Source organism: Rissa tridactyla, chromosome 7 (assembly GCF_028500815.1).
Source record: "Rissa tridactyla isolate bRisTri1 chromosome 7, bRisTri1.patW.cur.20221130, whole genome shotgun sequence".
In the NCBI taxonomy this organism is placed as follows: domain Eukaryota; kingdom Metazoa; phylum Chordata; class Aves; order Charadriiformes; family Laridae; genus Rissa; species Rissa tridactyla.
The window spans coordinates 44278954-44711519 of NC_071472.1; the positions used below are offsets into that span (position 1 = coordinate 44278954).

The following is a 432566-nucleotide window of genomic DNA, read 5'->3' on the forward strand; positions in this document are numbered from 1 at the left end:
CCTGCTGGTGACACTCCGTCCCACCGCAGCACTGGAGCTGGGTGGGTGACCAGTGGCCGCCCAGGCCCGCTGTCACTTGAGGCCGTAGAGAAGAGCGAAACCCAGGAAGAAGATGAGCCCGACTGAGAGGTTGGAGAGGAGATGAAAACGTCCCTGGGCCTTGGCCTCCTCCCGGCGGAGGCGCAGCTGCTCCCGCCGCGCCCGCAACAACTGCTCCCGCTCCAGCTGCTCCCCGTAGTGCGCCCGGTAGAAGGCGTCGAAGTCGAAGGGCGGCGGGACGGGCCCACGGCGGGCGGCGGCGGGGGCCCGGGGCGGCGGCGGGGCTGGGGCAGGCGGGCGGCCCGAGGGCTTGGGTGCGGCGCGCACGTCCTCGGGGCTGAGGAGGCCGCGATCGTACTTGCGGCGCAGGGCGGCGCTGCCCAGCACCCGGTAGGCCTCGCTGACGGCGGCGAAGCGGGCGGCGGCGGCGGCGCTGCCGGCGTTGCGGTCAGGATGGTAGCGGAACGACTGCTCGTAGTACGCCGTCTTGATCTGCGCCGCCGTCGCTGTAGCCGGGACCCCCAGCACCTCGTAAAGGTCGCGGCGGGGCCGCGGGGCTCCGCCGCCACCCGTCTGCCCGCCGCGGGACGGCGGCAGGGCACGACCGAGACGCGTGGCCCGCGGGTCGGCGGGCAGGAGGCGCCGCAGGCGGCCAAGCGCTGCCGGCTCCATCAGGCCGCGCCGCCTCAGCGCCCGCCCGCCGCCATCTTGGACGCGACGGGGCCCTCAGCGCGGCGCGGGGCAGTGACGTCAGGCGGAGGCATGGCGGGCAGCGGGCGCCGGCCCGAGCACCGCGGGCCGCCCGAGCTGGTGAGCAGCCGGCCGGCGGGAGGGGGCGGAAGGCCGGGCCGGGGGTCCTGGGCCTTACCGCCTCCCGCTTTCTCTCGTTGCAGTTCTACAATGAGTTCGAGGCGCGGAAATACACGCAGAAGTATGGCTGAGCGATCGGTCTGGGGATGCCGAGCCGCGCGAGCGGGGAGGGCTTCTGCTGTGAGAAGCCGGGGGAGGGGGGCGTATGGGGAGGAGGTGGTGGGGGGTTGGTGGGGGGGGGGGCTGTGTGTGGGATGGGGGGGTATGTATCGGGGGGGTGGGGGGGGCTGTGGGATGTGTGTGTGGGGGGGTGTGGGGATCGGGAGGGGTATGGGGGGGGTAGGGGGGCTGTGGGGGGGGAGGGTGTGTGTGTGTGGAGGGGGGGGGTGGGGGTGGAGTTCTGCCGTGAGGCCTGAGGGGGACGACACGGCCGTGTGGCAGCAGGCCGCTGGGGTGGGGGGTTGGTGAAATCTTCCCGTGAGACAGTGGCGGGGGTGTTGCGCCGCGGGGTTGCCCATTCCCTGGCTGTGCCCTGCAGCTCCCGGGTGGTGGAGATCCAGTCGCAGATGTCGGAGCGGGCTGTGGAGCTGCTGGGACTGCCCGAGGACCGGCCGTGCCTCCTCCTGGACGTGGGGTGAGTGGGGGCTCTGCCCTCCGTGGTGGCACATAGGGCATCTGGGGCTTCAGCGGGCTGCGGTGCTGGGGCCAGACGGGCACACAGAGGCGAGGGGCATCCATGCCCCATGTCTGTCTCTCTGTTGCGGGCATAAAAAGAGGGACAGGCTTTCTGTAGCGTTGCAGCTGGCTGGGGTTACCCTCAGACCCATGATTTCAGTGCTTTCCCCACTTCCTCCGTTCAGCTGTGGCTCTGGGCTGAGCGGGGATTACATCTCCGATGAGGGTCACTACTGGATTGGCATGGACATCAGCCCTGCCATGCTGGGTGAGCAGGCCCTCCTCCCCTGCCACCCTCACCTCACCTCAGAGGTGGTCTCCAGAGGTGTGAGCTGGTTGGCTGAGCTGTGCTCTGTTCTGTGCAGATGTGGCCGTAGAGAGGGAGGTGGAAGGAGACCTTCTCCTTGCAGATGTGGGTCATGGCATTCCCTTCAGGCCTGGCATGTTTGATGGCTGTATCAGGTGAGTTTGTGTATATAAGCGAGCTCTCTTGATACTTGACATAACTGCATTGTCTGTACAGTACACATGGTCCACGTATGGTGCATAACAGATGAGCGTGACTGTCCTTAACAGTCACTCTCTTTGCTCCATGCAACTTGACTCCACCTCTCTGGGACAAGCTGCTGAGATTCTGGATGGTAGAAGCAGCTTCCGACAGCTGTTTCCCAAGCGATGCTTGTCTTCTTTTGTGCTGGTGAGCTGGGAAGTTTGTTGAAGTAAATAAAATAAAATTGGTGATATCATCAGGAGGGTTAAGACCTGCTCCAAGGAGGAAAACAGAAAGTATATCTGTACCATTGCTCAGCTGCAAGGTCAGTCCATGCATCAAAGGTCTGATGGTTAGTTTTGGGATGAAAGGGTAGGTGAAGGGGACAGAAACCCTTTTCTGCTTAGAGGATACCTCAGAAAGGTGCTGGGAAAGAGCAGGGTGTGTCTGTTGCTAATCCAAGTGCTCTGTTTGGGATTGCTCATTGGCAAAACCTGCATGGCCATGCCAGGGTCACAGCTAAGTGCTTGAATTATTTGAACACCTGGCCTAAAGGGCATGCTTGGGTGATTCTTTAGTGCTTGAATAACTACTGCACCTTGTTGGGTTTTGACCTAATGAGTCTCCAGAGGGGTTCGTGTAACTCGCAAAGCAGAAGGTAAAGATACACAGAGAAAATGAAATTGTTTCCCTGAAGCCTAGCACATGCTTATTGCTGGAAGTAAGTTCAAAGGGAGGTGACAGGCTCTGTGAAACAGTTGATGGCTCAGTGTCTCGGGGGTCTTGTTTTCTTTCTCAGTATTTCTGCAGTGCAGTGGCTCTGTAATGCTGATAAGAAATCACACAGCCCTCCAAAACGCCTTTATCGATTCTTCTCAACTCTTTATACTGCCTTGGTAAGTGTCATGCTCTCCCAGTCCGGCCTCTGTCTACTTTTACATCCTTGCGGGCACATTATAGCAAGATATTTTAGGGCAAGTATTTTAAGTAAATGCTGCTCTGAAATGGAGAACTGGTAGGAGCACCCATTTCCTATCTCCTTGCCGGCCTGCATAGTGTCTCATGCTTCTCTGATCCCTGCAGTTACCCCCATGCCTTGCTGTGCTGTGGAGGAGCTGGCTCTGCAGTCAGAGCAGCTCTCCCAGGAGAGTTCTCCAGGAGGCTTTGGGGAGGTGGGCACTAGTGTCTGGGCTAGGAATTGGGTTGCCTGCACTGAGGCAGGTTTGTGACCAACTTTATTTCCTGTAGGCCCGAGGATCCCGAGCCGTCCTGCAGCTGTATCCTGAGAACTCAGAACAGGTATAGGACATAAGTCAGTGGGGAAGAGAACTCATGTGCTGTTTGGTGCTCTGAATGCATTGTGTTTCTCCGCATCGGGCCTGTGTCCTTCCCGTCATCTTCAAGCTCTTCAAGAGCCCAAAAAAAGCCTACAAGGAGAATGCCCTCTGCAATTTCTTTTGCTACACAGATTGTCATTGTCATGGGCTGAGTCTTTAAATCAGAGAGATTGGCAGGACACAATCTGAACTTGCTGTCCTGGATTTTCCCCTGCATGACTGGGTTTGAAGACTGGCCTGTAGTCATCAGCACTGCACTGTAACTCCCCAGGGCTGGAAAATTCAGCCCAGTATCCCTCTCCTAGAGCATCTGCTGTGCCAATTAACCCAGGCAAGACCGAGGAGCAGGGAGAACCAAGTAAAGGCAGCAGACTGGTGTCCGGATGGTACTGCAGAACTGGGAGCTTGGGGCAGACTTTTACAGGAGCAGGAATGACCCATCTTTGGCATGTGCAGTTAGCTGTGGTCAAGCCCAAAAGTCTCTTGGGCATTGCTGGTGGATGACTGCTAAAAATAACTTTTGCATGTGCTTCTTTTTTCAGCTGGAGCTCATCACAGCCCAAGCTATGAGAGCTGGCTTTACCGGGGGAATGGTGGTAGATTACCCCAACAGCGCCAAAGCCAAGAAGTGAGTCCTGTGCCTCTGTGTGTGTGTTTGGGGTGAGGCCTGGGTTTAGCAGTGATTTTTTTTTTTTTTTTTTTCCCCTGAGCTATTCTGTCTCCTGTGATACGGTCCTGGACAGAGATTTCAGCTTAGATCTGACTCTGTTATAAACAATCTCAGTCTTGCTTGGGGACTGGGAATCACATGCTGAATCCAAGCTTCATGCTCCTTATTTTTGTTCTTTCAGGTTCTTCCTTTGTCTCTTTGTTGGGGCATCTGGCACGTTACCGAAGGTGAGGAGCTCTGCAAGGCAGCAGAGTTTCCTTCCTGGCTGCTGGGTGATGTGGAAGACCTGTGGGTGAGAGTGGGAGCCAAGCAGCTCTGCGCGTGCAGATGTGACTTTGCTGTCAGTCTCACCAACCCCTGCTCTCCCCAGGATCTGGTTTCTTTGCCATAACCTGGAAAACCACTTTTTCCCTGCTCCAGAGCAGAGCTAAACTTCCCAATTTTGCTTTTCAGGGCCTTGGTACTGAGTGTGCTGATGGAGAAGAGATACACCAGGCCAAGTTTACCAATGAGAGGTATTGTGTAGGGGGTGAAGCTGCAAGTTCTCCTCAAGCAAGTAGTGTGGGGGGTATAAGGGCTGGGTTTTGCTGACTGAGGACCACAGCGCTGCCATGTGAGAAGTGACTGAAGGGAATGGACTGGGAGGACCTTCGGCAGCACCCATGGGCACTTGATTTATCTTATCAAAGGGCCCCAGACACAAGGAATGGAATGGGTTAGTTTGGTTTGGAGGGCTTTCCTGTCATCATGGGGCTCTTGTTGATGCTTACCCTAGAGCTGCAGCTGAGCGTTCAGTTTGAGGTGCGCTTTCTGTCTGGCACTTGGCTCTCCAGCTCTGCGCTGTAGTGTAGGCCAGTGGTGATGGGAGGGGGAATGTTTACAGTGCTGGTGATACCAAGCATGGCTTTTTTTAGGCAGGGAGACAGGCTGCTGTGCCTGAAGCCTGCAGTTCCCTTTCTTCTGCTGTCAGATTCTTTGCTTAGCTCTGCTTTAGCTGTGACCTGCTGGCCAGGTCTCCTCCCATGGTAGTGGTGCAGGGAGGAGCCCCTCTTGCAGTCGTTGGGAGAGACAGAGAACAAAAAACAGAGGGAAGTCGTCGTGGCTGTCAGGAGATTGTGGCTGCCATGTTTTCCTGCCTCTTACACTGCTCTTCTCTGCTTACTTAGTCCAGGGGTTACCTGGTCTTAGAGGGCAATAGCAGAACTGGCAACTTGTTGGGAACCCAGAGGCTTTGTCTGCTTTGTTTGGAGTAGCGCAGACAAAGGGAAAGTGGTTTTGCTTTAAGCCCCTATTCCCCCGAGATCCCAGAGCCCAGCGTGCTGCTGGTGTGGCAGATACGGCACAGGGGAGTGCAGGCCTGCAGACCACGGAGGGTGGGTGTCCCTTGGCTCAGAGCTGGGGCTGGAAGCAGCCTCCCCCAGTGTGTTTGCAGTTGGCCTGTTTGGCCACCTGCCTCAGTGCTGGCTGAGCCTCTTTCACCAGGGGTGATGGGAGGGGTACTCAGTAGTTCTACGAGGCAGAAGGCATGCCCAATTCTGGGTGGCAGTCTTCCAGGGCGGAAAACTACCACTGCGCCTCAGTTCCTCTGCAGATGCTCTCGGCTTTCTCTGTAGGACACGGTTCAGAAACGCCAAGGGCAAGTCTGTGAAGAAAAGCCGGGACTGGATCCTTGAGAAGAAGGAGCGTAGACGACGACAGGGCAAGTAAGTTCAGCCAGGTCCTGCCTCAGCTGAGCCTGACTGTGCTGGTCAGGCCTGCTGTCACCCATTCAAACTCCTGCCACAAACACGCTTCCCTTCCCCTCCCAGAATGACCCTGTGGATTATGCTTAGTTGCCCTCTGCTTTTCTCCACAGGGAAGTGCGAGCAGACACAAAATACACGGGTCGAAAGCGCCGCCCTCGCTTCTGAATTGCTCTGGACACTGCTGGCATGGAAGATGGCGTGTTGGTCCTTCCAGCGAGCCTCCTGTGGTTGGCACAGATGGGCACACCAGGCTTGGGACTTGCTGGGACAGGTCGTTGTGGCTCTGGAAGGTGTAAACTGGCGTAGGTGCTGCCCAACAGCCAACTGCAAAGCTTTCAGCCTGGTTTTCCTGGAGGAGGCAGAGTGGCAGAGAGTGCTCTGGCCACTTGGTGCCTGCAATGCCATTGCTTATCTTCCTGAGAGTGCAGTGAGCCATCTGGAGCTCCAGGTGAGCCAGAACATTATATCCCGCCTCCTCACTAAACAGTTAACGAGTCGGAAGTGTTGCTGGTCTGTGTCTGCTCTCAGTGCAGGGGAGTAGAGGTGGGAATACAGCTCCTCATTCCGTGCCAGCTTCCATTCTGCCTGCATACAGGGAGTCGGGCACGATAAAGGTGTGTGTCCCATGAGGGCAAATCTTCCTCCTGGCAGAAGTGGCGATTCCTGTGGAATCCTGTGGGCCCTTCGCATGAGGCCCACCCTGTATGCTTTAGTGTTCCCAGGGTGCTGGGGTTTTTCCGCACCCCAGCCCTTGCTCCCCATCACCTCCTCCCTTCCCCTGTAACAGAGAGGTGCCGGCCAGAGCTTTACAGTTACAAATGTTTATTCTACATAAAAATTCCACAAAATGGGAAGCTGTTTTGCACCCAAAGCTTTGGGAGAAGGGAGCCTAGCAGGGAGGGAAAGGGTGAAGGAGAAAAGAGGCAACATACAGTGTCATCCAGCCCAGTGAGACAGAGCAAGCCAGGGTCAAGATCCACATAGAAAACAAGGACACTTAGCTCACAGTACAGCAACAGTACAACTCCACGGGGGGCTCGGAAAGCCTTCAAGTACATTTATTACAAAATAAACAATCCCCAGTTCGAGTGCAAGCTGTGCGTGCCCCACACTGCTCGTGGAATACTGCATCGACACGCTCCTGGCGCTGGGAGGGCAGGTGGCACTTGGAACAGAGGTGGTATAACCCAAAGGACAAGCGGCTGGGGGCTGGAAAGAAAAAGTGAACCATCTTCCCAAAGCACAACCACGCTGTTGGTGATTTGGTCTGTACATGCAACGACAGGTAGGTAAAAAGGAACTGAACAGGGCTTCCCGTAGCACATGGGTAATTATTGCACCAAAACACCCTCCCCTCACAGCGAGGACAGCGTGAGCCTGCCTGCGGGGCAGCAATGGCAGCCTGCTCCTCTGCCTCCCTGGGGTCAGAGCCTGGCAGCACCACTGCCTGCAGGGTCCCAGTGAAGTACTAGTGGCAGAATCACCCGCTGTGGCCCCGTACAGATCCTATTGCTGGGGGGCTGCTGACAGTGGTGGTACCAACAAGGAAGGACTGAGTGCCAGAATACCCCCCAGTGCTGTTTTTGGCCTCGTGCTTTGACAGGGGTGGGCCACAGCCCTGATGTCATGTGAGCTTGTGCCACAAAAGCTGCTGCTCAGAAGGAAAAAAAAGTCACCTTGTGCTAGCAGTGGGCATTGCTGCAGGGTGAGAGCCTGAGGAGCTTTTTTGCCTGCCTGCCCAGGAGCAGCCTTGCCAGCAGCATTATTGCTTCCTGGAGGAGGGGGCACAGTGCTCTTGCTGGCTGAGCAGAGCAGAGCACAGACACTGGTGGCGGGGAGCTGCGCGGGGGCAGGTGCAGCAGGTGCTCCATCTCCCTTTCCTGTAGCCGGACATCCCCCACAGAGCAAGGATCCTGCCTGTGCCTGCCTCCTGCCCTGGATGGGGGAGCTCCAGAGCTGGCCTGCCCCTGTTCGCAGGGGTCTCGGTGCCCCAAGCCCTTTTGCGCATGCAGGCTGCAGTGCTGTAGCTCACATCAAGTTGTTGAAGGACTGTGAAAGAAGGGGGCTCCGGTCTTCGATGTTCCCATGGCTGCCACCACTGGGGGCTCGGGCTGGGCAGGGCAGGGGACTGGGCTGGACACACTTACCGATGGCGTCTGAACGCAACCAGGGCCTGTATTGTGGGACCTCAAGTAAGAGTGGCAGGGAAAGAGCTGTGTCGGGGCTGCTGCTGGGCAGGGCCACACCTGGGGAAGGCAGTGCCGTGTCTTGGCTACAGTCAGCTGCCTTTCACCCTGCACCCATGGGTGCACCACGCATGGGGCTAGGGCCTGTGCTACAGCGCTCAGCCAGGGTGGAGGAGCAGCGCTGCCCTCCCCCTGGTGGGAGCAGGGAGGTGACATGCTGCCATCAAGTGGCTTTTTTCTGCTGCCAGCATCTAGGCTCAGGTCCAGCCCCTGTCCCAGTGTGTGGCTGTGAGCTTGGCCCCAGGCGCCTGCCCTGCTCTGGGCTCCTTGTGGCGCTTTGGTGTATGCGTGGGCCAGCTGGAGCCCTGAACTCTCTGGAGGGATGTGAGGGCAGAGCCCTGCCCCCAGCCCAAGGGAAACGGACAGTGGCAGCACAGAGCCCCTCCAAGCTGCCAGCAGGCTCAAGCCACCTCACAGTGGCTGTGTCCGTGTAGTGGTACAGCGGAGGGTGCAGGGGCACCCATGTGCTCCCACAGCACCCCACCGCGTGCACGTGCCTCACTGGACAGCCTAGGGGATGAGCAGGCAGAAGAAGGGCACTGTGCCAGGAGGAGATGGCAGGGGCAGGCGGATGCCAAGAGGTGGCAAAGAGATGGAAGGGGCAGTCAGGTGCTGCCCTGCTCAGGAGCTGGGAGGACAGAGGAGGAGGAAGGCTGCTGCTCCTAGCCTGCGGCGGGGGGGTGGATGCAACAAGGGCTGCTCCTGGGACCATGACAGGAAAAAGCCCAACTGCCTCCAATCCCCAGCCACGGGTACCTATGTGGAGAAGTGAGGCTGGAAGCAGCCCTGCTCCCAGGCAAGCGCTGCCGGCGGCTGCGGGCATCAGAGCCAGTCCCAAACCCCCACGGCCAGAGCCCAGGCCTGGGGGCAGCAGGAGCCAGGGCCACCTTGTGCCAGGGCTGAGAAGAGAACAACGAGGCTTCAGTGCAGGTCTGGCGGCCAGTGAAGCACGCTGGCCTTAAAACTGTGCCCTCCTGCCCTGCTGGGCCAGCACCAGGGTGCAGCACAGGTCTCCACGTGGCCTGTCCTGGTCCCTAAGCAACTGTAATGGCCCCCAGCAGCAGCTCCTCATCCCACCCTGCTCCATCAGGCACCCACTGCCAGCAGTGGCACATCCAGCCCCTGGCACCCACACGGGGGTGAGGGCTTGCCTAGGGAGGGGCAGCCCTGCCATCAGGAGATGGCACGGCCATGGGATGGGCAGAGACGGGGGGAGGCAGGGCCTGGCAGAGTGCACCCCTGGGGAAGGGCCCCGTGAGAGAAGCAGCCCAAGGAAAGGTATTTGCAAGCACAGATGTGGCTGACAGATGTGAGAGCTCTTGCTGGAGGTGACGAGGAAGCTGGGGGAGGCTGACTGGGCACTGTGCTCCCAAGGACCCCTCACACCCTTCATCAGTCCCTCATCCTCGGCTGTCACTAACAGACTGCCTAGCACAGGAGGAGCAGCAGCGCCCAAGGGCACCTCTGTCCCCACCTGGTCCCAGCCAGCCACCCCGGCTGAAGCAGTGATGAGAGCTCGGGTTCCCCCCCAGGGTCCCCCTTGTGCCCATCACTGTCCCCTGCGCCCTGCCTGTGCCCTGGGGCCAGCACTCCCTCCACACAGACGCACCGCACACACAGCGTCACAAACAACCATGCATTAGAAACTGAAATGCTGCTGGGAGGCTCTGGAGCTGCGTGGTTCGCTCCGGCACAGCTGCAGCCCCACGGCATGCGCGGCTCCGTCCATCGCACACAAACAGTCTCGTGGGGTGAGTCTAGCCGAAAATGCCGCCGAAGGTGGAGGCAATGACGATACCCAGGATCACGCAGCAGATTATGATCATGATCTTCTTCTGCTCAGGTGTCCCAGCACCAGCAGGGAGAGAAGGGAGAGGGGACTGTGAGTGTTGGGGCAGGCCGGCCCTGAGAACTGGGGGCTGTGATCTGTCCAGTCCCTGTTTGCCCATGGTGGGCTCTGAGCAGCACTGTGGGAACCAGAGGGGCTCCGGCAGCCCTGCCGCAGGGATGGGCATCCCAGCTCCCCTTTCAGCCCTGGGCTGGCAGAGCTGAGCTGGTAGCCCCCAGGTCCCCAAGCCACCAAGCTGACGCAGGACCAGGTGTGGGGGACTGGGACAGGCAGCTGGCACTGTGCTCGGGGTCAGAGCTGGACCGTGCCTTTTCTCGTCTTTTTTTTTATTTTTGGCAAGGGACATGGCTCTCACATGGGATCCACCCTGTCCCTTCCCCCTCACCCCCCAAGTAGCACCCCTGCCCCATAGCTCGTCGGTGGGGCTCACGCAGCCTATGCCAGCGAGCTCTGTCTCAGCTGGTGTCACCAGTGGGACCCACGCTGCACCCAATGGTGTGGGGTAAAGCAGTGCCCAGGCACCCGTGAGGCTGCGCCATGCTGCCTGCTCCTCTGCGCAGGCAGTGGGGCAGGCAGGGGTGCCAGACAGGGGCCTGCCAGGCAGGGAGGTAGGTGTCAGCAGTGTAGGCAGGGAAAGATGGGCCCCAGCCAGTGCCGTGACTCACCCGTCTGGCTTTGCTCTGGTACTTCACCGCTTTTTTGGTGTCAGACACAGCCCGCTCCACATAGTCCACCGAGTGCTCCACGTTGTACTCAATGCGGTCGATCATCTCGCCCTGCAGAGTGGGGACAGAGCCCACGCGCCCACGTGCGCGCAGACGTGAACTCCTTCCTGCTCTGCTGCTCCCCAGCACCGTGTGGCTCTCACCCTGCCCGGCAGCCCTGCACAGGAGAGAGAGGGACCATCAGTTGCCTGCAGGCTGTGGGTGGCCCGAGGTGCCCTAGGGTGGGGGCTCTGGGCCACGGGCTCTGTCCCGGAGGGCTGGGACCTCTGTGCGCATCCCAGCAGGAAGGCAAGCAAGGGTGAGGTCATGGGGCTTTCCCAGCCCGGTCCTGGCCTGGTGGCCACCCTGTCTGGTATCTCAGGTGACACCAAAGCTACAACAGGATCTACACTGACACCATGCTGCATGCTGCTGAGACCGGAGGCATGGCAGGGGAGCAAGGACCACACCAGCAGTGCCACGTGGGATGCTCACAAAACCACACGCATGCAGGGACAACCACCCTGATCTGCACAAGCGCCCGCCGGGAGCAGAGGGCCCTGGAGAGAAGCTGGCGAGGCCGGACCACAGGGCCCTGCAGGTACTCCTGCCCTGCTCTGCCCCCAGGGCTGCAGGCGTGGGATGGGGATGTGGACTTCTGCAGACGTGGGGACATGGGCTGGGGTGAGCTCCCCCAGCCTGCCCACCACCTTTGGCTGCACAGGGAAGCAGACAGGTCCTGCAGCAGCTGGAGACAATGTCATTCATGCAACCAAAAGGGTGGGTGTCTTGAAGCCCAGTGCCCTCCTGCATGGCATGGAGGGAATCGGGGCTGCAGAGCCCGGGGGCCGCGGCCAGCAGCTAGTGCTGGAGAGCATGCCTTTCAAGTCCAGGGGTTCTCTGGTGTTACCCCCGCCCAAGCCAAGCACTGACCCCCCACCAGGCGCCATGCTGCTCCCTGCCTTGCCTAAAGCTGCTGCTTCTCCTTCCCACTTGTGCTATCCCTGGGGCAGAGCGGGCAGCTCTGCTCCTGGCACCAGCAGCTCAGAGTCTCCCACCCCACAGAGCAACACTCCAGCCCTTAAAGCAGGGCAGAGAATGGCAAATCGCCCACATCTGTCCCCCAAAGCAGGCAGGACAGGGCACCAATGCCACAGCCACCCTTGCCTGCCTGCCTGCCACAGGCAGGCCCTAGCACCATGCAAGAGCCACAGACATGCAGGGTGCAGCCATGCAGAGCGGAGCATGCAGCACCAGCAGGGGCTCGGTGGGGCTTTACCTGCCACTGATGTCTCCTCAGGCCGTGGCAGCATGGTGGGCAAGAAGGGGGGTGAGCAGAGATGTGGGAGCACGTGCCCGGCTGAAGGGCCAGGTACCGCGGGCTGGCGGCACAGCCAGGGGTGGCCTGACAGGACCACCGAGGCTGACAGCACCCCAAACTCACCCATCAGGGCCTGATGCTCTGGGGGAGGCGGAGACATCTCCGCCTGGGTGGCAGCCACCCGCCGCCCTCCAGAGCCCATCACCAAACCTCCCCCCCAGGCACGCAGCAGTCCCTGTCTCTGGGGCGCAGGGCAGGTGGCTTTGGCCCCGGGAAGCCCAGCTCAGCCCCAGTGGGAGCTGTGTCAGTCCCAGATGCGGTGTTTCCCCAGGCAGGGGACCCCCTCTAGCCCCATGGCACTCCAACCTCCCGCCCCAGGTGAGCTGGCCGCTGGACCACTGTGTCTCCCTACCTGGCTCTCCACCAGCATGGCCATGTCCATGAACATGTCGTGCAGCTCTCGGATGCTGTTCTCCAGCTTGATGATCTCGCTGTGCCGTGTCTCAATCTCATTCAGTGCCTGCTTGGTGATGTTTGAATCCATAATGATCTGCAAGAAGACAGGGCCACTGAGCACCATGCTCAGCCCTTCAGATGCTGGGATTAGGGGCACCAAGAGAGGGAAGAGCAGGAGCCCTGGTGCCCCTCCAGCCACCCCGTCTGCAGCAAACCCCCACCCCACCCTCCAGCCAGGATGCAGCCCCTGCTCTGGCACCATCCTCAGGCCCAACCCAAGCACCCAGGTGCCACCTCCTGCTCATCACTCCTGTACTGGGGCCACTGTGGCAGCACATCCACCAGCCCCCTGTGATGAGGGGGCTGACTCAGCTTTAGCCTGTGCCGATGCTTACCCCAGAGGAGAAGATGGCCGGGTTGCCACTCTCTAGCATGTCCTCCAGCTCCTCGCTGGTGGTGGTCCTGCCGGCTGCAAGTGACACAACATGGGTCAGCCATGAGGCCCCTGGTCCCAGCCATGGGTCCTGCAGCCCTACCGCAGGGATCTGCTGGCTCCGCAGCATCTCTCAGGAGTGGAGCAGAGCGAAGCTTCCAGTCCCAAGAGTACACCAGGCAGTTTGAGGGGCTGCCATCCTGCAGCCCAGCTCTGTGCCGGCCCTGCGACCCCTCTTTTTTTAAAGGGGGTCAAGCTGCCAGCTTGGCCCAGCTCACCCAGGAAAGCCCAGCTGTCCCTCCTGGTCAAGCTGCCCATTCCTGCGGGGCAGGGAGTGGTGCCAAAGGACCGGCAGCCATCAGCAACCAGTTGGCGAGCTGTGGTGGAGGAGGGATGGAGAGCAGGGATGCTCTTGGCAAACCCCATCCCGGGCCAATTCAAGGCCACAAGCACACTGGTCTCAGCAGGGCTTGCCGGCCTGGCAGGCGCTGCTGCTGTCACTGGGCTGCCTGAGTTTCAGCCCTGCAGGTGTGTAACAGAAACCAGGCTCCGTCCTTCCCCCTGTGACACAGCCCCCCTCCTTGGCCCCAGGGTGGTACCTTCAGCTCCTTTGGGAGCAATTCACCCGTTGTGCCCGGTTGCCTTCCCTCCCCATGGACATACTCTACACTGCTACCGAGCAGAGAGCTATCAATGGCTCTATGGGTTACACTGATTGTCCACCATTAATTGCAGCATGTTTTTCAGGCCAACAGCCAGGAAGGACCCGTGAAATCGCAGTGCTGAACAGAGACGGCGGCGCTGGGCAGACTTTTGCCAGGGAGGGGGACTGGGAGCAGGTCACACCTACAGAGAGGGCAGGAGATATCCCACCGGCGCGATCAGGAGCGAACCAGGGCAGCCACGCAGGAGCAGCTAACGAAGCAACTTTACCAAGCCCGACGAACACAAAAACAGCAGAAGGGCAGGCAGGGAAGGGCTGGGCGCCGGTACGGTGCTCCCCTGTGACACGCTGGCCACAGGCTCTGTCAGTTGTATCGAAAGGGACAATAACATCCTCCAGTATCCCCCTCTGAATGGGGGAATGGAGGAGACGTGGCAGAGCGCAGAGACAGCCCACAGGACAATGCTCCCTGCTTCCAGCAGTGCCGGACCAGGGCTTGGACCGGGGCGGTGCCCAAAACCCTGAACCCCGTCCAGACCTTCACCACAAACGTGTCAGTGCCCCAGGGAGCACTGTGGGGGCCCCTGCCCGCCCAGCCATGTCTGGCAACCACCCCACAGGCACGGTGCTTGCTGCCACCCCCACCTGGGGAGCTCCTCCAACAGGGACACCTCCACACTTCATTACAAGTCTCTTTCTTTGCAAGGTCCTGCACCTGAGTTGGGGCAATCCCCAGTACCAACAGAGACTGGGGAAGGGGCACAATGGATGGATGGATGGATGGATGGATGGATGGATGGATGGATGGATGGATGAAGAGCACCCTGCAGAGAAGGACTAGGAGACACTGGCGGGTGACAAATGGGACACGAGCTGGCAATGTGCGTTTGCAGTCCAGAAAGCCAAGCGTCTCCTGGGCTGCATCCCCAGCAGCGTGGCCAGCAGGGACAGGGAGGGGATGCTCCCCCTCTGCTCCGCTCTCCTCACACCCCCCGCAAGCCTCCACCTCTGGGCTCCCCACCACAACGCAGACATGGACCTGGCCGACACTAAACAGGAGGCCACCAACATGCTCCCACGGCTGGAACACCTCTGCTCTGGAGAAAGCCTGAGAGAGTTCAGCTTCTGCAGCCTGGAGAAGACACGGCTCCAGGGAGACCTTCCTGCGGCCACTCAGGACTTAAAGGGGCTTCTAGGAAAGAGGGAGAGAGACTTTTGACCAGGGCCTGCAGTGACAGGACAAGGGGCAGCGGTTTTGAACTGAACGGGGCTGGGGGGGTTAGGTCAGACATAAGGAAGAAACGTTGTACCAGGAGGGTGGTGGGACCCTGGCCCAGGTTGCCCAGAGAAGCTGTGGCTGCCCCATCCCTGGAGGGGTTCAAGGCCAGGTTGGATGGGGCTTGCAGCAACCTGGGCTGGTGGGAGGTGTCCCTGCAGGGGGGTTGGAACTAGGCGATCTTCAAGGTCCCTTCCAACCCAAACCACTCTGTGAGTCTATGATTCTCTTGCCCTGAGATGCAGAAACAAGACCACCGAGAGCTCGTGTGCTCTGCTCTTTGCTGTGGCCCCATACGCTTGGGCGCTCTGAGTGTCCATGATGGAAAAGTGCATTTCTGGCTTCGTCTCAGAAAAACAATGCCATATCAGCAGATATTGGTGGTGATGGCAGCAGGACACATGTGGGAGCCTGCAGGCTCTGGGCAGCGTTACCAGCACCGTGTGGAGGTTGTTTGCTGCCTCCTGGGGCCAGGAGGCTGCACGAAGGGAGAGGGAATAAACCCAAGCACACACCCCCGATGAGCAGGAGACTCCAGCACAAAGGCTTGGTTATCTGCTAATGCTCATCAGCTCTGATTTCCCACCCGACCAACAGGGTTTACATCCATGGCTGGGCCGGGAATGTGCAGCCTCCTCATCACAAGCAGGGAACAAAAGCTTTCCGGATGCTCTCTGGGCTAATGCGATAACCACAGCACCAAGACCGGGGAAGGGTGGCAGGGTGCAGGAATGTGCCTGGGGTCCCTTGCAAACACCGCCTGGGACCTGGAGCTCTGGGAGGCCAGAGGGCACACTCCAAGATGTGTAGCGGGCAGCTGGGATCGTTCCCCTGGTCTGCCTTGTGCCTGTGCCTCCTCTGCCGGCAGTGAGAGTCTTGCACGGCTCCTTGTTGCCTGCACCAGATTTGTTTCTCCTCCTGGGAACAGAGGGAAGCGAGGAGCGGGCTGAAGGGAAAGGAGCTGCTCTCCCAATGGCCTCCAAGGAGCAGGACTTGCTAGAGGCTGTGACAGTGCCCCGAGCACAGGGGACAGAGCCTCCAGGGTTGTGAAGGGACCTGGCACCCGAGAGGTGAGGTCTGAAACCTGTGTCATGCCCGCCGAGTCAGGCAGGGCTGGATCCAGCAGCTCCCCCAGCACCCGCCGCAGCCAGCACAGACGGGACATGGCAGGAGAAGGCGTGAGCTGAGAAGCCGTTCACGCGGCTTCTAAAAGCAACACAGCACGGTGACGGACAGGCGGCATGGGAGAGGAAGGCATTTGCCAGGGTGTCCAAAAAACAGTTACAGTTGGAAGAAGAAGGAGAAAATAAAAAGGAACAAGAGGAAAGCAGTGGCCAGGAGGGAAAATGGAAAGTCATTAAAACAAAATTTTTCTTTTATCGGTTTTCTTGAAATTAAATACTTTCTCTGCAAGTTAACTGCCCGCAGCCAGGAAGGAATTCCTCTATTATTTATGTGACTAATATTTCATAGCCTAAAAAGCTAATGGGGTTTTTATTTTAATAACTGACAGGAGTGGCTCCATGACCCTGTGAGCACAGCCCAGCTGGCTCTCGCAGCAGGGATCCGGGGCACAGACCCCACAGGAGCCAGCACTGTTCCCAGCACATCCAGGGCTGTCTGGCAGCAGCTTGGGACATCTTCCCGGATGCACAATGGGATGAGCTCAGTCCTGCTGTGTACAGATGCTGAGCTTTCACAGCAATGGAATGGCTCCTGGGCCACCGGTTCAGGTCATGGCAAGCTCTGGTGTTGTGTGGGAACTGGAGCACCCAGACCTCCCTGGGGCCACACGCTCATCAGGGGACCGCAGAGAATGGTGGCCCAGATGGGCGAGGGAGAGCACCAGGGCAGCGCCACCACGTCTCCTGGCCTCGGGCTCTCCCAGCAGCGGTTTCTACTAGTCTTGGGGGACAAGCAAGTTGCCTTCGACAGACACGAGGAGCCTCAAATGAGCCAGCTCCTCCCCATGGTGCTGGGGGACGGAGCGAGGAACTCTGTCGAGTGACTCAGCGGGGAGCCCAACCCACAGCTCATTGCTTCTCCTCTGCAAACAGAGTACATCTCCAAATCCGGACCAAAATAACGACCAAATAACGAAATCCGGACCAAAATAACAACCAAATAACAAACAGAGCAGACCTTAAGAACATCTTTTAAAAGTACAATAAAGCTTATGAAGAGGAAGAAAAGGGACTTGCCCAAAGCAGCAGAGAGATGATCCATGTGCGAGATGTTGGCACCCAAGAACCAGAGAGGGAGAGGAGTCACGACTTGCTCTTCCATGCTTGGTCTGCAGCTCCAAAGAGAAGCAGCTGGAGCCAGAGGACAGGGACCCCTGCCCCACAGCAGGGAGGCTGGACTGGATCAACTTTGAAGTTCCATTCCAACCCAAACCACTCCGTGAGTCCATGGTCCTACAACATGACTACAACAAAGATCCAAAGTCCCAGGAGACAGGGCTGGAGACAAGGTATCTTGGACCCGAGACTGCCCCAGGAACAAGGCCAGAGTCAGGCTGAAGACAGGGACCTCTGCAGCACGGCTCAGATATGGGCTGGGTGGCCCAGGCCTGATCTCACACAGCTCCTGGACTCATCTCTATCCCTCGTCAGAGGTACAAATCCTGTGTGAGGCTGGTAGACAACTAAGACCTGTAAGTGCCGCCAGAGCCCTGAGAAGCCGCTTGCAGCAAGAGAACAACCTGACCCTCGTCCGTACCCGTGTAAGCTCACGGCTGCAGGTGAGGGCTGAGCTCCACCGTCTGCACGCTCATGGGTCTGAGGAGCTCCGTAATGCCAACGACCCTTGGGCTGACCACCCTCCCCACCTTCCCCAGCTCCGGGAAGGGTCCAGACACCACCACGTGTTTTAGGGTGACAGAGCATCACTCTCGCAAAGAGTGACCCATGACACCCCCTTCCTGCCTGTTGGCTCCTTGCTCTCAGCTGAAACCTCCCTGGTTCGAGGAATGGAGAACAACGGCTCGAACAGCACAGATTTACAAACCCTCCTGTTGACCGTGCTCAACTCCGAGAAGTCACTGGCACAGTGAGAAGAAGCATGCCAGGCACAGTCCATCAAGGGCCACTTGCTCTGGCCAATTCAAGCCAAATTTGAAGACAGCCTCCAGGGCAAGCAGTGGGATCAGCTCCAGGAGATGCCACGTCTCTCGCAGGCAGAGATGGGATGGGATGTGGGATACACGTTCTAATCCCAGCTCTCATCACCCCCTCGCTGCCCTGTTCCCCTGTTGCAGAGCCTGGGGCCGGTAGAAGCTGCAGCGAGAGCAAAGACTTCACACAGATTCGCAACCGGCCAGCTAACGTGGGCTTGGCCAAAGGCCATAGCTGGTCAGGAAGAGCTTGCTTTAATGCTGAGCCAAAGCACAAGGCCCAGAGGCTACATCTCGCCCACGCCATCCAGCACAACGCTTGCCGAAGCTGTATAACCAACCTGCAGGACCCCCGAGGACTTCCCAGGGAGTCCACTGCCTTCTGGCTAGGTTTCCCGGTTTGGAAAGGCTGTCGTTAGCTCCTTAACAGCAATAAAATCAGGTGAAAGTGTGCTAGATACTTGGTTGATCTGCTGCCCGCGTAACCACAGAGCTACTGCACAGCCACAAACGGGAATGAAAGGACTGAGTCAGTGCAAGATGCCCACAAAGGCAGAGGAGCCTGGGGAAAAACCCTGGCCTGAAACTTGGCAAAACATTAGAAAATCATGAGAACTCGACCCCTGCCTCCCCAGAAAGCTCCAGAGTACATCTGCCTCTTACTTGGCATCTCTAGAAATTAAAGTTTCCTGGGGAGCAGCAGCTCTGGCAATGAGCAAAGCACCACAGAGCATCGCTGGGAGCTGCAGCACAGAGGGAGAAGCAAACTCGGCCCTGAGCTGGCGAGGAAAGAATGACGAGAGACGATGCACAGGTCATGGTGCAGCAGGGCCATCAGAAGCCCTGAGAGAAGCGGAGACATGAAGCCACCGAAGAGACTTTCCACCTCCGGGCCACTGCACGATCCTGCGATGCCCAGCTGGAGGGAGTGATGGTCCCCATCGACCAGCTCCCAGGGGACGGGGCACAAGCAGCTCCATCAGGGCATGCAAAACCCTGGGGAAGCGCCCAGGGAAGCCTCCAGTGCCTCGGTTCACACCCATCACCCAGCTGACGCCGAACGCCAGTTGGCCCAATTCTGGATGCCAGACACTCCACAAATAGGGAAGACTTCAGGCACCTTGGGGCTGCAAAAGTCAAACGTGCCACGGCTGAATCAACTGTAACAGCCCAGCTGGGCTCTTTCGGCTCACAGTACCCCTCCTCCTGGCAGCAGGGCTGCAAAAGCACCCACAGAGCAACAACTAGGGCTCAGGCTGGAAACACTGAGGATGAGGCACCTTCCAAAGGCTGGGATTCTCTGTCTGGATCTGGCTTTCAAGCTCTCATTAGATACAAATCCATACAACTCATGGAGAGATGCCCCATCCCCCTGTACATGGAGAGGCGATGGGGAGGAGTGACCCAACCCACTTGGCCATCTCCCAGCTCGGACAGGTTAGCACTGCCAGCGGTGGTGTTGGCATGAGCAGACCGCAGCTGTAAAAGCCTGCATAGCACGTCACAAACTGCCACCCACCTCCCTGTCCCTCAGGACCCCTTCTGCTCAGCCTGAGCCCGGTCGGGGGGAGGGCCACAGGGGCCAACTTCCAAACGCTGTGCAGGCATTTTCACTTTTTTAGCTCAGATAAATCCTATGGTCATTCCTGAGATGAAAGTATCACAGGTATCCTAAATAAGCACGTCTGGACCATCCAAGGCTGCCCGGAGGAGCCGCCGGGCCCGGAGCAGCCCCCAGACTCTACTGGCTCAAGGGCAGCTCGGGATGCATCCACAGCTTGCCTTTCTGTGCATCAATTAACCTGGTCTTGCACGGTAGGGCAGGGGCTGATTAATTCTCGCAGTGCCTTTGGAGACAGCAGATGCTTTATTTTTGGCTCCTCGGTCTCGCACGTAACAAAACTGTTCATAAAAACAAGCAGCGGCTGTGCAGCACCTCCATGGCTTCGAAGCTGCACACCCATCACAGAAAGCTCCTCCAAGCCTCAAATCCAATTTCTCTGGGAGCAAAACCTAATTAGATTTAAGATGTCATTTCTCACAATGGACAAAACAGAGGGGAAAGAAGTGAAGGAGCAACACCTCCCACTGCAGGCAGCGCAAGGCTCGTGCCTGGGGAGCACGGCTCCCAGCAGCAGAGGCGGGGAGAGGCACAGCCTAGGCAGAGGACAGCCACCAAGCACCTGTCCTGCCGTCACCAACCCCAGGATGTGGCACATCCTGCGATCTTTCCACAGCATCTGTGGTCTCGGTGTGTTTGGGAACAAGGCGAGTGACTAAGAGGGGCGGGGGGATGAGGGTGAAGATTAAGGCTGGGGCAGAAGCAGTGGGAGAGGAAAGGATACCCATTTCACCACATCGGACAGGCTCCCAGGCTCAGCATGCGCTGGCCGGGCAGGGGTGTCAGCGAGGGTCACCGAGGTACAGCCCTTGGCACACACCGACATGGCAGCGCCTACACAAGGAGAAGGGGCAGATCCTGCGGGGGCTGTGGGGAGCCCCAGGGGCTATGGCCTGGGGCAGTGACTCTACATCACCATTTCTTCTGCAGCCGTCCTACTTCCAGAGCAAAAGGCAGATGCAGTTAGGATGGAGAAGCTTGCCAGGCGCTTGGGAGCCTCCCCAGAGCAGCTGAGAAGTCCCTGCTCTCATACCTTCAAAACCAGAGTGATTCACTGTGAGAGCTCCTGGCACTTTCTATCTTTGGATTCATCAGCTGAAAACGAGAGTGAGGATTTCACAGGGCTCTGTGCAGTTGCCACATCCCAGCTGAGCTCCGTTCAAAAAAGCCTGTTCAAGATCCCCCCGGAGCAGCAGGGACGGGAGGTGCCAGCTGAGACACCCCAGAACGAGTGGAGCCCTCTGCCCAGGAAGCACTCCTGAGAAAACCTCAACAAGCTTGTTGCTTTTGACAAGACTTTTTGCCAGAAGAGATTTTTTGACATCCTGACAGAGGAACCCAGCTTTTGCAAAGGACTGTGTGGAGGACTGTGTACCTTCCCAGCACAGACCCCATCCTGCACCTGCTCCACACCTCCACCCCGAAGGGAAAGCACGTCCCTCAACGTCACCAACTAGGACACCCCCTCTGCACCCAGCTGCTGCACCGCGGTGAGTGCGGAGTAGCCTTTCCCTCGTGCCCATCAGCGCTTTGTCAGGCACTGACAGCCTGGCAGAATGGACAGAGCGAAGGCAAGTATAATTTAATATATCTCCATAATTTAAGCAGAGCAGCAGAGCCCTTCCAAAATCCGGGAGCAGAAAAAGAAGGAGGACGGTTTCTTTCAGGTCTGCAGACCTGGCCAAGTCCTTTCAAATCTTCTCTCTTAGAAGGGAGGCATAGGGATACCTTAAATTCCTATTTCCCTTACAAGACACGCCTGTGGCTGGGTTATCACCTACAGAATGACTTTAGCTGATGAACGAGTCAGTCAGCTGGAGCAGTGACACACTCACCATCCTGCCTTACATTAAACGTCAAGCTCTTGTTGAGCCTCAGGTCGGTGAACCTTTCCATGCAGCCAGTGTGAAACATTTCTATTATTATTATGCATCATAAAGACTAATCTTAACAGAAGAAAGGCTTGCACAGCCAGGTCTCCTTCTAGCCTTCCACAGAAACCACCATACTCCACTAGCACACAGACTCCCAGGCACCTGCGGCTCATGAAGGACATTCCCACAGGTGACCTTCATGGACACCATGCTGACTCAAAGATTCCCAACCTTATTATTCATGTTGAGTTGTGAAACAGAAGAAAAACACCCATTTGTTTGTCAGGAAAAAAAAAAAACCACCTGGACTAGGCTTCAGATTCTTTCATTTTGAGCACAAAAAACTATGACATCTCTCTGAGGTGACATTATTTGCAAAAAGAGATGATGAGATGAGATGAGATGAGATGAGATGAGATGAGATGAGATGAGATGAGATGAGATGATTTGCAAAAAAAAAAGTCTTTTAATCTCTCCATGCCCTGACTTCTCCCTTGCTTGTTTATTCCCCTAATTATAGTGGTGGCATGGTCCTTCTTTGCTGGGAGATGACTACATTTCTCTAAAACTAACCAGGTATCACCAATTGCCCAGAAGAACAACCAGGAGTGCAGGTTTTGTGGATGGGCTCTGAATGACACCTGGAGATCTTAGCGCCACCGTGGTGACAGCCTCAGAGGTGTCACCTGGGGCCCACCTTCGGCCAGAAGACACCACTACTGCTACTAAGAGCCATCACGGTCCTGGGTCCCGGGAGCTACCTGGGGCAGGCACCAAGGCTCGTGCTCCTCCTGCAGCAAGGGAAACGGCTGGGAGCTGTGAGTGCCCCCATCTCGAGAGCTCCCTTCCCTGGTTCCACATCTGGTTCAGTCCACCCACAACAAAAAGCACCCCGGGGGAAGGCACGGCAACACACGGGAGTCAGGCATTCCTGCTGGCTGCTTTGATTTCAAAATTAGCTGCAAATAAGGAAGAAATTTCTCTCCTTGTGCTCCCTGCGCTCTCTACGCAGCATTTAAGAAAATCTGAGGGGAATTTTTTGCGCTTCGCTAGATGCGTTTTGACACCGGGATGCAAGATACTACCACGTGTCTACCCACCAGCGGAAGCCGTGTCCCAGTTGCTCCTGCAGCCTCCACGCACCCCCAGGTTTTCACGCGGCAGCTCTGCACAGCTGTGGGAGCAGCTCTGACCCCGCCAGAGCCGCTGCGGGACGCGGCCCCCATGGTGCGCGCAGCCCGGCCGTGTCCCCCCCTCTGAGTTTACTCACTGATCTCCAGCTGCCTCTGAATCCTGCCCTTGCAGCGCTCCCGGTAGTCAGTCTGCGTGGCGTTGTACTCGGACATCACCTCCACGAACTTGCGTGACAGCGTCGAGTGCTGCGGATGGGAGAGGAAGAGGGAGCAGGTGGTGAGGGAGAGATCTGCCACCCCTGAGCCGGAGGAAGGCTCACCCCTGAGCACCCCGCACGCCTCTAGCAGTGCAAAAAGCATTTCCAGCCCAAAAGCTGCTCCAAGGAGTGCAACAAAGCACAAGGGTAGCAGGTGGCAGCAAGCGACAATGGCCCCGGGGGGGAGTGAACCAGACACACCCCTCACCCAAGCCCAACCCAAGCACAGCCTTCAGCCCCCAGAGGACCCCCCGGGGTGGTGCCAGACCCGTGGGTCACGGCTGCAGCGCCCTCCTTGCACCACACTACAGCTTGTGCCCAAGCAGCCCAGAGCTGAGGCCACAACTGTGCCGGGGGTCGAGCCCTGCCCGCCTCTGCCACACTGCCAGGATGTGCCGCACCTGGCACAGGCACAGGATGGACCAAACCTGCCCCAAACCGAGCGGCTGCCTGCAGAGCTGCCAGCCCAGGGCGGATGGTGTGGCAGAGCTATCACCCCCTGCACACAGAGCACCCTCACCTTACTAGGCTGCTTTCCATTTTCCAGGAAACATACCGGAAAACCTTGGAATTACACGTGACCAGGGGTCCAGCTGAACACGCTGACCCTCCCCCCTCCCAGTGCTGGCTGCTGCCCCCGGGGGGAAGCTCACTGCCGCATGAGCACCCACCCTGGGGCCTGGCTCGCTGTCTGCCCACAGCCCTGAAGATGTCCCAGGAGGGCCAGGACAGAGCATCACATGCATCCTACACCCAAACACTCGTGTCTCCTGAATGAGCGCTTTCCCCCATATGCCAGAAATCCGAGTTTCATACAACGACAGACTCACAGAATGGTAGGGGTTGGAAGGGAGCTTCAAAGATCACCCAGTCCAAACCCCCCCAACTTTGGTGGGGGTGGGGGGGTAGGGTAGTGGGCAGGGACATCTCCCACTACACCTCTTCGGGGTTGTGGAAGGCTTTGTTTGGAGGTAGTTTTGATTGCAATTAAAAAAGGGATGCATCTGCCTCATCTTGTTCTTGGGAACAACTGGGCTGTTTCTGTAACGGCGCAGAAAAACCTACCCTGCAGCTAGGAGCTTCACTCCAACCGACGGCCTTTGCACATCATGGAGAACCACCACCAGCAGGACATGGGATCCAGCTATGCCCACCGAGCGGGGCCGGAGCAGCAGGTCCAACAGTGCTGGCTGCCCTCACGCTACTCGGAGCTCCTCTTCCTCCACGGCTGTCGACACCAACCAATCCCTGCAGTGTGCTCCCATCCCCTTCACTGAACCAGGAGGGAAGGTCTGGCAAGGGTGGTGTCGCAGGTTACCCTTGGTGGGAGTGAGACTGTCACCCTGTCACACGCAGTGCTCCGGGGGGTGTGAGGAGAGCAGAGCAGAGGGGGAGCATCCCCTCCCTGGCCCTGTTGGCCACGCTGCTGGGGATGCAGCCCAGGAGACACTTGGCTTTCTGGGCTGCAAGCTCACTTTGCTGGCTCGTGTCCCATTTGTCACCCACCAGTATCCCCCCATCCTCCTCCGCAGGGTTGAGAGTCTCCCTTTCCAGGCAAATCTGGCACACGAGTCTCAAGCGAAGCCAAATCCAACACTGTGTCAAGCAAGAAGTGCATGTGTGCTTCTTCAGCCACGCAGCAGGTGCAACAGCGTGTGACTAACGGGGCGCATCGCACACACCCGTCCCGGGCACTCAGCATCACTCGCACATGCAACAGGCACCTGGACCAGTCGATGGTACTGCTGTGGGGGGAGAAGGGTGTTACCCAGCCTCACCCCTTGAACTGCTCATGCAGCCCAACCCCAGGAGTGGGGACCAGCAGGAGATATGGAGAAATGGTGGAAAGAGAAAGGAGAAGAGGCAATGATAAAGGGATAGGAAAAGAGCATACTCAGAAAGGATCAGAAAGATGATATGGAGAGAATGACACGATGAAGAAACTCCTGATAAGTGTTCCCCCTGGGACTTTCAGGGCCACCAGCACAGCCGGAGCTCACCCTTAGAGCGTGACGGCTCACAGAGAGCCGACCCAAAGGGCTGCACCCAGCCCTGCTGAGCTGGAGCAGCTCCCAAAGCGTCTACACATGGGGGGACCGGTGCAACGCAGCATCCCTGCAGGGTCAGCCTGGTGCACGCTGGTGCTCACACACTCCTCTGGGTGTTGGTACATCTGGAGCAGCCCCAGCCAACATACTCCTACCTCCAGGAGACAGCACTGGAGACGTCCTGAAGATATACTTGCATTTGCTTTGCAGCTATTCTAAGCAAGCAGCAGCTTGGTATTTATTGGGGAGACTCAGGCTCAGCTCATCTTATTCCCACTCTGATGGCAAACCTCACACGAAAACCTCCCTCCAGCTTGAGCTTCAGCAGGCAGCCTCTGCTCGAGAGGTGCCCAGCCCAAAGCAAAGTCCCAACAGCTCCTGAGCACCGTGCCTTGAAATCCGGCAAAGGTGCGGTGTGCCATCCAAGCCACTCTTCCTCTGCCTTTTCAAAATCGTTTCCCTAAAATCCAGTTCGTTCTCACTCGATGAAAAGTACCAACATATGTTGATCTGCAGCCAAATATAACCTGGGTGTTGAATGACCCCCCTTTCTGCCAATCGGTGTACCACACCATGCCTCTTTTACTTAAGGAGTTATTTAACTCAGTGTTTATTTTGTCAGATTGTTATTTTATGTTCCCACGAGCATCCCACATGTCTACAAAATGTATTTGATTTTTGAAGGAACACAGAGTTTCATGCAAAATGGGCTAGAAAAAACATTCGAAGTAGCTTTCAGTCATTAAATAAAACTACCTGAATATTCAAAGTAAATAAAAAGCACACAAAAATGCACCTTGCATACAAAAGAAACTCATTAAAAAGAAAATATTAACTCAAATTAGGAAATGAGGTTATGTCACCTGGGGCTAGAGACTCTTCATTCCCCAAACTTGGGGAAAGCAGCCCAATTTGCATGAACCACCAAGCTGGATTTCCAAAGAGCTCACACAGCTCTGGGTATCCACAGCGGGCTTTGAAACCCCCCCAAAGCATACACTGAAACCTGGGGCCTTGGCCTTCAATGCTTTAATTAAAAGACAATTCTGAAGTGCTCATCCCCTAGGGGACCCTGGCGGCGGGGGGGAAGGCCAGCCTTCCTCTTGTGCCCGTTGGGGTCACAGGGGGAGCTGAGATCCCACACCTGGGTTCACACCAGCTGGGTTCGTTTCGGTGTTTGAACTAGTCCAAGCGAGGTGAATACTTCCACCGCAGTGGCTAGAAAAACCAAGCCCAAAAGCAACTAGAGCAAAAGCTATTCTGAATATCACAGGTTCCAAGAGTACTGACGTTTGGAGGAATGTAAATAGTAGTTTTTGCTCTGTAATCAACTCAAAATTTGTTACTTATAGAAAACACAGAAAATGCTGTTGAGACATCTGGGAACCTGCATCACTTGGCAACATTTCTGAGCTGGGGATGCCCTTGGGAGCTGCCACCACAAAGCCCCTGTATCTCTGCTGCCGGAGACCCGGCCGAGGCAGGCTGCTGTACTGTAACTGCTGCTGCCAAACGGGGACAAACAGAGTGGTTTTAGCGTAATGAATTTTGAACACGAAAACAACTTTTCCTCAGCGCAGAAGCAGTGCAGGAGCCAAGCTGCCCCTGGGACCAGTTTGCTGTGGGCTCTTGGAATCACAGAATCAATCACAGAATCCCAGGTTGGAAGGGACCTCAAGGATCACCTGGTCCAACCTTTCTTGGCAAAAGCACAGTCCAGACAAGCTGGCCCAGCACCCCGTCCAGCCGAACCTTAGAAGTGTCCAATGCTGGGGAATCCACCACTTCCCTGAGGAGATTATTCCAATGGCTGATTGTTCTCATTGTGGAAAAATTTTCCTCTAATGTCCATTCGGAATCTCCCCAGGGGTAACTTGTACCCATCACCCCTCGTCTTTTCCACGTGAATCCTTGTAAAAAGGAGTCCATCCTTCATCTCCTCCATCTTCTTTGGACTTGTGCTCCCACGGAAGAGGCCAGCACCATTGGCTGCCCCAGGACTGCGGCCAGAGGACCAGCCCAGCTCAATATGCTCACATGAGCCTCCCTACCTTGTTGGCTTCCACACAGCCTGTCCAGCTGGCCCAGGGTAAGACAAAGCCATTCCTATGAAAGCTCCAGGTCTGATGAGGCTCTTTTGGCTGGAGATGACAACAGCCAAGCCAGAGTAAAAGTCCATAATATTAATGCTCGGTTGTTCGTGATTTACAACACGTTAACAAAGAGGGGAATCAGTTCCTTACTCCTCCTTTTACTCAGTGATTTTCTCACAGAAAAGTCCATACAAACCAGTGAAGCCCTTGTTGCAGAAATACCTACGCAAGGACCACGCTTAAAGTATCAGGCATACCTAAATCAGCTCTCCAGTTCAACTCGCCCCAAATCCCACAGGCAAATGGAGGAAGGGAGGTGGGGGAACAGAGACACATGGCCCAAGCACCCCGGAAGGAGCTGGGAGAGCCAGAGCTCAACTGGAGTGGTGTGAGGGGTGTGCGGGGCAGGAGGATGGACTGCTCTAAGTACAAAAGAGCTTAAGGAAGGCTAAGGAAGCTGTGGTCACACTGCTCAGTGGGGCAGGAGCTCTAGTGACCAAGGACATGGCAAAGGTTTCCATTTCTTCTTTTGTCTTGGTGATCACAGGTAAGGTCTGTCCTTGGCTTCCTGGTGCCCTCTGAGCACGGGCCGGTGGCATGAGACACTACCCATAGAGAGGGAAGTAGACTTTGAGCATGCTTAAGTCAACTGCAAATACACAGGTCCATGGGACCAGGCGGGATGCATCTGAGCATGCTGCTGGACCTGGCCAATGCCACTGCAAAGCACCTCTCTGCTGTCTTCCAAAGACAGAGGTGATGATGGGTGGTCCCAGAGGACTGGCAAAAAAGGGCAAACACCACACATCTTCTGGGAGGAGGATCTGGGGAACCCCTCAGCAACCCCCCCACCCCAGTCACTGAGAACGTCACTGAGTAAATCCTCCCAGAAGAACAAGAAGGTAATTGGAAACAGCCAGCGTGGATTTACTGGGGGCAAATTGCACTGTGCCATCCTGATGGCCTTCTCTGATGAGACGACTAGCTGTGCAGATAAGAGGGGAGCAGGGAATGGTGCACACCCTGAGTTTAGGACCTTTGACGCACACTCCCGCAGTATTCTTACAGACGTTTTGATAGGACACAAGTTGGATAAGGTTGGTGGAAAATTGTCTGGACTAACAGGTTGTGATCAGCGATACAAAGTCCAACCAGTGGCCAGTTCCTAATGGTAAGCTCTCAGTGAGTGATGTTGGGTCTGAAATTACCATTAAATATCTTCACCAGTAACCTGGGATGGCGGAGTGGAGTGCACTTTGAGCAGGTTTGCAGAAGAAACCAAACTGGGAAGAATGACAGAAGACAGGGCTGGTATTCAGGGGGACCACAACAGTCTGGAGAAAGGGGCTGACAGGAACCCCATGAAGCTCAAAGGCAAATGCAGCGTCCTGTGTTGGGGACAGGATGCACATTGCAGGACGGGCTGGTGGCCAGCTGGCCAGAAAGCACCTAGAGCTCCCAAGTCCTCATGGACACCAGGCTGCCCAGGAGTCAGCAGGGAAGGTAAAACTCATTGTGGCCTGGGTGAGCAGAAGGACAGCCAGCAGGGCAAGGACAGGGACCATTCACTTCCATCTAGCACTTGTGAGACCACGACTAAAGCATTGTGTTCTGCCTGGGGTTCCCCAAAACACATTGTGTAGGAGTGAAGCCAGTTGAGGCCATCAAGGTGGTCTGGGATGGAGCACAGGACAAATGAGGACAGGCAGGTTTTGACCAGCTGAAGGTGACAAAGCTCAGGGAGATCTTATTGCTGCCTACAACAACCCAGTGGAAGAACGGAGTGAAGCTGAAGCCACACTCTTCTTGGTGGTGCACAGGGGCAGGACAGAGGCAACAGAACAAGACACAGGGAATTCCAGTTAAATATTAAGGGGGAAAAAATCATCATAAGGGTGATCAAACACCGGACCAGGGCCCAGACGACACATGGAGTGATGTCCATGGCATCTCCATCCTTCTAGATACTGGTAACGCAGCTGAACAAGGCCATCAGCAACCTGATGCAGTTGGCACTGCTCTGTGGCAGGGGCTGTGATCTCCTGAGCTTCCTTCTCACCAATGCGTCGTGATCCCATGAAAAAGAACAAACCTGGATGCCAGATTTCTAGTTGGGCCATTGCTTGTCCCTGGATGACCGGGAGTCCAAGGGGGACACCCATGTTACAAATACAGCCAACGCCAGCTGCTGTAGCTCCATTGCAATGCTGTGTCCCCGCTCAGGTTCTGTCCCATGACACCAAAAATTCAAAATCGCACCAGCAGTGCACTGGGTACTGAAGCAAAACCAACACAAGCAAGGGCCAGGGACTTTTTCACCCTAACGGCATGTTCCAGCCAGAAAAGTGCATTAACTCAAGTTCACCCCACACTTCCTCAGGTGACAGCTACAACAGTCACATTGGTACAGCTCACCCATCAGGCACACACAGCCTGTCAGCGCTGCTTGCCAGCCCTGCCAGAGCTGTCAGCTCCTCTTACCCACAGTGCCTGGTGACAAGAGAAGCCATCGACGCAACCCTGGAACAACACCCCCCTGTGCCCAGCTCACCTCCCGTCCCGCGCGTGCCAGCGTGCCTGCTGGGCACATGCACCGCTTGGCACGGGGTCCCATCACGGGGTCCACATCCCTGGGAAGATGGGAGCCTAGAGTCGGGGACCAGCCAGGTCATAAGCCAATGCCCCAAAGCGAAGCAGTGTGCTACATCATCTGCCTCAGCCTCCCAACGCAGGGTGTCCAAGCTGCAGCCTGGAGGAGCTCCTTTCCCCCATTACCTGCAGAGCCTAGAGAAATGCTAGGAAATGACCAAATTACAACAAAATCTGCCACTTCCTTGACTGAGTGGTCCCTGGCTGAGCAAGCTGGGGCTGCGCTGCCTGGAGAAGAGACGGCTCCAGGGAGACCTTCCTGCGGCCGCTCAGGACTTCAAGGGGCTTCTAGGAAAGAGGGAGAGAGACTTTTGACCAGGGCCTGCAGCCACAGGACAAGGGGCAGTGGTTTTGAACTGAACAGGGCTGGGGTTAGGTCGGACATAAGGAAGAAACGTTGTACCATGGGGGTGGTGGGACCCTGGCCCAGGTTGCCCAGAGAAGCTGTGGCTGCCCCATCCCTGGAGGGGTTCAAGGCCAGATTGGACGGGGCTTGGAGCAACCTGGTCTAGTGGAAGATCAGGCAGCTTGGACTGGATGATCTTGGAAAGTCCTTTCCAATCCAAACCATTCACGACTCTGTGGTGGAGCAGAGCCCCGAATCCCACTCTCCCACATGCCAGCATGATGTCCTAACCACAGTGCTTCAACATGGAGCAAATCTAAACCCTGCTCAAATTCACATCCCTGGGCCACGCAGCACCCATTTTTGGCCACCTCTAGTTTCCTCGGACGCTGCAGAAGTAATGCCTTTGCCTGGAAAACATGGGTGCACCACAGCTGACGCCAGGGACAGCCACCTCCGACTGCCCCCTCCCTGCCCTCCCCCTCCCTGCCACTGCCACCCGGCACCTGCGTTTGAGATGGCAAACAGTTCCTGAAGGGCACAGCTCAGAGCGCAGCAGAGCGCAAGGCCCGGTGGGGGTCTCACAGCACTGCTGTCAGCACACAGCAGCACTCCGCAATGATAAAGGCAGAGGGTTTTTTTCTGGGAAGAGATCTGCCGTCTGCCCCCCGACACAGCCCAGCCACAGCAGAGCTCTGCCCGTGCCAGAATCCCCCCAGGAGGGACAGGAGAGCTGGCGTGCACAGGGACTCCCTGCTCTCCTGCTTTGCTGTGTGCTCTTCCACCTTTGCTTTGGCTTTGCCATGCCCCAGCAATTCTCCTTCCCACTTGCTCTAGAGACAACCCTCAAGCCTTTCTCTTGCTTGCGCAGGGCCAGGAGGATGCCGGGCTCCGAGCTGGAAGCTGCCTCTGCTGGAAGCTGATCAGTTAACGTCACCGCTGTATTGATTCAGCACTGACTGCGGTATGGCAGAGCTGACTACGTGAGTGGCTTCCCAGGCTGAAAAGGAGATAAACCATAAACACCAAAACTCCTCTATCTTCACTGTGGAGCGCTTAGAGAAAGTAGGATTTTTACTGAGCTGCATTTGTGCGTAACCCCCCCTGTGAGAGCAGCGGATCCACGCTTGGATCCCCACCCCGCGTGCTGAAGAGCAACGCTGGCAGCTCCCACTGCCTTTATCAGTTTAACGGTTTGCTAAAACACAATCCTCACTGCAGAACAAGTCCTCGCTTCACTGCTCTCAGACACCTTGTTTTCATCCACGTCTTCCAGTACGACCGGTGAGGAGCTCACAATGCAGAGGCAGATTTCACCGCTGGAGCAGTGACTGCACCTTGCCAGGTGCTCTCTCACCAAAGGATCACCAGAAGGTTGGCCAACCTGCAGTAAAAACTACACAGCAACCCGGCATGGTGGGGCAGAAGACAAAGCTTCAGCCCAGAGAAGGATGATTTTAAGAAGCTGTGACAACGAGATAGAGGATCTGAAGCCATCAAATATCACGGTCTTTTCATGATCACTTCCCCACAAGAATTAAGCCGCATTTTCATTCCATTACTGAGTTATATGGCCAAGTTTTACCATCTCTAAATGAAGCACTTGTTTGCTTTGTACACTTTTTCTGTAGATGAACAATCTTCTCTGTCTAGTGCCGTTTCATCAAGCTAAACCAGTTCAGCCTTTAGAGCTCAGGCCACAGCTGACAATGGATGGACTTAATAAAGAAGTGCCATGGTCACACGACTTAAGGTGCCAGCCCAGTACAAACTCACTCTTTTGGATCCACTTTCCACTAAAACCTGGAGTCAACAACGTGTTTGTGGGTGCAGCATCAGGTGCCACCTACCCTTCTGCGTGTGGTGCAAGCAGAGTGTGGCAGCTCCGGCCAGCACAGAGTCTTGCACACGTACTGGGGCCAAGGTGCCACCATGCCTATGCCTGATCCAGATAAATTTACACCACTGGCTGATCCAACAGAGGCCACCAGAGCCACAGCCTTGGTCTCTCCTGCCTCCGTCCCCACACGCTGTGCAATCCTGGGATGTCCAAGACAATTACATAGCTCTGACTTCAGAAAATCAGTAAAAGTATGTCCTATTTTCACAAAGTACACGTTATTGAGGAATTCAAGCCCTGGTTTCAAAAGCAGCTGTAGACCACGGGGAACCTTGTCTTATAACACCTGAGGCCAAATGCTTCTGAGTTAACCTGAGACCTGTGAAGATTCCGCAGGCTGTGTGAGCAGTGGATGGAGCTCGGTCATCTCCCCGGTCCCCTGTTCCCTCAACGTCCTTTCCCTTGGTGCTTCCCAGGCGCTCTGCACTGCCCTCCCAGTTCGTGCCTGCCCACTGCTTCCCCAAGGAAATTTTCTTTTGGCGCTTTCTGCCGCACCGATGGCCTTGCCATGGCCCCACTGACTGCGCTGTCTCTGTTGGTGTGCTCTGAGTCTTCCCACTAGCAGCCACCACAGACATCAGAGAGGTGTTTGTGACCTGTCCTCGCTTTCCAGCTGCCTCAGGCCAGGATCCGAGCGGCGCCCAGCAGGGACATCCGCAGCAATCAGACCTTCCCACTGCAATCAGCTGCTCCCGAGAGAGAAAAGCCTCTCCACAAGACGCCCCAGAACTTCTTTCATCAAATATTTCTAAGCTATTTCTTGACTTTCGAGGGGTGGGAGGGAAGTTACTCAGAATTGCGGGATAATTCAGGCTGGAAGGGACTTCAGGAGATCATGCAGCCCAACCTCTGGCTCAAAGCGGGGTCAGTGACTTCCAGTTTCTAGCACATACTGTTGGACTCACGGACAAGCCTCCCGTCCCTCAGTGCCCATCTCTTGAGGGCCAGCACTCTCCACCTGCCTTGGCTGCAGACAGAAGCGCAAGCAGCACGACTGTTCACCACAACAGAGCGTAACGCAGCCTCAGGACCACCCAGGCAGAGGAGAGGGACCTCCACCCCCCGCTAAAGAACCCATCAAAAGAAGGTGCTAGTTACTGGTGGTTTCATGGGAATGTGAGGAAGTTGTGTCAGCATCTCAAAAGTCTAACATTTCCTGCACTGTGAAGCCACACCAGTGCCTGGTGGAGGGGCAACTACAGCCCCAGCAGAGAAGAACACCTCCAGCAGGCTGCAGGCCCGCACAGTACTCTCTGAAAAACCACCCGTCGTCTTAGATTAAATGATATTTTAGGTGAGTCACCCAGCTGCATCAGGAAGCCCTGGTCTCACTTATGAGCTGCTCAAGCATGCTTCCAGGCACTGCAGAAACACACGGTGACTTCGGATTTCTGAACACATTGCAGGCAAGTGTCCTCCCTCAAAGCTGGCACTTCAGAGGGTATTTTTGCCCCAGTTAAAATCACCTTTAGTGAGATGCTTAACACAGATGTGCAGAAACCCCCCAACCTGTTCATCCGTGCAGACGCCCAGACTTTACCCCAGGACGCAGCTGATGCTCGCTGCCCTCCCCTCCACACCTCCTGCTGCACGGACTTCTGTCATGGGTCTTTCAGGCTGGCTTTTTGCTGATCCACACGCTGCATTACTTTGCCCAATATTTGCACACAGGAACTTGATTGCTCTAAAGCCAAGCACAGCCCTCCTCTCCCACCGCCTCCTGGGATCCCTCAACTGCCTCCAGCCGCTTCCCATCCTCCCCTTCCCGGTGCCAAAGGGCAGAGACTCACCTGAGTCTTCCGTATCCGCAGGTCAGCAGATGACCTGTTCAGTCCTTCCTCTTGTTCAATACTCTGCTCAATACCTGGTCGGGGTAGAAGGACACAGATTATTTTGTGCTGTTTAAAGTAGAAAAAAGGGATACCTGGTAAAAGGATTGTAAAAGACTGAAGGCTGTGAATTGAGGAGCGTCTGGCACTGAGCAGTCCCCAGCTACGGACTCTAGCCCATGGACCAGCTGCAAAGCCCCGTTTCATTACCGCAAAGAACTCGGTGCCTGGCCATTGGCCGAGACTTGGTGCTGTTGAGGGCAGCACCCATCACCCCCAGGCTGGTAAGCAGGGCTTCCAATACAAAACTGATGTAATGCTCGGGTCTGAGCTCTGCACTTTCTGGCACTCAAACAAAATGCGGCGCTGTCTTCCCCCTGCTAGGCAGCAGGAGGAAACCCAGAGCTAAAATGTCTCTGCAAAATACCGAAGCTCAAGACTTCTCCAGGGACCCTAAAAATAGCAGGTCTGCCAGCTGCCCAGCCTTGCACAGGAAGGACCCACCAGGCTGGCGAAAGCCGAACAGTCCTCTGCAGCAAAGCAGAAATTTGCCCTTTTAATTATGCTCAGTAGTGCAACTGAGTGAGATGAATCCCCACTTGCCTAAAGGCCATAAATCGCGGCAGGGAGGAGCGTTGCCCCGCTCAGCATCCCACTGTGGTTCGGGCATGGGGAGGGCAGGGGGTTGCAGGGCACGAGGTCTGGCACAGACCAAGGCAGTGCAAATCTGCTCCTCGAGGCCAGCTGGGGACATACTAATTCAAAATCTTCAGGGACTTAAAAAGCCTGGAGGAAAGCTCCCATCAGCAGGCTGGCCCAGCGCGCAGAGATACATGTTTGCATGTAGACCACCAGGCATGAGCCGGTGGCATCCCTTGAGTTTGGCTGATGACTCCATTCCCAACGCAGATGTTCCACAGCTCTCTGAGCCCGGCTCTCCCCAGCATCTTCCATGCTGGAGCAGGTCCCATGAGTCCAGCATGGGGCAAGTTCCTCCTGCAGCAGGGGCTCCCCATTCCCTGGAGCCGCCCAGTGGCTCCCAATTACCACCCAGCACAGCAGGGCAGAGTGCAGGACACCACCGCCACAGTAGGCACCTGTGTTTCTGCTGCGTGCTGGTTAGCGTGGGTGGCCCTGCAGTACTGCCCTGCAGAGAGCAGCAGCTCTGTAAGGAAGACTGTGGGCCTGGAGAACCCTTCACGATGCTGGCAGAGGGTGTCCAACAGCACAGCATGCTCCGAGGAAGTAAGCGCTGGGGAACATCGACACAAATCCTGCGCTCCTTCCTATTCTCTCCTGGAACAAGTGTCTGTACCCAGAACCGATCTGAAAGGTCCCGTCCCACACAGCCAGGCGGCCACAGCGCTTCTCCTGCACACCCCCCCTGCCTGTGAACGCCCTGGCTGCTGCTCGCCCAGCGTATTTCATCAGCAATGAGTCTTCCTCCACACTTGTCATAAATCGTTCCCTGTTCCCAAAGAACAGTATTGGCAAACATTGTGCATTTATGACAATTAATAAAATCACATTTTCCCAAGAAGCTGGTAATTAGAATTAGCCACTGCATGAGCAATGTCTGTCCTAAAGAAGTCAATTCACTGTCAGCAGATGGTGTTTTTGATCAGTCCTGACTGTTTTTATCACTGATCACGCAGGCCATGAGGCAATATGGGACAAAGCACACGGACTAATAATCTCGTTGCTCTGGGTAAATACAATACCAGCGAGTCTTTTCTGGAGGAAGAAAACAGGAATCGGAGCCTGTCCTGCAAACCTTCAGGTTTTGCCTGAAACCTTCAGGCTCTCAAAGCCTGAAGCCCCTTAAAAAACACAGAACAAAGCACCAATGGAAAAGAACTTTTGTTTTGCACAGGCCAAACCCTGTCCCCACCTGGACACCAGGGATCCCGGTATGGCCGGGGCCTTTAGTCTGTCGGAAGGGTCCATGGCCTATGAAACAGGTAAACTGGCTCCTAACTCTCCTTCGGGTCTAGCTGAGATCACGTATCAGGAGGACAAAGGGCACCAAGGGGACAACAGAGGTACAAGTCTTCTGGCATACACATGGGACATGGTCATGCCAGTAGTGACAAACCTGACAAACGGCTCCAGCCATATCCAAGTCCTCCACGCCTGTGGAGCTCCCATGAAGCCCTGCAATTAGGGAGAATGCTGCTGCCATGGGGGAAGCACCAGCTCCTCTCCCACCCTTCAGGCACGGCCAAGTCTCCTGCAACAAGCTCAAACAAATCCCAGGCTGAGGGCCAAGACCACTGCAGGCCAATCTGAGCTGTGCGGGGATGACCTGCCTCCTGCCTCAAGGTGCTGCTGTCCTCACTGACCCCCTGCATTCCTGGGGTCCAGTCTTGGGCTTTTGGGCTTGTCTGAGTACTCCAGCACAACCCTGACCATCGGCAGGCTGATGGGCGTGTTGTCGTCACTCCCTGCTTGTCAAAGACATCGACTGACTCTTCTGATGGTGGAAACCAACAGCGACGTTGGCCATGCTCAGTCCCTGCACTCCCAAGGTGGAGGCACACCAAGACAATGGGGTGTGCTGATGAGATAGGATACCCTTCCCAAGCCCAACGGCCCCTTTCTTCCCCACCACCTGCCCCACACAGCCCATGCCCAGGGGCAGCAGTGCCTCCTGCCAGCATAACCGGGATGGGCAGGGGGGCACCGCTGCCTTGGGCAGAGCCACAGCAATGGAAGTCTGTGCTGGGGATGGAAAAACAAGGGACGACAGGACCAGCCTGGTGGGAGCTGGATGCGGGCAGCGAGAAGCGTGACCCCTGGGGCAGCGAGCCCCGTGCTAGCACACTGCCGGAGGGCCAGAAGCACGACCTGGCCCAGCTGAAGCCCCACAGGGAAGAGGGACCACGGCTCTCCAGAGGGGACCCCTTGGTGCTGCACCTGCCTAGGCTGCCTGTGCCAACCTGGCTCACCGGGGAAGAGCCAGCTCTTCTTGGAAGCTTGCAAGGCCCACAGCAACACCTCTTCAACCACTCAGCCCTGGCAACCCAACCTTTGGCCATGCCGTGGCTTTCCTCAGAGGCAGGGCTCATCTGGAGAGCCCAATGCCTGCCAATGCTGGTGGCACGGGACATGCTCGCAGCCCATCAGGTTCTCGTGGCCCTGTTTCCTCACCTCCATTGGGAATGGGGCACAAGGGGGCAAATTCACAAAGGGCAAATAAAAGCAGCTAGAGGATGCTAGGAGGAGGGAAGGCGATGCCTATCCCCAGGCGATCCCTGCAAAGGAATTGCAGACCCCCAGCTCTGTGACCCCTCCCAGCACCAGCTCAGGATGCCAGAGGACACACAGACAGGGCCAGGCTGTGCGTCTGTAACCTGCCCTTTTCCACCTCGAGCAAACCACCCCAAAACTGTCTTGACCCGAGTCAAACACCAGCTAGCGCTGGCACAGGGCTGGCATGACAGGCAGGGCCCCACAGCATCTCTGGTCATGGCGGACGAGTGGGAAGCACTGAGCGGTGGGGGCACGGAGCTAGACGGGGGGCAGCAGTTCTCCCTGCCTGCTGCATCCCTGGGACGGGAGCCGCGGTACCCGCTGCCCTGGGCTGCAGGGCAGGAGCGCAGCTGGCAGAGCCCCGCAGCAGCACGGCAGGAAAATACTCACTCTTTAGCTTGGAGCGCACTTTGTTCGCTGTCTTCTTTATGTCAGACATCAGCTCTTCCAGCTCCTCCTTCGTTTCTGGTGAGAAAGAAAAGAGCAAACACAGATGTGTTGGCATCACTGCTAAAATCTGCTGCCCCTGCCCCATAGCATGTGGAGACCAGAGTTGCAAGCACTCCCACCTCCAGACTGGGAGCACTTCCACCCCACACACCCTGATGGACTCTCCCCACAGTCCTGAGCCTGGCAATGATGCTGTTGCTAGTTGGGAAGCAGGGAGCTGGGGAGCCGTTCTGCAGGACCTCCTGCCCCCACAGCCCTAACCTGCCTCATACCCAGCTCTCCGCAGAAAGTGGAAGGGATGGGACACACAGGGCTGGTTCATGTAGAGGAGAGAAAACCGCTGCCGGACACCAAAAATCTTTGCTCACCGAGGCCTGATCTCTCCAGACTCCTGCCATGCTGGTGAGCCCTCCCTAGGGTGTTACGAAAGGTCACATCTGCCACTGGTACCCCCTGACTAACAGCCGGCTTGTGTGTGTGTGTGTGTTCACTTCCTAGCCTGAATTTGCTGCTTTTGACAGAAATGTAAGGGCTGAAGTGCCCAGAAATCCCCCCAGTCCCAGAGCCCGCGTCTCAGGAATGACTGGGAGCAGCCCAGCAGTGGCGGGAGGGTGTAAAGAAATTCTCATACTTCAACGGGCAGGGTCGCAGGAGTTGCAAATAAAAACAAATACAAACAAGTCCCTTCCTCCCTATCCCCACGGGTATCCCAGGCGCACCTGCATGACCTGCACACATCTCCCACTGGGAGAAGAGCCCTGTCGAGCACGGAGCCCATCACCGAGTCTCAGCATCTCCCTAGGGCCGCCCATCTAAGCCTGCGAGGGCTTATACAAGAGTGTGCCGGGCTGCCAGGACTATGGACTCAGCTACAGAAAGGAGGAAACTACAGCGTAGAAGTAAATCAGCTGGGGAAGTTCCGAGACCTGCCTGACCGATGGGATCTGGCTCAGGGCTATCTGCCCTCTCTCCCACGCACAAATGACACAAGTTGGCTCTGAGCTCACCACCACCAACAGCACAACCATCGCCACATCTCCAAGCGCTCGTGGCTTGTAGGACTTTTCTTGACATTGCAGCAGCATCTCCAAGCCACAAGACATGCTCAGCAAACCCGGACTGGAGTGAAGCTCCTTGATGAGCTGTGCAAAGGACTGAGGGTGGGTGACAAATGGGGACATCAACCCAGCGTCTCCTGGGCTGCATCCCCAGCAGCGTGGCCAGCAGGGACAGGGAGGGGATGCTCCCCCTCTGCTCCGCTCTCCTCACACCCCCCGCAAGCCTCCACCTCTGGGCTCCCCACCACAACGCAGACATGGACCTGGCAGAGACGCCCCACAGGAGGCCACCAACATGCTCCCACGGCTGGAACACCTCTGCTCTGGGGAAAGCCTGAGAGAGTTGGGCTTGTGCAGCCTGGAGAAGACACAGCTCCAGGGAGACCTTCCTGCGGCCGCTCAGGACTTAAAGGGGCTTCTAGGAAAGAGGGAGAGAGACTTTTGACCAGGGCCTGCAGCCACAGGACAAGGGGCAGTGGTTTTGAACTGAACGGGGCTGGGGTTAGGTCAGACATAAGGAAGAAACGTTGTACCATGAGGGTGGTGGGACCCTGGCCCAGGTTGCCCAGAGAAGCTGTGGCTGCCCCATCCCTGGAGGGGTTCAAGGCCAGGTTGGACGGGCCTTGGAGCAACGTTGGCTGGTGGGAGGTGTTCCTGCCCGGGGCAGAGGGGTTGGACGGGATGATCTCTGAAGCTCCTTTCCAACCCAAACCCCTCTGTGAGTGTGTGATCTCAGACAGGTTCCTCTCCCAGAAACCAGTGTCCTTGAAGGAGCCAAGATGTGCACACATGCCCCTCACTACCCTGTGCTTCAGAAGTTGCCGGACCCCCCTGAGCTCAGCAGCAGGGCTGGAGCAGGTGGCACAGCACCCATGGTGGCACAGCACCCGTGCCCGGCACGCAGGTGCCCAACTGTGCTCTGCCTGCGCAGCCTTTCATGCTGTGCACCTGCAAAAAGGATGGGTGGTACGAAACACCCTGGGCTCACCCACGGGCTTGCGGCAGCCCAGCTCGCTTGCCAGGGACACAGCCATGCCCTGACCATGGGGCTGGCCAACCCCAAAACTCAGCAGTGAGACCAGCACGTTGCGAAATCTCAAGATCCAGATACTAAAGAAGGCACAAACCACCTGCCATTCAAATATGATTTCTTGGAAATGCTGCCACCCTAATGCTCCCTCTTGATTTTGATGAGATCAAGACTTACTTAATTAAATAAAACTTTGTTTAATAGACTCTAGGCACATTAACTGAGTCATTTCAATGGCTGTGGTAGCTCTGATGCTGTACGCTCCCAGCTGGCAGTCACAGGCATAATTAGAAAATCATGATGATGGGAATGTGCTGGGGGAAGGTCACATCCTATCGACAGTTGTACACATTTCTGACTCAGAGCTAAGAGCTTCGGCACTATTGGGAAAAGGAGAAAACAAACACATCTGCAAATACCTTCGCCCCAGGCTTCCGGTATTTCTGAGCAAGCCAACACAGTGGTCTCACCTGGGAAGTGGTACAATTACGGATTTGCTAGAGGATAAGCACAAATGCAGGGAAAGGAAGAGGATATTTTCAGTTTGACTTCTCATTTGACTAATTATTTTTTACCTGTTCTTGAAAGAACTTGTATCGGACAAGAAAACAAACCAGCCTGGGCCGAGTAACCCCTTGCACCCAGACAGGCTGGGCCAGCTGATGGGGAAACGGAGGAAGACCCAGGAGTACTGGGGGACAAGAGGCTGCCACAAACACGGGGACAGGCCGAGAGCTGGGCTTGTTCACCTGGTAAGGGGACAGCAAAGGGGGTTCCTAGTGCTGCCTACGACTACCCAGCAGGAAGGTGGAGAGAAGCTGGAGCAAGACTTCTTGCTGGTCCTTAGAGGAGACCTTCAGCTTCTTGCTGAAGCTTGGAGAGGACAGGACAAACAGTCATGGACCAAGCTGGGAGAAGCAAAATTCAAATTAGATATTAGGAAAACGAGTTGTCATCATGAAGGCAATCAAACACCGGACCCAGAGAGCCTATAGGATGTCCATCCTTAAGGATACTCAGCATACGGCTGGGTGAAGGCCTCATCAACCTGATCTAATGGACCTGCTGGAGGGTACTGGACCAGGGACCTCCAAGGTCCCTTCCCACCTGTATCCACCTTCCATCCTATGAAACAATTTCATGTAACTCACCGCTATGTACTTTCCCTTCTCCCTGCCAATTCCAGCTGAGGGATGCGCTGCAGTGGTGCTGTCGTTGAGGATGCACAGGGCAAGCGGTGAGCGTGGGCAAGCATCCCCCTGCGCTGGCTGCTCAGGAAGGGGACACGACCATGTGGACGGATGGAGGGGGACACAGAATGGGGAGCTAGGACGCCTTCCCTGGACATATTTACAGCTGAGCAGCAGGGAGAAAACACTCCTTCTAGCTGGCTTTGAGTCACAGGACATGTGAGGATTACTTGGCGACCTGGCAGGCACAGGCTTCCCAGACAATTATTTTCACATCCATGGCGTCTGTTTAAGTGACTCACTCAAATCTATTTAACCGTCCAAGGCGAGTAACATTCAGCAACAGGAACCTGAAGTACCACAACATCACCGCCGCCACGGCTGGAGTCACCCCGGCCAGCAGAGCAGCAGTTAAGGGGCAAGATGTGATATTTAAGAGGGTGGGCCAGGCTCCCCACATCCCACAGCCGACCCAGGACATCTGCTCCGCTCCTGCTGGCCCCGAGCACATCAGGGTGGCAGGGATGGCCCCCATGGCCACCAGCACTGTGGGGCCGTGTCCCCAGTCCCTTCTGGGAAGGGAAGAGGAGGCTTTGGTCCAAGGTCAAGCCGATGCCCAGAGCCGCCATGCGGGATGCTCCTCAGGGCAGGGAGGACTCCTGCCTGCAGCCCGACACTCAGCGTTGCTGTTCGCCACCATCAATAAAGGAGGGAAAAAGCCTCCAAACTGACCAGCAGCGAGCAGGGCAGCAGCAGGCACCAGACCTTCCCCCTTCACAGTCAACTGCAGGCGCCTGACATGCGCCCGCCACAGCACGCCTCAGCGTCACTGTGATGGTGACACTGCACACGCACGACACGGTTCTCAGCCATCGAAGCATCCTCGCTCACTTCTTATTCAGGTCGATAAACCTTCCCCTCTTTGCAACCCGCCGTTCTTTACTGACAACAATCAACCAACATAATCAAGAAAAGTAAAGCTTCAAACTAATTCATGGCCAAGATCCCTGATAAAGCTGGGAAGAAGGATCTTTTTGGCAAAGATTTAGCTTTTTCAATAAAAAAATTAAAGAAGATCCTGATCACAGTTCCTCCAAGGAAATTTTAAAAAATAAACCTTTCTTGCCTTAAAATTTTCCTTCTGTCTCTTGCAGGTTAACATTGATGTGCCTCTTTATCTTGGCACTTACATTTATGAAATGTAGGGTATTTTTTAAAAGTGAATGCAACGAGGAAGCACAGACCTGGCAGCCCCACGAGCTGTCTGGTCTCTGGGAGCACACCGCTAAGGGATCCTTCCTAGGGATCTACGGAATTCGTTAAAACATTTTCCATAGTGTTTCATGGAGTTAAAAGTAATAAAAATGAAACCTGTTTTAAAAACCACCAGATTTGCTAGAAAGCCTGTTCCAGCCCCAGGCTGGTAACTACTAACTGGTCAGCCTCACCTCCATGCCCAGTAAGATCATGGAGCAGAACCTCCTGGAAGACATGTCGAAACATATGGATGACAGGAAGGTGATGAGAGACAGCCAACATGGCTTCACCAAGACCACGACCAAGCTCATGGTCTTCTACGATGGAGGGATTGCATCAGTGGACAAAGGAAGAGCTACAGATGTCACCTATCTAGACTTCTGTAAGGCCTTCGACTCGGTCCCACACAACTTTCTTCTTATTTGGAGAGATACGGGTTTGGTGGGTGGACTACAGAGGGATAAGGAATTGGGTGGATGGACACGTCCAAATTGTTGCATTCAGTAGCTCAATGTCCAAGCGGAAACCTGTAAGGAGTGGTGTCCCTCAAGGGTCTGTACTGGGACCAATACTATTTCGTATCTCCATCAACGACACAGACAGTGGGATTGAGGGCACCCTCAGCAATTTTGCAGGTGACACCGAGCTGAGTGGGGCAGTCGATGCACTGCAGGGAAGGGGTGGCATCCAGAGGGACCTGGACAGGCTGGAGGAGTGGGTCCATGTGAACCTCATGAAGTTCAACCAGGACAAGTGCAAGGTCCTGCACCTGGATCAGGGCAATCCCCAGTACCAGCACAGACTGGCGGAGGGAGGGAGAGCAGCCTTGCAGAGAAGGACTTTCCAGCAGAAGTTCCACCCACCAGAATAGATTTGGGACATCAATGACCTCTATGCAGGCCTTCAGCTCCCAAAAGCTGATGTTCCTTCTTGGAAACAGAGCTCAGAGTCTGACGATGTAATTTATTTATTCAAGATAAGTAAAACAAGAAGGAAAAAATGAGATGCTCGGTTTGCAAGAAGCCGGCTCAACCCCTTCCTCATTTTCTAGAATTTTTTCCAACTCCGATCAATACAACCAATTGCAGCAGGTATGGCAGAACAGGGGAGCATGCAAGAGGGGTGGGCAGGAGAGAGCTGTGCAACCACTGCCCCAAGCAGAGCTGGGATTGTCCTTTCCACGCAGAAGCAGCACAAGGAGCTCCAGCTGCTTGCCAAGCTGCAGAAATAGGACACGGCAATGCCGTCCATCTGCCTTCGCCAGGAGCGAGGGCACAGGAGACATTCATTACCATCGTGAGGGGCCAGCAGCCCTGGGATTTTTAACTTCCAGCGTGCTAGGAGGGACGGATCCTGCTCAACATGCAGCAAGAAGCAACACTGCCAGGGTCCAATGTCACTACAAAATGTCAGAAGGCTCCTACAGAGGAGCAGAGCAGAGACGATGCATGGAAGGGTCTGATAAGCCCTTACGGATCCCCTGGGACTAAAGGTACTCCGCAAAACGCCTCGTCTGTACCATCTGGCCGTGTCTGAGGTGATCTGCAACAGGTCAAAATTGTAGCTTTTGACTTTTTAAGTCACTAATAAAGGAAGCAAGTGAGGTGTTTCACTGATGTTTCTATTACATATTATTAGCTAATTAAAAGCTGGTCCTGGGTAATGTTGGTGGGACTGCGCTTACACAATACCCTTTTATAGTAGCGATGGTGGATCCTGTTTCACCCATCCTGGAAACCCAGCGTGCTCCTGGTCCAGCCAGGCAAAGGTGCTGGACCTTTGCACCAACAACTGGGCTCGCAATGATGGAGCGGCCACAGGCCGCCTCGCACCCCGGAGCTCGGCATGCAGAGCCCTTCCACAGCCTGTCGCTAAGCTGACCGATGGCTGAGCTCCCCCCTAGGGTGTTCTCATCCCATCACCGTCCTCTGCCTGCTCCTGCCGCTCTGGGCTGGCCTCAGAGCTGGAAAACCCCGCCGGGAGGCTAATCTCAGGATGAAGGGAGAGCAGCGCTATGCATTAACCGCTTCTCCTGCAGCCAGGCTTGTTGATTACTTCTAAACCAGCAGCACAGATGATGGGATCAAAGTTTGCTCGCAACAAAGCATTTTGGTTTGGTGATGAACCTATGCGAAAGGCAGAGACAGTGCAGCGCAGTGCCTTGTTCCAGTTTCTCTTTTTTTTTGGAGAAAGCGTTGGGATTTCATTTTGTTTTCCAATTACTCACACTAAAAGAGCAATTTGCAGCTGGTGATGAATAAGAGCTAGGGATGAAGGGGGGCCATGCAAGTGCTGTAACTCCGCCTGGTCACTCTCGTGAGCTCAAATCCAACTCGTGCAACAGCACATCTTCCCAGACGCACACCCGTCCTGCCTGCAGCGGGCTCGTGGGGCTGCCGGCCACCACAGCCACGGAAGGAACGGTTTGCATTCAGCAGCAAATCCCGTGGGACCCGCAGCTTGCCTCTGGCACCCCCAGCCCGTCACATCCCATGCTGGTACTCCAGCTTACAGCTCTGGCAGAGCCGCTGTTGGGAAAGCGGGAGGTCACTGAGCTGACAGGAGAAATAAAGTATCAATACCTCAAAAAAAAGGGATGTTAGGACACCTTTTAATTAACTTTTCGGCAATAATTAAGTACCCTGCATGCCAATGCAAGCTGGAGAGCGTAGTTCTGTTTGTACAGCAACAAGGTCCCACTAAAACACGTCTCAAAGGCAGCTACAGCCCCGATGAAAGCACAGCAGCTTTGCACAGGACACACCTGGTGGGCCCTGGGGATTCCCCCTGTCCCACGAGGGACCTGCCCTCACGAGGGGCACCCAGTTGAGACAGCAACATTCACGTGAACCAACACCTTTGGCTGGCTGCTCCCACCAGCTGCAAACGTCGGAGATCTCTGGCTGTTTTACAGCATCACCCGTGAGGTTTTGGGGCACCCACCTGTCTGGGAGCAACCAGCTGGCTGACGAGCAAACCGCTCCTTCCCTTTCCACAGCCTCCTCCCATGTTCTTCGCAGTGCCCCATCCTCCCCCGGGGCTCTCCTCCATCCACCCCCCCCAACACCCAGTTTGCTCCAGGGTGACACTAAACACCATTGTGAGCTGCGCCCTGTCCCCGCGCCATCCCGCTGCCATCCCTCTCAGGGCCACAGGCAAAGGTCGGAGCTGCGGGACAGCGCGGGGGGCAGGGGGACAGCAGCACCGGGGCTCACAGGGAGCAGAGCTAGCCTGGCACTCCCGCGGGCACGCAGCAGGCAGAGGTACCAACTAAAGCTGCTCAGATCTATTTTTACATTAATTGTCTTACCCTTCTTTAATTCTCTCGATTGAATTCCACTTCAAATACTCCATTATTTTGCCCAGAAGCAAGGTCGGGTTGATCAGTCAATAATTACCCAGCTCATTCCCTCTCTCTTTCTTCAAAAAATTGACTCTGTGTTACCTCCCAAGCTCCTGATGCCCATCAGGTATGTGGAGACTTATTGGAAATCAACACTAATGGCAGAGGCACCATCTTACTCAGCTCTTGGAAAACCTCCCGATCGATAAGCTCAGGTAGACTGGATCCAGCAGTGTCTATTTTTGGTACTGAGTGTTTAGAAACAACCGGAATTACCATTGGAACGTAAGAATTTAATCATCATAAGATGTATCACGTGCTTTCTCAAACACTCAAAAAAAAGCATTTCCCAAATGCTTCTGTCTTTTCTGCGTTATTCGCCCTTTTTCCATTATTAATGCACCGAAACGGCTGAGAGGTTTCTGCTCTTCTTTAAGCACGTCACAAAAAATTCAGACCGTCCTTCAGGCTGGTGCTTGCTGGGTTTTCCAGCTCCCCGAAACACCCAGCTCCAGTTTGTGTGCCACTGGGAGCGGGTGGGAAAACGCTCTCCTCCTCCCCACCACATATGGGAAAACGGAGATGAACGTAAACCAATGTCAATTAAAACTCCAAAAGCAGGAGTTACAGAAAATGTGGTAAGCAATGCGAAAGGATGCAGTGAGAATATAGTGCTTTAAATTTATTCTGTGCGCACATGACATAAAGGAGCAAGTCACGATTGTCTGCATGTCACGATTGTCTGCACCGAAGCTTCTCACTTTTCCTCTTGTACTTGGTTCCCCTTTATGAGCTGAGACAAAAGAGGACTGAGGCTCTTCGGCACGGGTGTGGCACACCTGCATGACATGAAGATTTGCTTCTCATTTCTACTGACCTCCAAGCTGTGGCGCTGACACCCGCCCCGGTGCGGAGACGTGAACACAAGCACCGCTGGTGCCCAGGGGGGTGGGTCCTGCCCCCCCGGGCTGTGACGAAGATATTTCACACTCCAGCAATGCAAATCTTTCTTCTAGGTCTGAGCACCACAAATTAGGCTGAATTTGGGATCACAAATGAGCAATTGCAATTCCCTGGTCTTGTAACAGAGGTGTCTGGGACAATGAAATAATTCCTCTTTGTCCTGTGCTTTAATCATAGGATCGTGGACTCACAGAGGGGTTTGGGTTGGAAGGGACCTTCAAGACCATCCAGTTCCCACCTCCTGCCCCGGGCAGGGACACCTCCCACCAGCCAACGTTGCTCCAAGCCCCGTCCAACCTGGCCTTGAACCCCTCCAGGGATGGGGCAGCCACAGCTTCTCTGGGCAACCTGGGCCAGGGTCCCACCACCCTCATGGTATGACGTTTCTTCCTTATGTCCGACCTAACCCCAGCCCCGTTCAGTTCAGAACCACTGCCCCTTGTCCTGTGGCTGCAGGCCCTGGTCAAAAGTCTCTCTCCCTCTTTCCTAGAAGCCCCTTTAAGTCCTGAGTGGCCGCAGGAAGGTCTCCCTGGAGCCGTGTCTTCTCCAGGCTGCACAAGCCCAACTCTCTCAGGCTTTCTCCAGAGCAGAGGTGTTCCAGCCGTGGGAGCATGTTGGTGGCCTCCTGTGGAGCGTCTCTGCCAGGTCCATGTCTGCCTTGTGGTGGGGAGCCCAGAGGTGGAGGCTTGCAGGGGGTGTGAGGAGAGCGGAGCAGAGGGGGAGCATCCCCTCCCTGTCCCTGCTGGCCACGCTGCTGGGGATGCAGCCCAGGAGACGTTTGGCTGTCTGGGCTGCAAGTGCACATTGGCAGCTGATGTCCCATTTGTCACCCACCAGTATCTCCTAGTCCTTCTCTGCAGGGTGCTCTTCAACCATCCATCCATCCATCCATCCATCCATCCATCCATCCATCCATCCATCCATCCCCCAGCCTGTGCTGGTACTGGGGAATGCCCTGATCCAGGTGCAGGACCTTGCACTTGTCCTGGCTGAACTTCATGAGGTTCACATGCCTTGGTAACTTTATTCCTAGCACTCTGGCTGCACACTAAAGCACTTTCGCCCACCCTTCCTTTTTTATCCTCACCTCCTTCAGGAAATGGGCTTTGAACCTCACTCAGGCGAGCTGCCTCCTGCGATGAGCGCTGACCTGGACGTGCTCTCCACTACCTCAGCACCCCATCCCACACTGCCTTCTCCCCAGGCCAGGAACAGCACTCATTTACCTGACCCTTTTCTAGAAGGCTGAATGCGATGCCAGGTGAATCAGACTGAGTTAAAAAAAATAAAAATTAAAAAAAAAAATAGTTCTGGACCTCTCCAAACCCTAGAGCCTGGAGTAGGAGGCAGAGCTCTGGAGGGCCACTGGCCATCCCAGGCCACCTCAGATGGCACTCTGCACAACAGCACGACCATACATGCCGCAAACCTACATCAGGACTTACACTGGACATCTCCCCTGGCCTGTCTGGTGGAGCAGTCCCCTTGGGCAGGGGCAGGAACAGCTTTGCAGAGGGCTTCCATGGAGAAGGTCCCACAGGTCCATCAATGCAGCGCACTTCTGCATGACCCACCATGGGCCCAGCAGTTATTTGACCCAGGACACACCATGGCTCTTCCCAAAAGCAGATGCAGCCTGAATGCCGTATTTAAATTGTTGAGGGTGAGAGAGTGAGTCCAAACTGCGCCAACGAGGGGCCCTGGCCACTGAGCAGACCAAGGGGCAGTGGAGACGTAGGGTCTGACTGAGGGACTGGGTCCACAGGAGGACGCAAGTGCTTCACCCCATGCACAAGGTGATGCAGATCACCTACAGTGACCCCATTTGGACACAGAGAAACAAGGCTTCGTGCAGAAAGGCAGGCAGCCAGGGAATTGTGGAAAGGTTATTTTTAGAGTTGCACATTTCCATGAGAAAGACCAAGTATCACCTCTAGCTACACAAAGAAATCTTTTTGAGCACTGGTGGAAAAAAATGACCCAAAGAAGTCCTACGACCTGGAGCTTCAGCTGCAAGAGTGTCTTCAAGACAGTTATTCGGTACCCAAAGCAGCATGTGCAAAATAAAGCCCCAGAAAGCACCCACTGAAGACTTCAGGTACCTCTGCTGCCCAATCCAGCGTTTCTTTCTTCAAAAATATGGCCTGATTTATATTTTCAAAAACAGGCCAAAGCGCAGGGTGGGACTGTTCACTCAACTCCTGCTTGGGTTTTGGCTAACACGCTGGGACCATTAGGTCCAAGCGAGGACAACACGTAGGCGAGAGACGGTGGCCACGGAAAGGCCTAAAAGACATTCTGCAGCCCACTGCCGCTTGCAGCCAGCTGTCTCCTGCAGCCATCACCCTCATCTGGCGGTTTCTTCAGAATCCACTAACTCAGGGAAATGGTATAGATCAAAATTCCAAGCTGGAAGGTATAGCCAAGCTTAGCCAAATAAGTTTTTTAAGTGGATCCAACAGCAGCCGGACTGCTGAGGTTTTCGTGCTTCCCGGTATGACACAGGGGACATCCGCACCACGGTGGAGGAGGGAGGATGAGCTCTCTCGCCCTCTGCTAGGTAACTGTTTGCTCAGAGATGCATGACTTAAAAGTTGCAAGTTATGAGTCTGAAGTTACGAATTAGAGAACTTTTGAGTTAGAAACCTCACGAACTAAGTGACAGACTAGTGAATTCACACGTTAGACTAGTCTGTGCCCTTGTTTGTCTTTGTTTGCTTTCTTTCCTAATGAGGTCATAAAATAAAGTTTAATTTACAGAGTACATTGTCCTGTAAATTTGGGAGATCCAAGTGGACCATGAAAAATTGTGTTGCTCATGACCCGTTCCCAGGCAGGCCGGCTGGTTGCTCTGTTGTTGTGAATCCCAATCTCCCCCACCCCGACTCTCCCCATTCTCCCCACTCCGGGCCCAGCAATCTGACAGCTCCCCACCAGAAGGTTTGCTAGAGCAGCACCCTGCCCAGGTCAACCAGTCACTGCAACCTGCAGGTCCGTCAGAGCAGACGGCTTCGGGCACAGGGAGGCGGGAAGGTCCCTAAAAGCCAGCCGCTGCACAGCAGCCCACTACGTCTCTGTAAATAGCAGCCCACAAGCAATCACCATAATGCATTTAATCAAAAAAGAAGATGGGCTTTGGTCATCATGAGGCTTTAGCAGCAGCCCCGATCACAGAGTGTCACTAAAGAGGCAGCAGTAAAGGGATGGGAAATGTTAAAAAGGGGAAAAAATCCACCTCACAGGGCTGAGCACTTGATCAAGTATCTTTTCACAGGATCATGGACTCACAGAGGGGTTTGGGTTGGAAGGGACCTTAAAGACCATCTCGTTCCACCCCCTGCCCCGGGCAGGGACACCTCCCACCAGCCCAGGTTGCTCCAAGCCCTGTCCAACCTGGCCTTGAACACCTCCAGGGATGGGGCAGCCACAGCTTCTCTGGGCAACCTGGGCCAGGGTCCCACCACCCCCATGGTACAATATTCCTTCCCTATGTCCAACTTAAACCCTGCAAGGCCACTGGCGAGCACATCAGCAGCCCCTGACGGGTCCTGCCACCATCACCCAGCTCTCCCCAGCGTCTCCCCATCAATCAGCCCCTGCAACCCTCCAGGCGCTGCTGCTTGTCAGTTCTTCCCGGCCTCCTCCCGCCCTCGCTGGCCGAGCCCCAGCAGCTGGCAGCCACAGGCAGCACCAGCAGCAGCATGCCGTGGCAGGCAGTGCCGACGTGCTCCCCGGCACGCTCGCTCCAGCATCCCACTCCTCCCTAGCACGGCGTCAGCCACCGGCGTCACCGACATGTCACCAGCCACCTTTTCCACGCCTCTTGTTAATTCATCGGAGGGGAAATCTCCTCCCCGATGGAGGAGGAACAGGGAATCCCAAAAGCAAGGGGACCACCGTGACCAGCAAATCTTGCTTGCTCCCTGCTTCACCGCTCCAAACTCCCCGCACTGTCCTTGCTCAGTGCCCCTCAGAGAAGGGCAGGTTAGCCTTAAACGCTCAAAATAAAAATGGAGATACTGGAAATACCGGTAGGAAGGGAAGAAAGCCCCCTTGTCTTTAACAAGGGAGATGAAAAAACACACTTTGAGTGAAGAGAAAATAACAGAGACCCTACAAAATCACTGGAAAACAGTGCAAGGGTGCATTTGGGCAGAACAGAAAGGAAGGGGGGAAATAGGTCAGATGCAGGTCTGGGATTGCACAGACCAACGGCCAAGCACTCGTTCCCCCTCCTCAGCTCTTGCATAGGAGATATTGCTGTGTACTGTCTCACGGCGGCCCCCACGCTTCCTCCTCAGCACCTGCTCATCCCTTCCCTCCTGGCCCCACACCTCAGCAGCCTCCTCCCAAAGCCCTCCCCACCCCTCACCATTCGGACTCGTCTTGCTCCCCCCATCCACCTCCCTTAATTACGGCTTCCCCAGCTTTCCCCTCTCTTCGTGCTGGAATTCACCCTCCCCTGCCAGTTCACTCTCCAGATTCCTTTCTTCACCGGGATTTGCAGTCCCCTTTCGCAGCACTGCTCACTCTTAACTAATTACCAAGCCCAGACAGCAGGCTCTGCCCCGCCAGCCTTCACGCTTTGCCCCAGGCATCCGCAGTTGGCAGCTGGCTGGTCAACCACCGCTATCTGCCTCATCAATCTGCACACTTAAAAAATCTCAAAATTTAACTACTGCACCAGAGACGCTGTCTGCAGGCACTTGCAGCCCCTGCTGCCGGGCAGTGGGGCAACCCCATGCTTCTGGCAGAAGAAGGTCCTCATGCAAGAGCATTGCGCCAGGCTCATCCTCCCCAGGAGCTCAGCAACCCACCATGGCCATGGGAGCCCTTCTCCTCCCCAGCCTGCCTGAAAAGGACATCCCTCTCCCTGCAGGGGAGAACAGGCTGCCCAGAGAGGTGGTGGAGTCTCCGTCTCTGGAGACATTCCAAACCCGCCTGGACGCGTTCCTGTGCCACCTGCTCTGGGTGACCCTGCTCTGGCAGGGGGTTGGACGGGATGATCTCCAGAGGTCCCTTCCAACCCTACGATTCTATGATTCTATGATTTCTACCTTTTAGACAGTAGGTTTTGTATTCCCTGGGGGGAGGATCCTTCGGGAAATCTCATACTGGGGGCGTCTTCTAAAGGTCTGCGGGCAGCCGAGGTCACAAGACGTGGCTGCGTCCCCCACTCTGTACGCTCACCTCCTCACCAAACCCTAACAAGACAGAGGCTTTTCCCCATCAACTGCCTTTTCCCAAGTCATCCTGCCCCACATTTCTGGTCCCTTGATCCAAACCCAAAGCACTCACTTGCAGGCATGGGGCTGCCCCGTGCACAAAACGCACAGCCCTCACCCACCCTCCGCATCGAGACACACATGCAGTTCTGCAGTGGCTCTCGAAGGGCCAGCAATGTTTTCCTCCAAGAGTGCAAAGCCCAATTCTAACTCTCAGTAAACAACAACTTTAATACACACAGGGGACGCTCAGGAATGACAGCGGAGACCTCCAGCTGTTGCGGATGTGAAAACTGCAGCACAGCTGCTGAGCACTTGGCAGCAGCGTGGATCTGAGACAGCTCAGAAGCAAAATCATGTCCAGGACAGGTGAAGGTTTTAATCAAAGCAAAATGTGCAAGGAAGGAAAAGCAGCAAGGAGAGCGTATCTTTGGTTTTCCTGCCGTTTGCAGCAGCTGGGGGCTAGGCAGGGATGTACCGGTAATCCCACCCACACCGCCAGGCTGGATACAGGGACCAGATGATTAAAGATTCAGAGGCGGACTGGGGAAAAATGATGAACGAGTCCCAAACCGGGGTCAATCGTGGGGCGAGTTCAATTCAGTATTTTCATTAAGAGGTTGCAGGCTGGAGGAAAATCCACTCGCTGGCTTGCAGAGGGGGCATGGAAGGGCTCTGATTGCTTCACCTATCTGATTTAAAGACACACTTGATTAATGACAAAACCAGGCTAAAAATCAATTACACAGATACTGAAAAAGGACAAATCTCAGCCGGTTCCCAAGGAGAGCGATAATCTAATGGCCTAAACTCCAGGACCTTGTATCAACTCGTATGCTGGAAGCAGGTTACATGAAAGCCAGCAAGGAAGGCAGCAGCCGATGGTGGGACGATACACGCGTGGATCAAAGGCATTTTTTTCTCGTAAACAGTGAATCTGAGCAGGAATCAGGTAGACAACTGCCTCCCCGAGCTCACCGCAGCACCGTGCTGAGGATGGGCAGTGCAGGCAGAAGGGGGCTGCGATCCCATCTCTGAACACAGCACTGACCCCGTGTCCCAACAGCGCTTCCACGCTTCCCAGACGAGGATGTGCCACACAGGTTAGAAAGCAGGATTTCACGCACAGAAGGTCTGGAGATGCCGCCTGATCACTGCATGCAAGTACTGGCACACGCAAAAGCTGCCGACGCACACAGCAGTCTGAATGCTACCTAATCTCAGCAAAAGATCTAGTTAATCCAATTTCCTGGAAGTAGTCGGTGTCCAGTGATCCTTGGCTTGCCTGCTTCTTGCAAGCTGTGGATAGTTAATCCCCTGTTCAGTCCTCTCCTTCTGGGGTAAAGGGATGGTCAGGATTTCCCATACCAGCCTCGGCCAGGACTGCCAGCCTGGTGCTGGCACAGGGACCGCACTCAAATGCCGTGTTGCAGAAGATACGACACCTGTGTGCAATGGTAAGGGAGGGATACGCTTAACAGAACAAGAGGAAATGGCCTCAAGTTGTGCCAGGGGAGGTTTAGATTGGATATTAGGAAAGATTTCTACACCAAAGGTGTTATCAAACATGGGAACAGGCTGCCCAGGGAAGCGGTGTAATCGTCATCCCTGAAGGTATCTAAAAGATGGGCAGACATGGTGCTGAGGGACATGGGTTAGTGGTGGTTTTTGTCAGTGTTGGGTTGATGGTTGGACTCTATGATCTGAAAGGTCCCTTCCAACCTAGACAATTCTATGATTCTACCTCAGTAACTAATAATTGTCTCCAAAATTCTTCTGAAGACGAGACACTAACCATCACTGGACATGGTCCACTAGATAATGAAGATCTGTGTCACAGAATCACAGAATCATAGAATCATTCAGGTTGGAAAAGACCCTTGGGATCATCAAGTCCAACCATCAACCCCACTCTACAAAGTTCTCCCCTACACCATATCCCCCAACACCACATCTAAATGACTCTTAAAACACATTCAGGGATGGTGACTCCACCACCTCCCTGGGCAGCCTATTCCAGGGTCTGACCACTCCTTCTGTCAAGAAGTTTTTCCTAATGTCCAGCCTAAACCTCCTCTGTTGCAGCTTGAAGCCATTCCCTCTTGTTCTGTCGATAACTACCTGTGAGACCAGCACCAACATCTCTACAATGTCCTTTCAAGTAGTTGTAGAGAGTGATGAGGTCTCCCCTCAGCCTCCTCTTCCTCAAACTAAACAGTCCCAGCTCCTTCAGTCGCTCCTCATAAGATTTATTCTCCAGGCCCTTCACCAGCTTCGTTGCCCTCCTCTGCACTAGCTCCAGCACCTCGATATCTCTCTCGCATTGAGGTGCCCAAAACTGGACACAATACTCCAGGTGTGGCCTCACCAGTGCTGAGAACAGGGGGACAGTCACCTCCCTACTTCTGCTGGTCACACTGTTTCTAATACAAGCCAGGATGCCATTGGCTTTCTTGGCCACCTGGGCACACTGCTGGCTCATGTTCAGCCGCTTGGCAATTAGAAGTCCCAGGTCCTTTTCTGCCGGGCAGCTCTCCAGCCACACTTCCCCAAGCCTGTAGCGATGCACAGGGTTGTCGTGGCCCAAGTGCAGGACCTGGCACTCAGCCTTGTTGAAGCTCACACGTTGACCCATCGATCCAATCTATCCAAGTCTCTCTCTGATCCAAATCTCACATGCTCTGGACCAAACTAAGCACCAAATCCGCACTTGGAATGTCAGGAACCTCCACTAATCAGGGCCTCATCTCTTTCATGGAGGACACATCACCCGACCAACTCCTTTGGCATGGGAGGATTTCAGTCTTTCACGCTTTTGACCTACCACTGTCTCCAGAGGTGGAGCAGAGTCCCTGCCAACCTCAACCACCCTGGGGTTCTGTAAGGAAAGGGGTTTCTACTGTGATGGTGACTGATCACAGGTCACACAGAGATGCTACGGAATCTTCATCCTTAGAGATATTAAAATACTATCTGCACATGGTTTTGGGCAACCTGCTTTAGGTGACTCAGCTTGAGCACAAGTGTTGGACCAGGTCACCTCCAGAGGTCCCTTCCTACCTCAACCTATCCGTGATTCTGTGAAAATAAGGAGCTGCGGTGCCCTGCGATGACCAGACAAGAGAAGCCGTTGTGCTGTGTTTCGTGAAACTTGTGAAAAGCAGCCATGCCACAGGAGTGTTACATGGCTGCAGAGCATCACCAGCTCCCGTGCAGCACCACCGAGGCTGGACCCTGGGCTGGGGGACAAGGCGGGGCGAGGGGGACAGCCTGCACCTTGCTGGACACAGGCAGGGAAACTTCCTCATCTGGAGACCAGCTGAAGCAGACGGGAGGGGGACCCAACAAAGCCAAGAGATGGCATTCACAGTAGAAATTGTTCAAGAACAAGAGAAAATGCCTTACAGAAGGAGAATCCAGAGCCCAAGAGACGATTGTCTGTGTTACAATCTGCTATCTCACAGAACCACACAATCACAGAATCATAGGGTTGGAAGGGACCTCTGGAGATCACCCAGTCCAACCCCCTGCCAGAGCAGGGTCACCCAGAGCAGGTGGCACAGGAACGTGTCCAGGCGGGTTTGGAATGTCTCCAGAGACGGAGACTCCACCACCTCTCTGGGCAGCCTGTGCCAGGGCTCTGCCACCCTCACAGCAAAGAAGTTCCTCCTCATGGTTAGGTGGAACTTCCTATGCTCAAGTTTGTGCCCATTACCTCTTGTCCTGTCCCCGGGCACCACTGAAAAGAGCCTGGCCCCATCCTCCTGACACCCACCCTTTCAGTATTTGTAAGCGTTGATAAGGTCCCCCCTCAGCCGTCTTTTTTCCAGACTGAAGAGACCCAAATCCCTCAGCCTTTCTCCATAAGAGACGTGTTCCAGTCCCCTCAGCATCTTGGTAGCCCTTTGCTGTCCCCTCTCCAGCAGTTCCCTGTCCTTCTTGAACTGGGGAGCCCAGAACTGGACACAGTGCTCCAGGTGCAGCCTCCCCAGGGCAGAGCAGAGGGGGAGGATGACCTCCCTCGACCTGCTGGCCACACTCTTCTATCACCTTACAAGGAGGAAATGCTGAAAACTGAAGAGCTGCTTAGTCTTCACCGTGTCCTTATATCAAGACCTTGATCTTCTGGACCACCTCCTTTGTCAAACTTAACTTACTGAGTTCAGGGGAGGGAGGACCAGGACAAAGACCACAGCTCAAGGCACATGGGTGCCCAGGCAGCACCGCAGTCCTGCCTGACTCTGCCCCATTTGGTCAGAGAGCCCAGCCAAACCCCCCCAGGGCCAGCTAAACCACCTGACTGCCTTTTTCTCTGCATGTCATATCTGGCCGTGTCCTGCAACACAAGCTGATCTTCATCTCCTTCCCCGGCCAGCCTGCACACCACTGGAATAAGGAATAACCAGCAATATGCAGCAGCATCACGCTCGACAAGGATGCAGTGGTACCGATCCCGCAGCGCTCTGTGGCCAGCCGGCTCCGAAGAAGTGACTCTCCATCATGTTTTTTGGCAAAAAAATCCAGCAGTTTCTCACCAAAAACACCATCCAGAGCAGTCAAGGTCGGCACTGCCTTTCAGTACCAATTACACAGGCAAACACTGGAATCGAGAGCAGTTCCCCTTCCGGCACACCCAGTATCTCATCTGGGCTAAGCCCGCTTCCTCTTATCATTAATTATTACACATTAGAAGCCTGCAAAGTTTTAATAGCTAATTCCAAAGCTCTTCCAAGTTGTTTCAGCATCTCCCTCCTGACAATGCGTGGTAGGACCTTCTGCCCCCACACCGCGGAAGAGGACGTGTGGCAAATGAAGCCCCCAGCCCCCTGGACAGGCTGTCCTGTACCCCGACAGCATGGAGAGACGGGGGCCCGGAGCCTTCCCCACTGCCAGGGCTTTCCACGAACAGACACAAGTGCAAGGCTGGGCGGCGCAGGAGGGGAGGACACGGCCCACAGCAGTGGCCCTCCCTCTGCCAGCAAGGGCGGGCAGCTTCGCAGCAGCTTTTACGTAGTGCTTTCCCTGTGCTTGCTCCAAGCCACCCTCTAACGCCTTTTTAACAAGCCCCCAGCCTGTGCCACATCCCCACATGACTGTGGAGGGCACGGGCCCCGGCTGCGCACCAGGCGGTGGTTTGTCATCACTGTAACCACACTTTGCCTGCTCGCTCTCGAATTTTCAGTAGCTTCTGCAGGAGCCATTTTTGTCTGCCCCGCCGCGCGTATCTTGCCGAGGGCAGGGCTCCTCCGCAGGCAGCAAGAGGAAGGGGAAGGTGAGGGGGGGATGCAGGAGCCAAAGCCCCTGGACGGATGCTTGTAGCAGCAGTGGACGGCGCAGGTGACCATTGCTGCCAGCAGGCTTGTCCCGTGGCCAACCTGCACTACATCCCAGCTGCACAGGCTGCTCGACATGAGGGCAGACTGGCTTCCAGGCTGCCCCAGGCTAGGGGCTTGGTAACCCCCCCAGCGCTGTCCTGAAGGAGGACGTGGAGCCACCCCAGGCATCGAAACCAACACCCCTGCCCAGCCCCACTCCTACTGCTGCCGTCAGCAGCAGCACCTTGCCCATCCCAGCATGGGTGGGCAGAGGGTGGGCCTGTGCTGGAGCAGGAGCAGCTCAGCAGAAAGCCAAGGAGCCTGCAGAGCCTGTCCCTTTGGAGGATCAGGGTAGAGAGCACGTCTCACTACCAGGAACAGAGCATGGGGGCAACAGCTCAGGGTTGGCAGCCAGCAACGGGCCGGCGCACTCCGCCTCTTCTGGGCATGTTTTTGCCTGTATGCAAAATGGGATGGATTTTGCATTTGCATTCATTCAGTAAAGTCAATTATGACCCCCAGGCACACATAATGAAGGAGAGGTTTCCAAGCCTCAGGTCCCACCAAGCCAGAATTGCTGCCTAAAACTCCAGGTCACCCTTTAAACAGACTTGGACAGTTCAGAAGTTAGTGCCTTCATGTAACTTAATCTGGTCTCTTACTGAATTCAAAGTCTGGAAATAGGAAGAGGTTACTGCCTGAATACCAACCCAAGTGCCAATGGTCCTCTTGCTAGAAACGGAGCAAGGCGGGCCTGTGCCTCAGCACCAGCGCTCCCCACCGCCAGGGGTGCCGAAGCAGCCGTCCGCAAGAATACACCACCAGGGGGTCACAAAAGCCCATTTCCATCACGACAATCTGGATTTTTCACATAACAAATTACTTTAATCACAAAAATATGGACTTCTTTCCATTCCTTCTGTAGCTCACAACCTGCGAGCTGATGGGATGGCACTCCCAGACACCCCATCCATACCAGTCACCACCTTCCCACCAGCAGTGTGTTCAGACAAAGGCAGCGGCTAATCCCGATGGGAAGTTAACTACTAGTTTCTTCACTTTAGGCTGCTGAAAAAAGCAGCTCAGAGCTTCTCTAGTGAGAAAGCAGAAGTTCCCCGGGGTTCGGATGCTGTAAGCAACGCTCTGCTCAGAGCTGGTACAGAGGTGGGTCCACTGTGGAAATGGAGCTATGATGGCACACGTTGACGACTCCTTTTAGACAGTATTTTTTCAAGCAAAACTGAACAACAGGACAAACAAAAGTTAACATGATTGAGGGTTTACATATCGCTTCATTTTAGTTGCAATTAAGTGCAAAAATTACGCACCCTTCCGCAGCTAAATCTTGAGAGCAGCTCCAGTTGACATGGCTCCACCACTGCAGAAGTGGAACTGTTAAGCAGGATCTTCTTAAAACTCAGAGGAAAATAAGGTGGGTGATGTTCTGCTTACGTTCTTTAAATTGCTTTCCCACCAGGCTGCTCTCTGTAGCACCATAAGCTATTAAAAGCCCTTGCAGTACTCTCAAGGCACAGAATTATCTTCCAGATTGGGAGCTCCAGGTTCCTTTTGGTCATGGTGAGATATATAATCCGTACATGGTGCCATTACCCACTCTAAGCACCATCTCTGCAAGAGCCCAGATGGATGCCAAGAATAAGGCGCTTCTTATAGCTGTAGCATTTTTAAGAGACGTTAACATAAAAGCGTCCTAATTTCTGACTTGGGTTGAACATGCATGAGTCACTCAGTCGCACTCTTCTAAAAGCCTACATCTGTACAGAAAAATCCCAACATCTCTCTCTCACATACCCAACCTGCTTAGCAAAAAGGGCACTATAAAGGCACGGACCGGCTGGTTTTTCCTTCATGATTCAAAACCTTCAAATTCTCAGTGGAAAAGATGTTACTACACAGATCATTTCCAAACACTTCGCAATGAGCACTCCTCAGCTTAGGATGCCGCACACATAGCATCATGTCCTACCATCACCACAGGCTGCTGCTTTTACAGGCGGCCCTGGGCTCAGGAGGACCTTGGCCCCAAAAAACTGGGAATCGACAGGAGGCTTGAATCATCTTTCATCAAAAAACAGTAGGTGGGGTGAAAAGAAATGACACAGAGACTCCAGTGCTCCTTCCAAGCTGAGGTACAACACGGAAGATGTTCTCCACCACACAATGACAGGAACGCTGCCTGCATTTGGAGAACGGATTTAGCATCTGGGTCTCTCTGCTGTTCTACAGAAAGAGGCTGCCTTTCAAGTCTCACCTCTTCTCAAAACCTTCTCCCTGTGCTAAAAAAGAACAAGAAAGGTAAGGACGGGTGGAGGTCGCAGCAGATACAGTTTCTCAATGGCAGCTTTGGCCGAGTAAGAGAACTTTGTCACTTCAGCCTCATTTCTTCAATGGAAAAGCTTCAAAGAGAAGACCTGGCCACCTGGGAACAGCAGCACCCTGCAGCTGGAAGAGCAAGGTAGCAGCATCACAGGCTGTTCCAATAAGCCAACAGCAAAGGGAGCATAGAACAAACCTTCCAGCAAGTCTGCCCTTGCTCTGCTTTTGACCCTGAAACTTTTTAGGAGAAACTTGTGGTTTTCTATCCACAGTAACCACAGAAACAAACTGCACTGTCTTCCCATCTTTGCTCTAGACAAACGCTAATGCACGCACTGGGCTGCCCCAACTGCTCCCAGGGCTCCAGAGACTCCTCAAGGGTCAGCTCCTTCTTTAACACAAGTGCTCTTCATCTGAGGCTGAGGACCTCTTTCTGCTGAGCCTTTTTATGATTACATCTTTTAAGGTGACACTTAATTTAAGAGATTAAAGACCAATAATTCTTTGAAGTGGAAAGGAAGACCTGAAGATAAAACCAGTGAACTTGAAACCCTTTAACACAACCTGTCCGGTTGTAATAGTCTGACCGTTTATTACAATTTTTGAAATATTAATGCAACTCTCAACCTTTTCTTGTTGTGGGAAAAAGCCAAGCAATATTCAAAGCATCAACCACAGGCGTGGAACAAGCAACGGCTTCATGTCGCGGCACTAGAGAAACGCCATAACTGACACAGGCTCAAGTCTGGCCATAGGCACATCAGGGTTTGATTATTTTCCACTGAAACCTCCACCAGGAGCTGCTCCCTCGGTGGCTGCGGTTAGAGGGACAGAGGAAGAAGTTTTAACACTTGTACCCACCACTTTTGACCAGATCCAAGAGGGAAAGGCTTCCAGCAGGCTCAGACTGGGGCCAAGGAGGTGACAGCTATGAGAATGCCAACAGAGATGTCTTTGGGTTGTAGCAAACGGCACACAAACCCTTGCATGCACACACAACACCTACTTTGGAGATACTTTCCATCAAAACAGACTAAAACAACATCAAGGGTGTTCAAATGAACATCTTGGATCTGATCCGTCCCAGAAGGGGTCAGGAAATGGGTAGGGTGCTCCAAGGGTGGGTCCTCCGTGTGGGGACGGTGGCACGTTTTGCCAAGCACACCAACGACCCCCTGAAACTCTGCCACGTGGATCCACCATGGGACAACCTTCTAGCTCCCTGACTCACCAGCGTGCTGGGCAGTGGGGAGTAGAGACAGTCCAACAGCCAGGTCCGGGCAGCAACTGCTACAGGAAACAGTCAGGTCAATACATCTCCTGACGGCCTCCAGCTCTGACTGGGGGGCACATGGAGAAAACGGAAAGGCTCTAAGCACAACTGGGCACTTACAAAGTCTTCCACACACAGGCTACATTTGCACCTGCCCGAAATAAGGAACAATCGTGTTTTACCACAGGCACAGAATGCCGGTGCTGTTCCCTAAGGCAGAGGGTGAATCCCGGCCTTATCAGCAGATAAGGTATGGAAATCCCTCGCTATAGAGAAAAAGTGGAATAATGCTAGTGAACGAATAACCGGAATTCTCCCTCATCCTGTGCCCCCTCCTTGCAGCTTTCACCTTGTCTGGGATAAGAGGTTTCACTTTGTCCTGGATAAAAGGTTTCTCCTCTTGCTGATGACCAAGTTGTACAACCACCAGCACCGCAGACATCTTGCTCCCATTTCCACAGACTGCCTCCAGGCACTGCCACCAGCACAGGGACACCAGGGGGGTCTTTATCTCCCCTGTTCCTCAGTGCCACACTTGGAAATGGACCAGGAGCTGAACGCCCCTTCCCATGCAGAGTTATTTTAGATTTACAGGTCAAAATGCTACTACATAAGCACCACTAACAGCCATGACAATCTCTGGCAGTTATCTGAGCAACGAATGATGGATCACTCTCCTTATTAAAAGTGCACAGAGAAGCGGTTCACAAAGGGCTGGAGGCTAGTAATAAATAATATCTGCACAAGATGATCCTCAGCTGCACGCACATCAGTATTTACAGATGGATTCTACACCAGCTGATTAATTATTTAACTCAAAGCTAATTAATCATCCATTAACTCTTTGTGAGCTCTTCTACCAGGAGGGTACGCTCACAAAGTGACTCAATAAATGCTTCTAACATCTACAGCTTCATACGATTAAGAAGAAAAGTCCTTGATGGGAGAGCCCCAGGCCAGAAATCAGAGGAGGCCACATCCCAGCTGCATTTTATCTTCTTTTCCTGACAATTATTTGGCCTTGCCTGATCCTCCATTACCCATCACACAGTGCTCACAACAGAGTGCTTCTCCAGACAGCACTTCTTTTTACTTGCAACCAAAGCAGCTCTTTTATTGAATTTTTGCTAATAATCCGATAACTCGATTAGGAAAACACAGCTCTGCTCCACCTCTGTGAGGCCTGGAAACTCATTAACAGTGCTAGGAGATTGCAAGAAACCTAAACCTATCAAGCAGGCTCTGCCAGCATTAAAAGCAAGCTCAAGATTTATGCCGCCTGTCCTCAGAAAACTTTACACTCTAGCTGACCCACAGAAACTGAGGTGAGATCGGCGCGCAGGTCTCCAGGGCCACGGGAGGAGAAATGCCCCCGTGAGGAAAGCATCAGGGCCATGTACATGCCGTGCTCTCTTCCACGAGCCTTCAAACCTAGTGATGCCCGGCTGGAGCCTCTGCAGTCATCCTGCCTGAAACAGGCATAATTTTTCCCATTTCCCCAACCAAATGCAAACCAAAGGCCTCCCAAACCCCAAAGGTTTAGGGTTTTTCTGTTGCGATGCCACAGCTCATCACCAGTTTGCTTCCCACGTGAAATATCTGTATCAGCCTCTGCCAGCAACGCACAGGTTCCCCACTGCTACTTGACACCATTGATACCAGTGGTTTCTTGCATCAGAGTTTTCTTTTTGGCTTAATTTGAGGCTGTAACTGAGCAGATTTCCTGAATGGTAGAAATGCTGTAAGAATAAAAGTCCCCCACTACACGGGGATTCTCCGTCTTCCAGCCTCTTTGATGCTCACCTTCCGACACCTCTTCTGCAAGTGAGTCCAGACACCCTCGCACCCCACTCCCACACCCAGGGTGTTTCCCACACACCATTCACCTCAATCCACTCATTAAACTGGGACCTCAGACTGGGATCATCTTTAAGGGGACTTGGTGTCCTACCTGTGGCTGACACGTCCCTGATTTGAAGCCTTTGCCTGCCCGCACTGTGGTGTGACACAGGTGCCATGTGGGGCTCAGTCCCAGTCCTTCCCAGTAACATCACCTGCCTGTCCGGACCCAAACCACTCATTTCAGGGTCCCCTGCGCAGTGGGAGTCAGCAGCTAGTCATTTGCTCATCTACAGCTCTGCAGGCTCAGTGCTAAGGGAACTCATGGCCCAATCTCCCACCACAAGAAACAGAGCCAAGAGAGATGGGGATGTCACCTGGCCATCACCATCACAGCAGTCCCATCATAGGCCCAGCAGTTCTGCAGCTGCTTGAGAAGAAGCCTCCAAGCAAGCCCCCAGCCAAGCCCTATGCACCGTGACACCCAGGACACACATGACACCCATCTCAGATGGGTGCAGCCCTGCCACGAATCGCCTCAACAGTGGCCATCCCAAACATGGCTCTCCTGGAGCACTTCCACCCAGCACCCCTCTCCTAGGGCACAACTGGCATTGGCAATGAGATCCCACAATGTACCCGAAGTCCGTCCTCATCAAATAACAAGCACCACGAGCCCTCTCAGGAAGCGGGGCATCATGGGGAGCCCTGTGAGAACCGTGATTTCTACACCCAGGAGCACACAGGGGATGATTTCAAGACCAAACTAAAGCCCTCACTGGTCACACACGTCTGGTTGCCGCTCACTGGACCCCCACAATTGGAAGTGTTCAAGGTCAGGCTGGAGGGGGCTTTGAGCAAACCACCCCCATGGCAGGGTTTGGACTGGATGATCTTTGAAGATCTTTTCCAACCCAAACCATGCTGTGAGTCCGTGATACTGTGGGGAAAGCCAAGCCGCTACAGCCTGCCCTGGGTGGCAGTTGTGCAAGCCAAGGGAGGATCTGCACCCACGTGCACCATGGAGGTGACCATTCCGCTTCACCGCACCCCAGGCAGAGCCCAGCAGAGGGAAAAAGCACACGGTTACTGGCATGAGGGGCAGAGGACGCTTCTCCCAAAGCAGCCAGCCCGCTCCCATCTCTCCCTCGAGTCCTACAGCCACGAGCTGCAGGGAGGACCCAGCTCGTCCCCCCCCGCACCCTGCTGCACTGCGCCCACCCCCTGCTCCACAGGCACCAGCTCCCTCCTCCCCGGGGGTGGCTCAGCTGAGCTGTACCCGGCGCAGCTCAGGGACAACTGCTCTCAGCTTGCATTCCATGTCAAAGCCGGCTGCTTCCGTATCAGGTATCATAGAATCATAGAATCACAGAATCATAGGGTGGGAAGGGACCTCTGGAGATCACCCAGTCCAACCCCCTGCCAGGGCAGGGTCACCCAGAGCAGGTGGCACAGGAACGCATCCAGGCGGGTTTGGAATGTCTCCAGAGACGGAGACTCCACCATCTCTCTGGGCAGCCTGTGCCAGGGCTCTGCCACCCTCACGGGCAAGAAGTTCCTCCTCATGTTTAGGTGGAACTTCCTATGCTCAAGTTTGTGCCCATTACCTCTATGGTAATCAAAAGGGCTCACATGCACAAAACAGCTGCTTTTTCAGACACGTGGCTGAGTCTGGCTCTGTCTTCTTCACACCCTCTCGCCAGACGTTCGTACTGATCACCACCGCGAGTCCCGCAGCTCGGCCAGTTTGCAGTCCCTCTCACTGCCCCCTTACCTAAGCCATACTTTGTCAACGGGGATACAACAGGAGACAGTGTCAAAAGTCTTGCTAAGCCAAGACAAACAACACCCGCTGCTCCCCCTGCACCCACAGAGCCAGCCGTCTCAGAAACTGTCAGGTTGGTCAGGCATGATTTTCCCTTCGTAAACCTGTGCTCCAGGTCACCATCTTGTTCTTCATGTGCCTGGAAATAGTTTCCAGGTCCCAGGTGCCGCAAGGAGGCTGACCGGCCTGGAGCTCCCCTGATCCTCCTCCAGCCCCTTCCTGAAGACAGTAGGGACGTTTGCTTTCCTCCAGTCCTCAGGCACCTCCCTCATCACCATCAGCTTTCAATGATAATTAGCAGTGGCCTCACAATGACAGTAGCCAGCTCCCGCAGCACTGAGGGCGCATCCCATGAGGGACCCCAGATCTGTGCACATCATTCAGGAAAGTTGTTCCCAAACCTGTTCCTCTTCTACCGAGGGGTCAGTCTTTGCTAAACCAGACTTTCCAAGTGATCTCTGGGGCCCTTCCTGACCTCCTCTGGTCTTGCTTAAGGCCCTCCAACGGGACTGAGTTCCTGCAGTGACAACCTCGCCAAGTGAGCAACTATTTCTTATCAAAACCTTTTCAAACATGAACTAATGGCTTTAGCGTACCCAATGCCTCTCCCGCTGCTCTCTCCATCACCAGAGCCAGAGAGAATCGGCACTGCCCGGCTGCTGCGAAGACATTTCTTTGCTGCTCACCCCTGCCCTGGTGCAGGCACCTACCCGGCATAAACGACTTGTTTTCAGAAATATTTCCACTTGGCAAACAATAAACGGAAGTCCCCTGAGTCAGTGACCACCAGCAGATACCCGCCCCCAGCTCCATCACAGCACCCTCCCTCAGGGGACAACGACGTATATTTTGAGGACCACTTGATTAATGTAAGATTTTTGCCCCAAAAAACTAAAAAAGCGGGTAGGGAGAAAAGCAATTTTCCAAAATACAGCTCACAGACCACCCAAGGTCCAGACAGCGTCCACCCTGCCGAGCAGCTCTTCTCCAAGGCAGCCAGCACTATCCTAAGACCCATCCATCTGGAACACCAGCACTTCCCATGTTATCACAGGATGCAGCAGCCCATAGTCCAAGATATCACAAACTCAAACACAGCCTTTGCCTGAAAACCACTTTTAAGGGAAGAAGCCAGCAGATGCAGCAGAAGGGCAGCAGCGAACTCCTGGAGAGCAACCTCAGCTCACAGCTCCAGACTCTCCATAAAGCTTTAGTGTTAACCCTTGATGCACCACATCAAGGGCTGCTCCCAGAGGTGGAGGAAGCTCCCCACAGGGAGGAGCAGGGAAAGCCTGGCTTTCAAAAAGTCACCAAGAGAAACTAACTTGAAAAAGAAACCAGTTTCAGGACAGGGTTGCTCATCCCTGTGTCCACCAGAAGCAACGTGGGACACTGAGCTCTGGTGCCCATTGGCGGAGAAGAGCCAAGAGGGAAGGATCTACCAGCTAAGACCTGGATCAAAGCCCGCAGCAGCAAGGAAAATATAGATAAAACTGAATGAAAGCCCGTAAAAAAAGAAAACCCTCCCAGGCTGAGAGACTGGACAGAGGAAAGGGCCATGCAAGGTTTCTCTTATCTCTGGCTTGCCAGGGATGACCAGACTGCCACCAACCATCACTGTCACTAACCCAGTGCAGGCGTTGCTATTGGGGTGACAGATTAACAACTAATTTCTTTGTCCCTATCAGACAGCATCTGGAAACATCACGTATTCAGGCTGCTGAGTCTGGAATATCAACCCAACCCCCATTTCTAATCTCTCAGTCACAAGCAAGGATTTATGGTAACACCTTCCCAGCCCATGTGTCCTCATGTTACCGTCTCCAGCGCAGACTAGTCCAAACACAGCAAGCCATTGCCAACAGGGAAGGAACTGGAGCGTGCTAATGACATAAGTCCCTGAAAAGAGAGTCCAGGAATCTACCGACTGCATTAATTGCATTTACGAGCCAGCCACGTTGTGCACAAAGTCTCAGGTGTGAGAAAAATTATTCAAGCAGCACCACGTCCCATGAAACCATCCCCAGTCACAGGCCAGGACATCACTGTCAATGACAGCCCCAGTGGGCTGGGTGCCCCGAAGGAGGGAGGGGGTGTCCAGGGTGGAGACACAGCTGGTGAACGCGCTCACATCTCCATCCCGCCCCTCCATCCAACCTGCCAAGCACCTGCGACGCACACCAGTGAGCACCCACTTAGTATAGGCAGGGGACGCAAGCCCTGATAATTAAGCGGCAAATTGCAGGGGAAGGAGACAAGCTACAGGTCAATGGGATTTTTTTTTTCTCCTTCTGAATAACCTCTAGCTCACAAGCAGCAACTGTTCCAGGTCATGGCAGCACCTTTCCCTCTTATTCCACTTCCCAGTTGCTCACTTCGTCAGCCCTGCCCTAATGTCGGTGATCTATACCTGCCTGATGAATTAACTTGAAAATACTTCAGGGCCTCTTTCCTGCAGCTCTGATCTAGCTGAAAAAACAAAATCCGGGGTTGGCACCCCCAAAATCAGTTGCCCAAGGCGGGGGGGGTGGGGGGGGTGCCACAGCCAGGAAAATCATCAACACTGGGCATGCACCCAGCCGCTGGGCACACATGCAGCTCTCCAGCCAGCACCCAGCAAGTCAGCTCCAAGCAAGCTGGGTCTGGAGAAACGCCACGGGGGGCTGGTGATTTGGGGGAGGATTTGGGGTGGGGGTATTGACGGAAGATCTGATGCGTGCACAGCCCCTTGCAGACCCCAGAGCATGCAGGGACACAGGACCCGCAACCCAGCCGTGCAGCCTGCAAGCACCTTATCTGCAGAGGGCGACTTTTGTTTAAATCTTCAGCTGGAACACTGGGAGGCACTCTGCTGTCCCAGCAGCGGGCAGCGGGAATGGCTCCTCTCCTTGCTGCTTTGCTGCAGGTGTTTCACCTCACTGCTTGCCGCAAGCCGGCTGCGTGCACCCTGCCAGACAGAGGGCAGGACGCAAGGCACCCGTGCCGTCCCTCTCCCCGCGGCATGGCAGGCGAGCCGTCGCTTGGCCACAGTGCTCTGGAAAAACACATGAGCCCCGACGGCTGCGGCACACCTCCTCACAGCTAGCACTGCTAGCAAACACAGGCTTGGCCATAATCTTGCAGGTTCAAACCAGTGCAGAAATGAGAGAGACGCCGGCGTAGGCAAGTTGGTTTCCAGCGCAATTGCTGAATCACAGCTGAAGTGAGCTGGCACTGGAGCAGAGCTCTCACCAGAGGGAAAACCAGAGGTACTTGGAGAAACTGGAATTGGAAAGATATGGGCTTGATGGATGAATAAGGAATGGGGTAGATGGCCACATCCAGAGAGTTGCAGTCAATGGCTCAATGTCCAAGCGGAAACCTGTAAGGAGTGGTGTCCCTCAAGGGTCTATACTGGGACCAATACTATTTCGTATCTCCATCAACGACACAGACAGTGGGATTGAGGGCAACCGATTGCAGGTGACACCGAGCTGAGTGGGGCAGCTGATGCACTGCAGGGAAGGGGTGGCATCCAGAGGGACCTGGACAGGCTGGAGGAGTGGGTCCATGTGAACCTCATGAAGTTCAACCAGGACAAGTGCAAGCTCCTGCACCTGGATCAGGGCAATCCCCAGTACCAGCACAGACTGGGGGTGGGTGGATGGATGATGGATGGATGGATGGATGGATGGATGGATGGAGGATGGATGGATGGAGGGATAAATGGATGGATGGATGGATGGATGGAGAGCACCCTGCAGAGAAGGACTGGGGGATACTGGTGGGTGACAAATGGGACATCAGCTGCCAATGTGCACTTGCAGCCCACTTTCGCCAAGCGTCTCCTGGGCTGCATCCCCAGCAGCGTGGCCAGCAGGGACAGGGAGGGGATGATCCCCCTCTGCTCCGCTCTCCTCACACCCCCCGCAAGCCTCCACCTCTGGGCTCCCCACCACAACACAAAGACGCCCCACAGGAGGCCACCAACATGCTCCCACAGCTGGAACACCTCTGCTCTGGAGAAAGCCTGAGAGAGTTCAGCTTCTGCAGCCTGGAGAAGACATGGCTCCAGGGAGACCTTCCTGCGGCCACTCAGGACTTCAAGGGGCTTCTAGGAAAGAGGGAGAGAGACTTTTGACCAGGGCCTGCAGCCACAGGACAAGGGGCAGTGGTTCTGAACTGAACGGGGCTGGGGTTAGGTTGGACATAAGGAAGAAACGTTGTACCATGAGGGTGGTGGGACCCTGGCCCAGGTTGCCCAGAGAAGCTGTGGCTGCCCCATCCCTGGAGGGGTTCAAGGACAGGTTGGACGGGGCTTGGAGCAACGTTGGCTGGTGGGAGGTGTCCCTGCCCAGGGCAGGGGGTGGCACTGGATGATCTTTGAAGGTTCCTTCTAACCCAAACCCCTCTGTGAGTCCACGATCCTATGATTAAAGCACAGGACAAAACGGAATCATTTCATTGTCCCAGACACCTCTGTTACAAGACCAATTACTAAACCAGAAAACTGCAATTGCTCATTTGTGATCCCAAATTCTGCCTAGTTTGTGTTATTCAGACACAGAAGAAAGATTTTATGAACTTTCACAGCCAGCAGTATGGGGGCTGTGGGGACGGGAACGTGGAACACACAGAGGCACCAGCACAACGAACTCGTTACATGGGAAGGGAGTTAATGGCACACCGGTGTGAACGGTGTGAGGTTTGATGACCAAGGACCACAGCTTGGCCTGGTTTAATGAGCAAGCCACTAATTCATTTTTAAGCCTAAGAAGGTTGAGCTTTTACAAAGGTTCATTGGGTTTACAAGAGAAGTCGTTGGCTGTGGAGGGGCCACAGGGGTGGCCTTTGTGAGAAGACACCAGGAGCTGCGCCCTTGCTGGGCACAGCCAGTGCCAGCCGGCTCCAAGACAAACCCACCACTGGCCAAAGCTGAGCCCATCAGTGACCGTGATGGTGCCTCTGTGAGAACGTATTTAAGAAAGGATCAAAAACACTGGGCAAACAGCAGCTGTGAGAGGGGAGTGAGAAAACGTGAGAGAAACAGGTCTGCAAACACCAAGGCCAGTGAGGAAGGAGCGGGGGGAGACTCCCCTGCAGCCCCTGGAGAAGACCATGGTGATGCAGATTGTCCCCCTGCAGCCATGGAGGACCCCACGCCAGGGCAGGGGGATGTGCCCTGAAGGAAAGTGTTACCTGACTGAGAGCCCACGCTGGAGCAGGCTATCTCCCATCTGCAGACTGAAGCCCTGACACCCAAAGCCCACCCCAGCACCCTGCTCTCCCTAAACTTGCAAAGCAACCACCTTCTCTACTATTCCCCCCGAATTCTCTGAGCAAACAGCCTCAGCCTCCCCAGGAGATAAGACGGAGAGAATCCACCTCCACGGCGGGGGAAGAAGGCAGGGGACGCACTGGTCCTGGCTTTGGAACATGCATGAAGCCAATCCCTCCATGCCAGGCCCATATGGCTTCCTCCTACTACTGCATCTCCTGCGCCAACACCTAAAGCTGGGCAGAAGGGAGGGGGACACAAGCCACCCAGTGTGGGCAACCTGGGGAGACAGCAAAGGAGCCTGAGAAGGGGAAGCAAAAATAAACCTTAAGTCCTAATCAAGCTTTTGCGCAGCTCCCTGCCACAAACAATGCCCAGCTTGGGAAATCAGAGGTCACTGTCACACACGGGAATGTCCCACAGATGCCCAGGCTGCGTGCCTGGCGCAGGGATGGTAGGGCTGGTGGTGGTCACCGTGTGTCTGTCCCTGCACGCCCCGTGGGAGGGCTGATGAATGCCTCCGCGGGTATCCGCACAAGCAGGAGCAGGGCTGGAGAGCAGCAGCTCCCAAAGGCACGAGGAAGGGCCTGGATCCACCTGCGGGTGCTCCTGCCAGCACCTCCGATGCCCTCAATAAACATCAGGCCACCTCTGCCAGTGGAGATGATGAGCCCACGGCTGGGCAGGCGGCCAGCTCTGTGCAGGCAGCAGGGCTCTGCTCTCACGGGCTGGAGCTGGCAGCTGCCGGAGCAGCGACTGCTCCGTATCGGCGGCTCCCAAGCACTTGCCAGGAGGCAGACCCCTGCCAACCAGCTCTCGGCAGGGCTCCCAATTAATGACAAATGGGCAGCAGGACCCCCTGCGGTGATTAATCATCTTCCTGGGTTGCAGGGAAATGGTTCTTTCCAACTACTCCTGTGCAGCTGCGGATGCACCCACACGCCAAGGCAGGACACGGAGCCCGGCAGTGCCGACGAGAGGGCAGGCAGCCGTGCCAAGGAGAGGGCAGGCAGGCAAGCAGGCAGGCAGGCAGCACCCTCTGGGATCAAAATGGCGGGTGCAGTGGGAGTGCGGCGGCACAGACCCGAGAGGGAGAGGGCTGGCACGACGTGTCAGGAGAGTAGGCAAGGAGCTACATGCTGAAGGTGGGCAGAATCGCGAGGCAATGAAATACAGGGGGTTTTTTTGCAGGGGGGGAGCTTAGGGGGAAACAGGAGATATTCTCTGCGTGAGTATTTTCTCCTAAAACAAGAGCTGAAAAGATTTGGAAGAACATTCCAACGCTTGATTACCGCAGCAGTTCAATCAAATATGCTGTGTTAAGTACCTTTTAAAAAAGGAACAGGATTATATTCCACACCTTCCCCTAAGAATATTTTTTTTGGCATTACCACATCATAATATTAGGCCAAGCTTCTGTGCGCTGTTTTCAAGCACCGAGTACAACATTTTCAATATTCTCCTTCCTCTCCTCTTTTTCGAGCATGGTGGTTTCTGCCCCTCGGTACAGCTCCGTGTGCCGCACAGCCCCACTGCCATACAACAGGCCAGCACAATGGGACTGGACTATTCCACGATCCTATTCCAGGTGCCTTTACTTCTTTATTCAGAAGTAAGAAGGTCATAGTGATCTCATGAACACTTCCAGAAGCACTGGACCTGTTGCCTGAACTCTGAACAGTCTCGTTCTTGGAAGAGTGAAGGAAGCTCAGCAGTAAGCATCCACCACACCAGGGAAGGGCGCTGGGCAGCTCGGCAAGTCCTGCCCGCACTGGGCAGACGTGCCCAGTGTTTGTCACAGGCTGAGGCAGAGCAGCTCAATTCACTGGTTCCTGCTTTCCTTGTGCAAAGTGTTTGACCCAGTCCCTCACAACATCCTTGTCTCTAAATTGGAGAGACATGGATTTGACTGATGGATAAGGAACTTGCTGGATGGCCATGTGCAAAGAGTTGTGGTCAACAGCTCGATGTCCAAGTGGAGATCAGTGACAAGTGGTGCTCCTCAGGGGTCGGTACGGGGACTGGTGCTGTTTAACATCTTTGTTAGAGATATGGACAGTGGGATCGAGGGCACCCTCAGCAGGTTTGCCAATAACACAAAGCTGTGTGGTGCAGTCGATGTGCTGGAGGGACCCAGAGGGACCTGGACAGGCTGGAGAGGTGGGACCATGTGAACCTCATGAAGTTCAACAAGGCCAAGTGCAAGGTCCTGCCCCTGGGTTGGGGCAATCCCAAGCACAAATCCAGGCTGGGCAGAGAACAGATGGAGAGCAGCCCTGAGGACAAGGACTTGGGGGTGTTGGTGGACGAGAAGCTCAACATGAACCAGCAACATGCCAGCCACATCTTGGGCTGCATCCCCAGCAGCATGGGCAGCAGGGCGAAGGGGGGGATTCTGCCCCTCTGCTCCACTCTGTGAGACCCCCCTGCAGTGCTGCCTCCAGCTCTGGAGCACCAACAGCAGAAGGACACGGAGCTGTTGGAGCGGGGCCAGAGGAGGCCCCGGAGATGATCCAAGGGCTGGAGCCCCTCTGCTGTGAGGACAGGCTGAGAGAGCTGGGGGGGTTCAGCCTGGAGAAGAGAAGGCTCCGGGGAGACCTTCCAGCCCCTTCCAGTCCCCAAAGGGGCTCCAGGAAAGCTGGGGAGGGACTCTGGAGCAGGGAGGGGAGCCAGGGGACGAGGGGGAAGGGTTTTACACTGACAGAGGGGAGATTTAGATGAGATGTGAGGAAGAAATTCTTGTCTGTGAGGGTGGTGAGCCCCTGGCCCAGGTTGCCCAGAGAAGCTGTGGCTGCCCCATCCCTGGAGAGGTTCAAGGCCAGGTTGGACGGGGCATGGAGCAACCTGGGCTGGTGGGAGATGTCCCTGCCCAGGGCAGGGGGTGGCACTGGATGACCTTTAAGGTCCCTTCCAACTCAAACCATTCTGTGATTATTCTCTGATTTCCCAGCTTGAACCACTCAGACACCGGTCGCTGTTTCCTGAACTGGTTTTAGGAGAACTTCTGTTCTCCACCGATAATTATAAGGGATGGGACAGGCATCCCTTCCCAGCAGTGAGCCACACACCCTGATACCAATCCCACTCCCTGGCTGGGCTTGTGTAGCTGGGTGCTCCCTGGCACCAAGAGAGACTGTCAGAACTTTGCTCCCTGCGGGAGTGTCCCAGAGCCGGTCCCATCACCATCCAACCTGCTGTCCCAGTAGGCTGCTTAGTCTCCCACTGGGTACCTCGGCTGTCAGCCCATCGGTCGCTCTCCCAGTTTCTCCTCAACATCTTTATGAGTCGATGCACGTTGTTCTCCAACCATGGACAGTCAAACTGGCTGGAGCACTTGCATCCGTTTGCTCCAGGGTACAACACAGCAGACCCGGGGACTCCCCATTTCCAACCTGGACACGACAGGACCCAGCGGGTAAGAGGAGCCGCTTCTAGCAAACACCAGCCCTGTCTAGCATAATGTCCGCTCTTTGGCATGTGACCGCTTACCTAACCAACCCAGCCAAACAGCGCCCATGCCAGAGACCTGTCTCACCTCCTCCTCCAGACTCAGCCCACATGCACTTCTCGCTGCGCTCCTGGTTCTCCACACTGTAAAAGCTCTCAGGGTCCTTCAGCACTCGGGATTTCCTGCTTCCTCCCACCACTTGCCTAAAATCTCCACTTCAATCGATTCCTTCTCCTCCCCCTCCTTCCACCCGAAATACAACCACGCACACCACCCCACCCCACGTGGGTAAAGGTCACCCAAAGACACATGCGCAAGCGCTATTTTCCCAGCTGCCCAAAACCTGATGGGTTTTTATCAGCAATTCCTCCTCAAGCTGTTTCCAGCCGTTTCCAATTCACCATCCCTGACTTTTTCATCTCTCAATAAATCAGCTGCAGCTTTGTAAAGCCAATTCTTGGAAACCCCCCTGCCTCCACAGCAGGAAGCCCTTTCCGCAGCGGTGCCCGCGGTGTGATCCCAAGGCGCTGGTGATGTTGGCGACCTAGAAGATCACAGAATCTCTGGCCACCCTCCTCTTCCTCCTGCTCTGCCAGCCGGATCCAGGCTACTCCCCTGCTCTCGTCATGCCTAGAGAGCACAAAGCTTTCCCCATGCTGCAGCGTACAGCAGCACCGAAGTAATCCCGGGAAAGCAGAGTAACAGGATTTACGGCTTGCTCATCTCAGCCCTCCTAAACTCATCTCTGCAAATAACGGATTATCCACTGGTGTCAACCCCGAGACAATGGAGGTTTAGCAAGAGAAAGCTGAGATCTAGCTGCAAAGGATACACTGCTGGGTTTGGACGAGGTCTGCTGGGGAGCATCCTACCCCACCCCGGGGTCCCTGCCCTCGCCTCCCTGCACAGGCAGCACCCCCAGCGCCCTGCAGTGTGCCAGCCCCGAGGCGAGGGCGCGCTGCTGTGCACTGAGCGGCGCCGCGGGGCGACACGTCCCCTCATACAGGCGGGACGTGACTCTGAAGAGTGTCAGCGCTGCAAAAGCCACGAGCAGGCAGGAGTGCAGGGCAGGGCTCACTGTGCAGACGCCAGGCTGCATCCCCCTGATCTTGACGTTTCCTTTTCCCAGCGCTTCCGGAGGCAGTCCCATGTTTCTGCTCTTTCACCCTTTGGCCTTCAAGTCCCCCTTGCCTGCTTCCCCCACCAATGCCAAGCCTGAGAACCAAAAGCATTAGAAATCACAGTCATTTTCATGCCACGTGGAGCACAGCAGGGATGGGGAGGGGATCCTGGCTGCTGTAAGCAGATGAGAGAAACTCAGCCACAGGCTGGAGTCAGAAGCATGCAACACCCAGGAGCAGTGCCACTGCAACGCGTGTCCCCATGCCACCCAGCATCCCACCTGCTCGGGCCAGTGCTGCAGCCCTGGCTTCCAGGGCCCTGCCGGCACCAACAGCAACGAATCCAACCGGGAGAGGTGAGGATAGCCCGAGGAGAGCCCTGTGCCTCAGGCAGCAACCAGCCTGCTGAACCCATCGCTTGCTGGAAGAGCCCCAGCCTGGCCAACCCACTGGGCAAGAAGGGCTAAACTCTTCCAGCCAGCACTGCAAGGGACACAGGTGCCGTATTCCCTCTCATTGGCCTCACCTTGAGTACTGTGTCCAGTTCCGGGCCCCTCTGTACAAGAGGGACATTGAAGTGCTGGAGCATGTCCAGAGGAGAGCTACCGGGCTGGTGAGGGGTCTGGAGACCAGGTCATATGAGGAGAGGCTGAGGGAGCTGGGCCTGTTTAGCTTGGGGAAGAGGAGGCTGAGGGGAGACCTCATTGCCCTCTACAACTACCTGAAAGGAGGTTGGAGAGAGGTGGGGGTTGGCCTCTTCTCCCAGGTGAATAATGACAGGACCAGAGGAAATGGTCTGAAGCTGCGGCAGGGGAGGTTTAGATTAGATATTAGGAAGAATGACTTTACTGAAAGAGTGGTCAGGCACTGGAACAGCCTGCCCAGGGAGGTGGTTGAGTCACCATCCCCAGAGGGATTCAAGAAACATCTAGATTTGGCACTTCAGGGCATGCTCTAGTGGCAGAGATCGTAGGTTGTTTGGTTGGACTCAATGATCTCAAAGGTCCTTTCCAACCACAAAGATTCTATGATTCTATGAAACCCAGGAGGGTGCAACGGGCAGCAGGGCTCAGGGCAGTGATGGCCCCATCTCCTCTCACCCCCGGGGCTGCTTGCCTCCTGTCAGTCACTCAGTCCCAAACCCCTTGGGACACAGCAAGAACTGGGGCTGTGGTACTGTTCCAAGGCTACGCTGCTCACAAGCTCGAGACGTGGGCCCATGTGAACCTCATGAGGTTCAATCAGGGTCCTGCACTTGGGTCAGGGCAATCAACACAGGTTGGGAACTGAGAGCAGCCCTGCCAAGAAGGGCTTGAGCATACTGGTGGGTGAAAAGCTGGCCATGACCCGGCAATGTGCACTCACAGCTCAGAAACCCCCCACAGCCTGGGCTGCATCCCCAGCAGCGTGGGCAGCAGGGCGAAGGGGGGGATTCTGCCCCTCTGCTCCGCTCTGTGAGACCCCCTGCAGTGCTGCCTCCAGCTCTGGAGCACCAACAGCAGAAGGACACAGAGCTGTTGGAGCAGGGCCAGAGGAGGCCCTGGAGATGCTGGGAGGGCTGGAGCCCCTCTGCTGTGAGGACAGGCTGAGAGAGCTGGGGGGTTCAGCCTGGAGAAGAGAAGGCTCCGGGGAGACCCTACTGCAGCCACTCAATACTTAAAGGGGGCTTATAGGAAAGATGGGGACAAACTTTTTCGCGGGGCCTGTCGCGGTAGGACAGGAGGTAATGGTTTCAAACTAAAAGAGGGGAGATTTAGGCTAGATATTAGAAAGAAATGTTTTGCAATGAAGGCGGTGAGACACTGGCCCAGGTTGCCCAGAGATGTGGTCGATGCCCCATCCCTGGAAACATTCCAGGCCAGGTTGTACAGGGATTTGAGTAACCTGATCTAGTTGAAGATGTCCCTGCTCATGGCGGGGGGGTGGACTAGATGGCCTTTAAAGGTCCCTTCCAACCCAAACCATTCTATGATTCTATGAAGACACACAAAGCCAAGAAGCCACAGGAGCCCTCCTGAGCTACGACAGCTGCAGCAAGGACAGGCTTCTGCTCCACAAGTCACCTCCTCGTTGCCCATCATGCAATGGGCTCTGAGGTGCCATGGGGTGCACAGCCCAAAGGAGATCAAGTTTTTCAGCAAAAGCTGCACCTTGTGGCAGCGACAATACGTCTTCCAGGAGTGCCGTTAACTATTTGGTCTAAATTAAGCCCAAAATAATTACACAGCAGCTGGTTTTTATTCTTTTTTTACGTTGCCATGAATCAGACTACAGTTAATTGGTATTTACTCTGCATTCACTCAGTGTCGCACATCACCCAGCGCTGTTCAGGATGGCAGAGCAGACAATCGGTGCCGGCGATCCTAAAGCGTGCAGGGGGGAGTGCACAGCTGCTGCATGCTCCAAGGGAATCTCACCCGGACCAACACGTGGCACATCAAAGGGACACAAAAGAAAAAGCCACGCGGGCATGTGGGAGAGAGGACAGAGATATCCCAGGCATCCTTGCTGTGGTGTTGGGATGATGCACAGCAAGTCCGTGAGTCCTATTCCTGTGGGCAGCACCCAAGGGCTGGCAGCGGGTCCCACTATGCCAGGCACAACGCAGCAGCAGGAGCCTCACGCAGGTCCATTAGGAGTGGTGGCAGTGACCAGGGAAGGCGAGGACCAGTGTGAGCACCCCTGCACCCACACCATGAGGATCCCTGCACCCGCACTAGCCCCTGCCCCGCCTGCGCCCCACGACACCCACTGAGTTGGTGCCAGGAGCTGGTTTGGCACTCAAGGGAGGCGTTTTGCCAGCTTGTTCCCCAGCTTCTGGAGACACTGGGGAGGGCTGGGCTGTCTACTCCCTGGGCAGCCATATCCACAACCCAATGTACAGCTGCGCCTCTCGTTCACGGGCAGAGGTGCCACCACGACCCACCGACCCCCGCTCTGTCCATCTCCTTCAAACACTCATCGCCTGCATGTGCCCGGGCCCAGTGCCCACCAGTTCGCCATGGGAAGCCCTGGCCCATCCCACACAGGCAGACCCCCAACTTCCATGGGAGTAGCAACACAACAAGGTAAGAGAAGAGCAACCCAGTACAAAAAAGCTCAAGAAATGCTGATCAGCAGACAGCGCCCTCCAAAAACCCTAATGACCTCATGCCCCGGGGTACCCTAGCCCTTCAGAACCGGAGCTGGGGCAGGTGACAGGGATAAGGCAGGCAGGGACTGCATGAAACCCTTGCAAAATGACTGAGCTGCTGCATGGGCCTGCCAGGATTAAGCCAGAAGGGCAAACAGCTATTTAAGCTACATATGTTTGCTCTTGGGATGATGTTGGTATGTAAATCGATCATAAATAGACTCCGGCTGGAAATGAGAAGATGGTTCCTGACCACTGGAGATTAAGCCCTAAAGCAGCCCTTCAACAAGAATTACCGGGAGGAGAAGCAAAACTCGCTCAAGATGGAGCTGGAGAAATGTACAAAAGGGTGATGAAAAGCGTCTCTCTGTGACACAGACAGGACGCAGCCACCCAAGGCAGCCCCTGAGCACAGCATGGCATTGCTGTAACAACCACAGGCATCAGCAGCGCAGCTCCGCTTGGCATGCACAAGCCAAGGTGTCGATCCACTCTGCAGGAGCTCCTGCGCCTCCCCGGTGGGCAGAGGAACCCCCATCCCTGCACCAAGCACTCCTTCAGCTTCTCCGTCTCACGCCAGGCTTGCTACGGTGGGGGAGCTGGCAGAGCCATGGGGCCATCCCCGGCCACAGCTGCACCAAGCATCGGGTGCAAAGACAGGCGGAGAACACCTTCCCTTAGGGACCTGCCTGGAGGATGAAGAGGAGCAGGACACAGGAATGCAGGATGCTGAGAGCCAGGCCAGCAGACGGCACCTCCTTCCCACCGTCCCCATGAGCGCCCACGCCTGATGCCACTGCCAGCACAAAGCAGCACACCTTTGCCACAACACGGCTTCTCATTTCAGCATCAACTCATCTGCCTCGAAGATGCGGCAGGAGAAAGGCGAGCAGCAGACGGACCGCTCCCAGTGCTGGAGGCAGGACGGACCATGACAGGGGAGGAAGACGGGGCTCCCCCTGCCCACAAAAGCAGGGCCCAGTGAAGCACACGCTCCCTGGGACCTGCAGCGAGCAGGCACCACACCACACCCTGCCAACCCCAGTGGGGCTGAAGAACCACGTCTGTTGGTGGGGACCTCACCATCTACCAGCTCCATTGGTGTCTTCCCCACCCCCAGACCTGCTCTGGGAGGTGTGGTGAGCAACCAGACCCTGTCCCACCTCCCTGGGCCGCTCGTGATTTTATGTCCATCAAATCCACTCCACGCCTTGCCATATAACTAGGCCAAGTGCAAGGTCCTGCGCTTGGGTCAAGGCAACCCCCAGTACCAGGAGGGACGGAGGGACAGAGAGAGGGACAGACGGATGGAGGAAGAGAGGGAGGGAGGGAAGGAGGCACCCCCACCGGGTGCCAAAATAAGCCCAGGCAGCAGCAGCAATGTGGATCTGAGAACAGTCTGTGCAGCCAGAAGAGTGATCAGAAGAGGGATGAGTCCTTCTGTGCAGCATGGATCCAGCCCAGCACCTCCGCCCCGCACCGGGCAGGTGGGTAAATGCAGGTCTCCCATAGACACCTGGACCTCTCCTTCTTCTGCAACAGCAGAGCACATGCAGGAGAGCACCAAGGGCTTACATCCACCTAAGCACACAGCCATTTAAGACACAGGTTACAGTAGGACTGTACCTGTGGAATCTCTCTCTTTCACCAAGAGACCCTGAAAAAGCAGCAAACAATTCAGCCAGCAGACACTGTACATCCATGCACCCAGCTCCACTCAGTGCTCCAACGGCACCTCCAACCACTGTTCATCCATTTTCCAAACTGCCAGCCCAGCTCTGCCCTGATCTTCCAAAGCCCCACTCCAAGATCCTCCAGCTCTAGGAGGGACTTGCCGGTGGTGTTCAAGGAGTTTGTATCTCCTGACAGAGGAGCTGCACCTCACCAAACTGAGCTGTGCCACGCACAGCGCATTTCCCTCCAGACAAGAACGAGAAGTCTGTGTCTTTCTTCTGATGTCCTGAAGGACGACTCCCCATCACCTTTGTAGCGGAGGTTTCACAAGATGCTGAAGTGCTCAGAGATCACGAAGAAATAACTGAGGGGCTGTTCCAGAAGGGACAAGCAGCACCCCAAATGCCCCGCAGGTTTGGGCCCTCCAAAAAGCAACCTCTTGCCTTGATTGTCACCACAGGTGTCATTCGCTTGTTAAATTGTCATTCACATGTTAAAAAGCAAAACCAGTGAGAACACACCAAGACCAGCCTCTCACCGATGACATTTTAGTGCCCCTTGGCTGCATCCCCCTCTCATGCCTCATAGAAACATTGCTTCTTAATTTCCAAATTAAGCTCAATAAATTCACTTCCATGGATTACAAGCCTTTGCATTAATTACCAGGTTCTCCGTGGGGCTCGGGAGCACAGGGAGGCAGTGGGGGGGCTGCCGGGCACCATGACAGCACCCACTGTCCCCCACTGCACTGCCTTCACCCCCGCGGGGCCCTGCACCGCCTCCACCCCACCAAAGCACAGGACTGAGCTCCAGCCAAGGCTAATCCCATCATTGGTTGAACTTCTGCCACATTTTGTGCATCTCACCAGGGGTTGAAGGAGCAGACAGACATGGAGCGATTCAGCTCTGGGTCTGAGTGAGTCGCTGGGAAATGGAAAAGCTACAAGTGGTACATCATCAGTTACCACAGAATGGTTTGGGGTGGAATGGACCTTTAAAGATCACAGAATCATAGAATGTGTTGGGTTGGAAGGGACCTCTGAAGGCCATCTAGTTCAACCCCCCTGCAGTCAGCAGGGACATCTTCAACTAGATCAGGTTGCTCAGAGCCTCATCCAGCCCGGCCTTGAATCTCTCCAGGGATGGGGCCTCCACCGCCTCTCTGGGCAACCTGGGCCAGTGTCTCACCACCCTCAGCGTAAAGAACTTCTTCCTAATGGCTAATCTCAACCTGCCCTGCTCTAGTTTAAACCATTGCCCCTCGTGCTATGGCTCCATGCCCTTGCAAACAGCCCCTCCACAGCTTTCCTGTAGGCCCCCTTCAGGGACTGGAAGGGGCTAGAAGGTCTCCCCAGAGCCTTCTCTTCTCCAGGCTGAACCCCCCTCAGCTCTCTCAGCCTGTCCTCACAGCAGAGGGGCTCCAGTCCTCGGATCATCTTCGTGGCCTCCTCTGGCCCCGCTCCAACGGGTCCATGTCCTTGTGCTGAGGGCTCCAGGGCTGAACACAGTACTCCAGGTGGGGTCTCACCAGAGCAGAGTAGAGGGGCAGAATCACCTCTCTGGATCTGCTGGCCACGCTTCTTTTGATGCAGCCCAGGATGCGATTGGCCTTCTGGGCTGCAAGCACGCATTGTTGACTCATGTCCAGCTTTTCATCCACCTGTGCCCCCAAGTCCTTTTCCGCAGGGCTGCTCTCTATCACCTCATCCCCCAGCCTGGATGGATAACGAGGGTTGTCCCCACCCAAGTGTAGGACCTTGCACTTGGCCTTGTTGAACTTCATAAGGTTTGCTCGGGTCCACCTCTCTAGCTCGTCCAGGTCTCTCTGGATGACATCCCGTCCCTCTGGCACATTGACCGCACTACTCAGCTTGGTGTCATCAGCAAACTTGCTGAGGGTGCACTTGATTCCACTGTCTATGTCATCGATGAAGATATTGAACAGCACCGGTCCCAGTATGGATCCCTGAGAGACACCTCTTGTCACCCCTCTCCACCTGGACATTGAGCCATTGACCACTACCCTCTCAATGCAATCATTCAGCCAGTTCCTTATCCACCGAACAGTCCACCCACCAAATCTCTATCTCTCCAGCTTAGAGAGAAGGATGTTGTGGGGCACCATGTCAAAGGCCTTGCAGAAGTCCAGACAGATGATATCCGTTGCTCTTCCTTTGTCCACTGATGCAGTCACTCCATTGTAGAAAGCCACCAGGTTGGTCAGGCAGGACTCACCCCTGGTGAAGCCATGCTGGCTGTCTCGAATCACCTCCATGTCCTCCATGTGCCTTAGCATAGATTCTAGGAGGATCTGTTCCATGATCTTCCCAGGCACAGAGGTGAGGCTGACAGGGCGGCAGTTCCCAGGGTCCTCCTTTCTACCCTTTTTAAAAATGGGTGCGATGTTTCCCTTTTTCCAGTCACCGGGGTCTTCACCTGACTGCCATGACTTTTCAGATATCAGGGAACGTGGCTGGGCAACTACATCAGCCAGTTCCCTCAGGACTCTGGGGTGCATCTCATCAGGTCCCATAGACATGTGTATGTTCAGGTTCCTCAGGTGGTCACGAACCTTGTCTTCACTTACAGTGGGAGGGACTTTGTCCTGCAGGTCCCCATCTTGCGGTCCTTCAACCCGGGAGGCGTGAGGAGAGAGGATGGCAGTGAAGACCAAGGCAAAAAAGTTGTTGAGAACCTCAGCCTTCTCCTCGTCTGTCGTTACCAGTTTGCCATTCTTGCTCATCAGGGAGGGCACGCTTTCTTTAACCTCCCTTTTCTGGTTGACGTACCTGTAGAAGCCCTTCTTGTTATTCTCAGCATCCCTTGCCAAGTTCAGCTCTAGCCGTGCCTTGGCCTTCCTAACCTCATCCCTACATACCCGGGCAGCATGCCCATACTCTTCCCAGGACACCTGATTCTGCTTGAACTGCCTGTGCAGTTCCTTCTTGCCTTTTAGTTTGACCAGCAGGTCCCAGCTCAGCCATGTCGGTCTCTTCCCTTTCTTGCTTGATTTCTTACACCTGGGGATCGAGAGCTCTTGTGCTCTATGGAAAGCGTCCTTGAAGATCTGCCAGCTCTGTTCTGCCCCCTTGTCCCTGAGGACCGTTTCCCAGGGGCTCCTATCCTGAGTTATCCCAAGAGCTTACCCGCGGTCCCATGAGATGGCACATGTCCTGCTCTTACAAGGCCACATTGAGTTTAATGCCTCTCTAGATCATCTAAGCAGACCCCTGCAGCTATGTCCAAGGCTGTCTCCCGTCCTGAGGACCATTTCCAACACCCCACCCCCAGGTACTAAGGGACAGAAGGGAGCAGCGCTCAGGTACAGTGGACGTCCTACTCCAGTGATGCTGGCACATGGGTGCTGCTCTAGGAACATGGCTCAGCTGACACCACCCCACCAGCAGCCCCAGCACACAGCAACCTGGGGGAGCTGGAGGCTGGTCAGAGACACCATGCAGCATCCACTCAGCTGGGAGGAGCCAGCTGTGGTGAAGCAGCTCTTGCTGATTTGTGGTGATGCATGCAAGGTGTGAGCCCACGTGAACCTCATGAAGTTCAACCAGGCCAAGTGCAAGGTCCTGCACCTGGATCAGGGCAATCCCCAGTACCAGCACAGACTGGGGGATGGGGGATGGATGGAGGGATAAATGGATGGAGGGATGGATGGATGGATGCAGGGATGGAGAGCACCCTTCAGAGAAGGACTAGGAGATACTGGTGGGTGACAAATGGGACATCAGCCGCCAATGTGCACTTGCGGCCCAGAAAGCCAAGCGTCTCCTGGGCTGCATCCCCAGCAGCGTGGCCAGCAGGGACAGGGAGGGGATGCTCCCCCTCTGCTCCGCTCTCCTCACACCCCCCGCAAGCCTCCACCTCTGGGCTCCCCACCACAACGCAGACATGGACCTGGCAGAGACGCCCCACAGGAGGCCACCAACATGCTCCCACGGCTGGAACACCTCTGCTCTGGAGAAAGCCTGAGAGAGTTGGGCTTCTGCAGCCTGGAGAAGACACGGCTCCAGGGAGACCTTCCTGCGGCCACTCAGGACTTCAAGGGGCTTCTAGGAAAGAGGGAGAGAGACTTTTGACCAGGGCCTGCAGCCACAGGACAAGGGGCAGTGGTTCTGAACTGAACGGGGCTGGGGTTAGGTTGGACATAAGGAAGAAACGTCATACCATGAGGGTGGTGGGACCCTGGCCCAGGTTGCCCAGAGAAGCTGTGGCTGCCCCATCCCTGGAGGGGTTCAAGGCCAGGTTGGACAGGGCTTGGAGCAACCTGGGCTGGTCGGAGCTGTCCCTGCCCGGGGCAGGGGGTGGCACTGGGTGATCTTGAAGGTCCCTTCCAACCCAAACCCCTCTGTGATTCTGTGAGTCTATCGACCACTGAGTACCTGATCAGCCCCACGACACCTCCTGGACACACCACAATATTACAAAACACTAATTTCTCAACAGGGTGCAGCCTCTTCTTTCACTGCCCAAACAGTTTTTGGCATTATAAACCGAATTTTCTACACCACCAAATGAAGGTAACATTGTAAAACAAAACCAGAAGCACTCCCAATGTCCTGGATGCTTCTGGAAGTCACGTCAATGTCACGCTATCGTGGTTGCTGCACATCTCAGACTTTTAAATAGATTATTTTGCTTTTAGGCCATGAGCGCCCTTTGCAGCCTGAGCTGTGGCTCAGCTCCGAGCGGACACCGTGTCCATGCAGGCTGTATGAGCCCAGCAGCCAGAAGCAAAGCAATGACAGCTCTTCCCTGAAAACACCCAAACAGAGACACTGCAAAATCTTACAGCGCGAGCGCAGACCAAAAGAGCCTGGAGGATGATTGAGCAACAGTCTGAGACACGTGAATTCCCTTGAGAAAATCCCTTGCTTCCAGACTCAGACAAGTGAACTTGAGCTGAGGAGCAGCTGCCAGGAGAGGGGAGTGTGAGACAATTTAGGAAGGAACAGGTTCTTTCAAGCAATTAGCAATACCTATTGATTTGATGTAGGGCTGGACCTCTAGAAGCAATTCACAGCTGGACACGAGCAGACGTGGAATTGCACTCGGCCAATGAAGAGAAGTAGACGGGAGGAGGGTGGATGGCAAGACAGAGACTTAGTCTCAGCTTTCCAACTTCCTAATCACACCTTTGAGCCAGGGCCATTGCAGCCTGGAGGGCACAAGTGGTGTTCAGCTCCTCGGCAGCCACCCACTGGCCCATCAAAGCAACACCTTTCCCAAGGACAAGGGCTACCAGCAGCCCAGAGCCACCCTGCATGGTCACCCCTGCAACCACCGGCCCTGCGACCACCAGCACCACAGGGAATGTGGGCAAAGGAGAGCCCACGTGGGCTTATGGCAAGACCAAAGGACAGCAGACCTTGAAATGATGTCCCTCAGCAGGTGAGCCAGTCCAGGTAAGCAGCTTCGCTCAGCTGTGCTCGCCCTTGCTCTCCCTCGCACAGCTCAGCATCTCGGTCCCACCTGCTCCCCAATGAGGGGTTTGCAGACACCAAAGCTGGAAAGCCTCTGCCCTAAGGAAGCCCAGCTGGCCCCACCAGCCCCAGGTGCTCTGCCAGTGCCAGCTCCTCCAGCTCCCCAGGGAGAGGCACTGCTTGCACCTGAGGACAGGGGATCCCATCGCCCACGGCTCTAACTCAGCCAGATCCTGCAGACTCCCAAATGTTGCCACCTCTTGGGTGCTGCTATACTTAACTTCTGTGCCTGGCCACAAACCTCTTCTCAGGAACACAAGACTGGGGAAGAAAACAGCAATACATCAGTAAGGTCCAGAAAGGACAGACTCTTTGGCCAGCCAGCAACAAAATGTCCTTCAGGACAGAGGGCGCACCACAACAAGTGCACATCGCGGGCTCAAAAGAAGAGCTGCACCAAGGAGGCAGTAGGGGCCGAGCAGGCACTGCTCAGCCTGTTCTGCAAGTGCTGCCTCATCCGTGTATACAAGACAACAGCCAACCAACATAAAACCAGCCATTTGCTCTTTTCAGCCTCCACGTTGCCCCATCCTTCAGGAATTCCACTCCAGCAGCCTCGCTGGACCCTCACCACCTCTCAAGGTCAGAAAGCCATCAGCCATCCCTCCCTCTCCTTCCCACAGAAGTCCCAGCCCTCCCTCACGCCAGCCATCAGCCACCCTGGTGGCTTGTGGCTTTCCAGCCACAGCCACCTGAAGACAAGAGGACTTCTGTTGGACTCCGACCACCCCGCAAGCGGCCCAGCCCAGCGCAGCCAGGTGCCCACAGGGATGCGAGCAGATGACGGCTCACTCACTCTCATCGGGGTTGGGCGAAGCAAGGATGGCACTGTGCTTCCTCTTCACTTCCTCCACATTCTCCGAAATTTTATCGATGAACCCTCGAATTTCTTCCACCTGTGGGGATGGACAACAAGACAGGTCTCCTGTGAGAGGCCCGGACTTTTGGAAAGGGAGGGATTATTAAACCCTATCCCAAAGCAACCACGACACATCTGAACCACAGCAAACGTCCTCCTGGACAAATATTTCCCATCTGGATCCTGAAACCATAGGACCACCATGAAATCAGACCTTCCACATCACAGCTGACAGCTTTGCAGTCACAGCAATGTAATACAGACTCTGCATCCTGCATCCTTTGTGATACACTGGGAAACATTTGAGCTTTATTGAAATTAGCATTAGACCTACGGATTCCCAGATTCTGCACATCCAGCAAGGTTGCACGTCCAATTGCTGCCGTTGCTGAAGCCAGGCTTGGTCCTGGCTCAGTCCGCCATGGCTCTTTGCTCCAGCAGCTGAGAAGCCCAGTTTGACCCTCACCCATAGACCAGGGAAGCCAAATTTGCCAGCAAATGGGTGCTGGCATCTTCCTCGCACTCCTGTGCTACAAGGAGACACGCTGGCGTCACCGAGAGGGGGAACCTCGGCTCGCGTCCTCTGCCTGCTGGGCTGCCCACCCTCTAGCTCTGTCTTCTCTTTCGACTCACACCACCGCTCTGCTCATCTTCCTCCATCTGCATGTCAGATTTTTTTCATTCCCCACTCCATTGCCTGCACGGATACATTTTAACACCCCCTACACACATGCCATGCTCAGGGTGTGCTAAAAATCCGCATGCAGATCTTACAGCCACCCACATGCCAGAAGACAACCTCTTGTTCGGTAACGAGAGGCACAAAATTAAATCAGTCCCATGCAGAAACTGCTACTCTGCAGAGGTGCTTTCAGGAGAGGTTTGAGAGCCAGTCCGCTTTAGTATCAGGCTGCAAGGCTCACCTGCTCCATTTCTGGAGGAGGAGGTGGCACAGCAAAACACCCACAGGGCCAGGTAAGCCCACGACAGCCTCAGGTCTGCGTAGAAGCCTTTTTCCTGCTAATGAGCACTCTGAGCACAACCCTCGAGGACCCCAAGCATCAGCTGAGCAGCGTTAGCTGGGGCAGCACCTCCATGCCCACCTCCACCGCTGCTCCCTGCCTGCAGTGGGAGCCCGTGCCACAGCGCCGCAGCCCGCTCCGGTGCCAAGAGACAGCTCTGAACTGGCTTTAAAGCTGCACTGGGGAAACAAAACTCCCACCTGCTCAAAGAACTCATCCATGAAGCGGTCCCGGTCCACACTGACGGTGACTTCATCATCATCGTCGCTGTCCTTCGCCTGCAAGGACACAGAGAGAGGCATCAACAAGTGCTTCCTGCAAAGTTTGTGGCTCCATTTCAGGAGCTCCTCAAGGGCATCTTCCCCTTCTCCTTTGCTCACTTGCTCCCAGGAGCTGGGGCAAACGCCAGCCAGAGCGTGGGATGCCCCCGGCGCTGCCGCACCAGAGCACTACGGACACCAAGAGAGCAGCGGACGGCCAGTTCCAGCAAAAAAGGCATAACGCAAAACGCCACCGCAGCCAGCTGCCACACTGCGTGGCCTCCCCTGGCGAGCACAGAACAAGACTAACGATACCTACGCATTTACAGAGAGATGGAGGGGGCAACTTAATGAGCCACACGGAGCTGTGCTTGTGCACAAAGGCCGAGCAAACAGCCAGGAGGGGAAAGCACGAGGGATGCTGCGGAGTGCAGGAAAGATGGGAGAAAACAGAAAACACAATGGAACTAGTAAAGCCACAGCAGGCAAATGAGGGGTTGTCCTTGTCTGCAGTATCGTGTGTGTCATTGTCACCAGAGATGAAAACACCTCCCGCCCCAGTGAGGCAGAGGACGCGAGCTCGCAGGGGAATGAAAACTTACAGTCCTCTGTATAAGGAGACATTTAAAAGCTTATTATCTAAAGCAGGTACATGATGGAGGGAAATGGAAAATTAATGGGGTGGAAACGTTTCTTCTTACTCCGTCTTCACTAGAGACAAGGAGCCGGTAAGATGGAGAAGATTTACGAGAGAGGACTGTCTCTGCGCATCTTGTAATTGCCCCACACGTTGCAGATGGTTACACGTCCCCCCGCAGGCCTTTCACACTTTGCAGACCTAGCCAATGCAGTCTCCAGAGAGATACCTCTTACCTTGAAATAAGTCAGATGAAACACCTATCCTTCCCCCTAAAATTGGCTTTTCAACCTAGGGTGACTGATTTGGGTGAAGTCACCCAGAGGAGACCTCAGCTTTCAGCCCTGCCACCGCCTGTGGCACCCTTCGCTTTGGCAAGCGCTTCACAAATGGCTTATCCAAAGATCTCAAGATAGGAGAGCTATCATGATTCAAGAGAAAACAAAGAAGAAACATTCCCTGAAGCCAGGAATTCAGAATTTGTCCATGTGGGCCACGGCCAGGCCCCCACACCAGGACCCAGCTGGCAGGAGCCACCCGCACAGTGAGACCGGGGCACGGCGGGAGCCGCCAGCCTGGGAACAGGTCAATGCATTTAGATTTTGATGGAGCTGGGCGAGATCAACCTGTGGATAAGCACCCAGAGCTTTCTCCTGCTTTGACTTGGATCTCTTCCCTGTGTTGCTGAAAATACACCATTGTGCTGGGAGCATGGATGGGGAGAGGGGTCAGTGGTCCCCTGCCTGCACAGGCATAGAATCATGGAATAGTTTGGGTTGGAAGGGACCTTTAAAGGTCTCTAGTCCAACCCCGCTGCCATGAGCAGTGACATCTTCAACTCGATCAGGTTACTCAGAGCCCCGTCCAACCCGGCCTTGAATGTGTCCAGGCATTGACCACCTCTCTGGGCAACCTGGGCCAGGGGCTCACCAACCCCACAGTCAAGAATTTCTTCCTTATATCTCGACGAATCTTCCCTCTTTTAGTTTAAAACCATTACCCTTTGTCTTATCGCTACAGGCCCTGCGAAAAATTTTTGTCACCATATTTTCTGGAGCCCCTTTAGGGACTGGAACGGGCTGGAAGGTCTCCCCGGAGCCTTCTCTTCTCCAGGCTGAACCCCCCAGCTCTCTCAGCCTGTCCTCACAGCAGAGGGGCTCCAGCAATCCCAGCATCTCCGGGGCCTCCTCTGGCCCCTCTCCAACAGCTCCGTGTCCTTCTGCTGTCGGTGCCCCAGAGCTGGAGGCAGCACTGCGGGGGGGTCTCACAGAGCGGAGCAGAGGGGCAGAATCCCCCCGTCACCCTGCTGCCCACGCTGCTGGGGATGCAGCCCAGGCTGCGGGGGGTTTCTGGGCTGCCAGCGCACATGGCTGTACCTGTCTGGACTTGTGGAGAGCTCTGCACGCTCCCTGCAGATCGCCCTGTCCTTTGTGACAGGCAGGACTCAGCTTCTTTCCTGAAGCTTTTTGTTTCCAAAGTTCGTCAGTTTGCTCTCACACTGGGGAGTGGAGGCAGGTCCCTGCCAGCGGTCACAGCCCAGCACCAAGAGCTGGAGCATGAATCAGGCTCAGTGCAGAGCTGGATGCACAGCCCCAGCCAGCAGCACCCGCACAGCCCTGCAGCCAGGGCAGGATTTGGCCATGGGCTCCATTACACCCCTCCTGCACCCCAACACCACCAGGCAGCCAGGCTGGAGGGACCTGTGCCCTCTCCACCTACCGTCCCCTACCATTGCAGCTCCAGCCTCACTCAAAACCTGCCTTAGCAAAGCAACATCTGTCACCCTCGAGTCCCAGCTCCGCTGCCAACGTCTCATTCATTCGGCCTGTGAACGAGCCCTGCTTCACCAGCACAGCCGCCGCCAGCTGCAAGCAAAGGTCCGTCTGGGGTCCACAAACGGACACAGAGCAATGCCTACGCCCTCTCCACCACCGCCAGAGCACCGCTGGCACACGTGAGCAGGAGCTCTCGCCACCGAGGAGGCCAAAAAGCATTATCTCCTAAAGCTAGGACGGACGTCTGCATGGATGAATGTTTCCTTAGTGGATGTAGCTACCAGCATTTCAGTCATAACTCCTGGACCGAGGGACGTTTGGCCAGCGCATGCAAATGGGCACAGTTTCTGCCCGCCTTGTGCCAGCGTTACCCCAAATGGCACGAGCAGTCAGAAACTCCCACTTACAGTACCCCTGCCGAGGATCTCAGAAACACGTAATGCCAACAGATCCTGGGGACACACATCGCAAGTGACGGAAGATGCAGCTGCCAACGCAAACGCTGCCCCAGACATACACACCCCCAGGTCATGGCATCCTCCTTCCCACCACCCTGACCAGCCTCTCCGGGCCAGTGACAGGGACGTCCCCGACAGCCCCCGCCACCAGCAGTCTCCACACATGGGCTTTCAGCTGTGGGGTGCCATCATTAGCTCAGTGCAGCTGTTAGGCTGCTGGATGGTGGGCTGCATTTCAGGGAGAATTCTCAGAGGAAATGGGGCTGTTATTCCAGCTGACCTCCTGCACCCACTGTACCACTCCTTCTCCGTGCTCCTTCCAGCTCTGCCAACTCCAGCTCTGTGCCACAAAGTCTGGCCTTGGGCACCAGCCCATCTCCTGACCCATCCCCAGCACCTGCCACAGCGTGGCTTGTCTCCATGTCTCATGGGACGCAGCCCAGGACGTGGTCCTGTCCAGAGGTTTCTGCCACAGTGCAGGGGGCAGATGGTAGCTCTGCCATGGCACGTGTGTCCAGCCTGCCACCCCCGTGCCACCTCGGCACACAGCCAACAGGACGGCCATCCACGGGAAGGGGTCAAAGGAGAGGGGGCTGAGAGCACCCTGCAGAGAAGGACTAGGAGATACTGGTGGGTGACAAATGGGACATCAGCCGCCAATGTGCACTTGCAGCCCAGAAAGCCAAGCGTCTCCTGGGCTGCATCCCCAGCAGCATGGCCAGCAGGGACAGGGAGGGGATGCTCCCCCTCTGCTCCGCTCTCCTCACACCCCCCGCAAGCCTCCACCTCTGGGCTCCCCACCACAACGCAGACATGGACCTGGCAGAGACGCCCCACAGGAGGCCACCAACATGCTCCCACGGCTGGAACACCTCTGCTCTGGAGAAAGCCTGAGAGAGTTGGGCTTCTGCAGCCTGGAGAAGACACGGCTCCAGGGAGACCTTCCTGCGGCCACTCAGGACTTAAGGAGGCTTCTAGGAAAGAGGGAGAGAGACTTTTGACCAGGGCCTGCAGCCACAGGACAAGGGGCAGTGGTTTTGAACTGAACGGGGCTGGGGTTAGGTCGGACATAAGGAAGAAACGTCATACCATGAGGGTGGTGGGACCCTGGCCCAGGTTGCCCAGAGAAGCTGTGGCTGCCCCATCCCTGGAGGGGTTCAAGGCCAGGTTGGACGGGGCTTGGAGCAACATTGGCTGGTGGGAGGTGTCCCTGCCCAGGGCAGGGGGTGGCACTGGATGATCTTTGAAGGTCCCTTCCAACGCAAAGCACTCTGTGATCATATGAAAGCCCCCTCCCAGGTAAGCAGGATGGGAAACACCAGCGAGCCTCTGCAGCCGTGCACAGGAAAATGCACCTCCATCACCCATCCAGCTTTTATTGCCTTCATTCTGGCAGGATCTTAATTTGCAGGAATTTTTAGCCTATGTGGAAAGCATTCCCCATCATTCATTTTAAACTCTGGCTTTTGCTGTGACCATGCAGACCAGAGATTACTGGCAGCCAAGGAAAGGCAGCAGGTCAGCATGCTGCCCATCTCCTTGTCACTTCTTGTCCTTCCCTTCCACCTCCGAAACGGTCCTGGCTCATTGCATGCACGATGCCACGTCGCTGCTTTGTCCCATCCTGCTGCCCACTGGTCCCACCCATTTGTTAGACCCAGAAATCCCGGAGGAAGCCACCCACTGTTCAGGGAGAGGGTTTCTGCCAAAGCCATATGCAAGTCTTGTTGGAGGCACTTCTATTTTCAAGGCAGCTCACCCCCCAGGCACCGCAGAGCGCTAATGCACAGGCAGGGCGATGGTTATTTAGGGCAGGCACTGAACATAGCGCTGCCCTGCTGCGTGCGGGGAGAGCGGCACAAAAACCCGGCCGGGAGCCCTGCGAAAAGGAAATTACATGGATGGATCCTGCTGGTCGGGAGGGCACGTCTTGCTCTGGGCTGTATAAGGGCACCATCTGTCTAACGCACGTCACTGGAAATACCCTCTGTGCCACGCCACCTCCGACACACAGCGTCAGGCTGATCGCCCGACAACCCCGCACGAGGGAGGCAGCAGCGGCGTTAGCCACAGGGCTAATGAGGACTCAGTGGGGAGGAGATGCCACTGGGCAGGCACAGCTCCCTGGGATGCAAGGTGCTGAAGGATCACCTGCTCCCGGCACTTCTCTCCATCCCGGGGCTCGGTCCAGGAACGCTGCTGGCCCGCGCAGGCACCCTCAGCCCAGGCTTGCAGCATCTTCCCATGCACCACTGCCAAAGTAAAAACCAAACCAAAACACTTCTCCTAAGGAAATCTAAAGTGTCCACCCAGCCGACAGCGTTTTGGCTTCACGCATCCCAGCTGTGAGCATCCCAGGTTTTCAAAGCCACATGGAAAGCTCCAGTCTAGGTCAAAGCTCCCTGCTGGTGCTACTCAACACCAGCAGCAAATAATTCACAGCCTTCAAAGGCCCAGGCTTGCTTGCCAGTGACAGGCAAGGGTCGGGTACTCCCAAACGCCACGCAAGCATGTGGGCACACAATCCTCCCAGTGCTCCTCAGCTGCTGAACCAGCCAGCCATCCATCTCCACATCCGCTGGGCACCCCTGACATGTCCCAACCTCAGGGGCAGAGGACAGAGAGCCACAGCAAAGTGCTGCAAGTCTAAGTGCCGGAGGTGAGACTAGCTCTAAAAACAGCTTACAGTAGGCGACGAGCCCAAGTTAATTAACACAACCAGCTCCGCAGCCTTGGCAGGTCACTGGCATTGCCCGCTTTATGCATACAGATGCCGCATGAAGTGCTGACGGCTGACGGCATCCCTGGCACGAGGAGTGGGTGCTCTGCCCCCGGCACATCCAGAGCAGGAGGGGTTTGATCAACCTCCCTCGACACCTGCTTTGGCTTTGGGCACTTTCAGGCAGCACCGGGGGTGCTTTCACCCCCTGCACAGGGTAGGTGAAGATAACCCCTCTTCCGTAGGGTTTTTTATTTCTCCAGCCTGCTGGAGGCCAAGCAGCGGGCAGCGCGGCAAGCAGCGGGGACGGCTCTGGGAGCTGCTGCTTCCGGCGCTGATGAGTGTGGGGAGCGGGATGGAGAGGGCAGGTCAGCCCAAGCTCCTCCAGCATCTTTTGGGGCCTTGTTTTAAACCTGCCCCTCCTCAAGGGCCAAAATCACAAAAGGAGGGAGAGCTGAGCTGCGATAACCTCCCCAGCAAAGTGGAGCAGCGGATGGTGAGACAGTCCAGAGCCCTGGGGCATCCCAGCTCTATGGGTTTGCCAACACGCACACTGCTAATAAATTCATTGTCCAGCAGGTTACAACCCTCCTGTTCAAACCAGCCCCGTTCCCTCCATAGGTGCTTTCTGGAAGATGGCAGAGGAGCACAAACTAACCAAAAAGACTCAAAACCTGCTCTCCCCCGAAAAGCAAGAGGCAGCAGGCAGAGCGAGCTGCAGCAGGGCGTAACGAGGTCTCTGTTATCTCAGCAGTGGCTACGCACAGGCTTCAGCTCCTGCTCTCCTCTGTTAGCGTTGCAGATGAATTTGACCATGTCCGGGTTCATGTGTGGAGCCACACCAGGACAAAGGAGCAACGGGCTTGGCTGCCTCTGGGCACCTCTGCAGCCCAGGGGACGGCGCCGACCCCCCCAGCTCATCCCCCCGCCAAGCCCTGCCAGCGGCGCTCACCCCTCTCCTAGGGGACACCCGCGCTGCAGAAGCAGGCAGCAGGCAGCGAGCCCTAGCCCTGCCTCCAGCCACCACGCCATGCCCACCGGAGATAAGGCAAGCTTCCCAAAAGCACAGCGAAATGGAAAAGCCGCAACAGCTGCTGCCCCCCTTTCAGAGACTATTAAGTTAAGCAAAAAAAGGCCTCGTCCCTAAGAGATGAAGGATGCTGCTCACTGGCTTCGCTTCCAGGCTGAATCTGTTGGGGTTTTTTTTATTTACTGGACACCTCCACACTGATCTGCCCAGCCTAAGAAATTTCAGCCATCTGGGCTTGACTTTCTTTGCAGAACAACGTCCCTTTCTGCACCAAAACCTGCAGGGCACCAATGCCCTGCAACATGCACGCACAGCACAGAGCTGCTCAGCAGGGGATGCTCTCCGAGCAGCAGTGGGTCGTGACCGAGACTGTGTCCACGCACAGAGCGGCACGCAAGGGTCCAACAGTAGCAGCCTTGTTGCCCGGGTTCCAGTCCACGAGCCGGGGCCCGTGCAGCTGGCACCCAAGAGCTCCTGCGGCAGCTCACTCCCCACAGCTCCGGTGCACGCCTGCACATGTCGCTGAGAAGAAGGACGAGGTCAGAATAACTCAGCAGTGAGCAGCACTGAGATCTCTTCTCAGCCATCTTAAAAAGCCTACAGGACACGCATTAAGATGTACGGATGCCCAGATCCCTGGAAAAATCCCAGCCCAACTCCGCGATGCTCAGCAGCAGAAGAAGAGCAGCTCGCTGTGGCTCTGCTGCCGAAGCTTCACCTGAACAAGGTCCAAAGCACCCACAGGCCTCCCACCCACCAAACTACCACCACCCTCAGCCCGGGAGGCTGCATTGAGCCTTTGCACCTTAGGGTTTGCTTTAGCATTTTGCGGCAGCCAAACCAACTCTTTCCTCAGGAGCCCAGAGGCAGAAGTCCTCCTCCAGAGGGTTTTCAGGGAGGTGGTGTCAAGGCTGAGGACGAAGACAGACAGAGGGTCTGCTCCTGGGAGAGAGCCCTGGAGAGCTGAACCACCTAAGACGACGACTTAAATTACCTACAGCCTCAGCCTGAGCAGATTTTACAGACTATATACACAGAACAGCTATGCACCATAAAAAACCGAGCATTTTATAGCACACAGGCCTCAACTCAGCTATGCCCGATTCCAGTATTCAGCAAAACCAGCCCATACTTCCCACTAGCAACTTTTTGATGATGAAATGTTGAAGGCACAAATGACTTCAGCATTCAGCAACATCTGCATGACTCAGTGCGCGTTTCCAATTTCCGACACGAGCAATACAAGGGAGAACAAAATTTCCAAGAGTTTTGTCCTTCAGTGTTGGCTTTCATTGCTGCAGAATTACATTACCGGCCTTTGTCACGAAGCCCAACACTTTTATTAGAGCCGTGGTCACCTCTTAAGCTCCGTTTTAGAAGCAGGCATGTAAAATTTCACTGAGCTATTAAGAACAAACGTTGGAGGTGACAGAGGTGTCACCAGTCCTGCAGAGGGCAAGAAGTTGAGCTCACCAACCTCCTCCTGTAGCTTTAGAACACGGACAGTACTATGGTCTACTGGAAAGGCATCAATATTTTACAGTCAGTAATTTACAAATTTGCAATGATGGTAAAGAATTATTTGCATAACAGCAGACAGACTAAATTCATCTGAAATTAATTCCTTCACATCCTTTTGATGGTGGCACCATCCTTGGTACGGCTTCTGCGCAGACCAGAGCTTCACATGGGCAGAACAAGCACCTGCAGTCACAGCACTTGTCTCTCCTCTCCACCTCGTCGCACATTGGCCAGGGTCAGAACTCGGAGAAGTTTCTGCCAGGATCACCACCACGTGTTGGTATCTACACAAATTGGCTCTACAATCGACACCAACCCCTGGCGATGCCCACCAGCGACTGCGAGGTCTGTACTGGGAAGCTGCTGGCAACAAGAGAAGGAAAGCCTCAGGCAGAGGAGGTGACGCAGCGGCACCACAGCTCCCATGGCCCGTGTCACCAGTGGAGGATCAACACATGAAAATCAAGGCAGTCCACAAAACATTTATCCTTCAAATCAGACTGCACCGGCTACAAACGGACACTCATGGAACATGTTGGTTTGGAAGGGAGCGTCGAAGATCGTGCAGTCCAATCCCCCCTGCCATGGGCAGGGACATCTTCCACTAGACCAAACTGCACAAATGGTCATGAATGCTCAAACGTGGGAATGACATTTCTTTGGTGCTCGTGCCTAGACCATATAAAGGAGCCTTAGCACGACCCAGGTGAGACACTGACCCTCCCAGAAAGCAAACATCTTCTGGAAAACCAAAACAAACAGTCGTTTCGTACACCACAAAGCCGAAGACAGGACTTGATGGAAGATCTGAAAGCAATGGCAGGTAAAAAGGAAGACTTAATACTAAAATATCCACAGCAGACGTTACAGCAGAAGTACTGCACGATGGGAAGTCTCAACAAGGCTGCGAAACAGGCCAAGGAGGCTGTGCGTAACAGCGAGGTCTCAAACGCAGGCCTGACATCTCAATAGCCTGACATCTCCGTGCTGCTGCAGTGGAAGGATTTCCCGTTCTCCTCCAGATGCCCCCAAGGACGGGATTCGACCAGCAGTCAGCAGATGTCCCGGGCTCCGCTCACTACTTCTAAGGCTTCTGCAAAAGTTAACGGAGGAGGAGACCCTCCTGCCAGAGGAGGGTGGCTGCACGGGGGTATCTCCTGCATCTCCACTAGAAATACTCAAGAGTATCACACTGAAGAAGGTTGAAAGTTACTTCAGGACATCTCTCACGTGTGACCTGAGCACTTAGGATCTGCTTGCATTCAAGGCAGGTGAAAAGCAAATGAAACATCTATTTACAAAACTCAAACTAGTCAGCATGGGTACGCAGCTCAAGAAAAGGTGAGCAACAAAAGTAGAATGGATTCACGGTGGGTTTCTTATCACAGCCCACATTCAAGGATGCTTGGTCAAGCCAGTCACCTAGAGCGGCTTGCACAGGGTCAGCATCAGTCCTGCAGATCTGAGGCAAAGAAACTGTCTTCCTGACATGACCTGCCAGCTTTCAAATACAGTAGTGTGGGGCAGGTAATGGAGAAGTGCAGTAGAGAAGGGTCATGCCTATGGCCTTCTACAGGAACGGAAGCAGGGTGCCTCTGGATCTACACCATCACCTCCCAAATATCACCAGCATCACATAAAAAGACATATGGGCTGCATCCCCAGCAGCGTGGCCAGCAGGGACAGGGAGGGGATGCTCCCCCTCTGCTCCGCTCTCCTCACACCCCCCGCAAGCCTCCACCTCTGGGCTCCCCACCACAACGCAGACATGGACCTGGCAGAGACGCCCCACAGGAGGCCACCAACATGCTCCCACAGCTGGAACACCTCTGCTCTGGAGAAAGCCTGAGAGAGTTCAGCTTCTGCAGCCTGGAGAAGACACGGCTCCAGGGAGACCTTCCTGCGGCCGCTCAGGACTTCAAGGGGCTTCTAGGAAAGAGGGAGAGAGACTTTTGACCAGGGCCTGCAGCCACAGGACAAGGAGCAGTGGTTTTGAACTGAACGGGGCTGGGGTTAGGTCAGACATAAGGAAGAAACGTCATACCATGAGGGTGGTGGGACCCTGGCCCAGGTTGCCCAGAGAAGCTGTGGCTGCCCCATCCCTGGAGGGGTTCAAGGCCAGGTTGGACAGGGCTTGGAGCAACCTGGGCTGGTGGGAGGTGTCCCTGCCCAGGGCAGGGGGTGACACTGGATTGGCTTTGAAGGTTCCTTCCAACCCAAACCTGTGAGCCCATGACACACCACACGCCCATCCTCTGCTCACAGCCATTAGTCTGCTTCCACATTCGTGGGGCAAGGCAGCACACACATTTCAGAGCCCAGCCCTGCCGCTGCCCATCGACGGCAGAGACACAGACAGCCCCCACTCTCCACCCCTGCCTTCCAGCTCAGCAAAATTTTCTACTCCTTGTGCTTCCAGAGTTGCCTCGTTTTATATTTCTTCTAAGTAAAGACAGTCCCGTTGGCTTTATGCCTGGCCTGGTCCTGACACAGCATCGTGCTGTTGCTGTTTCCCACGCCGTCCTTCCCTGCTCGCCTTCCCCTCCTTATGCGTCTCCTCTAAGGATAATCCTGCAGATGCCGCAGTCCAAGGACATTTGGCCGTCCCCTGCCATGGGTTTGCTCAGGTCACCCTCCATCTGCCCGGAGCCAGGATGTTACTGCACGCTCCATCTTCCTGGGTCTTCCACTTGGGCTCACTCTTCTCCTTTTTGCTAATACACATAATTTTCTGGAAGTAGCAATTTATCACAGTACTTAGCTTAATGAGCCTTACTGTACATGTTCTGCCTGTAGTGATAACTTTGCATATTTCCTGAGAAATCTTGTTAACAGGGAGATACACAGCAAAACAAACATTTGTATAGCTTCCGAGCAGCTCGCACAAAGACAAAGACACTTGCAATTAGAATGACGGGAACTAGTCTAAATCCCTTTGGCTCGAGCCCTTTTAGACATCCAGCGTGCAGCCAACATACGTGGCTTGTGAACGCAATGTCTCATTACTCTTCAGCGCCCACAGCGTGGCACGAGGTTTCGGGAGGCAAAGAGTATTTTTGCATTCAGGCTGACTTCGGTGGGACCACCAAGCCCCCACCGCACCGCACCTTGAGCTCCCCAGCAGACAGTGAGGGACCCCGGGGCTCAGCATCCCCCCCTGAGGCCGGTACCCGTGGGGGTTGAGTCTGCCTGGCCTCCAAACCTCCAGCCACCACTGCGCAGACCCCCGCTGCAGACACCAGTCTCCTCCTGGGGTGGGGACACAGAACACCACCCAGAGCCGACCTAGAAGCTGAGATTTGCATGCTGCTGTGTTTGAAAGCACATCAAAGGGCCTCTTCCTTCCTGACGTTAAGTTTTCTTTGGCTTGCCCTACTCGGGCATGTGCCAGCTGCTGCTACCGGCATCCCCACAGCACAAAGATGGACGGGACCCCACAACTGATAGCCAGCATTGTGGGCTCACTCTCCATCACCTCCATTATCTTCTGCCGTGCCTGTCAGTCCCCAGGGAGCAAGAACTCACCCGTGTTTTACCCCCTCCCACTCTCCAGGACCACAAAGGAGCAGGCGAAGCACCTTCCCTGGAGAGGCACCCTGACGGTGGGGAGACGGCCAGGCCAGGCGTGCTCCAAGGGCAGCCGTGGTGCACAGCCTTCCCCAGCAGCTTTACTTCTTCCAGACCCCAAAAAAATCAGCTTTTCAGCATCGCTATCCACCCCGCTGACTACAGCCAGAGCAGGCGGCTGTGTGGGCTGCAGACACGCAACACGGAGGCACCGGCTGCCACCTGCCACGTGACAGCCCCGGCTTCCCGATGGGTGAGAGAATAAGTGAAGCTGAATTATTTACGTGACCCTTTTGGTTGAATAGAAGAGCTCGAAAGCACGCCAGGCAACCAAGAGGGTTAAAAAAAGGAAAGGAAGAAGACAGCATTTAAATAAGCAAATATATCTATCTCTGGGGTCAGCAAGGACTTTGGCATTGGGGGGTGGCTCCGGTAAAGCCCTGCTGTCCAGAGGGAGACTGACGAGACCCGACTTCCGCTGCAAACAGCAACTTTGGTCGACTTCACATTTGTGCCCCTGAGAGAGAAATTATCAGCGGGATTATTAACGAGAGGGGATGGAGCAAGCTCTGGCTGCAAGTACTGTTGGGCCGTGCCGCAGATTTCAGCTGCTGCAGGAGGGAAGAGGGGGGGGATCCAAGGAGCTGGACCTGGAGCCGACTCCACCTTTCTCTCTCCTTTTATTTTTAACACACACCTCCCACAACTCCCACAGACAGGAGGCAGCACTCAAAACAGGGACACAGCAGGCAGGCAGGAGCTGGGGGTTTCAGCCGGCTGGGGAGGACAACGGTGTGGCACGAATGGCTGCCAGAGAGGAGCAATGGGCGCAGGAGGAAAGCGCCTCGCAAAACCATTTTGACCATTTATGGAAGCTGGAGATGCGCAAAAGCAGGTCTGGTTTTGCACCTGCGCCTCTCCCGCTGGCGCGGGGAACAGCTCCTCACTCAAAAACAAGGTATGATGAGAAACAAAAGCTCCCCATGAAATAAAGAGCAACTCTTCAAACCCCAGAGTGTTTATTCTTAATTAACACTCATTAGAGCAAGGCAAGCCTTTAGACCAGAAATGTGACCACCACTCCGTACACTTGCTTTGTTGCAAACAACTGTTGAGGCTTTGGTCTTACAAATTCTGCGGACACCGAGTATCAGACAGAGGACCAGTCCCACCACACCAGGTCTGTGCTGGGGGACCTCCAGGGCCATGCTGTCCCTGTTTCTCCTATCACCGCTCTGGAGAAGGTCCTTCTCACGCTGGGGGAGCTTCTGCCAGCACTGGAACCTGCCAGGCCTGGACACCGTCCCACAAGAACAGTGGCCTTGCCAAACCTCTCCCCGCAGCACCTGAACCCAACAATTTTGGGCAGCATCCACCCTAGCATCTCAAGGAACACTTCCATCATGTAACTGCAAGATAAAACATCAAGCAAGCACTGGCTGGTAGGTAACAGGGAGAGGATCTGTCAACCAATAAATGATCTTTCCCAGACCAATTAGAGCCCAGCAACTGCTACAGTCACCAAAAATCAATAACTATTGGAAATTCTGCTAATTGGCTGTATGAAATGTTGACAGCAGAGGCCCTTCCTCCCGAAATCACCCAGCCACGTGTTTCTTAATGGCCGGTAATGCCAAGCGTGTGGAGTTCCTCCAGCAGCAGCAACCCTGATCCAAACCATCCAGAACCACCCAGCTACGGACCCCCTGCACCCCTCCAGCTTCCATGTCCCCTCAAAACCCCCTCTCCTGGCCTGGGCAGGCATCTCACAGCAGCCTGCAGTGCCTGGGCATCGTCTCACTGCTTCAGCAACAGGGAGCAGGTGCAGGGAACTGAGTCTTGCTGGAAACAGGGCACTCTGGGACCAGGAACGGCCAAATGCCACTTTCCCGATCAACATATCCATCAACAACACAGACAGTGGGATTGAGGGCAACCGATTGCAGGTGACACCGAGCTGAGTGGGGCAGTCGATGCACTGCAGGGAAGGGGAGGCATCCAGAGAGACCTGGACAGGCTGGAGGAGTGGGTCCACGTGAACCTCATGAAGTTCAACCAGGCCAAGTGCAGGGTCTTGCACCCAGATCAGGGCAATCCCCAGTACCAGCACAGACTGGCTGAGGGAGGGAGCGATGGATGGAGAGCACCCTGCAGAGAAGGACTAGGAGATACTGGTGGGTGACAAATGGGACATCAGCCGCCAATGTGCACTTGCGGCCCAGAAAGCCAAGCGTCTCCTGGGCTGCATCCCCAGCAGCATGGCCAGCAGGGACAGGGAGGGGATGCTCCCCCTCTGCTCCGCTCTCCTCACACCCCCCGCAAGCCTCCACCTCTGGGCTCCCCACCACAACGCAGACATGGACCTGGCAGAGACGCCCCACAGGAGGCCACCAACATGCTCCCACAGCTGGAACACCTCTGCTCTGGAGAAAGCCTGAGAGAGTTCAGCTTCTGCAGCCTGGAGAAGACACGGCTCCAGGGAGACCTTCCTGCGGCCGCTCAGGACTTCAAGGGGCTTCTAGGAAAGAGGGAGAGAGACTTTTGACCAGGGCCTGCAGCCACAGGACAAGGAGCAGTGGTTTTGAACTGAACGGGGCTGGGGTTAGGTCAGACATAAGGAAGAAACGTCATACCATGAGGGTGGTGGGACCCTGGCCCAGGTTGCCCAGAGAAGCTGTGGCTGCCCCAGCCCTGGAGGGGTTCAAGGCCAGGCTGAATGGGGCTTGGAGCAACCTGGGCTGATGGGAGGTGTCCCTGACCTCTGAAGATCCCTTCCAACCCAAACCACTGTGATCCTACGACACTTGCACATCTCCCTCACCTCCTCTTGCTCTCTCAAAACATCACTCATAATTATTTTACCATTTATACCTGTCTCACAGCCTGGAAATCCCAACATCTCACCCAAACTGTGCTGTCACCTCCCAGGCAGCGTGGAACCCTCACAGTCCTGCACGCACGCACCATCTCATCCCAGCCCCACAGCACCCTGGCCGTGATGCCCTGCTGAGCCAGGTCAGCAGAGCTCTCACGCGTTGAGCAGACCTTCAGGCTCTTCCTCCATCCACAGCTGGTGACGGCTCTTTATAATGCAGCACCCTCGGCACCAGCTAGCCTCAAGCTTTGGAGGACACAACAGAAGCCGAGCCTAAATAAAGACATTTTAGGTACCTGGAGCACAAGGAGAAGCAGCTTAGAGACTGTCCCAAAAGCAAAATAAATTCTTTTTCAGATGATTTTCATCCCTTCCCTGCTCTGTCACTAACACTGCAGAGGGACAACTGCAGCAGGAGGAGCTACTCTTGTGGGTTTTGGGGAAGGTGATCAGCTCCAGACCCACTCCAGATGGGCAGGAAACACCACCCGTGGCCAGAGCTGTGGCACCTACCCACGAGCAGCTGACAGCAAAGCTCTGCTGGTCTCCTTACAGGCATCCTTCACGGCCAGTCCTTGGCTGCTCCTCCTCCACAACAAGAGGACATTTTTCAGCCATAAGCTAAATTTCCTGTCCCTGGTTCAGAGTAGGCCTGGGGGCACCACCACCACCAGGGCACTAGATAAGCTCCAGCGAGTCTGAATACAACTCGGAGCACCAAGGTTCAGAGAAGACATGGGATTAGCATTCTGCATCGCAAGTACCATTTTAAAAATCCCATTAAGACATGAAGCTCTTGTTCTACACAGCAGCAAAAGCCTTCCATCCCCTCCTCAGCACCAATAATGCCAGCTCTTCTTTTTTAATTCTTCTTTTTTATCATCCCTGTCAGAATTTAGACACCATATTAAAAGAGGAAGAAAACAGCCCAGGCTATTAATGAAGCTGGCTACTAACAGCGCAGAAAATACAAACCCAAATACTCCTTATACTCCGTCCACTGCAGCATCTTGCTCCTTGCAGGTGACTGCCACCACCAAGGCTGTAAATCCACGTTTCCCATGCGCACTGCCCCCGCTCCCTGCCGCCCTGCCAGCCTCTGCCCCACTGTGGGCACCCGCTCAGCTTTGGGGCATCCAGATGCTCTGAACTGGGCTTCCATCCCCAGGAGCCCCCCGGATGCGGCAGGGAGCCCCGGGGAGGATGCTGCACCCTTCAGCATTAGGCTGATGAATAAGGATCATCAGCAGGAGCGAGGCAAAAACACATTTTATTTTTCTTCAGGAAAAGGAATGGAGAGATTTTAAAATACTCTACGGCATCACTTCTCAGCCAGCAGCAGCTGCCAAGAGGACATTCATGGGGCTGGTTTTACTATTATTATTAAAAAGCCTATTTTCCAATTCTATTTCACAGCCTGCGCTGTTGGTGGAGAAAGAGCCCCCCTGTTTGGGTGCTTTCCAGGCGCTCCGGCTGAGTGGGGGGCGGGGGGGGGTGCAGTTGTTCTTTATATAGCCCCTTCCTCCTCCGGCATCCACAGCCACTCCCTCGGCATCGACTGCCAGCCCCTCAGCCCCTTGCTGGCATCACCCCAGCTCCATCCTGGCATTTTCCAGACCAAGCCAAAATCCCGGCTGAAGTGATCCCGGTAGGGTCTCCGCGGGGACAGCCAGCCTGGGCACCCACAGTCATCACCACCACCCCTCACTCCACATCCGGGTCACCCCCCCCGGGATGGGCCACAGATGCCATGACCAGACCCCCTCTCGCCTCCCAGGTGGCTCGGCAGACCCGATCGTGAAATAATTAAAAAAAAAAAAAAAAAAAAAACAACCAAGAAAAAGCAGCAAAGCAAGCACTGGTGTGGTGGCACGAGACGGGAGGCTGGATGCTGGAGTAATGCCCTGGGATTCCAGGCTCTTGCCCCCCCGGGCATCCCCACTGCCCCCCACATGCTGCACGCCCGCCCCGGTGCGACTGGGGGGTCCCAGTGCCTGCAGTCCCCGGCAGGCAGCCAAGGGGCAGCAAGGGGCTCCACCGTGGCGCCCACAGAAGCTGCTGCCCGTGCTCCGCCAGCCGAACCCCGGGACCAGCGGGGGTCTCCGACTGCCCCACCGGCAGGACGCAGCGCGGGGTCCACCCCGCCCAGGCACCCCCACGGGACCACCTGCAGACCGTGCCTGCTGCCCCGCTCGCCCCCGCGGGCTCGGCAGGGCCGCAGGTCACGGCAGCGTTGGCAGCGGCGGTGCCGGGGGGGGGGGGGGGCAGCGGGGGATGTCGGGCAGCGGCTGGCGACCCCCGGGCGGGCAGCCCTGGAAGGGCTGCGCGGCTCCGGGCTCTTCCCAGGCCAGATGACATCAGCAGAGCCAGGAGGATGAAAAAGCAAAATGGGCGCAGAAGCGGGTGGCCGGAGCGGGAGACGGCACCGGGGGTCACCGGCACGGCACGGGCAGGGCCCTGCCGCCCACGGGGCACCCCCGTCCGCGGCATCCCCGCCGGACGCTGCCCTCCCTACTCCAGATATAAAATAAACATTTTGTTTGTTCGTTTGCTTCAGACGGGGATGGTTTTCAGACGGCTCGGCCCCCCCAGGGCGGCCGGTCACCCGGTGCCGGGGGAGATGGGGTCCCCCGGGGCAGCGCCCGCCGCTCGCACCGCCCGCCCGGGAGCCGCAGCCGCCCGGCGCCGGGGGGAACCGGAGCGGCCCACGGAAGATGGGGGGGGACGACCGGGGGGGGGAGGGGGAGAGGACGCATTCCGGGGGTCCCCGCTCCCGCCCCTACACCCCCGCGAGGGACGGTGGGGCTCGGCCCCGGCCCTCATCCTCCCGCCCAGCCGCCGCCGCCGCCGCTCGGGGCACGGCGGCCCCCGGCCCGGGGCGGAGGGAGATGAGCCGACGGCGAGCGGTCCCCGAGCAGGGGCAGAGGCGCTGCCCTCCCCCCCCCGCGGCCGGTGCCCCCCCCACTCACGGCGCGCAGCTCCCCGGTCCGGTCCTTCATCCTGCCCGGCCGCCGCTGGGTCCGGCCGCCGCGCGGGGGAGGGGCGGGCGCGGCACATGCGCGCGGCCGGGCGGAGCGGGAGCGGCGCGGGGGGGGGGCCCGGGGGGGAGCACACCGAGGGGGCACACCGGGGGGGGGGCACACCGGGAGGTGACTGGGGGGCCACTGAGGGGGGGCACACCGAGGGAGCACACCTGGGGGGGCACACCGGGAGGGGACTGGGGGGCCACTGAGGGGGGGCACACCTGGGGGGGCACACCGCGGGGGGCACACCGGGAGGGGACTGGGGGGGGGCACACCGCGGGGGGGGCACATCGGGAGGGGGGGAGAGCGGGGGGCGCACACCGGGGGGTCGGGGAGACCGAAGAGGGGGCAGAGCTGAGGACGATACAGCTGCAGCACGTCAAAGTGAGGGGAGTCACCGGGGGGACGGGTGCATGCGCTGTGGGGGGGGCCACGCTTAGGGGGTGCACACGAGGAGGTCACACCTGGAAATAACATCAGGGGGAGGTCGCAGCTGGAGTCCCACTCGGGGGTCTCACCTGGGGGGGGGTCACACCTGCGGGACAGCACATGAGGGTGCTCTCCGGGGAGGGCAGACTGCAGGGCAGCCCCCACAGCAGGGTCACCCTGCGGGTCCCTGGGACAGTAGCTGGGGCTCCGGCAGACACCACAGTTTGGGGGCACCAGCAGCTCACACTGACACCCCCACACACACCCAGGGGCAGGCAGGGTCGGGGGGACCACCCTGGGGGACCCCAACCCCGGGCTCGCAGGGGGCAGTGAGGTGCCAACAGGGCTAAAACAGGCGGTGCCAGTTTGCTGGTTTTGGGGGACCTGGTGGTGTCGGGGAGACACCCCTATGCCCCCCCTTTCCTGGGGACACCGCCCACAGCCTGTGCCTGCAGGTTCCTGCACGTTCTGGTGCTGCCCTGGGACCACCAGGTCCAGCCTCAGGGCCACTGGAGCTGTAGCCAGTGGCCCTGGATGTGTCCAGCATCCCTGGGGTGCCCAGTGCTGGGATGGTCTCGGTGCGGAAGCTCGGGTGTCCTCCTCCTGTGCCAGGGAGAAGGTCCAGAGCCACCAGTGCAGGGGGTGGCTCTGCAGCGGGACAGCTTTCGGTGTCCTAAACCAGCCAGGTGAGAGTCAAGCAGCAATGTCCCAGCAAAACCCTGCTCCTGTTCACTGCGAAATGTCCAGCCATCATAATTGAGTGTCGTGACAAAGACCACTTCTCCCGGCTCCTCCAGCTTCACGCACTGAGCAGATAATCCCCGAAACCAGACATACATCTCAATGAGAAATGGCCTGAGCAAACCCTGCTCGGGTTAAAGTCATGGAATCACAGGACATCTCAAGTTGGAAGGGACGCGTAGGGATCACAGAGTCTTATCTCCCTGCTCCTCGCAGGACTACCTAACACTAAACCATACGACCAAGAGTGTCCTCCAGACGCTCCCTGAACTCTGGCAGGCTTGGTGCCATGACCACTCCCCAGGGGAGCCTGGTCCAGGGACTGACCCCTCTCTTGGTGAAGAACATTTTCCTAATGTCTAACCTGGTGCGGCTTCATTGCATCCCCTTGTGTCCTTGTCACCAGTCACCAGCGCGAGGAGATCAGCACCTGCCCCCAGTGCCTCCCTCGAGGAAGGTGCAGGCTGCCACGAGGGCACCCCTCAGGCCTTCTCTTCTCCAGGCTGAACAAGCCAAGCGACCTCAGCCGCTCCTCCTAAGTCTTGCCCTGCAGACCCTTCACCATCTTGGTCGCCCTCCTCTGGACACGCTCCAATAGTTTGATGTCCTATTGAGGCGCCCCAAAACGCGCTCAGAGCTCAAGGTGGGGCCGGACCACTGAGGTGCAGGGCGGGACGGACACGTCCCTCGGCCGGCTCGCGATGCCGTGCTGGCTACACCCCTGGCCCTATGGCTGCACACTGCTAACTCCTCTTCAACTTGCCACCAACCCCGACCCCCAGAGCTCTCTCTGGGGGGCTGCCCTCCAGCCCCTCATCCCCCCATTTGTGCGGGTACCCAGGATAACCCCATCCTGGGCAGAGAATCCGGCCCTTGCTCTCATGACGTTTCGTGCGGTTGGTGACTGCCCAGCTCTCCAGATGCCTGGATGAAACCTCGACGCGCCCCTGACTCATTCGTAGGGAATTAAGATGGCGAGATGCTGTTTGCTGAGCAAACTGCTGCGGGAAAGGAGCGGACGGAGCTGCGACCAGCGGGGCGCCGCGGACCCGGCCGGAGGGGACGCCCGGAGGGTCCTGGGGAGCCGGGGGAGCCGCCTGGGGAGCCGGCCAGGACCGGGCCGGCCGGGGCCCCCGCGGTGCCGCCCCTCACAGAAGGCGGCGGCGGGTTCCAGCAGCCCCTCCCCGCCGCCCTCGGCCCCCCCACAGGGACGCGGCGCCCCCCGCCCCGCTCCCCCCAGGGCCCCGCCGGGTGCCGGGGCCGCGCTCGGCAATGGCTGCTGCCGGGGCCGCGGCTGCCCCGCGCCGGGCCGCGCTCTGAGGCGCGGCGCCCCCTGGCGGCCGCGGGGGAGACCTGCGGGGGTCGGACCCCCCTCCCCTCCCCGGACCGGCACCCAGGCAGAAACATAACCCCTCTCCCCTCCCTCCCTGTGCTCCCGCCCCGGCTCCTGCGGCTGCGGCTCCCTGTGAGCAGACGCGCTGCCGAGCAGGAGGGACGGGAGACCCCTCGGGCAGAGCGGGAGCTTGGGCATCCTCCTCGGCAGCGAGGGCGACAGACCAACCGGGCTGTGTTCCAAGGGGTGCCCTGAGCCCCTGGTTCCGGCCATGTCGCGCCTGCCGCTACCCTGGGGTGTACGCAGGAGGCCTTTGCCCAGACGGGCAGGTGCGGATTCGTGGTCTGTTCGGCAGTTCAGCAGGATCATGACACCAGTGGCAGGGTCAGGAGAGAGCCAGGCTGTGCTGGGCAGGACTTGGTGCCAGAGGAACAGTGATTACTGCATTAGGAAGTTAGCATTTATGACCAGAAAGGGACTGTGGCTGGTCTCCATCGTGCTAGTGTTGCTCGGCATCAGGTCAGCGATCTCAGCCTGCCCACAGGAGCTCCCGGTGCCGGGCATCGCTCCATCCCCCATGCCTTGGGTGTGGGTGAAGGGCTGACCAGCCCCGGAGGGGAAGGCAGGTGTCAGGGAACCGGGTGGATCCAGCAGCTGGTGGAGATGAGGTCCATCCACCCCAGGCCGACCAGCAGCAAGGCTGAGCATCCACAGAGAGACACAGACAGACACACGGACACACACACGGACACGCACACACACAGAGACACAGACACACACAGACAGACGCGCACACACCCCCACCCCCACCCATACACACCTCCACACCCACACACACAGACATGCACACAGACACACACAAACATGGACACACACACACACGGACACACACAGACACACGCACACAGACACACACCCACACGCACAGACACACTGGCCACGTGGTTCAGCACTGACAGACGCGCAGAGACCACCGACAGCCTGGTCCTGTTCCCCTCCCTGGGGAACAAACACAGAGGTGGGTCTGTACAGCCGCAGTGCGTCTGTACCTGTACAGCGTGGATCCTCCCGCAGCAGGGCTCCAACACGCACCCTCTGAGCCGTGACCTGGCTCCCGCTGCTGCCTTCGCCCCCATGCGCGCACACGCGATGCAGAGCCCTCACCCAGGGCACACTTAGAGAGCAGGTTTGTTAAGAAAATAAGTCAGCCTGCGCTGACCTTGGGGCGCGGGGCCTGGCTAGAGGAGCGTACTGACCAGCAAACTCTTCACACGCAACCCGTCCTTCCTGTCCCATTATCCCTCTGTTTTCCTGCACTTGTTCACGCCTTCTCCCACCTTTGCTTCCTCTCTTAAACATCTCATAACAAGTCCTGCGCGAACCCCGAATGCTCTTCCCCTGCATCCCGACACGTCTCCCGTGCCCCAGGCAGACACAACCCCCCCTCACTTCATCAGGTACCTTCACACCAGGGCCCTGGGGCTGAGGCTCTGCCCGGAGGGGCCCAACAGGTTGCCCCTTCCTCCAAGTTCCTAATCTGGGTTTCCACCTGCCCTCGTGCCTCTGTGCTCCCCCAGGCTCACGCAGAGGGGACTCACAGGGGTTGGTGGCTCCTGGGAGGACCCTGGCTGTGTGCAATTTGGGCTCCCCCTCCCACCAGTGTCTCCCCGTGCTCCTTTGCAGGTGGGCAAAGAAGCTTTATTGCACATCCCACCAGTGGGGAGCATTCCTGTCAGGAGGAACAGGGCTTAGTTTACTCAAGTGACAAGGGCACTGTGCGATTCCAAAAGAGACGTCACCCTGCCTGCCATCGCCCCCATGAGCCCTCCCCATGGTCCGGGCTGGGAGCCCACTTTCTCCCTGCTCTGTTTTCTTCTCCTCTGTCTCCTCCTCCTCCTGGGAAGGCTGGGCAGGCACGTCAAGGAGGTGTCTCTCCTGCCACCAACTCCCGCTGAAGAGCAGTGCTAATTCCACCCCCAAGCCCACGCTCGCACACACACAAGCCCCCCTCCCATCCAGGAGGAGCCACAGCAGTGGATGCCGACTGGCTGAAACCACGTCTGGTGCCAGCACCTCAGTGCTCAAGCCTCCAGCACCTTCTCCAGCCGCCCTCGGGATCCCCGTGGATGGGTCTCTGCATGGCACACATCACTATGCCCCTGTCACAGGCTGCAGGTGGTTTCTCACACCCCCTGGGAGCCCAGTGCCTCCAGGAGCAACCTCCACTCCTCCCGAGGCAGCTCCGCTCACCTGCCCCACGCAGACATGGGCACAGATCACTCTGAGACAGCACCAGGGTCCTTCAGCATGCTGCTGCCTGATGGCTTCTGTGGAGAGCTGGGACCATCTGGGTGAAGGGTTCCTGCAGGGGAAGGGACCAGCTTTCCTCCCAGAGGGCTTGAAGCTCCAGCTCCCATCACATACATGTATTAGCTTGAAAACCAGCTCCTTGCACACTAAGTGGAACAGGCACCTGGGGCTGACTTGGGGCCACTGTCATACAATCACAGAATGCGTTGGGTTGGAAGGGACCTCTAAAGGCCATCTAGTTCAACCCCCCTGCAGTCAGCAGGGACATCTTCAACTAGATCAGGTTGCTCAGAGCCTCATCAAGCCCTTGAATGTCTCCAGGGATGGGGCCTCCACCACCTCTCTGGGCAACCTGGGCCAGTGTCTCACCACCCTCAGTGTAAAGAACTTCTTCCTCATGTCTCATCTAAACCTGCCCTGCTCCAGTTTATAACCATTGCCCCTCGTCCTATTGCTCCATGCCCTTGCAAACAGCCCCTCCACAGCTTTCCTGTAGCCCCTTTAGGGACTGGAAGGTCACTATAAGGTCTCCCCGGAGCCTTCTCTTCTCCAGGCTAAACCCCCCCCAGCTCTCTCAGCCTGTCCTCACACCAGAGGGGCTCCAGCCCTCAGATCATCTTCGTGGCCTCCTCTGGCCCCGCTCCAACAGCTCCATGTCCTTCTTGTGCTGAGGGCTCCAGAGCTGGACACAGCACTCCAGGTGGGGTTTCACCAGAGAGGAGCAGAGGGGGAGAATGACCTCTCTGGATCTGCTGGCCACGCTTCTTTTGATGCAGCCCAGGCTGCGATTGGCCTTCTGGGCTGCAACCTCACGTTATCACATTCCCTGCTCTTCTAAGCTCCACAGAGTACCCTGGAAACCAGCATTTCCACTTTGCACACTCCCCTGCCTGCTACATGGCAGCCTTTCCCATTTCCAGTCCCAACAGCTGCTCACCTCCAGTGAGGATTGCAGGTCCCCTCTCCCTTCCAGCCAGTCCCTGTCTACGCGCCCTCCCCCCAGCGCTGGGTGCCACCACGCATCTTCTACAGGGCACCAGAGAGGGCTGCGGGAGTGCGGGAAGAGCTGAGACGACAGCCAGAGCAGCCTCTGAGACATGGCTGTGGGGAGACCAGCTCCCCAAGAGCCCCGGAGGTGCAGGGACGAAGTGGAGGAGCATCACACAGCTCTTTGTTCATGCTGCCAGCAACAGGGACTGCAAAAAAAAAAAAGGAGTCAAAGACACGCTCCACGTTAACTGTGCCTGTGTCTGCAGCGCTTGATGTATTTATGAGCTTCCAGGTGAGTCAGGCAGCTGAAGATGCAGCACAGAAGCCCGAGGAGTCACATGCGCTCCACTTACACATGAAAAATTACAAAGGTGTTTTGAGCAGAGGTTGCAGGAGGGCGGCTGGTGAAGTCTGCGGCTGATCTGAGATTGATCCTGCTGTTTCTGAGGACTTGCCTCCATCGGCAGAGACTGGACTGCGACTGCCAACGGAGGGAAGAGCTCAGCCATGCACAAGGAGGTGCAGAATTAATACTCACCAGAAATGCAGAGAAAAGCAAGCCTTCAGCCTTGAGCGAGGCTGACAGTGCGGACATGACCGAAATCCAGAGCTCAGCCACGCTCCACGTGACACAGGAACAGGGGCTGCAAGACTTGCAGCTTGGCTGCGGCTCAGAAACCGCCCAAAGCTGTTGATTCATTTTGCAGCCAGTGCTGCCACTTCAGGGACACTCTTCCCTTTGGAGGCACAGGACAGAGATCCTGGGGCAGCTGCCAGAAGTAATATGTCGAGGAATAGACTGGAAAGCTGTTCACGGAGGGCAAAGATGGGAGCCGCTAAGCGCTGAGGGAGCCAGGGAGCTTTACTTGGTGCCAAAAACACAGGTTGAGCCTTGTGGTGGGGGAGAGCCAGGATCTCCAAGGCAAGGCAGGGATGAGCTAATTAAGACGGACCACCCCACCCCACGTCCCTGCATGGGGAGCCTCCCCCAGTGCCCCGTGCATGCCCGTGCCACCGGGGAGGTGCTGGGACGGGAAGGAGCAGTGCAAGGACAGGCAAGTAAATCCAGCTGACAAGTTGCGGGGTCCCCATCCCCGGGCTAGGGGAGCATAAACGATGCCAATGGCGATTACTCCAAACGCCCGTCTCCATGCCAACAGTCAGTAAAAAGTCGCTTTTGAATAGCTAATATCGTCTACAACCTCATGTGCCCAACCAACCGGAGGACGCTCTGCCATCACTTTTCTGAGGACTCTTTCCCATGGGGCAAGAGGGCAGCTGAGCCCTGTAGGAATGGGTGATGTTGGCAAACAAGGGAGATGACGTCAGGAGGGAAGGGAAACCGCTATGACTTGCAGAGGTTGACGTTAGGACACACAGAAAGGCATCTGACTGCAGTGGAAAAATGGGAAGAGCTGTGCCCTGTGCATGAGGGGTCTCTCCCCAGGCCACAGTTTTGGCCAGCCCAGGTCGTAGGGCATGCTGCAAGTTTGCCGATGACACAAAGCTGGGGGAGGTGGCTGACACACCAGAAGGCCGTGATGCCATCCAGAGAGACCTGGACAGGCTGGAGAGTTGGGTGGAGAGGAACCTCATGAAATTCAACAAGGGCAGGTGTAGGGTGCTGCACCTGGGGAGGAATAACCCCCTGCACCAGGACAGGTTGGGGGTGACCTGCTGGAGAGCAGCTCTGTGAAAAGAGACCTGGGAGTCCTGGTGGACAACAGGATGACCATGAGCCAGCGATGTGCCCTTGTGGCCAAAAAAGCCAATGGCATCCTGGGGGGCATCAAGAAGAGTGTGGCCAGCAGGTGGAGGGAGGTCATCCTCCCCCTCTGCTCTGTCCTGGGGAGGCCGCACCTGGAGCGCAGGGTCCAGTTCTGGGCTCCCCAGTTCAACAGGGGCAGGGAACTGCTGGAGAGGGGACAGCAAAGGGCTACCGAGATGCTGAGGGGACTGGAACACCTCTCTTATGAAGAAAGGCTGAGGGATTTGGGTCTCTTCAGTCTGGAAAAAAGATGGCTGAGGGGGGATCTTATCAACAGTTATAAATACTGAAAGGGTGGGTGTCAAGAGGATGGGGTCAGGCTCTTTTCAGTGGTGCCCGGGGACAGGACAAGAGGTAACGGGCACGAACTTGAGCATAGGAAGTTCCACCTAACCATGAGGAGGAACTTCTTTGCTGTGAGGGTGGCAGAGCCCTGGCACAGGCTGCCCAGAGAGGTGGTGGAGTCTCCGTCTCTGGAGACATTCCAAACCCGCCTGGACGCGTTCCTGTGCCACCTGCTCTGGGTGACCCTGCTCTGGCAGGGGGTTGGACGGGATGATCTCCAGAGGTCCCTTCCAACCCTACAATTCTGTGATTCTATGATCCATACCTCCCAGCTGTTCTGCGCATCTCCAGGGGTCTCGGCGAGGCCAGGAGCCCCAGGAAGGCGGGGATGGCACAGGCTGGTGTCACGGTATCACAGCTCAGCTCTGCTCTCACGGGGTGCAGAGCAGCTCGTGTGCCAATAGTGAGGGGCAAGGGGCAGTGCTGGGTGCAAGGAGAAAGCAAGATTAAACTACAGAAAGGAGCAGACACACAGATCTACATCCATACAGAGGTCTGTGTGTGACATGCACACAAAGAAGAAAAAGTCAAAATGGGACAGGAGGGGGGAAAGGATGAAGAAGGAGAGGTGGCCAAGGGGAAGAGCAAAGGAATCCAGCCCTTGCAAGCACCACTGCAGTGAAAAACGTTGGACATGGCAAGCAAAGTGTTGAGAAGCAAGGTGGGCTCGGTGTTCCCACCAGCAGCAGGAAAAATGGCCATTCACTTGGGTCTACATCTCGTCTGATCTCTCAGGCTCCCAATGCCATCTCCAGACCCGTAAGAGAGCATCGCAGCACGCACGAGGGGACTAGCAGCAAAGAAGAAGATATCGCGGGCACTGGCAGCTTGGGACAGGAACCCCCCACAGAAACAATAACCACCCGGCAGGAGTCACGCGCTCCCTCCTCCTCACGCCTCCAACAGCAGCCTGACAACAGGCTTTGCTCAGCTCATGCACAAGCTGCTACTGTCAGTTGCTCTGTACAAGAAAACTCACTACAGCAAAAAAACCCAAATAAAACCAAACACCTGGAAGGATGATGTGCAGTCTCTGGCTTCATGTAAAGCATAGGTTGAACAAACATCTCCCAGGCTTTGATTACGTCAAGGTGACGTCGCCCGAAGGAAAGCAGTGGACTAGATCTTGATATCCAGCTTGACCTTTCTGGCTTTCTAAGGCCAGACTAAGGCTCAGGAAATCCACCTTTTCCACCCACCTGAAGGGCCGATCCTCTCATTCTCAGATGTGGAAAGCTTGAAATGACCAGGAATCGCACAGCTCCAAGAGAAGTTTCTCTTTGACACATTGCAGAAATCCTCCCAACTGTTTTGGAAGTCAGGTGTTTTGGTTTTTTGGTTTTTTTTAAGAACTTGTGAATAAATTATAGAGAAGTCTGATTCTATCAGTCTTTTCTGATTTTTTGTGTTACTCTAGAAAAGGATCTTGACAGACAAGAAAAGGAAGTACCTCCAGTCTACCTCGTGCTGGGGTTCACCTTAGCAAACTGCTGGAACCAAAGCAGCGAGAGAAATTCAATCAAACCAAAGCGATCATTTCCGTGCAGGAAATGCACGTGCATACATACTATTTTTTAACTGATCCAATGCAGTGTGATTTTGCTCGGGTCAGCTGCCCTCTGCTTTGCACTGAAATATTGACATTGGCTTTCGAGAACACGGGCCGCACTTTGAGAAGGCAATAAGCATCAGAAAAAGGCAGCTGGGGGTAAAAGGCGAAGCAGCCCCCTCCTTCACTTCACCGCCAGGAGAGGGCCTGCAGGGAGCTCTCCTCTGACGCTCCATCCAGGTGGCTAAAAGTAAAATACACTGAGCCAACAAGCAGCCCACGGTAGTCCTTTAACGATGACCACTCACACCCCGCAGCACAGATAGAACACACCGCTCCCTCCCCACACACCCTGCCGTGGCAAGACACAGGGCTCTGCAGGACATACGCCTGCGGCAGCTCCTTCTCCCCCAGCGCTGGCAGCTCCGCTTCCCACGCTGCCCTGCGTCCTTCCCAAACACACCGGGGCAGCAGCATGGGAGACGATGGGCAGCGTGGCCCACCCCCACCCCCACCCCCACCCAGGGCAGAACGTCCCTGCGGCCGCATCAGAAGAGGCTGTGTCCCTGGTTCATCACAAGCGCTGGGACGGGACCAAGCCAAAGAGGCGTCTGAGGCTTGCTGGCAAGGCTCTAGTTTGAAGTTATCACAGCCCAAATCTTCCTCAGCTGGGAGAAAACCCCACTCCTGGGGTCTGACTTCTTTGGTGGGAAGCTGTTCCCCCCAGTCACGTCAATGACTCATTTCTAGGTTTTCTTTTTCTGTTACATTTACACTGGAATTTCTAATGGCTGCTGATTTGCATCATGCAAGCCCTGCCAACTGCCCACAGCCCTTTCGTCCACCAAGCAAACATTCCTGCAATTACTCTTTGTTTGCGTAGCTTATTTAATGAGACACCCGGAAGGCGCCTGGGGACCTTCAGCTGGCTCCTGCCCCCATGCTGACCACGTCGCTGGATTCAGCCCGAGACAGACGCTGTTCAGCTGTAAGTTCCACTGGCACTCAAAAAACCATCACAGCTCCAGTCTGCCCTGAAGGAAGAACAAAGCTCAAGAGGAACCAGCGGACGTTGCCGCAGCTAATGTAGCCAGAGCTGGGGCCCTGCTGGCCACGCACCAGGGACAGCACAAACCTCTGAGTCTTGCTGCTAGACCCGCTTTGGTCCCCCCACAAGACTCCCCAGCACTGCCTGCGCCTGCTGCGGGCTCCTCCTGCCCTCCAGCCTCTCCCCATCTTCGGTTCGCGGCATCCCCCCTGCCTGCCAGGCTTGCCGGTCCCACCAACTGGTGCCCCCCCATCCCAAGCTCTTGCGCACCCACAGCCATCCTCTCCTCTCCCTTCTGTTGAGTTTCACTGCAAAGGCATCCCTCCGGTGCAAACTGCAGGGACATTTCTGTAGAGGGGACAATCCTCACAGCTCCGAGAGGATAACCGGCCTCCCCTTCTGCCTTGTCCCCACGGGCCATCTCCTCGTTCATCCCCGCGTACCTGGTGGAGGCCCGACCCCCGCGCCAGCTGGCGGGGCTCCTTGGCAAGCTCCGAGCACAAGCCCTGCACCAAATGCCAGTTTGGATTAAAAGATCAGTGACATTTTCCTACGCGTACACGTATATGGAAATTTGCTAGTTTCATTTATAAAAGGGCATATTCAAAGGACATTTGCTGAAGGCTTTCACCAAAACATCTTTTACGAGCACCATTTTGCTCTGTCAGGCAAGGAGGCTGCAAGTATGAAGGTGAAAAACTGCTAACAACGTCTTACTTTGGAAGAATTGCTTCTTCGGTTATAACTATTTTTTATTTTTAAATTTTGCTCTCTGAAGTTTCTGTAAGATTTTACACTATTCAGAGTTTTAACTAGCAAAACTGAGTATAATTGTGTAAACCTTACGCATCTCTGTGTAACCTTAACACTCAAGACACCAAATCCTGCCATATAAATGTGCTGAGCAACAAGCGCAAGTCAGGAACCTGGTCTTCTAATCAGAAGAGTCCACTCTCTAACAAGATCTGCCTTTGGCATCATCTCAATCAGAAAGGGGGTCTGTTACTTTACGGATGAAAAGAATATTCTCCTAACCTTGCAACTCAATCCTGAAAAGGGTTTCAGAGACACGCAATTCAGCTATTAGCAATAAGCACAACAGAAACACCCAGAAAGAAATTAAGTATTGCTTAGCTAGCATGCAATAAACATACACGGCCACGATGTGATTTATGATTTCTTTTAAAAAAAAGAGACAGCGAGTGCTACGTACTCACTGAACGCTGTTTATCCTGGATCGATCTCTGTGAAACGTGACTAGATCATTAAAGACCACGATAACGCACACACCTCAATTCTGCTACTCCAGAGCTGGGCGTGTGCCTTCACAGCCATCCCATCAAACGCCCGACTCACGCACAAGACGCATCACCCAGCTCTAGGCCAAGGACACTGTGCTCTGCATAGCAGGCCACGCGATCCAACGCATGCTGGCAGCCTCCTCCAGCGAAAAGGAGGGCTCGCAGGCACGGAAGGTGAGCAAAAATCCTTTTATAACTGCAATTGCCAGACACGTTCAGGCTGCCAGGCAGATCTAGGAATTGCGACAAAGGTCAAGGAGGTACAAACATGGGAGTTTTGTTTTCCCAGGGAAGGCTGGGACATGATCAAAATGGCAAGAAGGGTGCGAGGAAGACAACAGAGCACCAGGGAAGAGGGGGATGTTCTAACAATCATACCCGTGGCTGCAACCACGAGCTCCATGTTCCCTGCGAAGGAGGAACGTGCAGAGCAAGAAGAGGAAGGCCAGTTCCTATTTCATATCCTGCCTGTGAATTTACATATTCAGACCTGTGCGATCTCAGCCTGAGATTTTTCTTCCTATCCCTTGTTTTGGGAGCAGAGAACTCATGGAAATGTAACTGGTGCACAAATCAATACAGCACTGTCAGCCTGCAGGTAGCCCCACTCCTGTGAACTTGAGACGAATAAAAACAGGGGGAAAAAAAGTCTGAGAAAAGAAGAAACTGGATAAAAACTGGGTACACACACACCTCCCCGGGAAGCAATGCAATGTACTGCAATCAGAGACAGAACAATGAACCATAGCTCCGATGAACAGCTTGAACAGTTCAAAGTTCAGATACTGTGCAAATGTTATAATCTGCTCTGTTGTTGTCTGCAAACTGTCCAACCCCAGCCAAAGTTCTGCTGTGAGCTAAGTGGAATGCATGTTTGCAGTTGTATTTGTGAAGAAAGAATCCTCCTGCTCATCACTGCAGAGCCAGAAATGTTACAGGGACATACAGTGAAATACAGAACGTTACCCTTTTCTCCAGTTCTCAACCTGTCAAATGCCATTCCTTTGCTTTGATTTCACATATGACACGAGGCAGAGCGCTCTCTCTCTCAGAATGAGTCAATCTTAAGGCACAGGTGGACAGATTCATTTTACTATTGACTGCCCTATAGCTACAAATGCTGACGACAATTACCAGCACTTCTCAAGAAGTTATCTACTCATTTCATTAAATCTCAAATGGCATTCATGCCTTGACCTTCAACATCAACCTCTTCTTTAAGAAGAAAACTAAATGTACCAAGTCATGTAGCCTTGAAATTTTTCTAATCATTTACTATTCAATTGCTGCAAAAGTGTTAAAGGGTTCACAGGCCCCGCATCAGTATTTTAGTCTGCTTAGCAGAAATGTGAACAATTGGCCCTATTGTTAGGGCCTGGGAACAGAATGCGTTGCAAAATGGGGTTCCTTCCACCGGTACTTGTGGAAATGCAAATATCTCAGGTCTGGATGTGTTACAGACTCCTTCCCCCATCCCAGGGAAACAACAAAGGGTGGGCTTCAAAAGCTTCCAGGCACCAGCACCGTGACTCCCGCTGAACAACGGCAGCTTGTGTCAGAGAGGAGATGCCGAGTGCTGCCGGGCAGCAGAGGTGGTCGATCATGGCTCCTGCAGCTGGTGCGCAGTGGAGGCAGAGGTGCTGATGAGGTCTTGAGGAAGGCTCTCGCGTGCTTCCTGCATCCGGCGCCGTGCCCTCTGGAAAGCCTCTACAACACAGTGGGTGACAGCAAGCCAGAATGCATCAGTCAGCCTCAGGGAAGGGGAGGGACGACTTTGCCCCGTGAACATCATCTCTCCTGGAGCCGGAGTCTCACTTCCTATTACTAAGTTTCACCAACAGAACACCTGGTCCTTGCTGCTCTCTTCACCTGTTTCTAGCACTGTCTTTGCTCTGTACATAATGGAATCAGAGACAGAGCCCGTGCATCAGTGCCACAAGCTACGCTCAGTGCCAGCAAGACCGAGCCGCCCAGTCTAGGCTTTGCCTTCGCAGAGTGGTTATCCCTCCTGCCTGCTGAGAGCTGGTGCCTCCTGAAGTTTCCAGCCCAGATCAGAACATTCAACCTCTGCTACGGAGTCAAGAGAGCTCATGGGGGACAGAATCATGCCCACAGTAATGGATTCTCCTGAAATACCCTGCCCACTCTGTAAATTGGGGGCAAAAGTGAGCCAAAGGTTCGCCAGGGAGAATGACACTGAAAGCCCTACCCAAAACATCGTAGACAGAGCTCTGCTGGCTGAAGCCTCCAAGCCGGTCCAGTACGCTCTGCATGCGCTGCCTCAGGGCACTGGTTTCCAGAAAGGCTCTGCACAGAAGCACAGTAGGATGTCAGGGCTGCCAAACCATACAAGATGGAGCTCATACTCACTTTGCTGCGCTTACTTAGACTGCTGCAAGCAGTAAAGCCTGAACGTGACGCTCCCTGTTGTCTCCGTGCGAAAACCAAAGCGGCTCAGACGCTCTCCCTGCAAAGACGGGACAAGATGGAGTAACCACAGCCCGCAACCTGCTGCAGCAGGCTGACCCTGGTGAAAACCAGCATGCCACACCAGGAGCATGGCTGCCTGGGGGCACGGTCTCTCCCTTCCCCGCTGCACACAGACATGGAGGTCAGAAAGAAGGGCAGACGGTTCCAGGCTGGGCTGGGGGTGTAGAATTTGGATCATGAGGTGAAGTCTCCATGCTCAAAGAGCAATTAAGACTGGCTTTGCTATCTCTTGTGCAACCCAGGGGAGTGAAGGCTTGTCTGGCTATCACAGGGTACATAAATAACGGGGGAGTCTTGGGGAGCCAGGACAGCCCTGCTTTTCATCAGCAGAGACAGTAAAATCAAGATAACAGAGACTTTGTGCAGTTCTTTGTTTCCTCGAGAGGCTGCCATGCCCGGTGATGGACCTTTGCCTCATTACCTGTGAAATGCATATTCAAGTTGACACCCCTGTATATGCTAATGAAGATTTTAGAGATCATGCTAAACATATATGACTATAGCACTCGTCTCTCCACCCAAATCATACTACACGTCACCTAGGGGAGGGAAACCTCGTAATTTTGGGGATAAAAGGATGGAGAAAAGGACTGTTAAATTGGGAGAGAAGGAACTTGATACCCGATGGACCAGTCGACGGGCTGTGTTCTCTTCCCCCGCCCCAGGCAGGGACGCCTTTCTGGGTAAGCACTGCGCCTTTCACCCTCTGGGGAACGCTACCCCGGCTTGTTGTACTATCGTTATTTTTGCTAGCAATATCAACTTTAATTAATTAGCGCTATTGTAGTTAGTGAATTTATCAATGGCAATCTCGAATCTGCGACTGTCGCTCTCAATAAAATAATCAACTTTGATTATTTGTGAATCTGATTCAGTGAAAGTCCTTTGGTGGGACTCTGATAGTAAATCAGTGAAAGTCCTGGGACTCTTGACAGACAAATATCGAAACTACAGTCCTTTTAATGCGACAGAGGGCAGGACCTAAACGCTAGCGAGCTCATAGTGCAGTGCTGGAGGAAGATTTCAACAACTGCATGAGGGCTTATTCCCACACAAAGCTGCTACTAACATCAACGGGCTCATTACACCCGCAAGCACCTCTGCAGCTTTCTTAAGAACATGAAATTTCTACTTGTCTCACATCCACTGGCTACTTGCTTCGGGAAACTGTTCCAGGCGCAATACAGCCCAGACTCCTTACAAAAACCCAGGAAGAAGTCTATAGCTGGTAACAAATGCTGACCCGAAAGACACTTTCCCGACAGGGCCGGCACAGGCAGGGGTAAGTCAAGGCTTTGGTCCACGTTCACCCACTTCTCTTAAGTTCCACACACCTCAGAAGGTAGAGCGCTCTTGCCTCAGCGTTTGCCCGTTCATCTATTCATGATCACAAGTCTCACAGAGGAGACATTTCTTGAGTCAGAGGGACAGGACCACCAACTCATCCTTGTTCAAATCTGGTCCAGGCTGTCCACAGACATCTGAAGCCGAGAGCATAATCTACCATCTCCCAGCAAGAGCAACGCCCTGCAGCTGAGCCCACCTTGAAGGTTGATGGTATCCTGACATAGGTGATGTCCTCCAGCTCCGGAGATCCACCAATGAAAAACCTCCTCAGCTCAGCAACTGTCCCCAGCTCCACAGGGCGCCAGGTAGGGATGGTGAGCACGTGGAGACCTGACCCAGGACAACAGGACAGCTCAGCAGTTACGATGAACACATTCAGAGTCCCAGAGAACAGCTGGATACCTGCCAACCCAAACCACCAGTAGACTGGAAATCGAAACACTGCACAGAATCTCTAGAACACTTTCTCCCATGCGGTTGCAGTGTTGAAAGCATCCCCTGCCCACAAGGAGCATCTCCTTACTACGTGTGAGTGTTAGAATAGTTGTGACCCCCAAATTCCATGTGGGACAGAGAGGGCTACTGCTATTGTAAAGATGGATACGCAGAATCACCCCAGAGCTTCATCACAGATTTTGTGACGTAGCCACTGAAGGAGCAAAGACAGCAACACACGATGCGTCTCAACAACAAGGCAGAATGGCGCAGCATGCACCAAATCCCTCTTTGCTGCCCCACAGACAGCTAACTGTCCCCTTCAGTATGCAAAGCCTCCCCAGGACCAGCTGACTCCATTTCCAAGAGAACCACTCAACTCATTGTCCCAGACAATTAACATTGTGCCCCAAGTACGTTTTACCTGGAGATGCCGGCAGCACCAAAGATCCATACCCTTCAACGCGGTACCTCTGCCAGAAATCCAGGGACAGGACCTCGAAGTAAAGAACGGGCCACTGAGGGAGACTGTCTGCAAGGAAGGGGAACAGATCACACCTTTGTGAGGGAGACTATCACAGAGATAAAAACAAATGCTAAATGCCCAACTCCACTAGTAGGAAGTCCTTTCTGTATTTCTTCTACAATGAGTAACCTAGATGTACGGGTGATTATTTTCCCTGTAAAAGCTGAACCCTCAGATTTGAGGATGAAAACACAATTATTGATGTTAAAAATTTGGGAATATTCTTTGTTTTGAGAGCAAGTCCAAGCTGGTTCCTCAATTACCTTTGAGCAGACAAGACAATCTTTTGCGAATGATACAATGCCAAACAGAGCAACCTTTTTATCTCTGACCTTTCCCACCGTTACTGGGGGATTATTAACTTGAATCCTCCTACAGGTCTCCAAGCTTTTCTTTTTTCCATGGTGAAACAAACGCATCGTGTTTACTCTAGGCTGAAAATCCATTAGCATTGGTTGAATACTCAAATCCAATATGTTGGATTCAAGCGGTCAGGCATGCTGCAAAGCTGTCCCCAGCAATTGCAATCCAAAGAGCAAGAGGGTGGGTGAGGAAGCAGCGGTAGTGTAGTGAAGCAGCAGGAACAGGCAGCAGAGAAGCCCAGATTAAAATAGCGCTGGAAGTTTCAAAGTGACATAAACTATACACAGAGTATACAGGTCACTGAGTGTGTCTACAGATGTAAGGCTCAGCACAGAGTTTTAGCTGTGTACAGAAAAGCTGCCTGAGTCTCAGGGCTCCATGCAGTACACCGGGCACGGCGACACAGAGCAGCACGCCAGGGATTCCAAGACAGACAAGCTATCATCCAAGTAGTTTTGCAACTGGATAAAGCAGAATACAGCCTGGAAGCAGGGCAACATCAATGAATCCATACAAATGCTAATGCATTGCTGGGCAGGGAAGACACAGTGTGTGTCCAGAGGTTGTGTGTTGACAGGGTAAACATTTACTGGATAAGCAACATTTTCCTTTAGTTAAATTTGTCCTTTCATCTTGGGCCAACAACGTGCCAGATGGCACGATGCCTACACTGCGATCGAAAGATTTCAGAGTTTCCTATTTCAGAGCAATAAGGAAACACACCTTCTGATTCATCTCCTTGGGTGAAAAACATGTCCAAAGTGAAGGGGTAGCAGAAGTATGCCATGTTCTCCTAGAACAGGAACAGGAGAGAGATCAGATTTCTGGACAAGAGAATTCCTCACTAGCATTGCATAGGGCACAGAGACCAGGCAGAAAAGAACTAATGGTGGAAAAGAGGTAATGGTGCCCAAACAAGATCAATCCCATCACACTAACAAACACCTGACACCTGCATACACTCCCAAGTGCCATGTTGATTGAACAGGCTGTTAAAAATAATGAAAAAAGGGAGAGATTAACATATCTCAAATGACAATTCAGCCAGTTGTGTAACTACTGCACCACCATAATCTTCACAGGAGCCAAGCAAAATACCACAAGCAATGGCATTACTGAAATTTTGTATGATAATTATTTTTTTAATATGTGAACTAGCTCACATAAAAGACATTAAGAAGTTGATAACATTAAAAATTTTTAAGGGAGGAGCTGAAGACAGCAATGGAGCCAACTTCCCAGACAGGACGAGGGGTTCATTTTGAGAAATCAATTTAGAGACTGTGTGCATTCCGGCCCCACGCAAGCCAGAACAATGCTTCATTAACTCTGAGCATTTGAGAACACAAAAATGAAAGCTCCAAAGGCAATCAATCAGCCAGATGGGATTAAAAAGTGAAGTTCCAGAAACTGCTTTGAAGCAGCTCTATTTGGACACAATGGCACACTGAAAAACGGCAGGTATAACTAGAATGAGGAGAATCCCAAATGTGCTTGGCCCTTGAAAGGAGCTCTCAAGTGAGGACCTTTCCTGAATATATCTGTAGCTTGTTACATGTGTTCCACTTCAGAGAACGCCTGTTGAAACTGCTCTGCAGGTCTGAAAGCGTCCTTACCCAGCCCACTGTCTTGGTTGCACAGGTCTGTGTCACTCCTGATAGCTGCTGGAACGCAGGGCTTGACCACTCTGGGAGGAGAACACGAGCACAGCTGTGAATGCTTTGGGTGAGAGGGAGGACTCTCAAACCACAGCAGCTCAAAGGAGAATGTCAGTCCCAGACAACTGGGATAACAGATAGCAGATAACATCACACACGCTGAATTTCCCTAGGTGCATCCCACCCTGTCTTGGTCTTGTTCCAGGCAATGGATGCTCCCCAGAACACCCTGAACTGTTGATGAAAAGCACCAACTCCATCTTAAGAGAAAAGTAGAACCTTATCTAAATATACTGAGTTGCAAAAGTGGTACCTCTCTGGACATACATCAGGGTATAACCAGAGAAAGGAGCCAGAGCCATAGCTTCAGGGGAATTAAACATAGAACCATAGAATCATTCAGGTTGGAAAAGACCCTTGGGATCATCAAGTCCAACCATCAACCCCACTCTACAAAGTTCTCCCCTACACCATATCCCCCAACACCACATCTAAACGACTCATAAACACATTCAGGGATGGTGACTCCACCACCTCCCTGGGCAGCCTATTCCAGGGTCTGACCACTCCTTCTGTCAAGAAGTTTTTCCTAATGTCCAGCCTAAACCTCCTCTGTTGCAGCTTGAAGCCATTCCCTCTTGTTCTATCCCCAATTACCTGTGAGAAGAGACCAGCACCAACCTCTCTACAATGTCCTTTCAAGTAGTTGTAGAGAGTGATGAGGTCTCCCCTCAGCCTCCTCTTCCTCAAACTAAACAGTCCCAGCTCCTTCAGTCGCTCCTCATAAGATTTATTCTCCAGGCCCTTCACCAGCTTCGTTGCCCTCCTCTGCACTCGCTCCAGCACCTCGATATCTCTCTCGCATTGAGGTGCACAAAACTGGACACAATACTCCAGGTGTGGCCTCACCAGTGCTGAGTACAGGGGGACAATCACCTCCCTCCTTCTGCTGGTCACACTGTTTCTAATACAAGCCAGGATGCCATTGGCTTTCTTGGCCACCTGGGCACACTGCTGGCTCATGTTCAGCCGCTTGGCAATTAGAAGCCCGGGGTCCTTTTCTGACGGGCAGCTCTCCAGCCACACTTCCCCAAGCAGGATGCGCATGTTAGAGCTGGGAACCTCAAAATTTAATATGTTAGTGTCAGCACAGAACACAAGAACGTGATGGTGAGCACTGAAATCAGACAAGGTCACTGCTGAGATGGAGAGGACAGGAAGGCTATTCTCCTTAGTATAAGGAATGAACTTTTGGTAGATTGCTGGACACCATCACCCCTGGTCAAGAAGCCAACGGACCTCTATGTTCCAGCCTGATTTGGAAGAGGTGAGAGGGGAAGATCCTACTGTCTCCCAGACATAAGTTTAGTTCACACAATTGAGTTCTGAAATTTTAGCTCTGAAGACCTCTCACTACATCCCAGCCCCGACATTAACTGTTACTGACGTTCAGCAGAGCTGATCTGGTGGACCAGCCAAAGCATACTTCATTCCTTAAACTGCTGTGATACGGCTGGAAACGTGAATACTTACGGTTCGGCAGTTCCAAGAAGAAATGAACATAGAGGTTGTCGTACTCATAGCCTTGTGCTGAAACTGAGAAGAGAGAATGAACTTCAGCTGCATGCTTCTACACAAACTCCTCCAGTACTCACTGTAGATTTTTGGGAGAGCCAGCACCAATAACCTCAGGAAAAACCAGTTACTGCTGGAAGTTGGGAAACGCGAGGGTCTTCAAAGTAACAGAATATGACCCTCAGAGAAGATTCCTTCTCTAGACTAGTCCTGTCTCCATATCACTAACCAGATTAGGGAGGTCACACATTTAATTGCTTTCTTTGCTATAATCTCTATTAACTTCCCAACCTGCTCTCCATTTTTCAGATATACATGTCTTCCTAAAAGAGCTGCAGTATTTCTAACCTCCAATCTGTAAATGCCACTCAAGGGGTAAGCGTGCAAAAACAGGGCAGGAGAAGGAGGAAGTAAAGGCTTCTAGGGAGAGAATCACCTGCCCTGGACTGGCCAGTGATCCAAGAATCCTTGGATCCCTCATAGCCTCAGCCATCCCAGCAGACGCAGAATTGCCCCCTATAGTTACTGTTTATAATAAGGACTCACCTATTTCTCCATTCACAAAGAGCCGTAGCGTACCAGGAAGAATCTGTAAGAATGAGCCGATAGACAAGATAAAGATCTCAATGACCACTGGTGGAACCTCACATAATTCCCTCCCAACAGGGTCTCACAGAGGTACTTCACAGATGTTTGCACATAAATGATTCACTCTGCTGGCCACGTAGGAGTCATGACTTCTCATGTCACTTTCCAGAAGTGAACAGTCCCTCAGGAGAGAGACCAAATTCCTCTACTGCAGGAGTTTACTATTCTGTAAATCAGTCTCTTACAGACTTCAAGATCGGTATAAAATGCAGGGAGAAGTCACTTGCAGAAATCATAGTCCTGTTTCTCCTGTAGTGTTCGTGCACTTGCCCAAGGTGGGGTGAATGGGAGAAGCACAGGACTAGCTGAGACATCCTACTGGAGTACAAGAAAGTACGACAAGTTTCACGCTTTGGCAAACAAGATCTGAGCAAAAAAGATTGCAGTTTCGGTAATTCAGTGAGAAGGGAAACCGTGCATGAGTTTGGGGGTGGGAGGCGCTGTTTACTTTAACTAAGTGGCACATAGATGTGTCTGACATTCAGGAAATTAACAGCAATCACTATGGCAAAAGATATAAACCCTCTTTTCTTCTTTAAGTATTACAGTCGAATGCCTTCACACAATGCATGCAGTTTCCTAGAGACGGCAGCGTCCAGCATGCTCTGCTGCTGGTCTGACAGATGCAGGATGGATCTCTGCAGGCCCCACACCCACTGCAACCTGTCCCTTTTGAACCAGTTTTCTGTTGTAAGCCACAAGGTAAAAGCTGCCAACACAGCCCAGAATGAAACGGTCATTGGAGACTGCGGTACCAGCGGCAGCCATGCCAACCAGGCGAACAGTCTCCAAAGGCAGCAGGGCTCCAGGTCCCTGCTGAGTGCCACTGGTCCTCACCATTTCAAATTCGGAGCCTACGAGACCATTGAGGTATTCCTTGTGCCGACCGTACAGCTGAAAACAGAGAACAAGCAGATTAGAAAAAGCGTCTTTTTGATTATATGTTTTTACTTATGGAAAAAATTGTAATGGGTATAAGTTAAAGCCAGTTTAAATTGTTGACAGGCTTAGCACACGGGTTTTTTTAACTGTTAGGAGAATACAAGAGTCTAATAAAGATGGATAACTGCTAACGCTGCATGGTACTGCATGGAAGCTTCAGATAAGATCTCAATAAAGGCCAATCTAAAGGAAAGAGCAGCTCTGAAGAGTCAGATCTTAAATGACATGTTAAAAACACAGGCATAAACTATTCCAATGAAATCAACAGATGGGAGATCACTGCAGCGAAATCATGATTTCCTTATTGGCCACAAAAACAATAAGGAAATGTACTAAAACATTAGGTACCTTTATAAAGTGCCACAGCTCAAAAGACAATTCATAAAGACCAAGACAAAAAAGGGGGTTCCAAATATCCTGGGACATTACGGGTAACAAGAAATCATTCAAGAAGTATACAGGCAGCAAGAGGAAGACGAAGGAAAGAACAGACGAGCCACTGCTCAAAAGGGAAGGAAAACCATTGGCAGGTGAAACGCCAATTCACCAATTTGTGCCAACTAGAAAGGCACAAATTTAGGTGGTTTCTTGCATCAGTTCTCACTACATAGATCACCATAGTCAGAGGCCAACACGACTAATACCAGACTGTACCTACAGTTAGGAATGAAGCGGTCAGAGAGTACTCAAATTGCTGGGCATGATGAGACTCACCGCCAGCGACATTCATTTTGTCAACTTTAGGTGTCTACAGCACTAACAATTACATCTACTTGAAAGTCTGAGCTCCCTCTGTCAATCCAGGAGAACTAGTCAATATGATCAGTGGAGGCTGCTCCTTACGTCTCTGAACACACACTGCTCGCGTTCCTCCTCCTCTGGCTGCACTTGGACAGACACGTTCTCAATGGTGTATTTCCACACCTCTCGCTTTTCTCCATCCAGCTCGATCCTGCAGAGCCCCAAAACACATACGCAAAGCTCATTACGCAGAGAATAGGCACAGGCAGCAACAGCATCAACTGTGCCGTGCTGACACAGCAGTCCTCTCTCCACCAGCCCTGTGCAGTAACACAGGGGCACTAACAGCCCTCTCCCCATTCCCAAGTGCCCACCAGTATCCATGACTCAAAAAGGGAGACTCACTTGTGTCCAGCATATCCATAACCTGTATCCCTAGGGACTGGCAGTAACACCAAGCTCAAGTATGCAATAATGCTGTTTTAAAAATCTCTGGAATAAAACTAAAATATATCCCTCAATTTAAGTGCTGATCCACTACCTGAAGGGTGACCAGAAAACAGCCATTTTGTCCCTCTCTCTCAGTCCCACGAGAGGTACCAGCCCTGTCCCACTCACCGGTAAGCTCCTTTGGAGCCAGTAAAGTCAGGCTTCACTGTGATCACCCCATTGCCGTCCACCTTGATCGTGCAAAGAACATGTTCATACTCCCTGTGACCAAGCCTGATGGAAGACAACAAGAAACACAGTCTAAGTAGAGAACATGGACACTCCTTGCACTGGCACAGAAGAGCTGGTAAAGGCACATGGGGGTACAGAAGGGAACAAACCCACACATACATTATTCCTACATATTCCTACATTAGTTTAAGAAGTCTTTGGAGGGATATTGTCAGTTACCTCCCAACTGGGAAAAGAGGCGGAAAGAAACAGAAGCCTGAGTTACTGAGCTCTTGGAATTCTCTTCCCTTAACTAATGAAAGAAACAGGAGATTTGAGTAAGGTGGGAAGATGGGTTTCCTTAAGATCATTTCAGGATTTTACTTACTTCCCATAAGGTCCCAAGTCCCCCATGATGTACATGGTCTGGACAGGAGTGTTAATCACGTGATTGTTCTTTATAAATTCTTCTGTGGGTTCCCAGGTGATGATTTTTGACTTCAGAGCACTTGCTTCCCTGTCAACAACAGAACAGCACAAGTCCCAGCTCACCTCAGCAGCCAGGCACAGGCAGAACCAAACCCCCCCTGGCGAGGAGTCAAACTGCCGGATTACAAATGCGACACAGCTCAAGCCACCAACTTCCACAGAGCAGGCAGCTCTGCAGCTGCGGCACCAGCACCAGGAAACCTGCACTGGCAAGCTCTGAGCCCCAGTTTGCACTCACATTGGCCTACGGTCTTGTCTCCTTCTCCTCACATTGGCCATCCTCTCTGCCAGATAGGACGGCACCTCATGATCCGAGTCAGTTACCTTCTGGCAGTGCTGGAAGTGAGAAACAGACAAGCACCAGCTTAATTGTAACAGAACATCTTTCCCAAACACAGCTCCACTCTTGGAGGAGAGAACAGGTATGTCCACACACACGTGCAAGGACAAACTGCTTAAAGACTGTAGATTTAATTCGTTGTTCTTGTGCCAAAGTACAGCCAAACTCCACCCAGCGAGTTACCTACAGAGCAATGCTACAAAGCCAAGTCCCTCCAAATCTGCCCCTGACCATCATTCTGAAACAGGGAGATCTCCTGCGAGGTCTAGGGCACCAGGTGAACCAGTATGTTCTCCTGCACACAGGATATCTAGCTTGCTTCTGCATAGCCAAGAACTGACAAACACTCTCTCTGCAGTAGGCCTCCTGGTTTTGACAGACACTGCTGTATAGATTACGCGTAACAAAGAGGTGGTACCTCCTCTAGGTTGGTGAATCGGTCATGATCAGTGTAGGTGAAGATGCGATGGTTCTTCCGACCTCCAGCCTTCTCCAGTTTCAGGATCTCCTCATGGTACTGCCGGTCCAAAGGGGTCTGGCAGGCTGACTCATTGCGGTACAGATCCACCTCAAACTGAGAGCACCACAGGTAAAGCGCAAAAGCTGCCCTTCCCCAGCACTGTCTGAGCCACAAATACTTTTCAGCTGAGATTTCCAAAGCCACCAAGAGAGAGACAAGACCCTTCGGGAATCCCAGCAAAAAACCCAAGCTCCTGAGCGGCTCCGACACTGCTCAGGGATGCGGTGGCCGACAGCACCCACCCACGGCCCCCCCGGCGGGGCCTGGGGAGAGCAGCTCACCCCGAAGCAGGAGACCGTGAGGGAAGGCGCGGCGGAGGCGGCCCGTCGGGCGGCACAAGGAGGAGAGGCTCCCCCGAGCCGCCCCCCGGCCCGCCGCTGCACACCCACCTGGCTGAAGAGCTTCTCCTGCCACCCCACCTCGGCCGCCTCCTCCTCCTCCTGCGGGGGCCGCCGGGCACCTGCGGGATTAGGCCCAGTCACCTCCGGCGGCGCTGCCCCCCGCCTCCCCGCCCGGGCCCCACGTACCGGTGGCGGCGCGCTCCGCCAGGCCCAGGAGCTCCCGGCCGGCGGGCGGTGGCGGGGCCTGCGGCAGGAGGGGCCCGGCCGAGGCCAGGCGCTGGATGCGGACCCTGCAGGGGAGGAGAGAGAGGGGAATCGTCAGTGCGGGACGGGGATGGAGCCGGGGCGGGGGACGGCAGCGGCTCACCGGAGGCGCAGGTTGCGCACGGGGTCGCGGGAGCGGTACACGGCACCACCTGCATCCACGCTCCGCAGCGCCTCCGCCATGGCCGCGCCGCCGCCTCACCATGGAGACGGGCGGGCGGCGTGCACACAGCGCTCCCGGCGGCCGGAGGGCGGCCAGCGGCCGGGCCCGCTCTTTCCGGGGCGGTTTGGCCCCGGTCACCGCGGCGGCACCGCGGCGGGTCCTGCAGCGCGGAGTCATGGAATGACAGAACGGTTGGGTTGTGAGGGACCTTAAAGACCACCCAGTGCCACCCCCTGCCCCGGGCAGGGGCACCTCCCACCAGCCCAGGTTGCTCCAAGCCCCGTCCAACCTGGCCTTGAACCCCTCCAGGGATGGGGCAGCCACAGCTTCTCTGGGCAACCTGGGCCAGGGGCTCACCACCCTCACAGCAAAGAATGTCTTCCACACATCTCATCTAAATCTCCTCTCTTTCAATCTAAAATTGTTTCCCCTCGTCCCATGGCTGCCCTCCCTGATCCAGAGTCCCTCCCTCCTCATGAATCCCAGGGCCTGGAGGCAAGGGGGAAGGTCTGGAGAGAGGAAGAGTTTTCCCCAGTAGAGGAAGATCAGGTTAGAGACCACTTGGCCAAACTGGACATCCATAAGTCCATGGGCCCTGACGAGATGCACCCGCGAGTGCTGAGACAGCTGGTAGATGTTACTGCTAGGCCACTCTCCATCATCTTTGAGAGGTCATGGAGAACAGGAGAGGTGCCTGAGGACTGGAGGAAGGCCAATATCACTCCAGTCTTCAAAAAGGGCAGGAAGGAGGACCCAGGGAACTACAGACCGGTTAGTCTCACCTCCGTCCCTGGGAAGGTAATGGAGCAACTCGTTCTGGATGTCATATGCAAGCACGTTCAAGAGCAGGAAGTTATTGGAAGAGGTCAACATGGATTTATCAAGGGTAAATCATGCTTGACCAATATCATAGCCTTCTATGATGTTATAAGTGGTTGGCTAGATGAGGGCAGAGCAGCAGAGGTCATCTACCTTGACTTCAGCAAGGCTTTTGACACTGTCTCTCATAACGTCCTCCTTAGGAAACTGAGGAAGTGTGGACTAGATGGGGGGACAGTGAGGTGGATTGAGAGCTGGCTGTGTGACAGGACTCAGAGGGTTGTGATTAATGGAGCAGGGTCGAGTTAGAGGCCTGTAACCAGTGGTGTCGCCCAGGGGTCAATACTTGGACCAGTATTGTTTAACGTATTCATCAACGACCTGGACGAGGGGACAGAGTGTATCCTCAGCAAGTTCACTGATGATACCAAACTGGGTGGGGTGGCTGACACCCCAGAGGGCCATGCTGCCATCCAGTGTGACCTAGACAGGCTGGAGAGCTGGGCAGAGAAGAACCTAATGAGGTTCAACAAGAACAAGTGGAGGGTCCTGCACCTGGGGAGAAAGAATTTCAGTGGTTCCCAGTAACAGGACGAGGGGTAATGGGCACAAGCTGGAACATAGGAAGTTCTGATCAAATATAAGAAAAAACTTCTTTACGGTGAGGGTGACGGAGCACTGGAACAGGCTGCCCAGGGAGGGTGTGAAGTCCTCTTCTCTGGAGACTTTCAAGACCCGCCTGGATGCAGTCCTGAGTGATGTGCTCTGGGCAATCCTGCTTCAGCACGGGAGATGGACTGGATGATCTCTAGAGGTCCCTTCCAACTCTGAAAAATTCAGTGATTCCATGATTCCATGATTCCTGGAGCCCCTTTAGGGACTGGAAGGGGCTGGAAGGTCTCCCCGGAGCCTTCTCTTCTCCAGGCTGAACCCCCCCAGCTCTCTCAGCCTGTCCTCACAGCAGAGGGGCTCCAGCCCTCCCAGCATCTCCGGGGCCTCCTCTGGCCCCGCTCCAACAGCTCCGTGTCCTTCTGCTGTTGGTGCCCCAGAGCTGGAGGCAGCACTGCAGGGGGGTCTCCCCCGAGCGGAGCAGAGGGACAGAATCCCCCCGTCACCCTGCTGCCCACGCTGCTGGGGATGCAGCCCAGGCTGCGGGGGGGTTCTGAGCTGTGAGTGCACATTGCTGGGTCATGTTGAGCTTCTCGTCCACCAACACCCCCAAGTCCTTCTCCTCAGGGCTGCTCTCCATCCATTCTCTGCCAGGCCTGGATTTGTGCTTGGGATTACCCCAATCCACATGCAGGACCCTGCACTTGGCCTTGTTGAACTTCATGAGGTTCACATGGTCCCACCTCTCCAGCCTGTCCACGTCCCTCTGGATGGCATCCTTTCCCTCCAGCATGTCAACTTGCTGAGCGTGGCCTCGATCCCACTGTCCATGTCACCGACAAAGAAGTTAAACAGCACTGGTGCCAGTACCGACCCCTAAGGAATGCCTCTTGTCACTGGTTTCCACTTGGAGTCCCCTGTATTCTTCCTCCTTGTGCATAATCTCCTCAGCCAGCTTCTTGCCTTCTCTGATACATTCCCTGGAGCCAGCCCCGAGATGGACTCCATCCCACCCAGCACCCTTATTGCCCTGTGGTCCTCGCTGGAGTCACTGCCCACGAGACTGGTGTGCCCAATGGCTCTGCAACCCATCTATGCCAGCTGGGACCCCCTTCCGTACCACTCCTGGCATGCTGCGCTGGGAATTGCCTCCCCGCTACTGCTCCGGGAATGTTTTGGTCGAGACAAGTTTAAATACCGCAGGAGGGCATATTATCATAGAATCATAGAATTGTTAGGGTTGGAAGGGACCTTAAAGATCATCTAGTTCCAACCCCCCTGCCGTGGGCAGGGACACCTCCCACTAGATCAGGTTGCTCAGAGCCCCGTCCAGCCTGGCCTTAAAAACTTCCAGGGATGGGGCTTACACCACCTCTCTGGGTAACCTGTTCCAGTGTCTCACCACCCTCACGGTGAAAGAACTTCTTCCTAACGTCCAGTCTGAATCATCCCATCTCTACTTTTAATCCATTCCCTCTAGTCCTACCATTACCCGACATCCTAAAAAGTCCCTCACCAGCTTTCTTGTAGGCCCCCTTAAGATACTGGTAGGCCACTGTAAGGTCTCCTCAGAGCCTTCTTTTCTCCAGACTGAACAACCCCAACTCTCCCAGTCTGTCCTCATAGGAGAGGTGCTCCAGCCCTCTGATCATCCTCGTGGCCCTCCTCTGGACACGTTCCAGCACGTCCATATCTCTCTTGTAGTAGGGGCTCCAGAATTGGACACAGTACTCCAGGTGGGGTCTCACGAGAGTGGAGTAGAGAGGGAGAATCACCTCCCTCGACCTGCTGGCCATGCTTCTCCTGATGCAGCCCAGGATACGATTGGCTTTCTGGGCCGCTAGTGCACACTGACAGCTCATGTGGAGCCTCTCGTCCACCAGCACCCCCAAGTCCTTTTCTTCAGGGCTGCCCTCAAGCCAGTCACTACCCAGCCTATATCAGTGCTTGGGATTGCCCCGACCCAGATGGAGGACCTTCCACTTGGTCTTGTTGAACTTCATGAGGTTGGCATGGGCCCACCTCTCCAGCCTGTCGAGGTCCCTCTGGTTGGCATCCCTTCCCTCCAGTGTGTCAGCCGCCCCACACAGCTTGGTGTCATCGGCAAACTTGCTGAGGGTGCACTCTATGCCACTGTCCATGTCACTGACGAAGGTCCAAGTACTGACCCGGCTGACCGGTCCAAGTACTGATCCTTGAGGGACTCCACTTGTCACTGGCCTCCACCTGGACATGGACCCATTGACAGCCACTCTTTGGGTGCAGCCGTCAAGCCAGTTCTTTATCCACTGAATTGTCAGTCCATCAAACCCATATTTTATCAGCTTGGAGACCAGGATGTCATGTGGGACAGTGTCAAAGGCTTTGCTTGGGTCCAAGTAAATGCCGTCAGTTGCTCTCCCCTTGTCTATTGATGTTGTGACCTTCTCATAGAAGGCCACCAGGTTTGTCAGGCATGATTTGCCCTTGGTGAAGCTGTGTTGATTGTACCCAATGACCTCTTTGTTATTCTTCTGCCTCAGCGGTGCCTCCAGGAGGATCTGCTCCATAATCTTACCAGGCACGGAGGTGAGACTGACTGGCCTATAATTCCCTGGTTCCTCCTTCTTTCCCTTTTTGAAAATGGGGTGCCCAAAACTGGAGAATGTCTCTGGAGACATTCAAACCCTGCCTGGACGCGTTCCTGTGCAACTTGCTCTGGGTGACCCTGCTCTGGCAGGGGGTTGGACCAGATGATCTCCAGAGGTCCCTTCCAACCCCGACCATTCTGTGATTCTGTGACTGCACAAGAGTCACAGTAAAATATCTTTTTTTTTCCTGGGCAAATATGTCATTGTCATGTCACTATTTATTCAGCTTTTTAAAATCTAGTATCAGATTAAGATAATAACAGGAAGTACATTACTAGACAAACATTGGCAAAGTTCTGGCAACAGTTGGCATCTGAGACAGAAAGAAAAGATGTAATTATGTAGTAGATTCTCAACAGGTTTTTGTACAATCAGAGTTTGAAGACATACTGCTTATGTCAAATATGATGTGACAGTAAGAACTGGGCTGTCAACGTATGCACTATATTGCAACAGCTTGTTGGCTTCCATACTTGAATAGTCCCAGTTAGAATGAGGAAATCTTGGTGACCCACTGCAGTTTCTCAACAGCTCAAGTTCTTTTCCAACCTAAATGATTCGATGATCCTGTGATTCTATGAACTGCAGCTGAGCTCTGATCATAGAGTCATTCAGGTTGGAAAAGACCCTTGGGATCATCGAGTCCAACCATCAACCCCACTCTACAAAGTTCTCCCCTACACCATATCCCCCAACACCACATCTAAACGACTCATAAACACATTCAGGGATGGTGACTCCACCACCTCCCTGGGCAGCCTATTCCAGGGTCTGACCACTCCTTCTGTCAAGAAATTTTTCCTAATGTCCCGTCTAAACCTACCCTGTTGCAGCTTGAAGCCATTCCCTCTTGTTCTATCCCCAATTACCTGTGAGAAGAGACCAGCACCAACCTCTCTACAATGTCCTTTCAAGTAGTTGTAGAGAGTGATGAGGTCTCCCCTCAGCCTCCTCTTCCTCAAACTAAACAGTCCCAGCTCCTTCAGTCGCTCCTCATAAGATTTATTCTCCAGGCCCTTCACCAGCTTCGTTGCCCTCCTCTGCACTCGCTCCAGCACCTCGATATCTCTCTCGCATTGAGGTGCACAAAACTGGACACAATACTCCAGGTGTGGCCTCACCAGTGCTGAGTACAGGGGGACAATCACCTCCCTCCTTCTGCTGGTCACACTGTTTCTAATACAAGCCAGGATGCCATTGGCTTTCTTGGCCACCTGGGCACACTGCTGGCTCATGTTCAGCCGCTTGGCAATTAGAAGCCCGGGGTCCTTTTCTGCCAGGCAGCTCTTCAGCCACACTTCCCCAAGCCTGTAGCGATGCATGGGGTTGTTGTGGCCCAAGCGCAGGGCCCGGCACTTGGCCTTGTTGAAGCTCACACTGTTAGCGTTGGCCCATTGATCCAATCTATCCAAGTCTCTCTGTAGAGCCTCCCTATCCTCATGTAGTCAACACTCCCACTTAACTTGGTGTCACCTGCGAACTTACTGATGATACACTCTATGTCCTTATCAAGGTCATCAATAAGGATGTTAAACAGAAATGGTCCCAACACTGAGCCCTGAGGAACACCAGTTGTGACCAGCCGCCAGCTGGATTTAACTCCATTGACCACCGCTCTTTGGGACTGCCCATCCAGCCAGTGCTCGATCCAGCAGATCGTATGCTCATCCAGGCCATGAGCCGCCAGTTTTTCCATGAGAATTCTATGTGGAACAGTGTCAAATGCTTTTCGAAAGTCTAGGCAGACAATATCCACAGCCTGCTGACCTCTCCACATGGACACAAGTGGAAATGCAGTGAGAACAGGACTGGGGAACTGCTCTGCCTGAAATCCTCTACCAAAAAAAAGGGTAGTTTCTGTTCTTGTCTGGACGGCCCTGGTCCAAGGTCCAGTTCCCAGCACAGCTGCACAAAAGCTTCCATCAGGCCCAGCGCAGGTAGCGTTGAGGCAGCAACAGAGAAAGGCAGGTGGGTAGTTTTGGTGTCAGCACCAGCTGTAATAGACTCTTAAATTAAGGCCATCGTCTTTTGATGGTCTAACGCAATCCAGCAATCACTGAACATGGGATTCTCACCACAGCCAGCGAATGCTGGATCCGGGCCGGAGCTCAGCTCAATAGGACTTTCAGTATTAACACCTTTCTCGAGATGATTATTGTGTGTTTGTGTCAGCCAAAGATATATTTGTCAAACAGATGTAAAATCAGCAGGGCTTGTGCTGTATGTACAGAGGACGGCATGAAAGAAAAAGGGGGAAAAACACTTTATTGCTTACCCCACAAACTTCTTCAAGGGTTGATTTTCACAATTGTAGAGTATCTCTGCTGCAGAACAGTGAAAAATGTTCCGTATTCTCTCGATCTTCAAAGCCATGATTGTTTTCCCTGTTCCAGGAAGACCAAGGACAAACTGCTTCTTGACTTTGTGCAGGTTCTTGGAGAGCAGCTCATACTGTTTGAGAGTGAGAAGGCTGAAAATCTCGCTGCCGAGGAGGCCACTTAAGAAGGACCTAAAGCTCAGCACAGCGATCACAAGCGCAGGCAGGAACGCGGGGATGTCCCTGGAGGTGAGGATGTAATTCTCTGGGTACAAGCTGGGGTAACCACAGCGGTTTTCTTGGTTTTTCTTGCTGGGGAACATCATGTTCTGCAACTTCCATCTGCTTCTTTGCGCCATTCAGGTGCAGCATTTGGGGAGTCACGCACGCTTTTGAGTCATATCCCCCAACATTGACTAGTTTCTGCTTTAATGTGTGAGCGGTTTCTCTCGAGTTTTCAGACTCAGCAGAAGAGGCGCCCTCGACTACAGTATACAATACTGGATACGCATTTTCAGCTACTAAGAGAGCATCACACACAACATCCTGTTTTTTCAGCAATCCAATGTCAATAGCCCAGCTCCTTGAAAACATCGGTACCCCCTTGTTAAGCGGATGGATCCATTTTTTCATTAAATCCTCTAATCCAGGATACTCTGAGAACAGGTCGGCGCAGATGGTTTCTGGCTTCCGTTTGATTTCTTTAGAACCCGCTAGAAAAAAGAAATCAAAAATTAGAAAAACAAAATAACAGCAAATAATTTACTCAACACACCAGCTACTGGAGGAATATAGTATACCAGGAGGTCGTCAAAATAAATTATTTAGCATGAGTAAAAAATTCAGCATTCCCAGGATACCTGGTGGGAAATCTGTAAGGATTTTTTATATGAATAAAAGAGATGTAAACTCCGTACTTCAGGCATGCCTGACTTCTAAATGGAATAAGAAAAAGTCTCTTTGGAGGGATCTGTCTCCTTTTTACCTGCCCTCTCATTATTTAGGCATTATTATTATTTAGACAGATGTGTTGCTGCCGCAGTGAGACCCGTGGTTGAACCAGATGGAGCAGCCCTCTGGCAGCATCTCCTACGCTCCTGACTGGTAAAACACAATGCGTACAGCAAGGGAAAAGGCACCTAGGAGCACGACTGGGCTCTTGATGTATGGATTCACATCCCTATTAAATATAGGGAAATACATGAAGCTCCATCTCATCCCAACGGTTTTAAGCAACAGGTTGAAATTACAGCTCTGCACGTTCGTAACACACAGACAAATCTCAAGCGCAAGCAGACGGTCACACGTACACAGCGTACACACTGACTGCGTCTCTGCTTTCCATTTACAAACCACGTTCTCGTCAAGAAACAGCAATCGCATATCCTGGACCAAACCACTATGAACCTCTCAGTATATCCATCATCTGAGAGTAATTCCTGAAAACAGATGCGAAAAGATAGCAAAATCACAAAAAAAATATTAGAAAAATCAGCAATTAATACATACATCCATAGGTCAGAATTTGGGAAAAAAAAGTAATGCATGGCCTATGCTTAATGAGAAGGTTTGTGACTGATTGGAGCGGTTCTGATACCGTGCAAGGACCTGGAATTCCCTGGAATTCCATTCTGAGCTCAACCTAATGCCCCAGCACGGCGGGAACAGCACAGGATTTACATCGCCTTTGGCTACTTCTCTTCCCTTTCCCTTCAGGGCTTGGTATGTGGGAGTATTTGTTGCTCAGCAACCATTGCTGCTTTTACAGCCGAAGTGTGTCTGAAATAAAGTCTTCACCGGAAAACAGAAGCAAGACAAGGTTCTCCTCTACCCCTGCAGGGTAAGGGCTGAGCTTTGCCTCCCCTCCTGTGTCCTAGCCTGGGGTTCCCCGGCAGCAATGAGCAGGGTGGCAGGATTAACTCACCGGGCGAGACAAGCGTCAAAGCCGATCAGACATCCCGCACCCCAACACTTGGTGCTCAGCCCTGACGACCAGCAACGTGGTGTTGCTAACACCCAACCCCAGGGAGCACACTGAGTTTGCAAGGCCTCAGGTCGGAGACTGGTCTGGTTGCTTTGCTTGAATTTTTGTTGACCTGTTTGGAGCTTCTTTCTCACTTGGTTTGCCTGTAATGGCATTTTTCCTAATAACCAGGTAGCTGAGCATAATAACCAATTTATACAGGCAGCAGCAACAAGCAGGTCTGCTGCACAGGACGCGATCTTTCTGCCTCTAACATGATGATGCAGCGTGCAGAAATACGGGTCTGGCAGGACAGCAGGGGTCTTGAGATTTGGAATAGAGGCTGCAGGGCCGAATTCAGGCGTGGGGCGGTGAGACACAGAGCACAGGAGATTCCAAGGCCAGAAACAGCTCTCAGGTGGTCAGATGAAGAAACGCAGCCCCAGAGCTGGACAAAACCGGGTTTAAGGGTAACGGAGAACAAGTATCTGTGAAACGCGCCGTGTTTACTAAACTCCAGTGGAGAAGTGAACTGGCAGCCCAGAGAAGAAAGAACAAGGGGTAAAAGGGCGTTAGCAAATCTACAGCAAGTGACCCCAAGCGGATCCTGGAGTAGGAAGAAGAAACCATCAGCATCAGCTATGGACTCCTGACCAAAGAACTGGCAATGCTGACCACTCGCCCTTACAACCCCCAGCAGATCGGAGCCACCACCGGCAGGATCGCGAGTGGCGGTGGAAGGCTGAGCCAGGAACAGGGAAATGTGCAGGTAACTATTATTATCACTTTTTTATCGCAGTGGTGTTAATTTATTACCTTTTTCTTTCTTTACCTGTAATAATTAGATCTTGACTAATAATAGTTCCCCCATTAGATTACTTAAATTTCAATTTTGCTATAAATTAATTACTCTCATTTTTGAGCATAACGGGGCAGACAGTGCTCGGACCCCTGGGACACGAGGTACATTCTCAGCAATTTTGTGCATTAGGGATTACACTTAGTGGCAAAAATGGGAGAACGGATCGAAACACCTGAAAAACCAGGGAAACCAACATTCTTGGAGCAGCTGCATCTTTTAAATATCCTAACAGTTGTGTGCCTAAAACCTTGTCTTTATATCCCATTATCTTCCTAGAAGTTCTGTCAAATACAATCTGCAATTTAAAAAAAAAATACCCAGAATAAACAGCTGACCTGGGTAGAGGCATTCTTGGAGTTCAGGTGCACGCTGGAGACCAGCTTCTAAATAAACCGGCCTGATAAGAGGTCATTTGACAATCTGAGCGCATTCCCAAATTTATCAGCCAGATGTGAAAGATCTTGGGGGAAGAAAATAGTATGTTATATCCATCAAAAGTCTTCCATGTGAACTTTTAAAACCCAGCACTAAACAGTAACTAAAATGATTCATTTAAAACCTCCTGCTATGGCTTGAAAAAACCCATAACGATTTATTGTTGTTTAGACAATTATTCTATCACCCGATGACCCCCACACACACCCGGGAAGGGGAACTGGGGACAACAAGGAAACACGAGGGTTGAAATATAAATAGGTTTAGTAGGATAAGACCAAATAACTAACAATAATCATAGAGAACCGGTATTGATCCCGATACTAATATCAGATATACAAGAATTCCATCAGCAGGAGCCGTGCACTCCCCACAGGGACAGCCAATGTGGGACCCTGCGAGCGTGGCGGCTGCGGGAGGAAGGGAAGGGCTCAGGGCTCCGGCACCGGGGTGAGGAGTTCTCCAGACCACTGCCATCAAGGGAGAGCAAAACTCCTCAGCAAAACTTCTAATTTCTATTGAATGTGCCATTCATGGTACGAAATAATCCCGTTGGCAGCTTGGGGCGAGTGCCCGGGTCTCGCTCCTCCTCATGCCCGCACCTGGCAAGGCCTGAAATCACCGAGACCTTGAATCCCACGATCCTTCATAGCTGGCTATAAAGTAAATATTTTCATGAATTCAGACACTAGAGTCTTCTAAAAGTGCAGTTTTCCCAGGCATTAGTCCCGTGTCGCTCAACCCAGGACACTTCCCTTCATGATCCTACTCAAGAAAATGCTGCCTACATAGCTAAGAATGGCAAGATTCCATCAAATCAACAGGGTCTCGATTTGCTGTAGGAAAGAGAGGGCTCACAGCATGGATGGCTGTACAGTTTGAAGGCAAGATCTAGACCCGCCACAGGATGAGACTGTTGAGACCCCTGTGCACAGGCAAGAGGAGCCGGATGGGCCAGTTCGGCACAGCAGCACCCTACAGGAACCACCCACATGTACCACCGCTCTCTTCAGCAGACACACATCTCCAAAAGATCTTGCTGGTTTGTTCCCATCCTACCAACACCACCTCTTCTGCCTTTTCTGTGACTGTGTCCTTGGAAGAGACCAGATGTCCCAGCTCTAAGGGCAAACCAGGGCCACAGGAGGTTTTGCATAAGGCCAGAGCCGCCAGGCATGACCAGGGCTCCAGTGGGACAGGAGGCGTCCTGCAGCTGGTATGTCCTTGCTCATGCAGTCACTGCCGTGGACACACACACGAGGGAAATTTGTGTTACAGGGAACCTGCAGGAAAGGAGGGTTAATTTCATCTTAAGACTGATAAACTCTTATTCAAATGGTGGACGAGAAGCTCAACGTGACCCAGCAATGTGCACTCACAGCCCAGAAACCCCCCGCAGCCTGGGCTGCATCCCCAGCAGCGTGGGCAGCAGGGCGAGGGGGGGATTCTGCCCCTCTGCTCCGCTCTGTGAGACCCCCCTGCAGTGCTGCCTCCAGCTCTGGGGCACCAACAGCAGAAGGACACGGAGCTGTTGGAGCGGGGACAGAGGAGGCCCCGGAGATGCTGGGAGGGCTGGAGCCCCTCTGCTGTGAGGACAGGCTGAGAGAGCTGGGGGGGTTCAGCCTGGAGAAGAGAAGGCTACGGGGAGACTTCAGAGCCCCTTCCAGTCCCCAAAGTGGCTCCAAGAAAGCTGGGGAGGGACTCTGGATCAGGGAGGGGAGCCATGGGACGAGGGGGAAGGGTTTTAAACTGGAAGGGGGGAGATTTAGATGAGATGTGAGGAAGAAATTCTTGTCTGTGAGGGTGGTGAGCCCCTGGCCCAGGTTGCCCAGAGAAGCTGTGGCTGCCCCATCCCTGGAGGGGTTCAAGGCCAGGTTGGACGGGGCTTGGAGCAACCTGGGCTGGTGGGAGGTGTCCCTGCCCAGGGCAGGGGGTGGCACTGGGTGGTCTTCAAGGTCCCTCCCAACTCAAACCATTCTGTGATTCTTTGAAATCTGTGGTCGGAATAAACTCTCTAGGACCCTCCATACAGGTCTTGTGGAGCAGTGGAATGAAAAGCAGGACACAGCTTTTGAAGGGGAAAGATTTCACAATGAAACAGGACAACATGCCTTAAAACGAGCAAACCCTTACAACCCTGCTCCTTCAAAACAGCCTTTAACAACCTATAGAGCCACACCAAGTGTGCAAAGCCATGTTTCAGTAGACATCGGAAACGTGTGAGAGCCTCGGAAAGGGGGAGCAGTTTGCGACGTGAAAGGACTTTTGTGAACTTCAAGCTGACCTTTGCAGAGACAACTGACCAGGTGTTAGTAGCCACCCTAGCGCTGCCGACTTCATTACAGATGTTATGAGTACTTGATAAGGGGAAGGAGGAGAAAAGGCGCAGGTCAGCTTTATACCACCACTACAGTTAAAATGATTATTTCACTTCAGTGCTGGCATGTGACTTGTGCCAAAGTGCTGGATCTACTCAGATCAAACCCGTGCATGGAGAACGATCCTCGCTGGTGCACCAAGCACGGGGGATTTCACTCCATGGGGATCAGCACCAGCAAGGAGGTTTTTGTTTTTCAAAATGGTTTTAGGCACCTAAAGGGGCCAGATTTCCACCAGGCCATCACTCCCTCCCACCTTAACAAACAAAGCCAGCTTCAGAAATTTTCTGCAATTCTCATTAGGAGTAACGAAAGCTCCTGGGCGATTTTGAATTTTGCACTTCATTTAGGGGCATACGGGATCCCTAGGAAGGCTTATTCCAGTTGGGAGTGCTTCAAAAAGTCCTGCAGAACCAGTTCAGAGAGTATTGCTTCACAGAATGGTCTGCTGTTGGGGACCAGTTTTGGTACCGTCACCCCCCGTGCCTGTGACTGTGCTGTGGGCCAAAGCCCCTTTTCCAGATTAGGTGAGAACGCAGAGCTAAAGAAGCTGGTCTTTCCTCCTGAAACTCTACAAACCAAGGCAGAAATTAAGCCGGCACTAAAGTAAACGCAGGTTTTACCTGGGTCTGCCTGTGTCACGAACTCCGTCCATTTCCTGACGCTCAGTCTTTCAGCCACGGCATCTGTCACCACACTGGAATGGGGGTTGTCATGGAAAAGAGCGCAGCAGAACGGCTCAACTCGCGCGGCGTATATGTAGCCCTGCAAGCCTCCTGCTTCCTCGTAAATGCTCAGGATGTAAGTCTGAAACTGCGCGCCAGCCTTAGAGCCGCAGAAATGGTGGACGGGCATCGAGCCCACGGATTCAGCTACTGTTTTTACTAAAGCTTTTCTCTCCGCTTCGCTATGGCTTCCAATGACTTCACGGCTCTCGTCATCCACTCCAAAAAACAAAACAAAACCCACCTGAGTGTTTGCAAAGGCAGAGACATATTTTGGAAGGGTTTTTCTAATGTATTCCAAGATACTCTCTGTAGACAAGTTCTTAATTTCAATATGGGTTGTCTCTGTGAAATCCAGGACCTCCCCAGCCATCAGTTTGTCTCTCTCTGAAAACTTGGCAGTGGCATCTTGGATGTGATGCTCCTCAGTGCTCAGAGGAGTCTCCTTTGCTCCCCCACCAAAATTCAGCAGAGCTTTCTTAGCACTTGGTCCACTCCCATCACGGTGCCGGGCACAGCTTTCCTTCTCACCCAGAAATACAGCTGTGTTGCTCGGAGTCATGGGGACAACTGAAGTGAAAGACCTATGGGACAACCCAGAGCTCAAGCTACAGATCCGCAGCTTTGTGGCTGCGCTTTTCCGCTCTGGATCTCTACAGCCCCCGGTCTTAACAAGAAGCAGCGAGTGCCTCTGCTGCTGCATCCCTGTGAAGGACTGCCTGGTCTCGGCGCAGCGGCTGCCGGCCCTGAGGACCTGCTCTGTGTCCAGCTTCCCAAAGCAGCGATTCTTGTCTTTGCTCTCCATCCTCACCACTGCTCCTCATGACTTCAGCAATGCACATGCTGCTATAGAAAGGTCCTTTTTTTGCCTTTTCTAATTGCCAGAGGTCTTTTTTCTGGATCTCTCTCCTAAAACTATTTTCCCAGTATCTACCACCGCATTGGGATAGTTCGTTTTCAAATTAATCCACAGCCCTTTTATCCTTTTATCCTTTTTTTTTTAATCCTGAAATGATACATGATTAAAAACATTTCATGATTGTACGCATCAGTGCGACAAAGCAAACCACACGCCTTTGGCGTGGGTTAACACACGAGATTGAATACACAGGATGTCCCGGTTTGAGTGACAACAGGACTAATTTCTCTTCTAATGCCTGGGAAAACCACATTTTTAGAAGACTCTAGTGTCGGAATTCGTGAAAATATTTACTTTATAGCCAGCTATGAAGGATCGTGGGATTCAAGGTCTCGGTGATTTCAGGCCTTGCCAGGTGTGGGCATGAGGAGGAGCGAGACCCGGGCACTCGCCCCAAGCTGCCAACGGGATTATTTCGTACCATGAATGGCACATTCAATAGAAATTAGAAGTTTTGCTGAGGAGTTTTGCTCTCCCTTGATGGCAGTGGTCTGGAGAACTCCTCACCCCGGTGCCGGAGCCCTGAGCCCTTCCCTTCCTCCCGCAGCCGCCACGCTCGCAGGGTCCCACATTGGCTGTCCCTGTGGGGAGTGCACGGCTCCTGCTGATGGAATTCTTGTATATCTGATATTAGTATCGGGATCAATACCGGTTCTCTATGATTATTGTTAGTTATTTGGTCTTATCCTACTAAACCTATTTATATTTCAACCCTCGTGTTTCCTTGTTGTCCCCGGTTCCCCTTCCCGGGTGTGTGTGGGGGTCATCGGGTGATAGAATAATTGTCTAAAAGACGATAAATTGTTATGGGTTTCTCAAACCGTAACACGGGAAAATTAAAATCATTATTAGCAACGCACAAGCAAAACAGACTATTGCAAAGACACCCACAGACGTCACGTTAATTATCGTTAATTTATTGGGCTCCTTTGCACACCTGGTTCTAATCGGTCTCTCCCGGCTACACGCGGATCCCGGCGCTCCCGGGGCGGCTCCACCGGGCGCTGCCGCGGGACCCCGCGCAGAGTCGCTGCCGGGGCGGGGCGGTTGCAGACGGCAGCGGAGCTGGGCCCCCCCGGCCTGGGAAGGGGCCCCGCCGCGCGCTGGGACCGACCCCCGCCCGCTGCCAGGGACCGACGGGTCCGCCCTCCCCCCCCCCCCCGCCCCCGCCGCGCGGTGCCTCCCGCTCCCCCCCGCCCCGCCCCACCCCGCAGACACCGGGCGCTGTTATTTCAAATAGTTTAATTTTAAAAATATTCTATTCAGTGCTAAAATAACTTTCCACTTCCACGCGCGCGGCCGCGCCTTCGGCTTCGCCAGGCTCGATCGCAGACTCGGCGGGACATGCAGTGGCGGCGGGGGGACCGGGGGGGGGACGGGCGGGCGGCGGGCGCAGCGGGGAGGCCGGGGAGGGGTGGGGGGGCCGGCACCCTGCCGCCTCCCTGCCCCGTGCGGGGACCGGGGGTACCGAGACCGGGGCAGGGCTCCCCCGTCTCCGGGTGGGGGGGAGAAAGGCGGGGGGGGGGGGGGGGCATCCCAGCAGCCGGCGGCAGAGCGGGGGCAGGCCGGTGCCTGCCCGCCGCAGGGGGAGCGCTCCCGTCTCTCCCAACACTCATGGCTTAAAACTCGCAGGTTATTGCACAGCGTCCCAGCGGATCCCTGCTTGCTCCCCCCGCCACCCCCACCCGGGGCTCACAAGAGACCGGGAAAATCGCTTGGTGCAGGTGGAAGGCGGCTCTCTCCCGGCACCCAGGGGTGGGTGGGCAGGGTGGCCGGAGCAGGCGAACCGCCGCCTCTGCCAGCAACCCCGGGGGGCGTGGAGAGCAGGAGCCCCATGGAGAACTCCAGACCACCCGCCGGAGACCGCCCCGCTAGGGTACAGCTCAGCAGGGAGAGAGGGAGCCAATAAATAGAGGCAGATTTGCGGGTGCCGGTGGCGGTCCCGTGCGCCCGGGGGAGGCCGGGGCCGGCGAGAGGCTCCTGCCCCGGCGCGGGGCAGGGCAGGGCAGGGCAGGCTGGTTGGCGAGCAGTGGGAGCGCCCGTCCCTGGGGAAGGGGCGGGCGGAGGGAGCACCCTGTCCCCCCGGGAGGGCAGGCGGCTCTGCGAGGGCTGGCGAAGGCGCTCTCCCCGGGGACAGGCAGGCTAGCTCTCTGAGGCCGTGTGGCACACAGAGTTCTGATCGGCACAAAATCTCTTCAGAGGCGGTGCACCGGAGTCCTCCTCCTCTTCAGTTACCTGCAAGAGCCAGAGGTCACAGGCAGTGAGAGGAGCTCAGCGTGCCCACCAAGCTACACAGACCTATACAAAGCTGTGTCACACTGTGGGAAAACACTGGGCTTTCATCTGTGAGGAACCCCCAGGGGATCAGGAGTGGGAACACACTTCAGTCCTGGAGTCAGCTAAAACTGTTGTTTTACTGCAGCTCCGTATCCCTTCATCACGCTTTAACACCTGAACTGACCTGGGGGACAGCTCAAGAAGCCAGGAGGTTTGGGGAGCTCCTGGAGGGCACTTTGGGACTGCAGAGCAAGTCCATCCATCGAGGGAATTCTGCTACAAGGGGCAGCAACGAGAGGGAAAGGGCCAAGCTCGGTCTGTGCGTGTTTAGATGTGGTTTCAATCCTTACCTGAGTCTCAAGGGGGACTGGCTCTTCCTTTGTGAGAGTGGGAGGCTCGTCTGCAACTTCCGAGGAAGGCAGGGAGGGCTCTGGGGAGAACAGAAGGGTTACCGAAACTGCTGACCCAGGAGCACGGCGGTACCCAGCTCAGTGCTGAGCCAGGAGAGGAGGCCTCCAGCAGAAGACGCAAGTCCCTGCTGCCCCATCCACTTCCAGCAGTACCTCAGTCACCCACTGGACAAGCAACAGCTCCAGCGGGGCCTTCCTTGGTCCCAGCCATCACCTCCTCCCTTCCCAGCCCAGCACCCACCTTCCAGCGTCTCCTGCCCCAGTGTGGGTGGCTGCGAGTCATCCGTGCGGAAGTCGGATGTGTGGGCAGGACTCATGGACTCGCTCTGCTGGGGACTAGGGCTGGAGTTGGGGCTGCTGTCCACCTTGAGCTGGTAGACATCCGACAGGGAGCTCTGGTTGCTGTTCTCATCTGCAGAAACAGCACCTGGTGAAGAAGAGCACCTTGACCCAGGGGCACAGGTAGCCGAGGGCGGCACTGAGAGCCGGGGTCTTAGGGAGAAGGAAGAGCACAGTCAGAGGCAGCTAGAGAACAGGGGGTTCACTGTCACTGATCAATGTAAGCGCTGCTGGGCACAGGACTCCCTGCCAGGACGCAGCTGTCATCAGAGACACAACTGGCCCACGGGAGAGGGGGTGCTTCTGCCCAGGGACTGAGTCTGAGCAGACAGAGAGCAACCCCAGGCTATTCAGAAAAAATGGGCGGAAGGCACAGGGCCAAAGCGCTGCGCTGCCCAACCTCATGTCTGCAGCTTGCAAGGGCCCCAGGCATTTGAGGGCAGGAGACCTCTCGCCTGCGTTACCAGGGTTTTGTAGCTCTTCTGTTTGGGAGGCAGCGATCTAACAGCAGGAGCAATGCCCAGCACCTGCCTGCGGACGGGGAGGCAACCCTGGCACACATCTTTTCCAGTGGCAGCCCCAAACTGCAGACCTGCAACGCTAACATCCTCAGCGCATCTACTGGAAGTGCCAATGTGTTCCCTGATTTTCCTTGGCCACACTGAGAGGCAAATAGAGAGGCGGGGGACAGGTGTACGTCCTGCTTCAGCAGTGAGTCCATGGGCCGCCCTAAACCTCGCGTGGCTCCACCACAGAGCCTGGCCTGCTCACAGCTGGCTGCAGCGCTCCAGGATCAAGAGCAAGGTCCTTTCATCCTAAGGTCCGTGCAAGTCCCTGCTGGAAGCAGGGGGCTCAGCTACAGGCAGCTGCCGATCTCTCCCCAGCAGGGACTGCAAAGTGGGGACAGGAACCCTCGCTCCTCTGGCTCCCTGTGAGGCTTCCCACAGGAAGATTCCGGAAGCAAACAATTCCGACTCTTGCTGACAGCAAAAATGAACAGCTTCAGCGGGGACAGTGCACAAGTGGATCAGCACAAGCCCACACTGACGACAGACGCTGCTCTTCCTAATGTATGTAGCATACATAAGCCAACAACATCCCAGCTCCTCTAAGGCCTTAGAGTCTTTCCCCAGCTTGAAAGGGGCTCAGCCAGACTTACCTTGGAACTCCAGGAGGAGAGAGGAGTTAGCAGAGGTGTCAGCTGGGAAGCCATTGGGTTCTCGGGCAGTGCTGCTGCTCGATTTGGATTTCTCTTTCTTGAGGAGAGGAAGAAAAACAGAAACACAAGGTTGGAGGAGCCCACGGCTGGCAAGAGGATACACAAACCCCTCCCTTCTCTCTCTCCCAGCAGCCCAGAGGGATGCGATGGTGCAGACCTTTTCCTTTTCCGGAATTTTTCTAACTGAGAGGCAAAACTTCATCTGTGAAGGGTTCAGAGTCAGGAGTAAAAGCAGGAGTTGGCACCTATCTAGGAGCAGCACCAAACAAAAGCAAGTCCTCTGGGGATGAAGGCAAGGAGGACTGACTGCAGGCAGTGCCAGCAGCGAGCTCAGGTACGAGGGAGAAGCCCAGCACAGGCCCAGGGCAACAGCAGACGGAGATCAGGGGGAGAAACCCCAGTGCAGGCTGAGGGGGGAGCGAGCGTGCATCGAGGCACAGCCGTCGGCCGGCCCCGGTGGGGAGCCCGGGGAAGCGGTGGCTCCCCGAGCCCGGCCAGGATCCGCCGGGGGGGAGGCAGCACCCGCGCGGTACCCACCTCCTTGCTGTCGGCCACCGGCACCCACTTGAATATCCGCAGGGAGGTGTCGCCCACCGTCACCCACTTCTTCTCCCTGCGCAGACACAGCCGTTACCGGCGCCCGGGAGGAAGCGGCGCCCGCGCTACCTTGGCAACAAGCCCCGCCCGCCCGCCTACGAAGCTCCGATTGGCCCAAGGGAACGCCAATCCAGAGCACCGCCTTCCCCGCCCCCTCACCCCTCACACCATGTTGTGATTGGTCGTGCCCGCCCGCCGATCACCGGCGCTTCCGGTCCCCCCCACACTCCCGAGCAGACGGCGCCCGCTAATTGGCGGCTGACTCGCTATCCCCGCCCGCTACCTCACGCAGCACGCTGATTGGATACTCGCCACTGAAGCACCTCCACCGGCACCCGTGGGGTGCGGTGATTGGCTGCACGCCTGGCAGGCCCCACCCACCCCCCACGGCCCCGCCTCTCACCATCTGCGGACGCGCTCGATGGCCGCCATCACTTTTTTGATGTCATCCTTGGCGCGGCTGCGGGTCTCGGCGCGCACCGAGCGGCCCGACATGGCGCCCGCAGCCCCGGCAGCCCCGGCTCCGCCAACACCCGCCGCCTCCCTCCGCGCATGCGCGCGCCCCGCCCACGCCCTGCGCGTGCTGCGTCACCGCGCTCGCCACGCCCGGAAGAAGGGAGGGCGGTGGGGCGTAGTGCGCCTGCGCGGCTCGCCCCGCCCTCCTGCGGGCACGCAGGCGACGTGAGGGCGGGGCCACGACGACTGCACCGCCATCTTAGATTGAGGCAAGCCCCGTTCAGCGGCGGACGCTACCTAGCATCCCCGCGTTTAGCATCAAAGACGGAGCCCGGGCAGCTCTCTGCAAAAAGCCCCCCCCACACCCCCCCCTTTTCTAAGCCCAAAGAAGCTCATGGCCCTGTCTGAGCAATCACACCCACGTGATACCAACGCACGAGTGGGTAAGAAGCCACTGGAAGGAAGCAGGCATGGCGCCTGGAGCCCTGGGTTACCCCCCCTGTCCCCAGGCAGGTGTGGCGCCCAGCTCCCCACCCCTGCCCTCAGGACACACGCCAGGAAGGACCCAGGCATGGGTTTTATTACAAGTTGTTCAGTGTTACTACAAAACAACCAATTCCCAAAGGTGGAAGGCGGCCGCAGAGCTGGATGTGCCCCTGCGGGGCAGGACTAGTGCTTCTTGCCGTAGATGGCGGCCAGCGCTTTGCGGGCGCCGGAGATCTGCTGCTCCAGCCGCTCTCGGGTGGCTTTGTTCCCAGTTTTTTTCAGCATGGCCTCCATATCCTCCACCACCGCTCGGTGACCGGCGGTGTTGTGGAAGACATGGATGGCCCTGTCCCCACATGACACGAGGTAGCGGCTGTTGGTGTCAAAGGCCAGGTCTGTGATGGGCCGTCCGTGCACAGCCAGGAAGCGCTCCTCCTCCTCGCCTCGCCTCGTGTTGTACACCACAATGTCTGTGCCACTAGAGATGGCGACGACACGAGCATCGGGGGACAGGGCGATGCGACATGGCTCTGTCACCTTGCACTTCCCCGTCAGGAGCAGGTACGGATCCTGTTGCTTCTTATATTCCACGTCCGTGTCCCAGAACTTCCACGTCCCGTCCTTTGAAACGGTCACCATCCTGTAGCCAGGAGACAGAGCACAGGTGAGCGCAAGGAAATCAGCAGCACCTCTTCCCCCTCACACCTGCCATCTGGGAATCCTCTGCGGACAGAGAGCTCTTTTCGGAAGCGCGAGTGCCCACCTACACCCCTCGCCCTCTTTCCAATGCTCGGATAGCTGTCACCCCCAGGAGGAAATCCATGGGGAATATGCAGGTGTCAGGAGCCGGGCTGCTGGTGCACACCAGGAGTGGGAAGCTCACATGTGCTAGGGGCGAGCCAGAGCCAATGACTTCAGGCAGCAGGTAACACACACTCACCTCCTCGAGTCATTGGAGAAGGAGAAGGAACATATGCCGGCAGTGTGGCCTTTCAACTCAAAAGCCCTGGCCACCTCTCGGAAGTCTCCATTCTTGCCAAAACACACCTCCCACACCTTCACATCGGGGGTAAAGCCACAGGATGCCACAAACCTGGGTGAACGAAAAAACAGAGACACAGGGTGTACGTCACCTACCACGGGGCCAGCCCAGCTCTCCTCTAGCCTCCTGAGCGAGGCAGGGCCAGGGCCAGCCGTGCGCGGAGAGGCGCCTGTGACAGGGCTCCTTGAAGGCAAACCTATCCAGGCTCTGATGCTCACATTTTTGGTCAGCTGAAAAAGTTTTCAGTTTTCACTGAAACCAGGCTGGTAAAGGGAACGCTAACGAAGGCCACCAGGTACCAGAACAACTTAGGAATGAGAAACTCTTAAGCCAAAGTAAAAAAGCTAAATTATTTTGATCCCCAAACTCACTGAGCCTGGAGCATAGCAAGTCTTCCTGCAGCAAGTTAGAGACAGCAGGGAACGAGATTTTCCTGATAAACAGATCTCCCTGTAATAAAGATTTTAATATTATAATTAACCTTTAAAAGGTTACAGACAAGTAAGAAATGCTGTTTGCTTTGCATACACCATTTACGTTGTCCCACCTCCACTATCTGTGGACAGTGCTGTTCTCCTCAGCTCTTCAGGAGACGGTTAACAGGAGCAGCAGTGCTGAGGCACAATGGCAACCCACCGAGTGTCTGAGACTCCGCAGGGGAGAGTCAGTGCTCCTGGAAGGGCTGCTCTCAGGGGCCAGCATCACTTTTTAAAATGTGGAACCCCCAGAAAATTGCATTAAAATAACAGCTAACTGCCAACGGTCTAAACTGATGATGTCCTCTGGGAAGGAGCAAAGTTCCGGCTCACTCCTGCAGCCTCCTGCTCCATGGCAGGAGCAGCCTGGAATACCTCACCCCGCTCACCTCCCGCAAGGCGACACTGCGGCGTAGGCATTGTTCATCTGGTTAGTGTTAATGCTGGCCAGGACTTCACCCTTCAGGCTCCATATCAGGATGGTAGTGTCGCTGGAAGCTGTCATGATAAACTTTCCTGGGGAAAAATGGCAAGGATCAGAAACGCTCCCAGGCCTAACACTGCCACAAACTAATCAAAGGCCTGGGAGGGTCCCTAAGCTGGGCAACCTCCACCTGCACCTGGAGAGCCAAGGACCCTAAGAGCAGCACCAAAATTCAAGGATAGCCAATCTCCTGGGACAGAGCGAAGAGCAACATCAGAAGACTTGGCTCCTGGTTATGCCTTCGTGCACCCTTGGCTTCAGGAGCTACCAGCTGGCGATGGACGCTCGGAGACCACACATGCCCATCGCCCCAGCACCCCTCAGGTTTCATGCGCAGAGCTCAGCACTGAGCTGAAGTAATGCAGCAGACTCCATCTTCCCCAGATGGTTAAAACACAACCCGAGGTATCTGTAGCTTTCAAGTCACGGATTGCAGGCAGGTAGTTGCCTACAAGTCACACTACTATAATGGGTGGTTACTGGTTGTGTCAGCATTTTGGACTCCTGCTTGCAAGGCTTTCGCCTTCCCCATCTCAGCCCAGACAGGGAGTTGCCTGTTTACCTTTCAGCTCCTTGTTGCAGGTTTAAGTTTTCACTTTCACAGCCGAACAAAGGTCTCGGTTAACATTTTCTCTGCTCTCCTATTACAGAGGTGAGCTCACATCCACCCACTTCAACTGCCTGCTGTCGTATACCTGAAGCACTAATCCATCAAGCCCTCACCACTAACACATACCCCCCTCACAGCGCTCTGTTTTAGAAGACCCCAGAAGTCCAAGACAGACCATATGAACTCACTAGAGATTTTTGACTGGTTAAAGAGATACTGGCAGGCCAGAGAACAGCGATCCTCTCAACAGCAACAGCATCCCTGAAAATGCAAATTAAGAGACTGTGCATATCGGGGAGCTGGTTCTGTGCTTACAGGAATATCGTCTGTCTGAAAATGACCTCTTTCAGTTCACTAGTAGTAAGCAAAGGCTAAAAAGTAACATCAAAGAGACTACAGAGAATCAAGTACCGGTGCAAAACGGGCCTTGAGAATGCCAAAAAACTCCCAACGCTCTCAACCCGGATGATCTTGAGAGCCCCAACAAGCGAGCAGCTCCTTTTCATACCTGTCTCTGCAATTCCTATGTTAATGACAGGAGCCTTGTGCTTCTTTAGGAAGTCCCCAGAAGTTGCGGTGAAGGCGAAGCTGTCATCATCTTTCTTAGTCATTTTATAGACACGAATAGTTTCACCATTGGCCAGCCAAACAATGAATGCCCTGCGGAAGGACAGACACTCAAAATGGTTAAGAAACAGGCCACCTCAGCTCAGCCTAGCTACAACAGGTAAGCTAATAGGTCATTCAATGGCACCTGGGGAAAGGGACACACTGGCCGATAAAAAGCTGCGTGCTTTACAAGGGCACCAAGTTCTCTCCCTGTGTTAGCTCAACTGCTATGCTGAATGGAAAAGAACAGAATTTATTACTCCACATCTGGAAAGGAGATTCTTATCTCACTCCAAAAGAGGCGACTTCACAAAGTGCCAAGGCATGCTTTTCCACCAACCTTCCCAGCCAGCAAGAGCTCTCTCCCCAGCCTCCCAGAGAGGCCCAGCACCTCAACTCAGCCGCAGGGCCTGCTGGCAAAGACCTTAATAAGCACCTTCCATGGGTGCAGCAAGCTGGGCACTGGGATATTTGCCTTCGGAACCACATTTAAGTCCCAGAACCACATCTCTTTCATGAGATCATGAATCAGCAGTACTGTTAAGATCCTGTGAGGGACATCACCTCCATGCAGCCCAGAGGACACATCACTGATCCCAACCGAGGCCATGGGCTGTGTGACCGGCAGCTCTGTCCATGGGACGTCCCGGTCCCTGGACTGGGGTGGAGGAGGTGCGGGAGGCCCGGCCCTACCGTGAGTCGGGGCTGAGGCGGACAAACTCGGCATGGTCCAGCCCCATGTTGGCGCGCAGACAGCGGTGCTCCCGCGCCGTGAAGTCCCGGGTGCTCCACAGCCGGACCGTGCGGTCGTCGGCGCATGATGCCAGGTACTTGCCGTTGCTGCTGAAGTCCAGGCAGGAGACCGAGCCGCTGTGGCCCTACGCAGAAAGCGCGGTCATCGCGGGGAGGAGGAGGGGGGCCCGGCGGGGCGGCGAGGCACACACGGTACCTTGAGAGCGGCGACCAGCAGCCGGTGGGCAAAGCTGTGCTGCTGAGGCTTGTCTCTCCGGGCCCGCGCCGGCACCTTCGCCTTCCTGTGTTCCTCCGGCCTGGCAGCGGCGGCGATGCCGTTCGCCTTGGGGCCTGCGGGGAGCGGAGGGGAGGGTCGGGTCGGGTCGGGTCGGGTCGGGTCGGGTCGGGCCGGTCCGGTCCGGTCCGGTCCGGTCCCGCGGTACTTACCGTCTGGCGGGGCGGTGCGACGCAGCACGGCCACCAGCAGCAAGAGAAGGATGAAGAGGAGGGCGAGGGCACCCGGCAGCACCAACCCGCCGAGGGTCGCCACCTCCATCTTCCCGCCGCCACCTCAGCGGGGCGGCACCGACCGCCCCGGGGCGCGTGCGCCGCCCCTCCCGCCTCCCCCCCGCGGGACCCAGCGCGCGTGCGCGCGCGCACGCACGCACCAAGAGGCGGGGGCGGCACGCGCAGCTCCGCGCGTCTCCCCCTGCCAGCGCCGCGCAGGGCGGCCCCTGGCGGCGGGGGGTTGGTACCGCTCCGGGTCTCCCTCACCGCCCCTGCCCTCACATGTCCAGCCCCTCACCCTGCCCCTGCCCACCCTGCCCAGCACCTCACCCTACCCAGCCCCTCACCCTGCCCTCACCCTGCCCATCCTCTTACCCTACCCCTGCCCACCCTGCCCACTCCTGCCCTCACCCTGCCCAGCCCCTCACCCTGCCCCTGCCCACCCTGCACAGCCTCTGCCCACTCCTGCCCTCACCCTGCCCATCTCCTCGCCCTGCCCCTGCCTGCCTCCTCACCCTGGCCATCCCTGCCGTCACCCATCCCTGCCTTCACCCTGCTCCTGCTCACCAGTCTGGCCCCGGAGCAAACCCAGGGCAGAAGAACCACACCAGAGCCTGTGGGCAGAGCAAGTCCTTTATCAGGTCACAGAGCCAGGCCCCGCCACCCAGCAACTCCTAGTGCCCAGGATGGACAGGGCCCCATGCTGCGTCAGCTGCTCTGGGGCTTGGCAGGCCCTGGGGTGCAGACCATGCGCAGGCAGGGACCCCCGAGCCGCTGCCCGAGGGAGAGGAACCCCATGGCCCCAGGCTGCCACTGGCCAGGCACACCATGCTCCAGCAGCCCAGCTGTGCTGGCCCTGTGGCCCCACTGGGGGGGGTCTTCGCTGGCAGTGGTGGGCACGTGTCTGGCAGCACCGAGGGACTTGGCAAGGCTGGGAAAGCTAGGAGGAACTACCACCATGGCCCATTCCCGCCACTGCCCGCGTTGCCTGCTCCGGGATGCAGTCTGGGTCGCTCAGGATGGAGGTGGAAATGCTCAGCTGCCGGAGGGAGCTCAGGACGGCTGTGGGGAAACGTGGGACATGTCAGCTGGCCCCTTGGGGGTTGGAAGCGGCCCGGGTTAACCCAGCCCTCCAGCCCCTGGAACTGCACGACAGCTCCCTGCCACAGCCCCCAGCAGCAAGGGCGAAGGAAAACCCACCCTGCGGGGCTTTGGGGAGGGCTGAGCCCTGCCCAGCCGGGACCTGGGCTCTCAGGTTAGGGCAGCAGCAGCCAGCTCAAGTGGAGTGTGGTGGGTGTGAAAGGAGAGCGGAAAAGCGCTGAGCACGCAGCCCCAGAACATCCCACAGGTTCTTCCCCTCCCGTGCAGCAGAAGCATGGCGCAGCAGCAGCCCCCCTACCCCACGGCATGCCCCCGTCCTTTTCCCCTCTGCTTTTCTGTCAGTCTGTGCCAGTGGGCCAGCCCAGACTCTTCAGGGTGCCACAGACAGGAGCAGGGCCACCTACTTGGCCGAAGCACTGTGAGGGAGCAGTGCTGGTCCAGCCAGGCGAGAGATGTCTGGGTGAGGCTCTCCATGCTGGCCGTGGAGACCATACCGTTGAATGATTCAAAGAGAGGACGGATGATGATACTGAACTGATGGGAGCAGAGGAGTTAAGGACCAGTCTTGCCAAGACCATGGTCTCTCACCTGCCAGGTGTGGGCAGCACCCTCCTACAGGCAGCAGGACAAGCCTGCCTGCCCGGCCATGGAGCAGACCTGCTGGGTGCCTTCCCCAGAGCAGCACCATGCTGGGCACCAGCCTGTGTTGCTGGGGACCTGAGTGTCACCTGGGGCAGGCAGTGGGAGAGCTGCGTAAGCCCCGTCGTGACTGGGGCTGTCAGAAATGGTTGATTAGGCACAAAGTCTTCCAGTGCAGATCAAGGAGCCAGCTGGCACAGTGTCCTCTGAAGTGTGCTCCCCTGGTGCTCCCAGCCTGCAGGGACCACCGCTGGGGACTGGTGATTTTGTGTGTGTAGTAATCGACAGCAGATGCCTCCATCATGAGCATGTCCTGGAGTCCATGTTGGCCTTAGTATCCCCAGTGTCCTGTGGAAGAGCTCTACAGTGCTCCCAAACTCTGCATCAGGAGCCACCTCTGCCTCGCCCAGGCTGCCTGCACTGGATTGGACTGTGGGCAGCAAGGCCTGCCCGTCCATCTGCCCCTTGGGATTTTGTAGACCTCACAGTCTCTGTCTCTTCAGGCTAAATGGTTCCAGTGTGTCTAATCCCTACTTATGGATAAGAAGGTCCAGCCATTTGACCACCCATTCCCTGTCCCTTGGTCCCCTCCATCCTTTCCACTGCATGGAGCCCAGACTTGTGTCCCAGGCATGGGCACACCTGGGTTTCCAGAGTGTACCACATGGCCACCAAGGCCAAGGCATCTTGTCCCTGGCTTTGTGTCTAATCCTTAGTCAATGACTGCTGCCCCTCTGAGCCAGTACCCATGTCTGCAGGACCTCAGCTCCACTGGTGACTTCTGCCTGAGGACTGACCGTTTACTCCTACTTTGTTTGCATCCTTGTAGCGGAAGCTTCCTCCTAACCACAGCATCTTGGCATGTTCCCACCATGTGCCCTTTGGTGGAAAACATCTCCCCGCAGTTCCCAGAGCCTCTCGAGCTGGAGGGACTTCACAGACTGGAGAGGAGCAGGTTAACCAGAGGACCCAGTGGACCCACTGTTTGGTGGAGGGGTCAGAGCAAGCAGCAGGTGCTGGCCCCAAAGGATACGATCCAGAATTTCCAGTTCTGCAGCGTGGAGGAGCGGACATACTCATCAAACATGCTGCGCATCTGGTCGAAGCGCTGGCGTGTGATGGGCACTCCCGTGGCCGGCAGCTGCTCCTGGCACAGGCTGTGGGGCACAAGCAGCGCCGTGGGTCTGTGTTCAGGAGGCTGGAAGCCGCGGGGGCCACCCCATGGGGAGAGGGTCTGTCAGGACCCCAGCTCTCAGCAGGGCTGGGCGGGCAGCGTGCCTCTCCCAGGGCAGCTGTGGGGCATGGCCCCACACTCTGGTCCCACGCAGCACTGCCTCTCAAGCAGTGTCCCCCCCCACAACTCCCAAAACAGGGTTTGAGGGGGGACAGAGTCAAATCCAGGTCCTGGGAGGTGCTCAGGAGACCTGCTGTGCACTGCTGCCTCCCCAGTGCTGCCGTTTGCCCTGCCTGGCCACCCCGCTGCAGGCAGTGGCTCCTTCCCGCCTCCCCCGGCCACATCCCTCTTACTTGATGGAGCCGTTGAGCTCCTCGATCTGCTCCCGCAGCCGCTGTGCCTCATCCTGCAGGGCCGCTCGCTCTTGCTGCAGCTTGCAGATGTACTCGGCTGTCTTCTGCAAGGTGGTGGCCTTGCTGACCTGTGGGGCCACCGGGGTGAAATGGCAAAGGGAGCCCCCAGGGCGGGCATGGTCTGGGGCGAGGCACCTGGCGCTTCACATAGCGGGGCTGGCAGTGCGAGGTGTGGTGTCCCACCCTGGCACGGCTGCACCACACAGGTCTCCACGGGCCTGGTGTGGGCTTGCAGCCTCCTGCCCCACGGGCTAGGGTGCAGGGCAGGAGCCCCCTGCATGGGGGCAGACCAGGGACGCAGCGTCCCTGGGTGATACACCATGTCCCCACGTGCCCAGGGCTGGTCCACCCACTGGTGCTCACCTTGATGCTGGGCTGGGCACTCAGTGTGCTCACCAGGCTGTGCAGCGTGTCAAAGCCCAGCTTGATGTTGAAGCGTCTCTTCTGCTCGGCGGATATGTGCGTGATGCGGCGGCTCTCCATCTGCGGGCAAGCGCTGTCAGGCACCTCCTGGCGGTGGGGAGAGCCCTGGGCCACATGCCCCATCGGGGATGGGCTGTCCCAAAGCTCACAGCAAGGGTAGGGGGGACAGTTTTTGGGGCAGCGGGAAAGAGGGGTGCATATGGAGATGGTGCCCCTGTAGCAAAGGTGGCGCTTGCTCTGGCTGTACCTTGCTGGACTCAGGCCTGCCCCGACGGGACACGGGGTGATGCAGGGAGATGCCAGCGCTCAGCCCCACAGTGGGTCTCGGGGAAGCCTGGCTGGGCTTGGGCCAGTCGCTGCCTGGAAAAGGAAAGGTGATGCTCTGGGGAGAGGGGCAGCAGCAGCAGCTCCTCATGACAGGCTGCCAGCAGGATGCTGCGCTGGGACAAGCAGAGAGGAGCAGCCTGCAGCGATACCCCCGCCGCGGGCAGCCACCCCACTCAGCTGATGGCGATGCTCTGGTCCAGCGTCCGACCACATCTTATCACTGTGTCTTATCCCAAATCCCACTCATTTTACAACTGCTTGAAAATGGGAACATTTAGGATGTGACGTTTTTAATTCCTGGCATTTCTTAAGGTGGAAATCGCCAGGAGAGAGTCCCAAGGGCAGCAAGCAGACTGAAAGTGGGAACGACACCAGAGCCTGGTTTACAGCCACCACTCTGGTCTCTGCGGGTGAAAGCAGGGTGCTTCCTGCTTGAAAACCAAGCTCCGGGTTTTCAAAACCACAGTCTGACATTTTGCTCCTTTGCGTCTTTTTCTGTTTCTGCTTTTGCCCCTGGAGAAGGATGGCAGGTGACGGGGCTGTGCCCTCCCCCGCAGAAAGAATCACCCGTGCTCAGCTGGGTAAATGTAAATAGCTGGGATTGAAGCCGAAATGAAACATTCCCACAAGGTGTGGTCCAAGCTGCCTGCAGGAAACGCGGTGTCCTGTGGAGCTCCTCGGGGTGCCCGAGACTCACCGCAAGCTGACGTGGGGGACAGCCTCTCCACCTTGGGCACCAGCAGTGGACCTGGCTGGGTGCTTGCCAGCGGCACCGGCACCAGCACCGGCACTGCCTGGGAAGAGCTGGAGCCAGGAGCCAGCCCTGGGCTCAGCTGGGCCATTCTGGAGAGGAAGGCAGCGGGAACGTCGGTGACAGTGCTCTGCTGCTGGGAGAAGGCAGAGAGAAGTGGGAGGTCGGTGGCCCAGTGCCCTACACATGCCTGGGGATTGGACCTTCCCCTTTGGTTGGTCGGTGGGTAGGCACTGACAGCTGAATACTGAAGGGGACCGGGGAGGGGAACGTGCAAGCCTGTCCCCATGGGGCATCCCACCATCTGCAGGGGCAGCCTGAGCCCCATCGCCCCTGGGCAGCATTGCCAGGAAAGGGGCCCTGCAAACCAGATATTTCCCACGTCTGCCCTGTTTCTTTATGGGAGAAAACATGCAGGTGACTCCTGGCACCCTGGCCACATCCCCCCCCTCCTTCACCCTGTGCCTGTCCAGCCCCATATTGCAATGGGTGACCCCACAGAGACCCATCTCCCCACCTGCCCCGTCTCTACCCCAGCAAGCAGGAGAGGGACCTTCCTGAGCCGGGGGCTAGGGGCGGGCAATTCCCGACCTGGGGGGTAGGCGAGTGCTTACCGGGGCGACTGGCGATGCGGGCATGAGTCCTGCGCCCATTGGGGCATCGAGGGATGGCTCCTGCTTGGCTGCAAGAGGGCAGGGAGCAGAAGGGTGCTGCTGCGTGAGGGTGTCAGAGCTCGGGTGACCTTTCCTGTGCCGGGGGACAGCCAGTCCCAGCAATGGCGTTGCTGCAGCCCCGTCCCTGCTCCTCTGCAGGGTGCCCGGGTGAAGGGTGACGCAGCCCCTGGGGGGAGGTGCCTTTGCCCTCCTCAGTGGGGCCATCCTTGGGAGCCGTGGTGCAGGCAGGGACTCCCAGCCCCTCCCCAGCCCAGCATGGGGCTGGACACGACAACTTCTGTGGGACCCTGTCCCATCGCAGCCACAGGCAGCAAGTCAGGCAGGGTACTGGTGACACCTCAGCCCATCCATGGAGAGCCGTGGTGACCAGGCTGGGGACAGAGGGACCTTGCAGTGGTGCCTGTGGCCAAGCCCTGGGGCTGCCTGGGGCACCCCCTCTAGGTGCTGCTGGAGCCAGGGGGGCTCCCGCTGGGAACAGCTTCACCCATTGGTTTGGTTCTGCCCAGCATCCCCAGCGTTCCAATCTGAGGGAGAAAGTGGGCGCCCTGCTCTGATCCCCTCCCATAGCACCCCCCTGCCACCGGCTCACTCCTGTGCCCCCCGGTGCTCCCTGTCGCCCTTACCTGTGGTCAGCAGCTGGCTCAGGCAGGGACTGGGCACAGCCAGCCGGGGCTGTGCGGGGGGTCCCAGCAGCCTCTTCGTCTTGGTCCCACTGGGCTTCGCCTTCGGCTGCCCGCCCCCGCCCTGGGGCAGCCCCTTGGGGGGGGCAAACCTGGGGTCGCCCAGCAGGGCGGGGGGCAGGAGCTGGGGGGCGGCCGGGCCGGGGTACCCTTGGGGCACCATGCCAGCAGCATAGCCCAGCCCCAGGGCGTGGGGAGCCAAGTAGGGCGTCGAGAGGGGGGAGGCAGGGTGGGAGAGGAGCGAGGGGCTGGGCGAGCCAGCGTAGGGGAACTTGGAGCAGGGGGCTGAGGCAGGAGAGAATGGGGGGTCCGGACCCAGCAGCGGCACCCTGGGGGACGGGACACGGGGGACGTAGGGGGGTCCCGGCGGCTCCAGGCTGAGGCACTTGCTGGGGAGGCCATACTGCAGCAGGGGCTTGTGTTGGAGCTGGGGACTGAGGCTGCCGGGGGCCATGGAGGGGGACTCAGGGGGCAGAGGGGCTGGGGGGAGCTCGGGGGCCAGGAAGGCACCGTGGAGGCCGAGCTGGGAGGCACTGCTGGGCTGCGGGAGACATGGGAGGGTCAGTGGGGGTGGCTGGGGCACCGGCAGCCGCGCGCCATGGGCCGGGGTCCCGCTCACCTGGAGGAGGGTGCCGGGTGGGAGTGGGGCCTCGGTGCTGGCAGGCAGCCCCCGTGCACCCATCAGGGACCCCCCGCCGTCGAACAGGGGCTCAGCCATGGGCACAAAGCAGGGTGGCTCCTGGTAGCCTGCTTGTGTCTGTGATGGACGGTGGCTGGTGAAAATATCTGCAGTGCCAAGTGGAGACAGAGTGACGGTCATCAGGGGACCTTCCTGGAAAGGGGTGACAAGCCCCGGGCATGCCAGGGGGAGCTGTACCCCATCACTGGCACTGCCGGAGACTTGCCAGTCCCGCCTTCAACTTGTGGGGCTGGGGCAGCTCCCGGCTCTGCCAATGGATCTGGTGCCCGGGTTGTGAAACACTGGAGTGTGGGGGGAAGAGGCAGTCCACGTGCCCGGGACCAGCCTTGCCACACACATGGGGACAGGAAAACCCACCCGGGGTGCCACCCAAGGGTGGGGACCCTGTCCCCATCCCTGACACCCAGCTGGGCACCGCATGCTCCAGCGCCAGGGCTGCTCCCAGGAGGGTGCGTGGCTGTCCCACTCCTCCTGAACCAGCCCTGGACTGGAGCAGGGACTGCAATGCCAGCGACAGCCAGGGCTTGAACCAGTGTCACAGTGTCTCCGAGCCACAAGGGACAGTCCCCTGGGGTTGTAACAAATGCTTGTCTCCCTACCCCGGCGCTGCTGTGCGTGCAGCCTGTGGCTAACCACATCCCATGGCCTTCCCGAAGACGAGCCCCGTGACCTCGCCACGACTCGCTCTCCCTTCCTCTCCCCTTCCCACAACCCTGCTCCTTCTGCAGGCCCAGACACTGCAGTGCAAAGGGCTGGCCTGGCACGGCACTTCAGACAGCCGTCTCCCTGGTAAAACGAGCTCCGCAGGCACATCGCCCCCCTACACGCCTTGTCTCAGCTCGGGCATCGCTACCGGGAGGGTTTCCCATGTAGAGGATGACTGTGGAATAGGGAGGGGGCTGCTGGTTGCTTCCGCACAGGATGGAGCAGGAGCGCTGGCTGGGTTTGCAGGCCGCTGCTCGACAGCCCCTGGCAAAGGCTGTGTGTGCAGGCAGCCACCCTGGAACACAGACACTCGCGTCGCCTCCGGGGAGCACCCAGCTGTGCTTCCAGCCCCTCAACCGGTATGAGCATTGCTGCCTCCAGGTCCCTTGCTGCTGTCGGCAGAGCCTGGCCAAGCCCGGCCGAGCCCAGCCGAGCCCATATGCTGGCTCTGCCTGCCTGGCATGCGCAGCCATGCCACGGGCACCAGCAGGGCTGCAAGGACTCTGCTCCCCCTCTAAGCTCCAGCCCCCAGGGTGCCCTGGCTGGAACCCACAAGGGCCCGAGACCCTTCTGAATATACACCAGAGAGCAAACATGTCAGCAGAGAGGGATGCCATGGGGCTTAGCACGGTGACAATTCCAGCACTGCCATGCGCTGCCAGACAAGGGTAACACTGGTGCAAGATGAGGCAGTGCCACCACTGAGCTGCCCCGCTCAGCCCCCAAACTGCCCCTTCCCCCTGCCAGGGACACAGTGAATGTCTGCCAGCACGGCAGAGCCACCCCGGCCCCACCATGGCCTGGTACTCCATGTGGGCCGTGGTGCTGCCAGGCAGGGTCTCAGCCTCCCCAGGGCGCAGCACCTAGCCCCACGCTGCCCCCAGCCCTCTGCTGTGCCCACGTCGGGCTGTCAGGCCCACTGAAGTTCTGTGGATATTTATAGGCATTTCTGGTGCCCAGCTCTGCAGATTCAATTCCTCTTGTGCCTCTCACTGTGCTGCAGGAATGGATGGTGGATGCTGCCCAGCATGGCAGTGGGCAGCCCCTGGTCACCCTGTCCTTCCTTTCTCCTGCCCCTTCCCCACCGCACAGCTCTTGCCTGCACGCCTCTCCACCATCACATCACCCTGACCTGCTCCCAGGCCACGCAGCATGGCCAGGACATGCTGCTGCTCAAGGGAGAAGAGCCCATGTGGTTGGCACACCATGTCTTTAGCATCCCATTCAAACCTGGGGCTGCTCTGCAAAGGGGTCAGGGTTACAGAGCCCGGTGCAAAACCAAGGACCCTCCAGGGTCACCCCCGGGCTCTTGGAGAGCCCTGCAGTGCTGCAGGGTGATGCCACCCCACAGGAAGGCCAGCCCAGCCCCCAGCTCCCCCATGCCTGGCGCAGGTCCTACCTGGAGCACGGTGCCAGCAGGGCACGGGGCTGGGCTGCTCCCTCGCCTCTGCCATCAGGGCTTCTCCATGCGCCCCACAGCACGCTCCAGCACCCGCCGCGGACACGAGGTGCTTCCTCATTTGGGGATTGGTTTGCATGCGCTGACTGACAGGCGCCGAGCTCTGCCACAGACACCAGACACAGTGACAGCCCTGTGACCCTGTGGGAGCCCTGCACGGGCTGTCTCGGTGCCTACCCTACGTGCTTGCACCACGGTTCTCTGCACGAGGCTGCCGGGGGGACCCCTGCTCCCAAGCCACGAAAAGCCACTGCATGCCCTGCTAGAAAAGTGGCCTTGGGGACATAATCGTATTGGCTGGCACCTGCAGCTCTGGCACCCAGCATTCACCCCCCCATCTCCTTGCCTCACTCCTCCCATGGTCCAGTGGGCACACAGCCCCAGCGCTGCCCATCGCACGGTGCGTGCGCGCCCCTCTGCTCCTACACCTCCGCCCCGCAGACCACCGTCCCACCAGCGTGCACATTGCTCACACACAGCGCTCAGCTCTTGCAGGACTGTAACCTCTCGTCATCGGGGTGAGCTGCTCCATGCAGTGTCACAGGAAATGCCCTGTCCAGGACAAAACTCCCACCCACAAGTCTCCAAGCAACCCCGCAGGGTGCTCCCCTGCCCTGCCGCACACAAAGCTCCTCCAAGGCTCAGCAGCCCACGCCTGGGCAGGCAACCAGGAATGCCATCCCTGATCCTAGCTGGGCTTGGGACCCTCCCCAGCCCCAGCAGTCCCCCCATGCGGAGCTGCTGGGCATGGGCAGACAGGAAGGGATGCTTTCCTGCCGTGTAGTGGTTTGCAGTAAAACCCATCCCATTCCCAGACAGCACCCTGGAGCAAAAGGTAGGCCTTTTGCCCAGGAAAAAAAAAAACAGCTTGGCTGCTCATAGAAATATACTGGTTCAGATGGGCACCACTGTGCCCCTTGCCATCTCCCCCTGAGCACGAGGCTGTGCCACACCAGTGGCACAAATGGCAGCTGGGCCCACAAAGAGAGGTGCTGGGGCTGCTTCTGTGACACCGTCGTGGCAAGGTGCTGCTTGAAGGAGGTCGGTGCAGCTTTCCAGCACCATGCAGGACCTCCTGGGGGAAGGGACACCTGTCAAGTGTCAGTTTGACCCATTTGGAGTTGTCTCACCTCTCAGTGGCTGATGCCCACACGGGGCACTTGGGTACAGGAGGCAAAGGGCCAGCAGTGGGAACGGACCTGCTTCCCAGCACTGCTTACCCTGATGGGGCCTCTGGAGGGAATGAGCTGAGGAGGGTGAGCAAGAGCCTTCCGACCCCATCCATCCCTGGGGCATCCCATATCAGAGTGTCCCAGCCTGCTCTTCACCAGCAGCTGGTCTTGCATCACCCTGCAGCCGTATGGTGCAAGCACCCTCGTTTCCTCCCGCCGAAGGAAGCGGAGACCAGCCGGGGAGCTTGCAGGGTGCTCACAGATGCGCAGAAAGATCTAGAGATGCTGGTGCTGCCCCAGGCCACCAGCTATCTGGGTGGGCTTCAGCCACCAGCCCACACTGGTTCCCATGCTGCAAGATGTGCCCAGGCCACCAGCTCTGGCATGTTCGGGGGGGCAGAGCTGGTCCCCAGCGCAGGGTGCACCAGTGGTGCCTTGCCCTGGTGTACGAGGACACTGCACGGCACGGCTGGGAGCAGAGTACGTCCCAGCTGACTCCACAGTGCTCACAGACACTAATGGCTCAGAGCCTGCATGGTAGCACTGGTGGCAGCTCCGTGGGAGGAGGCCGCCATTGTTTGCTTCACGGTGTGTCCCCCTTGTGCCAGCTGGACACCAGTTTGTCTCTGGGCCAGCCTGTCGGGGATAATGGCCCAGAGGATGTGGCACAGTCCAGCATGGGATCCCAGCTCCGAGCCAGCCCCCTGGGATGCTCAGCCTGGGGCTGGCTGGGGAGCGGGATGAGGAGGGGGACACAGCAGTATGGAACCTGTTCTCTAGAGGTTTCCGCTTTCTTGTGCAGGCAATTGTCCTTTCTCTGTCTGCAGCCAAAACGAGTTGGTTTGGTACTCCTGGAAAGACCCTCTGTTTGTAGAAATCCCCTCCCACAGCTCCTGTCCGGGCCCTTCCTGACCTGCTGTGGCTCTGCCCTGGGTGCAGGCAGGCACGCCAAGCCCCCGCCCCACCACGTGCCACAGCACCCTGGCCTGTGTACGCTGCTTTTTCCATGCTGCTGGATGTCCGGTGCTTTCTGGCTGCCCCAGCAGCTCCTGCTGCTCCCTGGCCAACCCTCTGACCCCCCCATTTTTGGCTGCCGTGGGGTGCAGAGCATGCTGGGCTGTGTGGGATGTGGTACTGTATCTGGGCTGGCTCTTACCTGAGATCTCCATATCATCCAGGCTGGGCTGCAGGGGTGCCAAGTCCGGCTGTATCATATCAGCATTCCCAACATACGCTGGAAGAGGGCAGAGCTGCAACACCGGGACCCAGCCACTACACCCCCAAGGTCCTCCCTCAGGGCTTCCCAAACCACTGCCCTCACACCTGCCTGGCTGCCACCCCTCCGTGTCACCCCAGAGTCACCCCACATGGCTACAGCCTACCCTGCAGCCATGCATGGGCAGGGAGATGGGCACCCACCCTGCAGACACCCAGAGCCATCCTGTCCCCACAAATCTGCCCACCAGCACCTCTGGGACCTCATCCTGCTCCCAAGAACCCCAGGGAAAGTCTGATCCTTGGCGCAGGACCTGCCTGGTGCTGCAGGAGCTCCAGGGACCTGGCCAGGCAGGGACAGCAGAGTGGCCATGGAAGGCAGGACCTGCCTACTGCTTACCCAGGGCTGGCAGCCCTGCCCTGGGTCTGGTGCAAGGTCCTTCACGGAGCTAGCGCTCCCTCGGCAGCTCAGCCCATCCCACCTGGGACAGCCTGGTCTGGTCTGTAGGGAGCCACCGGAGGAGGGGATGCTCCCACCCTGCCCAAACAAAGCGAGAGGCATCCACACCTCCGGTGGCTCCCTGCTCCTCTTGGGCAGGGCAGGAGCATCCCCTCCTCCTGCCCCAGCAGGAGGGATGCCAAGGGGATCTTGTCTGCCCAAATGACACAGGCAGCAGCTCTCAGGGGCTAAGCCACGAGGCAGCGAGGTGCTACGGGGTGTGCTGCCTGCCTGGACCTCCTCCTCCATCTCCAGCGAGAGCAGCGTCTAGGACACCTACCATCCTCAGGGGGCACCTGGTGGGTGCTGGGCGTCTGTGTCATGGTGAAGAGGGTGTCAGAGATGTCTGAGAGGAAGGTGTCCAAGTCAAAGTGCTGCCTACCCCCCGGCTCCTCTTCCTCATCCCCAAGCAGCATGGGCACCACGTTGCAGAAGAGCTGGTTGCACCATTTCTCTGTTGGCCTCCAGACATCCTCATCCTGCATGAGATGGAGCAAAGGAGCCAGGTGGGCACCTCTCATAGGTAGGGTCAATGCCTCGCTCCCCACCTGATCTCCCTGGCAGCTCCCATGCTCCCTGCAGCGTTTTTCACTCCCAAGCTTCACAAATTGCATGTTGGTGCTTCCCAAAGGGTGAATCCGGCATCCTAAGTGCTTGGCATCCCATCCCATTGGGCTCATCATGCCCCTGGCCTCTCATCCACCCTTCTCCCAAGCTGCCCAGCACAGGGGTCCACATCGCACCCCCCTTTTTCCCCCCTCCCCACCTTTCCCCAGCGGACTCACCCGCTTTGGGCTGGAGAGCTCTCCCTCTCGGGTGGACTTTCGGAGCTGAAGGAAAAGACAGCCTGTGTCACTCCCCAGCCAGAGTGGGCACAGCGCAGGGCAGAGCCAGGGGCAGGGCAGAGGGGGGCAGCGCTCAGGAGGGGGGTCCCTGCGGGGGGGGAGTATGGCCACCACGAGTTCACATCTGCCTTTACTCTACAGGGTCTGGGCTGAGCAGCCACTGCAGTGATGGGATTGGCGGTGTGTGGTGGTGAGAGGCTGCCAGCACCCTGCCCGCCCGTGGCACCCTCAGCCTTTATCAGTCCTGAGCGAGCGGCTGGGGAGGAGGCTGGACCACGCTCCACCCCGCATGGCTAGCGGCCAAGGCTGTGGTGCCAGCTTGCGTGAGAGCGGGCACCCGGAGTGACGCGGAGCCACTCGGCCTGCCTGGCAGCACGTGCTGCCAGAGTGAGAGGTGGATGCCAACAGCATGCCAACAAATCCCAGCCCAGCCAGAGCGCTGTGGGTGAGCCGTGGATCTGCTTGACCCACCCCAATGTGTACGCTGTAGGTGTACTGCCAAACCCAGCCCCAGATCGTGCACCGGGCAGGGCAGTCATCCCAGGTCAGGCTGCTGGAGCACACCGCAGCACCACGGGCAGCTGGGGATGGGGTCCCCACTGAACTCCCCATGCAGGCACCATGGGGGCACCCTCCTGCACTGGCAAGAACCTGACACATGCAGCCATGGCTGCACATTGGGCATGCTGATGTCCCGTCCCACCACTGGCACTGCCATGGGACGGGGAGCAACAGGGTCAGAGCCACTCACCCGCTTCTTGTAGTAGATTCTCCACTTGTGGTACTCCCTCATCACCACCTCGATGCGGCGTTTCCAGTAGTTGCCCTCCAGCACGACAGCCTGGGGAGGGGCAGGACTGCTGAGCCCCCCAGCCCCAGCACCCCACAGCCAAGCCTGGTCTCCTTGTACCACATCAGAAATATCTTTCACAGAAAATCTATGAAATACAACGAGCTCTGCCTCCTGTGTGTCCCCAACTCCCACCTGTGCCACCCAGACCTGCTCCTGGCCCAGAGATCTGCGAGGGACCACACACTACCTCTGGTTTTCGGTGCTCATCAGCCTCCGACCCCTCCAGCGGGGTGATGAAGCCGCACACAGGATTCTTCCTCTGCTCCACATCTGCACAGGGAAAACACAGCTGGCTTTACTCATGGCTCCATCCCTGGGCAGGGGAGGGTGCCCGTGCACTCATACATCGCTGCCCCGGTTCCAGCTCCATCCCACCTGGCATCACTCAGCACTTGGCATATTTAGCGGGGTCTAGCCCTGTACTCACACTGGATGTACCAGGCTCTCCAGATAGCGTTGTTGAGACGAATTTTATCCCGGCAAGGCAGCCGCAGTCCCTTGAAATTCTTCCACTTTGGAGACACCAGCTTCCCACTAAAACACCAAGCAAAGGAGAGGCTGAGGGGCGCCATCCCAGAGCCCTCCCAGTTTGGGGTCTTCTGCGGGGGCCATGCCTGGAGAGATGCCGTGGGCCACCAGTCTGGTGGCAAGTCTGGAGCAGACACAGCTGTGTGGCTCCGCTGCAGGCTGCTTGCCAGGCACCTATGGGAGCACCCACGGTAACACCCTGAGCTCCTATTCACCTTGAGAGCAGCGCAGACCTGAACCGCGAGCTTCACAGACCCACAGGAGGCTTCTCGAGCTCCTGGGATTACAGCACAGCACGTGGGGGAATTGATTCATTGAGGCTCGAACCGTGGGTCTGAGGTGGGACCCTGCTGCCCTCCACCAGGACAGCTGCATTCCGGCCTCAGGGGAAGGGAAGTCTCCTGTCCAGATGGGCAGGAGACGTGGACATGTATTGCTGCGGCTTTTGCCTCATTGCAGCATTTGGGCAGCTATTTCTGTCCCTCCTTTTAACACCAGACCAAGCTTGGAAATGCTACCTTCAGTTGGGGGCAGGGGCAGGCAGGGGCAGCCATCTGCGTGGGTCTGGGAAGGCAGGACAGCAAGCTGGAGGACATTGAGGACATTAAGGACATCAAAGGACACTTACCAGTGCCCCAAGACAAACAGGACCGGCTCTGCCCTCAGCCCAGTGCTGCCCTGGACTCTTCTCCACCCCCATCCCTGCAAAGCTGCTCCCTCGCCCCAGCTCCAGCCCAAGATGGGCTCCCTCCTTCCCATTTCCCACGGCTCCTGGAGGCAGACGTGTTTGTTCTGCAGCTCTTGGTGGCAGTGATGTCCCTAATGGGCCTGCAGTGCAGGCAGCCTCATTTCACTAATTGTCTTGTTTCCTTCCAGCCGAGGGACATGAGCCCCTTGTGCGTACCCACCGGAGAGGCCCTGAGGGTCCTGCGAGAGAGGCTGGTGTCCCATTGCCTTACTTTGGGGTCCTTTTCACCTGTTCCTGAGAGCCCAGTGGCTGCCCCAGCTCTCCCGCCCACCAGGGCACGTCCTTGAGGCAACGCTGGCTGCATGGGAGACCCTTTGTGAGCAGGCTGGAGGCTGCATGGCATCCCTCCCCGGGAAGCTCATGTCACTCCCCAGCCAAGAGTGTCCCTAAAAGATCTCGGGGCTGCTTTAGGTCTTTGGTACACGCAGGGAGGAGGAAGGGTAGAGGCTGGGCTGGGTGTAGGGCTGCTGTATCCCCCTGCTGCCCGCATTTCCTCAGGCGCACCCTGGGCCGCATCCCCAGGGAGGTTCTGGGGATGAGAGCAGTCCCCAGCTAACACTTTAAGAAGCCACATGCTTGTTTGTTCAAGCTCGTGAAACCTTCGAACACCCTTGAACAAAGACCCTGGATGATTCTACATTAACCTGACTGGAAATCTGCCTCCTGCGGCACGGCACAGTATGGCACGGTACGGCACAGCATGGCAAGCGGGGCTCCCTCCCTCAGTGGCTGTGCCAGCTCGGCTCAGAGCTCCTCGCAGCCCAGCAGGCAGGTGGCTTGCTGCAGGCGGCGTGCTGGCCTTGCAGTTAGAGGCAGGCAGCTGAAGACGCAGCAGCACAGGCAGCGAGAGCCCTGTGTCCTGCACAGCTCTGCAGAGGGAGAGAGCGTGCCGGGGAGAGGAGACTGCTGCTGTCTCATCTCACTGTGGGGCACAAGGGGACCCATCGGGCTCCAGAGCCTGACACAGGGATGTGTCTGGGAGTGAGCGCTCCCGCCTGCAGGGGTGGACGGGGACAGTCTCCCCACGGAGATGGAGCCCTGACCCATGGCCCCGGGGGCTGGGGAAGGACCGGTGTCCCCGCAGCTCCAGCCTGCAGAGAGTTAAGGACTCGGCTGCGCGCTGGCCACTCCGCTATCACCAGGATTTTGAACTTTCCCCAGCGGCACAAGGCAAACACTGCGGTGGTGCCAAGCAGAGGAGCCAATGGAAGGGACGGGTTTCCCAGGCGCGTGGCCACATCCTGCTGGTCAAGGCTACGCAGCCACGCTCCTCACCGGTGCCACCCGCCCCGACAGCCGGCTTAAAGGAGCAGTGCGAGCCCATGGGCTGCAGGCCCGTGGCCACAGACGGGCATCTCAGCCAGGGCCATGGCCATGGAGCTGCCGTGGGACCTGGAGGCAGGGAGGAGATGCCATCAGCCTTTGCCACTAACTGTCTTTTTTTTACCATTAACGACCCTTTCGGGTTTGGGCCTTATCAGGCTGATCTTTGCTCCCTGGTTTGCCTTGAAAAGGGCCCCACCCTTCCCTGAAATTATCTCCCCAGGGAGATGAATGCAAACCTCGCGCGGAGCCATGAGAAAGGTTTGGTATGCCCCAAACAGGCTGGGGGTCCCACTGCCCCACGCTGCCAGAGGAATGGGCACACATTCCACCGGCTAAGGAGTCTTTGTGGGATGGGGTGAGATGAGACCAGGACTCAGCCTGGGACCAAACCCGGCATGGGTCAGCACCGACTATTTGGTCCAGTAGCACCTTGTTTGTGCTTAATTCACTTAATTTAAGGTGTTGCGGCCCCTGCTTTCATGGAAAAAAATTACAATTTTGCTCTCCATCAACAGCAAGAGGAGGGGGGGAGGAATGATCTGGTGAGATGCAGGGATGCACGAAAACGGGTGGCAGCAGGAGGGGAACAGCCGAGTGGAGAGTCCTCTGGCAGGTCCAAGCCTGCTCTGCCTTCCCAAGCCGTCCCATCCCCATGGGATGTCAGAGCCCACCTTGCTCCCTGCGCTGCCAGACACAGCTTGGGCTGGGGCTTGCTGAAAGAGGGTAGCCTTTCCTGGAAGTCCTAAAAGCTCACCTTTGATTTCTCACAGATTTGGCTACCAAAGCCGTGCTTTTTTTCTTGATTTTTTTTAGGTTTTAAAATCGAGAGTCTGAGAAGGAAAGTTTAAAATCACACCACAATTTTCCTGAAAAGTGCCCCCAAGCAAAAAATGACTGCGTTCAAATCCGACTTCGAATCTTGAAAGCTTTTTTCTTTACCGCCGTGTGCTGATGAAAAGGCTGCCGGGGCGCAGGAGGGAGCGAGCTCTGCCCTGGCAGGCACTGCAGCGAGCACGGGGGCAGCCAGGGTAACTCAGTTGTAACAAAGGTGTTAATAGACTGTACTGGGGATTAGATAGGGAGCAGTTCTGTGTATTTACTTGCAGATAGAAGGGCCTAAGCCCTTACAGCTCTGCCTCTCAGGCAGCCATTTACCTCCACGCAAAGCGAGCATCAAGTGTCCCAGGTGAGAAGGGAAGTCGTTTCAATCCTCTGGCAAATATTTGTCTGGGAAGTTGGGTAGCTGTGACCCAAACTAGGTACATCTCCACAACCCATTTGTTTTGGTGATCCCTGCAGGTACGACTCCGCTGCGCATCAGCGTGGGAACAGGCTTGCACACCAGCCCAGCTCCTCAGCACACTGCTTGGATGGGATCAGCCCCTCTGCCTGGGGGCTTTCTGCCCCTGCATGGGAGTGGTTAAGGCACTGTGAATTGGAGAATCAATCAGAGAGTACGGTAAAGCTATAGCAGCAATTCCACTTTGAGGAAAGCCTCAGAGCCTGCTATCAGCTTGCCGGGAGGATGAATTAGTAGGGAATCGGCATGCAAGGGTGTAATGGAAGCCTGCCTTGGTTTAACTCACAAGAGGGGCAGAGTTAATGCTCCACGTTGCTCACCAGTCTGATGTCCCTGCCTGCTAAATCTCACCTCTCAGCATTTGCAGGGGAGAAGAGGAGGTTAGTTTACGTCACACTCTGGGAACAGCTGCAGAGGGCTTCTTCTGAAGCACAAGATAGATGTGTGCAGGATAAGACCACAAGTGGCTGCAGTTTGCAGTTCCCATCTGCACCCAGTTTTTCTCCCTTCAGGAGGGCAGTTCCCCAGGTCGGCCACCCAACGATTCCTTGCAATGGGTCACGGGAAGGTGTGCAAGCCCGGGAGACCAGCTCTGCGAGGCAGGACCCTGGGGAGTCACGCTGTGGTGGGGGGGAGAAAGACCTTTCTCGGCTGGGGAGGTGGTGCTAAGGGCAAAGTGTGAGCAGCTCCTGAAGGAGCACAGCTCCACATCCTCAGCTTTTTGAGGGAATGTGGGGGGGCCAAGTGTGCTGCAGGGTGGTCCACCCATGGGAGAAGCAGCACTCTAAGGAAGGGATTCAAGAAATGCAGCACATTGCAGGAGAAGGAGTTGAAGAGAATCATTAAGTCTTTGGCAGGAGAGCGGCTGGAATTGTCCTGGGTGGTGGAAAATGGGTACAAAGGGCCTGGGAACTGCTTCATCTCAGCCACCAGCACCAGGAGCAAGACCTCATCAGGGGGAGTTGCCTCCCTTTGAGGGCTCTGGAGAAACAGAATACTGCTAGAAGCAAACCTTCATGTGGGGAGAGTGTTTCTTTCCCAGTGAGGGGGTGATGCACAGTCCAGTCCATGGAGGGATAGTATGTCAGATCCTTGGGGCAATTGCTCAAGCTGAGGCAGGACTGCCATAAACACCCATGAAGTGCCACGGAGGAATTCTGGAGAGGGGAGGAACTACAGCTACCCAAATGACTGTTCAGCTACAGCCATTGAAAAACTGTACCATTTAGAGAAAGTTCAGCGTACTGCCTTTGAAATGGTGTGAGCCCAGACAGCAAGGGATGGGCGGCTGCAACAGTCACAGCCAGCAGGTCAGGAGAAGCGGTAGTTCCCCTCTGCTCAGCACTGCTAAGGCCGAGTCTGGATATCGTGTCCAGATTGGTCCCCCCGATAAATGAGGGAGGTTCACAAACTGGAGGGATCCTGGAGGAGGATGTTATCATGGTTGGGGACTAATGTACATGACAGAAGAGGAGGGTGAGTGATGGGTTTGTTCAGCCTGAAGAAGAAAAGGTGGAGAGAGGATCCACTTACTGCCTTCAACTACCCAAAGGAGGCTACAGAGGAGATGGAGCCAGACACTTCTCAGACATGCACCAAGAATGGACAAGAGGCAACAGACACAAGCTGGAACAAGGGCAACTTTAATTAGAGCCATGGACCCTCTTCCCTGTGAGGGTGGTTCAGTCCAGGGACAGGGTGGACAGGTGGTGGTGCTCACCATCCTCAGTCTCCATCCATCACATGATGGCCCTGAGCAGCCAAACTCCTCTGGCTTTGGAGTTAGCCCTGCCCTGCACAGGGCTTGGACTATGAATTCCAGAGGTGCCTGCCAACCGATACCTTTCTGTGTTTTCTAGTTTGTTAAGGAGCTAGTCCACAACATAACTGTGGATGCACTCCTGAAGACTGGAGGACATTTGTCTGTCCACTCCAACTGAAGCTGTGCTGCACCAACACCTCTTCTGAGGAACGTGGCTGTGAGGGAAGCCATGAAATGGCAGATGATGCAGAGAAGTACCAAATCGGATAAAACTGAAAGTAGAGGCGTGCCAAGTATCTTTAAACTCCATTTCGCGCCTCTGATACCTTCCTCCAACTACTGCTTACAAGTCTGTCAAAAATGTATTAGCAAAGCTACCATGGGTTTCCAAAGGGAGAAAAGAAGTGCCTGAACAGCAGCTAGCCAGCGGAGTGGCCAGCTCTAGAGCTAGAGTCCAATCCCACCTGTGGAGAGGCATATCCAGCAGTGCACTAGCATCAGGTTCCCCTGAACCTGATCTCTGATCAGTGCTTGTCATCCTTTTTTTAGGGTGCTGTCAAGCTGCAGAGCATGACAGCTGAGAGGTAGAGAGTGAGAGCATCTAAGGATGGAAGGAACTCCAAGAGAGAAGAACCAAGCATGAAGTATGGAGAACATCCAATGTCAACGTTCCCCTGGTTGGGTCCCATGGTCTGCAAGCTACCCTGGCTCCATGGCAGACCAAGAACTGCTCCCACGGACATTAGTCTTATACCAAGGCAGCCAGAAGACATCTCTAGACTCCGGGGTGGCCATCACTGGTGGCACTATTGCTTTGTAGCTGAGGTGGATCCTCCTCGCTGAGCGATACTGTCCAACTGCAGTTAGGGTTTGCTGTGGTGCTGCGCTTGGGGCTGGTGTGTGCATTGTCATGCTCAGTGCAGGAGGGAAACAAGGCCCTGAAAGAGTCCAAGGGGTAGAGAGAACTGAAGTGATGGAGCCCTGTCTGCAGTGTAATGGCCAGTTCTGGGTGGCATGCAGCTCCTGTGGGCCACTCCACCTGCCAAAGCACTTGCACCCTGCTCCTTTTCCCTCCTCTGGGGAGCACCAGAGCTCAGGGGCACATGGAGGCTGTGGTGCATCTCAGGAGTCAAGATCTTCAGCACCCTGGGGTGGAGCAGTGTCTGCTCCGCCAGCCCCAAGCTGCAAGGCTCAGAGTAAGGCAACTATGGGTCCGGGAGAGCAAAAGAGAGTCAATGTCCTCTGTGTGTGGCACTTAGAAGTGACTTGCCTGACCAGGAAGTGTGACTCTCAGCTGGGTTACCCCATGCTGAAGCTCACCGTGCTCCTGCAGAATGCCAGCTTCACCAGCACATTGAAGGAGAGCTGTGAGCAAACCATGCAATCTAGGATGTGGCGATGGGCCAAACGTACACAGCTATGTGGCAACCAGTACCCTTGGTGTGCTGTCCCAGTGCCTGGCGTCACCAGGGCTGCTCTGGCAGCAACCACATAGTCCATCGTGTTGAGCACTCAAAGATTTCCAAGCATACCTGAGAAGTCAGCAACTGAATGAGACCCTGCGTGGAACAAGGTAGTGCACAACTCTTCAAGGCTGTTTTGCTAAGGTTTTGTTTTCATGAAGCGTTAGTAGGACATCATCATTCCAGGTTTTCACCTGGACATTTTGGGAAAGCTATGCAAACAGTTTTGCACTGATGGCAGAAGAGCAACTCATCCTAATACTATGCTTGAGAGAACTCAAAGCCTTGGGGCCTCAGCAAAAGAGGCAAGCTGCCTCCAAGAGTGTGGACCAAGGCACCGAGAGACATGACGCAGGCCCTCCTGTTGTCACCTGTGGGATGAGCAGGTCCCTAGCATCCTGGACTTGGGTGATATGTGTGGTTGGGGGAGCAACGCAGTCACCCACCTGATTTTGCAGGAGAGAAGTGGGGAAGCTTTCAGGAGGCCCTGGACAAAGCCCATTGAAGCCATCCAGCCCAGACTGCTGCTGCATGTCCTGGGATAACCTCGGGACATGTGGACAGAGTCAAGGACAGGAAGGCAGGACTTCTGCTGTGGGCTGGATTGCCAAAGACTGAGCGTTGGCTGCCCACAGGGTTATTGCTGCTCTACGGAGTATGCAGGACCTGGACATGAGGGTTCCACAGCTGGGTGCAGTGACTCCAGATCCCATGGGAAGGTGAAGGAGGGTTAAGCTACACGTGAAGAGAGGAGGAACTTCTCATCTGGCTCCACGGCCAACAACCCAGCACCAGCTCATTCTCTCTGAAACCCAGGATGGCGGGTTTTGAGCAGATTGCACATCACAGCCCAACGGACAAGAAGATGAGAATGCTGCAATTAGCAGCAGGTTCACAGAGGGTCAGTAGGGCTCAGATAGCCTCATGCCTTCAAAGAGCTGGGGGGGTCCGTGAGACACGTGCCAGCGAAAGGGGTCTGGGACTCACCTGTACTCCAGGCTCATGCACTCGAAGAGACGGGTGAGGGTCGGGTCGATGCTCCGGGGATCAGATGGTTTGGGCTCGGTGCGGTGGTGGCGCCGGCGGGGCAGTGAGTCGCTGTGCGGGGACGACACCATGAAGTGGCCACTGTGGATGACCTGGGAGGGGTTCTGCACCCCGGCACCGGGTCCTGCGCTGCCCACGGCTGCATCCTCGGAGTCGGAGTCAGAGTCGGAGACGGGGCATGGCCCAACAGGGGGCTCCTGGAAGGGTCCTGGCAGCCCCACCTGAGCTCCTGCCATCACCTAGTGCCTGCTGGGGAGCCCTTATTGGCCTGCCCCAGCGTTGTGGTCCACGTCCTGGCTGTGCTGGAGCCCTACAGGTGCTGCATTGGCCTCGAGTGCATGTATCTGGGCTCCCCAGCACAGGACACCCACACCACACGTCCTCCTCAGCGCCGCTGGCCCCACCCTGGCCCACGCCGTCGCCTCCACGCTCTGAGGTTCAGCTTTCGGTTTGGCTGGGCGGCTCGCCGCCAGCCCTATTTATAGTGGTGGTGGCTGATCCCGCCCATGGTGCACCGTCAGCCAGGCCACCGCACACGGCCACTGGCCACTCGCCACTGGCTACAGGAGCTTCAGCTCCGTGCCACCCCTTCACTTGCCACCGGCTACAGGAGCTTCAGCTCCGTGCCACCGTTCTGCTCTTGCAATGAGCCTGATGGCCATGGCTTTTATTTCCCTGCAAACCCAGGGGGGAAGCGGCCGCGGGTCTCCTGCCCCCCCTTGCCAGCAGCCACGTGTTTGCTGGCAGTCGGCTCTGTTTACCCAGGTTAATCGGCAGGGAGAGGAGCGGGCGGTATTTACCCAGTGCCTCTGCCCTAATGTATCTCCCTGCACTTCCAAGGGAACAAATACAGATTAAGGGATACAAACAGGTAAAATTATAGCAACGGGCACCCAGCTCAGCACAAAGCACGCCGAGTCACTGAGCCGTGTGCCGAGCTGAGAAACAGCCCAGGCAAAAGCCTGCTCTGAGGTGGGACCCAGCAGGAGAGGGGATGCAACGATGAGCTCGGGTGCGGTGGGATTTACACACCTTGTGGTTGTGCAGTCCTTAAGATGGGTTACCTTCACCTCCATGGTGTCCTGAGAGTTGCAGGCAGGCAGGGCTTGATGCTCCAGCCACCGTAACAGGGTTCCACTTTAGGTTTCCGCTGAATCGATAAGCTGAAAGGAGGTTCTTCTATGAGTCCTTTTTGTTAACAGCTCAAGCTGTGTGTGTCCAAAGAGGGAACTCGAACAAAGGAATTCCTGGGCAATGATGCCCTTACAATCTACGCATCCGCCCTTCAGGTGCCTTGCAGGTGCCCTTTGACCAAATGGCAGCTTCTGGTCAGGGGTCTTCCTGTTCCTCCTCGGGTTCTTTCTCTGTCTCCAGGTGGCCGCTAATGGCTCTTATCCCATCGGGTTGCAGCCTCTGCTGAGGCTTGTATCTTCCTTATCCCCTGGTTTGCACCAGTCTTGGGGCCTTCCTTTGTGTAAGTAACCTGGGGTTCAAAATAAATTCAGCTTAGCCAGGTGAAAGTTCGCAACTTGCAGCCTGAGGCTTCAGCAAGTTTAGCTCCTAACGCTGGGGGAGTACTATATAAGTAATATACCAATGCAGCCTGACACTAAGAGATTAATTTTATTTAAACTGAACAACTAATATTCCATATTCTTTTACACAGCCCCTTCCCCTGCTCCGTGACAGCTGACCTTTGATAAATACTGAGAGCTCTTGCCAGGGCTTAGCATATGCCATGCCAGCCAGGCCTGTGTCCCACGCATCTCCTCACCGACCAGAGCTGCAGGGGGACAAAGGGGATATAATTTCAGGCTTAAATCACATTTTTTTCCCCTCTAATTTCTGGCAACTTCCTCCCCAGCTCCACACATGCCTGGAGAGCACCCAGGCGCAGCTTTTAGGCACCTCCGATGAAAACGTGGGGTAAATGGTGGCAGGAAGCTACCATGGTCCAGCTTGCAGGTGGAGCAGAGCACCCTCCATACCACACAGGTGGGTCCTGCTGGTGCTCCGGAGGAGGGAGCAGCCGTCCAGGGTATTTTCATATGCACAAATAGCTCTTTTGGATAGTTTTCACACTGATTGGTGCAAACCTCACTTAGGAATCACTTCTTTGTTTTTCAGACAGATCTACGTTGCTCCATAGCTCCCTTTTCCCTCTCTGTGACTCATTACAACCGCGTCAGCCTGTCCCACGCTGGCTGTCAAGATGCTGAAGAGAGAAGTAATTTTAAAAGTACTGTCTGCAGATGTTTTAAAGCAATAATAGGCATGCGGGTGTCCTGTCCTGGGAAGTTAGGAATTAGGCAAACCACAAGAGAAACAAAGATATCAGACATACACAGGCTTTCTGGGAGCACTCTTCTGTGCAGGGCCACGCTGTGCAAAAGGGACTTTCCAGGTTTTTGCCCGGGATCGTTAGCCATCTGTTCACTGGCTGCAGGCAGATTTCGGTCCTCTGGAGCAACGTGCGTCTGAGGGAAGCAGAGAAATACATCAGTGAGGCTTTTAGGGACATCCTAACTCCCCCATCACCGGTCCAGCAGCTCTTGTGCTGCAGAGGAGGGAAATCTCATGGGCGAAGGGCACCCAGCCTGGGGAAGGAGGTGACAGATCCCGCAGAGGAGCCTTCCCCAGCAGACAGCGGACCAGAGCAGGGGTCCCCCACAGCAACAGGCAGCTGCAGTGCTGAGGGATTTTGTAACTGGCTGTTTGGATCCTAAAATGTGCGATGCCGAGTACAGCCATGCGGATGCAACACAGTCTTGGGGCTGTGGTACTTGTGACCCCAAGTGCAACGCAAGATGGATCTCCCAAAGGTGTCCCAAAATGTCCAGTGTCACATAGGAGGTTAGAGATCGGAGTCCACAGAGCAATTCTCCAAAATGACCCCAACACCATGCACAGAGGCAGGGACAAACAGTCCCTGTGTCTGGGAGGAGAACGGTTTTGGGAGAAGGAGGTCGGATTTATTAGGAGCTGAAGAAACTGAGGGTTGATGGGACCTGCACAGGCACAGAGATCTCCCTTTGACCCAGGCGGAGCCAGGACGCTAGTGTGTGCAGTCACAACAGTGATGGACAGGGACGGGTTGGACTCAAACCTGAAGGGTATTCAACAGCGGCAGAGGAGCACGCAGATCCCAGCTTAGGCCCTCAAGATGGGGATCCTTTGAAGTCCTAAAAATTCAAAATCCTAAAAAAAAAGGACTAGGACTGAAGCTGCTGGCATTGCTACCAGGAATAACGTAGAGAGGAGAAATATATTGTGAGAGCTTTATTATCAGCCAAGCAGCAAAGTTGGTGGCCTGAATATGTCATGTTCAGGGAGATCAGAGAAACTGTATGGGTAGAAACAGCGGGAAACATCCACTGAGAGCTTGTTAAAAGGAGTGGGCAAAAGGGTAAAGAGTGGGGAGGGCATTTACAGACACTATGGTGACGGTCTGCAATAAATATGATCAACTTAACCACAGCCAGATACAGAGAGGGTCAAAAGAGCCAGCAGGAACACCAAACGGGAGAGAAGACTATTGGATGCCACACAGAAGGTGGGAAAAAAACCCACAAACCAACCTTCAAAGAACAATAGAAAACAGTTACGATTTTCAGCAAGTGGAATGTAAAACCACAAAAGGCAGGCCAAAAATAATTTTGCCGAGCAATTTGAGAAAGACAAAACCTAATATTAAAACCTCGTTCACAGGTATCAGAAGTGGAAAGCCTGCCAGAGCATCTGTGGGCTCTGTAGAAGATCACCGGGGATGCTGAGGGCAGGGGGAGGAGCGCTGCACGAGCTCACCACGGGGTTTCCACCGCCGAGCCCTTGTGTGGTGGGTGGCAGGAATTAAAATTGAGAAGTCGGTGCAAAGAAGTCGCAGACCTCATCCATCAGATGAATAGCTCCGGACCTCCAGGACCAGAGACCATCCCCTGGGGAGCCCTTGTCAAACTCCACCAGGACATTTCAGACCTGCTGACAGCGGGCTGCGACCTGTTACTTGCCTACCAAGGGACTGGAGATGGCACAGATAGCATCTGTTCTGGAAAGGCTCAGTCACTCGTCTTAGGATCTCCAGAGTTTGAGGTCTCGTTTCTGCACCTAGCAAAGTGGCAGAAATTGTAATAAACATGGAATTTGTGGGAACTCGTGGATAAATACAGCAGCTTGGGGGAGAGTTAATATAGCTTTTTAGAGGAAAGTTGTGGCTCAGAAATCTATTGCAGTTGTGGAGGGAGAGGTGGTGCATGTGGACAACAGTGATCTGATCAATATAATGTAATCCAAAAGAGCTTTCAAGATCTATGGCAGAGTTCTCAAAGACGCTGATCTATAACAGATCAATGGCTTGCAAAACGGGGAAGCAAAGATAAGACTAACCGTAAATTTCTACAATGCAGAGATCACCTGTTGGATGCTACAGATACCTCTACTGGGGCCGGATTTTTCAGCATATTCGTAAGTGATGGAGAAAAGTGACTGAGAAAATAGCGCAGTGACAACATTTTCTGGTGAAGAAAATCATTCAGAACAGTCATATTTAAAGGTGGCTGGAGAAAGCTGCAGAAGGCTTTCAGGCTGCGGAGTGAGTGGGTGATAAAACGGCAAATTAAATTCAACATTGATAAGGATAAAGTGGAGTACATCCCTAACTGTACACAGTGGTGGACTCTAAATTAGCTATTGCCATTCAGGAGGCAGATCTGAGGGTAATTATAGGCAATTCTCTGAAAACATCAGCTGAAAGTTCAGGAGCAATTAAAAAGTAAACAGACTTCAGAAATTGCAAGGAAAAGAATGAGCTTCCAGCAGAAAACTGCATTTGCCACTGTATAAACCAGAGGGTGCTCACAGATGCGTGCATTTTTGCTCAGGAAAGATGTAGAAGAACTGGAAAAGGTCACAGAGATGAGGAACCTGGCGATCAGAGGTGGGAATGGCATCCCTGCAAGAAAAGGCTGAATGGATCAGCACTGCCTGTGTTGGAAAAGAGACGAATGAGGTGGGAAGCACTAGGGCTGTGAACACTGACGCAGCGGGAATAGAATGGTTGGAGAATGGTTATTCCGCACTTCTCACAACACAAGAGCCAGGGGCACCAGGCAAAGGAATGGCTGGCAAGTCCACCTCAGGATGTTGTGAAACCAGAAGTCTAAACAGACTCAACAAGGAGTTAGATAAACTGATGGAGGACCAGAACTATTAAAAATCATGGTCCATGTGCTTTACGTGTACAAAGAAAAGCTGACTCACGGGAACTGAGGACGCAGGGACAAGCTCACCCTCAGCCTCCTGTTGCATGGACTGAAGTTGGTGAGCACAGGGTAAGACCTTCCAGAGCCTCAGGGTGAGAGGCACCTCCAGCTTGTCATAACCAGCCAGACCATGGAGATCTGTTCCACTCACCCATGCAAGAAGCTGCAGAGGAAGTTTTGCGCTTCCCTTCTTTGGCTTCAGATGCACAAAACATCTGTAAAAACGCAAATTATATCTTTCCGTCATACCCTTGCTCCCCGTAGAAGATACGCAATCTGCCCTCTGTCTCAGGACGTGAACAAATAACAGCACTGTGAAGGCTGTGGTGCTTCAGAGCTTCTCCCACCCTTCGGTGGCTCACTAGAGAGAGCTGAGTGCCTGGGACAAGCAGCAAAGCACTCCTCCATCTCTCACTTTGACTCCTGTAGTGCCTCTTCTCCCTGCGAGCAATCCTTTCCCCCCTTGAAGGCTGAGGACCCCTAAATGATGGCAATTTCCAGTGTCATGATGGTATGGTCACCTGCTATCTTGCTATGAAAACATTCATTTGGGAAGGCTGGATCTCCAAATTGCTGCAGAAGAAACCACACACCCCCCAAATGGCTCAGAACCAGATACAGCATGCCTGTTGTTGCCTGTTCCTTAGGATTTTCTGTAACCAAAAAAATGCCAACAACTATCCCAGAAGCCGTTATCATCCCAGAGCTCAATTAGTAGAGGTTGGAGGAGGTGGAAGCAGGAGGTACTGGTGCAATTTTGCCACCATGAGTGCAGCTTGTTAGCTCGGTGCTGTGTTACAGGGGTCAGATTTAAGGCTTTAATCTTATGACACACTCCAAAGTCAGTGAAGGGTCCAGGTGCCAAGGCAAGCTCTCCTTTGGTATGGCCAAGTGCCACGTACATGAAAAGGTCGCTTCACATGATCTTTGCGCATCGCCAGAAAGGGCTCTGGGGACTGCTTGTGAAATGCGTGGCTGCAGAGTTCAGATAAAGCACAGCATTCCTGCTGGAAACACAGAGCTCGCGATTACGAGCAGTGAAAGTGAAATATGGCCTTAATGTGAACTAGCAGGCAGAGGAGAACAGCTTTGTCAGGGTCACTGGTGGCTTTTGCTCTTAAAATGTGAAGATGTGTGACTCACCATGGGGATCTGGCTTGGCTTCTGTCTCTTCAGCAAGTGAGGCCAGCTGGGGAGGACTGCCATTCGCCGCAGCTGTGACAGTCCCAATTGTGGCAGTGCTGCCATATCATGCCTACAGTGTGTCGCTTCTTTGCTTCCTCTGCCTGTAAGCGGGGCCAGCCTTTGCTTGCCCTGAGTGTGAGTGCCCATGGAGCTGGATTTATCAATCTGGGCAGGATATGACCCGGTTGGTGTGAAATGAAGGAGAGAGACAAGCCACAAAAGGCAAATTTAGAAACTGGAAACACAGCTCTGCTCCCCAGCAGCCAGAAGAGCATCTCCAAAAGAGATGGTGGCATTCCAAATAGTTAAATCCTTTGGAAAAGGTTGGGAAACCCTAGTTCAGAGAGAGCTGATTGTATTCCCTTTGCCTGGAAAGAATTTTTCTGCTGTGTAGCCCTGCAATGAGATTCTCAGTGCTTTCTTCCTCCGCTGGCCTTGCTCACGCTCTCCCGTGGGTATGGCCTGTGCTGGTGGGCTCTCAGCACTCCTTGCAGCGGGAGGACAGAGCAACGAACCTGGAAGAGAAAATTGCAGCCTGCAGCTGGACTCCTTGGGCAATATTTCTGGGCTCTCCTTGCCCGCAACATTTCCTTCACGCTGGAAACTGCCTGGCAAACCCTGGAGCGAGAGCACCCTCTGGGGACCAGGAGAAAAGTAGGCAATGAGGCGCTACGTTTCTTAAATCCCTTCTTTTCACACCGCGTTTGCATTTTAAGTGCGTTGCATGACAGTGATGCGTGCTAGCTTGCTTGCCCAGAAAGAGGACCCTGCCGGAGAGGGCTGGATTTCTGTTTTAACCGCGTCTCTGTTACTACAGGACAAGCTGTCTGAGCCTCTCCAGAGAGAGCAGAAGAGACCTTAGGACACACAGCAGCCCTCAAGTTTGTAGAAAAAGGAAGTCACGCTGTTTAGGGCTAACAAGAGGACATGGTACAAATGAGACTTTCCTGCATCTAGCTAAGGAGGATGGGATGCTCGATGATATCCTTCCTGTCATGGAAGGGGAAGGCACTGTCGGGAACACAGCACGGGTGGATGCTGCTGCCTCTTTGCTGCTTTCTACCATCGCAGGGACGTGTGGTGGGTATGCTCCCGTCGGCTCCTGGAGGGGAGGGCATTAGCAGAGGGTCACTCCAACCACACGTCTCCAAATCTATCTTTAAGGCAAGAGAGTTAGCCAAAAAAAGATTTTTAAATGCAACAAGAAATTCCCAAGTTTGACAGCTGAGGAAATTTTATTTATGTTATTATCTCCTACACTCAGTATAATCTTCGTTCTGAGCTGGCAGCTGCCTCCTCTTGCCTGTCACGCACCTCATGACTCACTGCAAAGGGGGCCTGAACAGGAGGTGGTAGGAGGCAGGGAGAGAAATACCACTGTAAAAGGCGGACATGTAGAGTCAGTAAAGCCGTAGTGTAAAAAAAAAATCCCACACAGGCATCACAAGATAATAAAAGATTTGTTTTCACCAATTTTTGTTTGCTAGCCTACCCTTCCCCAGTTGTAAGGAAGGCAGCTCTCATCTCACTGAGCCAAAGGCTCTCTAAAATTCATGAGACTTTGTAGGCATTTTTAACACATTGATACCACAGTGGCTGGAAGCTGAAACAGGTGGTTTCTGCTGATGTGCTTCTTCCCTCAAAGGGAAACATATTGGTCCTTTCAAGAAAAATGTGAAGCCATGATTTTTGTGGGAAGTGTTGTTTTGCATTCATTGGTCAGTAACGGAATCGGTGTGTCCATAGGCGTGACCCTGGCAGAGATGATAGATCCTGCTTGAAGACTTCTGCGTTTTCTGAGCTGTAATGCCGAGTCCTGACACAACTCAAGGCAAATGTTGGTCTGTTCATTTACCTGCTGATACCTCACGCCAGAGCTCTTCTGAGCCCTTCCCCCGCACCTTCACTTTGCGCAGATTTGAGTCCCTCCTTCACAGACGAGACCTCTCATGCACAGTCTTATAATCCCTAAGTACATAAAATACCTCACATATATCACCTTTCCTGGGATGAGTTAGTTATACGTGAACCGTGCTAAGCCTGCAGCCATTCTTTGTTAAGCCTGCAGCCATTTGTGTGCTTCCGCTCTTGGAAAGCCCGGGCAGCGTTTCGGGTGTGCTGTTAGAAAGTCCAGGTACAGGATCAAGGGATCGTGTAGCTGTTTTTGAGGGCAGGCTGCTTCCCTTGCTCACTTGGGGCTTGGGAGCTTCCAGGTCACATCCTCCTGCCAGGGGAACATTAGGGCAGCGATGGACTGATCCTGCTTCCCCTCTGTCCAGATGGTGACCGTGGAAGTCACCCTGCAGTAAGCAATGGCAGCGCCTGCCTGCGAACCACGACACTGGCTGATACAGCAGCAAAATCCCCCACCTGTGGGAAGCAGCCCTGCGGATGTCAGAGGGACAGACTGCAGGAGACAGGAGGTCTTTCCACATGCAAATTTTACAGCACTTTGAAATCTCTTTTCAGTTTCAAAATAGCAAAGGCAGGGCGGTGCCTTACCTCCATGCTGTCATCTCTTGGAAGTCATCATGGCCCTGGCTCGGGAGATGGACTCCCCACGGCATTTAGGGATGAGAGTTGCATGGACAACAAAACCTAAAACTCAATGTTGCCAAGAAAAGTGAAAACATTTTGACGTTGCCTAAGCTTACACAACACTACCATGTGCAAAGGCAGAAGTCTGCATGCAGTATTTTAAGTTTTATTTCTGCATTGCTTTTGCCCTGCAGTTCCCAGTGTCTGTCCTACAGGAAAGCTGAGCTTCAGTGGTGGTAACCTTCTAACACATCACCTTCTGTGAGCACTTCAAAGATTTGAAATAGACTTTTACAATTGAGACAGGTTTTTTTGCATACAGGTTTATTTGAATATTTAACAACTATTAAGCCTGAGATACAGAAGGTACAGAGTGGGAATTCGACTGTGCACATTAATATCTTGAGCAAAATCTTCAACAAGTGAAAATAAGGTAGTTTGCCAGAAGTTAAAGATGTAAATTAACTTACACAGCCATATAGAGCTGCATTTTATCTGAAGCACACTACAGATCTGGAAACTCCGGATTTTGCAAGAGACTGTTCTGGTTATTAACGTAATCAAAATGATCTGACTCTGAACAAAAGGATAAAGGCACAGTTGAGGAGTAGAGGGAATCTACAGGAGGGAGAAGAAGTGGAAGATACCTTATTTTCTTCGCTAGCTAGGTTATGACCAACCTCAGCAAAGACTCCCTAGGACACTAAGTTTGTCCATGACATGTTTTGCCTTTTTCAATCTCTTTACAGAGCTGGAATTATACTCAGGTTGACCAGGAAGGAAATGAAAATGCAACTAGCAGTAGGGAGATGGTTTGATGAGGATGGCAGAAGCTTTGCAGTTCCCGTTGCACAGGCTGCCCCATGTTATGGCCCCCTTCACGTTCAGCCGTACAGAATAACACGCTGAGTACCACCACCCGCCCCCATAGCTGGAGGCACAGTTCCCACTGGCAGTGTCCTGATCCCGATCTTTTGTGGAGAACTTCATGTTGTCGTGGATGGTGGAAGCACTGTTTGTGGTCATGGAGTCCCCTGCTGAACCCGAGTATGTTCCCAGCCTCAGCCGGTAGCCGCGGGACTCATCTTCCAGGCTGAAGAGGCTGTAGTCTGCAAACTTCATGGTGTTTGTGGCATCCCAGATGACAAACCTGACCTGGTAGACCTTCTGCCTGGAGATCTGATGGATGTACTCGGTGCCCAGCCAGTACTCGGTGCGCACGTTCCCAAAGCCGTACTTGTAGGTGCTCCAGGACTCAGCCCAGGTGATCTCCGTGCTGTGACGGTTCCTCTGGATGACTGTCCAGCCCCCGCCCGCCACATTCATTTCACAGTACACCACGATGGGCTGCAGGCCGATGGGCTGGATGACGTAGACGCCACTGGGGCTGCCAGCAGAGACCTCGCTGCAGTCCTTGGGCCAATCTGGGGCAGGAGATAACATGGAGGACCAACAGGCACAGAAACACCCCTGTCTGCTTGTCTGGCCCTGAGAGAGGGATTTCTAGAAAATGGGCAGATGCGGGATTTTGCCAGGGTAGTAGAAAGTCTACCACTGTGCTTCCTACCGTAAATGTAAAAGCAGAAAGCTCTATAAGGGAAATACAGTGACTAAGAGAATATGCATATGTTTTGAAGGTATAAGCATAGAATTTGCTTCTCCTTCTGGCTCAGTCTCTTGCTTCCTCAGCCTTTCCCAATGTTCAGATGTTTCTCCTCCCTCATAGTGATTCAAGCTTGGCTTGGTGAGGGCTTTTATTACATGGTTATGCAGAAACTTAACTGAGCCATGTGAGCTGTTCCTGTAGACCTGGATCCACTGCATCCCTGGGGTCTGGAAGGAAAAAACCTCATTCCCTTGGCATTGTAACCCATGGCCAGCTGCGAAACCACAGCAAGCATTGCTCGGGATGCACATCCTCTGCTTGCCCTGCGCAGAGCTCCACAGCAGAGAAGAGGACTTGTGGCATGTAAGTAATGGTTGCAAAGTCCTTTGGGATCTTGTCAGGCCTAGTTCTGCATGAAGCTATCACTAGTAACAAGTGTTGTCTGAGTGCCCTTGGAGGAGCACATCGAGTCTTGCCCACAGGAGCTGGGTTATCCCTAGGTTTGCTGCCCACCCACCACTGTTGGACCCCCCCCTTGCCTACACCTCTCCCTGCGGGGTGGTGGGGCACTCACTGCGCTGCGCCGTCCGCTGAGTGCCGCTGCCTCTGTTCTGCTGCATGTTCTCTCCTTCTTCATCTGCATGGGGAAAAACAGAAAGAGTGAGATGAGCCCCCCGTGCCACAGCACAGAGGGAACTCCAGCCTCCACAGGCTGTTATTCCCAGTGCTAAGTTTGTAGGGCACTTCAACAATGCCACTGGGCTCTTTTTTCTTCCTATATGGCATTTTTTGGTTGTAAACGCTTTGAAGGGATAAGGTACTAGGAAGTGTAACACCACAGTCATTGAGTGTCTGCCTGTTTGGTCCACTCGGTGTTATGGCTTTACAGAGTTGCGTGGAGTGGACTGCGTGTCCGAGTAGCAGTGATGAGTACAAGGAGACGCTGCTGGAGAAGAAGCATCCAGAAGAAAACAGACCGTGCGTGGTTTCAGACCAAGATCAAACTGTTGAGTGATGGTGCCATAAATCTGCATTGCTTCTCAGAGGTGGCTGAAGGGATTCCTGTGTTCATTCAATTCATAAAGAGCTTCAGAAACCGTCAGAGAGGAAAAGGAGCTCAAAGCATGTAAGACAGCAATGGTCTCTCTAAAGAGATATCACAACGCTCATCTTTGTAAGACAGCATTCCCTGAAAGCCTCCAGTGGCATGACCTCTGTCGGTGATGTGACGAGTTTATTACATCATTTAGCCACGTGCAAGCTTCAGAGAGCATTTTTGGCTGGCCACTTATACAAAATTTCTCTGAAGTTTCAGGGCTACAGACAGACCACAGATATCAAAGAGAAAAGGTCTTCCTTTGAATATCTGCAGCTCTCTAGAAAAAGCTGCCACATACGGTCTTGTCAATAACAAAGAAGGTTGAACTACCAAATCCTATGATGTTTGGTTAAGATCTGAAAGTGGAGAAAGATTGGATCAGGCTCCTTTTATTTCTGAGTGTGACTGCCCTTCCCCAACATTATTTTCCACATCTCCCTCTCCGTGCAGAGAGGAGAGGGTGCTGAGGTTTGGATGAACAGAGTTTAGGGCTGTAAGAGAGAAAACACATACCGGGACGGAGGTTACCTGAATGGAGATTATTGATGTCATCTAAACTTGCTTGTAATCTTTCCAGGTTTTCAATTCTCACAGCAAGAAGAGAGGCTAGCAGGGCCAGCACGGAGGTAAAGAACAGAAGATTGGAGTGATGACCAGCTGGAAAAAGAAGACACACGATGAATCTGGAAATGCAAACCCTCTGAAAGAGATTTGGCTAACTAAATTCAGCAGAAGTTAAACCAAATGTACCGAGTAGACAAATCCACATTAATTATGCTTTTTCTTTATTGAGCAGCAGAGGTATAAAGAAGTTTCCAAAACCAAGCATCCTGCAAAGGCATACATCCCCAGAGAGAAACAATTTCACTCAAACCTTGATTACAACCTACAGGTTTAAATCTGCAGCTTCCAAAAGCAGGGTCATCCTCTTTGGCTGTGGTGTGGGCTAAGGCAAGGGGCTGTGGGCCCTGGCATGGAGATGTGAAGCCGGCATCAGTGTGTGTGTGTCTTGAGAACAACATCTCCTAGTAATACAGGATGGCACGCTGATTTGTAGGTACTGCTGCTACCTGAAGATAGTCAGGAGCTACTGTAGCAGAGACAAACAAGGCACAGGGACCTGAGGTCTTGGAAAGAAAGGCACTGTTGCGGCCACCATGCTGGTGGTACCCCGAGAGTCAGTGGCTTCACCTGCAGTTGTCCCAGAGCTGCCAGAGCACCGTGCCGAGGCTGGGGGCTCCTTTGGACCATACCAGATCAGGACATTCCCCAGCAGTTTGTTTGTGGCCAGCTCCATAGATTTGTGTCTACGGCCTGCCCACCCAGCTTCAGTACCCTGAAGGACTTATGAGGATGATGGGTGATTAATGCATTAATTAGCTTCCATTCCATTCCATTCCATTCCATTCCATTCCATTCCATTCCATTCCATTCCATTCCTTTTTTTTTTTTTTTCCTGTGTACTTTGGGCTCTGGCACAAATATAAGTTAAATAAATGTTGCCTTTACAACACCATCCAGAGCAGGACGTTTTTGCCTCTGGTCAGAATGGAGGAGAGAGCACGAAGAGGGTCACAGAGACTGGGGCGGGTACGGCAGGAATAGGGTTGTCCCACCGTCCCGAGGCCAGAAATGGTCAGTGGGAAAAGCAGAGATGCAGTGCGGGCGGCAGAAGCCCAGAGGCAGGCAGAGGAGGCAGGGATGCCCGGCTACGCGCAGCAATGCCGTGCCCTCCCATCCCATCCCACACTCACCCATGCCGTGTCTGCGGGGACCTACGGAGCGGGAAGCCGAGCGGGTTTGGCCTGGCAGCAGGGCGGCCAACCCCACCGTTATATAGAGTTCGGCAGGTGAGGCGGGGCTGGCTGACCCAAACCACAACACACATCCTCCGGTTGTCATCAGGGATGGAAATTTATGGTTTATTTACCTCCATCCATAAGCGCCTCTGCTCATGCAGCAGCTGTTGCACTTCTGTGATAAGAGATACCAACTGAACCTCAGCAAACAGCACCTGATGTTCACACAAAACTCCACCAAAGTGACAAATGCTCCTGATAAGGATTTTTCTTAAGGTTGTTATTACTTACAGAATTTGACGCCAAACCCTGTGGGGACATCCTGTGATCTAGACCGCGCCGGGGATTTCCCGTCAGTGTCTGCCTTCCTAGCATGGTGCCTCACCCTAGAGGGAGCCGTGCTCTGACACTGCGCCCTGCTTCTCACACACACCAGGGCAGCAAAGGGGCCTCATCCAGCCCTGACCCCCGCCCCAGCAACGCAACCCCTTGCTTGGTGTCGGCCCTCCAGCAGTGAACCGGTCCCATGGGGCAGCCACGTGTGTGGAGGTGCCGCTGCCCCAGTGCTGCTGTGGGGCAGGTCCCGCAGCCCTCCCCGGGGGTCCAGCGCTGGTGCTGAAGCCAAGGGTCTGCTGGAGGGTTTAGCTCTTACTTCACAGCTCTGGGCAACCTGGGGAGTGGCCCTCATCACAGAGCTGGTTGCAGACTCAATTAACAGGGTGGCTGCGGGTGAAGTGGAATAAATGCTTAATGGACATTGAGTCCAGTCTGAAGCCAGGCGTGCAAATGGCACAGGAATGGGAGGAGAGTGCTGAGAAGGGCAGCCCAGCAATGCTGGCTGATAGCGTGGTGACACTGATGTAGGACTGCAGTGAGGTATTTACTGATGGGTTGGCACCAGCAGGTGCTGAGCCACCAGAGCGTGTCCCTGCGCCAGCCCCAGGATGCTCCGTAGCACTGTTGGGGACCCGCACGGGCTCTACTGCTGCAAGGCTGGTGCTGGCTGCTTGGCCCCACGCTGCCTCCATCCCCAGGTCGCATTGCCAACTCTGCTGTCCTCCAGGAGACCAGCAGGTGGTGGTAAAGGTCCCAGTGCCAGCACACCCTGCCACTGTGCCAGCGCCTCGCTGTGCCCTGCCCGGGCCCCTGCTCTGTACTCCAAGACCAAATGACTCTCCTTTCAGTACAGCGAGGACATTTTTTCACCAAGGGACGTGTCTTCCCCTGCCATACACCAGCCCCTTGTAAAATTACCAGCTCCAGAATTACACATGTATTCACAGAAAAAAAGGATTCCTGCCAACTCCACATTGCAGTAGGATCCGTCATGCTGTTGGACAGCAATGAGTATCTTAGACCCCATCCAAGACAATTCCTCAGCAGTTTCCTTTTAAAGAAGCACCTTTTCTTTTGCAAGAGCTTCCCAACATCCCTTGATAGATAACCTGGGGCTGTAGCATTTGTCTTTGATACATTTCTGCCAGTTAAATTTCGAAAAGATTAAAAGGGTCTTCCCAGGCCTTTGAGGCAGCCCCCCCCGTGCCCTCTGTCTTCCTGCCATGCAGGAGCAGAGCTGGCTCCCCACACCAACCGGGGCACCACCTGTCAGCTCCAAAGCTGGGGTGCCAAGCCATGGCTGACATCCCAGTCTGTCACTGCGTGTGACCCCGGTGAGCACTGGGGTGGCCCTGCCTGCTGCTGCCCTTCCGTGCCTCCTGCACTCGCTCAGCCGTAAAAAGGTCCCTGCAGCAGGGGTCCCATGGCAAGCTCTCCTTGCGCTGCTGGCCCTTGGGGACAGGGCATGGGCAGCCTTGGAGCAGTGAGCCCAGACGAGGCATTGAATCATACAGTCCTAGAATGGTTTGGGTCGGAAGGGACCTTTAAAGGTCTCTAGTCCAACCCCGCTGCAATGAGCACGGACATCTTCAACTAGATCAGGTTACTCAGGGCCCGTCCAACCTGGCCTTGAACACCTCCAGGGACAGGGCATTGACCGCCTCTCTGGGCAACCCGGGCCTGTGTTTCACTGCCCTCAGCACCCAACATTTCTTCCTTATATCTAGTCTGAATCTCCCCTCTTTTAACTTAAAGCCATTACCCCTTGGCCGCAACACGCCCTGCTAAAAAGTCCCTCCCCATCTTTTATAAGCCTCCTTTATGTACTGGAAGGGGCTCTAATGTCTCCCCGGCGCCTTCTCTTCCCCAGGCTGAACAACGCCTCTCAGCCTGTCCTCACAGCAGAGGTGCTCCATCCCTCTGATCATTTTTGTGGCCCTGTCTGCAGAGGTGGCAAGCAGAGCTGAGTTATGGAGCGAGGGAGAAGAGGCAGAGGAGGGGACTGAGCCTCCCGCGCAGATGGGGACAGGCATCTGCCCCCTCGCTCCTTCCCTGCCCTCGGTCCCCTGGCAGGGCCTGCTGCCAATGGAAGCATCACCTTTAGGTTCACCAAGGCCAAGTGCCAGGTCCTGCCCTTGGGTCACCCCAACCCCATGGACGCTCTGGGCCGGGGGCAGAGTGGCTGGAGAGCTGCCCGGGGGAAAAGGACCTGGGGGTGTTGGTCGACAGCAACTGAATACGAGCCAGCAGTGTGCCCAGGGGGGCAAGAAGGCCAACAGCATCCTGGCCCGTATCAGGGACAGTGTGGCCAGCAGGACTGGGGCAGTGATGGTCCCCCTGTACTGGGCACTGGTGAGGCCCCACCTCGAGGGCTGTGTCCAGTTTTGGGCCCCTCACCACAAAAAAGACATTGAGGTGCTGGAGTGTGTCCAGAGAAGGGCAACGGAGCTGGTGAGGGGTCTGGAGCACAGGTCCTGTGAGGAGCAGCTGAGGGAGCTGGGGGTGTTCAGCCTGGAGAAGAGGAGGCTGAGGGGAGACCTTCTCGCTCTCTGCAGCTCCCTGAAAGGAGGGGGTAGCCAGGGGGGGGTCGGTCTCTTCTCCCAAGGAACAGGCGATGGGACAAGAGGAAACAGCCTCAAGTTGTGCCAGGGGACATTTAGACTGGTTATCAGGAAAAATTTGTACACTGAAAGGGTTTTAAGCATTGGAAGAGGCTGCCCAGGGAAGGGGTTGAGGCACTATCCCTGGAGGGATTTAAAAAACCAGTAGACATAGTGCTTAGAGATATGGTTTAGTGATGGTTTTTGTCAAGAGATAGGTTGAAGGTTGGACTTGATGACCTGAAAGGTCCCTTCCAACCTGGACAATTCTATGATTCTATAAGACAGAGTGTACTGCAGCCAGATGAAGACCCACGGCTAGTGACACACAGGAGTACAAGCTGCCCAACAGGACTGCCACAATTGGGTCCAGCAGAGTCAGCCGGCAGGTGACAGGTGAGGAGCTGCTGATGCCTCCCAAGGCACTGTAGGAGAAGAGGGATTAAAAGAAGAGGGGAACAAGGAGGAGACTCCAACTCAGTCCTGAGGGTTTGCTGAAACACCCTGCAGAAGTGCGTGAGACAAGGTAAACCTCCCCAGACAGATGTGGTCCCAACAGTTGTAGCTGCTGCTTGATGATCTGGTCCTGGGTGTATGCGAGATGCTCTCCCAGTCAGCACGCAGCCTGGACCATGCCGGGGCGATGCCCACCCTGCATGCTGTGGGGAAGAGCAGGAGGTCAGCAGAGCTTTCCTGAGCTTGTTTCTTCTCACCAAGACATACGGGCCAAGGAAGGGAGATGTAGGGGAAGGGGTACTGCGTGGACACCCCCCAGCCCATTTTTGCTCAGAGCTGCTGGAAGCGGGGACGGCCCCCAGAAAAGGCTGCTGCCTCCAGCCCTCAGCCTCTACTGATCGAGGACAAAAAAGGCATTGGTGTTCCCAGCCCAGCTCTGGGGCTGACTTCTCAGCAGCTCTCTGCAGGGAAGGAGGCCAAGACAGGCCTCCAGCCATCACTGAAGTGTTGTGACATGCTGCGAGCTGATAACTGTTGACAAACCACTGCCCAGAGGTTTTACCCTCTTTGATCTCTGGATGATACAAGTCTTCCCCGTGCCCTTGGTGTTCACACTCCTTCTCTTCTGTTTGCCTTCCTCCTCTCCTTCAGCTCTTTTATTGCCCTGCAGCAGTTGGTAGATCTCCAGAAACATTTAACTCCTGGGCAGGTCCAGTATATCACAGTTGATAAGTGCCCCACAGCTGTGAGGTTTGGAGTACTTTATTTTTATTTTTTTCAGAAAAAAACACCTTAGGGCCTCTCTGTGTAATCGTGAGCAAAGAGAAGGCACCAGATGGGCACACAATGATTAACTGTGTCCATGCAAACAGGGGAGCCGAGACCCTCATGCAGAGGAGGTGCGTACAGAGAGACCCGGGTATAAAGGGACAGAGGCCAGCATGGAGCTGAGAGCAGTGGGACTGACTGCTCAGGCTCCCAGCATCCGCTCAGCCGCACCACAAGGATGGGTGATTTCTCCTCTTCCTCACAGCTCCTTTTCTGCAGCGCTTGGGGCTCTGGGGGGTGCAAGTAGACAACCAAGCTAAGTGCCAGACGTGGGGGACCGCAGTGGCGGGAGCTGATGAGAATGTCCAGCGTCCGTCCCACTGCTCTTCTTTCCACCCAGCCGTTTCTTTTTAGTTCTCTGTTGCTGCTGCTGGGTTGTTTCCTGCGTCCCTGTGAACTGCATGCTCTGCACCTGGAGCACCAGGTTTTATACACCAAACTCAGCTGCAGGGCTTTGAACTGTGCTCTGAATGCACTTAACACAGATTTACTTCTTTCCCATAAAAATATCCTTTTACCTCTAGACCTGTAGGAAAAAAAACCAAAACAAACCACATTTAGGAGAAACATAAGAAAATGTGACTGCAGGTTTCTGTCTGGTGCCTGGAAGGGGCTGATCAGGAGGGTGACAAGGCCATTTCTCACCTTGCTTCACCCCTGCAGGGGCAGAGCCTGCACCGAAGCTGCGGTTCCCACCTCCCCAGGAGCCCCCTGGTCCTGCCTGTGCCCCGTGGCTCTGCCTCCCTTCGTCCGAGTTCCCGGGGGGCCGGGGGGCTGCCTGGGGATCCTGACGGTGCTGGGCCCTTTCCTCCCCAGGGCACCAGGCTGGGACACGTCAGCTCCACAGGGGCCTTGTCCTCCTGCCTGCTGTGGTGGCGACGCTTCTCCTCTGCGTGAGCCCAGCGCGTGTGGCCGGCTACCAGAGAGGTGAGTAGGTTGGACAGGGCTCTGAGCAACCTGATCTAGTTGAAGATGTCCCTGCTCATTGCAGGGCGGTTGGACGAGATGACCTTTAAAGGTCCCTTACAAGCCAAACTATTCTACGATTCTACAATTCTATGAATATGGGTGCCAGGGGGACAGCCGCTGAGCTGCCAAGTTTGGGTGCAGCCGAGCTACCCATTGCTGCCCATGGCCAGGCTCCAAGGTGCTGGGTGTAAGTGTCCTCATGCCTGCAGCCACAGACACAGCAGGTCTCTGCTTTCAAACCTAACTGCAAAGAAGGGCAATTCTTCCCTCTCATCACCAGCCAATGAGAGGTGTTCCCAGTATGTTCCACTGGGATCCAGCATCAGCAGGATCAGTACAGCTGCCGATAACCTGCCAGCCAATCCTCCAGTACGGGTCCCTCATGTCTTGCTTGATCTGCTGCCGCAGGGCTCCCAGCAGCCCCAGCGGGGTGTACGTCATCCAGCCAGCACGGTTGCCCCCACGGGTGGTGTGGTGTGACATGGACACCGAAGGCAAGGGCTGGACTGTTGTCCAGAGAAACACCTACACCACCGAAATCACATGGAAGGAGTCCTGGACCACCTACAAGTACAGCTTCGGGAACATGCGGGGCGATCACTGGCTGGGCACCGAGTACCTGCACCTGCTGACGCAGCAGGGCACCTACAAGGTCCGCTTCATCATGTGGAATAAAGCCAACATCACCCATTACGCCGAGTACGACATCTTCAGGGTGGAGAGTGAGGCTAGTGGGTACCCACTGAGGCTGGGCCGGTTTTCTGGTGATGGGGATGACTACCTGACCAGCTATTACCCTAAGAAGGGGGGCATACACGACAACATGAAGTTCAGCACAACCGACAGGGACCAGGACCAGTACAGCGGGAACTGCGCCAACAGCTACGGGGGCTGGTGGTACGACAAGTGCCAGAACGTCCTGCTCAATGGCAAGAGGTACATCTTCTGGCCAGGAACCTGCCCAAGCAGCAACTGTGCATCCTCCCTCATCCTGGTCAAACCCACAGATGTGTGCTGACCATGCTGCAGTGCCCAGCCCCCCTGGGAGCCTGCGGGAGTGCCCCATCCCCAGCTCAGTGCCCCCTTCCCATGCCTGCCAACAGCCCTGCGCCAGCCCCAGTGCACGTCCTGCGCTGCCTGCAGCTCCTGCACCACCACCAGCTGAAAGACAGCGGCTCCAGGGCTCAGGAGCAATCGCCCGGAGCCCTGGGCATGCGGGCAGCTTCGCCCAGTGCCACGGTGCTGGCCAGCACTGGGACGCAGGCACTGGTTTGGGGTGGGTGCGCCCATCCTGTCCTGGGGAGGGGGAAACGGTGCAAGTTCCCTTCCCTGTGCAATCCGTCTATTCCTGCTTTGCTCGGGCCCTGCTCCCTCCCCGGGCCCCACATGCCCCACAGCTCTGCTACCCATGGTGGGAGAAATCAGCTGCAATAAACCCCGGAGCCAGACTTTGCTGCCTTGTGTCTACCTGCCGCCATGACACTGCACACACACATACACACGAAGAGTCGAGGTCCCGGGGCGGTGAAGGATGCTGGGGGACACCATGTTCATGGCGCAGGGTGGGTCCCATTTGCTGCATCCCCCATCTGAGATTCACCCTTTCCTTGCTCTGCTCCATGCCATGGCTGGGAGAGCTGGAGCCCCATCTCCATCCTGCAGCAAGGGCTGGAGGGTCAGGGTGCCCCTGAGGGGCGTCAGGTCACCAGGAGGGGGCTTCATGCCATGGGGGATCCATTCCTGGTGTGGTCATCGAATCATAGAATGCTTTGGGTTGGAAGTGACCTTTAAAGGCCACCTAGTCCATCCCCCCTGCAACATGCAGGGACATCTTCAACCAGATCAGGTTGCTCAGAGCCCTGTCCCCAGTCCCCGGGGTCCCTTGTCAGCCCAGTGCTGGGTGCTGGAGGGGTGATGCTTTGAGGTCCCAGGGGTTGGGGAGCCCCAGGGTGAGCAGGGCAGACCCACAGTCCTCCCCCTGCAGCTGGGGCCAGGGGCCGCGGGGCTCGTGGGGGCAGGAGAGCATTGCATCATGGCCAGTGCTTTCCCACACTGGAGCGGGTGATGTCAGGTGGCCAGGACATGGCTGGCCAGGGAGAACCCGGGGCTCGGGATGGCATCTCTCCCGCAGTGAGCTGGACTCTGTTCGCACAACCGCCCACGGCAACGGTGTGAGCACCTGTAGTGGGACTCTGTCGGGACAGGTACTGGGAGCACTGGGCACTACGGGAGCACTGGGGGATGCCCAGTGCATTGATATTTTCCCCTGCAACCCCACAGATTTATTTTTTTTTAAGAAACCTGGCACTGCCCTAGCGTGGCTGCTTGCTTCCTATTGGCCTGTACGAACATGATGGAGATACGGAGAAGGTATTTGTGTGTTGTAGGTGTTGTTTTAGACACAGGATTTTACCAGAGGTTTTACCAACCACTGAACTGAGAGCCAGTGTGGGTGAAAACACTTCTGCAGTTGTAGGTGTCAAGGCCACATCTCCAGCTAGTGGGGTTAATTCAGACTTACGAGGAAATAAGGAATCCTATCCTTCCACCACCCCAGCTAATGAGGGGGTGACAGAAACCTTGAAGAGAAAGGGACTGACTCTTTATACAACTGAGAATAAGAATGTTTTCCCATGACACTCATCCAGGCATTATGTTTCTAAAGCACATTTTATTCTCCAGAGCAGGTACGTTTCGGAAGTACAGGATTTGCAATGTATTAGTCTGATTATAATGCAATTAAAATAAAAACAGCTCAAAGGGGAAGAACCCAGCAAGGGAAGCAGAGGAGCTCCGCAAAAGAGGGGAAAAAAGAATCTCTCGGAAGCCCTGGGTGTCCCCACAGCCACCTGCTCCGTGCCCCCCAGCAAAGGGGTCCAGCAGGACACTGGTGTGGCCACATGCCGGGGCAGACAGGCAGCAATGAAGCCCTAGCAGTAGGGAGATGGTTTGATGAGGATGGCAGAAGCTTTGCAGTTCCCGTTGCACAGGCTGCCCCACGTTATGGCTCCGTTCACATTCAGCCGTACAGAATAACACGCCGAGTACCACCACCCGCCCCCGTAGCTGGAGGCACAGTTCCCGGTATGAATGTCCTGATCCCGATCTTTTGTGGAGAACTTCATATTGTCATGGTTGGCATAGGGAGTCTTCGAGGCTATGGCATCCTCCGCTGTCCCTGAGTAGGCTCCCAGCCTCAGCCGGTAGCCGCGGGACTCATCTTCCACACTGAAGAGGCTGTAGTTTGCAAACTTCATGGTGTTTGTGGCATCCCAGATGACAAACCTGACCTGGTAGACCTTCTGCCTGGAGATCTGATGGATGTACTCGGCGCCCAGCCAGTACTCGGTGCGCACGTTCCCAAAGCCGTACTTGTAGGTGCTCCAGGATTCGGCCCAGGTGATCTCCGTGCTGTGACGGTTCCTCTGGATGACTGTCCAGCCCCCGCCCGCCACATTCATTTCGCAGTACACCACGATGGGGTGCAGGCCGGTGGGCTGGATGACATAGACGCCACTGGGGCTGCCAGTGGGAATCTCGCTGCAGTCCCTGGGCCAACCTGGTGCAGGAGAGAGGGTGATTTAATAAGAACCTGTGCAACAAGACTGGAGCGCTTTCCAGAGTCCTCCTGTGGCTGGTTCTGCAAGACAAGTCCAAGACGTTAATGAGACCTGGATTGCCTGAGGAGCACAGATCATGCAAATGCCATCCTCACCTGAGCACACAACGCCTGCGTCCTCGTTGTGCCCGCAGTTGTGGTTTCCCCAAGGCCGCAATGAGCACTGAGTGAGGAGCTTTTCCTCCCCATTGCAGTTAACGTCGTCCAGCCAGATAGTCCCAGATCCTCTTCCAAAATAAGCATTGCCTGGTGCTGATACTGCATCTCCGCAGCCAAGCTGCCTACACACCACAGAGGCATCTCTCATGTCCCAGCTGTCATCACACACCGTTCCCCACTCATTGCGGTACCAAACCTCCACCCGTCCAGAGCACTGATTGGAGCCATTCACCAGCTGGACCTTACCTGGAACATGGAAAAGAATAGTAGAGAGGAGATTTGGAAATGGTGGGAGACGACACCAAAGACAGCTGGAGCCCAGATCAAGAGGTACTTTCTGGCTCAAGAAGTGGAGTCCATGAAGTAAGATATAGGCCCTTTACACCTGTGATTGTGCTCCTGCCTGGGAAAGGAGCCTTTGTCTTCTGAACTCTCCATTTCCAACTATTTTGGGGGTTTTGTTGCCCCAGAGACTGGGCATCAGTTTGCCATGTGTCCCCTCAGCCAAGTGGACGTCAGCCGTCCTCTCCCACCACTGCAGGAACTGTGTTGCACTGTCCTGGGACTGTGAGTACCCCAGGAGCAAGGCAGAGGGTGAGACAGGGAACAGTGCTGTCTGGTGAAGTACCCTCAGACAAGGGTATTGTACGGGAGAAGACCACTTCTCTAGTTCTTAGCCATGGGACAAGAAAAACAGCTGGGGATGCTGGTGGCAGGAGAACCCTTCTCTTCTTCTGCATCTTTCCCACTGACTGTCCCTACCGTCCTCCTGCGGGGCAGGGGATGTGTGGGGAGGGACGGCCTTGGCATTGGGAGAGGATCAGAGCAAACCCCCTGGACTTCTCCACACCTACACATGAGCAGAAAGGCCCGTGACTGCAAGGTCCCACGCCTGCACCCACCAGATATTTGAGGAAGGGGGTTTGACTCATGTTGGGGCATGTATCTCTCTTGAGGGATGCTGGGGCTCTGCTGACCCTTGGGTTGGAAGGGGTTTGGAAGATGCCCTCCCTGACAGCCCGCTCTGGGGTGGTCCTAGCCGTGTCCTGCTGGCAGAGATGGAGACCTTCCATGTACCCACCGTTCACTAACATGTTCCGAGCAGACTTGGTGTTATTCAAGACCGGTTGATTGAAGGGAGACTCTCTTTGGACGGTCCTGGTGAGATGTGGGGCAGGCAGGGCCAACACACAGGCAAGGAGCAGGAGGGGAGCACACCAGGCAGCTGGAGGAGGAAGGGACAAGATGAGAGTCAAACAGAGCATCCCACTGTCAGGGCAAAACATGCAACAGGGAAGGAGCGGCAGTAAGGTGAAACAGCTGCAAGTCACCCCAAAACTGTGAGGATGGCACGGGGTCACCTTTCTGACATGAACCTTGTAGCTGGACTCCTTCTTGTCCCCAAGATTCGTACCAGAACCCAAGGTGCCCAGGAAATTTGGGGAGCAAAATCAAGCAATCACAAGAAACTTGACCAAAGTGTTTATCTTTAAGTACAAACTTCAACAGAAACCTTGCAGAATATTTTCTGCCCCTCCATCTCACTAAACAGCTAGATGGTATTTTTTCAGACTTTCCACTATATTCTGGAAAATCCAAAGGAAAAAAAAAACATGCTGTAATCAATTAAAAACAATAATGTTATTCAACTTAATTATAATAATAGTTATCCCAAGATTAAAATCTGAGCATTCGTTTAAAGATGGCATCACTGCTGCACCTCTGGGGGTTACAGCAGTGTTGGATTGTAAAACTTCTGGAAAGGGATGATTTTTCCAATGGTTCCTCTATTTTGAACACCCCACAATGTGCTACCTTTGGTAGCAATTGGAAACCTACACTTTTGATATACCACTAAATTCAATCTTACATTTTTAACACATTTACACTGAGATTTATGCCTCTGCTGGGCTAGAATCAAAGTGCAGTGACAATCTGCTAGACATGAACCCATCCTTTCCTCTGAACCGTCCCTGCTCTGCTGGGATAAAGGGGTACTACAAGGAGATGAGTAGCTCCAATGTTTTCCTGTGTTCAACATCTTCTCTGCCCCCACTGACCCGTTTGCATGGGGAAAGGACACTCTGACCTTCCCTCGGTAGGTTTTTGCTCTCCTCCTCCTGAGCACAGCCCTGGGTAGACCCTGTTTGCAGAGACCTCCCCTCGCTTTGCCTGGACCCTGAGCCTCACTGAAGCTCTCCCCACTGCGTTCACAGCGATGCGAGGTGCAGAGATCCCCTGTCCCTCCAGCCGGAGCAGTGCAGTGACTGGGTCTGCAGGACAGCCAGCAGGTCTGCACCCATCGAGTAGGACTCAGCGCTGGTCTGACCGTCCTCTGCTCCCCGCTCTCTGGGACAGGGCAGCACACAGGTTCCCTCTCCCCCTCCACCTGACCCCTCCAGAGCTCTCCTCTGCCCTAATGTTACCCAGAGAGCTGCGCTGAGGGCAGACCCAGGGACCTGCATTTCCAACTTGAGTTGGAAGGGACCTTAAAGGTCATCCAGTGCCACCCCCTGCCCTGGGCAGGGACACCTCCCACCAGCCCAGGTTGCTCCAAGCCCCGTCCAACCTGGCCTTGAACCTCTCCAGGGATGGGGCAGCCACAGCTTCTCTGGGAAACCTGGGCCAGGGGCTCACCACCCTCACAGACAAGAATTTCTTCCTCACATCTCATCTAAATCTCCCCCCTTCCAGTTTAAAACCATTCCCCCTCGTCCCATGGCTCCCCTCCCTGATCCAGAGTCCCTCCCCAGCTTTCCTGGAGCCCCTTTGGGGACTGGAAGGGGCTCTGAAGTCTCCCCGTAGCCTTCTCTTCTCCAGGCTGAACCCCCACAACTCTCTCAGCCTGTCCTCACAGCAGAGGGGCTCCTCTGAGCATCCTCGTAGCCTGCTCTGGCCCTGCTCCAACAGATACATGTCCTTCTTGTGTTGGGGGCTCCATCCCTCTCAAACCTCCTCCCTTGCCCTGGGAGAAGCAGCATGGACCTTGAGTCTGTCCCTGCTTTGTGCCCTGTGTCATCTCCTGCCTCTGTGGAAGTCCTCCGTCCACAGGAGCAAACGTATGGCTCTGCCAGGGGAAAGGCTCTCAACACCCCCCTCCACCAGCGCTGCTTCTGAGGGTCCACAGCCCAGGGAACCCACCCTGCCCTGCTCCCCACGCTCACACTCACCCATGCTGACTCCAACAGGACACTTGGAAGTTCAGAAAGTTACTGCAGATACACTTTGAGTCACAAGATTTATAGCCGCACTGTGCCAGGGGAGGAGTGCAGCTGACACCGCTGCTGCTGGTCCCGTCCCGTTCTTGTGTCGGGGTGTGTTAATGAGCTGCTGGTAATAGGACTGTAACCTCAATGGACATTTGGGTAGACCCTGTTTGCAGAGACCTTGATAAGGTCTGATAAGAGCCCTTATCAGGACCTGAGCAAATACAGCCCAGGAGCAACAAAGGCATCCGGACACTTCCCATGTGTCAAGCAGGACGTTTTCTTGATATGCCACCAACGGGTGTTTGGAGACGTTTGCTAAGCTCCCTCCTGTCAGGGCACGACCCTGGAGATGCAGCCCCGCTCTTTGCACAGCTGAAGAGGGCCCAGTGTCCCTCCTGCTGAATCCCTGCCGACGTGGACAGGAGCTGGATGAAGCAAACCAGCACCGTGGAAGAGCCCAGGGATGTCCCTGCTTTCTTCTGGAGCAAATGCGCTGCATGGCTCAATAGCAGTTGGGGGCACGAAGCAGAACCAAGCAATGGTGGCAACTGTCCAGCTTGTCATGTCCGGGGCTCATGTCAGGAATGGAGCTAAAGAGACCGGACCAGTTGAAACACGAGACTATTTCTGTCTAAGTCTCAGGGAGCATCTGGTGCTGAGAAAATCTCCTGCCTCTTGCAACTGAGAGCACAGAAACTGTGGGGTCCGCAGCATGTCTGCTGCACAAGGCAGCCACGTGCCACCAGCCACCACCGTGCGAGGCCCCTGCTATCCACAGCACAACCTATGGTGACAAATGCCAGTTTTTGCCCAAGCCAGCTTTGAGCTATGGTTGCAAAAAAATACTGCAAAAAGAAAAACATTTTCCAAAGTCTCACATTTGAAAAATGACTGAATAATTTCAGCAGCTGCAAAATGTCACCTACTGAGAGAGCAAGAGTTTCGGGACAGGAGGGGCTTTCCCCAGCAAGGCTGAAAAGAACGTGGAGGTGAAACACGAGTTGTATTTTTGCACAGAGAAGTCCAGGTTACCCCAAGACTCTTCCAGAGTTACTCTTGGGCACTAACTTGCAGCTCAGACATTGGAGCAGAGCAAATGGAGATAAACAGGATTTCCAAAAGAGTTAACAAGCAAATCAAGAAAGTTGGTGATTTTTGTCCCCACATACCATGCCTGCTACAGGATGTTTCAAAAACATTTTCCCTCATAACTCATTTCTGCAGAGATGTGACGCTCGGACCATTCCCCAGGGAGGGATGGGATGTTGTCACATTCCCAGCACTTCTGTTTCATGACAGGTCCATATAAACGCCACAGCTGAGGCCCCCAAGGTGGCCGCAAAGACATGCTAAGCTCAGAGGATTCCTGCCTGAGAAGTCGGGGGTGCCTGACGCGCGAGGCGGGGTATCGCCGAGCAGAGGATGCTCTTTCAGAGCTCCGAACAGACACCGTGGACCCACAGCTGTTGACCACTGCTGGGGTGGACCTGCGCTCACAGACCTCCCCTGCACCTCCTGGCAGCGCAGCCCACCCAGACATGGCTGAGCGGCTCCACGGCAGCGTGGAGCTGCCCCGGAGTCAACACAAAGCAGCCCCCAGCAGCCTCCTCTGCCCCCCCAGGGCGCAGGCACAGGGCAGGGGCGGCCTGAGCAGCGAGCAGGAGACGGGCAGCTCCAGCTCCCAACACTGGGACCCCTTTGTGTCGGTGTGCACCTATCGAACAGCTGCTGCATGCTACTAGCAAGCTGTTCTCCACTGGTTTTATGGACATTTGTTTCTAAGCAGATATTTCTACCTTCCCCTCCTTGACTTCTTTCTTTTCCTTATTGGCCTCTGGAGCATCTGCAAGATGGGAAATATTTGTCTCACAGCTGTGAAGGTGTGAGCGCTGTTTTCTTTTCCCAGAAGAAATCTCAAAGCACATCCTGAGTAAAGAAATCGCGAAATTTTATGCTGCCGTGTACCTGTGCACACAGATAAAATTTTACTGCGATGAATGTGTCACTTTCGGTGCCTATTTCTAGCATTATAAAAAAGGATTAAGTTTGTGTAAAGCAAATATTAATGTGTTGGCAAGATTGATCTCAAATATCATTTGAGTATGGACAAGAAAGAAATTCTTGTAAGAGCTGATAAACTTTATCTCCACGTTCCCCAGGAGAAAGGGGCCTTGGGTTTCCACCTCATTGATGCAGAAACCTCTTCCTCCTTTTTGGTTTCAATGGCTTCAATGCCTGCAGGTGAAGATATCAAAAAGCGCCATTTATGAACACTTCGCTGCTTGCTGAAACCTAATCCAGAAGCCAGGTGCTTTTGCATTTGGTTTTCCACAAGTTTGGTGATCTTTCCTCTGACTGTCATCCTTTCCTTCCACTGCTTGGCCAGTTTGCTCTGCCCCTGCCGCTGCCTGTGCTCACGCAGGAGCTCCAGCTCTCTCGTCCTTTCCTCTGACACTGCTGGGGAATTTGAGGCTCTTCCAGGATTTTGAGCAGTGAAAGGGTAGCCCCTGCCTCTGGGAGATGTTACACCGGCTGATCCACTTCCATTTCCTTTCATCCAGGCCCGTTACAAGGATTTTGCTTTCCCCTTCCCCTGTCAGATGGAGCCAGTGGCCGATGTGTCCCTCTTCCCACCCTTGTTGTTGGGACCCACGCAGGCACTGCTGAACCCCAAAGGGTTCACCTGCGCAGGGACCATCCTCGCACCGGTATAAATGAGACCACCGAGGTGACGGAACACTGGTGTGGGGCAGAGCGAGCAGGAGGACGCTGATGCTCTCCTGCACCCTCCAGCAGCAGCCAGCACCTGGGCTGGCATTTGCTGCCGAGCAGAGCAAGCCGGTAACAACCACCTGCTGTGGGAAACTGCCTCCTGACCCCAAATCTGCCTGCAGAGGGGATGGAGCCGGTGAAAAGGGTCTTCCTGACCCCTGCCAGCGACTGTTGGTGCTCTGAAATGTGGGATTAATTAAAATCCACCGTGTACAAAGCAAAGAAAGATGGTCAGCAAAGGCTGGGATGCTCTCAGCCTTTCTTTTCCCAGCCTGGGCGGACTTTCTGCTTCCATGCAGAAATCCCAGAGTTGCATCTGGCCATTAAACCAGGAGGCCACTGTCTCTTCCCCTACTAAAAATCCAAGGTCACCACTAGCCCTTGCACTGTCCTAATCCCTATCCCATGCGGTTTAAGCCTCGTCATGTGAACAAGGCTCCTGCAGCACGTCCCACCCCTGCTGGTCGTGACCGTGGTGCTCTGCAGGGAGAGAATAGGCACCCAGCAGTGATCAGGAATGCCACAGGGAGCAATGCGGACACCCATCTGGCAGAAAACCCGACCCTGCAGCCCCAGTGGCAGCTGGGGGCAGGAATGGGCCGAGGGACCTTGTGCAAAGTGCTCCTGCTCTGAACGACAAGACAGAAACATCTCACCATTGTCAAGAGGCTGAGCCCCTTCCCAAGGCTCTCTGGAGCCAGGGGACCTGTGAGGCTGGTGGGACCCCCTGAGCACCAGCTACCAGAAATCAGACTTCCCGACACACCAGAGCTGACCCCAGGGTCTCCCACCACAAGTAGAAGCCTCATCTTGTCCCCCTGGTAAGCCAGCACAGCACCTTCCTGTGTTGGGGTAGTTCCTCTCTCCCCTCAGAGCATGTCTTCTGTCCCCCTGTGAGCCCAACAGACAACGTGGGACACGGCAGGCACAATATAACCACGTCACCTGCCTGCAACGTCCCAATTTCCTCCTAAACGCTCTCAAGACACAATGGGACCATTGACTGGCACAGGAGTGAAAAGGAAAACAGATATGCATAAGCACTGGACCAATGTCAGTTGGACAATGACCAACTTGTCATCGAGAAAGAAATTGCTTAAAAAGAAGGGATTTAACGGCTAGCTGTCATGGTGTCGGTTGGGATAGAGTTAGCACTTTTACCAGCAGCTGATACAGTGCTGCGTTTTGGATTTGGGATGAGAAATACTGTTGGTAGTGCACGGGTGGTTTTAGTTGTTGCTGAGCTCTCAAGGCCTTTTCTGCTCCTCAACCCACCCCACCAGTGAGCGGGCTGGGGGGCACCAGGAGTTGGGAGGGGACGCGTCCGGGACAGATGACCCCAACTGACCAGAAGGATGTTCCATGCCATGGGACGTTATACTCAGTGTATAAAGCTGGGGAAGAAGGAGGAAGGGGGGGGACATTTGGAGTGATGGCATTTGTCTTCCCAAGTCACCGTTACACATGATGGAGCCCGGCTTTCCTGGAGACAGCCCAACACCTTCCTGCCCATGGGAAGTGGCAAATGAATTCCTTGTTTTGCTTTGCTTGTGTGTGGGGCTTTTGCTTTACTTATTCAACTGTCTTTATCTCAACCCATGAGTTTTTTTCTTACTTTTCCAGTTCTCTCCGCCATCTAAACTGGGGGAGCGAGCGAGTCGCTGCTTGGTTCTGGCTGCCGGCTGGGGTGAAACCATGAAGCTAGCAAACATGGACCAAAAAATATAATCCTCTGAATGGCTTCATGGCTGCTGGCAAGAGCAGACGTGTTGTGCAGTGATGCCATCTGCTGCTGCCAGATGCCGGAGAGCCGAAACCTGGGAGCCTGCTCTGCAAACGGCTGCAGTGGGTCCAGGGACGCAAGGGATGCTGCTCTTTACTTCCCATCTTTCAAAACCTGAGTTTTCTTGCTGTGGATGAACAGATTAGCACGCCAAGAATGAAATTAAGTGCTTTTACGGTGGTACCTCCACACCGTTCATTTAAACCACTGTGATGATTTAGCGCTTGATCTTCCCTGATGAGGAGGGAGAGTCCCTGGTCCGCCTTGGGGACTCCGTGTCCATGCAATTTCAGCCTGGCTGGGATTGTTAGGAGCCACCTTGCAGGTAGGGCAGGTCATGGCTGATCTCATCATCACTTTGTGCACTGCAAATACTGCAAGTCCTCAGAGAAAACAGGCTCAAGGAGTTTGCAGTGTGTAGACACAGATAACACGGTCAGTCTTTAGCAGAGACAGGTTTGAACAGGGCTTTTGGAAGGTGGCATTGGCACCGGACTGAATGTGACAAGAGCTGTTCAGGAGGAATTTTATTGGAGTTAAAATTAAAAATGTTAGCCAAATTATTTAATTGCATCCCTTTTTCGCCCTTATATCCATGCATAACAGTTGTGCTGAGGTTTGGTACCTCCCCAATGTCCCCAGCACCTGCACATCGGCTGCACTCTCCCCACATGGGGCCGAGCCGTCTCCTGGCCAGGTCCGTGAGCATCGCCCTCAGCACAGCGCGCACAAGGTCACCGCGGGGAGCTGGGTTCACAGGGATGAGACACAAGGACATTTGAATTTGCCAGCATTATTGGTAAAATCCAGCTCACCAGACAAATCCTTTACATTCCAAACCCAAGGACGGAAGAAATAAGATGATACAGATGTCTTCATATCTCCTGGGGCCAGCCTCCAAAGAGGCACTACTGACACCCTTTTACTTTCAAGCCAGTGAATTTTCATATGCACTCACAGCATGTGCAGCCCCACAGCGACGTGGATGACAGGTTTTATCAGTTCAGCAGAACATCATTTGCTTTACAGAGCTACAACCCTCGATTACAGCATCCTCTCCCCTCTGCCTGCAGATAGGAAGTATTTTGAGGTCAAGGCTACTTGTCTCATGAAATACCTTCACAGGTATTAGGCAGCAAAGTGACTTTTCTTTTTACCCTCTCCTAATAATTTGGCTAGGGCTACAGGCTTGGCAGGGCTCAGCCAAGCCCCAGCTGCAGCAGTTACTGCCCCGTCCTGGTTCCCACATCTCAGGAGCCTGCAGGTCCCCACCAAGCTGGCCCTTGCCTCAGGATGTTTTCAGCAGCGCCGTGGACCGGCCCCATGGTCCTGCAGTAAGACAGAGGTGACGGGTGGTCTAGGAGAGGCTCTGGCTCCTGGGGAACCTGAAGCAATTCCTCAGCAGGTGCAGGGACACCATGCCAGGAAGAGGCCCTGCGTCTACGCTGGGGTCACCAAACTTTGCCCCAAAGGGAAAATCGATTAAACAGCAGCTTGCCATTGTCTCCTCTTGGCCAATGCCGAGTGCTACAGTGAGAGCTGTGTGACTTGGCCCTAGGATGGGGGTCTCCTTGCCCCTCTCAATTCCTCGGTCATGGAAACACAGTGCATTCAGAGGAGCTTCCCTGTCCACTCCCCAGCTTATAAAAAGTGCTTCTTTGAGGCCACAGCAAATAGGGATAAGCAAAGAGAGCGGAAAGGACCTCTTCTCAAAGAGACCCTTGGGTGCCAAAGGAAAGGTGCTGTGGTTGGGTGCAAAGGTCACCTCCAGGAGCAGGGGTGGCCACAGCTCCCTACTTCTTTTCCACATGGGTACAAAAGAGGCCCCACAGCTGTGGCTGACCCCAAGGCTGGGTTTCCCCTTGGTGACGCTCAGCTGTGAGCAGATATTTCCTGGCCAGGCATTTGGGAAGGTTGGGGTTGAGCTGTCGAGCGGGGTTTGCATGAAATGGCACTGAATATACTTAAGTATGCATATTTGCACCTGGGATGGCCATCTACTGCCGTTGCCCTCAAAATGATACCCAAGGACTGGCACTTTGGTACCAGGGAGGGTGCTGCCCCCAGCACACGCCTGTTCAGAGGGACAGCTGTTGACAGTCCCTCCTGCTTTAGCACGACTGCCAGCCCAAAAACATGCTCCGGGCTTGCAGGTACCAAGTAAAGCCGAAGCCTTTTGGTCCAGTTCAACAGCTCACTGATGTTGGAAAGAAACTAGAGTCCAGCTGGATTAACTCCAGGTTGGAGCCTGAAAAGGAGGGGTGACACTGGCACACCTGGGGGACGCCTTGCCATTAGCAGCAAAGAGAAAGAGCATCTGTGGTTGTTTCCATGGGATCTGGACCCGTCCCATGTGCTAGGAGCCAGGAGCCAGGCAGCGCTTGCTGCCACACTGGGAGAGGGTTAGCAATGCTGGCGCTGTTTGGGGACCTCCCCTGGCAGCCCTGTGTCAACGGTGGCACGCAGTGGGGTCAGGGTTTTTCCGCAGCCGGACCCCTGTGAGATCATCAGGTGCTGCTCTGCCCACTCCACCGGAATCCCGCCTGCCAGGCAGGGACACAGACGTCACCGCACCACCAGGCAGGCGGCCATCACCGTTGGAGGTGATTGACTGAAAACAGTTGGGGAAAACTGTGACAGAAAGTTTAGCACAGTCTTCTTGGAATATATCAAAGCAGCGTCAGTCATCTAATAGGATAAGTAACTTAAGCTGTGTTGCACAAAGAGGAGCACTAATGGGATATCGCTTTATGCAGGAGATAGTTTGATGTATCTGGGCCACTGCTAACTAAATCCTCCCTGAAGTCCCCTCTTTGTGGCTCTTCTGGCTCCAGGATTAACCAGCTCTTGCCTTTTCATCTGAAAGCCACGAGGCCATCGGCTGCCTGCAGCTCCAACTGCACAGCACCGCGGGGGCCCACGTCACCCTCCGGGGAGCATCAGTGGGGACAGCAGAGTGGCAGCCTCTGTCGGCCACCCACCCAGGGGCTGTGTCCCGCGTTATTTATGGTGGCTCCTGCCTGCACGATGCCCGGGGAGCTGGCACTGAGCCTGGAACTGTGTGGTCCGTCAGGCACTGGGGTGCAGGGCGAGCCATGATTTTGGTTCCTGACAGCTACCTGGGGTGCAGGGGAGAAGCACGTAATGACCCACATGGCCAAAGTCACATTTCGGATCATAACTCAGGCTCGTCCTGACTTTGGAGCACTTGGGGCAGGGTTGACTTCTGCTAGTCCATGAATCCTCTCCAAAACCAAAAGTCTTCCTTGCAGAGAGTCACAAGGCAGGAGAAAGGAGGAGAAAAGAGACTCACAGACAAGGACTGAAGTGCCCTTCTGAAAGAAACCCACAGCAGCCTCAGCTGCCTGTGGGATGTGGCCCCACAAGGACCCAAATGTCCTCCAATTTCACACAGCTGAGGCATGAACCAGAGAAAGACCAATTTTACACCAGCACACGGTTAAGCAAAGTCCTGCACAGAAACAAGGTCTCAGAGCAGCTGTAGGACTTTCCATCAGCAGAGCTGTTTGGGTCCTTGCGCTCCCCCTTACTGCTGTGCACGCATTTCATTCCATCAAACCCCTGGTTCAGCAAGGTGCAACATCCATTTGCAAGACCTGGGACTCACAGCCCAGCAGGGCCTTCTGCAGCAACCCGCAGTTACGATGCAAGCATCAAGGGCTCCATCTGGGAGGTGCTCACAGGTCCAAGCTGGGCTAGCGTCCTCGGTCCAAGCCGCAGTCACCCAGGAAAGCAGTGGCAGTAGAGGATGCACCAGCTTTACTGCTGCAGGGCCATGGTGCTGCCAACCAGCCTGGAAGAGCAGGACGGGGTAACTGGGAGGTCTGAATAGTCATGGGAGCTGACTGAGAAACATCATTCCTCAAGGTGTAGGAACACAAGAGGAAACAGTTTTCAAGCGCAGATCCCAAGAACAGCTGATAGATCAGCAGGGCGCTGTGCCAGGGATCCTGCGCAATTAAAGGTCCATCAAGAGAGGGAGTAAGTGACCCAAAGAAGGGCTTTGCAAACCAGCAGGTCAAACGTCTTTGAGTCAAAGTGTGTGTTTGGAAGCTGCCAGGAATGTCACCAGTGTGGCATCTCCCCAGGTGCCCTCAGGCCAGGCAAGCTGGGGCACAAGCCCCTGCTCTACACAGCCTGGCCACGAGCCAGACCAGTGGCGCGGCCAGCGCGGCGAGACCCACATGTCACCTCTCCCACCACTCGTAGGCTCCTTGCTCCTCTGGGTCACCACCTCCTCAAACTCCCTCTCCAAACACACATGTACCAGACTTGTAAATCTCCTGCTTTTGTTTCTGAAAAGGGAAAATCAGAGAACATCCTCTGAGAGGCAGCTTTATCTCCTCCTTGTATTCAACTCATTTTCTCAGATAAATCCCCTTAGTTCCACCAGGGATTTACAGGAGTTGAAGGCTGTTTCAAATAAGCCCAAACACTTCTCTTTCCTATATGCACATCTTTCAACTTCAAGACAGCCTGACAGCGGTTCTTAAACAGCCTTCAGCCTGAGACAGGCATCAAAGGAAGAACTGGCGGGGCAGCAGAGCAGGCTGCCTTCTTGTCCTAAGTTTGCAAAGGAATCACGAGATAACAAATAAATTCCCCAACTAATGTGAACGTTTCGTGCTGAAAGGGTTTTCTACAGCATCTGAGGAGGTTTTGGGGTACGTGTACATGCTGAGATGGCATCTAGAGGCTTTGATGTTAAGGCACCAGTCTCTTACATTCACAAAGAAGCATCTGAAAATAAGCTCTTAGGGTTCAAAAGTTTGAAGACCAACAAAGTTTTCCACCCTTCAGTAGAAAAGTGGCCAAGAAATAACTGACAACTTCAGTACAGTATTATATAACCATAAACATTTGCAAAGTTTCAAGAATAAAGACTACAAAGCATCTACTAAAGGACAGAATTTCAACAGGGGGATTTTTAGAATTGCTTATGTGATTTTAAAGAGAAAAGGGATGAAGAGGTTTCATTTCCCAGAGGGGTTTATGGCTCTGCAACCATCACATTTTGGAGTGCTGAGCAGAGCATTGTGACAGCATTTTCCACTACAAAGTTCTGTTTCTACCCTGAAAATAATCCTGATAAGTTTTCATCTGGGTGCAATTAAAGACTTCAAACTTTGAGGAACTGAAGCCACACGGACCTCCCATCTTCAGGTTGTCTGTGGTGGTACCTCCTCGACAGCAACACTGTCCCATTGCTGAGGTTCACACCATTAACACGTACCCAGGAACACTTGTCTTCTGGGCACAGACTGTCCTCATAGCTGATGGTGCGCCGCCCCAGTTTCAGTATCTCACAGAACGGAACTCTCCATGAGTGACTGCAAGGACAGCCCTCTCCTTCCCAACGGAGCCAAACACATGGCCTACAACTTGGGTGTCCTTTCGAGCCTCAAACCGCTCTTCAGGAAATCTCTGGTGCCGTCTGGGGACAGTGTGGACACATTGTCCAAATGCAGGACTGCCATCTCCTGGGCAGCTGGGAAACTTGGTGTGCAACAGCCCCAGAAAACCATCCCGGACTAACTCAGAGACGTGGCTGAGAAGGCGCTGCGATGACAGGTACTGCCCATGAAGACAAACCTAACCTTTGGGTACTTCAAAAGCAGCGTCAGTAGAAACTCCAGGGTCTGTGGCCAGCCCGTGTTTAACCTGTGCATCAAGCAGAACATAATTCCCACCACTGGGTGATGCAGTTTGGCTCTAATGCAAAAATTAGCAGGCTGTTGTGCATTGAAAGTCCCTGGAGAACCAATTGGGCCTGAACCGACACCCCCCACCATCCCATGGCACCTTCGTTTCTTGCACGACTTTTGTCAGGCTAAAAAAAGAATGGGGGAAACCAGACCTTCACCAGATGATCCTGCACTGGTGCCAGAGGGTTGCCGTGCCTCAGAGACCTGGAGGGACACGCGCATGGCCCCATGCTGGCCACACGGGAGACAGGCGGCTCACCCCCCATTCCTCCCCACGGCCCCCTGCCCTGCCTCTGGTGACCCACCTCCCCTCCGCCCCCCCCCCCCAACCTGCTCCCCAGGTCTGGACCTGCCTCCCAAACTCCCAGGGCCCTCCTCTTCCCATTAGACTCCAGTTTTCCCTCTCCTCCCCGCCACCTCCTGCAGCCCAGAGAGGCGGGTATGAGCTACAGGGAATTTCAGCCCAAGCAGTTTAAGGTCTGACAAAATTACATGTAATGGAGCTGAGCTTTATGGGAAGCGCCACGCAATGCTTTTTTCACTGTCTGTGAGCGGCCTGTGCTTTGAAAAGAACTCCTCCAGCATCTCACAGAAGTAATGTGAATGCTCAACAGCCGTTCTTAAACTCACCCCTAGATTTACGGCATTAAATCTTCGTTCCGGTAGCAGCAGTAAATAAGAACAAGCATGGCCATAATAAAGCTTTAGATACTCCAGGATTAATTTTATGGTCTATACGTGTGTGTGGAAATTAGGGGAAGAGGCTTACGTGGAGTAGAAAAACTATGGAGCCCCAGAGAATCATTTAGGACAGCTGGGTGCTCCCCCCCATCGCCGGTTGCTCGGTGTGGTAGGATGGCAGTGGGAAGCTGGGGAGCCTGGTGGGTCCTGCCCCTGCCACGCACCCGGCAGGATGATGAGGGGCAGTTTTGGCAGCACCACAGCAGGAGACAAGGAACCGCCTGAGAAATGAGGGTCAAGGAAGGGCATTTGTCAGGACAGAGCCAGGCAGAGGACGCACCACTGGAGCAGGCTCTGATCCCACGGGAAAACTTGGAGGTGATCGGGCTGAGACTAAGCCAAGCACAGCAGGACACCGGTGTGCCTTTTTGTGTGGGAAGGACAAGCCCAAATTTAGCCCAAATGTAGAAGCCAGGTTAAAGATACCAAGTGTAGCAACGCAGCAGAAAGAGAGACTGTCTCCATCAGCGCTGTGCAGGCTGTCAGAGAAGCCAGTTAAACACCTACTCTGTGACTGCATTTCTCCTATTAAGTGACCTTGTGAAGTCATTTCTTGCTGCACAACACGGCACTTGCACAGGAAAATAAACATGAGATGACCTTTGTGCTCCTCAGCAGCCATGGCCACGCGAGGCCTGGCAGTCATCCGCGCACCCCAGCTCTCTCCAGCGCCTTGGAAAAAGCATCCAGGGTGCAGCTGATTTCGGTTGTCAGGAAAATATCTTCTCTCCCTGAGCATACTGCTGGATCTTGACATTGCATCACGTGGGGAGAGAGAGAGGGATGCATTTGCAGCTGCATCCATTGGTAGGCACTCTTATTCTGTTATTAACTTCATCCTCACGTTACGGTATTACCACTATCTCCTGCCCGTCAAACGATCGTCTAAAATGCTGTACAAAATCTGTACACCACCAAACACTATGTTCGGTATGTTAACTGATGTGTTACAGGGGTACTCAAAGCCCAAACCTCTCTGATTCTACCATTACCAACCCTCAAACAAACGCCCTGTGAACTGAAATGCTTGTATTACTCCACCAGCAGAAATGATGTAATCCTTCTTCTAATAAAGCAATCTGGTAAATACATGATAATAATCCGGTAATTACATTTACAACCTGACAAATATTAAGTGCCAGATCCAGATACTCTCGTGTCTGCCGCAGAAATGAGCGCCGCTGTCGTCTCTGTCGCTCAGGAGCAGAGCTGCTTCCAGTTCACGCATCCACTCGTGCCGACCCCTCCTGGGCAAGCTGCTAACACGAGCATCCGTGTGCCCTGCAGACAGCAAGCGGAAAAGGCCAAGGAGCAGAGGGGCAGGGGTTAGGAGAGCGACACGGACAAGAAGTGGGCTTCAGAGTGGACCGTGGCTCCCAGGGCTGGAGACAGGACAGAAACCTGAGCTTTGCCTTGGGTCGGCTCTTATGAGCTGTTGTAACTTATATCGAAGTAAACGCCATTTCTTAATAAGCTTCAACCACATTTTGGGACAGCTTCAGGATTTAAACAATACGTAATTTACACATAAAAGGGATCACTGAGGACCAAAAGTGACTGGGAATGCCATGAAAATATCAAAATCAGCTTAGTCCTGCTCCTGTTTTTCCACAGGACATGAAGATTTGTCAAACACAAAAGCTGCATATTTATATTTAAGAACTGATAAAGTCTTCCATGTTATACATATCTGTAGGAACATAAAGTTGATGTCTCCTGGTATCTTGGGTTACAGCTGGGACACAGCATGAGAAAAGAGATGGGAAAACTCAATGAGGGAGTACCCACAGCAGTTTAAAACAGCAATATATCTGATTAATCACCTTCTGCATTACACCCAGGGAAGTTAGCAGTGAGTTACATACACACTAGGGTCCTTTCATACCACCAAAGTGATGGGAAAAGGCCTTTGTGCTCCTGAGAACCAGGCTATAACTGAGCACCACTGAAGAGATCTCCATCAAACCAAAATGGGTTTTTGTTCATTCAGTCCAAAGGGAGAGTGCAAACTTTAATTAACTCAATAGCTGTCAAGAGCTCAGAGACCTGCAGATTTATGGTGCTGGCTGGAAAACTGCAGAGCATCAGCAGTACAAGCCGGCCCTGCCACGCTGATGACTGTCAGGGAGCAAGAAGAGCTGGGTAAGAAACTTGCCTGACCTCCTGGAGATGTGCTAGTGCCAGGGCAGCTCCACACCACGTCTGCAAAAAAATGCCAAAGCCCAGAAAAAGCAGCAGCCCAAGTGCATAGAATCATAGAATCACAGAATGGCTTGGGTTGGAAGGGACCTTAAAGCCCACCCAGTGCTGCCCAGGGCCCACCAGACCAGGTTGCTCCAAGCCCCGTCCAACCTGGCCTTGAACCCCTCCAGGGCTGGGGCAGCCACAGCTTCTCTGGGCAACCTGGGCCAGGGGCTCACCACCCTCAGAGAAAATGAGGCCATTGGGGCCATCCATGAGGATGCTGGCCATTTCCAGCGGGATCCTTGCAAGGAGCTGCAACATGGAATTTGTGAATAGGAAGGGAAATTCAGTGAGCTCCGGGGGCTCTAGGGCATCTCTCCTGGGAAGTGATGGTACAAACAGGACTAAACTTCCCTTTTTCCACATGGACAGTCAAGCTTTAGCTATGCGGGGTTGTAGCAAAGCACAATTCCTGCCATGCAATGGTCAGTACCACCCAAAGCCCTGCGCCTCTGGCAGCAGAAAACCAGCAACACAGGGATGTCACTTGGGGAGGACACCAGAACAAGCCTGCTTGGGACCCACGGGACTAGAGAACCAGAATGCAAGACAGAAACAACCCTAAATATGCTTCTGCGTATCAAGCACTGCCACATCTCCCTGCTAGCTTGCAGGTGACATAGCTGAGCTGGTGTAAAGTTATCTCTGACCAAGGGAGGAGAACCCACATCACCCAGTAGGTGCCAGTTCCTCCAGACAGACACATGGATTCTTAGCACACCAAAATATAGGGCTTTCCAGGACATACCTTCACCATGGGCTTTGTGACCCTCAGATGACATGTGCACCATGTGGGTGCAGAACATCTAATGCTCAACGGTCTTAACTCACAGTCCTTGTCCCAGATCACAGATTCCCTTCCCCATCCTTCGCGGGGAGCTGGACTGTTGGGACTGCCAGCGGCCCACTTGCTGCCAAAGGACACTATCAGACAGATCTTCCTTCCCTTCGTTCTAATACGAGTAGGGCACATGAAAGAAAAAGCTAAAGTAAAAGTGCTGTGATGGGCAGAGAAGTCCTCCCAGGTTAGAAGATGCAAAAAACAGAAGCAGCAACTGGAGACGACGGTCTGTCTCTATGTGCATCACAATCTGCTCTTGGATTTCACAGGTATTTAGGGACACTTCTGCATGAAATATGAACCTGCCACAGTGCATTGGTTCCCATGTGGCCCTCCTGCGCATGACCAAAAAGTAAAACCTTTTGTCAGGCCAAGAATGGCAAGCTGGTGCCATTTCGCGGTCAGTAGACCACACTGTTCCGAGCCCCCAGGCACAGCTGCTTCCCACCACAGACACCCAGGTCTGCACCGAGGACAAGATGCCTTTTTCTTCACCTTCAGACTTCATGCCCTTGGTTTCCCTATGGGATCTTCTCAACTCTCATTTCCAAACCCATCTTCTTCCTGCACTGAGCCTCTCGTCAGGACAGGCAGGCTGAGCTGCGAGAGGTTTTGAAAGAAGTGAAGTACAGCCACAAAGCCCCTGCTGCCCTGGCAGATGTTGTCACGCAGCCCAGAAGGCGGGCAGAAGCCTGGAAGCTGGTGCAGACCCTGCTTCACGGTGTCCTCTCTCAGCAGCCCCGGGAGAGGAGCAAAGAGAGCAGCAAGCAGGGCTTGCCAGAGGAGGTGGGTGTGACAAAGGTGGATCTAGAGGTGGAGATCTTTTCTCCCAGCCAGCAATAGGGAAAAACAGCCCTCGTGAAAACTGTCTGGCAAGCACTGGAACTGCTAACACATGAGCACCCAGGTGTGGAGAAGGATAGGAAGGGTAGGAAGACCCCAATGCATCTAAGGGGTGCAGTGGGGTATGGGATCTTGAGGAGGTAACTGGATGAAGGGGAGGGAGGATGGGCATGAGAAGGCAGTCCAATACCACTCTATTGCTGGGTCTTTTGTACAGCCTGAAGGCAGAGAGTGTTACTAACATATATTACTGATAAAGAGCACTTTCCCTCCTCAACTCATTGCCTGGCCCCTTCAAACATAAGAACAGCTGAACTAAATCAGATCAAGGGTCTACTTGATTGGTGGGATGAATCCTACAACTGGAGCATAGCTATCGATGGCTACAGGCTGTTCAGAAGGGACAGGTGAGGAAGGAGGGGCAGAGGTGTTGCCCTCTATGTTAAGGAAGGGATGGAGTGTGAAGAGATGTCCCTAAAGAACAGGCAAGAGGAAGTTGAAAGCTTATGGGTAGCAATTAGAGACCGAGGCAACATGGTGAACCTTGTGGTTGGTGTCTACTGCAGGCCGCCTGATCAAGGGGAACCTACTGATGAAGCCTTCTTCCTCCAGCTACAGGAAGCATCATACCTGAAGGCTCTCATCCTGCTGGGGGATTTCAAGCACCCCAACATCTGCTGGAAAAGTAACATGGCGAGCTGTAGACAACCCAGGAGGTTCCTGGAGTGCCTCGACGATAACTTCCTAAGACAGGAAATAGACAGCCCCACCTGAGGGGATGCCATACTGTACCTCATAGTCACCAATGCGAGTGAGTTCATCAGGGATGTCAGGATTGGAGGCAGCCTGGGCTGCAGTGACCATGCACTGGCGGAGTTCACGGTCCTGAGGGATATGTGCCAGACAAGGAGGCTAGTCAGGACCCTGAATTTCAGGAAAGCGAACCTCCGGCTCTTCAAGGAGTTGGTCAATAGGACCCCCTGGGAAATGGTCCTCAGGGACAAGGGGGCAGAACAGAGCTGGCAGATCTTCAAGGACGCTTTCCATAGAGCACAAGAGCTCTCGATCCCCGGGTGTAAGAAATCAAACAAGAAAGGGAAGAGACCGACATGGCTGAGCTGGGACCTGCTGGTCAAACTAAAAGGCAAGAAGGAACTGCACAGGCAGTTCAAGCAGAATCAGGTGTCCTGGGAAGAGTATAGGCATGCTGCCCGGGTATGTAGGGATGAGGTCAGGAAGGCCAAGGCACGGCTGGAGCTGAACTTGGCAAGGAATGCTGAGAATAACAAGAAGGGCTTCTACAGGTAGGTCAACCAGAAAAGGGAGGTTAAAGAAAGCGTGCCCTCCCTGATGAGCAAGAATGGCAAACTGGTAACGACAAACGAGGAGAAGGCTGAGGTTCTCAACAACTTTTTGCCTTGGTCTTCACTGCCATCCTCTCTCCTCACGCCTCCCGGGTTGAAGGACCGCAAGATGGGGACCTGCAGGACAAAGTCCCTCCCACTGTAAGTGAAGACAAGGTTCGTGACCACCTGAGGAACCTGAACATACACATGTCTATGGGACCTGATGAGATGCACCCCAGAGTCCTGAGGGAACTGGCTGATGTAGTTGCCCAGCCACGTTCCCTGATATCTGAAAAGTCATGGCAGTCAGGTGAAGTCCCCGGTGACTGGAAAAAGGGAAACATCGCACCCATTTTTAAAAAGGGTAGAAAGGAGGACCCTGGGAACTGCCACCCTGTCAGCCTCACCTCTGTGCCTGGGAAGATCATGGAACAGATCCTCCTAGAATCTATGCTAAGGCACATGGAGGACATGGAGGTGATTCGAGACAGCCAGCATGGCTTCACCAGGGGTAAGTCCTGCCTGACCAACCTGGTGGCTTTCTACAATGGAGTGACTGCATCAGTGGACAACGGAAGAGCAACGGATATCATCTGTCTGGACTTCTGCAAGGCCTTTGACATGGTGCCCCACAACATCCTTCTCTCTAAGCTGGAGAGATAGAGATTTGGTGGGTGGACTGTTCGCTGGATAAGGAACTGGCTGAATGATTGCATTGAGAGGGTAGTGGTCAATGGCTCAATGTCCAGGTGGAGAGGGGTGACAAGAGGTGTCTCTCAGGGATCCATACTGGGACCGGTGCCGTTCAATATCTTCATCGATGACATAGACAGTGGAATCAAGTGCACCCTCAGCAAGTTTGCTGATGACACCAAGCTGAGTGGTGCGGTCGATGTGCCAGAGGGACGGGATGTCATCCAGAGAGACCTGAATGAGCTAGAGAGGTGGGCCCGAGCAAACCTTATGAAGTTCAACAAGGCCAAGTGCAAGGTCCTACACTTGGGTGGGGACAACCCTCGTTATCCATCCAGGCTGGGGGATGAGGTGATAGAGAGCAGCCCTGCGGAAAAGGACTTGGGGGCACAGGTGGATGAAAAGCTGGACATGAGCCAACAATGTGCCCTAGCAGCCCTGTCCTGGTTTGAGGTAAAACAGAACCAACTTTCTGTTCAGTAATTTTATTTCTTAGCTAGGCCTCTTCTAACTCTCTGAAATTAACAACATGTTGTGCCGAAAATGGTTCATTCTCCGAGTGATAAGACCAATGTTTACAGTTCATGCCAAGGAAGGCTACACAGAGAGGCTCTTGCTTACACTTACTGCTATAACAACCAAGGTCAGCTAATTTTGTTATTTGCCCCATTGGAGGGTTGGAAGCAGAAAAACGTAGAGGGGTCCCACCTTTGGGAAGAGCGGACAGGACAGGTGACCAAAAATTGACCAACAGGGTATTCCATCCCATCTGCCGCATGCTCACTGTAAAAGCTGAGGGATCAAAGGGTCAGCTCTCTCTTCCTTCAATGGCTGATGTCTGAGGAGGACGCTGTCTGTTCATCTGCCTTTGATCCTGATCTGTGGGTTCCTGATTCCATCTGTGGAATCCAGTTCCCACCCATTGCTGAGTCCAGTCTGGGACTTCCCCAGTGCCTGATGGTGACGTCATCCTGGGACCTTAATACAGTTTTGTACATACTGTATCTATTTCATTATTTCCTTTTTATTTTATTATTAATCTTTCATTAAAGTAGTTTAGTTTCTTCTAAACTCATAAATCTCTTTATCTCTCCTCCTCCCCTCTGTGTACGAGAGGCTGGGGGGGGAAGCATCTGTCGCCGGCCATTGTCCAATTTGGCCAAAACCACGAGAAGCCCAGAAGGCCAATCGCATCCTGGGCTGCATCAAAAGAAGCGTGGCCAGCAGATCCAGAGAGGGGATTCTCCCCCTCTGCTCTGCTCTCGTGAGACCCCACCTGGAGCACTGTGTCCAGCTCTGGAGCCCTCAGCACAAGAAGGACACAGACCTGTTGGAGTGGGGCCAGAGGAGGCCAGAAAGATGATCCGAGGGCTGGAGCCCCTCTGGTGTGAGGACAGGCTGAGAGAGCTGGGGGGGGTTCAGCCTGGAGAAGAGAAGGCTCCGGGGAGACCTTAGAGCCCCTTCCAGTCCCTAAAGGGGCTCCAGGAAAGCTGGGGAGGGGCTGTTTGCAAGGGCATGGAGCAATAGGACAAGGGGCAATGGTTATAAACTGGAGCAGGGCAGGTTTAGATGAGACATGAGGAAGAAGTTCTTTACACTGAGGGTGGTGAGACACTGGCCCAGGTTGCCCAGAGAGGTGGTGGAGGCCCCATCCCTGGAGACATTCAAGGCCAGGCTGGATGAGGCTCTGAGCAACCCGATCTAGTTGAAGATGTCCCTGCTGACTGCAGGGGAGTTGGACTAGATGGCCTTTAGAGGTCCCTTCCAACCCAACATATTCTATGATTCTGTGATTCTACTTATCCCACCAGCATCATCTGTGATAGCTGCCATGAGTCTCTAGAGAAGCGCAAGAACAGGGCAACGAGATGCTATAATTTCCATGAGAACCTTTTAGCCTTCTAATACCTTAAGCCGAGGGATTCTCTGGGCTGGATGTCATTCCTGTCCTCCCTTGCCAGCTATTAAAACAGTAATAATAGTTTCTTGGCTATCTCAGGCTTTCCTGTATTCCGGGAAGCACATGCCATCATTTGTAGAAGCTCATAACTAGCAAGAGGTCTCCCACCATCAGGAGGCTAGAGTGGGGGTGCTGGCAAAGATCCTCCTGCTCTTCAGGGCTCCGTTTGACTAACGCTGCAAATTGCTGGCTGTGGCAGCTGAGCAGCAGCCTGCACCGAAGATTTCAGGGCTGAGAAGGCAAGGGGGAAGGTGCAGCAGCGGAGTTTGCTGCTATCCAGGAACCTGGAACCTGTAGGGTGTTAACCAGCTCCCATATCCCTGGGTTGATATGGCAAGATTTCCCCCGAGCACCAGGCTCCTGGCTCTGGTATCCAAAAGGTTTTCTGCCACTACAGCTGATTTTAGAAGCAGCGGTGGAATTGCTGAGGCTGTGGACAGGTAGGAGGCTCCCGATCCTCCTTGCTGTGATAACAGGAGGGAGTCTTTTTCCTAAGAGTCAGAGATATCAAACACCATCCTAGAAGATAGTTTGAGTTTTGTATACTTGGAAAGTGCTTTGGCTAGGCATGTGAAAAGACTTCAACTGGAAAAGGAAAATCCTTGATTGCTAAGAATCATTTTACTATGAAAAATTTTGAAAGAAATGAATGTTTTTGTAGGTTATTCAAATATGGAAAAAGAACCACAGGAAGCTCTGCTCGTGCCTCGGCTTCAAGGATGTGAAGAGGTTGAGGAAGGTCACTTTGTAGAGTGCAGCAAAAATACAGGAGAGCTGTCAGAGTGATTTCATATGGGAATAAAATGCAATCTCAAAGCTTTTGGGAGTGTGTGAAGAGCTAAAACACCTGCTAAGCATACCCTGCAGAGTACACCCAGGAAATGGTGTGTCTTCACTTCAGCTAAGGATGCGGGGAACTGGCACTGCAGGGATCAGGAGAAGCACAACTGTCTTACAGTGACAGTAACCAGGAAGGCTCCTTGACGCAGCAACATAGCCAGGTGCATGCTTGCTCCCAGAAGGTTGCAAAAAACATATCACAGGCTCTTAGAGATGCAATACCATCTACCAACACAAGGGGTTTGGAGCGTCTTTGAGGGGCTATCTGTTCCTTGAGCCCTGCACAGATGCCATACACCACTTTAGGCATATGGTACGGATGTGTACAAGGTGGTGTTGTCCTTGAAAATGAGGGGACGTTTGGCTTGATGGCCTTACGAGCATTGCAATTGCTCTCAGAAAGGAAATGGGCCCAGAATAAACTTTCCTGCTTGAGCTGAGGTGCTGAGCACAGACACACACCCAGATGTGTTTGTGAGTCAGCAGGGCACGGCTCTTCAACACACTGCATTTCCTCTCCTGCTTGAAAGTGTGTGCTGCAGGGCACAGCGTCATTTCTTCAGCACAGAGGAAGGGGCTCAGCCTCCCACAGAAGGTGCTCTGGAAGTCTGCAGTGGGGTTAGTCCAGGCTCCAGGCTGGGCCAGAGCGCAGAAGTCTACAGAGGGAAATGTCGGGAGCAGATACACGTATTTATCAGGTATTTTCTACCAGTGGAAATGTGAAGTGTTGGAGACAAACACGATATGGAAAGGAAACGCCAGTACATACTATCTGCTTCTCACAGTAACTGTAGAGTCCACCCTCTGAGCACTGGCTGAGACAGAAACCAGCTCCCAACCAGAAACCAGGCTCTTCAGGCTGCGAGCAGCAGCCACCAGCACTCTCACTCCCAGAGGACTTGCAGGGTCACTACCAAGCAGACCAGGAAAACCAGAACCAAAGTCAATCCTGGAGCGGCAGCTGTGCAGCAATGCCTTCCTAAATCTGTTCCAACAACCTCCCCAGCCTGCACGCTGCTGGAGTGAGATCACGTTTGGAGCTCCGGTTCAGCATGTTAGATAAGCTGAACAGATACGGAGGCTGGCATTTGAAAAATGGTGTTAACTGCACTCTCCAGCAGCACGGATGCACCGGCAAGTGGATGTGCTCTGCGTGTACCTGATGCATGACTTCCACTGCTGCTATCGACCCCTTTACACCAGAAGAGAGAGCATCTGCTTACAGCTGAGCGATGCATTTACCCTGTCTCTCACATCTGCTCGCTCTTCCTGAGGAAAGAACTTGTCTTTCTAGTAACCTGCTCAGAAACTAAGACTTCAGAAGAGAAAATCATGCAAGAAGGGAACGCCTCTGTTGGTCTGAAAGACGGGGATATTGAATACATGCCTGGTTCGTTTAGGAGATGGATAAATGGAAAAGAATGAGCTCTTGTTATGTTTGGGGATTCACTTATTTCTCTCTCTGCTCAGGTTTTTTAAAGCAATGGGCGGTGTTGGGAAGCGGGTGCTTGGTCTCCAGGGAAATCCCCGCAGGCTGTCAGGCGTCTCTCCAGATCAGCTCAAAGGCTGATACCCCCTCTCACTCTGCACTCCTCAGGCAGGACACTTCAGTCCGCTCCCATTCTGCAGCCCAGGAGCAAGTCATGGAGAAAAAACACAGCACCCATCAGAGGCAAAACCACCACGGTGTGCTGTGGGAGCCAGCGTGGCAGAGGCAGGGTGACAGCTCCAGCAGCAAAAGGAAGCCAGTGGCAGCAGGACCAGGCGCCGATAGCAACAAGAGCTGCGGGGCCCCTGTGCTGCACTCGTCAGGACACTGCGGCAAAAGGAACCGCGCTGATACCCAGCAGGACAGTGTTGAATTATTGTGGCTGAATTACCCAGGGGAACTGCTTGGTGTTCAATGGTGTAGTCCCTGGATTTAAACATGAATAGGTAGGGTCACACAGAGAGGGATTTTCTTATTCTCTGACCATACGTAAATGCTGCAACATCTGGCAGACTTCCAGCTCTGCTGTTTCAGTTTCCTCTTGTGGGGCTGGCTCCTTGCTCCTCTGCACCCAGCCCAGCCTGGCCTCGCAGCTCATGGGCCTGGGGTGAGAGCGGGGCTCCAGCCATGAGGACGGCCGTGCCACATGTGCTGCCTTACGGAAATACCGCAGCCAAAACAACTCCAGCTCAGATTTGGCTTTTTAATGGCCGTGTTGTGTTAACGGCCCTAGCCACACTGTGATCCACAAAGGCACCTGAACTTTCTTCCTCCTGTTATTTCCAGCCGAGGAACTTTCAGCTTCGAAGTTCTTTCAGTACACGAGTTTGTATTCTGCACTGTTTTATTTCTTCTGAATGAAACTCCCCACAATTGCTGTACCTGGGCCCTTCTCTGTACTTGCAGCCCCTTCCAATCTTGTATGCTGCATGATAAATTAACAGAATTATGTTGTTCTCTAAAACCAATTCCTCATGAACCTTTCTCCACCTCAATTCCTGTCCTGGTTTTAGCTGAGATAGAATTAATTTTCTTTCTAGCAGTTGTTGTGTTTTCAGATTTGATATGAAAGGAATGTCAATAATGCATATTGTTTTAGTTGTAGCTAAGTGATGTTTATACTATTCAAGGACTTTTTTCAGCTTCCCATAGAAGCTTAGAAGGAGCATAGACAGACCAATGCAATAGCCAGTGGCATATTCCCTACTATAGACGTCATGCTTGGTATAGAAATGGGGGTTAGCCGGGGTGGGGGAAATCCACAATCACTGCTCAGGTTGGGCAGGGCAACCAATTCACCAGGCAGTACGTGACTTACGTCTTGTATATTCTTTCACCATTATTTTCCTTTTCCATGATTGTTCTATTGTCTTTATCTCAACCCACAGTTTTTTTCCCCTTTTCTTTCCTTTCCTCCCTCTTCTCCCCACCCTCCTGGGAGGGAAGTGGGGGGTGGTGGAAGGATGTGAGCAAGAGGCCGTGTGGTCTTAGTTGCTGGCTGGGGTTAAACCACAACAATCCCCCTCTAAAAATTGTCATCTTCTATTTAGCAAGGCCATGACCTACCTCATCATTCATACACATGGCTCTGAAAGTCAGGGAACTCTTCAAAACAGCCAGATTAACTTTCAATGAAGCAGCATTACGCTTTACCACATTTTTTCATGCCTTTTCCCCTGCCCTTCCCATATGCTTAGGGGAAAGGGGCTTGGCCAGGACACCAAGGCAGCGAGACTGAGACTTCACTGGCCAAGGAGGTGGAGAAGTCCCACATGCAGGGCCTGGTAGAGCTCCAGCTGCTGGTAAACTCCCAGGGAGCAGGTACACCTCCCTGTGTTTTCACAACGGTTGGCAGGGTAGAACTGGGGGGACATCTGCTGTCATTACCCGCTCTCTTCAGTGCTCGATGAAGCCTTTGGGATAAAGCAGCAGCTCCAACACGTATGTTTTACGCACTTACGTGTTTTCGGTGGAGATTCATAATGGAAGTATATAACATTTATACTCTAGGTTGCACAAAGGCTGTACCTAACTTCAGGGTAGCTTGGGGAGTTGAATTTATCCCAGACGGCTCTGACGAGTTTGCCAAGGCTGACGCTTTTCCTCACAAGGCGGCCACAGCAGGGCTACACAAAGCAGACGTTCTCCTCAGTGCGTGAAGCAGCAGCAACCCAGGGTCACTAGAACATACTGCGTTAACGCACAAATCTACTCTGCTAATCACCGAGAAAGGGGTCAGAGGGAGCACCGCTGGGCTTGTGCGGAATCCTCACTGCTTCTGGCAGGCAGTGCTTGAGCTCTCCGATCCCTAGTAAACGCTGACGATATAAAACTGTGACATACATAGTTTCTTATAAAGAAAACAAAACAAAACAAAAAACCCAAACCACAACTCTCAAGGCTTTGTCCTTCCTCCTTTCAGAGGAGCAGCACCCGCGGGATGCCCGGGCCTCCCACCGCACCCCCGCGGCACCTCGGCACGGCCTCCTGCCGCGAACCACCCCCTCTCCACACCGAAGCCTCCCCCGGCCCTCACCGCCGCAGCGGGTAGGCCAACCGGAGCCGCGCCGGGCTGCCGCGGTGCTGGGGCCGCTTGGATGAGCCCTGGCCGCCGCTCAGCATCGGCTGCGCTAACGGACTGGCTCACTGGCACCACCCGAGCCGCAGCTTCCCCTTCTCACCCGCTGCAGGGCAGGGCAGGGCAGGGCAGGGCAGGGCAGGGCAGGGCAGGGCAGGGCAGGGCAGGGCAGGGCAGGGCAGGGCAGGGCAGGGCAGGGCAGGGCAGGGCAGGGCAGGGCAGGGCAGGGCAGGGCAGGGCCTCCTCCCCAGCCTCCCCAGTCCCACAATGCCCTGCGCACCGCTGCCCCTTTAAGAGACGGTGGGCGGCACGAGCCGACGGCGGAGGACAAAGCCCGGCGCGGGGCCTGCGGCCCGCTCCGCGGTACCCGGATGGGCGGGGACGCGCGCCCCGATTGGCCGCCGCGGGGCGGGGGGCGGGCGGATAACGGGGAGACAAAATGGAGTCGCGTTCTCTACCACTTACATAACGCGACCTCTCACCCCGCGCGCGGGGCAAGCCAGCTTGCCGCGCCGGCGGGCGGGGCGAGGCGGCGCGATTGGCGCGCCGCGCAGCCAATCGGAAGCCGGCAGCCGCGGCGGCCCGCCAGTAGGCTGCCGGGGCCGTGGGGGCGGGGGCGGCCCCTGCGGGGCGGGAGGCAGGTCGGGGTGCGCGCGGCGCGGCCGGGCCCGCCGCCCGCCCGGGAGGGGGAGGGGAATCTCCCGCCATTTTTCAATCCTGCTGCCCGGGTCCCGCCGCCGCTGGGGTCGTTGCGCGGATCCGCCGGCTCCGGCCGGGTCCCCGCCTCGTCCCGCTATGGCGCCGCTGCTGGGCCGCAAGCCCTTCCCGCTGGTCAAGCCGCTGCCGCCTGGGGAGCCGGGGGAGCGGTTCGTCATCCCACACACGCAAGAGGCCTTCCGCACCCGCGAGTATCCGCCCGGACTGGGGGACGGGACAAGGCGGCGGGGGTGGGGGGAACGACACGGACTCCGGCGGCGCTGCTCTGCTGTCACCTGCCACGGCGGTCTCCCCCGCGCCGAGCAGGCCCGCTCTGCCGGGCACGGAACCGGCCTCCCGGGGGGCGGCGGGGCAGAACAAAGCTGCCGCGGGGCTGATCGGCTGCTTCGGCGCCGGCCCGTGAGGGGGGAGCCCGGCCCGGCCCTGGCGCCGGGGGGGGCGGCTGTTCCCCGAGAAGTTTGTGGCTCTGTTTAGAAGCGGTTCCCGGCAGACCCGAGGGGCAGCGAAGACGGCAGCTCCGCGGGGCAAGGGGGGGTGGTCTGAGGCCGTGGGAAGGGACTAACGTGTAAAGGCTGCCGGCAAGCGGGAGCCGGCTGTGTGTTCAGCAAATACCGGTAGATAGGGGTTGATTAATGCAGTTAGCGCAGGAGCAACTCTCGAGAGGGGCTGCAATAGCAATTTGTGGCGTGCGTCCCGTGGGTGAGGGGTGGCATTGAAACCAGAGGCTCCTACAGGGAAGAGAATAAAATAATGATAGAGGTAGCTCGCCAGGGGAGAACCCAGGTTTTCAGTCTGACTGTAAGTATGTTGTTCTGGGCTGCTTTTGCATGAAAAGCGTTTTATTTTTTTATGATTCCACGGGAGTCGGCGTGTGACGGTCCTCGAGCGGCAGGAAGCGGAGGTGGGCCATGGCGGGCAACTGTCACAGGCGATGTGCAGCCACTGAGGCAGAGCTACTAGTCGGGTCCCGTGTGGGTCCGGAGGTGCCCGAGTTCTGCGCTGTAACCCGCAGACTGCTCCTGCTGGAGGCTGGTTTGTTGTTTGTGTTACAAGGCTCAAAATCTGAGGAACTGAAGACTGAAGGAAGGACTGGAAGGGAGGCGGAAACGCACCTCGTTTATAGGAACATACCTCAGAGATCTTGGTGGCGTGGAAGACAAAGGAACTCCAGAACTTATGCAGACCCCTGTATTGGAGAGTGTCTTATTACTTCAGTATGCAGAACAACCGGTGAAAGCCCCTAGGAAGGATTAGGTAGCTTTTGAAGAGGAAGTGCCTATCTGAATGCGGATAGACATTGCTAATGCATTCAGCCCTATAAAATGAGGTTGTGTAGAGTGTTAATACTTGCTTTTTAACAGTATTTTAAAGCGTTCAGTCTGTGACTCAAAAACCTGCTGTTCTGCTGTGTGCAAACTGAAAGTAGCTCAGTCATCCATCTGACCGGGCAAAGACCTGTTCTCTCTCTTGCCCTGTGAGGAACAATCAGTGATCAAAAAGACAGAGCTTAAGCCTAATTACTAGGTTTGTAAAAGAAGATGTGGCTTTAAGGTTTGTTTACCTTGTGGGAACAGCACAGGGGAGTTACTGGGCACCTTTTGAGAGCACCAGTCTGTTGGTGTGGCTGTTGTGGGTCTGTGAGTAGATGTAGGAGATGTTTCTGCAGACACATGGATGGTATTAAGGAAGAAAAGTGACGGTTTCTCATCCTCGGAGGGGATGGCATTAGCTGCAGGGTCAGAAGGAAAGAGGAAACCACTGAGGTTCTAGAGAGGTGCTCTTCTCCTGGAGAAAGTACAGCATGGGCTGCCGTGGGAGGCGGACAGCCTAGCATGTTCTAGAAAGTTCATCTTGGCAGATAGGTGTCATGAAGCTAAAAAGAGAAACTAAGTAATGTTGGGTTTCTGTCTTGCTGCTTTGGCCGTGTACAAGCTAGGCAAAAAGTGGAACAGAAAATTGCAAATGAGTCAGTAAGTTGAAGAGAGATTTTAGCTAAGCAAGACTTGGAGGGGTTTTTTTTGGTCACTTTTGGTTATCCTAGATAGTGCAGAGGAATGGCTTTTGTGGATAGGAATGGCTGCAGAGGGGCTGTGTCAAGAAGTACCCTAGTCCTTGACCAGAGCAGCGATCAGTGTTGTTTATGCTGAAGCCTGGCAGAATATGATCTCTTGGACTTTCCTTTTTCCACCTTGAAAAACTATTGTTCAGCTCTTCCCCTAAAGGGTGTGCAGGTTCTTATTCTGCACAGCAACGAATGAAGTATTTGAAAGACATAAGAAGTTCTTAAGACTCCTTTTTTTTGTTTGTTTGTTTTGGGGATTTTTGTTAGGATTTGCAGCTGTAGATTGGGTTGAACAAAAAGTGCGATTGGGGTATTGTATATGAGGAGAGACATCTGCCCCATGGACCTGTGTTAAGAAAGTGTCCAGAAGCAGTGGACAGATGGATAAGCTGGTGATGAGAGCTCAGGTGTTTATTTGGATCTGACATTTCTCTGTATCTTTATGTGGCTTCCTTTGACTGCCAAATACCCCTAGAATCTTTTAAGAGAAACCATGGTGTGTGGGGCCTGTTGTGTCCTGGCTTGTGCCCCAGTGAAGCCTTGGGCTTCTGGTGTCTGACTCAGAGTGAGCCTTGCTAATTGTGTGGGGATGGCAGACGGCTGGGCAGGCCGCGTTAGACTTGTCCTTGAAGGAGCTCTGTAGATCTGCTCTGAGATACGTGAGGTGTCAGGCAAATGCTTCATGTGTGGTACGCGCTTTCAGGTTTATGTTACATGTGCCCCTGGTCTGCGGCACATGTACTGAGCATTTGGAGTCTACCAAACACCAGATTTGTTCCCTGGTGAGCAGGTCATCTCTTCTGTTAGCGGGTAGGACTGCTAAAGTGTGTGTTCTGCTCTACCAGCTGCAGTTTGGAAAACCATGCTGCCAGCTCAAGCGAGGTGCTCGGTTCAGAGAGCTAACCAACCTGGGCTGATGAGACGGTGCTAGTCCAGCCAAAGCTTTCCTTGAGCCATCAGTGTATGGTTTTGGGAAGCTATGTTGCTTTGCTCCCTAGATAAAAGCTTGCTGTCTGTCTTTGGTTAGTGTTTTTGTATGGTAAGTAGCACAGAGAACATGAGGAACCGGGCTGTGTTTGGCATGCAAGTTAAAGGCTGGCGTTCACATCTTCATCTGTGATACCGGCCAGTTAAACTTTGGCTGAAAGATGGCAGCACCAAAGCAGGGTCGTGTCACACCCTAGTTCCAGGAAAACTTTGCCACCCACCCAGGGACTAACGTCTTATAAAGGTACTGACCTTCCTGGTAAGCTTGTCGTCTTAGCTAATACCAGTGGGAACAATTAAAATGCTCAAGCTATTTTGGAGTTGATACTCGTTTCTGTGAGAGCATCAATAACCCAGGAAGAAGTAAACTCTGTCCACTTAACAGTCATCTTGTGCAGTGGTTAGCTTGTTTACTTTTAAACATTTTTCTTTAAAAGAGTCCCTTTTTTTAAATGTAATTGGTTTTTTGCCTTTCAACATTGTGTTCTTCAGTGTGATGCAAACAGATGTGATGTATTAACTGTTACACAGTGGGTAGTCATCTGTTTATTTAACATATGTGTTATTCATGGTTTTTTTGGGAATGCTCACAAGTAGCTGGTGTCCAGGGTTTTTTATTTATTACTGTGTTGGGAATTTGTGGCAATGGCAGTTCCAACTGTGTAGAGAGATGGGTTGGTTATGGCATACCAGTAAGCCCTTGCTTGTAGTCCTGAACAGTCTGAAATTTGTTGGGTTTGTTTCCAGCCTGCATGGAAAGGACAAATAGTGTATGTGTAGTGGAAAGTTTGAGCTATAGTAAACTTTGCAAAAACATTTTGTGTTTGGCTTTGTGCTGGCCCCAGGATTTCAAAGCAGGACCTGACCTGGGAGCTTGTGGCAGAGCACAAAGGCAGGGTGGGCACTGCGGGCACGAGTTTTGAGTGCTGGTGAAGGAATGTGGCCAGGGGTCAGTGTTAGATGAGCTGATCGGCTGTAGGTGGAATTAAATTGCATTGGAGAGGCAGAGTGGAGCTGGACAGGGAAGTTGCTCTACCTGCCCCTTTTAAATTTGGTGTTGATCTGAAAAATATGGATCCTGATATAGTGGGATTGAGCTTGTGCTCATAGGTGTGTACAAGGAGGGGAAAACTCATAGGGAAATTTCTTGTGGATCTTCCTGTTGATATGGGAAATGGTGTGAGGAAAAAACCTATCTTTCAGTTATTTTACAACTGGAGATCAGCATTTATTTGCTCCCCTTGCTGAAAGGGAAGGAATCTCCTCACAGGGCTAAGAAAGTAAGTTGATAAATGCAGAAGGAAGGTAGACCGTAATTTTACTTCCCAGCTGTATCTCAAATATTTATTTAGACTACTGAAGGTTTATTAAGGCAATGTGCTGAACCCTTAAGAATTGTGTCCTTCCTTTAGCACTTGTGTTATGGCAGCTGCAGGTCCTTCATATCTAGGTGGTGTCCAGGGACACGCGAGAAGGGCTGGGGCAGAGTGGAGGTGGACTTGCTGAATGAAGCTGAACACTGCTCCTGCTTGTGCATTTAGGCTCTTGTCTATGGCAGGGATTTGCTTTTAACTCATTTTGTGGGAGAGGAATAGCATTATGATTGCAGTGTAGTCATTATTAATGTTTAATTGCTGTAAATACAAGGAGGACTCCTGGTTTCTTGTTTGATTCCCCCCTCCCTGACACCACTAATCCCCCCCCCCCCCCCCTTTTATCTTAGTATCACTACAAAATATGTTAAAATCACACTTCTGTTCTGGTTGGCGGTGCTCTGCAGATGAGTTCCTCTGTAAGCTGTGGTTACTCCTTGCCACTGCCTCTCAGCAGTGATGGCACTTCCTGCCCCTGCCCTGTAGCACCTCTCCTTTCTGTGGAAACTTAAGTATCTTTGAAACCCCAGGGAGGGGTTAGAACTGGCCAGAGGGCTCAAAACTTATCTGGGGGATGACTTGTCAGATCACTGTTGATCCGCCGAAGAGCCGGAGACTCCACAAGCAGGGAAAGTTGAGGAACTGTGGGATTTCTCCTTGGTTTCGAGATCTGCTCCAGGCAGAGGGAGTACTGTCAGCAGTGGCAGCTCCTCTGGAGGTGGCTCTGTTCCTGGCTTATATTCTTGCAGAGCACCGGTTGCTGTGCTGTGAGATACCTGTCTATCAATGTCCACAGTGCAGCTTCCGTACCTTGTTGCACTTTACCTCAGGGCTTGTGAGGAAATGAGGCTTTGGAGTTGTAATTTGTCTTCCTAATAGGAATCTTGGAAAAAAAACAACCAAACAACAAACCAACAACGAATAATAATGAAAATAGGTTAGTTGCGCTAAAATTTTCTTGAAACACAAAGCATATGCAGGATACGATGAGCTGTTTGCTGTGGCTGGAGACTCAGCCTTCGCAGGAGCATGGAGCAATCTGTTTCCCACAGAGACTCTCATAATTAGCACTTGTGCTGCAGCAGGCTGAGCTGCTGGAGTTGTTAAAAGTGTGCTTTGTACTCTGCGCCTGCTTTTCTGCTGGAGAACATGCTGATGGAGAAGGGAAGATGCTTTTCCTGCCTCTCTGTTATAATTTCTCCACTTAAATTACCATCAGTAAGCATATGGCAATTTAAGCAGGCTGCCACAGGGTAAATTGGTATGAATTTACACCGTGCTAGCTTTTCTGATAATTGTGCCTGTACACGTTCTATCCACAGAAAGCATGAAGTAGCTTATATCTTTTTTCACTGACAGTGAATTGCCGCTTAGGTGCAATGTGTAGAGCATAGACACAGATGCTTACAGCAGAGTAGCTAATGCTGTAATTCATAATGCTGTCTGCACCGCGGTGCCTCACCTGTGCACCCATTAATCTGAACGGCCAGAATAAGGTAATCTTGAGGGTGGTTTTGGTGCGGGAAGCAGGTGATGTGGTTGGTGCGAAAGGTCGTAATGTTGTGCTAATGCAGGAGGCTGCTCTTGTTGGAAACCAAATGAAAGGTGGCCTTTCTAGTCATTCCAGTTTCAGAGCTTTTGGATTTTTTACCCAAAAGACTGGGTGCACTGAGTAGACTGGTAATTTGCATCTAGAGTTTGTAACACCACCCTAGGGCACTAGTAGTAGTAGTAGTTCCCCAGCGGTTATTTAGCAGTAGTCCATGCCACATCTCCCGCGTGTGTCTGTGGTGTTGTTTGTGCTGTTTTCCAATGAATCAGACTGGAAAAGCTGAGGAGTAACTTAGCTATGCCGCAAAACGTTCAGCTGAAGTGACAGTGGTGTGGCACCTTCTGTACACCAGTGTGCATTCCAGAAGTAAGGCTTTAATTGAATTTGATGGTCTTGTGCCACTGTGATGACGCTCTCCACTGTGCAAATCCTGTTTTCCTGAGCTGCCACTTCTCCAGAGAATATGAAGCGCGTTTAGAGAGATACAGCGAGCGAATATGGACGTGCAAGAGCACAGGAAGCAGCCAGCTGACGCACAAAGAAGCTTGGGAGGAGGAGCAGGAAGTTGCCGAGCTGTAAGTACCAGTGAAGAAATTGGTATGTGTCTGTCTATAGGCATTGGGGCAGAAGGGTGGACTTGGGAATGATACGTGATTGCTGGTTTGTGAGGTGAGGAGCTTTTTTGCTGGGTGTAAGGAGTTGTGGGAATTCCGGAGTTGAAAGCAAATGAAATCCAAATTTGATGCCATCACTAATGCAGTTGAGTAATGTACTTATTTAGTGCTGTATCTTGGTATTACTTGAACCAAAATAGTTCAGCATGTGGTACTTGGCATATTTTAAAGCCCCTTGAGTAACAGGAATTTTTCAGAGGAGGGGAAAAAATAAATCTTGAAGGAGCTAAAGTAAAAATACAGTAAAAAGAGGCCGTTGAAGTGTTTCATGTCAGCCACGTCCTCAGCCGTAGTTCTTTTTTCCAGATCTGCACTGGAATCGGTTGTTGTACTAAATAAAATTATTTTGGAGTGAGATTTTGGGGATCTGCTCCACTTGAAACAATAAAGAACAAAGGGAGACCAGCAGGAGTCAGTGCTCTGTTCAGACCACCACTGTTCCTCTGGGCTGCTGTGACCCTGCCCTCCCCTCCAGCGCACGGCACAGGCCTGTGGTCCTGGGCTGGGATCCGGCACGACCCTTGCCGTAGAAATGAATTTTCTGTAAAGGTGTGAGTCCTTGGTTCAACCAACGTATTTTTGATTTGATTACCTTTTTATTACTTTGTGATTACCAAATCGTAGGAATTATGCCAAACAAATGTCATTCTCTGTTCTGTGAACCGATCCCTTGGACTTCTGTGACTTTTTTTTCCCCTGGATTTAAACTGGGGAGCTTGTCAGCAGTGCTGCCTAAGAGGTGGCATTTTCTGCTGCTGATTTCATGAAGAATCCATGTTTCTGATTCATTGGCAAAAGAGTTAATAGCCTTAGCCTAAGGAGAAAAGCCCCATCATTTGAGGTTGAACACATCCTTAAAAGCAACAAATAAGAAACCTATTTGCTAATAGTCCTGATTTCTGTGAGGTTTGAAGTACTACTGCCTTCGTTCTTTCTTCCTTAGTGTTCCTGTGTGAGAGGCGGGTGCAGAGCCAGCTCTGTAAAATTATAATCCTGAGTCAAAAACCACTGGTCTAGTGTTGCTTGCTTTTGGTTAACAATGTTGGATTGGTTGGCCGCTTCTGAAAACATTCAGAAACGTAAATGGAAGTGGAATGGACTAAGTGGAAGATTTCTCAGTAACAAATTTTGCTACAGTCTTTCTAAATTTGGGGGGTGGGGGGGCAGGGAAAAGACTCTCTGAAATGAGATTTTGGTCTTGCTACTTTGAAACGGCATTAAAAGCTTCCCAAGCAATTTGCTGGCTGCTTTAATACCTGACACTAGCCTGAATAAAAAAAGTTCATTTAGGTATTTTGCTAAAGGGATACATTTGTTCATGGCAGTTGTAGAACAGCAAATATAGCTGAGGATTGTCAGCAACGGATTCCTGAGTCTAGGAAGCTGAAAGGGTTTTGGAAAAGTGGAGTATTTTGTTCCTCCTTACAGTAACTTGAAATGGACTTTACTTTTTAGCCAGAAAGCTTTATGCAATATATTTCTTAGTACTCCTATCAGCTAACTGACCTGATCTTTTAGAAAGGAAATCAGTCAAGTAAATTTGTAACAGTCCTTTCTCTTTGGATAAAAAAATTTGAAGATCATGACATGGTGAAACACACAAAATATTTTTCTCTGGAAAGATGATTTGATTGTGTAAGAAGACAGAGGCAGGCTTTACTGTGTTAGCCGTCTGTTTGGGAAGAAGAAAATGCAAAATGTTAATCAGCAGTATGTTATTGTTGGAAGCAAAATCTTAAAGTAACAAGCCCCAGAATGATGACATAGTTTTGGTATATATTTAACATCTAATAGAGAGGTGGTAATAACCGGCAAGGGTTCACCATCAGTGCTGCTCTTCCAGAACGCTTAATGGTGTTACTTCTGGGAAGGACAAGTACAATTTGTATTGTCATGCCAATTAACACTTTGGGGGGAGGGCAGGGAAAAGCCCTTGGATGTTTGCATGCTAATGGGGCATCTGCCTCAAACATTGTCCTGGCTGTTCGAGTTCTCCGAATTGCGAAATGGGAGGCTACTTACTTTGCATTTTGACTTTTATTCCCTGGATAATGAAAACTTCTCGTGTGCTTGCTCAGTTTGAAGGAGGAGTTCCCCATCTGGTATGAGAAACTGGTACTGGAAATAGTCCACCACAACACTGTATCTTTGGAAAAGTTGGTGGATGCAGCTTGGCTGGAGATCATGACAAAATTTGCAGTGGGAGAAGAGTGTGACTTTGAGGTGAGGTTCTGTTTTCCGTTTGAACCCGTGCTTTTGCACAGAGCTAATTTTGGATAACTAAAGGCAGTAGATGGGAAGAATATGTTAGCCACTGACATTATCACATAGATGGTGAGAATTTCTTTTCTGTAGAATCCCAGTGACAGCACCGGCTTTTGAATGCAAACTGGTTCCATGAGCAAAAGCACGTGGATGACCCACACTGATGGCAAGAGAAAAATGACTGTGTGCATGGGGAAATAGAGATACGTTTGTTATACTGCTTAAATATGTGATGGTCTGTGTATATATTTAAATATATATAAAAATACATATTTTAATTAAAAGAACGTATAAATTATAATCTGCTGTAATCCTTTCACCCAGCATGTTCCCAGAAGCCAATGTAGCTTGAAGTCCACTGCTTGCAAATCTCTAACAATGCTCTGATGATGAGAAAATTGCCTCCAAAACTGGGAATGACGGGGGGAACTCAAAATTGTTAAAAATAAGGGAAAGTTCTAAAACGTTCTCTGTTCGCGGTCTGTTTATGCCATATTCTCTCAACTGGGGCTCCTGAGAGAGCATGCTTGCACCTTGCACACACTCTTTCCTTTGTCTGAGAAAGCAGCATTATTAGACACTGGACAAACTTGGGGATCGGCAGTTCTCTCGTTCTTAGCAATTTGTACAGAACTTCCCGGTAGCAGTAGTAGAAAGTTACCCTGTAATTGTTTCATGAGAGGGATCATGAGCTTCTCTCAAGGAGGATGTCAGTTGAGTGTTTTGCCAAATTGGGGTTTGTAGGTTGTCTTAGCTGCTTTTTTTCCTTCCTTGTAGTGTTAAAGCTCACTAGTTCATGTGTCTTGCTCAGGTTTGGTTTTCATCAATATTTCCATGCAGGTTGGTAAGCAGAAAATGTTGCCCGTGAAAGTTGTGAAAATACATCCCCTGGAGAAAGCTGATGAAGAGGCCTCGGAAAAGAAATCTGATGGAGCCTGTGATTCCCCATCCAGTGACAAGGAGAACTCCAGCCAGGCAGCCCAGGAAAACCAGAAGGAAGCTGTCCTGAAGGAGGACGACAACAGAAGGGAAAGTATGAGTAAGTAGTAAGACAGCATGCCTGCAGGTAGCACCTGCAAGTGAATATTTGAATTTACGTGCGTCTTGGGCCTGGGCTGTGAATGTTGTATGTGACGGTTAAACAGTGTTATGGGATGGAAATCCTGACATTGTCATTGTTAGTGTGCAGCTTTGGTGGCATCAGTACTGTTGGCTTTCAACTGTTTTAAAGCCGAAAATGTGCTGTCGTTCTAAGGTGTAATACCAAAAGCTATGCATGAAATGTATAAGCTTCGAAAACAAAACAAGTATATTTAAAAAAAAGGGGGGGGGGGAGGGGACAAACAGCAATGATTCATGCAGAATCATAAAGTTCTGATGTGATGTTCATCCTCAGAACAAAAATTGCTAGTTCTAAAGCCTGTTCTGTAGTCAGAGACAAGCTCTAATTCTCTCTCATGTCGCCAGTTGACATAAAAAACAAGAGTGTTTTTTTTTATTTTATTTTAGTTTATCCCCTTTTCACTTCTCAAATGCTGAGACAAAATTCATGCAGAAAAATGCATACTAATTTTTTTTCTAACAGTTCAAAATAAAACCTGCTTGGAAACATTGTTCCCCTCTTTCATATCTGTTCTGCTGTGCTGCAGAACTAAACAGTGGATGTCCAAGGCTTTTCTTGACTCTTAGAAGATACTGTCGAAAGAGGGGGTAAAAAAATAGTTTTATGTCCTGTGTAACTTCTTAAAAATGGAACGATAAGATTCTTTAAAAGATATTTCAATAAGTATTTTAAAACAAAGGGGAAAAAAAAAAACCAAACCCACAGCATAGATCCAATCCGGATAGCTTAACTTTACAGGCACATAAATGCAATAAACTGTTTACATTTGTAAACAGCCACTCCAGCATCTGGGGAGGGTGTATATAGCCTCCTCTAATGTGGAGAAGAGGAAACTTGGAAAACAGCTTGGCAAACTAATAGCAACATCAGGAGTGGAAAACAAGTTATATATATCAAGCTCTAGTCCTAAGCTTAATAATTGTCAACTGTTTCTGATTGGTACTGGAAAAAGTTACGAGCTGTTTTGATTTCATTACAGTATAACCAGGAAGGAAAAAAGTGTTGCAGAAATGATCTGGCCTTATCCTTTAGAAGAGTAGTTAGGAGAGGGGCTAATGCATGCACTCTTTTTTGTTTGTTTTTGAGTGGTAGTTCTGTCAAACTACCTCATAAAAGGCATGGGAAGTACTTTTTACTTTAGAAATGCTCACTGGCCAAATTTACAGCAGCATTTTTGGGCTTGGGTGTTTAGTGAAGTCTACCATAATATTTTGTTCATTGGTGTGCGGTATTTAACCAGCTGTGGTCAGCTGTGCTCTTGCTGACACTGCCAGTGTGGCGCTCTGTGGTTGGAAGAATGCTGCAGGAATGGGGATTCCTGCGCCTTTTCCAGTCTCTGACTGGACTGATTATCTGGTCTGTGTTTAGTCATCTCTCTAAACTGTGACTGTCCTACCCTTTCTGTAAAAGAGGAACGGAACCTCAGCACTTTCAAATCAAAGAAGCTGGCAGAGTCATAACATAATCAGTAAATGCAGTAAGGGCTCATTCTTTTGACTCTTCTCCTTGCACATACGTGTTTATTAAAAGGATATTTTATTGCTAATGCAATATTCTGTGTTATAATAGAACATAGGTTCAGAGTAAACTCATTCCTGAATCTATATTCCAGAGTCCATTAAAATAACTCCGTAGCATTTGTTATGTTTATACAGCATATTACAGAAGTAGTAAAGACTTGCTTTCATTGAGTGGGCCCGGGCCCTGAACTGCACCTGCAGGAGTCTGTGTGCAGCATCTGGAGATGTCTGGCCACACTGACTTTGACTTTTTCTTTCTAATAATTTGCATACTTGACCACTGGCAATACAGGTTGAGGTCACTGTGCAAGATTGAGCATTTAGAAGCAGTAACAGGTTCTACGTAACAGTGTGTGATGGACGAGCTGTATCTTTCTGTGTGCACACGAGGGGGCAGAGTTAACCTTAGCATTTTTACTAATACTCATGTCAAACCTGGTGATTCTGTTGGAGGAAAAAAGGGGCAGAGAAAGAGAGCTTCAGTCTCTCTGGTTAGGAGCCTACTGTGCTTCAGAAACTAAAAATAGGGCTTTATACCAGTTTTATTGCATCATATGTGCAGTCTGAAGTGGCTTTGTATTTTTAGTTGCTTAAGGAGTGAACTCTGGAAAATCTGCAGAGGTGAGAGGAAAGGCTAGTTTTTCCTGAAAATGGATGGTGAACTACTGAAGGCAGGTTCTGCAGCTTGAGCTGTACTTGGAACTAATACTGCTTTGGAAGATCCAAAATAAGTGGTGAATATTAGGAGACAACAGCATATGGGTGCTTTATAAGGTTCCAGTAGTGTAGTGAATATAAGTTTGTTACAGTAGAATGCAACTAACAAGTGAAACATGCTTTTTGTATAAGAACTTCAGGAAGGAACGTATGGTGATTTCTTCTTCCCCACCCCTGAGCATCCAGGTGCTGTTTGATGGAATTCAGCGAAGTCATCCCCATTTCTAGAATCTAGAAAGCAGAGGTTGCTTACAGGCCTGTTGCAGAGGCAGCAGTGTAACAAGATTCCTTCAAGGTTAGAGCCAGGACTAAGCAACACACTTATTTCGTAAATAAAAATTTGCTATGCCTGGCACATGCATCCAGCAAAGGTAACATTCAGCACTTCAAAGGCATTGAGGCTGATCTCTGAAAGCAGACCTTTTACAGAGCGTGAAGTGTCTTGTATGTGACTGTGCTTGTGCTGTAGAGCAGAAAAGCATAGTTCATAATATTTGAACTTATCAAGATTTTTTTAATAGAAATGTTGAACCGAAGAAGGCAAAAGTTATGTCTCAGCCTGACTTGTGATAAGAGGATTAGTCTCCTTTCACACGTACTATCGCTGTTAGGAAATTCAGTTGGGTTTTGTTTGTTTCTTTGTTTTTAAAGAAAAACTTCTATAGTGAGTGATGTTTGGAGGAGAGGGTTCTCCATTCCATTATGTGAAATGTTGCACTAATGTGGGAAGCAGCTGCCCCTTTGTGTATACGGTACAGTCAGCCCGTAGCATCTGTGATCTGTTCCTAAACCAGAGTGACTGATTTTTGGAAGGCGGGGGTGGGCAGAACTTGGTTTCATACCATGTAAGCTATAATGCTGCTGAAGCTCAAATTCTATAGGACTTACAATGCGACAATTATATATAGTTGTAAATATATATATATAGTCGTGTGTATATATACCTCTCTAAAAGTCTGACTTAAGTCTAGCATCTACTGATATTCTGCGTATACTTAGTAGATAATTATTCTTCTCTATCATGCTTGCTTTAGCATTTTCTTTGAGTCATAGCTACAAACATAACAACATTCGGGGTTCACTTGGATTTTGTCTTAAATCATTAACATTTGCAACCTGAATATAGAAATAATAGACTCAACCCCAGCTGGCAAGATGATGCGATGCCTTTGTGCTCTTTCAGTTCCATCTCTCTCAGGAATAAAAAGACTGGTTGTATAAGCGTGCTTAAGATCTCCAGCTAAACTAGCCCGCATACATAGAGCTCATAACTGTAGAATGCTTAATGGCCACCAAAGTTAAACGATTTTAAAAGTTACTTTAATTTAGAGTCAGTAATTCCTGCAGTAGAATTATTTCAAGTGTGGCCTGGCAGAGACAGCTAGGGCTCTCAGCAGGAGCTCCCTAAGCAGGTTACTGCTTAGGTTATGAAACCTGTCTCCCCTTCGTGAATTTTCTCCCTTTGCATAGGTAGTTGCAGCTTACCGTCCGTAGAGAGGTGGGTTTAAATATTACAAGTGGTCCTTGGTACTCCTTGAAGATAGGTGTTGCCTCTTACTTCAGAGCTGTTTAGGGACTGCATTCCCAGCTTGCATCTTCAGGATATTTCTAAACCCAATTTGAGCCTTTTTCCTGATGTTCTAGTTTAAGCAAACACTGTATAGGTAGCAAGGGGTAGGGTGCCCGGTCCAGCGATGGTCTGGATTCTTTACCGTTTGTTTGGTTTTTTTAACTCTAATACTAAGATACTTAATGTCTCACCTTGCTTTATCAGACGATCGAGCACGTAGGTCTCCTCGGAAGCTTCCCACTTCTTTGAAGAAGGAAGAAAGGAAGTGGGTTCCACCTAAATTCCTGCCACACAAATATGATGTCAAGCTGAAAAATGAAGATAAGGTGAGTTGTCTGCTTGAATCCTTTCTATTATAACATGAACATGCATGTTTAATTAAACAATCACTATTGGTGTGTCTGTACAGCACAATGTAGTACCTTCTGCCAGAGTCATGGTATTGGAAGCGGGATGGCTGTAGTTGTCGGTGAGGCTGGCTAGCCTGGCTGTTTCAATATAGAATTGGGTTTTGTGCGTGGAGACACCTGACAATTCCCTGGTACCACACACGGAGTCACAGTGCTACAGTACCTTTAGAGTGGTTGCTGCTAACCAGCTAATCTCTGGTCAGGCAGTTAATGAAACTTGGTCAGAGGATGACTAGTTAAATCACGAGCGGCCGTTGCTGCTCTTGTTGTAATTGAGCTTCTCTGAGAGTCGGAGGTGGCTGTTCTTCGGGAAGCTCTGTGTAGCTGCAGCACTGCTGCGTGCTTTTTGTCATCTGTTTGCTAATTTGACAAGAGAGGCAGTGCTGACCTCAATTTAATGAGTACCACTCACAGAGTTACTCTTCTGGTCTCCATGAAAAAATAAAAATGAAAAAAAAAAATTAATATGTAAAAGCTTTTAAGGTAGTAGCAAGCACACGCTGGAGGAAGGCCAGAGATAAGGCACTGGGCTTTGGCAGGAAATCTGCAACATAAACTAACGCTTTTTACTTTTTTGGCTAACTGAATCTCCTACTGGTCTTGTGCATCGTGGCTCTGCAAGTTCTGTTTGCTTTGTTTTGAGTCTTTGCAAGAGAGCTTTGAAAGAGCAATGAGTTCGTGGACGTGAAGCAGTACAATGGTCCTTGCTCCTTTTAGCCATATGATAGGTATTTATAATGTGGTTAGAAGTTAAATGTTAACAGTCTGTTTGTTATCTCCAAGATCATCAGCAACGTACCAGCAGATAGCTTAGTCCGTACAGAGCGTCCTCCCAACAAGGAGATCCTGAGGTACTTCATCCGTCACAACGCACTACGGGCCGGCACGTGTGAGAACGCCCCGTGGGTAGTGGAGGATGAGCTAGTGAAGAAATACTCTCTCCCCAGTAAATTTAGTGACTTCTTGCTTGACCCACATAAGGTAAGAATTCCTAAAAGTCCCTCCTTTGCTTTCTCACCCATTCCCTACTTTTAAACAGTCTTGGCAGAAACTTCAGTGTGCCAGTTGGGTTTTTGTGCTCCCAAGCTTACATCAGCTTTAGAGACTTGCAGAGCAGGAAGGCCCACTCCTCTGAAGATTGACCCTTTGTGAGGTGGCACAGCTTGAATATCTACAACAGTGGTCTACTTTGAAAATTTGAGGTGTAACTGCCTTTTCTTGATCTTTCCGATAGTTTGCATTAATGGTCTACAAGTAAAGACATAATTTCCTGGTGTAAGACAAATGGAAAAGCTGTAGTCCTTACCTGGTAATGTCAGTTATTGGGCCCTTTTCATGGTTAGAGTGTAAGAGCTGGATGTGTTTGACTTCGATGCTCGGTTCTTGTATGGCGCTGGATTGAGTGATGGCAGGTACCACCAATTTTGTACCGAATACTCGTAAGTAGCCGGTGTGGTTTTTTCCCCAGCCCTTTGTAATGACCAGCCAAATATACTGCTAACTGTGTAAATGCCAAATCACAAAATCTGCTTTTTTAAAATCCATATTTGGCTGTAGAGCGCACTATTTTGTTCATTTAGTATACTCACTTTTCCATGGGCTCAGTCTTTGTCAAGCATTGCTCTAAAACTAGAGTAGAAGTGTTTGCTGTATCCCTCTTTCCTCATCAGGAGGAGAACACCCTTTTCTAGCAAATTTCTATGGACTCTTGTGGATGCTTGTAAATTTGCCGAAAGGGAAAAAGAAATTCTTCATATTTGAGCTGTGTTTACCTTTGCTGTAGTGTTTGGGGTCACTGCCTTAATAGAAATGAAAGTATTTGCTGGTGGTGTACAAATTCTTTCATTCAGCGCACTGATGGATGGTATAAAAAAAATATACGCAACTGTAACTTCTTTGGTTTGACCTACTGAAGTCCTTAGCTTTATATTTAGGGATGGCACTTTCTGTAGCATGTCTCCAGCTTGGCATAGAGATTGAATTTATGTTGAGTTTTTAAATTTTGGGAAGTGGCTGGAGAACTTATTAATCCAGAATTAGTACTCTGACAAAATAACTTTTTATAAGTGGTAGTTGGATATACAGTATAAATTGTAAATCTTCGATTTGTGAATTTGTAATGGTCACCATTCATATCAATGCCAGATGCTTTTGGCTTAGGTAATTCTCTCCAGCAGAGATTTCAAGACAGAATTTTTGTAGAATGAAGTTATGCAGACACTGGATTTGGTGATCGTGCAACCTTCAGTAAAAATTTCTCTAATGGGCTAATGAGGGCTCTTAAACTAAAGCCTTCAAGAGTGAACATCTGTGAGCCAGAAAACCAGAATATTCCTATGGCATTCTTAACTTGGTCATGTTTGTGTATGTCTGTTGTTAAATAAATGCTTCTTAGATGCTTGCACCTTTTGCTGTACTTCCCACTGTGGAATTTTTTTATTGCTAAGGAATCTCAACCCCTGTTTTCTGGTAACTTTATCCATAACCCATAAGCCTGATCCTTGTATTTTATTTTTCACTTCTTATAATACATTAGTATTCTGGGTGCATCCTGAAACTGGGTTTGAGATGCTGAGATAGTCCTGAAATCACTCTCTCTCTGGCTCTGGGTTAAACTGTTCTGTGCTATAAGTATGCTGTCAGGTAGGTTATTTCAGCAGCTTAAAAAGTCAGATATTCAGTCATGTTACTTCAGAATTGAATCCTGTCTGGCCTTCGTTCCAGATGCTTTCAGGCAGTTCAGAAACCAGTCTCTGAACTCCTGTCACCTGTCGCTTCTGTGCTCCTCCAGTTTTCCTCTGGGTGGTGAGCTGGGGGGAGGGCCAGGACTGAATCCTACATGACTCACTAAGAAATCTCTTGAGCAGGGGGATAGTTTTTGAAATTAATGTCAGCGTTTTCCAGGCAAACCCCCTCCCCACAACCTTGTAAGTAGAAACAAAGTGGGTTTATGTAATACAGTAGGAAACATTTAAAATGCTTTGTAGTGTTTCATTTTATAAAGTTAAATGTGAACTTTCTGTAATGAGCTAATGACCTCATAACCAACATAGTGACTACGATGCAGAATATTGAAAGTTGAATTGCAGAAGCCTGTTACCCTTAAGGTATTGAGTACTCCTTGTTCACTGGAAAAATACATTAAAAATAAACATAGGGAAAAATAATAGGCAGAAAAGGATCCAGATAACCTTTATTTACCTTTAAATATTAATATAAAATCATTCCTTCGTTATTTTTCAGTATATGACTCTCAACCCCTCAACAAAGAGGAAGAGCTCTGGATCACCTGACAGAAAGCCTTCTAAGAAATCCAAAGCTGATGGATCATCCCTGGGCCATCCGCTGAGCCCTACTCTGTGGTGCCACGTGCATTTGGAGAAATCTATTATTGACTCTCCACTGAAGGTGAAAAACTCCAAGAATTCAAAATGTCCTAAAGAGGAGCTGGAAGAGGTGATGAAAATCGTGTCACCTGCTAAACTTGGTTCTAACTTTCACATTCCAAAGAGGAGCCAACTGGGGAAGGGCAGCAACAAATCCTTGGACAAGAAGCAAAGAGGCAAAAGGGTTCTGAACGGACAAAAGTCATCAGGGAAATCAAAGTCTCCTAGGAAAGGCTTGAAGACACCTAAGATGAAAATGAAACAAATTACACTACTGGACATGGCTAAAGGTACTACTAAGGTGTCCAGGGCTCCCAGGAATTCTGGAGGCACTCCTAGGTCTTCCAGCAAACCCCAGAAACATCTGCCTCCTGCTGCACTCCACCTCATTGCTTATTACAAAGAAAACAAAGACCGGGAAGACAAAAAAAGTGCTCTTTCCTGCATCATCTCCAAAACAGCTAGGTTACTCTCACATGAGGATCGTGCCCGTCTCCCTGAGGATTTGCGAGGGTTAGTACAGAAACGCTATGAGCTTCTAGAGCACAGGAAGAAATGGGCCACCATGACAGAGGAGCAGCGAAAGGAGTACATGAAGAAGAAACGGGAGAAGCTGAAAGAGAAATTGAAGGAGAGAGCAAAGGAGCGGAAGGAGAAGGAGATGAAGGAAAAACTGGAAAAACAAAAAAGATACGAGGACCAAGACCTTAAAGGGAAGAGCTTGCCTACTTTTAAACTGGTTGATACTCCAGAAGGACTTCCTAATACGCTCTTTGGGGATGTTGCCATGGTTGTGGAGTTCCTGAGCTGTTACTCAGGGTTATTGATGCCAGATGGTCAATATCCCATTACGGCAGTTTCCCTGATGGAAGCGCTTTGCGCAGAAAAGGGAGGCTTCCTTTATTTGAACCGAGTACTGGTCATTCTCTTGCAGACCCTGCTGCAGGATGAAATTGCTGAAGATTATGCTGAGCTGGGGATGAAGCTTTCTGAAATACCACTTACTTTGCATTCTGCTTCTGAGTTGGTTCGCCTGTGCCTACGCAAGTCAGATGTGCAAGAGGAAAGTGAGGTCTCGGATAATGTAGATGAAAGCAAGGATTCGGCAGCTTTTGAGGATAATGAAGTACAGGATGAGTTTTTGGAGAAACTGGAGACATCGGAGTTCTTTGAGTTGACTCCTGAAGAGAAATTGCGGATACTTGGGGCGCTGTGCCACCGGATTCTAATGACATACTCGGTGCAGGACCACGTGGAGGCCAAGCAGCAGGCATCGGCTGAACTGTGGAAGGAGCGCCTAGCTGTCCTGAAGGAAGAAAATGACAAGAAGAGGGCAGAAAAAAAGAAGCGAAAAGAAATGGTGGCCAAGAATAAGGAGAACGGGAAAGATGAGAATATGATGGGAAGAAATGAAAAGAAAAAAAGCGAGATGATGAAAATGGAGCACCGGGCAGAAATAGAAGCTGATGATATGATCAGTGCTGTGAAGAGCAGGAGGCTTCTTGCCATCCAAGCCAAAAAAGAGAGGGAGCAACAAGAAATACAAATGAGAGGTAAGAAAAATACCAGGAGAGTAGAGTGTTTGGGTGTTGTGGAGTAGAGGGAAGAAGTTAGTGGCAAAATTGGCAGCCTATTTTCAAAAGCATTACCTGATTTTAAGGGATTTACTCCCTGGAGAAGTATAATTCAGCTGCTGTGGTTCCTATGGCAGCTCAAAATCTGGAATGTTAAGAAAAAGCAATAACTGCTTCAGGTTTTTTATCTGCAGGCATCTTTTGTACAATACTCTTCTAATTCTGTCAGGCCTGGACAGGTTGGAGAACATCAAATGTGTTTTGGGGACAGAAAACAAAAAAAATATTTGTCTGCATCCAAACATCTTCTGACTTACGTACAGAGGAGATAATTCCTGCCTAAAAGCTAGTTCCTGCAGCTGCTGCTGGCCTTGCTGTCATGCACATTGTCGGGTTGATGCTAGCAGGCCGTCTCCCAGATAAGGACTTAGGCAATAAATTTGAGTTTCTCACTTTAAAGAATTAGTTATGGAGTTGTAGAAATATAAACTGTCCACTCAAACCTCTATAAATCGTGAGTTGCAATACCAAACTTGGTGTGTTTCTGTGTGAGCAGTGCTTTTTGCTAAGGAGTATGGAATATGAAGAGCAAAATACTCTGGAATTGCACTCGGGGATTTTTTTTTTTGGTTGTAAATGTGGGTACTGGGCAGATGGAAGTGGACAGCATAGCTCATCTAGGTTATTATTTCCCATCTGAAATAGTTGAGGGATGAGTGTCCAGCAGGGAGCCTGGCTTATGTGCCTTAGCTGGAATATGGGAGCATCTGTTCTAGGAGACCCGGATAGGTAAATAACATGGAATACCCTGAGGCTCCTGAGGAAGTAAACTGGGCACAGCCATGCCTCACATTGGAAGTAAGTAGACCTTGCAGATCTTCTGTTAAGAACTATGAGTCTCGGAAGTATCAATAAACTACTGAAGATCCGGAGTGCTGTCCTGCTTCTCCAGAGAAACAAAATACCAAATATCTAACGTGCTGTAGCTGAATGGCCTCTTGGCCCCAGTTCTTGCCGTGTTCCAGTTGTTTCACAGCAAGTTCAAGTTCACAATAAGATTTTACTGCAAAATTAATGCCGTTTGGACGCTTTTCCTTGGGATGCTGCTTGTTGTTCTCACTTGATAGTTTGTACTAGGTTATATATGAAGAAAAGCAATATTCCATTGATGGGGATAAGAATCATTTGGCTTTTGTGCTAAGGAAGTTTAATTCATTCTTTTGAACTCCGCAAGGAAAACTAGGTCTCTCTAACAGGGAAGGAAGGATTAAACTTTTCATTAAGGTTTGAATTCATACTGCTTCCTTTCCACATAACAAACCCCAGCGTTGCAGGCATCCAGGGTTACTCTTACCTGTTAAGCAGTTGCTACCAGGCGTAAAGGTACCCTCAGAGTACCAAAGCTCTTGGTTAACGTTGGTGTTGCTGTAGTTGGGGCTGCAGCATTAGCAGCTCAGAGCTAACAGACTCGGAGGCTGGTGTGGTTTCAGTGTGTGAAAAATAGTTCTGCATAACCGCAGTGAGAACTGCATCAGCGTGCTCCTACCATCACACAGGTGCTCTGGGGGCTTTTTCAGCACGCTGGCTTTCACACCGCTTCAGTTGCGTTTGCTTTTAATAATGTTAGTATCTCTGGGGGAAGTAAAAGAGTAGTTGCTGACAAAACACCTATTTTTTGTGCACACAATGCACCATAGGTGTCTTGTCAGCAGCTACACTTCTAGATATCTATAAATATAGATCTCAGAGTCAGAGGTTTCTTTTTCACCACTCTGGTAACATCTCTAACACTGGGAGCCCTAACCTCTTTCGAGTCAAACCTATCAAGATTGCAGCCAGTGCTATCTAGTTAGTCTCAGCTCAAAAAAGACCCCACTATAAGAAAGCGTAAACTTTTTGTTGTTGTTCTTTCTTGCCTTCAAAAGAAGTTAATACAGAACTTCCTGTTGAGATAACATGATTAATGTCTGTATTTTCTTGATAGCAAAAGTCAAGTCAGTTCCATTTCCATGTTACAGCAGTACTTGCTAATTGTTCTTGCCTTACCACTCCACGAAGCAATAGCTCCCATACAGTCTGTTGGAGGAGAATGAAGAGCTGGAAGCTTGTACGGCTAACAAAGCCTGCTGAACAGGAAAGTACCAACTGAGACTGGCTTACCGTCACAATTAAAAATGAGATGCGGGGAGGAACCCTTTAGTTTAGTGTTTTCTGTTCTTTCTTACCTCTTCCTTGTTCCAGCACTTAATGGTACCTGCTGCAACTGGTCTTTACAGTCTGATAGAAAAAATACCCGTCTCAGGAGCACCCCTGGTATCCCATGTTGTAAGCAGTGAAGAGTTTGCTGGCAGAATGGCTTGTTTGGGTTGGAGTCTTGGCTCTTGAGGGGAGGGTACTGACGAGGAGGGAAGTGCAGCTTGTGCTAGCCTCAGGTGACAGCAGCAAGTCAAGGTGTCAAGGAGAGAAATCCTGGGGGAATCGCATTGCCTCTGTCTCCTTCCAGTGGAAGGTGAGAACAGTAGTTGCTGTAGTCTGGGTCTCCTGATGTGGTTTGTGAGACTCAGGTTTAGGTGACACAAGGCTTTAGCACTGTGAGAGCGGCTGCTCGGACTTCAGTCCTTTGACGCAGGGATTGGTCATAAGGTTTAGGGAGGAGTTTATCTGCAGACATATGGGTTGTGCACCTGCATGTGTCTGCCAGGGAGGGATTAACAGGACAATTTTGCCATGCTGCAGTTACTGTATATCACTGGTATATTATTATGTAAAAGTCGATATATCGAGTTGGTGTAACAAATGCAATAGTATGTTTTTCAGCCTGTCTCCTTCTAATCAGTCAGGACTGATTACATTGGCAGGACTTCAGAGACTTACCAGGTATTAACTAATCAACTGTTATCAAACCTATCGTGATACAGACAGAGTAGGTAGTAGCCTTGCGAAAAATCCTAGCAAGAAGTTATGTTTCTGCCTGGGCCAGCAGCCAGCGTACGACCTCTGTATGCTCTCTTCTACCTGCCTCGCTCCACCTCACCTCTTCCATATGATCTCATTCCACCTGCTTCAGACACTCCTTTGTGATGCAAAGATACGTCTTCATTTCTTCATCCTGTTTATTTTTTTCCCCTCAAGTTTTCTCAGGATGCAGAAAAATGTTGCCCGTAGCCTTTTGTGCAAGTCTTGAAGGGGTGACGTTTTTGTTAGGCTGAGATCAGGCTCTGAAGAGCCAGGGCGACTCAGTTTGACATTTTGTTCCTTTTTGTTCAGGCAGTTCTTGGTGAAAGTACACCTGTTCTTCAGAGATGGGCAAAGGTGTTGAGAGACTCTTGAACCATTGTGAGAAGCATAAATCCTGTTGGTCTTAATGTTTTGTCTCTTGGCAGAAGCTGCCTTGCTTCTTGCTCCTTACCTAGAGATAAGAAATGACATGTTTTGTTCTGTAAAACTTGCCAAGGAGCCTGCAATGCCACGATTTAGGCCACTTCGTATTTTTCTTTCCTCTCTTTTTTTTTTTGTTAATAGCCAGGGATGTTGAGAGCTACTGAAATTCCAATACTTCTGTCATGAGTGGGAAACCTGAGGCTTCCATTTTAATGCTCTTCCACATCATAGCATATATGGGGAAAGTGTGAGGAGCTCGGAGATGTGACTCGGTTGCTGTTGTGAGACAGTTGTGCCTGGAAGAGGCCTCTGTTGTGCCAGATCTGTTTTCCCAGTAGGTAAGGTTGTGGGGAGAGCATTCCCCGTAGCTGCAGTTGTGGAAATGCAGGTGTCCGTTGCCCACGCTGACCTCTGTGGTGTCGGGGCTGGACTGCTCCCAGCACTGGAGCTGGGCAGAGCTGAAGTCTTTGTGCTGTCGTTAAAGGTCTTTGACCCTGTTACATGGGATTGCACAGCAAGGGGTGCCACTTTGAACAATAGTGAGGACTAATTTCTCCAGACAATTTTTATGCAGGCTTTTTTCTTTCCTCAGCCCAGTTCATCCTTATGCCTTGACGTTTTAATAATTCTTGAGTTTGTTCTTGAATGGTGAATGGGAATTAAGATGAAGGGTGGATGGCTGCGCTAAAAGAATATTAACCAAAGTCAGCAATAAATTTATTTTTTTTTAACCCCCTTAGTGTAGTAAAATAAAATAAAATATTGATGTCTGGCTACAATAAAAGACAGCTAATATTTCTCTGTGCTAATTCCAACAGTGAGGATGGAGAAAGAAGCAGAGGAAGAAAGAATCCGGAAGCATAAAGCTGCAGCTGAGAAAACTTTCCAGGACGGAATTGCCAAAGCAAAGCTGGTGATGCGCAGGACCCCAGTTGGCACCGATCGTAACCATAACAGGTAAGAAAGGAAAAGATCCTGAGCTGCCAGATGTCCCCTCTGAGAGGAGCTTTATCAGATAGCAGCCTCCAAGACGTGACAAGAGTGTTGAGAGGACTCCCTCCTTGTGCATTGAGCTGTGGAAGAGAGCAGAAGTGAGTTTTTTGTGCATATAGAGTGTAACGGCATTCACTGGTTTGCATGGCCTTCCTGTGGAGGTCAGGACCACTAGCCAGTGGAAACTTCAAGTGCTTGCATCAGTACTGAAGAACCTAATTACCATCTTATTTTTTCATGTTTATTGCACAGGAATGGTCTTAGAATGGATTCTAATAAAAGCTTTTCATGTTTCTCAACTGTGCTAATGTAAAAGATATGCATGCATTCAGTTTTTATTGAGACAAGCACACAGATGCTTCTCCCCTCTATGCAAATAAAGGCAGATGTCTGTAAATAGCCGGAAGAGGAGACAGATACCCATTAACATGTATGTTTCCTACAGGTATTGGCTGTTTTCGGATGAGGTTCCTGGCTTATTCATTGAGAAAGGCTGGGTACATGACAGTATCGACTACAGGTTCATCCTTCCCCATCAGAAAAGAGACGATTTTAAAAAGGACTACAGCCCAGGAGGTATGATCAGCCTGCTTCTCTGTGGGTATTTCTTTCATTGCTGTCTGCCTGTTAGAATGGCTTTGTGAATGTGAGAGAGAACTGTCTAGTCTGAATGTTTTCATGGGGATACTCTGATTTAAGCCTTCTTTAAACTCTAGAAGCCTCCACAAAGGGAGTCTGATGGTCATGATGATCTTCCTCCTGCTGCGGCAGGTCTCGAGACTGCCTGCAATGTACCACATAAGGACCATGGGATACAATCACCTCTCTTTTAAAAGCAGTGAGGTTGTTGTCAATTGTGATTAATCCCTCTGGTTTACTCCGATCCTGATGAGTTGCAGCGTGCCAGACTCTGTGTACATGCGGTCAGTTGTGTGCTGCAGAGAGTGAGGGTATCCGCTGCAGAGAGTGAGGGTATCCATCACAATGCTAATGTTCCGCTGGCGGCAAGACTCCCTCGTTAACCTGTGAAATAGTAGCAGGATGGTCTTCTAGAAATCTGTGGCTTTGGTGATTGAGGCCGTTTTGGCAAACAGCCCCTTTGGACGTGTCCTCTCAGCCTGCTGTTCACCTTGTACTGAACATGCAGGTGAGGTGCAACGACCAGCTGAAGTTCTAGTGCTTCCTCTGTAATTTTGCAGGGCTGACTTGGAGCCTGGGTGATGGAGCCTTGCAGGCAGAACTTGGGACATGCACAAAAATCAGTCTGTGGGGAGGGAAACTTAACAATTCTATGTAGTTCTTGGTACAGAGGAGCATGCTGTAATCTCACCCCAGCTGCAGTTCCAGTCCTGATCATTTCTTGCTTCTTTTGAAGCATCGTAGGCTGATGCTGAGTCCATCTACAGCAACACTGCATGCGAGGGACTGTACTGAGTTGAACCAGAGAGCCCTCACCTGCTGGTATTTTGTCTTAGACAATGGGCAGAGTAGACATCTGTAGAAGAATGGAACAGGGCAAACCTACATTGAGATACTTCATCGGGCATGTAACTCTCCAGCCATCTGCGTCTTGGTGGCTTGTTGAGCTGGAGGCGGTACCATTCGGTGGCCCTCGATGGGTTGTATTTTCTTACGTGAACCTTTTCAAATACTGACCAGCCATGTTCCTGTACAGCAGCTTGCTCCCACCTGTATTAACTTCTCAACTGCTGCCTGTGTATCTGCACAGCCAGTGTGCAAGATTTCAGCTCTCTTTGAAACTTAAGTGAAGGCTTAAATAAGCAAAGGTTTAAATTCACATCAGACTGTCATCTAAGATGCTCAGAAATACAAATACTTCCTATTTATAATTCATTCATACTGTCCGTATAGCTAAAAAGTGAAACTCGTTTTATGTATTTGAAATAGTAGGACTGCTTTTCTTAATTTCATGTATGTGCTTTATGATGCAGTAATTTCTTTAAAAATCCGTTATCTTTTTTTTTGTATTTCTGTAAATTCGTATAACTGTGAGCTTTAGCAAGCTGGGTTAGTTTTCCCTGACAAATGTATTGCTCACCCGGATGCTGAATGTAAACACTTAACTGGAGATAAGTTATTTTTTGCAAAATAAAAACACTTGCTGAGGAGGAAGACGAATGAGAATACACTTGAGCTTGTGCTTTTCTCTTACAGACAAGCGGAAGAGCGCAGCCATGGATGGCAGAGCGAGCAAGCTTCACCGGTTTGTGCACGCTGTAGACCTTCCCACAGAGACCACTGTGCCCAAGCAGGGACAGAACTTATGGTAACACGTGCTTTTATTGCTGCAAAGTACTCAAAGCAGAGGTCAAGGAAACTAGATGGATTTCTTTTGATAGACCCCACTATATACCTATTACTCTTTCAGTACTTAACAGCTGGATTAGCGTAGTAGCTCTCCAGGCCTCTGTTACTGATATTAGTACTAGAAGTGATAGGGCAACCAGTCCAAGAGCCAGTGGAACCATTGTAATCAACCTAATCAATCAGACTTAAGGCCAGTATAAATTAAGCTGGTAAAATGCTACTCTGATGTATTGCTTTTTAAATATTTTATATTCAGAAGAATTGTTGATTTAAAAGAATTGCTGTGCGTTTTTTTCAGTATTGGTACTTAAAAAAAAAAAAAATAGCAGGAGGGGAGCAGTGACCTAGCTAAGCATGCCTAGGTTTTTTTCATGGTTCATCTCAGAAGACCTGAATTGTGACACCTGGGGTCCTCGAGCACATGAAATGAAAGTCTTCATTGAGAGATTTGGAGACAGGCCTACATCCTGCAGGTTCTTGTACTATGCGAGACATGCAGAGCCATCCCCAAGCTGTTCCTCAGTGTCGTCTTCCTAGGCTTCACAGCAGGCTGTGCTGGTGTCCTTTTGTTATCCTGTACCACCATATCATGGAACTGATTTTTGTTGCTATTGTTAATTGTAGCTTAGCAAAATTATTCTTCCGTATTGACAGCCTGTTATCCCTTCAGCGCTTCCCAATGCCAAGCAGTAGCCACCAATGTGTCTAAGTGATTCAATTCTCTACCTTTGAGCATGTTTGATTGTGACTTGCTCCAGTAATTTGCCCTACCAGTGTCTTTTGTCTTCAAAGAAAATCTGTGTCGACTGTTGCGTTGTTTGGTAAGGAATGATTAGCTGTGTCCTCATGCCAGAAAATTCTGACTACAGCTTTACCTACTAAACTCCCTGTGAAGGACTCTGCGTGGTTTTTTTTTTTTTTTTTTTTTTTGATAACCCTGAGAAGTAACTGTCACAAAGTCCTTGCTCCTGCAGCTCCCCTATTAGCAGTGGCTTTTCCCCAGAGTTTTCCATTGCTGACACACAAAGTGAGGTTACTTGGTCTTTGGCATCACCAGTTGTGAGCTTAGCTCCATAGCATAGTTCTACTGCCTCAAGTCAGAACTACTTTACTAAAGGTGTTCCTGCTCCCCCACCAGGAACCGTTGGAGAGACTGAAAACTGTGGATGTTTTGATTCATCTAAAGCATCAGCATTGAGGGCAGGCTCTTCGTTGCTCTGCCCCTTCTCTTTCATTGCTAGCAGGTCATAGGAGATAGCAGAGCTTCCTCTGTCCAATATTGCCGTGACAAATCTCCACCCCTTTCTCAGTCTGGTCCTTTGCACATCTTGTCACGTGGCCAGAATTGAAGCAATTGGGCTTTCCTGGGACATGTGCTGAACGGGAGGTCACAGAGGACAGTATCATCCACAGGGAAGTCCTCTCTGCTCTTTCTAGCTGCCTCTTGTAATACTTGCTCTTCATTTAGCAGAGATGGCAAGATGTGTTCCAGTAGAAGGGCAAATTATATAAGGAAAACAGTAGCTTAAATTAATAGTGCTTATTGCTATAAGCTGAAGACAATGTAGAGCCAAATTGGGTAAGTCAAGTAACACAAAATCCCTGCAGCTTGTAATTCCAGGCCAAACTTGAAAAGGCGTAGTATTTGATATTACAGTGTTGATTTGCTCAGTCAGGTTGGCAACTCTCAAGGACGTGCTGAGAGAGATCAGAGTGGTTACAAGGGTAGGAGTGCTTTCTGGAGGAGCTAGTCGTACAGCCCAGGAGAAGCAGCTCCTTGAACCAGGCCCTGTACACTCAGAACTGAACTGTGTTCTGTTACTAAGAGCTGCTTCATATGAGGTGGCCATAATACGCGATATTCTTTTTTAAAGGAGAGGGGAACAAAAAGATTTACAAAGCTTTTTGGGAAAAAAAAAAAAGGAAAAGCCTAAATTGTCAGCCAAAAGCCTAAAATGCTTTCAAAGAGATTGTCTTAAAGTCTCCATACTAGATGGTCAAAGCAAGAGCTGCCTCTTACCTTTGGAAAAAGGGTTTGAGGAAACTTGGAAACAAAACAGCAGCAGCAATATCAAAACATTCTCAGTATGGTTCACATCAGGATAAGGAAGCCATTAAAAGAAAGAGGGCCTACTTAAAAACCGTGGTTGAGCCTAAATGAAGGAAATAAAAAGGATGATAAACCGATAAACTGAAGTACAGACTAAGGGCAAAACAATTTTTTTTTTTTTCCTTGGGGAAGAATCTTGCTTCACAAGATTCGTTCTTACAGGGCCTGCCTCAGGATAAGAGGGAAGCACTTCTCATGAGTGAATAATTGGCTAAGAAATACTAAACAAATTACAGAAATACTCTAATTTGTATGTTCAGCAGGGAGATGAAGAGGAATGCTAGAGGAGAATAGGGAAGTCTCCTGAAGAAAGAGGATTTTCTTTTGATACGGAAAAAAGGGCTCAGGAAATTAAACTAGCAAATGGCAGTTTTGAAATAGGAAAGTAGTACTTGAGATCGTGCAGCTGGTGTTTGCAACTCACTGCTGCCACCTGCTGTGGATCTTCACATCTGTGCCTGTTCCAAGCGCCGGTTGGACAAACCGCGGGGAGAGGAGTTCATTGAGGGGTATTAAGCACAAAGATTCTTGTCATGGCACACAAGGAAGACCTCCAACCAGCAGATGCTAAACCCCAGGTCTTTATGGGCAGGTCGAAGAAAGGTCACTGCGTGCCTGCTCTGCCCTTTTGCCGCTCAGAAATAAGATACTGAGCTGGGTGGGGGGGGGTTTTGGCCTGGCTCTTATGCCACAGTGTCTTTGATTTCTGTCCTTTTTGGTACCTGCTAGGAAGGACTGCTAACAGTCGCAGCACTTGCTGACTTTTTACTGAGAGCATTGTGCCTGTGTGTGTTGTTCCGCCAAGCAGGCTGGCGGCGTCAGGATGTCGAGGTAAAGCAATGCAAATGGAAGAGGTGAGCCAGGTGTAGGCCTTCATGCCCCTCAAGCGAGCACAGCAGCAGCTCTTCAAAGAAAACAACCATTTCTAACTTAGCATTCCTCTGTGCTGTCTGCATGACTCTCCTAACTGACAGGACCACCTAAAGCCATTTCTGCACAGAAGCGGTAAGCTTCCTCAGCTAAAGCTCTAGAACTGCAAAGAGCCTCTTGGCTAAGAACCTATCTGACAGCTGTCACCATTTCCAGGTAAGCTTCCACAAAAAGACAAGTGACAACCCGAGAGCCGTTATTTCAGGGGACAGACAGTAACTAGGGGTTCCCTCTTAGGAAATCCATATTCCTGTTACTGTATTTTCCTCTGTGGCCATTGCCATCGATCTCTTCAGTCTCAAGGACTCCCATGAGCATAGATGGTTATGAAAGTCTCCTTGGCTGGTTTTTGCACATGTCCTTGCACACCCTGAGAAGCCCTGAGACCACACTGAAGTCCTTGGATATCTACACCCCCTGTTGTTTGGATACAAGGGCTTTGTTCAGCTATAATTCATACTGTGGCACAGTATGAATGTGGCGCACAGGAAGTTTTGTTTCTTTGTGTTCTGCTTTAACTCCTGCCAGCTGCCTCTTTTTCCTAGTACTACATCTAACACGGGATTGAGAGTAGCCTCACAGTGCACATAGAGCATCTTTAGCTTTAGCCTTTTATACTTTAGAGTGATGAGACTTTGAAATGAACACCAAATTAACTCCACAAATGGCTGTATTTCACAGTCCTGCCCCTCTTCTCCTTGAGGATGGAAGCTGGATGGATGTAGATAAAGGGAGAAATAGGTTCCATACTTCTGCCAAGAGCTACAGAAACAGTATCTCATGGAAGTGGTTTCTGCTTTCAGTACTTTGTCCCCAAAAAGGAGAGGGACCGATGTTCTGTCCTAGAAGTGCAGAGGCTGAGTCATTGCTCTCATTCAGAATCCTGAATGCTTGGTTATTCTGTCTTCTCCAGACAGATGGAACAGTCCTGTTTCTAACGTGCACCACGTTCACTGATGTTAATGCTTATTAAAATATCTCCTCATTAAAGCTTCTGGGCACGTGGTCCCTGCAGAAGTCTTTTGTCCATACTGTAGTGCTTTGTGAGCTTTGTACGTACTGGGCTTTCCTGCAAGAACTACAGGATGATCACAGACTTTGCAGTACATTAGAATGCAGGAGACTTCTTGCTCATCCTGGTCAGAAAGCACTTGAATTTTGGAAACAGTGGCATCTCCGCAGAGTAACTCCCGTTGTTCTTCATCTATTAGGAATACACCATGATATGGCGGGTCCCCTCATCAGACAATTTGAGTTAACCATGAGTGGGTGCTGACAGACTCCATTCTCACGCCTATATTCTACAGATGGAGTTCCCCTGTTTCCACCAGCCCTCCAGAGCAGGTACTGATCCTGGGCTCCTCTAGATGTCTCTTGATTTCTTCATTCCCTAGTCTGCAGTCCAGGTTTGATACCTTTCTCTGTCCCTTGCAGCCTGTAGCCTGAGAACAGGTAGGAATATTCAGCCCGAGTGAATACTGAGAGCTCCTTTTGGCTTGATGTTTGTGCCATTTGCCCCTTCTGTTTTCATTGCCGACCAGTCTGCTGGCCTGTGCTGTAAGAAGAGAATCTAGGCTGTTATTTAGGGATGCGGGAAGCCCTTACCCCAGTCGGGATTTTCCCCTTTCAGATCAGTTTGAAGACCTCCATCTGGTCTTGACTCTCCCAAAGGCAACTTTCCTATCCCTCCGGATTGTGTTATTAAGCTCTGCATCAGGCCACGTGAATGGCACCAAGTGCCTTCCCCTCCCTCTTACCAAGACCCACAAGCTCATAGCCCTGTTGCCTCGCCTGGATAAAAGGCCAGCCCTGTCTTGCTGTATCCGTGCTCTCAGGCTCGTGCTGGTTGAGCCCTAGTTGGAGGAGGTGCAGGTGGTTCCTTCAGATGGCGGAGAGTGCCTAGAGCTAGGTTGAGAACCAGAGGCTGTGGCTGCACGAGCAGCAAGGTGTCACCAGTCAAACTGACACAAGTACCTCTTGTACCACCTGGACGCGTTGTGTCCAGCCTGCTCTGGGTGACCCTGCTCTGGCAGGGGGTTGGACTAGGTGATCTCCAGAGGTCCCTTCCAACCCCTGTCATTCTGTGATATGTTTATCTTTTGCGCATTTGAGTTAAAGTTGATGTATAACATCCCTCTCCCAGAAATCCTAGTTCTTGCTCTCAGGGCGAACTGGGAAGACTCATGTTCTCCCTTCCCTGTCCCATTTCCTTTTCAGCAGGAGCAAAGATGTACCAGGGCTTAACCCTAGTTTTCTTAAAAGGACAGTATCTGCTTTCTCACACCGGCCAGCAGCCTGTGGTGTCTTTCCCTAAACCACGTAACACTGGAGAACCCAAGTGCCATATGCTAACTGCTTCCAGTGCCCTTTTCATTTTTACAGTAAGACAAAGGTGTGCAGGGAATTCCCTCCTTAGATTTGCAGCCACAGGGGAAAGCTGAGAAAGCTGGGGCATGGTCTTGGGTATTTTTCCGACTGGATTCTGTATTGTATCACCAGCAGTGACTGGTTGTTGTTTGTCACGACCTAGGCACCCTTCTCAACCTACCTGAGAGATAGTCCTCTGCTGGGTATCGGCGGGCAACTGTTTTGAAGCTTGGTTTATTCCCATATTGTGTCAGACTCTTCGTACTGAAATACAGCTTAGGACCAAGCCCAAGATTTGCCCCAAGGGTTTGGAAACAGTTTGATACCAAATATACTAGAGAAATTTCTCTTTATTTAGCAGAAGTCCAGAAAACTTAGAAATGCTAGTCCTTGCGGTGGTCTGTCTGTAGACCTTCAGTGACTGTCAGAATGCTAATTAGTCACCGTAAGTGGCATCCATAAGAAAAAGACACAAGTTATATTGTTACAGATTTGGGTGAACACCAAATTAGCCCTTAATTGGTACTGCTTTTGACGTGCCTGTGCTGGGCTCTAGTGGGTGAAAGATGCTCGGAGTTGCCCTGTGCTGTTTCTCACAGGGGGGGTGTGCGGAGGACAGCAGGGGCCAAAAGATTTGATCTCTGTGTGCAAAGTGAGGGCGTTGCGCAGGGTTGGGGTATACTGAAGCAGGTGACCAGCAAGAAACTATTTTTCTTCCATGTTTAAACAATCAATCCTATGTTTTATTAGAGTAGTTAATTTACTAGCTGAATGCAAATTGTGAGGCCATTCCCCTAATACGAGCATACTAGAACTCTGAAATATTTTCTTTTCAGATATGATATATAGTAAGTATTTCTGCCAGAAAATAAGCCCTGCGGATACTGTTATTCCAAGAGGAGCCATAACAGCATCTTTCTCTAGTTGTTGCTTGGCTTATCTGAGTTTGTGCTCAAGAAGAAAAATTAGATCTGGAGTCTTCTCTGTGGCTGGTAAGGATCACATAGTGGTCCTTTGCAGTTGTTTCCGTGTAAGGTTGATGTTGCTGTTTCCTCACTTTTCCCTTTGCTCCGGAGCAATCCTCTTCTAGAAGAGACGTAGTTAGTTTGATTTTCTGTAAATGAGCTCTGAAGCTCAGATCGAATCCCCGTCCCCATCAGGTGAGGAGGCTTCATGACATCCTAGGATAGAGCTGGGGGGGGAGGAGGAAGAGAACAGAACTTTCTTAAAGTCTTAAAGCTAGTTTAGATCTACAATCCAACATTAAAACTTGGTTACTCTGGAACTGCAGAGAGAACGCCTTGTGTAAGAGAACTCTGCAAAAGTTTTCCCCTCTTAGATTCAGCTGACTTGTCGATTACCATTGCTGTCCTGAAGGGCTTTCAGAGCAGAAAGGTTTCAAGCTAATGAACGTGGGGTTTGCATACCGCGTTTGAGCTTTCACGTTCAGGCAGGCTTCGTAGGAAGAAGGACTTGTGCGCTCGCAGAGGGCATAGCCTTCACAGTCACGAATCTCTGTCATCAGCAGTTGTGGTATAAGCTAGGACAGACCCTTTCCGAATCTCGGGGCTCCTTGGGTTAACGGAAGAAGTTGAAGGCTCTGCAGGAAGGACGATTAAACTGCCGTGCTATGCAGTGCATAGCATGTTAATCTTTTCTGGTGCATCTAAAATGACGTTCAGATTACTTCAACTGACTGCAACTTAGTGAATCTAATCCCCGGGGTAGGTGACTAAATTCAAATGCCAGTGTTTTAATAAGCTTAATGGGGGAAAAAAAAAATGTATAAATCAGTTCTGTGTTTAGTTTGTTTTTATTTTTCCTACCCTGGAATTGGCTACGTTTGGGGACCTTGAAACGAGGCCGATATGAGTCGGAATGCTTATACCGGCTTTACTGGAAGTGTTTCACCTTGCTCCATGGGGTTGGGATCTAGGTTACTTGCCATCCCTGCCTACTAATACTTGTGAACTATTTAGAAGGAGGAATTGTCTTGACCCAGAGATACGTTAGCTGATGTTGGTGCCTGTTGTATCTTTCAGGTTTCTCTGTGACAGTCAGAAGGATTTGGATGAGCTGCTGGATTGCCTGCACCCACAAGGAGTAAGAGAGAGCCAGCTAAAGGAGCGCTTGGAGAAAAGGTAAGCCTACTCTCCCCCCCCGTCTCCCCACCCCGTGCCTTCTCAAAGTGAATCCTCGTCACAGCAAGCCTTTCCATTCCTGGGGCACATTCTGCGCTTTGCTTTGGTCGTGCCTGTGCTGAAGAGATACTGAGGATGAGAAATCGCTGTTTTTCTTGGGCAGTAACTGCAAGTTCTTGACAAGTAATTCTCTAAATCGTGAAGAGGTTCTGTCAGTCTTTAAATTGCTCCTTACAACTGGAAACAAAGGCAGTGCTGTTTTACATACAGAGCCAGAACTACCACATGCTTTCAGGTGCCTTTCAAAGAACGTTCTGCACTGGTGGAGCATGTAGAATCACGATGGATGCCATTGTTGCGCCAGTGCCCACGCAGCTCACAGGGCAGTGGCCTTATGTACTCAAAGGTTGGCTTTGATTTTTCCAGGTATCAGGACATCAGGTTGGTTTTGATTTTTCCAGGTATCAGGACATCACGCATTCTATCCATTTGGCTCGGAAACAGAACTTGGGCCTCAAATCCTGTGATGGCAACCAGGAACTGCTGAACTACCTCCGAAGTGATCTAATTGAGGTTGCAACTCGGCTGCAAAAAGGAGGCCTGGGATATGTTGATGTGACACCAGAATATGAAGCAAGAGTGAGTGAACAGGCAAAATAGTACTGAGCCAGACAAGCGCGAGCTGATACTTTCTGTGGAAGGTCTCAAGTCTTTTGTTCTCCTCAGACAAGAGGATCAGGAAAATCAGTTTTCTCATGTGTCCTGTCTTTCTAAACTATTATTTCAAGATTACACAGCTACTGACTTGAGGTCCTTTTGGTGTAGGTGGGCCATGGTGTTGGAGCTAGGTGTCCTGCAGAGCTGTTAAATTGTCCTGTTTCCTTCATCTGGTAGCAGACTTCTGTATAGAGCATTAACAGAACTCTTTGTAGTTGATTTTTAGCTTCTGCATTGAAGATTGCATGTCTTGTCAAGACAGCAGTTGTACATTTTGGAGGTTTTTTCATAAATTCAGACCAGCTTAGGGTTGGAGTAATGATTGTGTCCCAGTTCCAGGACCTGAAGGATGTTCTGTTCATGGATGTCAGCACAAGGAAGTTACTGTGCAGTGAACTAAAGTATGAATTTTCAGTGCTCTGGCTGATTCAGCGTAACTCACATGAGCCTTACTGGTGCACTGAGTGTCTTTAGGAGGGGGTAGATCTGCTGGGTGTGGATAGAGTACACGCTTCTGTGACGAGCCTATGATCCTCCTACCAAAGCAATGACATTGTCTGGCTTGAAATGGTTTAAGCTGCATCCCGAGTCACTACAGAGACTTTCCCGTGTAGATGAGACCATAAGCGCTCAGAGGAGGGGAAAAGTGAAGTCACTAAAGGAGTGGAAGAATTGGCTTGGTGCTTGGTCATCATGGATTCGGTTTTGGGGGCGGGTTGGTGTTTTGGTTTTTTTCCAAGGCATGATGCTTTTTTCTGAACTGTGCTATGCATGATCATCAGCTGTCTGTGAACTCTAGCAGAATCAGCAGCATGTGCTGGCTCCTTAACGACGTACGGTAGATAGCAACACTGCATTAAGTATCACGTGTATCCATTTGCAGGACAGACCACCTAAAACAGCACGGAGAGTGAAGTCCAACTTTTATGAGATCATATGCTCTTCCTAACAGGTATACTCACTAGAGAGCTTGAAGGATTTTGGAGAGTGTGTGATTGCACTCCAAGCTGGTGTGGTTAAGAAGTTTCTGCAAGGTTTCATGGCCCCCAAGCAGAAGAGAAGGAAACATCAAGGGGAAGACTACATTGCCAAGGCAGAGGAGATAGATGAAGACAAGAAAATGGCAGAAGAAGCTAAGGTATTGTTCACTTCAGGGCTCTGTTTCAGTCTTGTAACATAACTCTCTGAGCAGGGGCAACATGTTTCATCAGGTACTAAATCCTGAGCAGCTTCCCCCCATTCCAAGTTTAGAGTGCGATGGGTTTGTTGTTTATGGGGCCAGGTGTTCCTTGGTTATTTTGAAGAGTAAAGGTATTGGCCAAATGAAAATCACATCGTGAAATCACGGTTAATTTTCTCTCTATGAACAGGAAATGGGTCAAGTGAAATATCTGATGTCCTTCGTGCAGTTCCTCACGCAAGTTGGGTGCTTTAATAAAAGCATATTAGGGAGCATTTTTAGAGTACTTAACAGGAGTTGCATCCATCGGAGAGGACTGATGGTGGCTTAACGCCTTTGATTTGTAAAGAGGAGGAGAAACATGATGAGGTTTTGGTGACTGCAAGGGAGTTAGGCTCAGGTAAATACCATCGTATGCGTGGAGATGCCCACAGAAGATGGATAACTGGGGGTTGCACACACCTTGTTTGGACATCTGGGCAAACAAGCCATGTGTGCCTGCAGTAGAAAAGTGGTATTGTGAGGGTAAACACGTAGAGTTCCAAATCAAAGGTCAGAAGGGATGGAGAACTGCGAAGGATTTGGTACGGTCCTGACAGGCAGTTGAGCTGTACCGGTGTTTCGTGCTAGGAGGGACGCTAGTGCTCTGGGGTAGTTTCTATGGGACGTTAGCGGCCCATGACAAGACTTTCCCCACTTCCCCCTTCAAAGTGCTCTGCCCCGATGGATCACTGACTTTAGCAGAAGTAGCAAGATCAGAATTGGATCAACAGAAGCATTGCCAACTTAAATGCTTGACTGGTGCTGGGGTGTGTTGGGGTGCTTCTGGTTGTAGTTTTTTGGTTAAAGTTCCTGTCAGTATATGCTGAACCCTTGTTTGAACGTCAAGTCTTTGCTGTGCTGTGGCATTGCCATGTTAGCAGGATATTTGGATAGGCACTAGAAATTGTCACATTCCTCAGTTGTCCTGAAGTATTTAAACTTTGCTACGTTTGAATCTTCCAGTCTTTAGTGCAAAGGGAATAATAGCCCTAAAAGCTATCAGCGGAATACAGAGCTGTAAAAATTAGTTTTATCAGTTATGTCTGGGACAAAAAGGACCTTGATCATCACATTTCCTGTATCTACAGCAATGCCTTATATGCCTTACTCTCATGTGTCTTACAACTATAGTCATCAGAGTTATACCTGTAGGGCATACTTTAAGGGTAACGTGAGATTTACTACAATATCAAAATGAGTAGTAATTCAGCAGCATAGCTCTGTGGCTGAACCCTGGTCACTTCTCTATTATTGCCAACGTTATATCAGATTTAAAACGCAAGCTTTTTGATTTTGCCTGAAAATTGAGCCATTTTGATCATGAATGTTTGGTTAGTTTCTCCATTCTCCCTTAAGCATTGGTCCAGTACTCACTGACATGGTTACGGGGCATTGCTCGTTGCAGCAAGGCCAGGCTTCGTTCTAGCAGTTGCAGAGCTCTCGGCTACAGCTGCCCGGTTAGAGAAAATGTGACTGAAACATCCCGACGTGTTCTTTTGCCTCTGTAAACCAGCTGGAACAGTAGGATTTCTGAATATTGCTGGGCTTGTAATCATGAGTTAGTTTGAATTCATTTTTTTTTCTAGTATTACCCAATTTGTCTAATGTGACTGCATACCTAACCGTACAGCGCAGCCGTACAGTACAGTACCATACAGTACAGCCACCCACCATGTGGGTGGACGGGCACAGACTTCGGTCCTGACAGTCTGAGGGTTTGGTGGGGCAGGGCTCCCTCCAGCGCTTTCGTGGTGTGCCCGCGTCTCTGGGGCACTTATTTATGCAGCGTAGTGCCGCCTTTATCTGGCTCAGAGTTTTCTAGACCTTTGTGGTGGTACAAGCAATCTGCAACTTCTTTGTGGTGTTTTGGGGTTGGTTTGTTGGTTTGTTTAGGTTTGGGTTTTGTTTGGGGTGGGGGTTTGCCTCAGTTTACCTGGAATGAGCGTTCGTTTTGCTAAAGCGGAAAACCTTTATCCATGACTTTTAAAGAGCAGCCCAGATCTTAGGTGTAGTTACCCATTAAAAAAAAACCAAACCTGACTGTTAGGCTTTTAAAGACAAGTCTCCTGCATAGGCCAAGAATGATGAAGTCTTTTAGAGCCAGAACTGCACTGAGAGTACCTGGCAGGTAAAATACAGCATAACCATACTGGAAAAACACACCTAATGTACTTACAGATTATGCGAGCGAAAACGCAGTCCTGCAGTATGGTTATGTCTCATTTTTCCTGTGAGAAACAAGTTATGGCTTAATAGGCACCCATTTGCTGACCTAATTGTCTATACGAAGGGTTCCTGCTGGCTCAGCTACACAGCTAGAGATCACGCTGCCGCGTGGCGAGAAGTTGCAGTGTAGACCTGGTCATGGCTGTTCCTGAAAAATGAGTCTCGTGCCTCTGTGTGGATGCGAATGTTCCCATTTCCAGTGGCAGTAGCACTCTGGACTGTCCCTGAACAGGACAGGGAGTATCTGACCTCTCCGCAGCGCAACGCTGCCTGTGGCACAAGCGCCTGAGCACAGCGGGGTGGGTTCTCCACCCCTGCTCCAGGCTCTCAGCAGCGTTTGCGAGGGAAAAGGCTTGGGGAGGCGGGGGTGGGGGGGGTCAGCAGACAATAGCTCAGCTTCACAGCCGAGCAATTACCGTTTTAGCTGCTCAGAGGGATTTATTTCTGTCATCTTAGGGTACCAGACGGGAGATTTCGAGCTGGAAGTTTGTCCACCTTTACCAAAGCAGACGTTTTCTGTCACTCTGAAGTTGAAATGTGACTGAGGACTTCTCCTTTAGTATTTTTGTGGGTGTTTTTATTTTGTTTTGTTTTGTTTTCCCTGCTAGATCGCTCCTCTCCAGTCAGGAGGGGTATTTAAGTGACTTCTTTCAGTCCCCGGTTTTGCCTAGTTGGCAGTCTGAACTCCCTTGATAATGGTACTGCTAAAATGCCGTAGTCTCATGATGCTTGGGAAGCAAGGCTAAAAATCTGTTAAATTCCACAGGCTTGGGGAGAAAAATCTAAGCAAAACTTGCCAACAGCTTTTGCAGATTTATCTTGGCCCAGCAGTTACCCAGTATGTTAAAAGCAAAACCCATGGAACGGTTACTTGGAAAATCAATTACACAGTATGTGAAGCACCTCAACAATGTTCTGCAAAGAAATAGCACAGCGCTGTGTAATCTGCCACAGTAGGTTGTGCAGGTTTCCGTTTGTCTTGAATATCTTGGTCTCCAGGTTCCACACTAGTGATGGCAGCAAGGATGTTGGCATTTTAGAACAGTTTGTGTGTTTTTCCAAGCATCTAATATATGCTGTGCTTCCTCAAATTCAGTGGGAGGAGAATGTGCAACTCTGCAAAAATCCTGGGTTTTGTTTGGCTCCCAAATTGCTGTCAGCTGCAGAGTTTAGATTTTCCCATCTGACACTTAACTGTTTGTTTTTTCATTCTTCTGGGATAGAAGAACATTCACTCGAGTCCCATTATGTCCCTGTCATGTCTAGGCCACCGCCTCATTGTTGTAAAGCAAAGGATTAACGTTGGAGTTGAGCATGCGGTGGCTCTGGATTACTTCTCTGTTCTGGTGCACTTCCGATTTACTGCAGTGTTGTTTCTAAACCTCCAGAGCTGAGTTGGAGACTTCGCATGTGGCTTGCTGTCTGCAGGCTCCAGCGGTTGCCTTGATGCAAATCTCAGGTTTAAAGCTTTCGTCCTCAGTTGCAGCTAATTCTGGGATTTCACGTGCGCTGAGGTCATCTTGTCTCAGGAAAGCGGCTGGTTTCATATTTGGGGCTCCAAACGCTTTGCCTGTCAAACCTGATTGTCGCTGATGTCCCGGTCCCCTTTGCCAGCTGAGCAGCTGGGAGGACCAGGAGGACCAAGCGCGTGGTCCGTCTGGGTGATGCTCTCCGTGTCTGCAGCACCCACTGGAGGGCAGCACAGGCTGCTCCGAGCCCCCACGCTCGGGGGGTGTTGCCAGCTGTCTCCTAGCTTTCATCCTGCGTTTTACAGTGCTAGATTTCTGCCTTTTATTTTCTTAGCCTGATGATTATTTGGGTTAGACTTTCAGAGCAAGAATTTAGTGGAGCTCATGTAGGTTGTTTCAGCCTGGCCGTGAAATGCAAAAGAGCTCTAGTGTTCAGAACAAACTGTCTGATCCAGTGAGGCTGGTTATGGATAAACCACAAATAGGACTGCTGAGGCTATATAGAAGGAAAGAAATACAGAGTCGAGCTTTGGTTATTAAGGGCCCCAGCTAAAGGATATAAAAACATCTTCGGGCTGTAGCGAGCTCTGTCTGTGTGCTTCGTTGTAAGTTGTTAGGTCTGTCTGCAGGTTGCTTCAGCCATGGAGAAGTGGAAGACAGCAATCCGTGAGGCCCAGACCTTCTCCCGTATGCACGTGCTGCTCGGGATGCTGGATGCCTGTATCAAGTGGGATATGTCGGCAGAGAATGCCAGATGCAAAGTGTGTCGCAAGAAAGGTATGCATTCCTGCCCCAAGCCTGCGTAACAGTCGGACGCTGTCACCTCTCCATGCCCTGCTTAGGCAACATGCCCTTGTAGTCTGTCATTCTGTCTTTGGCTGTATTTTGAGTTTTGGACATCAGGATTTACAGTCAGAAGCATTGATCTCACAGAAGCATTTGACCCTGGCTCCAATAAACCATTCTTACGAAACCAGTACACAGTCTTGCAGAACATTGCAGAGCTGCTCTCCCCTGGATATTTAGGGTACTTGGACACAAGTCATCTACGAATCCTTCTGGGAACCCTTGTGCCACTGTCCATTCCCTGGTTTCATTTTTGAGTTGGGATGGTTTTCAAGTCTCTGAGCCTTGTCAGTTAATCCCATCTTTTACAGCAGGAATGAGCGAGGAGAGGTTGGGAAGGTTGTTATCCTTTGTAGTCACGTGGGAGAGAGCGAGGTGGGATGGTGATTCTGTGACGCTACTTTGAGGCTAGGGTGGGCTTGAGGAGCTGCAAGCAGGAAACTCTTTGCCTCTTGTGTGAGAGCAGAGAAATGAAGCTACGTGCCTTTGGCTGCTGCTCTGCTAAGGCTGGGAAAGTAACCGAAAAGGTGCCAAGGGATCACCGTCTCTGTATGCATTATAGGATGAAGGGCTTTAGAGTCTTGCAAGCGGAGGGGGAAGCAGCAGGGGTGTCACCAGTGACGGAGTACTAGTATTTGTTCTGCCATAACCTCTCCTTTTGGATGGAAGCCTGGAGGAAAGAGCTTGGTAGTACATTCTGCCTCATCGTGTGCTCTTTGTCTCACTTTTTCTATTTGCTGAAACAGTAGTGGGAAATGAGGGCAGACAGACCTCTGGGGGAATGCTGGGCCACTTTTGTTTACCAAAAGGCTATGCCATCCACCTCTTCAGAGAAATATGGCGCAATATCCTCCTTCACTGTGGAGCCTCAGGGATATTCCAAACCAAAGCAAAAACTGTCCTGTCTACTGTCGAGAGGGGATTCTAGGCAGATGTAGGAGGGGGCTCACCCGAGACTTAACAGGTTTATAGTTTAACAGAATTTAAGAACTGGGATGTTAGAGAAAGAGACATGCTGGCAAGCTCTCTGCACTCTCCTTTTTTTCCTCTTCAGTAAATGAAATAGCTGGCTCAGGACTGGCTCCCCGTTTCCCTGCATCAGTGAGGAGCACGGAGAGGCTAATTCTGCTGCATACTGATTTTCTTTGTAGGCTTCCCGCCTTAAGTAGAAGGAAGATGCTGTGCAGGTTGACCAGGTTAAGGCTAGAATAAGAATAGCTGCATTTATAGCTTCTTGCTAGGCTCTTGGGCATCTTTGCAGCGAATTTCTCTTTCCCTGTGTTTGGCTTGAGATTTAGCCGAGGTGGGACCTATTGGGCAGGTTTCTAACTTTGCCTCAAGCGAAATCTTTGCAGGGCACGGGACTTTGCATTGTTTTGTTGGTTTTTTAAATGCTGCTGATTTCCACTGTAATGGTGGAACAGAGAAGGAAGGGTCCCTGCCGTCAGAGGGCACTTTGCATCTTTCTCTCGCTTTGTCCTGACCTCCAGCGCTGCAGCAGCTTCTGCTTCTCAGGTTGAGCGAGGCTGCGGCACGTGGTTACAAGTAAGTTGTACTCTCCTAGGTGAGGATGACAAGCTGATCCTGTGTGACGAGTGTAACAAAGCCTTCCACCTCTTTTGTCTGAGACCAGCGCTCTATGAGATTCCAGACGGTGAATGGCAGTGCCCAGCATGCCAGCCTTCTACTGCCCGGCGCAGCTCACGGGACAGGTGAGTGACCCTCCTTTCCTTTGCCTTGCCGCTGCTGCACAGCTCTAGCCGTGCTTTCACGAGATGACCAAAACAGCCTGAGACAGAGCCCCTTTAATAGGTTTGAAACAGCCTAGTTAACTTAACAGCACTGGAACAATAGAAAAGCCATTTTTTTTCAGGCTGTAACTCTAGCACACCTGTGTTGTACTGACCCATGACAGCTTCAGGGGTTTTAATAAATAACTTCAGTTTGGCAGTGAAAACATGCACAAAACATTAGGCAAAATCGGATGCGCTAAGGGCTGTCGTTTTCTTTGGCCGAGCAGTTAGTGAGGTTGTTTTTTCATTGTGGGGAGTGTAGTTGGTAGCACTGCAGCTCTGTAGTCTGCTGGCCTGAGTTACTGTTGTGTTCTTGTCAAGTTAGAGCAGGCATTACTCCAGGCTGCCGCTCGGCCCCTACTGTGCTACTAAAAATCAGGCTACAAAATGCTGCTCTGATGGTTTTCTAGACCTGATAAGGACTCCTGCCTTCTTAAGGTTTATAGGGCTACGGAGGGAACAGGGTTTGAGGGGGAATCCATGTTGTTCTGTGCAGCAGAAATTAGTAGTTGCCTCCTGACAGCGAGGGGTTGAATTGTTTTTTGAATTGCCCACTGGAAGTTAAATGTTTGGGCGATGTATTTTTCTGTTCACAATTTTATGTCCTCTGCTGATTGTGACTCTGTGCTTTCACTTACCCGCTTGTCGGCGAGGTGAGGCTATCAAATGGCATCTGAAGCATAAGCAGTCAACAGATCCTCCCTTCCAGAGCGGCAGCACAATAAGAGGTGTACTAGCTTGTAACGCACAGGTGGTGTATGGCCTTAAAAGTATTACTTTACTCCCTGGGCACCATTTAAGAGTTCATCAGGCTTGCACAAAAATGACAGGGCTTCAATGCAGCTGTTCTAGCCTGAGATCATACTTACTTTGATGTGGCAGAGTCACCTGCAAGCTGCTTGGCTCCTGGACGAGAGCCATCAGGTGGGGTAACACCTGTCATGTTATCTGCCTTCTGCTCTTATCTCAGCTGAGGCAGGGAAAAAATGTCAGGCTGGGAGCACTTTTGCCTCCCCCACCCCTTCCCGTACTGTGGGAGCTTATTCATTTTACTGCTCAAGATCCTCTTTCTCCAGAGGATTGAGACTCCCACAACAGCTTTGCCTTTCTCCCCTTTTGTCTATGAATGCAGTTTTGGTTTTCCTGATTTTGTAATTGTTTGAATGCTTTGACAGACACATGCGAGAAGTTGGAACTGTCCTGGGCAGAGTCTCTGTGGCTTCTGACATCAGCACAGAAGTCTGACACTCTGCTCACTAATAAATACAAGCTTAGCTGTGAATAATACTAAAAGAGGTCAGTTTCCTGTAGTGCACGTGCAAGTGGCATGACAGTGGAAGCAGATAATGGGAAAATATTCCAGCAGAAACAACCCCCCCCCCTTTTTTTTTTTTTTTGAAACTCCTTAGGCCAGGCCTGCAGACCTCGGTAAAACAGCAACACATCCTCTCGGGGTGGAGTGACTGCAGAGCAATCACACTCTCAAAATCCGTTACCACCTGGCCAAGGTGCCTAGAACAGCAAAAAAACATAGTTTCAGCTGCTGGGAATTTTCAGCCCAGATATGCAGACAGTAGCCTGGGAAGTGCCCTTTTAACTGTAGCTACAACTTTTGATACCCTCTGAAACAGGGCAGACTGCTTCACTCTGAGACTGGGTGTTTATTTTATATTGAGGTGGCTAACTCTGCCCGTGAACAAATAGTACACCCAGGGCCTCTGATGCTCAGGCTCTGGTACAACAAATGTGTTTACCTGCCTTACTCTAGGAACTATGCAGAGGATTCTGTTGAAGATGAAGATGGAGAAGGTGAGGAGGCTTCTGATGAACCAGATGCTGAGGAGGAAGAAGAGGAGGAAGAAGATTATGAAGTTGCTGGACTGAAATGTAAGGCTTTGACCGTACAGGAAAGTAACAGAAAATATTAAGGCTCTGCCTTCAGTGTCTAAAGTATGGATCCTACTTGGGAGTTGTGGTTTTCCTCACACAGAACAGATTCTTACTTGGAGACAGTGGGAGATGCCACAGGGGAAGGCTGTGGTGGTGCTGGGCGTTACCTGGGGAGCTGGAGCAAACTCCTCGTCCCTTTGCAGTAGGGGCAGCACTGGCACAGGTTGAAATTGCAGTGAGCTCTCGCTCACTGCCCAGTCACTCCCCTGGGAACGCTGCTGAGACTGTTACGGTTGCTGCGAGGTGCTGCAGCCTCTGAGCAGGGCAGGGTGAGGCAACAGCATTGGCACTTACCGCTGTTGGCAGTCGCTGCCTGTGGGGTTTGTTGGTAAACTGAATGCTGTTAATAGGTGCTTGCGGAGCTTTAACTACAACCCCTTCTTCCTTGCTTTTTCCCTTCCCACCAGCTCATAACCTCTTAAATGCAGGATTTCTAGTGATTTGGCAAGGAGACATTTTCAAATAGTAGGACTAGCACTTCCTGTCCCCATTCCCATGGGAAGGCACAGCACTCGAGGTGCAGTGTGGCCTGGGCTGCCAGCATCCTCTGGTTGCACACAGAGACCACTCGGGATGCCTAACTGGCTGGTTCCTGGGCAGCTGAGTGGAATAAAATAGCATTTTCTAGACTCCTCGATGACTGTTTCTCCACTTAACCGCTTTTTAGTATGTGTATCCACTTTGTTTTTAGGGGAATTTGACTCTGTCTCATTTGGGCAACTTCATGCACTGAAAAGATCAATCTTGAAATGGCGCCCTGCCAGCATTTGCTGTCTGTCAAAATGCCCTTGACTGACATAAAATTAACTTCACGATGTCTTAACCAGGGCAGATGGTGGGACCCAGAGGATTATCCCATGTTCTTTCAAGGGTTTCCATCCAGGTCTATCAGTCTTGATTCCCCTGCTTTATTCTGGTTTCGGGGATGTGCACTGATACCCTGGCCATGTACGCTGCTTGTGTCCTGCAGTGTATCCATGTCCACACTTGGAGTGTGTTCAGCCTATGTTGCTTGGCCAAGTCAGGAGCTGAGCCAAGGTTTCCAAACAATAGCAAAAGAGGGTTACAGTCACTAAAAATAAAGTGCTAAATGCAACCCCTGGTTTTAAAGAGCATTAACATGGAAAGGTCACTGTGGAAAACTTTTGTTTTAATAGAGAAGTCCCATTAATCCTCGTGGCGTTTATCCTGAGGGATATATCCTAGAATGTTGGATTGTCAGACATTTAACACGTGCCGCACGCTTGACACACAAGCAGAGCGACAGCAGGCAGACGTCCCACTGCCCCGACGCACGCTGCTCCTGCGGGAGGCCCAGCAAGATGATTTATTGGCCAGGGCTGGATTAGAGGCCGCAGATGAAGTGCTACAGTGTGCTGGATGCGGCTTGCTGAAACACTTGTGACCAGGTGGAAGGAGCTTGGCTGGGGAAGACGACCAGCACCACATTCTCCTGATACAGAGGGGTCATGGGAGAAACTTAAGACGAGGGAGTGCGTCAGCACGCTTGCATTTCCATCAGTGGGAAGCTCTGACAGGCAGACTAACAAACAGGCGACTGCCTTTCTGTGGGATATAATGCAGCAGCCCTAGTCTCGGGGAATAAAATCCTATTGTTTCCCACTTGCAGCACGTGGAGCAGCTCCTGGCTGCAGTAACTTGACACTCCCCCTGCACACAGTTCACTTTTCAGGGGGGCTTAGCAGCTGGCTTATCCTGTTGTGTGGGCCACTTGTAAATGCTCGGAAAAGCGCCCATTCCCAAAGTGGTGAGGAGCAAGGGGGCAGCAGGAGACCAGGGAAACGGCAAGTTTCTGCTCCCAGAAAGGATGTTTTCAGAAAGGATGTTGCAGTTATATTTGAGATGACCGTCTGTCCTTGCATTGCTTCCCCTGCCCTCTCTCAAGTCTCGATGCGTCGGGGGTCTCAGCACTTGGTTCTGCAGGCAAGGGGGCTTGCTGTTACAGCCCTGGGCAAGCCTTGCCTGCGGCAGAGGGGCTGGGAGCTCCCGGGTCTCCCTTGGAGCTCGAGAGTCTGACAGTGCCGTTGGCTGGCGTGCGTGACCACCCTTTAGCAGAAGGCTGTTGCCAGACAGCAGCGGCCTCTTTGGGTGGGAGGCAATTACCCACGTATCTCATCTGGAGAGGGTATTGAGAGCACAGCTGACATGAGCATGTGCTGAGTGAGGACGGGCTGACGAGGAGCTGCCATCAGCTGGAGGCTCGCTAGCTCCTCTGCGCTGGGGGTCAGGGTCTGCCTGGTGTGTACAGTTGGGCAAAGGGCTTGTGATCTCCGCTTCCAGGTTGACTCATTCCTCTAAGCCCATGGCTTATATGTTTCAGTGAGACCCAGAAAGGCAGCCCGGGGCAAGCAGAGCACAGCCATGTACTCCTCGAGGCAAGGAAGGCACCAAAGGAAGAAGCAGTCACTGCACCCTGCCAGGGGACCCCGGCAGCGGGCTGCACCTGTCAACGGCGCAGACATTGATGAGCTGGTAAGAGCCAAATTGCTCCCCCGAGGCTGCTCACATCACGAGTTATAAATGAAACAGGTGTCACGCTTCCTCCCCTTCCCAAAGAAATACCCTGAATCGTATTGGGCTGGGCTGGGAGCGGGTTAACAAAGGAGGCATATCCTTAAGGGCCCGGTACAAACAGAGCGCAGATATGCCAGGCATCTTTCCCCAGCCGCTTTCACACATTGTCCCCCTTGAGTAGCAGGCAGCCTGCAGCTTGTTAAAGGGTTTTAAATAGTCTCCATATGTCTCCACAGAGAGGTGGGGGGACTGAGGGGGTCCTGGATGGTCAGAGAATGCCAGCAATGTTGGACCCTTGCTCCCCAGTCTTGGCCATTTTCTGACAGTTGTTGTCCGTATGGTCACTCCCCAACCTCCAGGACATAATTTGGCTGGTTTAGGTTTCACTTGACATTTAAAGAATAAAGCCTTGTGCTCCTGAACAGAGCAATCCTGTGCGTTCTAGGCAGGGTGGAGCTGCAGCATGCTGTGCTGCTTGTCCTGGGGAGGGACGCACCGCAGAGGATACGTGAGGATACTCTAGCCCGTAGCCCACATCACAAGCCTCTGTGCTAGATCTGCCATCTGTCCACTGAGCAGCGCTACTAGTGCTGGTGAATCCTCTCACTCTTCTAGAGTGCTCTTGATCGCAGCCTTTGGGTTCACTGCTGCTTACGCTGGGTGGGGTGAGCTGTCTGGTGGGCCCTTTTAGCCGGTCTGTGTTACAGACTGGAGAGCAACCCAGCCGGCGAGCACAGCATGGGCTGCCACAGGCAGCTGAGAGGGATGTTCACGTGGGAAAAATCTTAGTGGAACAGCTGGGTCAGGGTCTTTGACAAAACACTGACTTAGGCAAGGGGACTGTGCTGAGGCTCTTGCACTTGCTGTTTGTCCTGAGAATAGATCGAAGCTGGCTCAGGAATAGCGCCCTGTGTTGTGGAGCCTTCCCGTCATCTGACGTACCCTAAGCAGCAATGCCTTGTGAGCTGTGCGCTCCGAGCTGCAGGGATGTCCCTGTGCTGGTGGCTGACCCACTGCGGATCCCTGGGCGAACAGCTGACCTTGTGTTCAGCCCGTGTGTGGGACAGCAGTGCTCCAGGCATCAGCTGCTCTTTGGTATTTAAAATGGCATGGTTGGCTCGGCAGTGTCAGTACAGCAGCACAAGTGCTTTCTCCCTCTCGCGTGCTGTCCGCCAGGGGCTCGGAGGAGGCAGGGAGAGGGAATATACGCTCTCCATTTGCTGTCATTTATTCTTTGGCTGCTTGTTTTGACCGTGCTGTCTTTGAACCCATCTTGAAAAAGCTTGCTGCCCACGGAGAAAAGACAGGCTACTTGTGAGCTATTCCCATCGGAGCTTCTGGATGTGGCTCCCGTTCTGTAACTCAAGCTGCCACTGCGTGTCTTGGCTGTTACCATCAAAGGTCCCACAGCAGAGCAGTTTGCCTCTTGATTATTGTGGAAGACGGCTGCATTTGAAAGACTTGGACTTTGTTTCTGCGGCAGCTCTACATATCGCCCACCCCTTGAGACGCTAGCTTGTAAGCGAGAGGATTGAAAAGAAAAGCTCTGCTAAGAACCAGTTTCTCTGGCCTCAGAACTGTTTGCTGAACACTAAAGCCTGTAGTGGGTTCCCCTCCCTTTAACAGCATCCTTTGTGTGGGCAGGTCCTTCAAACAAAGAAGACAGCGCGTCGCCAAAACCTCGAGTTGCAGAAATGTGAGGAAATCCTCAGCAAGCTGATCAAGTACCGCTTTAGCTGGCCCTTCAGGTGAGGGCAGGTGGCCGCCTCCTCTGCGGGTGCAGGACTGTCCGCAGGAACGTGTAGGTGTGGGCTGGCCGTGCTGCAGTCCTGCTGGATCCACCTGCTGGCTGCGAGACCGGGGTTTCAAAAGCCAAGTTGTGGATGGGAAGAAGGGGAGTTTCTGCTCCGAAAGAAACCACCACACACTGTCAGTCCTCTGCTGGACTGAAGAAGTGGGACCCTTTGGAGGTGGTGGAACAGGGTGGTAGGCTATGGGCCGAAGAGGGGAGGCTGGGGTGGGTGCTTTCTGCAGCCCCCAGGGTTTGCAGGGTGCTCTGTGGGCAGCGTGACAGAGAAGGCAGCTGTACCTGCCACATGCCGGTCCCTGTGCCTGGGCAGAAGGATGAGCTGCTGTCCTTCCTGTCATCATGCTGTGGCCTCCATGGGGCTGACGCATCCATAGCGCTGTCGAGGTGCTGCTTGGGTTTGTTGTGGCGCTGGGGGGGGTGCAGGCTGGGGCTGCCACTCAAGCAAAGGGGGTAGGGGTGATTGTCACTCCTCTCTAGCTCTGCACTGCGTGCGGCCGGCGCCGTCATTTTCCTCCTATCTTTGTGGCTCTTCGTTCGGCAGGGAGCCAGTGACCACGGAGGAAGCCGAAGATTACTTTGAGGTCATCAGCAACCCTATGGACTTCCAGACTATGCAGAGCAAGTGCTCTTGTGGCAGTTACCGCTCCGTGCAGGAGTTCCTCTCCGACATCAAGCAAGTGTTCTCCAATGCCGAGTGCTACAACCAGAACAAAAGTCACGTACTGTCCTGCCTGGAGAAGACGGAACAGTGTTTGATTGACATGGTGCACAAACACCTGCCTGGCCACACGTATGCACGCAGGAAACGCAAGAAGCTCTCTGCCAGGTGCCAGGGACTGGAGGAGCAAGAAGGGGACAGTGAGTCAGAGCCCCTTGAACATTCCCGGGGGCGGAAAAGGAAGAAATGAGGGATGGGGAGACTGGGGGGAGAGCCAGAGCTGGAACAGGCCTTCTGGTGCTGTCGGGCGGCAGGATGGGTTGTCTGGAGGGAGCTGGGAAGCAGCGGGCACTTTTCTGTTAACCCAGCCTTCCCTTTGGCCCGTCCTAGTTTTAATTTTTCTGCAATTTCCTCAAGTATTTGGTCATCCATTGAGTGAGCAGAGATGATTTACTGCTTCCTGCAAAATCCACAAAGCTCTGAATGAGTCTGTCCTGCTAGGAGGGGAAGGTGGGAGGGGAGGGGAAGGCCTGGCCAAAGCCTGGATGGGCAGGGGAGCACGAAGCCTACTCCAGCTCAGGCTCTTGTCAGCTTCCTTGGGATGAGCCACTTCCTCCCCTCCACAAGCAGCCAGCGCCGGAGCCTGGCGGGTGCCGTCTGCTGCCTGTGACGTGAAACCAGCCTTGAGCTGGTACAGGGAGGGATCGTATTGCTTCACGGAAGGACTGGGTGCGATCAGGCCAATGGGCTGCTAGTTCTTGTATGTATATATTTATATGGTGTTAATTTTGAGCCCCCAGTGAAGGGCTGCGTAGGGCAAGCAAGCACTTACATTTATGGAGATACGGCTTTCACCAGCATCCCGACACAACTGGCTTCACGGTGCTCTTGCTTTCCCCCACTCTCCCTTCTCGGGGAGCGATCTCTGGAGGTTGTGCTCCAAAGAGAGCTCTTCTGAGCTCAGCTCTTCACATGTACACAGCAAAAAGGAGGCGGTTGGCTTCCCTGCTCACCTTGAACAGCACACAATCATGTAGCCCATTGGATGAACCGAGTGCCAGAAGCGTACTGGAGAGCATGGTTTTCTGCATGCCCCGTAGGGAGCTCCAGGGCAAGGGGAGCAGCAGAAACACAGTCTGTGTAACTTTTAAAATTAATTTTCTAGTTAAAAGTGGCTTGTTTCTAGCTGTGATCTTGTACAAAGAACACCTGTAAGATACCGTTGTCTTGCTTTGGCACATGTACAGTTTATATGAAATCGTGTTTGCTTTATATTTCCCCCCCCCTCTTAAAACTCATTTTCCTACCAGTAGCTGGAGTTACACCAGGGGACTTGTTGCAGGGGGGTCTCCCAGTACCTCTCTAGCCACGCTCTCACCGTGTTTTATAGTAATACCTTCCCTGGCTCACCTCCCTCGTACTCCCCCAGCGCCATGAGGACCGTCCCGCACCAGTGACCAGCTCAATCCTGCTGGGAGGCTGCTCTGCCGCGGCCCCCGCAGCGGGTCCTGCTGCCCAAGATACTGCCTTTTCTCTAGGAAAAGGGTGTGTTGTTGGTTTTTTGTTTTGGTTTTTTTTTTTATCACCTCTCCCTCGTGACACATTTTGATCATAGAGTCAGGGCTCGAACTTTTTATTATAGAAGTCTTCAATTTGGAACAAACCAGCAACAGGGCTGCTCTGTACTGGTTTTGTAACAGAAAAGCAAAGGCAGCTTGTTGCAGCTCCTGTGATGTGAGAAGAAAAGAATCATTGATTAAAAATTGCAGCCTAGTTCTATGAACTTTTTAGGGTGGGTTTTTGTTTGGTTTTTTTGGTTTTTTTTTTTTTTTTTTTTTAACAGGTATTTGTTTCAGTTCTGGACTGTCGATGGCTGCAGAGACAAGGCAGGTTTCCAGCCACTTCCCTCTTCCCCTCTGCCCAGCCTCAGCTCCCTGCCCCACAGAATAGCACTGACGTTTGTATTTCGCACGTCCCCTTCAGAGGCTTCGTTTTGTCCCGTTCATAGAGAACACTTTCTGCAGGTCTTACACGGTGAAACCTTTGGAACTGTACGTTTTTTAAAAAATAAATGTCATTTTGGGGGGGAGGGAGTTTCTGCTAAGGGCTGTACTTGTAATAAATTGGAAACTTAAAAATAAACATTATGTACTTGTGTTTGTAAAACTGGCTTGCAGCGAGTCCTTTGCGGGTGCCCTGTGTTCATGTGGGATGGTGGAGGATGTCTTGCCTCTGCCTTCCCCAGAGCCCCCATCAAAACGTGCTGTCGCTGCCTTACGGAGGGAAAAGGGAGCCACAGGGCAAGGGAACGGCAAGTCCGGGTCAGGTAAGCTTGCAGCTCTGGAGAGCTGCTGCCTTGGCCACGCTCTGCTCAGGTTTGGTTATACCAGCACCTGGGCCCTGCCTCCGTTCCTGCTACCGCAGCTGGGTTGTGCCATGCCCTCTGCGGTGGGGCTGCCCTCGCACGCCACCCTTCCTCGGCTGTGCTGCTGGGGATGTGTGTGCTTGGAGCTGGCCCTCTTCATCGGCCTCCCCGGAGACGAGGGATGGGGCTCTGCTCCTTCTGCCCCTGGGTAGTGGGAGGTCACCAGGCTGCAGGACGGGTTGGCCAGCCCTTTCGGTCCCTTGGCTGCCAGCGTGACACTTGTCCTCTTGCCACAGCATGCAGGGCGGCACTGGGGAGCTCTCCTGAAGGGAGTACAAGGGGGTGGTGGTGAAGCTGAAATGTCTCTGCTGTTTCACCCCAGGGTTGCCTGGCTGCGTGGCCATCAAAACTGCCTCCCTCGGTTTGGTCATGTGTGTTTTGCAACTGCGGCTCAGCAAGGACCTCACTGTGTCTCGGAAGGCACAACTCTCGCCCGCCATCCTGGTCTCTGGCAGCCCAGCGAGGCCACGCTGGGCATTCTGACCTACCGAGATACAAAGGCAGCAACGCCCCGAGGAGGCGATGGACCTGTGCTGATGGGCAACCTGTCAGCTGTGAAACAAAGGTGTTGGCCAAAGTTCCGTCTGCGCTGCCCGGAGTGTGATGATTTTCTGGGTGTCTTCATCATCCTTGCTCAGGAGCCGAGCTGGGAGTGCTCTAGATACATCCAGCTCTGCTGGGCTGAGGAACTTCCCTGCTGGGTTTTGAGGGCTTGAAGGGTCTCGGTGATGGAGAGATGCTGCTTTCCCCGGAGAAGACTCATCCCCCCTCCACAAGAGGTGGCTGGGCTTGCTGGCCGTGCAACAGGACCTGGGCCAATCGAAGCGTGACCCACGCTGGGATGTTTCCAGGTCTCAGCGGGGAGACCTCGCACCAGCATCTGCTCCCAGACCTTTTCAGAGCCTTGCTTTTTATAGCGGCTTCAGCATGGCATTAGTGTCCTGTGCAAGGGCTATAAATAGCTGTCCCCAGGCCTGGCAGGCAGCATGTGGGGCTGGCGGGTGGCTGTGGCCCTGCTCCCCGCTGGCACTATGGGCTGGGGGACCCTTGCCAGCCCGGCTGCACCCACCATGTCACCACGGTTGACCTGTGACACTTCTCGGGGGGGGCACCTAGAGCTCCAGCACAGCCTCAGGGAGAGGCCATAGGGGTGCAGGAGGCAGGAGGCTTGAGCTTGGTCCCCCCCCTACCCTTGGTTTGATGGCTTAATCATTAATATTAACCAATTAAGAGTCTGGCTAACTTGGGAGTTTTGCCACCTTCCTCAAGCATGGTGACTTTCCTTCTGCTGCTCAAACCCTGGAGGCCTCGTCCTGCCTTGAGAGGGGGGATAACGGCCCCGGCGCAGTGAGCACTGAGGGGGGATAAGGCTCACCACCCTTTGCTGGCCCAGGACCGTGGGTGGCCTGAGCCCGCTCCAGCCCAGTGGCAGCCCTGGCTCAGCCTCTGCACTCTCCCTGCTGCTGCTGGGGCCAGGCAGCAGTGCATAAGCTGGGGGGCTGCCCCCACCCCCCCCCCCAGCCCGGGATGGGGCAGCACTGAGCCCTGCTTGCCCCTTGCAAGGGGCTTCTGTGGCTGCCCCAACCCTGCTGGAGACGGGGGCTTGGCTGCCTTGGGGCTGCTCCGAATAGGATGGAGTCGGGATGCAGGGATGAGCTTGGGAGGAGGGGATAGCGGGGAGAGCTGAGCCTCCCCAGCCCAGGGTTGAAAGTGGCTGTGATGAGGGGATAGGCAGCATCCCCTGCATGGTGCCCTTCTAATGGGCAGCTCTGTTTTGGGGCCGGCTCCACAGAAACGCTCTGTCTCAGGGCTGGCTGCCTCCAGCGGAGCCAACTGGGCTGCTGGGGCTGATAGCGGGTGGGGGTCTGGCACCGCGGCCCGATAGCGGGGGCCCGGTGGGACGGGTCACCCGAGCGAGTACCCGTGAGGCAGCTGGCAGGAGCCAGGGTGCTCAAGGACAGGCTGTCCCTGCCACGGGCTGTGACAGGCACACGCCCCGGCACCATCGATCGCTGTGCCACGGGCTGGGCCCGCCAGCCAAAGATGCACCGAGCTGGCTCAGGGCTCAGCCTGCCTGCAGCCCCAGAGGGGGTCTGACACACAGGCCGTACCCCTGCCACAGGGATGCGGCTGGGCCCACCCCTCCCCAGGCTCCCCGGGCTGGACTTTGGAGCCTGTCCCGCAGCCAATATTGACTCTCCTGCCTCAGGTCACGGCCCTTTTATCTGCCCAAACAAACCCTCCCATAGCAGCCGGGGGAGCCCACGAGGCTGCGACACCCCCATACCCCCCCAGCAGTTGGGGGCCAGAGGGGTCCCTCCCCTGGCACCACCACCACCGCCATCATCCCAGGGAAGGGACTGCGTGTCCCCCAGCCCGGCCAGGGGCACGCCTGCCTCCCAGCACCCCAAATCAGGTGTGAGCCCCTCGGCGCCCACCCCCTGCCACCGGCTCCTTTGCACCTCGGCTGCTGCCCCTGCTCCCGGGGGAGGCGAAGGCTTTTCTCACATCAGTCGCTCGGCTTCTCCCGCTGTCCCAGGGGTGGTGGCGGGGGGGGTGGATGAAAGGGCTTCACCACATCAATCATGGCAGTACAAAGCCCCCGCGGAGGGCGAGGGGCTGCCAAACCCAGCCCCTGCTGCCACCCTCGCTTTGGCGGGGGGGTCTCGCACCTCTCTCCTTGGGCTGCAGCTCCTAGCGGGGCTCTGAGCCACCAGGCCTTCGCCAGGGCAGGGGCCGGGGGCTGTCAGTGCGGGCAGGCAGCGGGTGCTAATTTGGGTGCTGAAAGGAGGGTCCCTTGCTGGCTTCTTGCTGCCTGGGTAAGAGGGACGGAGGCCCCCGAGACCCTCACTGGGGCCCAGCACTGCCCCAGCCTGCAGGCTGGCTAATTAACGGGCAATTAGACGATGGACAAGTCAGCATCACCAGGGCTGCCCGTGTCCCTGCTCCAGCCCCCTGCCTGCCGCAGGTCCCGTGCTGCCCGCAGAGCTCCCCCCCCCCCCCCCCAGCACTGGGCACCCACCAAACATATCCCCGGGGGCAAACCGGCCCCACCGACCCTCTGCGGAGATGAGCTGCCCCCGCCCAAAGGCGTGTGGGGCAGGGTGGGCAGCAGCCCCCACCACTGAGCCCCCAGCAGAGCCACCCTGCCTGGGAGGACGGTGGCACCCACCGCCTGCCTGGCACCCTGGTGCCCCCCCACCCCCCCCTCCAGCCCCGGTGAGCACCAGCTGAGCTTGGGTTTCCCTCTGGACAATGGGGAAGGCGAGCTGGGCTTGTAACCGGAGCGAGGGATAAATAAAGCTGCCCAGAAGTTTCCATTACCCGCACCGTGGCGTCCGGCGTGGGACATCAAAGCCGAGCCCTCTCCGCCCCAAGGTCCCGCGCCCCCAGCCCATCACCCCGGCTCCCGGCCTCCTGTGCCCGAGCCTGCACCGATGGCACCGACGCCAATCACCTACAGAGCCCGGAGTGGAAAAGATGATTCGTTAGGGCGACAGCGCGAGAAAACCCTCCTCCCCAGCCGGGAGGCAGCGGGTGCCAGCCCTGGCCCCAGGGGGAGGTGGACAGGGGGAGCCCCCCTGTACCGCGCTCCCACCGCAGCCAGCAGCACCCCGGCACAGCGCGCTGCCCCTCTTGCCACCGGCACGCGGAAAGCGAGAGCCCCCCGGGCCCGGCACGCAGCCCCACGGGGAACGCGGTCCCAACCTGCTGAGCCGGGGCCGGGGGTGGGGGGTATCCCACGGGGCCACTCGCGAGCCCCTCACATTCCTCCAAACAGCACCAGGCTTGGTTAAAATAACACATCCAGGGTTTATTGTTTTTTCCATTCCTCGCAGCTAATGATTAAAAAAAAAAAAAAAAATCTAAAATAAATTACAGAATTAAATAAACACGGACTGGATTATTCCCCTCCCTGCCCCGTCCCCACCACCCCCCCCCCCCAAAGAAAGCGTTAGAAGAGTCACTGGATTTGGCAACAGCAACAACAACAAAACAACCTCTAGGAAAAAGCAGCTACTTGTCAGGGCTGAGCAGTGCCGGGGTTGGGGGGGGGGGCATCCAACACGCCTCGCCCCCCCCACCAGCGTGCATCTCCCCTTCCCGCCGCCGCTCAGCCCCTGCCCCAGCCCCCCCCGCGGCATCCCCTCGCCCCTTACCCGTGAGGCCGGCTTCCCCCGGCGCCGCCGTCCCTGGGGAGGGGGCAGCCCCTGCTCTAGACGTGCGTCGGGTTGTCCAGATACGGGTCCGTCTTGGTCATGTGCAGCATGACCGTGGGGGCTTTGTAGTGGCAGTGCACCCCCCCGCAGCTCACCCCGCTGCAGGGTTTGCCCCTCGTCCTCATGCCCAGCTTTCTGTTGCACAGGCTCTGCCAGGTCTGCAGCGTCTTGGAGCTCCAGACCCACACCCCGCTGGTGATGCCCACCACCAGCGACATGAAAATCTTTAGCATAAAGACGGCCACGGTGGGCACCGAGGCCTCCAAGGAGCAGTTGGCGGCACGCCGGCCGGGGAGGTGAAGGCAGCCGCGCTCCAGGGCCCTGAGGTTCCAGTAATCCACGTTCAGCCGCTCGTAGAAGTAGCAGACGATGACGCAGGTGGCTGGGACAGTGTAGAGGATAGAGAAGACCCCAATCTTCACCATCAGCTTCTCCAGCTTCTCCGTGTTGGTGCCGCCTGTCTTCATGATCTTCCGGATGTGGAAGAGGGCGACGAAGCCCGTGAGGATGAAGGAGGTGCCAATGACCAGGTAGCAGGAGAGGGGGATGAGGACGAAGCCAGTCAGGGCGCTGACATCCATGCTCCCTACGTAGCACAGCCCCGTGAGCTCGTCCCCCGCCACCTTCCGCATGGTGAGGATGACGATGGTCTTCATGGCCGGGATGCCCCAGGCAGCCATGTGGAAGTAGCTGCTGTGGGCCTCGATGGCCTCGTGTCCCCACTTCTTCCCGGCAGCCAGGAACCAGGTGAGGGTGAGGACGACCCACCAGAGCGAGCTGGCCATGCCGAAGTAGTAGAGGATGAGGAAGACGATGGTGCAGCCCGTGCTCTCCAGCCCCTCCTGGATGATGTAGAGCTCGCCGTTCTCCCGGTCGCAGGCGATGTTCTCAGCCCCTGCCACCGAGCGGATGATGAAGGCCACGGAGTAAACGTTGTAGCACATGGAGAGGAAGATGATGGGCCTCTCGGGGTACTGGAAGCGGTGGGGGTCAAGCAGGAACGTGAGGACAGTGAAGGCAGTGGAGACAAAGCAGAGGGTGGACCAGACAGCCATCCAGATGAAGGCGAAGTCCTTGTCCTCCCGGGACCAGTAGACGTCCACCCCGGGGGAGCACCTGGGTGCACAGGAGAGGCTCTTCTCCACGTACTGGAATTTCTCAGGGTTGTCGCAGGCCCCCAGGCCATTGGGTCCTCGGCCCTCGGCAGTGCCCGGTGGCCAGGGCCGGGGGGCCACGGGCAGCATGCCCTGGCCCTTGTGGGGCTCGGCGGCCGAGGCGTTCTCGGGGGCCTCCATGCAGAGGGCATTGGGGTCGTTCTTGGTGGGCAGCTTGCCGCAGTCGAGTGACTCGGGCCAGCCAAAGTTGAACTGCTCCATGATGGGGACGCACTTGTGGCGGGCCTGCTCGCACATGGGGCGGCAGGCGGGGATGCTGGCGCTCACCTGGTCGGTGCACATGGGCGCGTAGAGGGAGCAGAGGAAGAAGCGGAGGTGGACGTGGCAGCCGTACTCCACCAGCGGGGCGAACTCGTGCAGCTTCAGGGCGGCCTCGCGCTGGCTCTCGTGGCCCAGCAGGTTGGGCATGCGGGTCAGGTTGTACCCGATGCCCCGGCACATGGGGATGTCGACGGGCTGGCACCGCGCCGCCCGGCCCCGCGGCCCCTCCAGCCCCCCCAGCTCCAGCCCGCGCCCGGCCGCCGCCAGCTGCCACAGCACCCACAGGGCCACCCGCAGCCGCGCCGCCGCCGCCGCCATCGCCCGGCCCCGGCCCCGCGGCTACAGCGCCGCCGCCATCGCCCGGCCCCGCCGCCTCCGCGCCCCCGGGCCGGCCGATCGCTGCTGCTGCTGCTGCTGCTGCTGCTGCTGCTGCTGCTGCTGCTGCTGCTGCTGCCGCTGCGGCGGCGGCGCCGCGCCGGGGCTGCTCCCCCCGGCCCCGGCCCCGGCCCCGGCCCGCGCCGCCCCGCGCGCCATGCGGCGGCGGCCCCGCACCGCCCCGCGCCCGCCGAGCCCCGGCAGCGCCGCGCCGCGCAGCGCCCGGGACGGCCCCGCCACGCCCCGCCACGCCCCCCTGGACACGCCCCCGGGGCGGGGCGACGGGAACACGCCTCTCCCGGGGAGGGGCGAGGCGGGACGGGGCGGGGGCTCCCGGCCCCGGCAGCGAGAGCGCACCCGAAACCGCAGCGGGACTCACTCACACCGGGACCGGGACCTGCACCGGGCCGGAACCGAACTGGCACCGGAACTCGCACCGGGAACGGGAACCGCGTCCAGAATGGGCGTAGAAACACGCCCAAGGACCCTCCCCGGGCCCCGCAGCTGCGGCAGGACGGCAGCGCAGGCGTGGGGCACCCGCGGGTGACCGCCCAGCACAGCCCCCGCCTACACCCGGCACCCCGCACACAGCCCCGCGGCACGCAACGCCCCGCGCCCCCAGCCCTGCTGGCACACGCGTGGGCATGCACACATGTACACACGTACACACGTACACACACAGAGCCGGGCTCACGCACGCCCGTGGGGCCAGCCATCGTGTGCATTGGCACACGTGTAACGCACCCCCCGTCATGCGTGTGCACACCCCCTGCACGCCCCAGCGCCCGGCCGCAGGAACACGCGTGACCTCGCCAGTGCCCCAACCCCACCCGGGACCGGGACCCACTCTCCGAGGCACGGCGGCGTTTGCGGGGTGAGCGGCTGCGCGCACCCAGGTGACGGTGCCCGTGGGGTTTGGGGGCCGTGGTGGGACAGCGGGGACAGTGGCTCAGCCCCAGCACCGATGGCATGGCCTGGGAGTGCCACGGCCCTGCCTGGCACCACCCCCCCCCATCCCCAGGTGTCACCCAGGGATGGCAGGGTGCCCTGTGCCTGTGGGCAGGGGGTGGCAATGCCACCCAGCGCTGGTGATGCGTGAGGCCAGGGCAACTCCCGCGTGGTGACACAAGTCAGCGTGGCCAAGCTGGGGCTGCCAGCCCTGGAAATCCAGTGTCCCACTCGCAGGGTGAGAGATCACCCATGCTGGGGACAAGGGGAGGCTGGGGGTGCCCAGCTGGAGCAGCCAAGGGTGCTCAGGCCAGTGTTAAAAACACGCTGGGGGTGGCAACACCCCTGGGATGGGCTTTGCTGCTGAGCCACCATCACAGAATGCCACCAGCTGTCCCCCATGCCCGGGAGCTGCTGATCCCACATTTGGCCCTGGCGTGCTAGTGCAGGGTGCTCTGTCCCATCCCCAGCACCCGTTTGGGACGGGGCGGGGGGGGGGAGGGGGGGGGCGGGGGGACGGCGACCAGTGGCTCAGCTGCCCCAGGGCCGATTAGGGCTGGGTCCCCAGGGTGCCCTGCCGAGAGACCTGGCACCTGCCGGCTGCGGGCACGGGCTGGCGCCTGAGGGTCCAGGCGCCGCGCTGTCCCCAGGCGTTCCCACAGCCCTGCGATTTCTTTAGTAACAACATAACAACCTGTCAACGCGGCTCCTAATCACCAGCCGTGCGCTGACACCCCCGCCATACATTATTTAAACATCCCCAATTCGGCACTATAAGGAAATTCCATGGGAGCCGCTTATCAGTTATTGTAACGGTGCGGGAGATAAGCCGTCACCCTGGAATTTCCCTCTAGCGGAGGGTGACTGTTTGCCCAGCTCTGGGACCCTGGGAAAAGGGTGATTTGGGGGGGCTGGAGGGGGCTTTGTCCCCTTGGCCACCAGCTCCTGGGTGTCTCAGAAAGCACTGTCCCGTGTGCCTGGGTGGCCCGGAGCAGCCGCCAGCTTCAGGGGGCTTCACGCCCCGGGTTAAGGCCACGCTTCTCCTCCTGCGCTCTCAGAAACAGGTGGTTTGGGGCTATTGTGTGCTGCAGCGCAGGTCTAGGGGCAAAACGTCACCCGTGGACGAGCTGGCAACCACAGCTGTGTCTGCCACAGCTAGGATGGGGGTGGCACCCACAGGGTGCTGGCACCTGTCCCTGGGGTCCCTCATCCCATCCACCCCCACCCCCCCCCTCCCCTCCCACAGCCGCAGGATGCGTGTCCCGCACAGGGTGAGGGACCCAAGGGTGGCACTGCCACCGCTCCAGGACACCCTAAAGCCCAGCTCCTGCCAGCCTTCAAGGAGCCGTTTGCTAAGGAAAGCCTGGAAACAGCACCTGGAAGCCCCCAGATGCCTCCGCGCCCAGCCCTGCCTGCCCAGCGGGCGCTCTGGGCGGGTGCGGGCATGGCAGGGCAGGGGCTGGATGAGACCCCCGAGGTGCCAGCCCCGCCACCCCGGCTCACCCCCAACAGGTGCCCTTGTGCCTCCCAACCCTGCCACCTGGGCTGTGAAGGGTTAACGGGGCAGGGGGGGGATGGCAGACGCACAAATAAATGTCTTTTAATTTAATTTTGCTTTAATATGTAAAACTGTTGCTCTTGGCAGGAGGCGCTGCTGCCCGGCCAAGAGCAACACGTGGATTTTGGGAGTCAAGGGGCTCCTTTTAACCTAGAGGAGTGTCTGCCCCTCACCTCCGCCCCACACCCTGGGGTGCTCCTTTCCCTCCCCCCGCCACACGGGATGCCCAAGCTCTGCCCAAACCTTGGGGACCTGCACCGGGGACAGCAAAGGGCCCGCGGAGCCCTTCCTGGATCTTCATTCCACCCGCCATTGGCCAGGGGAGCAGGAGGGGGTGCCCCCACCACCCCAACCCTTGGCCAAGTCTTGCCCTTTCATCGCACCACTACTGGGGAGCGACCGGCCCACCCGTGCCCTCACCCCTGGGGCATGGCCGGGAGGGGACAGCGCGATGCTCGCCGCTGGGACGGGGACACGACGGCCGCGCACGGAAGCCGAGATCTCCAGCCGGACTGTAAGCCTCACAGTGAAAACAAGAACACCAGGTAGAGCAACACAGCAGATTTACAGCCTTGGAAGTGGCCCTGGGCTGGGAATCCAATATCAATAGCTGGAAGAAAGGGCTCACAGAGGCTGCACAGAATTCCTGCCCGGGAAGCGGCCAGGCCGGCGGAGCGGGGCCGTATCACAGGAGCCCGGGAGCCTGTGGTTCCTGGCAGCAGCTTTGCCCCATTTCCTTTCTTCCCGTCAACAGCGCCTGCAAACCTGTGCGAGAGCCTCAGCGAGGGGAGGGGGAAGGAGAGCAGGAAGGGCCACGGGGGGGGGGGGGGGGAGGGGGGGTGGGGGGAGAAGAAAATCTCCCGCTGCAGCCCCGGGGGTGAAGAGAGGCTGCAGCGATGTCACTCTTGGCCCCCCGTGGATGGGTCCTCCCAGGGTGGCGGCGTCGGCGTCTGGGGGATCCCCCTTGGCACCAGCAATGGGGACAGCCCCAGTGGGAGTCGGGGAGGGAGGGGGCAATGGAGCTGGGGAGAGGGTGACGGAGCCAAAGAGGGGATGACGGAGGCGGGGAGGGAGCGACGGGTGTGGGGAGGAGGTGATGGAGCAGGGGAGGGGGTGATAGAGGGGGGGCAATAGAGCAGGGGAAGGGGTGATGGAGCTGCGGAGGGGGTGATGGAGGGGGGGCAATAGAGCAGGGGAGGGGGTGATGGAGCTGGGGAGGGGGTGATGGAGCCTGGGAGGGGGTGATGTAGCTGGGGAGGGGGCCGTGGGTGCTGTCCCACCGAGCCTTTGCTGGTCAGGCAGGACTTGCTGAGGGTGGGGGGGCCCGGTGTCAGCTGTGCTGCCATTGCCCCTGCCCTGCCGAACCCATGGACCCTCGGTGGCCCCGGCTCCCCCCAGCACCAGGTTCGCAGGCAGGGTCTGGGGCAGGGAGTGAGAGCCCAGATAGCAAGGACAGGCCACTGGCCATGCCCAGGGGCCAGCGTGGGCTCCGCAGCACCCTGAGCTCTCCCTGCCAGCCCGGAGGGAGGGAGATGGCACAGCCCTACGGGGAACTGGATAATTTTCCCTTCCCAAAAAATTTCACAGGAATAGCCGGCGTGAAAAGCCTGTGGGTTTGATTTCAAAGGGATGCCAGTGCCGGGGCCGGATGGGCTGGTGAGCAGGTGGAGGGGGGTGGTCCATCCTGAGAGCACCCCACGCCAGGCACTGCACGGGGCCACAGGCTGGCATCCACCCGGACGGAGGGGCGGCTGCCCCCTGCCCCCACCAACACCTCCCTAGGGACACCCTCCGGCGCAGCGGCAGGTGTCATCCTCAAGCCCCAAACCTTTCCTACCCCCAGGCACCGTCCTGTCCGATTCAGAGGCACCCGCGCGTGCGCCAGCCCATCACGCCATGGGGCAGGGGATGCCCTGTCCCTGCGGCCTTTGCGAGTGACCTGCCAGGCTCCCTGCCACGGGCAGGTGGCGGAGGGGTGGGAAGATGGGGATTTGCGGGGGGACAGACCCTGAAAAAACAGACAGAGGAACGCGATGTTGACAGGACGTAGGTGAACAGGCAGCACGGATCCTGCCCAGCCACGTCCAATGCCAACCTAAGGGAAAAGCCATTTCTTCCCCGATTCTGGCATTAATTATAGCAGCAGGAGCCCTGGTGGGTGTGAATTACCAGCCCCACTTTCTGTACACCCAAACGCAGCTATTTTGGCGGCTTTGTGGGACTCTGCAGCCTGCGTAACTGGGCAGGGAACCCACTCCTGGAAAGGCACCACGGGCACGGCAGTGCTGGTGGCATCAGGCAGGGCAGGGAGTGCTAAGCATCCCGGCTTCACGTCCTCGGGGGGGTCCCGCTGGCCCCCAGCCACACGTTGACGCTCCATCACTTGGTGCTGAGCCACCCGGACCCTGGCACGTGTCCCCTGAAGGACAGGACTGTTCCCTCCTTCTCTCACCCTGCTCCCCGTGTCCTGGCTGGTGCAGCACAGGCTGGCACACTCCCCAGCCATGCCAAAGGCTCTGCAGGGTCCCTGAGGGGCTGCAGACCACCACCCCCCCGCCGTCCTCCTATCCAGGTCAGGGCCCAGGCCGATCCCCCATCCTGGGGAAGGAAACCTTCCCCTGAATGCCCTGGTGGCCCTTGCGGCAGCAGTACGATGTCCCTGCCTGCCCGGCTGCCCCCAGCACAGCCTGCAGAAGCCGGGAGTTTTTTACCCCCACCATCACCCCCTCGCCCCTGCCCAGGACCTCTGCCCACCCAGCCGGGTCCCCCTGCCATCCTGGGGTGTTGAGTGACACCGGCGTCCCCAGAGAGCGCCGTGTTCTGAGCTCCCCAGGTCACCACCTGGCCTCAAGTGCCGTGCACACGTTTGCAATGACAACCTCAGTCCACAGTGTGGGGACACCATGGCCAGGGCTCGGGGACGTGGGGTGACACAAATTCCCCAGAGAACCGCTCTGCAGCCTCGTCACCCTGTCACCCCGCAGCTGGGGAGACACGGGCACCCTGTGGTGGCTGCCGGTGCAGCCTGGGGGTGGCATGGAGGGACAGTCCTGCTGCCGGCCAGCCCACCTCCCTGGCCACCGCCCCAGGTGCCCCGGGGCGGGGCTGGCAAGGGCAGCGAGGGGACAGCACTGACATGAAGCAGGCAGAAGACACACGGCGCGGGCCATGTCCCCACCCCCCTGCCCCAGGAACCCTGGGAGCCTGAGGGACCGGCACGTGGATGGGCTCATGTGCAGCCATGAGCCTCAGGGACAGGGCAGGAACGCAGTGGGGTGCCCCGGGGAGCTGGCTAGCAAGGGGACATTGGGCAGTCCGTGTCCCCCCTTCCTCCCCTGCAGTATTTTAACTGGCGAGTGTGGCTGGCAGGGCAGCTGGCAGCACAGCGGGCTGCTGACAGCCTTCTGGGGGGCCTGGGACACATGTCCCTGGCCGTGGGGACACCCTCCCCATCAAAGGGGAAGCTGGACCGAGCCATGTCCTGTCCCCAGCCACCTTGCTCGCCCCTACAGACCCCTCTGGGGTGGAGGTGAGCCTTGGCAGCAGGCGTTCACTCTAGTCCCTACTGATGGCAGCATCTGCGGTTTGCAGCAGCTGCCTGAGAGAGGCGGGCGAAGGGCTGGAGCTCCCTCCAAACTGGCTCAGCCCTGGGAAGAGCGGGTCATATGGCTTCCAGACCGAGCCATGGGGTGACTGTCTGCCCCCCAGCTGACCTTCAGTGCCCACCCCTATTTCCTGACAGCCCAAGGACGGGCAGAGGAGGCGCCTTGTGCTGGGAGCAGGCTCTGTGGCACTCCCAGGCGACATCCCCGAGCCAGCACAGGAGCCCTTTCATCCCCAGCCCCGCTTGCCCCTCGAAGTGAAGTTTCTTCCCCAGGACACCCCATCCCGCGGTGCCGGCGCTGGGTCCTGGTGCAGGCACAGACACACACAGCCCTTTCTTCGCCCCTCGGCCCCGCGCGCGGCTCGGCGCTGGCAGGCAGGTCTGTGCCGCACAATGCGCCTCCTTGTTCGTCCCAGCCCAGGGCCGGCTTGCGGGGAATGGCAGGGAATCGCCTCCGTTTCCTGCTGGAGTTTTATTACATTCACCGTATAAATAAATAAATACGATCCAGAGGAGAAGGAGAGAACCACGGGGCAGCCTGGAGCCAGGCAGGACGTGGGCTGGGGCTGAGCCCCGTGGCACCCGGGCTGGGAGCATCTGGGAGGGGGCGGGGAGGTCCTGGGATGCCCCAGGGTGGCTCTGCCCCCCCCGAGACGTCCGTGCTCCCTCGGTCTGTGCAAAGTCCCTCACATCTCTCTGAGGAGCAGCCCAAATCCCAGCAAATGCAATCCAGGAGGCAGCTCCGCAGCCTGGGGGCCGCTACAAGTGCCCGAACAAAGGGCTTAGTATCCCGGGCACGGACCCTGGCCACCAGCACCGCTGCTTGGCTGGAGGAGAAACCTTCTCCCGGGGAATCTGGGAAGCGCGGGAGCACCCTCGAGCCCTGCCACCCCCAAGGCCAGCGCTGCTCACGGCCCGGCAGAAAGCTCCTGCATCCCCTGCGTGGCTCACGCGCTGTTCTGCCACCATGGGCCAAGCAAATCCACCCCTGGTTCACGCTGCTGTGGGCTTGCAGGCCGGACCTCCAGAGGGACTCGGGCAAAGCACCCTCGGGGAGCCCGAGCAGAGCCCAGCCCAAGCCCGCGCTGCGCTGCCTCAGGAGAGGAGAGAGCTGCGAGGACTGGAACTGGCTTTTATCGTACCATTGAATGGGCCGAGCTGCCCGTTTGGTTGCAAAGGTGTCCAGTGCAGCCTCAAGGCAGTGTCACCCTGAGGGCTCCCTTGGGTGCCCCATCACCACGAGTGGCCTTTCACCGGCCCACGCTTGCTGTCAACGCCGTCGATGCCGTGGTCAAAGTCCTCCTCGTGCTCGCTGCAGGATTCAGCAGAGCCGTGGCAGCTGGATGCTGACACCTTCTTCCAAGCTGCATGGACTCATCAGGGTGGTCTGGGCAGAATTTTGGCATTTCCCCAGTGCTTTTGGGTTGGGTTGGTTTCAACTTCTCCAGCAAGGTTCAGACTAAGAGCAGTGAGCAGGCTGGAGCCGCCCAAGACTGAAGCTCTCCCATCTTTGCAACCTCAGGTTGTGTGTTTGCACGTACCCGCGATCTCACTGTCCTCTTCCCTGGTACTGGACATTGTTCATCAGCGCTGGGAAACACCGTGTTGCATTTCTTCTTCCCAGGCCCCAAATCTGTCCATGTTGAGGTCACAGTCCTCTTTCTGATGGTTTCTGCCCAAGGTTGGGTCACTTCTTGCTCTTGACAAACTGTCTGGTACCAGCATCTTCCTCCCTGACCTGGTTCCTCCTTGCGTACCTCCCTCACCTTCTCCTCTCCACATGGCGCATGCTACAAGACCACCATCTCTAACCTGGCCACAGGAGCAGCACCAGGGGGAACTTCTTCAGCTGTGTCTCTGATCTGCTTACCAGGGTGCTGCTGTTGTGCGACAACTTCCATCGCAACTTCCACTTGGCCCTCTCTGGAGAAGAGCTACTGCAGAAGAGCTGCTGCAACAAGGACCTGAATTACCCCAGCGCTTCATTTCTACAAGGGACAGACGCTGACATCCCGGCAGACTCAGCTCAAGGGACACTGAATTTTGATGACTTTGGGGCAACAGATTTTCTGCTCCGCTCGAGATGAACCTGGAGCTCTTCCGCCCGGCCGGCTCCCTCCGCCCGGGGGCTTTGGATTCTCATCTAAATGGGTGTTTCCTGATGGGTCACTCTGCTCCTCAGCGCGCTCGGCCGGTCAGACGGGCTCTTACACCCCAGAGCAATCAGTCCCTCCCCTGCCTGGCACCCCCCCCGCAGCCCCGCAGCCCACCCGCAAACCCTCCACCGGGAGGTCTGGACCCCATCGCAGTGGGGACCCCTGGGGGAGACGGGCTTCAAGCACAGGGAATCCAAAACAGCCAAGAATTAAACCCAAGATGACCCAAGTGTGTTCCAGACAAGCGAGGTGACCTCCTCACCACCCCCTGCAGCCGGGCTCGGACCAGCCAAGGACCACCCCAACACCCAGGGCCGCCCGGGCACCCCGTCCCTCCAGGGCAGCACTGGTGGGTGGGGGCAGGCAGGGAGCCCGGGGGGGGTGCGTCCCACCGGGGAAAGACTTTGCTGCCAGAGTCGCACCAGCGCGACCTACTCCTAGCTTAAAAACATCCTAATGTGCAAACTTTTATGAAAATTACTCAAGAACGCAAAGTTTAACCCCCAAAAAAATGACCCCCACCCCCCCCCCCCAAAAAAAAGAAAGCAGCACCATGGTGGGTACCGGCTGCCTCCTCTTTTCCAAAAAATATTTTCACAAGATGGGGCAGTGCCGCTTCAGGTCCACCATCAGCATCGTGGCATCAAGAGCTCAAGACGGCAACGCGGAATGGAAACCCTCAGGTATGTCAAACAAAAATACTATTTACCGTTCGCTTACTAATCCTGTTCTCCTCTGGGGGAAAAAAACACAAAGCTCCCGTATTTATTTAGCAGAACTCAGCACTTTTTTGGTTTTGCCAACGGCGCCTAAATATAGTTCATGAGAAACAAATAATCTTTCAGGGATTTCTGCTCCTTCCACCTCTCCAAGCCCCCTTCTTTAAAGGTCAGGCAACCGCAGCGAAGGCTCTCGCCCCAGCTGACAACCTGAGCTAGGAAAAGGTGCTTTTTTGATGTGTCCCCGAGGCTGTGAGGTGGGTCACCGCCCCCCCCCGCCCCGGGCTCTTCCAGCTGCGCCAGGGCTGGGCTGCGGGATGGCTCTGCTCTGTCCCCGTCCCCAGCCCCTCTCCCGCCCCTGCCAATGGCACCAACCCTCCCGGCACGTGCTGGGTCGCTGGAGGAGATGGGGAAGAGCGAAGTTTCATTCGCTGTTATTGGGGGGGTCCACTTCTGGAGATGACACCTTGTCCCGGACCACGGGTCCCAGCTCCCTGGGTGCTGATGGGTCTCCCCAAGCCAGTGTGAAACGCCCGCTTCTGCCAGACACGGTGAAGGCAGGAGAGCCATGCCCAGGCGTGACCGCAGCTCTGGAGGAGGGAAGAGATGGAGACGGCCGCAGGGCCGGGACAGGAGAGGGAAGAACAAGAGGGTTAAAGACGAGGCGATCCCTTGCACTGCACAAAGATCGTGACAAGAGGAGTCCATCTCCTCATGGCAGAGGATGAAAACTGAGCTGAGTTTCTTCCCCTGATGTTCGGCTGAACTCTCTCTTCGGTTCCTGCTCTCTGCCTTGTCCTGGCGTATCCCTGAGTTATCTTTTTTCCCCTCTCCGTCCCTAATCCTGTCCAACGGGCAGAGAACCAAGGGCAGGGAGGTGGTGACGGCAGGCAGAGCTGGCAGGGCCCACCAGCTCTCACTCCTTCTGAGAACCAGGACTGGAAAACAAACACGTCTCCAGGTACGCAGCAGAGACCGGCCTGAGGGACCACCACGTCCCATCACACCCCTGTGGCCGCCCGCACGTCGCGCCGGCCGTGCCGAGGGCAGAAGCTGGCTACCCTCTTGGATGGCTTCGAGCCACTCTGCAGCCAGCTGACAGCGCCCAGCAGAGCTGGGTTTGCTGGAACCCCCCCTGGAAGCAGCAACACGGTGCCCAAGCAGGATTGGGGTTGTCCGCACGTCTGCATGGCCTCAGGTGGCAGAAGGGGCGCTGCCCCGGCTTCTCCTTGCCGAGACACGCAGCTTGGAGCTGCCGCACGGCAGCAAACCTGCGCCCAGCCCCATGCTCCCTGCCCTTCGGGGTCCCCCAGCATCCTCTGAGCATCCCCAGCCCGCGTCCCACGGGAGCCGGGACGGGAAGGCGGCGCTCTGCCTGCGGTGCTGCCCTGCCTCCCACCAAACCCCCTCCCCGACCCACCCTCGGGGCACGGACTCTGCCCTGGCAGACATGTAACTTCCCAAACACCCTGGCCAAGCAAACCCTTCCCCGCCGGCCCCGCTCCCCTCCCACCCTCTCTCCCCCTCCCCGGCTGCTGCATTTTCCGCCCTCGCTGCAAACTCTCTAGCACAGGAAAATGTGAGGACATGGAAAACCAAGCTGGTCCCCGTCAGCCGGGCCACCTTCCTCCTCCTCAGCCCCTTTGTCTTGCAGACCACAGGTTGCCCAGCTCCCGGCACCTCCGGTGTCCCACCCCCGCCGCGCTGTCTGCTCCCCCCACGCCACAGCAAGGGTGACCCCAAGCTCCCCGAGCTGCAGAGAGATGGTTTTGGGGCTCGCCGAAGGTTTTGTGGAGCAGCCAGAGCTCAAAAGGAGAGAGTGCTCAGTGCTCAGGAATAATCAGGGGGCCGGAGCCCCTCTGCTGTGAGGACAGGTTGAGAGAGTTGGGGGGGTTCAGCCTGGAGAAGGCGCCGGGGAGACCTTCCAGCCCCTTCCAGTCCCTGAAGGGGCTCCAGGAAAGCTGGGGACAAACTTTTTCACAGGGCCTGTAGGGATAGGACAACGGGTAATGTCTTGAAACTAAAAGAGGGAAGATTTAGACTAGATACAAGGAAGCAATTTTTGACTCAGAGGGTGGTGAGCCCCTGGCCCAGGTTGCCCAGAGAAGTCGGAGGTGCCCCATCCCTGGAAACATTCCAGGCCAGGTTGGACGGCGGGGCTCTGAGCAACCTGATCGAGTTGAAGATGTCCCTGCTCATGGCAGCGGGGTTGGAGTAGAGACCTTTAAAGGTCCCTTCCCACCCAAACCATTCTATGAGTCTATGAACAAAGGCTTGGCGCTGCTGGCAAAGCCCCCGTGGTTTCCCCATCCGCCCTTCCCTGTGTTGCTCTAAGCCCAGGTCCTTTGTAGGCACATCAGCTCCAGCCTTCGTGACCTCCACAGCCAGGACCTGGCCCCACCAGCCTGCGGCATCCCTGGTGCACGCCAGGCCAGGGAAGCACCAGCATCTCTCCCCTCCGGCCTCCCTGCTGGGAATGGCCCTTTCCCCACCACCCCGCGCAGTGCACCCCACGCTTCTCAATCCCCAGTTGGGTCAGGATCCCACCCTCAGCTTTTGGTCCTATTTGAAAGCAAATTCGGAGTCTCCTTTTGTCCACCTCCCCCCACAACGTCCTCTACCTACCTTCTAGCGGGTGCAGTTCCTGTCTGGCTTTACGCAAGAGGATGGTCCTTACTGGGGGAGAGGCAGCGGAGACGTTGGGGTACACTGGACATGTGGGAAACGGGGAGGACAGGCCAACAAGACCCTGGAAAAAGAGTTCAAACCTGATTTACCTTTTCCCAAAAGCTGCAAAAAAAGAAGTCCAGGAACATCAGAGAGTTCCCACTTCCCTGAAGGCGCCAGGGCGAACCAGGGCAGCCCCGTGCTGTGGCAGGGGAACAGCCCCCCAGCTGCTGGGGGCGCTGGGCTGGGGGGCTGCCCCACAGGGCAGGGCGCAGGTTGGTGACCAGGTTATGAGCTCCCCACCACCCAAACCGTTGTTGTCCCCCGCCCCAGCTAAGAGACTGGTCCTTGGCATCTAGTTGACTCAGAGCAGCATCTTACGCGGGTTAAACTCCCGCACAGCAGAGCTGCAACGGGAACTCAGGAGGGAGGAGAGGTGCCAAGGGTCCAGCATGGCGTCAGCTGGGCCCAGCTCCAGCAGTGTTTCCGTGACCTCTCTCCACAGCCTGATCTGAGCAAGTCACGGAGCAGGGACCTGCTGGCATCTGCAGCGGGGACGGCCACCAAGCTGGAGAGGGATAAGCAGGGCCAGCTGAGGGGCTGGGGATGCTCAGCCTCGCTTAAGCTGGACTCCTCCCAAGAGCATCTTTAACTGAGAGCTGCATCATCTGTAGGGACCTCCCTTGGCCGTGGCCCCTGCTCCGAATGGGGATGCTTGTGTCAGCCGACAGACAGCGCTTGGCCCCGGGAGCCACAGCAAACAGACGTAAGTTCACTGAAACAACTGCTAATTGTTCCCAATTAGGGCCAGGTCTTGAATACTCATCAGCGCGTGGCACCCGCCCTAATGCGTTTAGCAGCACGGTGAGGAATGGTGGCAGCGGAGCAGGCGTCCCACTGCCGCCGCCTGCCCTGCGGAGGGAGGGATTTGTATTTATGCTGCTTTCAGGGAAAAGGAAAACATGCTCCGGGCTCCTCCAGGCTTTCACAGCAGCTCCTTGAGGGATGGGGCGGGGGTCCCGAGGGACCCCAGCACCCCTCAGCAGCAGCAGCACAAGTGCCAGCCCAGGGGTCCCTCCTGCCCCAGCCCAGGCAGTCACCCCTCCGCTGTCACCGCCTGCCTTTGGGCAGCCCCACAGGCCAGCAGCTCCCGGAGCCGGGGCTGCCGGGACAGCACAAGCCCAAGGGCAGCACCAGCCTGACCTGGCCATGGGATCTCCCTGGCCAGGAGGACACCCGAGAGGGGGCACTAGGGGCTGCACAGCTGCTTGCTTCCGCCCCACTTGGCTTGGGGGCTGTGGCCCTGCAAAACCACCCAAATGTGTCAAACAACCAAAAAAAGAGCTTGCGTGGGCTGTGGATGCCCTTTGAGGAGCTCAGGCAAGGGGGAAGCAGAGCTGTTGCCCCAGAACCACAAAGGCTGAGCTGGGCTGGATGCTCTGTGTGTGATACCATCCTCAGGAGCAGCTCCCTGCTCCTGCAGCTCACGGGGTTTTTCCCAAAGCTGGAGACAAAACCTTATGGATTTCGCAAAGCCCAGAAGAGCAGCGGTGCAGCGAGATGATGACACGGGTGTCCAGCTGCACCCCATGTCCCAAAATCCACCCAACACAGAACAAGCTCCTGAAACCTTGCAGATGCTGAAAACACCTTCCCTACTGGACACCGGCATGAGCCAAGCAGCTGGCACAGCGCACGCGGAGTTCCCTGCCTCCGTCAGGTGGGTTTGTGTCTGGAAACATCAGCCCAAGCTGCCGGGGGTGGGGAAAAAACCCTTAGTGACCACATTGCAAGGCGGGGAGGGAGGTAACTGCACCCCCAGTTACTCCCAAAGCAATGGACGCCTCCTCCATCACCCGCAGCCGCGCAGCCGGGCGCTGCTGGGCCGCTGCAGCCCGCACCACCGGCACGCTGGGGAAGAAAGGAATTTCTGTGTAAATCCCATTTACCATCGGGTTTCTCACTTCCCCTCCAGCAGACAATCCCGGCCCTCAGCGCAGCGCTGCATGAAGGGGCTGTTTAATATATTTTTGGAAGAAGGGGAAAAAAAAAAAAAAAAAACACACCCTCTCTGAAAAGAGCCTCTTTCAGCTAATAATGAAGTGAATATTATATTAAGAGTGAAAACATATTCAGGGTAACTTACAGAGGGAGACAGAAAACCTTTTCATAACACCCTGGCCACAAACACAACTGCCAATTAAACTGGCTTCGTTCGGCAGCCCGTGCCAACACAAACGAGGGGCCAGGGGAGTGGAGCACGCCGGAGCCAGCGCATTCGGTGCCCGGTTGGGCTCAACCGCGGCTGGCGGCACCGAGGGGTGTCCGCTCTGCCGCCTTTCAAAGCCAGCCGTCGAAATAAAAAGGTGCGAGTCCCCTGTCCCTGGCTGTCCCTGCACGGGGTGCCGGGCAGAGGCGAGGGGCTCCAGCACCACGGGGGTCCTCCATCCCTGCCCGCAGAGACTAGTCCTGCCTCTCCTCTGCTCTGTACCAGGACACTGCCACGGGCAGAGGGGACAGGGCAGGCGGTAGGAACTGCCACGCACCCAGCCCAAGGGACCAGCAGGATTGCTCCTGGCTGTGGTGGGAGGGTGCTGAGCCACCCAGCCAGGCTGAGCTGACGGGAGCCCAGGTTTGGCTGCCCGACACATCTCGTGAAGGCTGAGACAGGGGGAAGCTGCACCTCCCACCCCAACAGCCTGTGCCGGGGGCAGGAGAGCCATGGCCAGCCTGCTGGGCCGAGCTTGGACGGTAAGCAGAGGTGCCAAAACCTGGAGCACCTTCCAGCATGCCCATCCCCGCTGCGGGGTTCCCATGTGCCCGGGACATCTCGTCCCACCTTTAGCTTTGCCGTCCCATGTGTTTTGGTTACCTGCTGGCGATCTCAGCCTACCCTCGCCCCAGGAGAGCACAGCCCACAACACGCTGGGGACATCAACGCTCATCAACGCTCTCCAGGGTTCCTGCATCAGCTGCCACCGGAGGGGACAGGCGCTGAACAGGGTCTCCTTCACCATGTCCTCTGGGGGCTCGCCGGTATGGAGGAGAGCTGCAAGGGGAGGGCAATGAGCTGGGAGACCTGACACCCAGCTTGACACCCAGGGGCTGTGATTCATGTTTCACACAGGCTTTATCTTTGTCTTGCAGCCCAAGGAGCAAGGTGGGCTGAGGGTACACAACATCTCAGGCTCTCGCTTAAACACCGATGCCAGGAAAACATCATATGATAGCAGATAACACTTTAATTGAGCAAACACTCGGCAAAGCTCAGGAGCTGCAAGTTGACATTTGATAAACCCAAACTGGAAATACCAGACCAAGACCACTTCTGAGCTGTAACCAACCTTTGCAACAGTTTCTCCCAGTGAACACCCTGAAGGTGTTCCTCAAATTATTTAATGGAGGGGAAGGGGGGGTGAAGAAGAGGCATTTTGGCCAAAAATAAAAATTCCAGTAGCAAACGTCTCAAAGGTCCACATTTTTTTTTTTTATTAACAATCAGACAGCGAAGTTCCCTGCAGAGATTTTTGTCTGTTTTGCTCAAGGACTTGTATTTCTGTTTTAATGCCTAGTCAAGATCCAAGCACATCTTTGATTTTGCCCAGAGGCTGAAAGTTTGTATTTCTTCCTTTAATTAAAAAAAAAAAAAATCAGGAAAGTAATTTTTCACCATTATTTGGTAAGAAAAAATTGAAAAATGCACGTCATCGAAGTCTAGTTAACCACAGGAAGGCTCTCACGCAGCAGTAAACTGGCCATCAACCTGGAGGCAGACTCTAGGTCAAATACAAGTTACTGGCCTGGACTGGGCGACAGCTGAGGGGAGGGCAGTTGCTGTTCCTGCAGCGTGCACCGCTGGCAGCGGACGACAGGAGCAGACCTTCCCGAGGCTTACAATGTGCCACAGCGAGCCATCCCACTGACATGTATTTCTATGTTTCAGATTGAGCGGGTGCAACGCCCTTCCCCAATGAGTTTCGTCCCTGCAGCTTGGAGAGCAGAAACTCCGGCCTTTGCAAGGTCATCGATGGCCACGGATGTGCCAAGTTGCCATTAGCTGATCCAGCTGCCTGTGCTCGCTCAACCCCAGCACCTAAAGGCTGTCAGAGAAATGCCAGCACGCCCCGCGTCAGAGCAGAGCCTGAGGAGGCTCCATGAAAGGCACAGCCGTCTCCTGCTGGGAAACCGGGCCCCGCTTATGTCTTCAGAACTATCTTATCCCAACAGTCAGGAAGCACAAAGTTCTCCGTTGCTTGTAGGGAAGAGGTATCAGCTTCCGATAAAAGCAGGTTATCAGAACAATCTGGGTAGAAAAAGACCAATATCCAGATTTAAAGCCCATCAGCAACGAACCCTTGAAGCACTTGCCTTCGGCAACGCATTACGAGGGAGGCGTTGCCATCTAGTGTCGACCCAGGAGAAAGGACTCGGTCAGACACCCACCTCCCCTTGTCGCCAGCCCAACGGGGACTGCTGGGGGGGACAGTTTTAACACCCTCCTGGGAGAAGAGCAATGCCAAGCAGACAGGACAAGGCTGCCTGTGACAGGAGGACAGCTGGGAAGCCCTGGCCGCAATGGCAGTGGAAGTCCAAACCCAAGAAGCCAGCCGCTGGACACGCGAGGGCCCAAGCTTGGGATATTTAAATCAGAGCGAGCGATTTGAGCTGCCTGTTCAGCTCAGTTAAAAGTCTCACCGACAACTTTCCGTGCAACACTTGTGTTTCAGGTGCATATTATCACTGGATGCTATTCATCGGGATGAAGCACCACCAGTGTACAATTAAGATAATTAGTATCATGTAACTCCATTTCTTCCTTTCTGATCATCAGGAAGACTCAGGGAGTCTTCTGGGAAAAAGTAGATCTGGGAAAAATAATCACTGGAATTGTTCTTAGGGGACAGATGACAAAACCCAAACCCTACACTCCCTTTAGGTCTCTCTTCTTCAAACTAAGTAGCACAGCAGGATTTGACTTCCTCTCGGAGAGCAAGCCATCCTTTCTCCAAAAGCACAGAGGACCAGAACAAGTAGCGGGGTCCAGAAGCGTGCTTGCAAGGTGCTGCCAACCCAAAGCTTTCCTAACCTTTCCCCAGCCCGCCCTCCTCTCTGGGACATCCTACCGAGAGGGCATTTTATTTTAAGACACAGTCAGAGCGTGTTGGTATGGAATCCAAAAGCCATAAAGACGCTGGCAGAACAAGAATGCTTCAGACATTTCTCTCCTGGCAAGCAGCCGCCTTGGATCGCGCAGTGACTACAGGCAACCCTCCCTGCCCAGCAAGTCAACAAGGCACTGAATCATGTTTAGAAGACATTATCCATCCTAGTCAAATACGTGCAGGACAAATGCCATGAAAACATCGTTTCATGTTACCAGGTTCCTCCTCCTCCTCCAGGGCCTCTTGCTAGTTTTGTAGCTACCTGCCACTGTCTCACCAAGAAGCATTTGATTTTTGCGTTTAATAAAGGTGTATGTTCAGAGAGGCATGGGCGATACAGAGTGGATTTTGCTCCAAAAGGAAACCAACTTGACAGAAGCCAGAGAGGAGTCAGCAATATTTGCAGGGGATAAAGCTGGTATTCTTAATTTGAAATTTAGTATCCAGATTCACAGGAACCTTCATCCAAAACAAAGAGCATAACATGCTGTCGCCCAAGAAGGGAGCTACCTATACAGCAACAAACCAGACCCTATTTCCAAATTCCAGCTCCGTACACCGAAAGGACTCTTGCACAATAAATCAGCATGAGTCCTGCCAGTGTTAGTTCTCAGGTTAGTTTATTTTCTCAGAACAAAAATATCAAACATAGTTTTTTAAAGAACAACCTGTATAAACAATACAGAACTTCACAGCATCCTACTCCCGTTTACAGATCCTGTAAAAGCAAGAGGTAGGGTGTCAGGAAAGTTTTCTTCAAAGAGTACGCAAGGGAGGGGGAACACCTTCTTCCCTTCTGCAGCAGGACTTGGTTCTTCCGGCAACAGCCTCAGAATATGGCAAACAAACCAAAGTCTAGAAAATAGGTTGTGTATAACCACAGAACCTCCATTTCACGCTCTCAAAACAAAACAGTGCTCTTGCACCTCTTCCCAAAACATAGACGCGATGCCAAGATCTCCGTGTGCCCAGAGGTAGGTTTCCATCCTGTCCAAGATCCACTCTTTTTGTCAGCTGGTGAGGTCCTAGGATAACAAAATAACACAGTCAGTGTCCCACAGGGATCACCTGTAGATTTTATTCCATTTTAGCATTAAATGGTCATTCATTACTAGCACACGTCTGCGGTGGCCCTGAAACACCCAGAATCTTATGGATTAGCACGAGTGGAACAGGTGCAGTGAAATCCCCGTAAATTCATTCAGCTTCCTCACATAGGACTTGGAGGAAACTGAGTATTAAGTGACAAGTGGTGCTCCTCAGGGGTTGGTACAGGGACCAGTGCTGTTTAAAATCTTGTTGGCGGCACGGACAGTGGGATCAAGGGCACCCTCAGCAAGTTTGCCAATGACAGCAAGCTGTGTGGTGCGGTCGACGCGCTGGAGGGACGGGATGCCACCCAGAGGGACCTGGACAGGCTGGAGAGGTGGGACCATGCCAGCTTCATGAGGTTCAACCAGGCCAAGTGCAAGGTTCTGCCCCTGGGTTGGGGAAATCCCAAGCACAAATCCAGGCTGAGCAGAGAATGGATGGAGAGCAGCCCTGAGGAGAAGGACTTGGGGGTGTTGGTGGATGAGAAGCTCAACGTGACACAGCAATGTGCACTCACAGCCCAGAAACTCCCCGCAGCCTGGGCTGCATCCCCAGCAGCGTGGGCAGCAGGGTGAGGGGGGGATTCTGCCCCTCTGCTCCACTCTGTGAGACCCCCCTGCAATGCTGCCTCCAGCTCTGGGGTACCAACAGCAGAAGGACACGGAGATGTTGGAGCGGGGACAGAGGAGGCCCTGGAGACGCTGGGAGGGCTGGAGCCCCTCTGGTGTGAGGACAGGCTGAGAGAGCTGGGGGGGTTCAGCCTGGAGAAAAGAAGGCTCCAGGGAGACCTTCCAGCCCCTTCCAGTCCGTAAAGGGGCTCCAGGAAAGCTGGGGAGGGACTCTGGATCAGGGAGGGGAGCCATGGGATGAGGGGAATGGTTTTAAATTGAAAGAGAGGAGATTTAGATGAGATCTGGGGAAGAAATTCTTGTCTGTGAGGGTGGTGAGCCCCTGGCCCAGGTTGCCCGGAGAAGCTGTGGCTGCCCCAGCCCTGGAGGGGTTCAAGGCCAGGTTGGACGGGGCTTGGAGCAGCCTGGGCTGGTGGGAGGTGTCCCTGCCCAGGGCAGGGGGTGGCACTGGATAATCTTTAAGGTCCCTTCCAACCTAAACCATTCCATAATTTTAGGAACTCAAAACTAGCAGGCAGGTCCACCTCAGAGAAACCCTGAGAACACCCTTCAGGCCACCTTCCTGTACAGGGTCACCCCACGCTTCCCAGCACTTGCGCTTTTCCAACCCTGACTTGGTTCACCGGCCTCACCTTCTACATGGCTACGCTAACCTTGCTGCCAAAAGCTCGCCTGCTCTTCCAGTGCCTCTCCCAGCTGCGCTTCCCCTCTTCCCCTCCACCTGCAGACAGAAACAGCACCTTCTCCTTCCTGTCCCCGACAAGCTGTTTGAGTTGGTTTTCAAGTGCTGGTCAAACACTGCAAGATCTGCGGCGGAGCTGTGGTCCACGCAAGCATAACGTGGAGTTCTCTCTTGTCCCCAAAGCCATTAAGCACCTGAGATAAAACACACTCCGCACACATTCCCACTGCTCTCCGATGTGCCTGTTGCGTATTTCAACATCCTGCTGCTCGCAACGTTGCTGCAACTGGCACCTGAGATACTCACAGAGGAATACTGATACGGGGGGTATTTCCCCAGTTGGTCAGAGTGCAGATGGCACCGAAACACTACTGAAAAAGTCAGCCTCGTCCCTCCGTCATCCACAGGATAAACAGCAGAAGGAAAAACAAAACAAAACCTTTCCACAAGATAACCCATTATCTGTCTCCTACAGAAGTTCTGAGGATCAAAGGAGGTACATTTGAAAGATGCCCTATCTCCTCTCAGGTCAAGAATACCAGGAGCTCAAGCCAATTTTTGATACTCCTTCAGCAGCCATAGCCACTACGGCTCACTCAGCCGGCTCGGCTGCCGTGGCAATCTCTGCAAATGTTAAGTCCGATTACTAGTAGCAAAATAGGGAAGCCTGCTCCTTAGAGGATATCAATTTACAGACTGCTAACCAGAAGGCAAAAAAGCAGTAATTGTGAGGGAAAACAGACGGTTTGCAGACTAAAGGATGAGGAGATGAAGCATCACATGACGCTCAAAATCCACACCTCATTCATTATATATCCTTGAAAGGCACTACAGGATCACGGGATAATTAGGGCTGCAAGGAACATCAGCAGGTCTCTAGTCCAACCTCCTGCTCAGAGCAGGGTTAGCTATGAGGTCGACCAGATTACTCATCCTCCCCCAATGACCCCAAAGCAGCCGGGTTTTAGTCGGTCTGTATGCTCAGAGCCACACGAAACCCGTGACTCCAACGCCACCCTGCCAGAAAACTGAGCCTGAATCAGGACAATGTCCCTCTCTCAAGGGCTGCCCCCAATTTAAAGCACGGGATAATAAAGGCACAAAACAGTGGAGCAACTTTAAAGATTGCCAGAAACACATAAGTGAAGACTCCTTCCCCAGCACAAACTAGGACTGACAGCACCAAGTCAGTGCAGAGTCACTGTCCTGGTTCACCCAGACTCACGAAATCCTGTGTTACAGTCTCATTTAACAGGCCGCCTTTTATTGCCAAATCTTCCAAACCTGGGAGTTAACGAGGTTCACTGTAATGCAAGACAGTCCCAGTCAGCTTCAGGCTGGCAGCGCTTTCTAACACCTACCCTGACGAGGAGAAGGGGGAGATGAAGTCCCTAAAGAAGGAAAACTACTGGAGGACACTTCAGCTGATCTCTTCTCTTCGAAAACGGATCAGAGGTAGAAATGCTTAAATCATTTTTCCAGTTCACGGCATAAGAGTTCTAGCAGCTAGGACAAGGAAAGAAAGGTTTCTACGGTGGAAAAAAATAATTACGCTTGATGCGCTGTAGTGTTCCACGCGTTATAGAGAAAAGCATCTTTGCCCCTGTTAAAAATGCAACTGACTTCTACTCTGCTTCTTGTCAGTCTAATATTATCCCCACACAACACTTCCTTTTATGTGTCCCTGATAGGCATACTTAAAAGATAATCACTTGATGTTTCCACCGGCTGTTAGTTGTGGTTTGGGGTGTCTAGCTGGGTATAAAACCTACAGCTACTGAGACTTCTCGTGCACCATAAAAACAAAGGATCAAACTGTGAGTCTTCTGGTTTCATGGCTGCTATTTGAAGTAATAAAGTCTTTACATGAAGCTAATTAAAAAAATATTCAAACCGAAACCCTAAAGCCATTTCAAGGAGTGTTTGATCAGTTCATCTCTTTCATTTCCACCTAATGGCTACACAATCAAAAGAGAAGTGGAGGGGAAACACACAGCCCTGAAGACACAGAGAGTTGGATCGCGTTCAAAGTGTTCGCTGCTCCTTGCAGGTAGGAGAACAGCGTGCTCCAACCAGGACTCCGCTCCAATATTTGTTTCCTTCCCTTAACAGCAGGTTGGCAGCAGCTCAGCCGCCAAAACCAGCGAGGCACACGCTCGCTTTGAAGTTCAGACAGAAGTCTGTCGGTACCCGCTATGTTAATTCATGCTTCAGAAAGACGAGGCAGTCAATCATCAATTTACAGTAAGCAACATGCCAGGTCACAGGTCATTTATAATCACAGTCACCTTTACTCTGCATTAAAGCCATAATTAACAGTTAATGTTTAACTACAGCTTTAAAATTTGTTTAAGCTGCTTTCTTGCATAAAGAACTGTTGCCGCATCTTCCCCGGCTCCCCCTTTCCTGCCTCCATCTCTAGCAGGGCTGCAGGGAAGTGTCATGTAGGCACCAAACACAGCAGGCAAGATTTTTGCCAAAGCTTGGGAAAACTGGAAAGTAAGAAGCATGCACTTAAAGCACCGCTCCTGCCAGTTCAGCCCTCATTAAACCCACGCTCTGAAGCGGCACTGAGATAACCCCCAGTGAGAAGAGAACTCCTCAAGAGAAGCAATCCAGTCATCGGCTTCATGGAGGGCAGCCTGCAAGGCTCAGCCTGGCTGTTCCATCCCAGAGACGTGCCTTTAAAGGATGTTCAGGGAAACGTAGCTTCCACATGTCTCTTACGGGAGACAGAATGCCTTTTTTTCCAATACTTCTGCTCAAATCTAAATAGGATTCTCACTGACCATGGAGAAGAATGGAAGGAAAGTTCTGACTTCGCAGTCAGAAGGATATGGTCCATCTCACACCACAGCTCCAGATGAGCACACTCGGAAAAGGAGATGTTACGTGCAGGCATCTGGAGCATGGATCAGCAGAGGAGCTAAAACATCCTCAAACAGCAATTGCCCAAGAAGTGCTCTTCACTCAAACCCCGACAAGTCCAAAAGAAATTGCCATTCCAAAATGACAGCTTGGAGAAAAACCACCACTACCAGGAGGTGACCAAGCTCCTTCTGAAGCGCACCACGTGGGTGCCACGAGAGGTTACTGACAGGCTCCAGCTCTCCCGAATGGCAAGAAGAAAGCCCAGCGACAGCTAGGGTGCTATCAGCTAGCTGATAATGAGATGTGCTGGGCAAGCCACCCTGATACAAGGAGAAGAAACAGCTATTTACGACACCAGGCTATCATGGTTTTATCTGGACAACTATTAGAGGGAACGCAACGTATCGCCATCCCAGGGAGCCTGTCTCTGAGAACGCGACGTGCCTTCAGAAAATTGCCTGATTAGGGTACCACTTATCTGCTCTCTAGGGAAGCAGTTCTGCAGTCAACCATACCCTCATTTCTTTCTCGAACGTGTTGTTTGGGGATGTCCAGCTGTTTGTGGTTCAAGTGGCTCGCTTTTATGGCCAAGATGGCTGTGAAGCTATTTTCCGAGTGCGGCAGCACACAAACACACAGACGCTCAGAGACTCCCCGTGGCTGAAAGCTCGAGCTTTCTCCCATCACAGGTGCACCAGGCATCCAAATTCAGATGACGGTGCAAGGAGCAGATGCACTACTCCTCATTTATAACACCAAGCTATATGAACATCCATTGCCATCTGAAGATCTGCACTTACGTGCTTTTTTCTCAGGATTTTTTTTTTTTTTGCAAGTCAATTTGTCATGATCCTCAGCGAGTTTCAAGCACTGCCTGTAAGCTAGACAGACAGCTCGGTGGCAGGATGAATTCTCTGGAGATCTTTAACAAGTCTCAACTCCAAAGACCCTGAATGCTGATGACACGCACTACGATCCTCAACCTGAGCTGATGGAAGAAGGATCTGTCAAGCCTGCTCAGATCTCTGATGGGACAAGGATACCTAAAGCAAAAAAGGAAAAACAGAAAGCAGAGTTCTTTCCCAACCATTTCCAAAAAAAGCCCCTTAGACCAGCACCCAGACAAAGCAACAAAACAACTTGTTCAGAGAGCAAGAGGTCTCAGAAGAGGCACAATTATGGGAAGGTGAAAGAAAGGATGAACTCTTCAACACACACTTTCTGACTCAGAAAGGACTTCATCCAGCAAGTCTGGGATGAAACTGATCCTTACAGCAGCTCCCAGTCCTTCAAGAGCTCAGATAACTTTCACGTCAATAATACTCAGCATTCTGTCAAATCAACAGGTCCCCGATAAAGCAGGGTGGGCAGTGGGAGAGGCACGTGAAGGTCATGTCTACCCTTCCTGGAAATAACTCTGCAGTTCTGCAAACCCACTCACAGCAGTGCCAAGACACTCCCCGCATCTTAAGCAAAAAGCCTTTCCAAAAGCAGCATTCCCCAAATCTGAAGCCCCTATCTCCTGCCTCCTGGTGCTGACAACCATAACACTGTGTTTTTGAGAAGTGATGTTGCCACAATGTCAGACATAGCGCTCAATGCCCCAGTGCTGTTCAAGCGGTGATGCAGCTCCCGGTCCCCTGTCAGCTGCTCTGTGTCGCTGCTGACAGAAAGGACACCCCATGGCAGGGCTGCACTTGGCCAACAATGCTTGGTACCTCACAAGCAGCGCAGAGGAGGATTTCCCAAAACCACAATGAACACTGTTGAGGGCACTTAGCACTCTTTTTGGTAACCTCAGCTGTCTCTGTATCACCACTGCTACTGCAATGTCCAGTTAGAGCATTTTAAACTCTTCCGAAGTTTGTCAAGAGTTTCACTGCTCACTCTGCTGGAGCGGAAAGCTGGCAGGGCTCATGAGACCCTGACCAGGACCAGCACCCTCTCGTAATCAGGAGAGGATCTCACCTGAAGCCTATGGTATCAAGTCATTCAAATTTTGTAGTTTCATTTGAAAAAAAAAAAAAAGTGGAGACCATGGAATAAGAAAAAAAAAAAGCCCATGGAAGGCCCCCCCCCCAAAAAAAAAAAACAGCCATGAGGGCACGGTTCGCACCACCATCACCTGAAGTTTTTTTCTTCCCAAGTGTGTATTGAAGTTACCTTCTGCTTGCGTCAGCTCCCCTTTGCTCTGAACGCTGCTATCAGCTCTGACACCTGGTTCCAGCAGCAGAGTCCTCAGTGCAGTGCCACGCTGAAGCGGCAAGACACAGGGACACCCATGTTCGGTGACACTGACCCCAGTGTGGCAGGATACATGGGTACACCAGCCAGGCCACAGCTGGCCCACATCCATGCACAGTGATTTAGATTATTGAGCTCAGCAGATAATTTAGATTATCTGCTCAGGATAAGATGTCTCTGAAGTCAGGCAGTGAAAAACATCCTTCACTCTCTGGAGGTGGCAAATGTCCTCCAAGCCCAAGAGGATACAGGATTCTTCACACAGGCACAGTAACAGTCCTCTACACTCAACACTCCTTCGAGAAACTGGACTAGAAGACCCAGCACACAACAGTAAAGTATGGAAAAAGGCCCTTTGTTTCGCTGAGTAAGGAATGATCTTTTAAAATCCTCAGATTTAAGACTAAGAGAAATAGACAGGCTAAAGACATTTCTCCTGCTAGGTCAGAGAGAAAGCCTGGAGCACCCCAGAGCAGCAGGACTGGTGGCCAGGTGTGCCAGTTCTGCCTGGGTCAGCAGGGAGAGCTGAGCTGCCTACCACTGTCTGTAATGCCACAAGGACCAAAAGCGGCACTGGGGACTTCTGTGCCCCAGCTACCAGCACAGGCCCACTGTAACCTGATCGCAGGCATATGAGTCACAGGCACCTGCAGCAGGCTCCCATCCAAAATCGGTTTGGTCACCACCTACTTGGGTGTAGGTTTATCCTATTTGCCTTTTTACCCATCAAGGTAACAAAACATTTTTACTTACACTTCATACAGCTTATCACAACTGAAACATGAGGGTTGAAGAAAGGAGACTTTAAAAATGGTACTTCAGAGAAAACCTTAAAATAACCATGTGTCTCCTTGCTGCTGGAAGCGAAGACCAGTAACTCTGAACGTTGTGCAAATCTAAAACTTTCTTCTTAAAGAAATTCACATCTTACAAACAGACCATTCTCTTTAAGCTCTACCTGCAAAACAAACTAAGTATTATCATGGGAATGAAAAGAGACCAGCATCTTTTTCACTCTCTGCTTATTTGTAACAGCAGCATGTTTTATCTTCCTGCTTCTGCTGAAAGCTCTGAGAAATAAAAGCCCACACAAGGGTATTCACCGGGGGCTCAGCCCGTCCTTTCCAGGGCAAGTGTGCTGGGTGGCCTCGGGCAGGCAGAAAGGAGCTTGAGGAGAAACACAGCCAGGAACCTGCTCCCACCTGATCTGGGAGCTTCGTGTTTGAGCACGCAAAGGAGAACCCCAGACTTTAGACGCTTGCTAAGTCTTAGAGAGGATGGCTCCAAGCTGGGCCCCACGGCAGTCCTCTGATGAGGCTGGAGAACCCTCACTTCACTGACGCCTTGGAGGATGGGCACGGTAGGGCACTGAGATATTGCATCGGTCTCACTCCTATCCATTTCACATCGTCTTTTCACTTCTAAGCCCAGGCTGGACCTCCTGGTCTGGGAAAAGCCACCTCTAGTGCATTCAAACCAAGGATATGTGTCCTGTACACCTGATCAGGAGGCACGTGTGGCAGGGCATCCCTAAGCAGAGATGGTGCCATCATTTCTCCATTGACAGTGTCTAGAAGAGACCAGAACCTACCAGTCTTCCAGAGAGGTATTACAGGTACTACCACAGGCATGAACTGCAGAACTCCTCTAAAAGAAAGGAAGATGCTAGGAGAGGAGATATCTGGAGGGAAAACTAAAAAAAAAAGAAACAACAACCCAACAACCCAACCTTATTAAAGCTTTTCTCCTTCCTCTGCCTAGCAAGGAGAATGCTTAATTAAGTCATCCTTCAAGGCTTCCCGCTCGCTACAGCAATGCTCAGCATAAAGCAGATACTTCACAATCTCCTTCGCAGCACAGGACATCTCGGTGGTACAATAATTTGCATATTCTAAAGGAAGAAGTGAAATTGCCGGTTCTCTGTTGCTCAGCTTTAACACAGTGGGTAGGGACAGCATCAGCAGGAGGCACATTTTAGATCTGCTCAATAATAAGGGAGAGCAGGAGGGGAAGGAGCAAGTTGCTGTTGAATCAAAGTCTGGAGCCTTCCCAAGGCAGGAGTTTTGACTGTGTTAGGCACATACTTCTCAGTTTATTTGCAAGTCTCTTTCAGCTTATTAGGTCAGTTTAACTGGCAACCGCTGCTGATTTTAAGCCCAATTATAGTCCCTTCTACCTGGTGACACAGCCCCAGTTCCGCAGCCAGTTCTCACCAATTAATGGCTTCAGAATTCCTAGACCCTGCTATTCGTAGCAATCTCAAGTTTGACCTCAGAGTCATAGTTTCCTGTCGTAATTTAAGTATTGTTTGTTTTCACTGGAACACTTCCCTGTATGCTCTCGACTACTGAGACCACTTCTCCTGTGTATTGAGCTGAGATACACGGTAGAGGCAAGCTTTCAACTTTGTCCCACCTTTAATAAAAAAACCTCAGAGACTTATCTTTCCAGGACAAAACCATCACCAAGGACCCTCTACTAGAATCCAGACATTTCTAGGGAATTTATCCCCACTCTCTTGGTCATGGAGGACCACAACAATATGAAATTCCTTTTTTTTTTTTTCTCCCAGGTCTTTCAAACAAGAAAGAACATAAAGATCCAATAAGCCCACGGTCCTCAGCCCATCCATCCTGCAATTTAGGGTACACAGAGGAGGACTTTCAGCTATGCGCATCCCAGGTAACCTGGCTTGATGTGTCTGCACCACACAAAGCGTACAGAGTCAGACAAATAACCCAAACACAACGAGGGGTATGCACAAGATTCAAGCCACTGGTTTTTGGAAGGAACTGCAGCAGGATGGATTTAAGAAAGCGTCTGTACTTCTGTTCCCTCCCTCTGAGTATTTCTGAATTCCTCTGGGAAGCATCATAAGTGGCCTTGCATTTCACTAAAAAGAAGACTTATTCTGACCTGAAACTCTGTTAAAAAGGAAGACAATTTGTTCCGAACAAGACATTGTTTGTGGTCAGACTCTACAGCGAGAGGGATACAGAAACGCCAGGCAGAATGAAGATATTCAAGTGTGTCTGGGTTTGAGTGTCATTACGCGAAACATACAACACAGCCCTGGACTATTAAGTACAGAGAAGTGAAGCATTTGTCCCTGTGACGGAGCAACCACTGCAGAACTCACCAAAAGACAGAGCAAACCCACCTGGGAAGGAGCTCTGAAGCAGGGGGATGGATGTCGCAGTGTGCCAGGAGGATGAAAAATGCCATGACTACAGCTCCCAGTCATTTAGCTGGTAAGCTGGACAACGGGTCAGGTCAACGCTTAACAACCGCCTGCCAGCTGGTATACAGGAAAGTTTTCCATAGCTGTTGTGATTCCACCGGATCATTAAACATGAGCTACAGGCAGCGTTCACAGGCCACCTACTCACTAAATGCGTAAGACAGAAAGGATGAAGCAGGTCTGTCACGCTGACCAAGTACAGTCTGAACTGAACTTGTACAAAGTTGTCAGAAAACACCAAAGAACGCTCTGCCTCAAGTCTGACTCATCAGCAGCGCCTTTGATAGAGAGCAGGAGCTCCAGTTGGAACTGCTTTGCTCCTCTCAAAATATGTAATGAAGTTTTTAAGCAAGACGCAGCAGCAAACCAACCTCCAGCTAGCACAAGGCTCTGCCCTGCAAGAACCTCCTCCTGCAAGGGATTTTTCTTGCCATGAATTAATAGTAGATTCTCGTGTAGGTCTCAGTGATTTATGTTTGTCTGGAACACTTAGTTTATTTTAATGCTGTAACTAAAATCAACTTCAAAGGAGGTTAGAAATCTTTTTGGCTGACAACTGTCCCTCAGCTGTGTAAGGCAGGAGAACTCCAGGAAAGCGCTGTACACGTGCATCGGTAGGAGTCAGTGGAGAAACTCTGGCTGATGAACAGTTCAGCTCAATCTTTAAACTTGCCTTGTTTCTCTTTTTCTCTTCCCCTTTGCACTTCTCAGTCTCCTACTAACTGAAGACACTGTTTTACTTACAACAGCAGCTACGTGCCATCACACCAACTGTGTGGAAATCAGCATCTTTGCAAGCCACTTTTTGGGAAACAAGAGGCCACGCAACTTTGCCAGTGGAGGACCTGTCTGGTGAACCAGCAGACCAGCACATTCCTTCAGCGTTCCCACCACAAAGCAGGGCCAACTGATGCACAGATCAACACAAGAAGCGTCTCAGGTCAGGCACTGCTATGTACTATCATCAGACACAAGAGCCAAGTCCTACAGGCTTCCAAACTGCAAGTGTCTGAAATTCAGCAAGTGAAGAATTGAAGCCTCCTTGCCAAGTCCGGAGCTGTGGACTTCCTGCCCATGCTGGCAAGATCACACATCAGTTTTAAATCCCCTTTCACAGCTACTTGCCTGGGGGTAGGCACCTGCTCACCGATGTGATCAGCATCATCCTGAACCCAGGGCAGAAGAATTTCTGCTCCGAGACAGTTTAACAACACGCCCAGCTCAGAGCGGGGCACAGGGGTGAAGGCTACAGCAGGGAGGCACATCCAGCCAGAAGAGGGTTGCGTCGCATTAGGAAGCAGCACTTCAGTCAAACCTCCTCCTCTAATACCACCCGAGCTTCCTCACAAGCACAGACAAAAGAGCCAACCTTAAAATAACCGACCTGCACCCTGCACTTGCACTGCTGATGACGGAAAGGCTGCTAATCCTCATCTTCTACAGGTAGAAGTACTGCCTGTACTGCGTGAGAGGGAACAGCAGCAAACTCTGACAGCCCTGTGCTGGTGATGCTTTCTGACAGAAGGCTGCTGTCATTTTCTGCAACTCTATCCCTAGGGTTTACCCTGAGGCAAGAGACCAGCAAAAATTTCCACTCCCCCTTACACTCCCTGAAGGTTTTGACAAAAAAAAAAAAAAAAAAGAAGAATGATGAAAGAGCCTTTGTGCATTTATAAATCCGTCAACTTTGCAGAAGATTTAAGGCTTTAAAGACTCCAAAACATCTATTTGAAATTTTCTATACAAACAGGTTTTTTAATATTTAAAAAAAACCCAGAAATAAAATATTTAGATTTTTCTGAAGTGAGGCACTCCAACAGCTCCAGACAGGAGCACTGGAGGGGAGGAGGAAATCCAATTCTTAAGTTTGACAGGAACAATTTTTTTTTGTTTGTTTCTTTTAATTGGCAGAGAAACAAGACTCCACAGCTATTTCTCCCCCTGGGTCTGACAAGGAATAGCTGGGATGAGCAGCACAGGAAACAACAAAACCAAACGTACTCAAGTGCTGCCAGTTTCAGGTTCCTGTCCCACACCAGCACGCCTTGTAGGAAAGATTCCCCAACCCAACAGTGCAGCAGTGTTTCACCCCACCATCCCACCCCTTCCCCTCCACCCACTCCCATTACCTTACATTTTGTTCCCCACCTGAAAACACAGTTCATACATGGCAGAGGTTTTGAGAAACCTCAGCCTTTGTCACAACTTGATTACCTTTTTTCTCTGGTTAGCCAGAAGAAGAGTTGAGAGGGGCAAACATTCGGCAGCACATTTCTTTCTCCTTTTCCATGTAGTCCCTGTAGCAGCTGGAAATTAGAGCAGAGTATGGCATCACAGGCTGCGGACTGCCCACCCAACCATCAGTGCCACAAACAGAAAATAATTTATTTTTTTTTTCTATATAACTACATTAGCCTAACATAAGAGTGTGCTGGTAGCAAAGAGGCAGCTCCTCCAAGCCTTTCTTTCTGCCATGTCAGGGAAGGAGAGCTGGAAACCCTGGGCCTCATCCCCAGACCTTGGGTCTCTGCTCCACTGCCGACTATTAGCAAAGTAGATCTTTTGGTAGTCAGATGCTTTCTACACCAGTTTTGCAAGCGCGTGACGATGCAAAGAAACCCCCACCTGTATCCTGCCATCTAGTTCTGTGTCTCCTCATTTGTGCCACTCCTTATGTAAGCTCCTTCAACACCTAGCAAGAGACATCGTCCAAGCGCCCTACTCCAGGACATCTACCTCTGACACCAAATCCGGGCAGAGGAAGGGTAGGAGACAGCAGTGATTTGTGTCCGGACTAAGTGGACAACAGGGCAGATGGCTCCTCCATTCTCACTTCCCTGCAGTGTCACGTTAGCATGGCAACAGCTTCCCAGACTGCTCCATTTGAATCGCTGCTTCTCCAAGCACAGCGTCCTCTGCACCCTCTGCTCTCACCTCACCAGTGATGAGGTCTCACTGGTGAGGAATCCCTGAGCCAGAGGGTGATTCATTTTGGGCACTGTCTCAGGGATCAATGGCTGCCCACATGGTCAGCTTTCCTGCATTTGCTACCATATAAGGTCAAAAGCCAAGGGTTTTGGTGCACCACACCAGAAACAGCACACGTGTGACACTGGCTGATGCTCTCTCAGCCCCCCTACCATCAGCACTCCTGGGTCCAGAACCTCAAAGTGTGAAATTTTATATTTCACAAATATTTCACCTTTCAGTGAATATTCCATTTCCGAAGCATTTACCAGATCACATTACAAGTTTTCTCAGGCAAGGCAGTTTGGCAGCATTACTGGATCTAGACTGAGGTATGGCATAATCAACACCACCCAATAACGTTGTCTTCGTCTATTTTATACTAATTCCACTCTTTGTCAGAGTCAAAGCAAAAAATACACCAATTTTAACTGGCACTGAAGCAGAAACTCCAATACAGTGGTTTAGCGCATATTCAGCTTACTGACACATGCGTTAGCTGTACGTGCTGCTATCTCCAGTCAGAGCTGACGAGCCTGCCCGCTGCTTCCCCGAAGGTGGAATGCCTTGTTGCTTCCTGGCAGCACAACCTCAACATTATTAGCAAGATTTCTCTTTTACCTGCCAACGTATTTCAAATGAGTCTAAGAAAACACACGAGCCTACCAGAATCAGGATCTTTGACACTACCCACGTACCAAGCCCCCGAGAGCAGCTTGCCAGCCATCCAGACCTATTTCATAACTACTTGCGCTCACCTAACAATTTGGTAGCTACGTACCCAGAGCCAAATCAGGATGAATAGAAGAGGTTTATTTCAGATTTCCAGACCAGCAGCTAATACTGCCTTCAAGTTCTTTGTGCTTCAGAAGTAACAGAACAAGTCTGAAGACTTGGTGTTACCTCAGACTATTGAAGACAAGGTGGATATATAGGACACCGACGTGCAAGGACAACCCCCTACCAAAACACTACCTGGTGAAGACACCCAGCTCACGAGACCAGCTTTTCCAGCTGCACCCACTACTCTAATAGGAGACATTACTGCTGCCTACAAGCCTTTTTGCAAATGCCTAGCAGCGACACAAAAGAAGAGGGCTCATATTCAAGGGCTGCTTTGTGATCTCTGAAGCTGGAGACTGCATCGCCTTTTCTGCGTCTGTGAGCAGTGCCAGAAGTACAGCACACGCTTTGGGGAACCAGCTAGCGCTTTTGCCAGCTTCAAAGGGAAGAACAGAACGAGGGCAGAGGCTGGCGTTAGTCATGTTTTGGTGGGGCCAGGGCATGACTGAAGCTGGCAGGATTGTGCTGTACTCAGCCTGTGGGCGCAAGGAAAGTTTGCCTTCAGGATTGCTCAGTTATTACCTCCAAGACAGCATGAAATTCACTTTTAACGAACGTTAGTATTTGTAGCATTGTACACTGAAGTACTCACTGTGCAGAAATGCTGTTGTAATTAATCGATGCATCTTAAAGGGAATGAAAGTCACACTTATTAATCCAGAACATTACCAGCTTGAACACTAGCCTACTGCATTTCATTGGTTTTGAGGCATTTCAGCAGCCCCCGTCTCCCTGTCATCACCCTGACCTACCTCCTCACAGTGAGCAGAGCACCCACAGCCCCCCAACAGAAACTGTATGGAAAGAGTGGGTGCTCTCAGCTTCTCACCTACCACCTGTAACCCCTGTGTCCGCAAAATGTTTGAATCAGCTGTCTCCACACTAAGAGAAACCTTCTGTATTTTCCCCAAGTTGCTTACTAACCCAGAAGTCTTGTATTTTGTTTTTGGGGTTTTTTTTTTAAAACATATTTAATATTTTTTGAGTGGGTGTTCCAGCCTGTCTAGGCACTCTCTCTTCCACTGGGATGGAAAGGAGGTCTCTCACCTTGCCAACTTTTTCAGCTCATTGTTAATATCGTGGTTAAATGGCTGTATATGCTGAGCTCGGACCAGGAAATCCCGTGCTTTTTCGTATTCTGTCATGCACAGACAAGCCTGCCATTGAAAGAAGAGAGATGCATTGTAAGATAAATGCAGCCTCACCGCCACTCTTCAGGACTGAAACACGTGCAGCCACAAACATTTCCGAGACAGATTCAGGTAGCTCGGGAATCCCCCATGAAAAGATCTGTGTGACAGATTTACAGAGCGACAGATTTTCCAACAGGTCAGACACAGACAAACCACCTTGACCGCTGCAACAGCTTAGGAGGCCTGGCCCAGAATTCAGTGGTTCTCCTCGGTTCATTCTAGGCTCTCTCCACAGTCACAGTCAGAGCAGGGTATTCCTTGATGTGGCTACCAGAGGAATTTATTTTCACCCACCTGGCCACACCTGAACAGCGCTTTGGCGTTTTTTTGGTCAATCTCCAAGGCCTTCTCCCCGTATGCCAAAGCTTGGGCAGGACGTTCCAGTTTCAGGTAAGTAAGCGAGAGATTCAGGAGCACCAGCAACTTGGAAGTATCAATCTGACACTGCTCTGCCTCGCTGGAAGGGCTGCGACCAAGGATCGAGAAGGCCTGAGCAGACAGGAAAAAAGTACTAGTGCACAACAAATCTGTTATGGAAAGTGAGAAATCCATCTCATCAGCCAGCTACACCCATGTTTCTGTTTACCTACGTCAGTTAAAAATAGTAATATTCGAAACTCTAAATATACTGCATGGCATTATCAGCATGATACCAGCTCAGCCGTAAGACTACAGGTTGAAGAACCTATCAAGGGACTTGAAAGCAGCAGAACAAAAATACTACATCCAGATTTTAAGGCCAAAGACAGAAGAGAAATCTTACAGAGAGAAAAGAAGTTTACATTATTTTTGTTACAAAGAAACACCAAGAAAAATCTCACAAAACCTCACTACTTCTGTGATTCTGAAATGAAGGCAGATGCATTCGAGTTTAGGAACAACTGAGTATTTTCCTACTGAGAGAGGCAGCAGAGTCTCTGTCCTTGGAGACGTTCAAAACCTGAACAGAGAGAGTCCTGGCAAGCCTGCTGCTGTGGCTGACCTTCCTTCAGCAGGGGACTGGACTAGACAACCTCCAGCGGTTCCCATCATCCACAAGTACCGTGCGATTCCCAACGGGAAGGCTAAAAGTAGGGTGCCCAGGATGACAGCGATATCTCTGTTTCCAGATTGCAGGGATTCTAGGCTATTCCTCAAAGCATTAACCAGCATGCTGCTGCAATGCAAGGCCATGCTGCATTATACCATTTCCCAGCAGAAAGTGACCTGAAAGGCTCCAGTTCAGCAGCCAGCCACATAAATCACTCGGGGCTCGCAGAGCCCCCGAGATGTACCCTTCCATCTCGGCTAGAGCCCAGAGGGAGCAAGCTTGAAAGAAAAGGGTTCTGCCTATTTCTGCTAACCCTTCTCCTCCTTCATTTACCATTGCTGCTCACACAAAAGCAGGTGTTTAAGATCTGTTCTTAAATAACAAATTATGCCTGGAAAATATAATGAAGTTATTCGATCTCTAACTTGTACTTGTTGTGGTGAGCTAGCACTTAATAATCGCTGCTTTCACAGCTTTTCACAATGGAAAACACATTTTTTTTCTGGTGTCATACCCTTTTGTATCTCTCTTTAGCACCCTCGAACTGCTGCTTACGGTAGAGGTAGTTGCCAAACTCTCTCTCCGTGTCTGCCACTTTCAACACCTTTTGTAGCGGAAATGTATCCTGCTGCTCCTGTGTAAAGAAACACCTGAACTTCAGCTCAAACAAAAGCAAGCAAGCAGAAAGCTCAGATAGGAAAGTCTTGCAGAGTCCCCTTCTATTCACAGAGGAGGAGCCAGGCCGTTCCAAGGCCCCTGCAGTGTCCAGCCAGGCCACCACAACGTGGCATTTCCCTTCGCCAGGCTGAAACATGACACCATTCTTGTGCTGATAACTCCTGCTGAAGAGTACTACCAACCCGGTCAGGTGAAGCTGACTGAAAGGCTCCATCGCTCTAAATGGCTCAGAATCACCCAAGGTGGCTGCCTCAGGCCAGCTCTGGAACCAGCCTGACACCCACATGAGGTATCAACGAAAAAAAACCAAACAACAAAAAACGCCCAACAATAATAAAAAAGATAAAAATCCAGGGACAGGTTTTCTTCTGGGTTTCCAAGTCTGAACCAGCTCACAGAGAGGTCAGCTAGACAAAAAGGGCAGGCAACTGGCAAGAAGGGGACTAAGCTCTCTTGCAACAAGTGTGGTTTGCTCGCAGGGCTACGTGCGGACAAAGTGGCCTGTGCAGCAGCAGGAGGGAATGAGGAGGACCTCCCCCACCAGTGCTGCTGCCTGTGCCCCACTCACTGACCCACAACCACAGTCCAAAGCCCTTTACATGAAAAGGGGGAATTAACAATAACACCGTAACTCACCAGGGAGGAAAGCGAACAGTGAAGAAGCACTTGGGAGAGCAGCCAAGAAGCAGAGACAAAGGGTGGGAGGTGAGGGGGGTGGCACTTGAACGCTGTGTACTGAACAGGGTTTTTACATACAGCTCATTACTGTTCCTTCAGAAAAATTCCTGGAAGCTGGTGCCCTCTAGTGAAAGCGTGAGGTTTCTTGTAAAGCTAAAAATAAATGGAAATCATTCCACTGACTCAAGCACACAGGAGAAAACAAAGGCAGCACCCAGCTTCTCCCTCTGCACAGGACTGCAAACAGAGCAAGGCATGCAGGGGCAGCGTTAGAGGGTATACATTTATATCAGCGTGGAGCTAGCAGCCCAGGGTCTGGATAACCGCACCTGCAATTAAGCTAAACATACGTAACACATGAGCAACAGCAACTGGAAGGAAAAGACAACAAAGGTTTGGTCTCCAGATTTAGGTCTCAAACCTTATTAAGGCAACTCACGGCAGTCAATTCAAAGAATGCGTCAGATTCATCCGAGTCTAGGAAATCCAGCACCTCCACTTCAAACATGACTGTGGCATTTGGGGGAATAAGAGGAGGACAGCCCTGCTGCCCGTAGGCATAATCTGGCGTGAAGACAAATCTTGCCACCTCTCCCTTCTTCATCGTCAGCAGGCCAATTTCCAGGCCCAGCAGCGTAATATCTGTCGCAACAAGAAATGGAAGGTCATAAGAATCACAAATCTGGAAACAACAATTTCTGCAGAAGCCTGGAGGAAAAAGTGCTTGGTACCTCATATCTCAGCAACTACAAGGGTCAACTGCCCTGTTATGGCTTATCAAGGCAGTCTGCTGCTGGGACCAAGCACACAGTAAACAGTGACATCTCTCAGGTGATTTAAAAAACACCAAGACAAGCAGCTGCTTCAGGGCAGGCAGCAAGCACCCCCGCTGCCACCAACAGCACAGGCACCGCTGCTCACTCCCACAGTCAAGAGAGGCAGAGAGTGATCAGTTCCAGACTCACCATCACGTGTGTGAAGCGGGAGGCTTTTCGACTCGATTAATAAGTTTTAAAGGTTTCAACTAACCTAAAAATACTAAAAAGCATTTAAATTGACATATGTTAATGGCCTGGTCTTTATAACCCCGAGTCCAACCACAAACTTTTTGGCTCAAACCTACCTTTTCCAAGTTTCATCAGCCTAAGAGACTTGTTGTAGCAGTTTGTGCAGAAGGGCTCATCACAGTGTTCCAGGTACCCGGAGTACTTCACTGCAGCCCAAACCGAGGAGAAGAGAAAAGCAAGAGTATGATTTCATACCAGTAACAGTACCATTGGAACCACACTGGGAGTTTGTTTTGCAACAGGAATATCATCCTTTTATCCTGCTTTTCTTTCTTGCTTCTGCTGCAAAACAGCAGAGGCAGCACAAACTGCCTTGTCTTTGTACCAAAAACCTGGTCATATCCAAGCAGCCAATTGGTGTTCATCGTGTTTTAACATCAACACGAAATAAACCAGTCACTTCACAGTGTTCATGCCTTTCTAATCAAGAGATGTGATTTTGTATTTCTAAGAACTGGAATGGAAACTTCAGCTGTAGAAATTAAAACGCCCCAATTATCTACAGAAATGCGTAATCAAGCCTTTCCCAACCAAAGCTGGAGCCCTAGAAAGAGAAACAAAAGGGAAATGGACGCCTCCAAGCTTGGCCACTCGCCAGAGAGCTGTACAGGTAACCCCCGTGCTCACTCAGTTACAAAACCCACTGTAATGGCCTTCCCTTGACACAGCACCAGGCCCTTGCACTTCGTGAACCACTTTCAGCTTCAAACTTCTCTGTATGGTGAACACAGGCGAGACTGGGAAATCCTGCTTTTCTCAAGGTCGGGATGCCCTTTCATTTAATCTGTCAGCCACAAAAAGTTAAACAGAGTATCCCAAGTGCTAGAACACTGATAAGGGAGAGCAGTGTCTGAAACTGAAAGACATACTACTATATAAGTACTTTTAAGTTCTCGTTCTGATCTCACACTGAAGCCCAAAACACACAGATTGGCCAGCCACCAGCATCTCAACATTAGAGGTTCAGGGGATCTTTTACAACAGGTTTCCCCCAGCACACACTTCAGGTGCAGCCACACAGAGCAAAGCAAGGACCTTGCACTGAGACGTAAATGACATAGAGGAGCACGAGACCCTGATTGCAGTCTATGCTTCCAAAGATTTTAGGTTTTCTTAGTCCTGCTAGCCACAGATTAAGTTTAACAGTTGCCATTTATAAAGAAAGCTGCTCAGGAAATGGCCAGTGGAGCCTGCAGACTTATACCCATGAGGCAGGACACGACGTTACCCCTGAGTGCACCCAAACCCACAGGGAGCAGAGCTGTGAGATCACGCAGCACTCGCTGCAGGAGGCCTGGCTGGCGGCAGGCACAGTGGGCATAGGGCCCTGGGGAAGGTGTGAAAACCAGGCCAGGCCCTATGACAGGGGGGTGCCCAGCTGCTGCCACACGGCCCCCCACAGCCCACGGGCGAGCAGGGCCCCTGAGTCTGCCCAGCACCACAGGCCGCGCAGGCCCAGCACTACCTGCCAAGGAGGCGCCCGGGGGTATGGCCTGCCCGCTGCCAGGTCGCAGCTCCTCCTTGCGCACCCCGCCATCGCTGCTCAGGTCGCAGGCCCATGAGAGCCACTGGAAGGGGAACATGGCCGGTGCCCGCCCCGCCGGCTGCGGCCCGCTGTCGGGACCAGGCCGGGGCCAGACCTCGCCCTCCGCCCCGCCGCCCCCCGCCATCGCCTGCCGCCCCGCGCCGCGCGCCCTCTGCACCAATCACAGCCCGCCCCGCGCTGCACTTTCAGCCAATCACGCTCCGAGGAGCGACAGCGTCCCAACAAGCTGCTTAAGAGCCACGCGCCGGCGCCGCTCGGGGATGACGTGTCTCTGCGCAGCCACCGGCCAATGGGTGACGGCGGCGGCCCGGCGCTGCGCACGGCACCCTGGGGGATGTAGTCCGTTCCGCCGGGCCCGCGGGGCTGAGCGGCCTCCTCCGGGCATTGTTTCCCTCAGGGACACCCGGAGGGTCCCGCCGGGCGTGGCTGCTCGCAGGCCGGGGCCGGATTCTCCCCGCGGGGCGCTGGCAGCAGCCCCAGCACCGCACCCGCGGGCCTGGGCCTGCTCCCCCGAGCTGGGCCTGCGCCTGGGGCGTGGGCTCGGGCGCTCCCGCGGCCGCAGGAAAGGCCCCCTCGAGGGAGGGACGTCCCTGTCCTCCCCTGGCAGCCCTCGCAGCGGAGCACCCGCGCCTTACTGCGGCCCGAAGACCTGCAGCCTGAAGGCTGAGGGGTGTGCCCCAGGCCAGTCCCCGAACCTCTGTCCCCCCCCATGGCTGGACCCTCCTGTCTGAGAAACCTTCCTGGGCCCCAGCTCCCCTGGGCGACGCTGAGATGGAAGCTGTGGGCTGGCTGTAAGTCCAGAACAAGAGTAATTACACGAAACCATTCTTTGCACAGTCAGACAAAAACATGCTCGTGCCCTGCCCCATACTGGACCAGCGACGCTTTGGGTTTCCTTCTGGTCTTTTCCAAAAGAATGAAAGGTTTTCTCCGAACAACAAAAAACCCCACTGTTTCAACCGAAAAAGAGCTTTAGTTGATAAGAAAGTGTTTTCATAGAATCACAGAATGGTTTGGGTTGGAAGGGACCTTCAAGATCACCCAGTGCCACCCCCTGCCCTGGGCAGGGACACCTCCCACCAGCCCAGGTTGCTCCAAGCCCCGTCCAACCTGGCCTTGAACACCTCCAGGGATGGGGCAGCCACAGCTTCTCTGGGCAACCTGGGCCAGGGGCTCACCACCCTCACAGACAAGAATTTCTTCCTCACATCTCATCTCAATCTCCGCTCTTTCTGTGTAAAACCCTTCCCCCTCGCCTCATGGCTCCCCTCCCTGATCCAGAGTCCCTCTCCAGCTTTCCTGGAGCCCCTTTAGGGACTGGAAGGGGCTCTAAAGTCTCCCCGGAGCCTTCTCTTCTCCAGGCTGAACCCCCCAGCTCTCTCAGCCTGTCCTCACAGCAGAGGGGCTCCAGCCCTCCCAGCATCTCCGGGGCCTCCTCTGGCCCCGCTCCAACAGCTCCGTGTCCTTCTGCTGTTGGTGCCCCAGAGCTGGAGGCAGCACTGCAGGGGGGTCTCACAGAGCGGAGCAGAGGGGCAGAATCCCCCCCTCGCCCTGCTGCCTACACTGCTGGGGATGCAGCCCAGGCTGCGGGGGGTTTCTGGGCTGTGAGTGCACATTGCTGTGTCACATTGAGCTTCTCATCCACCAACACCCCCAAGCCCTTCTCCTCAGGGCTGCTCTCCATCCATTCTCTGCCCAGCCTGGATTTGTGCATTTGCTGAGAACGTTTCTGCTGACCCAAGCAGTGCGGATGAGTGAAACCCCAGTGTGACTCAGGGAGACAGCCACTCACGGAGGCAAACACCGCCAGCTCTTATCAAGGCTCCAGTCATATCATGTGTGTGCCTGTACCCGTGCGGCAGGGCGGTGGGCAGCCCTTTGTGGGGGTGTGTCACTGTCCTCAGAGCAGAAGGGGACAACAAGAGGCTGCCTGGGCTCTCTCCAGCAAGCAGGGACATCCCTGCCTGGGCTGAGGGTGCAGGAGGGTAGCGGCTCAGCTCCCCGTCCTGCCAAGGGGACACTGGTACCACCACCTGCCTCATCCACCCCTCCAATGGGGTGGAAATCTTCAGCTTGGTCGAGAGAAGCCGAGTGACGTCCATCAGACTTGGTGCGCCAGGACGAGCAGAGCCCAAGCCGGGTCTGGGTGGAAGCAGCGCAGGACACGTGAGTGGTGTGGCAAGCGGGAGGTTGTCATTCGGGTCTCCGGGAGGTGTTTCTGTGTGAGCAGAGGGAGCAGCCTAAGCTGGTTCCCCTGTACAGGGTCCTGATGGGTCACAGGCTGATGTTCAAACTTTCCTTGATTCACCAGGCTCCTATAGCAATGTATGATAAAAGCTGAGCTTAGGTCGCAGCCTCCCTTTTCCCCTGAGAAATTACCAAGTCTCTGACTTAAGGTTTATTTTCCTTAACTTCAGGTCATGTCTTTGACTTGCCCAGGATCTTGGAAGTTGTATCCCACAGTGCTGGGAAGAGCAGAGGAGGCAATGCTGCACGAACCTTATAGGTGTTCAACAGGCTGGCCACGTGCAGGGCTGGCGGCAGAGTCAGGGACTTGGGCTCCTTCTCTTGGGAGTGCTGGCCAGGAATGTGGAGCGCTGCGGGCACCAGAGACCGCAGTGTGTTTCAAGGGGGTGAGCTGCAGTCGCAGCCCTGCTCACAGTGCCTCAGCTTCCCAACCCTCCTATCAGTCAAATCCAGCCTCCTGCGTGTTTACTGCATGGTGGTTGTCCCTGTCTCCTAGGCGGACAGGGAGACAGGGAGCATCTGTTTTTGCTTCAATGCATCACTTGAGCTAATGCCAATCCTTCTGAGGAATGTCTATGACTGAGACAATGAGCCCAAATAGATGTGTAGGAATTCATACAGGTCAGGGTCAATACTGGGATTTTTCAGCAGAAAATCGCTCTTGGCTCTGTCTCCAGCCCTGACGCACAGGCAGGTTTGCACTGAGGTGGGCTGCAGTCTGACGCCCCTGCCAGGCAAAGGCCCAAGATGGGGAACAGCTTGCTGGTCCCTGCTGACACCTTAGGCAGATCCAACAGGCGTGTCCAGGTGCGGTCTCATGTCTCCAGAGCCCAAACCCATCACGGGTTAAAACAAGCATCTCAGACTTTGCCCAGAGCCCAATGATGAGTTTGCAACTGTCTGCACTGCTGCTGGGGGAATGGAGGTATCTCTCCATTTCACCTTCACTCTGTCTTTGCTCATCTCTGCTTATCTTGCTCTTGGAACAGAACTCATCTCCCACCCGTGTTTCCCAGGCCAGGTCCGTGCTGCTGCATGGGAAGGTGGCAGGATGGCTCGGAGGATGAGCATCAACGAGCTGGAGGACCAGCTCCTCTGTCCCATCTGCTTGGAGGTCTTCAAGGAGCCCCTGATGCTGCAGTGTGGGCATTCCTACTGCAAGTCCTGCGTGGTGTCACTCTCCGGAGAGCTGGACGGGCAGTTCCTGTGCCCTGTGTGCCGCCAAACCGTGGACTGCAGTGCCTCGCCACCCAACGTCACACTGGCCCGCGTCATTGAGGCACTGCAGAGCTGGGGTGAGGCAGAGCCCACCCCAGAGTCCTGCCCAACGCACCACAACCCCCTCAGCCTCTTCTGCGAGGCCGACCAAGAGGTGATCTGCGGGCTGTGCGGCACCATTGGCAACCATCGCCAGCACAAGATTGTCCCCATCTCTACCACGTACTGCCGGATGAAGGTTGGCAGGCAGAGCCGGCCAGGGCTCCAGGGGTGGGGGTGAGGGCACCTGCAGTGCTTGCTGGCCAAATGTCCCTTCTCCTACAAGGGACAGGCTGGAAATGATGCCAGCGTGGGAAGCACGGTCCCATGGCACAGACAGATGTGGGGCAGGGTCCCTCGGCTGGGGAGGGGGGGGCAGCCATTTCTCAGGCTGAGCACATCCCTGACTGAGCGGTCTCATGGTTTTGGTGGCTGAACTGGGATGGAGAGAGCCAGGGGCTGGGGAGTGCTGGCAGGGCCTTTCAAGACTGTTTCCAAATAGCATCAAAGAGAGTCTGGAGATAAGGGCTGAGGCGAGGTGCCACAGGAGAGCAGGGAGGCAGGGAAACAGGAGCCCCAGCCAGGTAGAGTAAACAACTGGTGTCCCCTGCCCAGCATCACATGAAAGCCCCAGGAATGGAAAAGCACAAGGCCACCCGTCCCCTCTGCTCCTGACACCGGCGAGATAAGAGCAGGAAGCACCAGAAACACTCCTCCCCCAGCCAGGTTCCCGGCACCAGCACTGGGAGGGTGCTGCTCACCCAGTGCAGAGCTGCCACAGGGTATGAGATACGGAGGGCTGCGAATGGGAGCAGAGACATGGTGCCCCTGGCAAGAGTAGTTGGTCAGCAGCGTGCAGATCGGGGCCATGCTCTGAGCGCTCTCCTGCCTCTGGCAACCCCAAATCCTCCAGATCAAGAGGGTAAGGATCAGCAGGATGTGCAGGGCCCCAGAAAGCTTAGAGAAAGCTTAGGAGAACATGGCTTCTGAGGGCCATGTGCTCCTCGAGGGGCTGACAAGCACTGCCTGCGATAGAGGAGGCTGCCACAGAGGTCTCTCCTCCAGAGGTGGTGTCTTTTCAGGAGGAGCAGTCTGTGCTGCTGACCGATGTCCACCAGTACAAGAAGAACCTGGATGAACACTTCAGCAAGCTCATCAACAACAAAAGCCGCATCGCAGTAAGTGTCACATCCCAAGGGAGCCCGTGTCCCCAAGTCCTCTGTGTCCCACAGTGCCCCTGGAGCAACCTCTGCTTCTGGGTCTCCCCAGCTCACTCCTCCTCTCCTCTTCCCCTTTCCCTGGGATAGCAGACAGGGCTTATCTTCCACCCTGTTCCCTAAGGTTTGTGTTCTCCATGAAACTCAGGGATTAAACATAGACCTGTTTTCGGGAAGGGTGACGTAGCCCTGTCTGGTGGCACAGCCCTATTTTCAGAAGGGGTGATGTAACCCTTACCGAGCACCCTGGCAGGGGCACCACTCGGAGCTGGTTTGACCGAATGTCCTTGGAGGTGGGGAGGTAACAGGTGGAAAAGACCCCACTCAGAGCAGGCTTCCCACAGCAACGCTGGTGGTTTCACATTGAGTTTATGCCTGGTTTAGCTGTGTGTCCATTTCCCACGCAGCAGACGTCTCCAAGGGACCTTGTGGCATCCCTTCTGTGGCTAAAGCTTCACAGTGGGGCTCCTCAGAAGGGCTCAATGCAAATGCGACCGGAGCTGCACTTTCTGCCCCTTAGCCCAGGACACAGGTTGTTCCCTGGGAGCAGAGGGATCCAAGAGCTCTTTCAAAGCCCTGAGGAAGCTGGTTGGGACATCAGGAAATCAAAATCTGGGGCAGGAGAGGTCTAAGGCAGGGGTGCCGTGGCGGTGAGCTGCTGAGGACAGCAGGATGAAACAACATCTAGCCTGCTATACAGAACTGCTCTTTGTTTGGAAAGCCAGTGGAGCGTGGCTTGGTGGGACATGTTTAGATTGCTGGTGGCATCTCTGAAACTAAAAAGCGGGTGAAGGGGATGGAGCAAGGCAGTCCTGCACAACTGCTTGCTGTCTCTCGGCAGAATGAGGCGGATGTCTTCAAGTGGGTGATCCGGAAGGAGTTCCAGGAGCTGCACAGGTACATTGACGAGGAGAAGGCCACCTTCTTGGAGAGCATCGAGGGGAAGGCAGCCCAGCTCATCACCTCCATTGAGTCCCAGGTCAAGCAGACATCGGACGCCCTGCAGAGGCTTAAGGAGATGCAGAGCTCTTTGGAGGCACTCGGCAACGAAAACCAGCTTGATTTCATCCGTGTGAGTGCACTTGCTAGTTAAGGCAGCAAGGGTCAGCCAGGCTCTCCAGCCCTGAGCCTGCTGCTCATAGGTGTAGGTGCCCTCTGTCCTGCCAGGGCTTCCCCTGTTGGGAGAGACCTGCCTTCTGCAAGAGGCAATGCCCTTAGCTCTCCCAGGAGAGGAGAGCCCTGGCCTCTCCAGCCCAGAGCACGGATGTGTAGAGCTGTGACCATGCAGAGGAGCTGCTGGTCTCTCAGTCTCCCACCCACTGACTCTCTTCTTCTCTTGTGTTTTCCAGAAATATGGCTCCTCCCAGTTCAGGTGAGCGGTGGGACCCAGCAGCAATGGGGATGGCAGTGCCTCTGCAGGTTCCAGGCCAGCAGACAGCTCCACATTGCTGGGGCAGCCTCATATGGACACTGCTGTTGTGATGGATGGCCCAGGGCCATGCATTCAGCCCCAGAAGAGGGCAAGAGCAGCTAGCAAGACACTAGTGGCTCCATCATATGCAGCAGCCAGGTGAGAGCCGGTCACACATTGTCCCTGTCACCTGTGTCACGGCTGCCTGTATCTTTCCAGGTCAGAGCTCTCCAGCCTGCACCCAAGCGATGGCATCTTCAGCCCCGTGACCTTCAAACCATGTTTCCACCAAGACGACATCAAGATGACTGTGTGGAAGCGCCTGCACCGCCGCGTCCTGCCAGGTACCAACCCGCCCTGTTGGCAGTGTGCCGGGTGCCCTGGCTCACCAGCACGTGGGACAGGCTGCCCAGCCAGCGTTGTGCTGCCCCAGCCTCTGTCTTGCCCTCTGCTTGTGCGCTTCTCACCCCCAGGAGAGCTCCTGGAGCAGTGGCTGGCCGTGTCTTGTGCCAATAGCAGCCTGCTCTGGCATAACACTCCAGTTGCTTAAAGCTCAGCCAGTGCCAGCTTGTCGAGCGGTGCCAGCCCCCGGGGTTGCCCGGAGACGGAGCCCTGCCTGCTAGTGTGCCTGGAGCCTGCCTGCTTTCCTTCTAGCTCCAGAGACACTGAAGCTGGACCCGGTAACGGCACATCCCCTCCTGGAGCTCTTCAAAGGTGACACGGTGGTGCAGTGCGGGCTCTACCAGCGCCGGGACAGCAACCCCAAGCGTTTCAACTCCAGCAACTGCATCCTCACCTGCAAGGGCTTCTCCTGTGGCCAGCACTACTGGGAGGTGATTGTGGGCACCAGGAACCACTGGCGTGTGGGCATCATCAAGGGCACGGTCAGCCGCAAAGGGAAGCTGAGCAAGTCTCCCGAGAACGGCGTGTGGCTCATCGGCCTGAAGGAAGGGAAGGTCTACGAGGCCTTCAGCACCCCACGGGCCACCCTGCCACTGACCAGCCGGCCCCAGCGCATCGGCATCTACCTGCACTATGAGAAGGGTGAGCTGACCTTCTACAATGCTGACAGCCCTGACGAGCTCAGACACATCTACACCTTCCAGGCGGAGTTCCAGGGCCAGCTCTACCCCATTGTGGACCTGTGCTGGCCAGACAGAGGGCCCTACTCCCCCCCCATCATCCTGCCCGCGCCTGCCACAAGCCAGCACCCCTGGGCACCATACAACCATCCTGCCCCAGAGGAACCCATGAAGCCATAGCCTGGCCGGCTGGATGAAGCTGTGGCCTGAGAGGGCTGTGGCCGAGTCCTGAGAGCCGGCAGCAGCAGAGAGTCAGGCGGCATGCAGAGTTGTCCTCTGGTGGAAGCTGTGGTACTGCAGTGAGCTTTAGCAGCACAGGAGGGTCCTTCCGCTCACCTCCAAAAGCATAAAATATCAGCCTCAATCTGTGAATCCCTGTCCCCAGTATAGCAGGCTGACCCAAAAGCCTAAATCATGGCTGGCCTGCGAAGATCTCCCTATGGAAAGGAGCGTCTGCCTGAAAAGCATGAGCTGTGAGTGTCCAGGGGTCTTTGTTCACATGTCTGAATAAACAGAGTTTGTGTTAGGTGAGCTGGTTGCTGGCTAACATGTGTAGTGCCTCTGAGGAACCCACTGCAGCCAGGGCCAAGCAGGCATGCTCTGCAGGGGGGCTGCCGGGAGGGGAAAATGGGAGCCAAAAAAGTAGTGGCGGAGCGTGATTTGTCTCCTCAGCCCCCGGTGGGAGGATACTGCCTGCCCGGGGCAGCACTTCTTCCGCGCCTCTTCCAGTGGCTCAGGGATGTGAGCTGGCACAGGGAACCATGCGCACAGCCTGCTCGGGTGGGACACTGTGCCTGGGGACATGGGCTGAGGCAGTGTGAGGGGAGCAGGGCCGGGCACCCGCACACAGCAGGGAGCACGGCCTGACTGGCTCGACCACGCTGCGCACAGCCTAGGGGCAGCTCCCCAGCCGCCCCTCGGTGAGTTGGTGTTACCCCTAATTGCAGAGTCATCGGGGATCCGTTCCTAGGGCTTGTCACCAAAAGTCACAACTGGCCTGTGCCGACCGAGGAGAGGCTAGGACACAAAATATACCATGACTATTCCTGCACATGAGGCATCCCCACCAAATTGGGGCACCTGAATGTGGTTTTACATGGGGTTCTTACACCCTTCAGTTGTTCGAGTACAACACAATTGGATCATCCCTAAAACTGGCACCACCTATTACTAATCAGAGTAAAACTTTGCAAAGCAGCGGTATTTCACAGAATCATAGAATCCCAGGTTGGAAGGAACCTCAAGGATCATCTGGTCCAATCTTTCTTGGCAAAAGCATGGTCCAGACAAGCTGGCCCAGCACCCTGCCAAATCTTAGACGTGTCCAATGTTGGGGAATCCACCACTTCCCTAGGGAGATTATTCCAATGGCTGATTGTTCTCATTGTGGAAAATTTTCCTCTTGTGTCCAATCAGAATCTCCCCTGGAATAACTTGAACCCCATCACCCCAAGTGATTCCTTGTAAAAAGGGAGTCTCCATCTTCTTTGAAGCCACCCTTTAAATACTGGAACGTGGTGATCAGGTCTCCCCTAAGCCTTCTTTTCTCAGGGCTGAACACACTCGGTTCTCTCAGCCTTTCCTCACATGGCAGGCTTCCCTGTCCTTGGGTCATCTTGGTGGCCTTTCTTTCTCTGGACCCTCTCCAGCCTGTCCACAGCTTTTTTGTATAGCGGGGACCAAAGCTGACCACCGTAATCCAGGTGTGGCCTGACAAGCACTGAGTAGAGTGGCATAATGACTTCTGTATCTCTGCTGGTGATGCCCATGTTGCTGCACCCCAGATCCTGTTGGCTTTCTTTGCCGCAGCAGCACAGTGTTCACTCACATTGAGCTTCCTGTCCACCAGGACCCCCAGGCTCCCCGGCCGGGTAGATCCCAGCCTGTGCTGCACTCCTGCGTGATGTTTTCCCAGGTGCAAGACCTTACACCAGTCCTTGCCAAACTTCATAAAGTTCTTGTTAGAATCATAGAATCATAGGGTTGGAAGGGACCTCTGGAGATCATCCAGTCCAATCCCCCTGCCAGAGCAGGGTCACCCAGAGCAGGTGGCACAGGAACGCGTCCAGGCGGGTTTGGAATGTCTCCAGAGACGGAGACTCCACCACCTCTCTGGGCAGCCTGTGCCAGGGCTCTGCCACCATCAAAAGAAAGAAGTTCCTCCTCATGTTGTTAGCCCACTCTTCCAGCCTGTCCAGGTCTTCCTGCAGGGTGGCTCTGCCTTCCCAAGGTGTCCGCTTCCCCGCTCCGTTTGGTGTCATCAGCGAAACTTCCCCAGCAAGCAGCGCACCGTCTGTGGCACTCCCGCTGCATGCCTGCTCAGCCGGGTGTCTCTGCAGTCGGTCTGGCTGGAGACACCGACCTGGGATGCCAGAGGCTGCTGGGAGGGTTTCCAAGACGTGTCAGAGGGGCTGGGACACCAGCCTGGGACACCGGCGCTACCTCAGCTGACAGGTCCCCCTTCTCCCTCACGGCAGCTTGGAGCTGCCCCGAAGCAAAGCCCTTTTTTACCAGGCCCGGGCCGCACTTTACCTTGCTTTACTTCAGCATGAGCAACGCCAGAGCCCCCGATAAAGCCCCATCGCGGTGCGTCACTAACCCATATTAATTAATTAACGTTAATATACAGGCTCCGCGCCGATGCAGCCGCCGTTCCCGCCTCGGGCCGCTCCGGGCGCCGCCGCCCGCCCCCTGCCGGCCGGGAGGTCGCACGGCCGGAAGCGGCGGCGGGAACATGGCGCTGTACAGCGCGGCCGCCGCCGTCCTGCAGGGGCTGGAGCGCGGCGATGGCGGCATCAAAAGCCTGGTGTACAACAGCCGCTTCCCGGTGCGGGGCCGGGGAGGGCGGCGGCCTGGGGAGGGGGGGCCCGAGGCGGCGTGGGCCAAAGGCAGGGTGGGCACGGGGCGGTTGGGCCCGAAGCGGGAAGGCCCGAGGGGGTTAGGCCCAACGTGGGGGGGCCCAAGGGGGAGTTACGCCCGAGGAGGGGCAGGCCCAAGGCGGGGAGGCCTGGGGAGTGTTAGCCCCGACGTGGGGAGCTCCGAGGGGAGGGAGGCCCGAAGGGAGGGAGGCCCAAGGCGGGGAGGCCCGGAGGGGGGTTAGCCCCGACGTGGGGAGCTCCGAGGGGAGGGAGGCCCGGGGGCGCCGGCGGCGGGCCCTGTTCCCGTCCCCGGGTAGCCCCTGACTGCCCCACAGCACATCCGGCAGCTGTATGCCCTGGTGTCCGAGACCCTCCGCTACTCCCCGGTGCTGGAGAAGCTGCTGGCTGGCGCCGCGCTGCTGCAGGCCGAGAAGAAGCTGCCCCCGCAGCTGGCAAAGGTAGGGCGGGCCTGGGAGCCGCTCCTGGGCGGCGGGGACCAGGGTGGCAGGGCTGGGCTCACCCGCGTCCCCGCAGGTGCTGGTGTACGACCTGCTCTTTGGCAAGGGCCTGAAGTGCGGGGGCCGCTGGAAGGCGCTGGCCCGGCGGCACCGGGCCCGGCTGGAGGCTGAGCTGGCCCGTCTGAAGGTGCAGCAGAAAGTAAGCCGCAACGAGGACCTCCTGGCCCCGGTGCAGGCAGCAAGCCCTGGCGGTGAGTGGGCCTCGGGGCTGGGCGCTCTCCCAGTCGCGGGTGGCAGTGGCGGGTTGTGTCTGACCTGAACAGCTTCTCCAGCCTCCCAGGTGCCGCGCTATGTCCGAGTCAACACCCTGAAGACTTGTGTGGATGATGTGATTGACTTCTTCAAGCGCCAGGGCTACTCCTACCTGGGCAAGGCAGCCAGGTAAGTGATTCCTTGCACCGTCCCACCTTCTCTGGGATGTCGGCGAGCGGCAAGGGCTTGGGGTGAGGTCCTGTGGGTTGAGGCGTTGTTGATCTTGGTGCTTGTGGAGGGCAGGTTGGGGTCTCCGTCATTCCCCACTGTTACTTTCCACCTCTCCGGGTGCTGCCTGGTGCCAAAGTGGAGAGGAGGCCTCAGACAAAAAGGGTTCTCTGCCTGGGCTCTGGTGTGGGCACCGTGAAGCGGGACTGTGTGTTCATCCTCCCTGTGCCTCATGGACAGCGTGGAGGAACTGAGAGCCCTCTCCGGGAAGAAATTCTTGCTGGATCTTCATCTCCCGGAGCTACTGGTTTTCCCTCTGCAGACAGACTTCCACGACAACCTGCTGTACACTTCAGGACACATAATTCTACAGGATAAGGTGGGGGAGCTGGGGAGCAGATGGCTGCAGGGACAGGAAAACCACTGACAGGTGGAGGGTTGTCCCCCTCCTACATTCCAAGGGCCGGGCTTGGGCCAGCTTTGCTGCAGCACTTGAACTCTAAGCAGAAGTTGTTAATGCAGCGTGCAGCTGTGGGGCTCCCCTGCGAGTTTGCTTCTGTAGCTTGTAGGTACAGGATGAATTGCTCTGAACCGGATTGTAAAAATGCCCTTGTAGGAGCTGGGGACCCACAGCTGGGAGGGGTATGGGGCTGTGGGCCGCCAGAGACTTCCAGTGGTGGATGGTGGTGGTGATGGGGTCACATAATCCCCATGTCAAGGAGGGATCTGGAGTGCTTGCTGCCCGCTCCTCTCACAGGGCTTTGCCCTCTTGCAGGCCAGCTGCCTCCCTGCCTTCCTCCTCGACCCTGCCGCCGGCTCCCACGTCATTGATGCCTGTGCTGCCCCAGGCAACAAGACCAGCCACCTGGCTGCCATCCTGAAGAACAAGGGGTGAGGGCAGGTTTGTGTGCTGGGGGGTGGGAGGGGGTGCAAGTGGCCCTGGTCCCCCTGAGTCCACAGAGAGCACAAGGAGAAGGTGGCAGGAAGCAGCCTGTCACCCCGCCCCACTAACTCAGGCCGATGCCTGCTTCTCCCTTTGTGGGCTGGGGGCTCTGTAGTGCTGGGCCATGCCATTGGAAGGGCCTGAGGGGACGTGAAGTTGTGTTGGGGTTCACTTCCCAGCCCCTGACCCCGGCTCTCTTCCCAAGGCCAACTCCTGCCTGGGGGAGCAGCTCCCGAGCTCTGCCTGCCCAGCAGATGGCCGGTGTTCAGGGCTGCTGGGGCAGCCTGCCGCTGTCGGTACGATTCCTGGGGCCGGCTGGGATCTTCATGCCTCTCTTGGGCACTGGGCTCTGCCTTCAGACAGATCTTTGCCTTTGATGTGGACACCAAACGCCTGGCCACCATGAACACCATGCTGATGCGGGCTGGGGTCACTGGCTTCCAGCTGGCCCAGCAGGACTTCCTGACGGTGGATCCTGGAGACCCCAAGTACAGCAAGGTGACCTACATCCTCCTCGATCCGTCCTGCAGCGGCTCAGGTAACGTGTGGGGCTCCATCCGCCCCACCTGGAGCCGTCTCTGGGCGCGTGGACCCCAGGTGACGGCTGCTCTCCCCGCAGGGATGGTGAACCGGCTGCCGAGGGAGGAGGCTGCCCCGAGCCCTGAGCGGCTGCAGGCGCTGGCCGGCTTCCAGCGCAAGGTCTTGAGCCATGCCCTGAGCTTCCCGGCTCTCCAGCGCCTGGTGTACTCCACCTGCTCGCTGCACCGGGAGGAGAACGAGGATGTGGTGCAGGCCGTGCTGCAGGAGTGGGGCTCGGCCTTCAGGTTTGCTGGCCTCGGGGGGCGCAGGGCCAGGACACGCTGCGGGGCTCGGCACTAACTCTTGTCCCACGTCACAGACTGGTGAATGCTTTCCCTTCCTGGCCTTGCCGAGGACTCGCTGCCTTCCCCGGAGCCGAGTGCTGCCTCCGTGCCTCTCCTGCAGACACACTCACCCACGGCTTCTTTGTGGCCGTCCTGGAGCGGTACGGGGAAGGAGCTGCTGCTCCCAGGTGAGAGCAGGGCCGGGGCGGGCTTTGCCTGCCTCCAGCTGCTTTGGGGGGCCCATGGCCGGGTGTAGGGCTGCAGGGGGAGTTGGGGGGGAGGATACTGCATTCCTGGAGCGAGGAGGAGGAGGGGAGATGGAGGGCTCTGGCTGTAGTGGGTGTGGGTAGAGGGCAGGAGCCGCAGTACTGTGGGGAGGGGGACCTCGGGTGCGTGGCTTAGGCTGTTGGCTCTTGTCCGCAGCTCCCTGCCTGCAGCAGCTGAGAACCCAGAGCACGGTGAGGGAACGGCGCTAGGAACAGCTCCCAAGAAGAGGAAGAGGAAAAAGCAGCGGGTGAAGGAGTGAAATAACATTTTTAGGACTGCACGGTGCCCAGCTGGGGCTGGCGGGGAACACTCCTCCAGTGCCACTGCGGCCCCAAGGACAGCGGGGCCTCCGAACACGAGTAAAGCCTCTGCGCCAGCTGCAGCCATAGTGGAATTCTGTGACACCCCGCTCCCCTGGGACCGAGTGCCAACCCCTGGGACAGCCCTCGTGCCGGGGAGGGGGAACCCCTCACCCAGGGCAGCCTCGGGAGGGCTGCAGGCAGTGCCAGTGTTCAGCATAACCCACCCCCCGCCCCCGTCTGCGCCCTGCAGGGCTGGAGTGCTCCAGCTGGATTGAGGGTGTTACTTTACCTTGTTTCCTTAAAAATCCTTACCCGGGCCTGATGCGGGGTTTCAGAAAAGCCTTTGTAACGATGAAAATGGATTAAAGTTTCTCTTTCTTCTGTCATTTCCAGCATGTTTGTGTAGTTTTGCCCTGAAATTGCATAGCTCATAGCTGAGGCAAAGGCGGTGAGGGGCGCGGGGGGGAGAAGTGAAATGATAACGATGATCTCGTCCTGCCTACGAACAGGGGAACACACACGCCGGAGGGGGTTTGAAAGGGGCGATGTGTACTGCACCAGCAGCGGGCCCAGGAATCAAACACGGTCCAGGCAGATGTGAACACAGTCTTTTTATTTTAAACCAGGGACATAAGAAGCAAGGAAAAAAAAAAATAAAATTGCACATTCACACTAAAATCCTCATCAGCCACACCAGGAATGATCCAAGTCTTCAGTTTGAGTTAAAACTCAGCCTTCCCCCACCCCGGCCACACACGGCCGCCCAGGCCCAGGGCTCTCTCCCAGCAGGGTCTGTGGGGCAGGGAGGGGCCACAGCCCGGCTCCTCACTTGCCACCGAAATGGGGCAGCTATGGGGGGGTGGGAGGGGGGGGCAGCACCGACAGCCAGTTGCTCCCCAAGGCGCACCTCACCTGCTCGTCCCCACCACCCTCTGCCACACTGGTCTTGCTGGAGCTGACCTGGCCAAACCCCAGCCCTGTCCGCTGCGCCCCCGCAGCCACTGTCCTGCCTTGTGTCACCGCCGCCCGGGAGGGCTGGGGAGCTTTTCAGCTCCTTTCTCAAACTCTGCAGACAGGTTTGCCCAGGCTGGCTCCTCCTGCTCTTAACAGCCTGCTGGGAGGGGAAGGCTAGAAATCCCCTGCCAGCACCAGTGCCTGCTTGCACAACCTCTGTCCCCACTCGCTAAGGGGCTGTGTCCCCTGTGTGCCACACAGAGCTCGGTCACCTGCCCCGCTCCTTCCGCCTGCTGGGAGAGATACCTTCTTCCTGGAAAATGACTCGGCACCATAACGCACAAGAGCTCCTGCTCCTCATGCCCAGAGAAAGAATTAAAAAAAAAAAAAAAAAAAAGTTTTAATCACATCCACGTACATCACATTTTAAAATTAAGGAGCTGATGTCACCGGCCGGGAGGAGCGGCGCAGCGGCAAAGCCTGCGGGACAGAGCTGCCTTTCCCCGGTACAGCTCGTTCCCGGGGGGCAGAGCCGGGGCAGGGGCTGCTCCTCACCGGGCTGCAACAGCGCAGCTCAACTCTACCGACAGCGCTGCGGGGTCTGGCAACCTCACGGAACCAAGCTTGAAGGAATTCAAAGGCAATTTAGCTTAAATATAAAAATAAATTTTTATTTTGTTAAAAAACGTTTAAATATTTGTTTGTGATTATTTTTTTTTTTATTATCTTTTTTTTTTTTTTTAATTTAGATTTCAGCAGACACACACACTCACACGGCTCGGAGAGTAAAAAACCCGGCAGCAAAACACTCCTGGAAGTGGTGGGGAGCCTGCGGGCAGGGGTGCCTGTCCCTTGCCCGGGGGCAGGGTGGGGGGCAGCTCTCGGATGACCCCCAGCTCTGGCAGTCTCTTCTCCTAGGAGCCCTCACTCAGGCAGAGGAAGGGCCCCGCTCCCGGCTGGATGGGAAGAGGGGAGGCAGCACCATAGCTCCTAAGAGCTGGTAAAACCCAAAAAGGAGGGGGATGAGCTAAAAATGAAAAAAAAAAATAAAAAATTTGGATTTAGGGGCGGGGGGGGGCGAAAACCCATCTGCTCTGGATTCCTTCTATTAGCGGCTCCAGAGCCCTCTGAGGTGGGGAGGGGGCACCAGGAGAGAGGGGAAGGGAGGGGAGAAACTGCCAGGGCTGGAGTCCGTGCCCCCCGACCCGGCTGCCTGCTTTTCAGTTACAACGGCAACAAGAGAACTCCCCCAGCGCGAGTAGCCACGCAGTGATGCTACTGTCAACACCCAATTAGCCAGGGCGCATCGCCCGCGAAGGGACGGGCAACCCCCCCAAAAAAAAAAACCAAACTCCAAACAGCAAATCCGGCATAACCAACATGCCGCCACGCACACGGTTCAGTTCTTCCTCCAAACTCGATTCAATGAGCGCATGGAAACGGGAGCACGAATAAAGCAAAACAGAGGGCGGGGGATTTTACACGAGCAGGGCAGGGGGAACCCGCGGCCTGGTGGGGAGCAGCTCGGTGCCCAGGAGAGGGGTGGAGGGACCCCCACCCCACACCTCCGGCTGGGGGCCCAGCCTATGGCGCATCCTCAGCTGGAGGTCCGATGAGAGATTTAAGTCACAGCGTCGGGGTCGTCACCCAGCTGCAGAAGCCGGGCTGGTCACCCATGGCACCGAGACGCCCCGCACCAGGCTGGTGCTAACCCCTGCTCGTGTTCTGCAGGGACGGCAACGAAGCTGAGCCCTCCGGAGGGAGCGTGTTCACCAGGCCACAGGATGAAACTAACGGGGAAAGATTTTGGGACCCGGTGAAGACGGCATCCCTCATCAGCCCGGGAAGCACGGCCAGGCTCCAAGCAGGAACACGTGGCTCTGCCAGCTGCCACACCGCGGGGCAGGGGGCTGAGTGCTGGGGGGCTGGGGAGGAGGAGGACACGGGAACAGCTAGAAGCAGCAAAAGGGGAAAAATTTACACGTTTTGAAACATGGCAAAATAAAGTGGGGGAGGAAACGCGGCAGATATGTACAGAGGTTCATCCAGCCTTGACTGTGGAACTGTTCAAGTAAGGAGTTTGGTTTAATCCATGCCACCCTGGTTGCTGCCACCCAGCATGGTCTCTGGCTGGCATCAGACAGGGGCCTGGCCCCGTCACCACTGGTCCCCGCCATGGGGACTGCTCTGGCCTGGAGCCCCCACAAGGCACACGCAGGGGCTCCCTGCGCAGGCCGGCAGCGGGGGCCAGCAGCACCGGAGGTTACTTTTTGCGGATGTGCTGTCTCCGTGCCTGCAGCCGCTGGCGAGCGCCCATCTTGGATCCTGCCCCGATGGAAAAGGCAGGGGTGGAGGAACCTGGAAGCAGAAAGGTTGCTCAGGTCTCTGCAGCCTCACTCAGGGCTGGCATGGAGGGTAGCGTAATCCCTGTCCTGGGGGGAAAGGAAGGTTTCGCGCCCCCTGGAGCCCAGCAGGTACCACCCGAGCCGGCTCCCAGAGCACAGCCTGGCCCTTCTGCCATCCCCAACCCAAGGGGACAACACGACCCATCAGCTTCCCAAGGCTGAAGCACCAAATCCTTACCGAAGGAAGTACCGACTCCTCCGAAGCCCGAGGCAGGAGTGCTGGGCGTCCCAAACGAAAGGCTACTGCTTCCGCTCCCCACTGCTCCCGGGACGGGCGTGCTTTGCCCGAAGGCAGGCGCAGGAGTTCCTGGAAAGCAACACACCATGATGAGCTGGGGTCAGCAAAGGAGGAAGAGCCTGGCCTTCGGGAGCCAGCGGCACCCGCAGGAGACACAGATCTCCCTCTGGGGGCTGAAGCACCAAGTCCCCCGGAACCAGCCTGAGAAACACTTTTGATGCAAGAAGTTGCACACTCATGGCAATCCCTGCACTCTCCTGCCAGCAGGGCAGCACAGGAGGATTTGCAGGCCAGGGAAAAACAAAGGCCTCTCTCTTTCTAGATCAAGTAGTTGCTCAGCATGTGGGTTTCAGCTCTGTGGGAGGCGAGATGGCCCAGCGAGGGCGCAAAGCAGTAGGCAAAACCTCAGAGAATGAGCAAAAAAGTGATGGTGATGGCTGGCTGGCAGCGTTTCTACTCGCCAAGAAGCTCTAGATCGCTTTTAAGCGCTGTCGAGACCTTGCAGGGCACCCGGCTGGGCTCAGCACCCACACGGAGCTGGTGCATTCAGAGGGGCCAAGGAGCAGAATTTAAGGATCCCCCTCCACCACTGAGGGCTGGGGACCCAGAGAGTGACAGAAGCGCCTTCGCATGACAAGGTCCTGCACGGCAAGAGCACCAGCCCCTCCCGGGCTGCTGAGCCTGGGGAGCCCAGCAAGGTCTGGTGGGAAAGCTGCTGCCCAAACCGAGCCCTGGCCTTTCACCCCCCCGAGAAGGTCCATCCGCCCTGACTTACCTCCAAACACGGGCTTGTTGTTGGGCGTGCTGGGCACGGTGAAGGCAAAGGGCGTGCTCTGATTCTGCGCGCCCAGAGTGCTCTGCGTCAGGGAAGAGCCAAACGGCGCTGCCGCTGGGGCCGCCCCGCTCTGCCCAGCCCCAAAGCTGAATGCCACGGTGGGAGAGCCAGTGCTCAGGTCAGGAGTGCCGATCCCAAAGGCGCCGGCAGAGGGGCCTGGCTGGACAGTCGCCCCGAAGGTGAAAGGAGAAGGGGTGGTGCCGAAGACGGCGGTGCCGGTGCTGCTGCTCGTGGTCTGCGTGGTGGAACCGAAGCTGGCGGTGGTGGAGGTGGCTGTCCCAAAAGAGAAGACCGACGTGGTGGTTCCGAACGCCGCCTGGGTGCTGCCGGTGCCGAAGGAGCCCTGGGCGCCGGCTGTGCCAAAGGCTGGCTGAGCACCGCTGCCAAACGCCGGCTGAGCTGCGGACTGTGCCACAGGGGCTCCAAAACTGAACGGGGGGGCAAAGTTGATGGGGCCAGCAGCGGGCTTGCTGGCAGGCGGCTGGCTCTCCGTGGCACCAGCGCTGAAGGCAGGCTGACTCACTGCACCAGGATACGGTGGCGGCGGCTTCGCGCTTGCGCTGAAGGAACTGCCAAAAGCCGAAACGGAGGAGCCAAACGTCAACGTTGCTTGACCCGTGGTGGCTGGGGTAGAAGAGGTCAGCGTGGTGCCCCCAAATATGCTAAAGCCCACAGTGGTGGTAGGAGCCGTTGAGTTTGAAGGTGCTTGGCCAAAGGCAGGGCCTCCTGGGACACTGGTGGTGGCAGTGACTGTTGCTGGAGGTGGCTTTCCAAATTGGAACACGGGCCCTGGGGTGGCAAAGCTGGTTTCTGTGCTGGGAGCTGAGCTGGCCGAGCCCCCAAACACGAAGGGCTGTGACGTGCTGGTAGACGTGGCAGCAGTGACGGTCAGGCTGGTGGTGGGACCGGTGGAGGCAGGCGGGTTGAGTCCAAAGCTGAAGACAGGTTTAATGGTGGCATCTGTGGAGGAACTCTGTGTGGTGGCAGTCGTAGCTGCAGTGGTGAAGATGACGTTAGGGAGACCTGTGAATCCTGCCACGGTAGTCGTGGAGGCTGCTGACAGATCTGCGGCCGAGGCCGGCTGGGACGTTGGTTTGAAGGCAAAAGGAGAGGCCTTCGCTGGAGATGAAGCTGTGGTGACGCTGCCGAAGATGGGCTTGAACATGGTGGTGGTGGAGGATGTCAAGGAAGGGCCTGAGCTCGCAGACACGGTGACTGTAGCGGAGACGACAGCTGTAGAGGGTGCTGCGCTCTCGCTTTTCGGCAAAGCGCCAAAGATGGGTTTGAAGACCGGGGTCGTGGTGGGCACAGCAGTGGTTGTGGTGGGCACCGCAGTAGCTGTGGTCATTGCAGGCTGGCTGGCTGGAGGGGTGTTCAGCATCCCGAAGAGGATGTTTGGCTTCGGGAAGGAGGGAGGCTTGCTGGGGGTTTGGCCCAGCTCCGTGAATGCAGGAGATGCCAGGCTGCTGGGGGCCTGCACCCCCAAGGCAGGGGGGGCAGCAGGGGCAGGCACACTCAACACAGGCGCAGGCTTGGTGTCAGCAGAGGTGGCCGGCAGAGAACTCGACTCCAGCGATACAACAGGATCGGGTGGCTGCGCGGCTGATGAAGGCGGCTGGGACGCTACCGCAGCTCCAGTGGAATCTGGAAAGGGGCAGAGAGCTTATTGAGGGACAGGGGGTCACCTACAGCCAGCCAGCCCTCCTGCCAGGCTCCCACCCTGCTGCTGCAAAGGCTCCTGGAGCAGCACCTGCCCATAACAGACAGACCCAGCCCTCCCCGCTTACTGCAGCTCCCGACAGGCCTCAGTGTCCCCAAACTCGCCCCTCAAAGACCTGCCTGCCAGCTCCACTGCCAACAGAGCATCTGAACAGGGAGTTTTGCTACCTGCATCCCGCAGAGGCAACGCAGAGCGCCCACTGCACCTGCCTTGCTCTGCCAAAGTCCGGCTCTGCTGACCCTCCTCCTCCTCACCTGCCACTGTGGGCGCAGCCTGGCTGCTCTGCATCTTCTTCAGGCTGTCCAGGAGCGAGTTGGTGCTGGCCGGGGCAGGAGCTGTCGAGGTAGGCGCAGGCCCTGGGGAGGTCATGGTGAATGCCAGCGGCTTGGACACGGGCGTAGTCTCTGCAGTGGTGCTGGGGACCGTATCTACTCAGAAGGAGCAAGAAATCAGGATCTGCAGCTCACTGCAGGGGACTACCCCTTAGCAGAGCTTCCCCAGTGCGTACAGCAACCGCATGAACAACCCACAGGTCTGGCCCATAGGAACCTCACCCATCACCCTGAGGACCCCAGGGCATGAGCTCTCCTAAGTCTGAAGGCACCAAGAGCTTCCCCAGACGTCAGGACCAGGTGGGAGTGTGGCCCAGGAGCTTCCCCAGCCTGTGCTACACAGACATGCCACTGCCCCGCCAGCCCTAGCCCTGGGTTTCTACTCCTTGCCATTCCCTCCATGTTCCCCATCCATCCTTACCAGCCTTATCCTCCAAGACTTTGTTGAACCACTGCAACGTTGCCTTCTTCTCCGCATCCAGGTCCTCCGACGTGATGGAGTAGCCCAGCTGAGGCGGCGGGGGCTGCCAAGAGAGAGCAGCAGCTTAGCTCCTTCTCAGGGAAGCCGGCAGAGCCTCTCTGAACGTGTGGTGAAGGCTGGCCGTCGCAAGACCCGTGAAGCAGGTGGTTCTGCCACAGCACGCTACCGCGGAGCTCCGATTCCCATTCATTTTGGCCCCCGGCTTGGCGCTGAGGGCACGGCAGACCTTCCCCAGGCCATTACCTGGTCCGGCAGCAGGCAGCACAATCACGCACAGCCCACCAGACACTGGGGCTGGGGATAGCGTCACTTCCCACTCGGCCAAGGACGGGGCCTCCTTCCTGAGGGCAGGCAGGTCAGTCTCCCCCCAGCCCTGCAGAAATTGCAGTGAGCACATTCTATCGCCAGAGGAGGGCAAAAGGGGCTGCGAGACAGCGACGTACCAGCGCCAGCTGGTCCCCCCGGCGAGACGACAGCAACGGGATCTTCCGCTTGCGCTTCCCGCTGCTCCCAGACGCAGATGGCGGGCTCAGGGAATTCTGCTTCTTCCGCACCGGCGTCTCCACCGCTACAGAAGGAAACAAGTCAGGACGGGCTCTGGGCAGAGGAGGCGTTTGGCTTGTACCAACAGGGTTGTCCCTTCTGACCCCTCTTGATGACCCATCTCAGAGGGCCGAGCCAGGAGCACAGCTTTAAGCTGAGGACAAGGCTGCAATGCCCTGGAAGAGCAGTTGGCCGCAACACATCCCAGGGCAGTCTGTTGTTACAAGGGCCTACTGAGGCTCCGCATGGCAGCAGCCCCTTCCCACCTCCATGGATGGGCCTCACACGCTGCCTACCCAAACCACAAACCACGCCAACTGTGTGAGCCACATCTAGTGCTGTGCCACAGGACCTTATCTGCGATGGGCACAAAGGGTTTCCTCTCCATTTTAGCTGAGGAAGCGTTGGAATTAGCTCAGCCTGGAATCAGGGTTCTACCTGTACCACAGCGGGTCTTGCCCCAAGGCTGACACCCGACCCCTTGCAAGCCAACTTCCAGGCAGGTGCTAGCACACCGCCACTGTCAGCACCCCTTGCTTATCACCTTGAAATCCTCTAGGGCAGCTGCTGAGGCCAGCAGAAGTACCACTGCCTTGGGACCAGCACATTCCTAGTTTCCTTGTGACACCTCAAGCCAATCCCACCTGCAGACCTCAGCTACCTCCAGTCCTGCTGCTGGCTTGTGCCGCTGGCCCATCCAACCTGCACACAGAGCTGGGGCCCACCTACGCTCACCTTTCTCTGTCTGCAGTTCCTTGTCCGATTTCACTGGAGTGGAAGCGTTGGAGCGATGCAACTCCTCCTCCCTGCGCAAGTGGGAGAGCGTCAGTTAGGGTCAACCCCAGGCTTGGCTCCAACCCCATGGAGCAGGATGAGACCAAAACCACCAAGGACTCCCACCAACATCCCCGGTGTGTTTCTTTGCCTCCACCAAACAACAGACGTCAGGACAACAGCCTTGCCCTCACTGCACCAGCCTGAACGCGGCTCCAGGCAGCAGAGCTGCTCCCCTCCTCGGGACCCCAGCTCGGCTGGGCTGCTGAGCCTGTGTACCCTCCGCAGGACAAGTCAGCATCAGGGCGGCAGCTGGGGGTCCCAGACAGGAGCCACTGCCCCTCACAGGTCCCTGGCCTGGACCCACCCTGTCACCAGAGCTGTTGTGTTGGTTTTAGTTCTGACATGAGCTCAGGTCCTCCTCTGAGCCGGGAGAGGAGAACAAGGGCCTGCGCTCCAAGGCAGGTGCTAAAATACAACCCTACTGTAGCTCCTGTGAATTGTTTTTGAGGAAATGGAAAAAAAAAATTGGGGCCTGTTTCTTCCCAATGTTTTGGCAACCAGCAACTCAGGCCACATCAATGCCACAAGGCAACGTTGCCTCTGTGGCAATCTGAGCCCTTAACTCTCTAACGCGGCCTGGGAGCAGGGCAGAGACGGTGCAGCTCAGTGCTGCCGGCGGGACCACAGTGTAACAAGGCGGCAGGGACGCCAGGGGGTTTCCACACCAGTGGGTGACCCAGCAGCCATGTCTCAGAAAGGGGCCTGGACTGTCCTGGCTCCGGTAGAGAGCAGGACTCAGGCACTGGGATGGTTGGGAAGGCGACTGCTCTCTTCCCGGCTGGCATCGACAAGCGGGCACTCGCTGGGCGAGCAGCTGGTTACCTGGCTTTCTTGAGAGGCCACTCCGGTGTCTGAGAGCGGGATGATGCTGGGCTGGAGAGCGGGGACACGCTCACACCACTTCTCTTCCACAGCTGGAACAAAGAGAGAGACCAGCAGTAACTCAGGGAGCATAGCCTCCCATCCTCCTGCTTGCCCACAGATTAAATCCCATCTCCCACGGCCGTGGCTAATGAGCCCAGAGCCTCTCTGGCTTCAGCACTCCTTAACCCCCTCCTCCACATTCCATGGAGCACAAAGTCTGGCCACCCCAAAAGCAAATCTCTTCTGGGAGCAAGCAGCCCCCAGGCTCATTTCAGCCTAGCTGAAAGGACAGGGAGTGAGAACGCTGCTGTCAGATGCCGGCTCCTGACTTCGTGCGGCACAGGCCGAGGCCGCCCAGCTGTCTCAGACACCCTCACGTGCTGCTGCTCTGGCAGGAGCAGACCACCTCCTCACCGAGAGCTCAGAGTGGATGTGGCCCATCTCAAGGATTTTAGACTCACCCCAGCCAGAGGAAACCTTTCCCTACCGATATATCCTGGAGGAAACCATTCACCACACAGACCACAGAGCTCCACTAGCCACAGCTATGTCCCATCGTCACATCTGCAAGCCTGACCCGGGATGCGCGCAGTGTTTTATTACAGCTCAGCGGCTGCTGAGGGGACCGGGGTCAAAGTGGGAGTGCACAGCTCCAATACTTGCTGACTCCAACTGAAAAGGTGGCAGCGTAGCAAAGTGATTTTTTTTTTTTTTTTTTTCCTTTCACCAGGATCTATCTGCTCTAACAGACTGGCCAAGGCTGAGTTGGGAGGGGAAAAGAACCTCCTCCTTTCTTTGGTGTAAAAAAACCAGGACAGCTCAGCCTGGGGACTGCCCAGCAGCGTGCACCGAAGGGCAAGAAAACATCGCTGCCAGCCCAGCAGCCTGCCTAACCCTCTGGGAGACGAAACTGTCCGGCTGAGCTGTGCCGGGGATGCCCCGCAGTGATCGCTGCCAGGCACCCAGCGACACTGCTCTCCTCTTCCGAGCCTGCAGTTTGAGTTACACGGGGCAATCCCAGCGGAAGGTGGAGCCACGCCACACTGCGCTCCGGCGCTGCCTTCGGCAGGGTGTTTCCTACCTGTGAGAGGCCCCGGCTGGAGCTATAGGAGCTGGCGATGGCATTGCGGATGGAGCTGGGGATCCCACCAGCGTACGTATTGTTGAGGGAGCTCATGGAAGAGGTACGTGACCTCTTGTTTGAGCAGTCATCCAAGCAGTGCGAGACAAGGCTCCTCTTCAGAGAGCCAGGCCTAGAGGAGGTTAAAGAAGATTTTATGAGCTCCCCACCACTCTGCCCACAAGTCCTTTAAATGCAGGGCTGGTGGAGGAAAGCAACCCTGCTCTTTCTCACAGCGCAGGGCTTGGAACGAGGCCTCAGCAGTGGCACAGCCCTTACGGCCACCAGCCTGCGCTCAGGGTGACAGCCTGAAGGCATGGGCACAGCCTCTCTTGCTCTCCCCTGAAGCTGGGCTCTGCAAGCAAAAGCCAAGCACCTTTTCCAGAGCCTGCAGGCTTTTGGACTCCCCTCCCAGCTCACAGCAATTCCTTTGGCCCGACGGGCACTTACTTGGGTACAAGAGAGGCAGGAGCACCATTGGCTACCAGGGGCTCAAATGCCGACTGCCCACTTCCACTGCTGTCATGGCGCCTGCAGGAGAGAAAGCAGAAGCCTGTGGAAGTGTGGGGGCGGCAGAGACAGGGGCTGTCCTCACAGCCTCGGGAGAAGACCCCTTCCAGGTGGGCTCAGCACTGAGAAAGCACAAACCTTGCATTTTTCTTGTCACCCAGTACCCGTGGACAGAGGTTTTCCCCATCCATATGCTGCTGTGGATTTTCCCTCCGCCCGGTCCCGTCCTCCCCGAGCTGGGCAGAGTAGTTTTGATGTAACAAAATTTTTGCTCAAATCCATTATTCTAAGCCAAAACATTTCAGAGCCTCAGCAGCTCACTTCTGAAACGGACCTGAGCTCCGAAACTCAGCTCTCCTACCTCTTCCTAGCCAGTGCCCTGGACTATTTGAGTCTGAAACCAAATACCCCTTCCCACAATGATTCAGGAAGATCTGAAGTCTGAAAGTCTTCAAGCAAACGCTGCTGTGAAGCACAAGCTTGAGGTGTATGATCAGCCTGTCACTTAGCCCAGACACGTCCCTCAAGTTCAAGCCCGCTGACCCCACCACACAGGCGATCCAGCGCTCTCCAGCTGATGCAGGCTCCTTTCTGCGCTCAAAGGTCGCAGGATTTTATGCCTACAAGCATTCTTTGTGCTTGCCAGGCTTTAATGCCTTGAAAATTGGCTTTTGGGGCAGAGCTGGGTATCGGCATGTTAAAAAAATAGAATAAAGAAAAAAAACCCAAGCTGATTCTCTCTGCACCCATCCTGTTGCTGTCCTGCTCTGATCTTATGGGGCTCAGACTCACCAAGCCGAAGCAAAGGCGGCGGAGAGGATGGCATGCCCTGCCGCAGCAGGAAGGCAGCCGGCGGCTCCCTGCAAACCGCCGCTCATCCCACTGCGCCCTCCAGGCCACCTCCATCCAGCAGCAGCCCCAGCGCGGCACCTGGGGCAAAGCGCCCGGGCACTGCCCAAACTGCTCTTCTGTGGTCTCTCGGCTCCCGCTCAAGCCCAGGCAGGCAGCCCCGGCACACACTGGGCAGAGGGGCGCGAGGCAAACGGCCTCCACGTACACACAAGTGGGAAGGACAAAAAATAGGAGGGAAGAACGGCAAGGCAGCACTGTGCCCGGGAAGTCAGAAAGGCTCCGGCAGACCTCGGCACCCAGGATTTATGCCTTGTCCTTCCCAGAGCGCTGGCAAAGACACTGCATCCTCATTTCTTCGAGCTCAGAGCTGGAAATCGCTGACCTTGACTAACAAAAGCAAAAGATAGTCTCTCTTGTTTATCCTTGTGCTTCACCTCCTTTTGCTAGCTACAGCGCACGAAGGAAGCACGCAGATCTTTTTAAGCGCGATGCTTCCACTGGGGCTGTAAGACTTGGGGATCCCGTCTCTCCTGGGGCTGACCGAAGGACAGAGCCGATAAACCTACAGCAGATACCAGCATTTCGCACCACGCTTCCCCAAGTCTGCGAACCCCCGTGATGACAGAAGCCACTTTCCTGCCAAGATTCCCCAACCCACATCCCAGCCTCTCCCAACCCCAGCAACGCAGGGGAACACACTTGACCCAGGAGGTTGCCCAGACAAAAACATAAGCCACATCCCTTTGATCTCAAGGACAAAACGAAGTCTCGGAGGACTTTCCGACACAGCCCAGAGGGCCGGGTGATGGGCTGTGCTTCCTCTTTGCGGCTCACTTCCCACAGCACTTCTCCAGCCCACACTCCTGGTCACACCGGGCCCAGCGTGCTCTCTGGGACACATCCTATTTGTCACCACTGAAACGGGAGCCCCGTTTATGACCTTCCCAACACCCTGGCAGCAACGTGGACTGCTGGCTTATTACCTTCTCTTGTTCTCTTGATCATTCCCAAACGCCTGGTCCTCATCCTCCTCTTCCGCCACAGCCCTCTTCCTGCTCTCCCTGATGGCATTTAGCACAGTCTCTTTCGCACATGGGTCCGGGCTGCTGCTGGCCGGGAAGGCCAGGGGCGAGATCAGCTGCTCCAGGCTGCGATGCAAAGCAAACCACAGTGTTAGGAACATGGGGAACCCCAAAGCGAGACCCGCCCCCCCAAACCTGGTGTCCTGGCTGCCCCCCGAGCAGTGGGGGGGAAGGGCTCTCTCATGAAGCCTCTCTGGGCGGTGTGGATCCCGCAATCCTTCCCGCAAGGCTCAGGATGGGGATGGAGATGCCACTGCCAGACCGGGACCCCTGTGCGCTCCCCGGGGCACCGCACCGGACAGCACGGCTGGCTGAGGGCCAGGTAAGCGGCGCCCTCCCCTCACCCTCTCCCTCCCTTCCCTTCTCCCCGTGCAGTCCCATCACGGGGGGGACTGCCCACGCCCGAGGCCAGGCCGAAGCTGGGCCCGGTCGCCACTCTGGTACTCACGCTGGGGAGCGGGCCACGCCGGCAGCCGGCGGGGCGATCCTCACGGTGACGGGGCTACGGAGGGGGGCGGCCCGGCGAGCCCAAGGCGCGCTCCGTGGCGAGTAGCCCTCCCAGCGAGCGGCGGGCAGACCGACCGGCACCGCGCGGCGGGGCTGCGGCAGCGGGTACCGGCGGCGGGGGACGGCCGGCGGGGTCCTGCCGGGGGGGACAGAGAGGTCAGCGCCGCCGCGCCGCGGGGCTCCTCCGGCCGCCCTCCCTCCCTCCCTCCCTCCCTCTTTCTCGCCCTCCCTCCCCATCGCTTACCCGAGGCCCAGGCGGCGCAGCGGGGCCCTAACGGGCCGGCCCGAGGCGGCGGCCGGACCACCGTTAGCGGCGGCTTTACCGGGCGGGCGCGGCGCGGGCGGGCCGGGCCGCATGGCGCACCAGGCCCCCGCCGCGCCCAGCGCCGCCGCTCCCAGCAGCGCGCCCCGCAGCAGCAGGCAAGCCAGGGCCAGCGCCAGGGCCAGCGCCGCCGCTGCCGCCGCCATGGCCGCCGCGCCCCGCCGCCGCCCGCGCCCCGCGCCCGGCACGGCCCCCGCCATCGCCGCGCCGCCCGCCCGGCATGCACTGCGCGCCGCGCCGCGGGGCCTGCCCGCCGCGGGGGCGGAGCCTCCCGTCCCGCCCCCCACCCCGCGGCCCCTGGGTGGCCCCTGGTGGCCCCGGCCCCTGCGCCCCGGCCCCGACCCACGCGGGACCCCACCCGGACCCCGGCGTCATCCCCGTCCCATCCCCACTACTGTCGCACACCTCCGGCCCCAGCCCACCTGCCCATGTCCCCACTCTGACCCTCCCGCCCCCCCCCCGTCCGGGTCCTCCTGTCCCCAGACCCCGTCCCCGCCCCTCCCCCACCCAGATTCCCATTTCCCCGTCGTCGTCCCCCGCAATGTCCCCATTGCCACCCCAACCCCCCTGTCCCCGCTCTCCCCACCCCTACGTCGCCATCCCCATCCTGTCCCTTGCAGCCCCCCCACACCCTCCCAGCTTCTGTGTCCCCCGCTGCAGCCCCCTGCCTCCTCCCAGCCTCTGTGCCCCCCCTGTCCCAGCCCCTACGGTCACCTGCGTGTCGCCCATCCTGACCCCACCCCATCCCTGCCCACGTGTGACCCAATGCTGCTGGGACCCATAGGCACCGTCTGGCATCTGCCTATTCCCGGTCACCTGCGCGGCCAGCCCTTGTTCCCCTGCCCTGGCTGGAGGCTGCCACCGCCACCAGCCCGCTCTGTGGGGCAGGGCTGGGGACGAGCCACCCCACGCAGTGCTGGGGACCGTGGGAAAGCCACTCTGCCTGGCTGCACTGCTGGGTTCCTGGGGGACATGGGGATCCAGCTTCTGAGGCCCCGCTGTGTCCTGCAGAGCGGGGAACCACGGCAGGGACCGCAGCAGGGATGATGGCACAGACCATGCAGAACATGGCTCTGGGGACAGGCTGTCACAGGGCCTTTTGCAGCCCAAGCGTGCCAGGTGGCACTGGCAGGGCTGGGGGAGGCTGGGTGCTGCCCAGGGTGGGAGGGTACCCCGGGAAGGTGACATCCTGCTGAAGCATCACACCAGGGAGGGGACATTCCCCTGAGCATCCCTCTGTCCACGGCTCCCACAGGCCACCCAGCAGCAGGACCCCGTGCCATGGCCCTGCCAGGGAGGGCAGGGTGCTCTGCACAGCCCCGCCACTGTAGTGTCCCTCACCCAGGAAGGCACCGGGGTGGTGGGGAGCCCAAACCCACCCCTGCTCCTTGGAGCTGAGCAGGGACCAGGTCCTGGTCCCCTCCCGAGGACCAACAGATGTGACATGTAGGGTGGCCCTGGGGACAGAGCTGGGAGGGGGACACCATCGCCAGAACATCACCCAGGTCATCTCGACAGCATCTCCTCAAGTTATTTTTCTGGGGGTACACACCAGCAGGGCAGAGCCCCAGGACGCCTGTGGTGACACAAGTCCCCTGCCACCCACACTGGAGCTGGCAGGGCTGGGCTGAAGGCTTTATTGAAAAATCGAAAACACACAACATAGTAATTATTATTATACAATGAAAAAAAAAAAAAAATCAATGCAACCTGCAGCGGAGAGGCACCCCTGCCATCCCTGTCACCAGCCGCCAGTGCCAGGGACCGTGGGGGGACATTTTTCCCCACCAGCGCCCGGCCGAAATACAAAAAGAAGTATTTCAGCCGAGAGTGGTGCTGCTGTCCCCAAGCCCCCGCTGCCACCGCAACCCCCTTGCCGCCCCCTGGCCCCGACCCAACCTGGAGGCCTGAGGTAGTTGGGGGTACCCCGTGCAGGCAAGACCTCCCCCCGCCAAAAGAGCAGGGAGGGTTTTGGGGCTCCCTGTGTCCTGCAGGAAGGGGATGGTTGGTATTGCATCCGGAGGGGAGCCGGCACGGGTCGGGGTACAGTGGTGGCAGGGCGTGGGGACACAGTGGGAGGCCCAGGGGGGAGCCTCGAGGTCCCCCTGGCAGGCTGGGGGCACGGAGCAGGTGCGTTGGCAGCAGGGCTGGCTGGGGGACGCGGGGACACTGGGTCCCTGCACGGTGGATGGTTGCACCGAGGGGGCAGCCCGGAGGCCATGGTGATGGGCCCGGTGGGGCAGGGGGATGCAGGCGGGTCCCACTGCTCCGAGCGCCAGCCAAGGGCTGATGGACATCACTGGGAAAGCACGCGGTGACAGCCCAGCCACTCTGGGCGATGCCACCACTTCCTAAAGGGAGAAAGGCCAAATCCTGCACCCCCAGCACCCTGAGGGGGCCAGGCTGGCTGTCTCCCCCCCAGGGAGCGGCAGCCTGAAGGCAGGGTGCAGGCAGCGATGCTGCCGGGCTGGGAAGGACTCCCTGGCCCTGCAAGGGGCACCAGCAGGACCATGGGGAATGGGGACATTGCTGCGTGGTCTGACGTCACCATCCCCACCGCAGCGAGATGAGCTGGGGGACCCAGAGCTGGCAGACACCCCCCTGCCCTCCGAGCCCCCTGCTCCAAGGCACAAAGGTTCCCTGGCCAGTGCCAGTCCCATGGCCACCCCTGCCCATGGCGACGCCGGCACTGATCCCCCATGCACCAAAGAGGATGGCGAGGACGCAGGGGTGACACCAGCCTGGAGCAAGCGGGTACAGGGAGCTGCTCGCTCTGGCTTGGGGGTGCTCTGGTTTTAGGGCACCCCGGCTGCCCCCAAGCCCTCTGTGCTGCTGCCCTTAGAGCCACTCCCCGTCCCCAGGAGCCGGTGGCTTGTGCGGTGGCACCACAGTTGCCCAAACCCACGCCCAGCACCTTGTGGAGGGTTTATTGCTGGCATGAACACAGTGATCTGTCGGGGCAGGGCAGCCCAGCTCCTGGGGGGGGGGGGGGCATTTTGGGGACCCGGGGTTGGGGGCAGGCACCCATGGCAGCATCCCTCCCACTGCCCGCCCCACTCCCCTCCTCACCACCAGCTGCTCCTGGCACCGCTGCCGGCACCCTGGTGTCACCTGCTGCGTTGTCCCACAGGAACGTTCCCCGCCACCCTGCAGCAGCCAAAGGCACTCGGTGCCCCTGCCGGAGCGGGGAGCACACATAGCACCAAGCCCAGCAGCACCCCAAAAGCTGGCTCCCGACCCGGTGGCACCCCCGGGGCCCTTGGCACCGTGTCGGGGGGGGAAGTTCACACCGAGCCAGGGACCGGGTTAAGGCTGGAGAAGCAGCAAGAGGCAAAAAGAAACCCGACCGCTCTCGCTCAGCCAGAGCCGGCTCAAAGAGTTCCGAAAATCTGTGCAAAAACAAAACTAAAGGGTTAAAGACCCCCCTCCCAGAGACCCCCCCCTAACCCCAAGCAGCTCTAATAAATACGCGTGCGGTTTGCGGCTGGCGTCAGGCCGGTGAGGCCTCACTCCCGGCCCTGGGCTTTCACCAGGCAGCTCTCGGTGCTGCGGCGCTGGAGGCGGCTCTTGGCGGGGGGGGGGACACGGAGGAAACATGTGCTTCGGGGTGACTTTTGCACCAGTTTAACCCAAAAGGCTGCATCGAGCTGGGTCGCAGCCCACCATGGCGGTGTCCCCTGCGGGCTGCTTCTGCCGCGGGCGTTAATCTGCAGCTGGAAGCCGGAGAGAGGGTCAGGAGGCGCAGAGCAATGCAGTGCCTCCCAGCGCCCCTCCGCCCCATCCCCCCCGGGACCCCAGGGCTTCGCAGGGCAGCAGAGCCCCAGCAGCCCAGGGGTGATGCGGGTGCCACAGGCTCTTGCACAGGTCAGGAGCCCCGTGGCTTTGTTCGCATGTGACAACTGTCCCCAGGCTCTGCTTGTGCCAGCTAGAGCGCGTTGCCTGGACTGCAGTCAGGGCTTCCCCATCCTTCCTGCCCCACTCCTGCCCGGTGCACCTTCCCAGCCGGAGCAGGACTGGGATCCACTCACCATCCTCCTCCCAGCCCTCCGCCACTCCTGCCAGCTCGTAGTGCTTCTTGCGCAGCTCCCCCAGCTTCTGCCGCTCCTTCTGCAGCTGGTTTTCCAGCTCCAGCACCCGCACCTGAAGGACATCACGCACGCCATGGCCACCCCCCACCCTGGCACAGCACCCACGTGCTCCAGCTGGCACGGAGCTGTGCTGGGCTGGGCACCCCCCTATCACAGTCATTATCTCCCCGATATTGAGCCTGCAGACCATCAAGGTACATCCCATGAGTGCTCCCATGGCCTGGGGAGGGGACTGAGCTCAGGTGGGCGCTGCCTGTGCAGGCAGGGGAAGGCAGAGTGACCCTTGTGGGCAGCCAGGGCAGAGGAAGGCCCCGGGGCTGCCCCATGCCAGGTGGAGGTGGGTGCTGTGGGGCAGCCCGGGGGGGCACGCAGGAGCAGGGCGAGGTCATGGGCTGTTGTGGCGTGATGGGGACAGCGTCGGGGAAGGCTCAAGGACCAACTGCACAGGGCTCCTGGGCAAACCCATATGTTGCCTTCACACCTTGGGTTCTCCGCATCAGCTGGTGCTGCCTGGGGTCAGACAGCGGGGCAGGGTGCCCCCCCACCCACCACGCGTGCTTCCCAAAACACAGGGGAACCTCCTACCTGCGAGTCCATCTCCTGACGCTTGATCTGGGTGAGCGTCATGCTGGAGAAGTCCATGCTGTCTGTGAAGAAAGACACCACCGGCCCCCCTCAAGTTCTGCTTCCCAGCTCAGAGCCCCCAACGGGTTCCCATGCGACGCGCAGGCACTGAGGGGCAGCGCAGGCAGCAAGGGGCAGCGCAGGCAGTGACCACCAGGGCAGAGCCCACCGAAGACGGCGAGCGTGAAGAGCAGAGGTTTCGGGGCTCCCGCAGCCCCATGCTTACCTTTCTCCTCCACCTGCGACTTCCCGGCCTTGGTGGAGGCCACCACGCCGGCTGTGGCCTGGTTGACTCCCCGGGATGCTTGTTGGAGCTTGCAAAGGTTGACGCTGTCTTTGTCCGCCTTCACCTGCCGGAGCAGCGAAGAGGGCTGCGCTTATACCCCACCAGGCGAGCAGAAGACCAGTCCCACGGTTTGGGTTGACCACACGGTGCCCCAAGGTCACCCCAAAACCATGGCCAGGGGAGCAGCCTCGCTGCTGCCTGCCTGGGGACAGAGCCTCCCGAGGTGCTGGGCTCCTACCTTGGAGGCTGCTACCAGCTGGGCAGTGCTGGCCGCAATCTCCCGGGAACAGACCATCAGCTCCTCGAACGTCCCCTTGCCTTGGACCACCAGGTCGGCAGCGTCGCTGTGGGAGGGCAGAAAAGGGGCTGGAGCATCCTCCCACTACCCCACGGGCCCTCCTTGTGGGGACAACAGGACCCTGCCATCCCACTCCAGTAACAGTGGCACTTACACCATGACGGTGGCACCCCAGCCGACAGCCTTGGAGGCGGAGATGAGACCCTCCGTCCAGCGGGAATTCTTGGCGTAAAACTCCTTGGGGGATGCCGCACCCTGCCATCGGGAAAGGCACAGTCACGCCTTGGGGACAGGGGGGCGGCAGGGTCTGGGACCGCTAAGCCCCGGCTTGCAGGGGAATGGAGCAAGTCAGGGTTTCATTTCGGATGCATGTGGGAGCTGGGGACACTGAACCCGGGGCGGGGGGCCATGGCGTCCCCCGCATGGGAAGGGAGATCAGGGACCTCCGTGACACCCTGGGGACCACAGCCAGGGTGAGACCCCAGGGCTGGGGCAGGAGCTCTTGGCAGCTGGTATTGATGCCCCAACGGGACAATTCTTGGAGCAGCACGTCCCCAGCGAGCGTGCTCTGACCCCCGGCTGGCCAAGCACCCGCTGCTCCGTGTCCTGCCTGCACCCCGCCTGCACCCCTGCCCCCAGCTCACCCGTCCGCTCTCCACGATCTCTCTCTGGAGGTCCTTAGAGGCCAGGACCAGGACGTGGATGGCCTGCATGAGGCCCGTGCAGGAGCCCAGGATCCTGCAAGACAAACCCCACTGAGCCCCGCTTGCGGGGCAGGGAGACCCCAGAGCTGTGGGGCAGCCGCTCTGCCCATGGCACCGGGTTTCCTCCCACCTGCCCAGCTCTCTCCAGCGCCCCAGCCACCACTCACCTCTCATTCACTTCCAGTTTGACCCCAGTGTCACCAGCTCGTGCCTTGCTCAGCATCTCCTGGTGGAGGATGGAGAGGCTGCACTGAGCCCCGCGTGCCATCCTGGCCTCATGCCGGTGGTCCCAGCAGGCACGACACCCATGGGTGCCATGCGGCACACGGTGACCCTCACCTCAATGCGGGCAGCTGCTGTTTCAATGGCTGCTGCCGTTGCCGCCATCTCTTTGTCCACCAGGTCACCCAGCTCCTCCTGCTTGACGTCCAGCCCCCTGGGCCGCAGCTCCTGGGAGGGGACGGGATGAAAGGGACCATCCAGGGGCGGCACAGCTCCTCTGGCAGTTCCCGCCATGGCCCGACCCTGTTCTGCCAGCCCTCCCAGGGCACCCACCTCCCCGATGGCGCTGATCCGGCCCAGGCAGGTTGTCACCGGGCTGCAGTCGGCGCCTTCCACCGTCCCCGGGTCTTGCAGGGCACTGAGGTAGCTTACGGCCTCGCTGCCGCACTGCTTGCACATCTCCAGCAGACCTGCGGGGCAACATGAGAAGCTGAGGGTGCCGCACACGGGCACAGAGACCCCCGGCCCCTGCCCTGTCCACCCCTGCCCACCCCAGCACCCTGCCCACCCGACCCCTGCCTGCCCCAGCCCCAGCCCACCCCAGCATCTTGCCTGTGCCAGCCTCTGCTCAGCCCAGAATCCTGCCCACAGCAACCGCTGCCCACCCCAGACCCCTGCCTGCCCCAAGCACCCTGTCTGCCCCAGCCACCATCTGCCCTGACCCTGCCCTGACCCCCCCAGCTCTGGAGAGCTGGGCAGAGAAGACCCTCATGAGGTTCAACACGGCCGAGTGTAGGGTCCTGCACCTGGGGAGGAAGAATGTCAGGCACCAGTATAGGTTAGGGGGGGACCTGCTGGAAAAGCAGCTCTGAAGAAGAGGATGTGGGGGGTCTTGGTAGACAGTAAATTATCCATGAGCCAGCAATGTGCCCTTGTCGCCAAGAAGGCTGCATAGGGAAGAGTGTGGCCAGCACGTGGAGGGAGGTCATTCTCCCCCTCTGCTCTGCCCTGGTGAGGCCACAACTGGAATACTGTGGCCAGTTCTGGGCTCCCCACTTCAAGAGAGACAGGGAACTGCTGGAGAGAGTCCAGCGTAGGGCAACAAAGATGATGGAGGGATTGGAGCATCTCTCTTATGAGGAAAGGCTGAGAGAGCTGGGATGGAGAAGAGAAGGCTGAGGGGGGACCTTATTAATGTTGACAAGTATCTAAAGGGTGGGTTTAAGGATGGAGCCAGACTCTTTTCAGTGGTTCCCAGTGACAGGACGAGGGGCAACGGGCACAAGCTGGAACATAGGAAGTTCCGATCAAATATGAGAAAAAACTTCTTTACGGTGAGGGTGACGGAGCACTGGAACAGGCTGCCCAGGGAGGGTGTGGAGTCCCCTTCTCTGGAGACTTTCAAGCCCCACCTGGATGCAGTCCTGAGTGATGTGCTCTGGGCAATCCTGCTTCAGCAGGGGAGATGGACCGGATGATCTCTAGAGGTCCCTTCCAACTCTGAAATTCCGTGATTCCGTAACCCCTGCCCGCCCCAGCCCCTGCCCGCCCCGTGGGGTGGCACTCACGGTCGGCAGGCTCCATGGGGGCCACGTGTGAGGTAGCGCTGCCCTGCAGGAGGGTGTCACTGACGAGGTGGGCGAAGAGGGCCAGGCAGGGCAGCAGGGAGCCCACAGCTGTGGCGGGAGAGCAGGCACCAGCCTCAGCCCCAGTGAGCGATGCTCACCTGGCCCACAGGTGCCCGAGCTGCCCTTTTCCCTCAGCCCAGCCCCTGCTCGGGTCTGCCAGCTCCCACCTGCGCGATCGGAAAGGTATTTGCTGTGTGCGTCCCGCAGCCGCTCCATGCACTCGAAGGCTGCCAGCGTCCTGGAGAGGAGGCAATCTGCAGGCAGACAGTGAGCAGGACTCAAACACGGTGGCACAGCCGCTCTCCACCACCCAGAGGACAGAGGGGAATGGGGCTTGGCGCGGTGGCAGGTTGGGATAACACTGGGTTTGGTGAGCACCGGGGAACTCACCCGCCGAGCCGGTGCAGCCGATGTGAGCAGGATCCTCCAGGCGACCGAGGGCATCCTGCACCATCCGCTCCGCCTCCCGCGCGGTGCCCTGCAGCAGGGCAAACTGCTCCTCGGCCAGGCGCCGCTGCAGTGCCTGCTCCTTGCTCTCCTGACAAGCCGGTGCAGGTGTCACAGCCCCTGCCATGCTGGCTGGGAATCACCCCCACACCTCACCTCGTCACCGCTGTCCCCAGCTCTGCAGGGTGGGGGATGCTGGGATGCCCCCGCGGTACCTTGTCTCTCAGCTGGATCCGCAGCGTCTCCAGCTCCATCTTGCTGCTCTCCTGCTCGTGGCTGAACGTGTCCCGCAGCTGTTGCAGCTCGGCCCGCAGGGCAGCCATCTCCTCCCCGTGCCGCTCCGCTGCCTGGCTCAGGCTGTCCCTCTCCTGCTCCAGGCTGGCGATCCGGGTGCTCTGCTCCGCTCCTGCCTGGGTGGGCACAAAACAGTGGTTGGGGCTGTGCTGAGGTGGAACCCTTTGGTTTGGGATTTGCTCATGGGTCCAAGCTTGAGCCACCCTGACCGACCCTGCTCGGTGCACTGCACCCACACAGGTCACAGCCCTTCATCGCCCGCTGCCCGGCAGCATCCTTGCAGCACTGATGGCCTCGCCTGAGGCCGGCTGAGGCTCCCTGGGGAGGCCCTTTCACTTTTATCGGCGAAAATTGACTTTTGTTATCACTGTTTATAATCCTGATGGAGAAGCAGATGAAGGGCGCTGGCTGCCGTCCCCAGGGACGGCTCTGCCCCATCTCTGTCCTGCTGCGGCGTGTCTGCCCACCCTGGGGACAGGAAGCTCCATTTTCCTGCCAGCTTCTGCCTTCACCAACGAGCCTGGAAACGCCTGCTGTCCTCCACAGCCTCACACACATGAAAGACCCTCTGGTAGGGCTGCAAGCCCATATGAAGGCTTGTGACGTGATGGCATGCTCCCTGCCTGGGTTTTACAGCAGGCAGAGCTGCCCAGCCTGACTATGCCGTTGCAGGGATTTTGTTCAACGATCCCTGCTGCTGGAGGCCATTGCTCTGCACGCTCTTGCACCCAGGAGCATTAAACCCCCTGGTACAATGGCTACACCCATCTAGAGGTGGGGAGGAAGAAGACGGGGAGCTGGTTATCAGGCCAACAGTGGGTAACGCCTGGATGGGTAACACCTCACCCGAGCACCCTGACAGCGAGCAGATCTCCCCCTGGCCCGGGCTGCCCGTCCCAGGGCGGCGGGGGGGTTGGCGGGGGCCACCCATGGGCTCTCACCTGTGTGCTGGACTCCAGGGTGCCCTGCAGGACCTGCAGCTCCTGTCTGCTGGCTGCCAGCTCCCGCTTCAGCGTGTCCAGCACCTCTGCCTGCTCCTGAGACTGTGGGCAAGGAGAGATATTGCCAGCGCCCCATGGGGGAGTCCCCCTGCTACACCCCAGCACGTCCCCCCCGTCCCCACTCACCTTCCTCTGAGCCTGCTCGCTCACCCGCTGGAAGGAGTCCTCCAGCTCCTTCTTCTCCCGCTCCACGTCCCCCTGGGCCTGCCTGGCCACGGTCACCTGCTTGGTCACCTCCGCGTTCTGGGGATGGCAGAGAGGAAGTTCAGCGACCCCCGGTATCGGGGGCACGGCTGGGAAAGGAGATGCCAGGGAGGTTTTGGGGAAGCTCACCTTCCGCAGCAGGTCAGCGTGGTTCTGCACGAGCTCGCTGTACTTCTCCTTCAGCTTGCTGTACCGTTGCTCATTGGCTTGCGCCCGCCCTGCCACACATTCAGGGATGCCGAGGTGAGCACCCGAGAGACCCCCGCCCCAGGGCTCACCTCCCTCCCCGAGCCGGGTACTGGCTCTCCCCGCTCACTTTCGATCTCCGTCAGGCTCCTCTGCGCCTTCTCGGTGTCCTCCCGCTGCTTCTTCAGCTCCTCCAGCTCCGTGCGCAGGAACTCGCTCTCGTCCTGTGCCTGCTGCTTCAGGTGCCGCTGCTCGGCCAGCTCGGCCTCCAGCTCGCTGGCGCGGCCGCGCAGCTGCACTGCACCCCGGCCGCTCTGCGGGGACGGCAGGTGGGCAGCTCCCGGCACCGTTCGGTGGCTGACGGCACCGGCCGATGCCCACTGGTACCATCCGGCAGCCACCCGGTGGGTAGCATCCCGCAGAGCCCCAACAGCGGTGGGGTGAAACACTAAGGATGCTGGGCAGTGGGAGTGAGCCTGGTCCCCCCTGGCAGGGATGCACCCCCCTGGCACAGCTGGGAACCCCCCATATGGGCAGGGATGGCTCCACCAGGGATGCAGAAGCCAACGGGGACGGGGCAGGAGAGAGAGACAGACAAGGTCACCGCCTTGCCAGGGACACAGCCAGCACCCCGCCAGCCCCATTCCCAGTGTGAGCTGCCGGGTCTCATCCTGCCCCTGGACTGCCATGTGAGCGCTCACGTGACACCACCGGATGGTTGTCACCCACCTCGGCCTTGAAGTTCTCCAGCTCCTCCTTCAGGGCTGCGATCTCCCCATAAAGCTGCTCGATTAACCGGTCCCTGGGAAGGACAGACACAGGGTACCATCCTCAGTGCCACCAGCTGCGTCGGTGCTGTGGGGACGCATCCTGGGAGAGGAGGTGTCCCCTGTGCCACCATGGCTGCTGTGCCGCGGCAGCCTGGCAGGTGGCTGCAGTGCCGCGCCAGGGAGGGAGTTCCCGGTCCCATCCTGACTGCCTCCACGGCATCACTGGGACTGCTCACTTGTCATCCTTGTTCATCCCATTCTGGCTGTTGAAGTTGAAGGGGTCGCTGCTGAAAGCGCTGCCGAAGATGTCATCAAACTTATTGTCAAACAGGCTCTGTGGGGAGAGCAGCACGGACCTGGAGTGAACCCACCACCACCCGTGAGCCCTCGTCCCCTCCACGTCCCCCGGCGGCACCGCCGAGCCAGCCCACATGCCAGCAGGGCTCTGCCTGCTCCTGCTGCCGGGCCTGGATCCCCCCTGCTGCTCCCAGGGCATTGAACATGTTGAACGTGAAGCATCTCTGGTCCGTCCTCACCTAACTGCCAGGGACGGAAGATCGCCAAAGCTATGTCACCACATGCCCCTTCCCCTCCAGAAACGCTCAGCGCCTGGGGACAACCCTTGGTGGAGAGGGTGGGGTGAAGATCTAAGGCAAGCGCACAGAGCTGAGGGGCAACGCTGGGAAGCCAGACATCTCTAGCTGGCCATCACTGGAGGGCAGCAAACTACTGAGAGAAGTACCATGAGATGAAGTGATAGGATGAGGAGGAACAGTTTTACACTGAAAGAGGGGAGATTGAGATGAGATCTGAGGAAGAAATTCTTGGCTGTGAGGGTGGTGAGCCCCTGGTCCAGGTTGCCCAGAGAAGCTGTGGCTGCCCCATCCCTGGAGGGGTTCAAGGCCAGGTTGAATGGGGCTTGGAGCAACCTGGGCTGGTGGGAAGTGTCCCTGCCCAGGGCAGGGGGTGGCACTGGATGGGCCATTCTGGGATTGTATGATTCTAACTCAGCCTGGCTCAGACCTAGGAGCACCCACATGCGACACCCAGCACCCACACCACACCCGGCAGCGATGCTCCTCAGCACGCAAGGCCATCCCGCTGTCTCAGCCTCCACCACAGCACGGTTTTGGAGAAACAACCCTGGTCTTGGAGTCGAAGGGCACCCTCTGCCTCCTCTGCATCCCGAGGGGCATGGGCAGTGCCGCGGCCTCTCACCTGCGATGCTGTGTCCATCTCCACCAGGTCTGTGATGGGCTCGCTGTCGGGTGAGGACGCCTCGGCAGGGATGACCACCACGGGGCTGATGTGCTCTGATAGTGCCGAGGCGCGCAGGAAATTGGGAGGGTTCTGGGGAGGGAGGGGAGCATGGCTGGGTGGAGAGGCTTGGCACTGCTGCAGGGCTTTGGGCACAGTTGGTCAAAATCCTGCCCCAGCACTGAGCTGGCCATCCCCAGACCCACGGGGATGGAGCAAGGACCCACGGGGATGGATCCCAGCAAGGGCTGAGGGTCAATGAGAGCAGAGGATCTCAGCTCCTGGCTGGAGGGGCAGCTCCATCCTGCAGCATCTCACCCAGGGAGGGATGCAGGATGAGCCTCAGGCTCCACGAGCCCCACGTTACACTGGCCCCTGGACGCTGGGCAAGGCAGCGCGTGATCCTTTTGGGACAATCATCTCCCAGAACCACCAACCCCAGCCACGGGGACAGTGAGTGTGGGGACCAGTGGGGTCTCACCTCTGGCAGCTGCGGGATCTGAATCAGCCGCTTGAAGTACTGCAGGTTGCTGGAGCGGTAGAAAAGGTCCTTCAGCCTGCAAGGGACAGGGAATGGTTAGGGATGGCTCTTGCCCAACACAAACACCCCACCCCGAAGGCGGGGAGCTCCAACCCCTCGCCTGGCTCCAGGGGGGTGTCACCAGGGCACCGTGCTGTGCCTGAGGGGAGGGTGGTGTGTGCTGCCACCAAACCCATGGCAGATCCTGAGGAGACCCCATCACCAGCCTCCCACTTCTAGCAAAAACCGCCTGCTAGAGGCTTTTTGCCATAAACCCAGGACCCGATGAGCAGAGAGTAGGACCTGAAACTTGAGCAATCTGATTTAGAGGAAGGTGTCCCTGCCCATGGCAGATGGGTTGGACTAGATGACCTTTAAAGGTTCCTTCCAATCCAAGCCACTCTGTGAGCTTATGAAACCATGAACCGCAGTAGAATGGCTGCACTGAGTCGCGCCAAGATCCAGCCACCTCTCCGTGCCGTCCTCACCACAGCCAAGACTTGAAGGGACAGCTGCGAAACATCGTAATTGCCCCGGCCATCAGTGGGTTGGGGGCTTCCAGCCTGGAGGCCACATCTGCAGCATCCTTCAGTTCTTTGAGGGAACGTCTTCCCCAGAAGGAGGGCTACCCTTCAGGATTTCCAGTTTTGGGGAGGAGCGACAGTGCCCAGCCGCGCCGCTCGCAGCTCCGCTCCCTTCCAGTCAACCCCGGCATCCCAGTTGGTAGCCCAGCGCTGCCAATACCTGCCCCAGGGCCTCTGCCCTGGGTGGTCAGAGCCCAGGGACAGCCCTGCTATCTGCTGACGTCCCTGTCTGGTGTTTTCCCCACAGGCGCTGGTTTGCAGTTTGTGACCTTGACTTGAGCTGTCCCTCAGTGCCGTGACACCATCCCACTGCTCTTGGCAGCCAGTTTTCATTTTGACTACCCTAAATAATGGTGTACCAGCGGCCACTGTACTTCACTGCTTGCCCTTTTTCAATCTCATTTAAAATACATCGAGAGGACTGGTTCCGGCACTGTCACTGGGATCACCCCGAGACACTTCCTGGTACAAAACGCCATCATTTGTCTCCTCTCCTCTGTGCAGTTACTAATGCAGGGGAGACCTGCCCTCACATCTCATAGGACCATGGACTCACAGAATGATTTGGGTTGGAAGGGACCTTAAAGCCCATCCAGTGCCACCCCCTACCCTGGGCAGGGACACCTCCCACCAGCCCAGGTTGCTCCAAGCCCCGTCCAACCTGGCCTTGAACCCCTCCAGGGATGGGGCAGCCACAGCTTCTCTGGGCAACCTGGGCCAGGGTCCCACCACCCTCATGGTACAACGTTTCTTTCTTACGTCTGACCTAACCCTGCCCCCGTTCAGTTCAAAACTCTCTCAGCCTTTCTCCAGAGCAGAGGTGTTCCAGCCCTGGGAGCATGTTGGTGGCCTCCTGTGGAGCGTCTCTGCCAGGCCCATGTCTGCCTTGTGCTGGGGACCCCAGAGCTGGAGGCTCCTGGGGGGGGTGAGGAGAGCAGAGCAGAGGGGGAGCATCCCCTCCCTGTCCCTGCTGGCCACGCTGCTGGGGATGCAGCCCAGGAGACGCTTGGCTTTCTGGGCTGCAAGCGCACACTGCCGGCTGATGTCCCATTTGTCACCCGCCAGTACCTCCTAGTCCTTCTCTGCAGGGTGCTCTTCATCCATCCCTCCCTCCCTCCCTCCCTCCATCCCCCAGTCTGTGCTGGTACTGGGGATTGCCCTGATCCAGGTGCAGGACCTTGCACTTGTCCTGGTTGAACTTCATGAGGTTCACATGGACCCACTCCTCCAGCCTGTCCAGGTCCCTCTGGATGCCACCCCTTCCCTGCAGCATATTGACCGCTCCACTCAGCTCGGTGTCACCCACATTTCGCAGGACAGTTCCATTTTTTCCCAGAGCTTTTGGAAATAAATGTCCTTGCTCCCACTGAGCATCACCCTGCAGCAGCTCATGGCCTCCCACAAACCCAATGCCCACCTCCTGCAGGCAGCAGCACCCACCCCATCCTGTCTTTTTCATGAAGACCGTCTCCCACTCCTCATTTTTTCCCTGCAATGCCAGGCACTGGGTCAGCCCCTGTGCCTCCTCCCTCCCCTCTCCCTGAAGCCCGTTTTATCAACCAGCACCACAACACTTCTCATCCCTGGGCGCTGGCAATACTCCAGCAGCGTCACAGCCACCCTCGCGTCCAAGGTCTTGGGTAACTGGGTGACCACGACTCAGTTCTGTCTGTCTCGTCCTCCACCTTTTATCTGCTGCTTTTAAAATCTCTTACTGATATTTTAATTTAGGACAGACACGGGGACACTGGCGAAATGAGCTTTACCCTTTCCATTTCCACCTGTCCCCACCCAAGAACGGCTTTTCCCACCCAAAAGCCACCCAGCAGCATCCCTGGCACCCAGGCTCTCCACAGGCCTCTTCAAGGACCCCTCCTCAGCTTTGCAACACCCAAAGGTTTCATCCTCTGGTTGCCCCCCCTTTTACCAAGCTCCCCTGGGTTTGTGCAACTGGCTTTTTTTTTTTTTTTGGAAATTCAAAAGAATTGGGTGGAAAATCTCTTTTCCCCATGCCGCGCCCCCAGCGCCATGACCATGAGTCCTCCCCAGGGCTTCTGTAGGCCCTCCCTCCTGCGGCATCACCTCAAATTGCTTCCGTGTGCTGCTTGTATTCTTGTATTCTCCCACCCCCCTGCTCCTATCAACGCATCCCTCTCCCGACAGACCCATCACAAGCCGAAAACGCTGCTAAGGGTGCTGAGCACCCTGCTCACCCGACACCCGGCCCGGGGTGTCCCCACCAGCAACCCCTCACACTTGGCTTCTCAGCCCCTGCCCAGACTTTCATCTCAGCATGCCAACTGCATTTAAAATTGCAATTAAAGGGTTTGAGGGTTTTAAATCGTCAGATGTGCTGTCAGCGGCTGAACACCTCGTTAGAATTAATAACGCCGTTATCTGGTAATTCAATAGCTGCGGATTAACCAAGCAGAGCGGCTGTCCTGGAGGAAGCCCCAGGGAAAGCCGAGAGGTCGAAGTGGGCTGGATTTCAGAGCCCCAAGCAAGATCGACTGTGCTGAGCCCCGGCACAGGGGCTCTGGTGTCCCCCCCACGTTCCCTCCGCCCCGGGAGCAGCCCCTGAGCATCTGGGTCTGGGCACTTACTTTCTGAACTGCTCCAGGAAGCGATCCCGGTGGCCCTGCAGTGTATCCGCTGGCAAACCTGGAAGAAGCAGCAGGTAGAAACATCACCGGGCATCTCCATGCTGGTACAGAAGCACGAAATCGGGGAACAACCCACTGGCATGGCCATCTGGGGATGGGCCTTTCCCACAGATGGTTACCCTCCTCCCGGGGTCTGAACGCTCTGGGCTCAGGGTTCCCCTGCAGGAGGGGAGTACATCCTCCCCCAGACACCCCCAGGGCAGGGAAAGGCAGCGAGGTGGTGTTCAGGTGGCTGCCACCACAATTTGAGGTCCCGGGCAATGCGGTTTTGCAGCCAGTGTCTGTCTGAAGCCAGGGGAGCTCCTGGTGGGCACCGTCCCTGTGGCCGAGGGGCATTTGGCAGGGCAGGCTCGGTCCCCCAGTGCTTGCACATCTTTGTCCCCTGCCCTGGTGACTCCCTCCACTCCCCCAAAAAGGCTGGGAAGGAGATGGGGGGGGTGAACGGCCCAGGCTGAGCAGGGTGGGGACCCCCGGTGTCCTCCTCTGTGTCCCCTCTAAGCCCAAGCTGGCGCCGGGGACACTCACAGGAGTGGAGCTTGAAGAGCAGCTTGACGGTGTAATCGTAGAGGTGGCTGCAGTCCAGGATGACCTGGATGAGCGGGGCCAGGCGGCACTGCCCCGCGGCCGTCACCGACACCGAGCGCGACATGTCCAGGGAGCTGAACACTGCGGGGAAGGAGCACGGGATCAGGCTCTGGCAGCACTGCAGGGTGCCACGCTGTGTCAGCCGCGTCCGCAAACATCACCTGCAGCAAGAGACATCCACCGGGAGCAAGACACCCGCTGGCCCTCGGGGACCCAGCCCACCACCCCGTAGCCATTTGCTGGCCCAGCAGGAAGGGGGAATTCCCACCCGGGACTCCCCCGCAGGCGTGGGAACACTTCAGCCTGGCACCGTGGGCTGGAGGCGCCCGGTCCTGAGCCCTCGCCGGGTCCCCGGGCAGAGCTCCCGGTCCCCGAGGACACAAAGCCCCTGTGCCGTGCCCGTCACCGCCATCCCGCCGGCATTCGGGTGTGCTGTGCGTGCCGGCGGGGAGACGCTCCAGAAACAGCCGGGAGCAGCCGGCAGCATCCGTGATCCTTTGTCCGCATCACGGTGAAGTGCATCTCGTGCCGGGGGTGCAGGATGTGCCCCGCAACTCCAGGCCATGAAGGCATTTCTGGCAGGGCCACGGGATGCCGGGCTGCTGGAGCCGTGTCCAAGTGACTGCTTCATGGTCCAGCCTCGCGGGTCTCCCCCGAGCCATGGGCCGCCTGCCCTCAAAGGCAGGGCGGCTGGAGAAGATGAAGGCTCCACCTCCCTCCATCCAGCAACTCCCCTCCGACAGGCAGAGCAGTGAGAGCTCCCCGGAGCGCTCCCGGGAAGGGCTGAGCCCCTCACTGTGCCAGCACACGGCCCCGAGACGAGGGCGCTGCTCCAGCGCCCTCCAAACCACCCCGTCCCGCCAGCACCCATGGCCTGTTGCAGATGAAGGCTCACCCCACAACTGCTTTAACGTACCCCAACCGTGATCCTGCTCAAGTGCGCAAAGGTGCGTGACAGTCCTGACACTGGCTTGTTTTTACCCCCCCGGCTCGCTCGCACAGGAGGACGACAGGGTGCCCCAACGCCTCCCCTGGCTTCAGCACCTCCGCAAACACCCACGGCAGCTTGAGTTTGCTGCTAATAAAAGCCAAAACCTGTCGCAAGCCCACCAGTAAGATGAGAAGAAATTCAGGCCCGGGAGACTGCCGGAGCAGGAGAGCCCGAAGCTGGGGCGGTGGAAGGGGTGTTGCGCCAGGGGCAGCGGGGTGGTGCGGTACAGCCGGCCCCACGGTGCTGCCGTGAAGCAGCATCACTCTAGCACACAGGGACTAATAAAAGCATGAGCTAATAATAACTCGGGTGAAGCACCCAGAAAAAGAGATGAGGTGATGATGCTCTCCAACTGCATCCTCTCTGGAGCTGGCTCAGCCCCCGTGGACCCCCACCCTGACCGCCAGAGGCTTACCTGTCTGGAAGAGGTTCAGCTCACACTCCAGGTAGTCAAACATCTCCACTGTCAGCTGGAAACTAAGGAAAAAGGGATGAAGATGGTTGGAGAGCATCCTTATGGCCACCTCAGCCTGTGCCAGGTGCCACCCCAGAGGAACGAGCCTTGCCCAGGGGCTCTGCCTGCTCCCGGCACCCACGGCAGGGCTGGGGAGAAGGTGCAAGGTTCTGTTCCCGGCTCGGTGGCACTGCCGGTGAGGCTGGGCAGCACCGTGTCACCCTGCCTGCATCCACCCCCCCACTTCCCCCCCACCTCATCTCCCACCTCTGCCCCGCACTCACAAATTATTGACATCATTCTCTCCAGCCTCGTCAAGCTGCCGGTCGGACATCTGGAGGTTGCCGGGGAAGCGGGGATTCTGCGTGGGGAAACAAGAGTTGCGGAAGGGTTTCAGAGGACCACAGCTCCGGCCACAGCGCGAGGAGCACCAGGGCTGCCCATCCGGCCAGTAGCTTCAGTGCTAGAGACAGGGACGGCTCTTTGGATGTGCTTTTGGATGAGAGTGATGTGGGGAGGAAAGGGGGCTAACACGAGTCCCCGGTGACCGCAGCATCCCCAATCCATGGTGCCCGTATTCTCCCCAGCAAGAAAAGACAACTCTCCCTGGGCTTAGAAACCTGCTGAAGTGGAAAGAGACGGGGCTGCCAGCCCACGCGTGGCATCACCGAGAGCTGCGGGGAAGGAGCCAATATCTGCTCCCGGGGACAAAGCCTCTTCATGCTGCCCAGGGGTTTCGGGGAAGGTCACCTCACGGCTCCAAAACAAATCAGGGATGACGGGTACAGCCCAGCTTCAGAAAACACCTCTTGCCAGCAGAGCTCGGAAAGGAAGGAAACACCACAGGTACCAAGCCTGCCGCAGATGGTGACAATAAGGATGAGGGCCCTCGACGCCGTGCAGGGCTTCCAAGTGACTTCCCACTGTCCTCCTGGCAGCATGCTGTGATCTTAATGCCACAAGCTTCTCCTCTTCTCTTCTCCTTCCTTCCCTTCCCTCTTCTCTTCTCCTCTCTTCCCTTCTCCTCCCTTTCCCTTCCCTTCTCCTCCCTTGCCTTCCCTTCTCCTCTCTTCCCTTCTCCTCTCTTCCCTTCTCCCTTCTCCTCCCCTCCCCTCCCCTCCATTCCCTTCCCTCCTCTCTTCCCTTCCTTCTATTCCATCTGCCTAGATAATAATCTCCATTGCTGCGAGCACAGCTTCCTGAGGCAGGAGAGGAACACTTTTCCCTCTCTGTCACACATGCTCCCCACCAACCCTGGCAGCTGGCACAGCATGGAGCAGACCCGGAGCCAGGGTATCCCCTGGCCTGCCCAAAGAAGGGACCTGCCCAGCAGCGCTGTTCCAGAGGCTGGGAACAAGCTCCTGGTGATGGGGAGAAAACCCACTCTGGGATGGTGCCATGGGATTTCCCTGGGATGCTCCCATGCCCAGCAGCACCCATGGCCCAAGAGCCCAAAGGGAGGAGATTAAAAATGGATTTTGGTGACCAGCGCTGATTATTTCAAGCTGGGGACAGCACTGGGTGGGACAGGATGGGACATTGTGCTGACTCCAGCTGGGACCGTCCCTGCAGTGTGCAGTGAGGTTTACCAAGCGGGGCAAGAGATGGAGGGCAGAAGCCTCCCAGCACTGAGGCTGCTGGGGACCGAGAGGTTCGTTCTGTGCTACCTCGTCCTGATCTTCCTGGTAAACGTTAAGGTGAGATTTACAGTCTGCGATGAACTGGGTGCTCATAAGGAAACCTTAAACCTGTGACTCTGTTGAAGTTCTGCTGAGAAGAACTAAGTTGTGCATGCTCAGCGGTGCTCAGATTAAGTTAATTGTTATTTCCCCATCATTCTTGAATTTCCAGGCTGATTTGTTGCTCCCACTCCACTTTGCCTGCCCATATAAAAACCTTATTTCAGAAGGCATTAGAGTGCCCTACACCCAAACTTTAGTCCTGATCAAAGGCAGGTTTCTACACACATCTATTTCATTTCTCCTTTGCTGACCATGGCAAATAATGCTCCATGCTCGCACACTGGTCGGAGCAGGGGCTGCTGCTCATCCTTCTCCAGGCACCAACAGGGACATCCCCCCAGCCCAAATCCCCAGCTTCCCCCGCCAAACTTGTGGCAACGCAGAAAAGCCAGGCTCTGCCGAAGGGTTTTCTGGGAGATTTACACCTCGGAATTGATCCCTGCCTTGCCTGCGCTGCCTCCTGCCTCCTATGGTGCGTCACGGCTTGGCCCCCACAAGCCCTCCTCCCTCCAGAACCCCATGGCCTCTTCCACCTCTGCCCATCCGGGATACCTGGGAGGGGACGCACACCCCAAATCTGGGGGGTCTCTTACTGCTTCTTGTAGCCCCCCAACTCCCAAGCCAGCCCAGGTGCCTCCAAGGAGCCCTGATCCACCATGAAACCATCCATCCCTGAGGCATTGGTCCTTGGGCCACTTTTTAACCAGGCTAAGGATGGACCCTGGCAGCCTGGGACATGTTGCACGGAGGCAGCAGGGTGGCTGTGACAGAGGAGAGGACCCTCGGGGGTGACAGCACTGGGACCACTCTGCCAGCCCCTGTCCTGCACCGTAACATTGACACCGCTTTTGCCCCAGCACCCCATCACCCACCCCTTGCTGTGGCCGTAGGGACAGGGACAGGACAATGCTCACCTTGGTGTGAAACTCCATCTTGGTTCTAAGCAGTTTGAGGTAGATGCTGCAGAGCTGTCCATAGCCCTCGCTCAAGTGGCCCTGGGGACACCAACAAGCTCTTGAGACCTGGTTGCAGGCTGTGAAAAAGCCTTCTCCCCCTGCAGCGTGAGCGACCCCTCCCTCAGCTCCCCAAAAAACACAGCCAAAACCCTCCTCGCCAACACAGGGGCTGCAACCTGGCTTGTAGGAAATGCGCCAAAAGGATTGGGTCAAGACCTTCTCATCACCTTCTTTGCAGATTTCAATGTTGTGTTTGACTGCCAGAGATGAGTTTTGTGGGTTTTGCCATGAAATAGGAAGGAGGCGTTTGATTTTGATGGTAGGGGATATCGAACACAACCAGCAAACCCTGCCGGGGGAGGTCCCAGTTGTCACGGGTCAGCCACAGCTGAGCATCTGCTCAGCCCTCGGAGCCTGGCTTCTCCTGGGCCAGCCCACCGTGCCGGCCCAGCACCCCCCAGCCCAGCCAGGGCGCCAGGTGTCGCCGAGGGACCCCCAGGGTGTCCCCACCGCAACGGCTGGTGGGATCGTCCGCTTACCCACATCCTGCTCATGTCGCTCAGCTCGTTCTTGTATCTCACCGAATCTTTCAGGACCTGGAGGAACGACGATGAAAATAAGCACGAAGCGCAGGCACAGCAGCACCAGAGCAAGGCGTGCTAAACTTGGCGCCGGCAAACTGGGGTAAGGAATGGGAGGTCTTGACGCATTCCCGACCCTGCAGCCTGCCAGTGGTGTCACTACCGCCAGCCCCAGGGCGCCTCAGTTTCCTCATCCGCACACAGGGCAGGAGGATCCTTGCTGATGGCTGCTGCACCCATGTCGATGCCCCGCCGTTTCCTCCGGCACCGGGGGTTGTAGCGCAGGGGGGTTTGTGAGCAGAGCAATGCGGGGAAGGGTCCGTCAGAGCCAGCAGTCCCTGCGCCAGTCCCCACCCAGGAGGGCAACGACCCGCCAGCATCTCCCACCACCCCGAGCACCCCACCATGGAAAGGATTTGGCCCCGGGACAGCTGCTGAGCTGAGCTGGTAGCACTCACATTCGAGTGGCCGTCCCGGAGGAGTTTGTGGAAGACGTGGCAGAACTTCCAGCAGAGCACGGCATTGCCTGACAGCGGCAGGCGGTTCACCACCGACCAGAAGGTCTGTGCCCCCTTCTCGTGGTGTGTGCCCAGGATGCATGGTGGTGGCCGGTCAAGGAAACGCTCCTCTCCCCCTCGGCAGTGACGGACAGTGGCCACCCCAAAGCGGCTCGTACCCGCAGAGCCGAGGGAAGCTGGGCCACTGCGGGGAGCTGATAAGCTGCCAAAGCCGGGTACATGCTGTCCCCAAGGATGGCACACGCCATCCCCTCTCCTCCAGCCCCACATCACTGCTCCGGGGAGCACACGCTCAGGGCTGGGGCTGTGCCTCCGCTGAGTCTTCCTGGCTGCCCTGCCGGGATGCTGGATGCTGACGATCCGCTTTCAATGGCAGCACGCTCACACAAGCACCTTCGGGGATTAGGCATCCTTGCCCCAGGCAGACAACCTCCTGCAAGCATCTGCTCCTCCGGCCCTCCAGTGGGATGGCAGCGCCAGGAGCACAAGGCTGGGCCCCCACCGATGAGCAAAGGCTGCTCCAGCTTGAGCAGGGACCCCGTGATGTGCTGGAAAACCCCCAACCGTCATTAAGTCCCCCAGGGTCCCACCCAGCAGCCCCCGGCATCCCAATAGCCAGCGTGCGGCGCTGGCCCGCCTGTGCCAGCACCTCTCCCCACGCGCCGCCTCACCGCTGCCCCTTTTCTGGGCAGCCCCGGCCCCGCTCCCACGCTCGCTTGTCCCACGGCCAACTTTGGGAAGGATATTTCTGGCGTGTTTCTCCTTGACAGCCACTTCCTGCGCATTAATAGCCTTATTGATGCTGACAGTCTGCAAAAGAGAAGCGGTGGAAGGGGGGTGAGATGGGAAGGGTTCGAGCTCCCCCTTTGGTCCCCCCTCACCCGCTGGGACCCCCCAGCTCTGCCGGCACCTGTGGGTGGCTGGGTCCCATCCAGGTCCCTGGCCCCTGCTCGTGCCAGCTGGATGCTGCCTGTTGCCGGATGCCTTTCTGGGATGTGGTTGGCATCCGTCAGGTTCAGCTGCTGCCAGGACTCATTTACTCGGCATAATAATGCTGCAATTAAAGCAGCGACCACAAAGGACCCTCTCCTGCCCTTGGAGCGATGGGATGGGCAGAGGGAAGGCAAATCCCTCTGGATCACGGGGCAGCAGCCGGCGGCTCCTGCTCTGCTTTCAGGGGTAACTGAGTGGAGATGGCATTTCAGGGGGCACGGGGAATTCGGCAGCAGGATGGTGAGACCACCACATGCTGCAGAGGACTGCACAGAGGTCTGGCAGGAAAGGACATGGCTCCAGCTGTGGGATCAGAGGAGCAGGAGACGGACACGCTGCCCACGGTGCAGGCAGCTGCCCTGGCTGGTGCCTGCTGCCGCCCCACCGCCAATGGGCACAAAAGCCACGGCACCACTGCTGCCCACCGCCCGCAGCTCCTGCGCAACCCCCCCGAGGGGCCGGTGGCCTCTCCCTGGCACAACCCTGCCCACGAGCCGCCCTTTTGCTCTAGGCCAGGACAGACAAGACTCGCCATGCAGATATCGGGGACCACGGAAAGCCCACACTGAGGCAGAGCCAGCGCTCCATTCGGCCTCTGGAAGCATTTGCTGGGCAGGCTTTTTAACCCTACGCCATTCCTGCCCCTTGGGGAGCTGTGTCGGCGGTGGGGGGACACCATGGCTGCTCCTATTTGGCCGCGGTTTGGGGGGAGCACGGCGATGCTGGCACAGGGTCACCCTCTCCCCAAGCTCCTGCATCACTCATGGTGATGCCGAGCGCTTGCCTGGCACCTGCTCTGCGAGGATCCCACTGCCGAGGGAAGAAACTGTGTGGGTCAGCACTGCCAGAAGTAGTTAATTACTGATATAAACCAATTAAAGCAGTGGGATTAATCCCAGTGTCTTCCTCACTGCAATGCTTTTTGCACCCCTGCTTCCTCACCTTCTCCAAGGCTGCCCCGCTGCGGCTTCATCATGGCCGACCCCGATGACTCTGTGCTGAGCGGGGCTGGGGGACCCACGGGCACCAGCCACTGGCACCCCATGCACGGCTGGGCATGGCCCAGAATCCCCAGCGTTGAGCCCAAGCCACCTCCCCAGGACATCCCTCTGCCACTAAAGCATCCTCCAGCCGGAGCAGGGACAATGTGCTGAAGGGCTGAGATGGCTTCTGATCTCGTCCACTGCTGCCATCTGCACCCCCATCCCAGGGCCGAGCACCCCCTCCGCTGAAACACAGGGGCTGGGTCCTCATGTCCCGCTACGAACCAGTTCTGCTGCGGGGACACGGCCGCGCTGGTCGCTCTCGAGCAGGGCCAGGCCACGCAGCCCCGCGGTGTTTGCAGCCCCGACCCCAGGGCACTGGGTCTGCCGGGGACCACAGCAAGTCTCCAGCCGCTCCCAGCTGCTCACCACACTCACCACCAGGTCCCTTGCGTACTGGTGACCATGGAGGTGACCGGTAAGGACCCCGGAGGTGACCATGGAGGTCATCAGTAAGATGCAGGAGGCTCATTTCGGGGTGGCAAGGGACCCAGATCACCAGCTGCAAGGCACGAGCATCCTGGTCCAGCAGCGGGGAGGACATGGACCAGAACCTGCATCTTAGCTCGGTTTTAAGAAGAGCTGAAAGAAACACTGGCAGTGGAGAAACCTGACCCCATCAGACGTCCCTTCCCGAGGGGATGGATGGAGACAAGCAGGTTCCCAACACAGGAGGACCAAGGTGGGAGCCACCTCTGCAGCTCAGCCTGGCCTCACGGCTGCAGCCCCTTGTCATTCATGAAACCATAAAATAAAATTCAGCTCATTTTCCTCTTTAAAAATTCCAACAAAATCCTCAGGAAGGCGCCTCTCTGCCAGCAGTGGCAGCCCGGAGGGTGATGCCCACATCCCAGCCAGCCATCAGTGACACACGCCATGGATCTGGCTCCAGGTGCAGCTTGTCCACCTCCAAAATCCCAGTCCACAGCCATGAAGGTGCAGATGGGTAGGATGGTCACAACGAGCCACCCGGCACGGTGAGGAGCACCTGGATCAGCGTTTAAACACACGCCCTGCCTTGAAATGGGAGTCCTGGACCACAAGTAACAAGCCAAGTGCAAAGCTGGAGCTGGCGAGTGGAAGCTCGGAGTCGGAGGTAGGATGAGGCCACCACTGTCCCAAAGCCGGTGGCTTCACCCCGGCATGTGTCTGCTCCCGCCATCCTTGAAAGACCGGACACGGGTGGTCTCTGGAGGGAAGCAGTGCTGGGGGCTGCTGCATCCCTGGGAAAGCTGGAAACTGAGCTCCCAGTTTAAGTGTTCTTTCCTGCTGGCTTTTCCTGGTAAAGCAAGGACACTTTTTTTCCAAAGGAAGAAGCCCGCAGTGATCCCCCAGCATGGGGAGACACAGTGAGAGGGTGACAGGCGGTGGTGGTCTCCAGGAGCCTCCACCCCCAAGCCCCCCACTCCCTTTGAAGCACGGGTGACGTTTGTGTGGATGGCAGAAAGGTTTTCCGAGGAAAAGACGGATCTCACACTTTGGTCCTGCTGGGTGCCGTGGGCACCTCCCCTCCCCGCTGCATCCCCCGGGAGGGCAGGGTCTCATCCCGGGAGCCGCTCGGGGCAGGCGCTGGAGCTCCGGAGATGCACAAACCGCCGCTCCACCGGCTGCCGGCACCCGCACAAGCAAACTGGAGGAGAGTAGGGCAGCAGCGAGGGACCAAAGCTGTGAGTGTCACCTCCAAGGGACAAGGCGGGTCGGGGAGGGTGACAGCGGCATACGCTCCTGTCCACGAGTTTTGGCTGTGAAACCGGGTCAAGAAGAGGAATTTGGGACTGCCTGGAGAGAAACCTGAAACCTCTTTGCCACCGAGAGGGTCTTTCACCCTGACCCGCAGGAGCTGCTTCCCAACACCGTCCAGCTGATGGGATTTTAATTTTCATTTTATTACGAGCTTGTACACCTCAAGGGCTGTTTCTAACCTGCCAGCCCACGAGCGCATTCTCGGCAGTGCCGCCGGCCCGTCTCCCGTTTCTTGCCCATGGAGGGATGCCGGCCTCCGGTCCCCAAAGGGCTCCTCTCCTGCTGCCCCCCCACCAGCGCTGGGCACGGGACCTCAGTGGGGCAGGGAGCCAGCGTGGGGCAGCCAGGCCCTTCCTCCGGCCCCACAGCCCTGACACCATGCTGGGAAAGGAAACCCCGCGGTTTCCTCTTGTGCAACGACGCCAGCGGCAGGGCCAGGTGAGGCCGGGTGGGGGGGCCCCGTTTGCACAAGGAGAGGTGCGAGGGGGTGACACCGCCATGTCGGCCTCCCCCCGGCAGGGCCACGGGGCTGGGGAGAGCTCAGCGGAGCAGTGCCGGGCTGCAGGCGTTCAGCCGAGGCTGGAACGCTGCGAGCATCATCGTTAGCGTTTCATACACCTCGTGAGTCGGGGCGAGGGCACCCCGCTGCCACTAGCTGGGAAAGGCTCAGGCCACCCAGAGGAGGAGCAGAGTCAGGTATCGCAGACCAGGGACCATCCAACCTAATACCTCTGCCCCAGAGCAGCGGGACCTGCCCGAGCTGTGGCTGCTTCAGCCATCGCAGCCCCGTGCCGGGGGAATTTAGCGCCGTTCCCACGGGACTCCAGGAGTCCCGCTGGCAAGGAGCAAGCTGGACTACATCCCATGGCATCCCCCCGACTCTCACAGGGAGATGCAACACCAGAGCGGAGCCACCCACAGCTCTGCGCGGGGGTGATCCCCCCACCCCCCCCCGCCCCGTCCTGGCTCACGTCAACTAAAACACCTCCTCAGGTGTGCGGAGAGCAGGGTCCGGACAGGGACAGAGGAGCCCAAAACTGCACGGAGGGACGCGGGACAGAGCGACCGAGGCTTCCTGAGCACCCACAAACACTCCTCTCTCGCACAGACAGCCCCTCACCCCCCCGCCACATCTCCCCAAATTATGCTCTCAGGCTCCTCTGAACTGCAAACCTCCCGTCCGGCAGCAGAGAGCCTGGCTCTGCTCAGGAGCTGCACGGCACCTTCCCGCTTATTTCCAAAAGGAAATGAGTGTTGATTAAAGAATCCAGAGCTATTGCAAATTATTTGGAGAAACAGAGTAAGTCGCAGTGCAAATCCTCTTAGTAATGCTCCCTCATTTCTCCTTAATTCCTTTCTATAAATGGAGAGCTGGGACGAACCATACCTCCGGAAAACCGCTCGCAACCCAGCCCTGCGGACACGGGGGCTCCGGGGGAAGTGAGCGAGCAAGGAGACCTGACCGCAACAAGCCTAGAAAAAAATATCCGTGAGCTTAACTAAAACGCAAATCCCAGCGTAGCAAGGCGTCGCCCCGGCCCTGGAGGTGTGAAGGACACGGGGGTGCGGGTGAGCTCTTCCGAGGGCACACGTCTCTTTTGGACATCGCTCACCAACGGCAGATAAAAGCAAATCACCGCCTCGCCGGGACTCGGGGAAGGTTTTTCTCCTGCAAAATGCCGAGGCAAGCACCTATTTGGCTGCACCTGCTGTTGGATACGTGAGTTTAGAAAGAAAGCGCTCCTCGCCCGGCCGGCTACACACCGGGATGAAGCACCTGCACCAGGGCTGTGTGAGCACCTGAAGGTGCTGCTGCCCTTCTTGCCTCCTGCTTCCGCCAGATGAGAAATAATTCCCCAAAACCACACAAATCTCAGACTTCCCTTCATCTGGGCGATAAAAACAACCACTTTTCCCTCAAAGCAACGTTGGCCTCCAGCTTTAAAAACCCCGAAACCTCGCCGTGTCCACCAGGGTTTGGTCCCAGTGGCAGTGGCTCGAGATGTACCTCTCTAGGAGGAGATGCCGACGCCACCAGCTGGGATGCCAGCAGGAGAAGGAGGACCAAGGTGTACCAGAGACAGCCCTGAAAGCCAAGCGACACCAGCATGGGGGTTCTCGGGGGGGGGTGTTTGGGGACACCTTGCCCCACATCCTGCCCTGCTCTCTCCCCGCCACCCCATGGCGCGTGGGACGCTCAAAAACGGAGTCACCAGGAAGATGGCCACGGGCTCTGCAAGCCGCATTGGAAGCTGACAGCATCGCCACCAGGCTCTTCTTGGCAGAGACCTGCCCTGGCATCGGTGCCTCCGGTTCTGCTCGCCCAAGGGTGGGAGGATGATGACTTCAGATTGACATCACGCTTGGTCTACTCACTGTCAGCACTCTCTGGCACACGGCAAAGCCCGATGTGAACGTTATGGAGAAGCTCTTCCAGCACACATGGTGCTTCCAGGGGAGAAACCACCTGGGCCAGGCCAGGAAGGGTGATGTGATGTTCAGAGGTTTCCACTCCACAAGGAGACACAAGAGGACGGCAGCTGCTGCCTGAGTCCCACCAAGGCCTTCGCCTTGTGAACTGCAGTACCATTATCATGGTAGAAAAGGTTGAAGGATAGACATTTTGAGCGTATCTGAACAGACCACCCCACCAGCTCCCAGCTCCTCCCGACGGCAGCAGGGTGGCATCAAAGCAGAGGTTGGGATCCACAGGGCGATGCGCCCGTGAGCTGCATGTGCAAGGACTTAACCCACTGCTCCTCCTGGCCTTTCCAGAGCCTCCAGCAAAAATCATGAGTTCAACACCATCGCGAGAGCTGGGGCAGGATGAGATGGCGCAATCCCATCACTTCCCCGTCTTTGAGGCAGGCAAAGAATGAAGACAACCAGCCAACAGACTTGTGGTGGGTCCCATGGACTCGAGTGAGACAAGGACTTGGGCTGGTCACCAGTGGTTGGAAGGGTTTGGTTCCACCAAACACCAGAGGCCAGAGCTTGCTACATTGAACACCGCTGCCCACCATCGGGGGACCGGCACCCAAAGTGTTGGGCCACTGGGCTTCTCCAGTGCCATAAACAATTTATGCAGGTTAATTACTTGGACATGTGTTTTTTAAATGCAGTCTAAGGAATATGGACTTCTCCAATACACAGATAAACCTTTGGGCGGAAAAAAAAAAAAAAGGACAGAGAGAAAACTGATTTTGGGGGATAACAGCTGGCAAAAAGCGAGGCTACAGAAGAAACCAAACCTCATCAATGACCACTGGGGAAGTCGACACCATAAAACTCGGATCCCTTCGAAGCCTCCGGCTGAAATAACAGTCAAAAGAGAAGTCATCCAAGGCTGCAGAAGAGCTTGGATAGTGCTTTGGTCTCCTCTGGCACCATGAAGGGCCAGAATGGACCCCAGCTCCCACTGCCAGGCACTTCTGACCTGCCGCAACCGGAGATCCCCCCCAGCACGAGTGGCGGGATCCGAGGAGCAGCAGAAAACCAGGAGGCTCTCCAGGATCCCTGCACCCCTCCGTGCCTGCTCCCCACAAAAAAAAAAAAACCCACTTGTTACTCTTCTCATTTAATTATTGCTATGGGCGCTCCGTCATTCCTGCCCCATGTTGCCCAGCCAGCTGGGCCACGGCCGGAGCCTTTCCCGCGGGCTGCCCCGTTAGCCAGGCTTTTAGTTTTAAGTGGGGATTTATGCGAAGATAATCTCTTCCAGCAGCGGTGATTTCTATCTGGGGAGGGAGGATGGCTGTGTTTTCCAGGGTCAGTGGTTCAGGAAGGTCCTCCACCGCCTTCAAATACGCCTGACCACATTCCAAATGGTCCCAACCAGAGTCTTCTGGTTCCCAGCAAACGCAAACATTCGGGCATTTTTCAGAACAGGAGGAAACAGAGGAGTGAGGCTGGAGGATGCGGGGAGCAGACGCCAGGAGTTCATCTCCGGACGCGCATTTCCATCAGCTGCCATCCTAGGACCGAAGTGTCACCCCAGCGGGGTATTGCCCCAGTGGGATGCTCCCAAATTCTGCGGAGCCGGGATGCCCCGAGGATGCAGAGGCTGGGGGTGGCCAAGGTAGCTTTGGCGGAAACCTTTCCAAGCAATGCCTCCCACCGCGCGGCAGCTCCCGCGGGCAGGCCTGGGGGGTCCCTTGCCCCTTTTCCCTCCAGGATGCCTGGATCCTGTAAGGGAGCCGAGGACAGCCAGGACCCCATGGGTCCCTCGTTGCACCCCTGCGACCTTCCCCGTCCCGAACCGAACCCGGCTGTGCTGGTGCCCAGGCGAGCAGCGCAAGGGATGAACTACACGAATGGACCCTAAAAACCCCACTTTTCACCCCAAACGTGTTTCCATCCCTAACGGCCGGGTTAGGGGCTGCCCCCAAGTGGTGCCACTGGTGCGTGGGGACACCGGTGCTCGTGGTGCCACCTGAGTCCAGCCGAGTAGAAGACCGGGGAAGAGCAAGTGAAACCGGGTGGGCGGGAGCAAACCCCGACCCCGGCTGCAGCAGCAGCACCGGGGGTGGGGGATCGGCGTTAACCGCGGGGATGAGCCCCCCGGTAACCGAAGGAGGGGGGCTCCCGGCGCCCGCCGCCACGCCAATCGCAGCCCCTGCTCCCCTCGGATTTTACACCCGGACACTCCGATGGTTCCCAAACTTCCCCGGGGAAGGAGTTTCGCTGGATGCAAACCCTTATTCCGGCAACGAACCTGGATGCCGAGCTGCCGGGGCAAGGGGGTGTCCGCGGAGGTGGTGTTGGGGGGGGGGGGGGGCGGTGCGGAGATCCCCGCGGCCGCGCACTTACCACCTTGCCCAGCTCCATGGCGGAGGGCGGCGGCGGGGGCCGGCGGCGGGCTCGGCTCAGCGCGGCGCGGCGGCGCCCATGGCGGCGGCCCCGCGGGGCGGCGGCGCTGGAAGGTTCTGCCGGGCGGCGGCGGCGGCGGAGGGGAGCGGAGCGGAGCGGCGCGGAGCGGCGAGGGGGGGCGCGCTCCCGTGGACGGGCGCGCTCCCGCGGGGGGCGGCACAGCCGAGCTGGGGGGAGGGGGGGGCGGAGGGGACGGGGGGGGCGCGCGCTCCGCCGGAATAACAAAGGAGCCCCGCGGGGGCGCGCGTGGGAGCGGGGGCGGGGGGGGGCGAGGCCACCGCCCACACCGAACCGCCCGCCCCCGGGAGCGCCCCCCCCCGCGGGTGGGCTCGGGGCAGCGGCGGTGTGCGGGGTCCGCACCCCCCCCCCGGGCAACCTGTCCCAGCCCCTGCCCCATCTCTGGGTCGGGGGGGGCGGGGTGGGCAGTTGCACCCGGGGGTTGCCGGCGGGGGTGGGTGGCGGAGGGTCTGGCCGGTGACCTGCGCGGGGTTTCCCCTCGCCCAGGAACCCGCTCAGCCGTCGCCATCTCGGTTCCAACAACAAAGGCAATTAAACTGGGGGCGGTGGTGGTAAACGAGCCCCCGCGGCCGCAGACCACCGCCCTCGGGCGGGCTCGGCACGGCCCCACCGGGGGACAGGCAACCACCCAGGCGGGGAGTTTGGTTTTTCCCAGCTCCTACCCGTGCTCAAGAAGCACTTCAGCATCTTCCAAAAAGAAACCCAAACAATTCTATTCTTCTGTGATCCCCCCAAAAGCAGCCCCAAAGCAGAGAGGAGGAAAAGCATCGCAGCCGCCCCTCGGCTGAAGGCGGAGGAAGAAGCTTCACGGCTCTAAGGAAAAAAATGCTCCTGCGGTGCTGGCCCTGGCCGAACACGCTAATCCCCCGGGATTACCATAGTCTAGTCACGGCTCAACCACTTACTCCCGGACGGTGACTTGGCCACTCTTAATAAGATAATGGGATCCCGCATCCCTGCGGGAGAGCACTGCCACCCCCGCGCCCTGCCAGCACCCAGCTCCGCACCCACCACCGAATCCCAGCCCCGGGGTGGGGAGGAGGGGGACAGCTTTTAGGGCCAAGACCCAGGTCGTGTTTTCCTCGGGTGGCTGCGATTCCTGGGACGGACGGACGGACAGAGAGCCACACGGCTCGGCAGCGCTGCAGGTGCACGGCTCGTCGTTTTTTCACTGGACCAAACGTGTTTTGCTGGACCAGATGGTTTTAAACAGCAGCTGAATTTCTCCGGGAGCAGACTCTGCTCCGTGCTCTGAGCCCGGGGGTGGCAGCGCTCTGGGGACAGGCACCTGCCCCGATTGTAGGTATCTGCCCCTATCGTGGCCAGGCACAACAGGGCTCAGCAGCCCCTGTCACGACAGGCGTGACAGCACGTGTGCGTGGCAGGAACAGGAGGCACGGCACCAACCCCAGCACTCTCGGGGACAGGGCACCCAGACCCTGAAGCAGAGGGGACAAACCCGGTCAATCGAGCACCGGGAAGGGGCAGTGGGGTTTGTGCTCTCCCCACACGGCGAGTGATTCCCAGCCGCGCTCCCGGCATCGAAAGTGGGAGCTCAGGTCCTCGCCGCAGAGCCCCCAGCCTGGTGTTACCCCCGGCTTAATGGGATCCTGGAATTAATGAATTCACCTTTAGCTGGCTTTAGCATTGCTCTGAACCTGATGCCTTGCTGTCCCGGGATGTCCCACGGATGCTGTCCGTCCGTGCTTCCCAGATCACCCTCTCCAGAGGCTGCAATTAGCGCTTGGCGATCAGGTTTTAATGGCTCATTTGCATGAAGAGACCTGAAGGCAGGTATTGCAAAGAGCATGGGCATAGCTGAAAACAAAGAGCATCCTCTGGAGCAAAACCCAAATCCCTCCCTGACAGGAGGGATGTGACTTTTCCTACAATGCCACCTGCGTGGGAAATAGAGAGCGTGGGAAATAATACGCAGGGTCCATCCTGTGGCCGTATTTACTGGCGACACCCTGTACTACCATCAAAACCCGTGTGCAGCCAGGCTGAGCTGCCCACTGCCCGCGTACAGGCTTTGTGCTCCCAACATCCCTCTGTTAATCCCACAAATTAAGTCAGCTCATCATCATTAACCTTATTTTTCCAAAAATCGAGCTTTCAGGCAAGCTCAGCCCTGAACCAAACACCTCAGCTGGTGCTGAAGCCAGGTGAGAGAGTAGATGGTTGTTGCTGTTATTACTGGTCTCCTACGGAATGCTGCAGAGCCGGGACACGCCAGTGTCCAGCTGGTGCGGCACGGCCACGGCTGCTGCCTGGCTCCTCGTGGCCGAGCCACTCTGGGCTCGCAAAGCCCGGATTTTGTGGGCCAGTGGGAAGCCGTCGAGGAAGGGCAGAGAGCTCCGGGTGCACCCGGCCTCACAGCAAGGGGGGGATCAGCGAGAGGGCAAAAACAGGACCCAAAGGCGGCTTTAGAAGAAAACCTGAAAATTAATTGAAAGGCAATTTGGAGAGGGTTCCCGGGGCAAAGGGAAACCCAAATTCCCCAGGGGCAAGCAAAGCTGCACTCCCCAGGCTGAAAGCACCGAGCGGGGATGGCTTGGGAGGGACCAGTGTGATGCGTGGGGACAAATCCCACCACTTCGGGGGTGCATCGGGTTGAAAGGAATTTCCTTCTCGCTTTAGCGAGCCCAGGGGAGTTCCCTGCTGTGGTTCACCGCGTCGCCGTGGAGAAATGCTGGTGCCGGCACAGGAGAGAGAGCCGCTCCTGCGCCGCACGGTGCTCCGGGGTTATTCCCAGGGGCTCCCGTAAAGGCACCGACCCGCTGCTCTTGGCATCAGCTCAGCTCTGCTTTCACACTCGTTTCCTTCAACTGCTACAGATACACACACACACACACACACACACATATATATATATAGAAAATATTTAACTTGCTCACACAAATCCACCGAAGGCTGTGCAGTAAGAGAACTTACTCTAAAGCTCCATGCCGCTGTGGCAGGAGCAGGGCGGGATATATAGAGCATCCCAGCGGGGTGTGCAACCCCACATGCTTCATCCCAGGCTCCTGCATCCCTTCCCAACGATTCGGGATGAGCTTGCGGAGGACCGGCCTTTCCGGGCGGAGATGCTGGATGCACTCCGGTAGGGATGGAGGGAGTGAGGGGAGGTGGGATGCTGCTGGGTCTGCTGCAAAACCCCAGGGCATCAAAGGCGCTGCCTCTGTCAGTCCCTCCGGCTCGGGGAGGGTAGGAAGGGGTCTTTCCCAGCAGGGAATGGGGAAGGCAATGCAAGGGCTGCTTCCCTGGAGAACCAGGGGAGAGGCAGCCCCTTGCTTCAACTCATGCCCCAAGTACCTTCATCATCCTCCCGGCTGATCCGGAGAGGTGGAGAGCCCCCTCCTCTCCCCCGGCAGTATTTAACCTCCTCTGGTGCTGTGCTCTGGGACCCTGTACGCCACCCTGGAAACACCCTCCGTCCTCCCCCAGCTCCATTATTCTCCTGCGAGCTGCTGGGACGGTACATGTGGTCCAGACTGTGATGGATGAAGAAGGAAGAGACGTTCAGCATCTTCCCTGAGCCCGCCAGAGGCTCTGCAAGCAGCTTTTAAACTCTATTTCAGCAGCTGACTCCCGCTAAAATGAAGGGAATCAGGGCTAAAACAGCTCAGCAAACGTGGCCTTTTGTCATTACAGCCAGCTTGACGAGGTTCGTCGGGTAATGATCTTGAAGGCATTTTCCTTTATTGGTTTTACATCCCCTACTTTGAGCAAATCTGCACTGGAGCTGGTGCTCGGGGCAGGATGGAGCGGAAAGCCCGGGCCACTCTGCTCTGTGAAGCATTTACATCTCTCTCAAAGGTCTCCTTGCCTCTTTTTTTCCCCCCTACTGTTCATTTTACCACATCTAAAAATACTCCGAAGCCTTTTAAACCCTCTTCCCCTGCAGCCGCCTCCCTCCTGGATGACTAATAATATCTGTTGCTCCCTCTTGATCTCTCTCCATTTCCCAAGTCTTCCCCGAGGGAAGGAACCAAACAGGAGCCGCGCTCTCAAACCACCCCTCAGATTCACAGTCTCTTAAATTCATTTTCCTCTGGGAACGGCATTTTTTTCCAGGTGCTCCAGTGCAGGAGCAGTTTAAACCCACCTCCCCGAGCGGCTTTCTTAGCTCGCAATAAACCAGTCCTGTCCCATGGCTTAACCATGCAAAACGCTGCTGGAGCATCTTTCTGATATGGGATCTCCAGGATCTTGGGGTTTTCAGAGCTCTAGGTATAAAGCAGAATAGCAGGCTCATTCGGAAAACCACCGAGCACTTAGAAATCTATTTCTTTTCTATTTTGTGGGTTTCGGCTCTTTTCAGCGTCTCTCCAGATCTGGGGCACTCGCTCGGGGGACGCGCTTTCGAGGACTCCTTAGGCTGGATTTCATTTCTGGCCCATGGAGGTGGGTGAGCATCACTGGCTGTGTGAGGAGTTTTGGTTTTTAGGAGAAGGGAGCGAATTCCGGGCACCAGGTGTATTTGCAATAGCGTGATTTAGAGGAAAAACCCACCTCGCCATCGCCGGTTGTGACAATGGCTTTCTTTTCCCCACGGAGCTGGGAGGTCAGAGGACCATAACCCTGACCAGCTTTCCTGACCGACCCCCTGCGCTGCTCCACGTCCTGCTGAAACAGAGCGGAGACCTGCCCCGGGCACCCTCCCCATGGCCGGCATCGCACCACAGGTTAGCTGGGAGGCAGGGATGGAGGAGCCGCATCGGCAGAAGCTGAAGGCGTGACGAGTTTCTCTGGACTCAGACACTGCAATACGGCCAAACCCCTCCGGGCTGATCCCACACCACTGTGATTTTCAGAAAGGATCCACCAACCTTCAGAAAACACTAACACTGGTGATGTAAAAAAAATATCCCCAAAATCATCACAGTCTTGGTGAACCAGCTGCTTTTTCAGTACCGAATCTGCACTGGCATGGGAGGCAGATTTAAAGGGTGTTTGGGGGCCCCGATACTTCTGGAAATCCCCCTGGCTGACTAATGCCCAAATGCCTTTGCAAATCTTGGTTTAGGCAAAATATCCGCTCCGGAGCGGTGCTTAAAAAGCTCAAGGCCATTTTCAAATCCTTGTAATGCGGCAGTTTCCTGGGCATGTGAAAGCGAGAGGAAAAAGCAGATCAGTCTGAAGCGGGCACAGGTCCAGGGCTGGCGGCTGCACCAAGGGCTTGTGCTGGCCGGGAGCAGGCAGGGCAGGCAGGAGCTTGGAGCAGGCAGGAGCAGGGTGCAGGCAGGGTGGGCAGGAACAGGGAGCAGGCAGGGCGCGCAGGAGCTTGGAGCAGGCAGGGTGGGCAGGAGCAGGGAGCAGGCAGGAGCAGGGTGCAGGCAGGATGGGCAGGAGCTCAGAGCAGGCAGGGGCAGGGAGCAGGCAGGAGCTCGGAGCAGGCAGGGGCAGGCAGGAGCAGGGAGCAGGCAGGGCAGGCAGGAGCAGGCAGCCCCGGTCTCCCAGCGAGGGGGTTCTTTCAGTGGGTGCAGCGGCTGGGCCAGCACGGGGGGGTCGGGGAGCAGCGCTGCCCTTCCACATGCCCCCAGCAGAAGGTAAATGCAGGGCTGCCGGGGTGCAGAACCCCAGGGCGCAGGGAGCCCAGCTCCATTATCCCTCCTGCCTTCACAGGAAGCCGCTTTGTTGTGTTGTCAATATACAGATTTTCTTTAAAAAAAAAAAAAAAAAAAAGTCGGGTTCATGCTGCCGTTATCGATCGCGTGTTATTTTTAGCTCCTTGTTCAATCCATACCCGTCGGTGTTACAGCAACTGCACGAGCCTCGTGTAGCATCGCTCAGACAATGCCGGCGGCTGGGGCTGGTCCAAGGTTAGCAGGAGCTCAGCGAGCAGCTCTGCAAAGCCAACGGGATTAAAAATGCAAGAGGGAAAGAGAGACACCAGCTAAGCAGCATCCTCCCCACTCGCTGCTTCATCCTCCTGCCGGTGTTGCAAGGAGCCAGGCAGATCCTCCCGTCCAAACCTGGAGCAGAAGAAACTCCCGTTCCCCACTTGGTGTGGAGGGCTAGGAAACCGCAGAAAGGATGACACCGAGCTGCGCGGGGCAGTTGTGTCAACTGGAGGGAAGGGGTGGCATCCAGAGGGACTTGGACAGGCTGGAGGAGTGGGTCCGTGTGAACCTCATGAAGTTCAACCAGGACAAGTGCAAGGTCCTGCACCTGGATCAGGGCAATCCCCAGTACCAGCACAGACTGGGGGATGGGGGATGGATGGAGGGATAAATGGACGGACGGATGGACGAAGAGTACCCTGCAGAGAAGGACTAGGAGATACTGGCAGGTGACAAATGGGACGCAAGCCAGCAACATGAGCTTGCAGCCCAGAAAGCCAAGCGTCTCCTGGGCTGCATCCCCAGCAGCGTGGCCAGCAGGGACAGGGAGGGGATGATCCCCCTCTGCTCCGCTCTCCTCACACCCCCCGCAAGCCTCCACCTCTGGGGTCCCCAGCACAAGGCAGACATGGACCTGGCAGAGACGCTCCACAGGAGGCCACCAACATGCTCCCAGGGCTGGAACACCTCTGCTCTGGAGAAAGCCTGAGAGAGCTGGGCTTCTGCAGCCTGGACACGGCTCCAGGGAGACCTTCCTGCGGCTGCTCAGGACTTCAAGGGGCTTCTAGGAAAGAGGGAGAGAGACTTTTGACCAGGGCCTGCAGTGACAGGACAAGGGGCAGTGGTTTTGAACTGAACGGGGCTGGGGTTAGGTCGGACATAAGGAGGAAACGTTGTACCAGGAGGGTGGTGGGACCCTGGCCCAGGTTGCCCAGAGAAGCTGTGGCTGCCCCATCCCTGGAGGGGTTCAAGGCCAGGCTGGATGGGGCTTGCAGCAACCTGGGCTGGTGGAAGCTGTCCCTGCCCAGGGCAGGAGGGTTGGACTGGATGGTCTTTGAAGGTCCCTTCCAACCCAAACCATGATCCTGATGGATGGGGAAGGCACCACCTGAAGCCCTTGATTAAAAAGGACAGCCTTCAGCAGCCATAGTAACAACTGTGTGTGAGCGAGTGTGTAAACCTGCATGTTTAACCTCAGCTAATATGTACGTGACCACTCGTTCATCACTCGCAGATCTCTTCTGTGCCCCTGCAGCCCCATCTGTACGTGCAGATTTTCTGGAATCCCTTCTCGACTGCAGCTGAGGCTCGGTTTTCCTTTACACATGCACAATGCACCACTGTAGTTCGCCGCTTCCTTCTTGTAAGCCTAACGCTGACACCATTGAGATAAGCAAAACGCCCAGAAGAAGGAAACAGGGTTAGCGAAGGTCACCACCGCGCTACCGGACCGTCAGCGCTGCATTTGTTTGCCACCTCGCTGCTCCCTGGGCTGCCAGCGCCCAGAGCTCCTCTGTCACCCACCCCCCTGCAAGCCCCAGAGGTCTGTGGGGATAAATGCCCCCAGCATCAATCCCCGTCGATGGGACCATTTACCCCAATCAATGGCCCCTGATTTTGCCTGCGTTCCTCCACTTTGCAGCCCCTCTGTATCTGGATCAGTGCCGGCAATGATTCAGGAGATGGTCGATAAAACACGGCTCCCCACCAATTTCCTAAGTCCTGCCCTGGTGGCTTCATGTTTGGGGAGCTGGAGGCTTCACCTGGAGCACGGCCGGTGCCCATGGGGCCGGAGACAAAGCCATGCCAAAATACCTTCAGCATCCGTCCCCGTGTGACTTCCTCCCTCTCCCCGAAGCACACGGAGCCCCCTCCCTCGGGTAGTCTCCAAACTTCTGCCTTTGGTGGCCTTTGAATTGCCCCATCAGATCAATCATTTTAATTATCTGCTTTCATTTGTCCCTTGAATCGAGACTTGCAGAGCCAGTAGAAATGCCACGTGCGTGATGCTTCAGCTGAATCCCCAGCCGGGACTTGCGCACCCACCGCCGGGGACCTTCTCACGCCTCACAGCCTCAGACCCAGAGTAAAGGGGGAGCACGGGGCTGAGGGGACGCTCCCAGCAGGCTTGCGACGCGTCCACACACCTCAGCACCTCCAACGAGCCCTAAATTGTTAACAGCTTCGGCACGACCGCACAACGAACGAGGAACCGACTCGTTCGGAAATGAAACCACCTGATGCAATAGGTTGGGAAATGCCACAGCAAATGTTTTCCCTGCGGCCGGACCCCACCCTGCAGGGCCAGATACTCTGAGACCCCTGCTAGATCCTGCCAGCCCCTGCCTGCCCCTGCCTGCCCCTGCCAGCCCCTGCCTGCGCTCCGCAAAGCTGTGCTGGAGGGACGCAGAGGGCTGCAGCCGCGGAGCCTGCTTCTAGCTAATGGGCAGCAGCAGAAGTATTTATAGGAAATAGGCAACGTATTTACAGCCCTGGGAAAGCTTCCAGCTCTGGCTATATTCATATTTAAGCGCTGCGCGGTCGCAGGGAGAGGTCGGAGCAAAGCGGGCAATGCCAGCTCGCAGCAATGCCGCCTCCTCCTCCGAGTGCTCCGGGAGGTTTTTCTGCTTGCTTTGGCATTGCAAGCCACTTCCCAGCTCTCCCGCTGCCTAACCCGGCCGCCGAGACCTCTGTCCACCTCCCCGTCTCCCGGAGAGCCGCTTGCCAGAAGTGCCAGGGGCTCCGATGAGCTGCGGGTTTGCAGCCTTACAAAGGGGCAGCCAGCTCGTCTCCCTCCCACCAGACCCAGCAGGATCATGGTGCCCATTGTGGGCCAGGAGGAAAACAGCAGAGCAAACAAACTCATGTCCAAATGATGGATAAAAATGACCTTTTTAATTCACTGCTCAGCATCCCCCCACATAGGGCAGGCGACCAGCACAGGGATGATACCCCCTGGCTGATTCCTGCTCCTATCTCCCCCAGCAAGGACAGAGTTCACTCCCGGCATCCAAATCTCTGCCATTGGGAAGGTTTGGCCTTTAGAAATAATAAATACTGGTTTAATAAATACACGGGACTAAGCCTACAGATATTTAATAAATACATAGGGCCTAAGCCTGAAGGCAACAGAGGGCTGTCAGCACTGGAGCAGGATGGAGCTCCGTGTGCATCCCTCTGGGATCTCCCAGGACTTCAGAAAGGAGCGTCCAGCTTCATTAAAGCCACGACTGCGGTCCCCAAGCCCCGGCCCCTGGCAGCCCCCCCGGTGCCCAGGCCACCACGCACTGGTGGCTGCAACGGGAGCTCAGCACCCAGCGATGGGGCGTCCGTTCCTCGTGCAGAAGAGCAGGATGGGCCAGAGGAGGAATGAGGGATGTTCTCTGATGGATGTATAACTGGAAAATAAACCAGTCCCATTCTGGTATGTAAGCTCAAGCTTTCCTCCTGCTCTTTTAAAAGTACCGGCGGGCTGCGCTGCCCATGTTCGACACCTCTCCAGTGCCTGCGGATGCTCCCCACCGCAGGTGATGCTCCCCGTAAGGAGCTCCGTGACTTTGCCGGGTGGGAGCATCTGGCGTGCCGCCCGCTCGCTGGGTGTGGGAAGCAGCCGGGAGCACGCGGAGCCGGAGCAGGGATCTCCGCTGGGATGCAGGGTGGAGCCCGAGGTGGAAAAAAACCCAGCGAATAAAGGAAACTGTGTTTCATGTGTTATTGCTGCAGTGTCTGACGCTTACCAAGAGGGGAATGGCAGGCATGATTCCGTGTGAAAGGCTGCGAAACCCCTTCCTGAGATCTAAATATTAGTTTTTACTCATTTTCCTTGTTCAAAAACAAACACGCCCTTTGGCCTCCCCGGCCCATGAAGAAAGGGTTGCACTGTCCCACTCCTGCCAGCCCCGGCACTGCAGCTGGAGAGGAATGGAGAGCATAAAACGCAGCTCCGTGTGTGGAAAACACGGCTGTGCCTCCTGGCAGGGTGGGGAACACAGATGAGAGGCACTTGGACATGGCACAGGCTGCGAGAGGCGGCTCCGTCGTGAGCCTCTCTGGCAGCAGGAGGAGATGCCCCCATGCTGGGAGTCACTGGTGGGCCATGGCTCACCCACGGGAGATCCCACGGGGACATGGACCGGGCTTGGGGGGGGTCACGGGGCTGCACCCACCAAAATGCTCCCTGCCTCCTCCAGCCCCGTCAGCGGGATGATGCATCCTCCGCAGCAGGTTGCAGTTAGAACCATAGAATCACAGAATCACAGAATGGTTTGAGTTGGGAGGGACCTTAAAGACCACCCAGTGCCACCCCCTGCCCTGGGCAGGGACATCTCCCACCAGCCCAGGTTGCTCCAAGCCCCGTCCAACCTGGCCTTGAACCCCTCCAGGGATGGGGCAACCGCAGCTTCTCTGGGCAACCTGGGCCAGGGGCTCACCACCCTCACAGCAAAGAGTTTCTTCCTCGGTTCTCATCTAAATCTCCCCTCTTTCAGTTTAAAGCCATTCCCCCTCATCCCATGGCTCCCCTCCCTGATCCAGAGTCCCTCCCCAGCTTTCCTGCAGCCCCTTTACGGACTGGAAGGGGCTGGAAGGTCTCCCCGTAGCCTTCTCTTCTCCAGGCTGAACCCCCCCAGCTCTCTCAGCCTGTCCTCACACCAGAGGGGCTCCAGCCCTCCCAGCATCTCCAGGGCCTCCTCTGGTCCCGCTCCAACAGCTCCGTGTCCTTCTGCTGTTGGTGCCCCAGAGCTGGAGGCAGCACTGCAGGGGGGTCTCACAGAGCGGAGCAGAGGGACAGAATCCCCCCCCTCGCCCTGCTGCCCACGCTGCTGGGGATGCAGCCCAGGCTGTGCGGGGTTTCTGGGCTGTGAGCGCACATTGCTGGCTCACGCTGAGCTTCTCATCCACCAACACCCCCAAGTCCTTCTCCTCAGGGCTGCTATCCATCCATTTGTGCTTGGGATTGCCCCAACTCAGGGGCAGAACCTTGCACTTGGCCTTGTTGAACCTCATGATGTTCACACAGGCCCACCTCTCCAGCCTGTCCAGGTCCCTCTGGGTGGCATCCCGTCCCTCCAGCACGTCGACCGCACCACACAGCTTGGTGTCATTGGCAAACTTGCTGAGGGTGCACTCAATCCCAACATCCGTGTTGCGGACAAAGATGTTAAACAACACCAGTCCCCGTACCGACCCCTGAAGAACGCTACTTGTCACTGGTCTCCCTCCATTCGGGGGGATGCAGCGCATGTCCCCGTGGCTCCCGGGGGCAGGAGAGCCCTGGACGCAGCCCTGCTGGCACACTGCAGCTGCAGGCAGCAGCACAGCCCCAACCCGGGGCAGGACAGGGTGGCCGAAGGGCTCTGCACCCTGAGGATGCCCCTGCCACAGTTAAATAGGGCGGAGGAAAGGGCAGCCCCAGTATTTCCATGTTGTTTCAGGAAATCAGAGGGTGTAACTCTGCTGTCAAAAGCAAATCACAGCATCTGTAGCATGGACGATGCTATCGCTGCCAACCACCTCCTGCCCGCCCGACGCTGGGCATGCATCGCTGGCAGAGGGGCACACGGGACGCCAAACCAACAATGGACCGGTGCCGAGAGACAAAACGTGTGCTCCTGGCCGTGTATCGACAGCCGAGCTGGAACTGAAGTGCAAGCAGGCACTTCTTCCCAAACCACCCGTCACCCCCATCTGTGATACAGCGCTCGTGCCGGCAAAGGAGCCACGTGCAGCAACTCAACTCCCGGAGACAGCAACAAGGGGTCCCGCTGGTGCAGCAAAGCCCTGAAGTTTATCAAGTACTTAAAATCAAACATAGAATCATAGAATGGTTTGGGTGGGAAGGGACCTTAAAGCCCATCCAGTGCCACCCCCTGCCCTGGGCAGGGACACCTCCCACCAGCCCAGGTTGCTCCAAGCCCCGTCCGACCTGGCCTTGAACCGCTCCAGGGATGGGGCAGCCACAGCTTCTCTGGGCAACATACCAGGCAACCGCTGGGCACCATCCTACTAAACACACCCAATTTCATTCTTTTTCAGCAATACAGCGGTTGTCAGACACTGCCAGGCCAGCCCAGCACAGGGGACCATGGTCCTCACCTCGCCCAGGACATCATCCTGCACGGGATATGCTCTGCTGGAAGCGGACAGGGCTGGCCGGCGTGACGCGGGGACAAGGGCTCCCATGAAAACTGGCAGGTGACAGCCAGCTTCTTGGACACAAAAGCCACGGGGACCAGACTTATTTGGGTGAAGGCAGATAGATGGCTGAGCGAGGCACCAGCCCGAGGACCGCAGGAGCCTCACCCAGTGCTCCTGCAGAGAAAAACCTCCGTGTTCCTATGGCATTCGGGGAATCAGGACATTTTTTTACATTATTGGGTAAATAAAGAAGATTGTGCTAGTTCTGAGCATTTCCACAACGTGCAAAAATCTCTTTTCCCTGCTGACGGGAAGAGAAGCTGGATAACTAGAAAGCAAATTGCTCCTGGAGGTAGTGAATGCAGCAGAAAGGCAGAAAGGGTTAAAATCATACAAGATGTAACAGGGACAGTCTGGATGATTGCCATTTCCATGCAATGGCCAATTAGAAGAATGAATTGGTTCAGATTTGACCTGAGATGAGTTTTTTCCCAGGTATGTCCCATTCCCAGCGAGCAGCGGTGCCGGTCCCTTGCTCACATGGGACCGCGGAGGCCAGCAGACAAGTGGCAGCAGGGACCCGAAATGGTTCCCGTGTGATAAAAACCCTTGGAGGGGGAGATTGCAGCCATGGCATGCCCCCAGATGGTATCCAAGTAGTAAGGGATTGAAGGAGAAGTCTAGAAGTGATACAGTTAATTACATCGCTCTCCCGTGGCAGAGAGGAGCAGACCCACTGGGATGTGCCCGCGTGCTCCTGCCCTGGCTTTGCACCGCAGCCGAAATTCTAGCTAATTTTAAGGGGCTGAAAAGCACAGGTTTTATCAAACCAAGTGTCCTCTCCTTTTTGCTCCACTTTATTCATGTCCGTGCAGCAGACGAAGCTTCGCTTCCCTCCTAGTGCGCAGAAATCGCTGGACATTTTGGCTGAGCTCTTTCCTCACCACCCAGCAGCTTTAGCAAATACCTGATCACTTGTCTACCCCCCAGACATTATTAATTTCAGCAGCTTTGCCCAACGCTGCCAGCCACAGGGAGCTCTTCTGCCAAACTATCCGTGCCGAGGCACAAATTCCGGGGGTTACGGAAAATACAGGCAGGGGTGAAAGACCTCATTCCCCTGGGAAAGCCATCTCGCAGAGGCTTGACGGCTGGTGTGAGGGCACTGGGAATAAGGCAAAGAAGAAAGAAGACCCAATCCGAGTGGAAAAAATGCAGGACGTGGTTCCCAGCTCAGTGCTCACAGCAGTGGGACTCTTCAAATTTGTACATCTCAGCTAAAAAAATAATAAAACTGGAATGCAGAAGCAGAGAGCAGCCCTATTTCTAGCTGCGACTCCTCCCTGTGTGCTTGGCCTCCCAGACGACTCAGAAACTCAAGGCACTTCTTTCCGAGCTATAAAAAGAGCTGGAGCGGGACTGCAATAGTTGGGAAGACAAACCAGAGGGGAGCGTGTCCTCCCGTGGAGGCCAAGAGCATCTCACCAGGAGATGAGCGAAGCCAGGAGATGGTCTTGCCCAACCCAGCTCCTCAGCTAATGTCACCTTTTGGGGCGCCCACAAGGAGGGATGGCTGTGGGGCACGGCAAACTCCAGGTCGGATCCCACTCACCGCAACGTTGGCTGTATCGTGTCCCAAGTCATCCCACCACCTCTCCCCACTCCTGCGCGAGGGGAGGAGGTGAAGGTCCAGCTTCGTGCGTGCTGTGCGTGACCCTCCCCACCCATCACCCCAACACAAGCCTGGGTCCACGCAGCCATGAGATGGTCTGTGTTTGGGGGAAGGCACAGGTACATCCGACAACATCTGCAGCAGGTACCACGGCGAGCAGAGACAGGGCATGAAGTGTCCCCCGGGACCACTGGGAGGAACGAGCCACAGCAAAATGCAGCTCCCCGCACCCCAGGCTGGCTGCTGAAGGGGTTAACAGCCTCACCTGACACCCACTCCACAGATCCCAGCAGGACAGTGCGGACTGTGCAAATTCCAGGTAACAGAATGAGTCCATAAAATTCAGCAAACTCAGAAACACCCACCTTTGCACTCTCCAGACAAGTATTTACCTCCACAGAAGCAGCCAAACCTTGATGACTCTGTCAGAACATTTCATTCCCATTTGTGCAGCACACAAAACCATTCTGGCTGGGAAAACACAAGGTCTCCACCAGGTCACAGACTGGGAATAGCTCCACCAGAAGAGATGTCTTCTTCAATGACTTAATTGACTTATTAAATGTGGAAGAAGTCATCTCTTCTGGTGGAGCCATTCCTAGTCTACACTGACTTCTTCAACACAGAAGTGGTGAAAGTCTTCCATCTTCTGCTGCCTTCACTTCAGTGTTGCCTTACAACCTTGCAAAGTCTTCACACACCACTAATTAGTGGGGTGGGACTTTCATTGTGAGCAGTTCTGAGGGCTGTAGAGCTGGACTCGGTGGCCCGCAAGGAGCAACCTGAAGTCGGCATGCTTGCTGCATGCAGTAACTGTGGCTCAGGGGGAAAGGGACAACCACGACGCCCATGGACCAGCAAGGGCGAGGGCCTGCACCAGTGTGACCTACTGCCAAGCCCACTGAGATGTAGAAGTGCTGATCAGCGCTCAATCCAGTGGATTGCAGAGAATGCATTTAGTCCCCGCCTGGATGAACAGTGACCTTCACCAGCAGCAGGTTGGGGACCTGAGGGCCACATTTTGCTTGTGCAGGAGATACAAATTGCTCTTTGCAACTGTACCCAGAGCCCTCCTGCACCCAGACACCTGATCCTGAAGGAACGCTGCCTGGTGGGAGCTGTATCTCAGGACACATCACCAAGTTGGTGAGGTCCACTGTTAAGCACTTATGCCATCACCTCTTTTCTGGGGCTCTCAGGAGGAGGAGAAGGGACAATTCCCAGGTGTTCCCGATGTTGATGCAAGGCCAGGCTGGATGGGGCTTTGAGCAGCCTGGTCTGGTGGGAGGTGTCCCTGCCCAGGGCAGGGGGGTTGGAACTAGATGATCTTTAAGGTCCCTTCCAACCTAAACCATTCTGTGATTCTATGATTCTATGTTCTGGCACAAGCACCTTGTAACACCATTTGCGCCTAAGAAACCCTGCATTCTTGTCCGCTTCCATGTGAACACAATGACTGGAAAATACTATTTTCCAGCCAGCATTTGCTAATTAAAATAAAAAGCAATGCCATGCACTCTCTAGGGAGCACCGAGCTGCTTGCATGGAATAGAAGCGACAAATGGTAACAACAAACAGCAAGTCTCCAGCCTGGCCCTGGTGAGAGAAGCCTGTTCTCCCAAAGGGACCCTTTCTTTGCTGCAACTTGCCCCTTTTCTGCATGGTAAATATTTAACGTGCCCTCTTTGAGGGCTCATCTCCGGCAGCACAGTGGGGCTGGCCGAGGGGCTGCACCATCCCATGAAGGAATTGGGTCACTTGGCAAAGCGGTGCATGTGGGGATGGTCTGGGTGGTACGACTGGACCCCAGGAGACCCCCAGGGAATAGAAACCCAGATGCCAACAGCCTTCGATGCAGCATTTGGGGCAGCAGGACCGAAAACCCACCCAGGAAGGGCACAGGCTGATGCTGTTAAATTGGGATTTATGCAATCACATCAAGCTGGCTACCAGTCAGCCTAGGTAAAAATAGCATGTGAAATTATGAAAGTCCTGGAATAAAGTAACCACAGCTTCAGCCATCTGATCTGCAAGCATGCCTAGCAGAGTTTTGTTTGTTTTCTCAACGGCCAAGAAACAAAGAATCTTGTCCACCTCAGGACTCAAAGGATGGCAGATCTGGGCAACCCAAGTCAACCTCACAACTTGAGTTTCATGACAAAGCCATAAAAAAGCCTGGGAAAATCACTATAAGCTGTATAAAGCTGAACGAGCTCTGGAGATACCTCATTTCTCAGTAAAACAGCTTTTGCAGCCACCGTGCTTTTGCATTGGTGGGAACAAAGAATGTGACGGTGTCTGCTTGCCTGAGCGCCAAACCAGCACGGCCAGGCAGGACAAGAAGGAATCAGCAAGCATGTGCCAAGCCCCGTGGGAGAGCGCAGGTTCCAAGACACAGCTGATGGGCATACCCACCTCAAAGCCTGTGGTGGGGACAGGGACCACCTGGGAGCACCTCTGTGCTGGACTGAAGATGTTGTCGGAAGCCATGGCCAGGGCCATACCCTGCTGCATCCCGTTCTTGCGGTACACCGCCACCACGACCACAACCAACGTACACCACACGCTCTCCCATCGGCATGAGACTTGTCAAGCTGCCAAGGTGACCCACCAAAGAAGGGACCAAAATCCTGCAGTTACAAAAGGAAGCTCTGTGTGCTAGGACAGTTTTAAACAGAATGAGGGTGGGGTCAGGCTGGACATAAGGAAGAAATGTTATACCATGAGGGTGGTGGGACCCTGGCCCAGGTTGCCCGAGAAGCTGTGGCTGCCCCATCCCTGGAGGGGTTCAAGGCCAGGTTGGACGGGGCTTGGAGCAACCTGGGCTGGTGGGAGGTGTCCCTGCCCAGGGCAGGGGGTGGCACTGGGTGATCTCTGAAGCTCCATTCCAACCCAAACCACTCTGTGAGTCCATGATAAAATATTAAATGTCTATATATGCCTCTGACAAAGTAAGTTCACCTTTTGCATGTAGACCAGGGATCATTTACCTTCCACCGTGATTAGCCCGGAACAACACACAATGTATAATTAGTCCAGCCGTGGGCTGGGACTTGCGCATCCGGGCTAAAATACCGGCTGCGCTGCTGGTTTCTGCTGTCACCCGGGGAACAGTCTGTCCCCAGGAAGTTTTCTTATTTGGTGACTGTGCGAAATAAATCAGCCAAGCTGGTGGCAGAGATTAGGGCCAGGATCCGGCCCTTCCTCCAGCTCTCCTGCTGCTGCGTGACCGTCTGTTTGCTGGCCCTACATCCCCCACCACCACTGGTGTGGGTCAGCCTCAGGGGAGAGCGGAGAGGGACCAAATCCCGTTAGGACAGAGGGGTTTTAAGTCGATTCTCCGCACCCCATGCCAGTACTGAGCCACGGGGCTGCCAGCAAAGCCTCTTCTGCCTGCACCAGGGTGTCTCTGGGGCAGCCCTCACCAGCTTTCCCAGCATTGCTCGCTGTGTGCCGAGTATGTTTTTTTTTAAGCGTAATTATCAATATTCTTAATGAAAAATAATTTTTTAGTATATAAGAACTTTTTTTAAAAAATTCAAGTGTCAGGCTCGCGCAAGAACAAGCCTGCAAAGACGTGGCAACCTCTGGCTCTACCCACTGCCCCTGTTCTTGCCTGCTTGGAGTTAGGAATACATCCGGTTTTCTGGTTCAGAAATACACGTGTCCGAGGACCCGGGCGTCTGTCGAGCTCAGGATCCGTCCAAAGGCTGGGGCAGTCGTTTCAGCCCACCAGCCAGAAAAGCGAGTGAGTTACACAGCCGGAGGCGGGTGATGGGCTGAGCACAGCCACGGCATTTGGGTGCTGAGGCTCATGCTGGGACGGTGCCGGAGCAGGCGGTGCTCAGCCTGTTCCCTCATTGCACCCATGGGACGACACACTGGGAGCTGCAACAGGCACCTTCTCCCCATCCTTGGTTTCTCAATCTTCAGCCAAAATTGCCCCTCCTGCAGCTTCAGAGGCTTTTTCCCTGGGAAGAGCAAGCTGGGATGAGCCACCCTGCGTACAGGCACCCGCATCCTACCTGCCCTTCCCTGGGCTCAAGGGTCGCTGCTGGTGCTGGCGAAGGGGATTGCACTCAGTTCAAAGTCCTCTGATGGGGAATGGGGAATTTGGTAAAAATAATCCACCTGGCTGGCTGCTTCTCCCCAGCTTTGCAGGAGGATGGAGTTAAACAGGCTGAAGTTCAGAGGGCAAAAGCCCCCATGCTCCTCAGTGCAGGACACTCTCGGCCGGGAGCCCTCTCCTAACTGCAGAGCCACCGAATTACAACCGCCCCGGCCCGCATCGTTCCTGCTGATCTGTATTTCAAAGATCAGATTTTAAAGAGCCTCCTGTAACCATCAGGGCAGCACATGCTGAGTGAGGGCAAACGGTTTTTGGGGCAGCAACATCCCCCACCCCTTGTCATCCCTGCTCAGCCTCCGGCGGGATTTGGGGCAAGGTCCCCCCTTGTCACTTGATGGTCCAAAAACATCACGTCCGTGTTCATCGCAGCCCCCTGGACTCGGTGGCAGATGGCCCCCACTTCCATCACCAAACCTATTTATCCTCCTGAGCATCGGCCACTTCTGAAGACCATCACCACAGGAAAAAACTCCATTATTTCTGCATATATTTAAAAAAAAGCCCCAACCCCCTCCATCCCAGGTTGCACTAAAGAGAAAAGCAGCCCCTAATCTGGTAAAAGACAAACTATTTTCTTTCCCTGGGGATGGAAATAAGTTCCTAAGACGGACTTGCTGAAAAGAGATGAGATGACTCATTTCTTCGCTGCTGTAGCTGTATTCAATCCCAAGCACCTCTAATTCCGATTAAAAGACAGGAGACTGAAAGCATGGGGGTTCACACCGCACAAAGCACAAGGGCTCATTTTCCTGGAGATGAAAGAGCCATGAATTAATCCCCTGTATCACCTACTCCCCCAGGATGGGCTCAGCTGCCTTCAGCCCTCGCTCCCCGCAGCCAGGAGCTATTTTTTCCTGTTCTTGCTAGTGTCAATATGTTTCTTTAAATATCTTTTCAGAGAGGCTATATATATAGCCCCACTCTGGTGCTTTGAAAGGAGCCTCATTTCCTGTGTAAGAACTGAAGTTCTTGGCAAAGCTGCCGGCGGCTGCAGCATCCGAACCACAAAAATTGTTTTTTTTTCAGTAGTAAAATGGTATTTCCTCCGCGACTGTGAGTTGTACTGAGCCGGGTCTGGTCTGAAACTGACAGGGCTGCTGTGGACGGGAGATACAGTGCCATATTCCCAATTATGTAAATGATGGGGGAAAGGGATTAATTGCATTAATAGCAGTGGTCGGGCTGCAACGGTGCCCAGAGTGGCACAGCCCATCACAAGGACCGAAGCACGCACAGAGCTGCTTTCAACCCGCATTTGGCTGTGAAATGTTCTGGTTCTGACATCAAAAGGATTTACTCACCAACACCGGGGGAGGAAAGAAAAAAAAAAAGCCCATTTCATTTGACATCACTTTGTGCCCAATACGTTTCCTCCTTCTTCCACATGGTCTCTGCACGCCAGGTTTTTGAGAGGGCTCCTACAGCAGCAGAGCAGGAAAGGAAACAGCTTTCCGGCCCCTCCAAGACGGTGGTGGGATGGTTCATGGATGCTGGGGACCTTAAAAACCTTTCTGAGGAGACGTGGCATTGGCTGCGTTCAGCACGTTGCACTTCCCTGCCAGGAAGCCTCCAGCCGCAGGGTTTGACGCCCCTCTGCACCCCGTCGGGGACCTCTTATGATAGGAGCAATGATGCAGACAGCTCAGCAATCACCTTCTGCCACAAATATGTCTTTCCAGGGTAATTTCTGAGTCATAAAATTGCCTTTATTGCTGGTCCTAAGGATGCAGCGTGTAAACATGCAAGAGAAGGTGGTGGCCATGGGCAACCCAGGCGGTCCACGTTTCTCTTTGCTGCTTGGTGACTTCCTCAGGAAAAAACTGCAGTCAGAGAAGATAAAGTGCAAGGTTTTTAGATTTTCTGGAGGAATTTTAAAGAAGTGTCTTCTCCCAACATTCACCACTATCAGAAATATCACCCTTGGGGCAAGTACGCAGGGACCCTGATGGGCGCGTAACCTTGGTACAAGGCAGCACCTCATCTCCTGGCCCAACGCCCCAGCAGGCACGAGCTCTGGGGGACAAGCACAAAACTTCTGTCCCCCTCTGCAACCCCAGACACCGTCTCCACCAGCGCCACATGGATGTCCTCACTGCCGGGACCCAGCATCGCCTCTGGACCGGGCAGCCCATGCTCAGGATGAAGCATGGCCAAGGCAGCCGAGCAACACTCAGGACAGGGGGAAATATAGGAGAATTATGTTATCATCTTTGCAGCCCAGAACACAACACGCAATCACAATATACCGCTTCCCTTCCACCCAGAAGCCACGGGGACAGGAACAAGGACCGGAGCTCAGTGCACATCCTGCTGGGACTCCAAGGACACTTTCCCCATCTTCACTTTCTGAGCACATTTGTCCTTCTCTAGTGTTTGGTTTCTCGAAAGGGGGAAGTGGCCTGTGCAGGAGCAGCTGAACAGAATCACACGGGCTCAGGAAGACCCTCCCACGCCTTCAGCTTTCCACGGGCCAGCTGTGGTGCTTGGGGATGCCATGCACCACCTCTGTGAGTCTGGAATTCTGCCTGCACTGATGCCTAGCAGCGCCTGGCCTCGCTGGCCACGTCCCCGCTGGAAATGAAGGGAAATTCCCCATGGCAGTCTGAAACACGAGTGAAGAAGCAGCCAGCCTGATGTCTCACCCCAGTGTGCATCCTTCATGCTCCACAAAAGTGGTGTCCTTCTGACTCCGTTTTCACTCTCAAGATCTTGGTTCATCCAAGCCCTGAACATCTTGTCTTCACTGAACCAGCCAAGCGAGTCGGTGTAGAACGAGATTCGCTCCTTGGCACCATCGTGGCACAATGATGCCCGCTGAGGACCACTGCGTTGAGCAGAAGGGGAGGGAGACCCAAGGAGGGAAGACACCAATGCACCAACACAAATGAGGAGGTCTTCAGACCTTCCCTGCAGAGCTCTGACACCAGAACATGCTCCTCAGTACAACCAGGAGAACTTGCAGGGGATGCAAACGTCAGACTCAGGTACCATGTGAAACAAACATTTATCTCAACATATGGCAGAATTTTCACTCTTGGTGGTTTTTCTCCTCCCTTGGTGACCTTCGTTTTGCCCAACGATTTATTCTACCGAGGTTGAGGCAATGAGCAGTGGTGAATCACAGCAAGCGAAACACCAGCGAAAGGGAGACAGTTGTCACAGCACCCACCCCCTCCACAGCAGTGATGCACCCCATAGAGCCGTGCATCTGCAGGGCAGCAGAACTGCAGGATTTGGTGTCCCTGTTGCTCAACTTCCTGTGAAAACCATCAGCGTTGACGGCAAAAGAAAAGGGGAGCCCTTGGGCGTGGGTCCAAACCAGATGGCCCAATCTCTGTGGTTCTCACCGAGCTGCTCTCGCCCAGCAGGCAGCAAGGACATGCGCAGCAACACAATGGCAGGGACACCGTGTTTTGGCATGTCCTCATGTTTCTCACATTTGCATCACCAGGAAAACCGAGACACTTGACCAATCATGGAAGAAGAAAAGAGGCCACCGGGAAATTTATTCCCATTTGTCGCCAAGCCAACATACGGACGTTGTCAGGGCAGAGCTGTTGTGCAATGTGATGACCACCACAAAAGCATCCCACCACCACAGTTTCCCACCACCATGCCAGTGTCCCACTACCAGAACTTCCCACCACCATCACCAGACCTTCACAGAGTGCTCTTATTTTTCCAAGATGAGTCTCAAACCACATAAATCAGGTGGTTCCAAACCCAAGCAGGTGTTATTCAGGCTCACCAAATGCCCACTTTGACACACTTTCTACCCGTTTGGGCTCTTTTAGCCCAGAATAGTCTTTCTGGTGAATGTGCTGCTGTCACAAGACAGGCAGGTTTGGAGGCAAGGAGGGAATGAGCCTGTAAGTGCAGAAACACAGGTAAAAATCTTCATTTTAAAGGCCATTTAACAAATTAAACTTTTCTTAAGAAGAGTCACTTTCAAAAAAAAAGAAAAACCAAAACCAAACCCACAAAGCCCACAAAGTTTCTATAAAAAACCTCAGAAATAAGAAGTTTGACAAAAACTGTTCATGACCAATGTGTGGAAGATCTGAGGGGTGTCTGGCAAGTTCCCTAAACTGGAGAGAAAGAGAATTATGCAAAAAAAAAAAAGGGGGGGATTTAAAAAAAAAAAAGAAAGGAAATTGCACAGAGCTGAACACACAGAAGAATGAAAAGCCAAGCAGGGACTGAACTCCTAAAAACACATGTTGTGTTATTTGTCTGCAAATCAGACGAGGAAGATTAAATCCTGCTCATACAGACGCGGCGGCAGCACGAGGGCTGGCGGAGCCAGGTGCCACTTGTGCCGCTCCTGCAGCCGAGCCTGGCTGCCCTTCCCAAGGGAGCAGCAGCTCTCAGGGAGCACGTGGGAGCTTCGGGGACCCCATGGGGTCGTTTGCTGGCACACAGGACCAGGCAGGCAATATGCAAACTAGTCCCAGTTCCACTTCTAGTGCTATAAATAATGAATTTTTGAGGTAACTTGAGCGAGGAAGGTAAGAAGACTCCCTGTGCATAATCTCACACCCAACCTTAACTCTTCATGTTTCTCTTTCTAGAAAAAAGAAGCCCTCAGAACTGGTCCTTGGTCTTTATTTTCATCGCCCACATGCCGTTCCCCTTCTGGTCTCATCCAGGTCCTGCTCCCAGAGCAGCTGATCCCGCCGGCCACCACTTCTCCTGCCTCAGTTTCCCTTGGCAGGTCAGGACGGCACCGCTTGGCCTTCCCTTTCCATCCCTGTCCCCAGCTCCTCTTCCCTTCCCCATGGCTTGTCCGGGCATCTCCCCAGCTGCTTCCAAGCATGTCTCTTCCTCAGTTCACCAGCTTTTTACCCCACAGCACCCCTGCTGCCCTCCCCAGCTCTGCTGCCACCTTCCCCTCTGCGCAGGACATCGAGCCGTCACTGAAACACAGGTGAAGGGCGGAAAGGCCCCATCCGCACACTGGATGCTGCTGGGGAGCAAATGGTGTCCGCTTTTCACCGCGTTGGTGCCTCTTCCCAAAATCCTCCCACAGGGACAGCCCCGTGCCCTGCTTGGTGTCCCCGAGCGCACGGGAGGTCTCTGGGGGAGCACCCGAGGGGGTGACCGTCCCCGTGTCCCCTCCAGCCCACGGGGCAGAGGCTGCCCTGTCCTGAGGGCGCCTCTGTGGAGAGGGTGCAAGATGGTGCCCGTGGCAGAGGGCCCTGGCTGGGGCTCGGAGGCCGTACCACGCCAGCAACCCAAGCCGGCCCGTAAGTGGTCCCTGTGGGGCTGGGTTTGTCCCCGGCCTGCAGCCAAGGCCAGGGCTGAGGGCCCAGCTGGAATGGCAGGCTGAGGGCCCAGGCCCCCGGGTGCCATCACACCCCGCTGTCCCCAGGGCCCCGGGTGCCGCCACGCCCCGCTGTCCCCAGGGGACACCCACCAGGCTCCTCCATCAGGCTTGGCCACAGCTGGGGCCCAGGCCCGAGGGGTCCCACCATGACGACCCCCGCCCGCGGGGCGGAGCTACGCCGAGGGGCGGAGCCAGCCCCGCCCCGCCCCCTTACCCCCCCCGGCGGGGCAGCCCCGCCCACTGGAGCCTGCCCAGCTCACCTGGGCCGGCCGCCCCCACTCACGTAAGCCCCGCCCAAGCTGGCCAGCCCTGCCCGGCTGAACCAACTCCCGCTACCCGGCGGGCCCCTCCCCGACAAGCCCCTCCCCCCGATGGGCCCCGCCCCACCCGGCGGCATCACCTGCCGGTCCCGCCCCGTACCTGGGCACGCTCGAAGCTCTCCCGCTCCGCCTCCGGGCCGCCGCCGCCCGCCCGCCGACTGAGCACCTTGGGCAGCGGGTTGGACACCTGCTTCATGGAGCTGCTCACGCGGTCCATGGCCTCGCCGCTCCCGCCGCCGCCCCGGCCCCGCCGCGCCCTCGCCACCGCTCCTCTCCGGCGCCGCCGCTGGCCGGATCCCGCGCCATTGGCCCGCCCGCCCGCCACTCACGCGCGGGCACGCCCCACCGGCACCGCCTCCCCCGGCGGCTCCGCCCGCCGCCCCCGCCCCCTCGCTCTCGTTGGCCGCCCGCGCTGCCACTCGGGAGGAGCCCCCGGGAAGGCCGGCCCCCCGCCAAGCTCACTGGTCTGTCGGGCCGTCACTCTATGCCAGCTCCCGCCCACCCGCGGGAGTCCCGCCCTCTGCCCCGCCTTTGGGTCCCGCCCTCCTTAGCTCCGCCCACCTCGGCGCTCTGGTCACGCCTCCCTGCCGTCGCGCTCTGCTAATTGGTCGCCGCGCCTGCCGTTCACAGCCGGCCGCCCCGCGCCGCGCCGCGCCCGTGTGCCGCGGGGCGCCCCCTGGCGGGGATGGGCGGGGCCGCTGGGGGCCGGGGCTGCAGCGGGGGCTCGGGGTGGTCGGCGAGACCCGGGCCGGCCACGGGGCTGAGCGACCCCCCCGGGGCTCGGGTGACCCGGTGCCGAAGGGTGCTCCGCGCCGGCCCGGGCGGACAGGCCCGGGGGTCCCGCAGGCCTGGGCGTGCGGCCTGCACGGATCCCGCGGCGCTGAGGCCCTGTCCCGGCCCCGCGGCTCGGCCCAAACCATACACAGGGCAGCAGGGAGGCATGCGGCCCTGCCGGCTGCAGGTCTCCGTCCCCTCCCCTCCCCTCCAGCCTCCGCCCCAGGCCCGCTGCGCGGCGGCTGGGCCGAGCTCCGCTCCCCGTATCCTGCTGAGCAGCGTTTGTCAGGCTTCGCTCGGATCATGGGATGGATTCGGGGCTTCCCAGCCCTGCTTGGAGCCAGGGGAGAAGGTGCCAGCGTGGAGAGGGCGACGGCGGCCTGTGGGGAGGGTGTGTGTGCTGTGTCCTTTGTGTCATCCAGGCGGGTGAGGAGCTGTGGAGAGGTGGCTGAGAGAGCTGAGGAGGCAGCCGCAGGCACGAGTGGCCGAGCAGAGCGAGGAGGATAGGTCATTTCTCTGGTAGCATCCGCAGAGGGGCAAAAAAATGGTTACAGATGTCTGAAAAACAAGGAAAAAGAAGTGGGAGAAGGTTTTCACGTCCCCTGAACAGCTGGCGGATTGATGGCTGAGATGCTGTTTTGCATAACCTGATCCGGGCTCATGTCACTGGTCCCTTCACTTGTCAGAGACTTTGCCCTCCCTCAACCGGCACATTGCTGGACTGCGACCGGCTCCCGTGGATTTGACCAGGAATCCCATCCCACTCTGGCGGTGAATTTCGTACTGGGTCCTTTGACAGAACTTGAACGTTTCTGCAAAATTCAGACACATCAGTATTTTTGCAAAGAGACTGAAATCGCACTAAGACTGCTGCCCTGGTGAGTCCCCAGCGATGGCAAAGGGGGCTGTGCTGGGTCGTGCTAGCTGGGTTCCTGTATCCTTAAAACCAAGTCACACAAAATCTGTGTCTTTGCTTCAGGTGGGGAGTAGCTGTGCAAAACCATCCTGTCTGCCACTGCTAGGGGTGATGGCGCAATCTGGGAACAACTCTTTAGGATGTGGGATGTCAGGAGATCTTGTGCAAGCAATTCTCCCTGCATAACTCACTTTTGTGGCTTATTTTTCAGCTGAAACAATTGCCACACAGGCACTCTCCTGTCACGGCCTGGTGGGATGTGTGAACAGGCTGTTTGTGTGATAGTCCTTACCCATCTCGCTGCCTTGGATATCAGATTCACAGCTGCTGGGAAATGGCCTACACCGTGTGCAGCAAGGCCATCTCCTCCCACCCCAGCTTGTCTCGACTCCCTGTCTGCCTTCTCTCTAATGTACTTTCTGGAAACCTGCCTCCTTCCTTGGGGCTGGTCCCAGAGGAGGCGTAATGGGTTTAATTCAGCCACTATTGCAACGAGGTGATTAATAATTGAAGAAATGAAGTAATTGCCAAATAGAGATAGAAGAAAGAAAGAACAGAGGAGGGCATTCGACAAAGGACAGCAAGGTCCTTGTGACCTGCCTACCTCTCCCACCCCTCCGCCTGGCTAAAAGCATCCTGCTCCTGCATGACCTCTCCAGCGTGCAGGCCTGGGGCTGGCAGGGCTGACCCCAAGGTGAGGGACCACGGGGCTTGTATTATCTGCTGCCTCTTACTGAAGAGCGGAGTTACATCCTCTTCTGCCACGGACAGGGCTGAGTGCCCATTTTGGGACCTGGGCTGGACAACTGGGAGACTCCTGCCTGGGCGGGAGCAGAGGAGAGCGCTGGATGCGGGCCAGAACAGGCTGTTTCTGCCAGCTGCTCCTGTCTCCTCCAAGACAGGGGGTGTAACAGGGTGGAACTAGGATCCTGGCCATGGGCAGCTAGTCAGACCACCCTGGGCTGGCCCAATGTGCCCAGGGGCTCTGCTGGATTGTGCTGTGGGGCTCTGGCCCAGGATCGGCTGCTCTGCAGGGATTTGGGAGGCTCCTTCTGGTGGGACCGTGTGCTTAATTTTCTGGCTGCTCTGTAGGGTCTGGGGGGGCTGCTTTCTGGTGGGAGAGGGTGCCTTGCTTTTAGGCAGGTTGAGAGATGCTCTGGAAGTGGGGAACGCACACTGTGTGGGGTCTGTTCCTCTGCCTAAGGTTCCATGGGGAGATGATGGGGAAGGGCTGGTGTGCAGGGCAGAGGAAAGGTGGGTTAGGCACCCCTTCTCTCACCCAGCAGGTCCTTTTCAGAAGCCATGGCTGGGTTTCATCTGCTTGATTGTTCTGTGCTCCTCTCACTTCTGTCCAAGAGGCTGGACTGCAGCCTGGAGGCAAAGGGTGATGGGAGAGCCTGTCATAGGGGTGTCTGGCCTGTACAGAGACAGAAACTGCCTTCTCCAGTGCCACTCACCCCAGTGCAGCCACTTTCTGTGATGGGAGACCTTGGGCTTGGGCTGTGGAGCACAGTCACCCTACTTGCTTTCAGTAGCTACCTGGGTTGTCTGCACCCCAGTATCTTCTGCAGGATGGAGACCACAGGGCTGGCATCCCCTGGGACATGGAGAGACAGTGGTGTGTCCCCTCTCTTCTTCCCTTCGGGCAGCCTAGTGCTCCGCAGGATGTGACACTCATCAAGCGCTGTCTCAGGCTGGGCAGGGAGGACTGGAGCTGGTCCTTCCCCCTGTTGCGGGGCTCCATAGGGCAGCCTCCCTTTGCTACTCACATGCTCCAAGGCTCCTGCCCCTGATAGCCCTGCTCCCTCTCTGCCAGGACATTTCTTCTCTTGGTCTCAACCCAAAGGACCTGCAAGCAAAGGGGAAGAAGAAGTGTCAGGAGAGGGGCCAGAGGGGCTGCAGGGGCTGTGGGCTCTGACTGGCGCTGAGGGATGCTCTTTTCCCAGGGGCTGGGAGCTGGAGACTCCCTCTCCAACTCCCCTCCCCAGCCAGACCCGGGAGAGTCCCGGGGGCTGCTGCAACACTCCTCACCCTCCCATGGCCTGGCCCAGGCTCAGGAGAGCACAAATCCCCCTTGTTTCAGCGAGAAAATAGAGGCACAGAGAGCGCCACAGTCCTTCTCTGTTATCCAGCTGGCTGCACCAGAGCAGGTGGGCACAGGGCTCTCTGCAAAGATCCCGCACTCTTCCCTGCCGGAGGTGAGCTCCCAAATGGACCCCCTTCAGTCACCCCTTTAGGCACCCCAAGGCACAATCTCATGAGCTGTCCCTGGAGGGCACATCTTCTGGAAAGCCACGCAGCGGGAGGGCAGTGGCCGTGACAAGTCTTCCACCAATGCAATCCTGTCAACCTGGTGACAGGGCTATTTGCTCAGACCCTGGGACAAAAACATCTTAGGAGCCAAAATGGGGCCCTCACCTCTGTCGTTGACAAGATCTCCTGCTTGCCCAGTTTTTATGAGGAGGGATGTAACCACCTGGTGTGTTCTTTGCAATAAAGCTTCAGCAACTGCCTGCACTTGACCAAGAATCCAAAAACAAAGCTGAGCATGGTTTCCAGCTGGATCTACAGGAGAGGACCCTAACCCAACCTTGGGGTTGGGTTCTGCCGGGGGGCTGCCTAGGTGAGAAACTTGCTCCGGAGCAAGGCCTGGAGGTGGGAAGTGTTTGCCATCTGCTGGAGAGCTTCCCCATTGCAGGGGCAGCAGGTCCAGCTGGAGCATTGCACCGAGCCCAACACACGACCCTGGGGGTGACCACCTCGCGCTGGCTGCTTGTGGCAGGAGCAGGTGGTGGGAAAGGCTGGCCTCCCCCAAGGTTGCACATCGCAAGCTTGCTTTGCCTCTGTGTTATGAGACAGCCTTTGGCTGCCAGAACGTGATCACCGAGGAAAGGTTTTCTGTGTATGACTTGGCGTGTGTAGGAGAAGAGCATGGGTAGGGAATGATGCAGGAAGGCATGGGCTGTAGACGTGGAGATGCAGTCTATGCCTGTCTTCCCTTTATGATATGAGCATAACCCAACGTTCACTAAGTGCTCTTGTGGAGCATTGTCTTTGTTTTCTAGAGTCCTGAAATCCTGCGGTCTGGCTTGCAGGCGTCACACGTACCTCCAGCTGAAGACAACAGGAGGCAGACTTTGCAAGTACAAAGTACTGCGTAATGCCAAGTGCTCAGAAATGTCAGGTCCTGGGTGTCTCAAACCCAACAACCAACTGTTTTTCTCTTAGTTTCTCTGAACCTCAGCTGCCGTAGCTAACACAGCCGCGCAGTGCTAGAGCTGCTGGGCAAACCCTGCTCAGCTCCAGGCAGGCTGGTGCTCGGTGCTGAGGGCATCTTCAGGGAAACAAAGGTATATATGCGAGGCTGTAATTTTGCAAAGACAGCCAGCATCTGTCCTTGGAAGTGCTGCCACATTTCTGTGAGGGCCACATCCTGACACGGCAGCTGGCCACCTCCCGCTCTTCAGGCTCTTGGTCCAAAAAGTCCCACCTAAACATGAGGAGGAACTTCTTTACTTTGAGGGTGGCAGAGCCCTGGCACAGGCTGCCCAGAGAGGTGGTGGAGTCTCCATCTCTGGAGACATTCCAAACCCACCTGGATGCGATCCTGTGCCACCTGCTCTGGGTGACCCTGCTCTGGCAGGGGGTTGGAGGAGATGATCTCCAGAGGTCCCTTCCAACCCTATGATTCTATGATTCTATGAAAAGTGAGGCTTTTCCAGGCACCCCAAATTTGTCTTGGAAAATTGCACAAACTGCAGCAATATATTTCTGCCTTGCTGTGTGCTTAGAAACTGCTGGTGTCTTTCTGCTGACATTTACCAAAAATATTCATCTGGAGGCATGTCCTGATATATAAATTTCAGTCCAGGGATTTCAATGCAGTTTCACAAGCTGCTCTATAGATCTTACAGTCCTGCAGGACCAGTTGTCCTGGGGACTCAAATATGAACAGTCCCAGAGGATGTAGATGAAGGGTCCATCTGCCCCAGCCTTAATACCTTCAGACGTAGCCTCAGCAGACCCCTTGAAGAGAAAGGCAAATACTTGTGCTGCCTCCCTCGAGTGCACTCCCAGCCTCCGATCATTCTCATTTCACAAATCTTCTCAAGCTTATTGCTTTGAAATCCAAGCCCTGACTCAGACACATGGAAATTTCCTTGCGATCACCATGTCCCTTGGCAAGGAGCTCCTCGTATGAAGAGCTGCTTCCTTCTGTTCATTTTGAACCTAGCTCTTGCCAGCTCCATTTGATGGTCCATGGTTCTTGCTCTGGGAGAGACAGTGAATAATCGCTATTTGTTTCTCTTTCTAGGCCACTCATCATTTTTCAGACTTCAATTATTTCCCCCCTGGCAAGGTTCCCTTTCCCATGCTGGAAAGTCTCGATCCCTCTGGAAAATACCTCTTCTCCTCTGAGATCTTGCTTGACATTCTCGGAGCCCCACCACCCTGTGGTCGGTGGCTGCCTCCAGTCATTCTGTTTCCAGTTGATTTGCTCCCAGTTAAAACCAGAGTTTCCCACATTAGCCATCTGGCAGCTCCCAGGGGCACTGTGATACTGTGATCCCCCAGACGCGACTCCAACCTAAGAGTCGGTGTGGTGGAGCAGGCTGCCTTCAGGGCTAAGAAAAGACTTCCTCCTGCATCCCAAATCTGTTCTGGTGATGGATCCAAAGATACCATGTGTGGTTTCTATTGAAAGCTGAAACACGCCATAAGGCAGAGGTTTTACAGATTCCATAAATAGCTACTATTTAGGATATATGACATGGAGGAGGTTTTAGAAATCAAAATATTTAGAGATTTGCATTATTTGTCTTGGCAGGAAGGAGCAGCCAAGACTGAAATACAAAATCTTCCTTCAAGGAGGGAACAGAGTTGAGGAAAACAGTGAATAGGGGGAACAACAGAGGTGTCAAAACCTCCAAGAATTCCTTTTGCGATGAATGGAAGCAGGAAACACAGCCTGGTATATCTGAAAGGAGAGAGAATTCATTGAAAATGTCTAGGTACATTTATATTCCTGATAGAAAATATTGATTTTTCAGACTTAATCTTGACATTTCCATCAAGACCATATTTGAATATTGCAAGAACATCCAGAATATTCAGCTAAAAGCAGCTCCAAGGTGGGCTGTGTTGGTGTGAGCTGCATCAGCGAGGACGTCTCCAGCTCATTCCCCAGCCTGTTCTCCTCCTCTCAGTTTTATTCTAGTCCCTGTGCGGAGATGTGTAACAGGAACATTAAGATTGGTCTGAACGGGGAATGTGTACAAATGTTGGGTCTGAATGCGCTGGTAGAAATGGCAGAAGCAGGGGAATGAAAGCGGTAGATGTTGGTGGCGCCTAGGTTAGCAGGTCATCATGGTCCTCTCGTCTCATCTCAATCTGATCTCAGTCTCATCCCTCCATGTGGTTTCCCAGTCTGCTGCTTGGTTGGATCTGTCTCCAAGCCTGTTTCTTGCACCCCCAGCCTCAATCTGCCATCTGTTGCCTCAGGCAGGGGTGTCAGTCTTGGTCTGTTGTCTTGGGCACATCAAACTGTCATGTCTCTTCTCTCAGGCAGCATGTCCGTGGCCAGCCCTGTGGGGACAGGGGCATGCAAGAGGTCCTGCATGGTCCCGGCAGCTCCTGCCCATACACCCTGCTCCCTGCCCAGGAGCCCAGCTTCGCCTACAACTTCCCCAGCACCCCTGAGCAGCAACTGGGGAAAAAGGGTGCCAAGAGCTCCCGGAGGTGGGGGAAGTGTGGGTGCAGGGTGAGGCGAGTTGCTTGTGGGTAGGCTGGAGGTGCAGCAATGGCTGAAATGGGCGTGGGGATGGAGGGGAGCTGCTACGTCTCTGCCCCAGACATCCTGGGAGCACGGATGGACCCACATCACAGGAAGAGTTGGGACGGGAGGGCAGAGGGAGTGCAGACATGCTGTGGATTTGGGATCATGGCTCGGCACACTCCTTCCAGGCTGGGCCTGCTGATGCTGGTGCTAACATCTCATGCCAAGTGTGCTGCAGCCTGGCTGGCCCCTTCCTGGGAGCTCCTCGGGACAGCCACTGTCCCCAGGCCCCCTGCTAGATTAAGGTCGGTGCTTCAGGCAAGATGAGCAACTCCTGATGGCTCAAGGGATGGACCAGCAGCAGGCTGACATCTTCCTAGCCCCGCTCTCTTCTGTGTGGTGTAGGGGCGAGTGGATCCATCCCAGGCCATTGGTGGTGGGACCTCATGCCCCTGGAGGTGCGAGGTTTCATCCTAGTGTCTGAATGGGCTCTGGAGCACAGGACAAGGGGGATTATAGGGCAGGCAGGATCCCAGGTGAATCCAGAGTTCCTCCGTTGCTCAGAGTGGGGTATACTGTGAGTCCTCTGCCACAGGCAAGTAAAACCTCAGCCTTGATTTGAGATGTCTTGATTCCCTCTCGCTTGGGGAGTTTAATCCCTCTGTATGATCTGGGGTGGCAGCGCTGCCATCAATGGGGAGAGAGAGGTGCAGGGAAGCGAATGGCTGTGTCGGAGCCTTCACTGCTTCAAAGGCAAAGCTGGAGACTGAGCTATGACAGCAGCCGAGGAACCGTGGGCTGCATGGGGGCTGCCTTCTTGCTATGTGATGGAGATGCCGGTCCCTGCTAGGTTCCAAAAGCCCCACTGGCAGCAGGTGCCCTGGGGTCCCAAGGGCTCTGTGGGTGATTCCCCCGGCTGCCCACTCTCCAGGATTGTGCAGCTCCCTGCCTCCGCAGCAGCAAAGCACCCACATGTGCTCTCACCCTGGCTCAGTTTTGCTCCTGCTTGGTAACAGAGTGTTTTGGTGAAACAAAAGGCTCTGTGTAAAACAAGTCCTGCAATGCCACTTAGCCCACGCTTTCTAACAAGTCTGGCTCAGTTTTTCAAAGACTTCAGCCTACTGAGACGTGGTGATGGTGTACATCATGCCCTGGCACACTCGGGAGCCCCAGGCCTGGAATCACCTCTCCTTCAGTCGGAGCAGGGAATCTCCTCATTTCATAGAATCATAGAATCATGGAACCATAGGGTTGGAAGGGACCTCTGGAGATCATCTACTCCAATCCCCCTGCCAGAGCAGGGTCACCCAGAGCAGGTGGCACAGGAACGCCTCCAGGCGGGGTTGGAATGTCTCCAGAGACGGAGACTCCACCACCTCTCTGGGCAGCCTGTGCCAGGGCTCTGCCACCCTCACAGCAAAGAAGTTCCTCCTCATGTTTAGGTGGAACTTCCTATGCTCAAGTTTGTGCCCATTACCTCTTGTCCTGTCACTGGGCACCACTGAGAAGAGCCTGGCCCCATCCTCCTGACACCCACCCTTTCAGTATTTATAAGTGTTGATAAGACCCCCCCTCAGCCGTCTTTTTTCCAGACTGAAGAGACCCAAATCCCTCAGCCTTTCTCCATAAGAGATGTGTTCCAGTCCCCTAATCATCTTGGTAGCCCTTTGCTGTCCCCTCCTCAGCAGTTCCCTGTCCCTCTTGAATCAGGGAGCCCAGAACTGGACCCAGCACTCCAGGTGCAGCCTCCCCAGGGCAGGGCAGAGCAGAGGGGGAGGATGACCTCCCTCGACCTGCTGGCCACACTCTTCTTGATGCAAGAAGTTCCCTTCTAGTTCCTCCTCTGGGTTCCTACAAGGCCACCGCTTTGGGCACTGGTTTCTATTTTGTAATCCTCCTCCATGGAGGAGCTAGATCCCTTTCTTCACTGGACCATCATGAACGGCAGCCTGCCCATGTGGCTTTCCCACTGTGGCTGTGGTTGTCCGGCACCTGGACACGTTCATGAGCACCATGAATACCTTGCTCTTCCCCCGCTCTCCTGAGGCTTCACACACAAGCCTTTGCCTGGAAGTCAGCAGAGCCCTTCTGTAGGGATGCAGCATTTCCAACAGGAACTGGAGTCACTGCCAGCACGGCGATACCATTCCTGTCCCAAACAACATGAGCTAAACCAGCAAATCTCTTCTGTGTGTGTCTGTGGCTGCTGGGACGATGACAAAGCAGTGTCAAGAGGGTGTTGATTCTATGCTGCTGGAACCAAATAATTATCTAAGGCAAGTCTGCTGTTCCAACACGGTCATGAACTTCTAAAGCTCTTTGTAAGCATTGCTGGCCAATTCTCGTGTCCATGGCTATTTTATCTGTCACTGGTATTAGTGAAACTGCAACGTAGCGACAGAACCAGTTTCCTAACGACTCACTGCAAGTGATGGTCAAGGACAGAAGGGGAGCCCAGACCTGGAGTGGCACCATGCTTGGTGTACCCTCTGCTCTGCATGCTTAGATACTGGTGGCCTTCTGGGTCCCATGGAAAAAGCCCCCATCTGATTGGGGCAGTGCTGCAGCGGGGCAGGGCTCGGATGCCGTGCGCCTCGCCGGCCCGCTGAGGGGGGAGGGCTGCCTGGCTCACGGACCCTCCCTGCTCCAGTGGCTGTGGGAGAAGTGAATTGTCCCCAGTTTGTCTGCGATGCAGATATTTTAGGAAACACGAGTGTGTGGCAGCCACGGTCGTTCTCCAAGCCATTTGCCATCATGTGACTTCTAGGCAAGAGGTCCATCTAATGATCTTCTGAATCGTTACTTCTAGGTTCTCTAAAGAGCCTTCGGTCAGGGGAAAGGAAGAGAGAGGTCATATCCTGTTGTCTTGTTATTTCATGGTATCCCATCATTATATAATATGCCGCATCAGGGCACTGTTGTCATCAGGGCTCTGGGCACTTCCCTCCACAGGACTGCGCGGCACCCTTGACACAGCACTTCTTCCATTGTGTCATGGCTTTCAGCAATGTTTCCGGCGTGTTTCCGTCCTCGCTCACTGTCTCCCTCTATAAAGCGGGCTGAACCCAGGGATCCCACGTCAGGCACAGCTGGGGGCACTCTGCAGCAGTCTAGCCTGCCTCCTACAATTTATCTCCACCCAACAGGAGCATGAAGACCTCCACAGCAGCCCTTGCTGTACTTTTTGTGGCTGTCCTCTGCTACCAGGTCTCCTCTTCTCCATGTGAGTCCAAGCTCTCCTCTCCGAGGATCTCTCCCTTTCTTTCTGCCGTATAAGGTTTAGTAACGCTTGGCAACTCTTCCTTCCAAGCATCTGCTGCGGGAAAGGAGAGGCATGTCTTGCTACTCCTTGGCTTCCTGAGGGAAGGGTGGCTGTGGTGGGAATCCATGGTGGGAGCAGCATCTCCTCCAGTGGCGACCTTCTGATCTTCTGACCCTGCTTCTCTCCCCACTGACACTTTTCCTGGTCTGGTTTAATCAAAAAACTTAACTTCTCTTCCAGTTGCCATCAACTTTTCTGGACCCTGCTGCATCCAATACAGGACCAAAGCGTTTCCCTTGAGCCGCATTATGATGTATGAGCACACGGGCAGCCACTGCCCCCAGCCAGCTGTGATGTGAGTAGATCTCTTGCCCAAATCCTTGGGGGCTCTGCTCCACTGAAGGGTGGCAGCACCAGGAAACCCCACATCACACCGCATCCTGGCAAGGCAATACACCAGGCTGGACTCGCCTGTGTTAGGAGAACAGCCTGGAAACATCTCAGAGGCCAATCCCACATCCCAGGCAGCCAGTTTCTGGAACTCCTTATTAGGTTTGAGCCAAAAGATCTTCTGCTGGTCACCCCCCTCCTCCCCAAATAGTGGGACCCAGGCAGGACGGTGTCCCAGTCAGGGCAGGTGTGCTGGGGACAAAGTGGCTTAAGCAGCAGAGAGCAGGACAGCTGTAATGACATTAAGCCAATCCCACACCCTGTATTTCCCTGGGGCTGTTCTGCAGCTATAGAGGTTTGGTCGGGTTCACCAGTGGCAAGGAACAGGTGGTTTTCTCCTCTCCTCTCCTCTCCTCTCCTCTCCTCTCCTCTCCTCTCCTCTCCTCTCCTCTCCTCTCCTCTCCTCTCCTCTCCTCTCCTCTCCTCCTCTCCTTCTCCTCTCCTCCTCTGTTAACTGAATTTCCTTCTGCAGATTTACCACAGTCAAAGGCAACAAGGTCTGTGGCAAACCTGATGAAAAGTGGGTCCAGGACGTCGTGAATGCCCAGAAGGACAAGGCAGGCAGTGGATGAGCAATGCCCTGCTCCCTCCAAGCATCACCTCTGCAAGGACCTGCTCTCATGGGCATCTCCGAGACACATCCCTCTTTTCGTATTGCCTGTGAATTTGGCAGACTATTTAATGCAGTGTTTTTCTCTTTTATTTAAGTTTATGCAAATGCAATTTTAATTTATTTGGCATTTTCGGTGAAACTTTTAATTCTAATTTGTACTGGTTGTGTTGATGTTATTTTGTGTAATAAAAAGGAGCAAAACCTGCAGCTTCTCCCACTGGCTCTAGGGATGCCTCTTGGAGGCTGTGGTGGGCAGGGCAGCCAAGAGGGGTCCGGTGGCTGGGAGGGGTCCAGCTGCCCCCAGCCCCTCTGTGCTGCACGTCCCCAGCGCGGCAGAGCGTTGTGGATCCTGCTGGCTCCCGGCGGGGCTCTGGGCAGCTGCCTGCACCTCCCACCCTGTGCCCGCACATAGCCCTGCCCTGGTCGATGCCCAAGCTTGCGGCTCTTTGCAGTGGGTGGGTGGGTCTCGTGGGGGGATGTCCCGGGGTGAGCGGTGGCATGGCGAGGCATGGGGGTCACCAAGCTCGCCCGGCGCCTTTGGGCAGCGGGTGAGCAATGCCGGGGCTGCCGCTGCAACAGGGGACTGCTCGGCTCAGCACACACCAGAAAGCAAACACCGTCTCCTCTGACATCCCAGTGCTCGGGGTTATCTTCGGGCCCGTATTATTTCTGGCACTTCCTAATTAGTCCTGTGCTCCCGGCAGGGTTTTTCTTTCACTTCAACCTGCCGGGATAGCGGAAGGCCCAGCCTTTGGGGCTGGCGGCGGCTGTCCCAGCTGGCGCCACGCTCCTCCCCCAGCCAGCACGGAAGCTCCCACGGCCGGCGCGGCACGGCGGCGAGGCCGGTATCTCCTCCAGGCTCTCGTGGGGCTGCTGGCATTGCCTCACCACGAGGCCACCGCAGCCGTGCCTGCCTGCCAGCCTACCTTTGACCCCAGGGGAAGGACTGCCCAGCTGGCCAGCAGCGGCCACCATGGCGCTCACGGGTGCCCTGGAGCGGCTGCAGGAGGAGGCCATCTGCCCCATCTGCCTGGAGTACATGAGCGAGCCTGTCAGCATCGACTGCGGGCACAACTTCTGCGGGGGCTGCATTGCCAAGCACTGCCAGGAGAAGGGTCTCTGGGGCGATGGGCCCTTCTCCTGCCCGCAGTGCCGGGCCTCCTGCCACCGCAGCGGCTTCCGACCCAACCGGCAGCTGGCCAACATTGTGGAGAGCATCCGGCAGCTAGGGCTGCGGGGCGGCCCGGGGATGGAGCTGGGGCCGGGGACCCCGCTATGCGCCCAGCATGATGAGCGCCTCAAGCTCTTCTGCGAGGAGGAGGAGGAGGCCATCTGCGTGGTGTGCCGGGAGTCCCTGCACCACCGCTCCCACACCGTCTACCCCATTGAGGAGGCTGCGCAGGTGTACAAGGTAGGGGAGGTTGGGCTCCGGGGGTCCCTGTCCTGCCCCGATGCACCCTGGACACGCCAGCACCGGGGAGATCGGCCACCGGGATCCCACTGCACCTCTCCCAGTAGCCCTGGGAAAACAGAGGAGGGGGTGGCAGCGATGGTGGCACCCACCCAGCTTCTCTCATCACAGGGATGAGGCCAGACGCGCTGTTTCCAAGGTTGCAGAGGCACCCAGGGTCACCCCTGCCCACCCGGGTTCATGGAGCCAGCCGGGCGCCCTGCTGCTCCGTCACCCCCCCGCAGAAGGGGGGCGGTGGGTCCTGCTCTGGGGACGTGTCACCTTGGTGGAGGGGTGCACCATGTCCCAGCCATGCTCCTGACTGCACACTGCCAGCCGCCCCTGTGCTGCCGGGAGCACTCACTGTGTTCTCCAAAACCTAAACAGTGAGAAAAATACGGGGAAAAGCCAAGGAGTGCGGACAGGGTTAATGCTGCGAGCGGAGTGAAGAGCACAGCTGCTGGGTTTGGGTGCCAGGGCTGGCACCGCCTGGCGCCGCCGGGTCACCGTCCCCTGGCTGCCACGGCAGAGGGGGCCCGGCCGAACTGCGGCACTGCTGGGGCGAGCTGAGCCCGTTTCTTCTCTTTTCAGGTCAAACTCCAGAAATCCCTGGAGCATCTTTCGAAGGAAGTGGAGGAGGCGAAGAAGCGTGAGTCAGCGGAAAGAATGAAAACCCAGGAGTGCAAGGCAGGTGCCTGGCTTAATTCTTAAAGAACGAGCTTTCAGAGATATCAGCAATTATGATCCTGTCTGGGGCTGTGGATTTTGCATCGTCCTCAGGGTGGGACACGTCCCCATGTCCTGCGGTTGTATGGAGACTGGTGCTGGAAACCAGCTCAGTGACGGTGTGCGGCTCTATAAAAAAGATTAAAAAGGTTCACAAAGAAACACTTTGCAAAGAGCAGCACACCAGCTCCACTGAAACCGCGGGGGCTTGTGTGCCGGCTAAACAAATAGACACTGGGTATTTTATATTAGCCTTTTGTTTTACAATGTGTGCTTGAGGTACAAGCCAGGTGTGAGCAATAGGTCACAGCCATAGGAACTAGAAGTGTTTCTATTGAAAAAAACCAAAGAGCTGAATTACTGCACCTCTGCCCGACTCCAGGCAGTCCCAGGGAGGTATGGCGCCAGCAAAACAACTGCATTTCACGTCCCTCCGGGGTGGAAACTGGAAAGTAAAAGTAACTGCAGGAAAGGAAACGAAACTGCCGGACTGAGTTATCCAGCCCCGAGTTAGAGTTGATGATTAATCAGCTTTGGCAGGGAAAACAGGTTTCTCCGGACTCCCCTAGTTATTTGCTCTGCTCCCCTGCCTGCCTGCCGCCGCTCGGCCAAGCGGGTGGCAAGTTTTTGGGGCGTCCCTGCGTGCCCGCCATCCCTCTCGGGCTGGGATGGGGCCGGGGACGGAGGTTGTGAAAGAGCCACATCACTGTCTCCCCCTCACCTGAGTCAGGGCTCTGAGATCATGGCTCAGCTGCTGCCGGCTTCCTCCCGGCCCGGCGGCTGGTTAAGCTTTTTTAGTAAAAAGGAAAAAATGTCCCTTGCGAGCAATGAGGAGGAAGTGGTAGTGACCGTCCTGGCTTATCAAGCCTTTGTGACTCAGGTCCAAGAAATCATGTGCTTGGACAGAAAAATATTGCGTTTCAGTTTCCTTTAGTTTATCTTCTGAGTTTTGAGGTTTTGTGGTCCTGGCTAACTGCAGCGTGTTTCCCTGGTGCTTCAGGTTTCGAGCAAAGTGACAATTTTTAGGGCTCAGGCAAAAAACCCTAAAGCACTGGCAGGCCCTGCCTGTTGCTGGCTGTAGTGAAAGCTCTCAGACACCCGGGGAGTCCTCCTCAGTTCCCCCTTTCCATCCCTCCTCAGCCCCAGGGATTCTTCCACCTCTTTCCCATTGCCGGGGGTTTTTCCGCACACGGAGCATTTCCTCCAGGCTGCTTAAGGAAATTCAGGTTAGCCTGAATCTCGCTGGAGGGATGAGTTGTACCACATCTAATAAAAACCTACCCCGACACCTGATGGCATCTCCTTGCAGACCAGCAGCCCCCCTGCACGAGGCATCATTAGACATCTGAGGTCCAGCTGAGCAGAAATGCTCCGGGACAAAGTCCCACTGCTGGTAAACTGAGGATGTCGAGTGGGACCTCAGGCCAGGTGAAAGCATGGCAGTTAGCCTCTGGCTGCTTTTTTAAATAAATGCACTTATCAAAAAAATGCGGTGGTTTCCCAGAGCCTGGTGCCAGGCGTGGATGCCGGCGCATCCGGCTCTGTCTCAGCTGCCTGGCTAATGCTGCCTCTCCTCACCCCATGTATCTTCTTATTGCCAGGAGGCAGTGAAGAAGAAGCGGGAGAGGATTGTGAGCGAGTTCGGGAAGTTGCATCGGCTGCTGGCTGATGAGGAGAAGCTGCTGCTCCAGAAGCTGGAGGAGGAGGAGAAGCAGATTCTGCTGATGATCAATGAAAACCTGGCGAAGCTGGTGGAGCAGAAGTCCTTGCTCGAGGAGCTCATCCTGGAGATAAAGGAGAAGACCCAGCAGCCGGCAGACAGGCTGCTCAAGGTCAGGCTGTGCCACCAGCCCCACTGACTCGGCCCCGATGCCATTGCCATTTGGCCAGGTGGCTGGGGACAGGCTGGCTGGTGGGTGCAAGGCACTAGAACCCCACACCCAGAATGGTTTTTCTCTTCTCCTTCTAGGACATGAAAAGCATCTTGAGCAGGTAGGTACCCATGCTTGTTCCTCCAACCGTCCTGGCTGCCTCCAGGCTCTGCGATGTTCGTGTCTGCTCCATGCCAGCCACCCCCTGTCCTCTTTGCCCAGCATCTGGTCTGGTCCTCCCTGAGGCTGACAAAGGAAGGACTGAGACCAGAGGTGGCTGGAGAAGAGACTCCATCCTCTTCTTCCAGGGCCCCAGAGCCAAGGTCTTCCCTCCCTGGCCTTGTGGTGTGTGAGATGCGTCCCCTCTGAAGGGACATGCTGCCTGGCTGGCCTTGCTCCTTCCTTCCTTCCCAGGGACTGGCACTGCCGCTACCCTCACCGTTTAGCTCTGATCCCATCGGGGTTGCCAATAAGCAAGCAGTTATCCCTAGTGCTCTTCACAGCTGAAGAGCTTGAGGGAGGAGATGCATCTGTGCAGCCAACAGAAAGGCGTTAACTGCCCCCCGCCCCCGGCAGCAGACTGGCCGTACTGTGGGCTCTGGATACAGCCCATGGGCATCGCTCTCCTTTCAGGTCCGAGGGGGTAAAGCTCCAGTCCCCCAAGGCTGTGTCTGTGACCCTGAAGGAAAACTACAGCATCCCTGAGCGCTGCCTGGGCATGAGGGACATGCTGAAGAAGTTCAAAGGTAAAAGGGGGCTGTTTTCATGCCAGCTCCTGGTGCATTTGGACTCTGGTCCACTCCGCCATGCCCTGGGGCACAGGAAGGTGTTTCCAATAAGCTTTGTCCAGCTGGTCCCAGTTTGTGTCCTGATGAGTTCAGGCTGGTTTCATGGTGTGGAGACCTTCCTCATTCTGGTCTTGGGGGGTTTGTGAGCTGACCCTGAAGCCTAGGAGGTCACTCAGGAGTTTCAGCCCCTGTGTTGCCCACGAACTCATGCTTTCAGTGCCGGCTGTTTCTGAAGCTGTGCCAGGGGCTGTGGAGCTGCCCTCATTCTGTTTCTACTCTGCAGCCAGAAGCCAAATGTTTTGATGTGGTTTATGGTTAGTATGGTTTTCTGTGTTGCACTTCCCCACTGCCAGGCAGCGCTGGAAGCTGTGCAAAACCATGGGCGTGAGCAAATAAATGTGGGAGGTGGGAAGATCTGGAAAAGCCCAGCATCCAGGTCGCAGGCACCCGCTCCTGTCTGTGCCTGCAGACCCCTGAAGCCTTGTCTGTCCTTCCATCCCTCTCTCGCTCCAGTGGACGTGACTCTGGACCCTGAGACGGCGCACCCTGAGCTCACCCTGTCCGAGGACCGCAAGAGCGTGCGGTATGGGAGTAAGAAGCTGATTCTGTCCCTCTTCGACAACGCCAAGAGGTTCAGCACTGCTCCGGTGGTGCTGGGGAGTCAGGTCTTCTTCTCGGGCCGCTCTTACTGGGAGGTGCAGGTGGGAGACAAGCCCGAGTGGGGCTTGGGGCTGTGCAGGGAGTCTGCCAGCCGGAAAGGCAACATTCTTTTCTCCCCAAACAACGGCTACTGGGTGCTACGGCTGCAAAACGGGGGCAACTATGAGGCCCTCACCTTGCCCGTCTCCCCTCTGACCATGAGCGTGAGACCCCGGCGCATTGGGATCTTCTTGGACTACGAGGCAGGAGAAATCTCCTTTTACAACGTGACCGACCGCTCCCACATTTACACCTTCACCGACAAGTTTTTGGGGAACCTCCGTCCTCTCTTCTTCCTGGGTGCCTTTTTGGGGGGCAGAAATGCAGAGCCCTTGGTGATCTCCTGGGTCAGGGACACGCAGGGGTCCGGGTGCATCATCCTGTGACAGCGGCTGCCCTGGCTTCTCACCGGCGGGCAGAGACCTGAGAGCCCGACCAGCTCCTCCCGTGAGCGGGGCAGCTCCGGGGAAATGGCTGTGTGCCTTGGTGAGTGTCATGGCAGGTTCCTGTGTGCTCCAGGCTGCTGGTGGTGACTGCCAAGAGTGACACCCACCCCATGCCACATCCGTGCTGGGAAGGGCGCTTTGCAGAGGGGACATGCCATAATGGGGACAGGGGAGCCCCCTGATGCCCATCTCATGGGCTGCTGGAGAAGGGTGGGCACCCAGCCTGCTTTGTAGTGCTGATTTTGATGTGATTTGTGCTGAAACAAGGCAATAAAGGGTTGATTTGGGGAGCCTTGTGCTGTTAGCAGTGTGGTTTTGTGGTGCGTCCATCCCTGCTTGTGAGCCCCAGCTAATACCCAACATTTCAGAGGGCAAAGGGTGCTGCTGGACCTGGTTCTCTCTGGCCCAGAGAGGGTCCTTGAGAGATGCCGCTGTGGCACCAGTGGGACACCGCAGCAAGCTGGGCACCCGCCAGGCAGGGATTTGGTAGTTGGCCACGCTACTGCCCTGGGGTGAGGGCAAGGGGACATCTGCATGGGTGTGGGTGCTGCCCTGCCTGGTGGCTCCTGGGTTGCTCTCTCTTGTCTCCTGGAAGGGAGATCACATCCAGTTTGGTAGGTTCTCCTCCACCTCCCCTCACGAGCCCCGTGGGTGGGAAATCCTCAAGTGTCAGAAGCCTGTGCGTTGCACACGCTAGGGCAGGGGCACTTTGGGGGATGCAAAACCCAGGGAAAGAAAAATAACTCAGCCCCTGCTGATGCATCCAAAGGTGACCTTTGGTTTCTCCCTCCCCTGGGAGATCCCTGGAAGGGCTGTACTGCTGCCCCAGCCTCTTGCCTCAAGCAGTCTGCTGGAGGAAAAACTCTCAGAACCTTAAGATCAGCTTCAGCATCAGCCAGTCCTACTCATCTAAACCAAAGCGCCTGTGGCTCACGGGGCCAGGAGGCAGGAGACACTGCCCCGGTGGCAGACGGGGCAGAGGCGATGCCAGTAGCCATGGACTGCCAGCTGGAGCAGCTGCGGAGCATGCCCTTCAGAGAAAAATAATGAAGCCACTTAATTTAAAAATCAATTCAGTTCAAATAACATGAGATTTGATAAAGCACAGTCTTAAATGCTCAGCACAGTTTCTCTGTGGGTGTCCTGAATGGTCCTTTAGGAGTCTCCTTGTGAAAAATGACATTGGACCTGAGATAGCAGTTGTTCTTGTCTGAGTTTCATTGAGTTTTGGGGAGTCCCACCCTCCACCCTTCAGCTGCAGGCTCTTTATTTTGGAGGCTACACGGCAGAGACAAGAGGCCACTAGAAGAGCCCAGTCCCAGCTTTGTCATGTCCCAGGAAGCAGAAGGGCAATGGGTCTCGGTGGGCTCTGCAGCTCGTTGACCTCCATGGAGATCTTACAGAAGGAGTTTACAGAGTCTGAGAAGATAAAAAAGGACATGAACTTTGAAGTCTTGGCAGAGGGCTGGAAGCAGAGGCAGTTGGGGGGGGGAGCGATGAGGACAGCCAGGGAAACCTGTTGTGCAGGGTGACAGTTGGGAAGGGACCAAGCTAAATGTCACTGAGCCAGGGGCAGGAGGAGGTGGTGGGATGGAAACTCTCCAGAAAGCAAGAGCAATCTGGCCACGGCAAAGTGACAACTGACTGGCACTCGCTATTGCGCCAGGGGACGACGAGCAGGAGGAAGCGCAACAGTTCGGAGATCTTGCAAAGAGGGGGAAGAAATGAATGAGCAGGAAGGATGTGAACTCACCCCGATGCAGCACCCAAAGCGTTCCTAGAAATCATTCATCTGCCTCTCCCGGGAAGGAGAGTAAGGGTTGAAGGCATGAGGTAACTCTGAATATGTTATAAAATTTTCCATCTGGTGGACCCCCCACATCACCTGCAACTAAGAAACTGCTCGGGGCAGACACCATTCTGCTCTGAGATGCCCAGACTGGTTGGCAATGGGCAGCTAGAGAAAAGCCAGGAGCCCTGGGACTTGGCTTTTAGAGCTCCTGATGGCTTAAAGCTAAAGCTGCTCCTAAAGCTATTTGCGAGCAGGTTTTCTGTTTAAGTCATGACAAGTCAAGCTTGCCTCTGTCCTGGGTGGAAATGCATTTATTGCCTGGCTCTGGCCTCCATGCAGGTCCTGCCCAGCAAGGACCAGGTCCTGCTCGGACCACCCTCTCCAGCCACGAGGGACAGCTGCATGGCACAGCACAGTCCCACCTGAGCATCTCCCTGAAAGTGCTCCTGCTCCCCAGCTCCAAGCAAGCTGGTGACCCTCACACGGCATTGTAAGGTTATTTATTACCAGAAGGATTGACCTGTATGTGCCAGGCTAATCACAGGCACACCATTTCCATTTGATGTACGTATGCTGAAGGAAGATGGGCATATACCTATGCCCATACATATATTTTGGAGGAACATTTTGGGTTGAGACAGTCTCTTTCTGTGGTGCGTCCCAGGACAGATCTGCTCAAGGTGTCTGGTTTTATTGAAGGCAGCAATCCCTTGGGATACCACATCTGGCAGAAAAAACACAGGTCGGGTGATCCCGGGCAGCATCAAAAGCAGCATGGCCAGCAGATCCAGAGAGGTGATTCTCCCCCTCTGCTCTGCTCTGGTGAGACCCCACCTGGAGCTCTGTGTCCAGCTCTGGAGCCCTCAGCACAAGAAGGACACGGACCTGTTGGAGCAGGGCCAGAGGAGGCCACGAAGATGATCCGAGGACTGGAGTACCTCTGCTGTGAGGACAGGTTGAGAGAGTTGGGGGTGTTCAGCCTGGAGAAGAGAAGGCTCCGGGGAGACCTTAGAGCCCCTTCCAGTACCCTTCCAGCCCAAGAAAGCTGGGGAGGGGCTGTTTGCAAGGGCATGGAGCCATAGGACAAGGGGCAATGGTTTAAACTAGAGCAGGGCAGGTTTAGAGGAGACATGAGGAAGAAGTTCTTTACACTGAGGGTGGTGAGACACTGGCCCAGGTTGCCCAGAGAGGCGGTGGAGGCCCCATCCCTGGAGACATTCAAGGCCAGGCTGGATGAGGCTCTGAGCAACCTGATCTAGTTGAAAATGTCCTTGCTGACTGCAGGGGAGTTGGACTAGATGGCCTTTAGAGGTCCCTTCCAACCCAACACATTCTATGACTGTATGATTGTATGATTGTATGATTCTATGATCAGGGAGCTGTTTTTCTGAGCAATCAGTAGATTAATGACGCATTTTTAAGCTTCATCTACTGTGGCATTTTGGTCACCCAGAGGTGCTGACTGTGTCCCCTGTTAAGATCCTCCACGGCAAAGGTTACAGACCTGCAGCTTTAGAAATGTGTTTTCTCAACCAACGTTTACATCTTTCTTTCTCTTCTAGTGTATTGGAAAGTACTTCATCATCATAGGGGGATGTGAGTAGTTGTCTGCATCTTTCTAAGAACTGAGCAGAAATGTTCTTTGGGTCTTCATTGCCACTTCTGCATTCTGTTGGCCATTATGGGGAAGGTAGTAGCCAGGCACTGTTTCTTTTACATGCCTTTTTTTTGGGTGCCAACCCTCCAGAAGAGACATGGTCCCCCATCTCGGTGTCTCTGGGAAGAGCGGTTTCAGGTTTTCGACTGAGCTTCCCCTTCCTGTGTTGAGGTGGGTCCCCAATCCTGGGATGCTGAGGAAGGCAAATGGTTGGCACTTTGGAGCACATGGGTGCTTTGCCTTCAGGATGTCTAATTCCTCTCTGAAAAAGTGGAGATATAAAAGCTGTCAGACCATGAACCCTGATTGCCATCAATCCAATCTCCATCACAGCAGAGCCCACCTCCTCCTCCTGTTCAATGCCGGATTCCGACCTCCAACTGGCTGTCGTTATACCTCAAAATGCCTACAGACACACCAGGGTGACAGAAACAACAAATGCATAGAATGTGCATGTATATTATAAAAATGATGTTATTCTTATCATAGCAATGATTTTATTTTTGTTCACAGCTAGACTTTCCCAGTGTTTTCATTAAAAATATTTACTTCATACATACTTTTGCACAAAATATTGACACTCTGGTTTCAGGATGAGTCTCTCTCTTAGTAGTTTACAAATTCTGAAACCCTTGACACCATTGCTCTTGTCTTGGTCTGAATCCAGAGGAAACCCCCTGCAAGCCACCCTCTTGCGTCCCAGCCTCCCCTTCCTCTTCATCTGCTGCCTCCAGCTTCGTACCCTCTTCCCCGTCTCCGGTGGGTGCGCCCGGAGCACCCCACGAGGCTGTTTCTGAGAGGGATGAACATCACGATTAGCCCCTGAGACCCATGCACGAGCACTAGGATGTCCCAGGGCTCCTCCAAGGGCTGCACGGTGTGAGCATTTTCTAACATCACACAGCTCTATCAGCAAGGTCAGCCTCAAAGAGCTGCATCAACATGTGTCGTAGAATCACAGAATCACAGAATGGTGGGGATTGGAAGGTACCTTCGGAGATCATCCAGTCCAACCCCCTGCCAGAGCAGGGTCACCCTGAGCAGGTGGCACAGGAACGTGTCCAGGCGGGTTTGGAATTTCTCCAGAGAAGGAGACTCCACAGACACTCTGGGACACCCTCAAAGTGAAGAAGTTTTTCCTCATGTTCAAATGGAATTCTCTGTGTTCCAGGTTGTGCCCGTCACCCCTTGACCTGTCCCCGGGCACCATTGAAAAGAGTCTGACCCCATGCCCTTGCCCCTCACCCTTTGGCTATTGCTGAGCATCGATGAGATCCCTCTCAGTCTGCTCTTCTCCAGGCTGAACAGCCCCAGGGCTCTCGGCCTTTTCTCAGCACAGAGATGCTCCAGGCCCTTGATCGTCTTCATAGCCTCCGCTGGACTCTCTCCAGCAGTTCCCCGTCTTTCTTGAGCCAGGGAGCCCAGAACTGGACACAGCGCTCCAGCTGTGGCCTCTCCAGGGCAGGGGGATGACCTCACTCAACCTGCTGGCCATGCTCTTTTTAACGCACCCCAGGAGACCATCGGTCTTCTTGGCCACAAGGGCACATTGCTGCCTCATGGGCAACTTGTTGTCCACCAGGACTCCCAGGTCCCTCTCTGCAGAGCTGCTTTCCAGCAGGTCAGCCCCGACCTGCACTGGTGCATGGAGTTATTCCTCCCCAGGTGCAGCACCCTACAGCTGCCCTTATGGAATTTCATAAGGTTCCTCTGCGCCCAACTCTCCAGCCTGTCCAGGTCTCTCTGGATGGCGGCACAGCCTTCTGGTGTGTCAGCCACCCCTCCCAGCCTGGTGTCCTATGGAAAATGGCCATGAAGATGATACGAGGGCTGGAGCACCTCTTCTATGAAGACAGGCTGAGAGAGTTGGGGGTGTTCAGCCTGGAGAAGAGAAGGCTCTAGGGAGACCTTATAGCAGCTTTCCAGTATTTGAAGAAAGCTGGGGAGGGACTTTTTACAAGGGCATGTAGTGACAGGATGAGGCATAATGGCTTCAAACTGAAAGAGGGGAGGTTTAGATGAGATCTCAGGAAGAAATTCTTGTCTGTGAGGGTGGTGAGCCCCTGGCCCAGGTTGCCCAGAGAAGCTGTGGCTGCCCCATCCTTGGAGGGGTTCAAGGCCAGGTTGGACGGGGCTTGGAGCAACCTGGTCTGGTGGGAGGTGTCCCTGCCTAGGGCAGGGGGTGGCACTGGGTGGGCTTTAAGGTCCCTTCCAACCCAAACCATTCTGTGATTCTAAATATATCCCCTGCTCTGTGCAGGGTAATCCCTGAGTGCAGATTTGAGGTAATGGTGACACAGGTACTGCAGCCCCTGCCTGTCCATGCTCCAGGCCACCCTCCTGCACTCCTCCTCCTCCTCCTCCTTTGCAAAATGTGGCGGCTCCGCAGATGGCCAGGCATGCTTTCTCCATGCGCACACTGCAGCTCACAGGCCTTGGAGGCAGCTGCCAGCTTGCTGAAAGCTGCTGGCTGCCTTTGCCTTGCTCGTGCGGGCTTCGTTCACACCTCTGTGTCTGGGGGTGTGGATTAATGAGTGTGCTGCATCCCTCGCACGCACTTTGAGGGCTCCTCTGAGCTGTCACGCGTAGGTGGGTGTAAGATCAAGAAAGACATGAGCAATTCAGGACTCCCTGCAGGCTCCCGGAATAGCAGTGAGGAGTTAGCTGAGGTACCCGGGGTAGGTGGCTGCTGTGGGTGGCTTGAGTGTGACCCAGGTTGTTAAGGACGTTGGCGCATAGGGCTTTTTGCAACAGGCTCAAACAGTGCAGGGGCTGGATGGTGCTCCCACATCACCCTGTGCTGTGTGTCCTTCGACAAGACACTTGTGGGACTGCTCCCAGTGCCACAGGGAGAGATGTGGCTTGTGTTCCAAGAGGGACTGTGGAGGCTGAAGCCACTTTGGAATGACCCCGTTGCAGGCGTCCCTGCTCCTGTCCCTGCTCCTGCTCTTCCCTGGAGGGAGGACAGCTCTGGGCACGGCTTTGTGCCAGTCTCAGGCCTCAGGGTGAAGCTACTGAGCTCCAGCACCCAGACACCAGGCTGGCTGGGACCCAAGGGCCAGGGTGTCCTCACCTCCAGCATGGCCATGATGAACCCTGCTCCAGGAGCTAGCCCTGGGGCACGCAGTGCCCAGGGAGCCAGGGCTGTGACCAATGGCACTGCTCTCGCACGCAGGAGCAGCTCCTTGTCACCAAGGCACAGCCGCCCTCATGGTGATGCCCACCCGAATCACCGGGCCGTGGGCTCCCTCCCAGCAGCTCGGGTCCTGCTCGCTGGCACGGCTCTCCGTTTCACCTCCCCTCCTCCTTGGCTGCTATTTTAAGCTGGGCACAGTCAGTGCTGCAGTGGGATGACTGATGGGGTGCAAGCTGCCCCGTGGGCTGAGGAGCTGGGGGTTGCAGCTCCTGAAGTGACGAGGCTCCTGACATACCCGACACGTTCCATCCTCCCCCTGACGCACCCACATTCCCCTGGTCCCTTCCAGCCCCGCCTGAGGCTCCTCTCACCACGCGGCTCCCACCCAGCCTCTGCCTCCATCTTCTCAGCAGTCCCCTTCCTGCCTCGCTACCCTGTGTGTCCTGGTTTAAGTGACAAAGGACTAACTTCTCTTCTAATGCCTGGGAACACTGCACTTTTGGAAGACTCTAGTGTCTGAATTCGTGAAAATATTTACTTCATACCTGGTTAGGCTATGTGGGATTCAAGGTCTCGGTGATTTCAAGCCTTGCCAGGTGCGGGCATGAGGAGGAGCGAGACCCGGGCACTCGCCCCAAGCTGCCAACGGGATTATTTCGTACCATGAATGGCACATTCAATAGAAATTAGAAAGTTTGCTGAGGAGTTTTGCTCTCCCTTGATGGCAGTGGTCCGGAGAACTCCTCACCCCGGTGCTGGAGCCCTGAGCCCTTCCCTTCCTCCCGCAGCCGCCACGCTCACAGGGTCCCACATTGGCTGTCCCTGCAGGGAGTGCACGGCTCCTGCTGATGGAATTCTTGTATATCTGATATTAGTATCGGGATCAATACTGGTTCTCTATGATTATTGTTAGTTATTTAGTCTTATCCTATTAAACCTATTTATATTTCAACCCTCGTGTTTCCTTGTTGTCCCCGGTTCCCCTTCCCGTGTGTGTGTGGGGTCATCGGGTGATAGAATAATTGTCTAAATGACAATAAATTGTTATGGGTTTTTCAAACGTCTCACTGATGTTCCTGTCTGTCCTCCCAAATTCAGTATGTAAATGCTGTGGGGGGACCCGAGTCCCTGACCTGGGCCTTTTTCCTTGGGCTGCCCTGTCGGCACCAGAGGTCCAGGTAGGAGGAACCTAAACCCGCGTTGTTCATCCAGCAGTGGGAGTCCAGAGCCGATCCGAGCAATCTGAATGCCACCGGTGGTGTGGGCTCCATCTCCTTCAGCGCCGGTGGGAGACCAGTCCCAGGGCTGCAGCAGAGATGTCTCCCCTGGCTCCTGCCCCGGGGCCGGGTTCTGGAGGGCGATTCCCCGGCGGACTCTGCATCTCTCCAGAGACGGGCGGGTTTTGGAGGCACAGAGAAAAAGCACCTTTTCTTGTAAGAGGGACACATCTGCTGAGCCTCATGTCTCAGCTAAATGAGACTTTAATGAAATAGTTCTCAAAATCTTGTAGTGATACTTTTTTTTCCCCCATTCTCAGCTCTGGGAATAGCTGATCCATTTTAGCTGCAGCTCTCAGAAAACTTTCCCTGAAGCAGCCAGCGTGTTAAATTCCAGCCCCTAAAGGTAACATTTTAATTGACTGTAATGGGGCCAGCGATGGAATATAACTAGCTGCCAGTAGTCATAATGAGTAGTGATTAAATATCTTGTAAAAAAGAGTGAATCAAGCTACTTGAATGTAATCTATGCCCTTCTCACACATCCTCCTTTGTGTTTTTTCTCTTCTTATTTTGCAAAACAGCACGTTTAGATAGGGGAAGCTTGTGGGGGTTTTGACAGCGTAGAAAAGGGAATAAAGAACACGTCACTTTCATAATTTCAGCTATTGTCATTGCAAAGAATAGTAATAGAGGCAAAGTCATAAAGTTCTTACAAAAATATTTATTTCTTAAAATTTGCATTAAATATGACATCAAAAATGCAATTAATTAAATACAGAAAAAAATAACCTGAGCATGAGTCTTCATTTAAAAAAATATATCTATTAAATAATACTCTTATTTGCCTGGAGTGGAGTTATTGCACCTAATCCCTCCCCTATAAAAAATTAAATAGGAAACCACTAAAGTCAGATTCTGGAACATTTTCCTAACTATCTTTAAATGACACTGAAGCATTTCCAACGGAGCCCACAGCTGGCCATGGCTCGCTCATCCCAGCAGCCGGGGGATGGAGGGTGGCAGGGTCTGTCCTGGGACCTCAGTTCAGCTCCAGGTCGCTCATGTACTGCTGGACCCAGTCCTGCTCGGGGTTGGCACAGACTTCGCGGCCCTTCTTAGTGATAAACCTGTGGGATGCAAAGAGGCAAGCTTTCAGTGCAATGCATGGAGGGGAACGCTGCCCCAAACCCAGCTTCTCCTCAGGATCAGCAAAATTTGCAGCATGTGATGCCCATCACATTGGCAGTGGTGGAGCAGGACCCATGTGAGCCCCTGTGCGCGGAGCCCATGGAGCATCACCTTGCAGCTCTTGTTCCCCCCATCCTTCCTGTCCCCGGGGCCAGCCTCCATCCCCTGTCTTTTGTAAAGGGGTCTTTGCCCCTCTGGATCCTCAGCCCAAAGGGAGAGCCCACCACCGCGCTGGAGGAGAGGACTTACACGACGGCTGGCTGGGAGCACAGGCTGTTGGTCTCATAGTATTCCACCACGAAGCTGCGGGGCAGCTGCCGGGAGGTGTAAGTGAAGCAGCAGGAGGTCGGCGGGTCGGAACCAACTGTGAAGGGTGAAGATGATGGTCAGCAGTGGCAAGGGATGGGAAGCAGGGGCAGCGAGCTGGGACCGCAGACCCTCGGGTCTGGGCAGTGGGGAAGGCATGAAGGAGGAAGAGAAAAGACAATGGCTTGCTTTCTTCTTCCTTTGTCTCTCTCTTTTGGGTTCTCCCTGAGCTGGCAATGACACAGCCCATACCGTGCTTTGAGTTGTGCCTTGCCCATGACAGCAGAGCCCCAATGGCCCCGGAGCACCTACCAGCGGGTGGTCTGACATGGGAATGGACCCAGGGGTGGAAAAGCTGGCAGAAGAACCCTGTCCCACCAGTGACATCTCTCCTGTCCCCATTTAGAGAGGAGGGGGAGAGCCCGGACTTACTTGGTGCAGCGGAGGTCTGGTAGCAGAAGGCGGCAATGAGAATGGCAAGGGCAGCCACAGAGACCTTCATGTCAGCTGAGAAGTGGTGGCTGGAGTTGAAGCAGGCAAGGGGAGCTTGAAAGCCTCTTCTCTGTCTGGTGCTGAGACAATCAACAACTCCCCAATTTATGGGGTGAGGATGTCCCTGCAGTGGCTTGCGTAGGCATGGTGGAATTTCCCCCAGAGAAGAGGCTGCTTATGGTGCAGTCTCATGGTGGAACAAAGCAGCAGACCCAGCCCCGGAAGGGCAACGCTCCCCCCTCGATTCAGAGCCTCTCCAGTGACACAGGATATGAAACAGTCAGCATTGCTACTATTTTTGCTTCTTTCATGCATGTCCCTTAGTAAGAAGTTCCCCTGTGGAGGTTCCTGCATTTGTCAACAGGCCATTACTCAACTTGCCCAAGCAGCTTGGAGGTGAGAGTACATCCTTCCAAGGGCCATGCAAATGGGCTGAAGAGCATGGATGGGATGAGGCCAGTTAGGGAAAAAGGGGCTGCGGTCTCCTCTACCCTGGACTGTCTCTCTCCCACACCTGCACAGCCTGTGGTGCCCCAGTACCAGGAGATGGGAGCTGTCACCAGTGGTCTCCGTGTCTTGTACGTGCTTCACACAGTCTGAAGGGACTGAGGGCATGTCCTGCAGCTGTGAGAGCACTGAGGCACCAGCACAGGTAGCGGTGGGCATGAAATAAGGGTCTCAGAAGCTGAAGCACTTGACTTTCCTCCTCAGTTTAAGGGAAGGAAGAGCTGAGAAGGGGTGTCACCTCCTGGAGGTGCCTGCCACACTCTAAGTCCTATAAGGAGGCGCTAAGTGACAAATTTAAGTTAGACACTTAAATTTCAGCGGCTACTGACAGATGAGGCCTATTGTTGCTGGGCATGGAGATGCAGAGAGTCATCGAGACAAAAGAAACATCGAGACATTGACTGTGACCCAGAAGATGAGGCAGGAGGGGCTCCAGGAGCAGGGTGAAGAAGAAGACACTCCTGAAGACCAGGAGCAGGTTAACTGAAGGATGAGGGCGGAAACTAGGGTTTCTGGCAAGAAAAGTCTCAGCAGAAAAGATAATATTGTGATGACCACAGACACCGCAGAATGACCGCGTTGTATGACAGAGTAAGAGCTCACAGCTCTCCGAGGGCTGGGCAAGGGCTTCCAGGGTCACTGGGAAGAAGTCACAAGCCTACATATGGACTGCCATGGAGGTCTACCAAACACCTCTCTGTCCCCCAGGAGGAGAGGGAAGGCCTGTCAGGGCGGTGATGGATGCTCTGGGAAGAGCTGAGGGCTGCCCATCCATAACATGGTGTTCCTAGAAGGACACCTCTTCTCAACAGGGAAGCAGACGCACTTCTGGGAAATGTCTCCATTTTGTCATTTTCAAGATATCACCAAGTGGCGATGTCTTGGCAGATGCTGCCTGAAAGTCAGTGGAAGGACTATAACATCAAGCACAGAAACCCAACTGCACCACCAGCACCTTTGCACTGCTACCACAGCTCTGGGCACTGACTCACTGTGTTTCTATTAAAGGTTGACGGATATTGACCCAGGCGCCTCCTGTAAATAACCCGGTGTTTTCCAAATATCACTCCAACGCCACATGGTGTGCACAGCCTTCCAGCAGCTGTGGCTGGTAGAAGGGGAGGCAGGGCAGCCCGTGGCTGGGCTGGCAGGGCTGTGGTCTGCTTAGCTCCGTGCAGGTTAGCTCCATGCAGCTTAACCACTCAGCTCCGTGCAGGCAGAGAGGGGTCCGGAGGACAACGTGTTCCTGGACTTGCACAGGAGAAGTCCCAGAGGTGGCCCACCCTCAAGGAGGCTCCTGCTGGGAGCCATGGTGGTGCTCCTGCCCCTCGCCCTGGCTGGGGAGGGCAGATCTGCCCCATGGAGCAAAGGTGGCACTTGCCAAGCCCAGCATCACCTCCTTCCTGGCCACACCATGGCCAAGCTGATCCCCTCTCCATCCTTCCCTTTGCCACCTGCAGAGAGGGGCACCTTGCAGGCTCATCCATCAGTTCAGACCCCAGTCCCCACCTCCACTTGTCTTCAAACACCCTGGGAGGATGAGGGCAGAGCCTGCCTCTGCGCACAGGGTGCCCAGACAGGCAGGAGCTGGGAACCCGGTGTTGAGCCGGACGCCAGCTGGACCAGAAATCAGCTCTGAGCTAGCATCGGCTTACTTGGCTCCTCTGTCTTGTTGCTCGGGGAATATAACTTGTAGATGTACGTAAGAGCGTGGTTCGCCTCTGAGCTGTTCCCCGTGATTGTACCTTCAAGCATTCATGGGTCATGTCTTGAGATCTGCCACCTACAGCCATCTGGTCCTGTCCTGCTCCCAAGGCACACGATGTGGGCAGGGCAGGCAGGCGAAATGCCATTTATGGTGCAGAAATGTGCTGATAAAAAACAAGTTTCATTTAAACAGAAGAATTAGTTGGAAATCTGCGTTGATTATTCAAATGTTTTCAATTAGATACTTTTCTGTTTCAGGAAGCTGAAAACCTCCATGCCTTTATATGTTTGTCAGCAAGCAGATGCCAAATTATTTTGGACTGTCGGGGACCATTTTTTAATTAATAAAAAAAAATTGTTTAGTTTAGCTGAGTCAGTTTAGGATGAGTTTAGCCTAGATAATGTGTGTTACAGAGGGCAAGTAAGGGCTGAAACTTTTCTAATGCTGAAAGCCAAAAATACCCCCAGGGTGTTTGCTTCCCTGGGGTCTGTTTTTTCCTTATAATTCTGACAAGCCTCAACTCTGCCAGCTCATTGCAGGCTGGATGGAGGCGGGGGACTGTAGTCATATCAGTGATACCCTGGGATGTTGCAACATGCTCCTAAAAAACGTTTCCTTACCCACTCACCCCGCTTCCAGTCATGATGAAATGAGAAAGTAGCTCTTCCCCCTTTTAGAAAGAGAGGATGCTACGTGTCTCAGATGAAGGACCACCTGGCCCAGGAGGTGCTCTGAGATGGAGAGATGGCCATGGAAGAGTGGCCAAAGTGGGCTGGAGCATCTCAGGGGGAATTAGATTCATAGCACAGCAAAATGGTGGTGTAAGATGGAAGTTTTCCCACCGTGGCTCCAGGTGATTTCAGGATTCATGACCCAGTCCATGGTCTACCCTTGCCCCCAGCGCCAGCAGGCAGTGCTTGGAGTCAGCAGGACAGGCCGTCCGAGGCAGTCTGGTTGGTGTTGCACCAATATACATAGAGAGGTATGATAGAGCTTTTCTGTAAGCCCCCAAAAATCCCAGGAGAAAGTGCTAAGTAAAGCAAATGCCCAAAATAAACCGGGTGATAGCAGAAATAGGGAAATTCTCGGTCTTGAGTGAAAGGGGAACCCTGAAAAAAATGGTGAGACTGGATGATGTAAGTTGCTATTAATAGCAGGTTTTAATGCTGAGGAGTCAGGATTCAGTCAGAAAAGGAAGTACTTAAAAACGTCCTGAGTTCAGAAACTGCCTGTAGGACAAACACTCCACTTCCACCTGCAAGTCTCCATCCCACCCTGCTCAGAGCTCGGGCACCGGTGACTTTCTGCCAGTGTCCAGAAATTTCATCCCCACCATTCTTGACATATCTGTAGAAATGTTGGAATTTTTCAGATGACGTCATGTCCTGGAACTGGCTCCAATGGGAACCTGGGTGTGGGGGAGTGACTGGGAACCATCTGTTTCCACGGCGCTGGGTGAAGGGGAGAGCGCGGCCACCCCGGCGGGGCGGTGGGAGCGAGCGCTGGCCACCTTGCACAAGAGACACTTTTGCGTTTCCCCGAAATCGTGTCATGCCAGGAAGATCTTCCCAGCTGATAAGAAAAATGTATCTCATTAAAGTTTCAACCTTCCTCCAGCGAGAGCATTTTCTGAAAAAAAATACTCAAGGGAATACTATAACTTTCTAATGGCTGATGCATCAAATTCTTCCTCACATTTCTTTTGAAACAAAACAAAACAAAGAGGGTTAAATGTACAGTATTTCAAACCAAATGGAAGTGAAAAAAAAATACCTCCTTGTTCCACACTCCTCTCCATCCTTGTAATGAAAGGAAAAGAAAGAAACAGGGAAAACTTGAGTTTTAGCATTTTTTTGAGCCATAGGGAAGCAGCTGTGGGGCCGCGCAGCTGCGTCAGTCTTAGTGCTCCTGACTCATCCCGACTACCGGCACCCACAGCATCCCTCAAACAAACCCTGCAAATGCCTGAGAAGAGGAGGCTGCCCTGGAGGACAGCCCAGCTCACTCGGATCTTTGGTGTGTCAGAAAGAGTAAGGAAGAACAGGATGAAAATTCAGAGCCCTGCTAGAATGAAAAATAGAACCAGTTTATAAATGAATCCACTGGGCCTTGTGTGCTTATCATAATCAAGCAAAAAGGAAAAGAAGGAAGCCATAAATGGGTTGTTTTCGTTTTCGTTGCTGCTCCTGGAGGCCAGCTCTCCAGGAGGTCTGGCTGGGCTGGCTGCGGGTGGCCTGCACGATGCAGAGTGGCCAGCTGCACCCCATGGGTGCTCTAGGGATGGCCAAGCATCACCCCCCCCCAGCTCACAGAGGGGGT

At 54.8% G+C, this 432566-nt stretch overlaps 20 protein-coding genes and 1 long non-coding RNA gene across 43 annotated transcripts; 7 read left to right on the forward strand and 14 right to left on the reverse strand.

The window, feature by feature from the left end:
• The first annotated feature begins 347 nt into the window (after positions 1-347).
• BUD23 (BUD23 rRNA methyltransferase and ribosome maturation factor) lies at positions 348-6267 on the forward strand. 3 transcript variants are annotated; one of them, XM_054209017.1, is made up of 12 exons: positions 348-849; positions 933-970; positions 1388-1483; positions 1710-1792; positions 1890-1986; positions 2814-2910; positions 3263-3313; positions 3894-3979; positions 4203-4248; positions 4475-4536; positions 5635-5724; positions 5877-6267. In XM_054209017.1, the coding sequence occupies exons 1-12, from the start codon at positions 493-495 to the stop codon at positions 5929-5931; spliced, it is 1158 nt and encodes a 385-aa protein (XP_054064992.1). In that variant the 5' UTR covers positions 348-492; the 3' UTR covers positions 5932-6267. The 3 variants fall into 3 exon arrangements, 2 of the variants coding, with proteins under 2 accessions (XP_054064992.1, XP_054064993.1); XR_008467714.1 differs by lacking the exon at positions 4203-4248; XM_054209018.1 differs by lacking the exons at positions 5635-5724; positions 5877-6267 and having other exon boundaries at positions 4203-4361.
• A 304-nt stretch (positions 6268-6571) lies between these two features.
• STX1A (syntaxin 1A) lies at positions 6572-103788 on the reverse strand. Of its 3 annotated transcripts, none has more exons than XM_054209021.1 (9): positions 86147-86248; positions 84862-84961; positions 37223-37297; positions 33542-33615; positions 22596-22704; positions 12738-12811; positions 12299-12436; positions 10527-10637; positions 6572-9847 (listed from the first exon to the last, which is right to left on the reverse strand). In XM_054209021.1, the coding sequence occupies exons 1-9, from the start codon at positions 86246-86248 to the stop codon at positions 9770-9772; spliced, it is 861 nt and encodes a 286-aa protein (XP_054064996.1). In that variant the 3' UTR covers positions 6572-9769. The 3 variants fall into 3 exon arrangements, with proteins under 3 accessions (XP_054064996.1, XP_054064995.1, XP_054064994.1); XM_054209020.1 differs by lacking the exon at positions 6572-9847 and adding an exon at positions 103758-103788 and having other exon boundaries at positions 10601-10743; positions 86147-86224; XM_054209019.1 differs by lacking the exon at positions 6572-9847 and adding an exon at positions 103758-103788 and having other exon boundaries at positions 10631-12436; positions 86147-86224.
• A 12913-nt stretch (positions 103789-116701) lies between these two features.
• On the reverse strand, positions 116702-129182 carry MKS1 (MKS transition zone complex subunit 1). Of its 5 annotated transcripts, XM_054209644.1 has the most exons (18): positions 129068-129167; positions 128887-128990; positions 128749-128819; positions 128258-128413; positions 127738-127835; positions 127399-127527; positions 126969-127073; positions 126453-126561; positions 125505-125561; positions 124566-124608; positions 123978-124040; positions 122403-122473; positions 121510-121579; positions 120322-120429; positions 119659-119792; positions 118010-118092; positions 117835-117932; positions 117094-117332 (listed from the first exon to the last, which is right to left on the reverse strand). In XM_054209644.1, exons 1-18 carry the CDS (start codon positions 129145-129147, stop codon positions 117226-117228), a joined length of 1686 nt encoding a protein of 561 aa, XP_054065619.1. In that variant the 5' UTR covers positions 129148-129167; the 3' UTR covers positions 117094-117225. The 5 variants fall into 5 exon arrangements, with proteins under 5 accessions (XP_054065617.1, XP_054065616.1, XP_054065619.1 ...); XM_054209642.1 differs by lacking the exon at positions 118010-118092 and having other exon boundaries at positions 116702-117332; positions 129068-129182; XM_054209643.1 differs by having other exon boundaries at positions 128258-128390; positions 128749-128799; positions 128887-129144.
• Positions 129183-135456: 6274 nt separating this feature from the next.
• Positions 135457-143208, reverse strand: LOC128912411 (schlafen family member 11-like). Its single transcript, XM_054208249.1, is given in 4 exon segments — positions 135457-135804; positions 135845-136215; positions 141764-142856; positions 143191-143208. Coding segments are annotated over 4 exon segments (1830 nt in total).
• Positions 143209-144011: 803 nt separating this feature from the next.
• On the reverse strand, positions 144012-148200 carry BCL7B (BAF chromatin remodeling complex subunit BCL7B). 2 transcript variants are annotated; one of them, XM_054210090.1, is made up of 6 exons: positions 148030-148200; positions 147567-147642; positions 146970-147066; positions 145713-145883; positions 145412-145491; positions 144012-145019 (listed from the first exon to the last, which is right to left on the reverse strand). In XM_054210090.1, exons 1-6 carry the CDS (start codon positions 148119-148121, stop codon positions 144927-144929), a joined length of 609 nt encoding a protein of 202 aa, XP_054066065.1. In that variant the 5' UTR covers positions 148122-148200; the 3' UTR covers positions 144012-144926. The 2 variants fall into 2 exon arrangements, with proteins under 2 accessions (XP_054066065.1, XP_054066064.1); XM_054210089.1 differs by having other exon boundaries at positions 145713-145898; positions 148030-148199.
• Positions 148201-148644: 444 nt separating this feature from the next.
• TBL2 (transducin beta like 2) lies at positions 148645-153148 on the reverse strand. 4 transcript variants are annotated; one of them, XM_054209744.1, is made up of 7 exons: positions 152969-153148; positions 152739-152872; positions 152483-152667; positions 151689-151840; positions 150476-150602; positions 149509-149661; positions 148645-149208 (listed from the first exon to the last, which is right to left on the reverse strand). In XM_054209744.1, the coding sequence occupies exons 1-7, from the start codon at positions 153075-153077 to the stop codon at positions 148752-148754; spliced, it is 1317 nt and encodes a 438-aa protein (XP_054065719.1). In that variant the 5' UTR covers positions 153078-153148; the 3' UTR covers positions 148645-148751. The 4 variants fall into 4 exon arrangements, with proteins under 4 accessions (XP_054065719.1, XP_054065722.1, XP_054065720.1 ...); XM_054209747.1 differs by lacking the exons at positions 152483-152667; positions 152739-152872; positions 152969-153148 and adding an exon at positions 152354-152482; XM_054209745.1 differs by lacking the exons at positions 152483-152667; positions 152739-152872; positions 152969-153148 and adding an exon at positions 152130-152480.
• Positions 153149-153652: 504 nt separating this feature from the next.
• MLXIPL (MLX interacting protein like) lies at positions 153653-175294 on the reverse strand. Of its 2 annotated transcripts, XM_054210124.1 has the most exons (17): positions 174773-175294; positions 167086-167192; positions 166846-166928; positions 166557-166646; positions 165746-165790; positions 165241-165439; positions 164403-164480; positions 159830-159996; positions 159154-159751; positions 158471-158538; positions 157803-157989; positions 157026-157138; positions 156719-156838; positions 156296-156423; positions 155802-155925; positions 154534-154663; positions 153653-154090 (listed from the first exon to the last, which is right to left on the reverse strand). In XM_054210124.1, the coding sequence occupies exons 1-17, from the start codon at positions 175066-175068 to the stop codon at positions 153969-153971; spliced, it is 2655 nt and encodes an 884-aa protein (XP_054066099.1). In that variant the 5' UTR covers positions 175069-175294; the 3' UTR covers positions 153653-153968. The 2 variants fall into 2 exon arrangements, with proteins under 2 accessions (XP_054066099.1, XP_054066098.1); XM_054210123.1 differs by having other exon boundaries at positions 159154-159996.
• A 9314-nt stretch (positions 175295-184608) lies between these two features.
• LOC128912412 (fibrinogen-like protein 1-like protein) lies at positions 184609-188276 on the reverse strand. Its single transcript, XM_054208250.1, has 4 exons — positions 188273-188276; positions 187032-187175; positions 185994-186056; positions 184609-185237 (listed from the first exon to the last, which is right to left on the reverse strand). Exons 1-4 carry the CDS (start codon positions 188274-188276, stop codon positions 184609-184611), a joined length of 840 nt encoding a protein of 279 aa, XP_054064225.1.
• A 4279-nt stretch (positions 188277-192555) lies between these two features.
• LOC128912413 (fibrinogen-like protein 1-like protein) lies at positions 192556-194660 on the forward strand. The gene is made up of 3 exons (XM_054208251.1): positions 192556-192628; positions 193354-193464; positions 193827-194660. The coding sequence occupies exons 1-3, from the start codon at positions 192556-192558 to the stop codon at positions 194522-194524; spliced, it is 882 nt and encodes a 293-aa protein (XP_054064226.1). The 3' UTR covers positions 194525-194660.
• A 1497-nt stretch (positions 194661-196157) lies between these two features.
• Positions 196158-224478, reverse strand: LOC128913027 (fibrinogen-like protein 1-like protein). Of its 2 annotated transcripts, XM_054209981.1 has the most exons (5): positions 224308-224478; positions 212637-212796; positions 198366-198509; positions 197222-197530; positions 196158-197065 (listed from the first exon to the last, which is right to left on the reverse strand). In XM_054209981.1, the coding sequence occupies exons 3-5, from the start codon at positions 198376-198378 to the stop codon at positions 196437-196439; spliced, it is 951 nt and encodes a 316-aa protein (XP_054065956.1). In that variant the 5' UTR covers positions 198379-198509; positions 212637-212796; positions 224308-224478; the 3' UTR covers positions 196158-196436. The 2 variants fall into 2 exon arrangements, with proteins under 2 accessions (XP_054065956.1, XP_054065955.1); XM_054209980.1 differs by lacking the exon at positions 212637-212796.
• A 514-nt stretch (positions 224479-224992) lies between these two features.
• BAZ1B (bromodomain adjacent to zinc finger domain 1B) lies at positions 224993-275921 on the forward strand. 4 transcript variants are annotated; one of them, XM_054207965.1, is made up of 19 exons: positions 224993-225257; positions 231499-231615; positions 233793-233937; positions 234820-235018; positions 239114-239235; positions 240103-240300; positions 242563-244258; positions 248479-248617; positions 249099-249229; positions 250829-250940; positions 258431-258529; positions 258991-259168; positions 260199-260384; positions 264793-264940; positions 266574-266721; positions 268571-268689; positions 271094-271245; positions 272932-273035; positions 273639-275921. In XM_054207965.1, the coding sequence occupies exons 1-19, from the start codon at positions 225145-225147 to the stop codon at positions 274003-274005; spliced, it is 4473 nt and encodes a 1490-aa protein (XP_054063940.1). In that variant the 5' UTR covers positions 224993-225144; the 3' UTR covers positions 274006-275921. The 4 variants fall into 4 exon arrangements, with proteins under 4 accessions (XP_054063940.1, XP_054063937.1, XP_054063938.1 ...); XM_054207962.1 differs by lacking the exon at positions 233793-233937 and having other exon boundaries at positions 224997-225257; XM_054207964.1 differs by lacking the exons at positions 224993-225257; positions 231499-231615 and adding an exon at positions 234070-234164 and having other exon boundaries at positions 233855-233937.
• LOC128912317 (uncharacterized) lies at positions 275551-279563 on the reverse strand. Its single transcript, XR_008467598.1, has 2 exons — positions 279505-279563; positions 275551-276443 (listed from the first exon to the last, which is right to left on the reverse strand). It is a non-coding gene; the product is annotated as an uncharacterized LOC128912317 (long non-coding RNA).
• Positions 279564-279890: 327 nt separating this feature from the next.
• On the reverse strand, positions 279891-282316 carry FZD9 (frizzled class receptor 9). Its single transcript, XM_054207967.1, has 2 exons — positions 280341-282316; positions 279891-280019 (listed from the first exon to the last, which is right to left on the reverse strand). The coding sequence occupies exon 1, from the start codon at positions 282152-282154 to the stop codon at positions 280397-280399; it is 1758 nt and encodes a 585-aa protein (XP_054063942.1). The 5' UTR covers positions 282155-282316; the 3' UTR covers positions 279891-280019; positions 280341-280396.
• Positions 282317-291562: 9246 nt separating this feature from the next.
• On the reverse strand, positions 291563-319891 carry FKBP6 (FKBP prolyl isomerase family member 6 (inactive)). 5 transcript variants are annotated; one of them, XR_008467584.1, is made up of 9 exons: positions 319706-319891; positions 318297-318386; positions 317613-317815; positions 316332-316451; positions 315082-315276; positions 314642-314751; positions 311999-312090; positions 293822-293945; positions 291563-291786 (listed from the first exon to the last, which is right to left on the reverse strand). XR_008467584.1 is itself a non-coding variant. In XM_054207709.1 (8 exons), exons 1-7 carry the CDS (start codon positions 319821-319823, stop codon positions 312012-312014), a joined length of 915 nt encoding a protein of 304 aa, XP_054063684.1. In that variant the 5' UTR covers positions 319824-319891; the 3' UTR covers positions 299629-300050; positions 311999-312011. The 5 variants fall into 5 exon arrangements, 3 of the variants coding, with proteins under 3 accessions (XP_054063684.1, XP_054063686.1, XP_054063685.1); XR_008467583.1 differs by lacking the exons at positions 291563-291786; positions 293822-293945 and adding exons at positions 297190-298166; positions 299694-300050; XM_054207709.1 differs by lacking the exons at positions 291563-291786; positions 293822-293945 and adding an exon at positions 299629-300050.
• Positions 319892-322938: 3047 nt separating this feature from the next.
• TRIM50 (tripartite motif containing 50) lies at positions 322939-327616 on the forward strand. The gene is made up of 6 exons (XM_054207713.1): positions 322939-323489; positions 324373-324468; positions 325349-325579; positions 325857-325879; positions 326138-326262; positions 326573-327616. The coding sequence occupies exons 1-6, from the start codon at positions 322953-322955 to the stop codon at positions 327178-327180; spliced, it is 1620 nt and encodes a 539-aa protein (XP_054063688.1). The 5' UTR covers positions 322939-322952; the 3' UTR covers positions 327181-327616.
• A 2088-nt stretch (positions 327617-329704) lies between these two features.
• Positions 329705-333557, forward strand: NSUN5 (NOP2/Sun RNA methyltransferase 5). The gene is made up of 10 exons (XM_054207706.1): positions 329705-329827; positions 330194-330316; positions 330393-330567; positions 330649-330757; positions 331037-331175; positions 331572-331687; positions 332099-332277; positions 332359-332563; positions 332638-332790; positions 333026-333557. Exons 1-10 carry the CDS (start codon positions 329735-329737, stop codon positions 333126-333128), a joined length of 1395 nt encoding a protein of 464 aa, XP_054063681.1. The 5' UTR covers positions 329705-329734; the 3' UTR covers positions 333129-333557.
• Positions 333558-333769: 212 nt separating this feature from the next.
• On the reverse strand, positions 333770-346973 carry POM121 (POM121 transmembrane nucleoporin). Its single transcript, XM_054207703.1, has 13 exons — positions 346696-346973; positions 346393-346587; positions 345846-346010; positions 343951-344031; positions 343462-343633; positions 342339-342430; positions 341415-341485; positions 340580-340704; positions 340077-340179; positions 339578-339751; positions 337544-339247; positions 336709-336837; positions 333770-336483 (listed from the first exon to the last, which is right to left on the reverse strand). Exons 1-13 carry the CDS (start codon positions 346971-346973, stop codon positions 336389-336391), a joined length of 3384 nt encoding a protein of 1127 aa, XP_054063678.1. The 3' UTR covers positions 333770-336388.
• Positions 346974-349314: 2341 nt separating this feature from the next.
• On the reverse strand, positions 349315-400742 carry HIP1 (huntingtin interacting protein 1). 2 transcript variants are annotated; one of them, XM_054207704.1, is made up of 31 exons: positions 400571-400742; positions 369123-369186; positions 368317-368459; positions 367817-367873; positions 367236-367316; positions 364864-364940; positions 364541-364602; positions 363075-363215; positions 362490-362547; positions 359264-359339; positions 358744-358875; positions 357762-357859; positions 357485-357557; positions 356886-357069; positions 356699-356787; positions 356492-356608; positions 356306-356407; positions 355286-355480; positions 355014-355161; positions 354791-354877; positions 354564-354671; positions 353329-353465; positions 353113-353223; positions 352941-352999; positions 352714-352807; positions 352224-352324; positions 352010-352115; positions 351712-351835; positions 351447-351508; positions 350802-350913; positions 349315-350486 (listed from the first exon to the last, which is right to left on the reverse strand). In XM_054207704.1, exons 1-31 carry the CDS (start codon positions 400685-400687, stop codon positions 350476-350478), a joined length of 3126 nt encoding a protein of 1041 aa, XP_054063679.1. In that variant the 5' UTR covers positions 400688-400742; the 3' UTR covers positions 349315-350475. The 2 variants fall into 2 exon arrangements, with proteins under 2 accessions (XP_054063679.1, XP_054063680.1); XM_054207705.1 differs by lacking the exon at positions 400571-400742 and adding an exon at positions 376965-377051.
• Positions 400743-410946: 10204 nt separating this feature from the next.
• LOC128912260 (C-C motif chemokine 4 homolog) lies at positions 410947-412461 on the forward strand. The gene is made up of 3 exons (XM_054207712.1): positions 410947-411159; positions 411439-411553; positions 412121-412461. The coding sequence occupies exons 1-3, from the start codon at positions 411087-411089 to the stop codon at positions 412218-412220; spliced, it is 288 nt and encodes a 95-aa protein (XP_054063687.1). The 5' UTR covers positions 410947-411086; the 3' UTR covers positions 412221-412461.
• A 542-nt stretch (positions 412462-413003) lies between these two features.
• On the forward strand, positions 413004-418512 carry LOC128912258 (E3 ubiquitin-protein ligase TRIM39-like). The gene is made up of 6 exons (XM_054207708.1): positions 413004-413672; positions 414303-414398; positions 416039-416269; positions 416407-416429; positions 416942-417054; positions 417610-418512. Exons 1-6 carry the CDS (start codon positions 413235-413237, stop codon positions 418179-418181), a joined length of 1473 nt encoding a protein of 490 aa, XP_054063683.1. The 5' UTR covers positions 413004-413234; the 3' UTR covers positions 418182-418512.
• Positions 418513-426764: 8252 nt separating this feature from the next.
• On the reverse strand, positions 426765-428218 carry LOC128912543 (C-C motif chemokine 4 homolog). The gene is made up of 3 exons (XM_054208622.1): positions 427973-428218; positions 427484-427598; positions 426765-427173 (listed from the first exon to the last, which is right to left on the reverse strand). Exons 1-3 carry the CDS (start codon positions 428040-428042, stop codon positions 427086-427088), a joined length of 273 nt encoding a protein of 90 aa, XP_054064597.1. The 5' UTR covers positions 428043-428218; the 3' UTR covers positions 426765-427085.
• Positions 428219-432566: the final 4348 nt, after the last annotated feature.

What these genes read in the sequence shown, in the direction of transcription:
- BUD23 (XM_054209017.1), top strand. Translation starts at nt 493, where the DNA reads ATGGTAGCGGAACGACTGCTCGTAGTACGCCGTCTTGATCTGCGCCGC. An exon ending in ACCGCGGGCCGCCCGAGCTG is followed by an intron (nt 850 to 932) that starts GTGAGCAGCCGG and finishes CTCTCGTTGCAG; the next exon opens with TTCTACAATGAGTTCGAGGC. An exon ending in GCCAAGTTTACCAATGAGAG is followed by an intron (nt 4,537 to 5,634) that starts GTATTGTGTAGG and finishes CTTTCTCTGTAG; the next exon opens with GACACGGTTCAGAAACGCCA.
- STX1A (XM_054209021.1), bottom strand. Translation starts at nt 86,248, where the DNA reads ATGCCTCTCTCTGTGTCCTTGCAGGCGAAGGACAGCGACGATGATGAT. An exon ending in TTCGCCCAACCCCGATGAGA is followed by an intron (nt 37,298 to 84,861) that starts GTGAGTGAGCCG and finishes CTTTCTCACCAG; the next exon opens with AAACGAAGGAGGAGCTGGAA. An exon ending in CCATGCTGGTGGAGAGCCAG is followed by an intron (nt 10,638 to 12,298) that starts GTAGGGAGACAC and finishes CCCACTCTGCAG; the next exon opens with GGCGAGATGATCGACCGCAT.
- MKS1 (XM_054209641.1), bottom strand. Translation starts at nt 129,122, where the DNA reads ATGCAGGTGGTGCCGTGTACCGCTCCCGCGACCCCGTGCGCAACCTGC. An exon ending in GGCGGAGCGCGCCGCCACCG is followed by an intron (nt 128,800 to 128,886) that starts GTACGTGGGGCC and finishes CGGCCCCCGCAG; the next exon opens with GAGGAGGAGGAGGCGGCCGA. An exon ending in AGCAGTGTGTGTTCAGAGAC is followed by an intron (nt 125,562 to 126,452) that starts GTAAGGAGCAGC and finishes CTCTGTTTTCAG; the next exon opens with CTGTACGGTCGGCACAAGGA.
- BCL7B (XM_054210089.1), bottom strand. Translation starts at nt 148,121, where the DNA reads ATGTCGGGCCGCTCGGTGCGCGCCGAGACCCGCAGCCGCGCCAAGGAT. An exon ending in ATCGAGCGCGTCCGCAGATG is followed by an intron (nt 147,643 to 148,029) that starts GTGAGAGGCGGG and finishes GTGTCTGCGCAG; the next exon opens with GGAGAAGAAGTGGGTGACGG. An exon ending in TCTCCTCCTGGAGTTCCAAG is followed by an intron (nt 145,899 to 146,969) that starts GTAAGTCTGGCT and finishes CTTCTTCACCAG; the next exon opens with GTGCTGTTTCTGCAGATGAG.
- TBL2 (XM_054209744.1), bottom strand. Translation starts at nt 153,077, where the DNA reads ATGGAGGTGGCGACCCTCGGCGGGTTGGTGCTGCCGGGTGCCCTCGCC. An exon ending in TCGCACCGCCCCGCCAGACG is followed by an intron (nt 152,873 to 152,968) that starts GTAAGTACCGCG and finishes CGCTCCCCGCAG; the next exon opens with GCCCCAAGGCGAACGGCATC. An exon ending in CGCCTCAGCCCCGACTCACG is followed by an intron (nt 151,841 to 152,482) that starts GTAGGGCCGGGC and finishes GTCCTTCCGCAG; the next exon opens with GGCATTCATTGTTTGGCTGG.
- MLXIPL (XM_054210123.1), bottom strand. Translation starts at nt 175,068, where the DNA reads ATGGCAGGAGCTCAGGTGGGGCTGCCAGGACCCTTCCAGGAGCCCCCT. An exon ending in GGATGATATGGAGATCTCAG is followed by an intron (nt 159,997 to 164,402) that starts GTAAGAGCCAGC and finishes TTGGCACTGCAG; the next exon opens with ATATTTTCACCAGCCACCGT. An exon ending in CCTCACAGTGCTTCGGCCAA is followed by an intron (nt 154,091 to 154,533) that starts GTAGGTGGCCCT and finishes GTTTCCCCACAG; the next exon opens with CCGTCCTGAGCTCCCTCCGG.
- LOC128912412 (XM_054208250.1), bottom strand. An exon ending in TTCAGGTAACCTCCGTCCCG is followed by an intron (nt 186,057 to 187,031) that starts GTATGTGTTTTC and finishes TTCCCCATGCAG; the next exon opens with ATGAAGAAGGAGAGAACATG. An exon ending in TCAGCGGACGGCGCAGCGCA is followed by an intron (nt 185,238 to 185,993) that starts GTGAGTGCCCCA and finishes CTCCTGCCCCAG; the next exon opens with ATTGGCCCAAGGACTGCAGC.
- LOC128912413 (XM_054208251.1), top strand. Translation starts at nt 192,556, where the DNA reads ATGATTAACTGTGTCCATGCAAACAGGGGAGCCGAGACCCTCATGCAG. An exon ending in GTGCGTACAGAGAGACCCGG is followed by an intron (nt 192,629 to 193,353) that starts GTATAAAGGGAC and finishes TTTCCTCCCCAG; the next exon opens with GGCACCAGGCTGGGACACGT. An exon ending in TGTGGCCGGCTACCAGAGAG is followed by an intron (nt 193,465 to 193,826) that starts GTGAGTAGGTTG and finishes ACTGGGATCCAG; the next exon opens with CATCAGCAGGATCAGTACAG.
- LOC128913027 (XM_054209980.1), bottom strand. An exon ending in CGCAGGCGTTGTGTGCTCAG is followed by an intron (nt 197,066 to 197,221) that starts GTGAGGATGGCA and finishes CTCCTGCACCAG; the next exon opens with GTTGGCCCAGGGACTGCAGC.
- BAZ1B (XM_054207965.1), top strand. Translation starts at nt 225,145, where the DNA reads ATGGCGCCGCTGCTGGGCCGCAAGCCCTTCCCGCTGGTCAAGCCGCTG. An exon ending in GAGAAGAGTGTGACTTTGAG is followed by an intron (nt 233,938 to 234,819) that starts GTGAGGTTCTGT and finishes ATTTCCATGCAG; the next exon opens with GTTGGTAAGCAGAAAATGTT. An exon ending in CGGCGCAGCTCACGGGACAG is followed by an intron (nt 266,722 to 268,570) that starts GTGAGTGACCCT and finishes GCCTTACTCTAG; the next exon opens with GAACTATGCAGAGGATTCTG.
- FZD9 (XM_054207967.1), bottom strand. Translation starts at nt 282,154, where the DNA reads ATGGCGGCGGCGGCGGCGCGGCTGCGGGTGGCCCTGTGGGTGCTGTGG.
- FKBP6 (XM_054207709.1), bottom strand. Translation starts at nt 319,823, where the DNA reads ATGTTCCCCTTCCAGTGGCTCTCATGGGCCTGCGACCTGAGCAGCGAT. An exon ending in CCCGGGCGCCTCCTTGGCAG is followed by an intron (nt 318,387 to 319,705) that starts GTAGTGCTGGGC and finishes TTTGGGCTGCAG; the next exon opens with TGAAGTACTCCGGGTACCTG. An exon ending in CTAAAGAGAGATACAAAAGG is followed by an intron (nt 315,277 to 316,331) that starts GTATGACACCAG and finishes CTGTCTGCTCAG; the next exon opens with GCCTTCTCGATCCTTGGTCG.
- TRIM50 (XM_054207713.1), top strand. Translation starts at nt 322,953, where the DNA reads ATGGAGGTATCTCTCCATTTCACCTTCACTCTGTCTTTGCTCATCTCT. An exon ending in TATGGCTCCTCCCAGTTCAG is followed by an intron (nt 325,880 to 326,137) that starts GTGAGCGGTGGG and finishes GTATCTTTCCAG; the next exon opens with GTCAGAGCTCTCCAGCCTGC. An exon ending in GCACCGCCGCGTCCTGCCAG is followed by an intron (nt 326,263 to 326,572) that starts GTACCAACCCGC and finishes CTTTCCTTCTAG; the next exon opens with CTCCAGAGACACTGAAGCTG.
- NSUN5 (XM_054207706.1), top strand. Translation starts at nt 329,735, where the DNA reads ATGGCGCTGTACAGCGCGGCCGCCGCCGTCCTGCAGGGGCTGGAGCGC. An exon ending in ACATAATTCTACAGGATAAG is followed by an intron (nt 331,176 to 331,571) that starts GTGGGGGAGCTG and finishes GCCCTCTTGCAG; the next exon opens with GCCAGCTGCCTCCCTGCCTT. An exon ending in GAAGGAGCTGCTGCTCCCAG is followed by an intron (nt 332,791 to 333,025) that starts GTGAGAGCAGGG and finishes TCTTGTCCGCAG; the next exon opens with CTCCCTGCCTGCAGCAGCTG.
- POM121 (XM_054207703.1), bottom strand. Translation starts at nt 346,973, where the DNA reads ATGGCGGGGGCCGTGCCGGGCGCGGGGCGCGGGCGGCGGCGGGGCGCG. An exon ending in GGAACTGCAGACAGAGAAAG is followed by an intron (nt 340,705 to 341,414) that starts GTGAGCGTAGGT and finishes TTCCTTCTGTAG; the next exon opens with CGGTGGAGACGCCGGTGCGG. An exon ending in GGGGGGACCAGCTGGCGCTG is followed by an intron (nt 340,180 to 340,579) that starts GTACGTCGCTGT and finishes CTCTCTTGGCAG; the next exon opens with CCCCCGCCGCCTCAGCTGGG.
- HIP1 (XM_054207704.1), bottom strand. Translation starts at nt 400,687, where the DNA reads ATGGACCGCGTGAGCAGCTCCATGAAGCAGGTGTCCAACCCGCTGCCC. An exon ending in TTCCTGGAGCAGTTCAGAAA is followed by an intron (nt 359,340 to 362,489) that starts GTAAGTGCCCAG and finishes TGTCCCTTGCAG; the next exon opens with GCTGAAGGACCTTTTCTACC. An exon ending in CCCCATGGAGCCTGCCGACC is followed by an intron (nt 353,466 to 354,563) that starts GTGAGTGCCACC and finishes GTTGCCCCGCAG; the next exon opens with GTCTGCTGGAGATGTGCAAG.
- LOC128912260 (XM_054207712.1), top strand. Translation starts at nt 411,087, where the DNA reads ATGAAGACCTCCACAGCAGCCCTTGCTGTACTTTTTGTGGCTGTCCTC. An exon ending in CCAGGTCTCCTCTTCTCCAT is followed by an intron (nt 411,160 to 411,438) that starts GTGAGTCCAAGC and finishes CTTCTCTTCCAG; the next exon opens with TTGCCATCAACTTTTCTGGA. An exon ending in TGCCCCCAGCCAGCTGTGAT is followed by an intron (nt 411,554 to 412,120) that starts GTGAGTAGATCT and finishes TTCCTTCTGCAG; the next exon opens with ATTTACCACAGTCAAAGGCA.
- LOC128912258 (XM_054207708.1), top strand. Translation starts at nt 413,235, where the DNA reads ATGGCGCTCACGGGTGCCCTGGAGCGGCTGCAGGAGGAGGCCATCTGC. An exon ending in CGGCAGACAGGCTGCTCAAG is followed by an intron (nt 416,270 to 416,406) that starts GTCAGGCTGTGC and finishes TTCTCCTTCTAG; the next exon opens with GACATGAAAAGCATCTTGAG. An exon ending in CATGCTGAAGAAGTTCAAAG is followed by an intron (nt 417,055 to 417,609) that starts GTAAAAGGGGGC and finishes CTCTCGCTCCAG; the next exon opens with TGGACGTGACTCTGGACCCT.
- LOC128912543 (XM_054208622.1), bottom strand. Translation starts at nt 428,042, where the DNA reads ATGAAGGTCTCTGTGGCTGCCCTTGCCATTCTCATTGCCGCCTTCTGC. An exon ending in CCAGACCTCCGCTGCACCAA is followed by an intron (nt 427,599 to 427,972) that starts GTAAGTCCGGGC and finishes CACCCTTCACAG; the next exon opens with TTGGTTCCGACCCGCCGACC. An exon ending in TGCTCCCAGCCAGCCGTCGT is followed by an intron (nt 427,174 to 427,483) that starts GTAAGTCCTCTC and finishes TGCATCCCACAG; the next exon opens with GTTTATCACTAAGAAGGGCC.